Source organism: Callithrix jacchus, chromosome 7, assembly GCF_049354715.1.
Source record: "Callithrix jacchus isolate 240 chromosome 7, calJac240_pri, whole genome shotgun sequence".
In the NCBI taxonomy this organism is placed as follows: Eukaryota; Metazoa; Chordata; class Mammalia; order Primates; family Cebidae; genus Callithrix; species Callithrix jacchus.
In genome coordinates, this window is record NC_133508.1 from 122,875,514 (window position 1) to 123,452,229 (window position 576,716).

The 576,716-nt window shown below is 36.4% G+C and overlaps 2 protein-coding genes, 1 long non-coding RNA gene and 1 other non-coding gene across 13 annotated transcripts; 2 read left to right on the forward strand and 2 right to left on the reverse strand.

Moving 5' to 3' along the window:
• Positions 1 to 11,314: 11,314 nt before the first annotated feature.
• On the reverse strand, positions 11,315 to 70,857 carry ZNHIT6 (zinc finger HIT-type containing 6). Of its 3 annotated transcripts, none has more exons than XM_002751027.6 (10): positions 70,056 to 70,857; positions 68,909 to 68,974; positions 68,716 to 68,822; positions 68,545 to 68,630; positions 65,083 to 65,186; positions 42,095 to 42,163; positions 40,035 to 40,115; positions 38,568 to 38,645; positions 19,388 to 19,512; positions 11,315 to 15,642 (listed from the first exon to the last, which is right to left on the reverse strand). In XM_002751027.6, the coding sequence occupies exons 1-10, from the start codon at positions 70,697 to 70,699 to the stop codon at positions 15,602 to 15,604; spliced, it is 1,401 nt and encodes a 466-aa protein (XP_002751073.2). In that variant the 5' UTR covers positions 70,700 to 70,857; the 3' UTR covers positions 11,315 to 15,601. The 3 variants fall into 3 exon arrangements, 2 of the variants coding, with proteins under 2 accessions (XP_002751073.2, XP_008999864.2); XM_009001616.5 differs by having other exon boundaries at positions 11,315 to 16,827; XR_013520219.1 differs by having other exon boundaries at positions 15,383 to 15,642; positions 19,388 to 23,057.
• A 2,154-nt stretch (positions 70,858 to 73,011) lies between these two features.
• LOC128928208 (uncharacterized) lies at positions 73,012 to 75,688 on the forward strand. The gene is made up of 2 exons (XR_013520220.1): positions 73,012 to 73,106; positions 74,103 to 75,688. It is a non-coding gene; the product is annotated as an uncharacterized LOC128928208 (long non-coding RNA).
• A 9,472-nt stretch (positions 75,689 to 85,160) lies between these two features.
• Positions 85,161 to 472,789, reverse strand: COL24A1 (collagen type XXIV alpha 1 chain). 8 transcript variants are annotated; one of them, XM_035252039.3, is made up of 61 exons: positions 472,698 to 472,789; positions 472,149 to 472,279; positions 462,950 to 463,011; positions 449,175 to 450,544; positions 441,213 to 441,266; positions 438,525 to 438,578; positions 424,599 to 424,652; positions 421,556 to 421,609; positions 398,392 to 398,436; positions 394,556 to 394,609; positions 393,025 to 393,069; positions 385,652 to 385,705; positions 382,691 to 382,735; positions 369,867 to 369,920; positions 367,872 to 367,916; positions 353,355 to 353,408; positions 353,234 to 353,278; positions 352,932 to 352,985; positions 352,636 to 352,689; positions 347,850 to 347,903; positions 315,637 to 315,690; positions 298,534 to 298,587; positions 296,896 to 296,940; positions 285,358 to 285,411; positions 281,664 to 281,708; positions 250,718 to 250,771; positions 249,335 to 249,388; positions 247,835 to 247,888; positions 246,446 to 246,499; positions 236,608 to 236,661; positions 236,268 to 236,312; positions 236,103 to 236,147; positions 230,156 to 230,209; positions 215,109 to 215,162; positions 213,268 to 213,321; positions 212,646 to 212,699; positions 211,219 to 211,272; positions 210,955 to 211,062; positions 193,756 to 193,809; positions 191,754 to 191,861; positions 179,489 to 179,542; positions 179,217 to 179,270; positions 178,390 to 178,446; positions 175,763 to 175,816; positions 168,708 to 168,761; positions 168,559 to 168,612; positions 163,049 to 163,102; positions 161,806 to 161,913; positions 132,106 to 132,213; positions 130,098 to 130,205; positions 129,952 to 130,005; positions 129,327 to 129,389; positions 127,334 to 127,387; positions 121,232 to 121,267; positions 111,952 to 111,987; positions 111,822 to 111,848; positions 101,420 to 101,485; positions 100,638 to 100,806; positions 93,482 to 93,591; positions 90,769 to 90,984; positions 85,161 to 86,654 (listed from the first exon to the last, which is right to left on the reverse strand). In XM_035252039.3, the coding sequence occupies exons 2-61, from the start codon at positions 472,202 to 472,204 to the stop codon at positions 86,508 to 86,510; spliced, it is 5,142 nt and encodes a 1,713-aa protein (XP_035107930.3). In that variant the 5' UTR covers positions 472,205 to 472,279; positions 472,698 to 472,789; the 3' UTR covers positions 85,161 to 86,507. The 8 variants fall into 8 exon arrangements, with proteins under 8 accessions (XP_035107930.3, XP_078188480.1, XP_002751075.3 ...); XM_078332354.1 differs by lacking the exon at positions 472,698 to 472,789 and having other exon boundaries at positions 450,504 to 450,544; positions 472,149 to 472,560; XM_002751029.6 differs by lacking the exon at positions 472,698 to 472,789 and having other exon boundaries at positions 472,149 to 472,560.
• Positions 472,790 to 544,666: 71,877 nt separating this feature from the next.
• Positions 544,667 to 544,798, forward strand: LOC118143486 (small nucleolar RNA SNORA51). The gene has a single exon (XR_004727696.3). It is a non-coding gene; the product is annotated as a small nucleolar RNA SNORA51 (small nucleolar RNA).
• Positions 544,799 to 576,716: the final 31,918 nt, after the last annotated feature.

Here is a 576,716-nt window from a genome sequence, read left to right on the forward strand (position 1 = left end):
TACCAGAAGTGGTGTTGTCAGGACAAGGTCAGGACACTATATTTAAAAGTTGAATAATTTCCCAAATACCTCTTAATCTCTCCTTGATCCATATAAGCTCATTAATATATTCAGGCTACATCAATCTCTTGAGTACTAGGTTCCATAAGTTTATTGCTTTATTCATTTTCTACATTTTTATGTATCCTGAAGTTACTTTAGTTACATTTCTAGGGAAGTCCTCATGCTCTATCATTCTCAGATTTAATAAATTGGCTGATAGAAACAAGATCCCTCCCAAAATCTCAACAAACTGGAATGATGGAATGAAAAGGATTAAGAATAAAGAAGGAATTGTGAACTGAAGTTTAGTTATCAGCCAGTTAACTATGGAATGATGGTAAAAAACACCAAAAAAATGGATGCTGTCGCTCAATGGTCAACCATGGGATGTGGTGATCTCAGGCTACTTTAATGGAAACATAAGGTCTAGGACAAATGGTGGATAGCTCCAGCGCAATTCTACTTTACAAATATATTAAGTTCTATTCAAGATACAAAGCTTTAAATGGTACAAGGATATTTGAATATTAAATCAAAAGAGAATGATGAGGAAATGAAGTGATTAAAAACCACAGTTTAGGCTGAGTGTCCTCACATCTGTAATCCCAGAACTTTGGGAGGCCAAGGTGGGCAGATCATGAGGTCAGAAGTTAAGACCAGCCTGGCCACCACAGTGAAACCCCGTCTCTACTAAAAATTCAAAAATTAGCCAGGTGGTGTAGCTGTAGTCCCAGCTACTTGGAAGGCTGAGGCAGGAGAATTGCTTGAACACGGGAGGCAGAGGTTGCAGTGAGTTGAGCTTGCGCCACTGCACTCCAGCTTGGGTGACAGAGTGAAACACTATTTCAAAACAAAACAAAAAAACACACAAAAAAACCAAAAAAACTAATAACCTACAGTCCATGAAAATAGACTGTGTGTGTGCATGTGTGTGTGTTTCTGTAAGGAGAAGTCGGGTAGAGTAACTGTGTTGACACATTTGAAGGCAAGGAGTGGCTTCAGTGAGAAGAACTAGAACCAAATGAAAACAAATTTCAAGGAGCTCAGTAAAAGGGACACTTTTCTATCAGAACTGCCAAAATGGAATGTACTGCCTCAAATGGTAAGTTTCCCATCATTGTGGGTATTCAAGTAGAGGCTGGAAAACCACTTGAGAGATGCTTTGGAGAGAATTGTGACATTGAAGTGGCAGAAGGGTGGGGAGGTGACTTCATGATCTCTAGGGTTCCTTCCAGTTATAAGACTCCACATTTAATATCCTCACCCTTCATTCACCAACTGGGCAATCCCTTAAAAAGCCATTTATCTCTTTAAGCTTTAATATTCTTTTCAGTAAAAACATTACCTGTGACTTCACAGGTTTGATCCTTTCAATAAAAGTCAAAACCTGTAACTGTAACTTCACAGGTTTCATGTGAAATACTAGTTATATTCTTCTAGGATTCACTATAAGAATATTTATTAAAATTAAAAAATGCTCATGAAGCATCTAAAATCAATTGCCTATCCTCTGAGGCACACTGCAAGGCCCTAAACTAGTGGATCTTTATGGTTCTTTTGGTTCTAAGATTCTATAGATCCTGTGGTTCTGCAGATTTCAACTGTAGAGGATAGGACTTTGGAAAACATGAAAAGACCACTTAAAAGAGGTGCTCATTTGAATTTCCTCACATCATCTATATCACATGGGAAACTTGGTTGTTGGAAATGAGAGCACTCCAGAATGACTACAAAATGAGGCAAATGTTTTTACTAGGATCCATCTCTCAACTCTGCTTCTAAGTTGATTCTCAGGCTAGCTTTCCCTTTGGCACCAAAAATGATTACGGTCATTCTAAAGCTCACATCCCTCCACATAAGCCAGCCCAGTGAGGAAAAGAAGGCTGAGTTCCAGAGTTCCAGTATTTCTAGCAAAAATCTAAAAGCTCTCTTTGGTATGGATTTACATTTCTATCCCTGAATCCATTACTGTGACTAAGAAGATAGAATGGAGATGGGGGTATCAATCCAACCAAACAATATAGTTGAGAATGGGTGGAAATGGTTCTCAAAAGAAATTCTGAGTACTAGATAGAAGGAGCAGGCAATGCTGAACAGTCTAGCCTTTGGCTGCCTAACATCAATCTGTAACTTCCACACATACAACAATCACATTCCCTCCTCAAAGGGAAAAAATATAAAATCTCATCTGGTTACTGAAGCTAGATCCAAGCCCAATATTTCTGTGTCAATGTGTAAATAATGTCGATTCTTTGTGGTTCAGTGATATGTGGATAAATAATTTTAACCACACTCTATATATAATATGAGAGAGAAAACAGAATTGTAATAAAAATTCCTAATTGCAAAGGTAAGTATGTGAATGTGAAACATCCAGTGGCCATCAGTCCTTATATATATTACAGTCTTTGTGGACATAAATGGCCAAGTCTTGCTATTTTGCAGTGAAATGAAGAACTGAGGCTGTCTTGCTTTCACTCTCCAAGAGGACCTCCCTTGTTTACTATCATTTCTGTGTGAAAGCCTCTTCAGAGGGCTGCATGGCTTCAGCAGCCCACTGCTTGTTGGTGTAAATAGAGGTGTATGGATGATGGGGACTAGGTCTCTGAAGACTGATTTTAGGGGTTGGGCAATCAGAGTATTGTTTTCAGAGCTGGGGTTTCTCTGTGATAGAAATCCATCATGATTTTAGTTGGCTCCCATTGATATGTTTCTGGTTGTGATGGTTAATTTTATGTATCAACTTAACTAGGCCACAAGGTGCCCAAACATTTGGTCAAGCATTATTCTGGGGTTTCTCTGAGAGTACTTTTGGAAGAGATTAGTATTTAAATTGGAAGACAGTGAAGCAGATTGCCTTCCCTAACATAAGTGGGCCTCATTCACACAGTTCAAGATCTAAATAGAACAAAAATGCAGACTATCCCTCAAGTGAGAGGATTCTTCCTTCCTGATAGTCTGAACAAAAACATCAGCTCTTGAGGATCTTCAGCTTGCCAATAAACCCTCATCTTGGGATGTGGTAGCCTCCATAATTGTATGATCCAATTCCTTATAATCAATATCTTTCTCTCCATATATAAGCATCTTATTGGTTCTATTTCTCTGGAGAACTCCAACCAACACTCTGGTCAATTTGATGGGTTTTTAATAAAACTTAGAGATCTACTTGATTTAATTTTAAAATTATTATTTATAATACAGGTTTCGGATGGCTATAATTAATGGCTCCCTGTTGGCTTCTGTTTCAGAGCAATACAAAGCAAAAAGCTGGAGAGAGGAGGAACAGCTGCTTTCCCTTTGCTGGAAGGCTATACAGCAGCTGTATCTTTTCAAGGGGCATGGATGTCCCATTTGACAGGGTGGAGGGTATAACAAGAGGATTATAGAAGAGACCTGGATGAATCACACTTGTCCCAGGCCCCCGTCTTGCCTTACTGCACTTCTCCCTTCTCCCTCTTTTACTCAAATTAACTTTAGGAAGAAATACGGCTTTTCCATTTAGTCAAAGATTCAGATCACTGCTCTCAATCGACTTGCATTGTAGGTCACAGGTGGAAAGTGCTTCTTGTCACAAACTCGTTTCATTTCTTCTTGGTTTTAAAAGGCTTTGGTTTCAAAGTAAATCAGTCCCTTTCTTGCAAGATTTACAAAGGATTCAAACAGTAACAAATATGTTCCTACAGTTTGAATGTTTTGTCCAAGTCCCTTAGTGCTGCAGTCTAGGAGGCATATGGGTTGAAGGCACTAACATACATTAGAGAGCAGAATAACCAACCATTATACCACCACAAAGTAATAACTGCCAATGGCCAACTGTGGTAAAGACTATTACTTGTCCTACAATAACCATTTAATACTCCCCCTTAGAAAGAAGATCCACAATTTTTAGTTAGACACATTGCTATGTAGAATAGAGTTCCTTCCATTCCCTTGCAAGTAAGTATGCCATGTGGCCGAACGAGATGTAAACAGAAATGCTGTGTGCAACTTCCAGAAAGTGCTCTTAAAGGGACAGTTAAGATTATATTTCTCTTATAGACCAATTTAATTCTTACTCATGTTCTAGTCTAAGATACATAGGTTCTTCTTACTATCTTGATTCAGCCATTTCTATAATCCAGAGTCTGTCACTTGCGGCACTTTATTTCCTGGTCTCAAGGTCTGTTAGAGTTCCAAAAAAAAAAAAAAAAAACAAACAACAAAAAAAACCCAACTTACTCAAATTAAAAAAAAAAAATTATTAGTTAATGTAAGTGAATGCTCCATAGGGATAGATGGCTTGGCTTAATCTGAACCCAATCAGCTTCCTCTGAGTTGTCACCAGTCTTAGGCTGGCTCTCCTCACAGCAGTAAAAACAAGCTAACCCACTTTAAGCCTTACATCTTTATAGCAGAGGAGAGTCAATGCCTGTTCACTCTATTTTTGTGGTTCCCTCAGATTTCACTGGCTTAGGCCACCTGCAGTGTTGAACCAAACAGGTGGTCAGAAGAGTGGCATGCTCTGTCAGTTTAGCTGATGAAAACCCGTCCAGGAGCTAGGGTTGGGCTCAATCCCAGCCAAAGCAGATGGCTGAGAACAGCCTGGGGGAACTTAAGGTATTGTTACCAGAAGAAGCGGGATGCATGTTGGGTAGCCAACAACAGATTTTTACAATATACTTAAATGTAAGTTAGACTGTGTACCATCACTTGGATTAAGCTTTATAGATTCCTTACTATTTTCTGGAGAAATACTAAATTAAACTGTAAGAGATTACAGAATATTATAAAGTATTTTTGGATGAGCTAAGTTATAGGATTTTAAGTAAAGTACTTTTTGATGGGCTAAAGTAGCTAAGAATTAACTTGTCTTTCTTCACATTCCTAAGGAACATATATATCGGTTAGGGGAAAGGAGAATTTGACTGCTTAAAAAAGAAAACATCAAACCAGTCCTTACAAATGCTCTCCTTGCCACCTAGAAAAGTGAGAAAAGAACATCTGGATCCTTCTCTCCCTTTGGTCCACATGCAGGTCAGTCATAAACAGTAGCTTCCTTCTTACAGAGTCCATCATTTGAAAGACTGGCTGCTCACTCTCACTTGGCTTTCCTCATTATCTCAAGGTTTCCATTTCCAGTGCTTGGAAGTTTGTTTGTGAGGGTCCAAATGTGGCAGAAACAGTTTTCAGGCTTCAAAACTGCACTAGCTACAGAGGCCAATGATGTTGGCTGAATAACTGAGCAACCTTTCCAGGGAGAGATCTGAAGCAGAGAATTTGAAAAACACCTTCCAATCTGTCAGGAACATGGAAAAAGTTGCTGTCTCTTTTTTGTTGGCAAAAACCCTAAAAGCACAGCATCACACACAGCATTTGGTTAACCAACCACCAATACTTCAAAACACAGGGATTGGACTCTACTGTTTTTCTTTAGGAACACAGAACAGCACAGTCAAGGGTTGGACCACAGGGCTCTTGGAAAAATAGAAGTTATTGGGCTTTAGGGACTGTCTTTGCACCACAGATTCATACCATATGGACTTTAACTATAATCAACTGCTGAAGAAGCCCAAAGAAATCGTGATACCAAGAGGTGGTGTATGACAATCTCTTCTCAGAGTAAAAATAACCTAGAGTGCTTAGCAGAAACTGGGGACAAGTAAAATTTTCTGAAATAAAAAATGAAACCATTATTTGATAGTTATTGCCTGAGGGAGATAGGAAACTTCCTTTTTAAACAATCACATGACTCGGTTTACATCTCCTTTGTTGTATAGTTCAGAGCATGAACGCTTCCTTCTTTGCCATGAAATTAAGGCTCACATTTTTCAAGGCCTTTCATTTGTCTGCTTTGGTGTTTTCATGGATGTTCTCCAACCACTCCATTTCCATTTATGAGTGTATTCCCAAGATTTCCAACAGGTCTTATTTCCAATAAGAAATTGTACTTCTCCTGTGTTATCGTAATGCTCCCCCTCTGGACTCCCTAAATTTGTTCTGCCCAACAACTACAGTTGAATTCACCAGCATGCCAAACACATGTTCATACTGCAGCTCAATATAATGTCAACATGATAGTCATTAACAGTTGTCTTTGCATCCTTATATCCTTTCCACGTGGGCCCTGTTCACCAGGTAACACCAGATAGCCATGTTACCTGAAGTCTGCTGCAACAGCTTTGAGCAGTACTCTGTTCAGCAATACATAATTCACAATGGACAATGAAACAAACTTGATACTCATACCCTGGAACCCACTGAAAGAAACTCGTGGTAGCACTATCAGTTGGTTGCAAACTAACTGAAGTGATTGAAATTGTTATGCCCAAACCAGCCAAGTATGTAAAATGGATAAAAGACTCAAGACAGGAGCTAAACATGCTAGGACAAACAGCCTGCTGTCCAATGACTGAAGTGAAAACTTCAAAACAGAGCTTCACTAGTAGAGTTGATCAAGGAGAAGAATCAGTTAACTTGAAAACGGGTTATTAGAAATTATCCAGGCACAAAAGAAAAAAGAAAAAAAGCATAAAAAAGAGTGAAGAAAGGCTAAGGGATTTAATCGAACACCATCAAGCAAAACAATGTATGTATTATATAGGTTCGAGAAGAAGAAGAGAGAATGGAACAGAAAGTCTATTTAAAGAAATAATGGCTGAAAACTCCCCAAATCTGGGGAGAGAATTGCACTTCCAGATTCATGAATCTCCAAAGTTCCCAAATAGGTTGAACTTCAGAAGGTCTACTAAAGACAAATAATTGCCAAAAGTGAAAGGCAAAGCATTTTGAAACCTGCAGAGAAAAGTAACTCATCACATACAAGAGAGCCTTCATAAAACTACAAACAGATTTCTCAGCACAAAGTTGGGAGGTCAAGAGAGTGGGCCATATTCAAAATACTAAAAAACAACTGCCAGCAAAGAATACTTGGCAAAGCTGTACCTCAGAAATAAAGGAGAAAGATTTTTCCATACAAACAAAAGCTAAGGGAGTTGGTTAGCACTAGATCTGCCTTATAAGAAATGCCAAAGAAATTCTTCAAGCTGAAACAAGAGGACACTAACTAGCAATGTAAAAACATGAATCTATAAAACTCACCAGTAAAGGTAATCTACAGTCAAATTTAAAATTCTCTAATATTGGTGAATTTGATGTGATGTGTAAAAACTTTTATCTCAGTATAAAGTTAAAAGATAAACATACTAAACTAATTGTAACTACAATAATTTGTTAACAGATATATAACATTAAAAAAATGTAAATTGTAACATCGGTACCTAAAATGTGGAAGAGGGGGACAGAGAGTATAAGTACAGATTTTTTTGGTATGCAATTGATGTTATTATAGGCTTATAATAGTTTTTTACAACCATAAGATGTTTTATGTAAACTTACAGTAATCACAAAGAAAAAATCCCATAGAAGATACAAAAAAGATTAAGAGAAAGGAATCAAAGCATACCACCACAAAAGTCATCAAGTCACAAAGAAAGACAGCAAGAGAGAAAGAAATGAACAAAGAAATCACACAACAGTAAGAAAACAATTAAAATGGCAATATTAAGTCCTTACCTATCAATAATAATTTTAAACATACATAGGTTAAATTCTCCAATCAAAAGACAGAATGGCTGAACGGTTAAAAAAACAAGATCCAACTAAATGCTGCTTACAAGAGACTCACTTTAGCTTTTTTTTTTTGAGACGGAGTTTCGCTCTTGTTACCCAGGCTGGAGTGCAATGGCGCGATCTCGGCTCACCACAACCTCCGCCTCCTGGGTTCAGGCAATTCTCCTGCCTCAGCCTCCTGAGTAGCTGGGATTACAGGCACACACCACCATGCCCAGCTAATTTTTTGTTATTTTTAGTAGAGACGGGGTTTCACCATGTTGACCAGGATGGTTCTTGATATCTTGACCTCGTGATCCACCCGCCTCGGCCTCCCAAAGTGCTGGGATTACAGGCCTGAGCCATCGCACCCGGCCTCACTTTAGCTTTTAAGAAATATGAAGGCCAAATGTGAAGGGATGGAAAGACATTTATTGCAAATGGTAATCAAAGGGTATAGGGATGGTTATACTTGTATCAGACAAAATAGGCTTTAGCTCAAAAATTATCAAGAGACAATGAAGGTCATTAAAGTGATTAAAGGGCCAATTCAATAAGAAAATACAACAATTTTATTTATTTTTTGTATTTTTGAGACAGAGTCTTGCTCTATTGCCTAGGCTGGAGTGCATTGGTGTAATCTTGGCTCACTGCAACCTCTGCCTCCTGGGTTCAAGTGATTCTCATACCTCAGCCTCCTAAATAGCTGGGATTACAGGCATGTGCCACCACACTCAGTTAATTTTTGTATATTTGGTAGAGAAGGGGTTTCATCATGTTGGCCAGGCTGGTCTTGAACTCCTGACCTCAAGTAATCTGCCTGCCCCAGTCTCCCAAAGTGCTGAGTTTATAGAGCCACTGTGCCCAGTCAGAAAATATAACAATTCGAAATATCTGACATCAGAATACCTAAATATATAAAGCCAATATTAACAGAATGAAGAGAAATAAAGAGGAACAGAATAATAGGATACTTTAGCAGCTCACCCCCCTTAACAACAGAGAGATCATCCAGATAATCAATAAGAAAACAGCAGACTTGGACAACATTATAGACCAAGTGGACCTGTATAACAGATATAAAGAACATTCCATCTAATGGCAGCAAAATAAACATTCTTTTCAAGTGCATATGGAACATTCTGCAAAATAGATATGTTAGGCCACAAAACAAGTCTTAACAAATTAAAAAAGACTAAAATCATATTGAGTATCTTTTTCAACCATAATGATATAGAAGTAGAAATGAATAAAAGGAGGAAGGAAAATTCACAAGGATGTAAAAATCAAACAACACACTCCTTAGGCAAAGAACAGGTCAAAGAAAAGATCAAAAGAAAAATAAAAAAAACTTCAGCAAAACAAAAATGGAAACATTACATACCAAAATGTATAAGATGTGGTAAAATAAGTTCTAAGAAGAAAGTTTATAATGATAAATGCTTACATTAAAAAAAAGATGAGAACACGTCATGGCTAACAGAAAAAAAAAAAAAAACAAAACAACAAAAACAAAACAAAACAAAAAACACAAAACACCTCAAACAACCTAAGTTTAAATCTTGAGGAACTAGGAAAGAAAAATAAGCCCAAAATTAACAGATGGAAGGAAATAATAACGATTACAGCAGAAATAAATAAAATAACAAAAGAGAAAAAAAAGATTTTAAAATAAATGAAAACTGACAAACCTTTGTAAGACTAGCCAAGGGAAAAAAAGAACTCAAATAAATAAAATCATAAATGAAAGAGGAGAAATTACAACTAGTACCAAAGACGTACAAAGAATCATAAGAAAATACTATGAACAATTATGCATCAACAAATTACATCACTTAGAAGAAATGGACAAAATTCTAGAAACATATAACCTATCAAGGCTGAATCATGAAGAAATGGAAAATAGAAACAGACTAATGCAGGTAAGGAAACTGACCCAGTAATAAAAAAACATTCCAACAAAGAAAAGCCAAGGACCAGATGACTTCATTGAATTCTACCAAATAATTAAAGAAGAATTCATGCCAATTCTTCTCAAACTCATCCAAAAAATTGAAGACGAAATACTTCCAAACTTATTTTATGAGAAAAGTATTACCCTGATAGTAAAGCTAGATAAAAACACTGAAAGAAAAACTCAAAGGCCAATATCCCTGTTGAACCTAGATACAAAAATTCTCAACAAAATATTAGCAAACTGAATTTAACAGCATACTGAAAGGGTCATATACCATGACTAAATGCGACTTATCCCTGGGATACAAAGATGGTGCCACATGCAAATCAAGACATTAGACACGCCACATTAACAGAATGAAGGACAAAAATCATATGATCATCTCAATAGATACAGAAAAAGCACATGACAAAATTCAACACCCTTTTATGATAAAAAGCTCTCAACAAATTAGGTATGAAAGAAATGTATCTTAACATAATAAAGGCCACATGTGTCAAGGCTACAGATAACATCATACTTAACAGTGAAAAGCTGAAATCTTTTTTGCTAATATCAGAGACAAGACAACAAAGAATAGAACTCACCAGTTCTGTTCAACAAAGTACTGGAAATTCTAGCCAGAACAATTAGTCAAGAAAAATAAAATCAGTAAGGAAGAAGTAAAATAGTCTCTTTGCAGATGACATGATATAGAAAACCCCAAAGACTCCACCAAAAACTGTTAGAACTAATAAATTCAGTACAGTTGCAAGATACAAAATCAAAATACAAAAATCAGTTGGGTTTCTACAGGTTAACAATGAACTGTTTGAAAAAGAAAGAAATAATCCTACTTACAATAGCATCAAAAACAATAGAATACTTAGCAATAAATTTAACCAAGGAGGTGAAAAATCTGTTTACTGAAACCTACAAGCCATTGATGCAAGAAACTGAAGTACAAATAAATGGAAAGATGTACCATGTTCATGAATTGAAAGAATTTTGTTAAAATTTCCATACTACCCAAAGTAATCTACAGAGCTAATGTAATCCTAATAAAAACTCCAATGGCTTTTCCCCCACACAGAAATAGAAAGAAAAGACAATCTTAAAATTTGATGAAACGACCAAGGAGCTTGAGTGGCCAAAACAAAAAAACAAACTGAAGGCATCAAACCATCCAACCTCAAAATACATTACAAAGCTATAGTAATCAAAACAGCCCTGTACTCCATAAAAAGACACATAGACCAAAGGAACAGAATAGATCTCAGAAATAAACCCATGCAACTACCTTTGACAAAGCTACCAAGATGCAATGAGGAGAAGATACTGCAAGAAAAAATCAAAAGTGCTGGGAAAACTGTATACCCACATGCAGAATTAAATTGGTCCTTGACGTTTTATGTAACTGAAGTAGTTTGAAAAGGAGAGTGAGTGAGAGAGTGAGCAAGCTATAACACCAGGCTGGGACCAAGTCAGGGGTTACCAAATGTCAGGCTGAGCTTTGGTACTTTATTTGGCAAGAAAATAAAACTGAAAATAAAGTTATGTAGTAGCTCATCAAATGAAAAAGGATGCATTTAGTTCTAAAGTTCAAAATGAGTGCAGTACATCACACTCCAGTATGGAAAATGTTCATGTTATAGGTCATTTTAATGAACACATGCACACACACTTTAGTTTTCAAAGACAAAAGTTTAAAGAAAATACTTTTTAGTCAAGTACAGATCCCCAAAGTTTTATTTAAAGCAATTTTTTATTTAAATAGTCTTCATTTTTGAAACATTTTCCCCTAGTACTCTAATTTCAAAATCAGCATTTCTCAAATGCTGATGCCACTGGGAAAAATTTCCAAATTGGTAATGAAAACATATGCTATGTACATCTGCTCAAACCAAGAGCAACATGATGTCAAACAAAAATGGATGGCATTAAAACAAAAATCCAAAAACCCATAATGGCAACTCAAAAGCAGCGATGAGAACAAGCAGAAATTAAAATCTCTAGCTATAAACAATGAAGAGTTACAGATTAAATCTAAACTTTACTCTTTCTGTTAGTACAAATCAGAAATCTCTTGCTACTAATTTTCAAATAGGATGCAACGGAGGTGTTACTTTTGTATTCTCAGTAACTACCTTTCCTCACCTGCTCCCTACAGCTTTCTTCTAAAAATTTCCCAATCCCTTGGGCAAATTCCTCTCTTGATCAGCTCAGGAAATAAATGTGATCCAATCTGGGCAAAATCAAAGTACTTCTCCAAAATTTTACATAGCTTGCTATATAAAATCTTTGAACCTTGCTATGATAAGGTAAGCTTAAACTGTCAATTGTTGTTATCCACCATCTTCACCTCATTGCTCCTCATCCCTAACAGAATATCCCCAAGGGGATAATCTGCCTGGAAGAGAAAAACCAATCCATAAAAAAAGAAAATAATCAGAGCCAAGTGTGTAGAATGATAAGATGACTTCTTTTGACGACTTCCCTTCATGCTGACGCTATTTTGAGTTTCTGTCACTTGCAAATGAAGAATGATTGGTTACTCATCATCCTTCACTATATCTACCTGAAAATAAACAACACATTTTAATGCAATAGAATAAGGCTTAGTCCATTTCATGTTGTTATAACAGAATATCTAACACTGGGCAATTTATTTTTTAAAAGAGTTTTATTTGGCTCATGATTCTGTTGGCTGGAAGGTTCAAGATTGGGCAGCTGTTATCTGGCGAGGGCCTCATGTTGCTTCCACTCTTGGCACAAAGTGAAAGGGGAGTAGGCATATGCAAAGAGATCACATGGGAAGAGAGGAGGCAAAAATGAGAAAATCAAGGAAGCCAGACTCTTCAATAACCTGCTCTTGTGGGAACTAATCCATTCCCACGACAGCAAGAATGAGAACTCACTCACCCCAGTAGGAGGGCATTAGTTTACTCATGTGGGATCTATCTGCCCCCATGACCTAAACACCTTCCAATACTTCCCAACACTAGCACATGGGGAATCTAATTTCAACATGAGTTTTGGTAGGAACAAACTACATCCAAACTGTAACAGTGTATGATTAAATAAAAATAGACCAGCATCTTTATGTAAAATTTAGTAACATGAATTCAGGTATAACACAAAGTATATGTCAACCTAATTAAGCAGAAATGTATAAAGAAAACTGTTGGCATTATAGTTATGTGATTAACATTTTATTATATGTCATGAAACCTGAATCCCACTACTTGCTACATGAAAACAAACTGGCTCAATACAGTTTGAAATATTAAATATCTATTTTTAATAACTTTTCAATTTTTTTTTTTTTGAGACAGAGTCTCACTCTGTCACCCAGGCAGTGCCCAGGAGTGCAGTGGCATGATCTCAGCTAACTGCAACCTCTGCCACCTGGGTTCAAGTGATTCTCGTACCTCAGCTCCCTGAGTAGCTGAAATTACATGTGCCTGCCCCTACACCTGGCTAATTTTTGTATTTTTAGTAGAGACGGGGTTTTGCCATGTTGGCCAGGCTGGTCTCAAAAATTCCTCGACTTCCCAAAGTACTGGGATTACAGGCATGAGCCACTGTGCCTGGCTAATTCATATTTATAATAGGCACAGGTACAAGTGTTATTTACTATAATTTACTACTATTAATCCCATATGTATAATTAGCAATTATGAAAGGCCTATCTTTGAAATCATTGCTTAAAAAAATAAAACCAAGTGGAGCTTTTCTCCTTTTAAGATGTGATTTATGAACAAAATGCAGGATGCTGAACTTAACAAGGGTCAAGGGGTTTGTTTACTCATCAGAATTTGTCAATAATCTAACATGGAGAGGGCCTCCAAAAAGAAATTGGGTCTTAATGCTACAAACGTCTAGGGCTTTCAGTTTATTCCAATTCCATACCCTCCAAGCCATTGGTAATTCACTAAAACACATGTGTATTGTAAATCTTATGGCAATAAATATGCATATTAATCAAATAAGTTGAAAGTTAAATTTAGGGGAATTCTGAGTTATATTCTTTCCCAAGAAAGCCTATAATTGAAAATTCTAATAGAATTCTAGAAAATAAAGATGGCAAAGATGCATTAGATGATGTAAATTTCTTTTTTCCTCCTCAGCAGTGGAAAGTACAGGATATTTTGTTTTTTGTCTAGTTTTCAATTTAAATTCAGAAGGGACGGAACTCAATACTTTTCTTGGAAATGAGACTGCATCATAACAGATTTCACTGTCAGGAAATTCCTATCCACCCTGATATTCAGATCACACGTTCTTTTTGTACACTTTATCCCACTTTTCCTAATAACAATTCTATGACATGTTTCACTCAATTCATCTATTTCCTGCTGGTTTCAAGAAGGCACATTTCTCTTTAGATTATAAATGAATTCCTTGAAATCTCATTTAATTGTCTCTCCAGTAATATTGTGAAAAACATAATTCTACACAAATTCTTTATCATGTATTAGGGGAAGATTCCTGAAGTTGCTTTAGAGATTATATATATGTATATTTCTCAAATTTCAAGGCCTCACTTTCTATGAACTTTCTATGAATCACATTTCCACTACTACTTTTATACCAAGGGTCTTTCCGGCATTACTGTTTTTCGATTCTCTTCTCCAATTTCTACCCCAAGTTATACTTGTGTTCTACAAATTCTCATTTTCTCATTATCTTTTCATATTTCAAGGTCTCCTTAACTAACATCTCTGGTTTCTTTTCGGCAAAAAACTTATTCCAACTATAAACTAAAATGAATTTCATTAATGTCCAATTTTATCATTGCTTTTTAACCATTAAGTATACACATATAATACAGATGTAACAATCTTTTACTCTCTTATACTCTTATTGCAGTTTCATAGTGATATAAACTCCAATAAAATTAAGATTTTTCAGTATGTGAGATCAAACTGTATACAGAGCTGCCATAACGTATAAATTAAGCTGTGTATATACCTTAAAATGTACATATACATCCCAATAACATGTTGATTTCCTACTTTTTTAAAAGTTATTGCTAGACATATCAAAATACAGTATAAAACTGACCATCACACACCCTTCTGCAGTAATGATGAGAGTGGACTGGGAATGTGATGAAAGGCACAGAATTCGTAAGATTTGAATAAGTAGATGAATGGCTCAAACAATGTGGAGCCACTGATTTTCTGAAGTGAATATAAGAAACAGTAGTTGATAGTATTTATTCAGGCTTTTAGTCCAGACATTGTACTAGGAGTTTCTCAAGTAGAAAAGCTGTCTCACAAGGGTAAGTTACATATGAACTCTAAAGATAAGAAAGGGCAACTGATGGATGACTAGTTCTTCGCCTGTGGCTAGACAGTGCGTTGTACAGCCTTTCTGTTTAATGAGGTTCTACTAAAGAGAATGCCAACTCTGTGGTTGACACAGGTGATCCTTGGGTTTGGTCATACATCAAATTAACAAATAAAAAAGTTTTTAAGGCTAGGTGTAGTGGCTGATGCCTGTAATCTCAGTGCTTTGGAGGCTGAGGTGGGAGGATTGCTTGAGGCTAGGAATTTGAGACCAGCCTGGGCAACAGAGCCAAACCTGTCTCTACCAAAAACAAAAAATATTAGCCTGGTAGAAGCCTGTTGGGAGGATCATTTGAGCCCAGGAGTTTAAGGAAGCTATGCTCGTACCACTTGCACTCCATGACCCCATCTAAAAAAAAAAAAGAATGAAATAAAGAAAGAAAGAAAAAGGAAAAAAAACACCTTTCAGTTTATGGAATTAAGCATATTAAAAGCCAGGGCCTAGTAAGTACTACACTGATCAAGTGCAAAGGTGAGTTTTTAAAATGAGTAAAGGGGTCTTACATGTCAATTAATTCAAGAGGCTATAAAACACATTTTTAAAAAAAGTTTAGATTATTTTTCATACAAACAAAAAATTCCAATCACCCACTGACAATACCCCAATCATCCAACAGCTCATCAATGCAGAGTCTGCTGCAATTCTCTGTAAATTTTCATATTCTTCCAGAAAAAGCGCTCAATTTTCATTGCCAAGGTTCTTGGTAGATTCACTTTTCACTAGGAAAAAGTAAGTAAACATACAGTCAAGTGTTTATACTGTTTCTGTTTAGCTTGCTTTGTCTCTCTTCTCTCCCTCCCTCTGATGCACAGCAACAGCACTACTCACTGGGACACACAAACCACATTATGTCCCAGGCAGCTAGGATATACAATTCTGGCCACAATAAATAGAGAAATGATGTCTGAAAGTGGCAATTATATTTTGTGAGGTAACATCCTTCCTGACTCTGTGGAAGACTGGGGAATGGTCACTTCACAATGTGGTTATGATCCATATTCATGCCATTGAATAGATCACTATTATCCAGGCTGGCCATTTGTGGTTGGAATAAATTTTTCCATGACTTTTTTTTAAACTTAAATTGAAGGTCAGTATATGTTGAGTCAATGTGGAGTGACAGAAGACTAGCTAATCGCCATCTCCTTCCTTTCACAGGAAAGAAGACTCAGAGTAGAAATGGAGCTTCTTTGACACCCCTGTCTTGCTTAGAGCAAGCAAGACTGACTATGACTCACTAAACTGAGTTCCTGGAGGACAGAAACTAGACGTTTTCTTCTCTGTACTATCCTCACAATGTAGAGCATGTTTGCTGAATCAAGGTAAATGCAAGTCATTCTGCCTTTTAGTGTTTTTTCCCTAAATCTCCAAAATGGGAACCAGAGTAAGTGTTCTATTTCATTGTATTGTGATGTTAAAAGGAAATAATAGGTAGTAACTCCTTAAAAATTGTCATGGTAAAATATGTTATTTTGAGGCTTATGGCTGTTGTCTCCATTGAATAGATAAGAAAAATAAAGCTCAGAGAGGCAAAGTAAATGCTCAAGGGCCCACAGGTTATAAAAGCTGATGCTAGAAGCATACACCTGGAACTGTGCCTCATATTCCAAGTGACAAGTTCCCTGGGGTTTGCTGTTGTATCTAGACTTCAGACTGTACCAGCAACCACAATAGTGTTTACTGAGTACTTTTCATGAGTAAGGCGTTGAAATAAGTTTCATCCAAGATATCGTCCCAATCTTTGTGAAATTTTATTAACACTAGCGGTCCATCCAGTTCCTCCATGATATTGTAAGTTTTTTCCTCCTCTGGCTGTCTCTGTACTTCAGGCAAACTATTGTAGCATCTATTGCATAGTAAGTTTTACATGTGTCTTCCAGTGCCTAAAATCCTTCCCTCTCTCCCTACAAAAGGAAAAGAAAGAAAAGAGAGGTAAGGAATAATGAGGAAAGGTGAGTGAGGGAGAATGGATGAAAGATTTACTGGCCCAGTAAGAGACTGATATATGAGTAGCTGCTGTGTCAGGTATTGTCACTAATCAAGTAATCGATTTTGGGTTGAATTCCTTCTCTAAAGGCTGAGGCATTTTCTAATTTTGAGTTATATTAGAACATTGAAAAGTATATTTTGCTGACATTTATAAATTAATGGGAATTTGTAGCAGTATGGAGGGCACTTTCCCCTTTCTTTGCCTATTGAAGGTGCCCAGTTTTCTTCTTTAAATTAGGGATCCATTCTTTTTTCCTTAGATTGAAATGCAGCATGCTTTTATCAATCATTTAAATCTGCAAACTAACTTTGGCTAATAACAGCCTGTGAAGCAAGTTACACCATTCTGAGCACTTCCTACTGTATTGATGTAGGTAATCAGAACTCAGCATCTCCAATCTAGCGGACTATCTTAACTGCTCATCCTTTTCCAGTTAACCTTTTCCATTCCTAAAAAAGCAACAAACAAACAAAATTTTGGCTATTATTGATTAATATAGGCAGAGTTTAAAAAAATTATGGCAATCTACAATCAAAACAAATACTATAACAACCATCAGGTGTTGGAACTACTGAATCCCAGCCCAGAAACATATTTACCCCCAAATTAGGAAAGAGACAACTTGTACTATGAACTTAGGATCAAAATCCAACTTTTTCACCTCCAGAGAGAGAAGGAATTTCAAGACTCTCCAAAGAAAATGCCCTCTTCTTACATAATCCCCTTCCCTCATCAAGGGATCACCCTGCAGAATATCTGATGCTGTGAGAATGTATAAAGAAACAGACACCTTAAAGTACTTACAGAAAGAAATGCACATACAGGAAGACCTGGGCATTACTTTTAAGGTATGTGTACTTATGATGTGACAAAACTGGTATGGTTTTAAAATCCTGTCAGATCCTTTTGGTTTTTTGCTAACACAGTTCTAAATAATCCTCTGTACTAAAAGCATGAGTCATCTGTGTTCTGTAAATAAGTCAAACATCATATACCTACCAGAAAAATAGCAAATTTTATTCAATAAGGCTCCCAGTACACTAGTAGTCTTTTCTTATTGCTTCATTACAGAAAGCCTTCCTTAAATGTACATTCCTATACAAGGTGAAAGGAGAGCTGTGTGTACTGTTTATTTACACAGATGATGTTTGCCCTAGCTACTAACCTACATCACTAAACAATTTTTCCTGAAACCAACATTTGAGAGAGCACTGTGTGAATTTATTAAGAAAAAAGCAAAGTAATACAAAGCTTAAACAAAGTGAAACTGGCCATTTAAAACTAAAATTCCTAGTTTATTTTGAGAAAATTATATAGAATATTCTCAAATTGTGAAAAATATTAATGTCATGAATAAAATGTGATTTGGAGGTCTATAATTTACTATTAGAAACACCATGTTTGCCAACTAAAATCTACTTTCAAGTTGTAGCACTGGTAAAATTTGACCACTTTGAAAAACATTTTTTTCTATTAAGTTTTGCAAAGAAAAAACACTATGCGCAACAGATAAAAAATTACAACATAGATTACTGCATCTTATAGAGTAATGGTGGTATAACAATAAAACTTAAATCACACATTGCAAATACTACTTAAAGAATAGAGTTCAATTCAAGACAAAGATTCTATGTTCCTCTGAAGTTTGTTATAACAAAACTGGGCCTGTATCTATAATTCCTGTAGTTGAAAGTGCTATGTAATAGTTTTGGGTCAAGGTGAGTAATTTTCTTCACTTTTTAAAGACAGTCACTAAATTTTACTCATCCTCTAAAATCTTGAATTCAGAAATACAATTAGTTTACTTTAGTCAGAAGTTATAACTATAGTTAAGTAATTTTATGTATTAAACTTTTATGTACATTTTTTCCAGTTCTAGTACTTCCCTGTATCACAAAATCAGAGAAACAAAAGCAGAGAAAATAAAACCAGTGGGTTTAGAAAAGGAGATAAAGGGTAAAGGCAATGATAATAGCTTAGTCTAAATGCTGCCAAATTTTTAAATATAATGTTCCTTGCAATATTATCTCTTTCTATAAGGTAGAATACTAGCTTTTTTTTTAATCATTCAACATTTTTATTGTCAACTAAAAATATTTTGTAATCCCTCATTTTAGAAATGTCTAAAGTCTTAACTATGGAGTAAATGTATGTAATCATGGACAGTTACTTAAAGACTATTAGCTTAAAAAGAGACAAAAATACACAGAACTCCAGGCCAAAAAAATCCTTTCTTTGTCATTCAATTTGATTCATTCACTTAAAATTGGTCTTAAAAGATTATATGCTCGTAAAAACAGAAAAAGAGCAGCATCTCATTTATTTAGTTCTTCACATTAGCTGTAGCTATAGAGTAGATCCTGTAAGTGTGTAAATACAGTGGGAAAACATGTATAAAGAAATAAGAGTGGACCCATTTTGCTTTGGTTTCTCTATAGCTATTCTAAGCATTACAGGAACAAATTTACACTTACCTTGGTGAAGAACTTTCACGTCATTATTGGATCCTTTCAATACCACATGTAATGTTGGATACTCAATGATCACTTTGTTCCTCAAATTGTCTAGGAGACTTTTATAAGGATCTAGTTCATAATATCTTATTAATAAAAAACAAAAACAAAAAAATAGGAAATACTCAACATTCAAAATTACTAATAAATATATGAAAATTTTTTACATTAAAAATTTTTAAGAGGTGATGACAATTCAGTAGTTATTTTCTTATAGTATAATAACTTTAATACCTTCTAAGAAAGGCAGGTAAAAGCTATTATTATAGAGGTTCTAAAACTAAATTAAAAAAATCAAATATTCTGACATTAGGAAAGCTCTAGAACAAGCTACCAATTTCCATATCAAGTAAAAAATAAAGGCTTTTACATAATATTTATTGTTCTTATTCTTCTTGAATAAAAGGATGACTAGCTAAAACAATTCAAATTCCTCAAATATATTTATTTTGAGTCTTAAAGACAACCAATCATCTTATGATAATTTCCAGTAACATGGCAATAAAATAACTGATTATGAAATTGGCTTTTGTAAAAGTCAATTATTTTAACTAGTTTCCAGAAATTTATATTGCCATATAAAATTTAAGAAACATGGAGTTTATCATGACATAGCTGCTGAATGTGTCACAGGTAATTACCTGCTAATTCATTAAAGTATGAAATTCGCAAATCATTATTTAAAAAAAATAAGTTTGAGGTGATTGAATATGTATCTCCCGAACATTCATTCTTGCTTGCTTTCTGGGGTAGGAGTGAAAGGGGTAGAATTCTAGCTAGCTCACTAGCAGGTACATCCAAGAATACGTTGGCATGTTAATGTCATTTCATGCCAAAGAAGAAAAAGCTGAGAACATGTCCATCAGTGTAGTGAAGTTCTCTCCAGCATTTTTATTCATCTCTACCACTGACAGATGATATTCACATGTAAAATACATATCACATGAGATATACAGACTAATAGCTATAAGTCCATCCTTTTATCTCCTGCTCAAAAAAGGACACTGGAACACAACTGATCAAGAGTGAGGCTATCATTGGAATGCATTTAAATTTGCTGTAATTGTAAGCGTGAATTTTAACAAACTTTGGTATTTCTTAATTAGTAATAAATTATCTGCACCATCATAGCTGTCTAAGACATGCAGGATATTTATTAAGAAATCTGATGTAGGGATTTCTTCATGTTCTGATTTTGTCTCATGCAATTGTTTTCAAATCAGGAAAAACAAAGTGCTTAACAAAATGCAGAGCCAAGCTGAATAACATGAAAGAAGAACTGTAAAACCAAAACTTTACTTATGCTTCCCTGACCACATGTCCCAGCCTGGAATTATTCATTTTAGAATTGGAGAATATTCTTTATGTTGAAAAGAAACTTGAAATGCAAAATACTGTTTTTCTAAACCAGCCACCTTAGTGCCCACAGATCATAGAATTCATACATTCTTCTCCCTGTGTGTAATGTAATACAGATGTGCTTACAATACTTTAAAAGTGTTTCTAGCATTTAAAGATTAAATGCTTCACATCTTTTAAACATTATGTTTCTTTGAAATAAGCAGTATTTTTTTAAAAGTTAGTAGTAATTATATAAAAAAGAAAAATGAGATTGTATCAGATATCCAAGTATAGGATTTTAACTTACAAAGTAAAATATAAAATGGGGATAACTAAATTTTTCTTGGGAGGAAACAAGACCTGGGCTCTCAAACAGGAACTTTTCAAGTCACATTCTACAAACACTTGGAATAATTTATCTTCTGTGCATTTTAATTAAAGCATAAGGCTTCTATTCAAAGGCATTTTTCAAATAAGGGATTTTCTTTTACTTGTTTCAGTTTTTGGTAAATAATTTTCAGTGTACACTTATTGTTTTAGATGTCTTATTTCTTTTTGTAATATTAAATTTTAATTGGGTTTCTCTAGATTTCCAAATCTGAAACCAAGAAGCAACGAAAAGAGTTCTTCAAAAGCCACATGGGAATCAGAGCCTAAAATTACTGCTGATATAAAATATGTTCCTAGCAGAGGAATGTTCAGAGATGCATAAAAATTACTATGCAAAAAGTTATACATGCTTTGGATCCTAAAACTATAATGATTATACTTGTTTACTTAAAAAAACTTGGTTCCTGTTTTACATGCTAAGCAAGCACTGTGCAAAGCATGAAGGATACAAAGATTTATAAGAGACTCGTCAACTAATAAATTATTTTAAAAATATTTTATGCAATGAAAATCTGGTATGTTGTGCGATTTTGATTAGAATCAGTGGATTTTAGTGTTTAGCCTAAAATGTTGCAAACTTCTAGTCAGCAATATGCTATTGAGTGTCAGTAAGCTTCTGGGCCACAGCTTTCCAGCCTGTTAAATGAAGCAGTCAGATTTCACTAAATAATCTTTTAGCTGAAATTCTGAATTTCTTAAAATTTTCCACTACCAGTGGTTACTGTTAGTCTACCACTAATATTTATCAGTAAATTAAAAGTAATTTTTAAACTGTTTATAAAGAAAGCTTATCAGACACATATGGGGTTAACATTTTATGGACTTAGAATTTAGTCAAATGAAGCAATAACTTTTAGTGGTTGTTTGGGTTTGCAGTTTAACTCTGAGTTAAAGTCCTGGCTCCATTATTCAGTGGTCTGTGATCCTGGACAAGTTACTTAACTTATTTCATCCTCAGTTTCCATGCTTGAAAATGGGGATAATCATGGTATTGCTTCAGAGAGTTACTGTGAGGGCTAAATGATAAAACATAGAAACTGCTCACTCATTTATTTAAGCCCTAAGTACATGTGTTTTATATTTTTATTTACCAGAAATAAGAGCACTTTCCTATAGAAACTTTAGTTCAGGACAAAGTCACTGGATTTCATTAGCAGTGAACATATTGCCTTTATATGCATTTTGCATTTTAAATGCAGCCTTACAGCTTTCAGTATGACCTTTCAACTCATTATTTTATTGTCACATTTACTTCCAAGAAGATAAAAGTACTTTGAATGTTTCTGCTTCCATTATCTTGAGGCAAGTTTTAAGAGCCCAACTTTGCACTGCCTAAAACATTTAGGTATAGCTCCTTTGCAAGCCATTAAGCTACTGAATCCTAAGGGAGAGCTTTATCTTTTTGAAATTTTCACCAACTCTGGTATTTCCATTAGTATAATGGCTCTGCTACCATAAGACAAACTACTTAGGTTTGGTGGAATTAAGATACTAACATTTGTCTTTTCTCTTGCCCTCTGGGACCCTTCTTAGACATTTCCTCTTGTTATTTCACTTGCTCACCCTCACAGGATCACTGGCTGACCCTGCTCTGGGCAGCCTCATGGGGGTATTATGAGGGCAGAATGGCTCAGTGGGCTAAACAGGTGTTACAGTTACATTATATAAATAAAAGTTGTGATAACCAAGGGTGTGCTTTTAATCTTGACTGTCACTAACTTTCAAAGCAACTGGCCAAGTTCATGAACTTCTTTCTGTGTACTTTATTAGCAAATTAGTGTGCTTAAAAAAAAAAACTCCATAACTCAAAAAGACAAGTTTTTAAAGAAAGGAAGTCACAAACCCACTTTTCGTCCCATCTGATCACTGACATTTCATGGATCATCTCCCCTTCCATCTCCTAAAAAATACCAAAACTAAGTTTGAATTTCTCCAAATTTAATGATCTAGTAGCAGTCTCTAGGCCACAGTATTTTTCCACTAAAATAAGATCACTGAATTATGTGATCACCAACATCCCTTCAGCTCTACATTTCTACTATTTTTGATACTTATCTACTAAACGTAACACATTACCTATATTTTTGCGTAGTTTGTATTTATTTCTCAATCTAGGTTAGAAGTTCAACTAAATGATTCCAAGAAAGTTTTAGTTCTTTTATTTAAAATTTAAAAAGGTATTATTTAAAATTTCTCCAAATAATACTTCTGTGTAACAATTTTTGGAACTCATAATGTTCAAGTCACATAGAAAAAGATTTTGTCAAAGTTAATCTTTTTCTCACCCAATCTCTTAGTTTTCATATTTTAAAAATCACAGTAGTTAAATTAGTGCACCTTGTTTTGGAATTTTTTTATGTATCCATGTAAATGAGGGTGCTCCATGCTCATGGCTCATGTATAGTCCTCATTTACATGAAGCATAGATCATGAGTTGTGTAGTACATACATACACCTTAATTCAGAAAGTTCACCAGTTCAGAACTGCACTTGGTAAATTATCCTATTCTAACCACAATATTTAAACTATGAATGTGGTAAAATCAAATGGCCAACTATATATTTTAAAACCTGTTTTATAGAGGGGCTTACAAGGCTCTGACTTGTTCTAGATGTCATTTCTTTGAAATCTTTTCTGATTTTCACTGGTAAATTTATTACTTTCAAATCCACAAGGCTTGAGGAGTTCCAGTCTTATCACTGGTCCTCATGAGCTATGACTCCACAAGGAGACTTACTTTTTCTCACCAGTAGGATGGTAGGAAAGATACCTACTTATGGCCTTTTTAAGGACTATAATATAACAGGTCAAAATGTTTCCAAAGTGTAACTTGCTAAGCTAGCATCAGTAATAAGATTTTATACTCCAAAAGTAACTTGGCACCCCAGCAAGGAAATGACATACCTATTAGCAATTATATTTATGATTTATGACAGAGACAGAGACTAGTTAGTAGAAAAAGCATGAACTGAACTCTGTTAACAAACAGGCCGGAGTCCAAAGCCCAACCTTATAAACTGTACAAACTTAGTTTCTTTGGATAAGTCAATTTTTCAGAGCCTAAGACTCCTAATTAGATAAAGTAGAGAAGATGCAGTACATACTTTATTAGAATTAATGCATGTGAAAATGTTGTAAGCATTAGCCTGGCATTTCCTCAACTGATTCCTCAAATATTTACTTAGTGTCTACTATGCACAGATAGTCTGTTGGTAATGGAAGTTCATAGAAATAAACCTGACACTTTATGAGGGGAGGCAGACAAATAAACAACTATTGCATTTCACTGGCACAAAAAAACACTGGCTAGTAATGGTTTTTTCCTTTCTATATTTAGTACTCCCTTCAAGATCTCTTGGAAGGCAGGTCTGGTGGTAACAAACTCCCTCAACATTTGCCTACCTGAAAAGGATCTTAATACTCCTATGCTTAAGAAACTTAGTTTAGCTGGAAATGAAATTCTTGGTTGAAGATTTTTTTTCTTTTTCTTTTTCTTTTTTTGAGACAGAGTTTCGCTCTTGTTACCCAGGCTGGAGTGCAATGGCGCGATCAGGGCTCACCGCAACCTCTGCCTCCTGGGTTCAGGCAATTCTCCTGCCTCAGCCTTCTGAGTAGCTGGGATTATAGGCATGTGCCACCGTGCCCAGCTAATTTTTTGTATTTTTAGTAGAGACAGGGTTTCACCATGTTGACCAGGATGGTCTCGATCTCTTGACCTTGTGATCCACCTGCCTCGGCCTCCCAAAGTGCTGGGATTACAGGCTTGAGCCACCGTGCCCGGCCTGATTTTTTTTTCTTTAACAATGTTGAATATAGACCCCCAAACTCTCTGGCTTGTAAAGGGTTTCTGCTGAGAGGTCCGCTGTTAGCCTGATGGAGTTCCCTCTGCAGGTGACCTGCCCCTTCTCTCTAGCTGCCTTTCATTTAGGCCTTGGAAAATCTGATGATTATGTGTCTTAGGGATGACCTTGTGAAGAATATTTCAGGGGCTCTCTGTATTTCCTGAATTTGACTGTTGGCTTCTCTAGTAAGGATGGGGAAGTTTTAATAGATGATATCTTAACATATGCTTTCCAAGTTGTTTGCTTTCTCCCTATCCCTTTCAGCGATGCCAATGATACATAGATTTGGCTTCTTTACATAATCCCATATTTCTCAGAGGTTTTGTTGATTCCTTTTCATTCATTTTTATTTACTTCTTTCTGCTTTATTTCAGATAACTCGTCTTCAATTTCTGGGATTCTTTCCTCAGCTTGGTCTACTCTACTCTGTGAAATTCCTGAAGTGTATTTTTCAGCTCTTTCAGATCCGTTAGGTTCATTTTTATATTCGCTATTTTGTCTGTCAGCTCCTGTACTGTTTCATTGTGATTCTCAGTTTCCTTGGATTGGGGTTTGCCATTCTCCTAAATCCCGATGCATTATCCTTAGCAAACTAATGCAGGACAGAAAACCAAATGCCACATGTTCTCAATTCTAAGTGGGAGCTAAATGATGAGAACTCACAGACAAGAAGAACTAGGAAGTAGGTGAAGGTGGAGGGTGGAAGGAGGGAAAGGAGCAGAAAGAAGTACTGGGTACTTCGCTTAGTACCTGGGTGACTAAATCTGTACAACAAACCCTGTGACATGAGTTTACCTACATAACAAACCTGTACACATATCACTAAACCTAAAAGTTAAAAAAAACCCAAAAGCTAAGTAGATCCCCAGTAAATATACTCTCTTGTTCTTTTATTGTTTTGTTTTGTTTCTTTGGTTTTTTTTTTTTTTTTTTGAGACGGAGTCTTGCTCTGTCACCCACCCTGAAGTGCAGTGGTACAATCTCAGCTCACCACAACCTCCACCTCCCATGTTCAAGTGATTCTCCTGCCTCAGTCTCTCAAGTAGCTGGGTCTATAGGCATGCGCCACCACACCTGGCTAATGTTTGTATTTTTAGTAGAGACAGGTTTCACTATGTTGGCCAGGCTGGTCTTGAACTCCTGACTTCAGGTGATCTGCCTGCCTCGGCCTCCCAAGTTGTTCAGTACTGACTTCAAATATTCTTTGTTCTTGCAGGCTGCACAGGCCTGTCACTATCTAGGCACTTCAGTTCCTAACCCTAGCTACCCCTCTCCTTAATTGTTTTTTTGCCCAACTTTATTGAGGTATAATTAGGAATTATATATATTTAAATAATATATATTTAATAGGAATTATATATATTTAAAGTATACAATTTTATTTTTATTTTCTAGAGACAGGGTCTCCCTATGTTGCCCAGGCTGGTCTCAAACTCCTGGGCTCAAATGATCCTCCTACCTCAGCCTCCCAAAGGGTTGAGATTACAGGTGTGAGTGACTGCACTGGCCTCAACTTGATATTTTGATGTACTGTATACATTGTGAAATGGTATCATAATCAAGTTAATTAACATATCCATCACCTTATATAGTTAGCATTTTTTTCTTGTGATAAGAACACTTGAAATGTACCCTCTTAGCAAATTTCAAGTATACAATACAGTATTGTTAATTACTTGTTTCTTAAAATCCTTTCTCCTGCATTCACTTTTTTCCCCTCTAATTAATGTAGGGATTTTAAATCTTAATCTTTAGTCTCAATTTTGCTAACAAAACATACATTTCCTCTGAAGCTAAAAGTGAATGCAAGTGTCTCATCAGTACAGACGCTTAAATCTTTGATCTTTATTAGGATGTATTACCTTGAAAAATATGATTAGGTTCCTCACAGAAACTTTTGCTTAAAGGTTAAATAGTCCATGAATTAACTACATTATAGAAGGGTATTTAGAGTTGGCAGGAACTTACAAGCCAGTCTTTTTTGTCTTCCAGTTAAGTATACTGAAGCCCTGGTAAGTTAAGTATCTTACCCAGGGCCACTCAAGGAAATGTAGAGTTGGGACTGTAAAGCCAATTTTGTTATTTCTTTCACTCAACTGTTCGCTTGTTCATTCATTCCTCACGCAACAAATATTTACTGAGAGTCTATTATGTTCCAGACACTGTTCTTGGTACTGGGAATACAATATTGTACTATAAAGGTATTTACCAGAGGTGAAAGGACAAAGACTTTCTAAGAAGCACGTATATGTGATATGTGTAAGGTAGCAATAGGAAGGGAGAGCTAGGCCTACAGTACTGGGTAGAGAGTAGATATGTTTAAAGTAGCAAACAGAGAATGGATATAGGAATATACATAGAATTCACAGTTGTAGTATCTAAAATTTAAATTGGCCACAAAATATTCTATAACCAGGATGGGTAAATTTCTTAGATTAATATTAAGTTAAAATATCACTTGTTTTTAGAGAAAATTCACATTTTATATTTCATGTAATTCCCTTAACCAAGACTCAAAATAGTATATATTTGAAGTGAGATCATCACTATAGAAATTGTAGGCTTGCAATCTGCTAAGAATTTGACGATCTCATCACTTTGGATCGATCACTTCAAATATAGCCTCTCAAACTAAAGTTCTCAGGTTTAAAGCTACTGAGACCTCAATAGTTGAGTTTATATCTGTCCAGTAAACACTTACCCAACTGTACCAACTAGCTGAGCTTCAGCTTTCTTAGAGCTAAGTTTACAATTCTTATCATAAAATTACTTTACTAAGAATACCACATATGAAGCCCATTCCATCACTGGAAGAGTATAATCTTTGAGATGATAAAAAAGTTGAGTAAACCACTCTACATAGTCCCTTTTGGTGTGGACATTCTTCAGGTTGACTCTAACAATTTCTAATCCTTAAATGATGCTTCCTTTGTTCTATAATAGAATACAGAATTATTGTAATCCTTAAATAATGCTTCCTCTGTTCTTTGTTTTATCCTCCTTTTCCTTGTTTTAGAATCTATATCCAAAATGTGGTCAAAGGTTAATGCCATTCTGAACACATACTCCTCTTGACAATGATTACTTTGAAAAATAAACAACAATCCCAAAAAGGTATAACAAAGAACTGTGGTTGGGGTTCACATAATCTGAAAACATGCATTACGATTACGGTGCTGAAAGGCATGTACTGTATTACAAAGAACATACTGAGGCTCTGAGTGCAGGCAGACCTAGGTTTAGACCTAGGTTCCACCATTTAGTGGTTACACAGCTGTAGACAGGGCTATCCATTTAATTATAATATACTTATAATGTATAATATAATTACATTATGTATAAAGTGCTTACCAGAGTGCCTAAATAGTAGTAATGCACCCAATAAAAGGTTGTCATTCATACTTACTGTATTCTATAAAGATAACTCTTAGCCCCCAGATTTAACCTTGATTTTAAATCACTCTTGCTAGAAACAATTTTTGTGTGTGTTTGGGAAAACTTACTCAGGGTCTTTACAGTTTTTGCTTACACATAACCTAAAATAACTGTGAAAAACTGATACTTCTGTACATTTTAAAATTAACATCCTACAAATTTAAGTAGATGCAAAGAACATAATTTATGGTGCACTGAATACTGAGTTTCACTTGAACTTATATATATAAGCTCTTCTTTCTAAGTTAGAACTCCTACTTGTTCACTGACCTTGTTTTCCATTCCAATTCTCCTGTGATTCTCACGCCTCAGCCTTCCAAGTAGCTGGCATTACAGGTACACACTACCTGGCTAATTTTTGTATGTAGACAGACAGGGTTCTGCCATATTGGTCAAGCTGGTCTTGAACTCCTGGCCTCAAGTGATCTGCCAGCCTCAGTCACCTAAAGTGCTGGGATTACAGGTGTGAGCCACCACACATGGCCATTATTCATATATTTTTCTAAAATGGATGATATTGGTGTTAAATTAGCATAGTATTTACATCCTAGTGAATTTACTTAAGGGTGATCTGTTTCATTTTAAATCATCAGTATTCACAGTGCACCATAAATTATGCTCTTTGCATCTACTTAAACTTGTAGGATGTCCATATCCCAAGTAGTATGTTTATACTTGACCTTCTCTCCAATAAAAATGTGTATGTAAAATTTCATTACCTATGACCTTTATGTTTTAAATAATAAAATTTCTTCTGAACTGAATAATTTTAACTATTATTAACACCAAATTGATCAAAGTAACACAAATATATTATAAACAAAGGAAGTTTTTTTTTGGAAGAACTATCTCTTAACATGATGGATGAGCACTGATAATGGCATCTTCTATTAAAGGTATGGTTGTTTACCAATAATTCTTAGATTAAATGATTTCCCCCCATTTATCAACTTGGTATCCATGAACAGAATCAAATTTCAAAAGGAAAACAAGAGCAAATTTACATAATCCTATCTAGAGAGCAAGCTCCTATTCTTCACTAATTCTTCATCACAGGTATTTTCAGGGCATCTTAGGCAGAAATGGTTTCTGGCTATTTACATAAGAAAAGACATCTGCAAATAGTTAACGCTCTTCTTAGAAATTCTGGAATTCCTTCAGTGTTCTCCAGTATATATTTAATTCTGTACTATTCTCAAAATAATTTTTAAGTTCTTTTAATGGACATCTAATAAATTTCCTATTTAGAGTATCTTCAAAGTATATTTTTCAATTATTCACCGTAAGTCTAAAACAAAGTCATCTAGTTTTCCATTTCTAGTTCAATTAGGCAAAGTGCACAGACTAATATCTTTAAGGAGGCAAAAATGTGATTCCAAAAAAAAAAAAACAAGTCCATTCTACTATCAGTCGACATATTTCTTTATACAATTTCAACAACTCAACTGAACAAATATCTACCAAAAACTTACTGTATCAAACACGTTAGATACTGTATGGAAACCAAAAATGTCCTCAAAGAGTTTACCAGCCTGGCCAGTGTTTCTCAAAGTGTCATCCCAGGAATAACTTATATCAGGGTCACCCTTGGGAGGCAGAGATTATAAAAAATGCAGGTTTCTGGGTCCCATGTAAGATTTACTAAACCAGAACCCTAAGAGTGGTTTGGAAATAACATTTTCAACAACTGCCCTAGATGACTACGGTGGATACTGAAATCTGAGAATTACTGTTCTGAAAAGAAAAGAAATACAGATAACATGTTCCACTGGGGAGGGGTTTACAGAAAGGAAGAATAAGTGGCCGGTAATGAAAGGGGGTCTTTGCTTGCTAGTGAGTGGGTGGAAGCCAAAAGAGGCCTTGTTGGCCTCACCTGAGGCCTTTACACAGGTAAAATCAAGTTCTCAAAAAGGGGATAGGAAAAAGCATCTTACCTCTCCATATCACTGAAAATGATTTTAAAATATTTTACATTGAAGAGCCATAAAGATCCAAAGAAAGTAAAATAACCTTAATTTCAAAAATTTAAAAACATCCTCTCAAGCATGGAAATAAAATCATCCAAGAGAAATAGCTCATACTTTTGGTGGTTGCTTTTCAAACAAAAAGGATTCCAAAATTATTAACTAAAACCAGCACAGGAGGAAACGACTAACAGACTCTGTGCAAGTACAACAGGATAATATGCTCATGAATAGTAAAATTTTTTGTGATATCTATGAAATCAAAGTTTAGATAATACTTTAAACTGGGTTTGGGTTTAAATCTAAATTCTTGGCTTTATATGAAAAATTCTGGAAACATAATCGTTTGTCCTTCCATCAAGAAATGATTAAGTCTGGACTGTCTATGCAAAGAAGCCCATGCCCTCCACTGGGCACATTTTATGCCTTGTATTTTAAGTATCTATCTATTGCAGTATTTATCACATATCAGTCTTCCCACCTAGACTGTGAGCTCTTCAAGAGCTAGTCTTTTAGATGTCTATATATCCCTAGGGATTAGTACTGTGCTGGCACATGGAAGGGGCTCAATAAAAATTAACTGAATAAATGAGAAATACAGACTTGATTAATCTTTACTGATACTTTAGGTCAAGTTCAGGTATCAAAAAGCCTGACCTCTGTCTGAGCAGGTACTACAACTTTCTGAAGCAACTTTTAAATTATTCTGGGCCCTTGTTACAATCATCTCTCTTTGTCTCTCATTTCACATGTTCAAAACTGAAGCCCCTAACTGTTTACATGATATACAATCACAAATAACCAATAAAAAACCCTTTAGAGCAGGGATCGGCAAACTACAGCCAGGAGGCCAAATCCAGCCCACTATCTGTTTTTGTAAATAAAGTTTTACTGGACCATAGTCCATTCTAGTCATGTCCATTCAGTTACGTGGTCTATAGCTGCTTAATGTGCTACATGGTAGAATTGACTAATTGCGACTAAATGGCCCAGAAAGCCAGAAAATATTTAATATCTGGCTATTTGTAGGAAAGGCTGCCCAAGCCCTGCTTAAGGGTATTAACATGACATCAATACCTAGCATTCAGCAGGCATATATATTTTTAATGAATTTGCACATTACTTATTAAAAAATTAAGACCGAACATTTACTGTGGAAAAGTCGCTGACACAACTCTGTAGGAAATAAAAAGATGAAGATGCCTACAGCAACCACTGTCTTCAAAAGGGAGTTAATCATCATATGGTTTATTTATTGGGATAAAATAAGTCAAATTTATAGGAACCTATGAGAAATGCAAAACACTTTTAAGGTTCTAAAGATAAGGAAATCACATCCATTTTGGGGGAAGGAAATGAACTCTACTGTAGACACCTAAAAGGAATGGAGAAGAAAGGACAGATGGAAGACTCATTGTAGATGTCAATTATGCAAGGTAGAAGTCAAGAAGTATTGGAAGACGGTGGGCTACAAGGTCTTACACCTTGGCTTAATAGAACAACAGTGCCAGTAATAGAAAATGAGTATCATCATTTGTGACTGTTTACTAGATGCCAGGAACAGTCAGTCTGTTTAATTTGAAACACACACACCAGGAAGAAATATATGCGGTGTGATGAAATCTAGACATTTTGAGCTTAAGATTTAATGAGATGTATAAATGAAGATAGCTGGAAACCAAGATTTAGAGCTTGGGAGAAAGTTTAAAACTTTATCTAGATTTGAGGGTAATTTCTACAGAAATAAGTCAGTAATATCTTAAGTTCCTGAGATCTCATATTCTTCCAGTATCCAATTATGTCAAAATAAATATTAAGAAACATGACTGGTTATCTGCTCCCTTGTGTTTAGTGATGAGTGGCCTGTTGGGAATGTATAGCTAATATTACATGTAAAGTATATCCCAGAAATATAAGAAATTTTATGGCTGACACATGCCTGGAGTCTCAGCTACTCAGCAGGCTGAAGCAGGAAGATTCCTTGAGCTCAGGAGTTCAAGGCTGCCGTAAGGCTATGTTTGTGTGCTACTGCCCTCCCACTCCAACCTGGGCAACAGAGTAAGACCCTGTCTCTTAAAAAAAAAAAAAAATTTTTTTTAAGGAATTTGGTTAAAATAAGCTGTTGAATAAACAAAAAAAAAATTTAATATATGATACAGTTAACTATTACCAGACATGTGGAACCTAAACACCTCTTATGTTCATTGAATCATTTCAGCATGATATTGACCTGAATGTTCTAGCTGAAACTCAAAATACTTGAATAATACACAGGAGTGATTTTCTGGGTGTCAGGCACTGTGTTAAGTAGCTGACATGTATTAACTAAGATTAATCTTTATGACCATGCAATATCATTCCTGTTCTGATTTCCACTTTCAGATGGGAAAACAGGCCTAGTAACTTTCCAAGCTCTGCATCAAATTAAAAACACAATTGACTTTATAGCAAATCTCTGATGTACATTTCGCATAAAACCAAAATGCTTATTCTGGAAGTTTTCATGATTTAGGTTACGTTTAAGAAGCAGTGACAATAAACTTATCATTTATTATAATAAATGTCCTATTCGTAATGGTGAAACTTTTCTAAAATGTCTAGTCTAGAACCTCATGAAGTAAAGTAAGTTCTACTCCACAGATTATGTATTCTGGAAGGATAATATTACTATTTTTTACTAGCATACAATTTCACCCTGAAGATATCCTAATAATCTGTAGAGTAAGGTTATTCTTTTTGAAAGCGGTGTTCCCAAAAATGATGCCACCTTTACATGAAACTCAATGTCCTCTTAGCCTCTCCATATCTTTGTATACAGCAATCATGCTAGAAACCGTAGTCACCTTTGATTTCTATTTTTTGCTCCTTATTGCCAACTTGATCACCAAGTTTTACTGTTTTTTTTTTTTTTTTTTTTTTGCTAGATTTTTACACTTTTCTACTGCCAATGAGACAAGATCCAAATAGTGTAAATAGTGTTAGTATTGGGTCCTGAACTAACTCTTCAACCATATCTTTTTAAAAAAAGTTTTAAAAATACTGCTCTGCATACGTCTATATACTCCAGCCTCCTTAAATCACTTACTTGCCTTGTTTATGACATATCATGCCCTTATACTTCTTGAGGCACTCCCCTAACCATGGGCCATTCACCTTCAATGCAGATTAAACGTCACTTCCGCAACAAAGACTTGATGACACGAGGCTACCTGCTACCTTCCACATTGCTTTTAAGACTTAGATACAGGTTTCTTATGATATATACAGTGTGTCTGTTTTTTCTACTACAACAGAACTATATTTTATCCGTTCTTATATAAACCCCAATTGTATTTTATACGCCTAGAAGATTAAATGTATTTGTTTTTTAAAATAAATTTGGAAAGAATCATACTACAGCTGCTTAAATCACAAAAAAACCACCATGGTTTACAAGTATCAAAGTAGTAAATAAATGTAAAAAACAAAATATTTCTAAACATATTTCTGGTAAATAATTCCATAAAGTAAAAGTAAAATCTAGGCTTAAAGTTTAATAGATTTGGAAAACTGCTCTTAAATAGACAGAGTCAAAGTCGGGTGTTTCACACATTCTCTAGTCAGGAATAACTTAAGTGGGCAGTAATACAACAGTTGCCCTCTGATAGTGCCTGACATTTAGCAACGTAGGCTTTTCTAGTCCAAAACCACTCATTTACTTTCTGAGAATAGAAAGTTAGTAAGAAATAAATACTGCGGCAAAGGGCAAGAGTGGCTTTACTAACACAAGCGTCTTACATGAAAGATATTCTCCACAGGGGCAGGAACACTTTTTTTTACTGCCATAGCCTCAACGTCTAGAACAGTATCTGGATCTTAGGGTACTCACTGTTTGCTAAACAAATAAGTGAATTTATTTAAAAAGCTGGAATAGCTTTTCTAAGAGATAAATTCAGGCCTTATGTATTCTGAAAAGAAAACTCCCAAACAGATCAGAAGCAAATTCCTTAGATTAGACAAATTCTATGATCACAATTTAAAAATAAGCCATGTATGCCAAAGCTAAAACCTGGGAAAAATTTAATCTAGCTGAGCAGGTATATCTATGTCATGAGACAATTGCCAGCTATATACCTTCCAAGAATGGAAAATAAAACCAATGAAAACTGGCAACATCAAATATTTGCCAAAAAAGACTTTACTCTGAAGTCACAGTAATTCTGTAAAATGTAGAATCAAACAGCCACAAAGAAACGACATGTTTCTGTCTTCTAAGCAGTTTTCAGGAAATAATAAAATGGTTCTATTTAGAACACTTACCTTAAATTAGAGCTTAACATTTATAACCAATAATAATTTTCCTTAGGTGTTCTCTGAATGTATTTTCTTTTAATTATATAACTGTAATTAGGTATACAACCAAATGTAAATGCTCAGTCTATCCATGAGTATATTACACAGAGAACATTATGGTTTAAAAATCTGATAAAAAATAAATAAAAATCTATGCCTAAATATATCTCTATACTAGTTAGCTTCATTACTTATGATTACAAAATACTTATAAAATTGTGAGGTTCTTTAGAAATCAGCATAACTATGCTTTGAGGCTGACCTAATAATCAGAAACATGAAGATCTATCTTACACCAATTTAGGTACACCTTCAAGATGAAAACTACATCAACAGAAATTTCTGACATTATTATTGGTGTCAAATGATCCCATCGCTACTCAAGGTTAAACAGGATGGCAATTTTTAAACTGGACCTGGGACATAACCGTTTTCTCCTTCCTTTATATGATATATGATAGTATTTTCATCTATCACTCAGTTCAAGTCAACAGCAAAATAGGGGAATTTGGAAGATCAGCTTTCTCCACAGATAAAGTAGAATGAAAGTACTTTCATGGTCCTCAGACTGGCTCAGGTTTATCTTTTTTTCTTTTTTTTAAAGATGAGGTCCGGCCGGGCACGGTGGCTCATGCCTATAATCCCAGCACTTTGGAAGCCCGAGGTGGGTGGATCACAAGGTCAAGAGATCGAGATCATCCTGGTCAACATGGTGAAACCCTGTCTCTACTAAAAATACAAAAATTAGCTGGGCACGGTGGTGCATGCCTGTAGTCCCAGCTACTCCAGCTACTCGGAAGGCTGAGACAGAAGAATTGCCTGAACCCAGGAGGCGGAGGTTGTGGTGAGCTGAGATTGCACCATTGCACTCCAGCCTGAGTAACAAGAGTGAAACTATGTCTCAAAAAAAAAAAAGATGAGGTCCTCCCATGTTGCTCATGCTGGTCTCAAACTCCTGAGCTCAAGCAATCTGCCTGCCTCAGCCTCCCAAAGTGTTGGGATCACAAGCATGAGCCACGGGCACCTGGCCAGGCTGAGGTTTAATATCAAATCATTCTATTTTAGGTATTCCCTATATTCAACACCACTCACTTTTTACTTTATTAATCTATATACCCTCCACTATGGGGATTAAAAAAGTTCAGTTTTGTTTAGTAAAATCTTAAAGTCAATTCCATATAATTCACGTTTAAACAAAACAATTTACATTGTTCCCTTGGAATTTATCTCGAGTCAATCATTACATAATTCTTTCTTTTATTATGTTTCCTCTTCTAAATTCAGTTCCTCTCTTGCCATCTGTCATATTTTATCTAATTAGTTCATTTAAATGTTACTCATGTTTTAAGCCATGAGATCATGGCTTCAGTATCACAAGGCTGCTAAGAGAATGAATACCTCTGAGGGTCAATGTGTCCACTCACCTAAGCCAGTCAAACTTGACTGACAAAATATCCTCTTCTTCCAAAATTCAAGGAAATCAGAATTCTTTGTAATAAAAAGTAAATATGGAATACTAAGTATTTTAAAGTTTATAATATAGGACATGTTACTTGGGCCCAGAGAGCACTTATTTAACTTAGAAATGTGTACTGTAAGTCCATGAAGAGCCAAAGTAGATGGAAATCTCAGGTTGTCCTAGCAGACCAGGGTTTTGGGAACAGCAGTAGAAATGCCTGTAAGATGATACGTTCCAAAAGGGAGCAGGTGAGGAAACAGCTTTTATGCCATTGCACAGAAAGGAATCGGGATACCTAGAGACCACAACTCAGAAACTTGCAAGTCAAAACGTTAAGACTTATTTAAACATAGAGCCAAATGAAAATCTAAACAAAAAATATATCAAAGAAGTACGCTTAAATAAAATTCACATGACCTAGCTCTAGGCATTCAACTCCTCTGTGCTTCATTTTCCTTTAAGGTCCTTTACTCACTACTCTATTTTATAACTTTCCTTCTTTAGAATCCCAAAGAGGATCAAAGCTGTCAATAAGCAGTAATATTTTGAAAACAAACTTTTTCTTCTGAGCAGTAGACTTAAAATATTCAGTAAACCATGCCATGAACAGATGTGCTGTCATCAGGCTCTGTTGTTCCATTTGCAGAACACAGGCAGAATAGATTTAGCATAATTCTTTTGTTTTTTGAGATTGCGTCTCACTCTGTCACCCAGGCTGGAGCGCAGGGGTGTGTCTCGGCTCACTGCAACTTCTGCCTCCCAGGTTCAATTCGATTCTCCTGCTTCAGCCTCCCGAGTAGCTGGGACTATAGGCAAGCGCCACCATGCCCAGCTAATTTTTGTATTTTTAGTAGAGATAGAGTTTCATCATGTTGGTCAGGATGGTCTCAATCTCTTGACCTTGGACTCCGCCCACCTCAGCCTCCCAAACTGCTGGGATTACCGGCATGAGCCACCACAAAGGCCCAATTTAGCATAATTCTTAAGGGCCCTAGGATCTCTGTAATGGTAATGACCACTGGCTTCAACGTTAAGTCACCGCTGCATTAGCCCCTAACAAGAGAGTCAGTCCATCCCTTGAAGCTTTTATGCCAGGCAGTTACTTCTCCTTTCTAGCTGTAAGTCCTGCATGTCATCTACTTTCAATATAAGGCTGTTTGTCTATACTGAAAATCTATTTAGTGCAGCCACCATCAGTTATCTTAGCTAGATCTTCTGAATAACATTCTGTGGCTTCTACATCACCATTTGCTGCTTCACCTTGCACTTTTAGGTTATGGAGATGGCTTCTTTTCTTAAACCTAACGAATCAACCTCTGCTAGCTTCAAACTTTTCTGCAGCTCCCTCACCCGTCTCTGTCTTCATAGAATTGAGAGTTAGTACCTACCTCTGAGTTAGGCTTTGGCTTAAGGGAATGTTGGGGCTAGTTTAATCTTCTGTACAGACCACTAAAACTTGCTCCTTATCAGCAGTAAGACTGTTATACTTTTTTTTATTTTTTATTTTATTTTTTAATAATTCTTGTGTTCACTGGAGTAGCACTTTTAATTACCTTCAAGAATTTTTCTTTTGCAATCATGACTTGGCTAACTAGCAGGAGAGAAACAGGCTTTCAACATGTCTTCTTCACTAAGCTTAATCATTCTGGTTTTGATTTAAAGTGAGAGATGTGTGACTCTTCCTTTCACTTGAACACTCAGAGGCCACTGTGAGATTATTAATTGACCTAATTTCAATATTATTGTGTCTCAAGAAATAGCGAGGCCTGAGGAGAGTGAAAGAGATCGGTGAATGACTGGCTGCTGAACGGTCACAACACACACATTTATTTAGGCTGCCATCTTTTATGGGCACAGTTCATGGTGCACCAAAGCAATAACAGTAGTAACATTAAAGTGTTACTATTGTATCACAGGTCACCATAACGACATAATGCTAATGAAAAAGTTTGAACTACTCCAAGAATTACTGAACTGTGACACACAGACTAGAACTGAACACGTGCTGTTGGAAAAATAGTGCAGACAGACTTCCTTGATGCAGAGTTGCCATAAACCTCCAATTTGTAAAGAATGCAGCATCTATAAAGCTCAATAAAGTAAAACATAATAGAACAAATAAAAGAACGCTTGTATTCTAAAATATTCTAGTTCCCCTACATCAGTTGACAGAAAAGAAAATAAAATAGTCTAACCCGGGTGATTTTTCAACCAAATTTATCCTGTAAGTGTGATTATTTTGAATTCTGACTTGAAAGTTGAAAAGCACAAGTCTTGTTGATAGCTAGATGAGTTTAATAACTTGAGCTAATCAAGCTACTTAATTATATTACAGAACTAAAAAATATTTAAAGAAATGGGGAGGGGAGCAATTTACCTTACTAAATTTTGCTGCATATATTCGACCTTCATTAAAATTTGAACTCCAGTCTGAGAGCGAATGTAAACTTTCAACCTGAAATGAAAATATATTGAAGAAAAAGCTGATTTTTAATATATAAAGACAGTCTTATGGAGACTAAGCATTTGTGAGTACCTAATAATACTTAAAAGTTTATCCATTTAAGAACAGAAAAGCAGATAAAGATTTTTTCTAACCAGAAATCTGAAAAGAATTTTTTCCTCTGTTCAATTAAACATCTTAAATTTTAAAATACCTGTTTCAATAAATTAATCCGGCTATATAATTTTATAAAAAAGATATCCTATTCAGTGACACTCTGTCTTACTGCCAAGTATATGACTAATGATAACAACTAGGTTACTAGTTATAAGGAAAGAAACTCAACTATCACAGCTATTCTAAAGACTGCTTGATATGTGACAGGAATCTGGTTCAGTCTGGGCATGACCTTTTATCAAAAGCAAAATACTGAGATTTAATTAGAACTGGATTTTATATTTTAGAATCCACCCAGTCTAAATTTTAAATACCAGGTTATTCTGGACCCAAACCAAGCACTCGTTCATATCCCCAGCAAGTACCATCTGGTGAAAATAAAATCAACTGGGTTTCTGCCCAGGAGCACTAATAACTCACACTCTAATAATAATCTCCTTTTTTGAGCAGTGCCTACTATATGCTAGGTCCTGTATTTATAATTGTATACAGCTATTTCTTTTAAGCTTTGTAACAACCCTATCTAGGAAGTGTTAACATTCTTATTTCACTGATGAAAAAAATTAAGGCCTGGAAATTAAGTACCTTGCTCTTAATCACACAGCTAATAAGGGATAGAAACAGCTATTTTAACCCAGAGATCCATGACTGAATCATTCCACTATGTTATGTTATGTTAACCATTTTTGTCCATGCTGTATTTCTGGACAGGAGGCAGAGTGTACCTTACTTAGTTCCATGAAGACTTGGCTGAAACAGGATTTCCTGTCTTTAAAAGTTACTTGGAAACTTAATTTTCAGAGTTTTTTGTTCAACTTCAAAGGTTGTTTTAGTTTAAGGGTTAATAGTAAAGACTTTGACTCCAGACTGCCTGGGTATGAATCCTAGCTGTTTACTAACCATAGGACATTACTTAACCACTTTAAGGCTCAGTTTCCCCATCTGCAGAATGGGTATAATAATAATCTACTTTTCAGAGTTATTATGAGGATTATATGAATTAACATAATTGTTATTGTCTGCTTTGAAGAGTGTCTGGAACACAGTAAACAATGAGTGTCAGCTACTGTTGTTATTTATACTCACAGACCTTCAGTAAACACCAAAAAAATGGGATAGAAAGTAAACTGCACTATACATCACATTCTGACAGTCATGGATGACTCTAATAACTATTCAACATTTTTAATTATTTCAGAAACTTACAATATTCTTGAAGCATACCTTTGACGAATTACAGGATCAGACTTTTCAGGATCAATGTAAGGTTTTAGGATTTCATTAATAGTTTTATCTTCTGGTACTCTTTCCAACAAAGAAAAAAAACAACCTATATTATTATTTATAATTTTTTACTAAAGGTGTTATTTTTGAATTACTAAATGTGGCTTTTTTTGGTTTAAATAACTGAACAAAGACCTTTTATATTACTCTTGGCAAAATAAAATATCCTTTTAAGCAAAAATTACTTAGGAAAACACTCAAAAAGAGTTCTTGGACATACTTAACAAGGTCTTAAAAAACAACATTTTTAGAAGATCTGTATAAATCAATTATAAAAATAAGAAGACTCTTTTAACACACACCTGTATGCAAACATGAAAAGAAGAGGTCAGGATAAAATATATTTGAAATTAGCAGAAATAATAAATCTGAAAAAGGTTTCAGATTTCAGTGCATGTTCAAGTTTATCCACTCTAGTTTATAAGACCAGGTTAAAAAATTGATACTAATTTCCCTGGAAACAAAACATTTTAAGTTTTCCAACTTTCCTCAATATATGCACACTGTTTTAAACTTATATATATAAAGCTGTATAAATAAAATTAACACACGGTTTTAAACTTTCCTTAACCATTTATACATATTCATATATACTATTGGCTACATACCCCTATCTGTAAAATAAGCCCTCTCCCTGCATGCAACTTCAAATAACAAAGTTCTTCGCTAAAATCCCTGTGACAACTACAAAGAGCGGACGTTTACATATAATGCAGGAATATGCTAAATATACTACTTAAAGAGCAAGTTAAAAATTTTCCTAAAACAAGAAATGAAATTGTTCACAAACGTTAAAATGTTTTGTTTATTTTTTTGAGACAAAGTCTGGCTCTGTCGCCCAGGCTGGAGTGCAATGGCATGATACTGGCTCACTGCAATCTCTGCCTCTAGTATTTAAGCTATTCTCATGTCTCAGCCTCCCAGTAGCTGTGATTACAGAGGTATGCCATTTCACCCACCTAATTTTTGTATTTTTCGTAGAGATGGGTTTTCAGTATGTTAGCCAAGCTGGTCTTGAACCCCTGGCCAAAATTAATCCACCTGCCTCGACCTCCCAAAGTGCTGGGATAACAGGTGCGAGCTGTTAAAATGTATAAATGAAACTTGAAACATTTATAGGCTAGGTGTGGTGGCTCACATTTGTAATCCCAACATTTTGGGAGGCAGAGGTGGGAGGATTGCTTGAGCCCAGAAGTTTGAGACCAGCCTGGGCAACATAGTGAGACTTTTCCTCTACCAAAAATAAACAAGATTAGCTGGGTGTGATGTCCTGACCCTTTAGTCCCCTCCACTTGGAGGCTGAGGTAGGAGGATCACCTGAGGCCAGGAGGTTGAAGCTACAGTGATCGGAGATCTGCATCACTGCACTCCAGTGTGGGCAATAGAGCAAGATCCTGCCCCCACACCCCCTACCCCCACCCAAAAAAAAAAAGAAAAAGAAAAGAACAAGTCTGAATATGAAACAATAACACAAAAAACTTTATGCAAATTAATTCCAATAAGTACACATAAATATATCTAAAATAATCAATTTTCTCGGTGAAACATTATAATGTTAATTGTAGCAATCTTTGCATGGTAGAATTTAGGGTCATTTTTCATCTCCTTAACAACCACTCAGCTTAAGAAATAGGAAATTTTCAGTCCTCTAATTCTTGGATGCCTCTATTTAATACTTGCTACCCTGCTAAAGTAACTATCATGAGGGTTTCTATGTTAATAATTTCCCTTAGAGTTCTATCACCTTTGTAGGCATTCCTAAAAGTACACTATTTAGTTTTCTGGCTTTCTTCCCCTGTATTTACAAACAGAATCATGTTCTATACATCCTTCCTTAACTTACTTTTCTTACATTATTTCTGAGATTCATGCATGTTGATGTGCACAGCTGTAGTTCATTCATTTTTAGTGATGTTTACCATTTCATTGTATAAATATACCATAATTCAGTTATCCATTCTACTACTGACATTAACGTTATTGAAAGACAGCAGGGATACCTTTTTTCTATATACTCAGCTTGACTTTGAGGAAACTGGAGCTTCACATGCCAACAAAACTGTTGTTTTCTAAGAGAGAAAATAATCATGTTAGGATCAAGGTATATAATAAAAGTATGGATGCATATTGAACTTTCTGAATTTTTACTCGAAGATAATTCTAAAATTATTCTTAGAATTTAACATATATTTTCTATGAAGAGCTAATTTCTCTTGCAAATGTTATTAAGAAAAAAGAAAAAAGGGAAGCAGTTCTAAATTCCAAGGACTTCACATTTCTGAATTAGAAGGCAATTTCTCATAGTTCAGGGGCTTTTGAGAGCAGTGTGCTACTATTTGAAGTTTACAAATAAATTTCCTCATGACTAAATACAATGAGCTGATGTCTTTGCTTGACTAGTCTGGAAATTAGGTGAATGAAGTATTGTCTGGTTGAGTCCAGCTGGCTGCAGATACACTTCTGAGGCATGAGTACGTGCATTCAGTAGCAAAACAGTAGACAACAAGCTGGTTGCTAAGCAGAAGGCACTTTGAGCTACAGTCTTTATGCTTTCAGGTCTAAACTTTGGTCTGACACAGGATCAACAGCAATAATTCACTAAATGCCTGATTCTAGAAAAATGACTATAATGTATCTAAATTTAGAGACATTGACATGCTTCCTTTTTTTAAAAAAATCGAATGCTCAAAATATTGAATCCACTACAGAAATTTAAATGTCTTCACTACATGATGATTTTACACAATGTTTTCTTTACTTAGAAGAAATTTCTAACAATCCATTAGAGCAAGTTAATGACTACTGGCATCTCCTTAAAATCTATTTCATTGCAGTAGGACTCCAAAATCCAAAATAATTTTCTTTTCATACAATCTAGTAGAGTATCTTTCATCAAACACTTATATAATTTGGTAAAATTTTTGTCAGAAGGCAATGACCATAAACTCAAGTAAAATTCCTTCCATTAAAATAAGTTATCAGAGATCTGCATAAGTAGTTTTCTTCAATAACAAGACAGTTTTGGCACAAGCTAGAGAAAGACGGGCTTAATTATACGTATGTTGATAGTGCCACTTGTCATATAAAAACAATCATGTTAAGTTTACTATTTATTTTTATTGGGAACAAAGTTGAAAAGTACCCTTTCCTAATCTAAAGGCCAGATGTCTAAAATCTCAGAGGAAAAAACATGAAAAAATTTGAATGCAAATGCAACAGGTACTAGTTTTAAATAATAAATAATTCTTCCAAAACAAAACATCTTGCAATATTCCTTATTTGTGAAATAAGCATACCATAGCAGCATTATGAAGAGGATGAGAGACATTTTTAAAATAAGAAATAAACTGATTTTGTTAATCTTAATGCATAATATAGTTTCTTCCTAAATGTATGTTTTTCCACACTAACTTAGAGAAAAAAGGATCACCAACTTGCCATCTTATGGAACTGTAAAGCATACTCAACCACCCCAATTATTGCTCGAGAAACTTCAAAAAACCATTTGCCTTTTAACACTTAGTACACCCTGAATACGTTCAGAAAGTACTCAACATTCCAAACATAGAGAAAAAAGCCCTTGGAAATAATTTTATTTGCTGTAGTTAACTAGCTCTAGTTATAACAAAGTAATTCATTGCTATTTTATTATATATACATTGCTAAATTATTGATAAAAATGGCCTCAGCTCAAACATGAACAAATTTGAAAAGTACACTACTTTTAAAATGGGATGTTGCAATATTTCAAAAATACAGAAAAAGAGAATAATATAGAAAACATTCAATGCACCCATACTTGAATTTAACTCATTTACAAATTGCTGCATTTTTGAGATACTTTTATTTCTTCTAAGAAATAAAGGGCTATTGATAATGGTAGATGATTATACTGTATTTTAACCCAAGGTGAGCAAACAGAAGTTGAAGGGTGTCATATAAAGAACTGCTGAGGCTGGGCACGGTGGCTAAAGCTTGTAAATCCCAGCACTTTGGGAGGCCAAGATGGGTGCACCGTTTGAGCCCAGGAGTTTGAGATCAGCCTGGGCAACATGGTGACACCTCATCTCTACAAAAAATACAAAAATGAGCCAGGCATGGTGGCAAACACCTATAGTCCCAGCTACTCTGGAGGCTGAAGTGGGAGAATCCCCTGAGCCCAGGAGGTTAATGCTGCAGTGAACTGCATCTGTGTCACTACACTTCAGCCTGGATGACAGAATGATACTGTTTCAAAAAAGAAATTGCTGAAATGGGTGAGTTAATTTTCTCTCAAATGGTTTCCAATTCTTCAGTGTTGCCTGACGTGTTCCGACTCAAATAATTAAATGTTTCCCATTTTTCATAATTATGTATAAAAATATATGTCCCACTTAAAAAAATACACACAAACCAAAATCATAGCAATATTACTTGAATGATTTTCTAAAGCTAGATTCCAAGAAGTACTATCACTAAGACAGAGCAGGGTTTCTCAATCTCGGCAGTGCTGGTACTTTGGACTAGATAATTCTTTGCAATGGGGGACTCTGTCCTTTGCACTGCAGGATGTTTAGTAGCATCCTAGGACTCCACCCTCTAGATGCCACTAGGAACACCATGCACCCAGTTGTGGCAACCAAAATTGCAGATATCCTGTTGGAGGCAGAATCATCACTGTTTGAGAACCACAAGGATAAAGGTCTGATCATTTACAATTACTCCTAATGCATTAGGGCTATTGTTCCCTAAATTCAACAAAATGTCTTCAACTACAATAACATCACTATGTCCTTGGCATAGCAACATTCTCAAAAATGGCATTACTATACCTAGAACATTGTAGGTAACTTAGGGACTCCAAGATACCATGGTTAGAGTTGGGTGATAAGACTGGTGAAGTAACTGTAGCAACTATTAATCCTAATGTTCCCTTCTGGACAATCTGACAAAGCAAAAGAAACACTAACCTTTTATGAGTCCTATGAAACCCAAGCAATTGTTCATGCATAGTAAAGCTGTTTCCCTCTCCTCCCCCAAATATCAATATCAATACACACTGCATTCTCAATGACAGCAGCATTGCCCCTAAGAGGAAAAAAACTGGTTCTCTGAAGGACCATCAAAATCTTAGCTGTTAAAACATTTGCCGCCCTACAAAGGGCTATTGTATACAACAGATAAACAGTGTATCTATGGTATCAAATTATCATGGCAGAAAGCTCCTTGCAGGCAATTTAAAAAAGGTTGAAAAATACTTGGATGGAACTTGTATTAAATGAGAAAAACAAGTATATTATACTTATTTTCACTGAGTTAACACAGGAGATTTATTTCCAATGCTTGCTAACTAGAAACTGCTAAGACCAGTCTCTCTGCGGCCTGTTAAAAAAAAAAAGGATCATTCTCTTCCCACAGTTTCAAGAAAGTATGTGGATGAACACACACATTTAAGGAAAGAGGTGCTAGATCCATAATCTCAATTATACTTTTGACTTCATAACTTCAAATTGCAAATTTTCATATGGGGAATGCTACCATAATCCCAAGAAAAAAGATGCAAATCAAAAGTCATTAGTTCCTTTTAAATGACACTGCTCTAATGTTATAATAAGATGTTCAAATTCATTAATAACCAAAGAAATGAATATAGAAATAAAATATTTTTACCTATTAAGTTTGCAGAAATGTTTTTTAAATTAGAAATGCGAAGGAAGTGTGGTGAAATGGACACTTCACTGTTGGCTGGAATATAAACTGGTGCAAGCTTCTGGTTGGAATATAAACTGGTGTAAGCTTCTAGTTCAATTTCATAAAAGTTATAAAGTAAAATTTTGTAATTGAAAAATTGTATATTTTTGCCTCAATAGTTTTATTCCCAGAAATAATTTATCACAAGGATAATTGGTCAAGTAATTATATTAGAAAAAAAAATTAGAAACAACCTAAATCACATCATCAGAAAGTTGATTAAATAAATCACGGTAGATCTACATAATGAATTTTAAGTAGTGATAAAAGATGAGGCAGATGAGGCAGAACTTTATCTACTGACGTAGAAAAATGTACATGTTGAATTATGGCCTTTATATTTAAAGCACAGGTTTATACGTACACTGGCAAATATGAAGGCCATACTCCAAACTTTTAGCTATGATTATTTTTTGACATTATAAAAAGTCTTGACTTAATTTTTACCTACAAATACGTGTGTATTAAATAAATCTTCCACATAATGACTTGTGGGTTTTTTCCTTTTTTGAGACAGGGTCTCACTCTGTTGCCCAGGCTGGAGTGCAGTGGCAAGATAGGGCTCACTGAAACCCTGACTTGCTGGGCTCAAGTGATCCTCTTGCCTCAGGCCCCTAAGTAGCTACCATAGCTGGCTGTTATTTTTTAATTTTAGTAAAGACAATGTCTTGCTACGTTGCTCAGGGTGTTCTCCAACTCCTGAGCTCAAGTGATCCTCTTGTTTCGGCCTCCCAAAGGGCTGAGATTACAGGTGTGAGACTGGCTGATTTGTTACTTTTAAACTCAATAAAGCCAAAGATGCTTCCATGGGGCACATACAGGATGGTCACGATAGAAAGGATAGAAATAATTTTAACAATCATTCTTTTTAAACTTAAAAATATTTCACTATAAGAAGTATTCATTTAAGATTTCTCTTTTGCCCCCTTTAAGAAAAAAATATATTTATCTTTCTTATCTTAGAAACTAGTACCCAACCAGAATTAGGGTTACTTATCTAATCATTTTGATAGTCTCAAAGCTATCTTCCTATGAAATATGCCACAACTAAGAGTTGCAAATGGAGGTTAAACTCTAAGAATTAAGATTTCTAATACAAAGTTAAAAGAAGACTGAATATTTCTGTTCTTTTTTTTTAATTGCCAATTATCATCCCACTCCAACACTAATAAACCAACATACACCAAAAGAACACTAACGAGAGCTCACCAGACATTAAGGACAAAGAGAAACAAGGGGTTAAGTCCAACAAGGACTTCTTTCTAGGGCAATAAGTCAATCACCAACATTGGGCACTGCATTTTTCCTTCCATTTCATAATTTTCATATGAAAGCTTCCTGTTCTTTATTGACACTGTACATAGCAAGAAGGCTCAATATACTATAAGGTTGAGAGGCAGGATGGGGAGAGGTTAAGTGGACCTTGTGTTTGAATACCACTTTAATAATTTATTTCTTAACATGTTCTTCAGCAAGAGACAATCTCTCTGTACCTCAGGCTTCTCACAGTAAAACAGGGATAACAACGGTATTGCTATCACAATTAAATAAAGAAAGAATATATCAGGAGTTTAAAGACAGGGCATGGTGGTTCATGCCTGTAATCCCAGCACTTTGGGAGGTGGAGATAGGTGGATCACTTGAGGTCAGAAGTTTGAGACAAGCCTGGACAACATGGTGAAACCCCATCTAAAAAAAATGCCAGGAGTGGTGGTGCTCGCCTGTAGTCCTAGCTACTCAGGAGGCTGAGGCAGAAGACTCACTTGAACCCAGTAGGTGGAGGCTGTGGTGAATCAAGATCGTGCCACTGCACTCTAGCCTGGGTGAAAAGAGTGAGACTCTATGTCAAAAAAAAAAAAAAAAGAGTTTAGAACGCAGTACTCAAAAATGTTATTGTTATTTTCAAATACTGACAGTGTCTTTAAACAGAGTATTTTGCTGTGATTTCATAAGTAAACTCTATTCACATTAAACTTAGTGTTTAGTGGCCAGAGATGAAATTAGACACATTAATACCAGATTAGAAAGGGCCCTGAATGCTCTGTTAAGCAGTATGGATTCTATCTTGTAATTAATGCCCTAACAACAAAGGTTTTAAAGAAGAGTGAAATGAAGGGCTCACAGAGAGATTTATCATCCTGCTACTTAACTCTCCTAATAACTGTTTCCATAGTATATTCAGGATATCAGCTTTTTAGTCCTTGTTTACAGTTATTAAGAGGAGTATTTCCAAGTACTTTTTAGAATCACATTGATATATCATGTCAGTTCAAACATGCTTAAAATTTTTACTTCTGATTTTTAAACACAGGTGACTCCATGAGGTAACCTAAAGCTAGACATTCCACATGTCTGTTTTCAGAATACTGTAACACTAATTACATTAGAAATGTTTACAGGTTATAAAAACTACCAGTAAACTGTTTTACCAGAGAGCACTAGCAAGTAGCAATAGTAAATAACAATAGTTTATTTTTAAATGCTTTTTATGTCAGACATAGCTCTAAATATTTTTTATGTATGGACTCATTTAATTCGTATAATTCTATGAGGTAAACGTTATTATTTCATTTTACAGATGAAAACACTAAGGCAGAGAGAAAAAGTCACTCCTCCAAGGTCATCATTCAGCTAGAAAGTAGCAGAGCTGGCTGGGATTTGAGCCCAGGCAGTACTTCCTCTTAACTCTAGAGTCCACACTCTAATCTGCTATATTATTATGAGCTTTCTAGAATTGAAAGTTCAAAAATAATCATGTATTTTTCTGTACTGTTAATTCAAGTGTATCTCAGTTACTTTTTGTTTTAAATATTTGTCTCCATATTTTAAAATCATTTATGAGATATATAGTAGACATTTTGACTATCTGCTTAGCAATCATTCCCTACCTCTCACCACCATCCTTCATGATCTATAACCATACTTTAATGAATGGACTCTATATCTACCCTCTAGGGGTGTACCTTATAACTTAAGAAAAATCAATCTTTCCTGGACACAATGGCTCCAGATTGGGCAGATTACGTAGGCAGCCTAATCATAGTGAATTTCAGGTTTTCTGTTCAGTAATGTTGGGAGAGAAGCACTCTGTATGGATATCTACTATAACCCTAACTGTTACCAGCAACATCTTATGACTATGAGAATTACAGACACCATACAAGATACAATGAAAAGCATCAGAAAAAAAAAGGGTCCTTGATGATATAACCGAGTTGTTGTTTCTATTGAAGTCCATCTACCTCTGAACATTAGTTATGAGAGCCAAAGTGTCCTTTTAATATAGTTCAAATCTGTTTTAACTGGGCATTCTATTTCATGCAATATAAAGCATCCTAACTGATACAAGGGATTAAGTTTTCCTCTATGTTTCTCTTTCATTTATAAGCAATAGAAAAGGAAGAGACACTAAACCTGTCAACTCGTATGACATCTGGAAGCAGCAAATAACAGCTGATGAAATTTCAGCAAAAAATTTTGTTCTACTGTCAGCTATAAAATATCATTTTCAAGTTGAAACAAAATCTACCAAAACTTGAACTTTTCAAGAAAAATACAAAATCTATAAAGTATCTACATAATCCCTCATTCACAGGCATTTCATCTTTTAGAATGTATTCCAAGATGAAAATTTAAAGTCTCTCAAAAATAAATGGAATCATTCCTTATAAAAATAATCTATTTTATTAGGATTAGTACCATGATAAGTGTTTTTTTGGAAGCATGAATACAAAGGATCTGTTTAGTTACTTAGTATAGATTAAAATGACTATAATTTGGGAGAATGAAAACCATAATTTTATGTCTCACATCATTATGTAAATACTTTGGAAAGTAATAGTTATATATTTTTGCCTTTTTAAAAATTAGTACCACTACTTCATGAAAATAATAGGAAACAGGTTAACTATGTGGTATTGGCTTTAGTAGAAAATATGTTAAGAAAATGAATATAGCAGGTGAAGACTGAAATGAAATGAAAAAGAACCTTTTTACCTCCAATAATTGATGAATACTTGAGTACTTAAGCAGTTCTCAACTGAGAGTGGCTGGGAGTATGGGGACATTTGGAAATGGCTGGGCAGTTTTGGTTGCTGCAAGACAAGGGAGCATTTGAGGGATTTAGAAAGTAGGGGACCAGGAATAGAAAATTCCTATAATGTATGGGAAAGTCCCACACAACAAAAAAAACTGTCCCATTCAAAAATGCCAGTAGAGCCCCTACTAAGAAATGCTAGAAAGTAGAAAGAAGAGCAGATATATGCTTACCAAAAATGAATACCAGCACTAAATGCCAGCATCTGTTCCATATTAACTGTGGAGAAAACATGTACTATAGGAACCTAGGCAAAAGAGACAATACAGATGAGCTATCTTTCACAGATGGCTACAAAATATGAAAGAAAAAGACATTCTAGGATTTAGAATGGTGAACAGCTTGGGAACATTTAGTTGAATACACTAGGAAATCAGGTAGAGAGAGACTATATATAAAGATCCACTTTCAGATATGGATCACTCATACGAACAGGAAGATTTCCTGCTCAAAGTATGACTCTACCTAAACTCCCTGGCATGGCAGAATGCGCCTCTCTCCAGCCTCCTCTATCACTCACCAACCCCACCCTAGCTTTTAGGCACACCAAACTACTTACATTGTGCTAACTTTGCTACACTACACTTTTGCATCTGATATTCTCGCCACCAGAACCATCTTTCCCTCCATCTAGATAAAAACCTAGACATAAAAAAATATTCCTCATCCTTTAAAAACATGTTCAAATTCTATCTTCTCTAGGAAGTCTTTCCTGTTCCCTGCTCTTAGTGAGTAACACTTCTCTCCAAAGGCTAGGGCAGGGAGCCCTCCTCTGTGCTACCATACCCCATGAGTACTCCATCACAGCACTAACTATATACTATGTTTTAAGAGTTTGCAGTCTTGTCTCCCCACTGGCTAAATAATTTGAGAATAAGGTCAGTGACTTATTGGCACACAGATCAGTGTTTTTCAGGTAGAGATAAACATCAGAATCAACTGGAGCTTTTTAGAAGTAAAGATGTCCTTGGCCAGGGGTAGTGGCTCACACCTGTAATCCTAGCACTTTGGGAGGTCGAGGTGGGCAGATCACTTGAGGTCAGAAGTTCAAGAGCAGCCTGGACGACATGATGAAACCCTGTCTTTACTAAGAATACAAAAATTAGCCAAGTGTGGTGGGGCTTGCCTGTAATCTCAGCTACTCGGGAGGCTGAGGCAGAAGAACTGCTTGAACCCAGGAGGCAGAGGCTGCAGGGAGCTGAGATTGCGCCACTGCGCTCCAGCCTGGGCAACAGACTGAGACTCTGCCTCAGAAAACAAAAACAAAAAACAAAAAAAGAAGTAAAGATGTCCTAAGACTATAAATTAGGAAGTTCTGCTGATCAAGCCCAGGTATCTGCATTTCCGCATTTTGAAACTGCCTCACAGTTAATTTTGACATGCACTTCAAACTAAAAACCACTATATATAAAACTGGTACTATTACTGTCTCCATCTTACAGATAAGGTAATAGCCACAGGGAAATAAGTAACTTGCCAAGAAAACTTCCTTAAGTTAAGGAAGTTAATCTAAACAAAGATTACATTAAATTTTGTTATGTTTAATAAAAAATAAACATTCAAGAAACATTAACTATGCTATTACTCATTTAAACGGCAAATATAATGAAGATTTATTCTGTTTTGTTTAACGAGGAATACCTGAATTATATTTCTAACTACCTGAGAAGTAGCAACTTCAAATGAGTGGGTATAAGAAGGATTTAACCTCAGACTATAGAATGTGGTACAGACAGTATAAGACTAAAAAATAAGATGAGAAATGTCATCTATTGGCAATGCTCCCTAGGGCCAATTGAGATATCTCTGAGCTAATAACTCTTGTGGGCACAGAAGCTTAAAGGATTCTGAATACGTGATTATTACCATAAAAAAAAAGGTGTATCTAATAGCCAGGTTGGGTGCGCTGGTTCACAACTGTAATCCACTTTGGTGAGGCTGATGCAGGCCAATCACCTAAGGTCAGGAGTTAGGCAAGACTGGCCAATATGGTGAAACTCCACCTCTACTAAAAACACATAAATTTGCCAGGTGTGGCACACGCCTGTAAGTCTCAGCTGAGGCTGACGCATGAGAATTGTTTGAACCCTGGCGGTGGAGACTGCAGTGAGCTGAGATGGCGACACTCACTCCAGCCTGGGTGACAGAGTGAGAGAGACTCTATATCAAGGCCAGGCACAGTGGCTCATGCCTGTAATCTCGGCACTGTGGGAGGCCAAAACGGGTGGATTACCTGAGGTCAGGGTTTCCAGACCAGCCTGGCCAACATAGTGAAACCCTGTCTCTAGTAAAAATACAAAAATTCACAGTGGCTTGCCTGTAATCTCAGCTACTCAGGAGGCTAAGGCAGGAGAATCGCTTGAACCCAGGAGGCAGAGGGGGTTCCTCAACAGTCCAGAGTGAGGTAAGAATGAGGTAAGAATGTAGTATTCTGCATAGGATACTACAGCTGATAAATGCTACAGTCAAGGAAAGAGTAAGAAAGGGACATATTTTAGAGGCATATCACAAAGTATTGACTTGGTGACTGGGAAAAGGCTTCCTTAACTGAATCAGTTCAGGGACCTCAAGATGATCAAGTGTTTGGCTTTCCATTTCCATGAATGGCTGGCTAATTACTGCTGTGGAAAGTTACACCCTCTGGGATACTATGTCACAAGAACTCCCTTACCACTGTCTGCATGGCTGCAGTAAGTAAAGGCCCAACTGGGGAACCATTAGGATTATATTCTTTCACACTGTTTTTAAGTCCTTGCTGTTGTTCTGAAATTCTTCCATCAAACCATATCAAAGCTATTATGGCAGAGAAACCACAGAGCTAAACATTTCAATCAGTTGACAAGTCTGTACTGGGCACCTATTATATAATCCTCCAAAGCTCAGAGCAAAATCCACTTGTCTTCCCATGACCACAACTGCTAAACCCATCATTTCATTTTCCTTTACTCTTTTCTAAAGCCAATTTGCAGCAAAGTACAAACTGCTTATATTTATAGGATACCATGTTTAAAAAAAAAGTCCTGTGCTTTTAGAAGTACATTACCACAACTGTTTAAGAAAAACGTGCTATTGACATTTATAAAGGGGTAAATGGGTATATCGCTGCAATATAATTAGGATGATGTAATTTTATCCAAAGAACAAAAGTAATTTTTTGAATTCACAAAAGGCTTATTTCTGTTATTTCTTTACAAGAGGGACACCTAGTGGCTAGCTTCTGAAACAGAATTGAAGCTCTTAAATATTAATTCACACTGTTGTTAGCAATAGGCACACCTCTATTATCATCATACTAAAAGTATAAGACAGACACACATACACAGAGCTAAAGAACCCTAGGTCAAAAGGATGGATTGAAAAGTTAAGGACTTTTAGTTCTAATCTGTTAGTGGTAGTAGTAGAACTGGATTGCTTAGAACTAAGGACCAGTATCATTTGGAGACAAATGGGAGGATAAGAAGGTTAAAGACTGGATCCATATCTGAGGAAGGAATGGTTAGTCCACACAAAAGAGTCCAAGCCTAGAATGAAGCTAAAGATACTGGGGAGGGATTGATCCCTCAGTTTCAACTCATTTTTCTAACTGACACGTCCACGTACATTCCCTCTGCACTTGATCTCTGACCAAAAGAGCCAGAAAAATACGACAAGGGACTCAAACAACCAAATCAGACATGTTACCCAGGAACAACCAATACAGGTTTGATATCCCTGGCTTCCTATAACAAGACAATAAAACACCACTGAAAAACAGTGGCGGCAGCCATAGATAAAAAACATGTAATTTCCTATTATAGTGTCAGAATATTTTTTTTTCTTTTGAGATAGGGTCTTGCTCTGTCACCCAGGTTGAAGTGCAGTGGTGTGATATCGCTCACTGCAACCTCCAACTCCGGGGCTCAAGCTATCCTCCCACTTTACCCTCCTGAGAAGCTGGAACTACAGGCATACCCTACCATGCCCAGTTTATTTTTATATTTTTTGTAGAGATAGGGTTAGAATATGTTGCTCAGGCTGGCCTCAAACTCCTGGGCTCAAGTGATCTGCCTGTCTTGGCCTCCCAAAATACAGGGATTACACATATGAGCTACCACACCCGAACCAGAATATTTTTCAAAGATTAAATTTACAACCCAATATGTATAATAATCCTGCCTACATCTATCAATGCCTTAAAATTATTTCTAAAAATTCATTTATTTAAAGTCAACAATACATGCACATAGTCTAAAATTCAAAAAGGTACAAAAGGGTAAGAAAAAAGAAGGTACAAAAGGGTACATAATTATCATCCCTGTCCCCCTCCACCTAATTTCCTTCTTTGAAGGTAACTATAGTTACCAATTTACTATATAAGCACGTAAACGTATTCATGTGAATGTTATTTTTCATACAATGGTAGAATACAATGAACATGGTTCTATATCTGCCTTTATTCACTTAATATTTCCAGCAATCATTCAGTATTAGTACATTTAAATCTGCTGCATTCTTTTTCCATTGTAAAGGCATACTATAACTTATTTAAGCAGTCTACGATCCATGAACAGTTAGATGGGTACTACTCTTGGTATTACAATGCTGTACTGAATATCCTTGTACATACTTCATTTACCATATGTATGGGTATCTATCAGACAAATTCCTAAAAGTAGAACTGCTAGTTGAACAAATAGTGATTGTGCTTTCCAGATCCTTACCATTATACTGGGGCCAGTGATTCGATTTTTTATATTTTATTTTATTTTTGAGATAGGGTCTGGCTCTGTCACCCCGGCTGAAGTGCAATGGTGTGATACAGGCTCACTGCAGCTTCAACCTCCCAGGCTCAAGCAATCCTCCAACCTCAGCCTACCGAGTAGATGGGAGTATAGGTGTGCACAACCATGCCTAACTATTTTTTGTATTTTAGTAGAGACAAGGTTTCACCATGTTGGCCAGGCTGTTCTTGAACTCCTGACCTCAGATGATCTGCCCACCACAGCCTCCCAAAGTGCTGGGACTACAGGCCATGAGCCACCATGCCTGGCCCTAACACTTAAACAATTAGGGCAACATGGTAGAGGAGATAACTTGAAAACCCTCCCAACAGCACACATTAAGAAATCTTGGAGAGCCGGGCATAGTGGCTCACGCCTGTAATCCCAGCACTTTGGGAGGCTGAGGGGGGCGAATCACAAGGTCAGGAGATTGAAACCATCCTGGTCAACATGGTGAAACCTACTAAAAATACAAAAATTGGCTGGGCGTGGTGGCATGTGCCTGTAATCACAGCTATTCAGGAGGCTGAGGCAGGAGAATCACTTGAACCAGGGAGTTGGAGGTTGCAGTGAGCCAAAAATGCACCATTGCACTCCAGCCTGGATGAGAGAGAGAGAGACTCCATCTCAAAAAAAAAAAAAAAAAAAAAAAAAATCTTGGAGAAATGTAACAAATATAATGAGCGCATCAGCAAGTAAGAGAAATCTGAAGCTAAAAGCTATACTGAAAAGCTGAAACTCTACCTATTCTAGAGGCCTTTGATAATCTTGGTACCAGGAAGCTTTTGTTTCAATAGCCACTAAGTGACATTAGATACCGTCCTGAGCAACCTGGAGACCTCAAACTGTGAACACTGCATAAAAATAGGAAAAGGATGAACTAGAAAAATCCTGCCCTCTAGCAAAGAGAAATTAGGAAACTTGTTGATCTCAGCTTGGTGTTCTATGGAGAGAGAAGGCTTCAATTGATAACGCCTAACTATAGCTTCCTTAAATAAATTTTGGGTTAAAATTATTACTATTAGTATAATCTGAGAAACTTCAGGCTAAGAAATTAAAGAGGGTCCTGGACTGGTGCCAATGAATATGTGACATAAACACATGCATGCCATCTTCTATTTGAAGCTCAGATGAATAATAACATTAGGAAATGAATTCACAATAACATATTAGAAAAAAAAAAAAGAATACAAGATACCATAATCAAGAGTCAGCAGAAAGAGCAGACAGGAGTACCAGACTTACGCAACTTCAGATACTGGGATTATTTATACAGATAATAAATGCTTTAAATTACTCAAGGAAAAAAGGAAGCTTAACATGTGAGTGAGTAAGGAATATAATTCTATCTAAAACAAGGGAAAGATTTGGGAAAGAAACAACTTTCAGGGAAAAAAACTAAAAAACTATGCACAGGCTAAAACTATAATTAATAAAACAACTGAGTAGAGAAAGTGACTTGGACAATATAGCAGAATAAGTTACTCAGAACATAGCAAAGACAAAAAGATTAAGGTAACTGATTAGTTTTCCAGAATTGTCATATTTAGAGAGCACAACAAATCTCAAGGAATAAAAATAAAAAGAAATCACGCTGAGACACATCATAAAAACTGTAGAACTCCAAAGACAAAATAGAAGACTTTCAAAGCAATCAGAAGAGAAAAGAAGGAAGACTGTATAAAACAACAGTGTTGCCGCCTACAGTGGTGCATGCCTGCAGACCCAGCTACTCGGGAGGCTGAGGTGGGAGGATCGCTTGAGCCTAGGAGTTCTGGGCTGTAGTGGGCTATGCTGATCGGGTGTCCGCACTAAGTTCGGCATCAATATGGTGACATCCTGGGAGTGGGGGACCACCAGGTTGCCTAAGGAGGGGTGAAGTGGCCCAGGTTAAAACTCTTATGCTGATCAGTAGTGGGATTATGCCTGTGAATAGCCACTGGACTCCAGCTTGGAAACATAGTGAGACCCCATCTCTTAAAAAAAAAAAAAAAAAGAAAACAATAGTGTTCTTGAGAGTGGCAAAAGAAGTGAGAAGACGATGGACTATATAAATGAACTGAGTTCTAAAAAAAATGCCAACCTAAGATATTTTATATAAAGCCAAATTATCATTCCAAAGGGGCTGGGCATAGGGGCTCATGCCTGTAATCCCAGTACTGAGGGAGGCCACAGTAGGAGGACTGCTTAAGGCCAGGAGTTCAAGACTAGCCTGGGCAATATAGCAAGACCCTGACTCTATTTTTTAAAAAGTAAAAAACAGACAAACAAAAAACAAAAGAATGAACTGTCTGACTATATGAAATTTTAAAACAGGCAAAAGAAATGTTCAGGAGGAAGAAGGACAGGTTGTCTCTAAGGAAGAGAGGAACTTACAAGAAAAACCTTTCTGGGGTGATGGTAATGTCCTATTTATTCATAGTGACTGGATCACACAGGTGCATGTATTTGTCAAAACTCAGCAAATGTATATACTTAAGATTTGCGCATTTCATTGTGTGTAAATTTTACATCAAAAGAAACAAATGCAAACTATGGAACTCTAGTTAACAATACTTAAGTATTTTGGGCCAGTAGGGGGTTGAGTGCATTTAGTCTGAATTGTACCAAAAATAAAATGGGTTAATGTATGGATAAATATCTGATAAAGCAATTATTAGAAAATATTAACAACAGAATTTAGGTGATAGGTATATGAGCATTCACTACAAATTTTCAATTTTATTTTTCAAATTTTTCATAATAAAATTTTGGAAAAAACTTTAAAAAGGCAAAACTAATCTATAAAATTGAAAGTTAAAGGCCAGGTGCAGTGGCTCACGCCTGTAATCCCAGCACTTTGGGAGGCCGAGGCGGGCGGATCGCGAGATCAGGAGTTCTCGACCAGCCTGGCCAACACAGTGAAACCCTGTCTCTACCAAAAATGCAAAAATTAACTAGGTGTGTTGATGCATGCCTAAAATCCTAGCTTCTCAGGAGGCCGAGGCAGAACTGCTTGAACCCGGGAGGCGGAGGTTGCAGTGAGCTGAGACTGCACCACTTCCTGGACAACAGAGCGAGACTGTCTCAAAAAAAAAAATAAAAATAAAAAATTAAAGTTAGGGAAGATAGTAAACTTGGGAGGAGGAGGTGGTAGGTATTCCCATGGGGGACAGTAAAGACTTTTGGGGTGCTGGTAATGTTTTTAATCTTGGTATATTAATGATTTGGGTACTTTTTGGTATGTATTTTATTTCCATTAAAAAATGAAAACAAGACAGGCACAGTGGCACATGCCTGCAATCCCAGCACTTTGGGAGACTGAGGCGGGTGGATTGCCTGAGCTCAGGAGTTCAATTCCACCTTGGGCAACATGGTGAAACCTTGTCTCTACTAAAATACAAAACTATTAGCCAGGCGTGGTGGTGTGTAGTCCCAGCTACTTGGGAGACTGAGGCAGGAGAACTGCTTGAACCCGGGAGGTGGAGGTTGCAGTGAGCCGAGATCGTGCCACTGCACTCCAGCCTGACACCAGGCAACAGAGTGAGACTCTGTCTCAAAAAAACAAAACAAAACAAAACAAAAAAGTAACAAAATAAGATGAAATAAAGATATTTTAAGATAAAAACTGAAAAAGCATATTTTTATAAGACCTTCACTAAAGAAGTCTTAAAAAGGAGAACAAAATGATCCTAAAAAGCAGGTCCGAAAAAAATGTTTAAAAGGAACAAAAATACTGGTATATATGTAGGTAGATTACACTTTTGACGTTCATTTTACTGATGAGGAAAATGAACTAAAGATATAAAGCCACAAAACTAGTAAACATTCAGAGCTGGCATTTTAAGCCACCATATTTTGTTTGGCTTCAGAAAAAAACTAACACTTGATTAAAAGAAACAGAGATCAGGGCCAGGTGGGGTGGCTTACACCTGTAATCCCAGTACTTTGGGAGGCCGAGTCAGGCAGATCACAAAGTCAGAAGATTGAGACCATCCTGGCTAACACGGTGAAATCCTGTCTCTACTAAAAATACAAAAAGTTAGCCAGACGTGGTGGCACGTGCCTGTAGTCCCAGCTACTCAGGAGGCTGAGGCAGGAGAACTGCTTGAACCTGGGAGGCACAAGTTGTAGTGAGCTGAGATCGTGCCACTGCTCTCCAGTCTGGGTGACAGAGTGAGACTCCGTCTCAAAAAAAAAGAAACAGAGATCAGAGAGACATTTCTCCCATGGTTAAATACATGGAGACAACTGGGTAGAGTAATGTAATGCCCTAGAAGTAACATGTAATGCCCTTAAAGAAAGTTCAGCAAGATTCTAAGAGTTATTTCTTGAAACGTCCTTAATCAAGGTTAACAGCTTCAGTACAAACTCTACTACCAGAGGGGACAAAAAGCATGGTTCATCTATGAAATTTTTCCTATCTAACAGACACAAATTATATGCCAAATAGAACTCATATATTTAATCTGATTCCCAAATGGGTTCAGAGGCAAAGAATCATCAATTTATTACTTAAAAAAATTTTTTTTTAAGAGAAAGGGTCTCATTCTGTTGCCCAGGCTGGAGTGCAGTGGTGCAATCATGACATTCACCATCACACCTGGCTAATTTTAAAATTTTTTGTAGAGATGGCATCTCACTTTAGAACCATTAATTGAAAGTGAGCTTCCTATCTTTCAGACAATTGTTTTAAACTCCAATTCTTTTTTTTTTTTTCACTGAACGTGTCATGGATAGTATTACAAGACAGTACTTGTATGTCTAATTGTTCTGCTTAATGGCTGCATGGAATTCCACTGTATGAAGGTGCCACCATTTACTTAACTCAGTCCATACTGAAGGATATGTTAGGTTGGTGCCAGTTTTTACACTACTAAAAACAATACTGCAATACATACATGTGTACATATATCTCTAGTTTGTAGATCATCTACAAATATTTTTGTAGGCTAAATTCCTTGAGCACTTATTTGTAACATTTTAAGATGTAATAATTTTACGTAACAAAATAACATTCTGGGAAACATTACCAAATTGCCTTCTAAAATGACTGTACCAATTTAACTCTCAAGAACAATGGAACAGGAAAATGGCCTGGTTAACCCATACCTTCCTTACATTAGATATTATGAATATGTTTGCCAGCCAAATACTGTGCATGTATATGTATCTTTCTATGACCATCTATTTCTATCCTCTGCGCCCCCCCCCTCCTAATTAGTTGCTAGTCTTTTTTTCTTACTAATGCATAAGCCTTCTGTGACATATATGTTAAAGACTTTTTTGGTCCAGTCTTTTCACTTTATTATGGTCTTGTTTTGCCATGTAAATTTAGTTATTCTTTTCCTTTTGGCTTCTGGATGGGATGTTTCTTCTCTTCAAGATTATGAAAATATTCTAGTATTCTTATATCATTTTAAGATTCTGATCCACCTGAATATTATTTAGTAAAAGATTCAACATTTCCTCTCAAATGCAAGCTGTTCTAACTCTATTTATTAAATAAGTAATTATTTGTATTAATTTGAAATGATACCTTGATCATCTACCAGAGAACCAAATATATGGTTTATTTTCTATGATCTAGTAACAGATTTCTAGGCCAATACCATAAAACTACTATAACTTCATAAATTTTGATGAGTCCAGCCTCATAATTTTTCTTTTTTCAGATTTTTCCAGGTACCTCTGCCATGTTATTCTTCAAAATAAACTTCAGTTATTTATGAACTATCTTCTTAATAAATAACAAAGAAAATCTCATTGATATTCTGATTAGGATCGCATCAGACTTAAAAGATCACTTAATAAACAATATTGAGTTTTTAAAGAACACGGCACTTTTTCCCATTTATTCACATCTTTTAAGTCATTCAGGAGAATTTACATTTTCTTCATATAGATCTTTCATATTTCTTTCAACAGGTTTGATTAGCACTGGGTGAAAATGAACATAAAGTTATAGACCCTACAAAGAGTTGTGGTAAAGGAATTACCTCTGAAAAAGCCACTATTTTAAAGTAGTTTGGGATCTGCTCCAAAATAAGCAGAAGAGCCAACATTTCCTTATCAAGCTCCTCTATTTTTAACAGAGAATGTCAACCTTGCTTTGGATCAACTTACATAAGCCTCCCTGAACTTAACTTTATTGATTACAGCTACCTACTATGATACTCCTACAAATTCATTAGTCCTCTAAAATTCATTCCCATTGCATACATTTTTGACTTCACCTCACTTTGACTATTCAGTGAAAATTACAGTTCTTATTCTTAGAAAAATTCACACAATTTCACATGTAATTTGAAGAGACTCAGTCATACTGGTGAAAATGCCTGCCATAAAACGTGCTTGGATTAGAACGAACCTATTCCAGCCAGCTGCTACAATCACCTGCTGACAGTTCTACAGAGTAATTCAGGTACAGTGGCACATTCATCACACTTCATATGTTGGCTTTCAAATTTAAAACTTTTTTTAAAAAATAAATGTAGACTTTACAGAAAAGTTATGAAAACAGTACAAAAGTCTTTAATCAGATTCCTCAAAAGTTAAAACATTTAAATTGTAAACAACATGAACTTGAGATTTTGAATATATTGCAGCTCAGGTTGCTTAAACAAGCAATCAATTTAACACCTAGGGAGTATTAGTAATAGTCTTAGTACAAGACCAACTTCTCATATCAACAATTCCAAAATCTCCAAAACTGAAAGATTTTTAACTCCTTTAGCAGCAAAACCTGAGTCAGTCTACAGTCATTATTTACCCATTATAAGGTAAACATTTACAGGTTTCACTGCACAAATAGTACTGTCTGATTACACAGTGTTGTCCCAGACCTATGGGGGTGAATGGAATACACAGTAAATGTGGCATATTCCTAAGGATTTCAGTGAAGGGAATGTAAATCTTCAATGTCACTGTATATTATTTACTATGTGCCAAGTACTACTTTAGTTATTATTAATATTTAATTTAATCCTCTTAATAACTTGGTAAGTCAAATCTTGCCCTAGGTCACCTGATGTAAATCAAACAGTAGAGGCAACATGCAAATTTACATTTACCTGAGTCAAAGCTATAACCAACTTTTGAAAGTTAATAGAAAAAAAGTATTGAAAACAGTCTCTTAGAATACTGGGGACACGGGAGCTGAATAGAATTCTTTGAAAAAATTTAATTTCCTCTCTTCCCTCTTTCCAACAAGTACCATTGCAATCATCTAAAACCTTGCTCATTTTCATGTGCATAGCTGGTAAGACCTAAGTATCTCAAACAAGGTACCTCTAAATGTCTTTTTTTCATTTTTTTCCTCTTAAAGGTAAAATATAAGACACCAGAATCCTGATTCTATCTACATTATATTCATTATCTAGACCAAGAAAAGATTAGAACTATACATTCAATAAGTATGTCTTCTGTATTCATCTAAATCAGCGGTTCTCAAATGGCAGTGATTCTGCCTCCTGCAGTGGACATCTGGCAATGTCTTAACAAGAAATTAAAAATCCAAGAGCTCAACCGCTCTAATAAAACTGCCCACAAAAAAGTTTGATAATATTAAACTAAAGTTAAGGTATAACTAAAACAAGCACTCATACTTTTCTGATGAAAGTACAAAGTGGTAATGTCTTATGGAGACAAAGTGGAGGCCGGGCGCGGTGGCTCACGCCTGTAATCCCAGCACTTTGGGAGGCCGAGGCGGGTGGATCATGAGGTCAAGAGATCGAGACCATCCTGGTCAACATGGTGAAACCCCATCTCTACTAAAAATACAAAAAATTATCTGGGCATGGTGGCGCGTGCCTGTAATCCCAGCTACTCAGGAGGCTGAGCCAGGAGAATTGCCTGAACCCAGGAGGCGGAGGTTGCAGTGAGCCGAGATTGCGCCATTGCACTCCAGCCTGGGTAACAAGAGCAAAACTCTGTCTCAAAAAAAAAAAAGTTTCTCTCAAAAGTTTAAGTACATTGCACTCTTTAATCCAGTAATTATGCTTTCTAGGAATTGATCCTATGGAAAGTCAGGTAAACACACAAAACAATTTGTTCAAGGCTGTTTAGTACAGTGTTATTTATAATAATTAAAAACAGACATAAATTAAAATGTTCACGAATATGGGAATAATTAAATAAAATAGGATATAGTCAAAGGTGGAATATCATACTTAAAAAAATGAGGTGTAGATTTGCATTAGCAAGAAAAGAGGTTCACAATGTATTGTTATATGGAAAATCTAGCTGCAGGAAAAAATGATGTGTATTTCTCAATAAAAATTAATGTTTAACTTGGGCAGAGTCATGTTACTATGTAGTTTTATTTAAGTATTTTATCTTGTGTTTTACTTTTTTAGATGAATAAAAGAGAAAAAACATGATTAGAAGGAAACATTACAAACTTTTATTAGTGGTGACCTCTAGATAGTGGAATTACAGGTGGAATTCTTCCTTTAAACTGTTTAATGATACAGATGTATTATTTATGTAATAGCTACTATGAACTGATTCCTTCCCACATGCCAGTTACTGCCTACATGAATTAATACACTAACAGATCATAACTCTACAGGGTGGCTATCATGAGATCCATTTTGCAGATGGTGAAAGACTAAGAAATGGATTCTAAGCCTATTATTACATACTATGTTGCTAACCTCCTCCTGGGAAACACTAAAAATGTAAGAAAACCAATCCCAAATCTCTATAAATTTATGAGCAAAAGACTAATGCAAGAATAATCTGATTTGCCATTTCAGAGACCTGGGGAGTTTCAAAACAACCAAAAGTATACTAAACCTGGAAAATACACTGTGTAATATTCTTGGTAAAAACTTCCCACATACATTCATGTATCTAGAGACATAAAAATATTATACTCGAGGCCATCTGCTTTTCATTACTGAGAACTAATCTCTGACTACAATAATTCTGAATGGTTTCTTTCAAAAAACAGGAACACATTTTGTATTTCAGAAGGCACTAACAGTTACCATAAACTTCAAATTACGGCAATTTCTACATACGTCAATTTCAAAATGCACAAAGGAATTATCTCACATTTGATAAATGCAAGACAATACTTTTTTAAAGACAGGGTCTCATTCTGTCACCCAATTGGAGTGCAGTGGCATGGTATCGGCTCACTGCAACCTCTGCCTCCTGTGCTCAAGTGATCCTCCCACTTCAGCCTCCAGAGTAGATGGGACCACAAGTGGGTGCCACTGCACCTAGCTAATTTTTCTATTTTTAGTAAAGATGAGGTTTCACTATGTTGCCCAGGCTGGTCTCAAACTCCTGGCCTCAAGGGATCCATCTGCCTCAGCATTACTTTACTTTTGGAAGACAACCAGGAAGAATGAAAAACCATTTTTACAAATATTTATGTCTTATACACAATAAATGGACAATGTCATCTTCTAATTATGTTAACAGCAGAAAAAGTAGAAGTTTTACTAGAATAATGATAATTCTGATGGCTCTGTCTTTTCAATTTATGGGAGAGTAAAACTGGAAAGGCATCTTAGAGTTTACTTGGCCCAACTCCCCACATCATACAGCTGAGGCCCAGGGAAAGTAAGATGATTTGTTCAAGGCCCCACAGTTACTAAGAGGCTGAAAAAGGAGGAACTCCCTCAGGTTTTTAAAAATTCTAAATAAAAAATCTTGACTTCTGAAAGGTATTATCTAATAATTTAGTTGGCTACTTAAAGTACTTTGGGATCCTATTCTCCTCAGTATTTTTGGGGCCTTTTCAACTCAACATTTTTCAGACAGCAGCAAACTAATCTGTTACATTATCTATACTGAAAAGAGTTCAAAGTCCCCTTCTTCTCCATTGACAGCTTTTAAATGAAATCTTTAGAAACCCAATGCAGAAAAAATATAAAAGCAGAGCTGCCTTGATTAAAACATACAGGAGTCCTGCTTTTACTTGCTGTTTTGTCCTGGAAGCCCCTGAAATACTTTCTTGGCATCTTAGGTGTCAAAGAAACAGTTTATTTCTAATGTATGAGAGTGTTCTAGGGTGCTGCTACTCAAAATATGTTCCTCAAACAATCAGCATCACTGAGGAGTTTGTTAGAAATGCACAATATGAAACTTCAACTCAGGCCTACTGAAAAATCACAACGAGCATATTTAACAAGATGCCTAGGTGACTGATAGGCACATTAATGTTTGAGAAGTTTCTCAAATGATATGAAGAAACACACACACACAGACAAACACACACACACTCTGCAGACCCAAATTTTTATTAGAGTTACATGACACACAATTACTACAGCTATCTTGTCATGGACCAACAACAAACAGTTTACAGACTCACACTTGGGGTAGCAATGCTCTATAGCAACCAAACCTTAAACGGTGATCCTGATCAAATCACAACACCTGATATACTAAGAAGTTAGAAACTTACTTCTTATCAAAAAATGTTGAATTCTCCTTCCTCTTGGTGAATCCGTTGGGTAGAAGTTTTAAATTAATACCTTGCCTTCGGGCACGATTTTTCATAAAGTACATCTACCAACCAAAACCAAACAGACAAATTAACTTTTAAATGCTTCAAATTTAAAAAGTGAGTGAAACAATTGTTCAATAATAGTTTAGATTTACTGAAAACCTAAGTGTTACAACAGCTCTAAGAAGTAATCTCATGTAATCTTCACAATGATACTATCAGAATAGGTATTATCATCTCCATTTCAGCAATAAGAATTAGTGAGATACCAACATTATACAGCTATCCCAGAGAGAAAGAACCTGTATTCAACCCAGGTCTAATTCTAGAGCTTGTGTTTTTAACCATAAGTGCTATGAGTCAAAGAATAATTTAATGGAGATTAAAACAAACAAACAAACAAACAGGTCATTTGGCAATCATAGGGGCTACCTACACAATTCTTGATTGCTTTTACTGATGGTTTTACCAGTTAGTTGTATGTATCCCTGATTTTATTAGTAGACAATTCACTCAAGGGAAGAGCCATGGCACTGCCTAGTACCAGGCCTAGCTTAAAGTAGCCACTGTTGTGTGAAGCACAAAATGGGATATGAGAACATTCTTGCTTTGACATGTGTACTACATTGACCACGTGGGTTGATTAAAAGCTAAACTGGAGAATTCCAGAGTTACGAAGGAATTAATACCAGATTTTTTATTAAGTCAAGGAAAAAGATCACTCAAAGAAAAGGTAAAGTATAAATGCAAGTTTTCTGTTAAATGAATATGGATCTAGAATTTGCAATGTAAAATGGTAGAGTCAGAATCAAGTCATGAGCCAAGGGAAAGAATGGGTCAGCTATCACTGGCTAAGCAGGAAACTGTCTGAAGAAATTGCATGTAATTTTCTAACTTAGAGGACTTTGGTTTCAGTAATGGTATTGATTACTATAAATAATTATAATAGCAGTGATCAATCCTCCCAATATACCTTCAGGAAAAGGGTGAACCAGAAACTATCACTATTTTGAGAGCAAGCTAGGGAACTTGTATGGTTACACTGAAATAGAGGAAAAAAAAAAGTCCATTAGCAGCTATGGCTATGGGCCATCCTTTGCTTAGATTTGCAATTATTTTGCCTTGCAAACATCAATGAATAGCCAAACACTAGAGAAAAGGAAGTGGGAGGCCTTAATCAGATAACAAGTTTCAGTAAAAAACTAAAATAATTGAGAGAGTAGTATTGGTGCAGGATAGACCAGTAGGTCAATGGAATGGAAAAGACAAGCCCACAAAATAACCCAAGCATATAGGGATGCTGATATATAACAAAGGTGGTCCTACAGAGCAGTAGGGAAAGGATGAACTTTCCAATAAATGGTGCTGGGAAAAGTGGATCATCTATATGAAAAATTAAATGGGACCTTCTCTGTACATGATACCAAAAATCAATTCCAGTTAAAGACATAAGTATAAAATGCAATAGTATAAAGCTTTTAGGCAATAATTATGAGGGAATAACTTCCTAACTCTCATCAGAAATTAGAGAACTGCACATTGAAAACCATAATAAAATTACATAGCCAACAGATTGACAAAAATTTTTAAAGTCTTACCAAATTAAGTATTGGTGAGAATATGACAACAGGTACATTTATACACTACTGGTGAGAGTGTAAACTAGTATATCACTTTGGAAAATGTTTTGGTAACATCTAGGCAAACTGAAGATATGCATACCATAAAACAAAGCAATTCTATTCTCAGGTATAAACCCTAGAAAAACATCTTCACACACATAAAGATCAGGGAAGGGCATAAGAGGGTGGCATGGAACTTCTGGGAAGCCAGTAATGTTCTAATTCTAGACTTGGGTGGTAGTTACATGAATGTTCATTTTATAATTTTTCATTATACTGTGTATTTCCATTCTGTGACTTTCTAAAACAAATACATGCTGTATTTTACAATTAAAAAAAAGTTTTAAAGTAATTTATCTCTAAGTAGAATTTTAATTGTGCCTAATTAAGTTTGAGGAAAAATAAGAGTTGCTGTATAAATAATTTTCTTTCAGATACATGTAATATAATACCAATAAAAAATGCCAATACCAATAAAATAAGGTATTTAAAAGGTATTAAAATCCTGCAACTCCAATACTAAAATGAACACAATTGCAGGATATGATTTAATCATACCATGAACGAATTTTTGTAACGCCAGTTGCCAAACATTCCAAATATGTAAGCTGTACTTCTGCATAGTATTTAAGGAATGAAAAAGGCAATGCAAGAGTATGAAAATTAAGTGTATTAGAATAGCAAGTCTTAGCTTTTCCTTCAAAATCAGAATCTAATCCCCTCTCAATAATTCTAAGGGCATACCCAAGCCACTATTATCTCACAAGGATCACGCGAAGAGCTGCATAAATGGTCTCCCTGCTTCCAATCTTCCACTCTTGCCTCCCTAAAGTCCACAGAGCAGCAAGAGTGGTTTTTCAAAAGGCAAATTTTTGTCCAAAATCCTTCCATAGTTTCCATTTGCACTTAGAATTAGAAACCCTCACCAGTTTCTTTTTCTTCTTTCTTTTTCTTTTGAGACAGAGTTTCACTCTGCTGCCCAGGTCGGGGTGCAGTGGTGCAATCACAGCTCACTGCAGCCTTGACCTTCCTGGGCTCAGGTGATCCTCCTACCTCAGCTTCCCAAGTTGTTACAGGGGCACACCATCATGCCTGGCTAATTTTTGTATTTTTTTTATAGAGACGGGTTTTTCACCATATTCTCCAGGCTGGTCGTGAACTCCTGGGCTCAAGCAAGGCTCCGGCCTCAGCCTCCCAAAGCGTTTGCATTACAGGAATGAGTCTCTGCACCCAACTCCTCAACAGTTTCTCTAACTTCATGTTTAATACTCTCCTTCTCACTCACCATGCTTCAATCACCCTGCCCATCTTTTAATTCCTCAAACACAACATCCTTGTTTCTAACTCAGGTCTTTCCTTTTACTTTTGCCTCTAGTTGGAATAATCTTCCTCCAAATGTTCACATGACAGCCTCTTTCTCATCATTCAGATCACTGCTTACATATCATCTCTTAGAGAAGCTTCTCCTGACCGCTGTATTGAAAATGGTACCCTGACAATCTCTCCCCCACAAAGACCATTTTCATTCTGTCTTTCATCTCTTGAGCCTTCTTTATTTTCTGTATGAACTTAACTCTATCTGAAATTATATTTGTTCCTCTACTCATCTCCTCCATCTCCCACTAAATACAACTCCACGAGGGGAAGGACTTTGTTTTGGTCACAGTCACATCCTTACGTAATCAGAATAGCCCTACAAGATAGTAGTCACTTAATATATTTGGTAAGTTAAAAAAAAAAAAAGGAATCTAATTGATTGGAAGGACTTCTAACTGGAAGGAATTAAAAAAAGTCTTACATGTTTATTGCTTATTGGTCTTTTCAAAAAAGCATCTCTAGAAATATGGTCCGCTGTTCTTGCCACATCTTCCAAAAAACGATAATCTAAAAATTTCAAAACAGAAGAATAAATAAATGACATATACCAATGGCCAGGGAGCATCAATTTGCTATGCATAAAGTGGCTTACCACTTAGGAGATTCATTTCAGTAAACTGTTGTATTGAAATGTATGCAGTTTTATCTCGAACTCCATTACATGTCAGTTCTGTTTTGTGTTTCTTTACACAGGGCAAACTGAGGAGACAAAGGAGAAGCACTTTTATATTTTAGGGTAAGAAAGGTACACATACAGGTTAAAAGGTAGGAAGTTACATGTATACCTGCAGGAATACCGCATACAACGTGGACACCTGTACTTTGCTTCTTCTGTACCACACGTTTCACACCTACAAAAGCCCATGTGTAACATTAAATTATCAAATATTAATTCTACTTATTTATAAACTTAGAATGTCCCAATCAATTTATAAATGTAGTGACAACTCTGATAAAATATTTGACAGCTGTTGAACATCATTTGAAAACTCTCTGTGAAACCTTCCCCCCAAACAACTACACTTCCAATGTTGCTAGTGATATGTAATTCAAGAAAATGTAATAAAATCTTTAAAACCCATCTGGTTTTTGACTTCTTCTTTTACTATAATCATATAATGAGATTATTCACTGATACTTTAACTTGTGATTCCTGGAAATGTGGTAATGATTGTATGTGTGTGAATCCAGAAGACCAATCCGTGAGCTATGTTTAGATATTTTTAAAGCACACGCACCAGGAAAAGAATATAAGGACAAGTCGAATTTAGAGAGTAGCAGTAACATCTTTTTTCCTGAACTTCACACCTAATCTAGAATGTGCATCAAAATAATCTAAAAATCCCATGTAACCCATCACCTGTCCTCAACTGCTCTTCTAGGCTTTTGGGATACTGTCAACCAAACTACAGTTACTTCTATTTAGACCACTGAGCTCCAGACGTTAATATTCCCAAGAATCTGACCTCTCTTATTTCCTTTGTCACATGATCCACACACCAAGGAAATTAAATCAAAAGCAATAAATATTCACAACACCCATGCAGAGACTTGGTAACTGAGGTCAAGTGTATCTTTGTCATTGTTGGATATATTAGACTTTCTCATCTCTATTCTCTCTCAAAGGAACATGAGTAAAGAGCATATTAACTCAAGCCAGATCCAGTTCCAAAGAACGTTCACTTTCCTAACTTGACCATTACCCAATGGACACTACCAATTTCATATATTTTCACCGAATTTGTTGTGTTGTCATCTACAATACCCTCCACTTCCCAACCCACCCCCACGAACCCAGACTGACTCCATAAACCCAAACTTGTGCTTATTTTTCATTATTTCACCTTCTGCTGATAGGGTGGTTTTTCCTTTCACTCTAGACATGAGGACGCAACAGCTTTATATCCCCGAATGGAATTCCCCCGGCCCTACCTTGACATGGCCAGTTTCCGCTTGCAGCCCACCAGGTGATTTACTGGAGGCTCTTCTTTCACCTTTGTATCATCCACGGCTTCTTTCTTCTCTTCTTTTACACACTCTCCATCCATCATCTCCTCTTTTATGCACTGACCAACAAACTTCTCCTCCCGTTTTATCTGCAAGTTATCCTTCTCTTCCTTCACTTCTGGCCAGTCCATTACCTCTTCCTTCACCTTCTCTTCCTTTACCTCTGGGTCATCCACTTTCTCTTCTTTTATCACCAAACTACTATCCGTCTCCTGCTTCACCTCCAACACGCCTGCGTTCTCATCCCTCACCTCAGGCCTATCCTCCACCTCCTGTTTTACCCACTGGCCAGCTAACCTGCCTGCGGTATCTGGCCAGTCCATAATTTCCTCCTTCACTACCGTTAGGTCCATCGATATTTCCTCTGGCCTTTGCCCACTTCCTTCCTCTCCATCCCTTATCTTCTTCATCCCTGTCAGTCCTTTCCTCTCCTCTCCGCCGCCGGCCTCCTCCGCCCCTGCTAAGTCCCTGACTCCCTCCCTACCAGACTCTGGACTTAGCCGCACCCCCTCAGCTACACTTTGGAGGCCTCCCCCAGACTTCCCTTCGTTTTCAGCAGCAAACTCCATCAACTCACGATCCTTGGCCTCTGCTGCCACTCTGTCTTTCAGCGTGGCTGCTGCACACCAACAGGAGGAATTATCGGCCGGAATACCTACAGCGGCCCACGTGCGGGGACAAGCAGCCAAATACCCAGAATAGCCTGCTTGACGCGACAACTCGAATCGCCGTAAAGCAACGCTTTTGCGCCTCGCCACTTCACGACTTGTAGAGCTCTTTACGGCTCTGCGGCGGACCTGCCAGATTGATCGGGGGAACCTGAGTAAACTGCGTGACTTGCCCACTGGGATTCCCGCCTCCCGCCCAGGTTCCGCCCCACCCTTCCTCTAGGGAAACCTCCTGGGCCACACCCTAGGCCACCTGTCACGCCCTACTGGGTGTGAAGAGTAGAGGAGCCCAGCGGAGGGAGAGAAGTAAAACCCTTAGACTCTGGAAATGGGAAAACCCACTCTAATCTGTTAACGATTAAATCCAATCATCCAATCTTGAATGAAAGCGGAGGACACACCTGACGCTACGCCTTTCCAAGCTGTAGTTTCTTAAGGCTGTAAATTAAGGACCATGTTATTAATAATACAAATCTCCTAGTGTAATTGCGAAGATTATGAGATTATACGTGGGAATCAACTAGCAGCGACCTACACAAACTCCTCCTCCCCCTCCCTGCGTCCTCCTCCTCCTTCTTTTTGTTCAGGTCAGAGTGCAGTGGCACGATCTTGGCTCACTGCAACCTCTGCCTCCCAGGTTCAAGCGATTCTCCTGCCTCAGCCTCCCGAATAGCTGGGATGACAGGCATGTGCCACTGTGCCTGGTTAGCAACTTTCTTTCTTTTGAAAATTGTGTTGGTTATTCTTGCTTGTTTACATTTCTGTATAAATGTAGTGTCAGCTCGTAAATTTCTACAAAAGAACTTGTTGGGATTTTGATAGGGGTTGTGTGGAATATATAGATAAGTGTGGGGAGGATTGTCATCTTAACATTGTGTCTTATCCATGAAAATGAAATATTATCCATTTAGATTATCTTTAACTTCACTTAACAATGCTTTGTAGTTTTCAGTGTACAAGTTTTTTGTTTGTTTTTGAGACAGAGTCTTCTTCTGTCATACAGGCTGGAGTGCAATGGCCTGGTCTTGGCTCACTGCAAACTCTGCCTCCCAGAATCAAGGGATTCTCCTGCCTCTGCCTCCCGAGTAGCTGGGATTACAGGCGCCCACCGTCACACCCAACTAGTTTTTGTACTTTTAGTAGAGATGGGTTTTTACCATGTTGGCCAGGCTGGTCTTGAACTTCTGACCTGGTGATCCTCCCGTCTTGTCCTCCCAAAATGCTGGGATTACAGGTGTGAGCCACTGCACCTGGCCTTAGTGTACAAATTTTTACATATATTTTGCTAAATTCATTCCTAAACATTTTATTCTTGATGTGATTTAAAAAAAAAAATTGAGACATGGTCTCCCTCTGCCACCTAGGGTGGAGTGCCATGGCACAATCATGGCTCACTGCAACCTTGACCTTCTGGGTTCAAGCTATTCTCCCACCTCAACCTCCCCAGTAGCTGGTAACACAGGTGCATGCCACCATGCCTAGCTAAATATTTTTTGGTACTTTTTGTAGAGATGGGGTTTCACCATGTTACCCAGGGTGGTTTCAAACTCCGGGGCTCAAGGGATCCGCCCACCTCAGCTTCCCAAAGTGCTGGGATTACAGGCATTAGCCACAGCACCTGCCTTGATATGATTTTGAATGAAATTTTTAAATTTCGTTTTGGATTTTCCATTGCTAGGAGGCAAAAATACAATTTTTGTATTTTGATTTCATATCCTGCAACTTTAATAAACTCACATTTTATACTATATATAATTGGATTCAATTAACTTATATTTTGTTTTGGAGTTTTCATCTATGTCTATGAAGGATATTTATTTATCTGTAGTTCTTTTTTTGTGTAAAGTTGTGAGGTATTGTTATCAGAGTTTGCTGCAGATATTTTATGTTTCCCATCTTTTTTTTTTCTTTTGGATTCTCACTCCATCACCCAGGCTGGAGTGCAGTGGCACAATCTCGGCTCGCTGCAACCTCTGCCCCCCGGTTCAAGCCATTCTCCTGCTTCAGCTTCCTGAATAGCTGGGACTACAGGCACAGCACCATGCCTGGCTAATTTTTTGTACTTTTAGTAGAGACGGGGTTTCACTATGTTGGTCAGGCTGGTCTTGAACTCCAGTCCTTGTGGTCTGCCCACTTCAGCCTTCCAAAGTGCTAGGATTACAGGTGTGAGCCATCGTACCTGGCCTACATTTTTCATCTCTTTATTGTTTTCAGATAACTTTCTGGGAGAGTTCTCCAAGTAATTTTAATTTCTACCTTACTATTTTGGTATGTGATGGTATGCAATCTGTGAGTCAACCTATATCTAGTAAGTTCATTTTAGTTACTATGTTTTTCATAACCATTGTCTCTAGCTTATTATTGCTTCATATTTCTAATATCCCTCTTTATCTCTCTGGAGCTATTTCTTTAACTCATTTTATCTTATTTATTTTTTTGAGATGGAGGCTCACTGGTTGCCCAGGCTGGAGAGGAATGGTGTGATCTTGGCTCACTGCAACCTCTGCCTCCCAGGTTCAAGCAATTCTCCTGCCTCAGCCTCCCATAGCTGGGATTACAGGCACCTACCACCATGCCCAGCTAATTTTGTGTTTTTAGTAGAGACGGAGTTTCACCATGTTAGCCATGGTGGTCTCAAACTCCTGACCTCAGGTGATCCACCCGCCTTGACCTCCTAGCATGCTGGGATTACAGGCATGAGCTACCATTCCCGACCTTTAACTGATTTAAAATTCTTTAGGTTTTTGTCTGTCCCTCCAGTATAAATTATCCAGTTAAAACAAATTCTTTTAGAGTTATACTCCTCAGTTGTTATATTTTCTCTGGTGATGTCCTATTCCTTTGTGAGTATTAGCAAGCATAGTTGTAATTCATATTTTGAAGGGAGGATCAAAAGCATAGGAATTGGATTGTACCTCTTCTGGTCATTATTTTGAGTGGGATGCCCAGAAGAAAGGATATTTGGGACACCCCTCAAATAATTTCACATATTCCTTACCATACAGTATTGCTAAATAAAAAGTTCAATCTAGTACTTCCAGTTTTTGAAAAGATAGCAAACCAACAAAGCTATTGTCTCTTGGAGTCTCCAAATCCATTCCTGAAGATGTCACATATGTGAGAGGGGGGTGATAAATTATGATTCTAACTGGGAAACTCTGAAAACCCTTAGGAGGTGAAAGGGAGTTGGGTCCATTTTGGTGAGAAAGGAAAGCCTGAAAGGACAAAGAGGGACACTAATGGAGGTAGGGGGTGGAATGAAAGGATAGAATCTCTGATTGTTCCCTTTTCTACCCTATATTAGCTTAGGTGGATCATAGCCTACCTTGACTCCAGATGGTTATAAAAACACAAAGCCAGCCCAGCAAGTGTCCAAGGAGGCAGAAGAACATCAGGAAAGCTGGTAACTGTGCATTCAGGCTGGTTTAGAACAGGTCTCTTCTTCCCTCCACCCAAAGTCTGGATGATTACCACAGAAGACTGCAGCTCTTGGAAATGGGATGGCAATGTGGGATTACTGGAAGTTAACCTGAGAGGCGTATGCTTTTCATAGGAGGGCCAACTGGGGCTAGTAGAGCTCAGATTGTACCACAAGCAGCTTTCTACCATGAGGCTCATCCACTCTTCTGGGCTTCCCGTGACACTACTCAGATTTTTCCAGGATGCCTAAATGTTTTATTATATTCACAACTTTGAGGCAATGCAGAAACTGCAGATGCTTATCCACAGACTGTTGCATCAGCATCATCTGGTGATGCTGGTCTCTGGGTCTCTCCCTAGAGGTATTTAACAAAATGGAGAGAGTTGTTGGGAAATTTATATTTTTAACAAGTGTCTCTGGGTGCTACTTTTGATGTATAGCCAACTTAGGGAACCATTAGATGAAGGCATTAAAACAGCACTTTGCAATATGGTAGCCATTAGTCACAGTGACTACTGAGCACTTGAAATGTGGTTATCTAAATTGAGATATGCTGTAAATGTAAAATATACTCTGGATTTCAAAGGTTTAGTATATTTAAAAAAAGAATGTAAATGATCTCAATAACACTTTTATACTGATTACATGTTGAAGTGATATTATTTTGGATATATTATGTATATTATTAACATTAATTTCACTTGTTTCATTTCATTTGTTTTCTCATTTCCAACTATCAAACAAAAAACTTGCTAATATCTACTAAATTAAAGTTTTCTACAAAGTTGTTTTTTCATTGTATGAAGACTTGAAAGAAAACTACATAGTATTTTTTGGAATGTATTGAATTCTGTGGGAAACATCTGGGAACAAAAATTATTTTAACTATGATTGTTTTATATAGTGTCTTAGAATTTGTATTATTGGTTAAAGGAGAACCTCTTTTATACACTGAAAATGTTCAAGTGAAAAAATTAAATGTAATAGCAATAAAGTTTATATGAAGTTTTTATTTACTAGTAGTTGAGCAAGATCTTTATCCCTTCATGAAGAACGTCCTTTTCATGAAACTGGGTTTCAACTGTTTCCTTCAAGAACTTTATAAAAAGTTTGCCGTGCGCTGTGGCTCATGCCTGTAATCCCAGCGCTTTGGGGAGCAGAGGTGTGTGGATCACTTGAGTTCAGGAGTTCGAGAACAGCCTAGCCAATGTAGTGAAAACTACACCAAAAATACAAAAATTAGCTGGGTGTGGTGGTAAGCGTCTGTAATCCCAGCTACTCAAGAGGCTGAGGCAGGTGAATCACTTGAACCTGGGAGGCAGAGGTTGCAGTGAGCCGAGATCACACCACTGCTGGGTGCTAGAGCAAAAGAGTATCTCAAAAGAAAAAAAAGAAGTGAAAAGTTTTCTTGCAATTCAACTGTAAATTTGTTCTGAACTAGATACCTAATAAAATGCAACTCTTTTTAATGGATTGTTACTGAGGTTATTTTTGTACTCGTGTGCAGTTCTAAAACTCTACTGCTCAGCACGGCCAAGGTGATAGCTCAGATTCCCCATCAGTTACTCATCTCTAAAGAGGTATCATTTGTCTAACTTGGCTTTAAACAATGCCAGGACTCTGAATCCAAAGCACATAGATTGCACAACTGTGTACCCAGGCTGAGGCGACAACAACTGCATCATACCTATCATAGCCAATTAATATATAGGTAATGAAGAAAACGTTACACCTAACAGGACATACACTGAAAGCTTAGCTTACACTTATTTTTGAAACTATGAAACCTGCCAGTCTTGTGTGAGAGAGCCAAACTCTTACATTTTGGTCAGGACATGATCTCTGCCAAAGTGCGTCCTGCCAAACACCATGTTCCTACTGCTCAGGTTGTTTCTGGGCCACTAGAAGCAATCCTCCTCTTTATTACAAAATCATTAAACAAGCACGCAAAAAAAACCCCTTTTTCCTTCCCACGAAAAGAACTACATTTGTGTTTCATTCATGGTGAAAAATGGGAAGATCTAGGTTTTGCAAAGCCTGAAGCTCAGTTTATGCTCTTCTATATGAAAAAGAACTAAAAATTTTATTTTTCCAAACTTTACAAACATAGTGATGTTTCCTTCTCATAACTGAAAAATACATACATGTTTAAAAACTATAACCTCATGTTGTTGGATTCATAACATATGGATGTACTATATATGACAACAATTGCACAAGGATGAAGGGATTAAGCAGAAGCATACTATTCCAAGTGTACAAGGTTCAAGCATACTTTTTTTTTCCGAAGTAATTCAGTATGAGCTCTAAATAGATTGTACTAAATTAGAATTATTGTAATCCCTACATTGACCACTAAAAAATGGAATAAACAGCAGAAATTATTCTCCCATCTTATAGATAAGGAAATTTCTGCTTCTAGTTATGATGGAACTGCTCATACGAGACTAAACCTGCTGCTAAGAACAACTATAAAATCTGAATAAATATAAAAAATAAATATTTGACAGCATCAATGATCACCCAAAGCAACCAGGGCTAGAAGATTAGTAATGAAGAAGGAAGTACACTGAGGTAAACTGGACCTTCTCCAGCACTTTTCACTGGGAAAAATTGCTGGACAGAAAAACTGTATCAGAGAGTTTTTGGAAGTTTTCAAGACTGGTGAGGTGGGGAAGTGGAGAAAAGGTGAAAATGAAACTTGGAGTTCAGGGGTAACAAGGGATAACAAGGTCTTTGTAACCATTCAAGGCATTCAGGTGAGAGACCTGAAGGGCTACCCCATAAAACCAGAAATAGAGCAACTCTCTGAAGGCCTAAAGGCCAGTCTTGAACTATGTAAATCACTGATTGGATCCAACTGCCTGCCAAAAGTAAATTAAATCCTTTTGGGAAGGATTTATTGTCACTCAGAGCTTCTGCAATGTTTTTGTATATATAATATCTTACACTTAACAAAAAATTATTAAATATGTCAGAAGACAAAAATCAAGTGACTGGAAACTAAAAGGAAAAAATAGACAATATAAGTAGACCTTTAGGACATGCAGATGTTGGAATAATCAAATGTGGACCTTAAGTAAATTGTGAACATTGTGTTCAATAAATGATAAATAGGATGGAAGATTTCCATAAAAGGTGACATGAAAACATTAGAATTGAAAAATTACAATTTCTGGCTGGGTGCGGTGGCTCACATCTGTAATCCCAGCACTTTGGCAGGCTGAGGCAGGTAGATCACCTGAGGTCAGGAGTTCAAGACCAGTCTGGCCAACATGGAAAAGCCCATCTCTACTAAAAAATACAAAAATTAGTTGGGCGGGTGGCACATGCCTATAATCCCAGCTACTCAGGAGGCTGAGGTGGAGAATTACTTGAACTTGGGAAGCAGAGGTCAAAGTGAGCCAAGATTGTGCCACTGCACTCCAGCCTGGCTGACAGAGCCAGATTCTGTCTCAAAAAAAAAAAAAAAAAAGAAAAGGAAAAGAAATATTACCATTTCTAATATTAAGAACTCAAAGGTCTTTGTAAATTCTGGATATCAGCCCTTTGTCAGATGGGTAAACTGCCAAAAAAAAAAAAAAAAGAACTCAAAGGTGAGTTTAACAGCACATTAGATATAGCAAAAATAGGGTCAGTGAACTGAAAGTTAAGTCAGTAAAAATAAAAAAGATAAACTAAAGCATAAAGATGAAAAGTATACAGAGGGCATAAGAGATATATGTGACAAAGTAAATATATTTCAAATATGTGTGTGTAAAGTCCTAGAAGCAAAGAATAATTGAATCAATAGTAGTAATATTGGAAGAAACTCTCAGCGAAAATTGTCCAAAGTTTACATGAGAAGATCAAGTCACAGATTTAAAAAGCACTTTGAATCCCAAGTAAATAATTACACAGAAATCCACCCGAAGTATATCATAGTAAGATGCTTAAAAACCAAGGACAAAAAAAAAAAAAAAAAAAAAAAAAATCCTAAAAGCAAAGAAAAAGACACAATCTTTTCAAATAAAAACAATAAATAAATAAAACTGGCCAGGAGCAGTGGCTCATGCCTGTAATCCCAGCACTTTGCAAGGCTGAGATAGGTGGATCACTGAGGTCTAGAGTTCAAGACCAGTATGGCCAACATGGTAAAACCTGTCTCTACTAAAAATAAAAAAATTAGCCAGGCGTGGTGGTGGATGCCTATAATTCCAGCTACTTGGGAGGCTGAGGCGGGAGAATTGCTTGAATCCAGTAGGTAGAGGTTGCAGTGAGCTGAGATCATGTCATTGCACTCCAGTCTGGATGACAGAATGAGACTGTCTCAAAAATAAAAATAAAATAAATAAATAAAACTTTAAGCTGATATTTAAACAGAAACGATGGAAGCTAGAAGACAGTGGAATAACATCTTTAAAAGAAAATAAATGACAATCTGCAATTCTATACACAGTAAAAAATGTCCCATAGACAAGGGAAATAATTTTCAGACAAAAAAATGATCATTTTTTACCAGCAGATTTACATTAAAAGAAATACTTAAGGAGGTTCTCTACCAGAAGGCAAATTATCCCAGCTGAAAGCATGGTAATGAAGGAAAGAAAAGCATACATTTTTGAGTAAGTCCTCAAAAGCACAGGTAACAAAGCACAAGTACACAGATAGGATTACATCAAGCCTAAAAGCTTCCATTCAGTAAAGAAAACAATCAACAAAAAGTGAGGAGACAACTTACAGAATGAGAGAAAATATTTGAAAATTATCCATCCAAGAAGGGACTAATAACCAGATTATATAGGGGATTCAAACAACCCAATGGCAGATAATAATACAATTAAAAAATACACAGATGGGATTTCATCAAGCCTAAAGGTTTCTGTGCAGCAAAGGAAACAGTCAACAGAAAGTGAAGAGACAACCCACAGAATGAGAGAACATACTTGAAAATTATCCGACTAACAAGGGACTAATAACTATAATATTTAAGGCACTTGAACAACTCAATAGAAAAAACTCAATAATCCTATTAAAATTAAGCAAAATATATGAATAGATATTTCTCTAAAGATATAACAAAAGGCCTGGAAAGTCTTTACAAAGTAAAAAGAAGAAAAAAAAATAAAGATATACAAAAGGCCAACAGGCATATGAAAAAATTCCCAACATCATTAATAATCAGGGAAATGCATAACAAAACTGCAATGAGACATCATCTTATCCCATTAAGAACGGTTATAAAAAAGAAATAAATGTTCGCAAGGAGACAAAGAGAAAGGGGAATGCTCATACATTGTTGGTGGGAATGTAAAGTAGGATAGCCATTATGGAAAACAATATAGAAGTTCCTCAAATAACTAAAAATAGTAGTTTCTAACACAAAGGAAAAATAAATGTTTGAGGTGATATTCTTATTACCCTAATTTGATCATTACACACTGTAAACATGTATCAAAATATTATATGTATCCCCCAAATATTACATGTATCCCCAAAATATGTACAACTGTTACATATCAATAAAATATTTTTTAAAACAATGAAAAAGAAAAGCATAGAAAATGATAAATAGGCAGAAAAAAACTAAATGAACAATCAGTTTAAAATACATAGGGTTTTAAATACATGTATAATAAAAATACATGAGACTAATACCACAAAGTGTCAAGAAGAGATAAATGGAATTAAAGTGTGGTAATATTCTTGTATTGTCTGAAAAGTGAAAAAGTACTAACTTTTTTTTTTGAGACAGAGTCTCACTCTGTCACCTGGGCTGGAGTGCAGTGTCATAATCTCAGCTTGTATTGTCTGAAGAGTCTCACTCCATCACCTCGTCTAGAATGCAGTGGTACAATCTCGGCTCACTGCAACCTCCACCTCCTGAGGTGATATTCAAGCAATTCACCTGCCTCAGCTCCCAAGTAGCTGGGATTACAGGCATGTACCACTACACCTGGCTAATTTTTTTTTTTTTTTTTGTATTTTTAGTAGAGACAGGGTTTCACCACGTTGGCCAGGCTAGTTTTGAACTCCAAACCTCAAATGATCCACCTGCCTCAGCCTCCCAAAGTGCTGGGATTACAGGCATGAACCATCGCACCCAGCTGAAAAGTACTAATTTATATAGCTTCTACAAAGTCAAGGATATGAAGGTAGCCACTGTTGTCTCTAGGGTAGCCACTAAAAGAATAACAATAACGTATGCCTAGTAGCTAAGAGAGGAAACACAGAATAAAAATATTTTACCAATAAAAAGGAGAGCAAGAAAGGGGGAAAAAGGAAACAAATTAGAGATGAGATAAATACAAAATAATAGTTACAGGTTTAAATGCAAATGTAACAGTAATTACATTAAATGTAAACACAGCAAATACTCTAATTAAGTCTAAAGTTGCCAACGTGGATTAAAAATAAAGATACAACAACATGCTGCTTATAAGAAACAGAATAAAGAAAAGAATGCAGAAAGGTTAAAAATGAAAGGATGGACAAAGATGTGCCATGCAGAAACTAACCAAAAGAAAGCTGGCATAAATATACCAACAATAGAAAAAGTAGACATTAAGGGAATAAGCAGTCCTATAGATAAAAGGGATATTTCATAATGATAGAGTAATCATTCTAACAGGATGACATACCAGTGGTGGGCTAAAGTCAACTTGGATTAGCTTGTTAAACCCAATGTGTTATCTCTTCCTATCTCCATGTTCAGTAATATCAGATATGTAGCTTGAAATCAGCCATAGTACAAGTATTTACACCATGGAAATGGGCAAATACTAACAAATTAGGGATTGTCTCTTTCTTCCCTCTTAGTAAGCTGGGTGTTAAACATTGGCCAGAACACTACAGGATATATCAACTGTGAATTTGAATGCAACTAGTTACATGTATAAGGAAGAAAAATAAGAAACGAAAGGAGAAACAGGCAAACCCACAGTCACAGTTGGAGATTTTAATACACTTCTCTCATTTAATTGATAGGACAAGCAGACCAGAAAACTTGCCAATATAGACAAAAAAACCCCAAAACACACACAAAAAACTCTATATACCTACCTATCATCTCTCTCTATCTATTCCAATAAGATAATAATAGAGATTTAGTGATTTATCCAAGTAGTGCAAACCAGTAAGTGGGAGAGTTGAAACTTAATTCATGTTTTCTGCCTCTAAGTTGTTTTGCTATGGTTTCATATTACAGAAAACATCCATGATATTTAATTTGTAATAACCACTGTAATTTCTATATTAATACATTAAAATGGGGAGAAAAGCAAACCATCTTTCTTAATTATATATATCCTCCATTGCATTTCATTTTTAGAAAGTCTTCATATTTAATAATTTCTATAATATATAAAAATCTATATTTATAAAACAAATTATGGGGATAGCATGGCTTTAAAACAGATGAATAATTTTATTAAGGGGTTCAGCACAAACTTCTTTGGTAATAATGATCGTAGAACTATTAAATCTTTAACGATGATGATGATGACGGCAATAAATAGCAGCCACTAATGTTTATCGTGATTACTTTGTGACAGACACTGTTTTAAGCATTTCTCCATTTTTGAATCCACTCAACAACAAAATGAGATAAGTATTTGTATTATACTTATTTTACAGTGAAGAAACTGGGACAGTGAATCGACAATGATATACCCCAAATCACACAGTGAATCAATCCTCAGAGCACACTTAACTACTATACTGCCTATGATTACGTTGATTGAAATTTCCTTAAAATTTGATATTTCAGGAACACACTTAAAACATAAAGCAAGGCATTTCTTCCTCTACATGTTTCTTAAATGATGTCTAGAAAAATCATTTAAGTCCAAACTAAGTTATTATTTTTTTGGGAACAGGATGTATAGCATGTAGACTGAAACTAGATGATGGGATATGGTTTCTTTAATTTACACTCAAATTTTGTGTTCCTTTTAAAAAACATTTTTATCTTTTTCAAATGAAAAAACAGACATGTTTGCCAAAGCCCTATTTTAAAAAATTGCAGTCAAATATGTATAACATAAAATTGACTGTTTTAATTATTTTAAAGTGTATTATTCAGTAGAAGTAAGTACATTAACATTATTATGCAACCATCATCACTATCTATCTCCAAAATATTGTCATTCCAAACAGAAACTCTGTACTCATTAAAAAATGGATAGTTTGCCAGGCATGGTGGCTCATGTCTGTAATCCCAGTACTTTGGGAGGCCCAAGCGGATGGATCACTTGAGGTCAGGAGTTCAAGACCAGCCTGGCCAACATGGTGTAACCCCATCTCTACTAAAAATAAAAAAATTAGCCGGCATCACAGTGCACACCTGTAGTCCCAACTGAGGCAGAAGAATCGCTTGAACCCCGGAGGCAGAGGTTGCAGTGAGCTGGGATCTTGTCTGTCTGGGTGACAGAGCGAGACTCTGTCTCAAAAAAAAAAAAAAAAAAAAAAAAATAAGGGATAATTCCCACCTCATTCCCACCTCCTCTGGCCTCTGGTAACCTCTATTACACTTTCTGTTTGTATGAATTTGTCTATTCTTGGTACCTCATATAAGTGGAATCATACACTATTTGTCCTTTTGTGTCTGGTTTATTTCACTTAGCATAATAGTTTCAAGGTTCATCCATGTTGTAACATAAAACAGAATTTCATTCCTTTTGAAGGCTGAATAACATTCTATTGTGTATGTATATACCACATTTTGTTTACCTATTCATTTTTTATTAACATTTGGGTTGTTCATTGCTTTTGGCTATTGTAATAATGCTTCCCACAAACATTGATATACAAATATTTATTTGAATCCCTGCTTTCAATTCTTTTGGGTATATACCTAGTTGTAGGAGAAGTGCTGGATGATATGGTAATTCTACATTTAGCTTTATATGTATATAAACTATATATATACATACACATAGATATATACATATACATAAATACACACACACACCCCTTTTTAAAGTAACCACCAAACTATTTTGTGCAACGGTTGTACCATTTTACATTCTCACAAGTTATGCACAAGGCTTTCAATTTCCACATCTTTGAGAACACTTGTTATTTTCCTTTTAGTTTTAAAATAGCCATCCTAATGGGTGTCAAGTTCTGGGGTGTTTTCCAACACTAACAACCAATTCTCAGATTCTTCAGACACCAGTTTGGATGCCCAACAATTTAAGCCAATTCTGACACTGCCTGAAATTAGCATCAGGTTCCACAGATTAATGGGTTCAATCCCCACTTCAGATGCCAATTGCAAGTCCCAGGCCATCTGTAATTCTAACCAACCAACTTCAAATTGTAGGTTTCCATGATGTCCCTCCTCATGTTCAATAGTTTGCTAGAATGGCTTACAGAACTCAGGGAAACACTTTACTTATGTTTACTAGTTTATTTTAACTTAGGAACAGTGCACTGGAAGAGATGCACAGGGCAAAGTATGGGGAGTATAGAGCAGAGCTTCCTTTCCCTACTGGGCATATCACCTTCCCAGCAAGTTAATGAATTCACCAAACCGAAAGCTTTCTAAATATCACTGTTGAACAGTTTTTACAGCACTCCATCTCCAGGGCCTGCCCTCCCCTCTTCCCTGGGGTCGGTAGGTGGGACTGAAAGTCTCAACTCCCTCTAAGTACTTGGTCTTTCTGGGGACCAGCTCCATCGTGAGGCTCCTAAGGGGCCCCACTCTAAAAAACCTTATTAACATAAACTCAGGTGGGATTGAAAAGGGCTCATTGTAAATAAGAGAAGACACTAGTCTCACTTAGAAAATTCCAGGAGTCTCAGGACCCCTGTGCCAGGAAACAGATAAAGACCAACATATTTTTGCCTTATACCACAGAATTTGTACCTCCTGGTGGTTTGTTTTGATTTGCATTTCCCCAATGACTATTGATTTGGGGCATCTTCTGTTTTATTTCTTCTTCTTTTTTTTTTTTTTTGAGACAGTGTCTCACTCTGTCACCCAGGCTAGAATGCAGTGGCGTGATCATGGCTCATCACGATTTCAACTTCCTAGGCTCAAGTGATCCTCCTACCTCAGTTTCCTAAATAGTTAGGACTACACGTGTATGCTACCATACCTAGCTAATTTTTAGAAATTTTTTTTGTAGAGATCGTGTCTCGCTATGTTTCCCAGGTTGGTCTTGAACTCCTGGACTCAAGCAATCCTCCCACCTCAGCCTCCCAAAATGTTGGGATTACAGGCATGAACCACTGTGCACAACCAGCATCTTTTTATTCATTAGCCATTTCTATACCTTTGGAGAAATGTTTATTTAAGTCCTTTGCCCATTCTTTAAATTGGGCTGCTAGTTCTTCTGTTGTTGAGTCACCGGAGTTCTTTATATATTCTAGATATTAATCCCTTATCAGATATATGATTTGCAAATATTTTATCATATTCCTTGGGCTCCTTCATTTTCTTGATAGTGTTCTTTGATGCACAGATAATTTTTAATATTGAGAGAGGGCAATTTATCTGTTTTTTTCTCTTGCTATGTTTTGGTGTCATTCCAAGAAATTATTGCCAAATCCAATGTCATGAAGGATTTTCTCCTCTGTGTTCTTCTAAGAGTTTTATAGTTTTAGCTCTTTTGTTTAGATATTTGCTCCCATTTTGAATCACTTTTTGTATGTAATATAAGGTAAGGGTTCAATGTAATTCTTTGCATGTGGTTATCCAGTTTTCCCAGAACCATTTGTTGAAATAACTGTCCTTTCTCCATTGAATGGTATTGGCACTCTTGTTGAAAATCATTTGCTCGTATGTATGAAAGTTAATTTTTGTCATGGAAATAGGTCCTATAATCCTTTTGCAGGTATATAAAAGATATTTCTTAACAATATAAATATACATAGCATAGAAAGGCTATGCCAGAGGGGCTATCATGTATAGTAAAAGCATATTATAACAAAAGAGGAAAACAAACACCACTCAAAATGATTTAAAGCACATTTTTATTATAGATAGGTAAGTGTGGTTTGCTGTGGCTACAGATATATTTATAATGGATGAACAAGCTTTTCTAGATACCGAGAGGTATAATATTTTTCTTTCAATACTTTCAAAAAATATTATACAAGAGGTATAATATTTTTCTGATAACAAGGAAACATTGAACTGGCTGAGCCTATTTTAAATGGGAAAATACTTTTTTTTCCGGACGTTGCTTTAAAGACTGGTAAATTATTTTTTTTTAAGTACTAACACTAAATTTAAGTACAGTGAAAGAATCAATGAATACTGTAAAAACATGTAATTTCTAAAAAGCAGAAATATAAAGCTTTTATAATTTAAAACAGCAGCAATTTAAAAAAATTTGCTGAATTAAAACTTACAAAATATATATACACAAAGTATCATTCCAGATGATCATGAATTTTAAAAACAGTATGGCACAACCCCCAATCTCTACCCCAAACCCCAAACCTACTACTAAATGTAGCTGGCCTATAATAATTTTTACAACAATTTAAAAAATAAAACAAAAACAAAGAAATCTCCCAATTCTTTTGTGTATAAGCACAGGTTACAATGTGCTGGCTTTGATTCCATATACACAAAGAGAATTTTAAAATAAAACAAGGACTTCACATAAATAGTTTTACTTGTTATTAAGTGTGTGACCAAACAAATTAAAATAAGTACTAACAACCAAAATATATCTTGATGTAACCAGTACATATACTTTTAAAGAATGACAAAGATGAAAAAGGAAATAAAATAGTCTATGAAAGCCATAAGCACCTTGTTTTAGAAAGAGCACCAAGCAACACAAAGAGGCAACACGTAAGAGGTAGTGTATCACCGGCTAAGATGTATATGCCCATCGGGGACCTGAATACAGCTTAGTGTTTTGGAAAATAAGACATATTAGACTGTGGCTTGTAATTTTTAGACAGAAGCAGTGCACGTTTGGAAGCATTAGCCAGTATTGCTCCACAGTGCTCTGCATCTCCAGCTGTCTAATGGGTACTACGTGCTCAGTCAAAAATATTAAGATACCCTGAAGAATTCCATATTTAAAAATTTTTAGTTCTAGGGAATTCTCTAAGAAAGCTGAGATCAATATAATTTTTAAAAGAATTAAATACTTTATCAATCATAGTCCTTTAAAAATGCCTTTTCTCCTTCTTAGGAGGAAGTCTGTTCTTCCTGAGATTCTTTAAGATTTAGCCAATGCTTTATTACATGCATTTCATAATGACAGCATCTCTCTGTCTATATTTCTCTCTCTGCAGGAATTACCTGACAAACAGCATGAATTCAGAAGTAATTCAGAGACTTTACAGAAAGCATACAGAACTGCTTTCAATGTAATACTTTCGTTCAGTTTTGAGATGAGAAAGTTTTTGTATTTCAATCACTGGAAGTTGATTAGGTTCCTGGGTGTTAAAAAGAAATGTTGCCTTATGCCAGCTGCCATCTTGAATCTGCAAAATAAGAACAAAATGCTTTCATATGTATTTCGTTAGCAGTCACTTTCAGTAGACAATGCCCTTCATAGATAATGTGAACTTGTTTTAAGGATTAGAGATAATAAATAGAAAGTACCTAGAACAATGCTCAATAAATGGTAAAATTACTATTATTTAACTGAAAACCTGGGCTTATTCCTGTCTCTAGAATGGCATTGTGTGTTCTAATTTTTCACTTCCAGAGGCTAAGGCCAGGCATCTGCTTCAGTTGTCTGTGAATCATTGAACCAGATATGAATTAAAAGGCTGCAATATTCCTAGTATGAGTAATAACCATCTTTTCTGTCTTCCTTTGTTTGAGACTCATTCCTCAGGATGGATATTTTTCTTTAATAAAAGAGAACACCCTATGTGAACCTCTGTATTTTAGGTATAAAATAAACAGAATCGGTCAGAAATGGTTAAAATCATAATTATGTGCAATCATCTTTTAGGTTTCTTTTTCTCCCCCATTCTGTAGCTCTCTATTTATACAGTTTCCCTCTTCCTTCTCTTCCTTCCATGGCCTTCTGTTTCTCTTATTACTATATGCTCTTTTGTTTCTAATAAATTCTATGAAACAAAAATATATCATAAAATATCCTATCATTAAGATTAAACTAGACACAATAGAGAAACATAATTGATGAGTTTTGTGGAGCTGTTATTTAGGAGCCAATTCACTTATTCATAGAATTATCATGATATAAATCTTAAATTTTGAAGGAACTTCAGAGATTACTTAAGCTACAAATCTTATTTTAAAGCTAAGGCAATTGAAGCTCATTGAAAACAAGTTACTTGCCTAAAGTCATAAACTTGGTACGATAACAAGACCTAAAATTCTGTGTGAAAGGCACTGTTAGATTCATTCAAGTCTTTTAAGCAATATTTATTGAATACCAAGTATATTTAGCATAGCTGAATAAGACATAATCCTCAGTGTTCTTACACTACTTGTGAAATACAAAGATGACTAAATTAGTTCTGGTTTCTGAATTCTAGTGGCTTTTAAATCTAGTTGAAGAGAGTAAAAACAATTAACAACAACAAAAAGACCATCTATGGAAAGTACGATATAAAAAATGTAAATAGTGAGTACTAAATTCCTCATTTCTAACTAGAGTACTCAGGAAAAGCTTCATGAAAAAATTTGGAATATAGACGGGCTTTAAAGTACGCCTCAAATTTCCACTTGATTGTGAGGTATAGAAAGTCATTCCAGAGAAAATGAATGACATAAGCTAAACAGACACACATATATACACACACAACAACCGCCACCACAGAAAACTAAAAAACGAATATACACACACAGCAACACGCACAAAAAACTAAAAAACAAATGGGCAAGTAGAAATCGACTGTGAAAATTAGCTTAGCATGGTGTTTAAATTAACAGATTTGACATGCGACAGATTTTGATAGAAATCCTGGTACTGTCACTTTCCCTACATATACAATGGGAATAATACAAACCTACCTCCCAGCCTTGTGAGGGTTAAATAAAGTTTGCATCAAAAGTCACTAGCAGAACAGTGAGGCCTGGGGTTTGAAGTTTGGCATGCCTGGGATTGATTTCTTGTTCCTCCTCTAATTAGCTACATTACTTTAATTTTATTTAATTTTTAAATTTAACTTTTATTTAAAACAATTTAAAAACTAAATTTTTACTTTAATTACTCTAATTGGCTGCATTACTTTGCTCAAAATAACTTTAATCAAGTTCTCTGGGCTTTTACTTTCATACCTACAAAATAGGACCAATAATATATTCTTTACAAAGAATATGTTATTATAAAGAAAATAATTTATGTAATGCACATTCATTTAACATATAATAAAATTCCTAATAAATAGTAGTAGGCACTGTTGATATTGTTATCACTATTATTATTGTAACAGATGAGTTTGGCTATAGTTTACCACAGTCAGCCAGTGAAAGGCTGAGCTAGAAAGGCAGATTGGGGCCTGGTTATTGTGAGCACTGAATGGAGTTGATAAGTTTAAACTGTATCTCAGAAGTACTAGTGAGTCACTGAATGTTTCTGGGCCAGACAGTAAAAGTTAAATAAATGTGTTGATGATACTGATCTCTTCAAATATAGATAATAAGAGCTATATACTTCTATTTGCCTATGATTTTTCAAGCACTATTTTTCTGGAAATAAAATGTTATGAAAAAGTAGAGTACCTTGGAAATGTTAAGAGATACTAAATCATGGGCTCGACAGTACACAAGGACAGGAAATGAAGTTACTTAAAATAATGAACGATAGATACATAACATGGACAACTCCCTTCTTTAAAACAGTGGTCAGGAAACTCATATCTAAAAAGCCGGATAGTAAATATTTTAGATTTTGTGGGCCCTGCAGTCTCTGTCACATCTACTCAACTCTGCCACTGCAGTGTCATAACAGCCGCAGATAATAAGTAAATGAATTAAGGGTGGCCGTGTTCTAATAAAAATTTATTCACAAAAACAGGTGGAAGGCCAGGCTTGGTCTGTTGAACATAGTTTGTCAACACCTGCTCTAAGAAATAGTGTTTTAAAATTATAGATTTTTCATAATATCCACTATTTAATCATTATTATTATTTTTTGAGACAGAGGTTTGCTCTGTTGCCCAGACTGGCGTGCAGTGGCACAATCTCAGCTCACTGCAGCCTCTGCCTCCGGTTTCAAGCGATCCTTGTGCCTCAGCCTCCCAAGTAGCTGGGATTATAGGCGTGTGCTACCACGCCTGGCTAATTTTTGTATTTTTAGTAGAGACAGAGTTTCTCCATTTTGGCCAGGCTGGTCTCATACTTTTGGCCTCAAGTGAACCACCCACCCCAGCCTCCCTAAGTACTGGGATTAGAGGCATGCCCCACAGTGCCTGACCCATTATTTATTTGTTTATTTATTTATTTATTTTGAGACACAGTCATACTCTGTCACCCAGGCTGGAATGCAGTGGTGTGATCTTGGCTCACTAAAACCGCTGTCTCCTGGGTTCAAGCGATTCTCCTGCCTCAGTCTCCTAAGTAGTTGGGAGACTACTTAGGACTCTCCACCAACAAACCATGCCCAGCTAAATTTTGTATTTTTAGTAGAGATGGGGTTTCACCATGTTGGCCAGGCTGGTCTTGAATTCTTGACCTCAAGTGATCTGACTGCCTTGGCCTCCCAAAGTGCTGGGATTACAGGTATAAGCCATGATGCCTGGCTTCATTATTTAATTTTTTTTTTTTTGAGACAGAGTTTCACTCTTGTTACCCAGGCTGGAGTGCAATGGCGTGATCTTGGCTCACCGCAACCTCTGCCTCCTGGGTTCAGGCAATTCTCCTGCCTCAGCCTCCTGAGTACCTGGGATTACAGGCACGTGCCACCATGCCCAGCTAATTTTTTGTATTTTAGTAGAGACGGGGTTTCACCATGTTGACCAGGATGGTCTCAATCTCTTGACCTCGTGATCCACCCGCCTCGGCCTCCCAAAGTGCTGGGATTACAGGCTTGAGCCACCGTGCCCGGCCCATTACTTAATTTTAATGGAAAAAAACAGGCTACAGTTCAAATATTGACTGGTGGGGTGAGCCAATATGTAATTATACCCATATTTGGTAACAGGTATAGGGATTGACAGAATGAAATAAAACTTACCTGCCTCTATAACTTTCCTTTTATGCAATAATGAGATGTAGAGTTATAGCAGTGAAAACACATGAAAATATTTATCCAAATGCACTGACTATCATCTATCTATCTATCTATCTATCTATCTATCTATCTATCTATCTGCCATCTATCTGTCCATCCAACCATCCAGGTATAATTATTTCATATAGGGAATAAAAATTAAATTTACATATTAATACCTGTTTTGCATGTAAAAATCTAAGACCAATTGGTATTATGCAAGTTGAAAAGGTATGATATAAACAAATGATTGATTCTGAAAAATGCAGTTATAAGTCAGGCACATTAAAACTTACTACTTTTCTGTATCTGCAGTTTGTAATTAAAGACTTACTCTAATTATTCTAGTTTATGGTTTTATCAATTTTAAATTAGTTATATTCAACAATTCTAAAACCATTTCCTTACCTTGCAGTCATCTGAAAGCACTTTAGGTTCAAGTAGAGTGTTTACTTTAAAAATCTGGCCATTCCATCCCTTGAAACCAATAGGCAATCCTGGGCCACTTGTTTGTGTGCTTGTCCACCTCGGGGTGTTTAGACAGTGAATGGTGATAATATGTGTGGCTTCTGAACTCAGTAAATGAAGGAAGTTCATCTGGACTTTGCCAACTCCAAACTCCAACTAATACCATAGAAACAATATGAAGGTTATAACATGTGGCAATTGAGAAACCTAACAGTTCAGGAAAACTTGAGGACAGTCATTCAGAGGCAGCCTCAAGAAAGCTCCTTTCCTTGGAACTGAAGCGCCAGTCAATGGTGTGCTGGTAAATGTTTAACCACTGGCTCTTGGGGAAAAAATACCTGATTTATAGTATTTCCTGACTCCTATGGCAGAAGCACTCCCATCATGGCTGAATTCAGGCTACCAAGGTGATGTCACTGAACATGGCAATGGGAAGAAATGTAAATGGCTTTCCTGAGCCTGTATGAACTGGCTTCAGCATACCATCAGGCTACTATGTATATTAATAAAATAAAAATGATTTTCACATTACCTAAAATGTAGTAATAATTGCTTTTGGTTAAAGCTTTTATATCTCTTTTTATAAAAATCTGAAATTCACAGGAGGCTGGGGCAGGAGAATTGCCTGAACCCAGGAGGTGGAGGTTGCAGTGAGCCAAGATGGCGCCATTGCACTCCAGCCTGGGTAACAAGAGCAAAACTCCATCTCAAAAAAAAATTCTGAAATTCTGTCTCTGCCTTTGAGATTTTTTTGTGAGAGTTTCCAAAGATGAGTTACAAGTTGTAACAATAATTTGGTTGAGTAATTTTAACTTTCAGAACCTTAAAGGACAAGGACAGAATTCTATTCTTTGTGTTGCTAGCATGTAGTTTCAGTCACACAGTGAATCGTCAATAAAAATTTATTGAATGAACGAATGAATGCATAAACAAGTATTAACTAATACAATGAATATCAGACTTAAGAAGACTGACTTCAGGTTTCCTAGGCTTGATCAGGAAGGCAGATTTTTCTATAACTCTAGATATTACTATTCTTATTTTAGCATTATTCAAGGAGGAATATGGTCATAATGTAAGTAAACAGAAATGGTTCCCACTGAGGAATTTATACTAATTTCCGAGCATAAAGTTAGAAAAATATCAATTATGAGGTAATGTAGAAGAAAAAAATAACAACAAAAAGAAAAACAAAGAAAAAAATCAAAATGAGAGGAAAGGCAAAAGAAGGGCATACACATGGAAACATAATAAGGAACATTAGAATTTAATCCAATTCCTTCATTTTACAGATCAGAATCAGAAACTTGCAAAAATATTTAGGCTTTCTGAGCCTTAGTTTCCCTGTCAGTAAAGTGAGGTATAACATCAATCTGGCATGGTTGTTATGAGGATTAAAAATAACAAATGTAATTTACCTAGCATTGTGCCTGGCACAGAGCAGGCCCTCTGGCAGATCACAGTTTTATTCCCTAGGTTAATAGAGGAATAGAGAGTAGAACCCCAGTCCCTGATTCCAAGTCTACTGTTCACCCCAGCATTTCCCTTGTCTTCCTAGGGTTGAGTTTATGAATTGAATAAATGGGAGAAGTGATTCAGTCATGGAAAGAACTAGAGTGCCACTTTCCCACTCCTCCTATTTCCTTTGCATAGCTCACACAGCCCCATCTTCTTTCCTTCTATGATAATCCTGGGCCAACTTCCACTGGAATGAGGATGATGATAGGGATACTTTGGAAATAGACTATCATCCTGCTCTTTAGAGGTTCATGAATTCCCTAGGAATGGAAGAATCCTTCCCTCTTCTATTTCAGGGTAATAATGATGACTGTCTATTAAGAGAAATCGATGGAATGCCCGGGTTAATGAAGAGAGGTGTTTTAGGAGGAGAGGGAAGTTCAGTAATAAGCAGCTAAAGAGACTGAATTTTATCTGCTGTCTTTTTCTCACGAACAAAACACACAATAGGCACATGTATCAGTTCTTTGTCAATTAGAAATTCTTGATCATATATCAAGCTGGTTTAATCAGAAAATGAAAGAAACATAGTTTTGATTTCAATATATGTTACAGGTACAGCGAGGATTTAAGTTTTATAAGTACTTGTTATAACTCCCAGTGTTATAATGTATGTTAGTTTAACAAACTAACATGCATTCATTCTAAACATTTGGTTTATAGAATTATTCATGAAAGAAGTTTTTAGTAGTATTCTGTGGATGTTTAAGAAAGGTTATTGTGTGCCTAATAACCATAAATGGCAAAATTTGTAGCAAAATTTTTTAATGATGACAATATAATTTTCAGCAAAACTTCAGGAAATGGATTACTGGTTACAAACACTACAGCTGTTTAGGAAATTTCTAATATGTGTGTACGCATAAAAACATAGCATATGTTGCACAATTTTTAAAGGAATTACAAAAACATAATCAGTAGAGTAAGCCAAACTAAGCCAAATCATAAAAAGACACAGGGTATCAAGATTTACTGTGACTATTAAAAAAATAACACTTTATTGGTCATACATGATAGAGAATTAATCTTTGCTTTCATTCTTAAAATTCATAACTTAAAGTGATAGAATTTTAAAAATAATTTTCACTGATACTGTGCAACATAACAACATACATTCTAAAATTCAGTAACATACCTTTGTTACAGAAACAGGAGGTAAGCATGTCTGGCCACCAGCACTGAAATTGCAGAAAACTTCAATGGCATCTGAAGGACAGCCAAGATTTGGATCAATCCAGTATTTTCCTATTAATTTAGAGTGAAACATAAAGTTATTAAATGCCATACTCCTTATAATATTAATTTTGAGGGAGAATCTCACTCTGTCACCCAGGCTGGAGTGCAGTGGTATAATCTTGGATCACTGTAACCTCGGCCTCCAGGGTTAAAGTGATTCTCATACCTCAACCTCCCAAGTAGCTGGGATTATAGGCATCTGCCACCATGCCTGGCTAATTTTTGCATTTTTAATAGAGATGGGATTTCACCATGTTGGTCAGGCTGGCTTTGAACTCCTGACCTCAAGTGATCTGCCTGCCTTGACCTCCCAAAGTGCTAGTATTACAGGCATGCATCATTGCATCCAACCACATCCTTATAAATTATCATGATATTTCAAATACATATTATCACAGTATTACCTGTTAAAAACTTATAAGATTATAAATATTTTTACATTTAGTGAATAGATGCTGCAAGCATTATGTAAAATTGACAATAAAAACACTGTATTTTTCACATAACTATCAATTTAAGGGTATTTCATAATTTTAATCAAAATGATAGAATAGCTGAATTGATTGCTTCATTCTACAGATAAGAAGATGTGCTCAGCAACTAAAAGTGAATTGTTACATAGTTAATAGAAAAGTTGAAGTTAATGTAGTATATGTGTATATTTCTGTTATACATCATTACAGAGTTTAAAATGAACATTTTGTTTTAAAATGGAAACAACTTTGATCTCCTGAAGGAAAAATATATCTTTATGTATAATACTGATAAGTAAAACAAAAATAAGAAAACATTTTTGTTTTCAAAAGGAAAACATATAATTAAATATTTATCATTTTTGTACTCTTTCAGATTTTCCCACTCTATCATTCAGTGGGAAAAACTGAAGTCCCTATAGGTAATGGAAGTCTACCAGTCTTTGCTTCCACTGAGTGCCCAAGAGAATAAAACTGGGCCTAAACTCAGACAACAGAAAATACCCAGACTGAAAAGCAATGAGCTAGCATCTTAATTCCATACTAATAGACTGAGAATATTAAAATAGCATCTTATGCCAAATACAAATGACAAAAATTTTTGAATAAGGCAGCCCTGTTTTCCTGCATTAAAAAAGCAAGAAAATTCAACAGTTTTTGTCAAATGTCATTTTCTACAGTAGGTAGAAGTCCTTGTTAATTCTATTTTTACTCCATGGCAAAGATTCCTCTAGCTCATCCTGAGCTTCCTCTAACTTCCAAAACATCCTCAAATATTCTCCCCTTGAGTGTAAATAAGTTCAGCCATTGTGGAAGATAGAGTGGTGATTCCTCAAGGATCTAGAACTAGAAATTCCATTTGACCCAGCAATCCCATTACTGGGTATATACCCAAAGGATTATAAATCGTTCTATTATAAAGACACATGCACGCATATGTTTACTGCGGCACTGTTCACAACAGCAAAAACTTAGAACCAACCCAAATGCCCATCAATGATTGACCAGATAAAGAAAATGTGGCACATATATACCATGGAATACTATGCAGTCACAAAAAAGGATGAGTCTGTGTCCTTTGCAGGGACATAGATGAAGCTGGAAACCATCATTCTTAGCAAACTAACACAAGAACAGAAAACCAAACACCACATGTTCTCACTCACAAGTGGGAGTTCAACAATAAGAACACATGGACACAGGGAGAGGGACATCCATCACTGGGGCCTGTTGGGTGACAGGGGCCTAGGGGAGGAATAGCATTGGGAGAAATATCTAATGTAGATGACGGGGTGATGGATGTAGCAAACCACCATGGCATATGTATAACTATGTAACAAATCTGCACGTTCTGCACATGTACCCCAGAACTTAAAGTATGATAAAGAAATTCTCCCCTTAACTATTCTACTAATCCTTCAAAATTCTTACTTGCTGAATTCATAGCTCAAAAGGTAGAAATGGTCCTCAGTTGAGTGTTCAAACTTTAGTGTGCATCAACCATCACGAAAACACACACAGCTGGTACATACCCCTGAGAGTTGCTGATTTAGTAAGTCTGGGGTGGGGCTTAAGAATCTGCATTTCTAACAGTATCTAATTCTGGTCCAGGGATCACATCTGGAGAACCACTGATATATCGAAATATTAGAAGAAAGGGGTGAAGAAGGTCCACCATTCCTAGTCCTTTTTCTTCAGAATTTTGAATATTTCATAAAGTTTGTAGAAAATACAGCTGAATTTTTCATCAGAATCTTATTTGGGCTTCCAGTCTTACCTAATGGAGTAAACATATATCTTCTTTCACCTTCTCTTTTCTTCCAAGAGATACTATCCTACTACCACATGAGCTAATAATAAAAAAATTCTTTATGAAAAGTTTTCCATCAAGCAAATTGTTATTGTTATATCGGGTAAAATGCTTTGAATTCAGGTGTTGTGCTCTACAATGATGAACCGGAAGAGGCTCTGTAATTTCTTTCAAGGTATGCTGAGCTACAATTAAACTCCTATACCATAATATGTCTTTTGTGAGCCTAAATGTTCTGACTCAAAACTAGCTCTTCCCTGAGGACACTGCTTCTCTTGTAGCCTCTACAGGATTGTGCCTGAAGGTGGGAAGGCATCTTGCTTGCTCTTCGTTGCTACTTCCAGACCATTCTTTCCACTTTCTCCCTAAAAACACTCCATGTTGAAATTACTACAATCACACTACATCACTCATTATTCCCTCATGGTGTAATCATCTACGATTTTTCTTTGACAATTTTAGCTTACTATCACTTTCAGAAAATTTATTTATGACCTACTTCCTGGTGATTTTAAATCCACACAGACGATGCTTTCAATAGGTTGGCCTCTCAGTTCCTCGAATTGTATCCTCCCAACCCTCTTACTTTTCTACCAATGATCTTGTACCCTTCCCCTACCCTCATACCTTATTTTATCCATTAACTTCCAAGGCCATATCCTAGCTTTTGTTATTACCAACTGCATCTCCTCCATAATTTCATTTCTCTTCTTTTTCCAGTTCATTCCCTCTAGTGTCCTAACTCTGATAATTCTTCAGTTTCATCAGGACCTACTATCAATTTTTCATTGTCTCTCGTGATCATATGTTCACTTCCCTTCTTACCCAGCTTAAAAACCCACAGTTCCTTACTATAGTTATGTCCTTATAAACTTCCTTAACACCCTTGCCCTGCCTCATTTCATTCTACTTGTCTTATAAATCCTCAACCCTACATAAGTTTCTCCCTAACCCTGTGCCTATACCTGCACAGAAAAAAAGTGGTAGGAGAAAAACACAACTGTTGGGATGGGCTTCACATCAAATTCAAATGTGTCTCTAAGGCCTCTATCTATCACCAAGATAGTTAACTATCTTATACCTATTTCTTCATTCTTATCCTCAACTGACAACCTTCCAATTTCACTGAGACAACTGAAGGAATCTGAAGAAAACTTATAAAACTTATATAAGCTCCCACTATCCTATCTACTCACCTGTCTGTGTTTGTACACATATATTTTCCTCTCTCTCTCTCTTTTTAAATAGGAATTTCGCTCTTGATCTGTTGCCCAGGCTGGAGTACAGTGGCATGATCTCAGCTCATTGCAACCTCCGATCCCCACAGGCTCAGGAGATCCTCCCACCTTAACCTCCTGGGTAGCTGGGACCACAGGCACATTCCACCATGCCTGGAAATTTCTGTATGTAGAGATTGGGTTTCGTCATGTTGGCCTGGCTGGTCTCGAACTCTTGGCCTCAAGTGATCTATCCACCTCAGTCTCCCAAAGTGCTGGGATTACAGGCAGGAGCCACTACACCTGGCCTGTTTTCTCTCTTATTATAGTGAATAAACTACTTTCCTATAGAGACTTATCTTGTTCATTATACTTGTAGATTTAAATTCTACTTCTTTTGTCCTCTCTTTTGAGTCTGCTTTCATTGTCTGCTATTTCTATCAGTTCTCATTAATGGTGTTTTATCAACTTGTGTGTTTGGTTATTATCGATTGTGTGCTGGGCACTGCATTTTTGAAATTATTTGTGGAAATAATTTGAGTCCTAGAATAATGTTATCTTTTATAGAAGATTTTTGTTTGTTTCTGACAGGTATGTATGGGTGCCAACAGTTTGGAACCATTTTAGTACAAGTTCAAAGTTTGGGATTTTCTGAGCTATCCAGATGATGAGAAGCAAAGCTGCAGCCTGCATAAATGTTCATATTCTTCCAGTTTACTACTAGATACAGGGCTTTGAAAGCCTAAGTCCTCACCTTTTGTGGGCCACAGATTCTAACTTCTGACCCCTTCCTCCAGGAAGTCACCAAGCTTCTCAACATACTAAGGGCAAAAGTAGCTCCAAGTGTTGGGTTCACTTTCTGCTGTCTCCTTTAAAGTCTTAGATAGAAAGTTTATTGCTGTTCGTTATTTTATGCTTTTAACTTAAAGAATTAACTTAGCCAGGTAGTAGGAATTACCTGCTTTATTACTGGGAGTGAAAAGTTCCCAGCATTATCCTTTTCTCTTATAATCTGATTAAGTTTTAACTACTACCAGTCCTCTAAACTGCTCTTGATGAAGGTCCTCACTGATGCCTGCATTGCTAAATTCAGTAGTTTTTCTAAGTCTTTGCTTTACTTAACATTGACCTGGTTGATTCCTCCCTTCCTCCATTGGCAAATATTTTCTTTGCTTGATTTTCAGGACACCACATTTATCTAGTTTTCCTCTTATCTCAGTGATAGCTCTTCTTAGTTTTCTTTGCTAGTTTCCCCTTGCCTTCCTGATCTTTAAACATTAGAGAACCCTAGGATCCAGTGTTTAGACCTCACTGTTTCCTTTACTTACTATCTAGGTATTCTTAAGCAGTCTCAAGACATTAAATACCAATTAAATGTGAATGACTTCATAATTTTTACCCTTACCTAGGACCTTCCTCTAGACCTTTAACTTGCGTAGTCAACTACTTACTTGACATTCTTACTGGAATTTCTAAGAGACACCTCAAACTAAATATATCTAAAACTTAACTCCTATCTTTCCTTCAAAATTGCATCTCTTATTAACAACATCCCACCCTTCTACAGTAAAAACGAAACAAAACAAAAACCAAATCTTAAGAGTCATCCTTTACCATTCTATTTCTCTTAAAGCTCACATCCAATCCATCAACAAAAACTGCTGGCTCTGCCTTAACCCATTTATGTCTGAGGTTGCAATTCTTTTTTTGAATTTTTGCAATCAGACCTTGGTGATGACCTTAAGCAGTAGGATATAAATAACTCCCACATGCTTAGCATTCCAATAATGGAAATGAGGCATAAAGCATATTCAAGAATCTAACCATTTTTTACCACTTCCCCTGTAACCAACTCTGGTCCAGCCAACCATCATCTCTCGTGGATTATGTCAATATCCTTCTCATTGGTTTCCCTACCTCTACCCCTGTCTTTCACATTATATTTGCAACATATTAGCTAGAGTAATATTTTAAAAATCTGAGCCAAATTATGTCACTTCTTTGCTCAGCAATTTCTAGTGGTTTCCATCTTATTAAGAGTACAAGCTAGAGACTTCTGAGTAGTCTCTCAAGGGTTCTGTACAATCTAACTTTTTGATATCTTTCTAATTTAATTTCCTACCATTCTCCCCCATATGCACTCTCTTCCATTCATGCTGGCTTTTTTGCTAATTCTAAAACATGCTAGGTACACTCAAAGGCTCAGAGCTTTTGCATTTGTTCTTTGTGCCTGAAAAGCTCTTTATCTAGATTTCTTGTGGCTTGCTTTCTTACCTCCTTCTGATATCAGATTCTCATAGATGATATCATATTCTCATAGATGCCTTGTTTGATCATTCCATTTAAAAATTATATCTTGTGCTCTACTTCCTATCAAATCCCCCTTCCCTGCTGTTTTGTTTTTCCCTAAAGCACTTATCATATCCTAGTGATGAAAGTATTTGGGGGCATAAAGATCTTTTGAATATTGCATAATACACACCATTTAGTTATTTCTCTTATGAGGAAGGTAGACTTTGAATTAGATTTCATACAATTTTATATGTCTTACAATGTATTTATTATTTTCAATTCTATAGAGTTTCATTTTTATGCCCTCAAATGTGGGAAAGAATCAAGCTGAGAAGTATTATAGGCAGCTACAATTATAAGTATTATTTTAGTTTTTATATTAATCTAGGGCAGAAAAGATCTTTAGAAGTGTTTTATTAATATAAACAAAATGAATGTTTTCACTGAAGTTCTAGAATAGAAGCAGATGTTTTGGACATGTGCATGCATATGTATGTGTTTGTGTGTGAGAGTGCATGTATGTGAGACATATGTGTATGTCTAAACTACATTAAAATGACCACAGAATAACATAACATAGCTTTTTCAAATCAGCACTTTTCACATCAGCATTTTTCAGGTCATACATTTTTTTCAAACGTGTCATTGTGTTAAAACTAGAGTTTGTGGCCGACAGGGTTTCCCTTATTTAACTGATGACTTACTCTTCTTGATTTAAAACCTTTCCTTGATTGTTCTAATCGAAATTCATTTTTGCACCTCTGGCTAAAGAAATGGGCGCATCTGTGTAGAGATGAGAAACTTCCAAGAATGACAAACCACTCTCATCTTCATGGTCATCATTCTAGAATGGGACATTTAAATTACGTTTTGTATTTTTAAAAAGATACTTTTAGGGAGTAAGATGAAGGAGATTCTATAACACATTTATTTATGTTGCTAACTTTGGTAGTCCTGACTTACCAAGTTGTGATGGGTGCTATTGTCTGTTAATGCAAAGGTCCAAGCCTACGTATCTTAATTTTTAATATGAATATGCTGTATTCCAAATACAAAATGTAAGCAAAAGATATAGCTAGGGGTGGATGACATCGGAAGCATGTCTCCTTCTTGGAGTATTTTATTCTTGATGACATTAAAATGGCTTCTGCCAGGGTTTTATCAAACTAACTATGATTTATAATGAACACGTTAGAAATCTCAAACACACTGACTTGATGGAATGACATTTGACATCAGAGTTCGAGGTAACCAAGAACTTACCATCTGATACTTTTTGTTCACAGTTCAGTAAATCTTTGCAGATTCGTGCTGGGTTATCTCGTGTGCCAAGAGGATTCTTGATGCTGTGCAATAAATGGCTAAGGTAGTTCAGGGTTTTGAATATCTCTTCACTGTGGTCAATTAAAGTCACTTCAGTATTCTGGTAGCTCTGCCAAGTCATCATAAGAATACATAAGCAAAAAACTGCTAAGGACCAACATGAGCCAAGGAAGGAGAAAAATGTGTTTCCATTGTGTGCAGTAAGTTGGGATTAGAATGTAAAGAACAGTTTATATTGAAGCACAGACATATGTGTATGCTTTATTAACCTTAATCCCTTAAAAAGATTAAATTCACACTTGCAAGTTTAGTTTTACAGCTAACATAAGAATTGCCCTGCCTACTGCATTATGTTTTTTAAATTATACATTGAATAATTAGAGTTTAAATAAGATGAGTAGTGATAATACATGTATCGCATTTTAAGAAACATGTCTAACTTCATTTAACTACTTTCTTGGATAGTACCAAATTCCTTACAAATAAATCCTTTAACAATATTACATTTTTTATTTAAATGTTTTTTTAAAAAACTTCCTAGGCATATATTTTGTTTAATTATACTAAAATCACTTACTTTGTCCTTGAAAATTGTTTCACATTTTCAATCTGTTTTAAATATAATCTTTGAGATAATGTCCCATTTTGGCCTCCAAAAATTTTTTCTGTTTAATTGGTATATTGAGAGACAGTGCCAATATAAGTAAAACCAGATATATTACCTCCATCTGTATGGCAGCATTTGATTCAATCAAGGCTTGAATAGCAGCATTGAGATCCATTTGTTTCTGTGTAAAACAAAACCATTTGAGATTAGCAGTAAGATCAACACTGAGTGCTCTAAAGTAGAGGCCATAAATTCTGAAAGCACTGCTGTTAAAGTATTCCAGACTTATTATCTGAAGGGGGTCTGTAATTCTTACAATTAGACAGATTTTGCAAATATTGCCTGGCTATCTGGAAGGACAATATGTCGCCTTCGTCCAAATCTCAAAGGTCTCCTAATTAAAATAGGACCAGAGTTTAGAGTCCTGAAATGAAAAACTATTTGTTTCTGTTGCCTGAAAACACACACACAAAGTTCCTCAAATGGAAGAGAATAAAATATGATCCTCTCAGTTAATAAATTGTTAAGTGAAGAATAAATAACTGTAGTAATTTTTAACAGTTACATTCTTGGAAGGAATAGAATAAAATACTACTGTCCTGAGGTAGTCACCACATTAATTTAATCTGATACTTCTGCGGTTTTAAAAACAATTTCTGAAGTTGGAAAATGTACCATGAGTCCCAAAAGAAATAATACAGAATGAAACCAATCTTCTCTTGCATTTAATAAAATATATTTTTAGAAAAAGACTCAGCATAACCATTAGTAAAAGTCTTTTTTTTGGTAATTCTTTAAAAAAAATCTTAGAACAATGAATCATGAGTTGGGAGAAGGTTCTGGGAAATGGCATCTGTGTAAGTGAAACAAACAATTTAATTTATTTCAGAGTCATTATACTGTGAAGATATCTTTTTACTTGAAGACTTGTATAATGGAAACTATTTTCGACAGATCTCTCAGCTCATGGTTGGTAATTTGAAATATTATTTAAAATGATGGAATAATCAATAAAATGTACTCTCCCTTGCTTCAGCATGTGTTTTTCATATTCAAAAATAAATGATTCATTCTGTTTATCTATACTGCCAAACACTGTGATACATATTGAGGATGAAATGGTAAGCAAAAAAGAAACTTGCCTTTATGGAACTTAATTTCAGAGAGGAGATAGTCAATAATTAAATAATCTGAAAAATCATAATTTCCAATTGAGATACATGTTATGAAAGGAAAGTGGATGAAACTATGAAAGAAATTAATCAAATCTGGAAAGTGTAAGGGGTTGGAAGGAATAGGTCAGGGAAGGCTTTTACTACCTGAGGTAGTAAAATTTGAACTGATATCCAAAGAATAAATAAGAATTGTTAGAAAAAGGGGTAGGAGAGCTTTCCAGACAGAAGAAGCAACCTGGCCCAAAGGCCATGAGACAGAAGGAGCAAGACTATTCAAGTAGCATAGAGGGTAAACCTAAAACATTCTCTGCAGATTAAATAATTCTGACCATCTTGCTTGTGTGAATGAGCAGATTTTAGATATGGGTCACACAAAAATACTGGAACTAAATATGGGAAACTGAATTAAGTGCTAAACCATAGCTCATTTTTTGTTGTTCACTTGGTCCCCTGTTGGTGATTAAGGGTTTTAATTAGAAAACCTAGCATAGTGGTTCTCAAACTCTTCAGAATCAGAATCCTTTTGCACTTTTAAATACTATTAAAGGTCTTAAAATTTTTTGTTTTAGTGAATTATAACTTTTTTTTTGAGACGGAGTCTCACTCTGTCACCTAGGCTAGAGTTCAGTGAAATGATCTCGGCTCACTGCAACCTCTGCCTCTAGGGTTCAAGTGATTCTCTTGCCTCTCAGCCTCTCAAGTAGCTGGGATTACAGGCTTGTGCCACCACACCCAGAGAATTTTTGTGTTTTTGGTAGAGATGGAGTTTCACCATGTTGGCCAGGCTGGTCTTGCACTGCTGACCTCAGGTGATCTGCCCGCATTGGCCTCCCAAAGCGCTGGAATTACAGGTGTGAGCCACTGAACCTGGCCAACTTTTGATAATTACTATAGTAGAAACCAAAACAAATTTAAAAACTATTCATGTGTCAACTGCTTTAAAATACCAACAAACCCATTATATGTTAATATACATATTTTTATAAAAATTAACTATATATTCAAAACCAAAAAAATAATGAGAAGGGTCATTATTTTTCATACATTTCTATAATGTCTGGATTGATACATGATAGTTAAATTCTCTTATTTGTTTTTGTATTCAATTGGTTGTGAAGAAAATTCAGTCTCAAAGAGATACATAGTGGGAAAATAAAAGTATTTAAGTCGTCTTTTTCAAATAATTATGGGTTTTCTTCTTTCATATTATACCTTATACCAAAACTTGATAAGTGGTAGTTTCTTTTTCTATTGTACTTTAGATTCTGGGGTACATGTGCAGATCATGCAAGATTGTTGCATAGGTACATTCATGGCAAGGTGGTTTGCTGCCTCCATCCCCCATCACCTATACCGGACATTTCTAGTGTGTTTCTTAAAGGTTAGTTTCTATGTGAAAACTGAACCCATCTCAATGAACTTTTTCTACTTCTATGCTAAAATCTATTGGTCTATTTTATACTTTCATAGATCTTTTACCTATACATGATTTTATTAACATCACATATTGATCATTCTGAAAATACTATTTATGGAACTATGCAGGTCTTCCAAACACTGATACAGCTCCTTACTTAATGTCAAAAATTACATTTGTTAACATCATCAGGAAAACATAATGTTACCTATCAGGAAAACATAAGTACTGGGAATCTGTCAAATTCAGTGATAGATACATGTTTTCCCTAATTCTTATTTTTTGCTTGAAAGCTTGAAATTTATCATTGGCATCAAATTCTGTCAGTTGTTTTCCTTAAAATGATAGACTAACTTTATTCCTTCTCAAGAAAATATCTGTAAACTACTCATGTCTTAATAAAACTGGTAGTATGTCAATAAAAAATGGTATTCTATGATAAAACTGGCTAGTTGAGTTTCAACTCAAATAGCTGCACAGTGCTTTTGAAGCAACCACTGCAGTGTGCACTATATGTGCTTTATATGTTCTTCTATTTCATCACACAAAATATTAAAATGATGTTTAAAGAAGATAAAGAGATCTAGGAGACAGCAAAAGTGGTAGAATAATGAACTCTCAGAGTTCTCTTTGAGGCAAGTTCAAAAAATTAAATAAAACCATGTCTTTAGAACTAAAGGCCAGTATGAGAAAGATTTCTTACTAAATAGAGAATATAATAAAGGCACATAAATTATAGAAAAAAGAACCAAACAGAAATTCTGAAGTCAAAAAGTACAATAGCTGAAATAAAAATTTATTAGATAGGCTCTACAGATTTCCATAGGCAGAAGTAAGCACCAGTTAACTTGAAGACAAGTTTATTGAGATTAGCCTGTCTGAGGTGTGGAAAAAAATAATGAAGAAAAATAAACAGAGATTGAAGAGACCTGTAGGACACTGTAAAGCTTACCAACATATACATGAGGAGAGTCTCAGAAGGAGAGGAGAGAGAAAGGGGGACACAAATAATATGTAAAGAGATAATGGTTGAAAAAATCACAAATCTGATACATAAATATTAACCTACACATCCAAGAAGTTCCACAAATTTTCCCAGACACATCATAATCAAACTATCTAATGCTATAGAAAAAGAAAGAATTCTGAAAGCAGAAAGAGGAGACTCATTATGTCCAAGAGATCCTCAATCAAATTTACAGCTAACTTCCCACAAAAAACCATAAAGGTGAGGAGGCAGTACAATAACATATTCAGAGTGTCAAAAGAAAAGACTGTCAACCAAGAATTCTATTTCCAGTAAAACTCTCCTTTAAAAATGAAGGAAATCATAATATATTCCCAGTTAAATAAAAATGGAGGTAATTTATCACTAGCATACCTTTCCTAGAAAAACATCACAGGGAGTCATTCAGTACTAAAGTAAAGGATACTAGGCAGAAACTTGAATCCACCTGAAGAAATAAAGAGCAGTGATAAGAGATACAACATAGTAAATATAACAGATTGTAATGACCCCCAAGTAGCCAAAGTAATTTTGAAAAAAGAAGAATAAAGTCGGAGGCATCACGTTTCCTGATTTCAAAACCTACTACAAAGCTGCTGTAATCAAAACAGTTGGTACTGACATAAAGACAGACATAAAGACCAGGGAAATAGAATAGAGAGTCCAGAAATAAACCTTCTTATTTATAATCAAATTATTTTCAACAAGAGTGCCAAGACCATTCAATGAGGAAAGGATAGTCTTTTCAACAAATAGTGCTGGAAAAATGGAATATCTACATGCAATAGAATGAAGCTAGACCCTTAACTTACATCAAGTACAAAAAAAACTTACATCACAAATTATATCACGAACTCAAAATGAATCAAAGACTTAAACATAAGAGCTAAAACCATAAAATTATTAGAAGCAAATAGGAAAAGCTTGGTAACATTTGATTTTGTAATGATTTCTTGGAATGATATCAAGAGCAGAGTCAACAAGAGAAGAAAGTAGATAGACTATATCAAAATAAAAAAAAATCTTCTGTACATCAAAGGACACTATCAAGAGAGTGAAAAGGCAACTCAAGGGGTAGAAGAAAATAACTGCAAATTGTCTTTCTGTTAAAGGATTAATATCTAGAATATTTAAAGAGCTCCTACAATTTACTAACAACCAAAAAAAAAAAAAAAAAAAAAGCAAGCTAATTCAACAAATGGGCAAAGAACTTGAACAGACATTTCTCTAAAGAAGAGGCCAGGTGCAGTGGCCCACACCTGTAATCCCTAGCACTATCTGCCAAGACGGGCAGATAACTTGAGGTCGGGAGTTCGGACCAGCCTGGCCAACATGGTAACACTCCATCTCTAATAAAAATACAAAATGATCCAGGCATCATGGAGGGCACCTGAAATCCCAGCCACTCAGGAGGGTGAGGCAGGAGAATTGCTTGAACCTGGGAGGCAGAGGTTGCAGTGAGCCAAGATCATGCCACTGCACTCCAGCTTGGGCAACAGAGTGAGACTGTCTCAAAGAAAAAAAAAAGATATGCAAATAATAAATACATAAAAGATATTAAATCATTAGGAAAATGCATGTGAAAACCACAATGAGATACCACTTCACAACCATCAGGATAGCTGTTATTAAAAACAACAACAGAAAATAACAAGTGTTGGTGAGAACGTGGAGAAACTGGAACTTTTTGTGGTGATATAAAGTGTGCAGCAGCTATGGAAAACAGTAGGGCAGTTTCTCAGAAACTACACATGGAATTACTACATGATATAACAGTTTCATTTCTTGGTATATACCCAAATGAATTAATCAAAGTGAGGACCCCAACAGATATTTGTACACCAGTGTTTATAGCAGCATTATTCACAATAGACATAAGGTAGTAGCAACATAAGTGTTCATTAGGATAAACAAAATCTGGTATATATATTCAATGGACTATTACTCAGCTTTCAAAAAAAATGAAATTCTAATATATGCTTACAACATAGATGAACCCTGAAGATTTTACACTAACTGAAATAAGCCAGTCACAAAAAGACAAATATTGTATGACTTAACTTATATGAGGTACCTAGAGTAGTCAAATTCATAGAGACAGAAAGTAGAATGGTGGTTTCCGGGTTGGGGAAAGGGAGGAATTGGGAGTTATTACTTAATAGGTACAGAGTTTCAGTTTGGAAGACAAAAAAAGTTCTAGGCATGGATAGTAATGGTTGCACAACAATGTGAATGTACTTAATACCACTGAACTCTATACTTAAAAATAGTTAAAATGGTAAAATTTTGGTTATATATATCTTGCCACCATTAAAAATAACAAGGAAATCTGCTCATTATCTTTTAGATGAAACTTCTGGGAATCTGTCCCCTAGATATTCTACAAGATGATATGTATATGTTTACAATAGCAAAGACCTGGAATCAACCCAAATGCCCATTGATAATAGACTGGATTGGAAAAATGTGGCACATATACACCATGGAATATTATGCAGCAATCAGAAATGATGAGTTTGTGTCGTTTGTAGGGACATGGATGAATCTGGAGAACGTCATCCTCAGCAAACTGACACAAGAACAGAAAATGAAACACCGCATATTCTCACTCATAGGTGGGTGATGAAAAATGAGAACACATGGACACAGAAAGGGGAGTACTAAACACTGGGGTCTATTGGGGGGAAAAGGGGAGGGCCAGTGGGAGGGGGAGATGGGGAGGGATAGCCTGGGGAGAAATGCCAAATGTGGGTGAAGGGGAGAAGGAAAGAAAAGCACACTGCCATGTGTGTTCCTACGCAACTGTCTTGCATGCTCTGCTCATGTACCCCAAAACCTAAAATACAATAAAAAAAAAAAAAGGACATTTGTACTATGTGTACTAACAAAAAATTGAAAAAAAAGCTCCTCAGTAGAGGGCAAGATGAGTAAATCCCAGGATATTCTTAATTGACATCACTATGGTTTTCTGCGTGTGGCAGTAAAGAATACAATGACTATTAACAGATTAGTGGTGTAGAGTTTGATGCTTTAATCATGCTAAGTTACCAGTAATTTTAACCACCATCAGTACGAGCGACAATTCAATAAAAAAGGTATTTTTTTCCCAACAGGTATTAATAAGAAAATAAATTTCATAACACTTGGCCACTCACAAATTTTCTTGACAATATCCATATTCCTAGAATCCCCAAGGCATTCGCAAAGCCTAGCTCATGATTGGCACGTAGCAGTCATTCAATTTGTTGAATTTATTAAATTTTTACCCACAGGCAGACTTTAAGGAAGGCAGGCTCAGAGAAATTGTATTAAGAGGATTTGCCTGGGAAGTCATTCAGTCACATCTAAGTACCCACATCTAAGTATAAATCTCTCATTAGGTGCAGTGAGGGGATCAAAAAAATATATATAACTTCCTCCATGCACTCTAGTTAGAGAGAACATATTCTCACATGGAAATCACTCAATGTTTACAAAAACATGCACATAAAATAGAAAACAGAGAATAAAGATTGATTATATGTTGTGACTAGTGAGTGTGAAATAATGAGGAGAATTAGAAAGCAGGATGCATTACACATTGGGGGAATGTAATCTTCATAATTCTCTCCAAATCACTCGAATGAAAAGCAGATCTTGTCTAGGCAGCTCAGTATTTTGAGAAGTATTATTTTTCATATATATGAAGTTTCAAGATCACTGGATGGTGAAAATGCTGACCAAATAGAAACTCATTTCAGGTCATACCCCTCTTCATGATGGCAATTTTTGCTGATTCTATTCTAGGGAACCAGGACTATAATAGCAGCTGCCACTTCTTAATTCACCAATCCAGGTTCTGCAGTTGACACATTAATTGGAATAAATCAGTTGGGAATTCTTTCTCTTATTTATTTATTTATTTATTTATTTTTCCACCTGGCAACTTTCATTTAATCATTTAATGATTTTTAATGACTGTTATTTCCATTCTAGACACCAAACACAGACACACATAGACACCCTGTTCTTCCCTTTACTAATCATTTTTGGCTAACTTTGACATCATGTTGTACACTTCTGTGTTCATTTCTAAATCCCTTACTACATACACTGAGGTCTGGTCATTACCCTATCCTCGCATTCCAATTCACCATCACTATATATTCCTTTCCTTGAAACATTTCCTTTTAGCTATTCAACTCGAGGGATCTAAGGAAGTTACTTTAGTTTCACAGGTCTTTAGACAGGTGGTTGGACTATATTTGAAGTTTCCAAACTTATCTTGACCCACAGTAAGAAATACATTTTTATATCATGACAAGATTCACATAAACATACATATATTTAATTTTAAAATGTTCTGTAAAACCCTATTTATTCTCACTAATGATGATGTACTGATTTTTTTTTGATTTTTAGAATTGAGGTAAAATTTATATAACATAAATTCCATCATTTTAGTCATTTAAAAATATCCAATTCAGTTGTCTTTAGTAGATTCACAATGTTGTTCAACCATTACCATGATCAAATTTCAGAGCATTTTCATCACCCCAAAAAGAAACTTCATACCTATTAAGCAGTCTCTCCTCATATTTTTTCTATTTTATTTCATTTGCTCTCAAAATAATCCTGAATGAGACTCACTAAATTGGTCTTATGATCCACTGGCCAATGAACCGCAACTCGAAGTCTGAAATAACTGTGAAATAATTGCTGAGAGGACCTCTATGAATCTATCCCTTGATAGACACTGTTTCTCTCCAAGTGAAATCTTCCAGTTTAGAAGATTCCCACTGAAATTTCCTCACATGTCACTTTTTTTTTTTAACTCATGCAGGCATGTATTCAACACTTATTAAGAGCTTAAATGGAAGGGAAATTTAAAAAATAGTCTCTACCTTCAGAGGGTTCACAATGTAATAGAAAAGGCAAACAAGAAAGTAATGAGTATAAATGAAGAAGGGGAAGTGATCAGTTCTATCTTGCAGAGTGATGAGGGGATGGAATTAAGTTTCATGGAGGCTGACTTTAGAAAGAATGTGTAGGTGTCTTCTCATTGTCATTTAGACTTCTGCTCTAGAAATCTTCTTCTCAATGTTATTTTCCTACAATGGACTCTGCAAATTCTAGAAAGACAGCACTATATATAGAAATCTGTTTTCATATTGGCCAAGAAGGAATACAGAAATGAGGGAAAGAGAGAAAAGAAGAAACAAAGAAACTAACATTTACTGAGAAGTTATAATGTGTTCAACACATATATTTTCTTACTTAATCTTCCTGATTAATTTCTCAAAGTATATACATGTTTTCATCCACATTTTTCTCAGAGCAAAAACCTCTCATGTCTTACTCTATTTTGGCTGTGTAGGAACACATATATTTACCAAGTGAGACAGGAATATGTGTCCCAAAGTTTGGCACTTAACTGTGAACATTTTCACTATCGTTTCTTTAATTTGCCAATGATGTATGATCCTTTAGAACTTGAACTTGTTCTTTCTTGGGAAGGGAGCTATGATATATCAAAGTCATTATAATTTAGGAAGGCAATTATGAGGGTATTTGTAATCCATGCATTGTGAGGATCCAGATGGAAAGGAAGAATAGATAAGTGTAAAGTGATTTGAAGAAAGACACATTTTTTTTTTTTTGAGATGGAGTCTCGCTTTGCCAGGCTGGAGTGCGGTGGTGTGACCTTGGCTCATTGCAACCTCCACTTCCTGGGCTCAGGCGATTCTCCCGCCTCAGCCTCTGGAGTAGCTAAAATTACAGGCATGTGCCACCATGCCTGGGGTTTTGCTATGTTGGCCACGCTGGTCTCAAACTCCTGACCTCAGGTGATCTGCCCGCTTCAGCCTCCCAAAGTGCTGGATTACAGGTGCGAGCCACCATGCCCGACTGAAAGACATTCTTACTGATATTCTTTCAGGGAGAGGTTCCCTCCACATTAGTCAGATAGCCAGGAAGGGGAAGTGATTTTTTAAAATCACAAATAAATGGGTCTCCTGTTTTCAAGAACACGGTCTTCCTTGTGTCACTTTGCTTGGAAGTTATTCCTTGCTCCAATGAAAAGCTGAGGGAAATACAGAGTTCCTGATCTGCTGAGAGTAAACCACAGGAAATCACCACCTACAACTATCAGAGATCTAAATGACATCAGAGCAGCATGTGCAGTAAGTAGGCTTAAAAGGTGCATGATTGACCATTGCTTGAAATGGTGTAGCCAACAGTAGATCCACTTTAGGCAGAAAATGTGACCAAGGACCACTCTATTTGACCAGGAGGCTGAACGAGTGGGGTGTGGGTGAGGCTGCAGATGGAAAGAGACTTCTCATAGGGAGCAGGAAGACAAAAAGACTGCCTAATATGGGAGTGGATACAAAGCATAGGGAACTCAAGCTGAGAATATCAAAGGCATGAAAATAGCAGAAGCAACATAAACATCGCCTCAGAGACAAGGGGAGCAAGTTTTGGGTCATAGTAGTTAGGCAATAAACAAACATATGAGAAGTTTGATGGCTTCCAGAGTTACCAGCAACTGAGAAAAATTCAAGTAAATCAAAGAAGTGGGTAACTCTGGCTGGCAAAAAGAGAACATTTAAAAAAGGAGAATAAGAATGTAGAATTAAGAAGAAATGGAGATAGTTTTTCAAGTGCTTATTATGTATTATACAGTGTGCTGAGTGCTTTACTTCTTAATACTTGAAACCACCTAAGAAAGTAGGAGATACCATCTCCATTTTATAAATAAGAAGTCTGAGGCTTAGATTTCATGTTTATGTAGCTGGGCCAGGCCTATATCAAGTTAGCAAAAAAGAACAGAGGTATGCAAAAGGGACACCTTTTAATAGGGAGTTAATAGAAGAAGATTTAAAAAGTTAATATGACAGACTAAGATAAAACAACATAAAATCAAACCAAACAAACTTACTCTTGGGCCTGGTGCTCCAGGTGGGCCCTAGAACACAGCAAATTAAAAAATATACATATTTATTTAATAGCCATCTCAAGGTAACCATAAAAGCATCATGGTAAACAGACATAAATGAAAATAAACTCACTGGAGGCCCTGGTTGACCTCTCGGTCCTTGAGGGCCCTGTAGAAATGGAGACAAACACAAGATATATATATTATACTTTTGGTTGGGTATAAACAAGAGAACTAATATTCAACTCTGTCATGCCTTTCGTGTCAGGCAAGTCATACAAACTAAAATTGTTTTAGTATTCTAAAGTTATATGCTCCTGTACTTACCTATCATTCATATTCATAAACAAGCTGAATATTTATTTTCCTGTTTCATTGATATTATTAGAAACTTAATTTACTCATTTTAATAAGATATTATAAGTGTAACATTTTTAAATATTAGTATTATCTAAGGATGTTTTTCCTGTTATTTCTAACTACCACACACTTAATCATCAAATATAGAAACTTCAGTGCTCTTAGTTCAATTTCCTTCATCCACCTATAAACTGGTTGGTTACCAGCTCTTGTTGAGTTCACCTGAAAATCTCCAGAAAATATTACTTCTCCATTTTTACAGATAATTAATGAATGGATGAAACTAAAATTAATTAGTATTAATTTAGAAATTAGAAAAGTTAAAAGGTATATAGCTAAATGTCAAAAGTTATATTGACATTTTTCAAAATAAAGCAATTGTAATTACTGTAAAAAAATGCTCAAAGGCTCTGTATGTCTGTTCAAAAGTAACTTAGATGTTCAGCTAAACGTTAGGAGTGTATTGAGTCAAACTCCAATTATGGTTAAAAGACAGCAAAGCAACACTTATCTTCAGCTGAGTTTTGGATAATGTTGATACCATGCTTGACTTAGTATTAATTAAGTATCTTGCATTGCCAAAGCTGTTAATCCTAAATATATTGTGATAGCCAGAACAAACAATACATAGTAACTTAAAAAGAGTAGAGTACTCCAACACTATGCTTGTTAGGCATGTCTTAGTTTACCTGGCTTATGATTACAATTTTAAGGAGAGAATGTACAAAACGTGTACATAATTAAACAAATGAATGATGTTAAAATTAATATCAGTTAATTTTAATACTAGTTAATACTAGTTAAAATTAATACTAGTTAATGCTAGTTAATTTTAATATCATCCATTCATTTAATTATCAACTAATGCATGTACTTCAGATGCTGCATGACAGGTCACAGAAATGTCATGTTGGAGATAGGCTTTTAAATATACAGAAGTCAAAGTGAAATTGGTTATGTACACTTCTCCATTTTGAATTAATAATGTAAAAATAATAAACAGTTGTGATAGTCCGTTCCATTTAGCAAGCTTCTGACATTTGCAAAGTATCACTGATGGTTCAGTACAAAATATGTATCTTATTGTTGACTTCAAATAGGAATTCATCATAGAAAAATAAGAAACGATTTCTACTGTTGATTTTATAAAGTTCATTTCAGCCTGTTATCCAGAACAAGTCAGATCACCACAAATACGATCAAACAAAATATCTCAAACCCAGCAAGACAGGGCAGGGCAACCCCAATGTAACCACATAGGTTAGGGAAACTAGCCAAGTTAAAAAAAATATGATTCCAACAATATAACATTGTATTAATTCTTTTTTATTACTCTAGCTAATACACCATTAAGATGAAGTGATTCACTTTCTCTTTATTCCAGATAAAGCAGTTTATAGGCCATGAACGGTGGCTCATTCCTGTAATCCTAGCACTTTGGGAGGTCAAGGCTAGCGGATTGTCTGAACTCAGGAGTTTGAGACTGGCGTGGGCAACATGGTGAAACCCCCTCTCTACTAAAATACAAAAAAATTAACCGGGTGTGGTGGTGCATGCCTGTAGTATCAGCTACTGGGGAGGGTGAGGCACAAGAATTGCTTGAACCTGGGAGGCAGAGGTTGCAATGAACCGAGATCACATCACTACCCTCCAGCCTGGGTGACAGTGAGATTCTATCTCCAAAAAATAAAATTAAATAAATAAAGTAGTTTATAACAACACTATGATTGTCTATGTTAATTTTCTTTTTCTTTCTTTCTTTCTTTTTGAGACATAGTCTCGCTCTGTTTCCCAGGCTGGGGTGCAGTGGTGTGATCTCGCCTCACTGCAATCTTGGCCTCCCAGGCTTAAGCATTTCTGCTGCCTCAGCCTTCCAAGTAGCTGGGACTACAGGCACAAGCCATCATGTCCAGGTAATTTTTCTTTTTTTTTTGGTATTTTTAGTAGATACGGGGTTTCACCATGTTGGCCGGGATGGTCTCAAACTCCTGGCCTCAAGTGATCTACAAGCCTTGGCCTCCCAAAGTGCTTGGATTACAGGCATGAGCCACCGTGCCTGGCCGTCTATGTTAATTTTCTGAAGGGGAACCAGATTACTCTGAATTGTTATGGTGGTGATTTGATTACATTTAAAAAACTGCCTATGAAAATAGATTCTCTTTCCACTTTATCCCAGAATTTACATATGATCCTCCAAAAGTAACATATTTTATCAGTATACTTTAAAAACACATGTAGGTGTTTATCCTTAAACGAGTATGTTACAATATTTTCCTTTTTATAAATTCTTTTATTTCATTTCCTTAAGTCATTTCCTTTATGTAAATGCAATCTTAATTTAGCTTCATGGTCTTTATTTTAGGCTGGCTCAGTTGCACAGTTTCTCTTTTCTCATTTATCAACAGTTGTTTATAAGTGCTGCACATTTGGATCTCAGAGATCTAAACTGTAATATAATAGGTCTAGTGAAGATCATCTCCAAGGTTCACTTTTTCTTCCTGATGTGTGTGTTTTTTAAATTTTTAAACTTTCTTTAGAGAAGCTTCCATTAGAGGATGTTTAGCAGCATCCTTAGCTTCTACCCACTAGATGCCACTAACATCTCATTTTTTTCCTCCAGTTGTGACAACTGAAAATTTCTCCAGACATTGCCAAATGTCTCCTAGGGGGTTAGGGGGACAAATGGCTCCTGGTTGAGATTCATTGGTTTGAAAGGAAATTTTAGTGATATTAAATAAGATTAACTAGATCATAGATTAACTAGATAGTAATGTAATTAGAATGGAAGAAGTGAGCATCACAAGTCATAGGGCATGACTGTGAACAAGAACAGAAACTCTTCAAGCAGTCATGTGGGTGATAGCTGGGCTACTCTTGGTCTAGGTGGAGGATATATATATATATACACACCCACACCATATTTCTTACCAAGTTACTCCTAACCCTCATTTTCTGAGAGGCACTGTAATTTACAGAAAAATACAATCACATAGGAACTGGGAGACCTGGGCTCTGGTTTTGTCTTTATAACTTAGTTTGCTATGTGGTCTTAAGTGAACTGCTGCACATTTGGATCTCAGATATCTAAATTGTAATATAATAGGTCTAGTGAAGATAATCTCCAAGGTTCACTTTACAATTACGATTTTTCAGGTCTGTTATCAATTTGCTTCCTGGTGTGTGTGTGTGTGTGTGTTTTAATTTTTAAAGTTTCTTTAGAAATGGGAGTTTTGCTATGTTACCCAAGCTGGCTTTGAACTCCTGGGCTCAAGCAATTCTCCTGCCTTAGCCTCCCTGAGCAGCTGGGACCACAGGCATGTGCTAGATAGTAATGTAAGCTGGGACCCCATCTATCTCATGTTTTATATCTGAATAAAGAAGGTATACACATGCATACAGGTTGAAAATTTAAAATTTAAAGTCTGTGCAAATGTAATGGTAAGTGTTCTTGAATTTAAAAAGTTTGATAATTTTTCAATGAACGATTTATACTATCTATGAGTTTTAAAAAGAAATACATACATATACATGCTTTGAATGCTTACTGTGTTAATATTTAGGACCTATTTCCCATATCCTAGTTTTTCCTTCTAATGCAGAAAACATCCTCCTCATTTTCAAATTTGGAGGCAAATAAGACAAGTCTGCTAATCAAGAATTGTGAAGACACATCAACTCAGAGGTAATATTTGAGAAAATGTCAATAGGATTTTTCAATATTTTGTGATTTCATTAAATAATATACTATAAATATGAAGCAGCTAATCTAAAAATTCATGCTAAGATTTCTCTCTCTCTCTTTTTTTATTTCTATAGCTTTAAGTTAGATAATTCAAGTTGTGACATTTTGTCAAAATTATTTTCAGGCCGGGTACAGAGACTCATGCCCGGAATTCCAGGGCTTTCAGAGGTAGAGGCCAGAAGGATCGCTTGAGGCCAGGGTTTGAAGCCAGCCTGGGCAACACTGGGAGACACTGTCTCTACAAAAACAATAAAATAAGTAAGTAAATTAGCCAAGTGCAATGACATGCACCTGTAGTCCTAGTTATTTGAGAGGCTGAGGTGGGAGAATTGCTTGAGCCCAGAAGTTTGAGGCTGCAGTGAGCTATGGTTGCACCACTGCATGTCAGTTCGGGTGACAGAGCTAGATTCTATCACGAAAGAAAAAAAAGAGCATTTGCCAATATTTGACACTAGGATATTATTTCAGCTGTAAGTTAAAATTTTAATTAAGTTAAATTTTTACTAACCGTATCCCATTATTTCCAGCAGTCCTCTTTGCATTACTTACTCTAAAATTTACTCAATTGTACTTCAAATGTTTGAGGTCTCACAGAAAGAGGAAATTTTGTAAACTTTCAGGATTAATTTGCCAGTAACACAACAATTTTGAAGTAGAGGAAGAGTAGAGAATTGTACATGCTGTCTGCTAAGTTTCCTTAGGATGCCATAAAACTCTGGCTCTGTTTAGAAAATATATATGAATAGGGCTGGGTGCGGTGGCTCATGCCTATTATCCCAGCCCTTGGGGAGGCCAAGGTGGGTGGATCATCTGAAGCCAGGAGTTCAAGACCAGCCTGGGCAACATGGTGAAATGCCATTTCTACAAAAAATAGAAAAAAATTTAGCCAAGTGTAGTGCTGCATACCTGTAATCTCAGCTACTCAGGAGGGTGTGGCATGGGAATCACTTGAACCGGGAGGTAGAGGTTGCAGTGAGCCCAGATCATGCCACTGCACTCCAGCCTGGGCAACAGAATAAGCCTCAGTCTCAAAGGAAAAAAAATATATACATATATATATGAACCTAGGGACTCATTTTAAAAACAGCCCATAGGCTGGCAGACAGGGAGCAAGAAGTATAGAACAGAAAGAAAAAGAACTCTTTCATAAATGGAAATACAGAATCAGCTCTCTCAGTGGTGGAAGGGACCTACTTGGGATCAATACTAGAGTTTACAATGTTAAATTACAGAAGAAATGAAGCTTTCTAATCAAGAAACCCAAATTATAATAAAGGGGTTACTTTTCATGTGTTGTATAATGAGCTGCAAACTTCTTTGTATTTTTTTAAAGTCACTGAATCGTGCTTTGCTCATTTTTTGGTTATTTTTAGTTATAAAACTTGGTAAGGAGAGCACAGTTTAATAAATTTTCCTCCATGGAAAATTTTAAAATAAGATCGATAAACCAATTTGGTAGATTGTTGTGATTCTAATCTCTCTCTTTTTTTTTGAGGAGGAGTTTTGCTCCTGTTGCCCAGACTGGACTGCAATGGTGCAATCTTGGCTCACTGCAACCTTCACCTCCCGAGTTCGAGAGATTCTCCTGCCTCAGCCTCCCGAGTTAGCTGGGATTACAGGCATGCACTACCACACTCAGCTAATTTTGTATTTTTAGTAGAGACGAGGTTTCTCCATTTTGGTCAGGCTGGTCTCAAACTCCTGACCTCAGGTGATTTGCCCCCCTCAGCCTCCCAAAGTGCTGGGATTACAGGCATGAGGCACCGCACTGTGATTCTGATCTTTGTACCAAGACTTAAGTCTCTTATTTGTCTCAATATATTAGGTCTTAGCTAATAAAATCCATTCCAAAAATGCACCATTTACCAGTATTATCTGAGAATGACTCCCATGAGTGTATTACCTTCTGAAAGACAGTAACCACTTAGGAGTCTTTAGCCAGTCAATTATTTAAACTGTCTCTTTAAAGAAAACAAACTGGTAGAATGTACCCAAAAATTTCCAATGAGAGTGTAAGAAATGTTACTAAGCTTATCCATAAAACAAAGGAGAAAAGGTTTAACGGCACATTTTATAGATTATGATAATTGCAGAATGATCTCCAGGAATTAAAAGATTACCTTTATAAAGCTCCTTAAACTATAATGGAATCAAAGGAAAAGAGGTGATAAAGAAGATATTTCGTATCAGTTACTCAACAATATAACAAAATAAACTCATAATTCTAATGTGCCAGTTAATCCTTTTTTTTTTTTTTTTAAGCAGTAAATTTAGTTGCCTATGCAAAATGCCACTGTTCTTATTTCCCATCTCCTTGGGTACTGGAAATCTGCACCTCATTTATGAAGAGAATCGTGATAACCCACAGACCAAAAAATCTAATAAGCATGTTAATTCAGGAAAATGCTACTTTACCAGGCTAGAATTGGAAAGAGCTTTTCACTTTTTAATTTTAGGCCATACTATTCATTCATCAGCTATTACCTATTACATGGCAAGTTCTGTTCCGGACACTGATAACCAGTGTACCACACAAAGCTCCCTACTCTCATGAAGTTTACATTCCAGTGGAGGGGGCAGGAAACAATTCCAATGAGTGCTATTATGAAGAAAACAAACAAGGTGCTGTGAAAGACAATGACCAGAAATGATGAGACAGAATGGTCTGGGAAGATTTCTTTAAGACAATATTTGAGCAAAGACCTGAATATTCAGACAAAATTAGTAATTTGAAGAGTATGGGAAAGAATTTCCTGGGCAAAAGAAAGGCATATTCCTAAGAATAGAAAGGAGATTTGATAACAGTGCTCACTCTCTTGCCAAATGATCTTGTTGTCTAGTATTTCATTATTATATTAGACAGTTCATTATTACATTGCGCTGTAATTAGCCTCCATGTTTTATTAATTTTGTCACTAAGTATTTATTGTGTTAATTATGTAACAGGTGCTACAATAGGCTGGGGACTAGGTGGTAACAACGATGGTAGGTAGGTACTAGGTGGTATCAAATATATCTCATGCCCTTATGGAGCTCACTGTCTCTCAGGGAGCTGAGCATGAAAACCAAAAATATGATTCAATAAATAAACCATTTAAATTTTATCCTCTAGAGTTACTCATATTATATCTATCCTCTCTAAGATAACATTTCAAATATTTGAAGACAACTATCATGTCCCAACAACTAAATTTTATCTAATTCATTTAAATATTTATTAAATGCCAACTTTAAGAGAGGCACTGCTAGGTGTGAGGGACACGACATTAAAACAAACAAACAAAATCAACAGATTAAATGTCTGTGTCTTCAAGGCTACATTCTAGCAAGGGAAAATACAATAAACAAACAAACAAACAAAAAACAAATAAATATGTGCTGTGCCAGGTGGTAGAGACCCAGGTAGAAGGAATATAAGACGTCTCAGGAAGGTGGCATCACTGCTGTTCACACAGGCTAGTCAGGAATCTCTCTGATAAGAGGACGTTTAAGTTCAAAACTGAAGAATACGTGCCAGGCATCATACTAGGTCCTGAGTGCTAGGTATTATGTCCAGGGGTGGAAGTAGGGTAGGGTCAAAACATTAGCAAGTCTGTTCTGAGAAATAACCATTAAATCAAAATATCAAGGTCAGCAAGAGCTCTCTACCATATATAAAGCGTATGGAAGAGAAATAATAGGTTCAAAAGCCAGAAAGTGAGATGAGAGAAAAAAGAACAGGAGAAGGATTTAATCAGGCTATAGAATCTGGTAGATGCTAACCTACCCAGATATTTCAACTGGTCTTACCAGGACATGGGTTCCCCCAGATCCTTCCCCTTTTCTTAATGTGCTTTAATGTTGTCTATGTTTTCTCTGGGGATAGCATAACTGGTACTAGTACCTGCTTTATTCTGCATGCCATATTTCCATCACTACAACCTAAGATTGTAGTCCTAATCTACTGAATTTGTAATCCAACAGAGCCATTCAATTTTTTTCCATATGAAATCCTTGTGACATTGCCATAGGTACTTCAGGCTTCCTAATCCTGATGGAAATTTATGTCCTAGTCACAGTACTTGGGGAGGATACTGGGGAGGCATGCAGAGCCACACTGGTGTGGAACATGGGCTAATGCCAAGTCTCTGTGCTTTTCCTTTCCCCATTTCATGCTTCCTTGGAAATATAGCTTCACTGTGTGCATGTGTTCTTGCTTCCTGTTAACATTAAGTCTGCTGAAAAAAGGTGAGGATCATACTTCTACAAATTGCACACTTCGATTTAAATGTCCTTTTGGGATTCTTAGGCTATCTGAAATTGCATAATTTCTCTTTTTTAGCCAATTAATATAAGTGCAACTTACTTATTATGAGCCTCAAGCATACCCTATGATGAGAAGCAAAAATCTCAGCTGTCACTATGTAATCTCATTAACTTTTAATCAAGACCTTACTGCTATATTTACATTTATTCTTATGGGCCTTATGTACTTAGTTTCAATCTCCCTCATTTCATTCCATGTCTGTCCTCCATTTATGGTTGCTGCCTTAATAAGTTAAGCAAGGATCACATGCTAAATGAGTAGATTTTAGCTTCTCTTGCAACAAAAATGAAAATAATAGGTAGTCATGTGAGATGAATATGTTAATTTGCTTCAAAAATTATTTATAAGCAAATTACTTGCTTATAAGTAACCTTTTTACTATCTAAATATATCCTATAATATCATGTTAAATCTATACAACAAATAACTTATTAAAAAATAAGCTCAGCATGATCTCTGCTGGAGAAGTGGCACCTTTACAACATATCTTCTTCAGCTTGGAAGAACTGGCATCCTAGAAATGAGGGAAGTAGTGCCAGTATAAGCTATTTAGGTCACAAAAGTGCGGTGTACCTTTTGGCCATCCTCTCATCATTGTCTCTAACTGGCTGATATGCAACTAATGATTTGCCTCTGTGTTGCAGACCTCCTTGGTGCTGACTGGATATAGTGAGTATATACCCAAATTTACTTGGCAGTCCCTTTGTTCTGCCACTACTGAAGAAGACCCATACCCCATCTCTTGACTCCTGACAAGGCAAATAGTCCATTTCACACAGTGACCTGGGAAGAAGTGATTGGCAGGTTCTCAAACATGTTTACAGTTTATCAGATTTCACTGCAATCTACCAATAGGTTAATTCTACTTCCTGAAAACTGCAATTTTATTTTTATTCTACAAATATCAGATACATAATAATGAAAAACTCTAACGGGATCCTTGCTTTCATGGAGCTTATAGCCCAGTGTCAGGGTTACTATAATCACAAATTTAGTTACACTTACAGTTTCACCTCTAAAGCCCTTTTCACCTCTGGGTCCCTAAAAGAAAAAAAATAAAAGATGTTAGTTCAGTGTTATCGATAGTTATGTAACAAATGTAGCTGATGTCATGATATGTAGAAACATGACAACTTATGCTTTTGCTTTTTCTATCTAGTAAGACTTGTTTTGTTAATTTGTATAAGTTATAGTTTTCTTTTCCTAAATAAAGCAAAGGAAACAAAAGACCCTAAGTGATTCGTCATGTTTTCTTCTTTGCTGTTTCTAGTTCTAACCTTAAGGTGAGATAACTACTTATTCATTCAATTAAGTCAAAACAGCTTATCTGACAATCATATACGAAACAATTTAAAAAGGAAATTCCAAATTCAGGTTAAATTATTCTAATATTTGTTTTTCTCAACTCTTGAACACTGTTTCTGGGATGGTTACCCTTCTCTTTCTTGCAAATTTTGATAGTTCAAAATATTTGCTAATTTTCTTGGGGACTTCCTCTTAGATCCATGGATATTTAGAAGTCTGTGATTTAATTTTCAAGTGCTTGAAGATTTTCCTATTATCTTTCTGTTATTGACTTCTAGTTTAATTCCACTGGCAAGAGCATAATCCTTCTATGACCTCAGTTCATTTACGTTTAGTAATATTTGTTTTATGGCCCATAACATCTTCTATTTTGGTGAATGTTCCATATGCACTTGCAATGAATGTAGTTTGCTGTTGCTGGGTGAACCTATTGCTTTTAAAGCATGTTAATATTTTCCTGTTCATCCTTTTGAAAATTGTATATATATAATATATTAAAAATACATGCTATATTTATATAAATAAATATATATGATATATTTATATATAATATGTGATATATATATTTTAGCAAAAAAAGAGATAATACCATTCATCTTTTCTGTAACCTGAATTTATATATATAATATGAATTCTCTTCCGTGTCTATCCACCTTTTTTTAGATAATTAAAATACTTACCTAGTATTTAATAAACTGATATTTTAAATTTGCTATTCTTATTTTTTCTAATTGTTATCATTAGCAGTGTCATCAGAAATGCCCTTGCAGTCTAAAATTTTTGTTAAAGACTGTCCTCCAGAAAGTTAGTTTCAAATCATATACACACCTGCGAAAACGGAAGTGTATATTTCTTCTGATCTATGTCATGTTCTTTGTTAACTTGCAAGCTAGGAACACTATTTATTATTTATTCACTATTTATATTACTTATGTGTTTCTCATCTTGTCTCAATTCATTTTAAACTAGGATATTAACTTAAAAAAACGGATTTTTCTTTTTTTGAGATAGAGTCTTGCCCTATCTCCAGGCTGGAGTGCAGTGGCATGATCTCAGCTCACTGCAACCTCCGCCTCCTGGGTTCAATTGATTCTTCTGCCTCAGCCTTCCGAGTAGCTGGGACTACAGGTACACACTACCGCACCCAGATAAGTTTTATATTTTTAGTAGAGATGGGGTTTCACCATGTTGGCCAGGATAATCTCGATCTCCTGACCTCGTGATGCACCCGCCTCAGCCTCCCAAAGTCCTGGGATTACAGGTGTGAGCTGCACCCGCTCTCTGATTTTAAGATATCTACACAGTAAAAATACATATACACCCTTTTCCATTACTTACCCAGTATTAACAACCTGGTATGTATCTTTTCATATCTTTTTCTAATCAAATATTGACAAGTACATGTATATATTTATGAGGAACATTGCTCATGTCTTATAATATTGGGATAATATTATATACTCGTCTATGCATCTCACTTAACAATACATCATGAAATAACTGAGTTGGCCAAACTAGATATGATAAATTCTTTTAAATAATTGCATAACATTCCATGAAATGGCTAATGCATAGCTTACCTCATCATTCCTTTAGAGATGAGTATTCATGTAATTTCAAGTTTTTTCCCCAATAAAAGCAGTATTGTAAAAAAAAAAATCTTTGTGAAATTTCATTAGTGTATTGGGTGCTTTTATACTTATGGAATAAATTCCTCAAAATGGAACTGGTTAGAGGACATGCACCTATATTTAACAAATCTTTCCATAAAGGCTGTAATTTACATTTTTACCAGTGATCAGTGAGAGCACTTTTTCCCTATATTCCCTTCTGAGAAGTTAAATGTAATACCTTATTTTACTTTAATGTGCATTTCTCTGACTTAAAGTTAGGTGAGTGTCTTTTTATTATAAAACAATAGTTGAACTTTTGGATTTGTTCTTTTTTTCTCCACTGGCTACTTTTTTGATGGAATGTTTTTCATTTTTCTACTGAATTTTCCTTCTTTTTCAAACTATAAGAGTTCTTGGTATATATGTGTGTGTATGTCTGTCTAGACAGATAGATATACACATATCCCTATCTCTTTCTATCTGGATACGCACAAATATCCATATCAATAGATAGGTAGATAATATTTTTTCCCCCAGACTGGAGTGCAGTGGCACAATCATGGCTCCCTGTAGCCTCAGCTTTCTGGGATCAAGTGATCTTCCCACCTCAACCTCCCAAGTAGCTGGAACTACAGGCATCTGCCACTATGCCAGGCTCATTTTTAGTTTTTTAATAGAGATTGGATCTTATTATTTTGGTCCAAACTCCTGTGTTCAAGCAATCTTCCAGCTTCAGCCTCCCAAAGTACTGGTATTACAGGTGTGAACTACTGCGCCTAGCTGAGCCCATCCTCAAAATGGAACTGGTTAGAGGACATGCACCTATATTTAACAAATATTTCCATAAAGGCTGTAATTTACATTTTTACCAGTGATCAGTGAGAGCACTGTTTTCCCTATATTCCCTTCTGATAAGTTAAATGTAATATCTTATTTTACTTTAATGTGCATTTCTCTGACTTAAAGTTTGTATATTAACCTGTTATATATTGCATACTTTGTAAATATTTTTTCCCAATCGATATTACTTTTAAACTTTATTCATAGAATCTTTTTTCCATACAAAATTAAACAATTTTCAAGTATTCAAATATACTTTCAGTTCTTTTATAAGTCTCCCCAGTCCTTAAGCTATTCATTAGTTTTCTAGATTATTCTTCAAAAAAAATTTTTTTTTTGAGATCGAGTTTTGCTCTTGTTGCCCAGGCTGGAGTGCAATCCCGGCTCACTGCAACCTCTGCCTCCTAGGTTGAAGAGATTCTCCTGCTTCATTCAGCCTCCCAAATAGCTGGGATTACAGGCATGTGATACCATGCCCGGCTAATTTTGTATTTTTCATAGAGATGGGTTTTCACGATATTGGCCAGGCTGGTCTCAAATCCTGACCTCAGTTATCTGCCCACCTCGGCCTCCCAAAGTGCTGGGATTACAGGCCTGAGTCACCATGCATGGCCTCTTCTAAGATTTTTATTGTTTTACTTTTTACATTAAAGTCTTTAAAAGTTCATCTAGGATTAAAATAATTTTGGTAAAGCCGGGCCTGGTGGCTCACGCCTGTAATCCCAGCACTTTGGGAGGCCGAGGCGGGCAGATCACAAGGTCAAGAGATCGAGACCATCCTGGCCATGGTGAAACCACGTGTCTACTAAAAATGCAAAAAAAAAAAAAAAATTAGCCATGCGTGGTGGCACTCGCCTGTGGTCCAAACTACTTGGGAGGCAGAGGCGGAAGAATCGCTTGAACCCAGGCGGAGGTTGCAGTGAGCCGAGATTACACCACTGCACTCCAGCTTGGCAACAGAGTAAGACTGTCTCAAAAGAAAAAAAAAATAATAATACAATAAAACAAAATAATTTTGGTAAAATGGATTTCCAATTTTTTTCTTTTCTTTTTTGTTTTTAAAGAGATGGGGTCTCACTCTTTGCCCAGGCTGGAGTGCAATGGGTGCAATCAGCTCACCGTAGCCTGGAAAACTCCTGGGCTCAAGCAATCTTCCTGTCTCAGCCTCCCAAGAAGCTAGGCCTATAGGCACGTACCACCATGCACAGCTAATTTATTTTTAAATGATGGGGTCTCACTGTGTTGCCCAGGCTGACTTCCAATTTCTTATAGCAGTAGGATAGTCAAAGTAAATCCATCTCTCCTCCCTGTCACTGATGTAGGAGTGAGCATCTCGCTGAATGCTAGCCAATTAGATATGAAAAAAATGGAATAGAAGACTTCTGAAAAGTTCTTATTTTGGCCATGATAGGATTATATGTCACTTTTCTCCTCTGGATAATTATATCTGGATGTGGTTCTTGAGAAATTGTAGTCATCTTGCTACATGCCTAATTATGAAGCCAACATTCAAGATAGCAGGGTAGAGACCTAGAGATATAAGAGAGATATAAGAACCTTGTCTTGGATAAGATAATTGAGTCACCAAATTAGCCAAATCTGAAGCCCTTCGTATAATGTGATACAAATTTCCTTATTGCTAAATTAGTTGGGTTCAGGGTTCCTATTATTTGCAGCCCAATCTTCCTCAATGATATGTCATTTTGTTATAAGGAAATTCCTATATATTCTTGGATCTAATTCTGGGCTCTAGTCTGTTACACTAATCTGTTTATTTTTTTGTACTCTCCCCTTCCTGACTCAGTTCTATTTCTTTCCTCAACTCCAGTTATATGCGCCTACCTACACATTACACCATCTTCATTACACATATGGTCCCTAACTTCTGACTTTGTAGTATTGTTTTCTTATCAGAAAAGCAAACCCATCACCCCCTCACCAGTATTTTTCTCGCAATGTTTTCTCCAATCTTAAATGCTTATTCTTTCATAATGAACTTTTCTTCTTAGTATGGAAAACATTGAATATGGAAAAAATTGACATACATACTGAATATTATAAAGGTCTTTAAGAACTATTTATAAACAAAACACAGTAAGATATTTTAGTTGAGTCATTTTAAAATTACATTTTCCTTGATCAATTAATACATCTCATTTTTGACAGAGGAGAACTATTATTCTTTAATCAGAACAGTATGTGTCCCTTAGCTTGCTGAAAAACCACTCACTGAAATTTGAGAATTCTCCCACTTATAATCTTATACAGCTCTGAGTGGCAAATGTTGAAAGCCTAGAAAATACTGAATTATACATTTTACTTCTTTTGTTGAAATATCCAGTAACTTTGGTGGTTTTTTCTCTAAATTTATCAAAGAGAACAGTGGTACTAAACACTGGAAGCATTCTATTTTTATATTTTTAAATTCTCTGTGTCTATATATAAATTTCAAATAACTCAAAATATTAATTCCCTAGAGGAAATGAATCTTTCTTCTCTAAGTCTCAATTTGACCCCTTCTACTGTGCTCCTTGTTTATATTATTATCAGTATTGCAAAACTTTCCCAACGCCACTTTACCAATCATTGCCTCATTTCTCTGTTTTATTTCATAGCCAAATATCTTAAAGCACTGGCATACAGTATCTCAATTTCCTCTCCAGGCACAGCTTGAGTGGAGTGGAAAGAGCACTGCTCTTGAAGTACGAAACACCAACTATGTAATTCACCAGTTCTATCACCTTGAATGACTAGATGAACCTCCATAAACCGCATCTGTTTCTTCATCTGTTAAGTGAAAATAATAATATCTACTGTAAAAGTTTGTTGTAAGAATTTAAAGAATGTTACTATTAAATATTGTCTGCCACTCTCTTCATCACTGTAATCTGTACTCTATCTTCTACTACAACTTACTCTCTCAAAGATTGCTGTTGACTACTCCTTTCTTGAAACACCTGCTGTTCTCACGAATGATTTTATCCTTCCGGGTACTTGCAAAAACTCAAATCTTCACTATCTGCACATCTTTTGCTATCTATGTTCTCTCCTTCAAAAGACAAATTCATTTTTATTGCTCAGGTGTTCATCTCTATATTTATGATGCTCTCCCCTTCCTGACTCAGTTTATTTCTTTTCTCAACTCCAGTTATAAGTGCCTACCTACATATTTATACTGTCTTCATTACACATATGGCCCCTAACTTCTCAGGAATCATCTTCCAGAAGAAAATGTACATCTATTTTTGCCCTTTGCTTCTCAAATACCCAGGCTGATTCTTTATAGATTATTCTAGAAATAGGATTAAAGAAAAAAGAGTACAAAAGACCTGTATTATGATAAACTTACAATTCGACCTGTTGGGCCTATTATACCGTCTCTTCCAAGGGGACCAGTGTTTCCCTGTTGAGGTAAAAGATAAACAGTCTCACAGTTAGCATAATTTTTAAAAAAAATCCAGAGAATCTCTTGTGCAATGGTAAAAGAGCCATGTCTACATAGTTATCACCTTTAGTATAAAATCTTATGATGTTAGCATAAATTATAATCATGGTTAACAGTATGTGACACAATTCTGCATATGATTAAAGTTTCCTATCAGGAGAGTTACATCTATATAATTTCTAAAGAACTGATAAATCAGCATTATGATTTTTATGTGGTGATAACTTCAATGATGCATTATAAATATATGTCATTATATAACAAAACTACCTTCTATAAAAAAGAATAGAATGATGAACAAGTTTTTGAATAAATTTCTGTGCAGATGTTGAAGGAGCAGATGTTTGGATAACATGAAGCATAACATAAAGAAAACTTAGAGGAAGGAAGCAGAGGGCAGCATATGTGACCCACTAAACTTCAGTTCTTGACCTGTAAAATAGGAATAAGAACACCTACTTCATAGGGCCATTGTGAGAATTAAATATGAAAAGTGCTTTTAAAACTTTAGCTGTTATTTGATTATGAATAAGCTGGATCTCTGATCAATTCCTCCCAAAGTAGGAACAGAGTCTATAATTTCTCAATGAATACAAAAATGCCCATTTTAGTTTTTTCCCAGACTCCAGCTTCCTTGGTTCTTCAGAAACCATGAAAATAACTGATACATTTATAGCTGAAGAAATACCAAGAAAGGTCTTTAAACAAACAATTACCATGACAATACTCTTCTCTGCCTTATTTTTTTGAATTAGTATTCTGTTTTTTGAGATGGAGTCTTGCTGTCACCCAGGCTGCAGTACAGTGGATGGCTCACTGCATCCTCCACCTCCTGGTTCAAGCAATTCTCCTGCCTTAGTCTTCAGAGTAGCTGGGATTACAGGCCCATGTCACCACACCCAGCTGAATTTTTTGTACTTTCATTAGAGATGGGGTTTCACCATACTGATGAACTCAAACTCCTGACCTCAAGCAATTCACCTGCTTCAGCCTCCCAAAGTGCTGGGATTACAGGCACGAGCCACCGTGTCTGGCCCTCTTTGCATTATTTAAAACAATTTACTATAAGAGTTAGGCAAGAGGTGTAGGATTTTAAAAGTTTGACTTCCATTTAACAGTTAATTAAGATGTCTTTCTCCTACATCTGAACTGCTTCCCTTTGTCCTCTCTCTGTTCTTTCTACACTTGCCCTTGCAGCTTCTATTAGTCATAGAGATGCTACTACCACAGCCAAACCATTACCTGAAGTTTTTATTTTATTTTTTCAGTTTTATGGAACATCTCATCAATTAGAAAGTTTTGATTAATAAAAACTGAAAACGAAACAAAAAACCAAAAACAATAATCAGAAACCATTGTTGGCTTATTTGTCCCATTACAATTTGCAATTATAAGCACTCACTGCTAACTTTAGACCCGGCTTTTTGCAACTGTTTAAGCAGTTCCTCATCACTCTCTTCATATACCTGCCCCTGGGCTGGGAAAACACAGCTGTTGGGAAATATTTTCAGTCTGGTCTGAAGAGCTCTGGTCATACACAATCTTCCAGGTAGTGCATGGAGGTGGTCTCTGGTTGTATTAATGCTTATAACATGAAATTGCTGTATGTTTTTGTTCCTGGTGTGAGTTAATAAATACATTATCCTGTCTTCACAGAATTCTGATGATTCTTTTTTTTTAAAGTAAGACTGGGAATTATGGGTGGTCTATGAGGAATTCTGCTCAAACTATTATATGAACTGCAAAAGGTTGAACTCTGTATGTGCCTTATGAGTTTCTATCTCAAAAGTCATTTTATTAAGCTATTTATTTGAAGTACATTACATTTAGAGCTCTTAAGCCCTATAGTAAGCAAAGAACCACAATTTCTGGGTAGGCAGAATGACTTTACACTTACTATCTGTCCAATAGGACCTTTAGGACCTGATATTCCAACAATGCCAACATCCCCTTCAGGACCCTAGACATAAATAAAAAACAGATAAAAATTTGTAGCTCTGCACAAACATTTTACAAAATTATTTCATATCAATCTGTCAAGAATTGCCCTTTAAAAAATGGAATATAATACTGTCGTGCATGCCGAAGTATTCAGAAAGAAGTGTACTGAGGCCTACAACTTACTTGGAAATACACCAACAAAGGGAGAGAAGGATACATAGACGGATAAGCATGATAATGCCAGTAGAATAAAATGTAAATAATAAAATTTAGGTAATGGGTATAGGCATTTACTGCAAAACTTTCTCAAACTTGCTGTATGTTTGAAAATTTTAATAATAAACTGCTTGGGAAAAGGAATGAAAGAAAACAAAAGCATATCACATACTAAAATTTCTGGGAAGATGTATATAGTTAAATAATTTAAAAATCAGACATATTCAAATCTCAAATATATAAATACGTACCAGCTGAAATTCTACAGATTTTTTTAAAAGCTCAAGTTAGAGGCTATACCAATATTTCAACATCTCTTTTATTTCTAGATAGCTAGAAGACTAGAAGAAAATATGTCAACATACTTTAGGGCCTGGGAATCCCTGGAAACCTGTCAAACCTTGAACACCATATTCTCCCTGCAATGTGAATTGACATGATAATAATTATTGTACAATGGTATCCTGTTCTGTAGAGTAAGTGCTTGGTGAATTTCTGAGGTGGGACATACAGGCTGCCCTTTCAGGCCAGGCTCTCCACATGGTCCTTGATCACCTTGTGCTCCTCGGCGACCTCTTTTACCTTGAATTCCAGGTTGACCATGTAGCCCTTGTTCACCCTACGGGTAGAACAAAGAAAGGTGATCTTTACTTTAAAACATATAAACATATTGGCTTTTGAATGAAACATAAATATAGGCCCATCCTTAGGCACAATACTGGGCACTGGGAAAATCAAATTCTGCATGATCATTCTCTTCACCAATATTTTTCACATAAGTAATATTTAATTATAATGAACCAGAAGTGTAGCAGTGGGAAAAGGAAATTCCAGAGACTGTGGTGATGTGTGGAAAGAAGAGGAAAGGGGCAACCTGTAAAATTAGTAAGGCTTGAGAGAGGACAGCGAGGGTATGGTATGTGTGAGTGTGTCTATATGTGATGGAACTTGTATTTTATTTCTTATTGGAGATGTGGTCTTGCTCTGTTGCCCAGGCTGTAGTGCAATGGTGTGATCATGGCCTACTGTAGCCTTAAACTCCTAGGCTCAAGCAATCCTCCCAACTCAGTCTCTTGAGTAGCTGGGGCTATAGGCACACGTCACTGCATCTAGCTAATTTTTTATTTTTCTGTAGAGACAGGATATCACTATGTTGCCCAAGCTGTTATTGAACTACTAGCCTCAAGTAATCTTGCATTGGCCTCCCAAAGTGGTAGAATTTTAAGTGTGAGCCACTGTGCCTGGCCAGAACTTGTATTTTGAATTGATATAATTTTTCTGTGTTTTCCCTAACATCCAGAGATGATTCAGCTATCTAATACCAGAAAAAGAGTAGTCTCCTGATGTGTAAATCCTGGTTTTAGTCATAATTTATCTTTTTAATTCCATCAATAAAAAATTTCCATTATCTTTCTCCCTAGGTTCTTTTGATATGAACTGTCTTTATCCTCTGAAAGTTCACTTTAAGTATATACTCAATCACCATTATTATTGAATTTTTAAAAGTCAAATCTTTTTCCATTGATTTTTATTTTTGAAATGAGAGTTAAAATATCTTTCACACCATTTCTAAAAGTAAATTTAGAAATCAGGTGGATTTTAGAAATATGTCAATAAAAAATATGTTTGGTAGATTTGGCCAAAGATTCTTTAAGATTAACAAATTATCTCACTGTCTTGAGACAAAGCTATACAACTTTTGGACTTGACAAATATGGATCCTTCTTATTACAAATTCAAATCTAAAAGTAAGGCTCTTTATTTCTTTTCCTGGTTTGGGTTTTAGCACAAAAGGGTATTCATGACATAAACATTAACAGAAGACTAACATTGTAAACAGTAAGCAAGTAGATCATGATTTTCAGTTTACCCACATCAATCAGAAATCTGACAATTTTTTACAAGTGGAACTGTGAAAACCGGGTTAAGAAGCAATAATGGTAAGGGTGCCAATGTCTTATAAGCCTAAGACTTTTGGACTAATTTCTAAGTTGTCTGGGTCAATCCTGCATGAGATATTTCTAAGAGAGGTTTTGTTTGGAAAGTCTGCTGACGTGTGACAGACTCCACACAATAAATGCAATATAAGACTTAATTACTGTCACACTGACTCTAAGACAGTCTGCACAGTTATCAGATTTATTAATTGGTTGGTTAGGTTCAGAGTCAGAGGAATACGAAAAGTATTTGAGAAAGTATTTATCTGGAAGTAAATGAGATTTCTCTGTTTTGGAGGAGAAGACAGATGCCAAAAAGGCAAAAGAACCAAAAATGAGCATTTTTAAAAGCATCACTAGTCCTGGGTCAAAGAGTTGTTATTGCCAAATAACATGCACTGAGGCTATCTTGGGAGACAGATATGTCAAAGCCACATACTTTTTCGTTCTGTAATGTGCTTTTACTCTTAACCAAATTCTATTAAAAACTACTAATCTTACCATCCTGTGATCTGGCCAATGAACTCAGGGCCTGTAAGGATGGCCAATACTGCTCACCATCAGAACAAAATATTAAAGTACCTTTGGGCCTTGAACTCCTGGGCTTCCTGGCAAACCTGATGAACCCTTTACTCCTGGAGGACCTGGAGCTCCAGCAAGGCCTGTTCTTCCTGGGCTGCCTCTGATGCCCTAAATAACACAGATAAGAAATGAAAACTGGGAAAGTTTCTAAAATGTCAATTTAGAGGCTCAATAAAATGTAGCAAGAGAGTTGTGTCCTGAAAAGCTGCTGTTAGCATACTGCCCAGGAGTTATCCTGGGCTTCTTTCCCAAAAGATGCAATGCTTAAATATTATTTTAGGAACACCCACCACTCACTTGAAATTTCTATAGTTCATGCAACGATCTTGGTGGGCTTTTAAAATAAAAACACTGAAGCAATATAAAGTCCACCAGTACCTTCTTATTTATATAGCAAAGGTGCAAAGTGCATTTGTTGTATTCTAACTTTTGTATTACACTCTGGTATACATGATGACTCTAATAACTGATGAAAGTCTCCTTAAGAAGAAATTCTATTCCTCAACCATACATGATTCCAGAAAATTTGCTAAAAATGGTTTAACTGAAAATAAAGTTAAGCAAGCAAACAGTATATCCTTAAAACCAAATCCTAAATCAGGTTGGCAAACTATAGTTTGCAAACTAAATTGAGTCCATCACCTGTTTTTGTAGATCTCATGAACTAAGAATAGTTCTTACTAAATGTTGAAAAGAATAGCAATGTTTAAAGACTTGGAAAAATTCTATGAAATTAAAATTTCTGTATATGTGAAGTTTTACTGGACAGTCATATTCATTCATTTATATATTGTTTAGGGCTGTATTTGTACAACAATAGCAGAGTGGAGTAGTTATGACAGATATCTTTTTTCTTTTGATTTCGTTTTAAGTTCTGGGGTACATGTGCAGGATGTACAGGTTTGTTACATAGGTAAACATGTGCCAAGGTGATGTGCTGCAGCTATCAATCCATCATCTAGGCATTAAGCCCAGCGTGCACTAGCTATTTTTTCTAATGCTCTCCCTCCCCTGTGCTCTGACTCCACCAACAGGCCCTAGTGGTATTATTCCCCTTCCCGTGTCCATGTGTTCACATTGTTCTGCTCCCACTTATGAGACTGTGAGGTGTTTGATTTTCTGTTCCTGCATTAGTTTGCTGAGTATAATAGCTTCCAGCTCCATCCATGTCCCAGTAAAGAACATGATCTTGTTCCTTTTATAGATGCACAGTATTCCATGCTGTAAATGTACCACATTTTCTTTAACTGTCTATCATTGATGGGCATTTGGGTTAATTCCATGTCTCTGCTATTGTGAATAGTGCTGTAAGGTACATGCACATTCATATATCTTTATGAAAGAATGATTTATATTGCTTTGGGTATATATACACAGTAATGCGATTGCTGGGTAAAATGGTATTTCTGGTATCTCTGGACCTTGGTTTCTCAAGGTCTTCAAGGAATCACAACACTGTCTCTCACAATGGTTGAACTAATTTACATTCCCATCAACAGTGTAAAACTGTTCCTCTTTCTCCGAAGCCTCGAAAGTATCTGTTGTTTCTTGACTTTTTAATAATCGCCATTCTGACCAATGTGAGATGGTATGTCACTGTGGTTTTGATTTGCATTTCTCTAATAATCAGTGATGTTGAGCTTTTTGTTTCATATTTGTTGGCTGCATAAATGTCTTCTTTCGAAGTGTCTGTTCATATCCTTTGTTCATTTTTTAATGTTCTTTTTTCTTGTAAATTTGCTTAAGCTCCTTATAGATTCTGGATATTAGACATTTGTCATATGGATAGACTGCAAATTTTTCTCCCATTCTGTAGTTCGCCTGTTCACTCTGATGATGTTTCTTTTGCTGTGAAGAAGCTCTTTAATTAGATCCCATTTCTCAATTTTTGCTTCTGTTGCAATTGCTTTTGGTTTTCACCATGAAATCTTTGCCCGTGCCTATATCCTGAACAGTATTGCCTAGATTTTCTTCTAGGATTTTCACAGTTCTGGGCTTTACATTTAAGTCTTTTATATTTAAATCTTTAATTGATCATGAGTCAATCTTATATAAAAATATAAAGTCAATCTTATATAAAGATTGACTCATGATCAATTAAAGACTTAAATGTAAATGTTTAAGGAAGGGGACCAGTTTCAATTTTCTGCATATGGCTAGCCAGTTCTCCCAGCACCATTTATTAAATAGAGAATCCTTTTCACATTGCTTGTTTTTGTCAGGTGTGTGAACGATCAGATGGTTGTAGATGTATGGTCTTATTTCCGAGTTCTCTGTTCAGTACATTGGTCTATGTGTCTGTTTTTGTATCAATACCATGTTGCTTTGGTTACTGTAGCTTTGTAGTATAGTTTGAAGTTGGGCAGAATGATGCTTCCAGGTTTGTTCTTTTTGCTTAGGATTGTCTTGGCTATATGCCTCTTTTTTGGTTCCATATGAATTTTAAAATAGTTGTTTCTAATTCTGTGAAGAATGTCAGTGGTAGTTTTATGGGCATAGTTTTGAATCTATAAATTACTTTGGGCAGTATGTTTGTTTTCCCAATATTGTTTCTTCTTATCCATGAGCATGGAATGTTTTTCCATTTGTGTCCTCCCTGATTTCCTTGAGCAGTGTTTTTAGTTCTCCTTGAAGAGGTCCTTCATTTCCCTTGTTAGCTGTATTCCTAGGTATTTTAATCTCTTTGTAGCAATTGTGAATGGAAGTTCACTCATGATTTGGCTCTCTGCTTGTCTGCTATTTGTGTATGGGAATGCTTGAAGTTTCTGAACATTGGTTTTGTACCCTGAGACTCACTGGAGTTGCTTACCAGCTTAAGAAGCTTTTGACCTGAGATGATGGGGTTTTCTAGATATAGGATCATGTCATCTGCAAACAGAGACAATTTGACTTCCTCTCTTCCTATTTGAATACCCTTTCTCTTGTCTGATTACCCTAGCCAGAACTTCCAATACTATGTTGAATAAGAGTGATGAGAGAGAGTATCCTTGCCTTGTGCCGGTTTTCAAGGGGACTGTTCTCAGCTTTGCCCATTCAGTATGATATTGGCTGTGGGTTTGTCATAAAAGGCTTTTATTGTTTTGAGGTATGTCCTGTCAATATCTAGTTTATTGCGGGTTTTTAGCATGAAGGAATATTGAATTTTATTGAAGGCCTTTTCTGCATCTACTGAGATAATCATGTGGTTTTTGTCTTTAGTTCTGTTTATGTGATGATTTACATTTATTGATTTACATATGTTGAACGAGCCTTACATCTCAGGGGTGAAGCCAACTTGATCATGGTAGATAAACTTTTTGATGTACTGCTGGATTTAGTTAGCCAGTATTTTACTGGGGATTTTGCATCAATGTTCATCGGGAATAGTGGCCTTAAGTTTTCTTTTTTTGTTGTTATCTCTGCCAGGTTTTGGTATCAGGATGATGCCAGCCTCACAAAATGAGTTAGGGAGGAGTCCCTCCTTTTCAATTGTTCTAAATGGTTTCAGAAGAAATGGCACCAGCCCCTCTTTGTACCTCTGGTAGAATTCTGTGGTGAACCCATCTAGTTCTGGGCTTTTTTTTTTTTTGATTGGTAGGCTACTTATTACTGCCTCAATTTTAGAACTCATTATTAGTCTATTCAGGGATTCAACTTCTTACTGGTTCAGTCTCGGGAGGGTGCATGTATCAAGTAACATATCCATTTCTTCTTGACCATCTAGTTTATTTGCATAGAGGCGTTTATAGTATTCTCTGATGGTTGTTCGTGGTTTTGTGGGGTTAGTGGTGATATCCCCTTTATCATTTTTTATTGTGTCTATTTGATTCTTCTTTCTTTTCTTCTTTGTCTAGCTAGTGATCTATTTCATTAAATTTTTTTTTTTTAAAAAAACAGCTCCTGGATTGATTTTTTTGAAGCTTTTTTTGTGTCACAGTAGAGATCTTATGTGGCACTTTCATTGCTTTGCACTGTTGCTTGGTGTACTACAGATTGCAGGGATGCAGTTATGATATGATAGTATTTCAAGTGGAACATATATTGTATTAATGTGACACTTTATTTTACTTATTACAAGCACATGCTGTCATATCAAACAAGAAAAGAAAAGTGGACTTCAAATATTGTACTTTTAAGACACCAGGGAAGATGAATTACTTTGTTATCAAATTAGATGGCAAACCTGTATATTTACTCTGTAACAATATTATAGCTATGCTTAAAAATTATACAGTAAACATCAACATTGTCAGACTAGGCATACAATATAAGATTTCTACCTCACAGGAATGCAATAGTCAGAAAAATTAGAAAATGTAACATGGAGTATTTTATCACATCAGAATTTCTCCACAACAAAATGAAAATGAGGCTGCAACTGAAGTTGTTTCTGAGTGTTCACTTCATTTATTAGCCCAATAATGAAAATCCTTTACTGACAACTTAAATCATACAACAAAAATACATCTATTTAAGATTGTTAGCTTTTTGGTAAGAATAGCTGCTTGAAATGTCAAGGATACCGGTGCAGCATCAACAGTCAATGAAAAGACAAGGTTCTTTCTTATTTTCTTCTCTCCCTTGATCTCTCTTGATCAGTCAATAGAAATTAGCAATACTGCTCAGTCATTAATTCAAGGAGTCAATGCTGAGTATAGAGAGTGGAAGAATTGTATAGTCTATGGGGTGAGAATATTTTCAAAGAAGTTAAAAATACTAAATCAGTACAATCGGAAGTGAATTCTGCTAAGATGCAATAAAACTGACAACTATGTATTAAAAAAGAATTATTGGACAAATTTGCAAAGCTTATGGTGGGTAGATTTTCTGAACTCAAACAGTTTCAATAGCATATCTGAGATCTAGATGCAGTACATTTCCATATTTCAAAATCCATTTGACTGTGCACCTGAGGAGTTTCCACCTAACTTTCAATTGGAAATTATTAATCTACAATGTAATGACATGCTAAAAGGTAAAAAGGCAAGCTTTTTTTTATTTGAGATAGAGTTTCACTCTTGTTGCCCAGGCTGGAGTACAATGGCATGATCTCAGCTCACCGCAACCTCCACCTCCTGGCTTCAAGCAATTCTCCTCCCTCAAGCTCCCAAGTAGGTGGGATTATAGGCATGCACCACCACGCCTGGCTAATTTTGTATTTTTAGTGGAAACAGAGTTTCTCCATGTTGGTCAGGCTGGTCTCGAGCTCCTGACCTCAGGTGATCTGCCCAGGAAAGGCAAGCTCTAAAAACAAAACTCTGATGAATAGCATCCACCCCAATAAAATAAAACAGCTGAAACCCTAAAGAAACCCACAGAAAAAGCAGATTTTAACAAGCTACATGTTATCCTCTACAAAGCATGCCATTTTTCTCATTACTAGTCTTGCCTTACAAAATTTTTACTGAATTAGATTTTTGATTTCATGAATAAAAATTTTATGAAAATTTCTGTCTTCTTACATAAGTTCATAAGTAATACCTTTGATTTTTCTTCCTGCAAAGCCTAAAATTTATTCATATTTATATGAATATTTACAGAAATATTTATTCATATTTATGCAAAAAGTTTGCTGACTTCTCTTCTAGAAATGACTTATTTTCTGACTTGGTTTCTAGGATATTAAATTGGGTTATTAAATAGTTTCTCCATGTATTCAACTAATATTTATTGAATACAATCTATGTGTAAGGAAGATACCATGGGAATCCCTTTAAAAACATAGATATAAATAATCTATGGTTCTTGTTTTTAGGAAGCTTAGGATTAAATAAAAAACATGTGACCAGCTGTGGCGGCTCATCCCTGTAATTCCAACTCTTTGGTAAAGGTTAAGGTAGGAGGATTACTTGAGCCCAGGAGTTTGAAACCAGTCTGGGCAACACAGTGACATCCCATCTCTACAAACAAACAAAGAAACAAACAAACAAATAAATAAATAAATAACTAGGGCATGGTATTGTGAGCATCTGCCATGGGAATGGGAATCCCAGCTACTTGGGAAGCTGAGGTGAGAGAATCACCTGAGCCCAGGAGTTTGAAGATACAGTGAGCCATGATGGTTTCCACTGCACTACAGCCTGGGCAACAGAGTAAGACCCTGTCGTAAAATAAATAAATAAATAAATAAAATAAAAACAAAAAAGATGAAACGTGATGGAATGTACTATATAAATAATTATAACGACAGCAAAATTAAAAAAATTCTAGAGAAGAGAGATATAAAGTAAATATCTGAGTGGTTCTGAGGAGGGAAGTTACTTTTAGTGGTAATCAGAAAAGAAATTAGTGAGAAAAAACTGGATCATGATCACAATACAAAGATAATGCCCTTAAAATTATAAATGTGGTGGGAGAGATGTTTTGGCTGTAGACTAAAGTAATTTCTGTGGAAGTCCTGGTTAACAGAATGGGATTTAAAAAGTAAAGTCAATTTTGAATTTAGTACTAAAGCATTTTCCTTTTTTTTCAAATAACATTTTCTTCAAATTATGTCATCATATATTTTATTATTTCCTTCCTTATGGTAAAAAATAATTAGGTGTATTTTTAAAATTACCCTTTCTAAGTAGATTTTCTTAATGGTCACAACACTCACTAAAATAATATATTTTATATCTACTAGGTTCATGCCCTATGCTGGGTGCTTACAGGGAGGTACATATGGGATATAGGTTCTTGTTTCTCAGCTTGACCCTTAAGTCTTTTTTATATCAATGATCTCTCACCATTTATCTACATTAGTGGTGCTCAATATTTTGATGGGACCACCATTACAAGGGCAAAATCCTCATGGAAGAAGAAAGGGAGGAAGAGGGAGGAAGAGAAAGTGAAAGCGAAAAGGAGAAAAAGAAGAAAACAAAAAGAGAGAGAGAAAGAGAAGGGGAGGGAAGGCGGGGAGAGGGAGAGAGAAAGAGAAAGAGAGAGAGAGAGAGAGAGAGAGAGAGAGAGAGAGAGAGAGAGAGAGAGAGAGAGAGAGAGAGAGAGAGAGAGAGAGAGAGAGAGAGAGAGAGAGACCGAGAGCGAGAGTTACAGATCCATACTGTGAACTTAGGATTCAGGTGATGTGGTTCTTCCAAGTTGCTTGTGCCTCATCCTAACTGTATTAAATTATCCTGTTTCTTTCCCCTGACTTCTATGTGTTTTATGTTTGTTTTAATTTTGTCTATGAGCCTTTTTGTTCCATAACTATGGGATAGATTATCTGGTAGTGTACTTTCCACATGAATGATGAGAACCCTGGAGTCATGAGATGGTGCCATTTTAGAGTTCATCAATGCAAATGATTGTCATCTGAGGCTTTGGGATATAAATTTTCAAAAATGCTTAGAGAAGACACGGGTGTTATACGAATGACCAGGTTTCTAATGGGGATATAACTTTACAGGAAAGGTGAATTTTAAAAACAAAATTTGGATGAATAGCACCCTCCCCATTAAAAACAAAAATAATTGAAAGACCTAAAGAAAACTGAAGAGAGAGATTTTAAAAGGTCATATATGCAAGATGAAAGGAAGGGCATGTAAGCAAGGAAAAAATAAAGTAACAAAACAGTTGAAAAGTTAAACCAATTGAAAAGTTAAGTTACAGATGTAGATCACTGTAAGAATTTTTTTAACAGGCATTAGGTTGTCTTGCACGTTTGTAAGCCTCTTACCCCCAGATATGAGGTAACAGATATTGTAGGGAGATGTATCATTAGAACTGATTACCCTAGATGATTTTAAGATAACTCGAAATTTCATAATTCTGACATAGGACCACTCTGCCTAACTTATAATTCTAGGCAATTTCAAAGATCTTTATTTTCTAATTTAAAAAAGTATATTTTGGATGATACATAAAAATGGACATTCAGATACTACTGAACATACCTGAAGTCAAGAGTTATTTTCGACTTAGACTAATGAGCACAAAACTAGTCATTAGGGTTAATGGTATACTAGCAACTTCACTTTACTTGCAGTGCTATCGGATATTTAGCCCAGTAGAATGAATATATTCCAAGTCATTTACTATGCTTGTTGGTTTCTTAGAGAAAAATTTGAGGATGGCAGCAAAGTGTTCTGTCCAAAGTTCCAAACAATGTTTTACACAAGTAAAGAACAAACATTTTTTATTATGAACACACAGATGGCTGATTAATTCTGTTTGCAAGAGAAACAGATGCTAACCCTAGGCATTCTTTCCAGTGTCTTCTAAATGATTTGTCAAAACCATTCAGCAAATGGTAAATCATTCTGGGCAAATTTTAAAAAGTAAATAAAACTATAATTATTATTAACTTTGGTCAGAGATACCAAAAATTAATAAACAGCTTACATGTGTATTAAAAATTAATACAATTATAAGAGTACATGATGTCTCATGACCACAGACTTCCTTTATTCTCAGATAGGAGCCAGTCTCTCTACTGAAATAAGTTTTAAACCTAACAGGAAAGTGCTGTCAGTTTTGACAGGACTGAAACCCACGGCTTCCTAAGCATTTGGACTCTAAAGAAACAAGTACTTGGATCAGTAATGATAAAAACAACATCAACCACAACAACAAGAGTTGCTTTTCATTGAGTGCCTTCCATCTGTCAGAAATAAATAGCATTATGGTTTGTATTATTTTATTTGATCTGGTGTCAGTTAAGGAAAGAAAGCGTTGCTTTTCACTTTGACTTTCCTCTGGGGAAAGGAAGAAATTGTTTTAGTGTAAGTTTGCCTTCATTTTGAAACTGAATGGAAAGATCTGGGAAGGAAAATGGGGCTATATGCACACATTTAGAAGAAAGATACAGAGACAGATTTTGGAATGATGATGATTTATGTGTATAAAATAGTGAAACGCACCAAAGAAAGTGTCACCCTGTTATTCCCCCAGCTCCTTGGTTTAGCTGTCTTATTCTCATTAGGATTAAAACAAATATATTAAAAAATAAGCAACAACAAATAAAATTTGTTAAATCCAGGCAACAATAAAAATCCACATTTTAAAAATAACTAAAAATATTATCTTTAAAATTTGCTGAGTGACACTACAGATATTTTGAATATTAATTTTATTGATATTAAATTATTTAATTTTAATATTTAATATAAAATTTAAATATTTGATATTAATATTTAATTTTATTAATTCTCACAGTAGAATGATAAAATGAAACTGAACTTCATATTAATTGATATTTTTCTTTAAAGTACCACCTTAATTTTTTTTAAAAAAACTTTTTTTCTTTCTCTTCTGCCAGGTGCTTTATGTGTACACAGCATTACATTTATATGGTTATTAACTATGTGAGATGATAGTAAGAAAAATTAATTTAAAACAAATTTACTTTCTGTAGTACAAAAATAAGTATAGTATCCTGGATTATTAGGCAATGAAAGTTCTGTATATTTTTCTTAAGCCAGCAAACCCAGAAGCTATATAAGTAATATTTTACTTCCTTGACTCTGAACAACTCAAAACACTTCTGTTTAAGTAGGAATTTCTAATTTCATTTGGCTTGCTAAATATATCCCTCCTAGCAAAGGATTGGCTGTTTAAACATATGTGGGATAGTAATTATTAGGCAATTATATGCAAGGCTACATTTTACATAAATAATGTAGCATTCATAACATTTTCCTGCAGTGCCAATCATAAGTAATGTAGCCAATTGCTAGAAATAAGATTTATGAATGAGCTTTATACTAAAGTTAGGAGGTAATTTTAGTTTTGAATATCTAAACATATTAAAGCTTATGGAACTGAGAGCACAGTTGAGGCAGGTCTTAAGGTAGTGAAGACAGGTCTGTTTGACTCACATTTATGCCCAGAATATACAACCTCTTGCTCAACCTTAATGAATATAGGTATTTTGACATTGTTTTAGTTCACAGAAGTTATTTACAACTGATGGCTTATCAATTCTGAAAAATAGTGCAAATACCACGATGACATTTGACAAAATAAGGGTATTTTATGAAATTTCCTTTACCCAGGTTTCGGCATCCAATCACAGGACTAACAGGGACGGAAAGAAGACATTTCACCTATACTTTGATTCTTAGATATGCCTAGGTTCAGACCACTATAGAGAAATAAATGTCTATCCTTTCATTTCAAAAATAACAAATAATCTTCCCATACTATCTTATTTGATTCCCCCACAACCCTATGAACACACCAAACTTCATTAGGGCAGTTTTTGCCCATTATTCACTGCTATATTCCCTAATTACTGGCTCTTAGTTGGCACTAAACAAATATTTTTTGAATGAATGCATATCAGCTTAACCATTTATATTTATTATTGTGAAAAGATTGTACCCAATAAGTACATGTATAGTATACCATGCATTTGACATACCATATTTCATTTGATTCTTATAAAAACCATATGGATTAAGTATAATACTATTTTACTCATTTTATAAATGGTACTTAAGATGTTAAATAGCTATTACATCCAGATTTTAAAACCAGGTCTCCACGGTCCTAACAACTATGCAAAGAACATTCAATTCCCAAATAGTTATTGAACTTCTCCTATGGGCCTCACACTGTGCAAGGTGATTCTACAGGACTCTTGGGAGAGAAAGACAGGAAGACAACATCCATGCTCTGATGGAGGCAGTATATGGAGCATACAAAAGTTCAGAGCAAACAAGCTCAACTCTGAATACAAAAGGGCATGAAGGAGGTAATAGTTCAGTTAAGTCTTAAAAGATCACCATAAAGTTAGAGGGAAAGATGGAAGAGCTTTCTAAGCAGTGAGAATAAACTACATATACAAAGGCCAGAAAGTGAGGGAAATACTTAGATTTGAGGGCTATCTAAGTAAATAGGCATACTTGAAGAAGCATGGCTCTGAAACTAAGATGCCTGGTTTGAATTCTGATTGCATTACTTGTTGTGTATTAGACCCTGGGGAAGTTATTTAGTCTCTCTCATAAGCTGGATATAACAGCTATCTCTTCATGGAGGTTTTGTGAGGGTTAAATCACCTAATACACATCAGCACCTGTAATAGCACCTGGAACAGAGTAAGTGTCTAATAATTATTAGCCATGATTATGACTGAAATGCACAGCACACATCAGAAGCAAGGTAGAATATATGTCTGGAAATGTCAATAGAGGCTGGACCATGAAGCAACACCATTCCACAAAAAGTGTGAACCAGCTCATGCCTGTCATCCCAGCACTTTGGGAAGCTGAGGTGGGAGAATTGCTTGAGCTCAGGAGTTTAAGGATAGCCTAGGCAAGATGGTGAAACCTTATCTCTACAAAAATAAAAAAATAATAAATTAGTGAAGTGTGGTGGTGCATGCCAGCAGTCCCAGTTATTTGGGAGCCTGAGGGAAGAGGATCACTTGAGCCCAGGGGTTTGAGGCTGCAGTGAGCTAAGATAATACCACTGTGCTCTAGTCTGGGTGACAGAGAGATAACCTGCCTCTGTTAAAAAAAAAAAGGAGTATGAACTTTATCTTATTGGGAGTCATGGAAAATTCAACTAAGAGAGTTATATCCTTTAACAGATATTTCATTTTGTTGCCAATATGCTGCCAAATACACTGAGCTTTGTTGCTCTGGAAGAGTTCCTAATGAGTAGAAAATGAGCCAAAACAAGCAGCTGGTGGGTGACGGTGGTGGGGGGGAAGAAGTAGCAATCAGGATAAGCCATAACTGGATAATCAACCTATTAATAAGTCGATGACAGGATTTGCTAAATGTAGAAATGTAGATCTGGCCAATGAAGATATGTCTCTTTCTCTGAAACACTGTGAAGAAAAAAAATGTTTCTTCTTAGAAAGAAAAGTTTCTTTAGTGTGACTAGCCTATGAGAACATACAGCCCAGATGGGTGGCAGGGTGGCTCCTAATAGAAGCTTCGATGGTGGTCCTACTACAAAGGTGTTGATGAAGTGTGTTTTTCCTCTTTATACTGGACACAATCCACAAATGGAAAATTCAGGATTTTCAAAGTTCCTTTAGGACAAGAAACTCATTTTAGACAACACTTATGCTTGTGTTCACCTGGCATACTGCAAAGTCAAGATTGAAAGGCCTTGATTTGTCCAAAGTCAAGTCGTTAGTTTTATTTCTTTCCCTCTTTTCCAATGACTAGTTTTATTAGCTGCAGCAGTAAAAAAAAAAAAAAAAAAAAAAAAAAAAAAAAAAAGACTGGTAAGCATTCCTTTTGGTGACAAATGGATTTATGATCTTTGCAAGGAAAAGTTGTTTTGCTTTTTCCTAATGATTGAGGTTCTATGCTTGTACAGAAGTCCAACTCAATGAAAACAGCATGGTAGACTCATTTACTACAGGTGTGCTAAGTTGACTGGCCTCAAAACACTCATTTGTACAGAAGAAAATTCACACAGGCAACGGCGAGCCTCCCCAATACTGTCCTTCGGTTACAGTCACATGACCTTGAAAAAACATTGAAACTGCAGAGTGAATATGCCAAGAATTCTTTAATTCTTTGGCCACATCAAAAAAAGGAAAAAAGAAAGAACGAACATTGTTTAGGAAAATCAGGCAGTTGCATAATGCTAAAAATCCAAGAATAAATATTTTTCTCAGTGGAAAAACCCAGCAGTTTTTAAAGGTAAGCCAAGGAACACCATGGTGCTGTGATTAAAAAAAAAAAAAAGACAAATGGAAAGATGTCCTTATCCTCCATTGAAAATATTCCAAGGAACTTGCTAGTATTTACAAATGGCCTTATTTTCTCTTAAGTAGTTTTTCTATTACCACAGTAGGTTTGAGAAATATTTCTCTTAGAAATCACTTTCCTTAATTCCCAGTTAGCCATTGGTACCTTATTTCACTGAACAACAGAATGATTCTTTTTAAAGCATTATAATTCTAATTCCATATCAAAGATTCTACAGAGAACAGAGACATTTATAGATAATATTTCCATGTGTATAAATACCAACAGTATGTGCAAACCTTGAAGTTACAAAGAGATCCTCAGGAAACAATTATTTTAATTTTGATGGATACAAAACATTTCAACACTTATGACATCCTAATATCCTAAGTATGCATGTAAAATTTGCCTAACTTGTTCTGTGAAAATGCTGAAAAGTAGAAGATGATGACTTACCATCTGGTAGCTAATTGCTTACTAATGGCAATATTAGTTAGCATTCAACTTCATGACCCTAAGAGGTATATTGGAGCAGTATCTAACATAACTGTAATTCATTTGTTTCTTTCAAACTGCAATCAGCTTTCTGTACCAGTCATACATAAAGGGACAGAATCTGTTCTGTGGCTCAGAACTGTTTTTTTTTTTTTTTTTTTGAGACGGAGTTTCGCTCTTGTTACCCAGGCTGGAGTGCAATGGTGTGATCTTGGCTCACCGCAACCTCCGCCTCCTGGGTTCAGGCAATTCTCCTGCCTCAGCCTCCCGAGTAGCTGGGATTAGAGGCATGTGCCACCATGCCCAGCTAAGTTTTTGTATTTTTAGTAGAGACGGGGTTTCACCATGTTGACCAGGATGGTCTCGATCTCTCGACCTCGTGATCCACCCGTCTCGGCCTCCCAAAGTGCTGGGATTACAGGCTTGAGCCACTGCACCCGGCCTGTTTTTTTTTTTTTTTTTTTTTTTTTTTAATGGTTCCCAATTAGAGTAACTTAGGAAGTGGAGCTAGAATATGCAGGTTTTGTTGTCTAATTCATACTCAGATTTTCCCTTTTCTTGACTATGTTGTCGACTTCTCCATATCTGCTTGGTCTTTCTGATGAACATGTAAATGTGGTCAGGATTCTCTCATTCAAAAATAACTTTCTACTTTATTATCTGGTCATTGTCTTATTTTCTCCTGCAGAACCAAACTTCGCCATTAAGTGGCTTGAATGTCCTGATTTTCTCAGTGTTCACTCTTTCCTCAAGAACTCCAATCCTGTTTCTCCCACAACCTGACAAGATTCCTTGCTAAAGTTACTGATGACCTCCATTTACCAAAATACATGGTCATAATTTCATTTTATCAGATCTATGTACTAGGTAGAGTCTTTACTTGCAAATACCAGAAACTAATTCTGGATAACAATGGCAGAAAAGATATTCAAGACACATTCGGTAGCTCATATAGTCACATGTAAACCTGGAGAATCAGGTTTGGAAATGGGCAGAATTAAAGCGATGTCAGAAAGCCAGAATTTGGACACTACAGCATGTACTACATCTGCTGCTGGACATTGGACACTATTACTGATGCCACTGTCATCTGTGAAAACTGGGAGCTTCTGATGTTACTGCCGCTGCCACCAGAACAGACTCTCCACTGACCCTGCCTCTGTGTATCACTAACTCCCCATATGAAGGTGAATATAAGTAATTGTTCAGGCCTAGGTCAGAGCATACATCCTTGCTTCAAGTGACAAACCCCCACAAAAAACCCACAAAATTAATAATACAGGTGTCTAACACAGTTTCTCAAGGTTACAGATACGTTGATGACATTCTCCTTTTGAAATATGCTTTCTTAAACCTCCATGACATCACATTCATTTTTTCTTACCTATTATAATCATGCCTTTTAGTCTTTTCCCTCCTTTACCTGACTTTTATATGTTAGAGTTCCTCACAGCTTGGTTCTAGACCTCCTTCCCACTGTTTATTTAACAAAATTTCTGTTTGCTTTCTTTCATTTGTTCTCCAGATCCATTTACCACCCCTTCTCTATCTTGCAACTTGTCCTGGAAATCTGACTTTCAATGGACTGCATCACTGGGGTTCTCTTGCCCTCTGGCTTCCAGTTGGGGTTGGCCAATGCAATACACCACTAGGATATTGGAAAGGGAGAGGAGAGAAAAGGAATATATTTATTTCTCCCATTTCCTCCAGTCTTTGGCATTCTGGCAGTGGCTGAATTAATCTCAACTACAGCTCCTGTCAGATACCTCTTTTCCAACAGTTCCTGATCTCAACTTGATTCTAGTAACATCATTTCTTCCCTTTACCCTTTCAGGTGTAAGGACAGTAATGACTTCCTACTGTTGATAGTCTCTGGGTTCCCCTGCACCCTTTGTTGACTCTTTTCACCCTGTCCACATTTCTGTAGGTAGTTTCCTCAAAATTCCAGTTGAGTATCTGCTTCCTAACAGGACTCTGACTGAAACATTATGTATATGTTGATGGTTCTCAAATTCATATGTGACCTCCTTTCTAAGCTCCAGCTGAGAATACTTAATTGCTGACTTAATATCTCCACTTTAATGTCATAATCTTGCCCATAAAATTTAGGCCTCCTGGCTGAGGCAGGAGATTTGCTTGAATCCAGGAGGCGGAGGTTGCAGTGAGCCGCGATCGCACCACTGCACTCCAGCCTGGCGCCTGGCGAGACAGCGAGACTCTGTCTCAAAATAAACAAAAAATAAACTTAGGCCTCCTATATAGTATTTGCTTTTTCAGTGATGGGCAGGCATCACAAGGTATTAAGTTGGAAACCTGTGCAAGTTAGACATTTTTTTTTTTTTTTTTGAGACGGAGTTTCGCTCTTGTTACCCAGGCTGGAGTGCAATGGCGCGATCTCGGCTCACTGCAACCTCCGCCTCCCGGGTTCAGGCAATTCTCCTGCCTCAGCCTCCCGAGTAGCTGGGATTACAGGCATGCGCCACCATACCCAGCTAATTTTTTGTATTTTTAGTAGAGATGGGGTTTCACCATGTTGACCAGGATGGTCTCGATCTCTTGACCTCGTGATCCACCCGCCTGGGCCTCCCAAAGTGCTGGGATTACAGGCTTGAGCCACCGCACCCGGCCCAAGTTAGAAATTTTGAAGTCAACCTTGCTATCTCTCTTTCTCCCTCATGTCTCACAATCAAATGTCAAGTCCTATTAAAGCTACATCCTAAATACTACCTAAATCCATCCACTTCTTTCCATTTACACTTCATCAGTCTAGTTCAAACCTGTAGCCCGGAGTACTGCAATAAATAGTCTCATTAGTCTCCTGCATCTTGTCGTGTCCACTTCCAATCCATTTACTATATTGAAGCCAGAGGGAATCCATTACAAATATAAAATTAGATAATGTCTCTCCTGAGCTTAAACCTCAATGGAGTCTACTTTCTTTAGGTAATGCTCAATTACTTTAATATGTCCTTCAATAGCCTCCTATTGAATATGGTAATTGTATATTTCAACAGCACCAAACCATATTACTCTACATCTTGCTCACCAAACTTTAGCCATAGTGGTCCTTTTTGGATTTTTTTTTCTTTCTTTTTTTGCTAACCAGAATAACTAGTTTACCTTTTGTTGATTCTTTAAGCACATCGTTTTTCCTAGCTTCGTATATGCTGTTTTCTCTGCCTAAAATGTTTCTTTCCTGCTTTTCCACCTACAATTATTATTCCCAATTTACTAACTCCAGTTATCTTTCAGTGTCATCTCTCTCCTCCTCCCCACTTATATAACATATGAATATATATATATATATATATGTAGACAAGATATTTATCTCTATATATCCATTTCACTGGGTATAATTGACATGAAGTAAACTTCAAAGTATATAATTTGATAAACTGGCATAATAAATACACCTTTTAAACCATCACCACTATCAAGATAACATATTCACTACCCCTAGAAGTTTTTCCTATTCTTTTGTAAGCCCTCCTTTCCACACCTCCCACATGCACTCCTATCTCCTGAAAACCCCTGATTTGCTTTTTGCCACTACAGATTACTTTGAGATTTCTAGAACTTTATATAAGTGGAACCAAACAGCATGTATCCTTTTTTGTCTGTTTTTTCCCCCTACTCAGTATAATTACTCTGAGATTCATCCGTGTTGTGGTATGTATATCATTCTTTTTTACTAAGACTAACATTTTATTGTACACATGTATTAGAATTTATTTAGCCATTCACTTTTTGATGGATATTTGATTCATTTCCAGTTTTGGGCTATTACAAAGAAAGCTGCTATGGCCATTCATGTGCAAGTTTTTGTGTGACTATATGCTTTCATTTTTCTTGTCTGGGAATAGAATGGCTGGGTTATATGTTAGAAATATGTTTAACATTTTCAGATATTACCAATATATAAGATAATTGATATCTTAACAATATAGAGGCCAGGTGCAGTGGCTAATGCCTGCAATCCCAGCACCTTGAGAGGCCCAGGTGGGTGGATCATGAGGTCAGGAATTAGAGACCAGCCTGGCCAACATAGTGACCTGGTCTCTACTAAAAATTTTAGCTGGGTGTGGTGGCATGAACCTGTAATCCCAGCTACTTGGAGGCTGAGGCAGGAGAATCACTTGAACTCAGGTGGTGGAGGTTGTAGTGAGCTGAGATCCTGCCACTGCACTCCAGCCTGGGTGACAGAGCAAAACTCCATCTCAGAAAAAAAAAAAAAAAAGAAAAGAAAACAATAGAGTCTTATGACACAAGAAATAGTATATAAACCATTTATTTAGGACTTCTGTAATTTACCTCAGCAATGTTTTATAGTTTTTAGTATATAGGTTTGCAGTTTTTTTTTTTTTTTTGGTCAGAATTATCCCTAATATTTCACACTCTGACACTATGGTAAATAGCACTGCTTTAAAACTTTCAATTTCTGATTAATTGATAGTACATAGAAATACAATTAATTTTTGTATATTAAACTTCTATCTTGCAACTTCGCTAAACTCAGTTTTCTGTGGTTTGGATATTCTATGTAGGTAATCATGTTGTCTGCAAATAAATACAGTTTTACTTCTATTCCAAACTAGACATCTTTTATTTCTTATTATTACACTGGCTAGAACCTCACTGAATTGACTCAAATTTCCAGTATGATACTGAACATGTCATATAAACATGAGGAGGTAAATCTCATATTCAAGACATCAGAAGGTTTGCCTCACAAAGACCTATATTAAAATAATTTTTGGAGAAAGCATTGAAATAATAGAAACAAATTCAGGAGATTCTGCAAAGCATACTGAAAATGATGGTTATCAAATAGCTTTATTAAGTTTACCATTTAAAAAAGAGGCTAGAAATAACAGAAATAAAAAGAAAGTAAATGCATAAAGACTAAAAGTAAAAACTTGAGGCAAAATACAAAAATGATGAAGGAGAGCAGTGGTCTATAAAAACAAAGGGACATGAGGATACGTGAAAGTATTTGTTTTGTTAGAGAAAACATACAGATAGTGATATGTTAAACAAATAAATAGATTTAAATAAATACACATTTGATTATTACATTCAGCACAACTGCACAAAAGGAACAAAAGAAGTAATTTTTAAGCCAGTAGCAGAAATTTTAGTCATCCAAAGGAAATTAGGATATAAGAAGAAAAAAAGGACAGGACAGGTATATTAGTCTGTTTTCATGCTGCGGATAAAGACATACCCGAGACTAAACAATTTACAAAAGAAAGGTTTATTACAGTTCCACATGGCTAGGGAGGCATAAAGAGAGCTTGTGCAGGGTAACCCCCATTTTTAAAGCCATCAGATCTTGTGAGACCCATTCACTCTCATGGGGATAGCATAATTCACTCATCTCCTACTGGGTCCCTCCTGTAATACGTGGGAATTATGGGAGCTACAAGATGAGATTTGGGTGGGAATACAGAGACAAACCATATCAACAGGTCAAATGAGATACAGATTTCAGATAGCAAATATTCTTTTTTTTTTTTAAGGATCTTGTTTTGTTACCCAGCCTGGAGTGCAGTGGCATGATCATACTTCACTGTAGCACCTAACTCCTGGGCTCAAGCAATCCTCCTGCTTCAGTCTCTTGAGTAACTTCAGGCACTTGCTACAATGTGTTGTAGAGACAGGGTCCTGCTATATTACCCAGGTTGGTCTGGACTCCCGGCCTCAAGAGGTCTTCCTGCCTTGGTCTCCCAAAGAGCCAGGGATTACAGGTATGAGCCACTGCACATGGGTGGCAAATTAGATGCATTCCCTTTAACATCTGGAGCAGTAGAAGAATTTGCACGATTGCTGCTATCGTTTAATATAATATTCAAGGTTACTTGCAACTTATGTAGAAAGAAAAATAAATGAATCTAAGGAAAGAGATAAATCTGCCATTATTTGAAGATGATATTATCTACCTAAAAAGCCCAATAGAATCATAGCAGTAAATTTTTCAAAATAAAAAATTCAGCCATATTAGACTATAACTGATAGAAATCAGTAGTGCTTATTTAAATAAGTAATAACTACCTAGAAAATAGAATAAAAATAAGAATATACAAAGCCTTTATTGAGTAGCAGTACTGCCAATTTGTAAAGACAAACAACATGGAGTTTTAGACCGCCTTTATAGTTAGTGACTGTGGAAATTACTTAATCTCTCAGTGCCTCAATTTCTGCATCTATTAAATAAGGAGTAAAATTATGCCTACCTCATAGGGTTGTAACAATTAAACTTGTTAATACATTAAAACACTTATGTTACATGGCACATTCTAAGTATTGTATAAATTTTGCCATTACCATTATGAAGACATTCTGTTAGAAAATGATAGAAATAGATATTTCCTGCTTTTACATTAGATAACTAAAATTATAAGACACAAATTTTCTCCAAAGAAATCTATAAATTCAAGGCAAATCTAACAACAATTCCAGTTTTTGTTTTATTTTTAGAGAAACTCAACAAAGTGAATCTCAAATTACGTGGAATAAAAGTCTGTAACTAGCTAATCAACCTTAAGAAAAGAGGTTTAAATAAGGGGGACTTGCTTACTACATATAAGAACATACTACAGAACCATAGCAATAAGAATAGTGTGATGATACAAATAGAGCAGAGGTCAGCCAATGTTTTCTGTAAAAGGGCCAGACAGTAAATCTGTTAGATTTTGCAGGTCATATGGTCTCTGTGTGAACTATTCAATTCTGCTGTTGTAGTGGAAAAGTAGCCATATGTAAATAAATTACTGCGGCTGGGTTCCAATAAAATAATTTATAAATACAAAATTCAAATTTCATGCTTTTCACAAAACATTCTTCTTTTGATTTTTACTTTCTACCATTAAAAAAATGTAAAAACCATTTTTAGCTCATGGGCCATACAAAAAGAACAGGCTGATTTGTTCACCAAATGTGATTTGCTAATACTGGAATGGACTGCTGATATTGACTCATGCATAAATGAGAATTTTTAAAAAGGTTGGCTGGATTTTATCTGTTTGCCTTTTGAAATCCAACCTCTACCCTGCTCTATGACCCAGCAGGCTTCTTTACTCTAGCTCTTGGTCAGTGCCTTACCAAAGGGGTATGAACAGGAATAAAGTCTCCTGTAGTCACAAGGCAGTTATGACTGAGGACCTAACCCACTGTAAGGCTTGCAGAATTTGCATATTAATACATCTTCAACTAGCTAGATTCTACGCTAAGGTAGGAGCACTGGTAAAGAAAGAGTAGAACCCCAAGACAAGAAACGGGGACATTTGAACAGACATGGGCAAGACTAAGAACTCTGAACCTCTAATACCTCTCAATCTTCCTTGCTTGTGGAGGCAGCCCCCCTACTCAAGTGCCTGGGAACACCATTAATAGTCCAGTAGATTGGTAATTTGAAGCCTGGACTCAACTGTGGCCTATAGTCAATGAGGTTGAAATGCTACAACTTCCTTCATAACAGAAAGGGATTCAAAAGCTCAGGAGGATGAAAATGTGGAAATGATTCTTACTGAAATCTGATCAGCTACCCTCTAACCACAGCCCTGGAAGGGCTCAAAGAACATTCTTCACCACATAGTTAAGAAATATCATTTGAATTAGGTTTTCTGATATATATGGGAACACTGGAATCCCTGAGTGGTAGAATCCAGGTTACAGTGCTCCGCCATCAGAGAGAAGGTAGGAGCATTATCACAATAAGCTCTAAGGATGGACTGGAATGAGACTGTTTTGACCTGCACAGATCTGTGGAGATGGTTAATTGAACACAGGAGCCATAGGAATTGAATTTTTCATAGCGTACTAGAATATATTAACCTATAGGTGGGAAAATTGTAGGTCTTATAGATATAAATCTTACTTAAGCCCCTGTGCTTGGGATTCATGTCTTCTCACTCAGTTCTCAGTCTCAAGCCAGTTCCTAGATCAGAATCCCTTGATTGAGAAGAAGGTAGGTTCTCTTTGAGAAAAAACACTACAATGTGGTCAGAGGTGTATGTTATAACTCCTCCCCTAAGTATTCTTGAGAGAGACCTATGGTCATTTACTTGGTGACTGAACACTGGGAAAAGACAAATTCCAAGCCTTTCTAGAGCTGTTAAGATACTAGTTATAACCTGATGACAATCCCTGGAAATAAAAAAATATATCATTAGGGCACTCTGGTCAGAGTGGAAGCTTATGAGGGCCAAGTGATAAATGGAATTTTGATCCAATTCCTTTTCCAAGTGGGCCCAGTAAGGACTATAAGCTCAGCTTTTTTTCTCACCTCCAATCTTAGAGGATAGTGAAACTTCCTAACTTAGAAAGGCTACTATTTTGGTGAGATGGGAAGACACAAATGAATGTCCCTACAACTATCCCTTCCTGTCCCCTCCTGCCAATAATAAATCTAATGTAATAACACATCCTTGTGAAAAACTGTACCTTTTACTCCCATCCCTGTGGAAAATTGTACATATTATTGCTGTAAAGACCTGAAAGATACAGGGGTAGTAATTCCTACTACATTCCATATCCCTTTAACTCATGTGTTTGGCTATAGCAAACAACAGATAAACCTTGAAGAAACTGGTAGTGTATTACAAACTTAATGGGTTGGGAGATGATGCCAATTACAGCTGAAGGCTCTGATATGGCATCTTTACTAAACAATATAGCCACTGGCAAGAGCAGATGCTAACCGGGCAAAAATATTTCCTATCCGCATTCTTCTCAGTAAAGATAATCAGAAGCAGTTTTTTTGTCTGCATGCAGCAAGAAAAGCAGTATCCCTTCCCTGTCTTACCTTGTGCTATGCAACTCAATTTGCTTCTCTGTCACAAAACAGACTGAGCAGATATCTTTATAGTCTGGATGACTCACAAAATATCATTCAGGTCCATTAAACTGGACTTGGAGAGTAGAAAAGAACAAGCACTCTAAAGGTGTACCAGAGGATAGAATTTAAAAGTTCAGGGCCCTGATAAATGGGCCTAATGGGTTCTTCCTGCCTATTGCACAGACAAAAATAAATTCACTGAGATTGCAGCACTGTGGTAGAGTTTAATTGATGCAAGGCTCGCCCACAGGGGAGAACTGGAGTTATCATTCAAATCAGTCTCCCTGACGGCTGAAACATTAGGGTTTTAATGGACAATTTGGTGGCCAGGCAGCTAGGGAATTGGTGCTGCTGATGGGTTGGGGAAATCATAGGAGTGTGGAAAACTGTCCTTGTGTGCTGCATTTCCCTCTGGATGGGGCCACAGGATCAGCTGAGTCATGATTCACGAGTCTGGTGGAGTCAGTCAAAAAGATATCTCAGAAAAACCAATTTTAGGTTCTGCAATAGTGACATTATCTATAGAAGCAATTGGGGAAGTCACAAATCTTGTGACCTCTGGCCATATAACTCCTGAGCAGTTGGGATTAAAGAAACTATACCTATTTTGTAATCTCTGGCCATATGACTCCTGAGCAGCAAGGAATTATAGAAACTATACCTACATCTTAGTAGAGCTCAGGTCTCTCCAATAATCCTATTTTTGTGGCCTTTAGTTTTACAAAGGCAGTTTTCATTCCCTGAGCAAGGAAGGGGATACTTTTAAGGTGGGACTATCGTCATCCTTGCTTTCAAGTTAAACTATAAACTAAATTCTTCCCAAAGTTAGCTTGGCCTTGATCAAGGACAGCTTGGAGGTCAGAAGCAAGATCCTTCGACTGTCATCATTTTGAAAAGGTAGTTTCATAGGTGAAGCTCCAGGAATAATGATTTGGGGGCACATCAGGATACCTCCTCTAAAGTAGAGATAAATTGTTGTACTTTGTACTGACTGACCATCACAATAAAAGAGGTACAGTTCTGGTGAGCCTCTGTGACTTTGGAGTCAACTTATACCAGATTTGGGTGTTTTGCTCTAATCCATTTTCTGAGTAACCTGTAAGGATGCTGGTTTTTTAAAATTGTGGATATATATATATATAATCATCTAATATATAAATATATATGTTTATGTCTATTAAAGAAATACATATATATTAAAAATCATTTTAACCATTATTAGGTATGCATTTCAGTGGCACTAGTACATTTACATTGCTGTACAACTGTCACTACCATTTATCTACAGAACTTTTTATTTTCCTGAACTAAAACTCGTACTTATTAAATAATAACTCTCCATTACCCCTTCCACCAAACCCTGGCATCCCCATTCTACTTTCTGTCTCTCTGCATTTGATTATTCTAGGTGAGGTAGGAGGTCAGCAGGACTTGTTTTCCAAGCACTGGTTATGACCCTGGTGATCAAAACAGGATCTGGTTAAAATAGGGTACAGTAAAGAAACTGACCAAAACCAGCTTAAACCAAAATAGCAAAAAAGTGAACTCTAGTTGTCCGCAGTGCTCATTATACACTAATTATAACTTATTAGCATGCTAAAAGACACTCCTACCAGCACCATGATAGTTTAAAAATGCCATGTCAATACTTGGAAGTTATGTATTATGGTTTAAGAGTGGAGGGAAACCAATGCTTGGTTCTGGGAATGCCTCATCCCTTTTCTAGAAAACTCATGAATAACCTGCTCCTTATTTAGCATATAATTAGGGAATAGCTATAAAGCAAGCTAGCCAGCAATCTATGAGGAATACTCTGCTTATGGGGTAGCCCTGCTCTATCTATGGAACAGCTATTTTCTTATACTCACTCTGTGGCTCTGAGAAACTTGCTTTGTAATATAGTTTGGATATCTGTCCCTGCCCAAATCTCATGTTGAATCATAATCCTAATGCAGGAGGTGGGGCCTGGGGGGAGTTGTTTGGATCATGGGGTTGGATCCCTCATGGCTTGGTGCTGTCTTTATGATAGTGAATTCTCACAATATATGATTATTTAAAAATGCATGGCAACACCCCCTCCACTCTCACTCTTTCTCTCTCTCTCTTGCTTGTTCCTACATTCACCATGTGATGTGTCTGCCCCCCACCTCACCTTCTAGCCTCCCTAAAAGCTGAATAGATGCCAGCATCATGCTTCCTGTAAAGCTGGAAGAACTGTAAGCCAATTAAACCTCTGTTCTTTATAAATTACCCAGTCTCAGGTATTTCTTTACAGCAGTGCAAGAATGAACTAATACTCTTTGCCTTCACTTTACTCCAACAACTCCCTCCTGAATTATTTCTATATTCCTTGAAGACAAGAATCCTCCCTGACTAAGCCCCAGTTTTGGGGTTTGCCAGTATCATAGATTTCTCATATAAGTGAGATCACAATATTCATTCTTTGTGTCTGGTTTGTTTAATTTAGCATAATGTTCTTCAAGTCTCATCCACATTGTAGTGTGTCAGACTTCCATTCCTTTTTAAGGCTGAAAAATATTCCATTGCATATCACAATTTGTTTATTCATTCAATCATTGATAGACATTTGGGTGGTTTCTATAACTGGCTATTATGAATAATGCTGTTATGAACATTGGTGTAAAAATACTTTTAATGATGAATATGTTAATTTGATTCATTCTAGTAGCCTTTTTACTATCTATGTGTATCCTATAAATTCTTATTGCATATCTTCAATTTATGCAATAAAATTTATTTAAAAACATCTTTTACATCCCTGCTTTCAGTTCTTTTGCATATATACCCAGAAGTGGACTTGCTGGATCACATGGTAATACAATATTTAATTTTTGAGGAACTACCATATTGGTTTTTACAGTATTGTATCATTTTACATTCCTAGCAGTAATGTGACTGTGTTCTAATTTCTCTGATATCTTGCCAACACTTGTTATTTTCTGTTTTTGTTTGCTTGTTTTTGTCTTTAATAGCATCCTAACATGTGTGAAGTGATATCTCATTTTGGTTTTGATTTGTATTTCCCTAATGGTAGTGATGTTGTACATCTTTCCATGGGATTACTGATCATTTGTAAATCTTCTTTGGAGAAATGTCTATTCACATCTTTTGCCAGGTTGCTAGTTTTGAGTGGACCCTGAAGTAAGAAAAGTCTCTGTAGCAGATTCAGGATATAAGTTACAATGCTATTAATATTTGGACCTCTTAACTGAGCAACTCTAATTATATTAGAAGGCTCTGTAACTGGTAGAGATGCTATATGGGTCCTTTGATAATCTCCCATAAGAGAAACCCTGCTTGTATCTGTAAGATTTTGGAGATAGGCCATGCCCTCTCTGTCAAATGCAATTTACCATTTGGAATGCAGCTCTGAGCTTGCTCTGGTTGAAACTGAATGACTGAACCTGGAATGTGAAATGGCTATGTTCTGTTTTGCCCATTATGAACTGGGTGATAATCTAATCCACTGAACTGCAAAATTGAATGTATACCCCAGCATTCTACTCTTAAATAAAAATGGCATGTATTGAAACTAGGCCCTAGCAGGTCTAGAAAGCACAGACAAAATGTGTAATCAGGCAATTCAGATTTCCATGACACCTGTTCCCATGGCTTTGACATTGCTCCTTCAGCTTTTCTAGAGAATTCTCTTTATCAGTTAATGAAGGAGGAAAAAGCTCAGGCCTGATTTATGGATAGATCTGCATTGATTGTCAACATCGGCCAGAAGTGTATAGTTGCAGGCTGCATTAGAGCTTGAAAGATGTTAGTAAAGCGAACTCTTTCTAGTAAGTAGAACTTGAGGCAATATAGTTAGAAGGAGAGATGTCTAGAACTGTGGATCTATACTAATTCAGAGAGCAGTGGCTAAGAGGTTGGCCAGCTGGCCGGGCACTTGGAAATGATGGGTTTGAAAGACTAATGATAAGGAGGTCTGAGGAAGATAAATTTAGATGAACCTCTCAAAATGGAATCAATATGGAGATAATTATATTCCATGTAAATACTTAACAGAGAGCATCCTCCATAGAGTAGGCTCTCAATAATCAGGTAAACAAGATAGACCTTGAGTGGATATCAGTCAACATTTTCCCATAATAATCATGGGGTTTCTCAATGGGCTCACTGGCACAAATCCAACAATGTGGACTTTTCTTCACTAAGGTTGATCTGGCTACCACCCCTGGTGACTGCCAAACCTGCTAAAAGTAGAGGCCAACACTGAGCAATGCTCCCTAGGAGATTAGTTGGAGCTATAATAGCTGGAATTGTCCTCACAGGAGTAGACACATGGATTTGCTATTCTACCAAAAGTTCTTGTGTAGTTGATGCATAGCATGAATTATATATCAGTTAGAAGAGAGAGAGCTGATATACCTATAGCAATATAAATGTATCTTTAAATCCCAGTTGTAAGTGAAAAAAATAAGATGCAGAATGGCCTAATATCATTTCCATAATTAAAGATAGGCATAAATACCAGCAGTATATTTTTGGAAAAACACATAACAGATAAAAATATACATGAAAACATAAAATAGTGGGCTATCTTAGGGAGAGGGCAATGAGAGTGGGGATAAAAGGAAGTCAGCCTAAGAGTAGGTCCATGCAAAAACTGAAGGATGATAACATGCCATAAAATCATTAATATGATTATCCCAACAACTCTGTACCTAAGGTAAAACACAAAGATAGGGAGTAGAAAACTCTAAAAACAGAAGAAGCCAAAGTCAAAAGACTTTTATTGCCTTCTCTGGAATCCAGGACTCTGGCGGGTGATATAGGTCAAATTACTAGACAATCTCATTCAGGTCTTTGCATCTTGAAAAGTGGCATGAAGATGCATGACAGCTTAGAAATTATTCAGAGCACAGCAGCACTGGCACCGAGAGTCCAATGGTGTTGACTGGTGCCAATGTCATTGGTGGCATCCTAACTAGACTACTTCTTGCCTGGGGTGTTCTGTTGTGAGAAACCCTTAATTTCAGACTGTTTTCTGACCCTGGATTTCAAGCTTTTTAGCTGATTCTCTAAGCAACCCAATTTCTATCTTATAATTTGTTTTCTGCTTAGGTTAGCTAGAGTAGATTTTTGTGTAAACCAAACAGACTTGGCTGATATCCCAAAGTCCTAGCTGGGTTCTAGAACACTAATAGCCTCATCTGGCCTTAAGACCCCCACATTCTTGTGTATTCTAGATAGAGCCAGTGTTTTGATTTCAGGAATGAGCCTTTGCCTACATAGCAAACAAAACTAGTGTAACAGATTCTAGGAATAAGGTTTAGAGTGGCAGTGAATGAAATCAACATTTTATCTGTGTTAATTCAGTATTTTTTGTATTGGCTTTCTCTTAGCCATTGAATTACTGTCCTTTAAGTATTATTACCTCAATATTGAAGAAAAATGTAGAGTTGGTAGAAAACGTCTATTTTCTTGCTAGAAACAAACAACAGATAATCAGTGCCATACGACAATTTTCCTAGATAAAAATGGCATATATTGAGACTAGGCTACCTAGCAGGTCCAGAAAGCACAGACAAAATGTGTAAACAGGCCATTCAGGTTTCCATAATATCTGATCTCAAGAGAAAATGGTCTATAATTTTAAAATCCATATCAATGTTTTCATTCCATGAAATTTTCAGTCCTTCTTGAGGGATATCTAGGTATTACATATTGCTATAAAGAAGTTATTTGTCACAATGAACCATTAAATGACCTAAGTAAAAAGTAATTAATGACTTTGATGTGTCACTAATATTCTGATGAGTATCTCATAAATAGAACAGCTGAAATTTTTCTTAAACTCATATGTAGGATACTGGTTTCTATTATTCACATAGGGAATCAACATCTGGATTAGTAGTCTTTTAGCCTGAGAACAAATAACTTCCTGATCCTATTAATTAATAAGTTAATTACTAATAATGCATTATTAAATAAATTTATTTACTACTACTAGTACTTACAATTTGCTATTTAGCCTTATAAACTATTGGGTCCATCCACCCCACCACCATGATTATACTTGTGTATAGCAGCAACAAATATGACATATTTTCACACGTGGTTTTCCTTGTTTGAATTCTCAAAAATCTTCCTCAGAGCAATAGGAAAAGATTCACTATAACATTTCCCAGTAAAACTTAATCCACAAAAACATAGACTCTCAGACCAATTCAAAGTGTTTTACTGTTGTATTTTTAAAATTTCACAATCTCAATATAAAACTATCACATGGTGTGTCTGGAGATTAGCATGCCAAGATGGAAGCCCAGTGCATGAGCTCCCTTTAAGACTGGGATATCAAATGAATCTCTTTTAACCAGACTGATACTACTAGCAAAAGTCTATGCAATATTTATTTTAATTAAAAATTTAGCCTGGCTAAGTTTTCTAGGCCTTAACCTGATGCTGTGAGGCTCTGATATGTTTCTTCCACCAATAGAAACCATGTTAAGGCTTCTTAGCAGTAACCATATTTTCAGAGAATCTGACTATATGTTTATTAGTGAAATAATTATGTCATCATTTCATTTTTTTAAACAAATGAGATAACTCACTGCAGTGAAAAAGAATATTAGTTTGTACTTGAGTTTAGGTATAACACCATCCTAGATCTGAATAAACGATAGGATTGACTTATTACCTAAGAAAAGAACAACAAATCAATAGATAGTCATACCCAAATAGCAGAAATTTAAAAGGGTAAGTTTTACTATATTCTTAAAAGTATGTGTTTATTTCTAATGTTTAAAATAAAAGCAACCTGGAACAAAAAATGTCTTAATTAGGATGACATTAGGGAAGGAAAGAAGGAAAATAGCTAAGCAAAAACAAAAATATGATTTTTAAATTTCTGATCAAATAAATAAGATAGAAATCTGCATAAAAATAAGAGGGAATTTACATTATTACATTACTTTTTTTCCATAATAATCATGGTGGTTGCTCAATGGGCCCACTGGCACAAATCCAACAATGTGGACTTTTCTTCACCAAGGCTGATTTGGCTACCGCCCCTGGTGACTGCCAAATCTGCCAAAATTAGAGGCCAACACTGAGCTCCCAACACAGCAATACTCCTTAGGGGGACCAGTTAGAGCTAGCTGTGATTGTCCTCACAGGGATAGATGCATATTCTAGACATGGATTTGCTATTCTACCAAAAGTTCTTCTGGTAGTTGAAATATAGTTAATATATAGCATGAAGAACTACACATCAGTTAGAAGAGAAACAGCTGATGGACCTATTGCAATGAGTGAAGTAGATGAACATAGATAAAATATTCACACAATTCTTGTTAAATACTGAGGCTATAAAAGTAAAGGGTAAACGATTTTTCAAAGAACCTGCCTTGAGTTACTGTCCAGGCCTAAATGTTCCAAAGGTGGCTTAAAACATTTGATAAACTCAAAGTACAGCCAGGTGTGTAGTCCTTAAATTTTTGTTTCTTTTTAGTTCTTCTTTAACAGCTTTTATATTTTTACAATGACATGAAATATTAATACTATGAGTTAGTAGATATAAAATACTGAAGAGAATTTGTACCTATTGACATATCTGTACCTATTGACATTTCCTGGAAAACCTATATACAACTGCAAAATAACTATTAAAGAAACGAATTGATTAATCGGAGCCAATGCCAAAGCAAAAACAGCCAAAATATCTATGGTCAGCAAAGAGACACATACGTAAGAAATAATAAGCAAAGAGATGTCCATACTACTCACAGGAAGTCCCTGTTTTCCTGGTGACCCAACTTTTCCAGGGTTTCCTGAAATGCCATCTGCTCCATAGTATCCTTGCGTGCCTTTTGGTCCAGGTGGGCCTTGAAGTCCCTTGATAATTAAAAATTATTTGGATTGTAGATATGCTGAAAAGATGTTAAGATGACAAACACTTTTTTATTTATTGAGTTGGGGATGTTGACATTTTCATATTCTGTTTTAGGACAAATTTTCCTGTTTCCTGGATTCTTTAACAATTTACTATTTGAATTCAACAAATAACCTTAAAAGTTCCCCAAACAAAAATGCCAAGATAATTAGCAATTTACTGTGTAACTTTATGGGCTGTAGTGTAATTCTCTGCTATTTCTCATTGTGTCAACCAATACTTTATATAACTGGAGAAAAGATCAGCTATATGCACCTGTCAGCTTAGGATACAGACTATCATTTCCCATTTGCCAAACATAGTATTGTGTTATTTTCCCAATAAATAATTTATGGCTTTTTAGCTGCCACTTTGAATCAGATAATTATATGACTGAAGCAAGGTCTGAACATTTTGTTTCTACCCTTGGGCAACTGAATTTTATATGCAAGGATCTCTGATCTGAGTGTGCTTATAATTTACATTCATTCTCTCTTTTTTTTTTTTTTTCAAACCAATAGAGGTCACCCAAAGCAGTCATCTAACCCTCGTTTAGGAGAAATCAGAAGTCTTTGCTAGATAGCCAGTCTATATATATCCACCTGGCTAGAAGAGGAAACTGATAGCGAGGTAAAAATTGATCTTTGTCTTTGATGAAAAGATTAACATTTTTTAAAGCTTTTTATTTGACTGGAAAATGAGAAGCTGAGTCTTCTAATTAAAATCTAGCTCATGTCATTTTAATTATGCTTGAAGATCTCTGACCTTTGTCACCATTCATATTAGGATTCTAAGTTCCCTATTTTTCAGTGGTTCACTGTCAGAAGCATGAGTCCATAGGGAGGGCTTCTTAATAGGGAGGGCTTTAGGAAAATAGCATCCTCCAACTGCAGAGACTTATATTTAAACAGTAAGTTTGGTTTTAAGTTAATGGTCATATTTTGTTCCCTTCGTGTTCCAGCATGGGTTTAAATTTTTTTAAAAAGACAAACTGATTTATCCAACATGATGACATAATTGGCCCCAAACTCTTCTGCTTGCTAAAGTTGCCAGTTCCATTTAGAAAAGCAAGCAAGAAAAAAGAGTCCTGTTACTTACAGGAATCCCAGGTTTCCCAGAAGGACCAGAAGCTCCTTTTTTCCCCTTATGACCCTAAAAATGGAAAGGACAGATGTCAATGGACTATAATAAACTTACTTAAACTGAAGCCATAGAAAAGAACACTGAGACCTGGATGCTGCAGCAAGAACTAGCACAAACTAGTTATATATCATGGGGATTGCCATTTAATTTTCCTGGGAGCCAGTTTCTTCATCTGAAAATGAGAAACTTTGACAAGATCATCTAGGAATTTCCTTGCAGCTCTAAATTATATGATTTAAGAATTTAAATCGTACTTCTAAAAGGAACTGAATAGATTTAATAAATGTCCCTATTTCAGGGAGGGCCTTGATTTCCCTTTGAAAATGGCTACATACTTACTTAATTCAGTAAACATTTATTGAGTATCATGTATCAGGGACTCTGTTATGTGCTTGGAAGGCAAAGGCAAAGTTTCTCCTTGCAAGGCACTTATAGTGTGGTAAGAGGAACATGAACTGATAGCCTAAAATGTGCTTCTCTGGAAGAACAGAGAAGAGCATACTTGTGATTCAAGGAAAAGATATTTATTTCCCATGGAACTGTTTGTTTTTCCATGTGTGAGATGTTCTAAGTCATAATTGATTCAGCAGTAATGGGTCTGCCGGGATAGTTAGAAACTTGCTCTTGCAAATCATGCCATTGTTCTGATGATATTCTAAAAGTATTTAAAGAAGAAAATGTGGAAAAGAGTGATTTGGTTCACAAATAAGAAAAACAATCATATTGTCATTACCAGACATATTTCTCAGAAATCATCAGAAGTTCTCATAAACAGGATAATCCCACTATAATAGGATGTTGTTATTCAATTTTGAAGACAAATTGTGCTAAAGATTCAGTTTACAACAATAACAAAGAAACAACTTTAAGACATGTTATGTTTTTTGACAATGAGCTTAAACATTTTATGAAGAAATAGTATATGTTGTCACAGAGAAAAAGAGGATCTTCTCTAAGAGATAAAAATCCAACATTTTTAGGATTTGATAACAGAAAGATATAAAGATTGTGGGTTGTAATTCCAACTTTGAAAACTATTGTACTTGTCTTAGAAGTCACTAATGCAAAGTGTTTCTAAAGATGAGACTATCAGAAAGTGGGACAGTTGGTGACCTAGGTTTAAATAAAGTATACACATTTCTAGAGCATACAATCCCTATAAGTAAAATATGTCTTTCCTAACACAATAAAAAAGCAAAATAAATAAAGACTTCTTTAAATATTGGAAAAAAGTTGTAATTTCAGTCATCTTAAATAATACTTATTAAATAGCATATGAATCATGATAATATGCAATTATGTTAATCAGTGTGTGTATTTTTTCCTTTACAGTATTTCTTTTTATGCAAAGAGATATATCTGTTCTATACTTTTGATTTTCAAAATAGACTTTTCCTTGGCTTATGAATTTCAAAATAGTCTAACAAAACTCATAATGGAGGTAATAGTTTGAAAAAAATATATTTTCACTTTCAAAATCATGTTTTTTAAACACAAAAGCCTGACTCCTACATATTAAAAGCCTATCTTTAAGTTAAAAACCAAGGTTATAAAGGACTCAAATAATAAAATTTATGCTGTAAAGAATAGATTTAAAATAATAATGTAACAGTTTTTCTCACATAAGGGAATAAATATCCTCAAGTCAGAGAAAAAGAAAAGAAGAAGCAAAAGAGAAGCAAGACTGTTAGATAGTGATAGTGATCTCTGAAAAGAATCCTTTGCCCCTCATCCTGTCCTTGAGCCTTTCTTTCTCTCTCTCTTTTTTTTTTTTTTTTTTTTTTGAGACAGAGTCTTACTCTGACACCCAGGCTGGAGTGCAGCAGCATGATCTCGGCTCATGGCAACCTCCACCTCCCAGGTTCAAATGATTCTCCTTCCTCAGCTTTCCAAGTGGCTGGGATTACAGGCATGTGCCATCACACATGGCTAATTTTTGTATTTTTAGTAGAGACAGAATTTTGCCATGTTGGCCAGACTGGTCTCAAACTCCTGACCTCGGATGATCTGCCCACCTCGGCCTCTCAAAGTGCTGGAACTACAGGTGTGAGCCACCATGCCCTGCCTGCTCTTGAGTCTTTCTTAGGGTAAATAGAAACACTAGTGCTCTCAGATAAGTTTGGGGATCTGGGAGCAAAGGTGATGCCTAAGAATACTAAAATCCTCATTGAGAAGTCCACATAAAGTATACTGAGTGTCATAATTAGAGTAAAAATCTCTGCATGAGATGTCTAGAACAATGGGCTTAAGAATGCCTTTCTGAGTCCTCCAAGAAGCCTGTATGGTCTGGGGAGCAGAGAATGTTATTTATATGTAACCATGAACAGAAGAAGACGGCCCTTAGAAGCCTGAGGAAGTCTTGTACCTGAGATGAGAAAATAGCTGCACATGCCAGCATAGGTCGAATAACTTCTACCAGGAGGGCCAAGGTAGATGCCAACACGGTGTGATGATGGCAACTGTGGGCCAAAAGGGATGATGTGCATTTCAGGGGACACTAGTGTGAACAGATGATGACTGAAAACTGAACTTATTTTCCACCCACCTTCCCCTACTCTCTGTAACTCCAAATTTGAGAAGAGAGTGAATGGAGAAAACTCTAATCAAATGTAGGATATTTGAGTGAATGGAGTTAAAGGCAGTCAATGGATTAGATATACAGTACATATAAAATTGTGCTTTCTTTTTTGCCTGGGTAGCACTAAAAAATATGTATAGTGGCCCATTTGAAATCAGATACATTTTAAAAGGCTTCCATTCATTGAGACTATACTGGCTCACAGACTACTAGAGAAAGTAATCTAATTCTTTTGATAAGGGAAATATTTTTAATATGCAATGTCAATCCAAACCCTTGTTATTTTTTGTTTAAATGAGGCTGAAGGACAGTTATCTAGATACTTCACTAGTTCTAACACTCTTTGAGAAGGCACCTTTATAAAGCAAAAATAGATTTAGAAAGTTAAGCAAAAATGATTCTCTCTTTTTTAACCAAGAAATTTCAATTCATTGAAATCTGGAATTTTGTTTTGGGAGAAAAAAGTTTTGGCTTGAGTCTCGGTCTTTGAGAGTCATTATAGGACAGTTTGCTCACATTTGCATTAAAAATCTTTTTAAAAATATAGTGATTCTGCAATTGGTTTTGACTTGCTCTAATGTTTTCTTTACAGCTGCTCACAGTCTTATGTCCAATGAATGAACTGAATGGTTAAGTTAAATTAATCATATTTTACTTAATTTTTAAAAGATTACAAGTAATAGGTTTCTGCATAATAACAGGAGCTAGGAAATAAAGTTTCTAGTATTGCTTCCGTTGCTAAATGGTTCTGTGATTTTAGGTAACTCATAATCTCTCTGGGATTTAAATTTCTTCATCTGAAAATTGAGAGGGTTAACCAGGTGATTTTAAAGGGCCATTTCCAAATCTAAAAAATAAATTTAAAGCTTTGCAAAAACAAGATGACAGCAATTGGACAGGACCCATCTGGCCACTTAAGGTGTCCCTAGTGACTAATACACAGTCATCATTCTTGCAGCAATTAATACTTTTTTAAATTCTAAGAGGCTTTTTAATGTGTCCTTGGGTTGTATGCCAGTATTCCCCAAAGTAGGAAAGAACTAGCTCACCTGGATTATACAGAAATTAAACTATGGCTTCTTAGCATCTTTCAGCTCCAATATGCAGAGCTGACCATGTAGGCTAGAGAGGCAGTTGACTAGTAAGAGTATTTGATATTCATTAGCATAATTTTAAGACATGCTAATAAGCATCAGAAAATGTCTTATTCCTGAGATCTCTCAAGATGGAAAAAGAAAACCTGTAAATATGAAAATATTAATTGTAAAAAAGTAGACATTTTAGGATGAAATGCCGGATAGCACTTGCATTCTTAGGCACTTATTGCAAATATAAGGAGCATGACAACAGTAGCAGTGTTCCAGGTTTCCAATGTTTTCCATGACTTTTTCCAATTTGGATATTAAAAATTCTATGTGAATGAGTTAACTATCTTCTTTCTCTGCTTTTTTTCTTGTTTAGGATTATCTTTGATATTTTTATTTATTAATATTATTTATTAGAGAACCTAACAGAAAGTGACTGAATAGATGCCAAGGCTATTCAAAATGGGTTCTAGGTAAGTGAATGCTTATTTAACATAATTGATTCAGTCCCATTTTATTACTTACTTCCATAAGTGGAAAACACAAATATGGGTGAAGACTGCTTAACAAATCAGGAGAAACACAATCTCAAATTCGTCACTTTTTATCCATTCTCATCTAATTTATTATTAACTCTAGAGTGCATTTTCTTAAGAATTTAATTTGAAATCAATAGCATGTGAAGTCAGAATGCCTGAAAAATAGGGCAGCAATGAATTGAAGGTGCACATGACAAAGCCGCTTGCTATGTAAGATTGAGGAAATGTCTATCTGGCCACATGGAAAGAGAAGACTAAACTCAGTAAACCAACAGATTTTTAGTTTGCTTGATAGATACTTGATTTGCCTTATGAAGAAACATCTTTTAAACCAATTACGAGTCTGTGTCACATAGTTAAACAACTTTTTCCACTCTTATGACAATGATTCTTTACTTGGTTAAACTTTAGTCAGGCTTCTGAACCTACTAGGCCCTCCACATACTTCCTTGTAAAATCCAGTTTTAGCAACAAACTCTGCCAAGTCAGGTTAGCAAGAACCTTCACTCTTGATATCTGATCACTCTTGATATTTGATATCTAATTGGATTCCTCACCCTTTACCATCCCCCAGCTGATGTCTGATTATCCCGCAGTTGTTGTCTGATAAACTTGGCCTGTCTTCAGCAAAAATCTTGTTAGGTTGGTTTAACCAAAATTCCCCTTGCCCCCGGTGTTTCCTCTTAAGTAATTTTCCATTCACTCATACTCAATCTCTTCCTTTGTTATGAATTCCTACTTGCCCATGTTATATTTGGAGCTGCGTTCAATCTCTCTTCCCCACTGCAAAATCCCATTGCAGTGGGCACTATACCTATTGCAATGGTTGTAAATAAAGTCTTCCTTACCATGCTTTAACAATTATCATTTAATGATTTTTTTCTTTAATACTTTCTACAACAATCATATAGGTTTGACTGATATATTTCTTTACCTTATAATATTAGTTTTAAGGGTTGTTGGTATTTCTGTTTGAAACCTCAAGAACATATTATTAGTTTGAGACAACTTAGGCAATTTTCACAAAGCCAGAATAAGCTTCTGGTAAAGAAACATTTGGATAACAGTCAAAACAAAGGACTCAATCAATAATTTTGTATTAGCATAATTATTGAAAAACACCTTATTTAGAGACCTACAGTGATCCATATTCTACAGTGATAAATGATAATTTGAATTATAATAAACAGCAACTTCCTGTGCTCCTGCTTTCTAAAACTGCTAACTATAAATCTCAAATTGTCTTAAATAATTTAAACTTACTTCAGATCCTCTCTCTCCTTTTAGTCCTTGTTCACCCTGGTCACCTGGCTCGCCCTTTAGTAGAAACCAAAATAAAAATCACATATGAAGCAGAGACCAAATAAATTATATTAATGTTAATTTTTAGAAATAATGCTTTCAAAACATACTGGGGGTCCTTGTTGTCCAATGGCACCTCTTAGTCCTGGCACACCCACATGTCCCTAGAAATAGAAAAGATTACATTATTAGAGTAAGTAGAGACATGTGATTTAAGAGAATAGGATACTATTACTTAAAATGGTAGCAAAGTGTTGCAAAGTTCAATTTTAACATCATATATATTATGATTCTTCTTGGAAATAGAAAAGAACATAATAGCTGTTGGATATTATGGTGACCAAGAACAAGTTAGAGTTTTCTTTCTTTCTTCTTTTTTTTAAAAATGTGAATTAATGTAGCAGGTTGAATGGTAGCCTCCCAAATGTGTGTCTATGTCCTAATCCCCAGAACCTGTGAATGTGATCTTGTTTGGAGAAAGGGTCTTTGTAGATGTTGTTAAGTGAAGGATCTCAAGATAAGATTATCCTGGATTATTCATGTGGACCCTAAATCCATTAAAGAGCACACAGAGGTAGACTGACATGGACAGCAGAGGAGAAGGCCAGGTGAAGACAGAGGCAGAGATTGGAGAGATGCAGTCATAGGAATGTTGACAGCCATCAGAAACTGGAGGAGGCAGAGTGTGGCCCTAGAGCCTCTAGAGGGAGTGTGGCCCTGCTGATCCCTTGATTTTGGATTTCTGGTTTCTAGAACTGAGAACATTACATTTCTATTGTTGTAAGCCACCCATTTTGTGGTAATTTGTTGTAGCAGCCTCAGAAAACTAATAGAGTCAATAACCAAAGGAACAGAGTTTGAGAATACATTTCTTTTTCAACTTCTTCCTCCTCCGAAAGTGTACAATAGTCTTCATTTTACCTAGCTGAAACTAAGTTCACAGCTATTTGGACAGTAGATTTACTGCGCTGAAGACTGGGAGCAGTTACTTGACATAATACCAAGAAACACCACATGACTCTGACATTCGGCAATCTGTCATCACCTTAGTTCTCCTAAGATGGAATGCTGACCTACCACATTTCCCTTTTCAAGTGTGTAAATAGAAACTAGCAACAACCCAGAAGTGTGTTCAGATGAGAGTTATGCAGGAAGAATTCTGCGTGTAATCTTTTTTATCCCCTTTCCTGCTGTTCTACTCAGTCAGATTTCTTTCTTCCTGTTTCCTGTATATTACAGAAAGAATGCCTTAGGAAAGAGTTATAAGTCCCATCTCCTGGGCTAGAAGATGAGATTGCATACATGGGCTTACAATATTTATTCTTACAGAAAGGTCAATTGAAGTCTTCTGTTTGTATTCCGAGGCAAATGTTGATAGTTTAAGTTTCAACTTCCTGATAAAGGAAATGAAACCCGTTTAAGGAAGTGAACAGTGGCAGGCTGGGTGTGGTGGCTCATCCCTGTAATCCTAGCACTTTGGGATGCTGAGGCGGGCGGATCACAAGGTCAAAGATCAAGACCATGCTGCCAATATGGTGAAACTCCGTCTCTACTAAAAATATAAAAAATTAGCTGGGCATGGTGGCATGCACCTGTAGTTCTAGCTACTCAGGAGGCTGAGGCAGGAGAATCGCTTGAACCTGGGAGGTAGAGGTTGCAGTGAGCCCAGATCGCGTCACGGAATGTCAGCCTGGCAACAGAGGGAGACTCCCTCTCAAAAAAAAAAAAAAAAAAAAAGTGAACAGTGGCAAGAGAGACAGGCTAGTCTGGAAAGCTTCTATAAGCTTCTATATAGCACAAGGCCACACTAAAGGGAAAACCATGATCACACATGACCCTTAGCAAAACATGAGCAGAGCCAGCAATTAACAGAATCTGCTCAATCAAGAGAGAGTGTGGTACAAGTAAATATGACTACTTGAAGGTCAGTTATCAAACAGGATTCAGGAAAGCAGTGGCTGGTGAAAAGCTGGAGCTGAAGTGAGAGTGAGAATATGAGCAAACTACAAAACTCCGAACGATCATGCCAAATTATGGCTTTTCCACCATCCCTATAAGTAGTTTTGCAGAAATACTTTCAGAATGATCATAGAATAACCAACTGCCGCTCCTGGCTTTGTGAAGTATGAATGTAAATCTCACCAAGATAGACCTGCATTCTAAGGGTTTCATTACTATTACTTTGGTCCATTCTATCCCTCCAAAAATTGACTATGACCATTCTTCTGTAATGGTAAAAATTAAATATGCCATAGTAAATGTTATTACAAAATTATGCAGGTGAGGTTATGGAAAGTGATAAAATTTGTCAGATAATATTAGTGGTGGGATAAGTTGAATGGCCAAAGGAACTTACAGAAGATTTCAGAAGGGAAGTGATAAGGTCAATCTTGAAGAATGAGTTACTGAGGACATTCTGGCAGAGGGAATAGCATGGGAAATAAAGGGATGCATCTGACAGAACATGTTAGGTAGAAAATAGATCTGAGAGAACTATGACTGGGGACAGGGAGTCTAATTGGGAAGCTACTGAAATAATTCTGGCAAAAAATGATGAGAGCCTGAACTAAAGTAGGACAAAGTACCTAGATTCCAGAAACATTTGAGAGTCAAAAGAAGTTGCTGACTGAATGTGAGAGATGAGTAGGGATATGGGGAAGAAAAAGATTGTTAGAGATAGAGTTAGTGAGAGAAAGACAGACAGAGACAGAGAGAGGGAGAAAGAGGATTCATCTATTGGCCTGGACACCTGAATAACTGGATACTATTCACTGAAATAAGGACATAACAAGAGTAGGATCAGATCAGATTTGGAAAGGATGAGGTATTATGGTTTGGCATATACTGAGTTTGAGGTGCCTGTGATGATGTCCAATAGCTATTTAGATATGCATGTCAGATGCTAAGGAGTGAAGGCCTAGTTGGGATTTAGTTATTTCATTGTGTATAAAATTCTATGATCATTGCCAAACCCAAATAAAAAGAACTTTGAGCTACAATATAATTTATTCAAGGTTTTTCTAGGACTTCTCTCTTAAGTTTAGCTTGAGTTGATCTTGGATATTTATGTTTCCATTTATACCTTTAAATAAAATGTTTCCATTTATAGCTTTAAAAAGTGGCTGTTGCCAGGATAATACATTTATTCCCTCCATGTCCTCTGGCTCTCTTAAGCCTCAAATAAATTTATCTTGATCTATGTGATGTATAGTTTTAGTTTGTAGGATGACAGCTGTAATTGTTTTTCCTTTTATGAAATAACATGAAATAACTTCATAAATTTTAAAGCTAAAATTCACTATGTCTATTTTTATACTGATCAAATGTTCTTAATCTTTATTTTATATATATATATATATATATATATGAGATATCCATGGGGGCAGAGATTGTGTCTGGGATGTCCAGTGTAATCTTCATGGCCCCTAGCTCTTCTCCTGGCCCATGGCAGACACTCAAATATAAGCTTAATGACCAGAGACAAGTTTATAGAAAGATTATCATACATAACACAAAAAGTGTGTCACTACAAACAAGTATGCATTAATAATAATGAGCACAACTCTTGATTTTTGTCATTCTAAGTTTCTTCAAGGGGAAAAAGAACAAAGGTTAGTGAGAAGAATTTTAAAATGTCTAATAGTTCACAACCAAACAGAAGCAAAATATGCATTATTCATTCCATTTCTTTTCTCCTGCAGGATAATCATGAGTTCACCATGATTGTCAAGATGTTTGTGACTATAAACACATTTTTGTAAAAGCCAGGTGATTATTCAGTAATACAGGAGAATAAAATATTGATATATTTTATTAATATGGATGAACTTTTAATACATTATGTTAAGTGAAAGAAACCAGACACAAAAGGATATATGTTGTATGATTCTATTTATATGAAATATCCAGAATATGCAAATGCAGAGAAAAAAAGAAAAGTGCTTTCCAGAAACTGGGAGGAATAGGGAGTGATTGGTTAATGGGTAGGGGTGTTTGGAACTAGACAGTGGTGATGGTTGCACATGATGGGGTTCAAGACACACTACCAAAATATGACACCCTGGAATACTGAATATTTGAAGCTGCAAGAATCTGAGGAATGGTATGTGCAGAAAGGACTTTCTTACCTTCCCTCATGCAGATGATAAGACCCTCATGTGAGAGGTGCCCTCCCTATACCTGGAGGAAAGGAGCATCTTTATCTCCAAAAAGAAGGAACACAGAGAATAATTCGAAGGAAGACTCCTTGCTAAGTTTTCCCCAGTTTACTAAACTTAGCCCATACATTTGGCCTATTACATTCTTGTAAGACTTCTTCATCAAACCTAGCATAAAAACACTCAGGTTTAACTGTTTCTTTGGAGCTTTATTTCTTTATGAAGGCTCCCACATTACATAAAACTTATATAAAATAAATCTGTATGCTTTTCTCTTGTTAATCTGTCTTCTGTTATAGGGTCCTCAGTCAAGAATTCAGAAGAGTAGAAGACAAAGTTGTTTTTCCTCCCCTGTACATAACAATGTGAATGTACTAAATGCCACTGAATTGTAAAGTTTAAAATAGTTAAAATGGTAATTTTTACATTACATGTATTTATATCATAATAAAGAAGCTTGGTAATAATGCTAACCACCAGTTAAGAAGAGTGAAATCATAACATATTCAATATCCATAAAGAAAAGCAAACATTTAAAAATATCCTCTGAAGCTAACAAGATAACCTAATACTAAATAAAGCATGGTTCCTCTGTATAAATCAAATTTTGCTGGGAGAAAACCTGGCCTGGGAGAAAGGTGGATATTTCATGATTCTGAGGTATCTAAGCAATAAGGTAGCATGGTTGTCTGGCACAAGATGGCTAACTGTTTAGGATAGAAGCATCAATAAATAAAATGATTCCTAAAGCCTAAGCACTTAGGAAGAAATAAGACAGTAAGGAAGACATGGATTAAACGAGTTTATAAAACATCTACAGTCAAAAACTTAATCAGGGATATACAAGGAAGGAAAAGGAGAAGTAGATTAGACAGTGAGCCTAGGGAACAGTGAATGACTGATTGTTTAGAATAATGCTGGCAGGGTTTTCCTTCTGCTAGCCAGGTGAGGAAATTCTTGTCTCCTTTCAAGTGAATAGTTAACTGCTCATTTGCTGATAAATATACTGATTTAGCTACTGAATGTTCTGTAGCTGGCAGAGAGACCAGAAGGAGGTAATGCAAGAACCTGATTTGTCTGAGACTGTGTGAAAAAGCCATGCACAGAAAAAGCCGAAGAACTTTAAGAGGCTTCACAAATTAAGCAGTTGGGTTTGCATCTCAACTCAGAGAAAAGTAAATTTCAAGTAAATCCACTCAATTCCTTGGGTTAGGAAACACTTGTAGATACAAATGTTATGTAAATTGGAAACAGAACACATATAACCTACTAAAAATGTTTCTTTGAAAACAGAAAAATGATCATCACAATAATTTCACCAACATTTAGAAATACTCTCAATATCTGCTTCAAAGACAGTTTTCGGAAGTGAAAGTTAATTTTTCAGATTCCTCTGGCTTGAGAAAAATCAACTAATTAATGGTAGTTATCTATCTATCTATCTATCAATCATCATTTTGTCCATTTAGTTTGGCTAATATAAATCTGAATTTCAGACATGATCACAGAAATTTTACCTTGACAGAGAGATGTATCAGATCAATTAATTCATTAATTCATTACCAAAAGCTTATTATGTACAGGGCTCAGAACCAGACATTGTACAAGAAAGAAAGAAGACATATGCAAAGTGGAGAGCTAAGACAGTACACATTAAAAAAAAAAAAAAAACAATTAGCGGCCGGGCGCTGTGGCTCACGTCTGTAATCCCAGCACTTTGGGAGGCCGAGGTGGGCGGATCATGAGGTTAAGAGATCGAGACCAACCTGGCCAACATGGTGAAACCCCATCTCTACTTAAAAATACAAAACTTAGCTGGACCTGGTGGCATGTGCCTGTAGTCCCAGCTACTTGAGAGGCTGAGGCAGAAGAATTGCTTGAACGCAGGAGGCGGAGATTGCAGTGAGTCGAGACTGCGCCACTGCACTCCAGCCTGGCGACAGAACAAGACTCTGTCTCAAAAAAATAATAAATAAAATAAAACAACAACAAAAAAAATAAACAATTAGCAATAAAAAGAATAACAATATTTCTGTGGAATGATTTAAATAATAATATTATTAAAGGACTACAGGAGAGGGTAAGATTACTGTTAGTGGATCAGTGAAAAAGGGAATTTGAGTGAAATTCTGAAGGACAGATGGGATTTATGTAAGTAAAGATTACGTAATATTATAGGCAAGTAGAGAATGCTATGAGCAAAGGAATAAGACAGGAACTATAGGGAGAAAGGAGACAACCTCTAACTCTGTAAAGCAATTGACAGTGTAAATAGAAAGGGAAGAGATATAAGGCAGGGACATAGAACATTCTCAAAACAAATGTGACTCTAAAAAATAACACTGATTAAGTTCTACACAAAGTCTAATTTTAGTTGATTAAGTTAGTCATATAATATCCCTCTCAGGAATGGAAAAGGATAAGAATTGACTTAAGCCTTAAGTCAATTAAAAGGTCAATATAAAGGCTTAAGTCAATTCTTATCCTTTTCCATTCCTGAGAGGGATATTATATGACTAACTTGACACCTCTTTATTGAATTCCTACTATACACCAGGAACTTTGTGTTTTAGAAATTGGGGATATAATGATAAATATGAGAGACAAGATTTTATTTTCATGGATCCTACATTTTGGTGGAGGAAGACAAACAATAAAGAAACAAATATATTTAAAAAGTGACAAGAAAATATAGCACAAAATGTCATGAAGGAAATCGAGTATTATGGTCCAGACTGATTGCTCTAGATCTATTTTTAAATAGAGCAGTTAGAGAAGGTCTCTCAGGAGGTAACATTTCAGTTGAGATCTGAATGATGATAAAAAGCAGAAGTGGGAAAAGACAAAGATGATTCTAGGAAGGAAGAAGAGAAAATAGACATTTCATCTAGGATTAAAAAAAAAGACATTACTAATTATCTCAATAATGCTTAGTTTCACTTGAAATGGAATAGAAATACAGAGAACACTATTAAAATTTAGAAGCAAAGTGTATAACTTGAAATTACCTTATATCCCTCTGCTCCAGGCTCTCCTCTCTCTCCTTGTTCCCCGACTGGACCCTACAGAGACCACACACAAAACAATCACTTTTACAGATGGATCAAAGTATATGTGAATGCAGGTGATACAATTAGTGTGGTTTATTCTTTTGTCAAAAAATAAAACCAAATATATGATTTGTTTAGTTCCATTAAATAATTTCAAAATATTGAATTTCAATAATAAGAACAACATCAAAATACACTAACCACTGAATCATATAAAGAAATTTTATAATGATTCTACTATGAAAATTATTGAAAAATGTGGCCCAATTAAAAATATGAATATTTTCACCTAGTGTAGTGGCTCACACCTGCAGTCCCAGCACTTTGGGAGGCTGAGGCAGGAGGATCCCTTGAGCCCAGGAGTTTGAGACCAGCCTGGGCAATAAAGTGAGACCCTGTCTCTACAAATAATTTAAAAGTTAGCCAGACATGGTCGTACGTGACTATAGCCCCAGCTACCTGGGAGGCTGAAGCAGGGAATCACTTGAGGCCAGGAGGTCGAGGCTGCAGTGAGTCATGTTTCCACCACTGCTCTCTAGCCTGGGCAACAGAGTGAGACTCTGTCTCAAACAACAACAGCAACAACAAAATGTTTCAATGAGTACAGTATATTATAGATGATGCTAAAATAATTTTCATTTTTACTAAACGTTAAAATGATTGAACAAGACTTGAGTAGGACAGTTCAGTATGTAATTCCACTGATTACAGAAGATTATGTTTAAGTGATCTTTTAAAAGATATTTATATAGCAAATCCTACTTTTCTATTCTTCCTGAAAAAGTCTATTGCTGGCTGGGTGTGATAGCTCATGCCTGTAATTCCAGTACTTTGGGAGGCTGAGGTAGGAGGATTGCTTGAGCTCAAGGGTTTGAGACCAGCCTGGGCAACAGAGTAAGATCCTGACTCTAAAAAACTTGAAAAATAATAAATAAAAATTAGCTGCCCTGGTGGCATGAGCCTGCAGTCCTAGCTACCTAGGAGGTGAGAGGATCATTTAGTCCAGGTATTTGAGGCTGCAGTGAGCCATGACTGTACCAGTGCACTCCAGCCTGGGCAACAGAGTGAGAAACAGTCATAGAATAAAAGTCAATTTAATCTGTGAAAATTTTAATTCTCAAGACATAAATTAATCTAAAAAATTATACTTATTAATTTTAATCCTTAAGCCAGAAATTAACCTAATAAACTCAGACTTACTTTTCCTGAACATTTCTAATAGAAAATATTTAATATAATAAATCATCAAAGTATCTACTAGTAAATAAAATAGAAATATCAGTACCCACTAAGACCTTCCATCTGCACAAAAATTTAAATCAAAATTAATTGGCAAAACCTAGAATTTATTATAGATCATTAATTGACGAATTTTAACTTCCTCTTTTTCGGAGAAAGGTAAGAGACATACTGCCAATACCATAATCCCTGACTCTGCTTTAATTATTTAGAAGCTTTGCGGTTTAAGTTTCATGCCTGTCCCGTGTCTACTGGATAAAACTATTATTGTTATGCTAGACTGTTAATATATTTATTACATTTTAGCTGACATTCTTTGATCCTGACATACTTAAATCTGGGAAAAGCATCCACTACTACTCCTTTTCCCAAGTTTTTTCCATTTGCTTGAACATTTTTACATTATTTCCATATATTTCTCTTTCTTAGTGGTTTAGAGAGACTAGAATATTATTTGATAAAGAAGCTTACATATTCCTTTACATACCTATATGCCTATTTCCTTTATATGAGATGGCATGATTTAATTAGAAAATTTTAGACTCTTTCCTATTTTGAAAAAAAGGATAACTTTCAACCATCTCCAAAGAGCCAGATCAAAATATCAGGGGTGACTACATGTTTTGATCCTTGTGCCTTAGGATTCTTTTACTCTGTATAATACTATAAGAGAAATGGAAAACATAGCCAATTATATAATATTTATTTCTATGAACTAAGAATTTTCATTTAATCAATTTAATTTACATATGGTCTTTAGACATTGTTTTAGTCAAACATGAACACAGAGACAGTTATTCAGATAATCAAAGCTATAATAGCTACTTTTTAGAAACCATGGTTATAGTTGCCCTTAAGATTTGAATTATGAGACTATAGAGCAGTGATCTTTAAAGGTTATTGGTTCTAATAACTGGTTAGAGGAGTTTAGAAATCACTTGGCAACTGTGTGTAAACTGATATAAGAAGTATATAGATAAGATTTTTTAATATTTAGAAGTAAATCTGAATGTAATAATTAAAGGAATATGTATCCTAAAATGTCTGGAGTGTTTGTTTTCTGATAATCTTTGTAAAAGTTATCATGCCTTAAATGCAGAAAGTTAGATTTGGGAAGTCACTATATTAACCCTATATTATGCTGAGAATTTTGACCTTTAATATTTTTCATGTTAAAGACTTTCACATAATTTAGATTTTGTGACCATAAATATCACTCTCCTATCAAACCATGTTATAAAACTAACAAAAGAAAACTCCTTGAAAAGATGTAATTGGTTTTGTGAATCTATTATATAATTTTATTTTATCTTGAATAATCAGAATTATTTTAGAAAAAGACCTACTGGTTCACCTCGAGGTCCAGGTGGTCCTAGGACTGTGCTATCTTCTCCTGGGTAGCCCTAAAATGAAAATAATGATTTATAAACAAAAACTCAATAAGTAAAATAAGTTTCAATAATATACAACCTATTATTTTTTAATGTATTAGGAAATACAGTTTGATTTTATCTTAAGTGGAAAACTTTGATGTAAGAAACTAAGCATATGATATTTTATACAGAGTTGTAATTTGTACAGAGTTCTTCTTGGAAGTATCAATCTGCTTTAATTACATAAGAAGAAGCTCAGAAATTTTCTTAAAATGTCAGGTTTTCAATTATATTACAAATTAAAAGCACTGCTGTAGTTATTCCTAAATCATCAAAAAATTTTAATCTTTAATATAAATAAGCCAGATGTGGTAGTATACACCTGTGGTACTCAGGAGCCTGGGGTGGGAGGATTACTTGATCAGTCTGATTTCAGCCTGGGCAACAGTCAAGATTGCTTGATCCTGACTCTCCTGCCCCAAAACTCCTAATATAAATGTGCTATAATTAATTATTTAATCTAGAGCCTTATGATTTATATAAATAATTAATTAATTTTACTTTTACAAAGCTCTACAGATTGCAAAGTATTTTCACAATATTATTTCAGCTCAGTCTTGAAACAACCCATGGAAGATATTTTAATAATTTATTTAAATTTTAGCTCCTTCATATTTATTTTTTTCTTCCATAATTAGTAAAATTTTCAACATTAAAAGTGCTTCTTTTATTCCTTGAAAATTTCTCCATGCAGTCTTTCAGGAATAATTCATAAACTCAAAGCCAATATATATGCAAACCTTTTCTCCTTTAGGTCCTGGCAATCCAGAGAGTCCTGGTTGACCCTGATGGCCCTACAAAAGGACAAGTAGACATTTAAACATGCTCTACCTAGGTATTAGATATTATAGTAGTCTGAAATGAAAAATAGGATTCACTGTCTAGGAGGATGAGACCTAAATATGTTAGAAAGGTTTAACAGAAAGATTTCATGATAATTTGCATATTTGGGATATCATCTTTAATAAAAATGTTTTCATGCGAATATACTTTTTCAATTATAAATATTTACCCTGTAGCCTGGAATTCCTGGTTCTCCCTCAGGTCCCATCAATCCTAAATGTCCCTAAAAAACAAAGTAAATATTAGTGAGATAGAGAAAGCAGAGAATTGTTTAAATCATTAGACTGGTACTCCTATTTTTTAAATTGTTACTTTTAGATTTTTCATAGTTGAAATTTGTCTAGTTTGAAAAGGGAAAGCAAAAAATAACACGCAAACTTTTGTCTGTATTTTTTTTTTCTGAAAACAAAACGTTCTACAACAAATGTCGTTTTGGTTTACTTCTGATATAAACATCCTTAATTATATCTAAAAAAATACTTTCAGTTGTCAGAATCCTGCTGATCCTTGACAATATTATTGGAAGTGTGATTTACATCTGTCAAAGTTTGTGGTAGTTGTGGGTCACTGAATATTAGAGAGTGCAACCTGAGAGTTTTTGACATTGTCACTATGGGATCCAGAACTCCATACTCAATGTTAGTCTCAGATGCTTTGATGAATACGGTTCTAGTCATGGCCAAAGTTGTTAAAATAGAAATGGTTGACAACGTACATGTTATAGTTACACTATAAGTACTCTTATTATCAACGTTTTATAGATGATAAAAAAATGTAAGTCAAAGATTAATCAGCAAATGCCCTTAGCCTAATAAACAGATTGCTCAGACAACTGAAAAAAGTTAAAAAAAATGAAAAAATCCTATATTTCATATTATCAAAAACATTCCATATTGACTCTCCTATTTGAGTCTCAAAACAAATAGAAGATGAGAAAATTAAGGCACAGAATAGGTATGAGACTTGCCAAATATCACACTAGAACCAAGTCACTGGATTCTGCATATATAGTATTTCCCTTTTAATCATACGGTTTCACTATATTTGGTGATTTCTTTAAAGTCCTAGTTCTAAAAAGTTAACACTGCAACTATTAACCGTTGATCAGTAAATTAAGACTGATCTATGGTTAATAGTTGGTTTCATTGATCAGTAAATGAGTCTTAATTTTCATTGATCAGTAAATGAGTCTTAATTTACCGATCAATGGTTAATAGTTGATCAGTAAATTAAGAACAAGTTTCAGTCTAAAAAAGAAATTGCACAAAATTAATTTTAAAACATTAATAAGAATTCAGCCACTACCTAGGTGAATAATGTAGACTAGAATATAACTACTCAGTATTCATTAGCTCAAGATGGCTGAATGACATATGCTTGTTTCAATAGTCCCATCCAACTAAAAGAGAGAGAGAAAAAGAAAAGCTATTTGTTTGTAATAACAACACTGGATAATAAGTAAATGTCATTATTGGACCAAAATTTTGTAATCTGAGAAAGAAAACTAGGGCTGAAAATACGGAAAGAAAAAAATTGTTGCAGATATGCAAATAGTCTTAAGGAAATTTCAAATGCTGAAATCAAGACATGGAAGGGGCAGGATAGGTTCAGGTGACTAATTGGGGAAAAGAGTTAGGTATTCCTATTCTTCTATTTGTGCTGGATAACTGACGGCAGCATTTGCTTAGAGGATAAGTGAATGAGTGTAGAAACTGTTGCCCAAAAAGCAGGCAGTGCTAAAGGCTGTTGCTGACTCCAAGTGACTCTTGGAGCCAATATGACAAGAAATAAAATGTGCAATTCAAAAAAGAAAATATGAATCTTAATGTATCTAAGATATATATACAAAACATGTAACCTCCAAAAAATAAGTGAAAATAAAAGAAAATATGATGGGCAGACCTTAAAAACTGTTTTCAGAAATCAATGATTTAAATAGCAACAAAAAACAGTAAGAAAGCTATAAGGATTTAAGTAACTTAGCTAACTACTTTATTTAACGAAAATACTTAGAACTGTTTATTAGCCACCCCCCAAAAAGAAAGAAAGAAAAGAAGAGAAAAAAAAGAATACATAATCTTTTGACAAAACTTGAGTATAGTAGGCCTCAAATAAAATTTTAATAAGTTTCCTCAAGGCAGAAATCATATAGGCCACATCCTCTTGCTATAATGCAAAGTAATTAAAAATGAGCAATAAAAATTTAAAAATCTACTTAAAAAGAAAGATCCTTTAAGATACCTCTTCTTCAGGAGAAAATAAAATCTAAAATTGCAAGCTATTTATAATCAAATGATGGTAAAAACACAAACATAAAAATATGGAAATATCGCCAAAGTAGCACTCAAAAGAAAACAGGTAGCTTCTTAACACATTTATTAAATAAATGGGCCAGACATTTAATTCAAGAAAATATTAATATTAAAGCATAAATTAGTGAAACAGAAAACCATTAAAAAAATTTTGAGTGAAAAACAAAGTAGACATTTTGAATGGACTAATAAAATAGCAAAATACTTGGCAAATCTGATCATGGAAAAGAGTAGACACAATAAAACAACATTAGAAACAAGAACATAACCACAGAAAGAAATTTTAATTATAAGAAAATTATTTCAAATTTCACTTACTAAATATGAAAATATAGATAAAATAATTTTTTTAAAAAAATTCAAAATTCAAGAAGGTACAAAATTTGAAAAGAAAGTCAAAGATCTACTAAAATAATGCTAATAAAATAACATTAAGCTCAGATTGTTTTAATAGCAAGTTTTATAAAACCTTTGAAGAGAAGGAGGACTCAAGATGGTGCAGTGAGAACAACCCAGGATTGAAGCTCTCGGTGAATGCACGGAGAGGGTGAGTCAGGGCCGCATTTCCACACGGATCTTTGTTGCCCACAGAACGGGGAAATTCCCAAGTATAAAAGAGATGCAGGACGCCAGGCAGAGGTTTTGGCTGGTGCAGCCGGCTGGCGCTGTAGCTCAGTGGTGCTACACAGTGCTCTGAGCAAAGCGCACTGGTCAGGGTGCCCTGTTGAACTGGCAATCTGAGACTTGAGAGGGCTGAACTTGAGACTGAATGGGACTTGGACAGTGAGCCAGCCCAGGAGATTCCAGGAAAACAGCGTTTGGGGTAGTGCAGTGGGGCAAACAAAATGGAGATTCCAAATGCTCCCGATGGAGAGGTTCCCTTAGGGTACAGCTGAACCCAGTATGGTGCAGCTCCGTGGGGAAGGGGCGTCCGCCATTACCGAGGAAATCCGCCCCTACTGAGGTACTCGCCCATAGCTGACGCAGCCTGCCGTTGCCGACGCAACCTGCTACAACAGAGAGACTCCGCCACAGGGTGCAGCCTGTGGCAGCAGGGCGGAGACTGCAGCAGAAGGGCAGAGCCTGCAGCAACAGGGCGAACCTCACACCAGCAGGGCGGAGCCTCGGCAGGCAAATAGTGACTAGACTGCCTCCTAGCTGGGCAGGACAGCACAACGGACACTCACAAAGAAAGCCCCAACCCCCTCAAGACAGAGCATCTGAGAAAAAAGTTTTTTTTTTATGAGTTCTGTTGCAGCAGAATTAAACGTAGCAGCCTAACAGCCCTGAATGAACAACAGAGCTCACAGCTCAGCACTTCAGCTCCTATAAAGTACAGACTGTCTCCTCAAGCAGCTCCCTGACCCCTCTATATCCAGAAGACTGACATTTGGCAGGCATCATTCTGGGACAAAGATAGCAGAAGAAGAAACTGGTAGCATCCCTCACTGTTCCGCAGCTGCTATAGGTGCACTCCAGACAAGCAGGGCCTGGAGTGGACCTCAGCAGTCGTACAGTGGAGGGGCTAGACTGGTAGAAGGAAAACCAAGTAACAAAAATACTTCATCATCAACAATCTGGGCATCCACTCAGAGACCCAATCGAAAAGTCAGCAACTACACAGACGACAGGTGGATAAATCCACAAAGATGGGAAGAAACCAGAGCAAAAAGGAGGAAAACACTCGAAACCAGAACACCTCGCCTCCTACAAAGGAACAAAACTCCTCACCAGCAAGGGAACAAAGCTGGATGGGGAATGACTGTGACGAAATGACGGAATTAGACTTCAGAAGGTGGATTATGAGAAACTTTTGTGAGCTAAAAGAACATATTTTAAATCAATGCAAAGAAACTAAGAACCTTGAAGAAAGATTTGAGGAAATGATAACAAGAATGGATACCTTAGAGAGGAATGAATGAATTAAAGGAGCTGAAAAACACAATATGAGAATTTTGCAAAGCATGCACAAGTTTCAACAGCCGAATTGACCAAGCAGAAGAAAGAATATCAGAAGTAGAAGATCAACTCAATGAAATAAAACGAGAAACCAGGATCAAAGAAAAGAGTGCAAAAAGGAATGAACAAAGTCTCCAAGAAATGTGGGACTATGTGAAGAGACCTAACCTACGTTTGATAGGTGTACCAGAATGTGACGAAGAGAATGAATCCAAGCTGGAAAATACTCTTCAGGATATTATCCAGGAAAATATCCCCCACCTAGCAAGACAGGCCAACACTCAAATGCAGGAAATACAGAGAACACCACAAAGATATTCCACAAGAAGAGCAACTCCAAGGCACATAATCATCAGATTCAACAATATTGAAATAGAGGAGAAAATACTAAGGGCAGCCAGAGAAAAAGGTCAGGTCACCCACAAAGGGAAGCCCATCAGACTCACAATAGATCTCTCGGCAGAAACACTACAAGCCAGAAGAGAGGGGGGCCAATATTCAACATCCTTAAAAAAAGAACTTTCAACCCAGAATTTCATATCCAGCCAAACTGAGCTTCATAAGTGAAGGAAAAATAAAATCCTTTGCGAACAAGCAAGTACTCAGAGATTTTGTCACCACCAGACCTGCTTTACAAAAGCTCCTGAAAGAGGCCCTACACATAGAAAGGAACAACCAGTACCAGCCATTCCAAAATCACACTAAATGCTAAAGAGCATCAACATAATGAAGAATCTACAACAACTAACAGGCAAAACAACCAGCTAGAATCAAAATGGCAGGATCAAATTCACAAATAACAATATTAACCCTAAACGTAAATGGACTAAATGCACCAATCAAAAGACACAGACTGGCAAATTGGATAAAAATCCAAAACCCATCAGTGTGCTGTATCCAGGAAACCCATCTCACATGCAAGGATACACAAAGGCTCAAAATAAAGGGATGGAGGAAGATTTACCAAGCAAATGGAGAGCAAAAAAAAGCAGGAGTTACAATTCTTATCTCTGATAAAATAGACTTTAAAGCAACAAAGATCAAAAGAGACAAAGAGGCCATTACATAATGGTAAAAGGATCGATACAACAAGAAGAGCTAACGATCCTAAACATATATGGACCCAATACAGGAGCACCCAGATGCATGAGGCAAGTTCTTACAGACTTACAAAGAGACTTAGACTCCCACACAATAATAGTGGGAGACTTTAACACTCCACTGTCAATATTAGACAGATCAACCAGACAGAAGATCAACAAGGATATCCAGGGCTTGAACTCAGACCTGGAGCAAGCAAACCTGATAGACATTTAAAGAACTCTCCACCCCAAATCCACAGAATATACATTCTTCTCAGCACCACATCACACCTACTCTAAAATTGACCACATAATTGGAAGTAAAGCACTGCTCAACAAATGCAAAACAACTGAAATCATAACAAACAGCCTCTCAGACCATAGTGCAATCAAGTTAGAACTCAGAATTCAGAAACTAACTCAGAACCACACAGCTTCATGGAAACTGAACAACTGGCTCTTGAATGTTGACTGGATAAACAATGAAATGAAGGCAGAAATAAAGAAGTTCTTTGAAACCAATGAGAATAAAGACACAACATGCCAGAATCTCTGGGATACATTTAAAGCAGTCTCTAGAGGAAAATATATAGCAATAAGTGCCCATATGAGGAGAATGGAGAGATCCAAAATTGACACCCTATCGTCAAAATTGAAAGAGTAGAGGAGCAAGATCAAAAAAACTCAAAACCCAGCAGAAGACAAGAAATAACTAAGATCAGAGCTGAACTGAAGGAGATAGAGACACGAAAAATGCTTCAAAAAATCAATAAATCCAAGAGCTGGTTTTTTGAAAGGATCAACAAAATAGACCACTAGCCAGACTGATTAAAAAGAAAAGAGAGAACAACCAAATAGATGCAATAAAAAATGATAAAGGGGAAATCACCACAGATTCCACAGAAATTCAAACCATCATCAGAGAATATTACAAACAACTCTATGCACATAAACTAGTAAACCTAGAAGAAATGGATAAATTCCTGGACTCCTGTATCCTCCCAAGCCTAAACCAGGAGGAAGCTGAAACTATGAATAGACCAATAACAAGGTCAGAAGTCGAGGCAGCAATTAAGAACCTACCACACAAAAAAAGCCCAGGTCCAGATGGGTTCACAGCCGAATTCTACCAGACACACAAAGAGGAGCTGGTACCATTCCTTCTGAAACTATTCCAAATAATCCAAAAAGAAGGAATCCTTCCCAAATCATTTTATGAGACCAATATCATCCTGATACCAAAACCCGGCAGAGACCCAACAAGAAAAGAAAACTTCAGGCCAATATCCATGATGAACATAGATGCAAAAATCTTCAATAAAATATTGGCAAGCCGATTGCAACAGGACATCCAAAAACTTATCTATCATGATCAAGTAGGATTCATCCCGGGGATGCAAGGCTGGGTCAACATATGCAAGTCTATAAATGTAATTCACCACATAAACAGAACCAAAAACAAAAACCACATGATTATCTCAATTGACACAGAGAAGGCCTTTGACAAAATTCAACAGCCCTTTATGCTAAAAACCCTCAATAAACTCGGTATCGATGGAACGTATCTCAAAGTAATAAAAGCTATTTACGACAAACCAACAGCCAATATCATACTGAATGGGCAAAAACTGGGAGCATCCCCTTTGAAATCCGGCACTAGACAAGGATGCCCTCTTTCACCACTCCTATTCAATATAGTACTGGAAGTTCTAGCCAGAGCAATCAGGCAAGAAAAAGAAGAAAAGGGTATTCAAATAGGAAAGGTGGAAGCCAAATTGGCTGTATTTGCAGACGACATGATAGTATACCTAGAAGACCCCATTGCCTCAGCCCAAAAACTCCTGAAATTGATAAGCAACTTCAGCAAAGTCTTAGGATATAAAATCAATGTGCAAAAATCACAAGCATTCCTCTACACCAATAACAGACTTAAAGAAAGCCAAATCAAGAACGAACTGCCATTCACAATTGCTACAAAAAGAATAAAATACCTAGGAATACAACTCACAAGGAACGTAAGGGACCTTTTCAAGGAAAACTACAAACCACTGCTCAACGAAATCAGAGAGGACACAAACAGATGGAGAAACATTCCATGTTCATGGTTAGGAAGAATCAATATCGTGAAAATGGCTATACTGCCCGAAGTAATTTACAGAATCAATGCTATCCCCATCAAGCTACCATTGACTTTCTTCACAGAACTGGAAAAAACCACCATGAACTTCATATGGAACCAAAAGAGAGCCTGCATAGCCAAGTCAATTCTAAGCAAAAAGAACACAGCGGGGGGCATCACACTACCGGACTTCCAACTATACTACAAGGCTACAGTAATCAAAACAGCATGGTACTGATACCAAAACAGAAATATAGACCAATGGAACAAAACAGAGGCATCGGAAGCAACACAACATATGTACAACCATACATTCTTTGATAAACCTGACAAAAACAAGCAATGGGGAAAGAATTCCCTTGTTTAACAAATGGTGTTGGGAAAACTGGCTAGCCATGTGCAGAAAGCAGAAACTGGACCCCTTCCTGACACCTTACACTAAAATTAACTCCAGATGGATTAAAGACTTAAACATAAGACCTGGCACCATAAAAACCATAGAAGAAAATCTAGGCAAAACCATCCAGGACATAGGAGTAGGCAAGGACTTCATGAACAAAACACCCAAAGCATTGGCAACAAAAGCCAAAATAGACAAATGGGGCCTAATCAAACTCCACAGCTTCTGCACGGCAAAAGAAACAGTCACTAGAGTGGATCGGCAACCAACAGAATGGGAAAAAATTTTTGCAGTTTACCCATCTGACAAAGGGCTGATATCCAGAATTTACAAAGAACTCAAACAGATTTACAGGAAAAAAAAACAAACAAGCCCATTCAAAAGTGGGCAAAGGATATGAACAGACACTGTACGAAAGAAGACATATATGAGGCCAACAATCATAATGAAAAAATGCTCATCGTCACTGGTCATCAGAGAGATGGAAATCAAAACCACATTGAGATACCATCTCACGCCAGTTAGAATGGCGATCATTAAAAAATCTGGAGACAACAGATGCTGGAGAGGATGTGGAGAAAAAGGAACACTTTTACACTGTTGGTGGGAGTGTAAATTAGTTCAACCATTGTGGAAGACAGTGTGGTGATTCCTCAAGGCCTTAGATATAGAAATTCCATTTGACCCAGCAATCCCATTACTGGGTATATATCCAAAGGACTATAAATCGTTCTACTATAAGGACACATGCACATGAATGTTCATTGCAGCAATGTTTACAAAAGCAAAGACCTGGAATCAACCCAAATGCCCATTGATGATAGACGGGATTGGGAAAATGTGGCACATATACACCATGAAATATTATGCAGCAATCAGAAATGATGAGTTTGTGTTGTTTGTAGGGACATGGATGAATCGAGTACATAATTCTCAGCAAACTGACACAAGAACAGAAAATGAAATACCGCATATTCTCACTCATAGGCGGGTGATGAAAAATGAGAACACATGGACACAGGGAGGGGAGTACTAAACACTGGGGTCTATTGGGGGGAAAAGGGGAGGGCCAGAGGGAGGGGGAGGTGAGGAGGGATAGCCTGGGGAGAAATGCCAAATGTGGGTGAAGGGGAGAAAGGAAGCAAAACACACTGCCATGTGTGTACCTATGCAACTGTCTTGCATGTTCTGCACATGTACCCCAAAACCTAAAATGCAATAAAAAATTAAAAAAATAAATAAATAAAATAAAATAAAATAAAACCTTTGAAGGACAGAAAAATCTATATTCCATACTATTACTATTATTAATAGTACCATAGCATCACTATGAAAAATTTACCAACCCATTTTATATGACCTAACACTTATACCTAAATCCAATAAGGATAGTATACATTAAAAAAAGCCTATAGGTCTATTTTTCTTACAAATATAATTGCAAGCTTTTTAAGATAAGCTAAATGCAATATGCTAAAATAAAACTCTTAAATAAAATGTTAAAAAAAATTGAATCCATTTGCATTAAAAGAATAATGCAACTATGCCTAAGTAAAATTTATCCTAGAAACTCATTGTTAGTTCAACTTTTGGAAATCTACTAATGAATTGTCTTATATTTACAAACAAAGGAGATAAAGCATGAGATTATATCAACAAATGTAAAAGTATTTGATAAAATTCATCATCTACTCTTCATCAAAACTCTCATTTAAGAATGAAAAGAGGGCCAGGCATGGTGGCTCACACCTGTAATCCCATAACTTTGGGAGGCCAAGACGAGTAGATCACCTGAGATGGGGAGGTTGAGATTAGCCTGACCAACATGAGGAAATCCCGTCTCTAACAAAAATACAAAATTAGCCGGGTGTGGTGGCGCATCACAGCTATTCAGGCGGCTGAGGCGGGAGAATCACTTGAACCCGGTAGTGGGTGTCTCTGTGAGCCGAGATCGCAGGATTGCACTCCAGCCTGGGCAATAAGAGCAAAAACTCCGTGAAGAAAAAAAAAAAAAATTTTGTTTTATTTTTTCCTTTTTGAGACGGAGTTTCGCTCTTGTTACCCAGGCTGGAGTGCAATGGCGCGATCTCGGCTCACCACAACCTCCACCTCCTGGGTTCAGGCAATTCTCCTGCCTCAGCCTCCTGAGTAGCTGGGATTACAGGCACGCGCCACCATGCTCAGCTAATTTTTTGTATTTTTTGTAGAGACAGGGTTTCACCATGTTGACCAGGATGGTCTCAATCTCCTGACCTCATGATCCACCCGCCTCAGTCTCCCAAAGTGCTGGGATTACAGGCGTGAGCCACCACGCCCAGCGGGGGAAAAAAAATTTCTTTAAACAAATAAATGGTATGTCTAAAAAACAATTGTAAACAACACTTGACATTATAAGCATTAGAAGCATTTTCACTAAAGACGGGCCCACAAGACAAGGTTTTCCTCATCATGACTTCTATTCACTGCTATAGTAGAAGTTCTAATCAACGTAGTAATTCGGGCAAGCAAATAAGGGGAGGCAATACTATTTACTAAAGAATCAATGAGAATCACCTACATTCCTTAAAGAGGCTGTAAGATCAAAATGTAATAGTACCAGCAGCATCACTAAGTCAATGTAACAGAGAAAGGATTACATTAACACTGAAAATAAAACTCAAAAGCAAAGCAAAGCAAAACAAAACCAAAAACAAAACTTAAGAATAAAGCTAACAAGATAAAGAACAGAGATAAGGGAAATATTTTACTGAAGAGTATGTAAGCAGATATGAGTAAATAAAAAGACATGGTGTTTACAGAAAGATTCAGCATTGAAGAAAATTGAAAGTTCACATGAGAGGAAGTCATAGCAAGAATCAAACTTTTTGTAAAGTGAATTATGAGGTATTTTCCCTAATAGAAGGTATCACAATAGTATAGTAAGTAAAATAGTGTTGTATTGATCCAGAAATCAACTACCAGATTCAGAGAATAAAACAGAATAAAAACAGACCAATGAATATTTGAGAATTCAGTTTATGGTAATGATAGCATTTCAAAAAAGCAGAAAACAGACTGGCCACTCAATAAATGGAATTGGGACAACTGTCTATCAGTTTGGAAAAAATAAAATTAGTCTTCTACACCTCATATACCAAAAAAACAAAAACAAAAACAAAAAAGCCAAAAAATCCTCTATACATCTTTAAGACTTAAGAGTAAAAATAAAGTTATGAAAGTGTTAGAACAATATGGAAGAATATTCTTATATACTTTAGGTAGAGAAGGCATTTCTAATAGACTAAAACACAGAAACTATAAGGGAAAAGACTGATGAGTTTGATTATATAAAAATTAAAATGTTCTATACAGCAAAAGATATGCAAAATTAAAAGATAAATTACAGAAAGAAAAACATTTGTAATATATTTTGTAACATTTTTAAAAATTATATAAATATTTTAAGCATCTAAGGAGTGACTGCAAATCAATAAGAAAAAGGCAACAATTCAATGTGCAGTATATATGAATAGGCAACTTTCATTAGAAAAGAGTGCAACTGGGAAAGTGTAAATAGAAAGAAAAATAAGATACACATTCTCACTTATCAAATTGGTGAACATCAACAGAAGTAATATGAAATGTTTATGGTGGGAATGTAAATTTAGTGAAACCTCTTGGGAAGGTAGGTTGGGAACATATCAACCTACACACAGGTCAAAGACAGAGAAATACTAGTAATTTAAATAAAACAAAGTAAGAAAGGCCTAGATCACAGTAAGGAATGGAATACTGAAAATGGGCCTGAAGCAAACTTTCCTCAGACAACAAATAAATTATGCAATGATATCTAAGAAGCTTTATAGTGAAAAGCCTAGCACTTGCAACATTTAAGTGGAGACTACACTAAATGGAAATGCACAGGCATTTTGTAAAAAAGCTTATGAAACAGGAGACTCAGATAATCTTTTAAATATTTTGCATCTCTTTCATGCTGTGACTTTCTGAATAGGTCTAAATATATTCAAAATAGAATTTTGATAATATATGAGTTCAGAAGTATCATGCTATACTTGTTCCTAACATCATACAAAGTTCCTAAGATTAAAGATAGAATTAGATATTAGATTTATTACAATTGGTTAGAAAAATAATATCCAGATAAAGCAGGTTTGTTTCCAACCAGAGAAAGAAAATCCATTTCAAGTAAACCTAATTTTCAAAGCAATTAGTCAACCATGACAGCATAGTTTTATATAGACATTAAATCCCAATTTTAAGTGCTGGCCATATAAAATGTCCTACTTCAGTTAGGAGTTATAATCTTATTTTTTAAAACCTCATTTCATATTTTATTTCCATTTTCAGTTTTTTTTTCCCTCTCCTTGTCATGTCCAGAAACCACTAAGCCATTTAAGTACTGTGGAATGCTTACAATTCTTCACATCCCATGGAGGTAGATTATTTTCAATGGAACTATTGGCTTCTCTGTAAAGCTAATCAAGGGATGAAACTTTAAGGGCATGGATACATTTCTTTCCCATCCACAGTGACTCAGTTCTGGAGGCAAATCAAATACTGACCACAGCACCTCTTGTTCCTCTGGCACCCTTAGGACCACTTTTCCCAATTTTTCCAGGGAAACCTTTGCTTCCAACTTCTCCCATGGGTCCTACTTGTCCCTTATCACCCTGTGAATGACATTAGTAAGAGAGACAAGTAAGAAAAAAATGTTTATACTTATATTAATTAACTATATGATATTCCTGAACAGCTCCTGAGGAATATTTGGTTAATAATATTACAGACCACCACTAACAATAATAATAGACCATCACCACATAAGTTATTTTAAAAATAAAAGTAATTTTGGAAAAGGATTAAAAAAATAATTTTGACCAAACAGGCAGGGGGTATCTGGTGCTCATGTTGAGTTCCAAATAACCATTTTTTAAATTTTTGACTTTGCTATATATGTATGTAAGTATGCATGTATGTACTGTTACTATAAGAAAACATAAGCTCTTTGAAACATGTGTTTCTATAGAGGATTTCAATGCAATAGTCTGTTCAATACAAAAAGAGCTCCAGTGTACAGTTCTGTACATTTGGGATCATCACTCATTGGCTTGGAGTATGCCTTGAAAAATATGTAACATTTTTATATCATTTTACATCTTTCTGAAAACTAATTCTCTTCTGCTTTCTATGAGACAAACTGACTCACTTTATTGCCCAGGCTGGAGTGCAGTGGTGTGATCTTGGTTTACCACAACCTCTGCATCCCAGGTTCAAGAGATTCTCCTGCCTCAGCCTCCCAAGTAACTGGGATTACAGGAGCCCATCACCATGCCTGGCTAAGTTTTATATTTTTAGTTGAGACAGAGTTTCACCATGTTGGCCAGGCTGGTCTCGAACTCCTGACCTCAAGCAATCCACCCACTTCGGTCTCCCAAAGTGCTAGGATTACAGGCATGAGCCACTGCGCCCAGTCAACAAACTGACCCCTCTTGAGCACCAAAATATAGTGCCCTGAACAACGTTGCATTATTCTTCATTTTCTTAAGTGAGAACCAACCTATTCTATTATTGATAAACAAGAAGACACAAAGAAAAACTACTGTGTACACAGTTGGTCAGGAAATTTTGGGGATTCATAACAGTTAAAAGGATTTATTTTATTTTTCCAGGGGTGCAGATTGTTATTATATAAAGACTTGCGCTGTCCCACTACTAATGTTGATTTTAGACATAATACTATGTGGGATGAAAGAAACTTCAATATTGAAATTATTTTAAATGAATAAGAATGGCAACTAAATGTTACCTCATTCATTTCTCTTTATTATTTATTCCCCATCTACTGTCTAGAAATTCTGAAAAAGACTGACTAGGTATATGTTAGCAGAAATGCTGGAATTGAATTCTTAAAATCAAATTATGGTGTGATTTGAAGTCAATTATAATAAATAATTTTAAACTGTCACAGTCCAATGGGAAAACCATTCCTATGTTTCAACATTTGAATAGATTATTGATTCCATATTTATAGAAATATAAATTTTCATTATAATATACTAGAATTTTATAAATACAACTATATTTTAGTAAAATATAAAGTAAGCAAGTAAAAACATTCTTGTAGTTCTTAACACATGGAAAAAACAAAATCAACTTAGAAAAACATATTACCAACAAATAATTATAGTTACATTCTTTTCTCTCAAATACTTTACTAAAGTTGCTATTGAATAGCACAAGTGGTATAGTATTTTCCTTTTATCTTCCTTCTTGCCCATGGTCTACTAAAAGAATTTTTGGCACACAAGAGAAAGAAGAAAAAGCCAAGATTTTTTTTTTTTTTTTTACAAACTACAAAATGGAAAATATTCCTTCAAATAATCAAGATAATAAGTACTCCTAACTGAAATTAAATATTAATTTATATAAATGTATCTTTTAAAGCAACATTTATAATTCTTTAATACTTTACTATCTAGTACTAATAAAAACATTAGAACAGTCTGTGGAGTGCTAGGCACATCAGAAGAAAGAAAACCTTTATAAAAAGATGTAAAAAATTACCTTTTTCCCTGGACGACCTCTTTGCCCTGGAATCCCCACAATTCCTTCAGGCCCCTAAAATATTCAATATAAAAAAGGAAATAAATGGTTAAAGAAAAGATGAGATGAAGTATTTGAATACTTCTATCAGATAATCACCGGATTAGACAAGAAGTAAAAATGAGGGTTCCTTTTCACATTATTAGGTTTGTATAATCATTTAAAAAGAGGTCACAATGACTTAGAGGTACAGCTGTTATTAGGTATAAAGTTCACACACACAAGCTGGCCAAGACAGACAAAATTACACTGTTCATTATTCTAGGTGGAACATTACTTAGATTCAGTATACCCATTTTAATTAGAAAGAATGGAATTAAAGTTAACTCATGCCTTCTATGTCACAGGCTGTAAAAAAAATATTTATAGAAATAAAAAACATAAACCCAAATGCATCCATTTCAGCATTTCTATCAGCTACTGGGAGCTCGGCATCTTGTGGAAAGTACAGGACTGCTGCCTATCCGAGGAAGTCTCCACACACATACGAAAGAAGGTACAGAGTATAAAATACATCTAGTACATGGTCAAGGAAAATTTCAATATATCTAATATAGGGTCAAGGAAAATCTCAAAATCTTGCTGGAGTAGAAAGTTAAAGAGATATTCTTTGATCTGTGAAAAAAAGAAGGAAATATGGAAACAAAAAGGAGGTAGTCATATAAAACTTAAAAATAATATTTTCATTTCAGTTTGTCCTTTGTTTAGCTAAAAGTAGTTTAAAAGTTTTCAATATACACTTTTTCTTTCTTAGCAAAAAGTGGGGCACCATAAGAAGTTTCAGGTAAACAATGGTTAGGCTTAAGTGAGTTCCACATAAGCCGGGTTGCAAGTTCTAAAATGGTTATTAATCACAACATTCCCTGCATTTGCTGGAAATGAAAATGGAAATCTCAAATTTGTGTCCCAAAATCTTGGCAAGTTGCAAAAATGATGTAGACAAGAAATAACTTGTGGTTTACCACTGTGCTATGTAGGCTCTAGATAAATATTTGTTGAACGAATAAACAGATACCTAAGGAAATGACTCATACACTATGCTCCTGAGCAAATGTTCTTCTAGTCTCAGAAAACCACTGAATTTAGAGGCCAAAGCTGTTGTTCTCTATTGCTGTAGTTATAGCTGCATCCAGAGGTAGAAATGATAGTTGCACTAGTCTGAGGATTTCTTTGAAGTTAATGAGGACTTTCAAAAAGAGGCTGATTAAACTTCATAGAGATTAACACCTTTAATCTCTATGAAGTTTAAGGAGCTTTTAAAAGTCAGACTGCTCCCATTTCATATTCTGGCTCTGGCACCTAACAGCTATGTGGCCATAGGTAGATTATTTAATTGGTAAGGGCCTCAGATTCCTATTAAACAAAAGAGGTATAAGAAAACCTTTACAAAGACTAGAGTAAATATCTTAGTGCATGTAAAGTTTAGAAAGGAGTAATAAAGAGCTAAAAATGTTAGTTGTTATTAGCCTCTGCTGTTTACTAAAAGTGTATTACACAATATTTAAGTACATGTAAAGATGTTAAAAAGTACAATGAAAGCCCATTTACCTACCAACTACTTTAAGAAATAGAACCTATGTGTGTGTGTGTGTGTGTGTGTGTGTGTATGTATACATATAGATAATTGAAGCCCCACATTAAACATATACTTTTCCAAACCCATCACCCTTCTTCCCTACTTAGGTGCAACCATTATCTTGAATTTTATTGTTCTCACACATTTCTTAATTATTTTACTCCATTCGTATCCCCAAGCAATATGTAGTTATTTTGCATCTTTTAACATTTTTAAAAAGCAGTTTCATACTTTGTGTGTTCTCCTGAAACTTCTTTTTAACACATTTTGGTTTTGAAATTACTGTGTCTTTAATTCATTTGTTTTTTTTTAAACTGCTACAGTATTCCATGTTATTATCAAACCACAACTTATTTATGCATTTCTCCCATTGGTTAATGTTTTGGTGCCTTTCTTTTGCTATTACAGACAATGCTGGAATAAACACCCTGTACATGTCTCTACGTGCTCATGTCAAGAGTTTTTATAGAGTATGTACTAAAATTGAATTGCTGAGTTATAGGATATATGCACCTTCAAGCATATCAGATGTTTGTCAAATGGTTCTCCAAAGTGTTTCACCAATTTATATTCTCAATGGCAATGTTTAAGAGTTCCACTTACTCCTTATTTCCTATAATGCTTGATTGCATGAGACTTAAAATGGGTGCAGAATGATGTTATTTATCATTTCAATTTATATTATTGGTTATTACGGAAAAATGAATAGATACTCATAAAGTTATTAGACATGTATATCTACATGTGAATTTCTGGTTCCTATCTTGTGCCCATTATTCTACTGGGCTGTCCTTAATGAGTTATATGTATGCATTTTTATACATACTTGCATTTTGTTCATTCACTATATCACATATATCTTTTCCCAGCCTGTATCTTATTTTCTCACCTTGTTTATTATGACTTTGGACTAACACATTTGCAATTTTAATACAGTCAAAGTGTTTTTCTCTGTTTCTCTTTTAGTGTTTTGTCTTAAGAAATCTTTACTGCTTCCCCTTTCCTTGTAAGATCATAAAATATTATCTTAAATGGTCTCCTAAAAGTTTTAAGGTTTTGATTTTAACAGTTAAGGCTTTAATCAAATTGGAATTTAATTTTGTGGGGTATGTGTGTGCGTGCATGTGTGCATTTGTGTGAGGGAGAGTATTTTTTTTTCCATTTGGATAACCAGTTGTACCATTTATTAAATAGTTCATTTCCTTATAGATCTGCAGTGCATAATAAATTTATCAAAAATCAAGTTTCAAAATATATCTGATTCTACCTTATCTTCAATTTCCAGTGGTTTGTTTATTTGTGAATGAATATGTCACTAACTTAATTACTCCAGCTTCAATAATGAGTTATATCAGATAGGTCAAGTTCTTCCTCCCGCCTCCTCCACAAACCATCCAACCTCTGCACAACTTATTCTTTAAAATTGTCTTAATATTGGCCCTTTGATTTTTCACACAAATTTTAAAAACACTTTTTATCAATCAAGTTTTATTAATATCACATCAGGATTTTGACTGAAATTATATTAAATATATTGACTAATTTAGGGGAAGATTGATAATTTTATATTATTGAGTTTTCCTATCATGAATATAAGTTTTACAAATATTTTGTTTAGATGTATTGCTAGGTACTTAATTTTGTGGCTAATTGTGTTGGAAATTGCATTTTAAAATACCTAACTGCTTGTTGCTGGTGAAAAGAATGGAATCTATTTTTGTATGTTACTTTTATTTATTTTAGAAACAGTGTCTTGCTATGTTGCCCAGGCAGGACTTGAACTCCTAGGATCAAGCAATCCACTCACCTCAGTCTGGAGTTACTGGAAGTACAGGCACATGCCACAGAAACCAGAGTATTATTTTTTATTTTTTTCTGTCTAACTTTTATTTTAGGTTCAAGGGTTAAATGTGCAGGTTATGTGGGCAAATTATGTGTTATATGAACTTGGTGGACAGATAATTTTGTCACCTAGGTACGCAGCATAATACTGAATAGACAGTTTTTCAATCTTCACCTTCCTCCCACCCTTCGCTCTCAAGTAGGCCCTGATGTTTATTGTTCCCTCCTTTGTGTCCATGTGTACTCAAGGTTTAGCTCCAACTTATAAGTGAGAACATGTGGTATTTGGTTTTCTGTTCCTGCATTAATTTGCTTAGGATAATGGCCTCCAGCTGCAACCATGCTGCTGTTAAGGACATGATCTTGTTCTTTTTTATGGCTGCATAGGATTCCATGGTGTATACATACCACATATTCTTCATCCAGCCCACTGTTGATGGAGTTTTAGGTTGATCCCATGTCTTTGCTATTGTGAATGGTGCTGCAATGAACATAAATGTGCATGTGTCTTTATGGAAGGATGGGTTATATTCCTTTGGGTATATATCCAGTAATAGGATTGCTGGGTTGAAGGGTAGTTCTTTCTAAGTCCTTTGAGAAATCTCCAGACTATTTTCCACAGTGGCTGAGCTAATTCACATTCCCACAGGCAGTGTGTGTTTGCTTTTCTCTGCAACCTCACCAGTATCTGTTATTTTTTGGCTTTTTAATGATAGCCATTTTGACTGGTGTGAGGTGGTATGTCATTGTAGTTTTGATTTGCATTTCCCTAATGATTAGTGACACCGAGCATTTTTTCATATACTTGAGGGTCACATGTACGTCTTCTGTTGAGAAGTGTATGTTCAAGACCTTTACCCAATTTTAATGGAGTTGTTTTTTGCTTATTGATTTAAGGTCTTTATAGATTCTGGATATTAGATCTTTGTTGGGTGCATAATTTGCAAATATTTTCTCCTGTTCTTAGGTTGTCTGCTTACTCTTTTGATATTTTTTTTTGTGCTGTGCAGAAACTCTTTAGTTTAATTAGGTTTACTTGCCAATTTTTGTTTTTGAAGCAATAGCTTTTGGCGTCTTTGTCATGAAGTCTTTGCAAGGGCTGATGTCCAGAATAGTATTCTCTAGGTTCTCCTCTAAGGTTTTTATAGTTTTAGGTTTTACATTTAGGTATTTAATCCATCTTAAAATGATTTTTGTATATGGTGAACGGTATCTTCTGTAGCATACAGCTAGCCAGTTATCCTAACACAATCTACTGACAGGCTGAACTTTCCCCATTGCTTGTTATTATTGCCTTTGTCAAAGATCAGTTAGTTGGAGTTGTGTGGCTTTATTTCTGGGTTCTCTAACCTGTTTCATTTGTCTGTGTAACTGTTTTTTGTGTCAGTACAATGTTGTTTTAGTTACTGTAGCCTTGTAGTATAGTTTGAAGTCAGTTAATATGATGCCTCCAGCTTTTTCTTTTTGCTTAGGCCATTTGGACTCTTTCTTTGGCCATTTGGACTCTTTTTTGGTTCCATAAGAATTTTAGAATGGCTTTTGCTAGTTCTGTGAAAAACGTTCTTGGTAATTTGATAGAAATGGCATTAAGTCTTTAAATCGCTTTGGAAATTATGGCCATTTTAACAATATTGATTCTTCCTATCCATGAGCATAGAATGTTTTTACATTTGTTTGTACTGTCTCTGATTTCTTTCAGCAGTGTCTTCTACTTCTCATTGTAGAGATCTTTCCCCTCCCTGGTTAACTGTATTTCTAGGTTTTATGTTTATATATATGTATTTTTTTTTTTTTTGAGATGAACTCTGTCACCAGGCTAGAGTGCAGTGGCACAATCTCAGCTCATTGCAACCTATGTCTCCTGGGTTCAAGCAATTCTCTTGCCTCAGCTGAGTAGCTGAGACTACAGGCACATGCCACCACACCCAGCTAACTTTTGTATTTTTAGTAGAGACGGGGTTTCACCTACCATGTTGGCCAGGATTGTTTCACTCTCTTGACCACGCAATCTGTCCACCTTGGCCTCCCAAATATTCCTAGGTATTTTATTCTTTCTGTGGCTATTGTGAGTGGGATTAAATTCTTGATTTGTTTCTCAGCTGGGATGTTATTGGTGTATAGAAATGCTATTAATTTTTGTATATTGATTTTGTATTTTGAAATTTTGCTGAAGTTGTTTATCAGATCTAAGAGACTGTGAGCAGAGACTATGGGGTTTTCTAGGTATAGAATCATATAATCTGCAAAAAAAGTGTGATTTCCTCTTTTCCTATGTGGATGGCTTTTATTTCTTTCTCTTTTCTGATTGTTTTGACTGAGAGTTACAGTACTGTGTTGAATAGGAGTGGTAAGAGCTCCATTTCTCAAGGGGGATGCTTCCAGCTTTTGCCTGTTAGATAAAACGTTGGCTGTGGGTTTGTCATAGATGACTGTTATTATTTTAAGGTATGTACTTTCAAGGTCAAGTTTGTTGAGGGTTAACATGAAGGCATATTGAATTTTATCAAAAGCTTTTTCTGTACCTATTGAGATAATCATGTGTTTTTTGTTTTTAGTTCTATTTATGTGATGAATCACATTTATTGATTTGCATATGTTGAACCAACCTTACATCCCAGGAATAAAGCCTACTTGTTCGTAACAGATTCGCTTTTTGATGTGCTGCTAAATTGAGTTTGCTAGTATTTTGTTATAGATTTTTGCATCTATATTCAACAGGGATATTCGCCTGAAGTCTTTTTTTTTTTGTTGTGTAGCAGAATGATGCTGGCCTCATACAATGAGTTAGGGAGGAATCCCTCCGACTCAGTTTTTTGGAATGGTTTCAGTAGGACTTGTACCAGCTCTTCTTTACATCTCTGTTAGAATTCAGCTGTCAATCTGTCTGGTCCTGGACTTTTTCTGATTGGTAGGTTTTTATATTACTGATTCAATTTCAGAGTTCATTATTGGTCTGTTCAGGGTTTAAGTTTCTTTCTGGTTCAATCTTGGGAGGTTGTATATTTCCAGGAATTTATGAATTTCTTCTAGGTTTTCTAGTTTGTGTACAGAGAGGTGTTCATAATAATCTTTGAGGGTTTTTTTGTATTTCTGTGGCATTAATGATAACGTCCCCTTTGTCACGTCCAATCCTGTTTATTTGGAGGGAATGTCTCTCCTTTTTTCTTTATTATTCTAGCTCATGGTCTATAAATCTTATTTATTCTTTCAATAAGTGAAGTTTTGGTTTTGTTGATCTTTTGTATGTTTTATTCTCATCTCTATTTTGTTCAGTTCAGCTCTTATTTTGGTTATTTCAGCTTTGGGGTTGTTTTGCTCCTGTTTTTCTAGTTCTTCTAGGTGTGATGTTATGCTGTTAATTAGATATTTTTCTAACTTTTTAATGTAGGTATTTAGTTCTTTAAACTTTCCTCTTAACACTGCTTTAGCTGTGTCCCAGAGATTCTGGTATGTTGTATCATTGTTTTCATTAGTTTCAAATAATTCCTTGATTTCTGTCTTAATTTTATTGTTTACCCAAAAATCTTTCAGAAGCAGACTGATTCATTTACATTTAATGGTATGGTTTTGAGAGACCTGTATTCTAAGGATTCCTCAGTTATATCACCTATTCTCACTGTATCACTGACCCTCTGATTACTCTACCTAATGATAGCTCTTTGCATTTCTATTAGGTATCTGAAACTTCATGGTCCAAAACCAAAGTCTCAAAATCCCTCTTCCTAACTCTAAACTGCTTTCCTCCTACTCTTCCCCACCTTCACTGTAATGAGACAATAATTTGAAAAAGAGTAAAATGGTTTTCTTTCTTGCCTATTGGAATATGAGGACTTTGTCTATTCAGCCTCAGGTGTCTGTATGCCCAAAGGCTGAATGCCTTTAAAGACGATGTTCCTATTTTTCTTATTTCCAACTTTTCACATTTCACAAATTGAGTCTGGAACACCTAGAACACAAAGCTGTTCTTTGATAGAGAAGATACTTTCCACGTATTACTATAAAGCTTTTACTTGATGATAGAAGGATGAGGATATGACATAGGGAGAGTAAAGGGAAGCATAGAGGTTTTTGTTTGTTTGTTTTGGCTACAAGAGAATGTGGGAAGGCAAAGGAGGAGAGAGAGAGACATATTTTCCCTTTTTTGAGTTTTGTCAGAGAGAGATCTTTGTTCCCAACTACTTTTTGGAATTTGGAAAGGTATCTTATGTAGATATCACCTGGTGTGTAGCCCTATCACTGTGGTTACTCAACAAAGTCAAAATGAGGAAGACCATATGGTTAAATTTTCCTGAGCTACTCTTCAATTCCTATAGGATGTATATGGCAACTCAAAAATGGCTGGTGAATCTGTGGCAGGGATGGGGTAATCACTACTCTAGGAATATGCAGCTCTACAGTAAGGGCTGAGAAGCAGGTTTCCTTGACTAGTACTGAATAAAACTACAGCAGACCTCAGAGAGATCCATAGCAATTAGTGGGACCTGATGTGAGGCCAGTTCAGCAAGGGAACCCTCTTCTCCAAAAAAATAATAATAAAAAAAGAAAATTACTAGATGCAAACATCATCACCAGAAACCAGCACGGTAGGTATTGAGGGAAGATTACCATGTCCAATGAGCACAAACAACACCTGCACCAATATCCAGAGCATCCTCACACTTGCCATCAAAAGACACACAGACTCAATTGTTGGAAAGGAGTAAAAGAGAGAGGTCAAGGATTGATACGTTTGTGAGACTAAGCATCTTGATAGGCTGTGCACCTGAAGAAACAACCTTATATGATTAGAGTAAGTTTAAGCACTCAACTACATCAGATTTTAAATTTTCTTTTTGCCTGCTGCCATATCCCCTGCCCCCACTGCATTCCACTAATCAGTAAGTAGGAGCTTGTGAGGAAAACCAGATGAACCAGAAATAAAGCAGTTATATATTTGTACATCTCAAAGTGCAAATTGGTCGCTCTGTTACTCATTTAATGACATGATCATCCACTCAGTTGCCTAGGCTAAAATAGGGTTTATTATTTATTACTTTATCCCATCTTCTCAAAATCTAAACCAGGAGTAAATTTAGTCAGCTATGCCTCTAAAATATGTCTTGAATCTGATCATTATTCACTTATACTGTGTTTTCTCATATTCCAAGTCACCATCATTTTTCATCTAGACTACTGCCAAAGCTTTCTAAGTAATTTGGTCTACTTTTACCCCCCATAATCCTCTTCTTCACAACAGCCCTAATAATCACTAACCATTTTAATTGCACCCTTCTCCCTCTTCAAAACCTTCCAAATGACTGTCCATTGCAATGAGAATAATCACCAAACCTCTTATCATGGTCTATAATACCTTATGATCTGGCTCCTACATTTCTCTGGCATCATGTTTTCCAATTATTTACTATACTCCAGATATAGGGATTTTTTCCATTTTTTTTTTCTTTTCTCTTTTTAAAACTAGATCAAGACCCCTCTGTCTTAGGGCCTTTGCATTAGATATTCCCTCTACTTAGAAATCTCTTTTCCTGAGATAATCACATAGCTGGCTTTCTCCATGCTTAGGTGTCTGGCTCAATGCAGTGTCAGATAGTACTTCTATGACCACCCCAAGTAGGCAGCCCCTTTACCTAGTCACTCCACAACCCAACAACACATTTTTTATCTCTCTTTCTTTTTCTTCTCTCGTTTCTCTTCTTTCCCTTCCCCTTCCTTCCTTCCTTTTTTCTTTCTTTTTCTCTCTCCTTTCTCCTTTTTCTCTATTTCTCTCCCTTTCTTTCTCTTCTTTCCTTCCTTCCTATTTCTTTCCCTCCCTCCCTCACTCTTCCTCCATCCCTCCCTCTTCCTTACTTCCTTCTTTCCTTCCTTCCTTCTACCCATCCATCCATCCATCTTTCTCTGTGATCATGGCTTACTGCAGCCCTCACCTCCCAGTAGTCTCAAGCAGATCCTCCAACCCCAGCCTCTTAAATAGCAGGGACCACAGGTGTAAGCCACCATACCAGCAAAATTTAAAAAAATTTTTGTAGATATAAGGGTCTCTTTATGTTGCTCAGGCTGGTCTTGAACTCCAGGGCTCAAGTGATCCTCCTGTCTCAGCTTTCCAAAGTGCTGAACCACTGCACCCAATCTTTTATTTCCTTCACAGCACTTATCACTACCAAAATTATCATTCATGCTTACATTGTCTTCCCACATTGGAATATAAATTCTGATACATTTCATCATAACAGCATGAACCTTGTCTGTTTTGTTCACCCCTGTAACATTAACATCCATAACTGTGTTGGCTTAATAAACATTTAATGAATGAATAAATAAAGGACAGAATGTATGCCTAAAGAGGAAAATAATTAAACCCTAATTAGACAGTAAGTTAATCTATTAGGTATTCATTAGTAAGAAAATAACATTTTAAAGAACAGGCACTAAATATTGAAAGTAAAACCAAGGTTTGTGAGTAAAAGGTAAAGTATAGTGAGATTTTTCTAAATTTTTTTTAGCTTCTAGGGAACAATATATATGAATCTATTAGGAATTTTTGCACAGTAAATTTCTATACATATTTAAAGAACCCATTATGTGTGAGAAAAGCAGTTGCCTTATTCTATACTGTATTTTCTTGTTATAATCAGAAAGGTCTCCCCTGACTATTTGTCCACTATTTTTCTCTTCAAGGATATGTTGTTATTATAGCTTTAGGGGGGATGTAAATATTTAGAGCTAGTAGGTTGGTTTATTTTAGTGCTTTTCCTGAAATGCATAAGTAATATTTTTCTCCAAAATGTTGGCTTTTAAAAGTTAACATTGCCCACTGCAACCAATCTGTGTATCTAGAGGCTTGCAGGGCATATAGGAAAAATAGCAACTTTTTTTTTTTTTTGCAATGTAGGATTTATTCAATGATTATAGAAATAAGAACATTTTTTTTTTTTGGTATGTGTCTATAGTCCTAGCTACTTGGGAGGCTGAGGCAGAATTCCTTAAAAGTCTAGCCTGGGCAACCTAGCAAGAACTTGATCCCTTTAAAAAATGCTAATTTATACAATTTGTATATGTCATATATCTATGTCCTGTTGATTGTGAATAGTCAGCTTGCTGTTGCTTACTGATAAAATAGAGGAACCAGTTGGGATTCCCCATTATAGACTTTGTGAAAGTAGCTGTTTTGTCTCAGAAGTATCACATTATATCTGTTTTTTAAAATAGCTTTACTGAGGAATAATTTACACTTACATATATGACAGCCACATGATACATATATATTCATATATGATATCCATATATAATGTATATGAATTATGTGCCCATTTAATGTGCACAATTCAATGATTTTTAATATATTCACAGTCATGCAACTATCACCAAAATCAATTTTAGAACATTTTCATCACTCCCCCCAAAAATCTCATAATCATAAGAAGTCATTCCCCATTTCTTCCTAACCCCTCTAGCCCTAGGCAATCACTAATCCACTTTCTGTATGTATAGGTTTGCCCATTTAGGACATTTCATATAAAAGTACAATACGTGGTTTCTTGTGAATTGCTTTTTTCATTTAGCATAATGTTTTCAAGGTTTATCAACATTGTACTATGTATTTATACACCATTCCTTTTTATTGTCAAACAATATTTAACGTGTTATTAATTCATCAGGTGTTGCCCATTTGGGTTTCTACTTTTTAGCTATTATAAATCCTGTGCTATGAAAATTCATGTACAAGTTTTTGTTTGAATGCAACTCTCTTGGACATATACACCTAGAAATGGAACTGCTGGGTCATAAGGTAAGTCCATGTTTGACATTTTGTGGAAATGCCAAACTGGTTTACAAAGAATATCTTATCAGCAATGTATAAGGGTTCCAATTTCTCTATATCCTCATGAACACTAACTATCCTAGTAGGTACGCAGTGGTATCTCATTGCAGTTTTGATTTGCATTTTTCTGATATTTGCAATGACATTGAGCATCTTTTCATGTACTTATTAGCCATTTGTATATCTTCTTTGGAGAGATTTAAGTCTGTCCATTTTTCATTTATGCTAATTATCTTATTATCAGACTGTTAATATATTCTGGATACAAGTCCCTTATCATATATGATATTTTCAAGTATTTCTCCCATTATGTGAGTTGACCTTTCACTTTCTTGATTATGTCCCTTGAATAAAAAAATTTTAATTTTAATGAAGTTCAATTTATCTTAGAAGATGTATGCTTATGTTTTCTTCTAAGACTTTTACAGTTTTAGCTTTTACATTTAAGCCTATGACTCATTTTGAGTTCCTTTTTTTCGGTAGTATACGGAAGGGTTCAACTTTATTCTTTTGCATGTGGCTATCCAGTTGTTCCAGCACTATTTGGTGAAAAGACAATTCTTTCTCTCATTGAATTGTCTTGGCATATGATGTGATTTCCTAAATGAAATTTATTTTGTTCTTTTCCTGTAATTTGTTTTATTTCTTGAGATATTATAACACTAACCACATTTTGAATAAAACTCAAATTTCTTATCATGGCTTAAAAAGTTCTTCATGATCTACTCCCTGCCTATTTCTCCAAGCTCATCTCAAGCAACTTTTCACTATTTATTATGCTTCAGCTGTAATAACTTTCATTTAGTTTTCTAAAAATACTTAGCTCATTCTCGCCTCTCTATCTCAGCCCTTGTGCTTTATCTATCTTGAAGGATCCTCCCACAGTTCTTTGCATGATAGGCTCCTTTTTATTCTTTAGGTCTCAATGTAATTGTCCCCTATCCAGAGAAGACTTCTCTCACTACCCTAGCTGAAATATGTTCTCTAACTAGTTGGCTTTTCAACCCATAATAAGTTATTCTCTTTCATTACTATGTTTATTTCCATTATTGCATTATCACAATCTGCAATGATTTTTTTTTTTTTTTTTTGAGATAGAGTCTTGCTCTGTCACCAGGCACCAGGCTGGAGTGCAGTGGCACAATCTGGGCTCACTGCAACCTCCGCCCCTCGGGTTCAAGCAATTCTCCTGCCTCCCGAGTAGCTGGGACTACAGGCATGCGCCACCATGCCCAGCTAACTTTTGTATTTTAGTAGAGACATTGTTTCACCATGTTGGCCAGGATGGTCTCGATCTCTTGACCTTGTGATCCACCTGCCTAGGCCTCCCGAAGTACTAGGATTACAGGCATTGCAATGATCTTTTAATCCGTCAGTCTTCTTCATTAGATTATAACATCTGAGGATCAGGCAACTTGGTAGTCTTGTTCCTCACTCTATCCCCAATGTTAGGTAGAGTTCTTGGCTCATAGAAGATACTCAAAAATTTCATCAAATTCATGTATGAACAAAAATATTTTATAAAATCACAGTCCGTAAGGCTGAATAAAAATTTACAAAGTCTAAGATAATGCTTTTTAAAAAGCCATGGAATTTTTACTTCCAAAGAAAATCAATGTTAAAAAGACATACAAGGTTCTTTCCTGACTGATATAGGAATAGAAAAAACAGGGTCCTGCTAACTTAGCATCCCTCCTGACACAACCATCTCAGGAAGTTCTGCATAGCTCCAACCCCTTTATTTTGTATCATGTGTGAATGTATAAACCAAAGAACGACTCATTCAACAATGTACAGTGGATATCAGGGACACAGTGGTCAGTGCAGAGTTTGCTATTTGTGTTGCTTTATAATGTATGTTACAAAATGGTGTTAGGCTATTCAGAATAAACAAGCCTAACACCAGAGTCACAGAAACCATTCAGATGATAAAAATTTAGATAACCATTTACTCCATGATGTCACTTAATGCCATTAACTCAACTGATTGTTTCCAAGAAAACCATTAGAAATAAGAGACAGGTATATCTTACCATTCTTTTCTAACTATTGATATTCTTCTCATCTTATGACTTCACTTTTGAGATCTAATTAAAAAAACTTATTTGAGAAGGGCACTTTATTTCATTTTATCTTCTCTTAAGATAGTCACCTCTACCTATTATCACACCACCTTAAACAGACAGTAAAAACTACATTTCAATAAATCCAACCAAATTTTGTCCTAAACATATAAAACAGGACAATTTCATTTTAATACATCCAACTTAGGAGTTTATGGTCGCACATCTGTTCAGATCTTAGATAACACAGTGGTAGATTTTTTAGCATAGATAACAGACCATAAGTCAGGCAGATGTTTCTTTTCAGATGCTTCCCAATTCTTTTCTCACACAGAGTTATGTATTTAGGCAACTGAACATTTTAGCACAAGACTCAAGCATAAAATATACAATTTTTTTTCTGTTTAAAGAAATCTAACTCCTGGATTTGGAATTCATACTGATGCTTCCCTTGCTTTATTTTTCAATCCAGATCTCATTCCTCAATCTTCTAGGAGGTAAGATCTTTTCCTTTCTTGAAAAAAAAAAAAGGTTTTATTTCTTTTTCTTACTCTCTTTCTTGTTTGTTTTGTATGAATCCAAGGTAGCATCTTTGTGACACTGCCTAAGGAAGAATTTTTAAAGTGCAAAAATAAATCCAGCATCAGGCTGTCTGATTAAGCAATAGTTCCTTGGATCATAAAACTCTTGAAAAAATATGGCATGGTATTTTTATTGTGTTTATAAGCTGAAAACCATTTAAAATTCCAAGGAGAACAACAAAAAAGAATAAAAAACACACACATGTGGTGTTACTAAAAAGGCATGATTTTTCCTGGGAAACACTATGAAGCAGAAGAAACCTGTGTTTATCATTTTTCCATGCCTTGTTTTGATCCCCTTTATCATCACTGCTCTCACCAGCTGTCATACTGTATCATCCCTCTTTAGGATTCCTTGCTGTGTTAGCCTATGGTATATGTTTAGATCTTCCCTTTTCTTGGTTCTGTTTTTTTTCCCTTCCTATGAACTCTTAGGATTCTGCTAGGGAACTATGCCAGTTGATTTTTTAAAACACACATGCTAAAGTATGCATAACTGTTGATGGTTTTTTAACATAAAAACAAATTTGACAGGAGTTATCAGGAAGATAATCACACTTTCTTCACATTTGTTACTTGGCTTCTCTGTGGGTCCAGGCCTGATGATGCTAATGGAAGAAGGATGAGTCTTCTAACAAAGATGAAAATTATTAAGAACTCTAGAAAGGCAAAATATACGCCCAAAGCTGGTTACCACATGGGCAAGGGAGGCTTAGAGATACAAAGTCAGAAAATAAAGAAATTATAAAGAAATTTCTTTATTGCCTAGGTGTACTAGCTCACATCTATAATCCCAGCACTTTGGGATGCCAAAGCGGGGGGAATACTTATTTCAGGAGTTTGAGACCAGCCTGGACAATGTGGTGAAACCAGATCTCTACTAAAAATACAAAAATTAGGTGGGTATGGTGGTGGGTACCTGTACACCCAGCCACTTGGGAGGCTGACGTAAGAGAATCACTTGAACTCAGGAGGCAGAGGTTTGAAGTGAGCCAAGATCATGTCACTGCACTCCAGCCTAGGTGACAGAGTGAGACTCTGTGTAAAAAAAATTCTTTATTAATAATTTATTGATTTCTTTATATTTTAAAGCAGTGCCATCTGCTATAGTATCTTGTACAAATCTCTTAGCTTTTTCTAAGTTATTTTTCCCAGTTGTAAAATAGGGAATAATAATATCTATAGGCTCTTGGGAGGATTCTATGACAATATATAAGTGAAATTACATTGTTTAGTGTTTGGACTAATGATGTTTAAGATAATTTGGGGGCTGGGCATGGTAATCTCAGCACTTTGGACAAAGCAGGTGGTTCTCTTGAGGTCAGGAGTTTAAGACCAGCTTGGCCAACATGTAAAACCCCGTCTCTACTAAAAATATAAAAGTTAGCCAGGTGTGGTGGCATGCACCTGTAGTCCCAGCTACTTGGGAGGCTGAGGCAGGTGAATCACTTGAACCCAGAAGGCAGAGGTTGTAGTGAACTCAGATCACGCCATTGCACTCCAGCCTGGGCAACAGAGTGAGACTCCATCTCAAAAAAAAAAAAAAAGGAAGATAATTTTTGGGAGGATTTCTAAATATTTTGTATTTGCTGTAGTGGAACACCCACCACAGTTCTCCAGGACTGAGAGGGCAGGACAGAGAAGAAATGGGCACCCACTACAATAAAACTGAAGAGAAAAAAGATTCCATTTGCCAGTGCTCAAAAATGTCTGATATTCTGGTTTATATTCATTCTTCAAATGTTATTTTGCTATTATTTTGGGATAGATGTATTATAACATTAGTTTAATTGCTGCTAAAGAAATTAGAGTCATTGATAAATGTGAATGGTTAAGACAATTAGTTTGTATTTCATTTAGGATATTTGTTGTATTCTTTCAGATAGAGCTTTCCTCTAAGTCTTGCAAACCTAATTGAGCTCACTGGGGCAGGGCCCATTCAGTGATCTGCAGGTTAGAAAACCAGAGGAAAAGAGAAGGACAGAAAAAAAGCTGAAACATATAAACTCTGTAAACCACTACTTTGTCTTCCAGTCTACCCGCATGATCAGTTTACTCATAATTAGTTCCTCAGTCTTTACTGAGCCCCCATGTGGAAATACTGGTGCACAGAGTACTGTGGTTTATGGAAAGGAGTAAAGACAGAGCATCTGGTTTTGAAGAGCTCTGTTTCCTCTTGGAGAAAAGACCCATATGTTTAAATGTTGCAATCTTTAAAAGGCAGAATAGAACTGCCAGAGTCCAGAGGAAAAAGAAACCATTTTCTGGTAGCATCAAAAGGGAAGACTTTCAAGATAGAAGAATATCTCCAAAGTCATGAACATTTAGAGAAGTTAAAGACAATAACTTTGAGGCTTTGAGGAGCATCCATGTTTAAATATGGGACACAAGAAAAAGTGAACAGTCAGATGAAACAGCAGAATAACCAGAGAGGCTATATCTGGAAGAACACAACAAATATAAATTAAGCATTGAGGCAAAAAAGATGCTGTGTTCTCTCTCTCTGCCTGTCTCTCTCTATTTTGAGATGGAGTCTCACTCTGTCTCCCAGGCTAGAGTGCAGTGGCACGATCTTCGCTCACTGCAACCTCTGCCTTCCAGGTTCAAACAATTCTCCTGCCTCAGCCTCCCAAGTAGCTGGGATTACAGGTACGCACCATGGTGCCTGGCTAATTTTTGTATTTATAGTGAAGTGGGGGTTTCATCATTGTTGGCCAGGCTGGTCTCAAACTCCTCACCTCAGGTGATCTGCCCACCTTGGCTTCCCAAAGTGCTGAGATTACAGGCATGAGCCATCATGCTCAGCTGCAAATCTCATTATTTATTCACATCTTCCATTTGCCTTGAGGTAAGAGAATTTGTTCAATATGATGTTTAGAATTTCCCTTGAAGTAATACCAAAATTTAGGATCACATCTGATAGCTCATATTATGCTTGCAAAGAATTCTTTGATTCATCCCGGAGCTAGGATATTACTCTATGATAATAATGTCAGTTATATGAATATTTAATAAAACTAAGTTTGAGACAACATAAAAGATTGCTTTATAAGTACTTCGTGACTAAAGTCCTATGGCTTATGGAAAAATTATCTTTCCTCTTTGAATCTTAGGAGGGCTGATAATCAGTTCTTGACTTGTCCTCTCAAGCCACAGTTCCACATATACAATTACCCACTGGATATATAAGGAGGTCAGAGTGTGTGTAGGTGTGTGCCTGTGTACACATACAGGCAGCGAGTTCACCTAGTATTTGAAAGTGAACACAGCAGTACTTACCGGAAGGCCCATTTGGCCTGATCCACCCAAGGGCCCTATAATTCCTGGTAAGCCCATCTCTCCTTTTTCTCCATTCTCTCCAGGAATTCCCCTTCCTCCTGGAACTCCCTGTAATGCAATAAAAAATTTTTATAAAAGAATGTAGTGAAATAATTATGCTACACAATAAGCAGGTGTTTGTTTGGCACACAAAAATAATGCCTAATATTTTATAAGATTTTACCAAACATGTATTTTATATATAATGTTAAAAGTATAATTTACCTTTAACCCATCTTTTCCTTGGAGACCTTCTTCTCCAGGAGCTCCTGGCTCACCCTATTTTGTAGCAGAAACAGTATAATTAAATTTTTTTTGCTATATAATTTATCTTATTTTATTTTTAGCTTGTAGCATATATGGAAAATAGCAAATTTGTGTTCATTTATTTCTACTACTTTATTTCTAAAGAGAATTTGACAGTATAATGAGCGTGATTTAGCTTGCCTTGGATAGCTCTGAAGATGATTTCATGATTCAGTGTTGGAAATTCAAATATAAAATGATCCCAGAATATTAACAAATTTTAGATCATTAAAGGTGATATATATCCATTTGGTAGCTCTAGAATTTTATACAGCCAGACTTGTGTTTCTGAGTTAAAGAAATGTAAATACTGCATAAAGTTATAGTGCTTTGCTGTATTGAATTTACATAGGTTAATATAACTTGATTCAGTTATGACCACTCTACCAGATTTTTAGAGTTTCTATATTTTCTCCCTTTCAGTAGAGGGGTAAAGATTAATGCTCTGGTACATTAATTAGTTGTTTTTTAGATATGGAACTTGCAGAAATGTAGAGCCATTCTTTATGAAGCTTTTAAAGTAAGACTGGCTCTCTTGTTACTGAAATTATTTAAAAGTAATTTAATTAGTGCTTATTTATAGTCGCTCCATCTTTACTGTCACTGACATTTCTATTATCCTCACCTCCCAATCATCCCGTTCCACACACACACAAAAGAAAGTAAAAAGGAAAAAGCCAGATACAAAACCTATCTCCCTACTTTGCCTTTTAGTGAACAAATGTCTCTTAAAATTATCTTAGGAAAAAACTCCTTACCACAGCTCAAAATAAAGCCTGCCTATATTGGCATAACTTCCCAAAGCTATCTAATTGCAATAATTTACAATTATGTCTTTGTATCTTGTTAGCTTTGCATGATCATAAGGTTTTTCCCATTTTTTATTTTTCTTATTTTTTATTTAAAAAATTTTTTTCTCCACCTAACCAGTGTGCTAAAAGGTTTGGTTTTTTTTAGACCAAATTAAATCTATAAGTTAGATTTCGATCTTTTATCTGTCTTGTTAGGTCAGGAACTATCCTGACAGTTGATCACTGGTATTTATTAATTTCTTCTTAATGCTAACATTAGTGACAATCACTGTGACCCTGCATTTTTGGCAGGGGTTCTACAGACTATACCTAATTTTGAGAAAAGGAGACATGAGGTTAAGACTAAACGCTACCGAATTAGAATAGGGACAAGTTTTGGCATGCAGCATGTGAAATTATGAAATAAAACCAAACATTTTCTATAATGTATAAGAAAGGTTTATTCTGCTGTTTTTTAAAGTGCTTAGACTAATAAGTTTTGAGTCTCTGAAAGAAGCGAGTCAGTATATTAAAAAGGTTTCCAAAGGCACTCACCCGTAACCCTGGTTCCCCAGTTCCTCCAACACTGCCTGCAAGTCCAACCTCTCCCTGAATAAACAAAGGGAAAATTAAACTCTTTTCTACTAAGACTGCATGTCTAATTATGGAGGGCATGTCATAAGGCACGGGTCCCCAGTGCCTGAGCTGTAGAGGATACCTGTCCAAGGCCTGTTAAGAACTGTGCTACACAACAGGAGGTGAGCAGCTGGTGAGCCAGCACTACTGTCTGAGCTCTACCTCCTGTCAGATCAGTGGCAGCATTAGATTCTCATAGGATCACAAACCCTATTGTGAACTGTGCATTCGAGGGATCTGGGTTGCTCATTCCTTACAAGAATCTAATGCCTAATGATCCGAGGTGGGACAGTTTCATCCCCAAACAATCCCCTGCTCCACCACCATCAGTGGAAAAACTGTCTTCCAGAAAACTGGTCCCTGGTGCCAAATAGGTTGGGACTGCTGTCATAAGGAATAGGAGTTCCAAAACACTTCTTGTTTTTATCTGGGGGCTCCCACCTGCTTTCAAGTTGGCAAATGTAGGGGATTCAATGGTGGCAAATGTTGAAGATTCAATAGTGTAAGTTTAGAGACTTTCCTTTATTTTTTAGAAGGTTACCTTTGCACCTGGCTCGCCTTGCAGACCAGACTCTCCCTCAGTGCCTGGAGGTCCCTGCAAGAGAATAATTTGACACATTACAAAGGCAATAACAATCTCCTAAGAAGATGGTGGTAACACTGAACTCAAGGGGGAGCTATCTGTGTCCAAAAGGGCATAAATGCTGTCCCTTTATAAACTTCATAACATAAGAATAGATAGTTTCTGACACCCTTTAATAGTTCAAATGTCAAAACAGCTTCACTTAAGATTAAGAACTTTAAGACCTGTTTCTTCTAATCCTTTCTCTCATTCTTTAAACCTCATCCAAAGGGATTTGTTCTTCCTTTCCCTTTCTGTTGTGCCTTTAGGAATCTACTTCCCTAAAAACATTCATTTTTTTCTTATTGGTTTCATAAAAAATATGCAAATAAGAGATTAATTTTTTCCTATTATAAAAAACACACACACACACACTCACACACACACACTCACTCTCTCTCTCTCTCTCTCATACTGAGCTTCTTTCCCAGCCTTCTTTCATGGTGGGTTCGTTTTTGTTGGGAAGCTTTCAGTTTTCTTTACTTTGAGAACATATAACTTCTTGCAACCTCTGGCTATTTCCAGGCCTAAAGTTCCTACAATTGCTGATGTTACAACTATTTTTGTCCCCTAGAGATATTTACTTTATTTGTGAGTATGCTATGTGTGCCCCCTCTTCCCTTTGGGGAGAAGAGTTTTATTGGCAACATAGGTGAACAGGTCTGCAAAAATTAGATCATGCAACACCATTACTTATCATGTTAAGAAACTGGCACTTTATCCTAAAGGCCATGAGAGCTCTTGAAACATTTAAAGGAAATGAATGATATAATAAAGATAAACTGGCAGCAAGTCGATGATGGAATATTAGGAGTTGGAGGAGACATGGTATAAGAGTGTAGGAGCTAGTGTACTGGCAATAGGGATAAAAAGCAAAGGGTAGACTTAACAGAGAAGGGGCCAGGAGAGTCCCATTCAAAATAAAAAGATGGCTGATTAGAGAGATAGGAGAAGGAATCCAGGATGACTCTCAGTGTTGTGTTATTGGGTAAAAGGGATCTCTTTCATTGAGATATGAATAAAAAGAGGAAGAACAGTGGGAATGTAATGAATTTGGTTTAGATATTTTGAATTTTATATGTCTGTGGGATATCTAGCTTGATATTTAAAAAGATAACAGGAAATAAATAACTGAATCTGAGAAGAGAGGCATACAATGGAGCTAACAAGCTGAGAGCTATCAGAGTGATATTGGTGATTAAAGTCACTGTGATATAGGATCACTAAGCCAAGGAAGTAAAAGGGCAACTTCATGTTAAGACTAAGAAAGGCTAATGAGAAGGTGAAGAGGCAAATCAAGAGAGAGCAGTTTCACAGCAGCCAAGGGAGGAAATAATTTGTTTAATTTATTTAGTGATAAAGTTATAAACAATAGAAATAAAATGATTGGATATTTATAACAAATTTGGCTTATAATTCCAAAATATATCCTATATTGGGTAATGTCTCAGTATTCTTCTATACAAGGTATATAATATCATAGAATGAAAGGTTATCAAGTCAACTTTAAATCAGTGAAGGGAAAGCTCTATCTACTTTCTGTTCTGTCATTTCAATGATGTAATTATTAGAGAAGAACTTCATATGTATAAAATTAGACAGATAATAATCATCTCTGCTTTTAATGAAATTTTAGGCTTTTTCTGAATATGAAACAGTACTATAGAATTATTCTTCATAAGATATATCTAATTATTAATTTTATCTTAGAATCTTAAAAAATGTATAGTATTTATGAGGAAGAGTCACAAAAAATTTACCTCAATGCCCATTTCTCCAGGAGGTCCAACATCACCTTGCAGTCCTCGCAGTCCCTATATTAAAATAAAATTTAAGACATAAAAATAAAAATTTACTCTATGTCAGTAAATGTATGCAACTAGATATAAGTTTTATAACACAGATTTGCATAATACATGATTATATAAATACATAATATATTTATCAAGATATTACTTTACTCTGTATAAACAAAATTATATCTTTAGTTGATTCGTGTGTGTGTGTGTGTGTGTGTGTGTGTGTGTGTGTGTGTGTGTGTGTTTTGAGACGGAGTTTTGCTCTTGTTGCCCAGGCCAGAGCGCAGTGGCACAGTCTCTGCTCCTTGCAACCTTTGCCTCCTGAGTTCAAGCGATTCTCCTGCCTCAGCCTCCCAAATAGCTGGTATTACAGGCACCTGCCACCATGCCCAGCTAGTTTTCATATTTTCAGTAAAGACGAGGTTTCACTATGTTGGCCAGGCTGGTCATGAACTCCTGACCTCAGGTGATCCACCTGCCTCAACTTACCAAAGTGTTAGGATTACAGGCGTGAGTAATTGCACCTAGCCTCATGTGTGTTTTTTAAAATAAATTTACTAAGCTATTCTTGTATTAAAAAGAAAAGAGTGGTATTCATTCTTTTATTTTCTAATTTACTCATTCATTCAACATTTATTAAGCACTTTCTAAGTATCATACATTGTGCTAAGCATTTTGACAAGGTATCTTATTTAATTCATGTGATAGTTATTCATCTACTTAAAATTCTTAGCAAATATGTGACAAACAAAATTGCATCTTAAAGAAGTAAATGTGCGATTTTTTTACTGACTCTATAGTTTTACCCCTCAAGAAAGTCATATAGTTAAAATCATATAGCATGTAACCTTTTCATACTGACTTCTTTAACTTAGTAGTATGCATTTAAGGTTCTTTTATAAATTTTTGTGGTTTGATAGTTCATTTATTTTTTTATTGCTGAATAATATTCCACTGTATGGGTATACCACAGCTTGTTTATTCATTTATTCATTGGACACTGTTTTAGTTCACTCAGGATTCTATAACAAAATAGTATGAATTAATAGCTTATAAACAACAGACATTTATTTCCCACAGTTCTGGAGGCTAGAAAGTCCAAGATCAAGTTGCTGGAAAGTCCTGTGTCTGGTGAAGGTTCACTTTCTGCTTCACAGATGGCACCTTCTAGTTGTGTCCTCACTTGTTAGAAGGGGTGAGCTAGCTCTCTCATGCCTCTTTTATAAAGGCACTAATCCCAATCACGAGGGCACGGCATCCCAAAGATCCTGCCCTGTAATACTATTACCTTGGGGATTGGGATTTCAACATATGAATTTTGGGGAAACATGGTCCAATTATAGCAGACATACTGGTTCACATTGGTTGCTTCAAATTTTTTGCACCTAAAAATAAAGCTGCTATAAACATGCTTGTACAGGTTTTTGTGTGGACATACGTTTTCAACTCCTATGGGTAAACACCAAGGAGTGTGATCGCTATATGCCTAGCTTTGTAAAAAAACTTTGCAAAAAACTGCCATACTGTCTTCCAAAGTGGCTGTACCATTTTGCACTCCCACCAGCAATGAATGAGAGCTCCTGTTGCTCCACATCCTTGTCAACCTTTGGTATTATCAATGTTACAGGTGGACAGTGGTACGTCATCACTGTTTTAATTTGCAATTCACTAATGTCATATGATGTTGAGCATAGTTTTACATGGTTCTATCCTATTTCTGTACCTTATTGGTGTGGTGTCTGTTCACATCTTTTGTCAACATTTTAATTTTTTTTTAAGAAAACTGTTGACTTTTAAATGTTTTTTTCTATATTTTGGATACAAGTCTTTTATCAGATAGTCGCTTTACAAATATTTTCTCCCAGTCTGTGGACTATCTCTTCATTCTCTTAATGGCGTCTTTTCAATGCAGATTTTAAAAAAAATTAACGAAGTCCAACTTACCAACTTTTTGTTTCACAGGTTGTGCTTTTGGTGATGTAGCTAAATACTCATCATAAAAATTCATCAATAAACCTCAGGTCACATAGAGTTTCTTCTATGTTCATATTTTAGGAGCTTTATGGTTTTGTTTTTTACAATTAAGTCTAGGATTCATTTTGAGGGTGTGTGTGTATGTGTGTGTGTGTAAGGTGTAAGATCTACATCTAGATTCATTTTTGCATGTGGATATCTATTTGTTTCAGCATAATTTGTTGAAAAAACTATCAATTGTATTGCCTTTGTTCCTTTACCACAGATCACTTGACTTTATTTGTGACTATATATTGTGTATATTGTGTAGAACAAAGAGTGTATCTGTGTTCTATTTCTGGGCTCACCATTCTGTTCCAGTGATCTACAGTTAACACTTAAAACAACATGAGGGTTACAGTGCCAACCTCCTGCACAGTTAAAAATATGAATACAACTTTTGACTCCCCCAAAATGTAACCACTTATAGCCTACTGTCGACTGGATGTCTTACTAATAACATAAGCAGTTAACACATATTTTATATGTTATATATATTATATAGTATAGTCTTAAAATAAGTTTTAAAGTAAGTCAGAATAAAGAATACTATATTCTTTTTTTTTTTTTTTTTTTGAGACGGAGTTTCGTTCTTTTCACCCAGGCTGGAGTGCAATGGCGCAATCTCGGCTCACCGCAACCTCCTCCTCCTGGGTTCAGGCAATTCTCCTGCCTCAGCCTCCTGAGTAGCTGGGATTACAGGCACACACCACCATGCCCAACTAATTTTTTGTAGAATACTGTATTCTTAAATGGAAGTAGGGCATCATCAAGGTCTTCATCCTTATTGTCCCCATGCTGAGTAGGCTGAGGAGGAGGAAGACAAGGAGGGGTTTGTCTTGCTGTCTCAGGGGTAGTAGAGGTGAAAGAAAATCCACAATAAGAAAACCTTTGCAGTTCAAACCTGTGTTGTTTAAGGGTCAATTGTACTTGGCTATTCTTTTGCCAATATTATACTGTCTTGATTACTGCAGTTTTATAGTAAATCTTGAAGTCAGTGTCTGTTCTTCAACTTTGTTCTTTGATATAGTGTTGGCCATTCTGGGTCTTTTGCCTTTCCATATAAACTTTAGAATCTGTTAATTTATACAACATAACTTGCTTGGGTGTTGATGAGCATTTCCTTGAATTGATAGATCAATTGGTGAAGAACTAATATCCTAACAATGTTGATCTTCCTAGCCAGGAACATGAAATATCCTTCCATCTATACAGATCTTTAATTTCTTTGATCAAAGTTTTCCTCATACAGATCTTGTTTATATTTTGATAGACTTATACCTATTTCTTTCTTTCCTTTTTGGTGCTAATGTAAATGGGATTGTGTTTTTCATTTTAAATTCCAATTACCCATTGCTGATAATATAGAAAAGCAATTGACTTGTGTATATTAACTTATATCCTGTTATGCTAAAATCTCATTATAACTGCTTATTACTTCTGGGAGTTTAAAAAAATCAGTTCTTGAAGATTTTTTACACAGACAGCCATGCCATCTACAAAGAAAGATTTATTTCTTCTTTCCCAATTTGTACACTTTTTCTTTTCTTTTCTTATTGCACAAGCTAGGACTTCCAGTATAATGCTGTATAGGAGTTAAAATTGAAAAAAGGAGGAACGTGTTTTCCCTATTCCCTTGTTCTTAATGGAAAAGTATCTAGTTTTCTCATCAGTAAGTATAGTGTTGGCTATAATGTTTTTAGAAAAATGTGTTTTTCAAAAAAGCCCAGGAAGTTCCCCTTTATTCCAAGTTGAGAGTATTTATCATAAACGGGTTCTGGATTTTGTCAAATGATTTTTCTGCATCTTTTCATACCGTATTTTCTTATTTAGCCTATTGAGGTGATGGATTATGTTAACTGACCTTCTCATGTTAAACCAGCCTTGTATACCTGAAAAAAATTCCACTTGGTTATGATGCATAATTCCATTTATACATTGTTTGATTAAATTTGCTAATATTTTGTTGAGGATTTTACATCTATGTTCATGAATGGTATCAGTCTACAGTTTTCCTTCCTTGTGATATGTTTGCCCGTGTGACATGGTAAAAGCCCCATAAAACTGCATACGTCAACCATACCTCAGCTCTCTATTGAAACTGCTCTCTGTAACCCAAATGTGACAGGCAAGCAGTCTGAACCCATGCCATCTTAGCCCCTGTAACTGGTAATAAGTAATTAAGGTCTGTGATTTCCACCCTACCCAGACAATGTGTAAACAAATGCTAATCTTGACTTTTGTGAACCACTTAAGTAACAATCAGAATGTCAGAAAGTCCCCTGGCCCTTGAAAAGTCCGGAGCCCCTCACCCTCATCTTTGCCCAGGAATTCACTGGAATGTCAAGCCCCTCACCCTCATCTCTGCCCAGGAGGTAATTTACAGAATCCATTAGCCCTCAGAACGTCTGAAGCCCCTCACCCCGACCCCTGCCCCTCACCCTCACTCCCGAGGTGGTCTTCCAGGTATAAAAGGTCTTGACACCCTCCATTTGGGGCCATGGGTTGGAGAGACGTGAGTCCTCCATGGCTGCCGGCAATAAAGACCCTGTAATTTGGCATACTTTTGTCTTGGTGTTGACTTTCTATGCTCGGGCCAGTGCAACATTTTGGAGGTCCCACCGAGATGTATTTTCGCCCATCACCAGACAAAAGCCATCTCAGAGTCTCGCCCGGGTGGCTGCTCACACCTCAGGGACCTCTAGGAGAGGCGCCCCCTGAGATGTTCCGGGGCCCCAGAGTTCCAGCCTCGTGGAGGATGAGTGACTACCCGGCTGACACTCACCCGAAATTCCTCTGGGTCTTTGGAACCTCCGGAGGTAAGTCAGGTCTGGGGACCTGTCAATCAGGGGGGCCTGAGTCGGGGGATTGGACGCGGTCACTGCAACTCTGACCAGGCAAGCCTACCATGAGACATCACTGGAGGCTCAGCTTACCTCACTGGAGGCTCAGGTTACCTCATTAGAGGATCAGGTAATTTAGTTTTCAGTTGTTTTCCATAACCTCGGTGTGAGTGAGAGAGTGAATGTGTATATATGTAGTCCCACGGCTGGAAGGCTACAGAGCTTGTGTGGGCCTTCACCCATGGTTCCACGGGGATGTCATATGGCATAACGGTGATTCATCTCAGAACTGAAAATTCTGAGGTGACCAGGCCTGGGGTTTATACGGGTACACTTTAGCCAAGACACTCTGAAACATCCCTCTGGGGACATGGCCGGGCAGGTATCAGACTGGTCTCCCATCTGGGGGGCACCCATCCTTTGTCTGTCAATCCTATATGTGGTTCTGTCTTTATTGTAGATTCACCAGTTTTGGTAGACTCCTGTTGGCTGATAGTGGTTTAGACCTGTTACTCTTGAGTGGATAATATTCTCCATTGGCTAAGTGACCACTGACTTCAAGGAACTCATTGAGTTTACACCCCTGGAAATAATTCTGTTTGCTTTCCTTTTCTTCTTACTCTATCATTGAGGCCTCATTCTTCCTTTTTTTTTCATGTCTGAGGGAAAATTCTGCCCCCGACGACTTCGGTGTAGTTTTTTTTCTCTGTTTTAGGAAATCAAACTTTAAATAAGAAACTACCATCCCTCTTTGCCCATTTAGGGTAAAAAAGGAGTAATTGTCTTTTCTGTCAAAAGAAACAGAAACAGGGAGGGAAAGAGGAGAGAGGACAAGAAAGTTGGAGAGAAAAAGAAAGAGAGAGAGAGAGTAAGAAGAGAGAAAGTAAGACAGAAGAGAGAGAAAAGAGGACAAGAAAGTAAGAGAGGGAAAGAAGAGAGAGGAGACAGAAGAGAGAGAGAGGGAGAGTAGACAGAGAGGAGAGAGGAGACAGAAGAGAGAGAGAGAGGGAGAGTAGACAGAGAGGAGAGAGGAGACAGAAGAGAGAGAGAGGGAGAGTAGACAGAGAGGAGAGAGGAGACAGAAGAGAGAGAGAGAGGGAGAGTAGACAGAGAGGAGAGAGGAGACAGAGACAGGGAGAGTAGACAGAGAGGAGAGAGGAGACAGAGACAGGGAGAGTAGACAGAGAGGAGAGAGGAGACAGAGACAGGGAGAGTAGACAGAGAGGAGAGAGGAGACAGAGACAGGGAGAGAGAGAAGAGAGAAAAAAAAGTAGACAGGAGAGAGGAGAAAGACAGGAGAGAGGAGACAGAGACAAAGAAGAAAAAAAAAAGAGAGGGAGAAGAGAGAGAGAGATAGGGAGAGAGGAATTTAATGCTTTTTAAGGTCCCTGTGTCAAGGTGACCAAAAGCTGCAGGGGTGGGGAACTCGCAGCTGGCCCAGTGGCTGCGAGCTCAGTTTTTTCTTTCTCTGCACCTGGCTTTCAGGCAGGCCACATTGCCTCAGGGTGCAGTATTTGCATCCAAAATCTGGCTTTAAGAAAAGCTTTCTAACTCTTTGTAACGCAAGTGACTGTTAGTACAGTAGTTAAGGTATAGGGCTTGCAACTGCAAGGTTGTTGGTTCAAATCCTCACTGAAGCCAGTCTTAAATTAGTGAAATCTCTTGAGGGAAATTCAAAAACTGAAGGAAAAACCAAATGGGGTTGGCTAGCTCCCAGCCTTGTACCCCCCCCTTCAATGCATGACGGCCAACTTCAAGGTTGGGTTTTCAGGCCAATATGGGGTAAAATTAGCCCCTGGAGAACTCTGCTCTTTATCTAAACTAGAACTAGGACCTACAACTCAAAAAAAAAAAAAAAAACCACAACAAGCCCTTGGACAACCGACACCTCGATCTGGGGAACGGCACCGTCACCCACTCCTTCTTAGCCATTCCAGAGTGTCTGTACCCACTCCTAGGACAGGACTTCACAAACTTCAAGCAAATATTTCTTTCTGTGAGGGCCAGGCTTGCCTCTCAATTCCTCCTCCCTTGGCATCAGGGCCACCTCAGCAAATCCTCATCACCTGTTCTCTGTCAGACAAGTATCTCTTGCAGGAAACCTTATCCTTAGAGGCAGATCAACCACCAACATCAGACCTCCTCCACCAATTCCAAGAGAATGTACCTGGAGTGTGGGCTGAGACAAATTCCCCAGGCTTGGCAAGTTACCGTACCCCATTCGTGGTCCAGCTATTGGCAACGGCAACTCCAGTCCAGGTACAACGATATCTCATGAGCCAGGAAGCCAGATGGGGAATTGCTCCATATATAACCAGACTCCTAAAGCAAGGGATCCTTACCACCTGTAAGTCCCCCTGGAATACCCCATTGCTCCCTGGAGCACAAAACCAGGCACAAAAACATATTGGCCTGTATAGGACTTAAGGGAGATAAACAAACAAGTGGGAACTGTCCACCCTATGGTTCCAAATCCGTACACCCTCCTAAGTCTCTTGGGCACAGAACAGCGCCATTACACTGTCTTGGATCTCAAGGATGCAGTCTTTTGCATCCTACTGGCCCCTGTTAGCCAGCCCATATTTGCTTTTTGAATGGACTGACCCCGATACTGGGGTCTCAGGGCAACTCACTTGGACAAGACTGCCTCAGGGGTTTAAAAACTCTCCCACTCTGTTTGATGAGGCACTTAGCCAAGATCTTGCCACCTTCCAAGCTGAGTTCCCCGAGTGCACCCTACTCCAATACCTGGATGACTTACTCTTGACTACAAAAACCCAGGAGGCCTGTAAAGAGACCACCCAGTCATTATTGAAGACCCTACAGATTATGGATTACTGGGTCTCAGCTAAAAAGGCTGAACTCTGCCAACTGAAAGTTATTTACTTGAGCTATATCATAGAGAAGGGCAACTGGGCACTGGCACCTAGCCAAGTCCAAGCGGTGCTGCAAATACCCACCCCCACCACGAAACGCCAAGTTCGAGAATTCCTTGGGGCAGTAGGGTCCTGCAGGCTATGGATTTTGGGATTCGCCAAGATAGCCAAGCCCCTATATGCCTGCACCAGAGGAAATCAGCCCTTGACATGGACAGAGATAGAGCAACAGGCTTTTGACAAGCTCAAGACTGCCCTGACTACGGCCCCAGCCTTGGCCTTGCCAGACATCTCTAAACCCTTCTGGTTGTTTGTGCATGAAAAACAAGGAGTCGCTAAGGGGGTGCTCACCCAGACGTTGGGACCATGGTCCCAGCCAGTCACCTTCCTTTCAAAAAGACTTGATCCCCTAACCTCTGGGTGGCCAGCTTGTCTGAGGTCGGTGGCAGCTACAGCCCTGGTAGTCAAGGAGGTGGACAAACTAACCTTGGGGCAGGAGTTAAATTTAGTAACACTCCACGTGGTGGAGTCACTACTCCATGGAGCTCCTGGAAAATGGATGTTGAATGCCTGCATAGTTCAATATCAGGCTTTACTTTTGGACCAGCCCTACATAAAGTTTTTAAAGGCTACAGTTTTAAACCCCACCACGCTGATAGGGCAGCTGACCTACAAGCCAGACAGGCAGGCTTGGGACCAGTAAAACCTTTGACTCTTCTTATAACTCTTCCAGTCCCAACCCTGCTCCCTACCCCTACATACTCACCTGATGAAGAAAACTTTGCTGATATAAATGTAAATAAAGCCAAGGTGAATAGTCCTTTAATGTGATAGTTTGTTATCTGGATGGGGTTAGGCTGTGTTTACTGGTTGTTGTAGTTGTGGTGTCTGAGGCTAAAGTGTTCTGTAATGTCATTGTTTTTGACTCCCCTATTTTCTTTCTTTTTTTCCCCTGTTTTCTTTAACCTTTCTGGGGACTCTTTAAATGGCTTGGTAGCACAGTTCCTTTAGCTATAATCTGTTAGTGCAGAGGAGCCCCACTGATGTGATTGCAACTTATGAGTGAAGGAGGAGCATTCTACAGTTCTATGATTTGGTCTCAGTCTTCTAGTGAGTCTGAGTTAGTTATTTCCCTTCTCCCAGGTCAAAGGTCAGAGAGGACTGGAGTGGAATATTTCTCTTCCTTTAACTGAAGGCGAGTGGGAGGTGAAATTAGGTTTTCTTTTCCCAAAGGTCAGTTGGTCTTTGGTAAAATACCAGTTTTTTCTGTGATAAATAATTTCTCTGGAGGGCAAGCACTGTTAGGAGATCAGAGAATTCTATGTATGTTTCAAAATCATATTATCTCTCTCCCTCTGCTGGAAGCAGGAGGTATTTTTCTCTGTCTTTAAATTGAGAACTTGTTAGGGCTCCTGGAGGAAGTAAAACTCAGGAATATGTAGGGGCCTCCCAAAGACTGGGCCCTTTCTGAGTTTTTTTAAACACTCAAGCTGGTCTACACTGAGTCTCTAGCAACTTGCTAATTACAGTTTAAAGTGTCCCTACTGTCCAGATGTGGGCTATGTGTTCACCTGTCTCTCTCTCCATTTTGGGGGCAGTAGTTTGTCTTGTGACCTTAATTCTCTGATAGATTTAAGAAGAGTTGTTGATTTTCAGTGTGTTCATCTTTTTTCTTGTAGTGAGGATGGGAGTGATGACTTCCAAGTTCCACATATTTCAGACCAGAAAACATTTCATTTTATGATTTACTTATTTATTCTGTCACCCAGACTGGAGTGCAGTGGCACGATCTCTGCTTACTGCAACCTCCACCTCCCAGGTTCAAGTAATTCCCCTGTCTCAGCCTCTTGAATAGCTGGGATTACAGGCATGAGCCACTACACCAAGCTAATTTTTGTATTTCTTTTTTTAGTAGAGACTGGTTTCCCCACATTGGCCCGGCTGGTCTCAAATTTCTGACCTCATGTGTTCCACCAGTCATGGCCTCCCAAAGTGCTGGGTTTCCAGGTGTGAGCCACCAGACCCAGCCCAGAAAACACTTTACTGTTGTTAACCTAAACAACAAAGAGAAACAGGCTCTCTAAAAGAAATAAGGTAGTAATTTTTAAATAGAGCATTGCAATGGGATTATGCATGCCCTAGTAAGCTATGTACATATTCAGGGAGATGAAGCCAATGGTTTTTAAAGGAAAAATGAGAAGGATTATATAATTGTTTTGAAATGATTATCCTTGGATATAAATATGAAAAACAATAGTGACACCAGTCCAAGGCTGGACAGGCAGTTGCTGGGCAGATGTCTTTTCAGAAGTATTTTTTGTATATAGGTGTAAATGTCCTTTGTGCAAGGTTGTGGTTTTGTAATTTTTTGTGATAGTTTGTGTTATCAGGCATCTAAGAATGGGAATTCTCTCTTTATGGCCTTCAGCTCTATTTGTCAGGTTTTTCTTTTGTTCTCTTAACATCAGTGACTCCATTTTGATTCTGACAACTTTCACACTATGATTTTTCAGTCTTTTTCTGGGGGGAGACTGGATTCAGCTAAAAGCCAAATTGTGTTTCACACACAATAATTTTTCTTTGTTTTTTTTGAGATGGAGTCTTGCTCTGTCACCCAGGCTGGAGTGCAGTGGTCTTGGCTCACTGCAGCCTTTGCCTCCCAGGTTCAAGCAATTCTCCTGACTCAGTCTCTTGAGTAACTGGGACTACAGGTGTGCACCACCACACCTGGCTATTTTTTTTTTGGTATTTTTAGTAGAGGTGGGGTTTCACTATATTGGCTAGGCTGGTCTTGAACTCATGACTTCGAGTGATCTGTCTGCCTCGGCCTCCCAAAATGCTGGGATTACATGCATGAGCCACCATACCCAACCTCCATACAACGATTTTTTTTTTTAATATTATACTTTAAGTTCTGGGGTATATGTTCAGATTATACAGGATTGTTACATAAGTATACATATGCCATGGTGGTTTGCTACATCCATCCCCATATCACCTACATTAGGTATTTCTTCTGTTATCCCTCCCCAATCCCCCACCCCTTGATATCCCCCCACAAACCCCCCCACCCTCCAACAGGCCCCAGTGTGTGATATTCCCCTCCCCGTGTCCATGTGTTCTCATTATTCAACAACCACCTATGAGTGAGAACGTATGGTGTTTGGTTTTCTGTTCTGTGTCAAGTTTGCTGAGAATGATGGTTTCCAGCTTCATCCATATCCCTGCAAATGACATGAACTCATCCCTTTTTATGGCTGCATAGTATTTTATGGTGTATATTTGCCACATTTTCTTTATGCAGTCTATCATTAGTGGACATCTGGGTTGTTTACAAGTCTTTGCTATTGTAAATAGTGCTACACTGAACATAAGACATGTGTGCATGTGTCTTATAATAGAATGATTTATAATCCTTTGGATATATACCCAGTAGTGGGATTACTGGGTCAAATGGTATTTCTATTTCTAGATCCTTGAGGAATCACTACATGTGTCTTCCACAATGGTTGAACTAATTTACACTCCCACCAACAGTGTAATAGCATTCCTATTTCTCCACATCCTCTCCAGCATCTGTTGTCTCCAGATTTTTTAATGATTGTCATTCTAATCATGTGATCCACCAGCCTTTGTGTAAGATGGTATCTCAATGTGGTTTTTATTTGTATTACTCTAATGACCAGTGACAATGAGCATTTTTTCCTATGTTTGTTGGTTGCATAAATGTCTTCTTTTCAGAAGTGTCTGTTCATATCCTTTGCCCACTTTTTGATGGGGTTGTTTTTTTTTTCTTGTAAATCTGTTTTAGTTCTTTATAGATTCTGGGTATTAGCCCTTTGACTTCAAACTATACTATGAGGCTACAGTAATCAAAACAGCATGGTACTGGTACCAAAACAGAGATATAGACCAATGGAACAGAACAGAGGCCTGGGAATTAACGCCACACATCTACAACCATCTCATCTTTGAAAAACCAGACAAAAACAAGCAATAAGGAAAGGATTAATAAATGGTGTTGGGAAAACTGGCTAGCCATATGCAGAAAGCTGAAACTGGATTCTTCCTTACACCTTATACAAAAATTATTTCCAGATGGATTAAAGTTTTAAACATAAGACCTAACACCATAAAAACCCTAGAAGAAAACTAGGCAATACCATTCAAGACATAGGCATAGGTAAGAACTTCATGACTAAAACACTAAAAGCAATAGCAACGAAAACCAAAATAGATAAATGGGATCTAATTAAACTTAAGGACTTCATACAATGATTTTTAAAGAATCAAAAATGTTGTTAAATTTTAGATGACTTTTGGATTTTTCATTATATCTGTGATATATAGATTTCTTAATAATAACTAAGTTTTCCTTGATTGTAATCTTCCTTTTACTTCACTGAGGTGGGTAATTCTTTATATCTGTGATAAAATTTTACTTAATTTTTTGTTTAGATTTTTACAATTATGTGTCAGTGAAATTCATCTTCAGCTCTATTTTGGCTGCTCTCTTTGACTTTGTTATTGTCAAAATTCTACTGAGATGCTGATATAGGGTACTCTTATCTTTTGTCTCTGAGACTGTTGCCACTTTGTTTATCCTTAAAAGTTATCTAATGGGAAAGTGAGTGAAGTTTTATTATACACTTTTAGTTAACATGAGAATCCTATTAACTATTTTTTGAGGTAAGTGGAAATGACTTCTGGAATCTAAGAAATGGTAGCTAGAAAATAATATTTTTAAATTTACAGGGGATATAATAAAGCAAGCTTATGAAAAGTTAATTTTAGAGTATTGCACTCCCCTCATTGCTTCTTTAAAGGCAGTTTCCAATACTTAGAGATATTAACAATATTCAGTTCAGGAGATTTTTTTTCAAATTATTTTCTGAAATGGAAGAATAAATAAACAAAATAACAAAAGAAAGAAAGAATAAACAAATGCCACCATTCCCTTCTTACTGCGGGTGACTGGGTACAGTTGTGCAGGTTGTACATGACATAAACCAAGGGACATTATTTGTTACCAGGGTTGCATTGATTAGACATTTTCTTTTTGTACATGTGATTAAAATGTACATCTGGGGTCAGCAAACTTTTTTTCTTTCCCAAAGGGCCAGACAGCAAGTATTTTAGACGTGTGGATCACGCGGTCTCTGTCAAAACTTTTCAACTTTGCTGTTGTAGTATAAGGGAATGGTTATGGCTGTGCTTCAATAAAACTTGATTTACAGAAGCATAACCGACTGAAGACTGTAGTTTGCTTATCCTACCTTATGCCTACATACTTCTAAGGGGATATAATATTATCATGAAGATTTTAAGGCAGGTTATGGTTATGGCTGAAACTCCTATCTGATTTTCCTCTTATTCCCTCAGTTTCTTGTATAGTTTCATCCTTTTCTGCCAGCATTTTGTAAATGTTGTAGTTCTTCAAGCCTCACCCTTAGATCTTTTTATTTTTCTGTCTTCTATAATCTTCCTATAGGCAATAAATACAATGTTTTCTAACTTCAGTCATTCCTCTGCTCTGAATCCAACTGCCAACTTCATGTTCCTCAAAGATACTTCAAATTCAACATAGTTAAACTGATTTTATAATCTTCCATTCTCAAACCTACTTTTCTGTGTTTTTTTTTTCTGTTTCAGTGAATAGCATCATCAACTCTTCAATAAGCTGGAAATTTAAGAATTATACATCACATACAGAATCTTTATTTCCTATTGATTTCATATCCTTTTGAATCATTCTGTCCACTTCTTTTCTCTAATCATAAAAAAGGTACTGCTGTTTCTTATCTGGTTTATTGCAATAGCTAATCATTCTTGGCTCCTTCCATTTTGTGATTTGACTGATATTTATGAAATAGATATCAGATAATAAACTAAATAATCTGATCATAAAGCTAGCCCCAGCCTTTTAATAACATTCTTTGTTCTAAGGATAAAAATTAAAATTGTTGACAATAGCCCTCATAAAGCTGTGTGTGCTTTGTCACCTGCCTCCTTTCTATGAACATCCTGTACTTACATATATATATACACACACATATATATATATCAGACATTATACCAGGAAAGTGGATTATACATATATATATGTGTGTGTGTGTGCAATGTCTAATCAATGCAAACCTGGTAACAAATAATGATATATATATATATATCTCAGACATTATACAAGGAAACTGGATTACAAAGATATAAGAAATTGTCTCTGATTTCAAGCAAGTTATAGACTTTTTAGGGAATATACTTAAATAAATAATGCTAAAGAAAGTTGCATTATTTTAGGTCAGATAAATATCAGAATTGGAATGGCAGGTTAAGACATACATAATGGAGAGAAAACCAAGAAGGATTTAGCTTAAAAAAAATCAACAACATATCTAAGATTCTTTATTTGGAATGAACTGTATGTACTACCAAATCTTTACGAATTGTTTTGAGAGCTTATATCATAGGTAAAGTATAAAAATGAAGAAAAAGGTATCGTAAAAATAGCTCTTTAACTGTTAGAATTATCTATTTGCTACAAACTAAATGAATTATACAAAGGCCATCTGTAAACCTTTGTGTGAACTGATGATAAAATCAATGAAATGGTTTGAAAGACTATATTGTATTATATATCTTAGAAGCACATTATAGCACGTTACATCTAACACCATTAACCAGAAGAATGACTTCACTGGCAATAAAGAATAAATCGTAAGAAAGTAGGTGTGACAAGGTCTTTCCTTGTCACAACTTACCTTCCATGGAAACTCTATAATTGAATCATATTTATGAAACTGTTTCATAACAATTTCATAAGTTTATATATTGATGTAAGTTTTTGTAATGTTGATGTAACAGCATTTCTGTCATGTTTGCACATTTTGGCCCATCAGATGTAGAATTTGGCTTCTCTCTGTATGGTCTTCTAATTATAGAAATTGCCTCATAAATGTGATTGCGTGTGTGTGGCAATGTAATAATTATAAGAACAGCAAGCCATTCAGAAAGAGAATTTCTGAGATTCAATAAAACAGAATTTTCTTTGTTGAAAACAGAAATATGCTCAGATTTAACAGCTCCAGAAAAACAGTACCATATTTGACTATATGAAACCAGAAAGGCACAAAAAACTATTAATTTTCATTCTGTGTAATTAGTCTTTGATAAATGTTGCTTTCTAAAACATGCCAGTTACAGCACAACAGAGCGACAATATAAAGGTAAACGTACATTATGAGAAACGCACAATTAGGAAAGTATAAAGATAACTTACTGGTTCTCCTACAAGTCCTCTGTCACCTGTACTTCCAGGCAGTCCCTGTAAACCCTAGACAAATAAAGGCAAAACTTGTAGGAAATGTGGTGTGTGAAGATGTTTTAGTCAGTTTCGTTACCTTAGCTTTCCTTATGAATCCTTCCACCCAACTCTTCATTTTTGTTTTTTCTTTTTTGCTTTTGTGGCAAAATACACATAACATAAAACTTACTATTTTAACCACTTTTTAAATGTACAGTTATGTGGCATTAAGTACATTCACAATGTTGTACAACCATCACCAGAACTTTTTCATCTTCCCAAACTGAAACTTAGTACCAATTAAACATTAATTCCCCAGCACCCCTTTTTTCCTATTCCCTGGCAACTACCATTCTATTTTCTGTCTCTATGAATTCGATTACACTAAGTACCTCATATCAGTGAGATCATACAATATCTGCCTTTCTGTGACTGGCTTATTTCACTTAGCATAATGCCTTTAGGTTCATTCCTGTTGTCGCATGTGTCAAAACTTCCTGCTTTTTAAGGCTGAGTCCATTGTATGCATATCCCACATTTTGTTTATCTATTCACCTATCAAGGAATATAGATTACTTTTAACTTTTGGCTATTGTGAATAATGCAGCTATGAACATGGGTATGCGAGTATCTGTATGAGTCCCTTTTTCAATTATTTAGGTATTTACCTAGAAGTGGGACTGATAGATCACATGGTAAGTCTCTGTCCAACTTCTTGACAAACCACTAAACTGTTTTCCGTAGCAGCCCCCCTATTTTATATCTGTACCAGTAATGCACAATGGTTCTAATTCCTCCACATCCTTGGCCACAATATTTTCTTTCTTTTTTTTTTTTATAACAGCATTCTAATGTTTGTGAAACAGTATCCCATCATGGTTTGAGTTACATTTCCCTAATGACTAGTGATGTTGAACATCTTTTCATGTGCTTACTGGCCACTTGTGTATCTTCTTTAGAGAAATGTCTATTCAAGTTCTTTGCTCATTTTTCCATCAGGTTGTTTTCTCCAAAACTCTTGAGTTGTAGGAGTTCTTTATATCTACTTTTATTTTTATTTAATCCTCACTCCTATACTGTGACAAATAATTATCTAAAATTATTTTAAATCTGGACTTCTTTATAGTTTTAATGTTGATATAAAGTTTCTTTTTTCCAAAAATAATAATGTCCTTGTGATGTGTTAATAAGTATGACTTATACCCTTAAACCCTGGCAAGGCACAGGAGTCTTAAAACCTAGATAACCAGAAACGACCATGCTGAATCTGTAACTTCCTTTTTTCCCTGTCTTTACATTCTTTGTAGTACCATAAAGGAGAGTCTCAGATACGAAGCTGATAGAACACTAAACCAAATGCTGAGTGTTCTCCGGCTCAGGCAGATTTATTGAGCATTTACTGTGTGCGAGACACCGATGACTACTGACAATACATGACATGATGACCCATTTGTAAGTTGCATCTTCTACATTATTGGTCTTGGGAAAGTTGATAACTATACAGCTAATCACAATTACCATTTTATCTTAAAAACTAAAAGCTTCAAAAATATGACATTAAATTAGAAGATATTCAAAGTTGTTAGCAACACACTATTTTCTAAGTTATAATCATTAATACTATCTTCAGTTTCTCTGACTAGAGAAAGGGAAATATGTATAATTATGGACTCCCATCTGATTCAGGCCCTGTTTCAGCAAATGATATGCTGCATATTTACTCCAGACTCCTTAATTAAGACATAGGATCATTATAAGGAATCTCTCTGTGCCTAGTAGACCAACTGATATATACAGAAAACTTCAGAAGTTTAAATAATGGCTGCCCAATGTTCTTTGTAGTATGTTTACAAATAAAATAAAGTTTACCATGTACTTTTAATGCTATTGATAGTGTACAAAAGTCCTTTTGCAAAGCTACAAAATAATTTAAACAGAATCTATTTTTATTGGGGATAAAGAGGAAAAGCACAAGCTGGAATAAAATAAAAATTATCTTTAAGGCTTTTAGAACTCCCTACTCCATGACCTTAACTTAGTAATTATGATAATGAGGATAATAATGACTATTTTGGTTGTTATTTATTGAGAGCCTGTGCTAGGAACACAACAAATATCATTTGTTATACATTTATTATAACTATGAAAGATTTCCCATATCAAAGATAGGGAAAATGAAGTTCAGAGAAGTAATTTATACAAAGTCAGGACTGCTAGTAAGTGGCAAAACCAATATATGGCTTCCAATAGGATTGACTCCAATACTATATAATGAGACATTATATGCAAGGGTATAATGATATATTATATATATATTATTTATATATAAATATCATTTTATATATAAAATATCATACACACACACACACACACACACACACACACTGCGGACTGCTTATCAGAAATACTGGAGGCCAAAAGAAAATGGCAAGTTACCTTTATAGTGATGAATAAAAACAAAAAAAACCCCACAAGACTCTGTCAGCCTAGAATTCTATATCCAGTGAAACTATACTTCAAAAGTAAAGGAGAAATAAAGACATTTCATAAATGAAAACTAAGAGAAATATGTACTAGCAGACTTTACCACAATAAACATAAAGGATTTTCTATAGGTTGCAGGGAAGTGACACCATTTGGAAACACAAATCTTCAGAAAGGAATCAACAGCATCAGAAATGGCAAATATGTGGGTAAATGATAAATATTATTTCCCCATTAAACATCTCTAAAGTATGTATTTCATATATATTATGAAAATATTATATTTATATTAAAGCAAAAATTATAATTTTGCAATGTGTAGTTTAAAATATATGTAGATGCAATACACACAACAATTATCGTATAAAACGGTATTAGTAAATGGACCCATATTGTTGGCAAGTTTCTTAGACTTGTGTTAAGTATTTACATAAAATACTTATTCTGTGGCACTTCACAGAAAAAGTTTGCTGATCCTTGACTTAGAATAACAGTGGAAAATAATAATGAGAAGAAATACAGCTAACTAGCCAATAAACAGATTAAAATAGAATTATCCAAATTATTCAATGCCAACAGAAGACACTGAACAATAACAACAAAAAAGACACAAAGTAAAACAGATCATAAAAGAGAAGACCCAAATCTAACCATATCAATATTGAAGAAGACCCAAATCTAACCATCACATTGAAATTGAACAAATGCTCAAATTAAAAGGCAGAAATTGCCAGAATGAATAAAATGCAAGGTCCAACTATAAGACATTCACTTTAAATATCAAGACACGGATAGGTTGAAAGGAAATTAAGGAAAAAGATATGCCATGTAAGTAGCAAGCATAAGAAGGTTGGAGAAACTTTATATTAGTATTAATATTAGATATTTCACAACAAATAGTATTACTAGGAGTAAAAAGTATTACCAGAAGATAAACAGAGAAGAATATTTTTTAACAAAAAGAGGGTCAGTTGATCAGGAGGACATAATAATTATAAATGTGAATACACTTACAATAGAATTTAAAAATACATAAAGTAAAATTGGAAAGAATAAAAGGAAGAAATAGAGAAATACAAAAATTATAGTTGGAGAATTTTTACACCTCTATCTCATAAACTGATAAAATATCTAGATAAAAAACTGAGTAATGTATTAGTTATGTATGATAGCTTTTATATTATTTAGAGAACCTAAAATAGTGATCCAGGCCTTAGCACCTTCATAACACAATGGATTGTGGTCTTCCTTCCTGATTTTCTTTTGAGTCAGAGATATGTGAGGCAAGTACCATAGGGGAAACAGTGCTGGCCCGCAGATAAATACACTTTTACTAGTTATCTGGAGTACCAGAGCATTGTGTGTTGCCAGTTATCATTTAATTCCAGGCTTAAAATTATGATAATTTAGAGATGGAGGGGGTCATAGAACTCTTACCCCAACCATTTTTTAAAAAATTCATTTTACAAATAAAAAATATATATTTTTAGAGATGGGGGACTCTCACTACATTGCCCTGGCTGGCTTTGAACTCCTGGGCTCAAGAGAGCCTTCTGCCTCTACCTCCAAAAGTGCTGGGATTACAGGCATGAGCCACCATGCCCAGCCCTAACCAATTTCAACAAGGTTACACGGGTTTTAGGAGCATACATGAGACCAAAGGTCAATCTGACTTCAAATTTATCTTTCTATTATACAGCACTGTCTGGTGTTGATCGTACGTAAATGACTATAGTACATAGAAACACTAAGACTGTGCTGAAAGATCAAACAAATCTTTGGGGTCTGTTTGGCTTTTTTTCAATTGAGTGCTCCCAGCTTCCCCAAGATCTCAATTCAATGAAGGAGAAGGAAACAATGTAGGTATAGAGCTAAGTAAACCTCAATAAGTATTATAAACTCATATTTAATGTCCAACCATGTCATGCACTAAGGAAACTTAATTTTTCCAGTTTTCTATGAGACATGTTTGCCATAGGTTAAGGTTACAAAATGATTCTAGTATCTTTGATCTAGAAAATCAAACATGAAATATCACATTTATACAAGCATACTTTGATGGGATGAAAATGAAGGTAACTTCTAGGGAAGGTCAACAATGTGCAAAATGAATAAGTAATTTTATTTCTCTAGGCTTCATTTTTTTTTAATGAGAGGAATGAAATTGAACTCCAAACTTTGCACTCACTGCAATCTATCAGCACTGTATAAAGTATAGTAAAGTAGTCATAAACTATACAAACATTATTTACATTGATATAATAGAAACTCAGATGATGAATATTAAAACTCAAGTAAGGATAACGTTAATCAGTCATAGATATAGAACTAGATCAATCATAGATGTAGAACTAGACTATGTCTAGTTCCCAGACATAGTCATGTATTTTCTGTCTTAGGTCTCTGGTATTTTAGGTTGGACCACTACTGAATACAATGCTATTGTTGGACACTACAGGCAGGGGGCAGCGGATTTCAAAAAGGAACAAGCAAATGCAGTGACATTTACTACATAGACAATTATTAATACTATAGCAGCTAAAACATTTTCATCCTATCCTTTTCTGTCTCTTGAACTACAATCTGTTTATATTATCTATTTTTAAAACTTTATATTATACATATATGTGTATATAACAAATCAAAATGTCATCATTAAAAATCAAAATTCTGAATGAAAGTAAAAATACCCATATACTTAAGCTTAAAATGTGTCTATGTGTAAGTATGCATGTATGTGGAAATCTTTATTTAACATTTTTCCCTCTTACTTCATGATGATAACCACAGAACTTGGTGCCTCTCAGAGAAAAAATGTATACTCCTGGTAAGATTTTTAATGGTAGGAAAATAACTAGTGTTATAAAATATTAACAACTCTTAAGCAGTGCCATGGGAAGGTATGATGACACACACAGCTCTACACTCCAAAGGCCTAAAAAGAATTCAAGTTGAGTTAAAAGAAAAGTAGGCAGGAAGCCTGAAAAAAGTTACTTATTACGTTAGCTTTATTAATGCCTCATTATTTATATGTCATACCATTTTATTTTGAAATGGGTTGTACAGTAAAACTAATTTATCATAACTAAAGTAAAAGTAACAGTTATAACCACCAGTATGGATAGGTACAAAGCAGGCCCAGAATAGGTAAGCAACTTGCTCAAATAGAACAATGACCCAATGATTAAAGGAGAACAAGAACTTATATTCTTTTAGTCCAATACACTCAGTACTATATAACAGTTTATCAGGGAATAAAGCAGATAGAGGTAATCAGTTTACAACTTATAAATATACCAAAATATCACATTGTATACTACAAATATATATAATTTTTATTTGTCAAAAAATCATCCCCCAAACATTGTTTGAGCAACCCCTCTCCCCCAAAAATAGTAGATAAAAATTGTTCATAGCTTGATTTTTTTTTATTACTTACTGGTTTCCCTTGAACTCCTCTTTCTCCAGGGTTTCCAGTCTTACCCTACACAAGAAAAAAAATGCTTGAGTCAAGTAGTCCCCACCGAAAATATTAATCATCTTAAGAAAAACAAAAAAAAGACTTAAAATGTTCATCTTTAATGTGAAATGTCTGATTACTTACAGTAAGACCATGAGGCCCTCTTTTTCCTTGAACTCCTTTTTCACCCTAACAAAGTATTGAAGCCAGGTGAGTTAGTAAGAATGTGAATTATGATCTTACATATGCTCACATACAAAAAAGATGCATATACTAACATACAAAAAAGATAGTAGTGTATAGTTTAACACTGAAAAGAATACATCTCTCTGCGTGTACTAAAAACTTTATGTCTTTCATACTTAGGCAAAGAGAAAATTTACACCCATACTTTTATAAGGAAACATATCATTTTTTAGACCAGTAGGATATATGGGCTGAATAAAATTTAACTGCATATGAAATGAGAAAAATCAATGATTACCTTGGCACCCTGTATACCTTGCTCTCCTAAGAGACCATCTGGTCCTCTTGGTCCCTAGAGGTAAAAAAAAAAAAAAAATCCTGTTGTTAATTTGAAATGTTCTTTTTTTTTTTTTTTTACTGTTATGTGTCCTTACAGATGAAGACACTATGCCCTTCTTCAGTTGATAACTCCTTCTGCTTGTTTTTATGCCCTAACTACAGAAAATAATACAGCTGGGCATATGGCTCAATCTGTCTGCTTGGGAGATCAGCCCATGTTTTTAAGATTTAATGACAAAGAGTAAGTCAAATTAGCACAAAAATTGCTAACTCATAGTTGAGGTGGTTATAATATAGGTGTGTTATTTGGGTATTTTGTTCACTTTATAATTTACTCAGCAGCCAGCCAGAATTTATTCTTAACCAACTCTAACTTAAACATTCCTGAATTTGTTTTTCTAAACAGTCTCCTTAAGTTTAATATTTTTAAATGGTGCTCTTCTCTTCACATTATTAGAAAATGATACTAATGCAGGAACAGAAAACCAACACTGCATTTTCTCACTTATAAGTGGGAGCTGAATGTTGAGAACACATGGTGAGAACAACACACACTGGGCCTGTCAAGGGCCTGAGGAGAGGGAGAGCATCAAGAAGAATGGCTAATGGATCCTGGGCTTAATACCTAGGTGATGGGATGATCTGTGCAACAAACCATCATGTCACATGTCTACCCATGTAACAAACCTGCACATTCTGCACATGTGTCTCTTGAACTTAAAAATAAAAATTGAAGAAAAAGGAAGTTTAGCTGGAATGAAAAAATAGAAAAGAATGAAAGAAAATGAGTGTTGACTGCATTGTACCTGCTATGCAACTGCTTACCAGTAGTTACTGGGAGATGGCAGGGGCACAGAAAAGATACAGAAAAATACTACTGAAAATATTCGTGTAAATTTAAAACTTCTGAGTGTTCATTCAATAATTAGTTGCAAAATAGCCGTTGCAAAAGTCATTCTCTAATAAAATGGCAGAATAGTCTTCCGTTAAATTATAACTTTCTTTGGAAGGTCTTAAAGTCCTTTTAAAGGGACTTGATTCAATTCTACAGCTTCTAACTGAATACCTGTGGAAAAGGAATTATATTAAGTGTTATGGTGATTTTTAATTGAGAGAAATTTTCTCTATTATGATGCTTATAGAACAAAAAGGTAAAGTATGCTAATATACAAATGCCAATAATATATGTAGAAATAAGACATCCAAGGACCAAAACAAGAATTTGAAGAGGAAGACAACCTTCACATTTATAATGGGAATAAAGATATTTTTAGCAGCTAGGGTCAAGCTCTCATAGACTTATTCAAAACAGAAGAAACTCTACATTGAGTGATAGCATGAGAAAAAAAGAGGCATGAAAGAAGATACTCAGAATAAAAAAGTAGTTTGTTGGTTAGGCTATTGATTACATGTAGAGAAATATTAAGACGTAAGTGGAAAAAAAGACTGGGATTAATAAGGTAAAGGACTGAAGTTTACATTTAAGTCATGTGGCAGAAAACTGATGCTAAAGATTTCCATATGGAACAGTGATACAAATCTTGAGGGAAAACCTGCAGATTTGAAGGAGCCCTTTAGGTTTCAGCATCTTCTCTTGTATCCCATCTGAGATAAGCTCTGGTTTAGCTTTACATTATTAAAAGATATTTATTATAATAGAACTCTCTTCTTGGGAACTCTTAGGGTAACTGCATTCCTTGATCCTTGGGCACATTCATGATTTGGACAGAACACACACACTTCATGAGGATCTGTTAAAGCCATAGCTCCCGCCCTACAATTTCTAAGTCTATATTCAAGATACTCTATAATCTGTCCCTAATTTCCTTTCTGCTCTATTTTACAATAAAAGAGTGGAAAACTGGGCTACAATATTATTGTGTAAGACCTTGATGATGAAGTTGAGGGGCATGGACTTAATTTAACAGATCAGTAATTTTTTGTTTCTCTTTTTTGAAATGAAATCTCACTCTTGTCCCCCAGGCTGAAGTGCAATAGCGTGATCTCGGCTTACTGCAACTTTCACCTCTCAGATTCAAGCAATTCTCTTTCCTCATCCTCCCGAGTAGCTGGGATTATAGTTGCATGCCACCAGACCAGGCTAATTTTTGTATTTTTAGTAGAGAAGGGGTTTTGCCATGTTAGCAAGGCTGGTCTCAAACACCTGACCTCAGGTGATCTGCCTACCTTGGCCTCGCAAAGTTCTGGGATTACAGGCATGAGCCACTGCGCCTTGACCAATCAGCAATTTTAACATGTGTTATTCATTCAGCAGATGTATACTGAGTGCCTACTATAAGCCAGGCATTGTTTTAGGCCCAGAGGACATGGTAGGGAGAAAAGACAAATCCCCAAATTCATAAACCAGCAAATAAGTATGTAAAACTAAGTTATAAAATGAAAATATGTAGTTAAGTATAATGAAGAAAATAAAGGACTAGAAAGTATCCAAGGTGGGGAGGACTATTTTAGATAGGGTGGCCCAAAAAGTCTTTCTAAAGTGACATGTGTATAGACACCTAAAAGTCATAAGATTGTAAGCTAAGTAAATAGTTTGGGGAAGATCACTATAGCAGAAAAAAACAGCAAGAGCAAAGTTCTGATGAGGGGGCGTGCTTAGAAGTTCAATAACTGAGTAACTAAAACTGAAAAAAGAACAATGTTCAAAGGGTGATTCAAGTTTTTGTTTTCTGAGACAGTTTCGCTGTTGCTGCCCAGTCTGGAACACAATGGTGTGAACTCGGCTGACTGCAACCTCCAACTCCCAGGTTCAAGCAATTCTCCTGCCTCAGCCTCCGAAGTAACTGGGATTACAGGCGTGCGCCACCACGCCCAGCTAATTTTTGTATTTTTAGTACAGACGGTGTTTCACCATATTGGCCAGCCTGGTGTCAAACTCCTGACCTTGTGATTCGCTCACCTCAGCCTCCCAAAGTGCTGGGATTACAGGTGTGAGCCACAACACCTGGCCAGGATGATTCAAGTTTTAAGCATGAAGGTCCCTCAGGACTTTGCTCTAATAATCACCCTCAACCCTCACCTTGAAATTTCAGCAGTCTGTATTGATTCTTTTTCTCTAGCACCTTCAATGCCTAATTCTTCTCTTTTTGCTTCAAAATTTTTTTGAAGTAACAAAAGAAGAAGGCTGAAAGAGTGTAAAAAGGAATGAGTGGCCAACATTCTAAAATAGTATAAAAAACAAGTAAGGTCTAAATTGAAAATGTGTCCACTGGTAATTAATTGGGCCCTTAAAACTCCTTTACAACCTGGAATTTGTATGTCTTTCTTTGATATTTTATTGCTGAGTAACTGGTAGAAGATAACAGCATCAATAGAAAACAAATCAGAAATGTAGGTTTGTTTGGAGTGGAAAGGAAGGAGTGGTGGAAGATAAGGAGTTCGCAGAGATAGAAAAAATAATCCTAAAATTCACATGGAACACAAGAAAGAGCCCAAATAGCCAAAGTAATCTGAAGCAAAAAGAATAAAGATAGATGAACCATACTACCTGACTTTAAAGTATACTACTGGGCTGGGTGTGATGGATCATACCTGTAATGCTAACATTTTGGGAGGCCAAGGAGGGAGGATCACTTGAGCGCAGGAGTTCAAGATCAGCCTGGGTAAGATGGTAAGACCCTGTCTCTACAGAAAATTTAAAATATAGCTAGGCATGGTGGCACATGCCTGCAGAACCTGCTACTTGGGAGATTGAGGCAGTAGACTTCTGTGAGCTCAGGAATTTGAGGCAGCAATGAACTATAATTACATTACTGCACTCCAGCCTGGGTGACAGAATGAGACCCCATCTTTAAAAGATAAAATAAAATAAAATATACTACAAAACTATAGGTACCAAAACAGCATGGTACTAGCATAAAAACAGACACACAGACCAACAGAACAGAAAAGAGAGCCCAGAAATAAATCTACACTTTTATAGCAAGCTGATTTTTGACAAAGGTGCCAAGAACACACAATGGGAAAAGGGTGATCCCTTCAATATATACTGTTAGAAAAACTATATCCAGATGTAGAAGAATTAAATCCTTATCTCTCACCATATGTAAAAATCAACTCTAAATGGATCAGACTTAAATGTGAAAACTCAAAACTATAAAACATCTAGAAGAAAACATAGGGGGAAAGCTCTATGACATTGGTCTACGCAATGATTTTTGGATAAAACCTCAAAAGCACAGGAAACAAAACCGAAAATAGACAAATGGGACTATGGTAAACTGAAGAGCTTCCATACAGCATAAGAAACCATCAACAGTGTGAAGAGACAACCTGTTGAATGAGAGAACATATCTGCAAACTATTCATCTGACAAGGGACTAATATCCAGAATGCACAAGGAACTCAAACAACTTAGTAATTAAGAAATAATTCTATTAAAAATGGGCAAAGGTCATGAGCAGACATTTCTTAAGAGACAAACCAATGGCCAACAGACATATGAAAAAATGCTCAACATCACCAATTATCAGGAAAATGAAAATCAAAACCACAGTGAGATATCATCTCACCACTGTAAGAATGGCTATTACTAAAAAGACAAAAAACAACAGATGCTGGCCATGCTACAGAGCAAAGGGAACTCTTATATACTGTTGGGGAGAATGTGAATTAGTAAAGCCACTATCAAAAAAGGGTATGCAGATTTCTCATAAAACTAAAAATAAAGGCTGGGTATGGTGGCTCATCCCTGTAATCCCAGCACTTTGGAAGGCCAAGGCGGGTGGATCACCTGAGGTTAGGAGTTTGAGAACAGTCTGGCCAACATGGTGAAACCCCATCTCTACTAAAAATTAGCTAGGCGTGGTGGCTGATGCCTGTAATCCCAGCTACTCAGGAAGCTGAGACAGGAGAATTGCTTGAATCCAGGAGGAGCAGGTTGCGGTGAGCTGAGATCCTGCCACTGCATTCCAGCCTGGGTAGCAGGGTGAGACTCTGTCTCAAAAAAAAAAAAAAAAAAAAAATAGAACTACCATACAATTGAGCAGTCCCACTATTGGGTATTTATCCAAAGGAAAATAAATCAGATATCAAAGGGACATTTGCTAATTTGTAGGAACATGGATGGAACTGGAGGTCATTATCTTAAGTGAAATAACCCAGGCACAGAAAGACAGATACTTCATGTTCTCACTTGAAGGAGTGAAGGACATGCCATCCCAAAATATGTCATGAAAACACTGGAGAAATTGTTTCCAAAAGGGCGAGCTGATCTGTCTCTTCCTGCATGCAGCAAGCAATAAAAATTCCTCTGGGAGGGGTACCTTCTTCATACCAGTAAATAGCCCTTATCACTAGAGCCTTAGAATTGAAGTCTGCAATGGACCTGAATAAACATACTTAATAACTCTTACCTTCCACCTGTTTTACTCCCCCACACCCCACAATATATCTCCTAGTGATTTCCCTAGAAACTTTCACCATTCTAGCCAGATTTTCTTTGTCCTGTCATTTTTTCTCAAATTTATCACTCTTTGTCTAAGAAGTATAAAAGTATCTTCTTTTGGCCACTTCAGACTTCAGTCTCTTGTGAAGATTCCCATATACACACAAAACAAACATAATTTGTATACTTGTATCTTGTTAATCTGCCTGGTGTCAGTCTGGTTTCCAGATCCCGCCGAAGAGCCTTCTGAGGGCTAAAACGGTGGCTGGAGGTGATCTCTGGCTGCCCTACACCCTCATATATGGGAGTTAAAAAAGTTCATCTCATGGAAATAGAAAGTAGGACAATAGATACCAGAGGCTGGGAAGGGTGTACAGGTGGGAGAGGGAGATAAAGGAATGTTAGTGGGTATAAACATATAATGAAACAGAAATAAGTTCCTTTGTTCAGTAACAGAGTGGGGTGACTGTAGTTAGCAATAACTTATTGTATATTTCAAAATAACCGGAAGAGTGGACTTGAAATATTCCTAACATATAGAAATGATAAATGCTAAAGGTAACGAATAGAATACCCTAAATACCCTGACTTATTCACTATTCATTCTATGTATGTAACAATAATCACATTCACCCCATAAATATGTACAAATATGTATTGATAAAAATAAAAGAATCATAAAATAAAATAAATAATAAATCATGAATCATAAAATAAAGTTTCATGCTGATATTGATTATAGAAGTTATCCCATTGGTTAGTATATATGTCTGCTTTGACTTCTAAGAAAAAATAAGCTTTAGGACAGGCTATAAGAAAGTTAGGCAAATAGCATTATAATAGTCACCTAAATCTGACATAGTTACATTTTTAAATAACTGTTTAAAAATATCTCATGGATATTCTCTTGGAGTAACTATGCTGGCCAAAGGGAAAGTCTAATATTTACCCTCTTAGGAAAATTAAAGTTGGCTGTACTGAGCTGTATTAGTAAGTTCTCATAGCAGAAATAAAAATTTGATAGCTCAGCTACATAAACTAAGCATGTTTTATAAAATAAATTTTGTTTGAATTATAGGCAATAATGAAATTCACGAATGATCAATGTACAGAATCACTACTTCACATAAATGTTAACATTTAAAAAAGTATGATTAACTAAGACATTAACATAAACTGCACACTCCTTTGTTTAGGAAGACTTTTATGAGAACTCCAAGTCCATCTTTTTATAAGCCCTATAATTAATTTTGATAGGCGAGGCATCTATGAATGAAGAAAACAGCTCTTGTTCATAAACAAATGTCTGTGTAACTTGAACTCAGCATATTTATATTTTCTTCCAACCATTATGTGTCTTGGCTTGATCCCTTTATTAATTTCAAATCACTCCTGTACCTAACTTATTAGGCCTAGTAGTCTTTTCTGGCTCTTGATTTACACAGCTGAAACAAAATGTTCTATTAAACAAAAACTAACATTATCAGTGATTTGAAGGAAAAAAATCTTTTGATACTATTCTTGTTATAAACTATTTCAGGAGAAGGAACCACAGAGGAAGCTCTGCCTTATCATTTGGAGTGCTTCAGGTAGTGAATCTAGCTTTGAATCTAAATGCAAAACCTGAGGACTGCTTCTCCCCATGTGGTAAGCATTTCCTTGAAAGGGACAAATTTCTGAATTTCTATAGGCAGATCAATTTTATTTCCTCCATAAAAAACCTTAAAACATGATATATTTCTAATATAGTTATTTTAATCTTTCCCTCCCATTTAAATCATAAGCAGCATAGTCTGAATAAAAATACTAAGTTGTATGCCTCTATACTGCCTCTCTAGAGAAACAGTGTAAACTTAAAGGTGTCTCATGATCATTGCCAATTCATGGTCAGGAAAAGATGAGGTTAACTTTGCTTAATTAGCTTTGGAATATATTTCATTTTGTTTAATTATTCTTCAGCTAAACATGCAGGAAGAAGCAAAACTTAGAGCATGTAGGATAAATAATAATACTGTAAATTTTATGCCATGTTTCTCAACTAATAGTGTTTGACAAACTGCAAGGAATCAGTAAATGTTAGATAGCTGTATGGTGGATGGATGGGCAGGAGAGAAGCGGATAGAAGCAGACTCCTGGGAGCAGTCCTAGCACTCATGATCATCATATGGCCACACGTTAACAGCAGAAATCACAGACAGAACAGTAAGAGAGTATAATGAAAATTCTCTGTGTGGCCTCAGTGCAAATGTACTTATGGCAGAGCTTCCCTCCAACATACTGTGACACATATTCGCCACAAAGAGATTACAGGTGTGCTGAAAATAGTGCCCTCCTCAACCTCTGGGGTAGCAAGGAAAGGCCAGACACAGGAATCTGCAGCTAGGTACCCTTTTCATTTATCTTAGTAGGCTGGACCAATATTCTTATTTTTTTGGGAGTGAAAAACATTGGGAAGAATGGGTCTAGAGAATTGGGATTATAGCCCTAGTGGGGAATGGATTGAAGAGAGAAGAGAGTAAAAATAGGAATATATCAGTGGCTACCACAAGGGAACTTCCCAATACTATTTTCTTTCTCAAATATTCTGGCCTTCAATCCTTTTATGTATGCCCAATGTTCATTGTTTACATAAAATAGTCTTCCAGTAAAGAAAGCTTGTAAGAAGAAAAAAGTCCTAGTTCTATTTTTATTTTTATTTCTTTTTAAGACAGAGTCTCACTCTGTTGCCCAGGCTAGACTGCAGTGGCACAAAAGCCCTTATTTCTAAACAAAGCTTTCCTGTTTAAAAGTGACGAGGAGCCATTTGGGGATAGAATCAGTAAAATGTATTTGAAGTATGTTGGAAAAGTAGATCCTTGGGGATGTAGGAATTGATGACAAAGTGACAAATCAGGAAACAGTAATAGGATCATGGTGAACTTAGAAAACTGGAGAACAAACGAATTTTCCATATTACCTAATGAGACAGCAAAAAGGAGTTTAGGAAAAGACTGTGCTTAGATACACAGCTTCTGACTAAAGACCCAAATTACTTAATTAACAAAAGGGACAAGTAAGTATTTCTTCTTTTTTTCATCTGTCACAAATTGGTTGAGCTTTCCCACTATGACTAATACGAAGTTGAATAAACACATTTGACCTAACAAAATAGTGAATGCTGGCAGGATACTAATCACTAAATGGCAGTTTGAGTACAAATCATCTATCATTTTTTATTTTATTTTAAATCTCATTTGGGCTGATATATTATAGATGTGACCACAGACTATAAATCTGTAATCCAGGAAGCAAAATCGCTTTTCAAAAAAGAAACAATAATAAAGGCAAATCTGCTCTCTTTCTTCAAGTTTCACCAAAAACACAGGACATAACTTTAAAGTCCTTACTTCAAACTGGGAATTCATTAACACCCTTCTCCCATTTGCCAACAGGAAAACTGCAGTTTTTTTTTTTTTTTTAAAGCATTGTTAGGTAGAGGATGTTTTTAGAATTTCAAAATAGTTTCTTCATAAGTTCTAAAATTTAAATCAAGGTAAGGTCAAGGCATAACACAGAGTCCTCAAAGCCCACATATTCAAATTAACTTAAAAAATACTCCCTGATATTCCATGTGGTATTGAATAGCATGGGCTTTGGAGTCAGACACACTAAAGCTTGAATACTGGTTGTGTCATTTCTCTGTGTGTCTACAGAAGCCATATACTTAAACTTTGAGAGCCCTGGTTACACCAACTATAATATCAAAGATATAATATCTCTCCTTCTTGGGTGGTTTTGAGTATTGAGATAATATATGAAAAAGTGCTTGGCATGTGACAGACATGTAAAAAATGGTGGCTCTTATTTCTTTGAAAAGGATTTAACGTTTAAGATACAACTTAAAGAGATGAAGATATTATTTAATTCTGTATACATAATTATTAGACAATGATTATAACTCTGACTTACAATTAATAAGTTCTTATTCATCTTGTATATCTCTGTTCCATTTCTTACTGCTTTTATTTTGTCATGATGTTATTTTTCCTTGCTATGTAATTCTGTAGAGAAATAATTCATTTAAAGATCTTCACATTTACCACTCTCTCAAAGAATGGAATTGGAGGTTGGGAATAAGTATGAGTCAGTAATATATATAAAAAAGTTAAAATGGAAAAGTGTGATTTTATAACTATAAATGATTATGAGTCATGTTTCATTTAATGTAGGATTCAGCTAATATAATGAAAATATAAAATATAATGATATTCATAGAATGAAAATACAAACACCTGACAAGATCTAAGCAAAATTCTAGAAAGTATGATGCTATTTTTGTTTCACGTTTACCACTATTTATGAAGTAATTTGTGGGGGGGTGTTAATGTGTTTTTTTCCTTAGATTACTTACTCTTTGTCCTTTAGGACCTTGACTCCCAGGTGGTCCTCTTGCTCCCACATGACCCTACATATTGCAAGTTTAAAAATTAGTTGTAGAAGTCACAAGAATACTATTAAAACAATAGCCATAATCTTTCATATAACATACATCATTCTCCTAAAACATTCTTAAAATTGATCAGTCTTCCTTAAAAATATGCTTTAATCATACTGCCCTCTACCAATATTCTGCTTTTGAAATATTCTACTATTTGGGCAAATTTAATATCTGGGTGTTTACACCCTGATAAAAGAATGGAGAAGCTTTTAATATCCACTGACCAAGTTGTTTTCAGAAGGAACACATACGGTGTGATGGAGGAAGGAGATACCCATTCAGCTGTCAGACCGGTCTAATCTTCCTGGCCCATCAAAAAAGCAATAACGATCACAGTAATATTTCTTTAATATTATCCTAGACATTTATGATAATCCCATCACATAAAAATAGGTTTCTTTTGTTACCATAAAAAATGCTACAAAATGTTCCAAATTACTATGCTATAAAAATGCCTACAATGGAGATTAAGTTGCTTTATTATTAAGTCAAATATAATGAATTATTTTTATAGCTATAGTCTTTAAGGCTCAACTGGAAAAGAAAATTTATTTATCAATTAAGCTAAGGTACATAAAAATGAAGTAAACTCTAGGCTTTTAAATTATTACTTTTTAAAGGGATCAGTAACTCTTCTTTAGACTAGTTTTCCTAATTTTAAAACCCAACAACATATTTACAAATATACCAGAAAATTGGGCTTATTTTTAAAACAGAAGCTTCACAAATAATAAAAGTTTTAATAGATAAGAAAAGTTCTGTTCAGGGGATCTTAATGACTGATCTTTTTCATATTTTGAGTTCACAACAGCTGTCAGATTCTGATAAGCAAAATTAGGGGAAATATTTCATTATCTTTTTGCAAATAAATGGAATATTTTCAATACTCTAATTTTTGTCTAATAAATATATATTTTATGAATTTTATCTGGTTGTGTGATAATACTAAAAAATATCTAAGGAAAATATGTTGGAACTTAAACTTATGACTTCTTTATCCAATCGGTCGAACTTCTAATCTTACTAATCCTGTTCCCTTTTATGTGGTTATTCAAAAGAAACTTTAAAGCATTTTTTGTTCAGGTTGCAGAGCTGAAATTGGCTATATACCAAGTAGAGGCGAGGAAGTTCAAGATGTCATGCCATATTCAAGAGTGTTTTGTATAGTTGGGAAAGGAGCAGTCTCCACTAGTTTACAGATGACTTATTTTGCATAAAAACCAACAATACGACATGACAAGTGATGAGTTTAAATTAACATAAACATTCTAGAAGGAATCATAAAGTCTTTCCTGTACTTACAGGTAATCCCAATGGACCAATAGGTCCTGGAACCCCAGGAGGACCTGGATATCCCTATAATTTAAGTAAAATATAAAATACATAAAATATTCATTACTTTAAATTATTTTCATTGAGGACAAACCAGTAAATTATAAACAATATTAAAAAGGGATAATTTGACACAATGTTTCTTTTCTAACCAAGATATGAAAGGCTATGGGAAATGTTCTGCAGATAGACGATAGAGATAAAAAATATATATTTTTATATAGTTTTATTTACATAGAAACTATATATCCATTTAATAGAAGGTTTTTGCCTAGACAAGAAAATTGCTAGCCAAATCACATACTACAGCCTATTGATAAGGGAATATTCATTTCATTTTTCTGAAGATTAAGTTATCTTATTCATGGATACATGTTATGTTATATAGGTTATGAAACCATATCCTTTTCAGAGAGGTCTGGGAGCTTTCTAATGAAGGAATGTAAATGTGAACAAACACTGTAGCATTTCCAGCTTGAGAAGGATCACACACTTTATGGTACTAACACTGACTCAGAAAATGCCTTAGGAGGTCATGATTCTTGAAGTTAATTAGTCTTATAGGCATGCTAAATTTCCTAGCTGACAGCAATTGGAAATAGCTAAAAACAAAAACAAACCGAAACACCTTTTCTCATAATATAGAACTTAAAACTGAACAATAACTTAGTTAAAATCAATCTGTGGATAGTACTATGTGCTACCAGATCCATTGCATGATATTTTCTGCATGGAAGATCCTTTCATTGATAATAATCATTCACTCTAGTTCCTGCCATACCTAGAAACTATTTAGTAAGTTAAAAAGATGCAACCCAGATATAACATTTTTCAGCTATTTCCTATATTAAAAATATAAGAGAATAAGAATAATTCTGGATTCTGAGCTCTCATATGTCAAAAAACTACATCATGACCACAAATGAAGAATGGCAATGATGTTACGTGTCATATCAACTATAAGTTGTAGAAGAATAAGTAGAATTCTAATTGATAAAGGTGGAAGATTTATATAATCTGAAGAGAAACCAGAGTATGTAGAATTCTAATTGAATTTTCTTCTTCATTCATTTTAGCAAATTGTGGTGGTTAAATTCCTCTCCTAAAACTAGAATCATTTTACTCATAGAATTCTAATTGATAAAGGTGGAAGATTTATATAATCTGAAGAGAAACCAGAGTATGTAGAATTCCAATTGAATTTTCTTCTTCATTCATTTTAGCAAATTGTGGTGGTTAAATTCCTCTCCTAAAACTAGAATCATTTTACTAAGCCACCTCATTTACATGCTTTTTAGTACCTTAGTATCATGTAGCATTCTGGGAGATAACTCATTTTAAAATAAAATTCTATGGGAAATTTAGCATTTTTCACTCAGTTAAATTCCAGCCCAGGCAATTCCCTCTCTGGAATGCCTTACTTTTATTAAGTTCTTTGGACACATATTTTTCAAATCACTGAGCTCTTACCATAACACCCTTTTCTCCCTGGGGACCTAGTGGGCCTGGACTTCCACGTTCTCCCTTTTAAGAGAACAAAGAAAAAAAGGGTAACATAGAGGCATATTAATTAGTCATGACTGAGCTAAGCCTAGAACAGAAAACTGTCAGTCAGAATCATATCTTACATGCATACCTCATTCTTATTTTCAATAACTTTTAAATTTACAAATGTGGCACTTTTAAAATTGTTAGACTTTTAATAAAATAAAATAAAGATTTTTTCAGAAGAAAAATATTAAAGCCCATGTTAAAATGAAGAAAACAGAAATTGTGGATAAATAAGACTTAAAAGTAAGCACATGTCATATGTTAAAGTTTTGTAAGTAGAAATGCTTACTAAATGATGAGATACAAAATATGAGAATAGTAAAAGTATCAAAGCATTTTAAAATTTAACAAATCTGTATAACCATTAAAAATTTTTATTTTATAGTCTGCCTACCATAATTAAGTACCATAAGAAATAATTCTGGAAGATCATGATAAATCTGTCATAGCAGCTTAAAAAGACTAAACTGATTCACATTAAAATTTTCAAGAGTATCAAAATTTTAGAAGATTTAACTCAGCACAGAAATAACTGAGTGAAAACATTTATAAAGCTAAACGTTTTTAACTGCACTCATATTTTGTTACATTGTTAGTAAAAAATCAATAAGTATATACTAAGTATGTAGTACTTAAGTAATTAAGAATGTAGTACATGAAAGTTGGAAGAGATATTTGAAAAACTTAAATTCTACCCTCAGTAACTGCAGACATGATATTAACAGAGATAAAACAACCAGAGGGGAAGTAAATTTTAGACTATGTGATACTTATTCTAAGTCCAAAAGTGAAACAATTAGGAAGAATGAGAGGAGTCTGTGGACTTCATAGAGGAGATGGAAATTCAGCTGAGTCCAACAGTTTGATTTTGAAAAAACAGAGGGAAGAAGAGAGAGGATATTTTAGTCCAAGAAAATAGTAAGAATGGGAATAGGAGCAAACACAAGATGGGGAGAGAGAAAGGTAAATGGTAACTTATGCTTCTCTTTCAAAACTGCTTTCTCTCAAGCCTCTCATAGGAGGCTTGCTCTCATGAAGTTGATTTAGATATTTTCTACTTAGAAATCTAGATTGTTTCATCTTTTCTCTTCAGATCACATCTTTATAATCAAAAGGGTATTCTGCCCTTTAAAAATTAGGAACATACATGCTATTAGCTATATTTCAATATATTTAAGAGATTCAGTATAAGTAATGTGCTAAAGTTTAAGTGATTTCTAATGAACATAAAATATATGAAAGTCTGTCCTTTGAATTTAGCCTAGAATTCTTCCTATAAAACAAACAAACAAAAAAATTTACCTTTTCACCAATGCTTCCAGTCATCCCAACTTCTCCAGGTAAGCCAACAGGTCCCTATAAGAAACAAAACAAAGCAAAACAAAACAAAAACAGAAAACATACACATATTGCATTGCTATTGTAGTACCTGGTCTTAAGTCACCTGTATCACTATGTTTCCTTCTAACTTAGCCTAAATTTTATCTTGGAGTAAAATTCCTCCTTGTATAGCTATGCAGTCTATGACTTCATGTCAGAATTAGAATTTCAACATATGAATTTTCAGAGGATAAAAACATTCAGTTCATAATACCCCACCAGGTACAGATCCCAACTAGCTGAAGTGCTGCTGATGGCAAATGGAATAAAGAATGGGTAGTGAAGAAGGTAGTTTTAAATACCAGCTATGACCATGTGACCAGTTACAGAAATGACGACTATAACTGTCATGAGTATTTCCTCGTTATTTTGTCATGAATATGCGCGTGTGTGTGTACAGCAAATATCTTTGGTTCTTTTCTTCTCATTTCTTTTTGTTTGTTTGTTTGAGACAGTCTTACTCTGTCGTCCAGGCTAGAGTTCAGTGGCACGATCCTGGCTCATAGCAACCTCTGCCTCCTGGCTTCACTTGATTCTCCTGCCTCAGCCTCCCGAATGGCTGGGATTACAGGCGTGTGCCATCACGCCTACCTAATTTTTGTATTCTCAGTAGAGATGGGATTTCATCATTTTGGACAGGCTGATCTCAAACTCTTGACCTCAAGTGATCTGTTCACCTTGGCCTCCCAAAGTGTTGGGATTACAGGTATAAGCCACTGCTCCTGGCCTCTCATTTCTTTATCATATAACATAAGATGTATTGACCTTATAACATCATAATATTTAATTTACATCATAATATTTAAGTTACAAGATATAAAGGAGAAGAGTAAATATCACTCAAGGACTTTACATCCTCTTCTGGAAAAAGAGGTTAGTGAGGCCGGGCGCGGTGGCTCAAGCCTGTAATCCCAGCACTTTGGGAGGCCGAGGCGGGTGGATCACGAGGTTAAGAGATCAAAACCATCTTGGTCAACATCGTGAAACCCCGTCTCTACTAAAAATACAAAAAATTAGCTGGGCATGGTGGCGCATGCCTGTAATCCCAGCTACTTGGGAGGCTGAGGCAGGAGAATTGCCTGAACCCAGGAGACGGAGGTTGCAGTGAGCCGAGATCGCGCCATTGCACTCCAACCTGGGTAACAAGGGTGAAACTCCATCTCAAAAAAAAAAAAATAAATAAATAAATAAATAAATAAAAAAGAGGTTAGTGAGTTTTGGTTACATGCAGGATAATGATATGTTAGGCAAAATTATGGCCTTGTTAGTCTTTAATTGAAAGTTACGTGTGATTTAAAGAGATGCATTTGGGTGTCAACTTGACAATGGGGAGGTCTGTCATGGTTAATTTTATGTGTCAAGGTTACTGGGTCCCAGAGTGCTCAGATATTTGGTTAAATATTATTTCTGAGTGTGTGTTGTTTCTAGGGGAGATTAGCATTTAAATAGGTACACAGACTAAAGCAGATTGCTTTCCCCAATGTGGTGGGCACTGGTCAATCTGTTGAGGATGTGAATAAAACAAAAAGGAAAAGAAAAGAAAAGAAAAGAAAAGGAAATTTCCTCTCTGTCTGACTGCTTACAGTAGGACATCAGTTTTCTCCTGCCTTTGTTCGAGGACACCATTGGTCCCTAGTTCACAGGCCTTTGGACTTGAAACAGAATTTAAATAATCAGTGCTCCAAGTCTCGGGCTTGTGGACTCTGATAGAACTTACATTGTCAATTTTTCTGGTTCTCAGGCCTTTGAACTAGGGCTGGAACTATACTGGATTTCTAGGATCTCCTGTTTGTAGAAGGAAGATTGTGGGTTTTTTTTCTTTCAGCCTCCACAATCATGTGAGCTATTTCCTTATCTATCTATATCTATATCTTGTTGGTTCTGTTTCTCTGGAAAACCTTAATTAATATGGTCAACCAAATCTGAGCAGGAAAAATGAAATAGAGCTATCTGTTGTGAGAGAGTAAACAAAACAACAGAAATTGAACTCAGACTAGTCAATCTATGGGAAAAAAATCATTTTTATTTTTCCTTTTTTTTTTTTTTAGACAAAATCTTGCTTTGTTGCCCAGGCTGTAGGGCAGTGGCATGATCTTGGCTCACTGCAACTTCTGCCTCCTGGGTTCATGCAATTCTCCTGCCTCAGCCTCCTGAGGAGCTGGGACTACAGGCATTTGCCACCATGCCTGGCTAATCTTTTTGTTTTTAGCAGAGATGGGGTTTCACCATGTTGGCTAGGCTGGTTTCGAACTCCTGACTTCAAGTGATCCACACGCCTTGGCCTCCCAAAGTGAAAAATCCTTCTTCTAAGACATATGATCTAGGGGAATGAATGGAGTAGGCTCATTTAGCTTATCCCATGTGCACTAGAACAATCAATCTACAAATGTATTCTGCTTAGCCTATATATAGCATTTACTAAACTAAACTAGGCAAAAACATTTAAAAATGTGCATATTTCATATATAAATACATATAAAGATTTATAAAATTATTAGCTTCAAATGACCTAGCAAATGTAGACAAACATTCTCAAAAGCAAATACTGGACAGAACTAAGTAACTCTTGTACTGTTTATATCCAGATGCACTCTTTACTTTGCTACCCTATTGTCTCTTGTATATGGCCCATTATACTTATACTATCTGCCTGGTCTCAATAGGGCATCTGAGTTTTTTACTTCATGTAAGTATTATAAGGTGCAGTCAGTCAAAAGGGCAGAATTGGAAGATATAGGTTCTCACTAAAAAGTAATAGTTCACAGGCTTCCAGCCATGCCCATGGGATATCTTCAATAAAACATAGATTAAAAGTGGTTTCCTTACAGCCTAGGCAACACAGGGAGACATCTCTACAAATAATTTATTCATAATAATAATAAAATTAGCTGGGGGTGGTGACACGTTCCTCTAGTCCTAGCTACTCATGAAGCTGAGGGAGGAGGATTGCTTGGACTCAGGAGGTTGAGGCTGCAGTAAGCCTGGCAACAGAGCAAGACCCTGTCTCCAAACTACTTCAGTACCTTAAAAAGTCTAACCAAAAACATATGTCAAATCTGATAATACCACAGTGTTGGCTAGAATGTAGGGAAAGAATAATTCATACATACATAGCAGGAAATAGTTTAAATTGGTACGATCACTTTGGAGAACATATAGTAAATTTATTACATATAGTAAATTGAAGATGCACCTAATCTACAACTTAGCACTTCTAGTTGTTGACATGGAATTCTACTTTCGCATGTATGTACTAGGAGACATAGAGAAAGATGGTCACTGCTGTACTGTTTAAGTACAAAGGTAGAATCATTAGCATTATCAGCACGGACACAGATAAACTGAAATGTATTCATACAATAAAGAAAACTGTTGAATGACCAATACTGAGAAACAAATAAAAAAACCTCAAAAACCTCAACACCAGCTAAAATTAATAGACCAGATCTGTACATATCAACACGGATAAACATTTTAGGAATATAATGTTGAGTGAGAAAACAGCATAAATCCTTTTCAGAAGGATATCATTATGTGTTTGGTGTAAAATTTTAAAACACATACAATAATAATCTAATTTCTTAGTGACATAAGGCACATGGGAATTATATATACAACTTTAGGAGAAGGGCTGATGTCTGTGTATAGAGTGGTGGCTCATTTTTTTATTTTGACTTTCTCTGATAACTAGTGAGTCTGAACTTCTCTTCATATATGTGCTCACATTCTGGACTTTTTCTGTGTAATTCTTATCCATGTTCTTTGCTCAAGTTTTTCCATTAAGATTTCTTATATTTTCTTGGTGATTTTTAGGAATTCTTACATATTTAAAGTATAACCTTCTTATTGGTTTTATTTTACTAATTTATTTTTGAGTTGGAGTCTTGCTCTGTTGCCCAGAATGGAGTGCAATGATGTGAGCTCAGCTTACTGCAACCTTGACCTCCTAGGTTCAGCTTTATCTTCCTGTCTCAGCCTCCAGAGTGGCTGGGACTACAGGCATGTGCCACATGTCCAGCTAATTTTTTGGTAGTTTTTAGTAGAGACAACATGTCACCATGTTGGCCAAGCTGGCCTCAAACTCCTGACCTCAGGTAATCCACCTGTCTTGGCCTTCCAAAGTGCTGGGTTTACAAGTGTGAGCCACTGTGCCCAAACCTTATTGGTTTTAGATGTTCTGAATTCCTTCTTGTGACCAATCACCTGTAAGATTATTTTTGATACGCTTCATTTACAAGAAGTCCTTAATTTTTATGTAGCCTTATAATTTGTATTTTCTGGATCTTGTTTAAGAAGGCTTTACTTATTTCTATGTCATTAAATATAGGGCATTCTTTTCTATAGGTGTTAACTTTTCTATTTAAATTTTTAATTCATCTGAAGTCCAATTTTCACATGGTATAAGACAGGGATCTAGCTTTATTTTTTGCATACAGAGACCCAGTTTTCCAAATACAACATATTAAACAATATTTCTTACCCACCCATTGGTTTATGGTGCCATTCTTATACATGGCTTATTTCTAAGCTTTCTATTCTATTTTATTGATGATTTTTCTGTTTTTCTCCCTTTGCAAATTTCTCCACTCAATTTTTCTAATGTTTTTACAGCATGAAAATAAGCATGCTGACACAGATGGAATCTGAACATATAGGCTTTAAATCTATTTGCTCTTTACGTCTTTATTACTCTTTGAAACTGTCCACACACGGAAACAATAGGTGAATTAGACAAAGACATTTAAAGCTGAAGTCGGCCAAATTTCATTAAATCTAAGATATCATTGTAAGATATCCCAATTTTAATTTACCACTGATTGTGAGAAATATCTTAATTTTTAAATGTTAAAATGTGAAAAGAAAAAATGGTATGGTAGATTGTTTTACCATTTGAAACATTCACTGCTCCTTTCTGTTGACGGATTATACACCCCTATGCTACTGATATCAGACTTGGCCACATAATTTGAAGTGCCCCTCACCATGGGAGGAATATACCCCTACATCCTATTAATTCCATTCTTCTCTATGTAAATACAAATAAATAGAAAGTGAAAGTGGCATGTGGCACTTTTTTTTTTTTTTTAAGCTGGTTTCTTTTTTCCTTCTGCCATGAAACTAAACATGTCCCACACAGGCACTGCTCCTTAAGCCTGAGTCTCAGAATGCAGATGACATGTAACAGAGTCACAGCCAACCCTCAGTGTAGAGAGTGCAAGTAAGAAATAAACCTTTATTATTGTAAACCACTAATATATTGAGGCTGTTTCTTTCTGCAGTCTAATTTAGCCTAAACTGACTGATGCAATGTACCTTTTTAAACTGGTATGACATAGCAATTATTAGCAGGAGAAGCATGCGGTTTTCTTCACATTTACCCCAAGTGCTAACGACCCTAAGAGGCAGATGGAGCCACAAGAAAGAGGGAGCCTGGGCAAGCACGGTGCCTCATGCCTGTCTGTAATCCCAGAACTTTGGGAGGTCAAGGCACGAAGGCTGCTTGAAGCCAGGAGTTCAAGACCAGCCTGGGCAACAAAGTGAGACCCTCTCTTTACAAAAAAAGAAAAATAAAAAACTAGCTGGGTGTGGTGGCCTGTGTCTGTAGTCCCAGCTACTCAGAGGGCTGGGGCAGGAGGCTTAAGCCCAGGATTTGGAGGCGGCAGTGGAGTTATGATTGCATCACTGCACTCCAACCTGGGTGACACAGTGAGACTGTCTCTTAAAAAATAAAAACAACAACAAAAACCAAGAGAGAGCACCTGGTTTTCTTAACCATCTTGTAGGGGAGAGCTACTAAGGAACACCTTCACCACACAATTAGCATGGGCAAAAATAACTTTCCGTTGTGTCAAACCAACAAAAAATTTAGGTTTATTTGTTATGGCAGTTAGTGTTATCCTAAAAATAGAGTGAATTCACATATTCACATAAAATTGAAAAACTTTGAAATCAGCTCCATTGGTTGATTCAAAAGTTAATCTTACAGAAAATACACTGATCAATTTCCAGTTTAGTATACTTGCAAATCAATTTCTTCAATAAATGCAAAATGAGCTGAAGAAAATAAATTTAGCATATTTATTTGTTCATGTAACAGATCCTGTGCTAAGAGCTGGAGAGAATATAAAGATGAGTGAAATATACTAAGCAATTTAAAATCCAGTAAATTGGATTAAAGTAAATGGACATTTTCTATATAGGTTAATAGAAGAAAAAGTAAAATAATATCTAACAAAAAAGCAGAGGAGATTATAGCTGGTTGAAAACATAAGAAAGGACTTTATAGAGAAGGCAGTATCTCAGGTATGGTCATACACTGACATGATGAAAGTGTCTTCCAAGTAGGGGGCATGTTTCGATCCAAAGATGTAAAGTAGCAAATGATCAAACATTTGCAAATATAAAGTTAATCCAGATTGTCTGGGATACAGAATATGTGCAGGGGAATAGGCTGGGACAGATTTATTGGTTATATACTATTGAGGGCTTTGAATACCAAATGAGAAATTTGTGTTTGTGGTATTTGCAGAAGAATGTGTGTGTGTAGAAGAATCATTATTGGTTTTCAGTAAAGGAGGAATGTAATCATATCCTGAACTTGAATAGGTGGTAATTTAACATCACTGTGTTTAATGTGCAGAGATGGGAAAAAAATAGAAAATAGGCCAAACAGATATTATAATAATTACCATTATAATAATAGTCTGGATTAAAGGTAATGACTGGTATGAGGACAACAGTATCATCATTAAAAGAAACAGCCCATCCAAAATTGGGCAAAGAATATGAACAGACACTTTATGAAAGAAGACATATATGAGGCCAACAATCATATGAAAAAATGCTCATCGTCACTGGTCATCAGAGAGATGCAAATCAAAACCACATTGAGATACCACCTCACTCCAGTTAGAATGGCGATCATTAAAAAATCTGGAGACAATAGATGCTGGAGAGGATGTGGAGAAAAAGGAACACTTTTACACTGTTGGTGGGAGTATAAATTAGTTCAACCATTGTGGAAGACAGTGTGGCGATTCCTCAAGGCCTTAGAAATAGAAATTCCATTTGACCCAGCAATCCCATTACTGGGTATATATCCAAAAGACTATAAATCGTTCTACTATAAGGACACATGCACACGAATGTTCATTGCAGCACTGTTTACAATAGCAAAGACCTGGAATCAACCCAAATGCCCATTGATGATAGACTGGATTGGGAAAATGTGGCACATATACACCATGGAATATTATGCAGCAATCAGAAATGATGAGTTTGTGTCATTTGTAGGGACATGGATGAATCTGGAGAACATAATTCTCAGCAAACTGACACAAGAACAGAAAATGAAATACCGCATATTCTCACTCATAGGCGGGTGATGAAAAATGAGAACACATGGACACAGGGAGGGGAGTACTAAACACTGGGGTCTATTGGGGGGAAAAGGGGAGGGCCAGCGGGAGGGGGAGCTGGGAAGGGATAGCCTGGGGAGAAATGCCAAATGTGGGTGAAGGGGAGAAAGGAAGCAAAACACACTGCCATGTGTGTACCTATGCAACTGTCTTGCATGTTCTGCACATGTACCCCAAAACCTAAAATGCAATAAAAAATTTAAAAAATTAAAATAAATAAATAAATAAAAGAAACAGCAAGCTCAGGAGAAAAGCCACTGTTAGAGGAAAGGTGATGAAGTAAGCCAGCAGACAGTTGTCCTCTTAAGAGAGTCTATCTTGAAATATCTATCAAACTAGATTAACGCTGTCCTCTTAGAGAGTCTATCTGGAAATATTGACAGATATTAATAAATTACATTAAATTATATTAAAAACCTGCATTTTTGCTCTGTTGCACAGAATAAATTTTTTAAGCAAGCTATTATGATGGCCTAATTTATCATGATTGTTTGGGAACCAACATACTGAAACAGAGAGATGATAGTGGATTAATCTCCTCCCAAAGACTATTTCCTAGCCAGTTCTCTGCTTCTAGATAGCTTCCCTACACTGGGAAGGCTCTGAGCAGGGAAGGCATGTATTGTGCAAAGGTGTCATATAACCTTCTTTTCCTTCTTACCATATATGCAAGTGAGAATCAGAGCAAGATTCTATTTTCAAATGTAAAGTGGTCAAAGGCAAATTATGTGCATGTGGAAATGGTCATAATTTATTTATATTTACTACTATAGCTCCTTAAAATAGAGACCTGGATGACTTCTGGTTTTGTTCCTTTCTATATATTCTTCTTAATTTTATTTTTCTTAAGTAAGTTCTTTTTCAGTTGTGGTTTGGTATTTAGTCAGGTTTTGGTATCAGGATGATGTTGGTCTTATAAAATGAATTAGGGAGATTCCCTCTTTTCGTATTGTTTGGAATAGTTTCAGAAGGAATGGTACCAGCTCCTCTTTGTACATCTGGTAGAATTTGGCTGTGAACCTGTCTGGACCTGGACTGTTTTTGGTTGTTAGGCTATTAATTGCTGCCTCAACTTCAGACCTTGTTATTGGTCTATTCAGGGATTCAACTTCTTCCTGGTTTAGTCTTGGGAGGATATAAGTGTCCAGGAATTTATCTATTTCTTCTAGATTTACTGGTTTGTGTGCATAGAGCTGTTTGTAGTAATCTCTGATGGTAGTTTGTATTTCTGTGGAATCGGTGGTGATTTATCGTTTTTTATTGCATCCATTCGATTCTTCTCTCTTTTCTTTTTTTAGTCTGGCTAGTGGTCTGTTTGGCTGATCTTTTCAAAACACCAGTTCCTGATTTGATTGATTTGATATTTTATTAAGACTTTGACTCCTCCAAATAGTTTTCTTTAGTTCTTTATATGTATTTTTGAGTTATACACTTCTTCAGGAACACTCTAAATTAGTGTTGTTGGAATAACATACATTTTCCTACAGATGAAACACATAACATTTCATTAGTTATTGAGTATCTATCATGAATAAGATACTATAGTAGTCAATTTCAATATCACTAATAACTAAAATATGAAGTAGACAGCCAAAAACGCCAGAAGATAAACTACTATAGAATAGCAGATAAACCAGGAGGGAGCAATCTATGGCCCTGAGAACTGGCTGCCTGTTTTGTAAATAGTTTCACTGGAACACTGCCATGCCTATTTGTTTACTTATTATCTATGCTTATTTCCACATTACGCAGGCAGAACTGAGTAATTTCAATAGAGACCATATGGCCCGCAAACCCCAGGTCAATTCTGCTAGATATTTAAAGGAAACATAAAACAGTAATTGAGCCATAGTCAGAATTATCATCAATATATACCAAAAATTTACATTAAAAAAATTTCAAAACACTGATTCCATATCTCACACACAATAAGAAAAAAACACCAAGGTTTTAGTCAGAATATGCTGTTTCAAGAGCCAGACCACCATATAATAATTGAAAACATTTTTCTCTTGGCAAAATAGCACATTTTGCAAAATGATCTATAAAAACTTTAATACTCTCTCCTATTTTTTGAAGTAACTCTATCTTATTAACTAAAGACTGATTTAAATTAGAATATTTCCTGTTTGAAACTAAAATGTTTTCAAACATTTTTTATTTAAGTCCTTAGTCATCAGAAAAGTATATAGATCAAAAAGAGGAAAAGGCTAATAATAATAACATTAAAAAAAAGAAAAAAAAGAATAATAACATTTAGCGAGTTGGTTGGGAAAAACAAAACATAAAGTTGACTATACATAGGAACAAAGTGAACCGTCAGTAGGAGAATACTGTCTATTTTTTTCCATAGTGTTTCTTCAGATCTTTTCATTGGAGGGTAACTCTATCACTTGACAAGTATGAATGAATCCTTTCTGTTTATTTGTAAATACATCATTCTTTCCAAACAGCTAACCTCTAGATCACTTCACTCCCATTTTCAAATGAAATCTGTAAGCTAAGAATTTATTTATTTGACAGCATGACTTGCAGCAACTTACTTTAGCTCACTGTGCTTCATGCTGTGCCATTTAGGAAGTGACTTTAAGTGCACTGGTCTATATGCTCTGTAAAGCAGGGATGATGTCTTGTCTGATACTGTATTTCTGATGCCTACCATATTGCCTGGGATACAGAAGGTAATTAATATATGTTGAATGAATGAGTTTCCAACTTAGATAGAGCCGTAGTAGTGGAAACAGAGGTGAGCCACCCACGTTCCCTTTTAATGAAGTATCTTATTAATCCTGCAATCAGCTCCTTCAAGATTTAGGCCTTACCAGAGAGGCCTATATCCAAAGCCTGATTAGGGCAGGGGTATAAAAGTCTGGCCATTTGGGCCCAATGTCTGACTACTCTCCTTCTGGAGGATGGAAGAGAAGATTGAATAAAGGCCCAGGATTTAATAGAGTGATCAAATTCCAGAGAAGGTTCAACTCCTAACCAAGACAAGTCTGTTAGGCCAAAGTCAGGATCTTGTTGGAAAAATAAAATGAGACTCTGATACTTGTGAAAACAATATCTGGGCAGAGGTCCCTGAAGATTTTGAACTGCTAGTCTCTGAACTCTAACAGCTTACCAAAGTGGCCTACTTTTTATTATAATCTAGCATTCTCCCCTAAAATAACCTCTCCCCTGGAAGAAAATGTAACCCAATTAGAATTTGCAACACCTCCTCTTCTAGCCATTATGCTGTAACTATGATTAAATCACAGCATAACTCACTTGGGAACTTGCTGGACCTGATGTAGGCAGAAGAGACTATACACCAAGGGAATAAAAGATCTCGTCAGTATGTACTGGAAGGAGAAGAGGGCATATGTGTAGGATCTGATTGCACAGGTACTTGATCAAGAGAACCATAATATAACATAAGTAACATAAAATTAGATATGGAAAAGTTTATTGATTTGGGAGCACTTTCTACGATATAGGAATTAAGACTCTGACAAGGACCCCAGGAGACTGCACAAGCTCCTACAGTCGGTCCAAGCTGTGAGGCAAGCAGTCCTGTACTTTGGGCCACAAGACCTGGCAGACCCTATGGTATTACGGGCACCAATGGTGGAAACATAAATTATGCAAAGCCTATGGCAAGCCTTGATGGGAAGATCACCGTGCAGGCTCCTGAGATTTTGTATCAAGGCCATGCTACCTGCAGCAGAGATTTAAACACGTTTTGAAAAATAAATTCCAGTGTGCTGGTAGCCTTTGGTAGAGTCTGGGCTCCTAATCATGGGACACCAAATGACTAAACATCTGAATCTCCTATAAGCTGAGTTCCATCAGATTCATCAAGTCATAAGGCTAAGCAGTTCCAGTGCAATCTGGCATGGAATATGAGCAAGACGAAGGCACAAGCAGACTGCATAAACAACCAGTTCACATTCCCAGCCCCAGCCAGTACCTCTTCTTTAGCTAACACCTTAGCTCTCTGGGGAATCCCTTATGACCAGCTGTCATAGAAGGAGAAAGCCTAAACTTGGTTTATGGATGGTAGGCTTGGTACATAGGTGCAAACTGAAGATGGATGGCAGCTGCACTACAGCTTCACCCAGAAGTGCCTTAAAAGGCAGCAACAGGGAACATCTTCCTAATGGGCAAATCTCAGGTGGTGTACCAGATCATTCACTTTGTGAAAAAGAGAGGTTGCTTGAAGTTAGAATATGTACAGACTAATGGAAATTTGTGAGTGACCTGGCTGGTTGGTTAGGCACCTAAAAGGAAGAATATTTTAAGACTGGGGACAAGAATATGTGAGAAACAGGAATATGGGAGGGCATACTGGAGTGGGCACAAAGTGTGATCTTTGTACCACATGTCAAACATGAAAGAATATCTAGAAGTAGACATAATGACTCAGAAAGTTGACATCAGCAAGCCTTGATCATCAGGCAGCTCAGTGCTAGATGATGGGTATATGAATGGAATGGACATGGTAGAAGACATGAAAGGTATGACATCATAGGTTCCCATTTCACAAGGCTAATATAAATACTGCTTCCACTGAATATCTGAACTGCCAACAACAGAGAACAACATTAAGCCCACAATATGGTGCCATTCTTTGAGAAGCCCAACCAGCTAGTTGGAGACAACTTCATTCTGGAAAGGCCAAAGATTTATTGTAGCAGAAATGATACATGCTTTGAAAATGTGTTGCCTTTCCCACACTGAGCCCTCAGTTAGCACCAGTATTTAATGGCTTACAAAGTATCTAATTTATCATATGGTATCCCCAAAATACTATGTCAGAGCAGGGGACTCATTTTTATTTTTATTTTAGACAGAGTCTCGCTCTGTTGCACAGGCTGAGGTGCAGTGGTGTGATTTGGCTCACTGCAAATTCTATCCCCAAGGCTAAAGCAATTCTCCTGCCTCAGCCTCCTGAGTAGCTGGGATTACAGGCACCCGCGCCACCATACCTGACTGATTTTTTGTATTTTTAGTAGAGAAGAGGCTTCACCACGTTGGCCAGGCTGGTCTCAAACTCCTGACTTCAGGTGATCCGCCCTCCTTGGCCTCCCAAAGTGCTGGATTACAGGCGTGAGCCCCTGCACCCGGTTGTGGGGACTCATTATACAGCAAACATGGCATGGAAGTAGGCCTATGACCATGAGATCTCATTGTCATATTATATCACACCAAGAAATTTCCAACTTGAGAGAGCATTGGAATGGTGTGCTAAAGGTACAGGCTAAAACGCCAGCTAGGAGATGATGCTTTAAGAGGCTAAGGCACTATCCTGTAGAATGAAGTATATACATGGACTCAAAGACATTTATATGGTATTGGGTCTCCAACAGGAAATACTGATGGATCTGAAACCAAGATGTGGAAGCTGAATTAATTTCATTTACTATCACTCTCAATGTCCCAGTGCTTTCCACTTCCACAAAATGTGAGCTCTGCAAAACAGAGGCCCTCATCCTCAGAGAAGACACATTTTTACCAAGTGACACAGTGAGAGTCTCACTGAACTATAAGCTATGGCAGTCTCTTGAGCACTTCAATTCCCCTATGTCCATGTACCAGGAGGCAAAAATAAGTCACCCTCTTGGCACAGTTAATTCATTCCTGTTTCTCTCCCCATCAGAAGGGGGAGAAGATGAATATCACTGAAGTCTTAAAATCAGCTGCAGTGCTAGGGGCTGTAATTTGCACCACTAATTCCTCTTCTACATTTCCCTCAGGAAGAGAATCCACTAGTATCCTAGAAGAGCATCTCCCTAAAAAGATATGAAGTAGATCCAAGTAGCACAAGGGGTAGACTGTGGTGAACACCAAGATGTGCCACCAAGGTATTCCTTCAAGGAAGAACTTGTGTGGCCCAAGCTGTCAGCAGCTGCATAGGTTGCCTTAGCTCCAGAGAGCCTTCTTGACCAAAGGTACATACACCTTTCCCAGTGTGCACCTTATACAGTGATTGGTTGGAGTAGGCTACAAAAGACAGGTTATTTAAGCCTAGCCTGGGACTACTCAGATGGGTCATAAAGGATTCAGAGCTTCTTGTAGGGGTGGTTGAAACTTAGTAGGGACTGTGCCACACATTGAGTTCTTCCTCTACCCAATCCTTCTTCTTCCCCTACATCCTTTCCACAACTGTTGCTTCCTGGTAAATACCGTGTAATGAAATGCCATCTCAGCAGTTTGCTTCTAGAAAATCCAATGTGTGTTCACAGTTTTTCCCTAACTGTGGGCCTCAATCCATTGAGGGCCATGGGAATAATGAAAGGTGTCAGCAAGGTTATACACAGCCACTCAGAGTAGACTAGACACATACAACCATAACTGTTATAAATGGTCCTCATTGTTGAGAATATTGGAAACAACTAAGATAGAATCTCCTATTTATCAAAATCTGTGGCTCTGGGAAAAAACAGAACTTATACTTTTATTAAGTGTTCACTTATGCTTGATGGACACAACAACTATCAAACCTAGCAGTGTGGCTCCTAATGTACACCGTAGTTTCAATGTCTGAGTAAGAACTGTTCTATCCTTAGAAAACATAGAATGTTTGATCCTCCCTTCCTTTAAGGAAGAAAATTGTTCATTACATATATGTGGTTTCTGAGAATTGGCTCCCAGGTCCAAAGTGTTAAGAAAATAGCATTTGGTATGTATCCCAAATCCAACCTAATAGAGATACTCTGAGACAGTCTCTGGAGTGAAATACTCATCCCTCCTTTTCCTTCATACTAAGTAATAAATCCTTTCCTGATGATTGGCTGGAGAAAAAAACGTTTAGAGCTCACCAAAGACTGAAGACACTTTGGCAGCAAAAGTTATAGCTTATTATAATTTTTTTTTGTGGAATAGTTACCAAAAAATTTCTTTAGGTCTATTTCTATTTCATTATGTGCAGTTTGCTTATATAATGTACCTGGAGAATTTTACTATACCAGTATCTAGTGTCTAAGGAGTTCAAATAAACCAGATGAGGAAATGATGTAGTACAGAGATTATACTGAATCATATCTGTGACTGAACATAGGATATGTCTCTTAATTTCTTTTCTGCCATGAAGCAGTAGTATAAGTAAATAAAAATAATAACTACACGCCTGTGCTTACCTTACTGAGTTAGTCTTTGAACCTACGAGTGTGCCTAATTTGTCTTATTAAGGTTCCCAAAAGTTGAAGATAAACCACCTACAAACACTGGGGATGAATGGAAGAAAAGGCAATTTTTATATAAACCCTGCATTCATTAACACTTTACAAAAGTGCCATAAAATATATGGTCATTTATTTAGTCAAGAAACATATTGAGAGCATAATACATTCCAGGTATACTAAATAATATATAATGTTTTGTTTTATCAATTAAATTTAGAATATAAGACAAGCGTTTCATGATTTTGGAGGTTCCTGATTAGAACGATAGCCTATTCTGGAGTCACAGTTCCTCCACTTCAGACATTTGAATACATAAGGTTTTATAAAACTGAATGGTCTGCTTGGTATCCAAAGAGGGATTTCAGCTTCTAACATTTCCCTAACAACTATTTGACTCTTGGATCAAAAATGTAGTAATAAAATAAAAGTTCAGAACAAAGTTTTGCCCTAGGAAGGTCTGGCAATGATCAAGAGAATATGCCTGGAATGTCTCCTCAACAGATGCTTTTACTCTCACACTTACGGTAAACTCAAAAACAGAAAGGCAACTTATGCTGTACTCCCTGCACTCAATTTGTCTGGCAATGTTATTCACATAGCCTGCCCTTTTGAATGAGTCCCTTGGTAATAAATCTAAGGTGATAATGTGAATATCATCTACCCAACTTAGTCGAACTTAGGGTGTTACTAGTTTCAAAGAAAATCAACTTGGATGAGAAATATGAGGAATTCTCTTCCTATGACACTTGTATTGCAAAACATTTGAATTGCAAGCTCTTCCCAAGACTCTTATTGCAGGAGTGTTCAGAGAATATATGCTTATATGCATGACATTATTTTCACATGTATATTGTTAAGTTAGTTTTGTATTTCTTCCATGCAGACTTCATAAGTGTTGTGACTTCTGCGGATTATATCTAAAGACAAAGTCAGAATAAGAAAATCTACCATCTGATGCCTCTCCTCATTGTCAACATTCCCTTCCCCTCAAATCTCTCGAACTACAAATGAAGAAAATAACAGCCTGGTATGAAGGATAACTAGTCTAAAGACAAGAGTTCCGGCTTAGATCTTCAATTCTGAAGCAAGTCTTTGAACCAACTTGGGTTTCACTTTCCTAATTTGAAAAACAAAACGGATGGACTAGATAATTTTGTTCATACTTTTCAGCTCTGAAATTCTATAATTTTAATAATAAGAGAAATGAAAAGCATTCAGCTATTTAGAGGGTATTTAAAATCTTTTGAACAGGTAAGAATGAGACATGCATATTTTTTTAAAAATTGGAATTCTTTTATTATTTCATAGGGAAAAAGGTGTTTCCAGCATTCTGAATCTTCAGTATCACTTAGAAACTATTTCCTGACATATCTACAGGAAGCAGACTTTGTGACTGCTCAGAGCTTACTTTATTGTTTTCATCAATCCTAAAAACTTGTCTAATCTTCTAAACCTGTTTAATCTTCTAAACTCGTGTGGGCTCTTTGAATGTAGTAGCTGTGCTCCATTAATTGTGATGTTCATCTCAATGCTCATATCATTGTCTAGCACCGTACTGGACAAACAGTTATGAAAAAATAAAGATGGAAAACGGGAGATCATACAGGGAAAAAGGTGTTCTCAAGAAACGGCCTTCTTTCTTTAGGCAATAATAAATCCTTTTGAAATCCTCTGCCAGCTAGACTATGGTTTTTTGAAATACCATTTGATAGACACATATGACATTTTTAGAGCTCAAGTATAAGAAAGCATCATTAAGATATGCTCCAAAAAACCTAGAAAGCTTTTCTTAAAGGTGAAGACATCATTTTCAGAATGAAATGATGGCCACATTTCTCATTTTTTTCTTGCATTGTGATTTTCTCTTGTATTACTTATTCCTGTTGGTTTTCGATATCTACCTTATATGGTGTTGGCCTAATAACAAGGAGAGTTATTGGTTTTTCCTTGGCTTCATTCTATGCCTTCTAGTTTAGTACTATTGGTTATTAGGAGTTCTGAGATTTTGGCTTTGCTACATTGCAGAACACACCAGGTAAATTAGTAATCTCATTAGTTGGTACCACTGTCTCGACTGTCATAATCTGAAAGATCAAAATCATAAAAGATCAAAATTTCTAAAGTCTAAATTTCCAAAAATCATAATCCTCAAAGATTAAAATCCCTAATGTTGAAATCCTGAAAGCTGAAACCCAGAGAAGGGAAACCCAGTGTGGTTTCAGTTGTATGCAGGGTAATGCAATTAAATCCGGAGAAGGGATTAGTGTGTTTCAGTTGTATGCAGGATAATACAAGAGAAAATCACAATGCAATGTTAGTTACATCACATTAGGTGGAACTACTACCTTGTTACTGTCTTTATCTGGAAATTATATATGGTGTGAGGATTTGCCTACGGGTGCCAAATTGAGGAGGGGTAGACTTGACTTAATTTCAGGTGCCAATTTGACTGGACTAAGGAATACCTAGGAACCTGGTAAAGCATTATTTTGGGTATGTCTATGAGGGTGTTTCCAGAGGAGATTAGTATGTAACCCTGAGTGGACTACTAGGTGGGGAAGATCTGCCCTCAATGTTAGCAGGGACTTTCCAGTATCTCAGGGCCTGGAGAGAACCAATACAGAATTAAAATTGGTCACTCTCTGAGAGCTGAGACAGACTTTCCTTCTGCCGCCTTGGACACTAGAACTTTAGGTGTGCCAGCTTTTGGACTCCAGGACTTACACCATGCTCTGTGGCTTTCAGCTTGGAACTGAGTTACATCATTGGCTTCCACAGTCCTGAGGCCTTTGTATTTGGACTGAAGCAAGTTACTGGCATCCCAGGGTTTCCAGTCTGTAAATGGTCTATTGCGATACTTCTCAGCCACCATAATCATGTGGGCCAATTCTCTTAATAAATCCCCTTTCATATATCTACATGTAATGTTGTGATTCTGTCCCTCTGAAGAAACCTGGCTAACACAAATTTGCTATGGGGAATCTGAGTATCATTCCTTCATACTTTATTCCTTACAACACAATGAAAAAGATCTGTGAAATTGTTCCCTCACCAAAAAAGTATGATAAGTGTATGAGGCTACTTAATGGTGAAAAAGTTTAAAAGTTATTTACTATTGGTATTGTAAAAGCAGAAAACCACTTAATTGTAACAGTTGAGCAATAATGAGACTTTCAAATAGACAACATATGTTTATAAAATGTGTAGACAACAACCACTCTCTAACTACAAGTGCAGCAGGTGTTTCAAAGATTACAGAAGTGAAACGCAGGTTAGAAGTACAAATTCTCCTTCTAAATTGTGCAATCACGTGTGCTTCCACCCCTTCACACATAGCACCAATTTGCTATGTTATGTATTTCAGCTTCATCTCATTCCAAACTGGAAGTCTAAATTAGGAAAAGACTTTTAGAAAGTTCTAATTCACTTTACATTTTTGCGAATTTGACTGTATGAAAGTGCATTGTCACAATGTTGACAGTGTGTGTAGGCATTGTGTGTATATAAGTAAAAACGTTGAACTTTCCCAGTAAATGAAGAGCTGTCCTTTTTGTACATTTGCATTTGTGAAAGATAAAATTTCTCAAGATCTCAGCTCTTTGGGAAACTGCATATGTAGTGGTGACTCACTGCAGCTTTTGTATTGATCTTGTCAAAAGACTTAGGTTCTCTATTACAGTATTTCAGATGGCTGCAGTTATAAAGCTGGGTATAGACAATTACCAACCATAGGTGATATGAGTTTTTATACATTTCCCTTTTTGGCCTATTTATTTAAGAATATAGTTAATCTGCTTACTGTTATATCCATGCAACTGTCATTTGAATATTTGAGTGTTTATGCTTGCAAAAATATGTATGTTATCATTGCCTATTTTATTAAAGCGGCTTATGAAGTATTCTGTCATGTTTTTTATGTTTCTCAAATACAACTTCTTTTAACAATGTAAAGAAACATTTTTAAAATAATTTTTAAAATTATTCTTTCCAGAATTATATTTTTGGATTTGGTCTTTTGAGATTATAGCCCAAATCTCTCATTTGTACTTCACAGGTGGGACACTTCCTTTGTGTAGAGAAGAGATCCTTTTTTTTTTTTTTTTTTTTTTTTAAGATGGAGTCTTGCTTTGTCACTCAGGCTGGAGTGCAGTGGCATGATCTTGGTTCGCTGCAAACTCCACCTCCTGAATTCAAGCAGTTCTCCTGCCTCAGCAATTTTCCTGCCTCCGCCTCCCAAGTATCTGGGACTACAGGCATGTGCCACCATGCCTGGCTAATTTTTTGTATTTTTAGTAGAGATAGGATTTCACCGTGTTAGCCAGGATGGTCTCAAACTCCTGACCTTGTGATCTGCCTGTCTCGGCCTCCCAAAGTACTGGGATTGCAGGCATGAGGCACCCACCATGCCTGGCTGAGAAGAGATTCTTAAATATAATAATACATAAAAACATTGTACTGAAAGTCCTGAAGCTTAACGATGCCCTGACTGAAAAGCTGAAACAATTTTATTTAAAAATTTCTATGTTACTTCTTAAGTTAAACCTTGAGTGTGGTTTGTATGACCTTTCTCTTGTACTGGAGTCCTATAATAAATAGAGGAGAAAAAAAGCACACAATGCTCTCATCGTTGAGAACACTGATGACTAAGACCTTAAGACCATCAGCAACTGACTTGCTGCTAACTACTGCCACAGATACCGTATAGGTTGGTCTAATTATGGGGTGACCAGATACAAATACTAAGCTAGATCTTGGCGTGGGGAGAGTGGAGGATGGTTCTAATTTCAGGTGGTTCTGGATTTTTAAGAGTGAGATAAGTGGACCCACTTTCAGACTTCCTATAGGCAATTTGAGTGACTGTATCTTTCAGTCTTTGAAATGCTCTCAAGAGGAAGATTAATATAGTTCTTCAAGACTTACTTGGTTGGTGAATAACTGGTTACTTGGAAGATAAAAGACATTATTCCTCAAATAATGTCTCCTATGAACATTTCATCTGCACATCTGGGCAAAAAATGTTAAGAGAGCAGGCTTGAGTTTGCCATCTTTACAACGACCTGTTTACAAGATTGGCTCTTGGCTGGCATCTGGGGAATTTGGATTTGGAGACAGTACCCAGCATTTCCAAAATGGGCAAGAGTGGTTCATTGTGCCTCAACTGTTTGTGCAAATAATATGGTTTATGCTAAGCACTTGTTTATCTTCTGGGAGTTTGGAATTTAGCTACGTAATAGTCAGAGGGTAGTTATGTGATCAACCCCCAATAAAAATCACAGACACTGAGTCTGTAATGAGCCTTCCTGGTAGACAATATTTAAAATGTTACAACTCATTTTTGAGTCGAGGGTACTAAGTTCATATTGTCTGACTTTACCAGGAGGGGACTCTGGGACACTGCATGGGGTTTCCTCTGGATTTCATACCATGTGCCTTTTCCCTTTGCTGATGCTCTGTATCCTTTCACTGTAATGAATCTTAGTCATGGGTATGACTATATGCTGAGTCCTGTGAGTCCTACCAGTGAATCATTGAACCTGGGAGTGATTCGGGAACCCTCCAACACAGTGTCCTAAGGTAACTTCATGAGAAATTTGGGGAAAAGGAGAAATATAACTGCCTTGCTATCTTTCTCTTTATGCAGTAGCAGCAGTACAATAAATACAACCATTACCATTTAATAAGCACTTTCTATGTGGCAGCTTCATCCAAAGCAGTTCTTATTTTCTACCCCTGACAATGAACGTGGTTAAAAGGCATTTTACTCTAAGTTTTACAAGTGAGGAAGTGGAAATCCAGGATCAGAATTCAAATATATCTTACTTCAAAACCCATGCACTTTCTAAAATAACACATTCAGTCCTTCTCCTTCTTATGTAACCATTATTAAATAAAAAGCACCACACTTTTATATGGCAGTCTGTTTAATTTTCAATATTCAAACTGAAATAGAACTACCATTCTGTTGAAATTTTTAATTGTTCTGTGATATATATATATATATATATATATACACCAGCTAGTCAATATGGAAAATTAGTAACTATAAAAAGAAAGAAATCCAGTTAGTGTGTACTTCATGCTTTTCATACAGAACAAAAGAGACAATTCTGAGTTTCAAAACCTTAGGATTAGATTAGATGTTAAATGTAAAATAATTAGCACATGGCATGAACAACTGCTTAGTGTTAGTCCCAATTTCCTCATGGGTTACTGGGTTATAATCTTGGCAATTAAATCAGTGCTTTAACATCCTTGTTCATATCTCATATATACAATTTTAGATTAACCTACCAAAAACTAGATGAGCACACAGTAGTCTTGGCAAATACACATAGAACACTACTGTCCCTGATAGTCATCATATTGGCAAATATTTCGATCCAACACTTATTCACTAAATTTCTGCCATATGCCAGGAATGTGTTAATCGGGAAACAAATGTGAACCTACCTGTTTACAATCTAGTGTCCCCAGTCCAGTGGAAGAAATGGAGGTTAGTATAGGTGACATGAAGAAGGAAAATTGAAGCCAACCGAATTGCCTTATTCAGAACATGTGTATCCTCTCAGTTTCATCTGTGCTGCTCTAACTAGAAACTTAATGAAAATAAGTGACTACTGGACGTATTTTCATGTTGGACATCTCCTGTCAGTATAGCTATTGACACCAAAAGGAAAAAATGACTGATACTCTAACAATAAAGAACCTCTGATAATTCTGCTATGGGCAACAAAATATTTGCTTTAATAAGGTGACTTAAAAAAATCAGTGTAACTGGTTGAATTTGAAGTGGCATTTGTCACATTAAGAAGACATTACACTATATTGCTTCCTAAAATATAACATTCTAATTGAGACTAATAACTATTTGTAATTTTTTCTCATATTATTAAAAAGAGAATAATTTTAAGAATATTTCATTTCTATCAGCAGTACATGGAAATCCCCCAATCCCCTGACACTTCCTCCATCACAGTTTTATGGAACTTGGCAGTCATTCATGTATGCTATAAGAATTTATTTCATTATGTTTTTCCCTCAGATCACTGTGTTTCTTTGAAATTGGTATTTTTGAAAGTTTATTTATTTTTTCCCTGCCTCCATCACTTTCTGTACTGTTATCAATTACTCCATGAAGTCTCATGCATGCCTCCAGATAAAAATAATCAATTTATTCTTATTTTGTAAGTGATAAATCAAGTCTTAACTTTTTTTAAAAGAAGTCTCTTAACTATTTAAAACCACCATAAACTCTCATTATACTTATCCTCTTTAGTAACTAAATTATTTAGCATGAACTTTTTGGAAACTAAATAAACCATTCACTCTTACCCTGTTTCTTCTATTATAAATATTTACTTTTTGAGATTTGATGATCCTTAAGAAAAGCAATGTCACCATGTGTTTCTGTATACCAACACAATTTAGCAATACCAAGGAGTCAAAAAACTATATTTTTGAATGACTCCTGCCTAACACATTCCATGAGGCCAGCATCAGCCTGATACCAAAACCTGGCGGAGATACAACAAAAAAAATCTTCAAGCCAATATCCTTGATGAACATCGATGCAAAAATCCTCAGCAAAATACTGGCAAGCTGAATCTAGCAGCAAATCAAAGAGAGACATACGACATTAAAAAATACAAAGAATTGCTGATTACTTAATCTTTATGAGGTTTTCTGAAACTTTTGCTTAACATTCTTTCCTGATACACTTCTGACAATTTTTCATCTTTCAGTATCTGTGTTTCTATTTATATTATCATTAAATATTGGTATCTTTGATTATACTGTGAAAGCAATCTGGTCTTAGAGTCCTTACTCTTACCCACTCTGTTATATTATTCTAAGATATTTTGTATTAAAAATCATAGTTGGATATGATTTTCACTTAACAAATATTTATTGAACAACTGGGGCTAGACAGTATGAGGAATATAAAATAGGAAGGAAAACATGGATTCTTCCCTAAGACATTTATAATCAAAGAGTTTAGGGATCTAATTAGGGGTTTAGTTTATAATCTAGTACACAAGGAAGGAAGTGTTAAAAATTATAAAAGACTACATTTTATCAAATCTAACAAGAGGTAAGGTTTATTTTCAGCTCAGAGACTTAGGGAAAATACTCCACAGGTAGTGTTTGAGCTGGGCCTTTGAGGAATAGATAAAATTTGGATATATATACAGAGAAGGAAGTCAGGGGCATTTCAAAAGGGAACTGAAATAGAGTCGATCCAAATCATCAATCTTTGAACAAATGTTTATTGAATACATATTATTTGCCAGGCACTGTATATAAGATGTAGTCCTTGAATTTATGGAGCTTTTGCTTTATTTCCTAAATATCTTTCATAACTTTCCTCTTCATTGTTGTCCAAGTTGAAGCACTTTGCTGTCGTCTCTCTTTAATATTACTGCAGTAACTTTGTCACGGGTCTCGCTTTATCTCCAATTTATCTTTTATCTTGCAGCAGCAGGACATTTCTAACTGGCAAATATGACTGTTTCAAAATATTACCAGAAATTCAATTATCTCCATACTGCTATAGGATACAATGTTAACGACTGTGGATGGCATATATACAGGGTTCCTCATTATTTCATCATTGTCTACTCCTTGTTCAGACCCTTTCTTTTCTCCCTCCTCCCTTTTACTGCATGATCCAGTGGTATAAAACTAATTGTTATTCAGTATATATTGGTCCTCTCATGATTCTCAGCCTCTGTACATAGCCTGTTATCTAGCGTGCTGCCTAAGGCCTTCTTACATTTTTAGGAAAACTCCTCCACATTATTCGAGGTCCTGATCAAGAGCTGACTTTTTTTCAAAGCCTTCCCCTGATTATCCTACAAAAACTGCAGTGCTCTCTTATTATAGTCATAAAATATTGTATCATAATGGATTTTTACTTGTCTCCCAACCAACACATACAAAGCAAGAATTTTTTTTAACCATTTATCTGTAACACCTAACAGTATGTCTGACAACAACTGGTATCCAAAAAACATCTGTGGAATAGTGAGAGTGTCAAAGAGCCAGTGGATTAAAGTTGTAAAAAATGGATGCAAAACATTACATATATAGAAAAGTTAGTAACTCACTGAAAGTAAGTACAAAGAAAAAGAGGGAATACAAAAATATGCTGAGCTTTCATCACCTGGTAACTGGAGAATGTGTTATCAATTACAGAAAATACTAAGAGGAGGGGGTGGACTGAATTTTAGAAGAAAGGTGATGAGTACGGGTTTGAACCCAGTAGCATGAGGCATAAGTTTTAACTTTACTGAAAACTACAGATCAGGGAAAGCTTTTGGATTTACCTTCATCTGTTACTGATTTCATAAACAGAAGTTACCCTTCATGATTTAGTTTTCGCTGCACAAACCACGGTGCTTAAAGGACTTGAGTTCCAGAAAGGAAAAGACATATTCAAATACAAAAGGGCCAGAAGTGGTAATAGAACCATGTTTAAAATACAGAGGATTTTAAATAGTATGGAAGTGATACTACCATTGACTTGTGGAAAAAGGAGTATTTGTGAGCTCAAGAAGTTGGGTGGGACATTACAGTAGAAGCTAGGTGATCTGTGGCTCATTGTGCCTTGCCTCCCTCTAGCTATCATAAACTGCTTACAGTACAGTACTGCAAACACTCCAGGTCATTTCATGCCTCCATATTTTACTCTCATGCTGTTATTCCCATTGAAATGTCCTTCCTTATTCTGACTGCTTCACAAGAATCTATCACATTTTCAGACTAGATTAAGCACACTAATATCCTCTGAGCATATAGACAGTAGCAAATACGTTTTTAAAATTGCCTTTCTTTTCTTAATTTGTCAGTTCAACATACACTTAGTGTCAATGTACAACATATAAGGCAAGTAGTCACTGCTGTAGAAGAGCTTTCTGTATTGATAGTTCAAGTAAAAAAGTTACTGTGATTCAAACAATGCATGCTAAGAACCATAATAATGTAGATGAAAGTGCTGAAAAGCCTAAAGAAGGAAGAAATGGAATCGAACTGGGCATATTAGAAAGACTACATGGTTGAGCAGGTAATTTAAGATGGATCTTGAAAGTTGACGCTTGGTGGACAATGAGAGTGGGAAAGTGATGGTCTTTAGAGGTTACAGAAACAGCCTGAAACAAAAGCATCAATAAGGAAGTGACGCTTAATGAATATTGAGTGGCCAGATCATGAAAGTAAGTTGAAAACTGTAGGAATAACAACTGTAAAGACAGGTGAGAAATATATTGCGGGTTGTCTTAAAAGTCAGAGCAAAAAATTTTTACAATTTATATTCTTTTTTCCTTTTTTTGAGATAGAGTTTCACTCTTATTGCCCAGCTGGAGTGCAATGGCATGATCTCGGCTCACCACAACCTCTGCCTCCTGGGTTCAAGTGATTCTCCCGCTTCAGCCTCCTGAGTAGCTGGGATTACAGGCATGTACCACCATGCCCAGCTAATTTTGTATTTTTAGTAGAGACAGGCTTTCTTCATGTTGGTCAGGTTGGTCTTGAACTCCTGACCTCAGGTGATCCACTTGCCTCAGCCTCCCAAAGTGCTGGGATTACAGGCATGAGTTACCTGTTCCATCACAAATACATTACGTTATGTTTGCATACTTCTCAGAGGCAAATAACATTTGACAATATTTTAAAAAGTAAATTGCCAACTTGGCTTAGGATATCACAGAGCAGCAGGGTGCAGTGGCTCACACCTGTAATCCCAGCACTTTAGAAGGCCAAGTGGGCAGATCACAAGTTCAAGAGATCAAGGCCATCATGGCCAACAGGGTGAAACTCCATCTCTACTAAAAATACAAAAAATTAGTTGGGCATGGTGGCATGCACCCTTAGTCCCAGCCACTCGGGAGGCTGAGCCAGAATTGCTTGAACTCAGGTGGTAGAGATTGCAGTGAGCCAAGATCACGCCACTACACTCCAGCCTGGTGACAGAGAGTTACTTCATATCAAAAACAAAACAAAACAGAAACCAGAACAAGTTGTTGATTACCTGAGGCAGAAAAAAGAGACATGGAACTGGAGATAAAAATTTTGGATTTAATCCAGGTCTGCTACTTACTTGCTGTATGAATTTGGATATATTACATAACTTCAATACATTTCAATTTCCTCATTTACAGAATGCAATAAGAAGAGTTACTTTATAAGCGTTGTTTCAAGATTAAATGAGATTAACGGGCCTTCAATAAATATGTTTATTTCTTTTTATTTCCTCCATGGATTCCTCCTCTTTTTGCTTTTGAATGAATTGCTTATAACCCAGCTTGGAAACAGCTATGATTCTAAACGTTTTATAATTAATGAGAAGCAGAGTACCTGATTTTGAGGATTATCCATGGCCTTTCCTCCTTCCTCTCTGGTCATCAGTCATTTATTATACATTAGCACCCCAGAGTGGACGCAGAAAAACAGAAAGGACATAGATTTCTCATGAAATCTTACTAAATTGGAAATGATGAAATCATCGCACATATCTTTTCCCTTTGTTCACCAAAGTCTATAAGTAAAGGAATAATTGTGGTAAATCAAATCAGTTGGTTATATTTTAAGAGATGAAACAATGTGGCCAGACTACAGGACAATCTTCTATCTTCAAGTGTGCAGAAATATGGCAACTGAAAATGTAATCAAGGAAACTCTATGAAAAAATAAATCCACATTTTACATTTAAATATCAGACCAGAAAATGATCCTGGAAGTCCCTATTGAATATTTGCCAAACACATCGCCAGTTTCCCATTATTGGTAAAAGAGCTGATTGATTTATCATCAACAGTAAGGAAAACATAATAGAATTCATGAAGAGAGCTGTGATGTCACTGCCTCTAAAACACTTGACCCTAGTTCTGTTTGCTCCAACTTCAGAAAGATATAATGCAACTAGAAAAGGGCCAGAGAAACTTGGAACCAACCCAATGCCCATCAATGATAGACTGGATAAAATAAAAAGTGGCATGTATAGACCATGGAATACTATGCAGTCATACAAAAGAATGAGTTCATGTCCTTTGCAGGGACATGGATGAAGCTGGAAACCATCATTCTCAGAAAACTAACCAAGGAACAAAAAACCAAACACCTCATGTTCTCACTCATAAGTGGGAGTTGAACAATGAGAACACATTGACACAGGGAGGGGAACATCAGACACTGGGGCCTTTTGCGGGATGGAGAGGCAAAGGGAGGGAGAACATAGGACAAATACCTAACATATGCAGGACTTAAAACCAAGAAGATGGGTTGGTAGGTGCGGCAAACCAACATGGCACATGTATACCTATGCAACAAACCTGCATGCTCTGCACATGTATCCAGAACTTAAAGAATAAATAAATAAATATAGACAGACAGACAGACAAGGGCCAGAGAAAGGAAGGCAAATTGGCAGGTGAGGGGAAGACTAGAAGCATCCAAATTCTTAGAAAAAAGTCATGGATTCTTAGAATTGGGATTATTCTGAGACATTATATATACCATTTCCTTGTGCTTCCAGAATATTCCTGATAAATCCTAAATAGCTTACTTGTCAAAGGCCTATGGTACACTGGGGACTGACTAGTATCCTTCCCTGATTTGCAGCCTACCTCTAATCTGCTACCTCAAGTATTTCCCAAATATATGTACTTCTCTTTATCTCCACTCACTCATATAGACTACTGCAGTGGCATCCTCACTGGTCATCTTCTTCCACTTCTGCTCTTCACAGTCATGTTCTAACTTCCCAATCCATTGCAACAAGAGTGATCTTAAATCTCAGATTAAATCATAACATTGGCTTACTTAGCATACCTTCAGCGAATATTTACTGACCTTAGAATCAGGTGCAAAGTAATAAACATGGTCCTAAATGACTGACTAGTGGCTCCTTCAATAGTATCATCTCACATACCTTTTCCCTTTGTTCATCAAAGTCTTTCCACACCAATTTTATTTCAATTGATCAAAACAGCTACCATCAGACATAACAATAACTTCCACCACAACTGCTAACATTTATCAAGTTTTTGCCACATGACTGGCATTGTGGTAAATGCTTTATGTGCATTATCATGCTTAATCATCATAAAAAATCTATGAGATAGTTATTTTCATCCTTTTACTGCTGAAAAAAACCCAAATATTTAGAAACATTAAGTAATTTCTCCATAGCAAGGTAAGTGGCAAAGTTGGAAACTATACTATATTGCATATTCCAGGACAGTTTTTCCCCACCCCTTCCTGGGTTAACTCATATCATTCTTTACGATCACTACTCATATGTCATTTCCTCAAAACAGCCTTCTCTCACCAGCTGATCTAAATTTTGCACCCTTGTCATAGTCCCTTCTACTTTTCATTTATAGAATGATTCAGAGTTTATATATTTCTTTATGTGACTAATATCTGTCAAACCTCCAATAGACTGTAAGGTCCATGAAAGTAGGGACTATATGTTTAAAAATGTACCTGGTATAGTCAATAAATATCTGTCTAATAAATGATTGAAGACAGTCATCAAACCTTCCAATAATAAGGTGTTAAATCACTCTATAAAAGAGCCTATTTGAGTGCTATAAATTCTATTAAAATATTCTTGTCTATATTAAACCAAAAGCTGTTTTCTTATAATGTCTATCCACCGATCCCAATACTGGTCTCTTGGCCAATTGTGAAAAAGTACACTTTTTTCCCTTTATAGCTCTTCGAATACTTTCGGCCTAGACAGTTTAAGACAGAGAAGACTGGTAATTACGGTTGTATATTTCTAGATTTACTTCTAAACATCTGAATGCTAAAGTGTGGAAGATAAGAGGATATTCTTTGAAATCAGAGACTCATCTGGGGCACATTCATGGAAATTAATTCTTTGTATACAGTAAATAATTATAAGACGCAGACATGAAATATAGGTGGGACTGCTGTGCTTGACACATTGTATTACAAATTGAGTTCTAATTGGTATAAATCTAGAAACAAATAAACCTGGAGGAAGGCCAGTTAAAGGCAATTAATGGCTATATAAAAAGATTGAACAAAATAAAAATCAGCTACTACAATTACAAGATAAATGTCAGGAAGTACAACCATATCTTCTCATATCTCTCAAGAGTTTTCTTGGCAACAGAACTCTGCATTAGATGAACTATGTTTCTAAGATTTGGAAACTGGAAAGACAAAATGAAAGCTGGGAATTACTGAGAGCCAGAAATATTTTTTAGACATTTTATATATTTGAATCAACTCAATCTCATCAGTAATTTTTTAAAGAAGGCTTCATGTGCTATCCTTAACAAGAAAGAGAATCTCAAAGTTGGAAAGGTCTTTTTGTCTAATAACTTAGCAGATACTTAAAGACTCTCTACAACATTTACATGAAATAGCTATTGAACTAATATTAAATGATCCAAGCATGGCATAATGCAGAGATTTGGATTTTGAGTTTGGAGCTCTGTGTTTAAATCTCAGTTCAGTTACTTATTAGCTATGTAACTTTGACCTGGTTACTCAGCATGCTCCAGATTCCTAATTTTAAAAATTGAAATAACAAAATGTATCTTTTAAAGCTGTTTGACAATTAAATGAAATGCCATAATATGAAATGTCACTTAGCGTTATACCTAGCACATAGGAAATGTTCAATAAATACTTTCCTTCCACTGACAAAAATCTACTACCTGCCAAGACAGTCCATTTCGACTTTGGACAGCACTGGTAGTGAGTTCTTAATTGTGTGGAATTAGTCCAGAACTATTAAGTAAATAACACTTAAAAGTTTAATATGTAAGGTGTTAATTTTAAGAAAATGTTATTCATTAGCATTTTAACTTTGGATGCCAACTTTATATATATTTCTTAAGCAGTTTGTCACTCATAAATGAGTAATCTTAGAGAAATGTAAGTTACAGTCATATTTGACTAGAAGCCTTTAATAATCTAATTTAGATAAATACTTCCTTGAGACTTTCCCAGTGATTCAGGATTAAGTGAGTATGGCAATGATCTTTTAAGACTACACAAATACTCTTCCTATTTTTGTTAACAATTAATGACAAAAAATGAGTATCATAAGTATTACATTGTTTTATCACAAGACCAAGATTTATAATTCTTTAATTATTTAAGCCTATAAAACAATCATAGAGAAAAAAACTTTGTCATAAGAAATGATATTATTTATTTTGTGACAATTAATTTAGCACACTCTGTAGATAAATTCACTTTCCTGGTGTTAATTTAATTTTCCACTTTATATATGTTATGTAAGTGCTTTCATTAGAGAATATTTTGGCAGGTTTTCTTCATCGTAGAAGGTAAAATTACTTGCAACAAATCTGATTCAAATACAACATGAAGCTTTGTTCTTCCACAGTAATATTAATTTAACAACTCAATCTTTGGGGAACACAATTGTACTTTCCAGCTCAATATCTCTTAGTTTACCTCAACTTTTCAAACCTAAAGAAAAATTACCCTCAAGTTGTTATTTTATGATTTAATAAGCTTTTGAATAATGAAAAATGGCCAGGCAAGGTGGCTCATGACTGCAATCCCAGCACTTTGGGAAGCCGTCGCGGGTAGATCACTTGAGGTCAGGAGTTCAAGTCTCGATTGGCTGATATAATGAAATTCCATCTCTTAAAAATACAAAAATTAGCTGGGTGTGGTGTTGCACACCTGTAATCCCAGCTATTTTGAGAGGCTGAGGCAGGAGAATTGCTTAAACCTGGAAGGCAGAGGATGCAGTGAGGTGAGATCATGCCATTGCACTCCAGCCTGGGCGACACAGCAAGACTCCATCTCAAAAATAAATAATAAAATAAATAATGAAATGCCAGATATAGGTGACAGGTGGATGGAGGCAGCAAACCACATTGCCACATATGTACCTATGCAACAATCATGCATGATCTGCACATGTACCCCAGAACCTAAAGTACAATAAAATATATATAAAAGAAAAAGAAAAATGTTAAGGTCAAATTTACATTGAAGCTATCAGAATAAACTAAAATCCAAATACTAGAAACAATGTTTCTGAGGTCACAAATACAGTTTAGATTGAATGAAAATGTCATCAGTTGTGTTCCCCTCATTTCTCTTTTGTATAATAGGTTTCATTTGTCAGCAGAACCATCACAAGTAAGTTCCAATTTGTGGATAATAATTATTCTGATTCTGAGTAACATGATTACAGAGAACATAATCATGGCTAATATGACTCCTAAAAATGCTTACAGTTGATTTAAAAAAAAGAGCATAAAATAGGCTTACTGTTTCACCAATTTTTCCAATATTTCCTTGATCTCCTACTTCTCCCTGTCAAAAAAGAATACAAAGTTGCAAAAACATATTTCTCAAACTAGATTATTCATGACAGTTTCAATTATTTTTAATGTAATTATCTAGTCATAAGCTAGAAAAAGGCAAAAGAAATTTCAGTTATTTAAAACTTTGTTATAGTTTGGCACACGTTTACCTATATAACAAACCTACACATCCTGCACATGTACCCTAGAACTTGAAATAAACATTTTAAAAAACTCTGTTACAGTATTTCTATGAAATGTGGCCTACCCTTTAGTTTCATTTAAATAGTAATCTATCAGTCCATTCTCACACTGCCATAAGGAACTACCCAAGACTGGGTAATTCATGAAAAAAAGAGGTTTAATTAACTCACAGTTTCATGGCTTAACATGAAGCATGACTGCGAGGACTTCAGGAAACTTACAATCACAGTGGAAGATAAACAGGAAGCAAGCACAACTCTAAATGTTGGAACAGGAGAGAATGAGAGCAAAGGGGGAAGTGCTACACAAGTATAAGTCATCAGATCTCCTGACAACTCACCCTCTATCACAAGAATAGCAAAGTGGAAATCTGCCCCTATGAGCCAATCACTTCCCATTGGGCCCTTCTCCAATTTGATATGAGACTTGTGGAGGGACATAAATCTATACCATATCAAGTAATAATCTATTTTCTTAAAAAATATTCTCCTATTCATGACTTTTAATAGATTTTATAAATAAAATTTTTAAAAATAAAATATTTGAGGTATACTCTATAAAAGGCAGAGTGGTAGGCATTGTGAAAGATATGAAGAAGAATAAAATGAAAGCCTTTCCCACAGGGATGTTCTATTTGCTCAAATAGAAAAGAATACATGCCACAGGTTAGGTGCTAAAGGAGGTCTTAGGAGCAAATACCCTGTGAACTCAAGCAGCTAGAGCTGGCATCACTAGAGAAGTAATGCATGTTCATAAACTCTGAAACACAATTTTGCAGTCCATGAAGCTCGGAAAACTCAAAGTTTTTCACAATTCATTTGGTGGCAAACTTGACCTAAATTGGATTGATTTATCAGTAAAGCTTATTTTATTCTGAATGAGGCTATTTATAGTCTTGATTTATTCCAATTAATCTGAACATACATATGTTTCACTATAGAATTATTAACGTATCTAATTATGGTATGCTATCCCACACCCTTCTGGCAGTGGTAAATAAAATATATGCAACATATTACTTTTCAAAAATCCAAACATTAATGATTCTAAATAATGGATTATGAAGCTGTAAGTGGGGCCCTGAAAAATATGTGATACTTACACTGGTAATGAGAAAGGGCCATTCTTATCTCCTGGTGAGGAATGGCATTTGCAAGGGTATAGATTGATGAAAGGTAAAAGATTAAGTTCAAAGTACCAAACAGAGATGGACTCTAATAGCAATATACATTTTGTGCACAGAAACAGATTAAATACATTATGTCTAAACTAAATCTGTTACTGTCTAAATGTTAATAATTATATTCCAGTTAGATGTTAAGATACTGAACTATACTGTAGCCAGTGATGATGTGTGGCTATTGAATATGTGAATTAGGCTGGTCTGAATCTAAATGTGATATAAATATAAAAGATACATCATATTTCAAAGACTTTCTACAAAACAAGAATATAAAACATCTCAATAATTTCAATATTGATTACATGTTGAAAGGATATAATAGTTTGATATCTTGTGTTAAATAAAATATACTATTAAAATTAATTTTACTTGTTTCTTTTCACTGTTTAATGTGGCTCATATCTGTGGTTCATATTGTATTTCTATTGGATAGTGGTGATTTTAAGCACTGAAACCTAATATTCATCATGAGTGATAACTGAAATAAACTTTCAAAGTCTACACAAATTTTCTTTTCAGTTTCTGTATGTATTTAGATAAATAGTAAAGAATGAAGCATTGCAGTATGTTGTAATAACTAATTTTAACAGGCAGCTCATTAGACAGAAAGAATAATACATGAATTCTTAATTTTCTCGTATTTTTCCCTCCTTACCCCTAAATCGCCCTTCTTAAATTCCAAAAAAGATGAACCCTTTGTGCTATTTAGTTTTAAGGGAGGTTTGTGTTAACAGTCAAAAAGCAAAAGTTGTTTGCAGATTACTTCCATTCTTACTTTAGTTTTCAGAGTCTGAAGGTAAAAAGCTACTTGTCTGACAAATGAGAGGGAAGCTACTTCCCCAGGCCTAGGAAGAGAACACAGATCTAGGGTTCTTTGAAGAGTGTGACCCTTAACTAACTCCCCCAGGGAGTGTCAGGTCCCAGTTAACTGCTACAGGATGCACTGAAACACAAATTTCAATGACAGCTAGGGAGCAGGAACATTACAGAATTTTCTCCATTTACTAGGCAACACCTAAGCCACCTAGATTTTGGAGTGGTCTAGGGAAAGTATATAAGTAAGATTCCGTTTCTTGCCGGTTTTACTGGATGGTACCTCACAGTTGGATTTCCTAGCACTATTTGGCAATACAGTATAGGAGACTTGTTAATCCCTGTAAAGGAGAAGCGATTAAGCCTCTATTTATAAATACCACTCTCCTATTTTCTGAGGATTTTTGTACGTAACTTGAGGAAGAGTCAGTATACATATTCTGCCCCAGGATAATTTCAGCCTCATACACACTGACACATTAAAAAAATAGTTTTTTTTTTTTTAAAAAAAACTGTTGTGTAGCATTAAAAAAGAAGTGTTGTGTAGCTTTTCCTTAGATTCCAGCAACATAAAAATAATGAGTTTAATATAAACAATCTAGTTTTAGGAAACTCAGTAATAATGCTGTGACTATGTCAATTTATAGTTACATTTTAAACTTGCAAAACTTACCAATTCTTATAAGCCAGTTTTTTTCAGGCCTCAATTTTGTACAGAATAAACTACTGCATTACTTTATATTTGTTGGTGTTATAAAATACTTATCCAAGACCTTGGAATTAAACAATGAGTGAGGTATCTTTTTAATATCATAAAATAATTAAGGTGACCCAGTGATTATCTAGTGAATATACTCAGACTCACTGTTTACTAGTGATTAAAAGATCTAGACCTAGTAAAGGTATATTTACTTGTAGATTTCTACCCAGTAGAACTGATAACCCCAGAAGCTATGGTTTATTGCCCTGTATGTAACCCACAAAGCTTATCTAACATTTCTTTATTAAATCACATAGATATAGATATAGATACAGACATAATCACAGATACACAAATTAAGCACCCCAAATCTGAAGATCCAAAATCATAAATGCTCTAAAATCTGAAACTTTTTGAGTACCAGCATAACATTGAAAGGAAATGCTCACTGGAGCATTTTGAATTTCAGATTTTTGGATTTGGGATGCTCTACTGGTAAGCATGTATAATGCAAATTTTCAAAACTCCAAAAAAATCTGAAATCTGACACTTCTAGTCTCATGAATTTCAGATAGGGGATACTCAACCTGCATATAAATAGATACAAAGATACAGATTCTCAATTGCTTTTTGTAACAGTTTTAACATCTTACTGGTTCTTTTTAAGTTGATGCATTCATTTCATATTTGCATGTAAGTCATAACTTTATCTTTAAAAAAATTATATTTTAAAACTGATAATAAAGTCAGTTGCTTTACCTTTAAGCCTTCTGGTCCTGGTTCGCCTGCATACCCCTTTTGACCTAGTTTTCCCTACAAGAGAACAGAATAAAAGAAAAAAAGTTTATATGTTTAGTCACTCTCATTTTTGACAGTTTCCTAAGATACATGAAATTCAGTCTATTCCTAAAATATTAAACACTTTAAGATTATTTGATAAATGTATTTCAACATACTCTTTCTCCATTCATTCTACAAATAGCCAACTGTCTACTAAGGGCCATGAACAGGTCTACATGCTGAGGCAAGAGGACTGCACTGAGCATACCTACCCTCATAGAGCTTATGTTTTAGTGAGGATAACAACATCTTATAAAATAAGTAAAATATGCAATATGTCAGGCAATGGTAATATGAAAGGCAACAAATTAAGCAGGAAGGGATATATAAACTGTTGGAGTGTTATTGAAAGTGTTCATAAGAGTTCAGGAAAGAAGGCCTCACTGAAAAGTTGTTTGCAGATTACTGTGTTCTTACTTTAGTTTTCAGAGAGCCTGAAGGTAAGAAGTGACTTGTCTTTGATGACAATGAGAATAAGAGAGACACTAAGAGAGACACAGAGAGAGAGAGAGGAGCTATGTCCCCAGGCCTAGGGAGAGAACAGAGATCCTAGAGTTCTGTGAAGAGTGTGACCCATGACCCTTAACCTCACCTAGGGAGTGCCACTCCCTGGGGCAGTTGACACTTTGGTGGCATTTGAGTAAAAACCTAAAGAAAGGGATAAGTTGTATGGATATCTGAAGGAGAAGTATTCCAGGCAGAGAAAAAGGGCATGTGCACAGGCACTACAGCTGAAATTTGTGTAGTATGTTGGAGGAACCAGGAAAATCTGAAGAATTGAGAGAAGACCAGAAAAGTGATGACCTCAAAGAAGGAAATGGAGGTTGAGAAGTCAGGTCATGTAGGGCCTTGTAAGTTACAGTTAGGACTGTGGCTTTTATGTGAGTGAGACAGGAAGCCTTAGACAAGCTTTAAGGAGAAAACTGATAAGATCTAAATTTTAACAGGATCACTTTGATTCTAGGGTAGAAGTTCAAATTAGAGTCTAGTGCAATAATCCAAGTGAGAGATGATTGGGGTGTGGATCAGGGTGGTAGCAGAGTGGTAAGATTCCGGATATAATATGAAGGTAGAGCTTCCCTAGGAACTGCTGGTGGATCACATGTGAAACGTGGGAGAAAGAGAAGGGTCAAAAATGAATCTCAGGATTTTAACGTAAGAGTAACAGTCCAAATGAAATGAGGAAGACTGAAAACAGGGTTGGAGCATAAATAATAAGCTGAGTTTTGGACATTTTGGTTTGATACGCTTGTTAGACATCTAAGTGGAGAGATCTGTGGTAGTTATACAAGTCTAGAATCTAACAGGCAGAAAGATCTGATAGGGAGAAATAATACTGGTAATCATCAGCATTTTGAATGGTATTTAAAGCCCTAGGCTGGCTGGATAAGGTCTTTTAGCTAGTGAATATAGAGAGAAATGAAAAATCCACAAGCCAAGCTTTGGGGTACTCCAAAACTTAGAATTTGAAGAAAACAGAAAAATATGTAATTTGGTGCCAGAAAGTTAGGAGGAAAATCATGGAAGTAAAGAAATTGTTTCTAGGAGGAGAGAGAGATCTTGTCAAATTCTGAAGAATATAAGTACTGAGTAGTAAGAGGTCTTTGAGGATTGAGAAATGACAATTGGATTCAGCAATACAGAAACCACTGATCGTGTTTATCAGAGTATTTGTTTTGCAGTGGTGGGAACAAATGTGCTTTAAGCAGATGGAGGAGAAAAACTGAAAGAGCATGTATAGACAACATTTTGAGGAGTTTTACTGAAAAGGTAAAGATAAAAATAGGATAAAACCTGGAAGGGAAACTGAGACCACAAAAGTTTTTATTTTTAAGCTGGAAGAATAAGAGAAGCTTTATATGCTGATAGGAATGATTCCATATAGAGAAAAGAATTAAAATGTAGGAGAGACAGAGAGAAGTCCTGGACCAATGATCTTGGGTAGACAAGAGGACAGGCTATGTAGTAAACAAATGGAAGTTTCCCTCAGCTTCAAAAATGCCCTGTTCATCCACAACAACAGGAGAGAAAGCGGAGTATAGATAGAAGAAGGTGGATATATGCAATGGCAGAAAACTGTACGTTCTCTTCTGGTTACTTCAATTTTCTCAGGGAAGTAGGATGCAAGGCAAAGGCTAAGAATAAGGATGAGAGATAACTGAACAGAGTTTGAAGAAACAAAGTATAAAGTAATAATTTAGAAAAGCAAAAGAATAAATAGGTTTGAAGACAGAACTCAGAATGTAATAAAAGGAATAATATAATTTTTTAAGCAGGATGAGAAATTTGGGATCATAAAGGAGACAAGACAATGGAAAAGCAACAGAATCAATGCATTGACATTCCTATTGGGGCCAATAGTTTGGCTAACGAGAGAATGCATTAGAAAGAAAGATGGTGGTTGGAGAATGAGAAGTTTAAAACTGAAAATGAGAGGTTGCTATCACTGGTAATGACAAAGTAAAGGATATGACTACAGCAGTGAGTAGCTGAAAAGAACAGAGGAAAAGATCACGGGGGAGAGCAAGTCCACAGACGAGGTGGCAGGGGATGGTTTCGGGATGAAACTGGTCCACCTCAGAAGATCACCAGACATTAGATTCTCATAAAGATTGCACAACCTAGATCCCTTGCATGCACAGTTCACAATAGGGTTCAAGCTCCTATGAGAATCAAATGCTGCTGCTCATCTGACAGGAGGTTAAGCTCAGGCAGTTTGATGGTTAATACTGAGGTCAACTTGATTGGAATAAAGGATAAAAAGTATTGATCCTGGGTGTGTCTGTGAGGGTGCTGCCAAAAGAGATCAACATTTGAGTCAGTGGGTTTGGGGAGGCAGATCCATCCTTAATCTGGTGAGCACAATCTAGTTAGCCACCAGCAAATAAAAAGCGGGCAGCAATCTTTGAAAAGGAGAGATTTCCCTAGCCTCCCAACCTCCATCTTTCTCCCATGCTGTATGCTTCTTTGCCCTTGAACATAGGACTATAAGTTCTTTAGTTTTGGGGCTTGGACTGGCTCTCCTTGCTCCTTAGCTTGCAAACAGCCTATTGTGGAACCCTGTGATCATGTAAGTTAATACTTAATAAATGCCCCTTTATATATATATCCTATTAGTTCTGCCCCTCCAGAGAACCTTGACTAATACAGGTGGTAATGTTTGCTCCCCGTCCATGGCCTGGGGGTTAGGAACCCCTGCTATATTGGATTTTATTGCTGTTGTCAATTAAGAAATATTCTCATATTTTTTCTTCTTAATATAAAGTGAAACAGAACAACCTGCTGGCTCACATTCTGTTTTTACTACACATAAAAGCTATAGCCACTTACAATTGTATTTTGGACTTCTAGTAAAAACATTCTAATTTTTGCTTTTGCCTGCTTGAAATTATTGAATCATTTTCTACCAAGCAAAACACAAAGAACTGAAAACAATCCTATTACTGTTAAATATCAATTGTTCCCTAATTAATTTAGATATATAGAACAAGAAATATAGTTAAGAGCCCGAATTATTAGATATTTTTATTACACTTATAAAATCATTTCTTTTTTTATTTCCACTGGCTGGTAAGAGCCTTAGTGAGGCATTCCTTTTATCTTTAATAATAATTTTTCAAGCACTGTGTAGTATGTTAAGATAGAGTTTGAGACGACTCAAGATGGCGCTGTGAAAACAACCCAGGATTGAGGCTCTCACTGGATGCTCGCAGAAGGTGAGTCGGGGACACATTTCCAGACGGACCTTTGTTGCCCACAGAACGGGGAAATTCCCAGATATAAAACAAACGTGGGACGTCAGCCAGAGATCTTGACTGGTGTAGCCAGCAGCCGGTGCGGCTATGGCCCACGCCGGAGTGCAGAGGCACTCCACAGAGGTCCGCACAAAAGCACACTGTTCCGGGTGCCCTGTTGAACTGGCAACCTGAGACCTGAGAGGGCTGAACTTGAGACTGAACGGGACTTGAACAGTGAGCCAGCCCAGGACAAAGCGTTAGGGGTAGCGCAGTGCGACAAACAAAACGGGATTCCAAACGATCGCTGCTAGGAGGTTACCTTAAGGTGCAGCTCTGTGCGGGAGGGGCGTCTGCCATTACCGAGGCAATCAGCCCCTACTGAGGTACACGCCCATTGCTGACGCAGCCTGCCGTTGCCGAGGCAACCCGGTACAACAGAGAAACTCTGCCGCAGGGCGGAGCCCGCGGCTGCAGGGCGGAGACCGCAGAAACAGGGTGAACCTCACACCAGCAGGGCAGAGCCTCGGCAGGACAAGACTGCCTCCTAGCTGAGCAGGACAACCCGGCAGACACTCAAAAATAAAGCCCCAACCCCTTCAGAAAGAGCAGCTGAGAAGAAAAGGGCTTTTTTTTGAGTTCTATTGCAGCAGAATTAAACATAGCAGCCTATCAGCCCTGAATGAACAACAGAGCTCACAGCTCAGCACTTGAGCTCCTATAAAGTACAGACTGTCTCCTCAAGCAGCTCCCTGACCCCTCTGTATCCAAAAGACTGACATTTGGCAGGCATCATTCTGGGACAAAGATAGCAGAAAAAGAAACTGGTAGCATCCCTACTGTTCTGCAGCTGCTATAGGTGTACCCCAGACAAGCAGGGCCTGGAGTGGACCTCTGCAGTCGTACAGCAAAGGGGCTAGACTGGTAGAAGGAAAACCAAGTAACAGAAATACTTCATCATCAACAATCTGGGGGTCCACCCAGAGACCCAATCGAAAAGTCAGCAACTACACAGATGACAGGTGGATAAATACACAAAGATGGGAAGAAACCAGAGCAAAAAGGAGGAAAACACCCGAAACCAGAACACCTCGCCTCCTAGAAAGGAATAAAACTCCTCACCAGCAAGGGAACAAAGCTGGATGGAGAATGACTGTGATGAAATGACAGAATTAGACTTCAGAAGGTGGATAGTGAGAAACTTTTGTGAGCTAAAAGAACATGTTTCAAATCAATGCAAAGAAACTAAGAACCTTGAAAAAAGATTCGAGGAAATGATAACAAGAACGGATAACTTAGAGAGGAATATGAATGAATTAAAGGAGATGAAAAACACAATACGAGAACGTCGTGAAGCATGCACAAGTTTCAGTAGCCGAATTGACCAAGCAGAAGAAAGAATTTCAGAAGTCGAAGATCAATGCAATGAAATAAAACAAGAAACCAAGATCAGAGAAAAAAGCACAAAAAGGAATGAACAAAGTCTCCAAGAAATGTGGGACTATGTGAAGAGACCTAACCTATGTTTGATAGGTGTACAAGAATGTGACAAAGAGAATGAATCCAAGTTGGAAAATACTCTTCAGGACATTATCCAGGAAAATTTCCCCCACCTAGCAAGACAGGCCAACACTCAATTGCAGGAAATACAGAGAATACCACAAAGATATTCCACAAGAAGAGCAACCCCAAGGCACATAATCATCAGATTCAACAAGGTTGAAATAAAGGAGAAAATACAAAGGGCAGCCAGAGAGAAAGGTCGGGTCACCCACAAAGGGAAGCCCATCAGACTCACAGCAGATCTCTCAGCAGAAACTCTGCAAGCCAGAAGAGAGTGGGGGCCAATATTCAACATCCTTAAAGAAAAGAACTTTCAACCCAGAATTTCATATCCAGCCAAACTGAGCTTCAGAAGTGAAGGAAAAATAAAATCCTTTGCGAACAAGCAAGCACTCAGAGATTTTGTCACCACCAGGCCTGCTTTACAAGAGCTCCTGAAGGAGGCACTACACATAGAAAGGAACAACCAGTACCAGCCATTCCAAAATCACACTAATTGCTAAAGAGCATCAACATAACGAAGAATCTACAACAACTAACGGGCAAAACAGTCAGCTAGCATCAAAATGGCAGTATCAAATTCACACATAACAATATTAACCCTAAATGTAAATGGACTAAATGCACCAATCAAAAGACACAGACTGGCAAATTGGATAAAAATCCAAAACCCATTAGTGTGCTGTACCCAGGAAACCCATCTCACATGCAAGGATACACAAAGGCTCAAAATAAAGGGATGGAGGAAGATTTACCAAGCAAATGGAGAGCAAAATAAAGCAGGAGTTGCAATTCTCATCTCTGATAAAATAGACTTTAAAGCAACAAAGATCAAAAGAGCCAAAGAAGGCCATTACATAATGGTAAAAGGATAGATACAACAAGAAGAGCTAACGATCCTAAACATATATGGACCCAACACAGGAGCACCCAGATACATAAGGCAAGTTCTTAAAGACTTACAAAGAGACTTAGACTCCCACACAATAATAGTGGGAGACTTTAACACCCCACTGTCAATATTAGACAGATCAAACAGACAGAAAATCAACAAGGATATCCAGGGCTTGAACTCAGACCTGGTGCAAGCAAATCTGATAGACATCTACAGAACTCTCCACCCCAAATCCACAGAATATACATTCTTCTCAGCACCACATCACACCTACTCTAAAATTGACCACATAATTGGAAGTAAAGCACTGCCCAGCAAATGCAAAACAACTGAAATCATAACAAACAGCCTCTCAGACCATAGTGCAATCAAGTTAGAACTCAGAATTCAGAAACCAACCCAGAACCGCACAGCTTCATGGAAACTGAACAACTGGCTCTTGAATGTTGACTGGATAAACAACAAAATGAAGGCAGAAATAAAGAAGTTCTTCGAAACCAATGAGAATGAAGACACAACATGCCAGAATCTCTGGGACACATTTAAAGCAGTCTCTAGAGGAAAGTATATAGCAATAAGTGCCCATATGAGGAGAATGGAGAGATCCAAAATTGACACCCTATCGTCAAAATTGAAAGAGCTAGAGGAGCAAGATCAAAAAAACTCAAAACCCAGCAGAAGACAAGAAATTACTAAGATCAGAGCTGAACTGAAGGAGATTGAGACACGAAAAACCCTCCAAAAAATCAATAAATCCAAGAGCTGGTTTTTTGAAAAGATCTACAAAATAGAAAGACCACTAGCTAGATTGATTAAAAAGAAAAGAGAGAACAACCAAATAGATGCAATAAAAAATGATAAAGGGGAAATCACCACAGATTCCACAGAAATTCAAACCATCATCAGAGAATATTACAAACAACTCTATGCACATAAGCTAGCAAACCTGGAAGAAATGAATAAATTCCTGGACTCCTGTGTCCTCCCAACCCTAAACCAGGAGGAAGCTGAAACTATGAATAGACCAATAACAAGGGCAGAAGTCGAGGCAGCAATTAAGAGCCTACCACACAAAAAAAGCCCAGGTCCAGACGGGTTCACAGCCGAATTCTACCAGACACACAAAGAGGAGCTGATACCATTCCTTCTGAAACTATTCCAAATAATCCAAAAAGAAGGAATCCTTCCCAAATCATTCTATGAGACCAATATCATCCTGATACCAAAACCCGGCAGAGACCCAACAAGAAAAGAAAACTTCAGGCCAATATCCATGATGAACATAGATGCAAAAATCTTCAATAAAATATTGGCAAGCCGATTGCAACAGCAAATCAAGAAACTTATCCATCATGATCAAGTAGGATTCATCCCGGGGATGCAAGGCTGGTTCAACATACGCAAGTCTATCAACGTAATTCACCACATAAACAGAACCATAAACAAAAACCACATGATTATCTCAATTGATGCAGAGAAGGCATTTGACAAAATTCAACAGCCCTTTATGCCAAAAACCCTCAATAAACTCGGTATTGATGGAATGTATCTCAAAGTAATAAAAGCTATTTATGACAAACCAACAGCCAATATCATACTGAATGGGCAAAAACTGGAAGCATTCCCTTTGAAATCCGGCACTAGACAAGGATGCCCTCTTTCACCACTCCTATTCAATATAGTACTGGAAGTTCTAGCCATAGCAATCAGGCAAGAAAAAGAAATAAAGGGTATTCAAATAGGAAAGGTGGAAGCAAAATTGTCTCTATTTGCAGACGACATGATAGTATACCTAGAAGACCCCATCGCCTCAGCCCAAAAACTCCTGAAACTGATAAGCAACTTCAACAAAGTCTCAGGATATAAAATCAATGTGCAAAAATCACAAGCCTTCCTATACACCAATAACAGACTTAAAGAAAGCCAAATCAAGAACGAACTGCCATTCACAATTGCTACAAAAAGAATAAAATACCTTGGAATACAACTCACAAGGAATGTAAGGGACCTCTTCAAGGAAAACTACAAACCACTGCTCAACGAAGTCAGAGAGGACACAAACAGATGGAGAAACATTCCATGTTCATGGTTAGGAAGAATTAATATCATAAAAATGGCTATACTGCCCAAAGTAATTTACAGAATCAATGCTATACCCATCAAGCTACCATTGACTTTCTTCACAGAACTGGAGAAAACCACCACGAACTTCATATGGAACCAAAAGAGAGCCCGCATAGCCAAGTCAATTCTAAGCAAAAAGAACACAGCGGGGGGCATCACACTACCGGATTTCAAACTATACTACAAGGCTACAGTAATCAAAACAGCATGGTACTGGTACCAAAACAGAGATATAGACCAATGGAACAGAACAGAGGCAACAGAGACAACACAACATATCTACAACCACACAATCTTTGATAAACCTGTCAAAAACAAGCAATGGGGAAAGGATTCCCTGTTCAACAAATGGTGTTGGGAAAACTGGCTGGCCATGTGCAGAAAGCAGAAACTGGACCCCTTCCTGACACCTTACACTAAAATTAACTCCAGATGGATTAAAGACTTAAACATAAGACCTGGCACCATAAAAACCCTAGAAGGAAATCTAGGCAAAACGATCCAGGACATAGGAGTAGGCAAGGACTTCATGAACAAAACACCCAAAGCATTGGCAACAAAAGCCAAAATAGACAAATGGGACCTAATCAAACTCCACAGCTTCTGCATGGCAAAAGAAACAGTCAATAGAGTGAATCGGCAACTAACAGAATGGGAAAAAATTTTTGCAGTTTACCCATCTGACAAAGGGCTGATATTCAGAATTTACAAAGAACTCAAACAGATTTACAGGAAAAAAACAAACAAGCCCATTCAAAATTGGGCAAAGGATATGAACAGACACTTTACGAAAGAAGACATATATGAGGCCAACAATCATATGAAAAAATGCTCATTGTCACTGGTCATCAGAGAGATGCAAATCAAAACCACATTGAGATACCATCTCACGCCAGTTAGAATGGCGATCATTAAAAAATCTGGAGACAACAAATGCTGGAGAGGATGTGGAGAAAAAGGAACACTTTTACACTGTTGGTGGGAGTGTAAATTAGTTGAACCACTGTCAAAGACAGTGTGGCGATTCCTCAAGGCCTTAGAAATAGAAATTCCATTTGACCCAGCAATCCCATTACTGGGTATATATCCAAAAGACTATAAGTTGTTCTACTATAAGGACACATGTACACGAATGTTCATTGCAGCACTGTTTACAATAGCAAAGACTTGGAGTCAACCCAAAAGCCCATTGATGGTAGACTGGATTAGAAAAATGTGGCACATATACACCATGGAATATTATGCAGCAATCAGAAATGATGAGTTTGTGTCATTTGTAGGGACATGGATGGGAGAACATCATCCTCAGCAAACTGACACAAGAACAGAAAACGAAACACTGCATATTCTCACTCATAGGTGGGTGATGAAAAATGAGAATGCATGGACACAGAGAGAAGAGTACTAAACACTGGGGTCTATTGGGGGGAAATGGGGAGGGCCAGTGGGAGGTGGAGGTGGGGAGGGATAGCCTGGGGAGAAATGCCAAATGTGGGTGAAGGGGAGAAAGGAAGCAAAACACACTGCCATGTGTGTACCTATGCAACTGTCTTGCATGTTCTGCACATGTACCCCAAAACCTAAAATGCAATAAAAAATTAAAAAAAAAAGATAGAGTTATATATATTTATAGTATGAAAAGAATCCCACTAGAATCTGGTATCAGCACATTTTCAATCTCTTTTAAATCAAGCAATTCAGAGTATCAGTAACAGGGTCATAACTTCTTATCCTACTTAAATTCTATCATAGTGTATTGATTTTGAGTCTTATACTTGAGCATGTAATATTAAAACCTTGTGCCCCCACCCCAGCCAATGTCCCACTGCCTTATGGGACAGTCTCAATCAGCCCTTTCCCTCCCTGTAGGCAGGGCCTCCCCTGTCCTCATTTCTTTCCGGAGCTTTGATTTCCCATGACTGGTACTTGTCCCATCTTGGCTTCAAGAAGGGCATTCTCTGTCTGTACAATCTTCAATAAAGTGCATTGTTTTTCAGAAAAAATAAATAAATAAAAAAATAAAACCTTATTTTAAACCTAAAAATGGAAACAATATCTTGCAGAGTTGTTTTCAGGATTAAAGATGATTCATATATTTACAGCAATATTAGGCCCCCAAATGATATTCAATTAATAGCAAAAACAATAATGAACATTAAGACTGAGTAGACCAGAGGTGAATATAATTCTCCTGTTTTCCAAGGAGTAAATTTTAAATAAGATCAATTTTATTGGGCTCAAATAACAGTTTTTCTGTTATATAATTCTCCTCACAAAAAATAAAATCAAAACTCTTTTTTTCCAAGGGATAGTAGCAACATATGTGCTAGTAAGGTAAAGATGTGAAAGAAATAATTACAATCCTTTTCAATGTAAAAGCATTTTAAGAACCAGTACTTTCGCTGCATATGGTGGCTCATGCCTGTAATCCCAGCTACTTGGGAAGCTGAGGCAGGAGAATTACTTGAACCTGGGAGGCAGAGGTTGCAGTGAGATGAGATTGGTGCCACTACACTCCAGCCTGGATGACAGAGCAAGACTCTGTCTCACACAGAAAAGGACCAGTACTTTATGATGTTGTCAAGAAAAGAAATGAGACGTATTTCTTGTGAGTCTAATGCCTCTTAATTGTAACACATATACCTTAATTATTTCATGATAAGGTAAACTTTAGTCACGCATACCAAAAATGTTTAAATAATTCATTTCTAGAACTTGAAAACAAATAATTCATATATCACTCATGATACTATCTGATAAAAAATTGGCAGAAAATGCATCGTATTAGCCTTTCATACTTTTACTAAAGCATTTAGAAAACAGGAAATCTCAGAATATTACTAAAATGGCTAAAGTATTTACCTTCCTACTACATTTTGAGAAATTTATAAATAATTTGCACAAATTACTAAGTCCACAGACGACTGAAATAACAAATAATTATGTAGTAGCCATATCATCATTCAAAATATCTTTGAGACTTCCAGTCATTGGCCTATTTTATTTTGGGGATTTTATAACTACAGTTTGTTTTCATTTTTGTTCTTTACCATAATGTAAAATGTTATGATGTTAAAAACATTTATAGAACAGCTGTTTTCAAGAAAAACAATTGTGGAAAATTATTTATACGATACCTACTCTTGGCCCCAGTTCTCCAAAGGGTCCAACTGGTCCTTCTTCTCCCTTAAAAAAAAATCAGAACATATCATGGCCTAAAATGAGTATTAAAAATGTAAACTATTACTTTCCCTATTTATTCTAAAATGTGCAGCTTATTCTGAAATGTGATGAAAATAATGCTGCTATTTTCTTTTCTTTTTTTTGAGATGGAGTTTCGCTCTTGTTACCCAGGCTCGAGTGCAATGGCACGATCACGGCTCACCGCAACCTCCGCCTCCTGGGTTCAGGCAATTCTCCTGCTTCAGCCTCCTGAGTAGCTGGGATTACAGGCATGCGCCACCATGCCCAGCTAATTTTTTGTATTTTTAGTAGAGACGGGGTTTCACCATGTTGGCCAGGATGGTCTCGATCTCTTGACCTTATGATTCACCCGCCTCGGCCTCCGAAAGCGCTGGGATGAGAGACCTGAGCCACCGCGCCCGGCGCTGTTATTTTCTTGTACTTTGAACTCTATCACCCTGAACACTTTAGTTTTTTAGTTTTTTTTTTTGTGTGTGTGTGAACCAGGTGCATTCTTAGAAGGACAGAAAACTATAAGAGTGGATAGAGACTGACGATGAACATAGAAAAAATGTATTCGTAATTCTCTAAGAGAATAAAAAAGCAGTAAGTGTTTTTACTACATTTACAGACATATTTACTAAATATACTGATTTACCTTTAAAATAATAGTTTTTTTTCTGAACAGTACATACAGATCTCCCTAGAATTACATAGTATATACTATTTGTTTAGTAAATATTTTGCTCAATCCACAATTAAATTAAAATACAATTTATTTTATTTCTGAATTGAGCAAAAATATAAAGTAGTCACAAACAGTAAATATAAATTCTAGTACATATGAGTGAGATTCTGGGTTTTCTTTTTTCTGAACAATACATATAGATCTCCCTAGAATTACATAGTATATATTATTTGTTTGGTAAACATTTTGCTCAATTCACAATTAAAAAATGATTTATTTTAATTTATTTGTGAATTGAGCAAAAATATAAAGTAGTCACAAATAGTAAATATAAATTCTAGTACATATGAGTGAGATTCTGGGTTCAGATTCTTCAGACATTCCACTGGAGACCACTGACATAAATCATTCAATGAATTGAGAACACTGTAAAATGATTCTAAATTCTATTCCATAACTGGCAAAATTAAGTGTTAATTTGAAGGCTGGGTAAAGTGGCTCATGCCTGCGATCCCAGAACTCTGGGATGCTTAGATGGGAGGATTGCTTGAGGCCAGAATTTCAACCAGTGTCAAAAGACTGGGTCAAAAGACCATGTCTTTACAAAAAATATCAAAACAGGCAGGCACAGTGGTGTATCTATAGTCCCAGCTACTTGGGAGGCTGAGGTAGGAGGATTGCTGGAGCCCAGGAGGTTGAGGCTATAGTGAGCCAAGATTGCACCACTGCACTCTATCCTGGACAAGTGAGCGAGACTCTGTCTAAATAAATAAATAAATAAATAAAAGAAAAGCAAATGGTAACTGGAAATCTGATGGTGTTTAAGCAAAAACCAAAGTCCCACAATAAATAAAAAGGGAAAATTTGAACTAAAATCCTTGCTGACTGGATATTCACTTCTTCCATACCTGAGTTCCTTTGAGGCCAGGAGGTCCAGGAGCCCCTCTGTTTCCAAGGACTCCCTATAAAAGCAATATAAATGCACACAAGAGAAATTTCAGATCAACTGACATTTTGACCAATCAGCATTAATGTGGAGATGAACAATACTTTTGGAAACCATTCATTTCTCATTGAGAGGTTATCAAAATGGGTGGCAAGATAGACAAGCAGAAATCTCCAGGGCATCTAAAAACATAGGATAAACTTATTTTTAAATAGTAAGTTAATATTCAAATAATCTGCTCAGTCTTTTATTCTTCAACCTCCAGACACCTTTTCAGAAAAAGTAATTCTAAAATTAAAGCAACGGGTCCAATTGTTAAACTGATAATAGTACAATAAACATATAATAAAGTATTTACAAAGTCTGAAAACAGATGGAGAAAACAAATAGTGTTTTAATACCTATTAAGAGAACTGCAGAGTCTGGAACTCGTTATTTGTTAGTTGAAGAATGCATTAGTTCTTCATTACTCATTAGTTGAAGAATATTCCTTAACTTTTTCCCTTTTTGATACAAGATGACAAAAAGAGAAGGAAAATTTGCAGAAGAAAGTGAGTGTGAATTTGACTACGAATTTCAAGACTAAGAAAGTATTTTGTTAAGCAAAATACATGTAGTTAAAAATCAATTGCTCTCTGAATGAAAATGCTTTAACTATTTTTAAAAGTCCTAAATCAGAAAACACCACATGACATCTATTCAACATGGCAGCATTTTCTTCTTAAGTTCTGTTCTCCTAACTACGCAAGATGCTGACAAAGTTCCAACTCTCTTTTTAGAATCATAGTTTGAATGATTGCTTTTAGTTGTTTTATAACCACTAAGCAGTTTTATCTAATTTCTAACTGTAGTTACATAATTTTTAAATAACTATACCAAAGAGCAAATATACTCAGGTGACTTTGATCTTGTTTTGAAACGCAGCAGAGTGATAAACTACATGGGGATCTTTCCTTTGAAGAGGGAGACCCAGGCATCTCAGATCAACTTTCCTTTTCATTCCTAAGACTGTAAGCTGAAACCTTTTCATATGTAATTCCTGAGACTGTAAACCGAGACCCTTTTCATATGTTAAGTTATAAACCTAAGATTCTTCCATGTGTAACATCTAAAGTATAAGCCTATATAAAGGCAGAACCTTCCTTTGTTAGGGGAGCTCGGTTTTGGACAGATTACCACCCAAGACTCCCAGCCAAATAAACCCTCCTTCCTCCTGTATTCGGTGTCTGAGAGATCTGTTTCCTATGGCCGCTCCTGCTACACCTTTGTGTTACATTTCGCTCTATACTTTCTATACTTTAACACGATAAAAAAAATGAACAACTCTCAGTTTAAAAGTCTATAATATTACAGGCTTGTTATATAAACAACACCATTCAAGAGACTGTATTACTTTAAGCAATAACCTAACTTTTTAATGTAGCTTTCTGCATTAAAAGTAAGATATGGATTAGGTTACAGAAATGGACACATTGTGTCTTATGCCAGTCCAACATACATTAACTCTTTTTCAGGCAAAAGCACCCTCATTTTCCTTAAGGAAAAATTCTCTTTACCCTTAGTCCATGTTGTATGAGGGGACGTGACTCCACCTCTGACTGTAACTGTGAACATGTGACAGGCTCTAAGTCAGTCAAGATATTGTACACCTCCAGAAAAAATGACTGGTCCAGGAATGAGTAAGAGACTCAACTCAGCCTAACTGAAGCACATTTCGAACTTCAGGGGCACTGCTGGGAATAGCATTAAGAATGAGGTAAAACTGAAGAGTGAGAAACCATCCAGGCAACAGTCTAAGAATGAAATCAATAAATTAACAAGTAGAGAAAGTTGGGGGTGACTGGGCTCTTCTGACATTGTTTAAGGTCCTGAATTCAGTTGTAATTGAATCCCCTAACTTTTCACACATTTATTTAAGTCTATTTAAGCCGGGTTTTCACCACTTACAACTGAAATAATTCTGATTGATACAATGATTTCAAACTGCCTTCAATATCTGAAACTGCTCTTTTAGAATTCAAAGTGAAAGATTTTAAGTGTCTACACTGACTGGAGGTACAGAATTCAAATGTTGTGATATTTGAATTCTACTACCTGTCAGCTAGTGTTTAATCACTTAATTCATCTGTTTTTAATTTTTCATCTGACATTTTATTAATTTCTACTATGTATAAGGCTCAATTAACAGCACAATATTAAGCCCTAAATATGCAATTATAAGTAAGACAAGAGTCCTTGTTTCCAATGAATTCATAATTTATTATGGGAGATGATCCTTTAAAATAAAAATTATTACATTAAGAGTTATAATAGAAGTAGAGGTATATGCAAAGTATCAATAAGAATTTAGAAAAAGGAGCAAAATACTTTCTGGGAGGATTAGAATATTTTTAATATGTGAAAATAATTTTTTATTGATTGATAATAGGCTAATAAAGATTCATAGCTAAAAATAAGCATACAACAAAAAATCATAAACAACTCCTGGGGCTCAAAAGGGTCTAAGACCATACAATATTAACATTAGAGTGTGCATGTGAGAAACAGGCTCAGCTCCATATCCAGAGTATATCCCGCAGAGGGCTGATTGGTTAAAGAGAATGAGGTCCCCCTAACTCTCTCACTGAAGCTATTTACTCAGGGGAATGGAACCACTTATCCAGAACCAGAAATAATACTTTCAGTGAAACAGGCAAACCTAGGCTACATTTTCTCTCTTCTTTCAAAACCAGATTATAACCTTAAGGAAAAAATAAAAGCTGAGTTAAGAGAAAAAAAATCTAGTTATATGCCATTTACAAGAAACACACCTAAAACAAAATATGTAAGGCATTTACCAGCCCAAAAGAGGTGATATAATTACATTATTATTAGATCTAGTAAACTTTAAGGTAAACTACATTATTTAAGTGTGTAACTAAATAATGATTAAAGTCTATAGTCATCAAGAAGAGATAAAAACCATCAATTTTTATGCATCTAATAACATAAATTCCAAGTATACAAAGTGAAAATTGATGAATATGAAAATAGAGATGGGCAAATCCACTATTAGAAAGGGAAATTCTTAAGACATTTTTCTCCATAAATCAAGCAGATAAAGACCACAAGAACAGAGAAAACTTAAACACTAATATTAAAAAAACTTGGTCTAATGGTCATCTCTAGAATACTAAATCCCCAAATGGGAATTTACAGTTTCTGGGTGCACCTGGAGCATCTGTGCAAACCAACCACAAGAAAGGTCAGAAGTGTTTATCAGCAGTAGTATCAGTTAAAAAATTATGGTATAGCTATATAGTGGGTTATACTATACAATGTAAATTAAAAATGAACCTATAATTATATGTATCAACCTGGATTAAGATGAAAAGACAAAAATGAATGGAAGAAGAAAGTCACTAAATAATATGTATAGAATTCCATTTACATGAATTTCCAAAACATGCAAAACACCAGATATTATAGAAACATATATATAGATGATAAAAGCATGGCAAAAGCAAGAGAATGGTTACCTCTAAATACAGGGAGAAAGGAGGCAGACACAATTAGAGAGGGATACACAGGGGCTTCCAATGTTCTATTTAATATCCTTAATAGGATTTTTTTTATCATCACTGTTTAAGCTGTGCACGTTTCATATTTATCATATGTTAAACACAAATTTTAAAAAATTTAAAATGTGCAGAACTGGAAATTGAATGTGGATTTGAATTCTAGTTCTGCAGTTTACTAGAGATGTAAGCTATTTCTGAATCTACAGAATCACATTACCATCAGCATCATAAGTTTGCTGTAGGAATAAATAAAATGATACCTAGAATGCAACAGGGACTTAACAAATACCAGTTTCCTTTCTCCATTTATATATGACATTAATTAATAGACATTTCTCAAAGGGAGACATACAAACGACCAATAAATAAACGAAAAAATGTTAAACATCACTAGTCACCAGGGAAATGCAAATCAAAGCCAAAATGAGATATCATCTCATCCCGGTTAGAAAGATCATTATTAAAAAGACAGAAAATAACAAATGCTGGTGAGGATGCAGAGAAAGGGTGATGCTTGTATTTACTGGTGGGACTGTAAATCAATACAGCTAATATGAAAAAAGTATGGAGTTTCCTCAAAAAAGTAAAAATAGAACTACCATATAATTTAGCAATTCCACTGCTGTGTATATATCCAAAAGAAAAAAAATCCGTATATCAAAGAGATAATCTGCATTCTCATGTTTATTGAAGCACTACTCACAATAGCCAAGATACAGAATCAACCTAAGTATCCACCAGCAGATGACTGGGTAAAGAAAATGTTGTATATTATACACAATGTAATATTATTCCACCATAAAAAGGATGAAATTCTATATTTGCCATGACAGGGATAGAATGGGAAGATATTATATTAAGTGAAATAATCCAGATGCAGAAAGACAAATGTTGCATGTTCCAACTCATGTGGAAGCTAGAAAACAATCCATCTCATGGAAGTAGAGAATAAATTGAACGGTGGATAGCAGAGGTTGGGAATGGTAGTAGGGAAGGGGCTTCCACTTGGACAGAGAGAATGGTGTGTGGAGACTCACACAATGGACTTTTGCTCCAAGAACCACTACAGCAAAGTACCAGAAAAACGTAAGGATTTCATAGATCCTTTGGAAGAAATGGCATGCTGCTGCAAATTCTGTAAGACAGGCAAAAAACTGTCAGTTCCAAACTCTGAGTTCCCAAAGTGTGTATGGGGGAACACCTGCCTCCAGACACATATCTTTACTGGAGACCCTGAAAAGCCAGATAACAGGAGAAGGATTTAACCTTACCTAGAGCTAAAACTGATTTAGCATGAAATATAAAAGTAGAAGTAGTAGCAGGAAGAGTGTTGTAGGCACTGCCATTCTCCAGCTCAAGCCAAGGGAAGCCATCTCTGATTATATCTCACTAGGGCTCTCAGGGAAGGCAGCCAGCAGAATCTGGGAGGAGTCACAGGTTGAAAAAAGATTCCAACCGAACTTTGGAATAATTGTGACTGCACGCAAACTCTCTGGAGCAGAATCTGAGGGTGAACAGGAACTGCTGCAGAAAGGAGCGCAAGAGCCATGACCAAGAGTGTAGGAAGGCAGGCAGGGGCAAGGCCTGAAAGCCTTGCTTGCTTCCTCAGCAGGGAAGCTTACAGCCTGGGGCAAGGTCTGAATGCTGAGCACTGGGTACCAGGAGACAAACTCAGTGGTGTTAGTGGGACACATTGTCAGGAGCAAAACCAGCCTCCTCAACTGCATGGGAGCTGGGTAAAGCCTAACGCTACTGGCTCTCTCCTACTTCCCTGATGACAGAGGTTATTACGGAACAAAATACCCTATGGAACATAACCCCACTGCCCCAAGAACTACCCCCCTACAAAAGGTGGGGCAAGCCCTGCCCAAGGATAGTCTGAGCTCAGACCACCCTAACCTGCTCCCACCTGATGGTACTTCTCTACCCACCCTAGTAGCCAAACACAAAAGATATAAACTCTTGGGAGCTTTATGGCCTTGCCCATCACCTGAGAAATCCAAATACTTATTCTGGCCAACTTAGGGCAAGCTTATATCCCCCTTCTACTATCGCAGCTGATGGTCTCTTGAAAGCTCTACCTCCTGGCTGGAGGACAACCAACTCAGGATATTATGGCAACTCATGACAAGATAATCCTACTTCAAGGAAGAAGAAAACAACAGCTAATTTCATTGACTGCAACATTCTGGTTAACCAGAGGTCCTGAGTCTGTCCATTTGACAACTTCACTGCTAGCATAACCAGCATTTGCGAAAGCCAGCATGCTAAACATACCTACAAACAAGGACTCTCACGATCTACTTCACTCCCCTGCCACCTCCACCAGAGCAGGTGCTGGTATCAACAGCTGGGAGACCTGAAAATGGATCAAATCACAGGACACTTTGCAGATAATCTCCAGCACCAGGCTGAAGCCTGGTAACCCTGCTGGGTGGCCAAACACAGAAGAGCAATAACAAGTACTGCAGTCCAGCTCTCAGGAAGCCCCATTCCTAGAAGAAAGGGGAGAGCACCACATCAAGGGATCACCCTGTAGGATAAAATAATCTGAACAGCAGCCCTTGAGTTCCAGATCTTCCACTGAAACAGGCTATCCAAATGAGAAGGAACCAGGAAAGTCATTCTGGTAATATGACAAAACAAGGTTTGATTACACCTCTAAAGACCACATTAGCTCCCCAGCAATAGATCAAAACCAAGAAGAAATCTCTCAATTGCCAGATAAAGAATTCAGAAGGTTGATTATTAAGCTACTCAAAGGGATATCAGAGAATGGTGAAAATCAACTTAAAGAAATTAACAAAAAATAAAATGATATAGGCTATAGATGAAAAATTCTACAGAGAAATGGATATCATAAAAATACGTCACAACTTCTGGAAATGAAAGAGAAACTCAGAAATACAAAATGCACTGGAAAGTGTCAAGAGTAGACCAGGGCAGATAGAATAAAGAATTTCAGAACCCAAGGCTTCCTTCTAGTTAACTCAATCAGACAAAGACAAAGATAAAAGAATGGAACAACACAAAAGAACAAAGCCTTCACAAAATTTGGGATGATGTTAAATGGCCAAACCTAAGAATAACTGGTGTTCTGAAGGAAGAAGAGAAATCTGAAACTTCGGAAAACTTATTTGAGGGAATAATTGAGGAAAACCTTTCTGGTCTTGCTAGAGATATAGGTATTCAAATATAAGAAGATCAAAGAACACCTGGGAAATTCATCACAAAAAGATCATCACCTAGGCACATAATCATCAGGTTATCTAATCTCAAGATGAAGGAAAGAATCATAAGAGCTGTGAGGCAAAAGCATCAGGTAGCTAAAAACGAAAACATATCAGATTTACAGCAGATTTCTCAGCAGAAATCCTACAAGCCAGAAGGGATTGGGGTCCTATCTTTAGCCTCTGCAAACAAAATAATTACCAATCAAGAACTCTGTATCTAGCAAAATTAAGCTTCATAAATGAAGGAGAGATAAAGTAGTTTTCACACAAACATGTGAAGAGTACCAAGTCAGCACTAAAGAACTGCTAAAATGAGTTCTAAATCTTGAAACAAACCTTAAAATACACCAAAATAGAACCTCCTTAAAGCATAAATCTCAGAGGACCTATAAAAGACTAACACAATGAAAAAAAACCCTTGGGCCGGGTGCAGTGGCTCACGCCTGTAATCCCAGCACTTTGGGAGGCTGAGGCGGGTGGATCACGAGGTCAAGAGATCGAGACCATTCTGGTCAACATGGTGAAATCCCGTCTCTACTGAAAATACAAAAAATTAGCTGGGCACGGTGGCACGTGCCTGTAATCCCAGCTACTCAGGAGGCTGAGGCAGGAGAATTGCCTGAACCCAGGAGGCGGAGGTTGCGGTGAGCCGAGATCGTGTCATTGCACTCCAGCCTGGGTAACAAGAGCGAAACTCCGTCTTAAAAAAAAAAAAAAGAAAAAGAAAAAACCCACAAGGTATTCAGGCAACAGCTATCACAATGAATAAAATGGTACCTCACATCTCAATACTAACCTTGAATGTAAATAGCCTAAATGCTCCACTTACGAAAAACAAAATCTATCTACTAAATATCTGCTGTCTTCAAGAGACTTACCTAACACTTAAGGACTCAAATAAACTTAAGGTAAAGGGGTGGAAGAAGGTATTTCATGCAAATGGAAACCAAAAGTGAGCAGGAGTAGCTATTCTTACATCAGACAAAACAGTCTTTAAGTCAACAACAGTTAAAAAAAAATACAAAGAGGGACATTATATAATGATAAAAGGATAAGTCCAGCAGAGAAATTTTGCCATCCTAAATACATATGCATCTAACACTGCAGCTCCTAAAGTTATATAACAATTACTAGACCTAAGAAATGCGATAGATAGTGACCCAATAATAGTAGGGGATGTCAATACTCCACTGACAGCACTAGACAAGTCATCAAAACAAAAAGTCAACAAAGAAACAATGAACTTAATCTATACTCTAGAACAAATTAACTTAAAAGATGTTTACATTCTACAAACAACTGCAGAATATATATTCTTTATAGCAGCTATAGAACATTCTCCAAGATAGATCATACGAGAGGCCACAAAACAAGTCTCAATAAATTTAAGAAAAAAGAAATTATTTCAAGTACCCTCTCAGACCACAGTGGAATAAAATTGGAAATTACCTCCAAAAGGAACCCTCAAAACCATGTAAATACATGAAAATTGAATCATCTGCTCCTGAATGATCTCTGAGTCAACAATGAAACCAACATGGAAATTAAAAATTTATTTGAACCGAATGATAATAGGGACACAACCTATGAAAATCTCTGGGATACACCAAAAGCAATAGCAAGAGGAAAGCTCATAGCATTGCATACCTACATTGAAAAGTCTAAAAGAGCACAAATAGACAATTTAAGGTCATACCTCAAGGAAGTAGAGAAACAAGAACAAACCAAACCCAAACCCAGCAGAATAAAAGAAATAATAAATATCAGAGCAGAACTAAATTAAATCGGAGCAGAACTAAATTAAATCGAAACCAAAAAATAAAAAAGATAAACAAAAAGCCGGTTCTTTGAAAGATAAAATTGATAGGTGATTAGTGAGATTAACAAAAAAAAAGAAGAGAGAAGATTCAAATAAGGTCAATTAGAAATGAAATGGGAGATATTACAACTGATATCACAGAAATACAAAAGATCATTCAAGGCTACTGAGGGACTATGTTAACTTCTCTTCCCGGGTCCACAAGGGGCGTGGTTTCAAAGGCAAGAACTTTCCAGCACCATACTTTTATCCACCCCACTCCATCCAGGAGCCTAGAGTTCTTTGTCTAACTTTCCTGTGAAGGTAGATAGCCCAGGTAAGCTTCCTTTGTTTAAAAAGACCACCAAAAGCCTTGGACGGAGAGGCTCTATTACAAGCCAGGCAACCAATCCAGCATCAGAGTCAAAGGTCAGTCACTCCAGAGGAAGTTTGGAAAAGCCCCTCTCATTGGAAGAGAACTTGAATGGGGCCGGAGTAACTCCTGGGTTAAATTCCCCCCCTACTCCCTTACCTATAAGAATTTCTCTCTCTGGGATCCCCTCCCACAACAGTGTGGGAGCTCGAGCTCGAGCTCTCCCTATTTCTCTTTCTCTCTCTCTCTGCCTAATAAATTGATTTTCTGCAAAGCTCTTTGGGTCCGATATTTACTTGAATGAGCTCGCCATGCCATGAGGGCCCTCTCTCATTCTTGGGTGAGTGAGGCCCAAGGACCTGGGAAAACACATCCGATTGGGAAACAGTGAGCATCTTTAGGATCCCTGCAGCCCTGCTCCTGTCCCCTGGTTACACTACTGTGAATGCCTTTATGCACACAAACTAGAAAACCTAGAGGAGATGCATAAATTCCTGGAAATATACAACCCTCCTAGATTAAACCAGGAAGAAACAGAAACTCTGAACAGACCAATAACAAACAGAGAGATAGAAGTGGTAATTTAAAAACTGCAAGTAAAAAAAAAAAGGCCAGGACCAGCGAGATTCACAGACATTCAAAGAAGAATTGGTATCAATCCTATTGACAGTATTCCAAAAGACAGAGAAAGAGGGAATCCTCCCTAAATCATTCTATGAAGCCAGTATCATCTTAATACCAAAACCAGGAGAGGTCATAACAAAAAAGGAAAATTATAAGACAATATCCCTGAAGAACATAGATGCAAAAATCCTCAACAAAATACTAGCTAACCACATCTAACAGCTTATCAAAAAGATAATACACAATGATCAAGTCAGTTTCATACTGGGGATGCAGGGACAGTTTAACATATGCAAGACAATAAATGTGACACATCGCATAAACAGAATTAAAACAAAAATCATATGATCATTTCAATAGTTGCAAAAAAGCATTTGACAAAATTCAGCATCCTTTTATGATTAAAACCCTCAGCAAAATTGGCATAGAAGGAACATACCTCAAGATAATAAAATCTATGACAAACCCACAGCCAACATTATGTTGAAAGGGGTAAAGTGAAAAGCTTTCCCGGTGAGCACTGGAACAAGACAAGGATGCTGACTTTCAACACTGCTATTCAACATTGTACTGGAAGTCCTAGCCAGAGCAATCAGACAAGAGAAAGAAATAAAGGGCATCCAAATCAGTAAAGTGGAAGTCAAACCATTGCTGTTTGCTGATGATATGATTGTATGCCTATAAAATCCTAAAGACTCATCCAAAATACTTCTAGCTCTGATAATGAATTCAGCACAGTTTCAAGAGACAAAATCAACATAGACAAATCAGTAGCATTGCTGTACACCAATAACGACCAAGCTGAGAATCAAAATCAAGAACTCAACCCCTTTTACAATAGCTGCAAAATAAAAAAAAATACTTAGGGATATACCTAACCAAGAAGGTAAAAGATCTCTATGAAGAGAACCACAAAACACTGCTGAAAGAAATCATAGATGACATAAAAAAAATGGAAACATCCTATGCTCATAAATGGGCAGAATCAATACTGTGAAAATTACCACTGTCAAAAGCAATCTACAAATTTATGCAATTACCATCAAAATATCATTATCCTTCTTCATGTAAATAGAAAACACAATACTAAAATTCATATGGAACCAAAAAAGACCCTGCATAGCCAAAGCAAGACTAAGCAAAAAGAACAAATCTGGACCATCACATTACCTGACTTCAAACTATACTACAAGGCTATAGTTACCAAAACAACATGGTACTGGTATAAAAAAATAGGCATGTAGACCTATGGACCAGAAAAAAGAACCCAGAAATAAAGCCAAATATTTACATCCAACTGATCTTCAGCAAGGCAAACAAAAACATAAAGTGGGGAAAGAAAGGACATCCTATATAACAAATGATACTGGGATAACTGCAAGCCGCATGTGGAAGAATAAAGCTGGATCCTCATTTCTTACCTTACACAAAAAATCACCTCAATATGAATCAAACACGCAAATCTAAGATCTGAAACTATAATATTATAGAAGATAACACTGTGAAAAAATTTTTCTAGACGTTGGCTTAGGCAAGGAAGTCATGAACAAGAACCCGAAAGCAAATGCAACAAAAAGAAAAATAAAAAGATGAGACTTAATTAATCTAAAAAGCTTCTGCACAGCTAGAGACACAAACAACAGAGTGAAAAGTTCAACCTATGTAATGGGAAATAATATTTGTAAATCATGAATCTGAAATGGGGTTAATGTTCAAAATTTATAAAACACTCTTACAACTCAAATAGCAAAAACAAAATTACTGGGCTAAAAATTGGAGAAAAGACTTTGGTACATTCATCAAAACAACTGAAAACAGTATCTTACAGGAGTGCAAAAAGTCCTGCTTACATCAATATAAAAAGGCTAAAAACTGGATATTTATATCCTGTTGATATAAACTGGATATTTGTACTCTTGTGCTTTATTCACAATAGCCAAGAGGTGTCAACAACCCAAATGTTCACTGACAGATGAATAAGTGAAGAAAATGTGGTATATATAAACAATGGAATATTATTCAGCCAGAAAAAGAAGGAAATCCTGTCATACGTTACAAGATGGATGAATCTTGATGACATCATGTGAAATAAGTCAAATAACCAGTCACAAAAGAAAAACTGCATAATTCCACCTATATGCGGTATGTAAAGTAGCTAAACTCATAGAAGCAAAAAGTAGGATGCTAACTGCCAAGGGCTCTGGGGAGGAGAACAATGGGAAGCTGCTGTTCAATGAGTATAGAATTTCAGTCATGTGAAATGAAAAATTTCCACAGATCTGTTGTATAACAATGTGCATACATTTGAAGTTTTACAATAAACAAATGAGTAAAACAAATTTACTAAGAGGAAATATTTCATGTTATATGCTTGTTCTTATTTAAACTCTTTAATTTTTTCTTTAACATCTGTCATAATCTGCTTCCTACCCCCCTCTTTTTTTTTTAGTCAGGTGGGTTTACTTCTGCTTTCCATTCCAATGTTCATTTTATATCACTTGCACAGAATATCTCATCCCTTGGCTCTACTTGGCCAAATCCAACCAATCTGACTAAAATCCTATTTTCTCAGAAAAACGAGCATACAGATTATTCTCTCCTTTGAACTCCTTCCTACTCACTATATGTTGCCTGGTTATTGTGCTTTATACCTTTTCACTTATGGAGGGCTCATGTTTCCAGAGAATTACAAGTTTCTAATAAACAGAAGACCATGTTTTAATTTTGTTTTTGAGTCACTGCATAAACACAGTACCCTGCCCATTGTACAAACTCAATAAACATTTCCTAGCTGACTAAATGCTACCTGGAAAATAAAGGTCTTATATAAGAAATCTGTGTGTGCAATCTTGGTATATTATATAGAATATAAATCTTCAGGACTAGGTCAAAGTAATCTTAGTAAACTGTGTAGAGTCATACATCTTCCTCTTACCAAGTTAGCTTACCTCTATACAGATAAATACATGACATATGATATTAATTCAGTACAAAAACGATTTCCATATATTATGCAACATAATCCCACAAATAGTAAGCTTTCTCTAAAAACTTATCAGGTCTGCTATGAAAGATCCAATAACAGCCTCTTTTAGCGTCCCTAATTCTGTACCCAAAGTAAAAACAGAAACCTTTATAGCAACAAATAAATTATTCCTCTGTTTACTGGAGAATAGAGAATATTTATTTGCTACTCTTACCTTCTGCAGTAAGCAGCAAAGGATCTGGTTTTGCTAATGTTATGGGATTCTTGAAAGCAGATTCCCAAATTGTGTAGCTCTCAAAAAGGCTTACTGCTGTATGTTTTATATCTTAATACAAATATACATACACATACAACTCCATAATCAGTAGAACTATAATTAACACAGTTTCAAATCCTACTTCTAGGTTTTCAGTGAACTGGCAGAAAATGAACAGAAAATAAAAGCCTTCTTTATAGCTGTGCCAAATTGGTCTGGAGAGAACCCAACTTGTTTGCAAATAGGGTAACCATCTATTTCAAATACAGTGCACATGATTTTGTCGATGACCACATTGTATAGCCTCAACGTAGCTTTAGCAACTTTTATCATTCTCGTTTTCCAAACCAGGCATGTATATAAGAATAAAAGAAGTTTTAAGATGCTTGCTTCTGTGTTACAGTATACCCAGCTAAAGAAACACATCATGTTAACAGGGTATGTTTGGCTGCTTTTCCCCTCTGTTTCTAGAAAACCATTTCAAGAAAAATAAGAAGGATCAAGAAGAGAGACAAAAACAGATCCTTCTGAATCTGTAAAACAGAAAATTACATTATTTTCTTGTTCTTTTGATAAAATCATTCTTTTAAAATTCAGTGATGTGTATAACATCAATTAGTCTCACGTTGGTACTAACAACTCTCTGAACTCATGTTTACTGAATAAACTTAGATAATGGTTGAATTTCCAGTGCAATGTAGTAATTACTACCATTGGTGTTCATTAAAATGTCTAGCTTTCAAGTCTTTTGCCCCACTTTTGACATTCTAATTTCAAAACTAAAAGAAGTAGTGAGAAGAAAGTTCTAAAGATCACTGTCATAAAAGAAGACTAAATAGGTCAGGTGGCTTTCTTCAGTTCTCTGACACTTAAACTTCAAGAGAAACAAAATTTCCGAACTAAAGAGAATTTTGAAAGTTCTCTGGCTTTTCACCTAGTATGATATGCACACTTGAAAACACTAAGGTCTATTATTGGACCTATTTCCCAATTTCCCAGGAGAGAATCTATTGCTCAGATATCTAGGCTCTCAGAGCACTTCACCAACTCTTTTATATAGAACTTCTTATATTTTGTAATTATTATTATTTTATAATCTCTTTCACTAAATTGTAACCTCATCTGGGGGAGGAACAAGTTTAGAAATCTTTATAATCCCACATTTATTACTTGCCCTAACACAGAAGAAATTCAATAAAAGTTGAATAAATAAGTTATTGAATGAATGTATAAATAAATGCATTTATACATGTATAGTTCAAGTTCCTATGTGTGCACCAGGTGAAGGGCTAAAGTAGGCAGGAAAAATCCTCAACTCCATCCTCTACACTATTTGTCTCTCTCAACTTCCCTCATGCTTCTATTTCTGCTTTGCAATTTGGTTTACTATTAACTATTAATTATTTCTACCTCTAGATGTCAAACTGCTACCTCAAACTAAATGTAACCAGATCAAATTTCTTATTGTCTCCATCTTCCAAAACTGCTCCACTTCTGGAGTTGCCTATTTAAGTTCCATGACATCAGTAACCCAAGTCAAAGGCTGCTTTATCTTTGACTTCTCTTTATTCCATCCCTTCTGCTAATCAGTTACCAAGTTGTTTTGTTTCTACTTCCAAAACTAAAGTCATTCAACTGGTCATCCACTGAACCACTATTCATTGAGTTATTTATATGTGCTATCCATATTATTCTAGTTATTCTGATATATAAAAAATCAATCTTTTCTCTCAAAAAGGTTACAGTCTAATAGATAAGCACATCAGAATTTATAATACATAAAGATAAGTGCTTGATAGTTTTTTTTCAGGAATATAGAAAAATATTCCAATTAGATTTGAGGGGAACAGAAAAAGTTTCCTGGACAATATTATATGTGATGTGTAGGTATTAACTAGATGAAGAAGGGCACAAGAACATATATATCCAGACAAAAAGAATGGCATGTAAGAAGCTGTGAGATTTGATTAAGTACGGCATGGTTTGGCACTCTAAATAGTTTGGCTGAAGTGATACTTTTGGAAGAGTGATGGTGGATATGACTGTATAACTATAGAATTATAGAGGCAGAGTTTGGTCATAAAGAACGCTGTATAAAAAGTAAAGTATAAGCCTTAACATGGAAGCTGTGGAGGTCACTGAAGGATTTAAGCAAAAGAGTGACATGATGAGATCTCTACTTTAAAAGATCATTCCATCAGAAGCTTGAAGGCAGATAGGAAGAAATGCCAGATCGAAGGCAGGAAGAACAACTATTGGAGGATTATTACACTATCCTGGTGAAAAATAAAGGGGCCTATACTGCAAGATTGGCAAAGGGCAAAGGGTCAAATTCTATCAAAGGAGATATTGGAATAAAGGTGATAATTGATGGCATAAGGTCATTGAGGAGTCAGGAGAGGATTTGATGCAAAATACTGGTGGAAGTTGAAGAGGTGAGGGAATACTTTTATGGAGACAAAAAGAAAGGCGGAAAGATCCCTGCATATAGGTATAAGTTTGTAGGGTTGCCTGAATAAACTACAGGCTGCTGTTATATTTGAAATTCAGATTAACAACAAATAATTTCTAGTAAAAATATTTTCCAAATATCCTACCTCCATCTTTTCACTAGTTTCTTTTTCCTAAATGCCATACATCCCACTTGTCTGCTTCATAAATTCCTACTCATTCATGTCAGCTCAAGCACTACCTTCCCTACAAAACGTAATTTGACTTCCCTGACCCTGGTGTTCTCACAGTATTGCTTATTATATATTATTCATTGCAATTATTACCAAGGTTTTCTTGAATATCTTTCTCTAGATTTTTAAGTTTCTTGAAAGCAGGGATCAGGACTCTTTTCTTGAAAGTAGGAATCTTTGTATCCTTATATTCTAGCATGATGGCTGCCATGAGGGGCAGCCAATATCTGCTGAATGAATGTCCTGTTTCAAATATCCATATTATTTATTGCCTAGTCTCCCGTCTTCAGTTTCTCCCCTCTTTAAACCATCCTCTAAACTGACATAAGAGGTATCTTTTTAAAATGCAACCATCGAAGATACTTTACTGCTCAAATATCTGTGATCATTTCATAATGCCCATGGATAAAGCAGAAACTCTTCAGCATGGTACTGAATGCTCTATGTAATTTAATATTAAAGCTAAGGGTGTAGGAGCTCAGACTTTTAAATCATATGTGGGTAAGAATTCTGGCTATATAACTTAAAAGTTATGTGACTTTGAGTGAATAACTTAATCATCTGAAAACAGGAATAAATACTTCATAATGCTGGTTTGAAAATTAAATGAGATGACTACTAATGAGACAATGACTATAAAGCATTTATTAGAGTACTGCACTACTCAACATTAAAAAACTAACAAACATAGCTATTATCAAGATTCTTTCCAGCTTCATCTTCTATCATTTCATCTCTTTCTTCTCCCATTGATACCTCCATAGCAGTTGCATTTCATAACTTGCCAATTTTCCCAACTTCAGGCTATTTCATCCTTACATGTGAATTCATAAATGCTTTATTTGCTTACAATGCCCATTCCACATTGGCCTGAATGGCAAATCTTGGTATTTAAAGTTTTGCTAGGGATAGTTCCTAGTGTACATTCTAAACACAAAGTCTGTATATACACCATAGTGTTAAACAAAACCTGTGTGGGGAAAAGGCCAAGAATGTTGCTTTAAAATGGTTAGATTAAAAGCATTTCTAAAATAATAAATTAGTATGTGAGTCATCATGATGAGTTTCAAAAATGGTAATAAGCTAACAATTGTGGTTTCACTTGTAAGTTAAAAATGCTTAGGTTTCTTCAGGTATTTTGTGCTATATAGAGATTCACGGACACCATAGGCTTTCTTTTATTTTAATCAATGGATCTCTTATGTCCCTAAAGGGTTTTAGTGGTCAGGAAATTCTCATCCATTTACTTATTTTTCTGCCATTTATATGCTATGGCTTTTTAGAGTCCCCCACCCCACCATCTCTTCGAGAAAAATTCTTCTGAGCGATTTTACAAATATTGTCACCCTTAATTTCAGTTCATACCAAACTAGAAAAAACATTTTCAACTATCTGAAACTTTGAGTTTATTAAACGTACCTGAGAAAGCTTTATAATATCCAGAAATGCTCTGATGTTCCTGAAATATTTTTTCCCATTTATTGAGAATCAGAATCTCTAGATAACCATAATTATTTGGTCTCTCTCTCTTATTACTATCATTATTTTTACCTTTGGTCCTTCAGGGCCGTTTTGTCCAGGAATCCCAATATCTCCTGGAAAACCCTAGAGAATATAAAAATGTAGAGAGTTTATTGCATGGAAAATTACTTAAAATCTAATAGCATATAAAATTTCTTTTGTCATTCTTTCATACCCAGTTAAAGCAACTTATACTCCTCAAAAATTCAATATTAAAGATTAGTTAAGTTAGGCAGTTGTTCAACATTGGAATATAGAACTTAGAAACTATACTAAAATAGAATTTACTTCATCAGTTATTCACAAACAATCCTGAGGTCCTCTTGTTCAGTTTAAGAGAGTAGAAGTCTTAGTCCAAAATTATCCACAATGTGGAAATAATGGTAAAAGGCACATGACATGTCCTTTCAATATCATATAGTATAGGGCTACAAAAGATTAGGTGAATGTACTTCACTGGACTCACTATTTACTAACTACATGTTAACTTGTAGATTTTTGTTAGGCAGAGATGCAAACAACTTCTATTTGATTTAAAAAAAGCCCCCCAATCATGGCTTAATATATAGGATTAATCAGTTTTGTATGTAACCCAACTATCTTATTCTACAACCCCATATTTAATTGTCTATAAATACTGAAGGTCTCAAGGGCTCTATGAACCATTATCTCACAGATCTATCATTAATTAATAAATTGAATAAAATTTTTGACTCATGTTTACTTTAAATTTGCACGAGAATCACGATTTTACTTTTTTGGAGTCAAATACTTGGCTCAAGAAATAAAAAAATATATATAAATGTTTCACAGGGTTAAATAAAATCTGTGCTGGAAAAAGGCCTAGAATGTTGCTTTAAAAGTGTCAGATTAGAATTCTTGCTGAAATAATTAATTAGAGTGTGAGTCATCATATTACAGTTCAATAATTGTAATAAGTTAGTAATTGTGGTTTCATTTTATTGATTTTGTCATATCTTATTTTCCATTGATATGAGTGAAGGAAAAAAAGTAAAAGAAGTATAAGAATCAGCATCTTTAAATGTAAAGAAAACTGAAATTAAATCATGAACATCCACAAGAAAAGGTAGTTCAGTGAAGGGATAAGTTGTGATGGGAATAAAAAATATGAAGACGGAACAGCAAGGTTGTTTCTGGGATATTTATTCTGGAAAGAAAAACAAATAAGAAACTGATACCAACTTATCCAGTCTGGATTGGGACACGAATGACTTGACCCAGATTTAAAGCTTGGATTCTGTGAGGAAAAAATATAATTTGGGGACATTTCTGGCAAAAGAAAAAGCAGTGGAAACAGAAAGATGATCACAAGAACAGATTTCTGAATGCTCTGGAACAGTTTAATACAAACTTGTTGATTACTAATCAAAGGGAATCATGCTCACCTATGCTATTATTTGTATAAATGGCAATTTTAAAAAATCTAGATTCTTTTCCTGATAATTTCACACCCTTTCTCTAGAACACAACCTTTGTGAATATGTTTTGGAGGGGAGATTCTTGTGGACTTTAATCAAGACACTTCTAGTTTCTGCTATAACACTAGCTAGTTGTCCAAAAATGAACTTGTTACCCTCTTCATTATGTTCCTCCCTCATCCTGTGGTCACTATTTGAGTGAACATTGCTTTGAAATAACACACCAGTTTCCAAGCCAAAATCTGTATAACAGATTTTTCATATACTTCAAATACTTTCATATTTTTTATATATTCTGAGTACTTCTTTTTCCCTCACCACCACCACTACCTTCCAATCATTTGCTAAGCCCCATCCATTACATCTCCCAATTCGCTGTCAGTCTGAATCACTTTCCTAGAAACCTGCCTCCACAACCCTAGGGCAAGTCACTTTCTCTATTTTCCTATTACTTATTCATGTTCCTCCCCGCTGTAAAATTCATTTTCACTCTGTAGCCAGACTGATCATTCTATGCAATCTGAACATGCTTCTTTGTTACCAGCCTCAGAATAGAATTCACATTCTTGAATACAGTTAACTGGGTCTTGTGATTTGGTGGTCTCTATTTCTCTTCTTTACCCTCTTCCACCCAGCATTTCAGTCACTGAACAATTTTTTTTACTTTGATAATATACATTCTCTTTCAACTCTGAGCTTTTGCATATACTGTTTCTTCCACCCTAAATAATGTTCCCTTAAGTTTCTTCACCTAGAACACTTATGTTTTAAATAGAAGACTGAATAAGATTTTATTGGCAAACTTTTCTTTGACCTCCATACCTTGAATTAGGTTGCTTCCAAGAACTCTCACACCATCCTGGGGTCCTACAAAGTCCCTTAATGTACTGTTTTGGCTTGTTTTGTTTTCCTATTAGATTGTAAACTGTTCGGGTGTAGTTTTACACTATTCACTTCCATATTCTCAGCAACCAGTACAACACCTGATACACAGTAAGTGCCTAAAAAATGCTTGGTCGTTGTTGTTGTTGTTGTTGCTGCTGCTGCTGCTGCTGCTGTTGAATAACTGGTTGGTTTTTTCTTTTTTTTGAAAGAAAGTATATATTTCATGGCTAGTTTTAGCCCCTCAGTACTGGTTTTCAGCCAATTTACAGCACTGATTCATAGCATCTGCATGAATAAATTAAAAAGTCCTGTCTATCCTCCAGATAAGCCTGGAATACATTATCACAGTGGTCTCCAATCCTTCTGGCACCAGTTTCATGGAAGACAATTTTTCCATAAGATTGTGGGGGTGGTGGTAGTTTCGGGAAGAAACTGTTCTGCTTCAGATCATCAGGCAGAGACTCTTATAACATGCAACCTATATTCTTCACATAGGCAGTTCATAATAAAGTTCGTGGTCCTATGAGACTATAATGCTGCTGCTGATCTGACAGGAGGTGAAGCTCAGGCAGTAATGCTTGCTCACTGCCACTCACTTCCTGCTGTGCAGCACAGTTCCTAACAGGCCACAAACCAGTACAGGTCCACAGCCCAGGTGTTGAGAGACCCCACAGTATCATGCCAGAAAGCAAGAAAACTATCAAAGGTATCAAAACTAGAGTCATATTAAAAACACTTGGTAGGTGTGTGAAGACGATCCCCTGGGTCAGATATGGGTCAATATGACCTTCAGCAAGGATAAGAACTATGATGGATTGAAACACATCAAATGTTTAAATTCATAAGTTCATAATAATATAACAACAAAACCCATCCATGTTCAAAGGATGAAAGGAAGCTAACTCGTTATATTGAAACATGGTAAACAAAGGTGAAAAATCAAGCACTTATTCTGCCTTAGTGTACCACTAGTAACTAAACAATAGACGGGGGGATGTATTCTAGCCAATAAGTGAAAAAGAAATAAGAGGATTAAAAAAAATCTCCATTTTGCAATGCCACAAATAATCTAATTGATCTAGGTACTGAGAATCAACTATTATCAACATCACACACACAAAGAGAGATTACCAGACCTTATGTGCTTCCTGATAAAAGAACAGAATACCACTGACTGTCTTGCCAAAAACAAACCTGAATATGTTAGGGTCTCTTTATATGACTACCAATATACAGGAAACACACAGGACCAAGAAACAGGCAGAACTATACCATGAGACTATAATCAGCAAAATCCAGACTGTGGGAAACACTACAGAATGGCTGGGGAGCTTCAACAACTAAATTTTAAGGGGAAAAACGGAATAGAGAGAGAACCTGTGGAGTGAAAGACATAGCAAATAAAACAAATAAGCCTAAACTATAGTTTTAAAAGATGCACACTTGAGTGATAAACTATTTTTTAAAAAGGTGGAACTGTTTACTTTTGGGAGGAGAGCTGGGCTTATGGTTTCATGGGACACATAAGGGCTTCTGGTGGTAACTGTCAATTTTACTCTTGACCTGTGTGGTAGTTACAAGAGTCTGTCTTATAATGTTTGTGATACACATTTGTTTTATATGTATCTATGTTTTACTTTACAATAAAATGGTAAGACAAAAACTGCTGAGGTGATTTCTGGGTGAACATGTAATATTGAATTTATGTGTGAATCTCTGCTCCTTAAAACTTTATTAGAGTATCAATGGAGAAATATTAAAAAGACAAAGTGGTAAGGACAAGGATAATAGGAGAAAAAGACATCAGCACAGCTGATCTCATAGTATAGTCATTCAAACTGAATATTTTAAAATTAAAACTTTACTGAAAAGCTAACAAATATATCAGCACAAGTTATTAAAAGGAGGAAAAAGATTTCTATTTCCTTCTCACATAGAGCTTAGAACGCTGGTCAAAGAAACTTTTCATTAATTTAAAAGTTCATACCTGGGTTGCTACCAAATAGAGATCTTGCCTTTTAAATAATACATTTTAATATGTTAAAACCAGAGTTAACTGTATCAACTGAACTTTAATGATAACATCTATAAAGGAAATTTTTTTTAAAATACATGAATTTAGTGCTCAAAATGTACATCAAATGACATGGACATCTTTTCCAAGTAGCAACATGTCAGAAACCTTACAGACTGAAAGATAAAAAGTATATCATCAGACCCCATGCTTCTGATTTTTAAAAACTATACATAGCATGAAACTATACAGGAAGAAAAAAACAAAAATCTGACAAAGATGCTCTAATTCATTATAAATTTAAAATACTTCAGAAAACATGAACAAGTCCAAACATTTTCTCCCACCACGTGTTTTACTACCTAAGTCATCCCACCACAATTTAAAATATAATACCTCAGTGAAGGAAAAGGAACAGCAGCTTGGCTTCTGGTGCCTTCTTAATAGAACTAGTCTGACCACCAATTTTTACCAAGAAGCAGAAAAATGTAGTTTTAAAAATAATAAGTGAAAATATGTCTTCTATTTTCAGACCCTTCACATCTGTTTGCTGAACTGAGAAGAGTGACTCAGCATCCTCTCCAGTAAAAACAAAGTTTTATTATTCTATAATCACTAGAGGCTGGAGACTAACTCACATGCATTTTTTAAAGCAAAACCTGGGAACCGAAGCATTAGCAAATTCCATTAGTTTCCTGGGAAATCATAAAAGTAAAATATTGTCATTCTTATTGGGCAGTAGCCAGAAGCTTGCAAGCTACAGTATCCTAACAGAATAAATTATATTATGTGCTATATACATTGAACACTTCAGTAGTTTTCCAATAGAAGTGTTCAAGTCTCTGTTTTCTATTGAAATATGTAGTCCCTCAAGTTAAAAAATGGTAGATAAACAATCAACAAATAAATAAATCCAATGGACAAACTAATTACAATTACCTATAAAATGAACAACCTGGATGTGGCAACCTAGACGAATCTCAAATGTCTTACACTTACGTAGTCATTTTTGCTATTCATATATTTTCCCTTCTGTAATTCTATATGTTTGAGAAGACAAAAGCAGAGTAGATACTATATGAGTCAGTTTATATAAAGACTTTTAAAAATTCCAATTAATCTAGAGTGACAAAAAGCAGATCAGAAATGGCATGGGGCCAGGAGCAGTGGCTCACGTCTGTAATCCCAGCACTTTGGGAGGCTGAGGTGGGTGCATCACAAGGTCAAGAGATCGAGACCATCCTGGTCAACATGGTGAAACCCTGTCTCTACTAAAAATACAAAAAATTAGCTGGACATGGTGGCACATGCCTGTAATCCCAGCTACTTGGGAGGCTGAGACAGGAGAATCACTTGAACCCAGGAGGCGGAGGTTGCAGTGAGCCGAGAATACGCCATTGCATTCCAGCCTGGGCAAGAAGAGCAAAACTCCATCTTGGAAAAAAACAAGAAAAGAAATGGCATGGAAAGGGAGAAGACAAGAGGGACAAAAATAAGGTATTATATAAAAGGTGAATAAATTATTAGGTTTGACATATATATTTATTATCTTGATCTTAGTGATAGTTTCAGAGGTTGTACATATGTTAAAAATTATCAAACTGCAAAATTTAAATATAGGCAGCTTATTATATATCAATATATAATAAGTATTAGGTATTTTAGATAATCATATGCTTTGTGGTAGGCAACAATTTGCAAGAATTTAAAGATCTTTAGATAGAATATATAATTTGTTAGTTGAACTAGTATTCAGATAAAATCAGTGGTGCTCAGATTTTGGCTTGTTTTAGAGGTAACAGCATGTTAAATTACAAAAATAGCTTTAAAACAAATTACATATTTTGGAAAGTTGAAACTTTTCTGATATTTTGCAAGGTAGCTTTAAAATATCCTGTTGTTATAGATAAGAGTGACACTTAGACCATTTAACTCTCATGGAAAATTTCCAATTATTGATTTAATATCCATTGTGCTTTAAATATACAAGAACGTAGTATAGTTTGGCTTAAATATATTTTCTGAGTAGTTTATAAGTCTGAACAAAGCAGAGATGAATATAGCCCTTGGAAAAACAATCATTAAAAAGCTAAAAGGTAAATTAATAAAGGTAACATGTAAATTATGAATTCTTGAGGGCAAAGTTATACAAAGCCTCGTCTGGTGTTGTGTATATAATACATTCAATAAACATTTGATGGCTTGAATTGATGACCAAATTAAAAATGAATTCAATTTAATAATAACTTTTTCGATTAGGCAGTTTCAAAGTTATTAAAAAAAACTAGTTTAGCTTCTATAGACTGGACTGAAATTTTGCATACTCAAACAAGTAAGAATGCATCCAGAGGGAGAGAGGTTTGTAAGAGGATACTTTGGTCTAAGACAAGGATCCAGATTACAGTCACAAAATTTTGTTTTCTAACATTTATGGAAGCACATGTCATGTCAGTAAGTCCAGGTAGGAAAGTAATAATAAAAAATAAAAACATTAAAATAGGCTTTACTGAGTGAGAATAAACTATCCAAAAGTTAATGCCAAAAAAAATTCAAAAGGCAAAAGTAATAAATTCACTTTCCCAGTAAACTATAGAAACTAAGCGTTAGCACAGGGTGGCATGAAAACTACAAATGAAGAAACTATTCTGTCTGAGAAAATCACAAATAAAATACAGTTTCTGGAAAATGCAAAATAATCCATCTAGGTATCTGCCTCTCCTTCATTTTTTTTTTTTTTTTTGCTGTTTTAGATGTAAAAGCCATTGAAACCAGGTATTTTCCATCATGATACTGCTAAGAAATGTAGCTATTACTGCTATTCATATATTTTCCCTTCTGTAACTATATATATTTGAGCAGAAAATATGGCACAGCTGAATTCCATATGTACAGTATCCTGAAAACAGAGAAAATCCACAAAACTACAAAGACAATACAATTCCTTCTGACAAAACATACATTCTGTGTTCCAAATAAGACTTTGTTTAAATAGTATTTATAATATTTTATTTTAAGACATGGAGTCTTGCTCTGTCAATCAGACTGGAGTGCAGTGGCATGATCACAGGTGTGCACCACCACATTCAGCTAATTAAATTTTTTTTTTTGAGATGTGGTCTCATTTTGTTGCCCAGGCTGGTCTTGAACTCCTGGCCTCAAGTGATCCTCTTGCTTCAGACTTCCAAGTAGCTAGATTACAGACACAAGCCAGATATTCACAGTATTTTTGACATCACTTTTAAAGTAACCAACAAAGTCTACTGGAGAGTCTACTTTTAGTTCTCTAAAGTCTACATAAAACTATAGTTAAGTTATAATTCAAAAACGGACTGTTCTGGCCATTATTTGATATTTAGAATCGGATCATCTATAATGACAAAAGGCACATCCCCTCGTGGAAGCCTGAGGAGGGCAGGGGAAGGAGAGACAGAAAAGAAGGATTACAAATGTAAAAAAGGAAATTTGTGGGTTTGATGTGTGTGTTTACTATCGTGATTTTGTTAATTGATATGGTTTGGGGCTGTGTCCCTGCTCAAATCTTATGTCAAATATTAATCCCCAATGTTGGAGGTAGGGCCTGGTGGGAGGTAAATGAATCATGGGGGCAGATTTCACCCTCATCGCTGCTCTCATGATAGTGAATGCTTGCAAGATTTGGTTGTTTAAAAGTGTGTGGCACCTCTCCCTCTCTCTCTTCCTTCTGCTCTAGCCATGTAAAAGTGTCTTCTTTTCCTTCACCTCCCATCATCATTGTTAAGTTTCCTGGCAACTCCCCAGCCATATGCTTCCTGTACAGCCTGCAGAACTGTGAGCCAATTAAACCTCTTTTCTTTATAAATTACTGTCTCAGGTACATCGTTATAGCAGTGTGAGAAGGGACAAATACAGTGACAGTTTCACAATTTATACATATGTCAAAAGTTATCACATTTTACAACACGTAACTTTATTGTGTGTTAACTATACCTCTATAAGGCTGTAACAAAAAAGGTAATTGGTATTAGGTGTTTGAGATACTCCTTTTTGGTAGGCAACAGTTGGTAATAATTTGAAGATCTTTAGAGAGAAAACAGAAATTATTCATTGAACTTGTCCCAGATAAAAATTAGTGGAGCAATTAACTCCAGATGGATTAAAGACTTAAACATAAGACCTAACACCATAAAAACCCTAGAAGAAAACCTAGGCAAAACCATTCAGGACATAGGCATAGGCAAGGACTTCATGACCAAAACACCAAAAGCATTGGCAACAAAAGCCAAAATAGACAAATGGGACCTAATTAAACTACAGAGCTTCTGTACAGCAAAAGAAACAATCATTAGAGTGAACCAGCAACCAACAGAATGGGAAAAAATTTTTGCAATCTACCCATCTGACAAAGGCCTTACATCCAGAATCTAAAAAGAACTAAAACAGATTTACAGGAAAAAAACAAACTAACCCATTCAAAAGTGGGCAAAGGACATGAACAGACACTTTTCAAAAGAAGACATATATGAGGCTAACAAACATATGAAAAAATGCTCATCATCACTGGTCATTAGAGAAATGCAAATCAAAACCATATTGAGATACCATCTCATGCCAGTTAGAATGGTGATCATTAAAAAATTTGGAGACAACAGATGCTGGAGAGGATGTGGAGAAATAGGAACACTTTTACACTGTTGGTGGGAGTGTAAATTAGTTCAATCACTGTGGAAGACAGTGTGGCGATTCCTCAAGGACCTAGAAATAGAAATTCCATTGGACTCAGCAATCCCATTACTGGGTATATATCCAAAGGATTATAAATCATTGTTATAAAGATACATGCACACGTATGTTCACTGTGGCACTGTTTATAATGGCAAAGACCTGGAACCAACCCAAATGTCCACTGATGATAGACAAGGAAAATGTGGCACATATACACTATGGAATACTATGCAGCCATAAAAAATGATGAGTTTGTGTCCTTTGTAGGGACATGGATGAATCTGGAAATCACCATTCTCAGCAAACTGACACAAGAACAGAAAATCAAACACTGCATGTTCTCACTCATTGGCAAATGTTGAACAATGAGAACACACAGACACAGGGAGGGAAGCATCACAATCTGTGGTCTGTTGTGGGGGACTAGGGGAGGTACAGTGAGGGGTAGGGAGGTTGGGGAGGGATAACATGGGGAGAAATGCCAGATATATGTAACAGGGGGATGGAGGCACTAAACCACATTGTGATGTATGTACCTATTCAACAGTTCTGCATGATCTGCACATGTACCCCAGAATCTAAAATACAATAGAAAATATATTTAAAAAAATCAGTGGAGCTCAGATTTTGAATTATTTGAAGATAACAGCATAACCATTATTTAATGCATATTTTTGGCTAAGTATAATTTTAGGTACTTGATATCTATATTTCTGTCTCAGAATTCTTACAAATAAGTAAAAATATCAATTCACTTAGTCAACATATAGTTACTATGTATCAGGCACTGTTCTTGGCATTGATCATATACCAGAAAACAAAAAAAATACCTTGGCTTCACAGAGAGTATATTCTGGAGACTCTCTATCTCAAAGATTCTCTCCCTTTCTATGTGTGTATGTTTATGGCATCTAGTGGGAAGTTAGGTGATTTAAAAAGATTTATATTGTTATGACGAACTGGCATGTCTCAATTATCTACTTTTGTTCTAGATACACAGCTCTGGGTCTGGGCATGCTCTATATTGTTTTACATTCTCTCTTTCTTCAAATGAGATATCTTGTTTTCTTTCTAAAATATATATACCAGTTAGTTGAAATGTAGGCATATATTTAGGCCTCATTGAAAAGAATGCACCTTACCCTTAGAACTTGGCCTTAGAGATGTAAGCAATAATTGGCCAGTACACTGAGCTACCTCCCTTTGGAGAAAGAAGAGTGCATTCTCAGCTGTGTAGGTGCCTGCATCATGTTAAGCAAAGGTATGTTTAAAACTGTGTCAGTGACAAGAGGATATAAGTAGAAACTGGGCACTAAAGATATGAAACGTAGAGGACACTTCCTCAATCTGCTAAAAATCTCTTTGGGGAAACACCATTCCCCATTTCTCAGTACATGTACACTGGTCCCCACCCCAGTTTCCAGGGGTGGGAAAATGACTTAAATTTTACAAATTACAGTATTCCTATTCCATTGCTATTGTGATTGATTGAAAGATGATCATGTGGGCTGGGTGTGGTGGCTCATGCCGGTAATCCCAGCACTTTGGGAGGCCAAGGTGGGCAGATCACAAGGTCAGGAAATCAAGACCATCCTGGCCAACATGGTGAAACCCCGTCTCTTCTAAAAATACAAAATTAGCTGGGTGTGGTGGTGCATGCCTTTAGTCCCAGCTGCTCAGGAGGTTGAGGCAGGAGAATCACTTGGACCCAGGAGGTGGAGGTTTCAGTGAGCCAAGATAGCACCACCGCACTCCAGCCTGATGACAGAGTGAGACTCCGTTTCAAAAAAAAAAAAAGGAAAAGAAAAAGAAAAATGATCATGCGGTCAAAGCCTGATTGGCTGGAAATTTTTTGCTAGAGATATAAGGAAAAAAAGAGTGCTTTCCTTTTGCTTACATTGCTAACTCTGAGGGTCATAAAAACCTAGAGTTGCCAATGACCACTTTTTCTACAATGTGCTGCTGTGAATGTTGCCAACAGAGAAATGCCAGGATAAGATTTACAGAGTGTCTCGGTTATATTCATCAAGTTTCTGTACCTAGCCAAATCGCTAGTCACATACACTGCTGGACTTCCTGATTTTCTTAGCCAATTCTTATTTTTTTCTCTTAAAACTGTTCAAATTGAGTTTCTGTCACTTGCAATGGAAAGAGACCTGACTACAACATTGAACTATTCGTAGTTCTTTAAATACATCTAGCTTCTTCACGCATCTGTGCTTTTATAAATGCTGTTCTCTCTGGCTGGAACGCCCTTGTCCTCTGTTTCTACTTGATAAATAATCCCTTCTATTGCTTCAAGTCACTGTTCAAACACCCATGTACTCCATGTATTCCATGCCCCTGGTTCTTCCATCGTCGAAGTTGTTACCGACTCAAATGTAACACGATCTATGAAAACTTTCATGATTTACCTCAGCCGGAATCAGAGCTGGTTCTTTTATATCCATACAGAACTCTGTTAATATGGCTGATAGCACTATTGATACTATATTGCAATTAGGGCATATTTCTCTATTCCAATAAAATGTGAGCTCATGCAGAAGAAGAACATATCAGACTCATTTTTGTATCTCCAATATTTAACTTCACATGAGAGAGAATTCTTCATTGGTCCCTTGTATTTCCACATACTATGCAAATGAGAAATTGACTTTGCAGTATTCTAGTCAATCTTTTCAGAGATTTTTGTATTGCTTCCTGAAGCAAAGGGCCGGAAAGAATGCTTACTGTCCAAGATAATAGAGATAATATCTCTTGGAATACATTATCTTTTATGACTGCCCATTATAAAAGGTTTAGTCTCCTTAAACTTCAGATTCTTCTTATGTAATGCAACCTACTGAATTTTTGCTTTTTTTTTTTTTACAAGAGAAAAAAGTTGTTTGTTTTTTTTTTTTAAATTTATTTTACTTTAGGTACATACTATATCTGGCATTTCTCCCCATGTTATCCCTCCCCACCTCTCAGCAACCTACTGAATTTGCAAGTATCATCTAGCCCTCTTCTTGTCACCCTGTGGGAAGTGGGGCTCAGTGAATCAGTGCAAAAATGTTGATATTCTAGAAACTGCTTTTGCCAAGAATAAACTATCTTTGTCATTGTTCTAGGAGCTTGAGTCTTTTTCCAGAATCATTGAAACTGTCAGGCCAACTTGTTGGCTTGCAAATAGGATAAAATCTCAGATTCTGACAATTTTGGTGATGAGGACGGATACTGATGGAGACATAGCTTTCTGAAGGAGGAAGTATTAGGGCCTCACAAGATGATTCACAGGATTTGAGAGAAGGCTATGGGAAATGGCAATGAAATGGCAACCAAATCTATGGTCAACCAGGCAATAAGTGGTTCTCCACTTTATTGCCTGTTTAGAGGAGGAGACAGCTTCAGACCCAGTACAGGGAAATAAGTTAAAAGACAGTTGCCCGGCCTGGTGTGGTTGCTCACACATGTAATTCCAGCACTTTGGGAAGCTGATGTAGGTGGATCAATTGAGGTCAGGAGTTCAAGACCAGCTTGACCAACATGGTGAAACCCCTTCTCTACTAAATATATAAAAATTAGCCAGGTATGGTGCCACGCACCTACAGTCCCAGCTACTCAGGAGGCCGAGGCAGGAGAATTGCTTGAATCCAGGAGGTGGAGGTTTCAGTCAGCTGAGATGGTGCCACTGCACTCCAGACTGGATGACAGAGCAAGATTCCGTCTCAAAAACAAAAAACAGACAAACAAAAAAACACAGTTGCCCTAGTTGTTGCTCTTTTTTTTTTTTTTTTTTTTTTTTTTGAGTTGTAGTTTCGCTCATTACCCAGGCTGAAGTGCAATGGTGCGATCTCGGCTCACCGCAACCTCCGCCTCCTGGGCTCAGGCAATTCTCCTGCCTCAGCCTCCTGAGTAGCTGGGATTACAGGCACGCGCCACCATGCCCAGCTAATTTTTTGTATTTTTAGTAGAGACGGGGGTTTCACCATGTTGACCAGGATGGTCTTGATCTCTTGACCTCGTGATCCACCTGCCTCGGCCTCCCAAAGTGCTGGGATTACAGGCGTGAGCCATCCCACCCGGCCTGCTAACTCTCTTCTGAGCAGGAAAACTTCCTCATCAATCTGGTGAGCAGTTTCAGGTTTGCAACATTGTAACAACTAGTACTAAGATTCCAGCCCTGGCAGTGGCTCACACCTGTAGTCCTAGCACTTCACGGGGCTGAGGTGGGTGGAGAAGATAGACACCTTGACTAGACTGGGTAACACAGTGAAAACCTGTCCCTACAAAAATAAAAAATAAAAATCTTAGCTGGGTGTGGCAGTACATGCATGTGGTCCCAGCTACTTGAGAGACTGAGGTGGCAGGATTGCTTGAACCTGGAAAGCTGCACCTGCAAGTGGCCATGATCCCGCCACTGCACTCCAGCCTGGTCAACAGAACAAAACGCTGTCTCAAAAAAATAAAATAAGAAAGAGAAAAGAAAAGAAAAAAAAAAGATTCATCCTGGGTAGGCATAAGACTCTACCACCTTGTGGACAATAGTTACAGAGACTCCCATCTACAACGAGCATAAAGGATGAGAATTTGTGACTGCTATGGGAAAAAACCAGGCAAAGCAATAGAACTTTGGCTGGTTCACCTGGGAGATGAGAAGGGAGGTCTCGTATTTTTTCACAACACAGGAATTGCAACATTAGCCCAGATTACCAAACCACTGAATATGTTGCCTCTGACATAGCCTGAAATATAAGGTCTTAAACAATTGATGCCAACCTACTTTTACAACCTTATTTGTCACTCTGTGCCAACACACAAAAATACTGTATCAGCCAGCCAGTGTTACCCACTCCTGTAAATCCATCATGCATATAATCTAGATTTGTAGACTCTGCTTATGTGGTTCACTGTGCTTGGAATGCCCTCCACTTTTCCTGCAATTTATTAATAAACAATCCAATTCACGGCCCATCTTTTCTATGAACCCTTCTCTATTTCATTTTATGTTAATCTATGTCTATGAACATTGAACTATAACAACTCCTTAATTTTCACACAACTCCTTAATTTTCACCATTACCTAACAGTTCACATCTATATTTGTTCTTCCCAACTAAATTTTCCTAAATTATTGATCACATTTTATTTTTTAATATATCTTACAGTATATATTAAAATATATCTTACAATATATATATTACAGTATATGTCTAGGCACATATTTAATATATCTTTAATATCTTTAATGTGTCTATATCTTTAATATATCTTACAGTATATATCTAGGCACATATTTGCACACAATAGAAACTTAATAAATTTTTTTATTGACTGTCTTAATCACATGTACTCTTTCAACATGACTTAAGTAACAACTAAAAACATGAAATTTCTCATCCAAATCCAACTCATAAAAGTTATCAAAGAAGTAAATTGTTTAGGTGAAGGGAATCCATTACATTCTAATCAATTAATACAGCTGGCCACAGGCTAGCTTATTCTAGTTGAGTCCACTGAAGTACTAAAACTGGAGTTTAAAAGGAAGCTTTTACTGGATATAGCCAGCTTTTCAAAACTCACCTCAGTCTTTGACTCTAACGAACACCACCCTGATGGAAAGAGAGGGCTCATTGCTTGGTGACTTCTGGCAATGCTGTGATTAGTGGTCTTCTTTTGTTTTTGTTATAAACAACTGGCCCCATATACCAAGTACATTATCCAAAATTCAAATATTTGTCAATCTCTGTAGCCCAAGAGGCTTAACAGCTGAATCAACAAACATCTAACCATCCTGCTACCATATTAGAAGGTGCTCTGCTACCAGAACTGAGAGGATACAGGAGATTAGTGCTCAAAACTGATACTACTATGTTTAAAGAAATAGAAAAGATTCCTGTGGAGCATTTTCCATGTTTTTATTAAAAGGAGACAAAAACACAGTATGGAAAAAATAAATCTTATGTATTAAGGCAAATGATGTTTTATCTTGAAACACCTCTAATATTTACAATTCTGTGAAAAGCTAAATACACAGATCTTTTCATTTCATTGTTACAGCATATGTGTTATCACTGTTACATTGCCTAGAATAAGTAAAACATTAAGAAGAGAAGAAAAGCTTTGAAGTGGTTTGAAGTGACATTTGTTCAGCTGGTCTTTAATGATGAACAGTTCTCTTCTATGCCAATGGCAAATAGCATTTACAACGAAGACTTCAGAATTCTTTGTTTTCACCAACTCTTATCACATTTCTTGCTAGTGACTTCTAGTTAGGAAACTCAAGAGTTCCCAACTAGACTAAATTTTCCTGAATTCTCGATAACATTTTAATTTTTAATATATCTTACAGTGATTACTAGGCACATATTACTAAGTCACTAGCAAGAAATTGTGGCCAGTCCTGTCCTGCCTTTTTAGTTGAGTGGATGACCATTTGCATGGTATGATTAAGTGAGAGGTATGAAAATTTCTAGTCAGCCATAAGTTTTTCCCTGCTTACTAAATGACACCCTAAATTCTTTGATTAACAACATTTTGCAGTAGTTTCGGGTATCTGTTCAGTGCTGAAATGTAAATATCCTCTAAAGAAGAATACATTACAGTTTGCTCTTAATGGTTTACTGCTGGGGGGGAAATATATTTATCAGGTGTTTCCATAAAAACAAACTTTGATGGGAAGGGGAAATTATAGGGAAAAACAGAGCACACCGATTGTTTGAGATGAGAAAGAACACATGCCCAAGGGGAAAAATGTATATACATAAAGGGTAGACTATGAGCCTCAGAAAAAAAATTCTTTGACTATTTTACAGCTTTCTTTAAGGACTGCACTGATTCTAGACGTTCAAGGGATGATCTGATCTTTAATTCCCTGGGAAAAAGGCAGACAGAGACAGTAGAGGCTTTGATACGGTATGACAATTGAATACTGATTTCTTGACTCAAAGCTCCTGAAGTCAGAACCTAATCTAATTCACCACAGCACTTTTTTTCTTAGTGACTGGCATATATAATAGGTATCCCGAAAGATCTGTTGAAAATGAATAGTAAGAACTGGATTGTTTAAGAGGAGCATAAAAAGCAGAAATATTCCCATAGATGGATATTTGGGTGCTGATGATCAACCAATCAATCACTTACATCTCTATGAATATCAGTCACATTGTGTGTGCGGGGATATCAGAGATTAGTACCATCATTAAAAATTTAAAAGATGTAGGGGTGGTGGTCGCTATCACAGCATTGCTTAATTCACCAGGCAGGCCCCTGCAGAGACCAGATAGATTCTGAGAGTGACTGTACACTACCACAGCCCCAGTTACAGCTGCTTTGTCAGATGCAGTATCATTGCTAGAGAAGATTACTACATCTTCCCATAAATTGTATATAGTCACCAATTAAGCAAATGTATAGTTTTCCTTTAAAATTAAAAAAGATAATAAAACACTAGTTGCATTCATGTAGGATGGACAACAGGCACTAGTTTTCCTGTGTTTCCTGCCTCTGTCATAGGATACAGGTCTAGTCAGAAGAGATCTGGACCTTCAGTGAATGCCACAGAGCATCACCCCAAGTCACTATATACATGATGTCATGCTGGTTGAACAAGATGAGCAAGGGATGGGTAGCACAATAGAGAATTTGGCAAGACACAGGCACTTAAGGTGGTAGGATACACACCCTTCAAAGATTCATAAGCTGGCCAATTTTCTGAAGATTTAGAATCCCAGGGGTTAGGGATATACTTGAACAGACACACTAAGGCAAGAGCAAGTTGACAGTCTTACATACTCCACCGCAAAAAAGGAAAGGCAAGCCTTTTGGGGTCCAGGGAGCAAACCATTCTATACCTAGGGATACTCGAGCCCATCTATCAAGTGACAGTGAAAGCTGCTAGCTTTGAGAGGCACCCAGAATAAGAAAGGGCCACATCATAAGTCTAGGTTATGGTACAATCAGTCCTACCACTTGTACGTTTAATCCAGAAGACTCTCTAGTATTGGGGGTATTAGGGTGGGAAAGATGCAGTATGGAGCCTATGGCAGTCTGCAGTGAGAGAAACAAATGCTGCCTCTGGGATTCTGGGGTAAGTCCATGTCATCTGAAGCAGAAAAAATACACTTTTTGAGAAACAGTTTTTGGTGTTACTGTAACCTGATAAAGGAAGGACACTTGACCATGGGACATTAAGTAACCACACACTTAGAACTTGCCATTATGTCCTGGGTTCTGTCAGGCTGCCAAGACACAATTCAGATGGGCCCAAGCAGCAATCCATTACATGGGAGAAATGTCATATACAGGACTGAACCCAAGTGGGACCAGGGGGAACAAGTAAGCTGCATTAATAGGTAGCCCAAACCACAATGTCACCTTCACACTCACTGCAGTTCTGTTCTCCTGACTTACAACTAAAGGAATATGTATTAGGGTGAGAAAATAGTTCCCATGTGACTAGCTGAATGGGGAGAAAAAGCGTGAGCTTGGTTTATGGTTGAGTCAGCTTGGTAAGCAGTTCTAGTTGAAAATGGATAGCCACAGCATAAAAGGCACACTCGTAAGTACCCTGCAAAAAGTCATCCTAATGGGTAGATATGTGAGCAGTGTACCAGCTCATCATCTTTTGTGTGATAAGAGAAGTGACCTGAAGTGAGGATTCCTCGGCAGTAATCAATAGCATGGCTCTCTCATCAGGGGCCTGGGAGGAAAAGAAATAGAAGAGAGACAGAGAGCTGAGATAGAGTCACATAAATAGACATGTGGGATTAGGCAAAGAATGTGAAGAGTTCTATCTTACACACTAATGCCTACCAGGAAGCATATACCATGAAAGAGGTACTAACAAACCAAGCAGACAAAATGACTTGGCTAGTTGACATTAACCAGCCTTCATCTCTGGTCACTCGCACACTGACATGAGTGTCACATGAAGAGAGAAGACATGGTAGCAGAGACAGAAGTTATATATGAGCCTCACAGCATGTACCATCACTTACCAAGACTGCTCCAGCTTCTGCTGCCTCTGAAAGTCCTATTTGTCTGCAAAAAGACCAACAAGGTCTCCAATATGGCAACATTCCTTGAACAGGACAACCAGCTACTCGGTGGCAAATTTCTTACATTGGGCCCCTTCCAACCTAGAATTATCAGCAGTTCAACCTCACAGAGATGGATATTTATTTTGGGTAAGAGTTTGCCTTTCTTGTCTTTAAAGTTCTACTAGCACCACTATCTAGGAACTTACAGAATGCCTGATCCACAGGCATGAAACCTCACAGAACACAGCATCCAAAATGGAGACTGTCTTTACATTGAAGGAGGTGTCAGGAGTAGGCCTATGATATAATCCATTGGTTTTTGTTCTGCCCAATCTAGAGGCATCTAGCCTCAGGTAACATTGGAACAGCCTTCTAAAGTTATAAATGATGTGTCAGTTAAAAGAAAACAATATGAAAAAATGGTGTACCACCCTTTGGGACACAGTGGACTTATTAAATCACTGACCCGTATATGGAATTGTGTCCCAAACAGGATGAACACTTGAGTCTAAAGACAAAGGGGTGGAAGCAGATACGGTCCTATTTATCATCACTCCCAATGACAGTGTGTTCTGTGCTTCCTTCACCACACCCTGAACTCCACAGAGCTGATAATCTTGTTACCAAAAGCGGGATCTCTTTTGACAGGAGACACAATAAAGGTCTTACTATACTAAAAGTTATGGCTGCTATCAAAGCACTTTGGACTTTTTGTGACAAGATCTGAGCAAATAAAAAGAAAAGTCACCACACTGGCATGACTAATTGACCTTGATAAACAAAAGGAAGCAAGATTGCTTTTATACAATAAAGGCAGAACATAATACATGTAAAACTTAAGTGATACATTAGGCAAGTTGTTCTTGTACTCCTGTCAATCCTACATGCCATTCAGCAATGAAGGTTTACATAAGCTATCAAGATATGCTGAGGTAATAGCTAAAGGTGAGGGGTATGTAAAATAGATAGTGAAAGAGTGAGAAAAGTACCAGTCTTGGCTCCAAGAGCAACTGAATTGACAGAGGCCACAGTCTGTCCTATTAACACAGACAGATCATGTAAAATAAAAATAAGTGAAGATACAGCATATCTAAACAACATAACAATAAGGAAGGGCAAGTCACCACATACCAATCTTTACACCTGATAATAAGAATATACTGTCTTGTCAGAAAGACACTGAACATTCACAGAAAGTTACCACTCATTAGGTAAAAAAAAAAGATCAGTAAGTTCTATAAAATAATAATTAAAAAAACCAGTCTCTGATCACCATGCAATGAAACTAGAAATTATTAACAAAATCAAAACTAAAAAATTTCTCCCACTTGAAAATTTAAAAATTGCCTATTTAAATAATTCTTAGTTGAGAAGGGATATACAAAGTGAAATTACAAAATATCAAAAAGTGATTTTAATTAAACACACTACATATGGAAGTCTACTGAATATATTTAAAGTAGTGATCAGAGTAAAAATAACAGACCTTAATAATTTTATGAATAAAATAAAAGAATGAAAAGAAATTAGAAAATGAACAAATCAAGAATATCCTGTCTTACTACTCCTTGTTAACATTATACTGGAAGTCTTAGATAATGCAATATGATAAGAAAAGGAAATAAAACTACAGATCCAGAAGGAAAATATAAAGCTGTCTTTGTCACAGATGACATGATTAGCTATGTAGAAAATTAGGAAAAAAATGGATAAAACTTGCCTGGAATGAATATGCAATTATAGCAAGGTTGTAGGATACAAGGTTAATATACAAAAGTTAATTGGCTTCTTATATACCAACAATAAACAAGTGAAATTTGAAATTAAAAACATAACACAGAGCCAAAAAATGAAATACTTAAGTATGAACCTAAGAAAATAGGTACAAAATTTATATAAGGAAAACTATAAAATTTTGATGAAAGAAAATAAAAAAGAATTAAATAAATTCTTCCCAATGTTATCTATAGATTCAATGCAATACCAAACAAAATTCCATAAGTTATTTGTGGATACTGGCAAACTGATTCTAAACTTCATACAGAGAGGCAAAAGACCCAAAATAGCCAACTCAACTTGAAAGAGAAGAATAGAGTTGGAGGACTGACACTACTGGACCTCAAGACTTACTATAAAGCTACAATATTCAAGACAGTATGGTAATGAAGAAAGAACAGATAAGTAGATGAGCAGAACAGAATGGAGAACCCAGAAGTAGACCCACATAAATACAGTCAACTGATCTTTGACAAAGGAGAAAATATAGTCTTTTCAACAAATGATGCTGAAATAACTGGACATCTACATGTAAAAAAGAAATGAATTTAGACACAGACCTTATACCTGTCACAAAAATTAACTCAAAATAGATAATAGGTCTAATGTAAAATGCAATCCTATAAAATCCTAGATAATGTAGGAGAAAATCTGGATGATCCTGGGTATGACAATTATCTTTTAGATATAACACCAAAGGCACAATCCATACTGAACTTCATTAAAATTTAAAATTTCTGTCCTGCAAAAAACAATGTCAAGAGAATGAGAATACAACAATCACAGACTAGAAGAAAATATTTGCAAAAGGCACATCTGATAAAGAACTGTTACCCCAAATATACAAAGAACTCTTAAAACTCAGCAACAACAAAAAGTTAAAAAATAGACCAAAGACTGTAACAAGCACCTCACCAAGAAAGATAGACTATACAGATGTCAAATAAGCATATGAACAGATGTTCCACATTATGCGTTATTATGGATCTGCAAAATTAAAACAACAATGCGGGCTGGTTGCAGTGGCTCATGCCTTTAATCCTTGCACTTTGGGAGGGGAAGGTATGATGACTGCTTGAGCCCAGGAGTTTGAGATCAGCATGGGCAACATAGTGAGATCCTGTCTCAACAAATAATAATAATAATAATAATAATAATAATAATAATAATAGCTGGGTGCAGTGGTACATGGTTGTGGCCCCACCTACCCAGGTGGCTGAGGTGGGAGGAACACTTAGACTCTGGAGGTTGAGACTACAGTGAGCCAGGGTCACTCTGCTGAACTCCAGCCTGAGGAGCCAGGGTCACTCTGCTGAACTTCAGCCTGAGTGACATAGAGAAACTCTGTCTCAAAAAACAAACAAACCAACCAACCCACCATCACCACCAACAAAACCCAACGTGGTGCCACTGCACATTCACTAGAATGGCTAAAATCCAGAACACTGACACCAAATGCTGGTGGAGCAACAGGAACTATTTTTTTTTTTTTTTTTTTTTTTTTTTTTACCAGCACATGGGTTTGTAAAATGTTATCTTATTTCTCAGACTTGTTAAATGAAAAATGCTTCAACCCATATTTTGAATAAGAGTTTTGGAACTCTTATTCATTGCTGGTTGGAATGCAAAATGGCACAGCCACTTTGGAAGACAGGGAGTTTATTACAAAACTAAACATACTTTAACTGTGTGATCCAGCAGCCATGCTACTTAATTCTACCCAAAGAAGTTGAAAATTTATATCCACACAAAACTCTGCACATGACTATTTACAGCATCTTCATAACTGCTGGAATCTGGAAGTGACTAAGATGTCCTTTAGTAGGTGAATGGATAAACCGTGACATATCCAGACAATGGAATATTATTCAGTGCTAAAAAAAAATGAGCTATGAAGCCATGAAAAAACATGGAGGAATCTTAATTGCATTTTAATAAGTAAAAGAAGCGAATCTAAAAAAACTACATACTGTACAAATCCAACTACCTGATATACTGGAAAAGGCAAAATTATTAAGACAGTAAAAAGATCAGTGCCCATAGGTTGCTGGGGGCAGGTGAGAGGAGGGATGAATAGGCAAAGCACAAAGGATTTTTAGGGCAGTGAAAATACTCTGTATAATAATATAATGGTAGATCATTATACGTTTTTCCAAACCCATAGAAACTACAACATCAAGAGTGGACACTAACACTGATGTAAACTATGGACACTGGGTGATAGTTATGATGTGTCCATGTAGGTTCATCAATTGTAACAAATGTACCACTCTTGTAGAAGATAATGGGACCATCACAATCAAGTAAAATATATTTCAAGAATGTAAGTTGGGTCAATAAAAAAATCCACTAATATACCATATGCATAGATCCAAAAAGAAAAAATACATAATTATCTCCATACTGAGGAGGAAAAATGAAATTAAAAATAGAAAATTAATTTAAACTAGATAATAAGCTTGAAGACTAGGCCACAAAAATAATTATAAAGAACAGAGGAGCAAGTAAATCACCCCTCTCAGCTTAAAACTGCCTGCAGTTAGCTAAAGCAGACCCAGCATAGCCTCCTCCTTCTTAGATAAGGAACCCAAACATTTCTTTGTATCTGCAGCTCAAAAGCATATTTCTGTAAAAACCTGTTTTCTTCCCTAGCTGCAAGTCATGAGAGCAAAATAACCACATAGAGAGGGTATGTGTTCTCAAGGCTGTAAAACTTGTTATGAATCAATGACTAACTGTCTTTGTTTAAGTTTTTTTTTTTTTTTCCTGCCCCATATTCCCATGCCAAAAACAATATAAGCAAGGTATCTTCCTTTGTGCAGGGCTGGCAGCCATTACGGGCAGTAAGACCACTATCAGCCAATAAAGAAATTCTCTTGTGTCTCTTGATCTCTCTGTTCTTCTTGGCTTGAATTTCCCTAATGATACATGTTGGACATATAAAGCCTTTAACCAAGTATATATATATTTGACAAAATATTCATTCCTGATTTAAAACATTCAAGAAAATATAAATTACTGGATATTTCTTTTTTGTTCTTTCTTTTTTCCTTTCCCCTCCCTCCCTCCCTCCTTTCCTTCTCTCTCTCTCTCTCTCTCTCTCTCTCTCTCTCTCTCTCTCTCTCTCTCTCTCTCTCTCCTCTCTCTCCTCTCTCTCTCTCTCTCTCTCTCTCTCTCTCTCTCTCTCTCTCTCTCTCTCTCTCTCTCTCTCTCTCTCTCTCTCTGTTTCTTTCTTTCGACAGGATCTTGCTCTGTCGCCCAGGCTGGAGTGCAGTGGTGCAACCTCAGCTCACCAAAACCTCTGCCTCCTGGGCTCAAGTGTTCTTCCTACCTCAGCCTTCTGAGGAGCTGGAACTATAAGTCCACACCACCATGCCAGGCTAATTTTTCTAACTTTTTTGTAGAGGTGGTGTTTTTCCATGCTGCCCAGGCCAGTCTTGAATTCCTGGGCTCAAGCACTCCCCGGCCTATTTCTTTAATATAATAAAATATAAATATTTTAATCTTCATGCCAGCATTTACTTCATGAGGAATCACTATAATGTTTCCACTAACATCAGGAACAGAGCACAGATGCTCACTACTTCTTTGACATTGTACTAGAGGTATTACAGTGCAATTAGCCATGAGAATTAACTTCGAGGTTTAAAAAGTAGGAAAGAAGAACTAAAATAATCTCTATTTGAAAATTACATGATAGCATGTTGAGAAAACTCTGGAAGACCAATGGTAAACTGACTAAAAAAAGAAACCATTAAGGTAACAGGATATAAAATTAACATTGAAAAATCAAGTCGTCAGACACATAAACAAAATCTATTAGAGAATATAATGGCAGAGAAAACCCCATTTACGATAACAAAAAATATATATAAAATACTTAAGAACAAATTTAACAAAAGATGTGTAAAACCTAACCTAGGAAAAAATTTAAAACACTCCTGAAAAACACAAAAATATATCTGAACAAATGAAAGACAACCATTGAAAATGGCTGAATCTTGAAATACTGAGTTAACATCATAAAGATGTCAGTGTTTCCTTAATTTATGAGCGTTAAGTTGAAACCAATAAAAATACTAACAATATTTTTTAATGAAGCTAGATAGATTGATGTTAAGGTTTATATGGAAAAACAAGAATGCAAGCGTAGCCAAGAAAACACTGAAAAAGAAAAGCTCAGAGGACTTAGAACCTTTCCAGACATCTCAACACACCATAAAGCTTCTGTCATTAAAACAAGGTGGTACTTGTGCATGAGCAGACAACCATTCAGGTGGAATAGAAAATAGAGTACAGATATAGATACAAGAAGTGGAAATTTCATACAGTCATGTATCACTTAATGATGGGTATTTGTTCTGAGAAATATTTTGCCAGGTGGTTTTGTAATTGTGTGAACCTCATAGTCTATACTTCCACAAACCTAGATAATATAGTCTACTACACACCTAGGCTACATGGTATAGCCTACTGCTTCTAGGCTACAAACCTGTGTAGTATGTTACTGTACTGAATAGTGTAGGCAATTGTAACACATGGTATTTGTATGTCTAAATCTATATAAAGATCGAAATGGTACAGCAAAAATGTAAGACAGAAAATGGTATACCTGTATAGGGTATTTACCATGGATGGAGCCAGCAGAATTGGGTGATCTGGGTGAATCAGTTAAGTGAGTGGCGAGTGAATGGGAAGGCCCAGGGCGTTACTGTACACTTATCTGACTGGAAACACAGCAGTTTGTTTATAAGAGCATCACCACAAAACATGAGTAATGATGATACAAAGGTTTTATATGACATCACCAGGTGATAGAAATTTTTCAGTTCTGTTATAATCTTACAAGACTAGGGTTATATATTAGGCCCATCATTGACTGAAACAATGCATGCAGTGTGTCACTGTGTATGATATAGGTAGCATAGTTTAAAATAAACTATGGGTTGGGTGCGGTGGCTCAAGCCTGTAATCCCAGCACTTTGGGAGGCCAAGGCGGGTGGATCATGAGGACAAGAAATCGAGACCATCCTGGTCAACATGGTGAAACCCGTCTCTACTAAAAATACAAAAAATTAGCTGGGCATGGTGGCGCGTGCCTGTAATCCCAGCTACTCAGGAGGCTGAGGCAGGAGAATTGTCTGAACCCAGGAGGCGGAGGTTGCGGTGAGCTGAGATCGCGCCATTGCACTCCAGCCTGGGTAACAAGAGCAAAACTCTGACTCAAAAAATAAAAATAAATAAAATAAACTATGATACTGAAGCAAAGATAGATTGCTTAATGAATGATTCTGGGAAAACTAGCCATTTAGAAAAATGTGAAATGAAATACAGAAATCACAACATTCACACACACAAAAAAACTTTTAATGTATCAGAGATCTAAATATAAAAAAGGAAACTAGTCAATAATTAGAAGAAAACATAGGTGATTTCTTTAAAATCTTGATATAGGAAAATATTATTTGATGATGACTCAAAGTCCAAATTCCCTAAAAGATTGACAGATTTGGTTATGTAAAATTGTAAAGCTGTTTCATGTCAAAAAACACTACAAACAAAGTCAAAAGACTTGCCAGGCGTGGTGGCTCACACCTGTAATCCCAGCCCTTTGGGAAGCTGAGGCAGGTGGATCACCTGAGGTTGGGAGTTCGAGATCAGCCTGACCAACACGGAGAAACTCTGTCTCTACTAAAAATACAAAATTAGCCAGGCATGGTGGTACATGCCTGTAATCCCAGCTATGCAGGAGGCTGAGGGAGGAGAAACGCTTGAACCCGGGAGACGGAGGTTGTGGTGAGCTGAGATTGCACCATTGAATTCGGCCTAGGCAATAAGAGTGAAACACCATCTTGGGAAGAAAATACTTGCAATAGTTATCAAAGGTAAAAGGCTGATTTCCCTAACATGCAAATAATTCTTAAACATTTAGAGTAAAATGATCAAATGCCTAGTAGAAAAATGGGCAAAAAACACAGACATTTTGCACGAAAGATTATAAAACAGTCGTCAAACATAAAGAGATGTTCAGTCTCACTCAGGGTGAGAGAAGTGTGATCATCAGAGAAATGTTGATAGGAATGCAATTCTTTTGAAGAGGAATTTGGCAATATCTAACAATGTCTTCTTTTGACCTAGCAATCCAATTCTAGCAATTCACCATGAAGATGAACCTCCAACTGTACAGAAATACATAAGCACAAGTTTATTCATTGCAGCAGTGTTTGTAATTTCAAAATGCTAAAAATAAACTAAATTTCCATATGTAGGAGAATGACTGAATAAACTATGATATGCCCACACAATGAAGTACTATGTAGCTACAAAATTACATAAAGGAGAGCTCCATTAATTGATATTCTATGATTTCCAGAATATATTTTTAAGTAAAATAAATAGAGTACAAAAATATCTACAGTATGTAACCTTTTAGGTAATAAAAGGTGTAAGGAAATACACATATGTCTGTCCCTTAAACAAGCAAAACATACACATATACACAACACACCAGAAAGATTAACCAGAAACTATTGAGATTGGATAACTCGGGGGTAGGTGAGAACACTGAAAAATAATAAGAGGATGAGGAAAAGTAGGGAGGGTAGCACACTTATCTAACTTTGTCCTATATAGGTCTGCCTTGTAAAATGATTTCTCTAACTTTTCTAGAAGAAAATATACAGTTAAAATTATTGTTTAATATAAATACACTTTTAATATGGGTTTCCTTACATGGTTTTAAAGGAAGAAGTATGAATTATTTTCTACACCTTGTAGTTATCCATGAATAAACTCAGCTTTACCACCAATTACACTATTCCAAAGTGGTAACAGTCGCAGCTACTGAGGAAACCTTAGCCCCTGATTTTAGTCTTGTAGAATTTAACCTAATTACTCAGTGGAAATAATAATAATTAATAAATACAATTGCGAGATATTTTATGACTATGCAATGTTGTCAACATATTTAATCAGTTCACTGTGCTAACTTGGATTATTTTTTCTGTCTGTGAGACTATCTTCTAAATTACCTGCCCTTGTCCTACTCTTATCTCAGGGTCCTACATATACTCTGAGTTCTGTAAAACTTCTGTTTTTGAATCACATTCACCTTGTACTATAAAGGCAATCCAGCTCTCCTTCTCTCTCCAGCTCCTATGCAAATTAAATGTTAATGGAAAAAAATTCACAGCAAAGCGTATTAGTGTCTTTCTTTTACTACTTTGTTTTGAAAAAACATTCATAGAATGCTAGCTCTGTGTCATGCTATGCTGCAGTAAACGGTAGTAATAATTTTCCCAGGTTGCTAAAACAATCAGACAATAATTTCCATGCAGAGAACAAGAAGAATGTTGACTTCTTCTGTGATCTTGTACCTTACTGGTTTGAAACAGTTGCATTCTGTTAGATAAAGGTTCTGCTGCCATAAAGAACAGAAAAATAAGATGTGGTTCTGTGGTTCTTTATTATTTCTGTTAATAACCTATGGAGCAACCCCGGTGATTCTGATTCAGCATTTCTGGGATTGGCTCCAGGCATCTGTATTTTTTTTCAATAGAGATGAAGCCTCACTATGTTGCTCCAGGCTGGTCTTGAACCCCTGGGTTCAAACAATATTCTCACTGTAGCCTCCCAAAGTGCTGGGATTACAAGCATAAACCATCATGCCCAGCCTTAACAAAAAATTCTATAGGTGACAGTGATGCCCCATTAAGGTTGAAAAATCACTATTCTATAGCTGGCATGGTTTTCTTATAAAAAACTAAAATTAGTATTCATTCAAATAAGTTCTTTAATCTTACAACCCCAGTGTAAGATACCATCAAGGTGTGCCTTGATTAGTAAAATAATCTCCTTAAATCATCTCCCTACTTTCAGCATTGTTTCTCCCCACAGTCTTATGTTCACACAGCAGCCAGAGTAACCTTTGAGAAGCATAAATCAGATCAGATCCTGCCACTGCCCTATTTAAAGCTTCTCATGGCTTCCTGCTGCACTTAGAAACAAATCCAAACTTCTCACTCCCCTCTATGAGGCCATACATGATATACCCTGTCTACTTTTCCAACTTCCTTGAATACCACTTTCCTCTTCATTCATTCTGCTCACTCCAGTTACACTGGCGTTCTTTCTGATCTTGAACTGGCCAGGCTTTTCTGCCTTGGGTCTAGACAATTTGTCCCGCCTTCAATTATGGTGGTGGTGATGGTGGCAGCTAACACATATTGAATGTTTCCTATTAACTACATACTGAAGTGTTTTATACACATTAATTTGTGTAAGAAAATAACTATCAGGTTGGTACTATTGTTATTTCTGTTTTACAGATGAGGAAAGGCCCAGGGAGTTGAAGTAATTTGCTCAAGGTAAATCCTCAATTCTCATTCAGGAGATGTGAACCCCAAAATTCTGTAATTTTGAGATATTAACTTAAACCTTTTATCACCTAGTAACTAACAAAAGTTAGCATATTGGCCCCTAATAGAATTACTTTTACTGTATTATGCTTTCACATTATAACATCCATTTATATTGAAAAATGGAGATGACTTAATATAATGAATTGCTACCCCCCTTTTGAATAATTGATATGTTGTAATCCAAGAGAGAGAAGAATCATATCACTGATCATGTGTCATTGCCTTGGTCAGTAGGAAGTTTGTGTAAAAATCTGAAATCTTACAATAAAATGTACAGAGCTTTGTGGCTGTATTTCAGGCACAAGCCTCTTACATTTCAAACTAACCAAAAATTGGGCTGGGCATGTTGGCTCACACCTGTAATCCCAGCATTTTGGGAGGCCAAGGCGGGCGGATCACCTGATGTCAGAAGTTTGAGGCCAGCTTAGCCAACATGGCAAAATCCCATCTCTACTAAAAATACAAAAATTAATTGGGTGTGGTGGTGGGCACCTGTAATCCTAGCTACTTGGGAGGCTGAAGCAGGAGAATCACTTGAACCTGGGAGGCAGAGGTTGCAGTGAGTCGAGATGGCACCACTGCAGTCCATCATGGGTGACAGAGTGAGATTATGTCTTGAAAAGAGAAGGCTTACCCCAAAATTACCTTAACCAACAACTCAGAAATTGTTTTATTAGTCCACAGTCACTCTCTCACTTCCTTTTCACAACTCCTCTACCTCCTTTCTTTTGCACAGTACCCTTACTCTTGAGATTTAGTCTCAAGACTAAGAAAACAGACTATCCTATTTGATCTCTTTAAACTTCTTTCTCCTTTTTAAACAAATCTATACACTTATGCTGTTAAAAAAAACGACCTCATTTATTTTGTACCTTCCCTACTTTCAAGAGAAATGCATTTATATCTACATTTTTCTCTAAATGGTGTTTCAGGTGCAACACTCATGTTTTTATAGTGATTTGTTCTCATTAACTTCTAAATATATTCTAATTTCCATTGTGATGCTTCCTCTCCAGACCATAAGTTACTTAGGAATGTATTTTTTCAGTTACCAAAATTTATTTTACTGTATTTTTATTATCAACTTAAAACTTCACTGCACTGTAGACAAAGAATGTAGTCTTCTAGGGGGAGTTTCCAGGTGAAGGATTTTCAAACTTTGTTTTAATTCATCTATTATATTGCTTCATCTAATACCTCTATGCAGATGATTATACAAATATGTATCTTTAGTCTGCTTTTCTCAGCTTTAGGCCTACAGTTTTAAGATACTTATCATACTAATTTTCTATATCTCCTAAAGGCCTTTCAAACCTAAAAGATTCAAAGCCAAAACATTTCCTGCCACCCTGAATTTTTTCCTTCTCCTCCTCCTCTTCCTCTTTTATTTTCTATTTTTGGAATGATGATTCACATTCTACCCAACTTTTCAAGCAAGAAATGTTAAAACTGCCTTTTATTTCTCTCCTTCAAAATTGGAATGAGCTAAACTGAATGTTTTATGTGTGGTGAATTATATTTCCTAATTCTTTCTGTAAGCTTTCTTCTCTATTGTCACGGGACCTCATAATCAATTCCCCACTCTGCTGCACTATCCTTCTAAATAACCTTTAGTTCATACCCTTGGCACCCCTCCCCACCTCCTTTTCTTTTATCCTTCACCCTGCTGCCTTGCATAAAGCACAAGGCTGATAATTCCATTCTCTTGCTTAAATATCTTTGGTTAATGCATACTGGATAAAGTCTAAATTTAGCACAATGCATAAGACTCTTTTGAGAAAATTCATCCACTATGCAAGCTGAAACCTTTCAGGCTTGATTTACTGCTAAATATACTATTTAAAATTCTTGGACCTGCAAGTTTATTAAAAGCCTCATGTTGAGAAGGATTTGGATAAAAGTGTTGTCTTATATATAGTTGCTTATGTGTTATATTTTTATGGTCAAGAAAAAGTTATGCTCCTTGGATTAGGCCCCATTTCCCAAAAGAATCTAGCATCAGTTCTTGAGAGTACAGGTTACATTTTTAGTCCCATGAAACAAGTTAACACATGTGAAGAGGAAGAACGGGCACTGTGAAAAGACTGGGGCTCAGGACCTTATATTAGTGATGCTGAAATCAAAGGTAATAAGACAATGTCTTCAGTATTGATGGGTAGCACAAAATTTTAAAGGGAAGAGAGAAATGAAGAAGCATCTTTGGAAGACCAAGCAGTAAGTCAAAACATGGCTCATGCATCCTTTAACCAAGCTTTATGAGAAAGACGAAAAATGATGCAAAACCATACTGATAGCAAGGAGGCAACACGGCCCTTTCTAGGGTACGTACCATCAGAAACTGTAGTAATAATAGGGCAATTCAGTCATAATAATAACCTTTAAAGATAATAAAAATTAAAGTAGATTCTGTATCCTCAGTATGACAAGCCAGTAAATACTATTCATTCCAGGAAAGCTTTCATTAAAAATGATTAAAATAAAAATTCTAGGCTCATATGGAGAAGTTTATACTAATCTGAAGTTTTCATTACTCAGTTTCCTTCTTATCAGAATGCTGACTTTGATATACTACTGTATTTTACTTCCAGTTACCACTCTATTGATACAATTAGGTACAATGTAGTTTCGAAGGCTCTTCCTTTTTCTTTTTTTTTGAGACAGGGGTCTTGCTTTCTCACCCAGGCTGAAGTGCCGTGGTGCCACCCCAGTCTCAAGTGATCCTCCCACCTCAGCCTCCCGAGTAGCTGGGACTACAGGTGTGATCCACCATGCCTGGCTAATTAAAAAAAATTTTTTTGTAGCAACAGGGTCTTACTAAATTGCCAGGGCTGGTCTCGAACTCCCAGACTCAAGGCAATCCTCTCACGTCAGCCTCCCAAAGTGTTGGGATTGTACTATGCCCAGCCTGCTTTTTAGGTTTTTTTTTTTTTTTTTTTTTGCCAATCAGTTTGAGCTTATAAGGTTGCTCAGGTTAGCCTTGAACTGATGACCTCGCCTTCGCAAGTGCCATGACCTCCGGCGGGAGCCACTTTGGACCCCACTTTTTAGGTTTTTAAACTATCAATACCAAATGTGTTTTTAAATCATACAGTACTTAAGAATAGGCATTTTCTAAAGAAATCAGCCAACCCTGAAGGACAGCTGTGAAGTAAGAAGTAGATCTTATGGTTTACAAAGAGAGGGAGAAAGCATCAGTACCATAGTAGTCTTAGAAACTCTGCCTACTACTCTGACACAATGACATTATTGCTATAACTAATTTATTCTGATGCCAAATTTAATTTCTCTGCTTTCTGCTGAATCTATGACTCTGAATTAAACATGTATGTACACTGATATGTGTGTGCCTGTGTGTGTGTGCTTGTGGACACACACAGGTACATGCATAGCAATATAGGCATATATTTTTGAAACTAGAGTGAACTTTAAAAGTTTCATCTCCATGTAGTATATCGTTGACTCATAGTTCTTATAGTATGATTTTTAAAAATCCAAATGGTTCATCTCAGAAGCTTATGTTCTATGTAGACTTTTAGAAAAGAAAGCCACTCTATATCAACCATTAAAATTTTAGAGAATATACAAACACATTTGATATATGTACTATAGACTTAATTGTATTTATTTTAGAATACTATATGAGATTTAAGTGATATATGGAGATAATAATAATGGGAAATATTTTGCATTAATAACTCAGTGGAGTTTCTGTCCTGAAATTTGGTTGCAAGGCTCAAGTGCTTGTTATTAATAGCTATGCAGAACAAATAAATCAGCTGTGATCCCAATCAGTGTGAAAATATGGCTAATGCATTTTTCTGTTTCCTTAGGATCCCTGTTGCGTACCTCGTGACATAACAGAAAACATTTAGTCCAAACTATTTACACAGATATAAACTTTAAAGATGATCTTCCTTAATGTTTTACCAAACAAGTTAAAGTTCCATCATTTTGTTTCAAATTTATTATCTTTCCACCAATATTTTACCTCTGGTCCTGGAGGGCCAGATGGTCCTTGGAGTCCTGGGTCACCTGTTTGGCCCTAAAATGGGGGAGGAGGATCAAAGTACAAATATTAACTTAATAAACACAATTAAAAGAAGAAACAGGCATAGGTAAGTAAACAGCAGTCATCATATTATTACGTGAAACAAGGTTGTAATGATGTTTTAGAAACAATTTGTAACCATTATTACTGTAAAACTTTTAAAATAAGATGTTTCTTGGGTTTAACAAACATTCACTCTTAAGTGTTAGTAATATAAACATATTAATGAGCCAAGTGCTCAAATAAAAAAAAAATTTGTGTGTTTAATGTGTGTTTCACAGAGATAAGACAATAAAGCTGGACTCAACAAGATAGGGAATTCTAGATGAGAAACTGCTTTTATAAACAACTATAGTCCTAGGGCTGTCTCAGAAAATTCCTTTCCCTTTTGATACCGTATACTGTAAGTAGCCTGAATTAGTTATTAAGACTCACCTGGATTGAAATCCTTGCTGATTAATTTCTCTAAGCCTCAAGTTTTCTCATGAATAAAACAGAAATAATAACAAAAGTACCAACATTCTCAAAGTGGAGAGTTAAATTAGATAATCTATGTAAAGTGCTAAACACAGTGCCTAACATATGAAGTACTCATTAAATGTCAACCAGTTTTACAACCATTAATCCTTTTCTTCAAACCCTTGCTGCTTTCCTGGCTCATACATAGAATTCCTAGATTGTTTGCATCCTTTAATTAAAGTTTGGAGGATTCAGTTTCCACATCTCTGAAGTGAGTTTCTGACATTCATGATAAAGATGTGAAATCAGGGTTAAAGGAGAAAGTGACAGGAGAGAGAAGTAGGTATAAAGCCTGAAACTAGAGAAGGCTGGCCACGCTCTCAAGATGAACGCATGCGACAGTGAGGTCAGTTGTCTGATGATACCCATTCTCACAATAAAAACTATTGAATTCATTATTTCTGTCATATTAATTTTCTATGTGAACTTCAAATTTAATTTAAATAGGCCTCAGATCACCTAAACTTGCAAATTACAACATGGGATTGCCCATTTTCCAAAACTTAAAGCAGTTTCCCACACGCACTTTATCAATTCTCAGTGCTGAGGTACCTGGACATAAAACAGGACACAATACAACTACTGCAATCAAATCTAGAGAAAGGCAGCGAAATATTATTGAAAGGCTCATTTAAGTTTCCCTTTCCAAATAAACAAAAACAAAATCTGTGATCCGTCAGAATCAGTATACTGAAGTTCTTACAATGACAAGCATCTCTCTTTAAAAAGATAGAGATGGGGCGAGGGGCTCTCATTGGAGCCCTCTAGTGGCAAAATTTAACCACAAAGCGAAATTTCTAAGCAGTGAGGATAAAATACTTTAGGGCTTTGTTTTCAGAAAAGCTGATTGACAATCAGATATTTAAAAACAGAAATCATGTAATGATTTTATTTATTCTTCAGAATTATTCTTTGTTTTGTAAAACTTCAATTGCAAATTTCCTGTGAATGTCAATTATCCTTTATAAAAGCTGACATTTTAAGTAACTTTTAGATAACTGACTAATATTAAGTAAACTTCTACAAATGATAAAAGCCTCTAGCTAAAAAATGGATAGGACAAAACAATTGTGTTTGTTTTCTCTGGCTCAAGGAAAGAGTATTTACTAACAACCTCAGAATGGTAGTTTTCTCTATTTTTTTTTTTAAAGACTCGTAGAGCAAAAGCTTCCCTATTCCAGACTTGTAACAACTTTTCAAATCAGGATATTCCTTTTTATATCTTAAAAATATTATTTCATGTTACAACTTAGATCCACTTGGAAACAATATTAGTTAGTATCACCAAACTCTTAGGTAACAGAAAATCAAAAGTAGGATCTATTAAATAGGGAAGACATCCTTGTGATGTGGCATTCTTTCCATGACAGTAAACAAATATTTTAGATAGGTATTAACTTATATAATTGAGAGTTGAAGTTTGTTTTTTAATATAATAACTGATTCTGCACACGTAACTTTTCATCAAACAGATGTCTCCTTCCATAACAAGGAAAGGTTTCCTGGTCAAATATCTACAGTTTTTCTATTAATAACATATAGAGCCAGGTCCAGTGGCTCATGCCTCTAATCCCACACTCTGGAAGGCTGAGGTGAGAGGATAGATTGAGGCCAGGAGTTTGAGACTAGTCAGGGCTACAAAGCAAAACCCAGTTTCTAAAAAAAATGTTTTTTAAATTAGCTTGGCGTGGTGGTGGGCACCTGTAGTCCTTGCTACTTGAGAGGCTCAGGTGAAAGAACCATTTGAGCCCAAGAATTGGAGACTTCAGTGAGCTTTGATGGCACCATTACACTCTATCCTCAGCAACAGAGGGAGGCCCTATCTCTAAAAACATTTCTTTAATTAAACAAAGATTCAAACAAGTAATAAATACAACAAGAATTGTATTTATTGTTGTTGCAAGTGCATCTCACTAATTTTAATTCATAAATGCCTACCTTATCTTCAGCCCAAAGTAGTGTTCAAAAGTTTGATAAAACAAATAAAAAATAATTATCTCCCTACTTAAGTAATCCCTGCTGACATTAATTTTCTTTATTAGAATAGTACAGAAAGGTGTAAAATGAGCAAGTAAAAGCCTCACTCTATCTCTTGCTCCCTGTCCTAAAAGAACATAATTAGCATTTATTGTGACTTCTTTCAGGAAAAAAATATTAAGGGTGAAATAGGCTCTCTGCCTTTTCTTTAGCTTACACTAGAGGAATAATAATAGGTACTATTTCTAAAAGAGAAAAGCATCGTAATCACAGGACTATAAGAAAACTTAAACATGATATAGCCTAACTTTCACTTTAAACATGAGAACTGGTACTATAGTAGTTAAACGCGCAAGGTCATTGCTAGCAGGTTAAATGCCAGAGCTGGGCCCAGAAATCCAGGTCTTTGTCTCTCAAACCACTGATTTTTCTACTCCCATAAACATGTTATAAACATAAATTTAATCAAAGAGTAAGGAAAACTAAAATGGTTTGCGTTAAGTAAAATAATTGACTCTAGTTTTCTCAAAAACATTAGTTATAAAGCACGAAAGAAAACTTATATAATTTATTAGTTAATAGTGCCCTTAGAGTATGTATTGTATCATCTCATATTATTATCAAGGGCTAGAAAACTGTAACATTGTAAAAAATAAAGACTTAAAAAGTTAGGGTCTTATTTTGCCCATCACTGAAAATATCAGAATGTCTTTATATGGTTTAGAACCAACCTTGAAAAACAGAAGTTGTTTGTTAGCTTCATGACCTATTCTCCTGATCCAATTTATGCATTCTGGAGTTTCTAAGACTCAAAGGTACAAGTGAGGGTACATGGCTTACTAGTTAAGGCCTTATGGCAATACATCGAGGACACAAAAACTAGTATAAGCAAAGGTCACCACTAACATTTCATCCAATAGATGCCAAAAATTGTTCTTTGGGTTAAATAATTCCTAAAAGATGTATATAGAATGCTGTCACTGTTAGAAGTCACAAAGAACAGGGTAAAGTTCTATAATTTAATACTGCTTCCTGAGATTAAAAAAATTAACAATCCTGAGCTGGAAGGGTAGGGTCAGAGGGAACATAATAAACTGCTCAGGAAAACAACACTGTTATTTTTAAATGTATATTTTAAGGTGACATTAAAAAATTATAATCCTATATCTATTTTTTCTATGTATAATCATCTTTGCCTTTTTCATAGAGTTGAATCCTTTATTTTTTTTTTCTATCTATAATCTCCTTTACCTTCATGGGGTTGTAATCAATATTAAAATCCTAAAACCATCTTCAAATATTAAACCCTAAAACAGTATGGCACAGTAGCTAAAAGCATGGGCTCCGACATACCCGATTGCCTAGGTTTTTCTGAATGGTCACCTACTAAGTAGGTGGCCATCCAGGTGACCTTAGGCATTTTCTAACACCGTGTCTCAATTTTCTTAATATATAAAATAGGAATAATAATAGTACCAACTTCATAGGATAGTTGTGAGGATTAATTTAGATGCATAGTCCTTAGAATACTGCCTGGTATTGTGTAGATACTCAGTAAATGTTAGCAACAATACTTATGATTTTTAATATTCATATATATATTTAAAAGATACCTGATATTGCTGTTAACATAAAACTCAAAAAATTATAAATCTAAAATTAACAATTAAAGCTATTGAAATAAAATGATTTAAATAGGTTTAATTATTAAGTAATTTTAGATTTATAATTTTTTGAGTTTTATGTTAACAGCAATATAGGTATCTTTTTCTTTCATCTAATTGATGTCAAAGGGTTAGGGAAAAAAAAAAGCATTTAGAATATTTGGGCCCACAAGAGAGTGCAAACATGCTGCCTTTTCTTCACACTGCTTCCTCAAAAACACTGATCTCTCAAAAAGTTAAGTATTATTTAAGATGCTTTATATTTTCTGGATTAAAACCCTATTGTTTAATTTAAATATTGTCTATAATAGATTATTCAGCAGAATAATAAGACCAAGATCTTTAGAACTCCTAGAAACTTGGCTTTGGCCTGTTGTTGGGAGTAGAGGGAGGTACAAAAGTCTATGGAATATCAACTGAAAACCTGAGATTTTCTGTGTTCTAAAACTGAAGAGACAAATGCAAAGTCAGTAGGCTTATGCCCTACTTTGATCAACAGTGTCAAGACTCATGCCATGGCATGCACTCTGTCAATCACAAAGAACAGAGCAAAAGTTCAAACCTACTGAAGGTCCTGGCTTTCCTCTCATCCCTGGTGGTCCTGGCAACCCAACAGCACCCTAAAAGAAGAGAATAATAGAAGAGAAAGTTAGTATATCACAAAAGGCAGATACACCACTATTTACAAGCAGCCAAAAATATTCACGGAAGTGTGCTAAAACATTGAGAAAAAAGTTTCAAACAACTTAAAACCGTATTGATGCTATATTCTAACAAAATACATGGATAAAATAATGAGCACTTCTTTCTTTTGAATTTACACTTTTTCATATTTATATAAAATTAATGGTATAAACGATACCTTGTCTCCAGGATACCCTGGTTCTCCTAGCTCTCCTGCAGTGCCTTGTTCACCCTAGAAAGCACAATTTCATGCAAAGATACTTATGTACCACAAACATGGCAATATTGCAAGAAAGCAAATATTCATTATAGAACAATAATTTCTCTATTTTTCTTACTTCTGAGGAAAATTAATATAACTGATACCTCAAATTAGACCCCATCAATAAAAACATCATATTTCAAAAATTGTGTTGACTCAAAAGCAAAAGACAAATGTCATAAAAATTATTTTTATGATAATATTAATATTTAAATCACCTTATCACCTTTGATTCCAGGTAGTCCTTTATTCCCTGAAAGGCCCTACAAAAAAAGGTGACATTCTGTGATATCATAGAGCTATTGAAGGGAAATATCCATTAGACAAATAGAACCATACCACTGGGCCAGGAATTCCCGGAGATCCAACTGGTCCCACAGGGCCAACACTGCCCTGAAAAGGAGTAAGAAAGAAATGCATCATTAAGCATTCATTACGATTAGAAAGAAAATGTGGCAGAATTAATAAATTAATGAACCCAAACCAGTCCTCTCACTAAGCTCCTACACGTCCTGTGTTCTTCAACAACTTATTTTCCTCTCCACATTTATAAATCATACCAATCTTTCAAGCTTTAGTGAAGTCCATCATTTTTTCTGAAACTTTTTCATATTTGTCTAGTCCACAGATTCTTTCCTCCTTTCAGCTCCTATAATACTGTCCATGACATTCATCTTGCAATATTTCTCCAACTAGATGACATCTTTAAAAAGTATTTGAGTGCCATGCTCCCAGGAAGTAGTTAACAGATACTTCATTTGATTGCCTTCGAGTTTTAATTCACCCACTTATTCAGCAAATATTGATTGAGCAGTTACTATATGTCAGACATCCTGATTTGATTTTATGATTTCAAATCTGCAGAATGAGAAAATTTATCATAACTTCAGGGATAAACTCAGAGGCAAACAACAGGCTCTACTCTTCTCGGCTTATCTCGTTTATTTGTAATTTAATATTTACTAAGCACAATATGTACCAGACACTGTTGAGGAAAAAAGACATAATCTGTAACATCAAGGTAATCAACTGAATCTCTAATTCCTCAAAAACATTACCAATATTATCTCCTGCAAGCAAGAGACTTAGAAAACACGACTGCAATGTATCATCTTAGAAGATAAAGGGCAATAGCAACATAGGGCACGAAAGAAAAATTTGAAAAAAAAATGGCACTTCTTGGTGGTTTGGGATCAGTTATAATTTCTTTGTCATTGAGGTCTCATTTTCCTTCTTTCTCTCACTACCTTTCTTTGCCTGGCTTCCTTATCACTCTTTATACTGAAAATGTAAGTTAGTTCACACTTTTCTTTTTGGTTTCCAAATGTTAAGAAACTCCTAAGGTTGCATTTGTGAAATGCTAAAAATGATGCCCCTTGTAGTTAGAATTCTAATTTTTTAGGATAGCATCCTAGGCCCTCCCTATCAGGCTTCCATCAATCTTTCCAGTTTCCTTTCCTTCCATTGTCCTCATTTCCCTTCCCCTTTACTTCTCCCTCTCCCAGATCCTACATTCTGGTTGCAGTGGACTGTCTTCTATTTTCTGAACATGCTCTCCCTTATAAAATGCTCAGAACCTTTGATGAGACAGTTACCAGTTCTAGAATGCCCTTCTACTACACTACTTCGTACAAGGCACTGTACTTTTTTTTTCTTTCTTACTAGTCTGTGCATTTTGTGACAACAGAATCATGTTTCATTCTTTTTTTAATTTCTCAGACCCAACATAATTACTGGCACATAATAGTTAAGAAATAAAGTGTAGAATGAATACTGAAGGGATTAATTTGAAATGGCGATTTCTAGAGCTTGATATCCTAACATAACAGCATTTCTAATAGTCTACGTTTATATAATACAAATTTCAGAATGGAAAATATGACATCCTATGGATGAGTCTTAAAGTCTGTAAAATACAGCTAAGATAAATTATTTCCAACACGTTTAATTCTGAAACATATGGCACTGTTAGAGGCAAAGGGTAATACTTTCCAACTTAATAGATATGTAATATTAATACATCATGCTTGTAATTTCAAATTATGTCAATAGGAAAAGTTATGCTTATGATTACAGTAGCTCATTTGTTCCAGTTTCATAGCTTTAAACTTATGATAGGTTAGAAAAATACAAAAACATCTCTGGAAATTATGCAAAAAGTAACCCAAGTAACTATGGAAAGAAGTATCTTACAAACACACAGAAAATCTTTCTTTATGTCCTGTTGTTTTTTGTGATAGATAATATAATATTGTTAACTTTTTTCAGTAAGTATATTACTGGCATCTTCAGATGAATGTACTTTATATGTATAATATCTTATTTTTACTTTTCAGTGACTCAACAAGGAAAATCACATAATAGTAAGTATCGGCATATATAAAACTAAAGAACTATAAAGTAAAATTGCATACTACGGAATTGGAATTTCCAAGAAACAGCATGTCACATATTGAGTGGAAATCCTAGTTCTGAGAAACTATAGCTTTCTGGAAGCAATTCAGTTCTCAGTTCTCTAAAGGTAACATGAAAGTCCTTCAGCATTCCCTACCTACCAACTTGTCTTCCACAAGAACGTGGAACAGACAGAAGAAATACTTTCGTGCAAGGGAACTTTGTTGAGGGTGTTGGGATATAGCATCAGAGACAGAGGAGCCTCCCACACAGTTCCTCTGAGAACTTCTGAGTTAAAGTCAAAGAAATAGATCCAAAGAAAAGTTATTTTATTAAAAAGAGCAGTCGCTGGCCAATTAAGGGTTCATATGAGTATACTGTAGAAAGAACTGTGAGTTCAACCTGATACTTTTTACTCATACCCATCATACTTACACATGATATGCACTGTCACTAATCTAGGAGAGCATATGACAATGATGACCAACTGTATAAAAGGAAATAATGTAGATAAAGCAGTATCATCTCTTAGCAGAAACTATACCTGCTAGAAAGGAACAACCGAGAGATAAAGCAGAGGCTGCTGCTCTGGGGCAGACAAGCTGTTTATTATGAAATATAAAGATTCTTCATAATCCTTCCCAGTTACTTTCAAAACCTCAGTTCCTTCCATTCTGCTCCCAACCCCCTACTTCCTATGCTACAATCCCATTACTCCTCTTTCCATTCCAAAACATTCATTTTCCCCTTATCTTCTTTGTATTTGAACACAGCATTTTTTTCTCTCTAAAGAACCCTTTCCCCCCCAACCCCAATTTATATACAATCTTCAAGATAGAGCCCCAAAAAGATCTCCTTTGTGAAGCCTACTCTGACTTTCTAAGATAACACAAATTGTTCCTTTCTCAGTGGTTTTACATTTAGTCCATTATAGCAGTAATCGCAGTATATGACACTACTTATTTTTCCTTCTATGCCATTAAATTGTAATGTTGCCAAAAATAAGAATCTTAACTTATATTATTAGGCCTAGCCACTAGTTCAGCTATTTAGTAGGTCCTCACATTGTTTTATTTTTAAAAAGTAATGAATGTAAAATGGAAGTAACCATAACTGCTTTATCTACTTTACCACTCATTGAGGAGCACATAAGATACGTATGTGAAACTACTTTGAAAAGTAGAAGGGACCATCTATATCAATTTAGAACAGATGAAGATTACAAAGATGACTCTTAGTATCTAATATGGTTTGGCTGTGTCTCCACCCAAAATCTCATCTGAATTGTAGTCTCCATAATCCGCATGTGTCAAAGGCAGGACCAGGTGGACATAATCAGATCATGGGGGAGGATTCCTTCATGCTGTTCTCGTGATAGTGGGTGAGGCTCACAATATATGGTGGTTTTATAAGCTGCTGGCATTTCCTCAGCTTGCACTCACTCCGTCTTGCCACACTCTGAAGGAGGTGTCTTCCACCACGACTGTAAGTTTCCTGAGGTCTCCCCAGCAATGCACAACTGTGAGTCAATTAAACCTCTTTCCTTTATAAATTAACCAGTCTTGGGTATTTCCTCATAGTGGTATGAGAATGGACTAACAAAGTAAATTAGTGCTGCAGAGAATGGGTGCTGCTATAAAGATAACTGAAAATGTGGAAGCGGCTTTGAAACTGGATAACAGGCAGAGATTGGAAGAGTTTGGAGGGCTCATAAGAAGAAAGGAAGACATGCGAAAGTTTGGAACTTCCTAGAGACTATTGAATGGATTTGACTAAAATGCTGATAGTGATTTTGAAAATAAAGTCCAGGTTGAAGTGGTCTCAGAGCAAGATGAAAAACTTATCAGGGACTAGAATAAAGGTGACTCTTGCTCTGCTTTAGCTAAGAGAATGGCAGCATTTTGCCCCTGCCCTAGAGATCTGTGGAACTTTTAACTTGAGAGAGATAATTTAGGATATCTGGCAGAAGAAATTTCTAAGTAGGAAAGCATTCAAGATGTGACATGGATGCTCGTAAAAGCATTCAGTTTTATACATTCACAAAGAGATGGTTTCAAATTGAAACTTATGTTTAAAAGGGAAGCAAAGCATAAAAAAGGGTTGGAAATTTTGCAACCTGAGAATACAAAAGAAAAGAAAAACCAATTTTCTGAGGAGAAATTCAAGTCAGCTGTAGAAATTTGCATAAGTAATAAGCAGCTGAATATTAATCCCCAAGACAATGGGTGAAATGTTTCCAGGGAATGTCCGAGGTCTTCACAACAACCCCTCCCATCACAGGCCCAGAGGGCTGAGAGGAAAAATGGTTTTTGGGCTGGGCCCAGTGACTTGCTGCTTTGTGCAGTCACCAAACTTGGTGCCCTGTATCTCAGCTGTGGCTAAAAGGGGACAACACAGAGCTCAGGCTGGTGCTTCAGAGGGTGCAAGCCTCAAGCCTTGGCAACTTACACGTGGCGTTGAGCCTGCAGGTGCACAGAAGTCAATAATTGAGGTTTGAAAACTTCCGCCTAGATGTCACAGGATATATGGAAATGCCTGGATGTCTAGGAAGAAGTTTGCTGCAGGGGTGATACCCTAATGGAGGATCTCTGCTAGGACAGTGTAGAAGGGAAATGTGGAGTCAGCTTGCCCACACAGAGTCCCCACTGAGGCACTTTCTAGTGGAGCTGTGAGAAGAGGGCCATCATATTCCAGGCCCCAGAATGGTAGATCCACCAACAGCTTGTACTGATCACCTGGAAAAACCACAGGCACTCAATGCCAGCCTGTGAAGGCAACGGGGAGGGGGTCTGTACCCTTTAAAGCCACAGGGTGGTGCTGCTCAAAGCTGTGGGAACCCACCGCTTGCAACAGTGTGTCCTAGATGTGAGACATGGAGTCAAACTGAGATCATTTCTTTACATTTTAATGACTGCTCTACTGGATTTTGGACTTCGATGAGGCCTGTAGCCCCTTTGTTTAGGCCAATTTATCATATTTTTACCCAATGCCTTACCCCCATTATATCTAGGAAGTAATTAATTTGCTTTCAGTTATGATAAATAAGAAGCAAGCAGAAAAGTAGAGGTAGAGTGTTTCAGGTATATGAACATGTGCAAAGACCTTGTAGCGAAGATGCTGCATGCCATCTGAGAATAAACAGCTTTGCTATTATACAAATAGTATGTCATGAGCATGTGGATAAGAACCAAACCAGGCTAGACATCTTGGGCCATATTTAAAAATTTTGGTCTTAATCTAGAGAGTAATACAGAAGGTTTTTAGCTAATCAACTCCATGCTAACAGATTAAAAAAAACTGCATTAAGAGCACTTTTGGAATCTAACTTCTTTTGCCTACTTCCTTTCTCTACACATTGACTAATACTTACAGGTTTAACCCCATTCTAAGTTCTCAGAAGAAAACAAAAACAAAACAGTCAATAGTGTTCCATCATCACACAGTTTCTCAGAAAGACTAAAGAAATCTCATAAGGTCGGTAATATACATTTTAAGGTAGTCTAAGTTTTAAGGAAGTGGTACAGCCCAACAGAATTCTACAGTCTGGATTTAGATCACCTGGCTTCAAATCTGGGCTCAAACACTTAGATGCTAAGTAGTCACGGGCTGGTCTGAGAATGGAATGACTTAACAATTGTGGCTAGTCCATTGAAAATAGTAAATAAATGTGAGGCACCCTCAGCAATTTTATTATTGCTATTATTAAAATCTTACCACAATATTAGAGAAAAGTTTAAAGGTTTTGCACTCACTCAGGTTCTTTGACTCTAAATCCCATACTCATGTTATCCTAAGCTGGTGATTAAAGCTTATGCTGACTCAAATTTTACCACAGTTCCAATAACTGAGCACCTGACTTATTTATTTTTTATTTATTTGATTTTTTTAGAGAGATGGGGTCTTGTTTCATCACCAGGCTGGAGTGCAGGGGCATAATCATAGCTTACTGCTGCCTCTAACTCCTGGGCTCAAGGGATCCTCTTGCCTCAGCTTCCTAAGTAGCTGAGGCTACGGGTGTGCTCTACCTCACTCAGCTAATTAAAAAACATTTTTCAGCTTTACTTTTTAAAAACTTTTTTTTTTATTTAAGTAAGGAGAATTCTTTTCTATGGAAAGAGCTAGCAAAATCACATATTTGAAAGAAGAAACAATAGGTACTGAACCCGAGGGAAAGGGCCAGGGCAGAGTGTGCCAGCACCAGCTTGGAGAATCTACAGTTCCACTTCCTAATCAAGGTAAGTTTCCCAAATAATATATAAACAAGCTGCACATTATACCTTTAGCAATCACCTGCCCTTTCAAATATCTGGTCTACCTGAAAAGACAAAGAGGAAAGGCCAACACAAAAACAAAAGGAAACAACAACAAAACACAACCCTCTCCAGAACAAAAGAAAAAAAAAACCCCAAATCTTTTTTACTACACAGATATAAGGTCAAAAGCTTAGAGTAGTGTCCCCTTTAAGCCATGTGAGAAAAGCCTCCACAGAGAGCCTCAGCAAGAATTTCTACTCCGAGGATTTGTAATATGCTGAAGACATGGCCCTGGGGGTTCTGTTTCCATCTTGGAGGCCACCAACTGGGGTGGAGAATCAGTGAACAGCAGGTCTCATGCATCTGGAAGATCACCAGCCAAATGTGCACTGGTGGCCTGGTGGAGCATGGCTGGGTGACTGTCTGTCCTCAACACTGAACCACTCCTATCCCAGATGACCTACTTTTTAGGTCCATCTCATTTTTCACAAAAGAGCTGGAAGTCCACATTTCTCATTCATCACAGCACACACACACTAGTATCTTTGGTCATCAAAGAGCTTTTCCAACAGACCCTCAAACCCAGGCTTGCTCTGCAAGAAGTGAAAAAGGATAAAAGTAGATCTGAGGGGCAGTCTGCAGTCACTTGGCAGAAGGGAACCAAACGGCAGGGAGTGGGCTCCACCAGAGCTGCCATGCTACCACAATGGGCCAGGCTAATTTTCTTTTTTTTTTCTTTTTTCTTTTTTTTGTAGAGTTGAGATCGTATCATCTTTCTCAGGCTGGTCTCAAACTCCTAAGCTCAAGTAATACTCCTGCCTTGGCATCTTAAAATGCTTGGATTACAGGCATGAACCACCATGCCCAGCTGTGATTTCTTTCACCAGGCTGTCACCTTGTGCTTTGGGACAACTAAAGGTAAGGGAAAGAGGACTGAAAGAAAGGATATCAGTATACTGAACAGACATTTGCACTCCCAAGTTTATTGTGGCACTATTGACAATAACACAGAAGCAACCTAAATGTCCATCAACAGATGAATGAATAAAGGAAATGTGGTACATACACACCAGGGAATATTATTCAGCTATAAAAAAGAATGAGATTCTGTCATTTACAACAATATTGAATGGAACTGGAGGTCATTATGTTAAGTGAAATAAGCCAAGCACAGAAAGGTAACTAACACATGACCTCACTAATATGTGGGAGCTAAATATATGAGAAGAGTAGGGATAAGGAATATAAAAGGGATGGTTAATAGGTACAAGACTACAGTTAGAAAGAATAGGATCTAGTAATTCCATAGCACAACAGAGTGCCTATTTTTAACAATAGTTGATCAAAGATTTCAAAATAAAATAGTGAAATTAGAATGTTCCTAACACAAAGAAATCATTAGTGCTTAAGGTGATACAAACACCAATTATTCAAATTTGATCATTACACATTTTTGCTTGTAACAGTATATCACATGTACCTCATAAATACGTACAGCTATTATGTATTAAAAATAAAAATTTTTTTTAAAGTAAAGAAGTGGGTCTTCTGTGTCTTATGCTTTTGAGGAAACTTCGTCTTAAGTATCCTTTAGTGCACAGGTACAAATACATACATACGTATGGGTCTATAAAAATATATCTTTTTTCGAGAACAACCCAGGATTGGAGCCCGCGTTGAATCCGCAAACGGTGAGTCAGTGCTGCATTTCCAGACTGATCTTTGTTGCCCACAGAACGGGGAAACTCCCAAGTATAAAAAGACACGGGACGCCAGGCAGCCGGGGTGGCGGCGGCCGGCCCTACCCAGCAATCCCCACAGGGTGCGCTTGTCCGGGTGCCTTGTTGAACCGGCAGCCTGAGACTTGAGAGGGCTGGACTTGAGACTGAACGAGACTTGCACAGTAGCCCAGCCCAGGGGATTGCAGGGACAGATCGTTTGGGATACCCAGTGGGACGAACAAAACCGCGATTTCAAACTATCCCGGGCAGATGGTCCGAGACGCTCTGTGGGGGAGGGGCGTCCACCACTACGGAGGCAACCTGCCCCAACTGATATACACGCCCACTGCTGACGCAGCCAGCCGGTGCCAAGGCAACCCGCCCCAACTGAGATACACGCCCACTGCTGACGCAGCCAGCCGTTGCTGAGGCAACCCGTCCCTACTGAGATACACGCCCACTGCTGACGCAGCCTGCCGTTGCTGAGGCAACACGCTACAACGAAGAGACTCCGCCGCAGGGCGTGGCGGAGACCACAGCAGAGCTGGCAGGAACAGCGCGAATCACACAAAAGCAGGGCTGAGCCTCGGCAGCCAAACAGTGGCTAGTCTGCCTTCGAGCTGGGCAGGACACCTGATCGGACATCCAAAAATAAAGCCCAAACCCCTCAACACAGAGCATTTGAGAAAAAAAAAGGGTTGTTTAATGAGCTGTGTTGCAGCAGAATCAAACATAGCAGCCTAACAGCCCTGAATGAACAACAGAGTGCACAGCTCAGCAATTAAACCCCTATAAAATACAAACTGTCTCCTCAAGCAGCTCCCTGACCCCTCTATATCCAAAAGACTGTCATTAGGCAGACATCATCCTGGGACAAAGAGAGCAGAAAAAGAAACTGGTAGCATCCCTCACTGTGCCACGGCTACTAGAGGTGCACCCCAGACAAGCAGGGTCTGGAGCGGACCTTAACAGTCGTACAGCGAAGGGGCTAGACTGGTAGAAGGAAAACCAAGCAACAGAAATGCTTCATCATCAACATTCTGGGTGTCCACTCAGAGACCCAAACGAAAAGTCAGCAACTACGCAGACGACCAGAGGAAAAATCCACAAAGATGGGAAGAAACCAGCGCAAAAAGGAGGAAAACACCCGAAACCAGAACACATCGCCTCCTAGAAAGGACCAAAACTCCTCACCAGCAAGGGAACAAAGCTGGACGGAGAATGACTGTGATGAAATGACGGAATTAGACTTCAGAAGATGGATAATGAGAAACTTTTGTGAGCTAAAAGATCATGTATTAAATCAATGCAAAGAAACTAAGAACCTTGAAAAAAGATTTGAAAAAAGATTCGAGGAAATGATAACAAGAATGGATACCTTAGAGAGGAATATGAATGAATTAAAGGAGCTGAAAAACACAATACGAGAACTTCGCGAAGCAAACGCAAGTTTCAATAGCCGAATTGACCAAGCAGAAAAAAGAATATCTGAAGTCGAAGACCAACTCAATGAAATAAAACGAGAAACCAAGATCAGAGAAAAAAGCGCAAAAAGGAATGAACAAAGTCTCCAAGAAATGTGGGACTATGTGAAAAGACCTAACCTACGTTTGATAGGTGTACCAGAAGGGGACGAAGAGAATGAATCCCAGCTGGAAAATACTCTTCAGGACATCATCCAGGAAAATTTCCCCCACCTAGCAAGACAAGCCAACACTCAATTGCAGGAAATACAGAGAACACCACAAAGATATTCCACAAGAAGAGCAACCCCAAGGCACATAATCGTCAGATTCAACAGGGTTGAAATAAAGGAGAGAATACTAAGGGCAGCCAGAGAGAAAGGTCGGGTCACCCACAAAGGGAAGCCCATCAGACTCACAGCAGATCTCTCGGCAGAAACACTACAAGCCAGAAGAGAGTGGGGGCCAATATTCAACATTCTTAAAGAAAAGAACTTTCAACACAGAATTTCATATCCAGCCAAACTGAGCTTCAGAAGTGAAGGAAGAATAAAATCCTTTGCGAACAAGCAAGTACTCAGAGATTTTGTCACCACCAGGCCTGCTTTACAAGAGCTCCTAAAAGAGGCACTACACATAGAAAGGATCAATCAGTACCAGCCATTCCAAAATCACACTGAATGCTAAAGAGCTTCAACATAATGAAGAATCTACAACAACTAACAGGCAAAACAGCCACTTAGCATCAAAATGGCAGTATCAAATTCACACATAACAATATTAACCCTAAATGTAAATGGACTAAATGCACCAATCAAAAGACACAGACTGGCAAATTGGATAAAAATCCAAAACCCATCAGTGTGCTGTATCCAGGAAACCCATCTCACATGCAAGGATACACAAAGGCTCAAAATAAAGGGATGGAGGAAGATTTACCAAGCTAATGGAAAGCAAAAAAAGGCAGGAGTTGCAATTCTCATCTCTGATAAAATAGACTTTAAAACAACAAAGATCAAAAGAGACAAAGAAGGCCATTACATAATGGTAAAAGGATCGATACAACAAGAAGAGCTAACGATCCTAAACATATATGGACCCAACGCAGGAGCACCCAGATACATAAGGCAAGTTCTTAATGACTTACAGAAGGACTTAGACTCCCACACAATAATAGTGGGAGACTTTAACACTCCACTGTCAATACTAGACAGATAAACCAGACAGAAAATCAACAAGGATACCCAGGGCTTGAACTCAGACCTGGAGCAAGCAAACCTGGTGGACATTTACAGAACTCTCCACCCCAAATCCACAGAATACACATTCTTCTCAGCACCACATCACACCTACTCTAAAATTGACCACATAATTGGAAGTAAAGCACTGCTCAACAAATGCAAAACAACTGAAATCATAACAAACAGCCTCTCAGACCATAGTGCAATCAAGTTAGAACTCAGAATTCAGAAACCGACCCAGAACCGCACAGCTTCATGGAAACTGAACAACTGGCTCTTGAATGTTGACTGGGTAAACAACGAAATGAAGGCAGAAATAAAGAAGTTCTTCGAAACCAATGAGAACGAAGACACAATGTGCCAGAACCTCTGGGACACATTTAAAGCAGTCTCTAGAGGAAAGTATATAGCAATAAGTGCCCATATGAGGAGAATGGAGAGATCCAAAATTGACACCCTATCGTCAAAATTGAAAGAGCTAGAGGAGCAAGATCAAAAAAACTCAAAACCCAGCAGAAGACAAGAAATTACTAAGATCAGAGCTGAGCTGAAGGAGATTGAGACACGAAAAACCCTCCAAAAAATCAATAAATCCAAGAGCTGGTTTTTTGAAAAGATCAACAAAATAGACAGACCACTAGCCAGATTGATTAAAAAGAAAAGAGAGAACAACCAAATAGATGCAATAAAAAATGATAAAGGGGAAATCACCACAGATTCCACAGAAATTCAAACCATCATCAGAGAATATTACAAACAACTCTATGCACATAAACTAGTAAACCTGGAAGAAATGGATAAATTCCTGGTCTCCTGTGTCCTCCCAAGCCTAAACCAGGAGGAAGCTGAAACTATGAATAGACCAATAACAAGGTCTGAAGTTGAGGCAGCAATTAAGAGCCTACCTCACAAAAAAAGCCCAGGTCCAGACGGGTTCACAGCCAAATTCTACCAGACACACAAGGAGGAGCTGGTACCATTCCTTCTAAAACTATTTCAAACAATCCAAAAAGAGGGAATCCTTCCCAAATCATTTTATGAGACCAACATCATCCTGATACCAAAACCCGGCAGAGACCCAACGAGAAAAGAAAACTTCAGGCCAATATCCATGATGAACATAGATGCAAAAATCTTCAATAAAATATTGGCAAGCCGATTGCAACAGCAAATCAAAAAACTTATTCATCATGATCAAGTAGGATTCATCCCAGGGATGCAAGGCTGGTTCAACATACGCAAGTCTATCAACGTAATTCACCACATAAACAGAACCAAAAACAAAAACCACATGATTATCTCAATTGACGCAGAGAAGGCATTTGACAAAATTCAACAGCCCTTTATGCTAAAAACCCTCAATAAACTCGGTATCGATGGAACGTATCTCAAAGTAATAAAAGCTATTTATGACAAACCAACAGCCAATATCATACTGAATGGGCAAAAACTGGAAGCATTCCCTTCGAAATCTGGTACTAGACAAGGATGCCCTCTCTCACCACTCCTATTCAATACAGTACTGGAAGTTCTAGCCAGAGCAATCAGGCAAGAAAAAGAAATAAAGGGTATTCAAATAGGAAAGGTGGAAGCCAAATTGTCTCTATTTGCAGACGACATGATAGTATACCTAGAAGACCCCATTGCCTCAGCCCAAAAACTCCTGAAACTGATAAACAACTTCAGCAAAGTCTCAGGATATAAAATCAATGTGCAAAAATCACAAGCATTCGTCTACACCAATAACAGACTTAAAGAAAGCCAAATCAAGAGCGAACTGCCATTCGCAATTGCTACAAATAGAATAAAATACCTTGGAATACAACTCACAAGGAACGTAAGGGACCTCTTCAAGGAGAACTACAAACCACTGCTCAACGAAATCAGAGAGGACACAAACAGATGGAGAAACATTCCATGTTCATGGTTAGGAAGAATTAATATCGTGAAAATGGCTATACTGCCCAAAGTAATTTACAGAATCAACGCTATCCCCATCAAGCTACCATTGACTTTCTTCACAGAACTGGAAAAAACCACCATGAACTTCATATGGAACCAAAAGAGAGCCCGCATAGCCAAGTCAATTCTAAGCAAAAAGAACACAGCGGGGGGCATCACACTACCGGATTTCAAACTATACTACAAGGCTACAGTAATCAAAACAGCATGGTACTGGTACCAAAACAGAGATATAGACCAATGGAACAAAACAGAGGCACTGGAGGCAACACAACATACATACAACTATACAATCTTTGATAAACCTGACAAAAACAAGCAATGGGGCAAGGATTCCATGTTTAACAAATGGTGTTGGGAAAACTGGCTAGCCATGTGCAGAAAGCAGAAACTGGACCCCTTCCTGACACCTTACACTAAAATTAACTCCAGATGGATTAAAGACTTAAACATAAGACCTGGCACCATAAAAACCCTAGAAGGAAATCTAGGCAAAACTATCCAGGACATAGGAGTAGGCAAGGACTTCATGAACAAAACACCAAGAGCATTGGCAACAAAAGCCAAAATAGACAAATGGGACCTAATGAAACTCCACAGCTTCTGCACGGCAAAAGAAACAGTCACTAGAGTGGATCGGCAACCAACAGAATGGGAAAAAATTTTCGCAGTCTACCCATCTGACAAAGGGCTGATATCCAGAATTTACAAACAACTCAAGCAGATTTACAGGAAAAAAACAAACAAGCCCATTCAAATGTGGGCAAAGGATATGAACAGATACTTTACGAAAGAAGACATATATGAGGCCAACAATCATATGAAAAAATGCTCATCGTCACTGGTCATCAGAGAGATGCAAATCAAAACCACATTGAGATACCATCTCACGCCAGTTAGAATGGCGATCATTAAAAAATCTGGAGACAACAGATGCTGGAGAGGATGTGGAGAAAAAGGAACACTTTTACACTGTTGGTGGGAGTGTAAATTAGTTCAACCATTGTGGAAGACAGTGTGGCGATTCCTCAAGGCCTTAGAAATAGAAATTCCATTTGACCCAGCAATCCCATTACTGGGTATATATCCAAAAGACTATACATCGTTCTACTATAAGGACACATGTACACGAATGTTCATTGCAGCACTGTTTACAATAGCAAAGACCTGGAATCAACCCAAATGCCCATTGATAATAGACTGGATTGGAAAAATGTGGCACATATACACCATGGAATATTATGCAGCAATCAGAAATGATGAGTTTGTGTTGTTTGTAGGGACATGGATGAATCTGGAGAACATCATCCTCAGCAAACTGACACAAGAACAGAAAATGAAACACCGCATATTCTCACTCATAGGTGGGTGATGAAAAATGAGAACACATGGACACAGAAAGGGGAGTACTAAACACTGGGGTCTATTGGGGGGAAAAGGGGAGGGCCAGTGGGAGGGGGAGGTGAGGAGGGATAGCCTGGGGAGAAATGCCAAATGTGGGTGAAGGGGAGAAGAAAAGCAAAGCACACTGCCATGTGTGTACCTACGCAACTGTCTTGCATGCTCTGCTCATGTACCCCAAAACCTATAATCCAATAAAAAATTAAAAAAATATATATATATATCTTTTTTATCAAAATACAATTAATTTTTTGACTTATACTACTGGTCTAATTATCATATCTGGTTGAAAACACATTCAATCAAGGTTGATAACAATGACAGTAAAACTTCTCATTTTCCTAAGTTTTTAAAACACATCTAACACATATAAGTTGTACAATAAAATATTTTCTCAAGAATGATATTTAGTGATACTCACTCTAAGCCCAGGAAACCCCAGAGGACCAGTGCCACCTACAAGTCCCTATTGTAAAAGAAATGTGCAATACTTAGTAAATTTGATTCCCACCTACTAAGGGTATTTCTGAAGATAAAGACAAAACTTTCTAGCTAAGTATACATCAAAATGTACCTTCTACTATAGCTAACTTCTAAAACTCCCCTCATCTTATGCATCCTCTTGAGAAGCACAAACTTATGGTGGCAGTTTATGTCCTTCACAGGCACCCTTGGCTCCATGCTTTTGGAAGCCAGAACTACCACCTAGCTTAAGATTAGCGTTCTCTCTGCCCCGCTATGGATTTAACCAAGGAAGTAAATCCCATCAATAATCAGCATTGTTATACATAATTAGGCTCTCTATTCTATGAAAAGACAAGTGGTCAGCATGAAGGATTAGAAAAACATTTTCAGACAGTTTAAAACACTACTGACTCTTTTGTAGTACATTATTTAAATTCTCTAATCTTCATTTTTCTCATTAAAACTAATACCAATATTTGTTCTCATCATAAAAGTCACAATAAAAATTGTCATATGTAAAAGCACTATAAAAATGTTTGAAATTTTCAACACTGTTAAAGTATGTATATAAGTATCATATTTTAATGATCATTATTAATTTTTCCAGCTGATTTATGATTGGTCTTTTGAACTCATAGTCATTACACTTTACAGTCCTCAAGATAATTCCTAGTTCACTTTATGTCACTGTCACATTATTTACAAGGCACAAGGTACATGAATGGCCTTCTTTTTTGCATTTCAAATTCTGTTTCAAAACAAAGGCAGCAAATATGCTATAGAGAATTATAAACCAGTAAACTAAATATATCCAATTGACTCTTGCATTTTAAAGATTTTAAAAACTCAAAATGCTCCTGAAGAAGCATTATTATATTACGTTTTAAATTAAGAGCAGATTACAAAAAGAAAACTTTAAATATTCTAGGAGTCTTAAGAGACTTTATGAATATGTAACTGACAAAAAATTATGTAAAATGGCTTCACACTAGGTAAACAAGTACACAAATGGCATTAAAATAAATGACTAAATAATGTTTACTTTATTATGCTCAAAATGGGAAGCTTCTTAGAATCATGCAAGAAAAAATGGTAAACATTCCACTTAAAACATCATTCAAGTTTTTAAGAACTTATTTGAAAATTAGTTTTACGCTTATCTGCTATGCTTTATAACAAACAAAATCTTGGCTATATTCACTGAATTAGCTAATATAGTTTTAATTTGGAAAGAGAAGTAAAAAAAACTATTTTAAACTCTTTATGCTAGTGATTTACTTATGTGTAATTATTGGAACTCTTCCCAATTTAGGCTACAGAGATTTTATGCTTGGTTCTAATTCACCTTAAAATCTTATGAAAAGAACATGCAAATGTCATAGATTGGGGAACAGCTATTGGATGCTTTTTAAGGGCAAAAAATAAAGCTATTTCTACCTAGTGCCAAAAAATAACAATCCATCATCAATCTTTGATGATATAATTAAACAATGTTAGAATGATAACTCTTTCTCAATCTGAACATTGACAGGTGAATAATCCCAAAGTAGAAAAATTTTCTATAAAACACTAAGAAGTAAGGAGGATCAATGACAGATTTGAATCCAAAGAGCAATCATTGAGTATACAATTTTTATGTAAGGCTTGTTAATACTTTCATGTATAAGAGCCAGCATTGTGATCATATTTTTAAAAATATTTTTACTTAAGCAGTTACACCTAATATTGTCAAAATAATTAATTTTAATGATTGACTGTCATGATAAAATTTGAAATAATTTTGGCTTATTTCTCATGGTGAAAAATAACAAACGGGAATGTGCATAGTGGTGTGGAGGTTGTTATTCCAATAGTGTTTATTCACAAATACAATAATAAGGACTGTAAGTGCAGTGCCATGAAGTATGAATGATGTTAAGACAGCAAGGTTGGACCAACATAATGTACTCACAGGACTGCCATCAAGACCAGCAGGGCCTCTCTCTCCAAAGTCACCTGGAAAACCCTGTCACAGGGAAAGAGTAAGAATGCCAATATATATAAAGAAATCATTTTTGCTGTGTTCTCTAAGAAAGAATTTAGTACTTGAAAATATTTATTTCCTACTTCCTAACCTCTAATGCAACAAACATTCTTTCATATAACACAATTAATTGATTTTAAATACAATATTTCAAATAAAGTAAACACAGTCTTTCTATATTTTACAAAAATTATTTTATATGCCACATAACATATACAGAAAGCTAAATTGGAGAAGTCTGTTCATCATACATAAAGAATCACCAAATGAAAGGAAACATGATGATTTCTGGCTGACCAATCTTCAGTTACCTCTGCGATTACAAATTGTTCCTACACTCACCACGTAGAGAATAAACTAGCAAGTAGTGTTAGGCACTTACCATGTGCTAAAGGCTTTATACACATATATATGCACTTCGTTTAAACTTCATAACAGATCTATTCTGTTATGAAGAGTTAGTAAATACTAATATTCTCACATTGTCTTTGAGGAAGTATAGCACAGAGAGTGTAAGTCACTTGCTCAAGGTTAGACCACTGAAGATGGGTGGAACTGAGATGTGAATGAAGGCAGACTGATGCTAGAGTGCATGCGTTTTCTACCATGCTATACTGAATACTTTAAATCATCATTCCAAGACATACATGTAAAACAAAAAGTCCTTTAAGTGAAAATAAATACTACAAACTTAAAATGAGGTGAAAATTAAAAGCTTCCCAAATGCCTATTGAGAATTCTACATGGTAAAACTATGAAGGATGTTAAAATAACAAACCTTCTCATTATAAATTTTATTGTAAAATAACTCAGTGATCAGCCATTTTTACCTTGTATTACTACAATTCTTTAAAGATTCACCATTCCTCAACTTTAAAGCTCACTTAAGAGGCTATTTTATAAAAATGTTTATAAGACTTACTATTATAAACATTTTCATAATATTCATTTACAAAAATTCCTAGGAAAAACAAAAATAAAATTTTATCATTAAATTCTTAGCATCTATTTATCATTAAATTCTTATCATCTATTTAGTCAGTATTAAATATTATGTTTAATAGACTGCCAAGAAATTACTGGTTCCCAGAACAAATATGAGTAGTTTAAACTTAAAATATAGTTTAACAATGAAAAAAATATACGACGTTTCTAAAATATAGTTAACTCCTACTAGAAGCAAAGTTTCGCTTATTCTGTAATCAAAGGAAAACGTAAAAACCATCTGTGTAGTCAAACATATTGTAGCTATACTCCCTTTAACGTCAGCTGAAGTTCAAGCAAACGTTTTTACTTTCGTTGTCTTTGGAAGTCAAATTCTGTTGTCAACAAGCTTGGAAATCTGCAATACATTATCCTATTCAGTATGAGCTAACATGGATACTTGAAAGTATTTATGATGCACAGGTAATGGAAAAAATAGAGGACATATACTACAGTTAAGTCTGAAACATAAGAGATGATTGATTTTTTAAGGAGAGATCATAAGTAGGTTTTCTAGAAACCTCAGTGAAATAATAAAGTACAGGGGACACACTGCATGATTCCATTACTGTATAATGTCCAGAATAGGCAAATTCACAGGGATATAAAGTAGATTAGTAGTTGCCTGTGGCTGGTGATGTGGGAGAGGAATGGAAAGTAATTCCTAATGAGTACAGGATTTTTTTTGGCGGTGAGGAAGGTGTTGTAAAATCAGATACTGTGATGGCTGCACAATTGTGAATATACTAAAAACTGCCAAATAATGCATTTTAAAGGTAAATTTTATGGCATGTGAATTATATCTCAATAAAGTTGTTCTTAAAAAACAAGGAATCAGACTGACCAAGGAGCAGGACTGCTGAAAACATCTTTGGGAATTAGCTAAGGATTGCTTAAACAATGTGCTGTTCTCCCCAGTCATTCCAAGTCCCTTGCATCCAGTGGAAGAAACTCCTCCCTGGCTCACTTTCCCTCAAAATTAGTAATTTCTCCCCATTTAGGAAAGGAAAGATGGGAGAGAGAAGAAGGGAAAGAACTGTGATCAGTTCTTCACTCATGACAAAATAGGTACTTTCTATAACCAGCATAAAAACATTGAAATTAATTTCAACTTCTTAATCTTCTGGTAGTTCACAAACGTGTATTAGTTGTTCACCTTGACTTTACCTCTGAAATAATTTAGCTGAATGAGTAATATCTACTTTAAATTTTTAATGTATTTTTCATTATTATTATCATTGTAGAGATGGGGTCTCACTTTGTTGTCCAGGCTGTTCTCAAACTTCTAGCTTCAAGTGATCCTTCTGCCTCAGTCTCCCATAATGCTGGGATTACAGGCATAAGCCACTGTACCCAGCCCTTGTGTATTATTTCTCTTCTCACTTTATTACTCATTAAACATTTCATTTTAATTCTCTATTCTAGATAGAGATAATTTATTCTTTTAATTTTTCTTATATGGTGGTCATGTACCATCAATTTTTGAAATAATTTCTATAAAATCTAGATGCTTCTTGTTTTATGAAATGTTGCATATTTGGCTCTTTATTAGATACATAATTTTTTTTTTTTTTTTTAGACAGAGTTTCGCTGTTGTTACCCAGGCTGGAGTGCAATGGCGCAATCTTGGCTCACCCAACCTCCGCCTCCTGGATTCAGGTAATTCTCCTGCCTCAGCCTCCCGAGTAGTTGGGTAGATACATAATATTTTCTTTTAAAGAATATCATACAAATGTTTTATATTGTTGAATATTTCATTGCTTGTTTATTTATTCAGTTGGTTTTTAATGCTAATAGCTGCATTAATATTTTTTAAGACAGATGAGGTTCTATAAAATGAGCCTAAATGTTTGTAGCCACATAGCTTCATTGCCAAAAAATGGTCTTCAAGGGTGGTTGTGAAATATGGAACAGTAGTGACAAAATATACATTTTTCCCTTTAATCTTAGAATACAAAAGATGGGCTCTATAATTTCCTTCTCCAATTGAAAGAATGTTGAAGAATGAAATATTTTGTTATATTTGCCTGCTAGAAAATTATCATCATTAATTTAAATCAAATTGTGTTTTCCTAAAAATACTCTCACTTTACCAAATAACATAATGGCCATTTTCCAGGATTATCATGCAACAGAGATAGGAAAGCTCAAGAGCTTTTGCTTTTCTTGTTCAGTTTGCCAGTTTCATGAATGTGGCCTTCATCTTCTAATGAGTCACATTGTTGCTTCTGTGTTGTATGTAGTTCTCTTTTCCACATTTTGATTATTTTGATCAGTTAAAATATTTTATGTGATAAAGAGTATGATGTTTCAGGGATTTCAACTCATCTCTTCAAGTTGTGAATAATTTTATTGTTTATTTCCAATGATCAGTGTGGTGGACACTTCAAAGTTAATTTCCGGTGATTCCCATTTCCTGTTGTTCACACTTTTCTATGACATCCTCCTCCCTTTGAGTATAGCTGGCAGCTATGACTTGCTTCATCTAACAAACAATATATAGCAAAGGTTATGGGATATCACTGCCATGATTATGTTACACTGTATAAGAATGTCTTAGCAGCCTAGAGATAGAGACTTCTCTCATGAGTGTGATGAAGTAAGCAGCTGTGTTGGAAAAGTCCATGTGGCAAGAAACTGTGGGTGACCTCTATACACTGTGGACAGTCTACAGGACTTGAGGGTGGCCCACAGCCAAGAGCCGGCAAAAAGCCAGAGCCTTCCATTCTACAACCTTAAGGTAATGAATTCTTCCTACGACCTGAATGAGTCTGCAAATAAACTTTTCCCCAGTAAAGCTTCCAGATGATAACGCAGCCTGTCTGACACTTCAATTGTAAACTTAAGACCAGAGCAGAAGACTCAGTTAAGTAACACCTAGATTCCTGACCCAGGAAAACTGCAAGATAATAAAGGAATGTTGTTTTAAGCTGCCAAGTTTGTGGTGTTTGTTATGTATTAATAGAAACAGAAAACTAATTAAATTGGTAATTAAATCTTCTTTAGAGAATATAGAAAGTCTTATTTACAAATTTTACTGTAGGTAATGCTCAATATAAGTCTACTGTTGTTTCTAGTTTTTAAGAACTTAAGATCATCTCTGAAGATTTTCTACCATCTACTTTCTTTTGCAAATTATAGTAAATTAAAAATATTAAAATTTTTGTATTTTTTTAAAAAAATTTGACTTAGTCTTATTAAATATCTATATTTTAAACTTTATCATTCTAGCATTTCATGTCCATCTGTTGCCAGTATAAAAAAATCTTATCTTGCTTCATGAATTTTATGTCTATACCTATGTACAGACAAATTTAATAATAATTTGAACTGTTTAATAATGCAAAATGCTTGTCAGTCTCCAATGACATCTGTTGCAAATATCACACTAATTCTATTACCTCAGGAACAACAAATCATAACAGAAAGAAAAGATAATAAAAGCTTTGAATTAACAGCAAACAATATTTTTATTATACAAGATTCTATTGCATTCATGCTGAGAGAAAAATTGAGTAATTAATCTCTCTTTCCTCTTATTGAAATGCTTCTACTGCCTGCTCGAACTCTTACTACAATCTTAAGCAGTTTCTGTTGCCAGCATCAGCAATGGTACCACTTAGAAACCTTCATGGCGGCCAGGCGTGGTGGCTCAAGCCTGTAATCCCAGCACTTTGGGAGGCCGAGGCGGGTGGATCACGAGATCAGGAGATCAAGACCATCTTGGTCAACATGGTGAAACCATGTCTCTACTAAAAATACAAAAAATTAGCTGGGCATGGTGGCGCGTGCCTGTAATCCCAGCTACTCAGGAGGCTGAGGCAGGAGAATTGCCTGAACCCAGGAGGCGGAGGTTGCGGTGAGCTGAGATCGCGCCATTGCACTCCAGCCTGGGTAACAAGAGCGAAACTCCGTCTCAAAAAAAAAAAAAAAGAAAAGAAACCTTCATGGCATTCAGATATGAAGATACAGGCAAGAGATGTGGAGAGGAATTTCTCTGAGGCCTAAACATCATTAAACTGTGGTACCCAGCCTCAACGATGGACCTCAGTGATCCTTGATTCCTGGTATTCATGCTCTTATATACTCCAAACCCATCTTGAATTATGGTGGGCTTATGTGACCAAAAGAATATAGAAGTAACAATGTGTGATTTCTGCAGCAAGGTCATAAAGATACTACAGCTATCACCTTGCTCTCATGGACCACTCACTTTGGGGGAAGCCAAAGCTATGTTCTGAATACTCTCAAGCTTCACCGTGGAGAGATCTCCATGGCGATAAAGCAAGGCCTCCCACCAACAACTAGCACCAACTTGGCCAACAAGTGAACCTCCTTAAAAACAGATCCTCCAACCCGCAGTCAAGTCTTTAGGTGACAGTAGCCCTAACCAAAATCTTAAGTATAACCTCATGAATTAGAACCACCCAACTATGCCACTACCAAATTCCTGACCCACAGAAAGTATAAAAATAATATATATTTATTGTTGTTTTAAACCACCAACTTAATTTGTTTCAAGCAATAGATAGCTAATACATAGTAACAAGAGTAAATGTCTAGGATTACAGAGCATGCGATGCCAGTGCTAAGTGCTGCATCCTGAATGACAGAGGCACTCAAGTATTTTTAAAAAACTCAAGTATTTTAAACATATGATATGCAGGGCCCTCTAAACGCAGAGCCCAGAGCAAGTTTCTCTCTTGCCTGAGTCTAACAATGGTACTGTTATCAAACATGGTAGTTATTAAACACTAAGACCAAAAGAAGTTTATTAGACTTGATAGGCCTGAGTATGTGATACTAACATTTTAGATCACTAATAGATATTACATTTGGTAGTATATTTAAGTATGTTTAAAGAGTGGAGAACTTCTTGCTTAGTGTGTCCGGTAAAAGCATTATTTTCCCAGCTCCACAGGTAATCCCAGCACTTTGGGAGGCCGAGGCAGGTGGATCATGAGGTCAAGAGATCGAAACCATCCAGGTCAACATGGTGAAACCCCATCTCTACTAAAAATACAAAAAATTAGCTGGGCATGGTGGCATGTGCCTGTAATCCCAGCTACTCGGGAGGCTGAAGCAGAAGAATTGCCTGAACCCAGGAGGCGGAGGTTGCGGTGAGCCGAGATCACGCCATTGCACTCGAGCCTGGGTAACAAGAGCGACACTCTGTCTCAAAAAAAAAAAAAAAAGTATATAAAATAATTAGGAAAATAAGAGGACCAAGATAACCACAAAATGGTCACAATGACTACATTTACAGAATTTTTAAAAAACAAAATAAATGTAAAAATCCTTCTGGAGAACACATTTTGTTCTTTCTAGAGAAAGGTTTAGAAACAACATATTTAATCTCAAGTAGGCATGAATAAAAATTATCATAGAAGGTTATATACTAAGCAGGCATTAATAATAAGTATTCTGTGATGATCTACTCTCTGCACCCTTCTTTTCATCACAGTGAAGACAATTTGATCCATACTCAGGGTAAACCCTATCCTCATAATTGTGACTAATTCTAACCTTCAGTAGAAATGTGAGTAGGTCTGGCCCAATTCATGGAGAGTTGGCATCAAGGCAGGCTTAAAGCTAACCTGGGTCTCCGTTCCCAGATCCAAGTTCTGGCCTTGTTCTTAAAGACTGATTATCATGTTGTGCCCTTTTTCTTGTGTCCAGAAACAAGATGTGGTACATAACATCATGTTCTATCTCTCAATAATAAGGGTCCCACCTTATTCTTGTGATTTGCCCACATAGAATATAATCCCTGAACCCAACCTAGACCTAACTGCCATATATACACTCACAACAATTTTGATAACCTAGAAGGCTCTCTGAGTTGGCCTTTGTGTTATCCACCCTGAAGATAATTACCTACCTAAATTTCCACCCATTGGTGTCACATCTCTATAAAATCAATCATGTTCTGCCTGGACTTCCTCCAAATCATAAAATGCAGTTCATTGGGTGTCCCTTTTCTTAGTGCTATGCCAACCCTGTGGTGGGGTTAATTCAAAGTCCTGAAAACTTTCATACATCCTGTCATATTATAGTTAGCCAAATATAGTTACTACAGAATATGACCAGTAAAGCAGAATCCAGAAAATACATTTTTCCTGAAGGAGGCAGAATCACTTAAGAAATAACAATTTTTTCAAAATGTTCTAGCAAGAGTTGTACTTTATGATCAGACTAACTGCATTATTTTCCTAAAACAAAACAAAACAACAAAAAAGCACTGTCTCTAAATTCTCCACAAAATGCATGCATCTGAAATGCTACTATGCAATATGTATTTAAGACTGTCTTGGGCTAAAGATAAAAACTAATAACAGATGTCCAACACTAGAATTTTATATTCTGAAATTCTAACTCTAGATTTAGAAACCAAAATACAGTTTACATCAAATACACTCCACTAACGGAAAAACACACGAGAAAAGAGGAGCAGGCACTCCTGTCTATAGTTAGCAAAGTAAACATCTCTGAAGTCTGGGTGCCTTAAGGGTGTTATTTTGCCCACCATTCTAGGCTGTGATATTTTTATCTTCATAGGAATAAATCTAAGTACAGTTTTGCTTTTTGTCAAATTTTCATGTGATTTGATTATTTATAATCCACTTCTAAGGGTCTGAAAAATTCCTTGAAAAGCGTCAGTATTTTGAGGACAGTTTTTCAGGTGTTGTTGAAACTGTCATCTCCAACTTCATTTTACTTTTCAATCCTGGCAAGTCAGTTCTGGCATAAAATTTTTACGTCTGTGGAGCCATATAAATTTACATGGCTAACGTGGTGTAAGACAGAGACTACATCAAGCTGAGAGCTCTGTAAATGCTTTTTTAAAAAGGTACTATAAAAGTTCCCAATTGAGCACTACGAAATAAAGTTTGGAAATTTGCACTAAAAAGGAAGCTACTTGGAGTGAGGTATAAGAAATCTGAAATGAACAAATACATAAATCCTTTCTCCCTGTCTCCCCTTTGTTTTTTTAAACAGGACTCTTTTTTTTTTTCAAACAGTACACTGTTATGAATCAGTGTACAGGCTTTTAAAGAATCTGGCTCACATCAGATACGTTCCATGAAGATTCTCAGAAAAAGACAGTAAAGCAGGTAAAACAAAACAGGAGTGGTTTTATGATGTTTAAAGGCTCCTGACCAATAAAGATTGTCTGCTACCTTGTTTTTTCCTGAAATCTCTTGAGAATGAACTTGAGTTGAACTCAAATATCCACCAACAGAGAGCAAAAGGATGAATCAATAATAGCCTCTTGGGCTTCTCTATCTTCAAAGGTTAGTTTTATTGAAGGCAAAGAGAGCCCCAAGACATCTTCTAATATTAATTAAAAATAAGGGTTTTGATTCAGTTGTGACATGTCACGAGTGTGTACTCAAAAGCATAAGTACACAGATACATTGACTAATATTAACTGTGACTACAGGAGGCCTTTAAAAATAATTGTTGTGATTAGTAAGTACTTATGCTAAAATCCTGAAATCAAAAATGGCTTAAAATACAAGCAAGAAAAAAAATTTTCAAACATGAACAATATAAGACCAAGGAACAAGTGAATTTGTTAATACAACTATTTAAAAATAATCTTTGGTTCTAAAATATATCAAATTCCTAACAAAAACAGTTCTCCTACTTCAAACTAATGGTCCTGATTGAAAAAAGAAAGTGTGTTATAAATATCAAATCTATAAACACTGAATAAACATTTTATTTTGGGAAGAAAGAATTTTCTGGGAAATAAGATTTAAGTGGAAATAAATGTTAACACAAATGTTATATTTGAACATACAAATAATTACCTCTTAAATAACCAAAATGATATGCTATTCTAAAATCTGTCAATTTCAATTGCATTCATAAAATATTTATACTAAGAGAAGATAGCACTTATTTATAAGTCCATAATTTCATTAAAAGAAAAACACAGATACCACTAAGCTCATTCACAACCACTTAATTCCATGCTTTGTGTTTACTCAGGGAAATAAGTGATCATTTGACTAGCAGGATGAGCACATGGTTTATAGCAACAGCCTCCAAATGTAAAATTAGTAACATTACTAACTTATTAGACGATTTTAGACAAGGCTTTAACTCCATTTCTGTGACTATATGTATATATGATATGATTACTATTTTTGTAAACCATCATACAAAACATGAAGCTTTACTACACAGCTGAGAATCCAATTCAGTAGTCCAAAGAAACTTATCCTGATCAATGTGTAGAAAGACCTGAACTCACGAAAGACTTTGAAGTTTTTTGTGACTATTGCTTTCACTGTACTGACTGTCAGACTGTTTCATATAAAACATAAAGCAGAAGTGAAGTAAGTTTCTAATTTCTGGCCTTAAATTCAGAGACAAAAATCTAAGTGTAAAATGTCAATAAAGCTTTATAGATTTCTCTAAAAATAACTATTATTTTATAAATTATATGTTATAACTATTTAAAACAGAATCATATTCCATGCTCAAAAGACTGACTATATTGCTACACCTAAAATTTAAGGAAGCCAACTAATTTAAAACCCCAAAATCAATACATATCATGTACCTCATAATTATATACATCTCCTAGGTACCCACAAAAATTAAAAATAAAAAATTTAGAAAATATCACTTTAAATAATTAAACATAGATGATACTTGTGATAAAGTACATCTTCTAATACTACTCTACTAATGATACTAAATGAAATAATGTGGTATCTACACAGAAGTACTACAATGAAATATCATTCCAAACTTCTAAATACCTCTCAAACCAGCAGAAAATTAAAAGTCTTTGACTTATGCAAAGCCAAAAGTTTCTCAGATACTGGCATGTTCAGATTTCAGCATTTTTAGGTTTCTATCACATTCTTTCAAATGTATAGGTGTCGCCCATGTACTTCATACTAGCCTGGAATCTTTTAGTTCTGCCACTGTATTTCACAATAGTACATGTAATTTAATAAATGACCACAAGAACATGACCATATTCATATTCTACATACCTACTATTTTCTACATCTAAGTGAGTGAAAAGATTATCAAAAGATCTTTTCCTTTTACTGTTATTAAAACAGTAATAAATGGTCATGATTCTCATGGAATTTTAACCATCTAAATTGAAATACAAGAATCCTATGATGCATAATATCTTTTGAAGATGATTTTATTTATAATAAAGAGAAAGAATAAGGGGGGCATTTATAACATAGGATAATATATTCTGGGACAGTCTCTGGGGTTGGCCTTGCCATAAGTTGACATGTGGCTGTAACTGCATTTCACTCTAAGTATTCACATTTTCCTTATAAATACAGACAAATCATTTTGTGATAAAAGTGATAAAAAGTGCACATAGCATACATAATATATTACAGCACTAGAAAGACTTTTTATAATAAACATTAGTCAGAAAAAAATGATATGTGTTTTTCAAATGCAATTTTTCTAAAGATATAAATCTATTACAAATGTGTATATTTTAAAAGCAATAAGACTTTGCAAATTTTGTAATAAAAAAGAACAGTGCAATCAAACAAGGGCCCCATAATCATTTCATTCACTATCTTTCCACTGTTTTCTTAAGCTCCCTTTTAAAATTCAATTGAATCCAGTTGGATAATTTTCTAATTCCCTCTGGATTACAAAACCAGAAGCTGTCTATAAAGTTCTCTGGATAATTTTATAATTCATCATAGAGCAGGAAACTAGAAATTACCTACACGTTGCCAAAACCAAAATCAAGTTAATGTCTACATAGATCAGCAATATTAGCAAGTGAAATAATAGGTGGTTATCTAAGTGATAACAGGGCTTTGAGAAAATACGCAATTTGCCCATCAATGTCTAAAATGGTGACATTGCAGATTAGCTATTTGCCTTAAGACTCTATTTATTTATTTTTATTTTATTTTATTTATTTTTTTCAGACAGAGTCTTACTGTTTTGCCCAGGCTGGAGCACAGTGGTATGATCTCAGCCCACTGCAACCTCTGCCTCCTGAGTGCAAGTGATTCTCCTGCCTCAGTCTCCTGAGTAGCTGGGATTACAGGCACCCACCACAAGCCCAGCTAATTTTTGTATTTTTAGTAGTGATGGGGTTTCGCCATGTTGGCTAAGCTGGTTTTGAACTCCTGACCTCAAGTAATCCACCTGCCTTGGCCCCCCAAAGTGCTGGGATTACAAGCATGAGACACTGGCACCCAGCCTTCAAACTCTGTATACTTAAAATAATTACTAAAGGGTAAGGTAGCATTTTAAGCATTGGACGTAATTTATATATTATGGCAAATGATTTTCTTGTTTTTTTTTATTAATAGCATACATTGATAGCAGAAGGATAAAAATTTGAAGATACAGAATAAAGAAAATAAGACTAAAGAAAACAAACCACCTATTGCCAATCTTTAGAATTTTAGATTAGAAATTGGATACCTAATAAATAGAAAGGTATTTTCTGTTGGGGTATGTGTATGAGGGCTAAAACGTAATTTAAAAAAATTAACATACCAATGTATTCAAGTATAAGAGAGTATAGTTAAATTGAGATGGCATGCAAAATACTTATTACAGTGCTTGAGAACTTAAAAATGGTGATAATAGCAATGGTGATGGCAGTGTCTACTGTTATAATCATTGTAAGATTAGCTTTTAAATTGAATATAAATGCAGGGAACAAAACATCTGACTTATTTTGTATTTCTTGACAGTTTGGTAAGTTTATCTTAATACATTAAAATCTTTAAACTTTAAAGTAACTGCATCTTATTTTGGACAGATGTCATGAAAAAAGAAATCATACCTCTTCTAAGCAGTGTCAGTAGAAGACAGAGCAGAAATATCTAAGCAGTAAGGAAAAGGATTCTGGACTTAGATTCAGAGGAGCTGTGCTCAATTGCTGATTTTATCACTTTTAGCTAATTGATCTGAGCAAGTCTTTTAACATCTCTAAGCTTTATTTTCCTCACCTATATTATGGTGACATTAATACTTACTCTGTTTTACCTTCAAGGAATATTGCGAAGCTTTCAGGATAAAATGTTTCAAAATGATTTGAATATTCTGGTGAGAGCTGTGGTCCTTTAGCATTATCATTAAGATTTTATTCAGGTACACCAATTTTAGAAAAGCTGTTATGAAAATCTCACTTTTTATCTTCACAGACTATCCTAGTTTAACAAGGAGAACCTCAGGATGCTTCTCTGGACCACATTTTTCTCATTTGCTAACAAATAGGGTATTGGTTGATGTCAAAATTTCCTCCCATCTCTGAAATTATTATATTACCTAGTAAAACTAACTTTCCTTGATTTTTTTAACCTGCAAATATGAGAAGCTGTAGCAAACTAATCTCTGAATTAATAGCTGAAGCAGGCATTTTAAAAACCTCTAGAACTTGAGGGTGAGCCTCTACAACATCTGGTCATGTAGAATAGGTTGAATAGTACTACCATTCGTGTTTCAAGTTGTTCACATATTTTCTGTAACATTTCAGCTCCTTACCATAGAGATAAGAGTTCGCCCCACTGGTATAGTAAAAGGGTTAGAAGTGTTAAAAGTTGAGTTACTTTTTACTCTAAATTTTCCTTTATATTCTCAAGTATTATTTGACATACTATTCAAGGAGCAAAAATTAAAATGGAATGATAAACAACAATAACAAAAAGCAAAAAGCATTTCTGTATTTTAATAGGTAAGAACACATAACTAGGTTATGCTGCTTTAAAATGAACCTCAAAAAACACAAATTGAGATACCTGTCTCCCCTTAAAACCCTTCTTTCCACGGATCCCAGGAATGCCCTAGAATATAGAAAAGAAAAAGAAAATATTTGTTGAATGAATGAATTAGGCACTATAGATCTTTTTCCCCCAGTGTAAATTAATAAAGTATGCAAAGACAAAAACGAATTGTTCTATAAACTGATGTGATATTCATAAAAGTCTCAATACATTAATTTAACTGAGGCAGGCTCTTTCCTTCTTCAAAACAAAATTCTCCTTTTATTCAGGAATCCATCCCATCTGTACTTCCAAATGGGATCCTGATATTTCCCTGGACATAGTTATTTGTCCAGAGAAAGGCATATTACCAAAGTTGGCAAAAACAGATGTACATGAAGGTCTTATTTTTCAGATCTAAGGGACAATGCCCTCCTCTCTGTCTTCCTCTCTCTGTCTGGATTGCCACTGCACATTTAACCTGTGCACTAGCAATCTTGGGAAATGAGTCTTAGGTTAAAGATAACAGCACAAAAGGCAAAGCAGAGATGAATCTAGAGCCCACCTAACATAGGGATTTCTGGTCATGTAAGAAGCGGTAGGGCACAGTACTTAAGCATTCAGGCTTTGGAGCCAGACAACCTTTGTCAAATCCTGGTTCTGCTCTTACTACCTGTATAGTAATAGTCTAAGACAAGTTGCTTTCTCTGTATGTCCCTCATTTTCTTCATCTATGCTGAGAAGAATAACAATACCTATCATTCAATAAATTGTTTTATACATAAAGAAGTTAATTCGTGTGTGTGTGTAGATATATATATGCATACACATGTATATTTAAAAGTTTATTTAAAACTTCATGTATATACACCTATATAAAGAAGTCAATTCATGTACATAAACCATTTATTAAATGTTATATATACGTACATACATTTAAAACATTTAACGTACATATATATAAAACATTAAATAAATCATTTGCTATTGTCATCATCATCATTAAAAATATTCTTGTGTTTAAGCCAGTTTGAACTGTGGTTTTCTGTTATTTGCAGATTAAAGCATCTTACTTGATACAATCACTTTGAGACTTGTAGACTAAGAAGTCTATAACAACAATGTAGCTTGAGATTAATAGTACATACAGACAAGTTAGAAGACATCATTGGTTGAATCCATTAACTTTCAAGTCAATAGTGTTTAAAAAATACTCATGTAGCAGATCAACAAAAAAGAGTTCACAGGTGAGAAAGAGGACTCATTCATTAAGACTTTATGCATATTTACATAATACAACCAACCTTTTTTTTTAAAAAAAGAATAATTTCTAAATTTTCAGTAGCTTTCCTAAATCTCATTAAGAAGCCAAATAGTGCAGACAGAATTATATAAGCATTTTTCATGTATATACACATATATGTGTACATGTTTCATATGTATGTGTATACACACAATATGCATGTACATGTACAATATTGACTCCCTGACTTTTTCTTTCCATTTGTTTTCAGGAGTGCTTCGCATTATTGTGTCCTGTTTTCTTCTGCTTTTCTGTACTTAACTGCTTTATAACATAACACCCTTTTAGCTATATTATTCATAGTTTTAATAAGAATTTTGACATAGCCAAGTAATATTAGGACATGGTACCCATATGGGCCCAACATCAAGAATTAGTCTTGTATTCATATGTTGAGACACATCTTGATTTTTCATATAGACTGGTAAAAATTAGTGAGTGTGATTACAGCACTGTGCCTATTGATGGCCAGTGTCAATGCTGGGCTTAAGATCATTAAATCCAAGATGACAACATTCTACAAAGACATACAATTTTGGTTTATTAAATAATTTATGAGAAATAAGTTCATGTCAAAGGATCAGAAAAGGACTATATCATTAGCAGCACAGTAATTAACAATGTAAACTGGAATCATTGAGTTAAGAAGAGTAGATCCATTTTTTGCCTGGTCAATGAGATACATTACCTGTTAGTCTGCTGTAGTACATGAAGGTTAGGTGGCTCAGTTGTAGAATTATGCTGAAGATATTTTTTGCTATTGAACAAAATAACTTGCTATGTTCACCAGGGGAAAATCTTCACCTCATCTCACCAAAGATGGCTAGACATTTTGATTATCGTTGCAGCATATTTAAACTCTTTGATTATTTTTTGTCTGCAGGGGCATTCACAAGTAATTACAATAAAATATAGTTTAATTTGCTCACTAAAAACTATATATTTGAAAAATTTATTTAGCAAAGGATCTGGTTCACCTTCATTTGCAAAAATCACTTTCCAGAAATTAACATTTTGGCCTGAACTGCATTCTTATAATAGGGGCGAAGACTGAATTCTGAATATGATTCTCTAATTTCAAATTTTATGACAATATACTAACATTGTTCAGTTCTACTGTTTTCAATTAATACTGGCAATGTAAATTAAGATATCAAAGAGAAATCACTGCATATAGATTGCATATAGCACTGAAAACTAGATATGATGAAGCTGCAATGCCATAGCTCTCATAAATAACTTCATTAATGTTTTTAAGTATAACAAACCATTTGCAAAGGTTCCATATTTACTTATAAGTACTCATATTTATGAACATCTGTCTCATTCTTAAACAAAAATATTTTCTGAGGCTAAATTCTTTACTGTACATTGCTCTCAAAATCAAGACTTGTCAAGAATTTATACTCAAAGAATGAATTACAAAATAAAAATTTCATAATTAGATATTTTAAGATTTTAGCATGTCCTTTTAAAATTTGAATTTAAAATATATTTCTATCATGCTACTTTCTTTTAACAAAATTCAGTAAGATTCTCAAAAGTCAAATTACATTTCTGGTAGGTGATTTTTCTTAAACTTGGCTTGCCAACTCCAGCAAGATTACTTCCCTGACATCTGATTTTATGACCACTGTTGTACATTATCATAAGTATATCACTTTAGAAATACTATTTGGAGAGAATGGACTTACCCTTTCTCCTTCGGGTCCAAGTTGTCCTGCTTCTCCAGGAGAGCCAATAAAACCCTTAAAACAAGAAAATAATCTGTATATTATTTCATTTAAAATATTCTCCCCATAAGTGATTCTAAGTAGAAGTACTAAAAATTTTATTTGTAGTAGTATGAAATTATAACACAAGTGTGAATAACTTCTCCTCATCTAATTGCTTTTTCATCCAAAAGTTACAGATCAATCTTCCCATTAAAAAAATAATCAATGGCCGGGCGCGGTGGCTCACGCCTATATTCCCAGCACTTTGGGAGGCCGAGGCAGGTGGATCACGAGGTCAAGAGATCGAGACCATCCTGGTCAACAAGGTGAAACCCTGTCTCTACTAAAAATACAAAAATTAGCTAGGCATGGTGGTGCGTGCCTGTAGTCCCAGCTGCTCGGGAGGCTGAGGCAGGAGAATTGCTTGAACCCAGAAGGTGGAGGTTGTGGTGAGCTGAGATCGTGCCATTGCACTCCAGTCTGGGTAACAACAGTGAAACTCCATCTCAAAATAAATAAATAAACAAACAAACAAAATATAATTTAAGAAATGGTGACAAATAAAAATGAGCCCAAATAATTTCCTTCACTAAATTTTGTAGTGGGCAGAAAATATATGATTATAATTAGCTAAAATTTAAGACAGAATGGAGGTAACAAAAGAACGTAAGTACAGTGGAGGAAGAGATACATTTCAATGTGGCAGGAGGCAAAGGCAAGCAGAGATGACTTCAAAGGAGACTGTCACTTGAGATAGGTCTAGAGAGTAAGTAAAATCTCGATAAGCAGAAGCTTCAGAAAGAATGCTCCAAGAGCAATTAGGGTGAATAGAGACATAATAGGAAGTTTTTGTTAATGGCAACAATTGGGGAATATTTGTAAACAGTAATTGATCACATTGTATATATAACATGCTTTGTGTGTAAGATGGTTTTATAGGTAAAATGCTTTCTGTGTAAGACCCATCCTGCCTTAATAAAGATTCCAATCTGGTCTGAGAAACAAGCAATACATATATGCAAGGTACTTCATTCTAACATAATTTAGTTATATCTCACTGGGGAAAATAACCCATTTCATCAGTTTTACAGATAAAGTATATGGCAGTTTGGGGGCTAGATGAAAGAGAGCCTTAAATTTCAGTATAAAAATTTTAGACTTCATATATTAGGCAAATGGAAACTATTGATTTTAGGGAGTATGGTAGTGCACCGATGTTATGCTGCATTTCAAAAATATTAATCTGTTGGTAGGATACAGCATAAGGCCATGACAGGAAACACTGAATGTAGGCAAATCTGTTAGAAGGCTCTGTAAGTGGTCTGCATTTGAAGAATTATGGGATCCAGATCACTGGTTCAACAAACATTATTTTAGTAGCCATTTTGTGTCAGGCACTGGGTTTATACAGATGCATATGAAAATCAGTGCCCTCAAGAAGTACACAGTTTACTAGAAAAGAGTGTCATACAAATAAATAATTGTAATATCATATGATAGTTGTGACATGATTAAGTAATAGGTGATATGACAAATAGACAATGGGAAATTTGGAAGCAGAATGACCAAATTTGCCTAGAGAAAAGATTAATGGTGCTTTACTTTACTGAGGAGCAACATTTGAGCTAAGTCCTGAAGAAAAGAAAAGGCAAGGATAGCAATATGCGACCAGTCATCAATCAGAATGAAATGACAGAACATTTACAAAAAATTGCAAATAGTCTGTGTGATTGGTGGGCAAGAGATGACTTTGGAAAGGGTGGCAGGGGTCATATAATAAAGAGTCTTTTTTGCTATGACAGAAAATCTGCAATTTACACTGTGAGTCAAAAAAATTAGACATAGTTTTGATATAATCATATTTTCACTTAGATTACAGTGATTCAAACAGGTCTTTGTCTATAAGAATGAAGAGAAAGATACTTTAACGTTTACAGCTGGATTGATAGGCAAATGGTAACCACTGATAGAAATATGGAAAACAAACAGAAAAAGTTTGATATAAAGAGGATGAGTATTTTGAACTTGTGGTTATAATGAGGTATTCAAATGTAATTATCATGGCAAGGAGTTGGGAGATGTGGGGTTCATAGAAAAAGCTCTGAGAGAAAAAAGTCTGAAGGACAGATATGTTTGAAGTCTTAAAGATAGACTAAAGCTCTGAGGAGAAAATAATAGGAATGATCACGGATCAGACAGAGGGTGAAATAAGGGTGTGAGAGAAGAGCAGTTTTACGGATAGAGAGAAAAGCCAAAGTATAAAAGAATTTGAAGTAGAGATATGGGAGGTCATTTTTACTAAGTTCTAAAGAAAAGCTACTTATTTTGAAACACAGAATGGGTGATTTTTCAGAGTAAATACTTCCGTAATAATAAACACTGAAGAATTCAAGCATTACAAAAGTAAATGTCATTTGTATACCCATTCCAGCATTATTCACAAATATCAAAAGGTGGAAGCAACCCAAATGTTCATTAACAGATGAATGGATAAACTAAGTGTTGTATATATATAAAATGGAATTATATTTAGCCTTAAAAATGAAGGATTCTGACACATGCCACAACATGGATGAAGCTCAAAGACAATTATGCTAAGTGCAGTAAGCCAGTCATGAAAGCACAGAGAGTGTCTGATTCCACTTACATGATGTACTTAGAGTTGTCAAGTTCATTGAGACAGAAAGTAGAAGCGTGGTTGCCAGGGACTGGGAGTGGAGAATGGGGAGTTGTTTATTGGGTACAGAGTTTCAGTTTGGGAAGGTGAAAAAGTTTTCAAGATGGATGGTGGCAATGGTGGTACAACAATGTGGATGTGCTTAAGGCCACTAACTATATACTTCAAGAGGGTTTATACATGGAAAATTTTATGTTGTATATGTTTTATCTTTTTTTAAAAACAGGAAAGAGAAAAATGTATCAATAATCATATCTAAGTTGCCTGGAATAAAAACTTCTGGAAGCTTTTAGTTCCTCAGAGTTTAGTTAAGTATTGGCTTTTAAAAAGTTGCCACCATCCGTCTTGAAAACTTTTTTAGGCATTTTCCTTGTCAAAGATGCCTAAAATTGCCTTATATTCCACAGATGGTATGAACAAGCAGAAATTAAAAGAAAAGAGTGAGAGAGAATTTGTTCCCTCATATATAATTTTGATAAAGTGAAAAAACACCTATAATTTTCTCACTTGAAAGCCAAGCAGCTGGAGAACGGGAAATATTTCTTTTAAAGCGAAGCATACAAAAGTAAGCATTTAGGCTTATGATGACAAGCTATGTACATTTTGAGAATTATCGGTTGATGACTTCAAGTGTAAAGTCAGCTAACTTTTAATACATCCAACAGGAGTTTTTGTTATAAATAAAAAGAAAAGACATCCGAAACTGGTGTATACTTATCAGTAAACTAAATAATCAATTAATAACTCAAGAACTGAAGTTAGAACTCCAACATAGCCTGTACAGTGTAAAGGGAACATTTTAAAATTAGATATTTTAAATAGAATAATGTCTTAAGTAATTGCTTAGATGTATTATAGACGTTTCTTGATCATCATTACACTGATTCTAACAGAAATAAGATGTCAGCAGTACCCAACAAAGAAACCACACAGAGTTCAGGTCATTCTCAAAATACCACCATTAAACTAGAGTTTACTGTAATGAAACAAAAAAAACATTAAAAATAATAATACACTTTTGCTTTTTGGTTTGAAGATTGTAGATACAGTTAGAAGCAATTTTGTATCACCAACAGGAGCACTAGAGGGCCAGGAGAGGTTCCACACACTTTTACTTTTGGGGGCAGGTAGCACACAATTACATAGAGAAATGTCAAAGACGGGTTTAAAAATTATAATTTGTTTTAAATGTTTACATTTGCCAAGATATTTCTGCTAATATCAAACAATACCAAATAACTGCCAATGAAAAGCTAATTTATCATGATTCATGAAAATATTCATGTACAATGCATAACATTTAGTATTTATGAGTAACAGGACACAAATTAAGTGAAAAACATCTTATTCTGTAAGTGTGTTTCTATGATTTTCATATTTTTAACTAGATTTGAAGTTAATGTCAAAAATCTACATTTGATAAAGCTGCACCCTACAACCTCCAACAACTTTATTTTTGATAAAACTGACAAAAATAAATAATCAGGAAAGAATACCCAATTCAATAAATGGTACTGGGAAAACTGGCTAACCATATGCAGAAGAATGAAATTGGACCCCTACCTCTGATTGAGTTAATATATAAAAATTAACTCAAGATGGATTAAAGACTTAATATGTAAGACCTCAAACTACAAAAATCCTAGAAGAAAACCTAGGATATACCCTTATAGACATTGGCCTAGGGAAAGAATCTATGACTAAATCCTCAAAAGCAGCAAATGTAACAAAAACAAAATTTGGCAATTGTGACCTAATTAAACCAAAGATCTTCTGCAGAGCAAAAGAAACCATCAACAGAGTAAATAGACAACTTACAGAATAGGAGAAAATATCTTCAAACCATGCATCTGACAAAGGACTAATATCCAGAATCTATAAGGAACTCAAACAAATCAACAAGAAAAAAACAAATAACTTCATTAAAAAGTGAGCAAAGGACATGAACAGACACTTCTCAAAAGAAGATATACAAGTGGCCCACAAACATGAAAACATGTTCAACATAACTAATCGGAGAGATGCAAATCAAAACCACAAGGAGATACCATCTCACACCAGTCAGAATGACTGTTATTAAAAATTCAGAAAATAATGTATACTGATGAGGTTTCAGAAAAAAATGGAATGCTTATACACTGTTGGTGGTAATGCGAATTAGTCCAGTCCCTGTGGAAACAAGTTTGGAAATTTCTCAACTAAAAATAGAATAACTGTTTGACCCAGCAATCTCATTACTAAGCATATACCCAAAGAAAAATAAATTCTACCAAAAAGACATCTGCACTCATATGTTTATGGCAGTGCTGTTCAACCCAAGTGCCCATCAGTAGTGGACTCCATGAAGAAAATGTGTTAAATATAGATCATGAAATACTATAGTGCCATAAAAATGAACAAAACCATGTGCTTTGGAGCAACATTGATGCAGCTGGAGGCCATTATCCTAAGCAAATTAACACAAAAACAGAAAACAAAATACTGCATGTTCTCACTTATAAATGGGAGCTAAATGTTGGGTATACATGGACACAAAGATGGGAGCAACCAACACTGTAGATTCTGTAAGGAAGGAGGGCCAGAAGAAGGCAACAGTTGAAAACTACCTACTGGATACTACGTTCACTACTTTGGCAACAGAATCACTAGAAGCCCAAACCTCGAAATTACACAATATACCCATGTCACAAACCTGAACATACCCCTGAATCTAAAATCATTTTTTAATCTACATTTGAGAGCCTTTATGAATGTGAAACTCGACTTATTTCAATCATACTTCCAAGTGAGAAACCTAACTAAAGTGTGAAAACCTAACTGAAATCACAGCTTAAGAGGGTTACAGCCTAGACAACAATTTTCAATACAAACAGAAAAAAGAAAAAGCAAAAGGATTTATAATACAATGCGAAAATGCTAGACAAAAGAACATAATTATATGAATCACTGAAGCAAGATGACAAAATGCAATAAGAGTAATTTGAACAGTGCCAAATATATTTTTTGGAGTTATTGGTTCATGAACAGAAGAAACTCTCAAATTCAAATAACAATTATAGAATCCATACTAAATACATGCCATACACTATACACTATACCTTAAGAATGCTAATCTTGAATTTTTCACACTACCTGAAAAGTAAGTTTCATCATAACCATTTAATAAATAATGAGATAAGAAAAATAAAGCACAGAGAGACGGAAATAACATCAAAAGTCACAAAGCTAGTAAAAGAAGTATCAAGGAAACAAAAAAGCCTATGTAACTCCACAGCCTATGTTCTTGGCCACTAATCTCTTCTTGCTTCCCAAATCCAAGTCAACATGTGTTTTAAGTGCAATTTCTAATAAAAAATAAATGACATTTCCTCATTATAGGGTTACTTAATGCAAGAACAGAGACAGCATGAGCTAGGTCAGAGCTAAAGGTGAAAAGACATTGGTTTGCTAAATCAATTAAGTTCCTTAGCTTACTATTTCTCTCATCAGTAAAATGGGGATGATAGACCCATTCTCCTACATCACGGGGCTGATGGCAAAATAAAAGAATAAAATACCTATGAAAGTATTTGGAAATGTTTAATAATTTTTTGAAATGTAAGACATCATTATTGCACATATTGTTTAAATACCTTATGTTTTACTTCTTTTAAAAAGGCATTTTAGATAACATAAGGCACAAATATATACTCTGGAAAATATTTTGCTATTAAAAATAAAGAATTTTTAAAACATATTTTTAAAATTTTATACACTATATATATGATATGGTGTGAATGTTTTCCCCCTCCAAATCTCATGTTAAAATGTCATTTCTAATGTTGGAGGAAGTGACTGGATCGTGGGGGTGGATCCTTCATGGATGGTTTAGCATCATCCCTTAGTGATAAGTGAGTTCTCAACTCACGTGAGATCTGGTTGTTTGAAAGAGTCTGGGAACTTCTGTTTTTTTCTCACTTGCTCTCACTCTCGCCATGTGACATTGCCTGCTCCCCCTTCACCTTCTGCTTGACTATAAGTTTCCGGAGGCCCTCACAAGATGCAAATGCTGTAGCCATACCTGCATGGCCTGCAGAACTATGAGCCAACTAAACTTCTTTTCTTCATAAATTATCCAGCCTCAGGTATTTATAGTGATGCAAAAAGTGACCAATACAATGTAATATAGCTATTTTTATTTTGCTTCCTTATTGATTAAACATGGCTAACACTTCCTTTAATGATTTGGAAGTAAAATGGGATGTTCTGGATACGATAAGTTTATTTTCTTCTTTGCAGATATTTCTTTACTCTTGATAGTTTTTGTATAATAAAATCTCAGCCTTGAACTACTATGAATTTCTTTACCTCTTCATATTTTTTATATCATGACTTCCTTAGGTCTGTATCCATTCACATATAAATACTACTACAAATTTTTATAGAGCACATTCTAACATGTCAGACATTATGCTAAAGAAATAAATATCAAATAATGAAGCAAAATCTACCACAATGAAACTGCTTTCTGTCACCATAGAAGTGAAAGTAACTACTGTAGTAAGCAAGTGTATTCAGGCTAAATTTGCATTAAATTCAAAGCTACTAAGAGAGTGTAAAAATGATAAGCATTTTATATATTTCATTCTACTTTCAGGCAAGCATGCTTAATAAAATGATGGAAATACCTACTTACTCGTATGCCCTTAGGACCCGGATTACCTTCTGGTCCAGCTAAACCCTGGTGTAAACAAAAGACATTGTCATCATACTACAGTACTTTTTAAAGAGTTGTTAATAAATAGATTAATAAAAAGAGCATATAAAGAGGTACCATTTTCAAAACTATAGAATTCAGATTACGAATGTTAAGGAATTTTAGAATTTCTGAACCAAAAGAGGCATCGGAAATAATCTATACACAAAAATATTTCAGATATATAAATAAAGTACATTAACACATTGTCAGATTTAAAAATTTTTTTCATTACATCATTTCTCATTGGAAGACTATTTGTGTTGTTTTAAAACATTTCTAATTAACTTATTCTAAAAGACATTTCCATAAATTTTTTAAAAGATAAATATATTTTAAACTTTAGATCAATGTTAATATGTTTACATATTCATGTTTTATATTTTTCATATAACATATTATCATTTGATAGTAAGAGTCTAATATAGAATACTTTTTAAAGTATTTTTTTAAAGTATTTAAAAAAATATTTAAAAAAATATTTTTTAAAAGTATTTTTAAAGTATTTAAACCCAAGTGTTTTTAAAGTCCTAAAAAATTGAATTTTGTTAACATTATTTTTTTGCTTATTTACTTCCCTCATTAAGAATAATAAAGATAAAAATGTAACTTTATACATTTATTTATTTATTTGAGACAGAGTCTCACTCTGTTGCCAGGCTGGAGTGCAGTGGCACCATCTTAGTTCACTGCGACCTCTACCTCCTGGGTTCAAGTGATTCTCCTACCTCAGCCTCCCAAGTAGTTGCGACTACAGGCATGCGCCACCACGCCCAGCTAATTTTTGTAGTTTTAGTACAGATGAGGTTTCACCATGTTGGCCAGGAAGGTCTCAATCTCCTGCCTCAGCCTCCCAAAGTGCTGGGACTACAGGCATGAACTACCACACCTGGCCTAATTAATTAACTTTAGAAGTATTCAATTCATGAAAACTTGGGAAATATACCTTGTTCTATTATTAATCTACATGAAGTAGAGAAAGTTAGAAGTTATAAGGAAATACATATAAAATGATTAGAATGAATTTTTAAAATAGTATGCAAATTACTGAATTCAGTTCAGATAAAAGTGTTTGGTAGTGGTATACTGTTTCTCAAGTTTTTATAACTGTTATTTAAAAATGATGTTTGTTAAAGGCAGTCTTAACTCTTACAATTAGTTCATTTTGTTCAGTGACAGTATTGTAAAATCACAATCAGGACTGTTTCAAGAACTTACTAACACTTGGGCATTTTAATTTTGAAGGTTCCATTGTATATCACATCAAATATTTAAAAGTCCCATTCTGATTTTAAATAAAACTTTCTGCAGAAAAATTTTAATGGATTTCAACTTTGATTTTGAAATTATTTCTCTGAGTTATTCATTATTTAATAAAAACAACTATTTGAACATTAATTCTCAAAATCAGAAATATAATGTATTAAGAAATAGGAACATAAAGAGAGAAGTCTAAATATAGTTACTGCACCTGCCTGCCAGGGTAACCGGGTGAACCAATATTACCAGCCAATCCTGGAATTCCCTGAAACAGGAAATAAAATAAACAGTACAACAAAGCCAAAGGAGGCCCAAGGAAACATATTTGGTGTATTTATAGTACATAAGCTTGGAACAATTTTTCCCCATAAGAATACCGAGTCCTATAGATGGCTTATGTAACTTAAAGTACCTATATCAAAGGGACAAGAATTGCTTAATAGAAATAAGTAAAGCTATTAGATTAGGGTCCTAAATGATATATTATTGATCATTCATAATGACAATCTAGGAAGGAAAAATCCATAGCTAAAAGAGATATTTGTTCTAGAGGAAGAGCTGGTATATTTCTTAATTACCAGTAACTTTTTTTTTACCAGTAGATTGAACTTTTTCTTGTCTCAATCGCCCTGCAATACTCCTTAACTATCTGAGCATGAGCCCCAGAAGACTGAGGGGCAGTAAACCACAAAACCAACCTCTACTTCTTTCCTAAACTTAACCTTACAGTAAGTCTAATTACGTAAATGGATACTAAGTGGCAGATGCCTTTATCATGACATGGGTCTGATCTAATAAATTTGAATGGTGCTGTGGACTGAATGTTTGTGTGCCTCAAAATTCATGTTAAAATCCTAACCCTGCTGATAATGCCTAACAGTATTAGGAGGTGGCTCTTTGGAAGGTAATTAGGGTGGAGCCCTCATGAATGGGATAAATGACCCTTCCCTTGACCTAAAATTAACATTTACTGGGCACTCTTTATTTGCTAAGCACTTTATATCTGCTTTTCATCTATGAGATACTCTTTTCTTCATTCTACATTTAAAGAAACTAAGATACACAGAAGTTATGACAATGGACAACTGAAGGAGAATGTGAATAAACAGTACCCTTCTCAGGATTACAGAAGAAATTCTTGTCTACATGTAGAGAGACTATATGCTATGAATTTCAGAAGCCATTTTTATGTACTAAATATTCCCCAATCGATATCAGATATTATATACTTACTTAATATTTTATTCCTATAATATTTATTGAGCATTTATCATGTGCCAGGAACTATTTCAAGTATTTTTATATGTAGTATTCAATCTGTTCAAAAACTCTATAAGATAGATAGTATTATTCCTCTATAAAAGATGAGAAAAAATGAGACATAAGGTGTTTATGTCACCAATGGAAGGTTACTTAGCTAATAAGTAGGAAGTTAGGACTTAAATCCGGAAGTCTAATTCCAGAGAGCACCATTCAAAGGCCCGTTCCCCTACTGTGGGTTTGAAGTGCAAAAAACGTCCAATAGCACCCAAGGAAAGTCCTCTGATTAAAAGATTTGCTGTAGTATATTTACGATTGCCTTCCTTTATGCCCCATCCAATTCCAAAACACACAGGCCTACATTCTAGACATTTACAAAACCTTTATTAGGTATGCCAACAGAAAGGAGTAAAACTAATGTAAAAGGCTGTTTTTATTCTGTAGAGCACTATCTATCTGGCTAATGAAAACCACCACTCCCTTTCCATTTCTTTCCTAGTCAAATTAAATTAACTGACATCAGTAAAAAGCCAATCTGTTATAGAACATAAGTGAAATCCTATTTCAAATGAATTATCACAGCAGGTGTTAAAGCAACATGTAGAGATCTAGCTAATACATGTTAGCTGTGCAGAGAAAGGCACAAAAGAATTCCACTCAGTGTCTAAGTTTTGCTATACTAGAACACCAGTAAACAAAATAAACAAGTAAAACTTCAGTATAATCTTTATACGGCATAAACATATTCTGAGCCAACTGCACCCTAAAATCACTGAGACAACCACAAAAACTCAAAAGAAACTCAAAACAAACAGCATGACTTAAGTTACCCTGCACTTAAAGACAGCCTTTTTTTTTTTTTTAAGTTGGCTCACTCAAATCTGCAGATTGGATGGAGTAATAGAGATACAGCTATTTCAGCAGTCCCTTGAGAAATTAGGAACAGAAAATTAGAAAGCCTGCCCTAATCTCACTTAAAACACACGTTCTAAGTCAGTTTAGATTTCTTCAGAATCCCGGCACTGCTCCAGCACTGCTACTATGGTTTCTCTGTTTTTTCATTAGTAAAATAGAGTAACAGTACTCATTTTGTGGATAAAATAGAACAATGTGTAAGAATATATTTAAAAGTAGAAGTAACTATTATAACTCTTAGTATTGCTGGGCATCAAATCAATTAACATATGTAAAACTGAATAATTATACTACTAGGAGTTGTAGTTAATAGTCATATAGTTAGGCAAATAATAAGAGCTCTAAGTAAATGACAGTTCTTATTACTAGAGCTCACATAAATGTTATAATTGCCTTTCCAAATGTTTGCGGACAAATTTATAGATATTTACAAATTTTCAAGATATGAATGTCTTCCAGCAAGTCAGTTATGCCTTCTTAATCTCCATAGTATTTTCACAATTAAAATGCAAAATTATTTTAGTTGTTTCTCAAAGTTAACACAAAATTTGTCTCTTTTTTTCCCCAGAAACAAAAAGAACAGAAAGCAACTTTTAAAACTGGTTTTAGACTGTTCTAAAAAGTATATTACCCTCAGAGATAACATATACACCACCAGGACTAGTTTATGGAGCAGTTTTGTGAGTGAACTGGTCAGTAATGACACATGGCCAATTTTTCACTTGCGAAGTATCAGGTTTCCTCCATTGGAATCCATGTTTCTGCCAAAGCAGTATCCGACAAATTTTTTTCTCCCCAAGGACTAATCTCACTTAGCCTTCTCATCTTTTTCTTCCATAAATGCACAAATGCTTTTCAGTACATGTTTGATTTGCAGGAAACCAATATTACATGTGTTACAGATACATATATCACTTTGCTTGCCACGTCTAGTAATTAGTAATCTTGAAAAGTTGTGCTTCAGGGACTGACTAGTGTACTGTCTAACTTCACATGAATGAAAGGGAAAATTGACTTTGTTTCTTCATTTATAGCTTTCCCTCAGGTACCATCCATCACATTTCTTCCTGGATCTCCCTTTAGGGCTTCCTGAGTCTCTGTGCTGATTCTTTAATAATGGTATCCATCACCTTAATCTGTTTCTAATATCTTACCTTTTTCATTTTTATATTTATACTATATTTTCAATAAGTATAAGAGATATGTCAAACACTATAAGAGATATGGCATAATAATATATCATTTCTATGACATAATAATATATTATTTTCTGGTAAGAGAGAAGCAGTAACATGGTAAAAAGCTAAATAGTTCCAAATATATTTTGACTTTTTAAATATTGTGTATGTGTATTATGGACAATGATCCATGTACCATTCTAATTTAGACTGTTACTGAAATTTATTTGCATTTCAGAAAAAGGTCAGGGAAAAAACAGCTATGGATTAGGCATTAGTGAACTGGTAAGCTCCTGAAATTGTACCAAAAAAATCAAGTCTGTGTGTGTGTGTGTGTGTGTGTGTGTGCGTGCACACGCATTGACCTGTATATTTTCTGGGAAAGGATTCATAGTATGGATTCACAGTATTCATGAGATTCTCAAAGGGGTCTGTGAACTGCAGAAGTTTAAGAGCTAGTGGTCTAAAACATATGAGGCAAAAGTAAAAGGGAATTAACAGTGAAATATTATCCATTATCGTTTTTTAAATAAAAAGATCTACAGCTAATCAATTAAAAGGCTGTCCTGCACTAAACAGAGTACAAATCAATGAGAAGAAAAATTGAAAAAGTGGGGGAAAATAATCTCTCAATGGAGTTCTTTAACATATGCCTTTTTCACACATGATACAGTCTTATAAAGGAAGTACCTACTTGTTCACCTCGAAGTCCTGGGAGTCCAGGATGTCCTTTGAGACCCTGAAAAAGAATAAGTGAAAACATGCTATGAAAAATAAACTTATATACACCAAACAATAAAACATATGTTGTAAGCTGCTTTATATCCCAACTTTTGGTTTCCTCATCAATACAAATTTGTTTCTAATTTATTTCTTATTAAATCTAATCTTTTTTACTTAAGAATTTTCTATTAAATAACAAATTCTTATTAATAATTAATCTTGCATGTTATTTGAATGACTTGTTACTATCAACTAAAATGATAGCATAGTACTGAACAGAGACTGAAGCACAATATCTTTCATAAAAAGTTTGTACCTATCAATGGATATGTGGTCTGAAGCTTTTAAAAAGTTAGTTTTAGTTGAATAATGCAAAGACAAATTGGCCTCAGACATAATCTGTTTGTAATTATTGAAACACTGGATCATATCCAAGCAGTTCCTCTAACCCAAATCATTGTCATAATAACCCATGAATGAGGCTGCTCACAGGTTCATCAAAAGGGTTTCTATAAAGTTGTCTAGGGAATTATTAACAAAAAATATTTTCCAAATAATAAAGCAAAAGAAATTCTTAATTTCTAGCATTAATACCCAAAGCTATAAAATAAACAATATTATTCTTCCTCAAGAAAGATGTAGGAGCAAAATGAAGGACAGGAAGAATGAAATAAAGATTTTTGATAGTTTATTAAAGATTTGTATAGTTCTAAATAAAAATCAGTGATTTGATCTACTGTTTATCAAAGGATTTTGATACACATAAAAGAACAAAAGAAGTTCCTTTTTTCTTAAGGACTTAAAATATAACTCAAAAACCTGAAATAAATCATAGTTTACAAATATCAAAACTTGCAGTATATAATTAATATACTGCAAACTAAAGACAAATTGCCTCAGTTTCAGAATATAGCCTAAAGGAGTGAAAGAATTATTCAGTATTAATCACTGAGGGTTTATCAGAAGAGATGAGTATGGATTAATGGATTACAGATGGAAATGATGCTTTGGTTATAAAATGTCATTTAGAAGAGGTGTTTAGAAGAGGTCATTTAGAAAATAAAGGTATTTTCTTTATTGAAAAATAAAGAAATGCTTTCGACAGCTTTTGTGATGTTAAAACAATTTAACTTATGTTAATCTTAAAAACCGTTTTTACATTTTTAAAGAGAGATGATTAGCTTAATTACATAATATAATACATATTGTGCTCAGTTGTCCAAAGGTTTACACAAAATTCCACAATAAAAATACACACAAAGCTAAATTTTTTCACTTTTTACAACAGGAGATAAGAAACATCCTCAGCACTAAGATAGTGGTCGTGGCTCCCTGGGATGAGGCAGCAATTCTATGAGGTTGTGAGCTGGAAGGTTCCTGGAGGATAACAAATACAGAGCCAGGGTAGGAGGCTGGTAGGTTAGAGACTCTCTGCTATGAGCCTGTTTCCTTTTCCTTTTTTTTTTAAAAGTGTGTATTTTATTTATTTATTTATTTTAAATTCTGTGAACCTTCAATCTAACCACATGCTTGATTTTCTTTGGCCACCACCTGTTTTTCTGAGCAAAGTCAGTTTCCTTCCCAGCTTATAATGAAACAAAATTCAGTGGTGGCACAATTTCTTCTTTAGCTTATTTTCCACAAATCACTCCATAACAGTGCACTATGTGTATATATGTTAATCATGGTATCTTCTGTATGTATACTTCTCTCTAAAGGGATTCTTCTTCATTCAGAGGCTCTGATAAGGTGGCAGCACCAAGCAGTCATGATTTGTTTTTAATGAACTCACTCCTTCCCCATCTCAGCCCCAGGACTTGACACTTAATCTAAGGGAGGACCATATAGGCCAGTAGCCTATAAAAGGACTTGGAATAAAGGGTTTTATTTAAATAAAAACAAGCTGGGCCAGCAAATGATGTTCCTGTACTCAGGACACTGAGGTGGGAGGGTTGCTTGAGCCCGGTAGTTCAAGTCCAGTATTGGCAACATAGCAACCTCTTTGAAAGAAAAAAAAAAAGGACACCTGGGCCAATAAAAATCTCTTTTTTCAAAACATGAAGTTGATTAAAACAACCACAATAGAAAAATGCAAGTACTTAACAGTGAGGGTAGAAGGGAGCTGGAAAGATTCACATGAAAGTCTAAGAGGAAGAGCAGGGTTGCTGAGATGATACAAGAAAGCCAAAGTATACATAAAAATTAGAAGTAGAAATTATGTTAAGACAGTTTTCAGAGGACAAGATATCGCAAAAAAGCAAATGCAGAGAAAGTAGAAAAGTACAATAAAAGATTCACAAACTAATGCTGCTAAAATACAGCTGCTTTGAATCAGTGTGTACGTCAGACCAAGTCACGTATGGTGTCCCCAGTGCCTGGTACATCTAAAACAATACCTAGTTTTAGATTCCATGGGATCCCTGTTTCCTTATTGCTGCAGAGAGGATTGAAATAATTCACGCTGTTCCTTGAGTTATCCTAAGTTCCCTTTCTAGGCAATCCAGAGAGCCTAAGTAAAGCAATTTTTGTTTGTTTTACTGATAATAACAACAAACAGATCAAGCCATCTTGATCTTTTCTATATCCAGTTTTACCACAAACTAGCCATACTGTTAACCTCAATGTCTCAATTTATAAAATGATAGCATTCAATTAAATCATTGCTAATTATTATTATTATTATTATTTTGAGTCGGAGTTTTGCTCTTTTTGTCCAGGCTGGAGTGCATTGGTGTGATCTTGGCTCACTGCAACCTCCACCTCCCAGGTTCAAGCGATTCTCCTGCATCGGCCTCCCAAGAAGCTGGGATTACAGGCATGCGTCACCATGTTCCACTAATTTTTTGTATCTTTAGAGATGGGGTTTCACCACGTTGGTCAGCTGGTCTCAAACTCCAGACCTCAGGTGATCCACCTGCCTTGGCCTCCCAAAGTGCTTGTATTACAGGCGTGAGCCACTGTGTCCAGCCGCTATATTATTTTATTGCTTAAATTCTGTGAATACTGGAATCTATAAGAAAGTCACTACTTTTTTTAATGTAGTTGTCACTGAATAAAAAACAAAGCAGATATAAGAGTTACTTCAGAATGTCTGGGTACAGCAGCTCATGCCCGTAATCCCAACACTGTGGGAGGCTGAGGTGGGTAGATCACCTGAGGTCAGGAGATCAAGACCAGCCTGGCCAACATGGCAAAACTCTGTCTCGATAAAAATTACGAAAAATTTAGCAAGGTGTGGTGGTGGCATGTGCCTGTAAACTCAGCTACTTGGGAGACTGAGACAGGAGAATCACTTGCATCCAGGAGGTGGAGGTTGTGTCATTGGACTCCAGCCTGGGCAACACAGCAAGACTCCATCTCAGAAAAAAAAAAAAAAGAAAGAAAGAAAATAAAAAAAAGAGCTACTTTACTTCAGGCTTGGAGACACAGGAAGAATTCACATAAGGTCAATGTACATATCAGAGAAAACCCAGATTCAGGCCCCCATGGGGCACTTCCTTAATTGCTCTAAAACAAAGATGGGACTCTGGAGTTGAGAAAATGGAAGAGAGTGGGTTGGGGAGGAGGCTATTATGACAGTCTAGTCTATTATAAGTTAGCCTGGCTGGTAGAGTTAGAGATGATACATAAGTGCTTGAAAAAGCTTAAGCTTAATTTACGCTCTCTGTTTTACTCCCTGTGTTGTCCCCAGTGCCTGGGACATAGTTGTTGCTTAGCAACTACCTGGTGGAGAGACTTGGGTGAATGAATGAATAAATAAATGGAAAGACTTGGATGATTCTGAGGATAATTTGGGTAGAAAATAGATTCCGAGTATTTAATATGGTAACTGTATTATCTGAATGTTAAAATGAAATGTAATAAAGACTACCTTTTTGTTATTTAAAAATATATATTTGTAATATACTGAAGTTACCTCCACTATTATATAAAGACTTTCATTTATTCCCATATGCCTTATTTATTTTCTATGCAAACACTAGTATGTAAAGTTTTTAAAAGCAAAGGGGATAAAAATTCCTTCAAAAACTGCCCACATTCAAGCTTTGGCATAGCTCCAATCTAGGGATTTTATTTTTAAAAACGAGTTTATATTATAGTCTTTTGAAAATATTATTTGAGTCATTATTTGCTGTACTCATGGGAAGAATAACAAAAAAGTTTCCCTAACATATGATTTTTCTCTGATTAGTATTCTGAAAAAAACTGAATACATTCCTTAAGGCATGCCAATAGGAAAATTTACAAATTGTTGCAAAAAAGATTTAAAACACATGACAGTAAATTAAGACAGTAAATTACATGTCTTAATTTTTGTTGTAATATAAAATTGGTTTACCAAAGAAGGCAGAGCAAGATGGCAAAATAGAAGCCTATGCCATTCATCCCCATTGCTGGAACATCAAATTTTAACAACTATTTGCATACAGAAAACCACTGTCACAAGAAGCAAAAATCATGTGAGCAACAGCAATCACGGTACCTGGTTTTAATTTCATATGGTGGAAAGAGGCACTGAGGAGGACAAGAGATACAGTCTTGAATAGTGAATGTCACCCCCCACCCTGTCCCCTGCGGCAGCCCTGCAGTGTGGAGAGAGAATTGTGCACTTTAGGAAGGGAAAGCTCAGCGACTGGGAGACTTTACATTGAACTCAGTGCAGCCCTGTCACAGCAGGAGCATTTGGACCAGCCCTAGCTAGAAGGGAATCACACATCCTCAAGGTACTTGAGTTTCTTGGCAAGCCTTATCACCACAGGCTGAAGTACTTTGGGGTCCTAGGTAAACTTCAAAGGCTGTCTAGAACACAATGACTACAATTCCTAGGCAATTCCTAGTGCTAGGCTGGGCTTACAGTCAGTGAACTAGGGAGACAATAGCTGGCATAGCTAATGGAGTGTGTGCACCATATCTTCCCCAGCCCAGGCAGTGCAGCTCAGAACAAGGAAAGTGAGTAAGTCTTTCCTTCTGCATAGGAGAGAAGAGTGAAAAGTAAAGAGGGCTTTGTTTGGCATCTTGGATACCAGCTCAGCCACATTAGGATAGGGCACGAACCCCCATTTGAGGCCCTAGGTGCTGGATAACATTTCTAGATACACCCTGAGTCAAAAGGGAACCTGCTGCTTTGAAAGGAAGGATCCAGTATTGGCAGGATTCATCACCTGTTGACCAAAGAGCCCTTGGACGCTGAATGACCACCACTGATACCCAGTAAGTATGCTGTGGGCCTAGGGCTCTGAGACATGCTAACTTTCAGGGGTGGCCCAGTACATTCCCAGCTGGTGTGGCTACAGTGAAAGACTCCTTCTGTTTGAGAAAAGCAAAGGGGAAAAAAGGGGGATTTTGTCTTGCACCCTATGTACCAGCTTGGCCTCAGTAGGGTAGGGCATGTAGTAGGCTCCTGAGGTCCTTGAGTCTAGGCCTAGGATCTTAGACAGCATTTCGGGACCTAGTCTACTGCCCTGAAGTTCCAGGACTGGCAGCATTAAACACAAGCTGATAGAAGAGAGCCCTTGGCCTTAAAGTAAACATTGGTGAAAGCCTAGCAGAAACCCCCATAGACTGGTGGTGGTGGCCACAGGGAAGGGCTCATCTACCTGTGGAAATTACCAGAAAGAGCGGGAAGGACTCTATATTATAGTTTGAGTGCCAGTTTAGCCACAGTAGAATAGAACAGCAGGTGAGCTGCTAATATATTTGACTTCAATCCCTGGCTCCTGAGCAGCAACCTTAGTCACACCCTGGGCCTAGGGGAAACTTGTCAGTCTGAAGGGAAAGGCCTTGGGCAAGACCCAGTAGCTCAGGTCTGACCCAGCACAGTTCCAGTGGTGAAGGCCACAGGGGTGCCTGCATCACCACACCCCCAGTTCCAGGTAGCCCAGCAGAGAGACAGAGACTCCATTTTTTTTTTTTTTTGAAGAAATTAAGAGAAAATAACAAGAGTGTCTGCTGGGTAATCCAGAGAATTCTTTCAGATCTTATGTAAGACCACCAAGGCAGTACCTCTACAAAAACCACAGGGTTATTGGGTGTGGAGCCCAAGTCCCTTCAAATACTGGGAAAGCCTTCCCAAGAAGGACAGGCACAAACAAGCCCAGACTGTGAAGACTGCAATAAATACCTAACTCCTCAATGCCCAAACACCAATGAACATCTACAAGTAACACCACCACCGTGAAAACGTGATCTCACCAGATGAACTATATAAGGCACAGGGCCAATCCTGGAAAAACAGAGAAATATGACCTTTCAAACAGAGAATTCAAAATAGCTCTTTTGAGGAAACCCAAAGAAAATCAAGATAACACAAAAAAGGAATTCAGAATTCTGTCAGAAAAATGTAACAAAGAGATTGAAATAATTAAAAAGACTAAAGCAGAAATTGTAGAGCTGAAAAATACAACTGATACGCTGAAGAATGTATCAGAGTCCTTTTATAGCAGAACCGATTAAGCAGAAGAAAGAATTAGTGAGCTTGAAGACAAACTATTTGACAATACACAGTCAGAGGAGAGAAAAGAAAAAAAATAATAAAAAACAATGAAGCACACCTAAAAGATGGAAAACAGCCTCAAACGGGAAAAATCTAAGAGTTATTGGCCTTAAAGAGGAAGTAGAGAAAGAGATAGGGGTAGACGGTTTATCGAAACTCCTCAAACCTAGAGAAAGATATCAAGATTCAAGTACAAGAAGGTTATAGATCACCAAGCAGATTTAACCTAAAAAGACTACCTATTTAACCTAAAAAGACTGTATTTAATAATCAAACTCTCAAATGTCAAAGATTAAAAAAAGAAACAAATAATATACCATGGAGCTGCAATATATCTGGCAGTAGACTTCTCAGTGAAGCCATATGGGCCAGGAGAGAGTGGCACGACATATTTAAAGTGCTGAAAGAAAAATCTTTTACCCTCGAATAGTATATTCAGCAAAAATACTCTTGAAGCATGAAGGAGAAATAGACTTTCCTAGACAAATAAAAGCTACTGGATTCTATCAACACCAAACCTGTCCTACAAGAAATGTTAAAGGGAGTCATTCAATCAGAAAAAAAAATGTTACTGAGCAAGAAGAAGAAACCATCTGAAGGTATAAAACTCACTGGTAATAGTAAGCACATGGAAAAACATAGGCTAACATAACACTGTACTGGTGGTATGTGAATTTCTCTTAAGTGGAAAGACTAAATGATAAACCAATCAAAAATAATAACTATAACTTTTCAAGACATAGCATAAAAAGACAAGAAAAACAACAAAAAGTTTACAAACAGGGATGAAGTTAAGGCATAGAGTTTTTTAAAATCAGTTTTCCTTTTGCATGTTTATTGGTTTATGCAATCAGTGCTAAGTTGTCATCAGTTTAAATAATGGGATATAAGATAGTGTTTGCAAGCCTCATGGTAACCTCAAATCAAAAAAACATACAACAGATACATAACAAATAAAAACCAAGAAATCAACGTATACTGCTAGAGAAAAATCACCTTCACTAAATGGAAAACTGGAAGGGAGGAAAGAAAGAAGGAAGAGAAGACCACAAAACAACCAGAAAACAAATACGAAAATGGCAGGAATAGGTCTCTACTTCTCAGTAATAACATTGAATGTATGTGGATTCAAAAGACATAGAGCATCTTAATGAATTAAAAAACACGTCCCAATGATCTGTTGCCTACAAGAAATACACTTCACCTATATACACATAGACTGAGAATAAAGGGATAAAAAAAGATATTCCATGCAAATGGAAACCAAAAAGAGCAAGAATAGCTATACTTACATCAGACAAAATAGATTTCCAAACAAAAACTATAAGATGAGACAAAGAAAGTCATTATATTCTAATAAAGAAGTCAATTCAGCAAAAGGATACAATGATTGTAAATATATATGCACTAAAGCACCCAGATAAAAATATTAAACATCACTGGAGCTAAAAAGAGAGATAGATCCTAATACAACAATTGATGGAAACTTCAATACCTCCACTTTTAGCATTGGACAGACAGTCCTGACAATCAACAAAGAAACGTCAGAATTAATCTGCACTACAGAACAAATGTACCTAATAGACATCTGCAGAACATCTCACCCAATGGCTGCAGAATACATATTTTTCTGCTCAGCATATGGATCATTCTCAAGTAGAAGTCATATGTTAGGTCACATAATGAGTCTTAAAACATTCAAAGAAACTGAAATAATATTAACCATCTTCTCTGACCACAATGGAATAAAATAACAAAGGAATTTTGGAAACTATACAAACACATGAAAATTAAACAATATGCTCTTGAATTGACCAGTGGGTCACTGAAGAAATTAAGAAGGAAATTGGAAAATTTCTTCAAACCAATGATAATGAAAACACAACATATCAAAACCTATGGGATACAGTGAAAGCAGTACTAAGAGAAAAATTTATGGCTATAAGTGCCTACATCAAAAAAGAAGAAAAATTCAAATAAGTTACCTAATGATGGGTCTTAACAAACTAGGGAAGCAACATCAAACTGAACCCCAAATTAGTAAAAGAAAAGCAATAATAAAGATCAGACGGGACATAAATAAACTTGAAATTCATTTCAACACAATATAAAAGACCAGTGGAACAAAAACATAGTTTTCTGAAAAGAAAAACAAAATTGACAAACCTGACTATGAGTAACTATGTGTCAATAAATTGAAAAATCTAGAAAAAAATAAATTCCTAGACACATACAACCTACGAAGATTGAACCACAAACCAAGATTGAAAACCTAAACAGACCAACAACAAGTAATGAGATTGAAGCCTTAATAAAAAGTCTTCCAGAGAAGAAAAGCCCAGGACACCATGGCTTCACTGCTGAATGCTGCCAAACGTTTGAAGGAAAATTAATATCAATCCTACTCAAACTATTCCAAAAAATAGAGGATGAGGAAATACTTCCAAACTCATTCTACAAGGCCAGTATTACCAAGATACTGAAACAAGACAAAGACATATCAAAAAAAGAAAACTGCAGAGGACCTGGGCAAGATGGCCAAATAGGAAGAGTTCCAGTATGTGGCTCCCAGCGAGATCAACACAGAAGCCAGGTGATTTCTGAATTTCCAACTAAGGTACCTGGCTCATCTCACTGGGACTGGTTAGACAGTTGGTACAACCCACAGAGGGTGAGCAGAAGCAGGGTGGGGTGATGTCTCATCTAGGAAGCACAGAGATTTAGGGAACTCCCTCCACTAGCCAAGGGAAGCTGTGAGGGACTGCGCCTTATGGGATAGAGCTATCTGGCCCAGATACTATGCTTTTCCCCAGTCTTTGTAACCCACAGACCAGAAGATTCCCTGAGGTGCCTACACCACCAGGGCCCTGGGTTTCAAGCACAAAACTGGGTGGTGGTTTGGGCAGACACTGAGCTAGCTGCAAGAGGTTTTCTTTTTTTTTGTACCCCAGTAACACTTGGAATGCCAGTGAGACAGAACTGTTCACTGCCCTGGAAAAGGGGCTGAAGCTAGGGAGCCAAGTGGTCTAGCTCAGCAGATCCCACCCCCACCAAGCCCTGCAAACTATGATCCACTGGCTTCAAATTCTTGCTGCCAGCACAGCAGTGTGAAGTCAACCTGGAACACTGGAGCTTGGTGAGGGGAAGGGCGTCTGCCATTACTGAGGCCTGAGTAGGTGGTTTTCCCCTCACCATGTAAACAAAGCTGCTGGGAAGTTTGGACTGGGCAGAGCCCACTGCAGCTCAGCAAAGCTGCTGTAGCAAGATTGCCTCTCTAGATTCCTTCTCTCTGGGCTGGGCATCTCTAAAAGAAAGGCAGCAGCCCCAGTTACAGGCCTATAGATCAAACTCCCATCTCCCTGGCACAGAGCACCTGGGTAAAGGGATGGCTGTGGGCACAGCTTCTGTGGACTTAAATGTTCCTGCCTGCCAGCTCTGAAGAGAGCAGTGGATCTCCTAGCACAAAACTTGAGCTCTGCTAAGGGACAAACTGTCTCCTCAAGTAGGTCCCTTACCCCTGTGCCTTCTGACTGGGAGACACTTCTGGGAAGGGGTTGACAGACACCTCATACAGGAGATCTCTGGCTGGCATGTGGTGGGTGCCCCTCTGGGACAAAGCTTCCAGAGGAAGGAACAGGCAGCAATCTTTGCTGTTCTGCAGCCTCCACTGATACAGAGGATGATACCCAGGCAAACAGGGTCTGCAGTGGACCTCCAGCAAACTCCAGCAGACCTGCAGCAGAGGGGCCTGTTAAAAGGAAAATGACCAAACAGAAAAAAGCATCGGCTGGGTGCAGTGGCTCATGCCTGTAATCCCAGCACTTTGGGAGGCCAAGGCAGTCAAATCACAAGGTCAGGAGTTCAAGACCAGCCTGACCAACATGGTGAAACTCTGTCTCTACTAAAAATACAAAAGTTAGCTGGTCATTGTGGTGCACACCTATAATCCCAGCTACTCAGAAGGCTGAGGCAGGAGAATCATTTGAACCCTGGGGGCAGATGTTTCAGTGAGCCGAGATCATGCCACTGCACTCCAGCCTGGGTGACAGAGCAAGACTGAAAGAATGAATGAATAAAGAAAGAAAGAAAGAAAGAAAGAAAGAAAGAAAGAGCATCAACACCAACAAAAAGGATGTCCACACAAAAACCCCACCCAAAGGTTACCAACATCAAAGACCAAAGGTAGATGAATCCTCAAAGGTGGGGAAAACCAGCTCAGAAAGCTGAAAATTCTAGAAACCAGAATGCCTTTTCTCCTCCAAAGGATCAAAACTCCAAGCCAGCAAGGGAACAAAACTGGACAAACCATGAGTTTGACTAATTGACAGAAGTAGGCTTCAAAAGGTGGGTAATAACAAACTCCTCCACGCTAAAGGAACATGTTCTAACCCAATGCAAGGAAGATAAGAACCTTGATAAAAAGGTCAGAGGAACTGCTAACTAGAATAACCAGGTTAGAGAAGGAAATAAATGACCTGATGGAGCTGAAAAACATAGCACAAGAACTTCATGAAGCACACACAAGTATCAAGAGCCAAACTGATCAATTGGAGGAAGGGGTATCAGAGATTGAAGATCAACTTAATCAAATAAAGCTTGAAGATAAGGTTAGAGAAAAAGGAATGAAAAGGAACAAACAAAGCCTCCAAGAATATGGGACTATGTGAAAAGACCAAACCTATGTTTGATTGGTGTACCTGAAAGTGATGGGGAGAATGGAATCAAGTTGAAAAACACTCCTCAGGTTACTATCCAGGAAGACTTTCCCAATCTAGCAAGACAGGCTAAGAATGTTGGCCTCAACATTCAAATTCAAGATCAGAGAACACCACAAAGATACTCCTTGAGAAAAGCAACCCCAAGACACACAATCGTCAGATTCACCAGGGTTGAAATGAAGGAGAAAATGTTAAGGACAGCCAGAGAGGAAGGTCGGGTTACTCACAAAGGGAAGCCCATCAGAATAACAGTGGATCTCTCTGTAGAAACCCTACAAGCCACAAGACAGTGGGGCCAATATTCAACATTCTTAAAGAATTTTCAATCCAGAATTTCATATCCAGCCAAAGTAAGCTTCATAAGCAAAGGAGAAATAAAATACCTTATAGACAAGCAAATGCTGTGAGATTTTGTTACCACCATGCCTGCCTTACAAGAGCTCCTGGAAGAAACACTAAATGTGGAAAGGAAAAACCAGTACCAGCCACTGCAAAAACATACCAAATTGTAAAGACCATTGACACTAAGAAGAAACTGCATCAATTAATGGGCAAAATAACAAGCTAGCATCATAATGACAGGATCAAATTCACACATAACAATATTAACCTTAAATATAAATAATCTAATTTTATACATATTTTAATGGTAATAAATATGTTAACAAAAATTTTAGCCCTAAAAATATGTTATCAATAGGTGACCAGTCAGGACAAAAAAAAAAAAGATACAATTGAATCAAAATCAGAAATATTAGTGGTTACAAAAGAAACCAATTTCAAACTTCTCCCAGTAATAAAGATTTGAATATATAAATAAAATGTTTAATCATAAAAAAATAGTAGTATCATTTATACACAGATCCTCCTCACTTTGCACAGTAGCATAGGGCCATAAAATAAACACACAAGCTGAAGTTGTACAAGCAATCTTAATAACCAATGGGAAAATTTACAATTGTTCCATGACCTTTAAATATTTTTCTCAAAGTGTTGAAAACTCTCTTACTGTTGGTTATAGTTGCATGGGGAAATAAAAAATTCTAATATTAATTTAGTATAATTGGAAACATTAGGAATTAAAGCATTATTTATTTGAAAAAAATTATCAAAATTGTTTTGAAAGTGTTTGCCTTCTTGTTTTTGTCTAAATTACCATACTAAGCAAGCATATTTTCTATGCCTTGGCAAATTGTCATATTTGCTTTTAAGTTTGGACCAATTCCCAACATTTTATCCTTTGCACTTTCAATGTCATGAAATATTTCCAAGAGTTCCTCTAATGTGAAGTTTTTTTTGAAAGTGTCACTTTCTCTGAAACATCCTTGTCCTACTCATCACAACCACTTTACTCGTTTTTGTCTAAAAGTTCATCTGTAATAAATTTCCTTGGCTGCATATGTAGAGTCTTACATGTCAGCAGTGTCTCATGGTCAGCTATTTCTTTTAAAACTCATATGTTATCACTACTCCTTTACTTGCTGTTCTTTCATCTTTGTTGGTAATACTTCTTTTGATTATTCATCTCTGTAAAATATCACATGGGTTTATCACTGGAAAACAAGGAAGCAACACAACTTTACTCTCTGTGCATGATTAATAACAGATATGAAGTGAGCAATCACCAACAGACTGAATGAAATCACTTGACTGGTCATCGGTCATGATGCACTCTATTACTTACGAAGTATTTGTGGACTAAAGGGCAGTAGCAAAGTCTGTACTTCAGTTAGTCATACTTAATATACTGTGGTAAATGAAATATGAATTGTGTTATTCAGTAACTGATCCTATGTAATTAAATTGTGGTAACCAAAATATATGCATATTGGAACCACATAAAGTAAGGACTGCCTGCATATAAATATTGAGAATTACTCTCAATGCCCTTATAATTTCCATTTTTTTAATCCACTTTATATATCAATGGTTTGCTCCTTTTAATAGTTTTCTTTTCCCCCACTAAATGGGAAGAACTTACATTCATGGAGATTAAGACTTTCCAGCATGAGAAAGTATTCTACATGGCATAAGGCAGCTACTGTATAATCACCCCCACTGTCTATAACAAGCCTCCTTTCACAAACTTTTAGGTTTCAGAAAGGTAGAGGCCTATCTCTCTAGAACTCACAAAAATGCTAAAGAAATTCTGGAGCTTAAAGGATTTGCCTCTGGCATTCCCCTTCTTACAATCCTGCAGTAGCTCTTACAACACAATAGTGTACTCTACATGCTTTAATATGGCATATAAATCCCTTCATAATTTGGTCCTTCAATACTCCTCAAGCTTTAACTCTTGACACCTCCTTCCTCACACTTCACGATTCCTGGACAAAGAAGTGCTTCTTACCTCTCAGCCTCTGCTTATGCATCATCTATGTGTAGATAGCATACTTGCCCACTAGGTACAATATCATCAGGATGACTTCTGCTCATCCTCAAGAATAATCTTAGATGTCACCTCTTTCCCTGCTTCCTGTATCCATCCACCCCTCACTTCCAGGAAGTTTATGTGACCCTCTATCTAAGAAGATACTATGTATTATAATAATCCTTTCATATCTTCATAATCACACTTGCCATAACATATCTATATAATAAGTATAATATATATTTATATAACATATAAATATGATATAGTATGACATATAAATATGCTAACTTATCAATTTATATAAATATACTATAATTTTTATATATTGACATAATATAATTTTTATACATGTGTATAATATATAATTATAATTTATTATAACACTTTATTGATTAGTTTTGTACAGGTTACGTATCCCTAACCTGAAATGCTTGGGACCAGAAGCATTTTGGATTTTGAATTTTTTTGGATTTTGGAACATTTGCACTATATCACTTGAGCATCCCAACTCTGAAAATCTGAAATCTTAAATGCTCCAATAAGCATTTCCTTGAGCATCACGTGGATGCTCAAAATAATTTGGATTTTGCAGCACTTCAGATTTCAAATTTTTAGGTTTAAGATGCTCAGTCTGTATCTGTTTCCTTTTTAAGACAGTAAGCTACTTGAAGGGAGGAACTATACATCATTCACATAATACTGGTTTATGGACTAAATTGCAGGACAAAAAGATGTAACTAGAACAACTGCAGAATTTTAGGGTTAGTTACAGAATTTATCTGAGGAAGAAAACTGCTCTTCTGTTTAAGGCAACTTTCCTGGATCTTTTGCCTGTGTCTGGTCTCGGGAAGCTGAGGCAAATGTGAACTACCCATTGTGCATAATCATGTAAAAGGCATCATCACTGAGTGAGGAGCAACAGATTAACTATTTCTACTTAGCCAACCTGAAATAAAATGAGGGGTGGTTGCAGCCAGAGGACTTAGTGAAAATAAGACCACAGAGAGGAGGTGGTGCTCTGAGAAGCAGCTCAGATGAGGGGCACAGTCAATGGAATTTAAAAGCAGCAATGTTCATTCATTCACTCATAATATGTGCCTTTCATGTGCCAGACACTGAACTGCAAATACCACAGTGAATAAAATGCAGTCCTTACATTACTTTTAAGCAACTTATACCATATTTCCTAAATCCATGTATTTTCCTTTAGCCACTGTTACTGCATTATTGTCTGAAAGCCAACATTCAATTTTATTTCTCTGCAATGTAATAGCCTTATTCTACAGATTAGGTAATTACAACTCTCTAGTAAAGTTTGTCAAATATTAAAAGACTCATGCCAGCAACGCCTTGAGGAATACAACAAAGGCCCATAACCATGGTTTGACCAAAGTAACCAGAGAAAACTATAGCAAAGTTGAGGAATAGTGATAAAATAGGATGGTATATTTATCAAAACAGAATGACTAAGCAAGAATTTAGAACAAGATGAAAATCAACAACCACAATAACATAAGCACTTCTTGGGGTAAGGCCATAATTTCCTAATGTTCTAAGAATAAACATTTCTTTCTTTTTTTTTTTTTTGAGACGGAGTTTCGCTCTTGTTACCCAGGCTGGAGTGCAATGGCGCGATCTCAGCTCACCGCAACCTCCGCCTCCTGGGTTCAGGCAATTCTCCTGCCTCAGCCTCCTGAGTAGCTGGGATTACAGGCACGCGCCACCATGCCCAGCTAATTTTTTGTATTTTTAGTAGAGACGGGGTTTCACCATGTTGACCAGGATGGTCTCGATCTGTTGACCTCGTGATCCACCCGCCTTGGCCTCCCAAAGTGCTGGGATTACAGGCTTGAGCCACCACGCCCGACTAAGAATAAACATTTTAATTATCTTTTCAAAAACATTAAGTAAAAGAATAATCCCAGATAGGTGGCACTTGGGGACACTTAAGTTACAGGATGAATACAACACAAACTTCTCTATTCTGCCCACCTCCTCCCTCACTTAGAACATAGTTCCTTCAGGCATACAACAGACGCATGCCAATGTTAGTCTTAAACTCCTCACAATATTGACTTGCTAATCTCTTTTAAGTAGCACTTGGCTTTTTCTTTGGTCCCATCTATCTCTAGTCCCTCTCAACTCACTCTTATATAGAAAAACAGTATGATAGATAAATTCTCAAAATGATGCTAAATCACAGATAACAGCTTATTCTGAGGACACAGAAACATTTAAAAAGACTTCCTGAAACTGAAATACTATTAGGCAAACGAATTTGTCATTAATGTTGGAATTTCAATCATATGAGCCAGACTGAGGAAAATATCTTTTTGGACACAGGGAAGTTTGCAGAGTCCCCAAAACTACCCCACTTTGGCAACCAGTGGTTTGCCTGTTGGAGAGTTTAGTACTGTAGTACCTTGCTCTCAGCTTCCCCTACCATTAGTAAACGGCAGATTGCAGAGATGGGAACACTGGTGGCAGCACAACCCTCAAACAGCAGCATTGGTATTAGACTCAGTACTACACTTGAATTGGGGAAAAACTCAAAGTGAAACACAGCTCTACAGATTTTCGTAGGAATAATGAGCCAGTGAGGGATGATCTATAGAGCTGGCTACAGAAGAGCAGAATTCTTCATTTTCTTTCTTCAGGCGCTGATTTTTATGCCAACTTTTTTTTTTTTGTCATTGTGCTTATCTATATTCAGTATTGGTAGAGCTCTGTAGTACTAACCTTACTTTAAAAAGTTTATGAAGAGCTGTATACTTTCTGGGTGACTGATATGTCACAGTGCATTCCACTTGATGCTTTTGGTTCTTTATTTCTGTTCAACTTTATATGGATATTTACTGTGTACTTCCTATGCAATGGAAAGATTCCTTTAAAAAAATTGAAATAGTTCTCTCAACACAAAATAAAAATTCACGCTGATTTATAATTATCACTAAAGTGAGAGGATTTTTCAATATTCAGAAAAATACTGTCATATATTACTTATAAAAATCTGTTTTAAAATGTGGTGTATCATATTTCACAACTGCCCTGAGCTGTGTGCTAAGAGGTGCTCAACTTCTATATGGCTTATCTTCTTGAACCTAGAAAAACTGTTTCAATTGATTGGATTGCTAATGTTCCCATAGTTATAATTAGAAGGCTTCTCATTTTAACATAGCAACTGATCGGCTATATTAAAAAATTTGAAAATCCATCTTGATTCCAAACTCAGAATTAAGGACTCTTGTCTTCCATCCAACCAAGCATGCACTCTGGATCAAATGTATCTGTTTTTTGGCAAAAATTCAGACAGTAAGAAGTGAAAATATACTTCAGTTCCTAGGAAAATAAGAGTTACATGAAGTTGATTTAGTTAAGGCAATATAATCAATCTAGAGAAAACATATTGCTCGTTAAAAATGTTAATATTAGTTTCAAAAAATGGGAATGGATGCACAAAAGGGGAAAAACAAAGAAGCAAACCAAAAAATCTATTAAAGACTGAAGAGAATACTACTGCTAATTTGCTTGTGTTCTGTATCTCAATTTTACTTTTAGTTTTCAAGTCTTTTTTACATATTAATCTTCTATTTATTTACCTCAACAGTTTTTACGAGTTGTTAGTGTGTTTCACATAACTTTCTTGCACACATTTTAACTTTAAGGATTACCTGAGTTTGGCTTATATTAGAAAATTTTTAATATTTACAGATACTTCCAGAGAAAAAGAATAATGAAGTCATTGTTATCTATCATCCAAAACTATATTTGTTCCCTTGGCTTTCATGAAAAACAGTATTTTACTTCCTCTTGTAACATGCTAGAGGTAGTCAGATGTACTTAATAACAGTATCTAACAAATATTGACTTAACATGCTTCTGGCCAGAGTAACAGACCCATAGCCACAACCCCAGCCCCAAGTTGGCTGCCCTACCATTTATATGCACATTCCCCTGACCTGAGAAACAGCCTGGCAAGCCCACCCTTGACAATGCCTCACTATCACCACCAGAAACTCCCTTGGCTTAGGCTACTGAGACATGCATAAATTTACTTGCATGGATTACAAGTAATGAAACTACATGGAGGTGACATTACTGTGTCCATCCAGAACCAAAGCCAATATACCCCACCAAAACAACACCCTAAGACTCATTCAAATGAATAAGTCCTTCCCTAGAAAACCCACTACATAAAGTTAAAAGAGGTAATTTTTCTACCACATATGTAGAAACATTGTAGGGACACATCAAACATGAAAAAGCAAGGAAACATCACACCTCCAAAGGAACAGAGTAATTCTCCAGTAACAGCCATCAATCATAAAAAAAATACATGAAATACCAGAACAAAGAATTCAAAATAATAACTTTAAGGAAACTCAGTGAGATACAAGCGAACACAGACAATTCAACAAAATCAGGAAAACAATTCATGATTTGAATGAGAAATTCAACAGAGATAGATATCATAATAAAGACCAAACAGAAATGCCACAGCTAAAGAATTCAATGAATGAAATAAAAATATACAATCAAGAGCCTGAACAATTGATTAGACCAAGCAGAAAAAAGAATTTCTGAACTTAAAGATACATCATTTGAAATAATAGAGGCTGACCTAAACCAAACAAACAAAAAAGCAAGCCTACAGAATTTACGAGGCACTATTAAGTGAACAAATATTTGCATTATGGGTGTTAAATAATAAATTAACTAATAGAGAAGCAGTGTCCAAATTATTAAGAGCACAGTCATATGTGTCAAACAGGCTTGGATTTGAGTCTTGAATCTCCCAAATAATAGTTGCATGGCCTTGAAAGAGTGGTTTAACCCATATGCACCTCAATTAACTTATTTATGACATACCAAACAAGGAAATAAGAGAGAACACAAACAGATGGAAAAACATTCCATGATTATGGTTAGGAAGAACTGATATTGTGAAAATGACCATGCTGCACAAAGTAATTTATAGATTCAATGCTATCCCCATCAAGCCACCTACAACCCTCTTCACAGAACTGGAAAAAAACCACCTTAAACTTCATTTGGAACCACAAAAGAGCCTGCAGAGCCATAATAATTATAAGCAAAAAGAACAAAGCTGGAGGCATCACACTACCTGACTTCAAACTATACTACAAGGCTACAGTAATCAAAACAGCATGGTACTGGTACCAAAACAGAGATATAGGCCAATGGAACAGAACAGAGGCCTCAGAGGCAATACCACACAGCTACAACCATCTGATGTTTGACAAACCTGACAAAAACAAGCAATGGAGAAAGGATTCCCTGTTTAATAAATGGTGTTGGGAAAACTGGCTAGCCACATGCAGAAAGCAGAAACTGGACCCCTTCCTGACACCTTACACTAAAATTAACTCTAGATGGATTAAAGACTTAAACATAAGACCTAACACCATAAAAACCCTAGAAGAACATCTAGGCAAAACCATTCAGGACATAGGCACAGGCAAGTACTTCATGACCAAAACACCAGAAGCAATGGCAACAAAAGCCAAAATAGACAAATGGGATCTAATTAAACTCTGGAGCTTCTGTCCAGTAAAAGAAACAATCATTAGAGTGAACTGGGAACCAACAGAATGGGAAAAAATTTTTGCAATCTACCCATCTGACAAAGCACTAATATCCAGAATCTACAAAGAACTAAAACAGATTTACAAGAAAAAAAAAACAAAGAAACCCATCCAAAAGTGGGCAAAGGACATGAACAGACATTTTACAAAAGAAGACATATATGAAGCCAACAAACATGAAAAAATGCTCATCATCACTGGTCATTAGAGAAATGCAAATCAAAACCACATTGAGATACCATCTCACGCCAGTTAGGATGGTGATCATTAAAAAATTTGGAGACAACAGATACGGGAGAGGATGCAGAGAAATAGGAACACTTTTACACTGTTGGTGGGAGTGCAAATTAGTTCAATCATTGTGGAAGACAGTGTGGTGATTCCTCAAGGACCTAGACGTAGAAATTCCATTTGATCCAGCAATCCCATTACTGGGTATATACCCAAAGGATTATAAATCATTCTATTATAAAGACACATACACACATATGTTCATTGCGGCACTGTTTATAATAGCAAAGACCTGGAACCAACCCAAATGCCCATCGATGATAGTATGGACAAGGAAAATGTGGCACATATACACCATGGAATACTATGCAGCCATAAAAAACAATGAGTTTCGTGTCCTTTGTAGGGACATGGATGAACCTGGAAACCATCATTCTCAGCAAACTGACACAAGAACAGAAAATCAAACAACGCATGTTTTCACTCATAGGTGGATGTTGAACAATGAGAACACATGGACACAGGGAGGGGAGCATCACACACTTGGGTCTGTTATGAGGGATTAGGGGAGGGACAGCAGCGGGTAGGGAGGTTGGGGAGGGATAACATGGGGAGAAATGCCAGATATAGGTGATGCAGGGGATGGAGGCAGCAAACCATATTGCCATGTATATACCTATGCAACAATCCTGCATGTTTTGCACATGTACCCCAGAACCCAAAGTGTAATAAAATATGTTTTTTAAAAAAGACACACACACAAACAAAATAAAAAAATAAAATAGCTACTTTTAATGTTAGTAGTAATAGTTACAATAGTAATTCATAAAATAGTTTAACAGATAAAAATATATAATTACTTTGTATTAACCAAAACCTAAGTACCTTTTCATCTCTTATAATATGCACTGAACAGTTAAAAGCACAGTGATTTCAGGATCCTACTATCGCTTTCAAAGTGACCCTGAAGAATTATCTTAACCTCTCTGGGCTTATTGTGGTTTTCTCATTTAGAAAATAAATAACTTAAATCTTTGTATCAATCTTAAGAATTCATCCAGCACTTTGGAGGAGAACTGCAAGGATGAAGGAAAAGGAGGAGGCCCTAGGTTACAGCTAATTGGTGCCACTATTCTTGGGTCTCCTAGCATGGATCCTGTTTGCAGAAAGAAATTCGGTGAGTGCCTTAAATGGTCCAAAAATGAATAAAATTAGTTAAGTCAATAAAAAATGAATAGCTCACAATTTACCTGAACAGTCTACCTTATAATGAGTCTTGTCCTTTCCTCATTCATACAAACCATAGGAATAGTATATCAAGTTCATTTTTAATGTATTTCTATTGTATACTCATATTAAAGTAAGACATACCATATAGAGTATGATACAAACTTGTCCCCAGCCTGTTAGGTGGAGAATTAGTTTAGGTTTCAATTGAGCCATTATATCCTTTTCCTAGTTATACTTGTTTTTTGAAAATTTGTATACAGTTTCCATTAATAGAGACACTCTGAAAAGGGGGAAAATATTCCAAGAAATATTACAAAATAATCTCAAATGTTTCAAGACTACTCTGAACTACCGTCAAATCACAGTGAGCCAGGGATTCTTCCTTTATCAGAAAGTAAGTCACTTTCTAAATAGTTTCAACTAAACCTTGCCTAGAGAAGATCCTACAATAGCTCCTAATTGGTAATACATCAAGATCCCTGACTTCTATAGGGTCTATTTCTATCAATTAATAATAAAAGCCAAATTGAAAAATATTTAAAAATCATATAAGAGAAACAAGAAATCTGTAAAAGATATTCAATTCATGGCTATATGACTTTACTAGACAAAAGAATTCAAAATAATATTACATAGACCAAAAAGAATATATTCTTAATATTTTAAAATACTGATGGGCCATATAAAATGTACACAGGTCTCTGAAAGTTAGTAATTTTGCTTTAAGCAAGTACAACTTCAAAGTTAAAATGATAATCTGCTCTAATAGTTAAAATCAAAGTATTTTTTCTTTTGTCTATAAATGTTTATGCCCAGAGATTGCATGTTATATTTTCTTCTACACAAAAACTACTCAACATTTACTTAGTATATGCCTTTCTGGAGTGCTAATTTCATTAACCACAGACATCATTTAACTACAAAAAGTAATGATTAGTTTTTTCTTCTGTCCTGTACAGTGTCACTTCATAGGATGCAATAACTGTATATTTAATATCAACTAAAGTAATTGAGATCATATCCATATTATGAGGTCTTCTTTGTTTGATGGTTTATGTCAGTACAATCTCCTAAGAGATATGAGTAGTCAGATGTATACTCAGTAGCACTAAATAAACAATTCGTGACTGTATATCAAGATTAATTCTGTCAGAAATGATCACTCTGCAGTTTCATGTCTCCCTGGGGGCAAGCAACAATCTAAAGGGAGTTACCAGATTCTCACTAAGGTCTAGGATGAAGGCTAGTCTGAAGGACGTTAAAATAATGGTGTGGTCATTGAAGATAAAATACTCTCACAAGTACTTTTTCAGCATTTTACAATTCAGCCCTGTAACAGGGGTCAGGAAGGAAAGCAAAAGAGGTCAGGATTATTTCCAAAACGAGATAAATAGCTGATGGTTTACATTTATTAAGGGATGACTGTTTATGTGACCCTGTGTTGCAAGGCTTATCATATTCTATCTTCCTCCAAACTCCCTATGAAGTGGATAGTATTATCTTCACAATTTACAAATGAGATAACTGAAGCTTAAATTTAAGCAACCTGCCCACAGTTGATGGAACCTACAAAATGGCAAATGGGATTTGAACCAAGCAACCAGGGCCTGAATACCCCTTGCAACCTAAGTTTCCCAAGAGGAAAATAATATGAAACACTAAGACGACAACACAGCTCATTATTATATGTATTTAGATATCAACATCAAGTCAAATACTGTCCTAAAATATTCTGGTGCTCTTAACACCTTAGAAAGAAATTTTTTGTTTTCCTCATTCCCTGTGGAAAATCAGTAACTTAATGTTTGGGAAAAAACAAGCAGAACAGATGGAAAAGAATTTATACTTCTGTTAAGCCAGGAAACTACAAGATATATTTTATAAAATAATTATTGTGGCTGTGTCAGTACTCTTTTCTACTTCACAAAAAGCTAAGTCGTATGCACATGACTGCTGCTTTTTAACTAGCTATCCCCAATCCTGACTTCTGTCCTACCCTTCAAGCCTCACATCTGTCTGTACATCAAGATAGAGATTATTATTTACCAAAAAAATGAGAACCACTTAACAAATCCATATGTATTACCTATAAGCAAGTAAACCTCCCTTTAGGCATACAAAAGTTACAAAGTGACTTCAAGTTCTCAGAAGTAGGTCGTTTCCCTGATATAGTTTTAAAAAAGGAAAGCTTCAATATTCTATCAATGACTGACTTTTTCTCGCAAGTGAATTCTGGGCCCACCATTAATTGAAGGGCCTTCTTTTATTTTTCATAAGATTCTACGTTTTTTTGGCACCACTTTCCAGGATGATGATGGCATCCTAATTTTGCTGAGAAAAGGAATTTTAAAACATTAGATTTAGGCTCAACTTCAAAACGAGATCATAGCCGTTGAAGACCTCCAAGATCCATATATTATCCAATTATATTTCAGAACAAGCATCCCTGAAGAAGAAGACAAATAAGTAAAATTCCATCTTACCTTATCACCTTGCATACCCGGGGGGCCTATTAATCCAAAAAGGCCTTGATCACCCTATAATCAAAACACAGAAGTTTAATGTCATGAAAGAGAATTGAAAATTAGAGTTCTCTTGAAAATTAAAGCTCCCTTTAATCTTGGACATCAGCTCTTATTACAGTCATTTCCAATCTTCACAATCTTTAAGCCTGTTTCTGAGGCTTCACGCACTTTCTTACCTCTTCTAGGGCCTAATAACTGGACTGTATTTTCCCACCTCCATATCCTTGATCTTTTTTCTCGGATACTCTTTTTTTGTAAGAATGCTCTTGCTATCAAACTTCACCTCAGTCCAAGGTCTATTATGTCTTAAATTGAAAGGAGGGCTGGGCGTCGTGGCTCAGGCCTGTAATCCTAGCATTTTAGGAGGCCAAGACAGGTGGATTGCTTGAGGTCCAGAGTTTAAAATCAGCCTGGCCAACATGGTGAAACCCTGTCTCAACTAAAAATACAAAAAATTAACCGGGCATGGTGTCAGGCTCCTGCAATCCCAGCTACGTGGGAGGCTGAGGCAGGAGAATCGCTTGAACCCGGGAGGCGGAGGTTTCAGTGAGTCGAGATCATACCACTGTACTCCAGTCTGGGCAACAAGAGTGAAACTCTGTATCAAAAAAAGAAAGAAAGAAAGAAAGTAGTTTCCTTTAAAAGTCTGCAAGTGCTCTGTGAAGCAGCTGTTGAGGTGTCACCCCTACTCTATTTATGTGAGGACCTGCAGCCTGGTGGGAGGCCCAGAGAGAATCTCATGGGCTGTGGTGGGTCCAGCTAGGTTCACGTGACACACAGAGGGTACTTCCGCTTCCAGAGCTGAGCTGGTGCCTTCCATCTGGCGTGCCAGTTCCACAGAACGGAGTAACGAGCAAAAATTGATCGAGAAGTCCATCATGTGCTTGGCTCCAACAGGCTAGGCTTTATCGATTAGCACTGCCTTTTTAGAAGAGAAAACTGCGCCAGGAAAGAGGAAGGACTAGAGGCTGGTCCTCTTCCACTAGCTTTAGTCAGGAAGGAATCATTTAATTTCTCCTCAAATGCCTCCATCTGGAAAATGAGGATGATAATGATGATAGTGATGATGACGATGTCAATGTCATCTCACCTGTCTTATGGGAAAGCAAACATTTACACCATTTAAAACTATGCATGCTCTTTTTAAGCACCAAAAGGGCTTAGAAACTTGTGTATGGTCTATTACAGATGTTACTTCATCAGTGTTACATGGTGAAGTACTAAACCCTCCCTTTCTTTTTCTCTTTCACTATTAACCATATATTTACTGTTAAAAATGGCTAAATGGTTAAAATATAATTGTTTGCCAATCCCCCTCTAATTCCACCAAGTTAATGTTTGTATTTTATTTGTATTCATATTTATGTGTATAACCAGTTTCTGGTTTCCTCAGTATATTTGAATCCAATTTAATATAAGTACAATTTCTAAGAGACCATTTTTATACTTTACCATTTTAGGAATACCTCTATTAATTTTAAAAGTTGAATTTTACTAAAGCTCTATGGCAACATACTATTAAATTTTATATCTTAGTATGTTTCTCTTACAGTTTTAACCATAGTTAGTGTATAAAAAAAGTAAAAAGAAGACTGCCATGCTTCCAAGTCTGAATTCCCATATTGACTCACCCTATATTTTGCTCATAGAAGCCACAGGGAAAGAAAAAACCAAGCATTTTATATAAATATGAATGTTTAATCTAGGTGTTTTACTTAAAATAGTTACCAAAACTGAGTGGGCCTCTAATTTCTAAATTTTAAGTTAAGAAATCAAATGTATTATATTTAGATATTTTAAAATATGGCACTTGTGTTTCTCAAATTGCAGAATTTTGTCTTTGCAATAATTAAGACAGTAATGAAAATAGTGTTTATAGTAATAATCTTCCATTCCAAGTGATTTAGATTCAGTGAACTCAGTTCCACCACAATAATAAAATGACTACAATTTTAGATTTAAAAAATGTTCAGTATGTACTCCCAAAATATATATAACTACTGTATACCAGTAAAAAATTTAAAAACAAAATAAAATAATTTTTTGAGGATTTATTCTTTCATATAGAATCTGTAGAGTAATTGTATGATTTTCTTTAAAATTTACAACAGTTTCTGTAAGCCAATAAAAAGATCAGATTTCAAACTTTACGACAGTTTCTGTAAGCCAATAAGATCAGGTCAATTTCGGAATCACCAAAATCGTTCAGGGATTTTTAAAGTTTGTGAAAGTATACTACATAAACAAAAACATCCCATAATTACATTATATTTATAAAATACCTGTCTAAACAAAACTTCCCAGATGTCCTCCTAAGTCTCCATTTGTATTTATCCCCACTAGAAATCAGCATCCTTCTCCCAATAAAGCTTTTGTAGTTATCTTTGCTTTAAAACTGGTTTTTACTTAAATATGTACATGTTTGTATTGACAGCATTATGATGAAAAGAAAAGCATATTGGATGAGAAGTCAGAACATTTTAATACATCATTAACTCTGCCACTTACTGTCCATGTGATAAGTCAGTTAAAATCTATGAATTCTGTTTTCTCAATGGGAACACAAGATAATGACAACTGCTTCTCTCATAGAGAGTTACCATGGTACTTAAACATCATAAAGTATGTGAAACTATTCTAAAAAGATGTAAATTGGCATTAAAAGTTATATATTATTGTGTGCATATGTATTAATAGCAAAATCTTTGCAGGAAGGACTACATCCTGCTCTAATTTTTTACCCCGTCCACCTCCTCATTGGCAGATAGTCCAGTAGGGCAGGCCAAAGTAGACATTTACTAAAAGTTATGTTAAGATTTAAATCGGTGAACCTGATGATATAATTTACTTAATTCTTCAAATAGTTCTTCCTTCATTAAAATCCAATAATTAATTCTCTTATGGTTTTTTCTTCTGTCTGATATAGTAAAATCTATGTTTTAAAATGTTTAAAATTCTTGAAATATATTACCATAATTTCATTTCATGGTCAAATAATTACCTTTTCTCCAGGAATGGCTTGACCTGGGGAAAATCCTGGATCTCCTTTGGGACCCTAGATAAAATAGTTACAAAACAATTGGTGAAGCATAAGTTGCATATAATATGTCATATATCTTCAGGTATTTATTACCAGAAGTTATATATATATTATATGGTGTTAAATATAATAATTTTACATTGAGATAGGCACTGGTTAGTTTTTTAATGTATACTTTTCTTTATTTTTAAATGAGAATATTCCTAAAAATTCCCTAAACATAGTTGATTTTTTAATCTAATAAATATAAAGTTATATTACTACTGAAATATTTTTCTTGAAGGACCTAGGTAAAGATATATTATCTATTCCATTTTTGTGACATATTGAGTTATTTTTAGCATTGAGAGACTATTACTTTAGTAAAACTGCTTATAATACTCATTAAAATTCTAAGGTATCATTCCAAGTTTAAATATTTTCCAAAACATTACAATACACATGTATTACTGTTAGTGGGAGAGTAAATTAGTTCAACCATTGTGGAAGACAGTGTGGCGATTCCTAAAGGTTCTAGAAATAGAAATACCATTTGACCCAGCAATCCCATTACTGGGTATATATCCAAAGGCTTCTAAATCCTTGTATTATAAAGACATATGCACATGTATGTTTACTGTGGCACAGTTCACAATAGCAAAGACTTCAAACCAACCCAAATGCCCATCAATGATATACTGGATAAAGAAAATGTGGCACATATACATCATGCAATACTATGCAGCCATAAAAAGGATGAGCTCATGTCCTTTTCAGGGACATGGATAAAGCTGGAAACCATCATTCTCAGCAAATCAACACAAGAACAGAAAACCAAACACTATGTTCTCACTCTTCAGTGTGTGTTGAAAAATGAGAACACGTGGACACAGAGAGGGAAACATCACACACCAGGGCCTGTTGTGGGGTTGGGAGATAGAGGAGGGATAGCAGGGTATGGTGGCATAGGGAAGGGATAGCATTAGGAGAAATACCTAATGTAGATGATGGGGTGATGGAGGCAGCAAACCACCAAGGTACTTGTATACCTATGTAATAAACCTGCACATTCTGCACATGTACCCCAGAACTTAAAGTATAATAATAAAATATATATATTAGTTATAGGAAAAATATAATAAAAATTGACAGAGTGGGCAAAAGCAATCAATTGAGCAATAAAAATTAGATTTCAAAAGGGTCCTTTTTCTTATTCACATGTTTTGTAGATCTGGGCAACACATTTGACACATATATGTCAAATTTCTTCTTATTCTACACAAATATGATTGAGTTAATTGATCAATTCATGTTTTAGAATGGGAATTTCAAGTCAGTAAGGAGGAAATGCTCTTAACTTGGCTAATTGTGGGCTGATCCTAATATAAAATGCATGCAGCAAAAACTATTGAATAATGGGAACCTGACCTAAAATAACAAGGAAGTAGAGCATACTTTTCCGTATTGAAGAAGAAAACTCTAAAATTTCTTAATTTCTTCCTCATTGTGTATCAACTGTTAGACTCTTATCTCGCTTTTCTTCTTACTTAGTTTTTCAAATCCTTTGGAATTTTATACAATTCTTATAAATTCACTAATTAATCATAACTGACTCTGAACCTCAGTACTGACTCTACATGACTTTCATTAAAGGAAGTAAATATCCTTTTGACTATGAGTAAGAAGAAAAGGAAATTGCCTATTCTTCATCACTCTAAGTTCCAACTATCCCACTGATCTGCTAGAGTTTAAAATCATTTTTATCAGAGTTAAGTGTTTTAGACTGTTAGTGACTTTCCAGAGGGCCCTAAGTCTAGGGAGGGAAACTCCCCAAGGGATTAAGACCCATGAGCATGTTAAAATAGATTTATCTTCGAGTCCACTCAATATAATCAAAAGAGCCTTGGGATTTGGAGTGAAAACACCAAACAATTCATTTAATCTCTCAATCTGAGATTTCACCTCTGTAAAATCGGATTAATAATAATGAGCTTTAGGACCAAATTCTCTATGGATTATAAAGGTATTAGTAGTCAGTACTAAAAATAACAGGACTAAAAACAATTATTATTAAAATCACTCAAAGCAGAAATAGACCTTTTGCTAATGGTGTCAGAGGTCAGAGTAAGGTACTGCCAGATTGACTCTAAGTTGGGGAAGAAAATTAAAAGCAAGAGGAAAAGAAAGAAGGAACTAAGAACAGAGAAAGAGAGAAGGAAGAGAAAGAGAGAAGGAAGAGAAAGAAAGGAAAGGAGAGAAGAGCAGAGGATAGGAAAGGAAAGGAGAAGAAGAAAAGAAAGGAGTTTCCCCACAATGCTGGATATAGATTCCTCAGTCCTTGGCTGACACTAACATGTGCTTACATGAGGTAGATTCCAAAGAGCTCAGCAGAAGCAGGTGGAAGGCTAACATAATTGAACATAAATGTCAGTTTCTGGTCACCACAGGGGAAACAGTTTGGGGTTTTAGCCACATCCTTTTAGAAGAACATGGAAGGCACATGCTTTAGAAGTAAATATGAGATCCTTGGACTGAGACTCACACTAAGAGCAAAACAAACAAATCTGTCCTTTAAAAAGTTACCAAAACTATAAATTTAAGGTGACTTTTTTTTTGGTAAAAAGTTACCAAACCTGTAAATTTAAGGTGATGAACCAGTTATTTAACTACCTACAGAACAAAAATGAACAATCGTCAAAGGGTTTCAAATGTTGTAACAGAATCTAACATCCTTCAACATATCCACAATATCCAGCATATACAAAATCTTCTAGACATACAAAAATATAGGGGGGAAGGGGAAATCTGACCTGAGGTTAACACCACCATTAACCACCATAATCTAATTGACATTTATGTAACACCACACCAAATAAATGCAAAACACAATCTTTTGAAGTATATATAAAATGTTGACAAAAATAGGTCACATGTTGTGCCATAAAATGCCTTGATAAATTTTAAAAGATTGAATTCTACCATTGTGCTCTCTGATCAAAATGGAACTAAATTAGAAAAATAATAAAGAAAACAACATACTTCTAAATAACCAGGTCAAAAAAGAAATTATATATTTCTGAGTGATAATGAAAATGTAACATATCAAATTTTCTGAGATGCAGTTAAATGTTTTTTAAAAAAACTTTATAACTTTAAATGCTAATATTAGAATAGAAAAAAGGTTAATAATCAGTGGTTTAGCTTTCCACCTTAAGCTAGAAAATGAAGAGCAAATTACAGATAGAATAATCAGAAAGAAGAAAATAATAGAGTTGAAATTAATGAAACATAATGTGGTCCATAGAGAAAATTAACAAAGCCAAATGTTGAGTCTTTAAAAGGACTAATGAAAAGTTGTGATCTCCTACCAGCTGAAACCAAATAAAACATACAAAGAAAAACCTGAAAACAAGTTCTTCCTCATTACAGCAGACGAGAGCTCCCATAATACGAGCTGTTCAACTGCTCAAGCCTTAGAATTACCTTTGACTCTTCACTTTCATGCTATATGTAATCTATCAGCAAATCATATTGACTGTAATTCAAAATGTATCCTTATGTATCCCTTCCTTACAGAATTGAACTTCAGGATAACAAAATAGTTGATAAATGGAAGTTTCTTTTTAAAGAAAGAGCTACTAAATAAGGAATGCTAGAATTAAAAATCACTACTTTTGCATTCCTGATGAAAACACTGAAAAACAACAGTTCACTAAATCCAGAGGCCTTGATTCAATCTTTGAGGAAAAGCTGGATGAGGTTAAGTGTCAAGAATATGATCAGAGAGGTAATAGGAGCCAATTCTGTAAGGCCTCGTTGGTGAAGATTTTGGTTGAATTTTACTCTGATTGTGTTGAATATTCATTGACGAGTTCTAAGCAGGCAAACAGCATCACCCGGTTATACTGTAGGATAGTTCTAACTGTCATGTGGAGAGTAGTTTGGGGTCGGGGACAAGGGGAAACAGGGATACCAGTTGAGTCTGCTCTGCTGGGCTTCCCTAGTCCATGCCATTGGTAATGATGGCATGGGTAAAGGTGTTAGCAGCTGAGGTGGTGTGAAGTAGTCAAAACATTCCCCTACTGCCTCTGCCACAGAGGGGAGGGAGGTGGGGCTGGAAATTGGGTTATAAAAACTCTTGAACAAGATTTGAAGAGCTTCTGTTGGCAAACATATTGATTTCCTGGGAAGGTGGTATAGCAGGATAGAGCATAAAAGCTTTGCACTCCCCATCTTCAATTCTTTGCCTTATGGTCTCTTTTTCATTAGGCTGTCCCCAAGTTGTATCCTTTACAATAAACCGGTAAAAGTAAGTAAAGTGTTTTCCTGAGTTCTGTAAGCCATTCTAGTAATATTAAATCTGAGAGGATGGGTCATGGGAACCCCTGAGTTTATAGTTTGCCCAGCAGAAGTGTGCATGGTCTGGGCATCTCATTTTTGGTTGGCATCTGAAGTGTGGGAAGTCTTGTGAGACTCTGTCTTAAAAACTGTGGGGCTAATGCTAACTCTGGTAAGCTGTTGTCAGAACTAAACTGAATTGTTGGATATCTAACTGGTGTCAGAGGGTCTGAGGATCTTACAGATATAATTACCTAGCATCATCAAAAAATGTTCAGTAACTTTCCTGAAGTTGTTTATCTGCTGAAGGAGCTTTGGGTTCAAAACTATGGGGTTTTCTAGATACAGAATCATGTTGCCTGCAAACAAGGATAGTTTGACTTCCTCTCTTCCTATTTGGATGCCCTTTATTTCTCTCTCTTGCCTGATTGCTCTCGCCAGGACTTCCAATACTATGTTGAATAGAAGTGGTGAAAGAGGGCATCCTTGTCTTATGCTGCTTTTCAAGGGTAATGCTTCCAGCTTTGGCCCATTCAGTATAATGTTTGCTATGTATTTGTCATAGATGGCTCTTATTATTTTAAGTATGTTTCTTCAATGCCTAATTTGTTGAGAGTTTTTAACATGCAGGGCTGTTGAATTTTATCAAAAGACTTTTCTGTATCTATTGAAATAATCATGTGGTTTTTGTCTTTATTTTTGTTTATGTGATGAATCACATATTGATTTGCATATGTTAAAACAACCTTGCATTGCAGAGATAAAGCCTGCTTGATCATAGTGGATAAGCTTTCTGATGTGCTGCTGGATTCAGTTTGCCAGTATTTTCTTGAGAATTTTTGCATCAATGTTCATCAAGGATGTTGGCATACAATTTTCTTTTTTTGTTGTTGTATCTCTGTGAGGTTTTAGTATCAGGCTGGTGCTGGCTTCATATAATGAGTTAGAAAGGAATCCCTCCTCAATTTTTTGGAATAGTTTCAGTAGGAATGGTACCAGCCCTTCTTTGTACATCTGGTAGAATTTGACTGTGAATCTGCCTTGTCCTGGGCTTTTTTTTGGTTGGTAGGCAACTTATTACTGATTCAATTTTGGTGCTTATTTTTGGTCTGTTTGGGGATGAAATTTCTTCTGGGTTCATTTTTGGGAAGGTGTATATGTCCAGGAATTTACCCATTTCTTCTAAATTTTCTAGATTTTGTACAGAGAGGTGTTTATAATATTCCCTCATGGTTACTTGTATTTCTGTGGGGTCAGTGGTAATATCCCCTTGTTGTTTCTAATTGTGTTTATATGAATCTTTTTTCTAATAGTCTAGCAGTCTATTTTATTTTTTTCAAAAAAAACCAGCTCTAGGATTCAATGATCTTTTGAACAATTTTTGCATGTCTCAATCTCCTTCAGTTCAGCTCTTATTTTGGTTATTTCTTGTCTTCTGCTAACTTTAAGGTTAGTTTTCTCTTGTTTATCCAGTTCTTTTAGCTGTGATATCAGATTGTTAAATTAAGATGCTTCTTTTTGATATGGGTGTTTAATGCTATAAATTTCCTTTTAAGGCTGCCTTAACTGTGTCCTGGAGATTCTGATATTTGTATCTTTGTTCTCATTAGTTTCAAATAACTTCTTGACTTCTGCCTTAATTTCATCACTTACCCAGAAGTCATGCAGGAGCAGGTTATTTAATTTCAATATAATTGTATCGTTTTGAGCAATTTTCTTAGCCTTGGTTTCTAATTTTATTTTGCTATAGTACAAAAGAGTGGTTGGTATGTATTCAATTATTTTGCATTTGCTGAGGATTGTTTTATGTCTGATTGCGTGGTCAATGTTAGAGTATGTGCCATGTGGTGATGAGAAGAATGTATATTCTGTTGTTTTGGATGGTGAGCTCTGTAGATGTCTATCAGGTCCATTTGATCCAATGCTGAATTCAGGTCTTGAATATCTTTGTTAATTTTCTTCCTCAGTGATGTGTCTAATACTGTCAGTGGGGAGTTAAAGTATCCCACTATTATGGCATGGAATCTAAGTCTTTTTGAAGGTCTCTGAGAACTTGCTTTATGAATCTGTTTGCTTTTGCGTTAAATGCATATATATTTAGAATAGTTAGGTCTTGTTGAATTGAACCTTTTACCATTATATAATGCCCTTCTTTGTCTTTTTGATCTTTTCTGGCTTAAAGTCTGTTTTGTCCAAAATTAGAATTGCAACCCATGCTTTTTTATGTTTTCCATTTGCTTGGTAGATTTATCTCTATCCCTTTATTTTGAACCTATGGGTGTCATTACATGTGAGATGGATCTCTTAAAGACAGCATTCCATTGAGTCTTGGTTCTTTATCCAGCTTGCCACTCTATTCCTTTTCACTGAGGCATTTAGCCTGTTTGCATTCAAGATTAGTATTTTTATATGTGGGTTTGATCCTATGTTCATGATGTTAGCTGATTTTTATGCAGACTTATTTGTGTGGTTGTTTTAAAGTGTCACTGGTCTGTGTACATAAGCATGTTTTTGTAGTGGCTGGTAACAGTTCCTCCTTTCCATATTTAGTGCTTCCTTCAAGGGCTCTCATAAGGCAGGTCTGATGGTAAATAACTCCCTCAGCATTTGATTGTCTGAAAAGGATCTTATTTCTCCTTTGCTTACAAAGGTTAGTTTGGCTGGATATGAAATTCTTGGTTGGAATTACTTTTAAGAATGTTGAACATGGGCTCCCAGTCTCTTCTGGCATGTATGATTTCTGCTGAAAGGTATGCTGTTAGTCTGATAGGCTTCCCTTTCTGGGTGACCTGACCTTTCTCTCTAGCTGCCTTTAACATTTTTCCTTTCATTTCAACCTTGGCAAATCTGATGATTATATGTCTTGGGGATGATCTTCTTGTAAAGTATCTTACTGGGGTTCTCTGTATTTCCTAGATTTGAATGTTGGCCTCTCTAGCTAGGTTAGGGAAGTTTCTCATGTATGATATCCTGAAATATGTTTAAGGTGTTTGCATTCTTATCATCTCTTTCAGCAACACCAATGAGTCATTGATTTGTTCTCTTTACATAATGTCATATTTCTCAGAGCTTTGTTCATTCCTTTTCATTTTTTTTTCTCATTCTTGTCTGATTGTCTTACTTCAGAAAATCAGTCTTCAAGCTCTGAGATCTTTATTTGGCTTGGTCTGTTTTAACACTTGTGATTGCATTATGAAATTCTTATATATTTTTTCAGCTCTATCAGGTCAGTTGCATTCCTTTCTATACTGGCTATTTTTGTCTGTCAGCTCCTGTATCATTTCATTGTGATTCTTAGCTTCCTTGGGTTGGGTTTCAGCTTACTGCTGCATCTCAATAATCTTTGTTCCTAATTCATATTCTGAATTCTATTTCTGTCATTTCAGCCATCTCAGCCCAGTTCAGAAGCCTTGCTGCAGGGCTAGTGTAGTCATTTGGAGGAAAGAAAGTACGCTATCTTTTTTTAGTTGTCAGAGTTCTTGTACAGGTTCTTTCTCATCTTTGAAGGCTCATGTTCCTTCAGTCTTTGAAATTGCCGTCCTTTGAATGGTTTTTTTCTTTTATCCTATTTAATAAACTTGAGGGTTTTATCGTGGTATAAGGTTGGCTCAGTCAACTGGTCTCATTTCTGGAAGATTTTAAGGGGCCAAGGCTCAACTCACAACCCTGAAATATGTGCTTTAACTCTGAGTAACTGATATTGGGCCTTGATTTTGTTCTCTGGCTCCTCAAGGTTAGGAAGCCACTACACTGAGGGGAGCTGAGTTCCTGAACCTCTGGTCACAGCACTCCAATGGGTGGTGCCAGACAAAGTGCTTTATAGGGTGGTAACAGTGGGATCTGTCCTTGTTTGCACATGCCAGCAGCAGCAGCAGCAGCAGCACCACCACCGCCACCACCACCACCACCATGGCACGGTGCTGGCAGGTGCTGAAGAACCAGCTTTCATGCAGGCATTTACAGCAGTGGCAGAGGTAGCATGACTCAGGAAGGTGGGGGTTACCCAGGTGGTGGTGTTAGCACAGGGGTGAGGTACTGGCAGGTGCAGGATTGTGTGTGCCCTCTGTGCATGTTTATGCAGGTGAAGGTGGCTACTCAGGGTGGGAGAGGGTCCACTGTTCTTCATGCCTAGTTTCATTCCAGTGGCAGTGTTGGTACAGGGGTGAGGTGCTGGCAGGGGCAGGCCTGGAAGGCTCTGTGCCTACCAAGGGCCTGATTGCAATAGCGGTATGGCAGAAGGAGGGGAGGTGGAGTGCACACATGCCAGCATCAGTCGCAGGGCAGGGTGCACATGCATACCAGTAGAGCAGGGAAGGCAAGATCTGACTGCACACACATGCATTGGCAAAGCAATATGGGGAGTGGCCATGGGGCCTAGGGATGCTGCAATGGGAGCAGGAACAGGTTGGCTGTTGCATGTCCAGAGGGCCACTCTGCTGGTCAGGCACAGTCCAACAGTGCAGGAGTTATAATGCAGGCTCCCAGGGACCTGGCCTGATTGATCTGTTTGCAGTGCAGCATTGGGTGCCCTGGGAGAGGCCAGCAGATCAAGGAAATCTCAGATCAGACCAGGCCCATCTGAAAGGAAAGACCACCTTGCAGAGTTTACATATGGGCTAAAGTTCCCCTAGGGCTAAAGTCTCCTATGGGAGCAAGGAGAGCATAGGGGGATTGGCATCCCTGGCCATGCTCCACTACAGATGCTCCTGCACCAAACCCTCTGGGCTTCACACTGGCTGGAGTGCTGCCCTTACCACTCACCTAAGCGGTTCTCTCTGCCAATCAAGTGTCTGTGGTGGTTAAGGGGTCTCCTCCTGCCAGAATTCCAGAGGCCCATGGCAAAAGTGGGTTGCTCCTTGCCAGTTCAATTCACCTGTTTCCTGAGAGTCATTGGGGTTCATGAATGAGTCCTGATGTGAAGTAGCCCCATGCAGGGTTCTCAGGTTCCTCCCTCTTCAGTCCAGCTTCTGTGTCTTCCCTCTGTCCATTCCTGGTGCCCTTTCTCTACAGATCTGTTAAGAGTGTGCGAAATCCCAGTCTTCAGTGGCAGCTGTTCCACGTGGTTGTGTCTAGTTGGTCATCTTGCCCAGCTCCCATATCACTTTTTACATTTTCATAATGTTGGACTGACTATTTTTTTATGGCAACCTGACCCACCAAAAAATTCTTAGTGTGAGTAAGCATCTTTATTTACGATCTTTATTTGATTCACATTGAAGGAGAAATTATACTTCTAGTTAAGATAAATACATGATGGAGACATGGGAGAAGACAGTCATAACCAAGGAAAGAACGTAACATTAAGATACTACTCTTTGGTGTTGAATACTTAATATATATACTAATATATTAAATATTATTAATGAAACATTGTTACTATGGGTTAAGGCTAGATGTTTTCATTTAACTGGATTAAATTTGAAGAAGTATTGGTCCTGACTAAATTAACATAAGATGTGAATGTTTGTGGGAAGGTTTTAGGCTTCCTCTGTGAAGCATTTTTTGAAGAAGAACTGTCTTGACCACAGATTGCCTGGACTGGAATTGTAAGCACATGGTAGACTGAAGACATCGACTCTACGTGTATTCATTACTCATGTTCAAAGATCTAAAGCATAATTACACGTGTTTAATTAATAGCAATAAACATTTCCATCACCCTGCAAATAAACAGAAATATAGTTCATTTAATAGATAAATATAATAAACTATGGGCCCTGGTGGCATTTGATAAGAAGAAAAAGGCCATTCTCTCTGGAAAACAGGAAATGGAATTTACTTTTTTTTTTAAAGAATATTTCTACCATCAGTCTTCTGATTTCAGCTATGATCTCAATAGTCTTTCTCTATTTTAAATCATGCTGAAAAAAATTTCTGCATATCCACTAAATTTTTGTATGGCACTATATACTTCTATTATTTAACAATTTAACAAGACAGTCCTCATGGATTAGGAATCAGTTTCACTCCTCATAGAATTTTTATATTACTATCATTATCCACAGGATAACCTGGAACCTTGGAAGATAACTACTTTGTTACTATTATTAAATAAATGCATAATTTCTTTAAGTTAGGTAACCCTACCTCTGACCTTTCTTCTTAAGGTGTTTTATATATTAAATATAATATATTTATATGATATATATTTAATATATTTATATTTATATTTAATTATTTAATATAATTTTTTATATTATAAATTTTTATAATATAAATTATTTAATATAATTTATATTTATATTAATTATATATAAATTATATATAAATTATATATAAATATATATTAAATATATATATATTAAATATATATAATATATAATATTATAAATATAAATATATTATATTTAACATATAAAACACCTTAAGAAGAAAGAAAATATATATTTTTTCCTTACCTAGTGTAAGAAAAAGACTAAGACATTTCCAGTTTTGTCTCTGCCTCTACCACTTCCAGTGTTACCTTGGTTAAGTGCATACTTCTCTCAAGTGTTTTCTTCTGTGTAAACCAGAAGGTAACAAAGCCTGCTTTCATAGTACTTACGACTGGGATAAAACTAAATGAGATGTCATACATAAAATAAGTGGCAGATAGTAGATAAAAGAGGATTATAAAGTATAAAATTTGAATGTTCTATTAATCCTGATTACTCTAGAAATACATGTTAAGTACCGAAGAAATCAGTTTCACTAAATCAAACACTACAAGCTTTATATAATACATTTTTGACACAATGGTGATTTTTAAACACCTGCCACAAATCTCTACCTTCCACAGATATATGCAGTTAAATCATGGTCAATTTTGGCTAGTTTGGACAGTTATCAAATTCTTAAACCAAATATGAATTAAAGACATCATTCAGGTTTATACAATTAAATCCCCAATAGGCCTAATTTTTTGCAAAATAAATGGAGGTTTTTCAATCCTCCATATATGCATTCATAAAATATCTTATTGATGAATATAGTTATAGTCAAAATTAAATCCATCCTACTAAATGTAATATTAAAGAAGACTCTTGAGATTACATTTTCTTCTTTCCTAGATCATTTTGCCATAGACATATATTAATACCAAACAGTATTTTAAAACACTATTTTTAATATGTGTAAATTTTATTTTTGATACATATTTTCCAGTTACATGTGATGATTTGTTACATCCTTATAATCAAATCAGGGTAATTGGAATATCCATTACAATGTGTTCAATCTTAGAACAGGGGTAATTTTAGTTTGATACAAAGTACTTCATTTTCTCAAATATTTTCTTCTAAACATGCATACACATTTTAAGAAGTCAATGAAATAAAATGCTTTCCACCATCTCTAGCTTTATGTCTCCTCACCCATTTTCCATTTTTTTGTTTTTGTTTGTTTCTATTCTGAAACAGCAATAGTGCTTATTAAGAAAGGACTCTCTACATGGAGTAAACTGGTTCTTGCCACTGCAGATTGAGAGTTAAATTATGAGTGCCTAACTGTTTGCTACTGGCTGAAATATTAGATCGGTGCAAAAGTAATTGTGGTTCCTGCCTTTTTAATGGGGAAATACTGGAATTACCTTTGTACCAACCTATAAGAGGGATAATAATATAAGCCGGGTAGAAATTCCCCTTTCCTTTTTTTATTTCTCCCTGGGTCTTGTGGAGAGGAGGCAATTAGTAGAAATATATACCCAGTATACATTCAGCCCTGTGGAGAAATATAATCTGAGCCTTTATAGCTACTTTAACCTTATTAGACTAATTATAAAGTCCCCAAATAAAGCTCAAAGGGCCATGGAACCACAAACTGAAAAACGAATTTCTAATTTCCTTAGAAGCCATCTATCTTCTTCCCTATTACTTATCCAGACTTGATTTTAAAGAGTCTGTTTTTCCTCTCTGAGGCACTTTTATTGAACTCAAAACAATTGTCAACACAGGTGAGAAACTTTAGGAAATTTAGATTTGAATTATCCTTGCTATATGCTATTATTACTAATAATAATGATACTACTTATGACATGGTAGCACCATGTTAAGAGCTTTACTCACATTAATGTGTTTAGCCATCACTGTAGTGCTATGAGTAGGTACCATGGTTCTCCCCATTTTACAGAAAAGAAAAGAAGCTTAATGAGCCTTAGCAAGCAATTTTCTTTTAGTCATTCAAATTGAAAAAGCTGAGCCTTGAACCCACATCTGTCAGATTCCAAAACTTCTGTTCTTAACCAATCCATATGATTACATGTTTACTTCTGAATGTGATCTCTGATAAGCAGAGGGGTGAGACCCTAAAAGATTCATAAAGTTACTGGCAATCAAAATCCTAATACTTATCTAATCTGTTCCCCAAACTCTGTCATCACTCATATGCACACTTTTTTCTTTCCTCTCTTCCTAATGCAATAGACTTCAAAATTTATATGTTGAACCCTAATCCCCAATGTAATAATCGGAGGTGGAGCCCGTATGAATGGGATTAGTGCCCTGATAAAAGAGACCCCAGAGACATAGCTAGTTCCTTCCATTTTGTGATGACACATTGAGAAGTCTCTGCCTATGAACCAGAAAGCAGGCCCTCAGTAGATACCAAATCTTCTGGTGCTCTAACCTTGGACTTCCCAGGCTCCAGAATTGTGTGAACTGTGAGAAATGAATTTCTGCTGATTATAAACTACTCAGTTTATGGTATTTTGTTATAGCAGCCTGAACAAACTGAGAATATATATAACTAGGGAATGAAAATAATTTATTTTATATATTTTAAGGGAATGGAAATATTTTATTTTATATATATTTATTTAATATATATGATATATATAATGGGAATGAGAATATTTTAATTGGGGAGTATTAAATATATTTATATACTAAATATATTAAATTATTTATCTAGTATATATATTAAATATATTTATATATTTAATACATATATATAAAATGGGAATGCAGATACCATTAAATATTTTATATTTACATTGAGTGATATTTCCATGCGCATACATTCTCTCAAGCGAATCAACCTGTTTATCTGTATTCTTCTACACTTTTTTCTATGTTCTCACTACTATTTATCACACTATTATCTATCATATAACAATCATACAATTATGTACACTGTATATAGATTTCAGGTTCATTGTTTTCATAAACATTTGATCATTCTTTAAACACCTTGAGAAATTTTTCAGGTAAAAATAATTAGGGAAGTATGGAGCAGGTAAATAATATTTTATGTCCTTGGTGTTTATTTAAAAATTAAAATGGCCTTAATTTAAGGTAAATTACTCAAATCATAATCTTATATTTCAGAGGTTTTCATACATTGCCATCATATTTTTGACAGTAACGATTCTGGAATACTAAGCAGGCCTGTACCTGATTTTAACACTAAGAATACAAATCCAAGTATGGTGGGCTTTCAGACTAACTCAGCTCTTTGCTAGGCTAAGACAATCATGTTGAAGAATCATGCTCTGGAGATGACAGAGATCCTTGATGTACCAAGACTGGCCTTAAATGTTAGGGATCTTCTTTTAATGTCAGGAAAATAATGTGATACTCATTAGTAATCACTTACCTTTGGACCAGGTAATCCAGGTAACCCAGGATTTCCGTGTGGCCCTGGTATGCCCTGCAAGTAGTAAAAAGAAGTCATCATTCTTGGAACATATTGGAATGGAACAAAGTACAATTGCTTACTTCCCTCTCAACATGTGTTATCCCTCTCTGCACTTGAGTTTTTGATAATGTTATTAAGTATGCCTTAAAGATCTACTTCCGTTAGCTTGTCCCCTATACCTACCCAAATTATTCTTCAGATCTCAACTCACTTTTAAATCCTAGCCACAACAACATGAAGTAATATATCTCTAACTTATATAGAAATTTCTTCATATAAAACTCATTTACCAATGGACTGTATATTCCCCTGGGGCATTCCTTACACTGTTCTAATCTGTTACTTACATACTTTATTTCTATTTTAACTGCCTTATGGCATGCTCTACTTAGTCCCAGGATTATAAATTCTTTGAAAAGAGACTCTTAAAAATATTACTAGTGTAGTACTTAACACATTGACTAGCTACACTTGTTTAATATTTAGTAAATTTGATTTTGCATCACTGATAAATTATACAATCTTAATTCAAAAATTGATGCTATTTTCTGAGTACCTACTATGTGCTAGGAACTATGTTAATGCTTTGTGTTTCTCATTACTAATCCTTACAACAATCCTGCAAGGTTATTATTTTTACTCCCATTTAAAAATCAGGAAACATAAGCTCATACAACCAGTAAATAGTGGAACAGATCACTCTCTCCAGAAAGCTGTCCATGTGTCAAGGCTCCCTATACTTATTTCAGTTTTGTACCCTACTTCTGTGCTATTCAGCCATGCCTCCCTCTTAACCCATAACATAGTTAATAATTATTTGTCTCTTCAATTCTGAATTAATAGAGCAGAATGCTTCAGAAAGACAGAGGTGTCAGCAATGCAAATATTGAAAATACATCTAACGAGATGAAAACTAAAGAAAAATGATTAAATTTTGGCTGAGTGTGGTGGCTCAGACCTGTAATCCTACCATTTTGAGAGGCTGAGGTGGGAGCATCACTTGCACTGGGAGTTTGAGACCAGTCAGGGCAAAACAGCAAGACCTCATCACTACCAAAAATAAAAAAAAATTGCCAAACATAGTGGCCCACACCAGTAGTCCCAGCTACTCAGAAAGCTGAGGTGAGAAGATGCCCTGAGCCCTGGAGATCAAGCCTACAGTGAGCTGTAATATCTACCACAGCCCTCAAGCCTGGGTGACAGAGTAAAACTCTGTCTCAAAAAAAAAAAAAAAATAGATGTTCTGACACATATCATTGGTAGTCTTCCAAAAGTCCATTTTAACAAGCATTTGTGGGGATTAATGAATGAGTTGCTGATGTAAAAGTAAGGACGATGGATATACATTATTATTTCATACAGCTCAATAGTGCAAACAACAGTGAGCCAAAACAACAGCTTTAGGAAAAATTAATATCAATGAAAGTTTGGGATTTATGAAAAAGGGATAACTTGTTGGTTGTTGCCAAATAATATAAAATTTAGGGAGAGAAAAAATGTGAAGTTGCAAATTTTAAGTTAGATAAGATGAAATTAGGAACACAAGTAAAATAATTAGTCTTGAGGGAAAAAAAATCGCTCTTCCTTAAGGGAATGAGAATTAAACACATAAATGGAGGATAAAAAAGAAATTAGGGAAGGAAACTGCTGTATTATGATAATAGGTGGAGATTCTGAACCTGAAGTTCATGCTGTTGAGAGAACAACCTCAGCAGTGGAGAGGGAATAGAATGAGTACAAAGATGGGCCAGTTTCTCAGAAAAGTAGATCCAAATTCTCACAAAGTAGGAGGATGGGAATAGCGCATGGGCTAGAGGAGAATGAGCAAGGTTTAAAAGGGGCTATGGGAGAAATGTGATAGGTCATCAACTACAGAGAATTTTTTTTTTAAACACGAAACAGCTAGAGCCCAGTGAGAATTTATCTTAGGCCTTAAATGGACAAGTTTGATGAGACTACAGACAACTTAAAGTAATACTTTAGAGTAATTTTTCTTTATAATCTCTGTATGTTAAATAAAAATCAGAATAAAAACAAAGTGGATGATAAAAGGTATTTGCATTTGTTGCAGAATTCTTTTTCTAATTCATTGAACAAAGACTTTCTATAGTAAAAAAATCCACATTTTTTTAAGTTTGAAGGAAACTAATTCTAATATAGCAATAAATCTTTTGTTGGGCCTGTGCAACGTGAAAAACTACTGATCTTTAAGGCAGCTTTTTTCCTCAGGGCAGTTTTTTTCTAGTCAATAGCTGCAGTATTTTCCACTATGTAATCCAGGAATGTACTATTTTAAAGCAGCCCACTCCTCTTCATTTCCCTAAACAAATGAATCTCACCTTACACCATTGAGATCACTTTATAAGTAAGAATAATGTTATTAGTAGCATCAGAACAGCCACTAATTTACAAATTTGATTATCTTTGTTGGACATTTTCACAGAGAATGCTTTGGCTGTGTGTTTACATTCGAAATAAACTAGGCTGCATGTGTTCTTAAGCTTCTCTTGAATTGGCTAAGGTAGGGCTAAGTTTGAAGATCCAGGCAGGTTTCCAAAGGAAGTACATACTGTACAATACTAGAAAAAACATGTTAGAAAGTTACAAATTCTCACTGCCAGCAGGAAATGTAGCGCATCTACTTACCCGTGGACCTCTCTTCCCTGACGGACCTGGGATACCTGCTGGACCGGGTGGACCCTTGGAAAACAAATGCCAAGACATTAGGCGTGATAGTAGATGCATTTTTTTCTTACAAGTCTTAATAAGATTTCCACCCAAGATAACTCTTTTTCTGTCCCAGTTCCCAGCTGATGATGATTTTAAAGTAACACGAATCCCCTTACCCAAATCGGCAGGGGCGAGCTGAAACTCAAATGGCCTCTTTAATCTGGCCAGAAATGGTAGCAGGAAGTCTATGACTTATGGTTACAGCCACTGTATCTGGTTTTTAAAGGGACCACAACTAGTAGTTTTGTGGGTAATTTTTTACCTAAATTTACTTTTACTACGAAAGAAGGAAACCAATTTAGGGTTTGGAGACCAACAACTACAAGTTTTTTTTCAAACACCATTCAAAAGAAGACTTGCTTTGAAAAATGAAAGCACTGGTCATTTTACGTTCTTTGAAAAGAATTATACCGAGGATCTGTGTAATGTGTTAAACTGTTATAATGAGATCCTTCTTGTATATTCATTAATAAATCTAACTTATACCAATTGCAGCATGCCAGGAAGTCACTAATAGAGTTAAATATTTATAAAACAAAATATGAAAGCAAAAACTGATCAATTGTTAAATTGTTCTGAGTTATTTAAATGTTACTTTAAATATATCAAATAAGAGATAGGATACGACTTCTTTACTTCTGCATATAAAGTTTTATTTTGTCTTTTTTTACTTTAACAATCAACTGTGGAAGAATAAATGCTCATATGTGATACGGCTGAACACATATTCATTCATTCATTCATTCATCTGTTCATTAATTCAATTGTTACTGAGCACTCTGCTGATATGGCATTATTCTTGGTGTCTATAGAGCATACACATACTCCATTTAACAAATATTCATTCATTATTGCAGCAAAAATAGTACACGCTTTCAAATTAGACACACATCGGGGTTAAAATACTAGCCTCACCAATAACAAGTACTGTGACCTAGTGGGCTTTATTTTGCTTCATTATAAAATGTTTATATACTTATGCTGATTGCACAGAAAAAATAAAGAGGTGAATCCAGGTTAAATCATATGTACTTACCAACATGTCACAGTATTTTTTGTTTTTTATTTTATTTTTTTTTTTAGTGACAGTCTTGCTCTGTTTCTAGGCGCCAGGCTGGAATGCAGTGGCACGATCTGGGATCACTGCAACCTCCACCTCCTGGGTTCAAGCAATTCTCCTGTGTCAGCCTCCCAGGTAACTGGGACTACAGGTACATGGCACCACGCCCAGATAATTTTTGTGTTTTTTAGTAGAGATGAGGTTTCACCATGTTGGCCAGGATGGTCTCGATCTCTTGACCTCATGATCTGCCGGCCTTGGCCTCCCAAAGTGCTAGGATTATGCCTGTAATCCTAGCCACCATGCCTGGCCCATGTGACAGTTTTTAACCTACAATTTCATACGGTTTAATCTACAGCATGGCCAGGTACACCTAATATTTACATTGAGTTTCAAAGGAGGAGAGGGAAATGGATTGATGGGTAAGGATCATTCCAGTTCAAAAAGACGAGGGAAATGAGTAAATTTTGTTGAAAAATAACAGTTATTTTGCATATTTCTCATTTGACTTTTTTTTAATATTAACTACTCCTGGATACTTTCTCTTTTTATTACAGCTATTTGCAGTTTTCTGATATTTATTACGTATTTCAAATTGCCCATGTTTCTCCTTTAGTTGTATTTTTCTTCTCCTACCCCCTAACTTTATAAAACTTTCTCTGTATTTCCTAATATTGAGGGAGAAATGCTGTTTCTCTTTAGCCCCTAACTGAGGGCATTCTCCTTTCTGAGCAGCCATTCATTATCAGATCACTAACTTCCATCAAATATTGATTTTTACTCAATAAAAATTGAATAAAAGAAAAATTGACAAAATTGACATTTTGTCAAGAAACATTGACTTTCTTTTCAAGTTAATTCTGGCCCTGTTGCTATAATAAAAAAGTTAGCAGCTGATGATTTAAATTTAAATCCCCCAAAATTTAAAGGAGCAAGTAGGATAAATTGGAACTAAAATGAAAAAGTAAATGGAAAGTTTTCTTTAGAAATGTCTAGTTTGGTTTAGTGCCCTGTCTTACTACTTTGTGACAAAAGAAAACACTATTCCACTCACATTGAAAAGGCAGTTTGTTATGGCTTGAATGTTTGTGTCCCTCCAAAATTCATATGTTGAAATTCTAAACAAAGTGATGGTAGTAGGAGATGGAGACTTTGGCAGGTGATGGGTCAGGGATTAGTGTTCTATAAAAGAGGCTTAAGGGAGTTAGTTCATTTTCCTCTTCCACCATGTGAGAACACAGCACGAAGGTGCCATCTATGAACCAGAAATTAAGCCCAGGCCGACTACCAAATCTGCTGGCACCTTGATCTTGGACTTCCCAACTTCCAGAACTGTGAGATAAATTTCTATTGTGTATAAGCCTCCTAGTTTATGTAATTTTGTGACAGCAGCCTGAACTAAGATGCAATTAATATTAGATACTAGAGGGGAAATAACATATATTTTATGTCATGATTGAAATATTTGAGTTTTTAATAGGCACTAAATTAAAATCAGTTGTCATGTCTTCACAATTTTGTATTTTCTGAATCTTTGATGACAGATTAACAGGCATTTTCTAGATATCAGAGAAGAAACAATTTCTACAGCATGATATTTTTGAGGAGAAAAAAATTATTTTCTATAAATTAAGGTTAAGTACTAAAAAAGCCACTTTAACTTTCTATTTGTTATTAAGAGAAAGTACAATTCTATTTTAAAAGCAATGGCTTTGCAATTGTACAATGTAGATTCAAATCATGCCTCAATCATTTACTAACTGAATAACCTGGGATAAGTGAGTTACCCTTTCTAAGCTTTAGTTTCCTCATCTTTAAAATATTGATGATAGAAATTTATCTTTTAGAGTTATTGTAAGAATTAAAGCTATTGTATATAAAACACCTGTCACTGTGCCTGGCATATAGTAGCTAACCAGTAAACTGTTGTCTAATTAACTTTTTTAAGGTATGCATGAGGCACAGCAATCGCTGACTAAATGTTATATATTATTACTACTAGGGTAATATATAAATTAAAGTAAATCTATCTGATAGACCAATACTTCTAACAGATAATAAACCCTGGTCAGTTAATGTTGGAAGCCCTGCATCTAACATTCCTTTTTAAATTTATTCATTCACTCACTTAACAAGCATTATAAAGCATCACACCCCCCTGGAGTTTCCAGTCTAGATAAAAACACACACATTAAAAGATAAACACATAATTACAAATTTTACTTAGTGATATGGAGGAAAAGAATAGGCAATCAAGAAAGAGATTAACATAGTGGACCTAATATATATTGTGATGTCAGAGAAGGCTTTTCTGAAGAAGTATACAGTTAGACCTAAAAGATGAATAGAAGCCAGAAAAGAGAAGAAAATAAAATTTCAGAAGACAGGAATGAATGAATAAGGACATAAGTAAAACCAAACCAAACAAAGAAAAGACACAGTCTTTTTGAGGAATTAAAAGAAAACTAATAGAGCAAGGGGAAAAGTGGGGCAAGAGACAGTTGCAGAGGTAAGCAGGGGCCATATCACCTACTTCCCAGGTCACTATAAAGAGTTTCAGCTTAAGTGTTATAATCTTCTTCCATCGAAGGACTTAAGCTGATAAATAACGTTATCTGATTCATGTTTTTAAAAGATCTCTAGAGAATTTTGATAAATGATGTCAGAGTGAGAACATTTTCCAGACTACCCTCCCTCCCTCAAAACCAGCTGTAAACAACAAAAAGCACCAAAGGAAGAAAACTTCATCCCCAGTAAAACAAGGAAAGATCATAGCCACAAACCACGAAATATGAAGATTACCTGCCCAATACTGAGAACTTTGGAACAAAGGTGTTAAGAGATAACCAAAACCAAAAACCTCCTCAGACCTCAAATCTTGGACACATATTAGTCTTGGAAATCCATTTCAAGAATTTTTTTTATTACAACAATTAGGTTTAAGGGAATGGGGCAAGCCACAGGAAATATAATTCATGACCCTTCAAAAACCCAACCTCAAAGAGCCAAGAGTAGAAAATGTGGAGCTGAAGAAGAAGAGCATATCATTTTATGATCTACAACCAAACCCTTCTCTGGTGAGAAGGGACGAAATGCAAGAAAAGCACAAATCACTCTATCACTCCTCAGAGAGCCTGTGTTACAAAGGGCTTCACAACAAATTGTGCATGAACATGAGAGAACACATGCCTCTGGGTAGAAGACAAAACAATTATGGTAAGATGGTGTTCTAGGCAGCAATCTAAAGTTGACTCTGCAGCATTCCACCTTACTTCTCTATGCCTTTCCCGGTATCATTCTGAAACAAATAGCCCAGATAGAGTTACCTTTATTTTAAAAATGAATAACCAGAGAGCAATCAGTAGAGAATTTATAAATAGATATTGGGGGAAGGGAAAAGTAGGAGGACAGGAAAATAAATTTAAAGATGAAAATTATTTACCAGAAGAGGAATTACTCTATACAACAGAGAAAGAGTTAAGTTATATAGTTTATTATATATTCAAAGAATTTCGAGATGACATTAATCTACAAAAATAAAGCTCAAAGACGACCTTGGAAGATTTAAAAATATAAAAGAGCAAAAAGAAACTTTTTGATGAAAGTCATGTCAGAGCAATAAAAACTGATTAAATATAACTTAAAAATCAATGAAGGGATAGAAATATATAGAAGAAATCAGTTTACACAAAAGGAAATGGAAAACAGCAATCATAATGTCAGGGGTGTAGAGAAGATAATAAATACCATTCGTCGTCACAAATGACATTCAGCATATGCAAACTGGTATGTCTGAAGGATTCAGAAAAAGAGAACCAAGCAATATTTGATTATTATAAGTGGAGGTCTTTCTATAATAAAAAATAATCTTCAGATCAAAAGAGCACCCCCCAAAAACCTGATTCAGAACCTAACAGATTTAAAGAACTTCAAAGATAAAGAACTGCATGGGTATACAGGCAGGCAAAAATTGTCACCTAAAAGTAGGAAAAACCAGGCTGCCTTCAGGCTTTTCAGTCACATGTACTTCAAGAAGTAAAACAATCCCTACAAGTTCATTGTTTTATCAGCATTCAGTCACTCATTAGCTCTCTAAGATCTATACTGTGCTGAAGTTGGATTCTCAAAGTTCAACAATGACTTCCTCATCAAAATAGCCAACAGATTACCCCTTTTTCTCAGTTCTCATTCTCTTTGACTTCTCTGTCTCGTTTGGCCCTGCCGATCAATTCCTTCTCAAATCTCTCTTCTTTAGCCTTCTGATACTGCTTTTTTTAAAAAAATATATATTTTGATATCACTGTTCTTTTCTCCCACCTGACTTCTCATCACACTTCTACTTTTTCTTTCTATAACCAAAAAGTGAACGTTCCCGATTTGACTGGTGACCCTATGCCACATTCCTCTCTTTGAAAATCCTATCCAACTCTATAGTTTCAACTATAATCTTGATGGGAATACTCCCAAATCTATATCCCCAGCCTTGACATCTGTTCTTTGCTTCAGCTTCTCCAACTCTTCTAACAGCTTAGTTACCAACAGTTCTTTGTTTCATTTTTCTCTTCTAAAATTGACTTTCCCTCTTAATTATGGTTTCTAATAATGATATCACTATTCTCTCAATCTACAAGGTTAAAATTTGATAATCATCTTTTATTCTTTTCCTTTTTCCTTGGTCCCTAGGTCCCATTAATTTCCTAGTTCTACAAAATCTTCCTTCAGAGTCTCTTAAATCCTACTTTTCCTTTGCATATTCACTGCTGATAACCTAGGTAATGTTCTAGTCCTTTAACACCAAGATGGTAACAGAAACTTCCTATCCTGGGCACTGTTACCAGACCGACTTTCTGATTAATACCTCTGCTTAGAGACCTGCAAAATTTCCCTTTGAGAGCAAGATAAAGTTAGAATGATCTTTTGACAGTTAAGAGAGTCCACAAGCTGACACCATCAAGCTTGAATCTTTCTTTGTATGCTTTAGCAGAAGAAAAACTGGATTCAAATCCTGGCTCTATCATTTACCAACAACGTCATTGTGGGCAAGTATATTAACTCTTTTGGGCTTCAGTTTCTTCACCTAAAAAATGAGGATAATGCTACTAACTTGACAAAGTTCTTTTAAGATAATATACATAGAGACTGGTAGAGCATCTTCTATAAGGAACTCAATAAACAATAGCTATTATGCTGTTGTAAAAGACTCACCCAGTCCTCTCACCTATCAAAATCTTACTCATTCTTAGAGCTTAGGTCATAACTAACTGTGTCCACAAGAACTTATTCTGAATAGCTCAGCTTAAAGTGACCTTTCATAAAGACTCCATCAAAAAATACTATTTTTTTTTTACCTTTGAACATCTCTTGCCCATACACTTAATTCACATCCCTCTTCAGCATTTATCCTACTTTACCACAAGATATATTAAGTAGTTATAAATGTGCTTCCTTTATCCTCATTATGAAACATAAGCTCTTTCTGAGCAATGACTGGGTTATACATACTTTGTGTTCCTGCCTTGCATATAGCAGAGACTACGTAAGTATCTGCTGAATATTTCTGCTTCACCTGCCAATATTGAATGACTATATGACTATTTTTGAATTTATAGAAGAGATTATTGCTCATCTGATCAGACTGACTTTTTCTGAAAAAAGTAAATGGCTTCCATAACTATTTGTTTAATATGACATCCCTAGTGATTCCATTTTATGACCAATATGTTGATAATTGTCATAAAGAGCTTATTTCTCTATAATAGTATATTCTTCATATTTTATTTTTAAACTTCTAAATATTTACTCTAACAAGAGTGGCTCAATACCTATCAAATCACTTCTAGGAATAACCACAAAGAAAACACAAGCTAAGAAAGTAGTTTCACCCTCTCCCATTCTGTGATTTCTAGAGCTAAACCAAAAACTCAAATTTTTATTTTCGTTAAATAAGACATATTTTAGTCTACCTGCAATTTTGAAAAAAAAATCTCTAAAGCCATAAAGGTAAATTAAGGCATACAAATATGAAAGGTGAAAATAATATTTTCAACACTGTGATTTTAAATGCCTTTAAGTGGTTTTTAAATGATTTTAGAAATTTTCAAATGTTGATCTCTAACTCCCAGCTATATAACAAAAGAAATTCAGAGCTGAAAAATTCAGTCTATTTATCTCACAGTTTTGTTTATAAGATATTAAACAAGTGCCTCGGCTGTTTTATTTCCATTGAATTGATTGATAACTGTTGTTTTTATGTGTGTTAGGCAAGGGGAGCTTTAATTAACCCATAAATATAAATTGACCATATCACTAAAGACAGTCAGTGATTCACTACACAATAATCTCTATCTAAAGTAAGTTTTAAACTCTATTTTAATTCATTAGATGCTACTTTGCTATAAGAATATTTAGTGGTTGTATTTAATATATTTTTTCTTTAATCTACTATATCTTTTGTATACTTAACATGACTATGAATTCATCCTATGATTTTCAAAATACAAAGAATGATGACCTATATTTAGCCATTGAATTCCTGATTTAATTTCAAATGAACAAGAAAAATAGTTTGCCCACTACTTTACCAGAATTAAGTAACCTTTCGGCCTACCAATTGAAGAACAAAAGCACAGTATTTGAGCCAGGGTTACATTCTGGCAGATGTGTTACAGCAAGCATAAATTCATAAATTCTCTTACTGTGCCAGGACACATTTCTATGATGGATTTTATCTGTTATGTGTTGTTTGATCCAGAGAACTCTCTTTAATTTGTACTGTAAGTTAGCATATTAAGAGATATTAAATTAAAAAAAAAACTTACGGGAGGTCCAGTGTCTCCTTTTGGCCCTCTCAGATATTCCATTTCGAGCATTGTATTTAGATCCTCATAATAATAATAATCATAAAGCTCAGTTTCATAGCTATTTTCAATGGGATACGTAGCTTCAGGATAAAATTCACCTTCTTTCCTTTTATCAAGGTGATTATCCACAGATGGCTCATTTGTCTCTCTATACAAGGTTGTGTTTAAAATCTGTTGCATCTCTGTGAGTTCATTAGTGTGCAGATTTGCTGTGATAGCCTTCTTGAGATTAGTCATTGTATCCTGTTTTATTTGTGGAAGAATAGATGGCATCTTCTTAAACAGTGACAGACCAGTTACTCTATCATCATGTTGTGTGATATTGCCAGATACGTTTAGGAGATAATTAAATTTCTTCTTGGTATTCATTCTTGCCTCGCTGAGGCGATGAGGGGTCACTGACAGGTTTAAATTTGCCTGAGTATCCTCCTCAGTGATCATTTCTTTGGCCTGAATCCCAAGGTTTGTGAGATCCACAGCAGAGACATTTTCTGACTGAAGAGAAGATAACTGCGATCTTGATATCGGGTGTTCTTGACTCTTATACACTGTTTCAGAATCATTATTCATGATATTTGGAATGCTTTTGTCTTCAGTAAATGAATCCTCTGACAGTACTTTTTCAGCAAATTGTTTGGGCAGGGGAGAATGTTCTGGTATCTTAGTTGGTATGAGAGTTGTGCAAGGAAGGTTTGTTTCAGACTGGTGTTTGTCTGCTTGGCGACACTGCTGTTTCATATATCTGCAGTAGTCTGCAGATGCTTCTGCAGAAGGAATAATATCTAACTGACATACTATTCCTTCAAAATGGACAGAATTATTATTCATACTTCCTAAGGTAAATACACTATTAGAATCAAAGCTCTGAACTTCTGAAATAGTCTCTGTGCTAAAATATTTCTTTCCGCACTCAACAAACATTGAGACAGCTTGATTTCTAACAGTAACGGCAAATGAATGCCATTGCTCATCATGAACACTGTAGTTGAAAACTACAGGCTGCTTTCCTCCAATGTGTACTATTAATTTTTTAGGTAGTAATTGTACTCCTAGTTGCAGTCTATTTTTACTTCTAATGCTGAAGAGAAATGCATTGTTCACCCGATGTGACTGTAACCCAGTTAATATTGTAAACGGCTGCCCTAAGTGGACTGGTAAAATTTTCATGAGAGGAGACACGACATGAGCATCATTTTTTAAAATGACACCTAATTGTGTTAAACGAACCCCCTGAGGTAATGGTGTAGATGATGATGGTACAGCAGTCACTGATGATGAGTGTCTTACATCTTTGCCTCCAAGGCCTAGTTGATGAAGAATATCTATGCCTGTAAATTAAAAAGAGAGAGAAAGAATCTTACTTTTATGCATTCATGTGTTCATATAAATGTCTGAATATGAGAAAATCTTCCTTGTAGCAGCAGTAATTTCCAAAATAAGCATGTTCTATCAATTACTAATTATGGGTAATAAGAAATAGAAAGGCAGAGGGTAAGACATTATACTCAATAATTTGAATAAAGTACATGCACCTCCCCGTACACACATGCCAATCTCTAAACCCAAAACTTACTCATTATTAATTATTTTAGAGACAGGGTTTCCACCTGTTGCCCAGGCTGGAGTATAGCAGCATGATTATAGCTCACTGCAGCCTTGAACTCCGGGACTCGAGGGATCCTCCCACATCAGCCTCCTGAGAAGATGGCACACAAGGGCATGCCATCATACCTGGCTAATTTTTGTATTTAGTTCTGTTTCTTTTCTTCCTTGATAATTAAGGCATTTAAGCTATACATTTTCTGAGTGCTGCTGTAGCTGCCTCCCGTAGATTTTCATATGCAGTATTTTCATTTTTGTTGTTTTCTGAAAAGTATTTGTATTTGTATTTTCTCTGACCCAAATGGTTTTTAAAAGTTTTAAATTTTCAGTTAGAAGGGTCTTTCTGTTTTCTGATTTTGTTATTAAAATCTAAGTTACCAGTACTATGATCAGAGAACGGTGTCTAATCAGTACTTTGTTTTTTACAACTCAATTAGCTTTGTAAGTGGTCAATTTTCAATAACATTTCATAAGCTCTTGGAAAAGCGTTTCGAGGTACAAAATCTAATACTTACCAGTTAGTTGTACCTCATCGTTTATGCTACTTAAATCCTCTATATTCTTGCCTATTTTTATACATTTAATCTCCCATCAACTGAGAGGTGAAGTCTCTTACCAGAAGCGTATTTGGCCTTTTCTCTCTCGTGGTCTTTGGTTTATGAATATTGATGTCATGGTTTTCATGCATAGATAATCATACAGTTCACATATTTATTGAGTATTGCACCTTTCAGAATTACAAAAAGACCTTCGATGTCTAGTTGATTGCGTTTTCTTATCGGCGTTACCTTAACTGGTAGTAAGACTAAGCTCCCTCATCTGACTTGCTTTTTGTTTACATTTGTCTGATACACCTTGGCCTTTGTTTTTCTTTCCATATACTTCGCAACACTTCATTTTAGGTAAAGACAAAGGGGTTGTATTTGTTTTTTGATCCAATCTGAAATTTTTTTTCTTTGAATATATAAACTAAATCTATCTACATTTGCCAATATTCTGGTTTGTTTAACCTGTCATATTATTTTATGTTTTACCACTTTAATTTTTGAAGTCTTTCACTGTGTAATTTGTTTCATTTGCTTTGCTTTCTGTATGTCTTTTCAGATTTAGAAGGGTTTTGTATTTTTATTCTATGGGTTTCCTTTAAAATTTTACATGTATATAATGCCCCTAGTCCTTTCATTAGGCGTATATTCCTTTGAACAATGTTTTATTTTTTCTTCCATTTAGCCCTTTCCCATACCATCGAATATTAGTCAACAGCAATATCTTTCTTAGTGTTTACATTTTCATTATTAAATATCCTTATATTTCTTTCATTTATTTTACCAACTTTGCCTAATATTTAATTACCAGCTTCTTCAGATAAGGCAATCAGCAAAATTAATCTATTCTCCATCTTTTTCCTCTCTTCTCCTACTATTTTTTGGTAATTGTTCCATTCCTACATTGTTACTTTAATGGCATTTATGTTCTCTTCTCCCCACATTTTCTTTCGACAAATAGAGCCCGCCTTTTGTAGAAGCTTCCCAAGTCACTTCTCTTTGGCTGAAGTTTATCCTCTATTAGTTTCCTCAAGAAGGGTTTATGGGAACATTTCCTGAGTGCTGGACTTTTCAGAACTAATTGTTTGTAGCGCTGTAACTTAAACTTCATGGGATATAAAATTTTCATGATACTCTGTTTCCTTGAATATCTTGCAGCTGTAGCTCCGTGGTCCTCAAGCGCTCTCTCTAAATCAGAAGTGAGCTAATGTTTTTTTCTCCTTACAAGTGACTTCATATTTTTATGAACATTCTCCAAAGAGTTGTTCTTTATCTTTGAAATGCAGTCGTTTTATCAGAATATGGCTCCATATTGACCATTCTTGATAAATGTTTCCAGGTACATAGTATGTCCATTCATTGCACAGATTCAAATCTTTTTTAATTTACTTCAGCAAACTTTCAATGAATTGTATCTTTGAATATTGGTTCTATTTCATAGTTTTGGTTTTTTTCTTCAAAAATTCCTATGATAAGCATATTGAATTGTTGTCTTCTATATGTATCATTTCTCTGTAATTCTTTTCATGTTTTTTAAATTCATTTTTGTTAGTTTGATTTTGTTATTTCTCTTTACTATTTCCTACAAAATATAATCTCCCTATGTGCTCCTTCCAATTTCATCTTGATTTGTGAGGTAATTTTTCTGTGACGTCTTTTCTGACTTCTACAAGCTCACAATTCATATTCTTTTAACATCTCGCCTTCTTTTACTTTTCCCTGAGTTCTTTTATTTCTGCCTTAGTGTCTTTTTTATATAGATGATAAGGGGAACATATTTGGTCAGAATATTCTTCTGTTTAAGAGCAACATTTTTGTGTGTGTACATTCTCGTTTTCCTTACATGTTTCCTTATTGCATATTTCTACTTGTGCTGTGCCAACTTCTTTTACTCATTAATGCCTAGCCTAGCAATTTATAGAAAGATGCTGGTTCAAGAAGAGGATGGGCTGTGAATTCCAGGTCTCAAAACCCAAAGGCCCTGCTCTGGTATTACCAGTTTCATTTTAAACAGCTTCTAGCCCCGCCTTCTTCTCTGAACCAAATCTAGTCCAGGAGCACTTCTTTAGTCAGCTCTATGTATAACCTTTCATTCTCTTTCCTCCGTATCCACTCACATTGGTATATGCTTCAGAATGAATCCTTCATCTCAGTTAGATTTTTGCCTTTTCTGAGATCTGTCCCCATGGATCCATTTTAGCTATTATCTATGCTTCTCTATTATACTTGGCCCTTGGCAGTTTCTGCCTTCTCCAGACCTTACAGCACTTGTGTACAAGGGCTAAAGGTGTATTTTGGGGTGCACTTTTCACCTTCAGAAAGTCTAGTTTTGCTGGTGCTTTCTGAAGTCTCACTATTGACTTTATTCCATGTGGCACCTGCTTTTCTCAGCATATTTTGGGGGTTTGCAGATCATATTAGTCCCCTAGTTTTACTGAAAATGGTTTTCAAATTTGTTTATTATTTCATTCATTTTTTTTCTTTTGTATGACATCCAAGAGCAGAAGTGGGAAGATAATATCTCTTGGTTTCAAGTTTATGTTTAAAGTCTACACTCATTTCACAAATGAAAAATCTGAGGCACAGAGAGATTAAAATACTTGGTCAAGGTCATGCAGCTGATAAATGGTTGAGCTGCTTTTGAGCCAAATCAGCATGACTTCAAATTCTCTGACTGCACCATCACACAACCTCTCAGCCATTATATTCCCCACACCACTCCACATATCCCTTGGCAAATGTCACTAATTATTCATGGCAGAATCACTTTTGCCCTGCAGAAATCTCAGTGAGGAATACTGTCTAGATAGCCTGAAACTGGTACCTGAAGTGAAATCATCAAATTGTCATCCTAATTTTAAGCTTTCATACCTGAGTATGAATACACTTAGCAAATGTGTTTGAGCAAGATGTTAAGAGGAGAGACTAGAAAACATTTAAGGGTAGAGGCACATATGAGTTGAGTTGGGGAGAACTGTAGACAAAAAAAAAATAGAGGTAGGGGAGAGAAGAAGGCGGCTTTCACTCAGAGGTCGGACTCTTGAACATTTAATTTATATCTGGACCTGGGTATCACCAAATTACAATTTGGGGTTGAATTTAGATATTCCTCACCAGTGTTTACAACAGGAAATAACTAAGTCGCCTGAAGTAAATTGCTTGCTTCGTGAGTAGCCCTATATACAAAATTAATCCAGTTCATGCTACTTAGAAAATCAGTTACCATTTAAAGAATCTTGATGATTAACCCAGTACTGTATTAGGTGCTTTACATTTTTTAATAATAAGAATTACAGCAGCATTTATTAAATTTCCATGTACCAAGCATTATTCTAAGAACTTTAATGTTTTAAGTCACATAATTCTCACCATAGCTGTATGAAGTAGGCACTACTGTTATTACCATCTGACAGTTATGAAAAGTAAGCCACAGAAAAGTTAAATTATTTGCCCAAGGTCATCCAACTAGGAAGTACAGAAGCAGAATTTGCATGCAGGCAATCCTCTAAAGCTCATTTCTTAACATGGTGAGATTTAGGAAAGGTATGTGTTACCTAACAGCAGAACTGACTGTATCTCCTTCCTTTATTTGCTTCTTAAGTGTAAAATAAATGGTGATATCACCAAGACAACGCCTTGTTCTTTTTACTCTAAATACCAGGCCTAATGACTTCATCTAAACCATAGCTGCAACAACCACATATGCTGACTCACAAACCTCTCTTCTGGGTTTGCATATCCAATTGTCTGTTGAATTTATCCAATAGAAATTAGATGTTCCCAAAGCATTTCCACTTCAATGTATTTTCCCCAAACCTCATTTTTCTTACTTTAGTGCCTCTCTCAGTAAAAAGCCTCATAACCACACAAGCAGCCAGAATTATCTTTTCATAGTGTAAAGTAGATTATGCCTCTCTTCTAACCAAAATCCTCCAATGGCTTTCTGTCGTATAAGACACCTATGCCATTTATTCCTTCTTATCTCTCTGATCACATCTCCTATCATTTCATCTTACCTAACTTTGCTCCAGGCAAACTAGTATTTTTCTTAATCCTTAAACTCACTAAAGTAATTTTAAACTCATGGCATTTGTACTTACGGTTCTCTTCTCAGGATGCTCTAAACCCTTAGTTCATTCCTTGTATTGATTTTAATCTGTATCTTTAACTGTGAATATAACACTTCAGTGAATACTCTAACAAATCTCAGTAAGTTCAGTAAGCCCTTCTAGAATATTACCGAGGCTGAGAGTAGTCTTGGGGACCCCTTAACTTGAAGCTAGTGTCAGAAGTAAGGGTGGTCTTGGGGACAGCTCTCTTGGGGCAGTTCTTGCAATAATGAATGGGTCTCATGAGATCTGACAGTTCTATAAGGGAGAGTTTCCCTGCACAAGCTCTCTCTTTGCCTGCTGCCATCCATGTAAGATGTGACTTGCTCCTCCTGGCCTTCCACCATGATTGTGAGGCCTCCCCAGCCATGTGGAACCATAAGTTCATTAAACCTGTTTCCTTTAAATTGCCCAGTCTTGAGTATGTCTTTATCAGCAGCATGAAAACAGATTAATACATACCCCTTACTGATTTTTTTCTTCACTGATATATCTGTCCACTTCATAGCATTCTCCACGCTCTGTATTTACTCTTCCTTGAATTTGCCATAACAAAGCTTATCTGTTTTTTAATTTCATCCCTTCAAAGTCCTACTACGTATATGCCTTCATGCCAAACTTTTTTCATCTTAAAAGGATCAGTTCAAGTGTTACCTCCCCTTTAAGGCATCAGTGCAATTTTTGTTTGTTGTTGTTTTGTTAAACACTAATGAGAAATAGATCCTCTCTCAGTATGCTAATAAAATGAGTCTTCTAAGCTTACAAAGCTGACATTCTACGGGAACACAGACAGCCCAAACTTACTTGTCTTTCGTTTGAAACTTGTAGAGTAAGCAGTATTGATATTGCTATCACAAGTTGGAATAAAAGACAGAAGAGGGAGAAGGAGAAAGGGGGATGGAGAAGGAGGAGAGAGGGGAAATAGATGAAGAAAAAGGGAGGAAGAAAGGAGAAATTAAGTCTTAGTAGAGGATAAAACTATGTGTCATAACCAAGTCTTTGACACTAAACTCATTGGCTATATCAATTGACTCTGTTGGGGGGAATACAGTATATGCCTAAAGAAATAGACATGGGAGATCCAATGGTTATACTCATTTTACAACTACAGAGAACCAAAGAACCACTATATCTCAATATTCAATGAAATTCTATTAAAGATTGGAAGAACAAGAACAGCATTATTATGTTTACCCCTCAAAATGGAGAGATTTTTACATTTCTTAGTAATTGGTAGCTTAAAAGATTTAAAAGAAAGTTATAAATTTTTAGATCAAAAGAGTAATATATCACTTTATAAATTATAACAAATTATAGAATTAACTATTAACTATTAAATAACTAAATTAATATAACATAGCACTTAAATTTAATGAATTCTCCCTGTTTTAAATGTTCATATGTCTTGATCAGATAAGTCCCCAAAGCTATATTCTTTCCAGTTTGTAGGAAAGAACAAATATGATTGTTTAAAATAAAATCACCAAATCTGCAAATGAGAAAGATTATATAGACATCAACACACTTTTCTTTTTCTTCCCATTTTACCCAAACTGACTAAATGAACTAGATAATTGCCCAATATCCACTTTGTATTATTTTTTATAGTCTCAGCCACATCAATATCAGAATCAAGACTCAAATACAGCTTCCTAGCTGCAGTTCACTGAGTTAAGGAACTAAAGGAAATTGTTTAAAATAAACTGTTTTATTTTATTTTTCAATAGTATGAGGATATGGGAAAGAATAGGATCTGGAATATTCCTTCTTTCTACTCAAAGTTATTGTATCCGTATGTAACAGGAACTGTACTAAGCACTTTACATGTGTTATTTTATCCACACAACAACCTTCTGTAGTAAGTATTATTATTTTCTTTATGTTAGAGTTGTTAAAAATGAGGCTTAGAGTATTTAAGAATCTTGCTCAAGGTCAGTTAGCTAATAAATGGTGGAAGCTGGACTTAACTCCAGGCTGCTAGCTCTGGAACACCTGTGTTTAAATACCACTGTCACACTGGGTATGTTAAAGGTGGGAATCATTTCTTTAAAGAATTCTTAGTTTAAATAGTACAACTATCCTGTATAAAGAGATAAATGCAAGTTTATTTATAAAATGAAAAATGAAGCTCTAAGCTATGTATAAAAGTTTTGGCTTAGTGCCCATACAAGTGTTTGGCAGAAAGGACTTGAAGTTACTGCAGCTGCAATGAACTGCTTCTGTTAACAATAAACACATTTCAGATTAATTTCTACAGGAAATTTGTCGAGATGAGTGTTCTACACATAGATTTTTACACATGTGGTTTTCACTCCTAGAGATCATGAACCTGAGAAAGATGTGCATGTTAAGAATTAGTTACACATTATGCGTGGTGCAACTCATCATAGAGAAGTGTGGTAGCTATGCCAACATCTCACTGGCAGCCAGTCCACCAACATAGGAAAAGTAATAAGGAAAATACATATATCAGGTAAGAAAAGGTGTCTACATATGTCAAATCCTCAGAAAACTCAAGCTTACATAATTAATTTTTCTTGAGATAGAATCATTTATTCATTAGATTATATCTAAAACTTGGACATAAAAATATATACAATTTACATTAATTAAGTGTACTTAAAATGGTTTTCTTAGCTGTGTTAAAATATAAGGGAATTAAATGAAACCATGACAGATCACATAAATGCTTATTTCTTCTCATTCTTAAAATCTTACTAACACAGGAATAAGGAAATGTGGTTTAAAACTACATGGACAAAGTTAATGATTAGAAGAGACAACAGAGGACAAAAAAGATCAACAAATTTTTAGAAAATGAAAAGCACACGAAGAAATTACCAGAGCTGAAAAAACTGAACCTAAGGGCTTACAGAGGCAAATGCTAATAACAGGCAAGCTGATTCATATTGCAAAGTCCTGAAAAGACTCGAGAATTGAAGACACCAAATCAATGAATTCAGCATTGAGGCTTCAAATTGGGGGTTGAGGATATATGAGGGTGGAGGATTGAAAGTCTGTTCAAGAAGATTCCAGAATAAAGGAGACCAAAGGTTAATGACACAGAAGCACTGAGTCAATCATAGAGGAAAATGGAAAGGAAGCACCATATGGAGAAAGGATTCGGCTAAAACTGACATACAAAATTGTGAGACAAGCCTCCCTTCCACCAACCCAAGAACCTCTATATCACTTAACTGTAATAACAGTGGCAACCAGGATTATATTCTACATGTAGGACATTGGAGGATCCTTCTCTAGAGAAGTTCTGCAGCCTCAGACACGTGTAGCCTAACAAAATAGTGAGACAGGTCCCTACTTGGTCATCCTCTTTGTGAAACACCCCTGTTACTAGTCTACTCATGCAAAAAGCTGTCAGACATATTTTTAGTGTCTTGCTTTTTTTATTTTTGAAACAGAGTCTCACTCTGTCAGCCAGGCTGGAGTGCAGTGGTGCCATCTTTACTCACTGCAACCTCAGTCTACCTGGCTTAAGCAATTCTCCTACCTCAGTCTCTCAAGTAGCTGGGATTACAGGCATGTGCCACAACACCTGGCTTTTTTTTTTTTTTTTTTTTTGTATTTTTTAGTAGAGATGGGTTTCTCCATGTTGGCCAGACTGGTCTCAAACTCCTTACCTCCGTCCACCCTGGCCTCCCAAAGTGCTGGGATTATAGAAATGAGCCCCACACACAGTCAGTGTCTTACTTTTAGATGATAATAGAAATGTCACATACTTATAAAGAACCTCTCCAACATAAAAGACAGACCAGTACAAAAGTTTAGAACAAAGACAATGCAGAGAGCAGAAGAAAAGTTGAAAATAATCATCATTCTTATCCTTAGAGAGATAAGAGTAGACACTACATCAAAGAAACAAGAACAGGATGCTTCAAAAAAGAAGAAGGACCAGTCTCAGTGAAAAAGCACTTAAAAATATAAACACAACAGAAATAAAAAATTAAAATATTTGGAATAGTAAGTGATGAAAAATCTCATATAAGTAGTACATAAAACAAATATGGAAAATAGGATCTAAAAATAAGAAAATAAAGAGCTCAGTACTAAAGATTTGATATTTAAAAGTTATTGAAGAAAGAGAAAATAAATATATCAGGAAGAAAAAAAAACACAGGAAAATTCTGAGAAAATTAAGGATGCTTCCACACTGAAAAGGCCTAAGTGCCCAGCACAATGAATTGTAAAACACCTGTACCATGATAGATTCTTGTAACATTCCAAATCATTGAAGGTAAATAGATGATCTTAAAAGATTAAAAGGGAAATTAAAAGATCACATACAAAGGATCAATAATTAATACAGCAGATTTAACAAGTCTACAACCCAGATAAAGGCAAAAGTTAAAAACCTTTCAAATTCTGAGAGAAAAATATATACAGCTTAAAGTTTTATACTCACCTGAACTACCTGTAAGTGTAAGACTGATAATAAACACATTCTCAGAAACAGAATGTTCTAAAACATGCACCACCCAAGTGCATATTCTCAGGATGCAACTGGAGGATATGCTCCACCCAAATAAGGAAATAGCTATAAAAAATGAAACAAGAGTTCCAAGAAACTCCATCTAACACAGATATCAGCTCTAATGAAAGCTTAGAGAACTACTGGTCGATAGCAGAGCAGAATTTTAGCATGCAAAAGAAAATCGCCAAGAAAAGTCAAATTTCTAGAATTTTTGGTGTGTTTTGGGGGGAAACATATTTCAAATGAGATTTAGTGATAGTGAAACAGAACATAAAGCAAACAAAAAATGAGGCATTCTCATAATAGGTATAAGAAAAACATAAATGTACATGGCTCACTGATTTAAAAAATGCACATGGTCACAATAAGCTACACTGTGAATATTAATTTAACCAAAAATGTGATAAAACTACATTGAGAGAATAGAAGGAGGGAAGGAAGACACAGAGAAGAGTATAGAAATGTTAAATCCTCATCATTAATAGTAGGAAGTCAACATAATATTTAAACATATTATAGTATTTAATATAGATGTCAAAACCAAAAGCAGGTGCTATAAGAGTTTGGGCACAGGATATTAGGAGTGGGTAAGGGGAAAGGATACTGGTTTTTGATATATGTTTTCTTATACAAGTTGACATTTAAACTTTGTACAGTACTTGTAATTCTTTGACATACTTAAGTTCTGAAACATCTCAAAAGCACGTATTTATTCCTGAGAAGTCTAACTTAGGATAATATCTCATTCAAATAAACACATTCAGCAGTATTAATATAAATGATATCTGTGATCATTATAAAAACACAATTTTTCTCATAACGGTTTTCCAGTCTCTTGCTTTGATGTTATATATTGCATTATGCCAATTTAATAAGAAAAATTCTTTTAGCAAAAGTGTTTCTAAGTTTCTGATAATATACTATTTTCATTTCTTTTTTGTGCACAAAAATATCCAGTTTTCTAAAATCTGAGAGGTTTTCTAAAGGATTTTTCTTTTTGTTAAGAATCAGCAATAAAATTTTAGGTGTATAAGACTGAAAATTATGATGCTTGCCCTGAAATAAAAGAATATATTTTATATTCTGAAAATGAGATCTTAAAAGTGAGAGAAATATATGGTTTCTTTCATTCACTCCTTTGTTGGTTTTAGATTTTTTAAAATCTGTTCATCAATATTTGATTTTCCCTATGTCTTTCTTTGCGTGGGTTTCTAATATTTTGATAATAATGCATTTGGTGAATTATTAAACTCATAATGTCAGTGTCTGACATCTGTGAAGCTAGAGGATGTTTAAGGGAAAGAGTTTTGTCTTCAGAGATGGACAGACCTAGATTCAAGTCTAAGCTGTAGGTGAGACCCTTCTTTGAGCCTCAGTTTCTTAATCTATAATACCTACTCTGCAGGTTCATGATGATGATTAGAATAATATTTGTAAAGCACCAGCAAAGAACATGATACAAAACACATACTTAATTAGTAATTGTTATTCTTTTTCTCCTTATCTTCTCTGTGGCGCTAGGAGCCTCAATTTTAAGGGTTTTGTAGACTTTGCAAGTAAAATATGAGTTCAGATCTTGGTTCTTCCATTCATTAGGCTGTTACTTGGAGGTGGTTACCTATTCTCCTGAATCTTACTTTCAGCAATTCTATCACGGCCATAATTACAAAACTCTGCGATTAGGCAGCAGTGAAGAAAATGCATATTCTACTAGCACAGTGACTAGTAGTTCAGCGTAAGTTCTCAGAAACAGTAACAGTGATAATAACAATAAATTAAGAGAGAATTTTTCTCCTCTTTATGGCTACTTCAAGTGAAATGAAGTAACATAAATGTCTTGGTCAAGAATAGTTTGTCATGAAGTTATATGTGACATGTGGCTTAATTTAATCATTATCATTTCCCATAATAGAGATTTAGAAAACGTCTTTCAAGAAATACTTTAATTCATCTATGTGATATTTAAAAGAATATTTATCTGTATCTACTTGTCAATTTGGTCAATCAGAGTACCACTCTTCCTTTTTGCCCTCTTTCTACCTTGCACATATTTCATTCATAATTGGTTTACTTGTCTTTTTCTTACTGTTATTTGATCAATTGATCAAACTGACAAGGGGTTCATCAAACTGATCACTGAACTGAAAACTTGGTTCTGTCAGAACTAATGCTTTGGCAGCCCTGTGCAGAGGAGCACTTTGCTACCTTTAAGGTAGAGGAGAAAACAAAAACAAAAACAAAACATTGAGGGCTTGGTAATATTATCTGTAGGTCCAGCACAGTTCTAGGATTTTTCTCTTTGACTTTGGTATGTCTTTTACCTTTGACAAAGGCATTTTTTTCACTTTAATGCTAGAGACATTATCTTATTTACATTTTCAATCATTGGCAATAAGATATTACACAGGAAATAGAAAATACTTTAATTATGTTTAAATGAATGAATTGGGGTATACATAGACTCCTGAAACTCTATCATCACACTACCAGAGTAATTAGCTAGCAGGCACAAACAAAACAGGTTTAGGTTTATATTCTAAACCTCCCCATTTGAATTAAATAAAATCCTAAGCCCACTAGTATACAAATTCCATTGGGTTTCTTAATGATGCAAATATAGATGGAATGTTTATTATATGCTTTTGTTGTATCAAGAAGTGCAAAGGTAATTCAGTCAGTTTGCCACCCTCAAGAACTCCCACTTAAAATGAGGTCACAAGCAAAGCCTTTTTATGGTACAAAACTCTTTTATAGAGTTTGCTTAAAAATGTAAGCAATTTCACAGACAGAAGATATGAGTAATTTCTTAAAGGTCATATTTCCCCCCAAATTGATTTCTTTAACCTTATGTTCTCATAGTACTGGGTGAAATTTTTTTTATTGCTTAATGTTGAAATTAAGGTTATGATGAGTTAAAAGTTATGCACTTTTGCTGTCTGGAAGTAGAACTTCTAAGCAAGCAAATAAATTAAAAGGTAATTTTCTTACCTTGTTCTTGTGCATGAACAACACCAGCCACACATAGTACGATAAAATGAAGAAATGCTTTCCTAGGAAAAGAAAAAGGCATTTGGGAAAAACCAGACACTTACAATCATACAAAATCCAAAACAAAGTCTATGTAAGATTAATAATTGAACTATTGTTTTAAGTAGCATGATATTTTAATATTCAAAGTGGTTAAGAGCAAAGGCTCTGAAGTGAAGTTCTAGTTTTGCCACCTACTATGTGACTTGGACACACTTTTTAATCATTCTATGCCTTAGTTTCTTTATCTGTGAAACTCTCTCAAGATTTTCTGAAGATTAATGTAAAAAGTTCATGTAAAGCACAGAAAACAGTACCTGGCACATAGGAAACATTCAATAAATATGAACTAGCATAGGTGGTATTATCATCATATATTATGTTAAATTACCATATATGCAATTTCCTACAAAGTAATAGAAATCTCCACAAAATAATGTAAATTACAGTTCCTTAACTCTAGTGATTATAATAGAAAGTTATTTATTTGTTTAAATTAATGTTTATATGTAAAAGCCATTTGAATATCTTACTTAAATCACTGGTGCTAGGTTCATAATTCTTTGGCTTTTAAAATAGCAATGGTCTGCAGATGCCAACATTGAGCATTTGGATTGATAGTAGCTGTGAGCACAATACCCAATCACTACAACCTAAAGTGTTCATTTGTATTGATGAGCTATCTGAGCAAAAATGTTTTGTGACATTGTAAGTATAACCAAACTTTTAATAGATTTTGTTGAACATTCTTCATAATTGGCTGTATATACCTCCAAAATGAAAATTATAGAAATAATTTTGAAAAGAGATAAGCCCGCTGAAAATAATACTTTATTACCTAATTTTGCTAATATAGACCCTGATTCTGCTTTTTATTCTAACCCAGGGACTGTTGAAATGATATATTTACAAAATGCATTTCTGCAAAAAGTGATTATGGAGCTGCCTATAAACCATTAATTCCTTTTTATTAAATTCCTGATGTACTAGTAGTAATTGGTATATTTTCTATTTATTACTAATTAGATGTTTTTTACCTTTATCAAGTAGCATAAGGAGCGTCTTAATGTAAAATCTTTTTACAAAGTTTAAGCCAACAAATATAAAATTGGGCTAGTTATAATGGAACACAAATTTCATTTGTATTAAAATGGTATTTATCCTTTGTTAATAATTTTGAAAATGAGCATTCTATGGCTGTACTCAGTCCAGAGCGCAGCTCTTATGAAACAAGGTTTTAATAGAATACTTAACAACTGTCACTAACTCTACAAACAAATCAACTGAATCATTGCAGAAAGTTCAATTGATATGGATAAATAACTTAACCATATATTTTAATGAGGCACATAAAACATTCTTATTCATTTAGATGGATGGTTCCCAAATGTTAGACTCACCCGAGGAACTTATAAAAAAATGCGGATTCTGGGCCCCTCACACCAGGAATGGAGTTGGTAACATGTTTATTTCCATTTTTCTCCACTAAGGTCACTGGGGAAGTTTATGAGTTTGCTAAATTGCTAATTCAAATTATGATTCAAAAATTTGGGGTGGATGTCCAGGAGGCATACATTTTAACTGGGTGATTCTAATGCAGATTGTTATGTGTACCAAATTCAGAAAAAACTATTTAGAACATTCAGTGTGTTTATATTTACAATGTTGTTAAAATATGTCTAGATTTTACTTTGGCTTAAAATCACATGTATATAATTTTATAACATGACATGACCCTAAAATATTATTTGGCCCTTTTCAAATCCTTTCCTACTGAACTAAGTCAGTGGTTTTCAAACTTTAGTATGATCAGAATCACGTGAAGGACTTGTTAATAATCGCTGGGCCTCATCCCCAGAATCTCTGACTAGGTAGATCTGGGGCTTAAAAATATGCATTTGTAACACGTTCGTGGGTAATGCTGATGCTACAGATCTGGGACTACATTCTGAGGACCACTCTAAAATAAATGAGTCTCAAGAGATTATATAAAGTCCACCTGTTTGGGATCTTGTTAGTCCTTGGATGCACACTGGAATTACCTGGGAAGTGTTAAAAACTCCTACTAATTGGATCTTTCCCACCCTGCCCCACAGTGATTCTGACTTTAATGTGGCCATGGCAGAGACATTTTAAAACATTTTCCAGTGATTCTTATGTGTAAACAAGGTTGAAGACCATTGTGTAAGATTAAAATGATGCCTGCGCTCTCTAGGATGTATCCTAATGTGACTTAGAGTTTGACTAAGGAGGCTATTTACCTTTCAAATTTATATTTCAACATGTAACTGTCAGGATACATATCAGTGAGACTAGAAAACTGTTTACTTAGGATTACAGTCATTGAAGGATAGTGCATCTGAATTATGCTGTCTTAAGTAGAAAGTTCAATGTGAGTGAAAGCATGTCTCACCTGCCCAAGGTAATCAGCCTCACTCAGATGCATAGAAACAACCCAACAGGTACTTTTCTTTTAAAAATAACTAATGACAAATACAACAGCCAGCACTATTCATTTAGCAATTCAGCAAACTCATAAACTTCCCCAATGACCTCAGTGGAGAAAAATGGAAATAAACATGTTAACAAGTCCATTCCTGGTGTGAGGCAGGAAAACCTGAACACATCAAACATCATCCTTTAGACAGGTGATCCTAGGGGATTATGACAAATCAGTTGAGCCATACCTTACTTTAATGTACCTATGTATGAAAGCTGATGACTAATGGAGTGGTAGAGATCAATGACCGAAATAGATTCTCTTTCTCTTTGTCTAGTTGCAACCCAAACTAATAGCCAACTGAAAAAGAACAGGAAAAGTTTCTTACAAGGCATTCAAGGCCCCTATTATTCAGCTTCAATTTCCTTTTTTAGTAATATGGATCCCACTACCCCGGTATCTCCAAAGTTCCAGCCATACCAAGTTATTCTGCATTCCCTGGAAAGACCTGTACATGTCTGAAATGCCCTCCCAGTCTCCACCTGTCATTCTTAAGTATAAACAAAACCTAATTAAATCAATACTTGCTCCATGAAGTTGCCCATTATCTCTAAAGGGGGATGAATTTTCCCCCATCCCTGTACTTTTGATACATAAGTTGTGACTTTATTATACCTCTATAAGGCCTACCTTTTATGAAAGTAAATATCTGAGCAAGCGGCAGGTCTTCATCTTTATCTCTAGTATACCCATGTGTTACATGAAATTGGCAGTAAATACTTTTAAAAAGAAAATAATCAAAAGTACTATCTCCCAATGACTGAGGAATTCACTTTTTCCTTATGGACTTGATTCTTTTAACGGTTGGAAAAAGTAAAATAAAATACAGGCATTTTAAGTTAGATGGCCAAAGAGAGAGAAGGGAAATAGAATTTTTTAAAATCTGCTACAGTAGCATATATGGAAGCCTTCATCTTTTTTTCCTTAATTTTCATTTTAACTTTCTTGTCTCTGAAGTGGGCTCACAGAGAAAGGATCAAGTTTCATGGGTATAGTCAGTTTCATAAAGAACCAAACTCCATCATTGTATAAACTATTTAATGAATCTAAGATTCTTGGGAAATGTCTGTTGGACTAGGTTTGTTTGTTTCTTTGGATTTTCCTCCTTATGATATTACATATACTATATGTTTCCTAAACAAATAAAACTTATCAAGTTTCCAGATTAGCAGTAGATGGTAGAGTCCTCTAGGAAAGCAGCTGTTGTTTGTCCTCTTCTGGGTCTTAGCTGACTCATGTATTATGTGATGACCTAATACAAATTTGTGTTTTTGTGTTTTACATTCCAAATGTAAAATCCTGTAATTTGTATGTATGATGGGATCCCATTAGTATATTGGCATTAAAAGACAAAAAGCAAATTATAAAACTACTTAGCAAAATGTTTTATATATATATATATATATATGTATGTATGTATATATGTATATATAACATACATAAATGTTATAAACAAATATATATAACATTTTGCTAAGTAATTTGCAAATTTGTACACACACACACACACACAATATATATAAAGGGTTCTTTGTTTAACCACAAAACTATAAAGGTCTTCCTATAGTTTTGGTCGAATACTATTTAAGTAACCGAAAATAATCTGAGTTGTTAATTCACTAATTTATTTAGTTTACTCGCCAAAATAGTCTTGTTGGTATATTAAACATGAACATTTTTCAAATATCCAAAACATTTTTGTTTTCATTCACTGGTTTGTATATGCGGACCATGTGTCATTAATACGAAGTTATAGAAGTACATATACTCAGACATTTAACAAAATCAGGCCATGTCCAAAAGAAGTCAACAAGTAACAAACACTTAATAAAGGCTCAAAAAATATAACCCATGATATTGGTATCTAACAAAATAAGAAACACTCTGCATGAGTCTGGCTGCTAGTCACATTTTCAGTTTGACATCAGTCATAGTCCAAACATAACCAGACATGTGAGGGAAAGGCCTAAAGAGGATAAGGCAGAAAATAGATATCCAAAGACCATACTCGGGACACATAAATGAATAATATCCATCCCAGGCATTGTTCCTAGATGATTCTTAGAGCTATTCAACTTCCTCTTTATCCAAAGGATCCAAGTTACTTTAGGGGAATCTGAGAAATCTTTTTGTTTAGGGTACCCATGAGACTCTTAGGTATTATAACATATGTCTTCAGGCTACTGATGCTCATTCCTACATAGATTCCATTTACACTAGTAAGAAGGACTTGTGAAATCCTGTGAATAGGCAACATTTTTATGAGTTGGTGGCCTTCTTTTAAACCAATTGAAAATGGTGAACTAATCTGAAACACACACACACGATATACAACAATAATTTCAACAATCTCCACCACACTACATTTACATGCCAAAAACTTCTCTAAGTCATGACAGCTTTACAGATTTTGCTCTTTACAAGTGACTAAGATCCAGAAATAGTAAAATTTCTATTCTTTGTTCTCAAAATAACTGAAAAAAAGAATTTTCATCAAAGCAGTGTATATAAAGTTGGATGATTCAGAGAGCAAAGTAGTACTGTCACTAATTTACTTACAATGAATTTTTCAGACTAGTAATTCAACTTAGTTGGTACTTATACAACTAAACCAGTGTGAAGCATACTACAGGTCGAGCACCCCAATCTGAAAATCCAAAGTCCTAAATGCTCCAAAATCTGAAAATTTTGTGAGTGCCTAAATGATGCCATACTAGAATCATTTTACACCTGACCTTATGGGTCACAGTCAAAACTTCATTTCATGCACAAAATTACTAAAAATATTATATAAAATTAACTTCCATCTATGCATACAAGGTACATATGAAACATATGTCTTTTGACTTGGGTCCCATCCCTAAGATATCTCATTAATATATATGCAAATACTCTAAAATCTGAAAAAATTAAGAATTCAAAACAGTTCTGGTCTCAAGCATTTCAGATAAGCAGTGTTCAACCTGTAGAGCTTTTGGTAAAATTCCAAGCATTCAAGCAATACATGTAGTACAAGGGAGATAAATGCTTAAGAACTTCATATAATCGAAGTGTCTAGAGTCCAATTAGTAGGAGGGAAGAAAAATACATCTTAAACTAGTCTGGCCTAGTCATACCACACAGTATGTTAAACTATTGCCTAGCCTAGTAAAAGTTCCTGGCACATACTAGTGTTGATAGAGATTTTCAAATAAATTAATGAATCAGAGAATTTTCAGTCAATGAAACTATCAGGTGGTCTTGAGTTTCAACAAATACATACTTCTCTGGCATCTTCTACCTGTACATTGATCCCCAAATCAAGAAAAGTCAAGTATCCCCAACCTCTACTTGTTAAACATGGTTTAAAGGCCTTTCAGAATCTGTCTCTGTTCATCTCTCCAGCTCCAGTTCCAGTCACTTCTTCCCTAGAATGTGTACTCCAACCAACTTCAGTTCTTTCAGGCCCTCAAAAGTGCTGTCTCACTTCTGAGCCTTTTATTGTTCCTCTGTCTCGAAAATTTTATGGTCTTTTCACTAAGACCTCACTCTAGATTTCATTTCCTTTGGTTTCCTTTTCCTTCTAATATTAGCCTTGCCTACCCCACCCACCCACTCAAGACTGCTAGGTGCCCCTCATGTGTATACCCTCATCTCATTTTGTTATACTTGGTTGTTTCATCTACTATTTCCTCTGTTAGACTGGGCACATGGGGATGGTAGAAATTGTAGATCTGTTATACTCAATCATTGTATCCCTACTGCCTAGAACCACACGGGGCACATCGTTGGAGCTCAGTAAACCAGTGCTGAATAAATACATTAGTGAATGATGAATAAGCAAATGACAGAATAATGTTAGCTTTTTATGAGAACAGAAATAAAATTGTCTTTACTTCTCACTTAGAGTTACAAATTCTAAAATAAGTCATAGTTGCAAGGCATGTTGAGGAAATTAGCACAGCTATTCTAATTCCTGTAATAAAATTTACTTTTATTCTGAGGTTCACAAATTACTGAGCAGAATGTCTGAATGACACTCAAAATTACTTTCCATAAATTATATTTCCTCTCCCTGAGACATCAGTTTATTTTAAACATTTATTTGAACACAAAGATAACTAAGCAACTTTAAAAAATAGAATTTCATGCCATCTAGGAAACTGATCTTTATATTCAAAAAATCCTTTTTGGTTATGAAAGTCTTTCATTGTCACAATAGCCTGCCTGGGAGACCTTCTGATACTGTGTCAAATCAAGGTATCTAAAGCTGACTTTGGGATTTCGTTTCCTTTTATTAATTCTACAAATTCACATTAGGCAACCTATATAAAAGGTCCCATGAAAGAAAGTGTCTTTAAAGATCCAGTTTTAAACTGGAAATGTTTTGGGGTGACTAATCAGAATTGTGATTTTAAGAGGCGCTCCCTCTCTTACACAACATCACCACAAAAGGAAAATAAAACTCAGGGATTTCATCAGGGATTCTAAGTGGCCTGACATCATAATCAGCTGCTTCTTCCAAATACACCCCCCCACCCCTGCCCCCAGCCTCAACTCTGAGGGTTGGTGGCATTATTTTTCAAACTGAAAAATTTCAAATTGTTTATGAAAACTGGATTTTCTAGAATTTTCTCAGCCCAATCATTAACGATCTTTCCCAAGCTTGCATGTATGTGGTTGGAGCTGTGAGTTCTGTAATCTGATGTAATTATGAATTGCCCTTAATTCTCTGCAGCCCATCCCCAATGGCTCCTGTATTAGAAAGCATTGGATATTATGAGATAACCAAGGGCTGCAAGGCCTCTGCTGGTCATGGGAGACAAAGACCTTCATCCAGAACCTGCTGTTCATCCCCACGTCTCTGTACAAGGGTTTTCTTCCCATTCTCCATTGTATAATTTTTCTTCAGAAGTCCCTCCGGTGTAATTCATTCTATTTGGTTTCTCTGCCTCCCTCCCCCCAATCATCTGGACCCAATTTACAAACCCCAAACTGCCCAAGAATTTATGCAGGGCCTTTTCTGGGAGCATCTGGAAGGGAAGTGTAAACCAGACAAGACAGAGCCCAGGAGATCTGCTTTAACCCACAAGGTTGGTCACAACTACCAAGGGGAGTGTTAGTCACCAGCGTGGGCCTCGGGCTGTGGCAGAGGGAAAGCCCTTGGGGCAGAATGGCAGCACGCAGAAGCTGGCTGGGCAAGAGGTGGAGAGCCTCACTCCGCCTCTCCCAGAGTCTCCAGGGCAGCGGGGCTAGAGCCTCTCTGCATCCGCCCTGGTCAGCGGGAAGATCTGCCAGTTCCGCAGGGTCGGCTACAACCCCGGACTTGCTCTCCAGGCTGGCCCACACAGAGGGATGTTTACTGAGAAAGGTGGTGGCGGGAAACCTCCTGCCTGGGAACTCCCTGCGACCTGCCTAAGCCGCTCTGAGAAGACAACCCGCTGAGCTTGACCTCTACTAGCTCTTGGGACTCCCCAGCCTCCAGCACTGCGCGGGGCTGCAGAGGTTGAGAGGTTTCCTCCTCACTGTTGCATAGGGATGGGGGTGTGCGTGGAGGGGCATCTGGGCAGCTTGGAAGCCCAGCAGCGAGGTTTCCTGGGGTCAGAGGAGAGCACGCAGGCAAGCTCCAGCCAGGCTGGCTTGCACGCGGCTGGGAAGCACATGTTCACACAAACACGGCCACAAGGCTCCCTTTCTCTGCACCCCGCCTCCGCCTGCCCTCAGCTGACAAGGTCAGTTCTGCTCCTTGCCCTCTTCCCACCCACCCTCCTGAGGGGGGCAGCCTTTCTGCAGACTTCCACAGCCGTGTTCACCCTTCTTACCCAGGGCCAGAAGCAAACTTGTGTAACCCACTGACCTCTTCCAGGGGGACCAGGGCGTCTGGCCAAATCCGCGCCACCCCTGGTCCACGCCCTTTTCCCAGTAAAGACATGGGAGTAGGTATAGTACCCAAAGGGAAGGTGGGGTGCCTGTCAGGACCTGCCCTAAACCTCCCCAGGAGGGGCAGGTCCTCCCCCGTGTCCTCCTCCCCTCCCCAGTCCCCGCCTCGAGTGCCACTTCCCCAGTGACAGAGCAGTAATCTGGGCACAGTCTCGGCTTGGATGGGCAATATTGGTCTTTTAACAAGAGGGGATTAGTAAAGCAGCGCCCCGACGCCCCCCTTCCCCCAACAGGCGACCCTGCCTCATTCCTGTGTCCAGTGGTCCAGTCTGCGCACACCTACCCTGGGGGACCTCTAGCGTCACAGCAATCACATGCTGGACGCCCTGAGAAGCATCACCGGGAAGCAGGACTTCCCCGGGCCCTGCGGAAGGAGAACGGGAGGAGGGCGCGAGAGGGCAGCAGAAGCTGGAGCAGGGGAAGATCATCGGAGCCCAGCTCTGGAGCTTCGGGAGCCGAGGCCCTGGGCTTTGGGACTCGTGCCAGCGAGCTTGTCCTCTCGAGCCACAAGACAGCTTTAGCATGAACTGTCTGAGACCGGCTGGCTTGAGGCATCCTTTCAAATTCGGTATTTTACAAGTTGAAAAGATAAGGGGAAGATACCGCGGATACTTGCCCGCTCCTAACACCAAAAAGTGCCAAGGAGCCGGACCGCAGATCTCCATCAGGCTCAGTAGAACCAGGGGGTGGGGAGAGGGGTTGGTCTAACCCCTACCCTACCCAGGTGGGTGGGCTACTTACGTTTTTGCCGTGGGGGAGACTTTTCCACGCCTTGTCCTGTGGGCTCCTAAATGCATTTGTATGCATTTGTCCGTGCAGCAAAGCGCTAACGGAAAACAGAAGCCAACTCTGAACTGCTTAGGGGGCAGGTACTGTCCATGAAAAAGGGGGAAAAAATCACGTGAAAACCATGCTCCAAACCCGCAACAAGAAAAAAAGAGTGGGTTGAAGTCGGGGGAGGTAGGAAATAGCACCCGAAGGGGAGGACAGGCTTCCTCGCTCCCTGCCTGGCTCGCTAAGGAATGAGCCCAGGGTTGCGCTCCCCAGGGAGGGCTGGCGAGGAGGTAAACCTCACTGGGAGGCCACGGGGCGCCAGCTGCAGCGGGAGCCGGGCTGCGAGTGCAGCACTCGAGTTCACTTGCGGTTCAAAGGCGACTCTGTGACTCCAGTGGAGTCCTCTGCTTTGGGCCTGGGAGGAGAAAGGGGTGGGGGTAGGGAGGGAGATGAAGTGGGGGAGGAAGTCCTTGGAAACAGCCCGCGCCTGAACGTTTGTCAAACAAGCACACACACCCACTTCGGAAATCAAGTTGGTGCGAGGGTGCTGGTGGCAACTGCAGGCACTCAGCATGGACTGCCGCCGGCTGCTTTGCCTGGAAGAAGAGGAGCCTAGCAAATCCGGCGGTGTTAAATTTCATCGCTCACTGACTTGCAATGACATCACCAAACACAGCGCACACCTCCCCCTCTGCCCCGCAACCTTCCCGACCAAGCGACTGGCCCAGGCGCCCCCATTCGCCAGCCCTTCTGGGTCGGGCTGGGCCGGCCGCACCCCAGGCGCACTCCTGGCCGCCCGGGTACCACCCGGATGCTCTCCTTTACCACTTGTAGGCGGCTAGTATCCTTCCTTCCACACGGTGTTCATGTTCCATTCCCCATTGCAGCAGTCCCCAATCTGATGTTTTCCTCTTGTGTATCTCCTATCCCCAACTTTTTCTCTACCCTCTTCACTCACACCTTCTGAAACCCACACTTAGAGGAGGCCTTCATTTCCCTGTGACCTTCTTGCCTTCTTTGCAGTTAGGCCAGTGGCCTCAGTGGTATTATTAAATGACTTTAACTGTGTTCATTTCTACCTTTCCTCCCTTCACTCTTTGCTTTCAGTCTGTCCCCTTTACACCTTCGACTTAAATTTCTCCTGTAATTCACCTTTCAGCCTTTTCTTGCCTACAACTGTGTATTAATGGTTCACATCAACAGCACACCACACACACACACCACAATCTCTCTTACACTTTCACACACCCCACCACCTTACCAATTTGAATACCTTCTCCAATTTTTCTAACAAATTTCTTCTTTTGACACGTCTCTATGCCCTCACTGCGTTATACTAAGAAGTCCACCTTCTGATTTTTGCAAAAACAAAAAACCCCATAAAGCAGATTTTATCTTCCTTATTAATAAGACTGATTTTATCTTCCTTATTAATAAGACTGATTTTATCTTCCTTATTAATAAGACTGAAATCTTCAAGAGGCCAGAAGTCTATTATATTGTTCGTAGTTGTGTTCTTAGCACTTACCCGGCATGTCTGTTGAATGAATGCTGTATACCACTGAGTATCATTTCTTCAAATTTTTCTTATCCTGTGTGCCTTCCACAGCTAATGACCCCTCCACATGCTGAAAAGGATCCCACATTACACACATATTATAAAGGTTAAAGTGATTATATTGGCAAATGAAAACGATTGATGTGACTCTCAAGTTTGATAATTTCTTAAATGCAAGAATGTTCCCCACCCCTCAATTTTTTAACTTTTTACTTTGAAACAAATTTAGATTTATAGAAAAGTTACACAATAGTAGAGTTCCTATATACACTTCCCTTGGCTTCCCCTAATGTCAATAACTTACATAACCAAATTACAGTTATCAAAACTGGACAATTGGGCCGGGTGCAGTGGCTCATGCCTGTAACCCCAGCACAGCAGGCTGAGGCAGGCAGATTCCTTGAGGCCAGGGGTTCAAGACCAGCCTGGCCAACATGGTGAAAACCCGTCTCTACTAAAAATAAAAAATTAGCCGGGCTTGATGGTTCATGCCTGTGATCTACTCGGGGGAGTGAGGGGGGTGGGTGCTAAAGCAGGATAATCACTTGAACCTGGGAGGTAGATGTTGCAGTGAGCTAAGATCGTGATACTGCACTCCAGCCTGGGCAACAGAGTAAGACTCTGTCTCAAAAAACATTTAAAAAACCTTGATAATCGACACCAATATAATACTAGAAACCAATCTGTAAATCTTATTAAATACTGTCAGTTTTTCTATTAATGTCCCTTGTCTGGTCCAGAATTTTACTCAGGATCCTACACTGTGTCTAATTAACTACCACAGTGATTAACTGAATTGTTAGGTCTTAGCCTCCTCCCATCTGTGGCAGTCCTGTCTTCCTTTGTCTTTCACGACCTCAACACTTTGGAAGTGCACTAAGCAGTCATTTTGTGGCAGGTTCCTCATTCTGGATTTGTCTGATATGGTCTCACGATTGGGTGCAGGTTATGTATTTTGGTCATAAATAACACTGAAGTGATGATGTGCCCTTGTCACCTACTAGTGATGTTAACTTTGATCCCTTAGTTCAGGTGCTCACCTCACAGTACTTGCCACTGTAAAACCTTCCCCCAGTTTTTGTAACAAATAACCACTACTTTCTGAAATATTCCTAGAAATCCAAAACTGAAGGAAGGCAGACATTCTTAAATGGCCTTAAATTCTGGTTTTTCTGCTTTTTACTACTAGTCAGATAAAGAAGGACAGCTAATTTGGCTTGATGAAAAGAACAATAGATGAAAATTGGGCAGATCTTAAGTAACTCAATCTCTGCCTACATTTTTCCATCAGATACTTAAGGAATCAAGTCTTTTATTCAGTTTACAATATTGAGTCTGAAGAATAGAATGTTATATGAAATGAAGTTATTAAAGTGTATTTCAGGTTATTTGAGTATAAGAAGATGATAGTTGCTAGCGAGAGTTAGTAGAATGCTTATCGTGCAGAAGATGCCAAAGGTCACACGTAGCCTCAGACAGAGTGTATTTATTTGGGAAGAGGAGGCATTTGTCCAGTAAAAGATAAACAATGTAAGTTTTAACTGCTATGGACATTATAGGATGATGGAGATTAGCATAGATCAATTGGTCAAGACAGATTAAGCAGATACATGGGGAGTTAACTGGTCCATTAAAAGTAAAAAGGACTTACAAAGATAGATAGGAGAAAGGTAGTCTGATTGGAAGTGAAGAGTAGATGACTAATAGCAAATGGACCAAGAAGAGTATATCTACTTTACATTCAGAGAAAAGGAACAAATTCTTCAGTCTGAATTAGAGGTTTGTGCATTGGAAGAGAGGTTTGAAGGCAAACTATGAAAGTCCCTTAATGTCAGGATAAGGGTTAATTTATCATGTTAACTACTATGTGCCTAGAATAACGTGCCTAGAATTATTCTAGGCACTGGTTACAGCAGTGGACAAAATACATGAAAATCTTTCCCTTTTGGAGTTTAAATTCTACTGCTTAGGATTTACTCCTATAGGCAGTAGAAAATGATTAGACTTGCAAACTGATAAATGATTGACCCACACTCCTGTTTTAAGATGAGTCAGCCTCAGATGCCAGAATTGAAAGGAGGATAAGTTAGGTGTAGCTGTTAAGATACGTTAATATTTTGAACTATAGTAGGAATGGTAGACAAGCTAAATAAGAGAATCATTATTAAAATAAATCAGTATCTGATAATTGGTTAGGTTAGGAAGGGAGAAGGCATAGATGAAATTGAAGGCATAGCTGAAACTGAAAGCCTGAATGAAAAAGAAATTATGATATTGGCCAATGTCAAAGGGTAAGACAACTAATTCACATTGAGACATTATGTTTAAGACCATGGTAAGACATTCTTTTGGAATGATTCAATAGAGTAAAAGAGAGAGTTCAAAATGGTATTTGAAGTCTTGACAGTAGAGTCTATTTTTAAAGAAGAGACTATCAAAACAGAGAATGGAGAGTGAAGGATATAAACTTAGCCTCCAGAAAGTGAAAGGAAACAGTACAGAACCAAAGGAGATAGAACAAGAAGCATGTAACATTATTAAATAATAGTATAGGAGCTCAAAAAACAATCTAGCAAGTACTTCATAATGTTTCCTGTGCATCAGTATTTATTCTTTTTTTATTGCATTTTAGGTTTTGGGGTACATGTGCAGAACATGCAAGACAGTTGCATAGGTACACACATGGCAGTGTGTTTTGCTGCCTTCCTCCCCTTCACCCACATTTGGCATTTCTCCCCAGGCTATCCCTCCCCAGCTCCCCCCCATGCTGTCCCTTCCCTATTCCCCCCAATAGACCCCAGTGTTTAGTACTCCCTTCCCTGTGTCCATGTGTTCTCATTTTTCATCACCTGCCTATGAGTGAGAATATGCGGTATTTCATTTTCTGTTCTTGTGTCAGTTTACTGAGAATGATGTTCTCCAGATTCATCCATGTCCCTACAAATGACACGAACTCATCATTTTTGATTGCTGCATAATATTCCATGGTGTATATGTGCCACATTTTCCCAGTCCAGTCTATCATCGATGGGCATTTCGGTTGGTTTGTCTTTGCTATTGTAAACAGTGCTGCCATGAACATTCGTGTGCATGTGTCCTTATAGTAGAACGATTTATAGTCCTTTGGATATACACCAGTAATGGGATTGTGGGGTCAAATGGAATTTCTATTTCTAAGGCCTTGAGGAATTGCCACATTGTCTTCCACAATGGTTGAACTAATTTACACTCCCACCAACAGTGTAAAAGTGTTCCTATTTCTCCACATCCTCTCCAGCATCGGTTGTCTCCAGATTTTTTAATGATCGCCATTCTAACTAGCGTGAGATGGTATCTCAATGTGGTTTTGATTTGCATCTCTCTAATGACCAGTGATGATGAGCATTTTTTCATATGTTTGTTGGCCTCATGTATGTCTTCTTTCGTAAAGTGTCTGTTCATATCCTTTGCCCACTTTTGAATGGGCTTGTTTGTTTTTTTCATGTAAATCTGTTTGAGTTCTTTGTAAATTCTGGATTTCAGCCTTTGTCAGATGGGTAAACTGCAAAAATTTTTTCCCATTCTGTTGGTTGCTGATTCATTCTAGTGACTGTTTCTTTTGCCATGCAGAAGTTGTGGAGTTTGATTAGGTCCCATTTGTCTATTTTGGCTTTTGTTGCCAATGCTTTTGGTGTTTTGTTCATGAAGTCCTTGCCTACTCCTATGTCCTGAATGGTTTTGCCTAGATTTTCTTCTATAGTTTTTATGGTGCCAGGTCTTATGTTTAAGTCTTTAATCCATCTGGAGTTAATTTTAGTGTAAGGTGTCAGGAAGGGGTCCAGTTTCTGCTTCCTGTACTTGGCTAGCCAGTTTTCCCAACACCATTTATTAAACAGGGAATTCTTTCCCCATTGCTTGTTTTTGTCAGGTTTATCAAAGATTGTATGGTTGTAGATATGTTGTGTTGCCTCCGATGCCTCTGTTCTGTTCCATTGGTCTGTATCTCTGTTTTTGTACCAATACCATGCTATTTTGATTACTGTTGCCTTGTAGTATAGTTTGAAATCCGGTAGTGTGATGCCCCCCACTGTGTTCTTTTTGCTTAGGATTGACTTGGCTATGCGGGCTCTCTTTTGGTTCCATATGAAGTTCATGGTTCTGTGAAGAAAGTCAATAGTAGGTTGATGTGGATACCGTTGATTCTGTAAATTACTTTGGGCAGTATGGCCATTTTCACAATATTGATTCTTCCTAACCATGAACATGGAATGTTTCTCCATCTGTTTGTGTCCTCTCTGATTTCATTGAGCAGTGGTTTGTAGTTTTCCTTGAAGAGGTCCCTTACATTCCTTGTAAGTTGTATTCCTAGGTATTTTATTCTTTTTGTAGCAATTGTGAAAGGCAGTTCGTTCTTGATTTGACTCTCTTTAAGTCTGTTATTGGTATATAGGAATGCTTGTGATTTTTGCACGTTGATTTTATATCCTGAGACTTTGCTGAAGTTGCTTATCAGTTTCAGGAGTTTTTGGGCTGAGGCGATGGGGTCTTCTAGGTATACTATCATGTTGTCTGCAAATAGAGACAATTTGGCTTCCACCTTTCCTATTTGAATACCCTTTATTTCTTTTTCTTGCCTGATTGCTCTGGCTAGAACTTCCAGTACTATATTGAATAGGAGTGGTGAGAGAGGGCATCCTTGTCTAGTGCCGGATTTCAAAGGGAATGCTTCCAGTTTTTGCCCATTCAGTATGATATTGGCTGTTGTTTTGTCATAAATAGCTTTTATTACTTTGAGATATGTTCCATCGATACTGAGTTTATTGAGGGTTTTTAGCATAAAGGGCTGTTGAATTTTGTCAAATGCCTTCTCTGCGTCAATTGAGATAATCATGTGGTTTTTGTTTTTGGTTCTGTTTATGTGGTGAATTACATTGATAAACTTGCGTATGTTGAACCAGCCTTGCATCCCGGGATGAATCCTACTTGATCATGATGGATAAGTTTTTTGATTTGCTGTTGCAATCGGCTTGCCAGTATTTTATTGAAGATTTTTGCATCTATGTTCATCATGGATATTGGCCTGAAGTTTTCTTTTCTTGTTGGGTCTCTGCCGGGTTTTGGTAACAGGATGATGTTGGTCTCATAAAATGAATTGGGAAGGATTCCCTCTTTTTGGATTATTTGGAATAATTTCAGAAGGAATGGTACCAGTGCCTCTTTGTGTGTCTGGTAGAATTCTGCTGTGAACCCATCTGGACCTGGGCTTTTTTTGTTTGGTAGGCTCTTAATTGCTGCCTCAACTTCAGACCTTGTTATTGGTCTATTCATAGTTTTGGCTTCCGCCTGGTTTAGGCTTGGGAGGACACAGGTGTCTAGGAATTTATCCATTTCTTCCAGGTTTACTAGTTTATGTGCATAGAGTTGTTTGTAATATTCTCTGATGATGGTTTGAATTTCTGTGGAATCTGTGGTGATTTCCCCTTTATCGTTTTTTATTGCATCTATTTGGTTGTTCTCTCTTTTCCTTTTTATCAGTCTGGCTAGTGGTCTGTCTATTTTGTTGATCTTTTCAAAAAAAACAGCTCTTGGATTTATTGATTTTTTGAAGGATTTATTCTAAGTGCTTATTATATATAAACTTAGTTTATTCTTTAAATTTCTATTAATTAGATATTATTTATCTTCCTTATAAAGAGAAGGAAATAAAGGCAGAAAAAGGTTAAATAGCCTGAGATTACAAAACTGATCTTTTTCTTTTTTTTTTTTTTGAGATGGAGTCTTACTCTGACGCCCAGGCTAGAGTGCAGTGGCAGGATCTTGGCTCAATGCAACCTCTGCCTCCTGGGTTCAGGTGATTCTCCCACCACCTCAGCCTCCTGAGTAGCTGGGACTACAGGAATGCACCACCATGCCTGGCTATTTTTTTTTTGGTATTTTTTGGTAGAGATGAGGTTTCGCCCTGTTTGCCTGGCTGGTCTTGAACTCCTTGCCTCAAGTAATCCACCTGCCTCAGGCTCCCAAAGTGCTGAGATTAAAAGCAAATCATGAGCTACCACACTGGCCTGATCAATATTTAAAACAGTTCAAACTGGCTCTGGATTAAATCCATGCTCTCAATAATTTCTTTTTTCTTTTTCTTTCTTTCTCTCTCTCTCTCTTTCTCTTTCTCTCTCTCTCCCCCACTTTCTCCATTCCTCTTCTTGAAAGAAAAAAAATTTCAACACAACATTCTGCCATAGATTTTTATAATACAAACCCATCAGTTTTTCCCAACTTTCCTGCTTTTGGCTCTGAAAGTTCTATGTTCTGGGAAGCCCACTCAGTCCCAGGCAAACTAGAACCGTTGGTTATTTCATGACTTTGACCATTTTTAAACAGTTCAGATTTTATTCATTATTTTTATAGAACATCAAGATCTTTAACATGTGAAAAATTTTTTGTTTGCTTATTTTTGTTTTTGTTTTTGTTTTTTTTTTTTTTTTTTTTTTTGAGACGGAGTTTCGCTCTTGTTACCCAGGCTGGAGTGCAATGGCGCAATCTCGGCTCACCGCAACCTCCGCCCCCTGGGTTCAGGCAATTCTCCTGCCTCAGCCTCCTGAGTAGCTGGGATTACAGGCACGTGCCACCATGCCCAGCTAATTTTTTGTAATTTTTAGTAGACACGGGGTTTCACCATGTTGACCAGGATGGTCTCGATCTCTTGACCTCGTGATCCACCCGCCTCGGCCTCCCAAAGTGCTGGGATTACAGGCTTGAGCCACCGCGCCCGGCCTGCTTATTTGTTTTTGAGATGGAGTATTGCTCTGTCGCCTAGGCGGGAGTGCAGTGGTGGGATCTCGGCTCACTGAAACCTCTGCCTCTTGGGTTCAAGTGATTCTCCTGCCTCAGATTCTTGGGTAGCTAGGACTACAGGTGTGCGCCACCATGACTGGCTAATTTTTGTATTTTTACTAGAGATGGAGTTTGACCATATTGACCAGGCTAGTCTCGAACTCCTAACCTTGTGATCCACCAGCCTTGGCCTCCCAAAGTGTTGGGACTGCATGCATGAGCTACTGCATCCAGCTGTAGATTTCTTATGTCAGTAAGAAAAGTAATGAGTATAGATAGAAGTGTAGAACATGCAATTTACATAGGAAGAAATAAAATTAGCCCAAAACATATAAAAAATTTAATTCAGTTCAATAATACAGTTAATACAGTAAGCTCCCAGAGTGAACGACAAATATTTTTAAAAATTATAACATTCAGTGTTGGTGAGGGCAGAGTTAAGCAGGTACTCTTAGAGACAGCTAGACAGAAAGTTGCTAGTACTCAGTACGAGCCTTAAAATTTTCATATTTTTTAAATCTAGAAATGTATCTTTAAAAAGTACTAATCAGACTTGCCCATGAAAACATATGTATAAGGATGATAATTACAGTGTTACTGTATTTCTCGATAACCAAATCATAGTACATTCGCACAATACTATGCAACTATGAAAAAATAATGTTAGGGAGACTATTGCTTAACATGAAAAAGTTGTTAAAATATTTTAGGTGGAATGAACAAGATAAAAAAACTATATACAATATATATGAGTGTAATAGTATATATTGTGTATCCTAGAAAAAAGAGTAAAGGGAAATATGCCAAAATATTAATAGTAGCATAAAGAGAATTCCTGGGTGATAAAATTAGGGATGCTGATTTAAATTTTCTCCTTTATTCATTTATATTTTGCTATTTTTATTTTTTATGATAAGCATGTATTATTTACATAAATCAGAAAAGGACATAACAGTTTCAAGATTGAGGGAAATACATTGAGTTCCTGAGGAGTATATGGATGGTTTGGAATAACTAACATGGAAAAAATTCTAGGGAAGGAGTAAAAATACATCAGTAAATGAATTAAGATGTGTTCGTGTAGCTAGAGAAAGGCAGAACCATAAATTCAGCTTGACTCTAGAACAACCGAATAGGTAGATATGCAAACACTTGTATAGTCATTCCAGGTGGAAAACTCTACATTTTTAATGCCACATTGAAAGTTCATCTTCAAAAATCTCCCTATGATTGTTTCTCCATAACAAGCTAAAGCAAGCTGGAGCCCTCTACTGGAGTAGTCTTCCAGGAAGGGTAGAATTTATATTTGAAATTATAAAATAACTGGTTGATATGCCTCCATTCAGAGATAGAGTTTTTCATATTCAGTGCTCCCAAGACTAATTTTCTACTAACCAGAGACTAATTTTTACAATGTCATATAATATATGGGAAAGATTGTTCTTTTACTAATGAAAAGAATAGGGTGAATGGAATTGGACTGCAGAGAATTTTCAGTCAGCTGAGATAGTTACATACAACTGACAGATGTTTGCTTGAATATCTATGGAATCTCATTTAGAAGGTAACTGAAGAGAAGTAGGCTGAGATAAGAAAATAATGGGACAAAACCCAAGATTTTCAATTTCAAAGGTAGGTAAGAATAAAACATAGTCTTTTTCTTTAGAAAGTATTTCAATAGTAGTTTCCAGTTGGAATTGTTAAAGTTAAGGCCACATACCTTGCTTCTCTCATGTTTCATTATATCTTTGATTCTTTTATAATAATGTTTATTTTCCCCATTTGTGATTACCACTACACTTTCCCAAAGGTTTACTTCAAGTGTTTAGTACTTTTTCATATGAATACTAATAAAAATGCTACCAAATTTAATAGACAACGTAATTTATAGAAACTGGTGATAGAATAGCATCCTCTAAAGTCATTTGAGAACTAACTGTGGATAGTCATCTGCCTGTGATGACACATAAGAATGCTGAGTCAAACTCATGATTCTCTCTATCACCACCTTTAGCAAAAATTCCTCTCACCTTACTAAGTACATTAGAAAATTCAATCGGGGAAATTTATATTTTCTCTTTTCCAACAATTACAAAGTGAATACAGACCACACGATTTTTTTAAAAAGGAAAACAGACAAATGGTAAGAGTATTTTCTAAGGTGTAGAGGTGGAAGAAAGCTTTCCATATTTTGGAATAAGATTCTTGCAACAATAATGGCAATATTATGAAAAATCATAAAAGTATCAGTTTTTCCATGGAAGAAGAGGAAAAGTTAATTTGCACCAGGCCAGTCTCTGAAATTAACAGGGAGGCAATGAATGCCTGCAGATGCCGCCACATGATTTCAAGTCTTGTTATAAAATGAGAAAAGAGGTATCCATTTCTGCCAAAGTAAAATTGCTATATAGCCCATATCAAAATCCATTTAGTTTCTACAAGGAGATTTAAAAAATGTAAATATTTTAGCATATGCTAAGTTCAAACAATCATATTTAAAATTATGATGATGATGTCAAGATTGCTTGAACTCTAAACAGGGAGCTCTAAGGGACACATGCAATTGTTTTCAGGTAGTCTGACTGCTGAAGAGAATTTGAGAAACAAAGCGAAGCTGGAGTAGGGAGACAAGTTACTGATATTATCACACACTTCTGTGTCATGGGCACAGTTCTAGGTGGTTTACCTTAATTTACATAATCCTTTCAATTACCCAATGGGGAGACATTATTATATTCATTTTATAAGTAAGAAAACTGAGGCTTTAAGAGGTTAATTTACTTTGCCCAGGTCATACAGCAAGTAAAACTTAGATTTGGGGCCTTGGCTCAGATCCCTCATTTTCTGAAGTTCGGGCTCTTTGGAATCCAATGATTCCCAAATGTTAGTGTGAATATAAGTCACATGAGTTTCTTTTTTACAATTACAGATTCCTAGAGATTCTAATTAGGTTTGAGGTGAGTCTCAGGAATATGCATTGTTAACAACAATATTTGTTAAAATCATTACATGTAATCTTAATGCAGACAGACTAGTGATCTTATGTTAAGCCATTCCTGATTTAGTTACCAACACAATACTTACAGACTGCCTGTGAAACCTCTTAATGAGTAAATACTCTTGTTCCTGTGTACCTGGAAGAATAAGTGAATAAGTGGCTTAATTGAAATTTCATTTTTAAAATTTATTGAATGAGTGAATGAATGAATAACTAAATAAGGAGTTGCATGTCTAATATGCACCAGGCAATGTTCTAAGACCAGGAGTTACAAAGATATATGGTTTAATTATCACTCCTAAGAAGCTTGTAACCTGCAGGGACAGCATTTAATAAGAAAAACCAACTGGTATAGATGATAGAAAAAAAATAAGAATAACCAACATGGTGATATAGGGCAGTTGGGGCACAAAGGAATAGAACGCAATCCTATTGTGGGTGAGTGGGAAGATATAAAGCTCAGATTTTTACAAATAAGAAGGTATTTATTTGCTGAGTAGACAAGAAAAATCAAGCTAATCTGGGCAGAGGTGGCAGTATGGGCAACTGTATAAAGATATAAAAGGCCCTGGCACTCTTACTGGGAACCTACAGTTGTAAATGGCCACAACATAGCGATGAGGCTGGAAGGGTCATAGAGGACCTTTCAATAATATGGACTTAGCCTGATTTTCTTGCCCTATTAGACTAGAGCATCTTCAAGGAGGTTTTTTTTTGTTGTTTTTTTTTTTTTTGTTTTTTTTTTTTTGAGACACAGTCTTGCTCTGTTGCCCAGGCTGGAGTGGTATAATCCTCAAATTCCCCAGGTTCTGGTAGTCCTCCCACCTCAGCCTCTGGAGTAGCTGGTGCCTACATGCTGTCACACCTGCCTCATTTTTGTATTTTTTTGTAGAGACAGGATTTTACCGTGGTGCCCAGCTGCTGGTCTTGAACTTGGGCTTGATCTGCCCACCTTGGCCTCTCAAAGTGTTGGGATTACAGGCATGGGCCACAATGCTTAGACTAAGCATTCTTTTATGTTAGCACAAAATGGTAATGATGCCTTGCAAACTGATAAAACATTTGAGAGAAGCATGCTTAAATGTCACTCAGTTTAAAATATGGGTCCTGGAATTTAAGTTTTCTATGTTTAGAACATAAGGCATCTTAGAGGCACAGACTTTATTAAAGTAACAAGGGATGCTGCAATAACCAGGTCAGGGCCCATGCCAATAGCTGAAAGGACTCTTTAACTAGGAACTTTAAGAAAATGACAAAAAGAGTCGTGAAAAACGGCAATATTCATTTTGGGAAGAGAACTACCTACATTTCATCACATAGTTAACTCATACATGCTTATACACAACAGATTACAAACGACAAAATATCTCAATTCCTCCTCACAAGGGAAACTGATGAAACCTTTAGCTTGGTTGGTGGGAAATTTTTTTCAATTTCTGACTCTGTCTGGATGTCCTGTCTTTTATTACTCAAAGGTTGTTGATCCTCCTTGCTGTCACTGTTTTATCCCTAAATCTGGTTATGCTAGAATATTTCTGTTATGGGCCTTTATTCTGTCTCTTATAAATTCATTCAAATGCATGTCTAAAACAGTTGGCAGAATGATTTTCGTTTCTTGGTTTGCCTAGTCCTTGATTTCGTGAACTCCATCCACATAATATGTTCTTCTTCCATGTGGATCTCCAGGGTCTTCTTGCTGCTTTGGGTCCTGTGCTGCTAGAAAGGTGTTTGATTCCGAGTTTTTGTGGGAAGTGTGACATGTTGACTGGGACTACACAAGAAAAAGAGTATTTCCCTTAGATAGAAACAGACACTTTTGACATATTTGGCAGAGTATTAACCATGAACCATTCCAATCCTATCCATCACTTCCCTTTGAGCAGTATCTCAAGTTTATCCAGTTCAAGTTTTTTTTTTTTTTTTTTTAAGTTTTATTTTAGGTTCAGGGACACAGGTGGAGGTTTGTTATATAGGTAAATTGTGTCACAGGGGTTTGGCATTCAGATGATTTCATCACCCAAGTAGTAAGCATAGTACCGAATATGTAGTTTTTCCATCCTCTGCTTCCTCTCACCTTCTACCCTCAAGTAGGCCCGTGTCTGTTGTTCCTTTCTTTGTGCCCGGATGTCCTCAAGCTCCCACTTATAAGTGAGAACATATGGAATTTTGTTTTCTATTTCTACATTAGGATTTTCTTAGGATTATGGCCTCCAACTCCATCCATGTTGCTACAAAGGACATATCTCTTTTTTTATGGCATATATGTATCACATTTTCTTTATTGGGTCTTCCATTGATGGGCATTTAAGTTGATTCCATGACTTTGCTATTGTGAATAGTGATGCGATGAACAAACATGTGCATGTGTCTTTATGGTAGTAGAATTTATTAAATTCCTATGGGTATATACCCAATAATGGGATTGCTGGGTCAAATAGTACTTCTGCTTTAAATTCTTTAAGAAATCACACTGCTTTCCATAATGGCTGAATTAATTTTGTTCAGTCATTTCACACCTACTGTAGCCTAGCTTGCCTGTGCAAACAAAAGCTGGAATTTCCAGGAACTAAGATAAGCCTATTGTCTGTTAATTACTTACCTCTGTCATCCCAATTACCTGTTTCTTATTCTTCCTGTATGCTGTCTCACAAATCTAGCCATTTAGCCTAGATTCATACTGTTCATTTGTAAAGTGAACTAAATGGAAAAGAATAATGAATTTGAAGGCAACCAAACAAGATAAATTAGAAGGGAAACATGCATATAGCAGATTGTCCCACTAGCTACTCTGATATTTTATTTTGGTCTTCCCTTCAAACAAATGTGTATGTGTAAAGTTTAAGTTAAAAAAGATTAAAATATGGCCACAGGGATGTTTGTTACAATGGGCACTATGCCTATATAGTAAAGTGTTATGGAGGCACCATTCACACCACTGAACCTTCACAATCTGTCAGCATTACCATTTTAAAACCCCTTCTGAATGAATTCCAAATGCTACAATTCCAATTACCAGAGAGCCCATTAATTTTCAATTGTATATATAAAATTAGATTAAAACTGGTACTTTGTAATTTGCCTTTGAAACTTTGAGGATTTCTCCCCTGACTGCCTCTTCCCATTAAAAAATAATGGCTACAATGTGCTCCTAATACCAGATGTAGCAGCATGTTGGAGACAGGGAGAGACTGATTGGGGGACAACTTTCTACAGAGACATATTCTTTTCTAAACCTTTAGTGTATCTCCACCCAAATTCTTTGGGAATAATAGATATTTCAGGAGTGAAAGTAAAGTTTCTACCTAGATTTACTTCTCCTGACTCTCCTCTGGCGATTTCCCCCATTTTTCACAAGACAAAACTTTGTTCTAAAAGTTGCTGGAAAAAAGCTTAAGGTTGCATATTATAATTAGAATGCAATTTGTTCTAGATGTACACAAATAAAATAATTTTCAAGTAATAGTTTGTGGATATGCTAACAGCTAATTGAGGCACTTAGAATCATAGTAACACACTAAATGACATTTCCTAATTTTAAAGTTTCTTCAAGAAATGTATCATTGGAAGAGAGTTCATCATGTGTATGTAAAATTTAAAAACAATAATATAAGAAATATTACATTATTAGTAACTTTGAAAGCTCTATGTGCCCCCGACCCCAAATCCAAGCTTTTAACATTTGAAAAATTTATAACAAAGTTTGGGCCAAAACAATTTTGTTTTTCAGTATATGAATAAGTAATACTTAAAGATTCATGTAAAAAAAAGTATAGTAGGAGTTATATTTCTTTCCCCACTGAAAATAAATTCTCTGGGTTTTAGCTTAAAGACTTCTGCATTCATTTGGTCAATCTGTCCATGTCTCCTCCCAGGCTCATCTCCATCTTTGCTTGGGAAGAGCTCTCCCATTTCTGATCTCTCTGTGCCAGCCCAGTCTGTCTGCCACAGTTGTTTCCTGGCAGCAATGAAAGTAAGAAGAGCGTGTGATTAATAGTAGGGCTCAATATAACTACATTTACCGGGAACTACTGGCTTCCATCCAATAGAAAAAATGAATCCAAATGATTGTATTTGACCCTCTTGTGCTCTAAAATAAGATTTCCAACATAGGTACACTTTTATTTATTCAAAGATCTCAAAGGCTTCAGATTGGCAAGAATTCCAAGATGAAATTTTTTTCTTTTTTTTTGAGACGGAGTTTCACTCGTTTACCCAGGCTGGAGTGCAATGGCACCATCTCGGCTCACCGCAACCTCCGCCTCCTGGGTTCAGGCAATTCTCCTTCCTCAGCCTCCTGAGTAGCTGGGATTACAGGCACGCGCCACCATGCCCAGCTAATTTTTTGTATTTTTAGTAGAGACGGGGTTTCACCATGTTGACCAGGATGGTCTGGATCTCTTGACCTCGTGATCCACCCGCCTCGGCCTCTCAAAGTGCTGGGATTACAGGCTTGAGCCACCAATTTTTTTCTTTTTGAGATGGAGTTTTGCTCTTGTTGCCCAGGCTGGAGTGCAATGGCTCAATCTCAGCTCACTGCAACCTTTGCCTCCCAGGTTCAAGTGAGTCTCCTGCCTCAGCCTCCCAAGTAGCTGGGATTACAGGCATGTACCACCCTACCCGGCTAGTTTTGTATTTTTAGTAGAGACGGGGTTTCTCCATGTTGGTCAGGCTTGTCTCTTAACTCCCAACCTCAGGTGATCCACCTGCCTCAGCCTCCCAAAGTGCTGGGATTACAGGTGGGTGCTATAATCCAAGATGAAATTTCTTAAATTTGCCTTCTGAATTGTGCCTTGTAAAATTAATTTCTGTCATACAATTTTTAGTTTACCACATTTACTATAACACAGTATTTCTCCCATAGTTTTTCTAATCCAAATTGATGTTTACGCTAACTATGTGGACTTATTATGTAGAGATATTTCCCTTCCTCTTATTTAATCTAGTATTTGCACACAGATTATTAAATCAAGATTGTTTTCCTATGAACCTGGTGTGTGTATACACGCATGTGTGCACACACACGTTTACAGAAACAGACACATAATTCAAGAACAAACTTATTTCTCTTTCATCACTTGTCTTTATTTCAAGTCTGTCTATTCAGCTCCTATTTCTGCATTTTAATTTAGGAAGCATATTGACCAAAAGGCACTAGTTCGTTAACATACAAATTAATTCTCTCCTCAGAGGAAATTTCAGTCATGTTTAAAGGCTCTACAACACTTTTTTAAATTAATGGAATTAAACTGTCAATGGAATAATTTGTGTTAATATTTACCAAAATAAAAAGAAATGTGAGAACACCTTGATGATGAAAATGTTCTAAAACTAGGGAATTAGGATGGTAGTTGACCACCGTAATCACCAATCATTTTCTTCTCAGAGGATGTTTTGGTTTTTAAAAAGTTTCCCATTCTTACAACTACTATATCTGATAATGTAAAACACAATTATCTGTAGCTTAGGATCAGAAAAATATATTTTTGGAATTAATACTCAAAGAGAAAGTATTTAGAATTCTATTAGTGTCAGCCCCCACAGTATGGAGTATTTGGTTAACGAAATGCTAAATGTGGATGGAAAATATTTAGGAAATACAAGAAATGGAAAGAATTAGAGTATGCCTTCAAGAGTAACCAGACTGATTCTAGGAGAGATGGATGTTCTTCCTAAAAATCTTTGGTTTAGACTTTGGTTTGAATAAAATGCGAGAGAAACATCTCCAGACAACAGTAGCTAGGATGAGTTTTGTTCCCTGAGTAGCATTTTATAAAAGAACACACATGAAAGGATTTTAAAGCTCATATACCAGATTGCATACAGAATTATTTCCATTATATGAAAGTTAGGTAGCATTTGAATATCATGAATGAATATAAGCTTTGTGTGGATTGTTTCTTTTCAATGCAATGTGATATTAAGTACATTTATGAAAATAATGGGTGAAATTTTTAATATTATATAAATATTACCTTTGTTATATGATACTTCTGGAAGTCTACTAACTCCCTCCACTGATCTAAGATGTCAGTGAAATCATACAGGCTTTTTAGGAAATCCAAAGGAATGTATGATATCCCCCTTCCACTCTGGATGTGAGAATCAATGCTCTTTTCATGTGTCTACATTTCTACATGTAGATATACAGCAAAAAGAAGTCCGTGCACATTCATATGTGATATAGTAGAGTAGACCTTGCCAGTGTAAATCAAATCTTAACTTTGCAACTTAAAAGCTATGGGACCTTAGGTACATTATGTAATGTCTCTCAGCTTCAGTTTCCCTGTTTGCAAAACAAGGATAATATTACCATGTTCACAGGGGTGCTGTGAAGATTAAGTGAAATAATCTATGTAAGATGCCATACAGTCTCTGGCACACAGCACATGCTCAGTAAATGTTACTGTCTCCTAATAATGCTTTCAGATCTGCAGTATAGATAATTTTAAACCCAATTTTACAAATGAAGAAATAGACTTAAAGACAAAGTGATATAGTTGCAGAGCTAGTAAATAGCAGAATCACATTAGGAAGACAGACCTTTCTGATGATAATGATAATAATAACAACATTATTATCTTTACTATTACTAGGTAGTGAATTCATGCTGGTTGATTGATGTTTAACTCTAAAACAACGTCAGGTATCGTGGCAGAAATAGAAAAGTTGAATCCATTGAATCCAATTATTGTGACACAATAAAGAAATTATCACAAATCTTGTACATTAATAAACTCCTTTTCCCCCTTTCAAGTTTGCTTCTTACTTGCTACTCTTACGAAGCTTACATTGCAGGCAGAGAACAAACTATCCTCAGAGAGGGAAAAGGCTCTCTTCCCCAGTTGCATGCTCCAAACCCAGCACAACCAGAAACAGCCTGTTTTCACTTGGAAACAAAACTTAAAACAAATGCTGCAATTACTTAAGCTATCAGTTTAAACCAAGATCCATCTGCCTCCAAACCTCTCCAAATGGTAACAATTATTGGTTTAATGTTGCTGACTTGCCACTAATCAAGACCTGTATTTATATCCTTATAAATAAATGTGTATTCACATAGCTGGTTTACATGTGAAACAAACGTTTATATGAATCCTTAGAGTTTGTATTGGCGTTGGGCTCAGCTATTTCACCTGGTATTAGCAGGTAGGAGCTCCGTGTTGGGAGTCACTATTTCAGTAACACAAATCCTGCTTAATACTGGTCACTGAATCTAATGTGGTCAGAAGATGAAAATCCTTTTTCTTTTTATTAACTTCAATAACTTTGAAAACCTAGGAAATCTGTAACAATGTGGGTACAGGGTAGAATACATATTTTTTTTTTATAAATAAAGCTGTTGAGAGGTTAATTGAAACAACTGTTCACACACACATACACAAGCAGCTCTGAGCACAGGAAGCCATTGTGAGTTCACAAACAGCAAGCTCTGACAGACGAATTTCTTTTTTGGACAGGTGGGCAAAACTGGTGATCAAAGAAATGCATTTCAATACAGTGTATCTGGATCTTAGGCATTTGACTGGATTTTTATGATACTCTCACGGAGCAGAAATATGTTTTAGATAACATAAGCCAAAGAATATGCTGCATTATTATTAAAGGAATTTTAATTAATGAATAGATATGAACCTACATAAACATCTTTTAGCACTTGCAGAGTTCTAATGTTGATCCTTTCCAAACTGAAATTTTCAAGTCTTTAAATGAGGTCACTTGAGAATGCTCATCAAATTTGGAAATGATGTAATGTTGGGATTTGAATGGAGTGACCAACTCGTCCAAGTTTGTCTGATACTTTCCCAGTTTGGGCACTGAAAATCCTGAATCCTGGAAAACTCCTCGGTTCCAGGCAAACTGGGACGGTTGGGTACCCTAGATTTGAACAGCAACTGGAAGGAGGAGTAAAACATTGCTGGGCAGCACGGAGCGCCTAGTGTGTCTGAGAAACTACAATTGGTTCAGGTTCCTAGACCTCGTATTTGCAGACAAGAGCAGAGAGCCAAGAAACAGCTTTCATAGGATCTTTCTGTCTTTAACTGTGATAAAATATACATAACCTAAACTTGGACGTTTTAACAAGTTTTAAGTGTATAGTTCAGCTTTAAGTGCATTTACATCATTGTGCAGCCATCACCACCATCCAATCCTGAACTTCTTTCATCTTTCCAAACCAAAATTCTGTACCCATTAAACATTAACTCCCTGCAGTCCCTAGCAACCACCATTCCACTTCCATCTCTATGAACTTGCCTACTCTAGGTACCTCATAGAAGTTAAACAACACAGTATTTGTCCTTTTCTAACTGGCTATTTTCATTTAGCACCATGTCTTCAAGGTTCAACCATGCTGTAACACAGGTTAGCATTTCCTTCCTTTTTAAGGCTGAATAAGTGTATGTAGACACCACAACTTGTTTATTCATTCATTCCAAATTTCAGTTCATTCGTTCGTCAGTACACATTTGCATTGCTTCTGTTTTTTTGTTATTGTGTGAATAATGCTGCTATATCCACAGGTGTACCAATATCTCTTTGAGTCCTTATTTCCAATTCTTTTTATTTTTACTCTAATAAAGTCACACCTACTTTCAATTATTTTGGGTATACACCCAGAAGTAGACTTGGTGGATCATATGGTAATTCCATTTTGGAGGAACTACCACACTGTTTTCATAGTGGCTGCACCATTTTGTATTTCTACAAGCACAAAGTTTCCAGTTTTGCCATATTCTCACCACTTTTCTTTTTTTTGATAAGTAGCCATTCTAATGGGTGCAAAGTGCCTCACTGCAGTTTGATTAGGATATCCCTAATGATTAGTGATGTTAAGGCCCTTTTCTTTTTTCTTTTTTTTTTTTTTTTTGACAGAGTCACTCTGTCACCCAGGCTGGAGTGCAGTGGCATCATCTCCACTCACTGCAACCTCTATCTCCTAGGTTCAACTGATCTTCCTGCTTCAGCCTCCTGAGTAGCCTGGACTACAGGCATGCACCACCATGCCGGGTTAATTTTAGTAGAGATGGGGTTTTGCCATGTTGTCCAGCCTGGTCTCAAACTTCTGGCTTCATATGATCCACCCACCTTGACCTCCCAAAGTGCTGGGATACAGGCTTGAGCCACTGTGCACTGGGCCATTAAGCCTCTTTTCAAGTGTTTGTTAGCCATACATGTATATTCTTTGAAGAAATATCTAGTCAAATCTTTTCCCCATTTTAAAATTGTTTTTATTTCTGTTTTTTTAGTTATAGGAATTATTAGTTGAATTATTTATATATTATTGCCATCCAAATGTATGTGTGTAGGATATTAAATGCCATCAAATACATTAAGCTTATCCTTTCACAAGATGAAATTATTCAAGAATTTTGAGTAGATGATGGCCAGAGATTTAAATGTTAGGTGGTTCAATCTAGAGAAGTTAAAAAGACAGACTGAAGGAGGTGAGGCCAGAAACAGGGATGCAATTTAGAACTTCTTACAATTGTTAGTCAACAGACAACAAAGACCACTGGTAGTGGAGTTGGGCAGGAAGAAATACAGATGAGATTTTAACAGGGCACTAACAAAAGTGATGGATGACTGATGGCAAAAATCCAAGTAGACTTTCTAGTTTCTGACTTAGGACACTGAGTGGATGGTGGCATCATTCACTAAATTCAGAAGTCTAAGGAAAGGTAAAACCAACTTTGAATAAACTGAATATGAGGTACCTGTGAGGCAGACAGATAGATATGTTGCTGGTTGAATATATTGACTTGGAGCTCAGCATGAAAATTTGGGTTTGAGATACAGTTTTCACTGTGAGCATGAAGTATGAAATGTAGATTGTCCAGGGACAGTGCGTGAAATAAGAATACTGGTTTCCAGGCCAGGCATGGTGGCTCACTCCTGTAATTCTAGCACTTTGGGAGGCTGAGGTGGGCGGATCACAAGGTCAGCAGTTCAAGACCAGCCTGGCCAACATGGTGAAACCCTGTCTCTACTAAAATTACCAAAATTAGCCAGGCATGGTGGCAGGTGCTTATAGTCACAGTTACTCAAGAGGCTAGAGCAGTAGAATTGCTTGAACCTGGAAGGTGGAGGTTGCAGCGAGCCAAGATCATGCCATTGCACTCCAGCCTAGGCAACAAGAGTGAAACTCCATTAAAAAAAAAAAAAAAAAGAGTATTAGTTTCCTAGGAAAACCTAAATTAAATGAGCCTGGCAGAGAAAGAGAATCCCATAAGGAAGAGCAAGAAAGATTATCCACACTGGTAAAATGTGCAGCAATACAATTTCAGATCAAAATAAGAGCTTTGTAAAAATTAGAGTTGTCCAAAAATGGGGAAAAACCTTTTCACTGAGAGTCCCCAGCCCCTGGCTCTGTGGAAGCAGGACAACAACTGACTGACTATTTGCATATAACAGGAACAGGGGAGACCCATTCCCTGATAAGAATTTGGTTTCCATGCCAAGAGTGTACTTCTTAATGACTACAAAAACTGACTGTTTCATCAGAATATGTGAATTTACAAATCCTTGGGAGTTTTTCGCTTAATATTTGAGGTTTCCAAAACTGACTGAATTCATTAAGGAGAAATACATGAGCCTTTTTTAGTTTTCCGAGTCAAGGGCCAGGCATATCCCACTTAGAAATTGCTGCAAATATTTTGGGAGTCTAAGCCAAAATAATAACTGTGATTGTCTCATAAATAATGCTTGCTGAAAGACTTGAACTTAATGGCCAAAACATTTTGGTTCCTGTAGGATGAGTAAAAGAATTTGCCAGTACCTCGGCAGACAACTCCTCCTGTGACAAAGAAAGGCTCTGTTATAGTTCTAGTTACAGTTATTAAATAAGAATATGGGAACATAATGAATGAAAAAAACATGAATAAGAACATAAACCAGAATTACCTTTGTTCTGTCCCACATTACAGGGTTTACGAATCCCAGGAAAATGGAAAGAAAGAGTAAAATCTCTCCAAGGAGCTGCTTGATAAATCTTCCATCTTCTGGCTGGGAGGAGAGAGAAACCCTCACCATCGAGTCCTTTATTTGGTTCTCTAACTCATAATGAGGCCCACCTGCCTTAAAATGCTGACTGACAGGACAGCTGTATTCCCTCAGATAAGATCCGCTCCCAAGATCCACCAGATCTGGATGAAGTTCAGATCACCAGTTAATGTAATCCCATTGTGGTCTCCAAGGAATGGTAACTGGCTTTCCAAACAAATGTGAAGAGTCTGGGAATCATCTCTGTAGTCTACACTTAGACAAAACTCTTTTGGGATGAAAGCAATACATTCTTGTTGTCCCAAAGAAATATTCATATTTAATGTCCCCCAATTCCTGCAGGGGACGAGAAAGGGAGCTTCTATAAACTGTACCATTCTAATATCCTTTGTTTAGTGACAGTAGTGAATTGAATTCTGCCTTTATCATTTATTTAGCTGTATAATCTTGGATATCTTTGTGTCAGTTTCCCGATCTGTCAAATGGTGGTGTTGCAAGGATTTATAATACCTCAAGAGCTTAGAGCAACGTGTATACATAGTACTCAAGAGATGTATGTAAGATATTCAGGGTTTCTGTATCTATAGATTTAGAGAATTCCTCAAACCAATGATGTTATTTCCAAGCACCTCCAAATCTTCAGCAAGGACCCCTTTGTGTGGTCCTTAGAGCTCCAGGACGGAAGGTCTGGAGGCAGGAGAAAGCCAGTCGCTAAGAGCCGGTATCAACTAACTCATTAACTCATTTTAACTAAAGCAAGTACTTTCTATCTTAAGCTACCACCATCATCATCAAATCAGAGAATTATAGAACTGTAAGGGGTCTTTGATTACTGTCAAATCCAAGTCCTTTATTTTACATATAGATGAGGAAACTGAGACACAAATGCTAAGTCACTTGTTCAATTTTTCTGAACCTATTAGTTGTAGAGGACCAAAATTTACTCCTTCTGGTACAGTTCTCTCATTCATACTTTTTTCCAACAAATATTTCTTAGACTATGCTGTGCAAGACAATGAGAGTAAGAAAGTGAATAAAGTAGTCTCAGACTTCAAGAATCTTCTAGTCTAGAGGAGAATTCTACAAAATAAACTGACAGTTATAAAGTACAGTAAATATTAAATGATACAATGTTGGGTGAAAAGATGTCAGAGGGGCATGTTATACTTTATAATATTTTCTTATCACTGAAGAGGACCTACTATATGTCAACACTGTTCAAAGCTTTATGGATGTAAATGTGAAAAGGTAAAACCCCTGCCCTCCAAAGGCTGTAAAACTAATCAAAATACAGTACAAAGTATCACATCCACGTTATGAGTGTTGCAGACAGTTTAGTGCTAATGGAGTTTAGGAAATGGAGAGCTCGCTAAGGGATGGGGCAACTGGAGATCAAAATGGCACTGGACTTTGAAGGATACAGCTGTGGCAACAGGGCATTTTGTGCTCAGAATTTATTCCATGAAGATGAAATGTATTCTTCTTTATGTCACTTCTAAATCTGATTTAGATATGATGGCAGTTCTCACGAGAGTCTTTTTCAGCAATTGCAGAGAGAACTGAAATGTGATGGACCCAGAGCATCCATTCTTTGACCAAATATTTTCTCATTATGCTTCCTAGCTTATCCTCTCTCAACGATTCCTTTTATATTTATGTGTATTTTCAAGATTATTCACCTATTCTCCTCTAGACAGCAACCCTTTCTAGCTATTCCTCAACAAGTCCTTTGCCTAATCCAGCTTCTTAAAATATATTTCAGGATGGGTTTTATTTTTTATATTAAATTGACATTTTCTAAACATAACTCAACTTGTGACTTTTAAGTAAAAAGTTTTCAAACAACAAAATTGTCATAATATTTAAATGTTTTCCAGCCATATATGTGTGAATGTGTATACGTGAATTTTAAAATAAGCATTAAAGCCTACTAAGTGAATAATAAGAAAACAGATTAATATTAAATTAGACATTATCTAAACTTGGACAAACTGGTTTTTTTTTCCAAATTAAATATGAAATCATCAACCCAAAATGATTAGGAGGAAAATGATGTAATAAAATCAACTTTTAAATAGCTGTAACATGTTGCATCTCCTACGAATCTTCAAATGTTTTCTTAAGAATGGCCAAAACATTTGAAATGAAAGATAAAGTATCAAAACAACTTTTTGAAATCATATTTATAAAAATTTATAAATTCCCCATCAATCTCTACATTATTTAAGGGAAAAGTTACTTTCCCAGGAAAGAAACTTCATTTAAAAAAAGAAAACAAAACACTCGGTATTTCTCTTGCTAGGAAATAAGGCAGATGGTTCTAACACTCAGAATTTTACTCAGGAAAAATTAAGAAATACAGGAAAACTTTATTCTTTTGGTACTAACTGTCATTATAATTGCTATAATTTTTCTTTCTGATGAAAAAGGCTAGTACTGAAACACAAAATAAACAATCTGATAACCACCAGCAAATAGCGTATGAGATCAGTATGACATTTCTAGAAAGAGCCTGGACTGGGCTCCATATACATGGATTTACTGGTAGCCAAGGAAAAGAGAATAGATTTCATAGATACGTTTTTAAAATGTTTTACTTTAGCTGTACCATTTGATGATTTTGACAAATGTACATACCTGTGAAACCATCACTGTAAACAAGATATAGAACATTTCCATTACCTTAACGGTCTTCTCATCCCTCTTTGCTGTTAACTCCCAGCTCCCTTACACGCACACACACCCCATCCCTGACCCTGACAGATACTGATTTTATTTCTAGCACTATAGATTTGTGTTACTTCTTCTAGAATCTCATGTAAATTGACCCATACAATACTTCCTCTTATCTGGCTTGTTTTAGCCCAGATGTTTTTGAGACTCATCCACGTTGTTGTGCGCACTGGTTTTTCTTTTGCTGCAGGTATGTTCCACTGTGTAAATATACCATAATTAATTTATCCACTTAACTGTTGATGGACACTTTGGTTGTTTCCAGCTTGAGGTTATTATAAATAAAGCTGCTGTGGATAATCTATCACCTATTCTATTTATCTTTCTATTTGTTTTTCTTTTGTTCAAATGTTTCCAAATATTTTATTCCTCTCTTTCTCCTTTCCTGACTTCATTTGGGTTAATAAAATATGTTTTTATTATTGGACTATTTAGAGTCCAATAATTCACCACTTCACTCTTTATACCTGACATTCCTACTTCCCATGTGCTATTTTCACATCACAAGTGTAATAATCTTACAGAAAAGTATAGCTCCGCTCACCTACCCTCCTTTTGTTATTGCTGTATCTTTTACTTTCACATAGATACCAACCTCACTTTATATTATTTATCTTTTAATGATGACTTTTATACTTACCCATTCATTTCCCATTTCCATTGCTCTCCTTTCTTACTATAGACTGAGGTTGTATATGGTATTTTCATTTATTCTGAAGAATATTTTTTAGCATTTCTTATAGGAAAGGTCTTCACTATAAGAATTTTTGAAGGATATTTCAAAAATTCTTCAAAAACTGGATTGACAGTTTTTAAAATTTTGTTTCAGCATTTTAAAGATAGAATTCTATTGTCTTTTGCCCCTCATTGATTCTGATGAGAAGTTAGTCATTTTTTTTTTTGTATCATCATTGTCCTGTATTTAACGTACCTTTTTTTTCCCCCTCAACTTTTCAGATTTTCCCTTTGGTTTTCAATACTTAATTATTATGTACCTACATAAATTGTTTTCTTTATGTTAATACTGCCTAAATCTTGGATCTAAGTCAATGTAATCAAATTTAGGGAACTTTCAGTTAGTATATTCTCAAATAAGTTTTCTCTACTGTTTGGGACTCTACTACATATACCTTAGATAATTTCATATTATCCAAAAAGGCCCTGAGCCTCTTCATTTTTCTTCCATTCTTTTTTCTGTTTTTCACAGTGGAAAATATATCTTCAGTTTTTTTCTCCATTCTTCAGTTTGGAGAGTTTACCTTCAATTCTTTTTCTCTGTTCTTCAGATTGGAAGATGCTTGGATCCTTCTTCAAGATCGCAGACACTTTTTTCTGCTATCTACAGCTTGTTATTAAGCACATACAGTGACTTTTAAATTTTAATTGTAATTTTCCACTGTATTTTTTCCATTTGCTTTTTTAAAAAAATAGCTTTTAGTTTTTTACTGAGATAACTTTGCCTCTACTAAAAATACAAAACTCAGCCAGGCATGGTGGCGCGTGCCTGTAGTCCCAGCCACCTGGGAGGCTAGGGCACAAGGAATCACTTGAACCTGGGAGGCAGAGGTTGCAATGAGCCAAGCAAGATCTTGCTACTGCACTCCAGCCTGGGTGAAAGAGCAAGGCTCTGTCTGCCTCCCCTCCGACCCAAAAACAAAAGACTATTACTTTCCTCTACTTATATTTTCCTCTACTTATTTGAACACATTTTCCTTTATTTTAGCATATTTATAATGGCCGCTGTAAGCCTTTCTCTGCTAAAACTAACACGTGAGCACTCTTGGGGTTGGTTCATAGTAATCACCCTTTAGTTTTTTGACTATGGGATTTCTTTGCATATCTAGTAATTTTTGTTTATATACAAACTTTGTGGACAATTTATTGTGGAGATATTTGGTAGTTATCTTTTTTTGAAGAGTTGATTTTTGTTCTAGGAGTAGTTCAATTGCTGGTCCATCAACTTGAATTTAGGTGGGCTTAGTCTTATACTTTGATAGCATGGATCTGTGTTTGATAGCATGTCCAAAGTGTTTCCCAAGTCCCTATTATATGGCCATATTTATCTCTATACGGGAGCAGTTTGGAGGCTGAGGCTTCATCACAGTGGATCTTGAGTAGGTCTTATTCTGGAGGGTGGTCCTTGTTGAAAAGTAGAGCCTTATGACTAAGATGATAATGACATTAACTCATTCTCTCCATTCTGTTTGGGTGGGAACTCTAAAGTCCCCCAGCATGCTTGGATTCCAGCCTTGTGCTAGTGTCAAGAAATTGTCCCCAGACAAAGGGCAAGAATGAGCTTTCCTTCTCTCAGAGATTACAGTTTTATGCTGTCAATCGTCTAATGCTTAGAAATAGTCGCCTCATATATTTTATTCAGTTTTATAGTTGTCTGTGGCAGGACACTAGCCCTGTGCCAGTTAATCTAGTCTTAACCAGAAGCAGAAGTACCCCATGGGTATAAAATGACTTGGGTTTCTGGCTTGGATGACTAGGTGGTAATGGCTCTATTAACCACATACGAAATCTGGGATCAAGAACAAGTTTAAGAGGAACAATGATGAGTTAGTTTTTGTTCATGTTGCATTTAAGGTATGAGGGAGGCTGGTAGATATGACAGTTTTATTCATTTTTTAAAAATTATACTTAAAATTGATCACTATTTGTGCATGCACCATGTTATTCTACCTTTAAATATTCTCTTTAAATAGTAAAAAATACAAATATCATTGATTTTGACTTTCCTTGAGTTTTAATTAAAACCGGAGTTATAGTATAGAAAGTGTTTGCAAAGGCTGGGCACGGTGGCTAACACCTATAATCCCAGCACTTTGGGAGGCCAAGGGGGGTGGATCACGAGGTCAAGAGATCAAGACCATCCTGGTCAACATCGTGAAACCCCATCTCTACAAAAAATACAAAAAAGTTAGCTGGGCATGGTGACACACACCTGTAGTCCCAGCTACTCGGGAGGTTGAGGCAAGAGAATTGCTTGAACCTAGGAGGCAGAGGTTGTGGTGAGCCAAGATCGTGCCATTGTACTCCAGCATGGGTAACAAGAGCGAAACTCCGACTCAAAAAAAAAAAAAAGAAAGAAAGAAAGAAAATGTTTGCAAAAACCAAAAACTTAAGAATTTTTTTCTTTTTTTTTTTTTTGAGAAAGGAATGAGCATCTATTTAATCTTGCGGTGAAAACCATTTCTCTCCTTTTCTTCCACCTTCCATGACTATCACCTCTTGGCCACAGTAGACCACATATAACCTCTCTACCACACAGTGTTTACTCTGAAACCAGTCCTCCAATGAATCAGTCACAAATGTGAAACTAAGGTACCAAAAGAACTGGAAGAACATGAGCAATAGCAATGAATATATTTGGGTGTTCCTGTGAGCTAAGGAAAAACACTCCCATTGTACGACTCTGAGCCATTCCTGTTCTACTAAAAGTTTAAGTTTTCCACTTGTTAAGGGCAATTGGGGATTAGATTGTAAAACTCCTTTAGCAGTTCAGGAGTAGCCACTGGCAAATAAGATTTATACCATTCCTATTTCTGCATAACTCTAGAAGATGGCTTTTTGCTTGTATCCAGGTCATGGCATTCCTTGTTTGTAGTTAGCAACTAAGAGGAACCTTGAGCAAAAGGTCCAGAGTAATTTGTATCCTCAGGCTTCCCTTCTAAATCTGTTAAATGCTGGTCCTAGACAGAAGGAATATTTCCGTGCTGCCAGATTACAAGTTTCTCCTTCTCCCTTCTCCTCTTCACTCCCTTTTCCCACCTCTTTCCCCTACTCTGTGTCTGACTATGTCATGTTCTGCTCTTGATGCAACACAGATGCATATTAATTTAAATGAATCTTGATTGCATAAAGACAAACAGCAGAGGGCTATTGCATGCTTTGAGGATTAAAAAAGAAGGTAAAATAATTCATGATGTTTTAACATTCTTTAGCTACTTGGCAACCATTAAACAGTAGTCTGCTCTAAAGTCTGTATTTATTTATTTGTTTAAATATTTAAATTTCTGGTGCCTAACCCATGGAAAACGTCCTTGACAAATCTTTGCTATTGAATGAACATCAAGGAAATATACCTGATCCAATTACTTTGGCACAGGGAACACTAAAAAAAGGGAACATATTGGCACACTGCAGGGTAGGTTGGTTTCCTGCCTCAGTGAAATGAAATAGGAATTCTTTACCAAAGAAATAGATAATGAATCTTGGACATATCACTTACTACTCAGCTGCATGACAATGGACAACCTACTTAGCGTCTCTTGGTCTCAGTCTTCTGATCTGTAAAATGAGGGTAACATTGTACTCATTTCATAAAATTATTGTTCAGATTAAAGGATGAGCACTACATATATGCGGACACAGTAAGTTATACATAGTTATGTAATTTTTATTGTCACTATCAAATCATTTTAAGAGAACAAATTAATAAGAATAATGGCATTCATCAATACCAACCAGAAGCAGTAAATTCACGCACTTTGCTTATTAACCAAAAATCTGACTTAGACCAAATTTTTCTTCTAGAAAATAAATTAGTTCTTTTAAAAGCAAAGATTTTGAAAAACTTGTAAACCTATTCTCATGACTGAAGTAAAATTCAGATATATTTACTTGATAACTGTAGTTGATTGAATTGCATCCCCTGAAAAGTTATGTTGAAGTCCTGGCCCCTAGCACCTGTGAATGTGACCTTATTTGAAAATTGGGTCTTCGCAGATGTAATCAAGTTACGATGAAGTTATGTTAGATTAGGATGGACCCTAACTCAAATGACTAGTGTCTATGTGAGAAAGGAGAGATCCAGGCTCATAGATACAGAAAAACAGAGAAGAAGACCTTGTGAAATGGGGGCAGAGATTGGAATGACGCAGCTGCAAGCCAAGGAATGGCAAAGAACACTCACAACCCCCAGAAGCCAGGAGACGAAGAAGGATTCTTCTACAGAGAGCGTAGTCTCCAACACCTTGTTTTGGACATTAAGCTTCCAGAACTGCAAAAGAATAAATTTCTGTTGTTTTAAGCTGTGATATTTGTGGTGCTTTGTTTTGGCATTCCTAGGAAACTAATGTAATCACTTCAGAAGCCGGGAACAATTTTTTCTCCATTTTTAAGTTCATTGTGAAACAAAGGTTTAAAAATATTTTCAGTTGGATTTTGTTTAAAATATATGGTTTGTAGGCAGGAACTTGACACTTCATTTTCCTTTTAAACTTTTTTGGAGGGGAATGATATTTATAAACTACGGAAAGACAACTACGGAAAGAGGTGTTTTAAACATGGGGATATGTTTAATTAGTGTTAGTGATCTTGAAGGGGTGTGAGTTACATTCTAATACTGTGGAAGTCTTTATAATGTTTTCCAGGAGACCATGTTTTTGAACTCTATGTGCAGGAAACCATTACATGGGGGAAAATCACTCTGGGATGATTTTGGAGATGTTTTAGCTAAGATATATTTTGGAGTCAGCCAGTCATTAGTTTGAATCTTAGCTCCATTCCTTAATAATTGTTGATTTCTGATGCATCATTTAACCTCTCTGAACCTTAGCTGCTCCAGTTATAAAGAAAAGTATCTGATTTATCTAATTTGAAAAGGTTGTAAATTCAATGAGAAAAAATATTGGAAGCACCTGGAACAAATCAGACATACAATAAATGTTACCTTTCACTAGATCAGTGGTTCTTTAATATGAATCAGAATTACCTAGGGACTTGTTAAAACACAGAAGTGGGCCCCCCAGAGTTTCTGGTTCAGTAGGGCTGGGGTGGGACCCCCAAAATTTGCATTTCTAACAAATGCCCAGGTGTTGCTGATGATCCAGAAATATTTCCTGGAAAACCACTGCTCTGGACCAGGGTTTGGCTAAGGATAGCATGTGGGTCAAATTTGTCCCACTGCCTCTTTGTGTAAATAAAGTTTTATCGGAACACGGTTATGCTCATTGGTTCACATATTGTTTAAGACTGTTTTTGCACTGCAATAGCAGAATTGAGTGGCTGCGAAAGAGACTGTATGGCCCACAAAACCCAAAATATTTACTCTCTGGTTCTTTACGAAAACGTTAGCAGTCGGCTCTAGATTATCATACGGTATTCTTCCCAAAGAGTTTTGGGGGACTATGACAGAGAATCAGGTTTTTCAAGCTTTTTAATTAGTACATGAGATCATTAAACATATTCATTATGTGTTTATAATAGCAATACAGTCACTTACTCTAGTTTAAAATATTTTTGATCATAAGTATTGCTACCTCAAATGATTATCAAAAGCAAAGAGACAGAATCGCAGTTTTATGGTGGTGATTCATTAGAATTAATGACAAAACTAATAGGACCTTACCCAAATCTTGTCTTTTCCAGCAGTCCTTTGTGGAGTCTGAAAGGCTTTTCTGAAGTGGGAAGGAGATCAAAGGTTCTTTAAATCAGAAAATCCAGCGTATCATACTAAGGAATCTCTGTGGTCAAGCTTAAATTTCTACCCTGAGTTGTTTGTTCTGAGTCTGAGGCTCTCCAGAAAAGTCTTGGGAAATGATAGGTTCTTTGGGGGATCTGTCATAATGCTGTTTTGCTTGTGGAACTTTGCGTTCTAATAATGTTTGAACTTGAGGCACCAAGCACACAATGATGAAATACAGACGCTCCCTTGGTTGCATGAACACTGTCGGTCAGCTCCACGCTCTTTCCCATCTTATCCTGATTGCACTCTCTCATTCTACATTTTTATCAACACTCTTTTCTTTTACTTCTTAAAAGTGCAGTAGTCTTGGAGTCAGGCAGATCTAGATTCAAATTCCAATTTTCTTTTTTTCTCTTAGAAATTGTGGGACTGGGCCTCCATTTCCTCTTTTCTAAAATGGGCTAACAGAATAAAGTAGATACGGTGGACATCCTTGCAGAAATCCTGGTGCTTGTAAAGGCTGCATCAATGTTAGAGCTTTGTTTTCCACCCCCACCACACCCACCACTTTGTGCACTAGGTAATGAGACTAGTAATCTGTCTTTATTTAGTACTTTAAAAATGGTTAAAAATAATAAGAATCTGAGTCCTTTAAGCTGAATTGTAGCCCTCACTCAGTGAAAGAATCAAAAGCAGCTGGGAGCAGGCAAGGACTATTCTTCAAAAGGCAGTTCAGGGAGCTGGAGAGTGCCAGAGGAATCACGTAGGCCAGGATAAATTAATTGCTGCTGGGGAGCAGTTAATTGCTGTGGGAGAAGCCCTGTGGTGCTAATGAGGCAATTTACACTTGGGTTAAAAATAGTAACTAAATTCGAGTTGAAACAGATGGGATCAAAAGCAATGACAATCTGGAGTGCCTATAGGTAGATATAGGTGAACACTTGAGTATTTAAAGAAAGTAGAATTGCTGAATTAGTGAGGACACAATCAGATTAAAAGAAACACCATCTAAACATATTTGCATAGGTAAGAGATATATAGATAGTATTACAGTTTATTTTGATTAAACATGGGTGGATGGAGAGCTTATTCTGGTAATCTGTACATCTGTACAAGTATGTATCCATTCTAGAAGTCAGTCAAGCTATCTTACCAATGTTTCCCCAATGTTATATTTCCTGATGACAGCCTTGTTGTTGCTGGTGAAACTTCTATAGGCCTGTCCATCATTGCAACAGATCCAAAGTTGCAGAGCAAAACCATGAGTTGCACCTTTCCTTTCAATCCAATCCACACTCTGAATTTTAAACTTTGAAGGTAAACCTCTACAGTGCAACTCTTATTTCTCTCTACTTCTCAGCTCTCAACCAGATACAACTTTTTCCCATCCCCTAAGCATGGACCCTGTATTTCTGGACTCCCGTTTACAGAAATTGGCTTCATTTGTTTATCTCAAACACTGCAGCCCCCTTCTCCAACACACTTATAGAGCAGCAGAGGTCACCTTGAGTTTCAGTATCCCTGTTCATACTGTTAGATGATTGAGAGGTCCCGCCAAAGTGCTAAACTAGTACAAAGATGCTTTACATGACAATCTGATCTCAGCAACATCTCACTGGTGCGGGTTGGAAACTTCATTAACAAGATTGAAATGATGATTAAGCCATGAAGTAATCTATTTTTCTCCCAAACAGAAAAGCTTTACAATCTGAGAGCAGAAATACTTTGAATTCGATATTAATTTTATAGCAGATCTTTCTTGTGGTTTTATAAATAATGTCTTTCAAAGTTTCCTGCATCCTTCAAGTAAACAACCAGAACCTCTTAAAAGCATTGGAGAGCCGAATTAGGGATAAAAAGTTAAAATATGCTTTGTCTGCTAGAATGTGGTAGTTATAGAAATTCATCTGGTTTTAGAGTTTACGGTTCCACCCTAGCTCTAATTAATCAAGAATTTAAACTTCAGAAGGCAAGGAAAATTTGAGTAGTTTGATTTGAGTAAGGTTGGTCTGACCAAGATTTTTTTAAATCCAGTTATTCCTAATTTAGTCCAGAATCTTTCTTCCTTAAAAGGGTTTATGTTCAATTGTCCATAAGCAATAATCAACGGGGCTATAAGTAAGTTAACTTGTTTATTGTTTAGTTTTTGCAGAAACATTTATAAAACATGAACAGTGACAAGAACAGTCACTTCAGAATTTATCTAGCATTCCCAGGAATTGAACTATGACATCAGGGGACAACTCTTTTGGTATTGTGACACCACTGGATGAAAAAAGACAGCACTGGGGAAAAAAAGCCACCATAGAGAAAGGAAATTACATATCTCCAAGTAGAAATATTTAATAATAATGGAAAATAATTATTTAAAAAAGAAAAAAGGCACTGAAAAGCCACTGAACAGGACTAATGGAGAAGCACTTCTTCTACCACTGATGCCTTGCATGGCCATTAATTTGTAATAGTCATCTTTCAGTCTTTCACGATTAAAATTATGGATGTCTGATTTCTCAAAATAACCAGATCAGTGGCAGAGAACTTATCAAGAGGGTCAGACAATTACACAACGGTCTTAGGACAATGTGTAAAAACATCCTGATGATTACAATGATGTCTTTGTTTTATGCTAGAGCGTCTTAATTTTATTTGGCCTCCTTGATGCTGGCGTTGGAAATCACAAACAGCTGTTCTTCATCAGTGCTCATTCGGTGCATTCCACACAGTCCATCAGTTGTGAAGTGCAATCAATCAATCCCCCAATTTTTCAACAACCACAGGGACAGATAAGATATGCTTTCTTAAGACAAAACAGTTTCTGCTCTAGCTAGCTGTATTGTACACTAGCCATGTACCTTGTTCTTATTCATTAATATCGTGTTTACCATTGCCCTTAGCACCCATGACTAATAACAGCACGTGCCTAATTTCAGGCTGTGCCCTTGTCCTCATCTCAACTTTATTAGTTTGCCCAAGTCCTGTTTCTTGAGTGAGTGTCACAGATGGCATCTTTTATAATTAGCACGTTGGTCATGCAGATTTAGTACTGTTTGGTGGATGATAGCAAAGACTTTTTTGGCTAGTGGCTCATGTTCACTCCATTTTCTCCCATCCACTCTGGGACCCTCAAAATAAAAATATTTCTATTGTTGAATAAGCAGAAAAATATTTTTTTATTATGCATACATGTGAGTAGGTACCCTCAGGGGAAAAATTGACTATAGTAATCCATGATATCAATATTTTATTAAGACATTATAGGTAAAACATTGTGAGAAACTCTTGCTGGCTTTCTTAAAAAGACTATTAAGTTAATAATGTTTGTTTTAGGTAGTAAACATTTATCTAATAAGTATCTAATAAGTATTTATTTATCAAATCCTATTTAAATTGCAGTGAGTAAAATTCCCTTTACTAGAAGTTAAACTCAAGGGAAAAATAAACATTAATAAAATATTTTTTATATTAATTCTTCCAAATGATGATTAATTTGACATATGACTAATTTAATTCTGTAACAAAATTAATAAAATGCCAAAAAATTTACAGTCTATGAACTTGGCAATAGGGAGGGGGACAAAAAGGTGAGACTGAGAAAAATTAAAATAAATTAAGGTACTTGGGGAAACAACTAAGATGCAGTGATCTTCCAGTATTGAAGAAATTGCATGCAGGCTATCTGTAAAAATCAAGTTAAATGTGCCTTCTTGGGCCAGACTTGTAAGTGAAGAATGCTGACATTGCTACTGGAGAACTTAGCATGACTCAACTATGGTTAAGAACCCCTGTTTTGTGGGAGAATAATATCCATTAGCTATTATTAGTGATACTGTGGACATGACATCTGTCTTCCATCACTTAGTTACTATGAAAAATGAGACATTCTAAGCAATACATCTGTAATAATATAATGCGTGGTGTCTTCCTGAATCCACACACCTCAAGATTGACTTTCACCCTGTGTTGTTGGAGCAATGCTGTCTTTGATCAGGATAATCTGAGAAGTCATCCTTTGAATTTAAAACTCCCCTAATTGGGCTCTGATTTGAGCCCCTAAATAGCTCTATCTCCTAGTCAAGTTCATATGAGCTGTCTCCATTGGTACCTGTTCCTCAGAGAACATATTTCTATCTTGATGCCAGCACTTATCTGACCATGACTAAAAGAACTCTATTTCCTCACTGGAATCCCTATACTTAAATGAAAGGGATTTGTTGTTTTTGATCGCTCAGTCAAAAGATGATTTATTCGGTCCTCTGATTGTTAGCAAGTAAAGAAAGGCTAGTGAACTTAATTAAAATCTGAACTGGATGCAGCAAGCCAATTCAGAAATAGGTTTCTGCAATCAAAATTAACTGCAACATTGATTGGAATCGAGAAAAGGCATGGCAGTAAAGGTTAACATATCATGAAAAGAATAAGAGTCTAGAGGGAAAAGTATATCCCCTCATCTATTTTCCAAAGATGTCTTTCAAGGATCTTTTTAAACTAGGAATCAAGACTGTTTTCCTTCTTACAAAAGGCCTATATTCCTGATGGTAAGGGCACAGTAGATTTTACATTCTAGAAGTGTATATTGACAATGCCAAGCTTTGATATTGCATATGTAATGTGTATGCTAGGCAATTTGAAAGAGGACTTGGGATCTCAAGTGTTGCCAATGATAAGACTTTTGTTTTTCCTGAACTTCAGCATCAACTTCTGAAAACTAATTATTTTCTTACATCTACTGTCCTACTGCCTAGACTTCGTCAGATATTTGTCCCAACTGTTTGAATGAAAACTCTGACTTGGCTGGGTTTGGATCTTTCATTAATAATTTATTTTTGAGACTGAGACTGAGTCTCACTCTGTTGCCCAGGCTGGAGTGCAGTAGCATAATCTCAGCTCATTGCAACTTCCACCTCCCAAGTTCAATCAATTCTCCTGCCTCAGCCTCCCAAGTAGCTGGGATTACAGGTGCACGACACCATACCCAGCTAATTTTTGTATTTTTAGTAGAGATGGGGTTTCATCATTTTGACCAGGCTGGTCTCAAACTCCTGACCTCAGGTGATCTGTGTGCCTCAGCCTCCCAAACTGCTGGGATTACAGGCATGAGCCACCTGTGCCTGGCCCAGATCTTATCTTTCACCTCGACTCATCCGATGACACCCATCAAACCACAAGGACCTATTTACTTCTTCCTGGACTGAGTTCCCCTTCTATGATCCTGGCTACCTGGGCTCCCAGTCTGGGATTTTCTATTGCTGCCTGGCAATAGAAATTCATCACCATGAATTATGAAAATGTGCCAAGCACTGCAATTGCTAAGAATCCTGTTTCAGGACTGAGAGGGTCAGGCTGATTATCCTACTTAAGTGATAGCTGCCTTCATAACTTCTGTCTCTAAGAAAAAAAAATATATACCACCTTCTTGTCAGAGCTAATAAGTATCAGTGAAATAAAAAGTTTGGGCCACATAATTTCTAAAATATTTTTCCAATGTAAATGCTGGGTTTCACATTTGACAGATAAGAAAACTGAGGCTCAGAGACATTGCCTCTCCAGCAAAAAGAGAAAAAGTGAAGTTGCCTATTGCCAAAAGAGGAGGTACCCCAAGAGGTGTTCTGGTAAATGTTTAGCAATCAGATTTTAGTCCTGATTAGTAGCATTTCTGTGGTGTAATTCTGTGGTGTTAATTTCTATGTTGTAAATACTCCCAAAATAGCTGATTTCAAATTACCAGTGTAAGTCAACAAGCTGCAATGTTTCTTAAACCTTAACAGTCTCCTTTGGGAACTGGTATTAGTCATTTTATTTCCAACAGTCCCTGACATAGTTCTGATTTCACAGTGATAACGGAAGGACTACTTACTTGGTTCTATTACCCTGCATTCTCTAACCTTTATAGGTAAGGTCACTTAACCCTAACCTGTGGGCAGGGCAGCATTCCAGATTTGAAAACTAATCTTATCCCTAGACCTGGGGAGCATGAGGCCCCTAAGTTGGTGATTCACTGGTTCAGCACTGAGTTCCAGACTTCCTCACATCCCCAGTTCCCTGCCTTATTCTTTAGTTGTACTGTGAGAATATCCAGTCTCTTCAGTGACTGGCTTGCTGCCAAAGAACACTACTCACCTTTAAACGTGGGCTTTCATAGATGGTAGCTAAAATCCATCCCAAGACACATTTATGAGTTTATGTTACTCTACTTTAATATTTTATCCCGTTGTGCAGGTGAGAACTGAAACACTGTGAGAGGCAGCTGGAGCTGAATTGGGGAAAGCAGGGGTGAGGGTGGTTTGAGAAATACTCAAATGAATAAGCTTCCAGATTTCAACCCACTGAAAAACGTGTTATTTCTAAAGACATTGAGCTCCTTTATCTTCTTTCACTTCTGACTTATAAAAGACTAAAAATGCATGAAAGCCTTTGATGTTGAGTCAAAGAAATATCAGATAGAATTGTGGACCTCCCTCTTGAACAAAAGACATTCCACTATGATGTCATCAAAGATATGTTGAATTCAAAATGTAGCCTAGGAAACTCTTCATGAATAGCTGTGGTTTGGGTACAAGAATTTAAGAAAAATACTGACTCTGGCATAAAAATGAATGAATAGTCATACATCTGGGTCTATGACCACAGATCATAGTTCACTGAACAACTTAACAATTCTGAGAAAATCAGTCTAACAATAGAGAAATAAATAAATTATAATGCATCCAGTGAAAGAACTATTACATAAACCTTTATTATAATTATGAAGACCACACAGCACATTAAGAACATCTATGATTTGTTAGGTGAAAAGATATAAAATTGTGTATCACTATAACAAGATTTTTAAATGTGCATAGGAAAAAAGCTCTAGAAGAAGAAACTTCCAAATCATTATGTTAGGGTCAATGAAATTGTTATTATTTTCTTTTTTCCTTACTTTCCAAATTTTCTGCAATATGGTTACATTGTTTTTATACTAAGAGAATACCTAAGTTAAAAGCAAATAATAATGAGTTCACAAGCATCCTGGAACCCTAACCAGCACTCTGACTACTGTTTTGAGCACTGAGAAAGCCCCTGCCTAGAATGGGACCCTTGCTTCCCTTTTATAAGCTTTGTGGCAGCCCTTGTCACACCTCCGAGACCAGAAATACCACTTCAAATATAAAAACAAACAAACAAACTTGTGGCCAAGTTAGGACATTAGAGGTTAGTAGCTGTCCTGCCTGCTTTTTTCTCAATTCCCTAAGGAAGGGCCAGGCTCCCTTCCCGTTCATGCTCTTACTGCTCAGGAATACCTGACCTCAGGTGCCATCTGCCATTGACTATCCCTCCTATTTTACTATGGTCTCTGGATTCTTTATTCCAATGCTGACTTCCTTACATCTTCGACCTCTTCAGAACTTTGAGCCAAGAGGAGGACTTGGCCCTCCTGGCTTCCCTAAGTTGCTTCCAAACCACTGATCATCCCCACTCTAGTAAAAGTTTATCCCTTTTGAGGCTTATGTTGTCCCACAGTCCCATTTCTAGCCCTCCTTCGTAACATCATTTACTGTCTCCTGGAGATTTTCTTTCACTGAAGACTTTGGTACACAAATCACTATCTCCCTCTTCACCCTCACCAGTACAACCCAAACCTGGATCAATGCTCCATCTGCATTCTCTATCCATATGCCTGGATGGCTAAAAACTGATGAAAAAGCAAAGAGCTCTGCAAAATGGAGCTGCTGCAAATTCATGATCTCCTGGCTTAATTGCTTCCTCAATCCTATCCCATTAATCTTTACCGGAGATGGAAGGAAAGGTCTCTAGTAAACAAAGCAGCAAAATGTATGGAGTCTGTGCCAATATCAATTGTCTTTTAGCTCCAAATCAGCCTGCAATATATGCTCTGTGATAAAGCATTTCTCTATTGAAATGAGCATGATATTAAGCTTTCTCACTAGAGAACCCTGAAGGGATGTTGCAGGAAGAAGTGCTCTCCTGAGGCTTTGCCCTGTAGTTTAGTGGGTCAACAGTGTGGGCGTGGGAACATCTGGAGGTGCTTGCCTCAGCCATTAGCCCAGACGGCATTGTCTTTCAGGGGCTTTGCAGTCCCAGCATGGCCTAATGATCATATTCCTTCTGCCTTCTTCATACAGACACCCTGTGCTCCAGCCTCCTTCTGGCACTGGCTCTCTGGTTGTTTGCACTCACCCCAGTCCTCAGGTCCATCTCCCACAATTCTCTTGATGCTGTGCCCCTCTCAATCTCACTTTCCTTCCCATGTGAACACCAGGCCTCCAGCAGCACTAAGGTCCCACTCCTGCATTGCCAGGCACTGGCCACCAGCTATGACTCTCAGCCTTGCCTGCCCTCTAGCATATTCTTCCCTGCTAGTCCTGTGACTTCAGTCCTGACCAGCAAACCAGCAAACTTTCCCACCATCCGCTGAGTTCAACGACACATTCTACAATAAGAATTTAACCGCAGGCTTGGGAAGGGTGCCACCTTCCAAGTTTGTGCCTCTCTCTCTTTCTGCTCTGGGGTACCATATAGAGAGTATTCTTATATTCTATGGTTACTTTACTTTCATAGCTTAATTATTTTAATTATTTCTATTAAAATTCCCCTGTTTAAATTACGGTGCGGTTTCAATCTCCTGAAAACAGACTGCTAGAATCCAAGAACTAATCTCTTAATTTACAAAGTGAATGTTGGTCAATGGAAGATTTGCCTACAGTTATTGCTTCCCTTTCTTTTATTATTATTATTTTGTTTTTTGAGACAGAGTCTCACTCTGTTGCCCAGGCTGGAGTGCAGTGGCATGATCTCAGCTCACTGAAACCTCCACCACCTGGGTTCAAATGATTCTCCTGCCTCAGCCTCCTGAATAGCTGGGATTACAGGCACCTGCCACCGTGCCTGGCTAATTTTTGTATTTCTAGTAGACACAGGGTTTCAACATCTTGGCCAGGCTGGTCTTGAACTCTTGACCTTGTGATCCACCTGCCTTGGCCTCCCAAAGTGCTGGGATTACAGGCATGAGCCACTGAGCCAGGCCACTGCTTCTGTTTCTTTTCTTTTTTCTTTATTTTTTTGATTTTTATTTTTTCTTTTTTTTCCCTTTTTTTAATTGCATTTTAGGTTTTGGGGTACATGTGAAGAACATGCAAGATAGTTGCATAGGTACACACATGGCAGTCTGTTTTGTTGCCTTCCTCCCCTTCACCCACAATTGGCATTTCTCCCCAGGCTATCCCTCCCCAGCTCCCCCCCGCTGTCCTTCCCCTATTCCCCCCAATAGACCCCAGCATGTAGTACCCCCTTCCCTGTTTCCATGTGTTCTCATTTTTCCTCACCCGCCTATGAGTGAGAATATGTGGTATTTCATTTTCTGTTCTTGTGTCAGTTTGCTGAGAATGATGTTCTCCAGATTCATCCATGTCCCTACAAAGGACACAAACTCATCACTTTTGATTGCTGCATAATATTCCATGGTGTATATGTGCCACATTTTCCCAGTCCAGTCTATCATCGATGGGCATTTGGGTTGGTTCCAGGTCTTTGCTATTGTAAACAGTGCTGCAGTGAACATTCGTGTGCATGTGTCCTTATAGTAGAATGATTTATAGTCCTTTGGATATATACCCAGTAATGGGATTACTGGGTAAAAGGGAATTTCTATTTCTAAGGCCTTGAGGAATTGCCACATTGTCTTCCACAATGGTTGAACTAATTTACACTCCCACCAACAGTGTAGAAGTGTTCCTATTTCTCCACATCCTCTCCAGCATCTGTTATCTCCAGATTTTTTAACGATCGCATTTCTAATTGGCGGGAGATGGTATCTCAATGTGGTTTTGATTTGCATCTCTCTAATGACCAGTGATGATGAGCATTTTTTCATATGTTTGTTGGCCTCATTTTACGATAAACCAACAGCCAATATCATACTGAATGGGCAAAAACTGGAAGCATTCCCTTTGAAATCCAGCACTAGACAAGGATGCCCTCTCTCACCACTCCTATTCAATATAGTACTGGAAGTTCTAGCCAGAGCAATCAGGCAAGAAAAAGAAATAAAGGGTATTCAAATAGGAAAGGTGGAAGCCAAATTGTCTCTATTTGCAGATGACATGATAGTACACCTAAAAGACCCCATCGTCTCAGCCCAAAAACTCCTCAAACTGATAAGCAACTTCAGCAAAGTCTCAGGATATAAAATCAACGTGCAAAAATCACAAGCATTCCTATACACCAATAACAGACTTAAAGAGAGCCAAATCAAGGACAAACTGCCATTCACAATTGCTACAAAAAGAATAAAATACCTAGGAATACAACTTACAAGGAACATAAGGGACCTCCTCAAGGAAAACTACAAACCACTGCTCAATGAAATAAGAGAGGACACAAACAGATGGAGAAACATTCCATGTTCATGGTTAGGAAGAATCAATATCATGAAAATGGCTATACTGCCCAAAGTAATTTACAGAATCAACGCTATCCCCATCAAGCTACCATTGACTTTCTTCACAGAACTGGAAAAAACCACCGTGAACTTCATATGGAACCAAAAGAGAGCCCGCATAGCCAAGTCAATTCTAAGCAAAAAGAACACAGCAGGAGGCATCATACTACCGGACTTCAAACTATACTACAAGGCTACAGTAATCAAAACAGCATGGTACTGGTACCAAAACAGAGATATAGACCAATGGAACAGAACAGAGGCATCAGAGGCAACACAACATATCTACAACCATACAATCTTTGATAAACCTGACAAAAACAAGCAATGGGGAAAGGATTCCCTGTTTAATAAGTGGTGTGTTGGGAAAACTGGCTAGCCATGTGCAGAAAGCAGAAACTGGACCCCTTCCTGACACCTTACCCTAAAATTAACTCCAGATGGATTAAAGACTTAAACATAAGACCTGGCACCATAAAAACCCTAGAAGAAAATCTAGGCAAAACCATTCAGGACATAGGAGTAGGCAAGGACTTCATGACACCAAAAGCATTGGCAACAAAAGCCAAAATAGACAAATGGGACCTAATCAAACTCCACAGCTTCTGCATGGCAAAAGAAACAGTCACTAGAGTGAATCGGCAGCCAACAGAATGGGAAAAAATTTTTGCAGTTTACCCATCTGACAAAGGGCTGATATCCAGAATTTACAAAGAACTCAAACAGATTTACATGAAAAAAACAAACAAGCCCATTCAAAAATGGGCAAAGGATATGAACAGATGCTTCTGTTTCTTGATGTTCTATCCATTTTTTATCCTACTGCACTCCAGCTTCCACCCCCACCATTTTACTGGAAATGTTTGCTCCAAGATCACCAACAGCCTTGTTGCTAGTGGAAAACATTTTGTATCTCATCTTATTTGACTTATCTGCTCCATCTGACACTAATTAGTTGCCTTTATTTTGTGACACTACATTTGCTTAGTTTTCCTTCTACTTCTTTTACAATTCTTTTTCAGTCTCCTTCAAAGGCCTTTCTTCCCTTGGCCTGTTTCTTCTGGTGTGTTCCAGGATTCTGTCCTTGATCTTCTCACTTTATGTAATTCCTTAGGCGACTTCTTCCACTCCCATTGTTTTAACTCTCATTTACATAGGGACTCATCTCAGCTCTGTATGTTCGGAGCTCTATAGCTGAGATCTCTGTTTTTAGCCCTATCTTCCCTCTGTACATCTTCACCTGGATGAGTCACAGGCAACTCACACTCAATGTGTCCAAATGATGATTTTCTTTGCCAGATTTACTTTTCTCTTTCATTTTCTGCATCACTGAATGATACCACCAGTTTTTCCACCCAAGGCACACACCTGGGAGTTATCATATATTTTCTTTTCTTCTCCCACTTCCACATATATCAGTCACCAAGTCCTATTAATTTTCCTAAATTGTTCTTGAATCTCCATATCTTTCCATCCACATGGCTCATACATTAGTAAGGGGGTAAAATCTGAATGAATAAGTAGAAAACTCATTCAGAAATAAGGAACAACATAAGGGAGGGCATTCCAAATGGTGGCTGAAGTTCATACAAAGTCATGGAGGCATGAAACAGCATAATCTGAACCCATGTTGTGCTTCACAGTATGTGTCATGATGGTTTATGTGTCAGCCTGGCTAGGCTATAGTCCCAGTTATTTATTTATTTATTTATTTATTCTCAAGACCTCCCGAGGGTCATACTAGAGTTATATCATGCCAGAAAGCATAAAAGCATGGGGAGAGATCACTAGAGAAAATTGATCAGAAACAAATTCTTGGAAAAATGTAAAGTTTTCAAAAATTAGTAAAAACATAGTTTTTGAATATTTTATGTATTTGAACATTTTAAATATAAGGTAGATGATTTACAAATTTGTGCTCTCATCTTAAATATTTATATCCATTTAGTAGACACTAGATGTAATACTCCAATTAGTCATATTTATCATAATTTAGTGGTATATGTTCAAGTTTTAATCAATATAAAAATCCAGCTGCATGCAGTGGTTCAAGCCTGTAATACTAGCACTTTGTGTTTTTGTTTTTGTTTTTTTTGGAGAAAAAGAAAAAGAAAGAAAGAAAAAAGAGAGAAAGAAATTAAAAAAAAGAATGAAGGAGAGGAAGAAAGAGGAAGAGGAAGAGGGAGAGGGAGAGAGAATGGGAGTGTTGCTTTATTGCCCAGGCTAGAATGCAGTCTAAAAATGGATATTAAAAACCTCTTTTATGCCAATAATTGTGTTTAATAATGGAGACAGGAAAAAATGAGGGAAGAAAATAACAAACAAGTAGCCAACCAATATTTCATTTAAACCTGTGAGTAGGTGTGATGTGGTACTGATAAGAGTGTATATTTTGTGTATTTAAAGTGGAGAATTCTATAAATGTTTATTAAGTGTACTTGTTCCGGATCTGAGTTCAAGTCCTGGATATCCTTGTTAATTTTCTGTCTCGTTGATCTATCTAATATTGATGTTGAAGTCTTCCACTATTATTGTGTGGGAGTCTGTCTCTTTATAAGTCTTATGTATCTGGGTGTTCCTGTATTGGGTGCGTGTATATTTAGGATCATCAGCTCTTCTTGTATTAATCCTTTTACCATATATAATGACCTTCTTTGCCTCTTTTGATCTTTGTTGCTTTAAAATCTAGTTTATCAGAGGTGAGAATTGCAACTCCTGCTATTTATTTATTTGTTTATTTTTGCTCTCCATTTGGTTGGTAAATCTTTCTCCATCCCTTTGTTTTGAGTCTTTGTGTATCCTTCCATGTGAGATGGGTCTGGATGTGGCATACCAATAGGTTTTGGCTGTGTCTTTTTATTGGGGAATTCAGTTGGTTTAAATTTAGGATTACTGCCATTTGATGTTAGCTGGCTGTTTTGCCCATTAGTTGATGTAAATTCTTCAATATGTTGATGCTTTTTACTTTTTGGTATATTTTTGGAAAGGCTGATACTGGTTGTTCCTTTCTATGTGTAGTGCTTCTTTCAGAGGCTCTTGTAAAGCAGGCCTGGTGGTGATGAAATCCTGAGTACTTGCTTGTTCACAAAAGATTTTATATTTCCTTTGCTTGTGAAGCTTAGTTTTTGGCTGGATATGAAATTCTGGGTTGAAGGTTCTTTTCTTTAAGGATGTTGAATATTGGCCCCCTCTCTCTTCTGGCTTGTAGGGTTTCTGCTGAGAGATCTGTTGTGAGTCCCAGTTATTTAATCAAACATGAATCCAGGTACTACCGTGAAAGTAGTTTTTTAGAAGTGGTTATGTCTATTATCAGTTGACTTTAAGTAAATGAATCTATCCTCAATAATGTAAGTAACTCTCATCCAACAAATTGAAGGCCTTAATAACAAACACCGAGGTTTCTCGGAGAAAAAGAAATTTTGCCTGAAGACTAAATTAGCACCTGATAAGATTCCAAACTGCCTTAAAGTTTCAAACTTTCTTTACACACACACACACACACACAAACACGTATGCATCCACACATCCACACACTCCCATATACACACACATACACAGACACATGTGCACACACATATATGCACACACATACACGCACACACATACACATACGCACATGTACATACACACACACACACAGAGGAAACATAAGTTCCTCGGGAAGACTCTGATGTATACATCTGCAAAATTCCTGCACTTGGCCTCCTTGTCCAGAGATTCACTCATGGCTGGGTGGCTCCGTAGGTGGATCTAACTTAGAGTCTGATATTCTGCATTTAAATCCTTTTACCAGGCAGCTGTATCAAAAGATATGAAAACCAAATATCATGTTTCTTCATATTCCATGGATAGAATCATGGTATTTGTAGAAATAATTGTATTTTTTAATGGTTGGTATAGATCTTGTTGAAATGTTTGTTTACAAGAGAAGAGAAGACAAAAAAAATCAGTATGTCAGTCAATAAATTGGCCTGACAGCTTTAGCAAAGACTAGTAATTAATGTCTCCTTTGATTAGAAAAATAAACAATTAATGAGTTTGGCACATAAATGGAAGAAGTCAAGAACTAAATTCCACTTTTGACTACTGTCTCACCCTTTTTTTAAGAGAAAAGAAAAAAACAAAAACAAAGAGAAGCTGTGAGAACAAGGAGGCAGGGAGAAGTATCCATTTGCTGGCGCATTTCATTTAATTTCTGGTGTTGAGAACTAGCAGAAAAAAGAAGTCTCACCCAGGAGGTGTAGGTTGTGGTGAGCTGAGGTTGTGCCATTGCTCTCCAGCTGGGGCAACAAGTGCGAAACTCCATCTCAAAAAAGACAAATAAATAAAAATAGTCTTGTCAAGTTAGCGTGTGTAGCAGTTACAAAAGCCAATTCATACTGTCTGAGTATCTAATAATTTGAAGGAGGTTAAACACTTTTTTAAAATTGTACTTTAGGTTCTGAGGTACATGTGCAGATCATGCAGGATTGTTGCATAGGTACACAGGTGGCAACGTAGTTTCCTGCCTCCATCCCCCCTATCACCTACATCTGGCATTTCTCCCCATGTTATCCCTCCCTAACCCCCCCACCCCACGCTGTCCTTCCCTTGGCCCCCACCCAACAAACCTCAGTGTGTGATGCTCCCTTCCCTATGTCCATATGTTCTCACTGTTCAACACCTGCCTATCAGTGAGAACATGCGGTGTTTGATTTTCTGTTCTTGTGTCAGCTTGCTGAGAATGATGGTTTCCAGATTCACCCCTGTCCCTACAAAGGACGTGAACTAATAGTTTTTTATGGCTGCATAGTATTCCATGGTGTATATGTGCCACATTTTCCTTATCCTGTCTATTATAAAGACACAAGCACATGTATGTTCATAGCGGCACCGTTTACAATAGCGAAGACCTGGAACCAACCCAAATGCTCATCGATGATAGATTGGACAAGGTTAGACACTCTTGAATTAAATTTACCTTGAGAAATGTTCTTGATCAGTATTTTTGTAATACAAACAAGTTTTCCTAACTACCATGCTGAGATGTTACGTCATAGTTATACTAAAAGAGCATCCCCAAGCATGTGCTCCTTACTCAAGAACAATTCAGCAGAAACAGTGACCCCCAGAAATGATGCTGTGACTCATGCTAACCCCCACAGTTCCTGCATAGAACTAAGAGGATTCATTCCTTTGTTCATTAGTCAGGCAAATATTTTTAAGACATGGTTTTTTTCCCTCCCAACTTCAGGGAAGAGATGAAGAAAAAAAGCACCAGAATTCTTTTAAAGGATTTTTTTTTTTAGCAAAAACAAGTCAGTTTTGAATTAAACAACTGGACTGAAAATATTTAAGAATCTAATATCACATGGCAGACTTTTAGCTTCCTGACAGTTCCTGGCACTTATGTGCATTAACATAATTATGGAAGGCATTACCTGAAATATAATCCAATTATCAATTGAAATGCACTGGGGAATCACAGAGTGAGCTCAAGGAAAACCTTAATAATAGTATAACAATTGAGAACCGACCATTTGGGGTGGGATTTCAATGCATTAATAACTGCCTCAAAAGGGATCTTCCAAATTCATTTTTCCTGTTTGAAGTTTTCAGGTAAAATTTTATTTGACCTTTCTTTTAAAGATCAAAATTTGCTAAACAACCAAGTTTGTAGATCCCTTGCTGGTCATTATGACAAATTTTAGTGGTATATGATTCTAAGAGTCAGAAGCTACATAAAATTCAGAAACTTTTCTGGCTTCTATTGTGGAAATTTCCATTTCTGAGTTCCATCTTAACATTACCACCACCATACCACCATTTTAATGTTGTAAATATTCTGGAAAGGCACAAGTAGTTAGTGAAATAAGGTGTCAAGCACTTTCTTAGCACTCAAACATTTTGTTCAGTTGAAAGAACAAGAATTAGTGAAATTAGATGGTGAGGGGAATTCTAAAATGTTTTAGGTAGAGGCACTAGATCATTATTCTAACCTAAAATGCAGATACTATGAAGGCTACAGTGCTGTATACAAATAATAGGCTTATCCAAAGATTCTATTTATGGGATCTGATTCTACTCCAGACAAAGGCATACCTGCTTTCAACCTCAATTTGACATTTGTGGAAAGTAAATACTACTGTGAGAGATAAAACACACTAACTAAAAAAGATACAGATTTAGTTATACTGTAAATGTTACAAATACTATCATTTAATATGAACACAAATTAAGTCCCTAAGAGTAGAATCTGGCATACGATCTGCACTTGAATGTTTGCTAAAAATATTAATTAAGCAAGCACATAATTTTTTTATATATAATGAGAAAGTTTTAGGGATTCTTTCCTTATTTCGTAGTTGCTGGTCACATTTAGCACATGCAAAAGAAATGTTATTTCAGTTCAGTTCAAGTTGAAGTAACTATCCAGTATTGGATATCCAGCCATGCACTGGTTTTGCATTAGTTATGCATTAATAGGAGACTGTTTAGCAGTGGTGTCAATTCTGGACCCTCAAAGAATTTATATACTTTATCCATTGCTGAATCAAAAATGCTACAGATAGACTTGCAAAAGAGAAACCCTCCCTTTATTTTTATGACTCCCTCATCCCCAGAACGGGAGCTGCAGGGGCAGGATTTGCTTCTTGGTAGCAGCTGAACCCTTGCCAAGAGTTGGTCTCAGGAGTGGCTGCTGTAAGGACTAGTCATCACCACCATTTGGGAAGGGGTGGGAATGGTGGCTAAGCCCTCTCAGCTTGGCTGCATCCCAGGAGGAGGGAGGATACTGGAAGTGGAAGGAGTGTGATGGATGAGAATGAGGCAGACTGGCATGTAACTGTGGCTGTCAGCTCCCAAAGGCTGGGCTTTTCTCAAATGTCACCAAAGGAGCACTAAAGCAAAGTTTGTAAACAACCACAGAGATAATAAGAGGCTGGGGAACCAGACTCAGTCAAAAGGTTTAAGGAACCAGGATGATTTCTTCTAAAGAAGGAAAGGCTGAGCAATTTGTATTGGGGGATGCTTATGACTCAGTAGGAAGAAATAATTCTACAGTTTGCTGAGAACTTATGCAATGAGCCAGGCATTTTCGGATATTGATTACCATTGTATCTTAATAGTAACCCTATGAAGGATCATTTTATAAATGAGGAAACCGAGGCTCTCTCGAGTTCAACAAGTTACTCAAATCACACAGATAATATGGATGGAGCTGGAACTCTTTCAGGTCAGCCAGATCACTATGGTCCCTACATGGCAATGCCTGCTCCATGCAGTGTCCTACACACAGACAATTTGGCTACAATCCCAGAGTTGAGGATCTAGAAGGGTAGAAACATGGTCTGTATAAACTTCTCAAGCCTCTAGTTACCTTGTGTCTGCTAATGGCAACATGAATTTCAGCTTTCTTCATCCCACCCTGCTCAACAGATGCCACACTTGTTGCTAGCCAATAGGCCTCCACTCAAATCTCTGAATGACTCCAAGACATAATGGCAGTTTCTACACACACACACACACACACACACACACACACACACACCGCTCCCTCAATGCTTTTGAATTGAGGTCATTTATTTAACTGAAACAGCCAATGCTTTCCAGTAAACGAGTGTAGGAATCTGACTTGGCCAGTGTTTCCTGAAGAGTTAAACAGTGAAATAAAATAAATAAAATAAAAAGTCATTACTATAAAGATGCTTCTGGCAGAAACCAATAATGGTATTTCAGTAAGTCCTTCCCCCGGAACCACATCCTGGGGCCATGGGTGGCACCATTACAAAATAATGTTATTTTATGTTTGACATTCCTAAAACCAGAGAAAGGCAGAAAAGCACCTGGATCACCTGGTCCAGTTACTACATCACTTGAGGAATATGCCACCAGATAATCTTGGTTTAGACACAATCGGGATTAGCATCTGTTTCCTGACTACTCCAGGATTCTCCCATTAGGCTTCAACATAGTAATAGAGCTTCCTAGGTCCCAGAAAATGTTAAGAATCATTCCCATTTACTCTTACATATTGAATTTTTTCAGGCCAAGTACACAAACTCTAATCTCAGTCACCCAACCTTTCTACTTCATCTCCCAGCTCTGGTCCCATGTATACTATGCTCCAGCATCACCCTACTCCATGCTGTCTCCTGATTACCCCATGCATGCTTACAACTCTCAAATTTTGCTCATGTACTTCCCTGGATGTGGAATTTGCCTACTACCTAAACTGGTAAACTCTTATTTATCCTTCAAAGCGCAGCTCAAAATAGTCATTTCTGTGAAAACTTCCAAACTATGTGCTCAAAGACAGTAGATACCAGTAGTGTGGTATTCACCATGATGTATTGCATTTCCTACTTCCAAGGAAATACATATCTTTATTACATCATGGATGCAAGCACCTGTGCTACGTTCCCAGCTTTGTGCTCTCTTCCTGTCCCTGTTGTTTGACATCAGTGGCCCTTTTCCTTAGGAAGTACCTGTGGTTCTGGAGATGTAAGAGGGGTCAGGGGAAGCCTGGAGAGTGGAAAGCAGGAGGTTAATCTATTGGGATTTGCTTTGGATTTAAGACAAAGAAAAGTAATGGGGACCTTAGGTTTCTATGAAGATTATATTTCCCAGGTCACAGGACTTGGAAAAGAGGCAGGAGTTGAGTGCAGAAGCCCTTTCCAGAAATGGAAACATTTGTTTGAACTGCACTTGGAGTTCAACTGGAACTTGCATAAGAGCAAAAAGACTTCAAACCCCTGCCACATAGTCACACTTAATAAATATTTGCTCTGTTGGCTTAAACTGAAGAAAACTCTTTGACAATATACAAATTAATTCTTCATCCAGACATGGTGTTAAATATAGCTAGCTTATGCAATCCCCCAAAGTTCCTCTAACCCTGCCCTATTAGATTCTTGGGACTAAGTCCCTGAATGGTCCCTGTCATATTAGGGATTAGGCTACTACCAGCCATTACCACCGTGGCCCTGATTCATTTCTCCAACTGACTAGTTAGTTAGCCAGCATCTGGGGAATAATGAAAGTGAAATTCAGATGCTGAAGGAATATGTTTGAAAATGCCTGAAATGCTGTGAAGGCAGACACCATGGGAAAATGTGCTGAGAAAACTTAGTGAGAAAATTTTGCAATGTACACAGGTGTGAGGAAGACATTAAGAGTCTGGAGATGGTTAGGAAGAATGTGAGACAAGAAAAGAGGCAAGTGGGGAGAGCATCAGGATAAACAGCTAATGCATGCAGGCCTCGATACCTAGGGGATGGGTTGATAGGTGCAGCAAACCCCCATGGCACACATTTACCTGTGTAACAAACCTGCACATCCTGGAACTTAATAAAAAAATTTTTTTAAAGCTGACAATTGAGCAAACATGTATATTGACTTTGTTTGGCTTCTCAAGTTTTCTCTGGGTGCAGTCCTGCTCACCACAAGTCCATGCCCCTAAACTGTTGGTCACCAGCCAGAGAATGGGACACATGACTTATAAAAGCCTGAAGAAGCCCACTCTCATCTAAGAGTCCATTATGTTATCCTTCTGGAGGCTGAACAGGGATCACAGCACCATAGCAATTTAGAGCTGCCCAGGACCTGTTATCAGCTAGTCCAGTTCTTTTAGGGAAAAAAAAAATGCCAAATCTCAAAGAAAGTATGTACTCAAGGTCATACTTAGGCCCTAATTCTCACTATGGACTTTTTGTATACTGCACTCTTTCAACATTTTCACTAAAAACACTAAGAGATTGATATTTAAAATTATTTTTCTATAAATCATCATATTTTCAAGGATAATATTCATCCTCTCAACTCATAACCATTCCTTTATAGGTCATAATCACCCTTTTGCCCCCCCAAAACCACCTCATCCTGAAATGCCCTAAGGAAGGTATTTTACTGCTTGTATCTGTGAGGTTATAATGGGCTTGGGAATATGGTTTAGTGCAAAGGTCCCCAACCTTTTCAGTACCAGGAATTGGTCTCCTAGAACATAATTTTTCCACAGACCTGGGATGGGATGGTTCTCAGATGATTCAAGTACATCACATTTATTGTGCACTTTATGCCTATTATAATTACACTGTAAATTATAATAAAATAATTACACAGCTCATAATGTAGAATCAGTGGGAGCCCTGAGCTTGTTTTTCTGCAACTAGGCAGTTTCATCTGATGGTAATGGGAGACAGTGACAGATCATCAGGTATTAGATTCTAATAATGAGCATACAACCTAGAACCCTCACAGATACAGTTCAAAATAGGGTTCGCACTCCTTTGAGAATCTAATGCCAGGGAGCTCATGTGATAATACAAGTGATGCGGAGCAGCTATAAATACTGTCCATGTTGTCAGCAAAGCTTCCGGTCAACGGTAGGCTATTAGTAGTTACATTTTGAAGAAGTTGAGAGTTACAGACTTCTGACTGCCCAGAGGACCATCACTCCTCACCCCTGCATTGCTCAAGAGTCAACTGTACTCAGTCTCAGGTATTTTGTTATAGCAGCACAAATGAACTAAAAGAAGTTCTTTCTTTTCTGAGTACTTTTTACATAGAAGATTTCATTGAATACTTACAGTAGCTCATGTAAGGACTTAAGTACCATTATTCAATTTATAGCTGAGGAAGCTAATCAACAGAGCAGCTAGGTAATGCTTCCTGAGTCATGCAGCTAAAAGGTGTCACAGCCTGGCTTCATAGCCACACTCTTGAGTACTACGCAATATTGCCTCTTAAATAACACAGCACACAGCCTCTGCTCACTCTTTTTACCCCACTTTTTTTTTTTTTGGTCATTTTAGCTTGCAAATTAGGCTCTAACTATACATACATTCCCCAATGTCTATCCTGTTTCTCCTTGCTTTCACTCCATAAAATGCCCTTCTTCTGGCCTCTTCACCTACATAATTCCTATTTCTTTTTCAGGTCACAGCTCAGATAGTGTCTCCTCCTGGCAATGAATCTTCCTTACTATCACCCAACCCCAAAACAAAGCCCACAATGGCTCTATCTTTTATGCATGCCCATGGCCCCTGGGCTTACCCCTACTCACCCTTATCACTCTGTGTGAATTTGCCCTTTACTTATTTGTATGTTCCTGGGGACAGTGAGACGCCTGAATGCAAGACTTCCATCATGATGGGCTTGTGTTCCATGCACCCAGCATCGTGGCAGACACATAGGAAAGTAGACAGAGATGAAGCAGGAGACCTGGTACTTAAAGATGCTGTCCCTCCACACTCCACACTCCAAGAGATGATTTCTATTTTTCTAATAAAGATGAGTTCTCAAAGAATGTAAGTTGCTGAGTACAGGGACATTCTTCAATTTTATTCACTGATGTACCTCCCAAGAACCTAGAATTGTGCCTGGCACATGGATAGCATGCAATAATATTTGTTGAATGACAAAAAATAAAATTTATCTGTTTTTTAAATAATGTCATTAAGTTGGAAATGTTACATTGAAAAGCATGTTTATGTTACTGTTTCTCTAAAGCTTTCTAATACCCAGCCTCTTATTGGGTATACATTTAAATGTTAACTAGTTATTGACTATTTTTTTCTGTGGTTTACAAAGATGCATGTATGCTGATAGATTTTGCAAAATACATATTATTTTACATGTTTGAAGAATTTCCAAAAGGATATTGTTATTTATCATTTTTATTCAAAGTAATACACATCAGCAGGAAAAAGTATGACAATAAAAACCAGCTATAATCATCTTGCCCTGGTAATAATCACTTTTAATATTTGAATATCCTTCAAGTTCTCACATTATTTTTGTTTTATCTCCCAGTCTATAAAGAAACATGATATATGTGTAATATGTGTGGTATATATACCAAATATATATGTAGAGATTAAAAGAAAAAATATGTATGTGCACATATATGTATGATACACATATACTATATATGGTTTTATAAATGTTTTATATATACTGTTTTCTAATTTCCTTTATTTACTTAACAATTTATTATGAATGTATTTCTCTGCCAGTAAATATTTCTCCACATTGTCATTTAACTGAGTTTATAGATTTATCCTCTGTCAGACAGCAAACAGCTTGACATATCTGGTTCAGTGAATTATTCCATGTGAGATCTAGTATAGTAGCCATCAATAAATACCCATTTAATGGATGAGTATTGTGTTTAAGTTCCTAAATTCATCTTTGGTGATTTCTACTGGAAACATTTTATTTTAAGGTCTAATATCTCAGTGAAGCATCATTTACCTCAAAGTGGTGGACAGCAACCTGAACTACCTTGGCCATAGGAGGAGGAGAATGACAAGCAAAGAGGAGGCAGGAACCATTTCTGGACCTCATGACGTGCTGGAATCAGAAAGTGAAACTCTAGAAACTCCATTAGCATCCTATTCTTGCTGCTCTAAGTGCCCAGCTTTATTCTGAACTCTCACTGAGAAGAGTTCTCTGCTCTGTGAACAAGCAGAGCTATCACAGAAGAGAACTCTGGCCTCACACATTTTTGTTCAAGCAATGAACAGAGTATACCCAGCACCTTTAAGTCTCATCTCCATGCTCATAGAGAGAAGAGAGAATCTGATCTGTCCACTTGAGTCAGGGGTCCACATTGGGTTCAGTCTGCTTTTAGCAGGGAGACAGAATAAATAGGGACACCTCTTCTGGTGAAGAGAGAAAGGCAAGTGTCAGAGAAGGGGGATCATGAGCCAGTTTTTTTAGAGGTAATTCAATATGATTAACCCCAGGCATATGTCTTGGAGAGAAGTAGCAATGAATAGGAGTATAAATACTACTAGAATTGAGGCACACAACAATTTTTCCACGAGCATTTCCAGCAATTATTTCCACTAGCATTTCCAGCCTATCCTCTGCAGAACCGTGAAGCAAGTCATTGTCATCTGTGCTGTGCCAGTTCAGCTCTCCTTTACAATAAAGGCCTCAATCCCATGAATTATTCAGATTCAGAATTTCAGCTTCAGATGCCAGGGAGATGACTGGTGTCAGAGCTGGTGGTACAGCTACATTGTACCATAAAACCTACTCATATGTACCTCAAAAGATTAAACTGGGGGATAAAGTGTGGCATTTTTTCCTCTATTGTGACTCAAGGGACAATTTTTTTAATTTAATTTAATTTTTTTATTGCATTTTAGGTTTTGGGGTACATGTGCAGAACATGCAAGATAGTTGCATAGGTACATACATGGCAGTGTGTTTTGCTGCCTTCCTCCCCTTCACCCACATTTGGCATTTATTTTAATTTTTATTTCAATAGTGTATTTGGTTACATGGATAAATTATTTGGTGGTGACTTCTCCCTGCTGTGCAGACACCCAGACCCGTTCCCATCCCCTCGAAGCCTCTTTCAACGTTCATGAAAAAACGCTCCATTCCTTCAGCATACTGTTCACTTTCTGCAAATCTAATGAGCAAAGTCTTTACTCAGTTAGCAACTGTGGACTTATTTTTATATACTCTTCTCATTCCAGAGAGGATTAAGGGCAGCTTATGAGGTTACCTAAAATAAAGCAAGATAGCTTAAGTAAAAGTAGGAAAGAAAACAATGGAAGGAACATAAAATGACGCCAGGGATAAGGTTAATTTTAAACATGTTTCTTTCTACCCATGAGTTTTCTATGAATAGGTTATTCATTTGACTCACTGTTTTAGTAATAAGAACTAAAAAAAATGGAATTAGTTGCCTAATTCATAGTGTTTAGGTAAAAACTAACCAATTGCTTTAGAAATAATTCTTAGAATTAAGACTAAAATGGAATTCCTCTGATGTCCCTAATAAAGATGACATAATTTAAATCATCAAGATTCTTTTTAAAGACAAATTTATTCAGGACACAGTATAGCAGATAATATCACACCAAGAGCTAAGCAACGGGCCAGCCTCAAGGCATTTTCCTAGGGTGCTAGTTTATATAAAACATTAAAACATTGTCTTCGATGAATTAGAAAATCAGTACCAATTGACTCAGATTTTTATATGTGACTTCATACATATCTAGTAAAACAGAAACTGATCTTACCAAATGAGAGTCTGTTGAAGAAATTGTCCCCTTGGGGACTCAAGAGGGACAACAGGGAGGTGGGCATGGGATAAAGGACTACACCTTGGGACATTGTTCACTGCTCGGGTGATGGTGCACTAAAATCTCAGAAATCACCACCAAAGAACTTATCCACATACCCAAAAACCACCTGTACCCCAACACTATTAAAATAAAAATGGCAGTGAAAACAATTGTTCTCTTGGATCACTATAGAGGGAGAAAAATCCCACACCTTATCTCCTAGTTTAATCTCTTGAGGTATATATAAATAAGTTTCATGGTACAATATAGCTGTACTACCAGCTCTGAGACCAGCCATCTCCCAGGCATCTGAAGCTGAAATTCTGAATCTGAGGAACTCATAGAACTGAAGCATTTACTGTGAAATAGAGATTTATTTTATTCACATTTTACATAACTTTACATGCCTCCCAAGAAATTGTGTAGCTACAGCAATTGCATGTTATAAATTTCTTATTTAAAACATATAGTCAGTAGTGTTTTATTTCCATTATTGGAAACCATTTTTCACTATCACCACTAAATAATTAATGAAAAGTAGTTTTAACTCGTTTGTTTGTTTCTGTGACAGACTTTTGCTCTTGTTGCACAGGCCAGAATGCAGTGGCATGATCTCTGCTCACTGCAACCTCCACCTCCTGGATTTAAGTGATTTCGTCTGCCTCAGCTTCCTGAATGGCTGGGATTACAGGTGCCCATCACCACACCTGTCGAATTTTTGTATTTTTTTAGTAGAGACGGGGTTCTGCTATGTTGGCAAGGCTGGTCAAGAACTTCTGACCTCATGATGCACCTGACTCAGCCTCCCAAAGTGTTGGGATTTTGGCCAGATGTGAGCCACCACACCTGGCCAAAAAGTAGTTTAAACACATTAGTCCGATGGGTGCTTCATTATCACCTTATCTAGGGCTCTCACCTTTCTCAGTCCAGACCTGATTACACCAACTCGATTCAATAAAAGCAGCTCTACTGAAATATTGATGGTGACTGCATGTTGTTGCTTCTCTCAGAAGACTCTACATGAGCTGAAATGTGATTTGTGTGGTTAAATGCCCCTATGTCTATTTAGTTACTCATCATGAAATCCAGGTACAATGTAACTTGACTATGATCAAATATTACCAAGTGGGAACCTGTTATAGAAAATTATTAGCAGCTTGATTGGAGCCAAAACAGGAAGAGACAAAATAGATAAAAGAGCAGTGCAAACAGAGCCTAGAATGCTGTTTCTAGTTACTCTACATTTGGCTGTGTAGTTAGGGTCAGCATGTAATGCCTCAGTCTACTAGGAGAAATCAGTCGACCTCCATCAGCCCTTTATTCTTTACAGACTTCACAAATACCATGTAAGAAAGAGTGCTTATCATCTTGGAAGACATTCTGACTTCCTTGAAGCAAGACCAGATTGTTATGTTTCAAAATTCAAGGTGATACAATAAAAGTATGGTCCACAGAGAAACTAGAAGTTCAGAAATAAAGTTTCATGTTCTCGTTAATAACGTTCTGTTGTTATAAAAGTATTTCTGAAATAGAAGTAGTTTCCCAAAATTTTCAAGAAAATATAGGCCACTTGTTCCAGTTTGTACACAAAAGGTGTAAATAAATATGTATATATTTTAAAGTATCAGATCAAAATACCTGAAACTTCCTCTCTGGAAGAATTTGAGGGCTCCTAAAATCTTTTAAAAAGATTTTTTTCTCTGGAAAATTGCTACCTGCAATAACATGCACTATGTTTTCACGTACCAAATGCTGAGAAGAAAAACAAAAACATATGTGGCTGGGATTTCTTTTTTTAAGAAAAGAAAACCGTATTTAGGGTTTCCTGTCCAGATGCATCAGTGAAACACATCTTGCTTGTCTGCCTCTATCACATCCGGTCATGGTGCACAATTTTATGTCAACTGACAGATTCCTACCATGGGAGGAGGAAAGAAAATTGTGAAAGAAAATCCTGAATTGTGAGTTAATTTATACCACAAAATATATAAACTATAGGTTTAGGATGGTGACATTTTCCCCTATTTGAGTCTTGTAACTTAATTTAATTTAAAATCCATCACAGTTCTTGTTTGGATAACAGGAAGAAATAAATGTGGCACTTTGGGCCCAAACTTGAGTGCTATTTTTGTCCTCTGTCTCAGAGTCATTTAAGCAAATAAAAAAAGTCTGTTCTCTTTCCTTTCTAAATTGTCTGAATAGACTGGTAACCAAGACTGTCTCTACAGGGTGCTTAGTTTCTAGGCTATGAAAGTTAATGGTGGGAAATGACACAGGTCAATATTTTAATCCTGGGCTTTGCAGTCAAACAGATCTGAGTTGGCCTCTGCTTACTGCTATGTGACTTTGCACAAGATAGGGAATCTCACTAAATGTCAGATCTTCAACTATAAAATAGGTTGATAATAGTATTGATCTCTAAGGTGGTTATAAAAGTTACATGAGATAAAGCATATAAAATGTTTAAATGACACTAAGTATTCACTATATGTTAGTTTAAAAATAGGAAGCTACCAATAGAAGACTTTTGTGCCAGTAACAAAGGACTAGATAATTTGTACCAACACCCTAGTGAGACTAATAGGATAATTGGCCAAAGTATATTTTAAAAAGTTATTGAATACATCAGAAAGCTAATAATGTGGTGAAAAATTATAGGGGTACTACCTCGAAGAAGAAGCAACTCTTAGAGAGCTAAGACCTGCTTTGAGGGACTTTTTTCTCCTAGTCGTTTCTTCCAATACCAGAAGAAGTAGCTGACAAAATGAGTAAAACTCTTGTCAGCCTCATGGGGCCAGTGGGGACAAAAGCTGGAGTCCAAAGGTTTTCAAAGAGGGAGGTTTTGGATTAGAAACTAGGAGTAAGAGTCAACTTGAACTAGCCCTTGTAGTGATGAAAGCCCAGTTTCAAATTGGCTCAATTATGAGTCTGTATTAAGTGAACTGGCATTACTAAAGACTTGAGCTGCCTGCTACAAGGTACATACTCTTTGGGGAAGTAGAACATCACTTGGGGCTTCACATTATTTCTATAGTTTTTCATATATAGTGTATGGTGCTTAATCAAAAATAACTAGACCTTCTTCTCTCTTGGATAATTTAGTTCATAATCTATTACATGGGACCTAGCAAGGTAGATGCCTTTGAGGGTAGTAGGGCATTGGTAGAGACTGAACAGAATGAGGAGGGAATCTGTGAAGCGAGGGAGATGATGAAGATGATGGGAGATTGTTATGCAAAGAAAGAATTTATCTAATAAGCAAACATATTGAGACTATTAGGAGTCAGGTTTCTCATATCAGAGAAGAAAGCTACAAATATGGAAAGAAAAGTGGAATAAATCCTGTGGTCCTGGATTAGAATGCAGGGTTTCAGTAAGAACCTATGTTTTGCAGTGTATAGAGATTGATATAAACATAGATGTAAATTTGAGTAAACATACACATGCACAAACACACACACATATTCCCTAGCTCTATCCAATGGGAAGGCCTAAGAACAAAACACTCCTAAGAGTTTTGACACACCTAGCACACCTAGCACTCAGGTCTTGTTTTATAAATTCCATTCTCCACTAAAAGGTAGCAGAGATCCTTGGAAAAATGATTAATTCCATGTTTATTCAGAGAAAGTAGAAGCTGAGCCAGGAATATCCTGTTGGTCATAAGGTAAGGAAGTGCTCAAATGTTGATGGAACATGTTTAAATAAACAGAAAATGTATTAGTTTTCTATTTCTGTATAACAAATTACCACAAATTTATATGCTTAAAACAATTTGTGTTTATCATCTTTTTTTTTTTTTTGAGATGAAGTCTTGCTCTTTCACCAGGTTGGAATGCAGTGATGTGATGGCTCACCACAGCCTCCTCCTCCTGGGTTCAAGCAATTCTCCTGCCTCAGCCTCCTGAGTGGCTGGGATTACAGGTGCCCACCACCATACCTGGCTAATTTTTGTATCTTTAGTAAAGACAGGGCTTTGTGATCTTGGCCAGGATGGTCTTTATCTCTTGACCTTGTGATATGCCCGCCTCAGCCTCTCATAGTGCTGGGATTACAGGCGTGAGCCACCACATCCAGCCTATGTTTATTATCTTATGGTTTCTATGGTACACGAGACCAGGGATAACCAATCTAGGTCTTCTGTTTAGGGTCTTACAAGGCTGCAAACAAGGTTATCATCCAGCATATGTTCTTATCTGGAAGGATGACTGGGGAAAGAACCACTTCCGAGCTCCTACAGGATGCTGGAATAATTAATTTCATTGTAGCTGCTGAACTGAGGATTCAGTTTCTTGCTGGTGGCCACTTTTAATCCCTAGAGGCACCCATGGTTCCTTTCCATGAAGTGCATTTACTTCTTGGTAGCCTACTTCTTCAAGGCCAGGAGAAGCCCAAGAAGAGTCTGCTTGAAACCAGCATAAACTTGTCACCAGCACCTGACTGTGACAGTGCAAGAAAAAAAGTACAGTCCAATCTCACTCTTGACATTAAGACAAAAGCCCTAAACAAAGTACTGGCACCAGAATCCAATAGTCTGAAAAAGTCCAATACATTTGGACCAAATTAGATTTGTAGAACTGCAAGATTGATTTAACATTCAAAATCTATGCAATTTTCCACATTAATAGAACAAAAGGCAAAAAACTCATATGATTATCTTTAAATTTCATGTTTAAAATTTTGATAAAATTTAATATCCATTAATGATACTCTTAGAAGCTAGAAATAGAAACTTTCTTAATTTGATAAAAGGCTGTTTACCAATAAACTTATTGTAAACATTACAATTAATTGTGAAAGGTTGATGGTCTTTCCTCTAAGATTGAGAATTCGAATATACTCTCAACTACTGCTATTAAATATTATATATGAAATGTTATATAAATGAAACATTATAAATTTAGATATTCAGTATCAAACAAAAAGATTTTGAAATAATTCTATGTCTCCTCCAGTCATCTTTCTCCCTTCTTCAAAGTCAATTCATGGGATGCCACCAACATCCTTATGCTATAATGGTCCATGAAATTTTTAGAAATTTCATTTCCTCCCAGACCCGCTATTTCTGTTGTAATTAGTCAGATCTCCCAGGTGACATCAACGGTTCAGTTCAACAAGCATGTCTATTGACTATCTACTATATTCTAAGAACCTTGCTTCAGCCACTTTGAGAAGGGTTGTGTCCTATTCATCAGCACAGATATTAGACTTTCTTCCATAGGAATTTCCTGGTGACTACATTGCCAAAGCTTATTTTGGGATTTTTGCCTTACTTTATGGTGAACTCTAGAGTGACTGTTTTCACTTAAGAATTCAAGGGAATTGGAACAGTGTTGTATTCTATATGTATGCATTTTGTCTTTCATCTCTCACAAAGGGGTTGGAGGAATAGGGTCAATAGGAAACATGAGAAACAAAAGGGAAATAGCATGACTTTTGTACAGTTTATTCATAAAAGCGCAGTCGAAACCAAAATAATGAATGCATCAGGTTATACAAACAAGGCATCTGTCATTATACCATAGCATATGTATCATAAGGCATAAAGAAGCAGCTGCATAATTTAACGGGATTAGAGCTAATTGAACTGGATGCCTCCTCGCATAAATAAGCTCCTCATGTGGCATAAAAATACTTTTGGAAGTTTCTAGATGCTGTTAAGTAATGAATGTGAAAAGGAAACAGGCAAACATATGCTTGATTTCTTCAGGAAAATATCTCAGCATAATTAAAAGTATATAACTTTGCAAGCACTGAATAACATTTGCCAGTGACTAGACCATTTGTATAACTTGATATAGGCTACGAATTTCTATAAAAAGTTATAAAAAAGTTTGTTAATATCCATATAAAACAAGTACAAGTGGTCAGATTAAAGTTTTTGATGTAAAGCCACATGAGGCTAATGGTCCCCACCAACACACATTAAATAGTAAAATGCCGCCACAGACTGCTATAAGCCTGATGGCAGAAATGGCTTTTCCATTTCATTTCCTGATCTAACAATCCTGAGTTATATAACATGTTTCAAATGAATGAATTTACCTCCTTGATGAATTTCCCAGTCTTCTTCAGTTTTAAAAAGGAAATGGAAAAGACTGTGGTTCCCGCATTTAAAAAAAAGTGTGTATGTGTAAGCTTCTCACATGCCTCATCTTTATTCAATCCAAAATAAACTCTGATCCACTGATACTGTAGGTGGTTCCTTGGGGAAGGACTTCTAGACCAAACCAGAGCATAATTGCAGCATGTAAATGAATGCTCCTGGTCAGGCCCTTCCAAAACCATAGTATCCCCACCCCTTCTGCACAGTGCAGGCCAAATATCCCTATCTGAAATACAAAATTCTTCCAATTTGTTTGGATTTCTTAATTAGGAAAAACTATGCAAAATAACTTATCCAGACCCTTTTTGTAAGTAATCAGTAATTGCTTTATAAAAGCTTACAGCTTTTTCATATTTGAATTTTATAATCCAAAAATAATCTCAAAGAAATATTCATTTGGATTATTTTCCCATTTAGCTTGTCTCACTTTATCTTCCTTTAGCATATGTGCATGGGCTCATTAAGCTATCAATTTTATGGATGTCTATGAGTTATGTTAAATGTCAATTACCAGTATTGTTATTTTGAGTTCTGTATTTTACTCCCAGAAGACGTCCTGAGAGATCTTGAACTACACCAAGGTTAAACCCCTGAACTCTCTTTAAATTATAGTTGTCAGCTTCTTAACCTCTACCTCAGCATCCACATCTCTAAGAAGGTATCCATTTCTTTTGCAAGAAAATATCTAAGCATGTCATTGTGCTGAGACACCATGGCGGTGCCTTTAAAAGGAAATAAGCCTGATTGAGTAAAGCTATTGCTAATTTTTTTTCTTTCCTCATCTCCACCTTCCTCTTTTTTCCTGAATTCCTCAAAAGCAATACCATCTAGGAAAATTCCCTTTCAGTGAAAGAGCTCAGGACTTGACTTCTATTAGGTTGGTGCAAAAGTAATTTTGGTTTCTGCCATTAAAAGTAATGGCAAAGTAACTTTTAATGGCAAAGACCATAATTACATTTGCACCCACCTAACAGTTTTCTCAAGAAGGCTCAGGACATCCCAAACTAGCCAGAGTTGCTCAATATTTGATCTTGTTTGTTTTAGTATAATTACAATTATAATTATGATAGCAATAATTATAGCTAATATTTGTTTTGGGCAGTTACTATGTATGAAATACATACTAATATTATACCCATCTGACAGGTGAAGAAACGGAAGTTTAGTAAATCAACAACTTTTCCAAAGTGACTTCTTAACTACCAAGTTATATAATCTCACATTTTAATTTTTTTTTTTGCCTTGTTCTCACCTTGTTCTAAAATGAAGATTTGAGGTAGAAATGTTATTTTCAGTATATTAGCAGCAAGTTGATTAAATTTGTGTTTTCTCCTATCTATCATAAAGACATATGAAAATCTTACGAATGGTTTTAGATGACTACTATTAGATTATTGGGTCTGAGTAAATCATGGCAAGAAAAACAGGAGCAATTGTGAAGACCTCAGCTCTAGCTCCAGCTCTGTAACTGCTTTTCTTGTTGCCTGACCATGGCTGCCTGAGTCATGAGATCTCAGTCTCAGTTTTGTTATCAATAAAGTGGATAATAGCAGCTGTCCTGACCATATTACAGATTTTGGAAATTAGAGGAATATTATAGGAATATTTTATAAACTCTTAAGTGCAACCCAGTATCTATCAGAGGGAATGATTACATGCAGGATCCTAGATACTAGAAATTCCCAGGAGGTCTTGTTTCTCCTTTGAAAGGGTCACAGTTCATTGCAGAGGGCTGAACATGAGGCATATTGTAAGTTACATATGCTCAGGATTCAGTTTATCAAACAGTGTGGGCACAGCCTGGGGACTGGGATTTCCTGTGGTTGAGCTGGCATGTACTCAACCTGGAGATGGGGATGACGCCTTGTTCATCTTGGGCCCACAGAACCTGGCATGTTACATAGTAGTGCTTGGTTACATCAAACACACTAGAAAAATGAAATCTGATCATGGATCCAGAGGGGAAAATTTTACTTTCTTCCCAAACAAATGTGGAACCTGCTCATTCACTCTCATAGAAATGTTCAACTTGGTGGATTAGCAGAATTTTGAAGATTTGAGATTCAATTCCTGCCTTTCTCTCTAATTTGGCACAGCATCACGCCAGAACAAGTCTAATATTTTAGCCTAAGCAAATATCAAAAATAGAAAAAGCAACTGTGGCAACACAGTTCCTAATGAATGTAACAGCGAGGCCACAAAGGGAGCAGAGTAGCGTTAAGCTGTGGAAGAAAAAGAAAAAGTGATTGTGAGAAATCCTGGGAAACTGTCAAACCCACAGCTTCAATGAGGGCCAGAATTCTCCTTGGGAAAATAATGACAAGTGATGCCCAAGCTGTCTTTTTACAGCTTTCTATACAAAAGGCATTTATACCTCCTGAGCATATGGGCTGAAAACATAGTGTAGGCAGTGCAAGAGAAGGTAGGTTAGAAAGTTGTGGAAGGCCAACGTAGAGGCAGGGAGGCACGAGGGCTTCCTGGTATAGTTTAATATAGACTAATTCAGGGTGGGACTGGCTCAGTTCCCAAAAGAGTTTTTCTCCACTTGACAAAGGCAAATTGGGGTTTGAAAACTTCACCCAACTCCGTAAGTTCCCTTTAAATGGACAAGGACATGTTTCAGAAAAGGTGATCCTGGAACAATCCAGAACCAGATCAGCCTTTATCCTGCTCATGTTTCCCTTCCAGTGGAGCTTGGGTTATTAGTGGGGTGGGGTGAGGTAAAGGTAGGACAGGGAGGAGAGATAGAAAGACTGTCAACATCTTATAAAGCATTTATCACATGTTTGATATTTGGTTAAACTCTAGGAAATCCTACCCAGGATGGAGAGTTTAGCAGACTTGAAATGTCATGATACTCTCTGCCAAGTGCATGCTTCATGCTCAGCCTCTCTGAGAAACAGGAAAATTGAAACCGAAAGCAGAGAAACAGAGAAAATAAACACCGATTCTCTCCTTGGAACACAACAATTCTGCAGCATTTTAAGCCTAGTAATAGCTCTGTATCACATGCAACGTACATGCATACTACCTGTTTGAATGTGATCTATATTCATATTTAGAACTATCCCTAAGTTTAAAATTCTTTCAACAAATTCATTTAGTCAATGCGTAAATATCAGCAAGATGATGATTTATACTTTCTTATTCACCAAGGGCCTAAAACACTTTCTCTGACTTGTTCAATACAGAGTTGCCAGATAACTTCAATTTCCAAAAAAAAAAATCAATATTTGTGAAGTACAACAAAGCAAAGTGCAATAAAATGAAGTATGCCTGTAAGACAGTTTTCACTTCTAAAGCTGTCTTGGAACAGTTGACATAATTTGAGTGGACATATGCAAATTCAGCACTACTGTTATGTAAATATGTTCCCCTGGTGTTCCTAACAATTTCAGACACAGCTGGCCATTGCTCCTGAGGAAAATCCTGGTTAATAACAGTGCTATAAACTGGATGTTTGCTTCTCATCTCCTCAAACTTCAAACATTTACCAATGCTGAGGGAACTCTGAGCGTAGATGCTCTTTTGTAAGATCTTAGTGGTCTTTTTCTTCCAGACAGTCAGGGAAAAAAAAGTCTGGCAGTTTCTTTCTCACCCGTCTCTCCAATATCCTCAGAGCCAAGTCAACTGGCTGGTATGTGAAGTGTGAATGGCTTCTATCAAGGGGAGACATGACCTTGGCAAACAAATTGGAAAGGCAGATTAAAAACAAAAAGGCAGATACTTTCTGATTTCCACTGTTAGGCTAGCTCAGAAAATAGTAGAGTTACATCCTTCAGCTTGAGTTCTTGGAAGCAGTAGCAAACATTAAGCCCAAGTGAATGGTCAGTAACTCTCCATTAATATCAATAGAGGCTTTCTTTCAGTCAAAACTTTGCACTATCACCAGTGAATGGTATATAGCTGTTTTCCACCTGATTAAACAAAGGGAGATCAATTGTGAAAAAAAGAGAAGCAGAGAACCGGGCAGAGAGAATGAGGTATGTTTCATGTAGCTGTTCGTGTTCACTCCAGTAGAATATCATTAATAGAGAATGAGGGTCTGTCACTGAGGAAATAGTTTTCTTCTTCTTATCTCTAGTGTGGTTGATGTGATCACTCATTTAAGTGCTTTTACAAGTTGAACTGTGTTCCCCACAAGAAAGATATGTTGAAGTCTAACCCCTAATATCTCAGAATGTGGCCTTACTGGGAATATAGGGTCGTGGCAGATGTAATTAGTAAAGATGAGGTCATACTGGAGTAGAGTGTGTCCTTAGGCCAATGGGACTAGTCCTTCTAAGAAGACACACCCACAGGGAGAATGCCACGTGATAAAGGCAGAAATCTGAATTATGTGGCCACAAGCCAAGGAATGCAAAGGATGCCAGCAAACTACAAGAAGTTAGGAAGAGGCAAGGAGGGATTCCCCCCTGGGTTTCAGCACGGACCTGCCAACAACTTGATTTCGGAATCAGCCTCCAGAACTGTGAGACTTAACATTTCTGTTGTTTTAAACCACATGGTTTGTGGCACTTTGTTACAATAGCTCTAGAAAACTAATACAACTGTTTATAGGTTCAGAGGCAGTGCATTCAGCCCACCAGTATTGTGGTTTCTCGAAGCTGGAGGTCTCATTTTAAAGGCATATGCCCAATATGTATTGTAGCTATGATAGAAGCCCAGAAGCATCAGCTTCCTAATGAATAAGGGTTATACTGAGCTGGGCCATCCCTGGGATTCAGCTTCCCAGGTCCTCAGGAAAACACAGTTCCCCAGGAGTTAGCCCCACTATTATTTTTACCAAATCCCTACATATCACAGTTGCAATAATAAAACTATCTAGCATACCTACCAGATGTTTTTATTTCAGTTTATAATATTCCTAATTTTTGAGCTTTAAGTAACCAGTTCTACAGAAAGCTAGGCAGCCCCACCCTGGCTTCTTAGATTGTATTGCATGTATGTTTGTGATTGTATGAGACTTTACTAAAAATTTCAAGGAGGATGAATTTATACTATGAAATGTAAGTTATCTTAACAGGAATAGTAAGGACACCAAGACATTTCACTGGCCTTCCCTGTATTAGTCACTCTGAGGTACTGAGGCAACCTAGAAAACCCTCTATTTTCCAAGACCCAAAGAAGAGACACGTAAGGTATTTGGGGCCAATGCAGGCCTCAGATATGTGGAAAAAATATGCTATTCCTCTTTTTCTTAGGCCAATGTCAATTCAAGTTACAGGACCTTTATTAAGAGAGCATGATGTTGTCCTTGCTTTCCTTAATCTCCCTCTCTCTCTTTTTTTTTTTTTTTTTTTTTTGAGACAGAGTCTCGCTCTGTCACCAAGTCTGGAGTGCAGTGGTGCGATGTTGGCTCACTACAACCTCAGCACCCCACAACCTCCCTTCCCCGGGTTCACCCAATTCTCCTACCTCAGCCTCCACATTTGCTGGGATTACAGGTGTGCACCACCTTGCTTGGCTAAGTTTTGTATTTTTTAAGAAGAGACAGGATTTCACCCTGTTGGCCAGGCTGGTCTCAAATTCCTGACCTCAAATGATCCACCCACCTCAGCCTCCCAAAGTGTTGGGATTACAGCTGTGAGCGACTGCACCCGGTCTCCTTAATCTCTTTAAACTCTGAGATCCTGAAGCAAATTTTGTTTTGTTTTTACCATTTCATCTGGCTTTGATTTGAGTTCACACTTAGCAAATTCAAATGTTGGGGCAGCTGGTTCCTCTAATCTGCAGTGTTTCTAAGTCTAAAAGTGCCGACCATATTCTTTGGAGTTTTCTGACTCCTTAGCTAAAATCATTTTCTTGCAAGATCTCTCTGAAGTTGTTGATTCCAGGAGTGAAGTATTTAACACTGATCCACACATTTTGTGGCATCACCAAAAACCGTTCTTATACTCCATTGACCTCATTTTCCATTTAAAGTCAGTGCAATTAGATAAAAACCTTGAAGCTTAGACTCATATAGAGAGATGGGGCGTTAATTTGTTTTTAGTTTGGAAAGTTTCTTATTGTTAATAACAGGCCATACTCATCTTTCCATTTCTCTAAGCTGTCACTGCATTCTTTATGCTCCCCATTTGTCCTTAAAGTGGGATCTTTCTTTGTGATGGCTTTCATATTAATTTTTATACTGTAGATACATTTTTATATTCTATCTAATTCAACTGACTATATGCCAGATACTGTTCCAAACGATATAGATAAAGCAGTGAACAAGGCAGAGCTGTCCCTGGGGTTTGTAGGACATATAGGTCAAGGAAATTTGTTGCAAATCGTTAAATCTAAATGCAGTGATAAACCACTTGAAGCAGTTCTCAAACTTGGCAACACTTTAGGATCACTTGGGGAGGTTTTAAAAAATTTCAAGGTAAGGACTTCTGGTACCAGACATGATGGAATAACTTGAATTTGAGCATTCCTCTCACTGAAAATTACTTCAAAACCTAAATGAAGCACACAAAACAAGAGCCTGAAGCCATTGGAGAGTAACCAACTCTGACAGGACTTGAGGGACTATGATTCCTGAGATAAGTGAAACACAGCTTCATATTCACCCTGGCTGCTGCTTCTTTTGTTTCTTAAAAGGTAAAAATCCCAGGGAAGTAAGAATTGCAGGAAAGCAAACCAAAAAGTTTTGTGCAGTTTCCCCTCAAAGTACTGGATGATTGCTAAGCTGTGCATGTACAGGGAAAGGCTCCAAGAAACTCAGGGAAAAAAGCAGGAGATGAAGGGTAAATTGCTAAGCAGAGGCTTCAGCTGCCACATTGTGCTGCGGAGACAGACACTGGAATTTAATCCTCACTAAGATGCCGCCTAGGTGGGGAATCTCAGCATAAGATGGTTGACATAGGAGGATTGATATGCTTTAGATTTATGTTTTTAAAAGGTTGCTGGCTCTTGTAGAAAGAATAAATTGAAGAAGATAACGCAGAAGCAGTGAGACCAGGTAGGGTGATTTAGCAGTCTACCAGTGTGGTCTGGACAATAGATGATGGGGACTTGGTCGTAGTGGAGAATATATTGCAGGGCATATCTCATAGTGCAAAAATAAAATCTAAGGTAAGAAAATGCCAGACACTACAGGACTTGCTGATAGATCAGTGGAAAGTGGGGTTGAAAGAAGAAAGAAGATTTCTTATTTAACTAAGGGATTCTCATTAAGGAACAATTTTGTCTCCCAAGGGACACATGGCAAAATCCGGAGACTTGTTGGTAACCACCCTAAAATGCACTGGACATTTTAGCCAACAGAGAATTATGTGGTCCAGTGTGTCGATCGTGCTGTTGTTGTGAAATCCTGGCTTAACCTCTTAAAAAGGTATGACTGATCTCCACAACATAGTTCTTTTCCAGTGGATATCTGTGCTTTCAATTAAACTGTAAAATTCTAGGAAGTAGAGACTGTATCTTTCACTTTTTTATCTTCAACTGAAGGTGAAGATAAGAAAAAATTTTAAAAATTAATAGATTTTCATTTTAAATAAGTTTTAGATTTATAGAAAATTGAGTGGAAATACAGTTCCCATAAACTCCCTCTTCTCTCCCCATAGAGATTTTCCTATTATTAGTATCTTACATTAGTTATGCATTTATTACAATTGATGACTAGTATTAATACATTTTTGTTAACGAAAGTCTATAGTTCACTTACATTTGATATAAATAGTACCCACTGATAAAGAATTACTAATTTAATAATTCATCAAGGAACATGATGATAACAAGAGAGGAAGAAGGTAACTGCCAATGATTGTGCATCTATTGTGTTCGAAGCACTATGCAATCAATTCATGTGTAAATATATTTACATGTATATGTAATATTATTTTATATGGGACAATATCAATACCTGTGTGTTGGGTATTAAAATCTCAATATTAAAGATGAAACACATTAGGCTCAGAAATTTCAAGTTATTTGCACAAAGTCACAAAACTTTGTAAATGGAGAAGTTTAAATACAACGTCAGGGTCCACATTCACATAGTTACACTGAATACTCTTTCCTTTTCTTCTTACATGAAAAATGGTATGGCTTAGTTTTTCCTGTGTAAAATGCCTTCACCTGCTGCTGGTGCACAGTCCCAAGGAGTGAGCAGTCCCACAAGTCTTTTCCAGCCTTGCCTCTCAGCTCCACCATTGGAGGTCCATGTGGTTTCGGGTTGTGCCAAGTGGCTGCCCCACCCTTGATACTTTTAAGCCAGGCTAACACACCCACACAAACCCATAAAACCAAGCTGCAAATGTTAACAGATGTTCAAGCCTCTCAGCTCCTGCTCTCACCTCCTGTTTCATTCTCTCCTGACTGTGCTTGCCCTCACCATTCTAGCTCTGAACTCTTGGTGCTCTCTGTTCCTGCCCCACACCCCAGATTTGGACTCTACTGATACTTCCTTAGACTTTTTTCTCTGAGTTTCCCTGCGTTTTTCTTGGCTTAGTTCAAATCTTCCACCTTGAAATTTCTCATTGTCTCAAATGTGTTGGGGAAAGATACCTTTATTTCCTGAGTCCTAGATCAGGTCTGGGGTCACAACTCACGGTGAGATTTGAGTATCAAAATGTTATGTATGTTAAGGCTGGATGGGGTTGACTAATTGAATGAAATGTAGGAGGGGGCTGGAAGGCCTGTTCTAGACCAGAAGTAAGTAGTTCATTAACATTGTCTCTGCCCTCAGCCTTAGGAGTCTCAGGAGGATGAACTGTCATAAACAATATGCTGGAATTTAGAAACATCCCACACCAGAGCACTGGTGCTTGAACATATCACCTGGATAGTTCCATATTCCCACCTACCTCTTTCACTTCTTTGCTTACATATGCATTTGTTTTCTCCAAGTTGTAAATTCCTAGGGGACCAAGTATCGTTTTCATTTCTAACCATGATTTCTTTTCCTTAAAATTCTAAGATCTGTACAAATCTTTTGAATGTCTATAAAGCACACTGTTCTCTTCTGCTTCTTTTAAGTAATATAGAAAACCCAAATTTTTTGCCTCTCTGACAACATTTCACTGTAAGTGAATTCACCACCACTGTCAAAAGTGCTATTAAAGACATTACAGGAACTTGAGCATGGAGTCCCAGGGATGAATCTTGTTTGTCTTCCTTTTCCTAAGCTTTTTCCTTGTCCTTTTAGTAACATTCAAAGAAATGTAATTTGTCTAACAAAACATTTCTTCTTATTAATTATAGAAATTGCCTTCATGTCATCTCAACTGAGCAGCAGTGCTTTGAGTTTTCCTTTCTTCTCTCCCTCCTCTTCTGTCCCAACCCTATCCTTTGCTTAACTTTCCTTCCCTTTCCTTAGTGCTAACTGGTGTGTTCTTAAGGAGCAGGGGACTAGGTTTAGGGGAGTGGTGGGTAGAGAAATATAAAACTTCTGTGAGACCTCTCTTGTTGAATCTTAAGTTTCCATTTATTCTAGACATTTGATTCTTCTCACAAATCATTTTGTTCTATTTCTGGCAGCTGATATGCTTGGGGAAGAAAATGCATATTTAAGATCAATCAGCTGACTATTCCCTTTGCCTGAAATGCTGCTCCCTCCAGATAGCCATGTGGTGCACTTCCTCCAAATCATAGCTCAAACGTTACCTTCTCAGTGAAACCCTACCCTTATCATCCTATTCAATTCTGCAACCTATACATCCACTCTAATCTGCCTTACCTTTTCAACTTATTTTTTCATAGAACGTATCACCTTCTAACACAGTAATAACTTAATAATTTATTACATTCTGTTTATTTATTTATCTTTCCTTGTAGAATACATGCTCTATGAAGGAAAGTTTCTTTGCTTTGCTTAAACTTGTATCCCAAGTACTTATAGCAGTGCCTGGCACATAGTGGGCATTTAGTAAATATCAGTTGAATAAAATGATACTAAAGAAATAGAACATTACCATTCATTTGGATTCCTCTATATGTCTCTCTGTGATCATACTCCTACCTAACCTCCTTTTAAGTAAATACACTGGATATCTTGTCAATTATTTCTCTGCTTTTCTTTATAGTTGAACCAAACTTTATATATCCCTACAAAATATAAATTTAGTATATCTAGATTTTTAACTTTATATAAATTAAATAATGCATGTACATATCTTTATAAAACTTTCTTTTTCCCCCTCAACACTATAGCATTCATCCATATTGATGCATGTAGTTTTAATGCAGTAATTTTCACTGCTGGATGGGATTCCAGCATATAACTACACCATAACTCACATATCTCTGCCTTTTTTTTTTTTTTTGAGAGATGGAAGTTTCACTGTATTGCTCGTTAGAGTGCAGTGCTCGGCTACTTTTAAAAAACTTTGTTATAGATGTATATTTTTCTGTTTTCCCACTGCTATAAAGAAATATCTGAAGCCTCCTGATGCTTACCACAGGCTGTGTTCTTACACTGACTGTATAGAAAGAGGAGGTAGAGTAAACCTACTCCATATACACCTCAGTTCAGGCCCTCTGTCTGGTCTGTATTGTGAATAGGGGAACATAGAATTGAGAAAAAAGTTAAAAAAAAAAAGAAATATCCGAAACTGGGTAATTTATAAGAAAAGAGATTTAATAGGCTCACAGTTCTGCAGGCTGGACAGGAAGCATGGCTGAGGAGGCCTCAGAAAACTTTCAATCATGGCAGAAGGTGACGAAAAGCAGGTATGTCTTACGTGGCCAGAGGAGGAGAAAGAGAGCAAATGGGGAAGTGCTACATACTTTTAACCAACCAAATCTCACAAGCACGTACTACCATGAGAACAGCAAGGAGGGAATCCACTCCCATGATCCAGTCACTTCTCACCAGGCCCCTCCTCCAACATTAGGGATTATAATTCCACATGAGATTTGGGAAGTGACATAAATCCAAATCATATCTGTTGGGGCCTCACCATGTTACAAAGGCTGGTCTCAAACTCTTGGCCTCATGCAGTGCTCCTGCTTCAGCCTCCTGAGTAGCTGGGACTTCAGGTACATCCAACTCAATTCATCTTTCTTTTATAGCACACATGTATTTAGGTTCTTTTAGTTTTTGTTATAAGCTATACTGTCAGAAGCCTACTTATATACATCTTCTTCTACATATGTATAAGATTTTCTCCAGGATTTATACCTAGGGGTGGAATTTCTGGGTTGTTAAGATGTGCATATTCAACTTTATTGTGTGATGCCAAGTTGTTTTCCATAGAGTTATACAAATTTACATTTCTACTAGCAGTATAAAAGAGTGCTACAGCTCTATATCCTCACTAACACTTGGTTTTGTCAGACATCTTATAATAAAGATGTGAAGTGGTAACTCAATGTGGTTTTAATTTGTATTTCTCTACTCACCAAGAGCCTGAGAATCTTTTCATATGTTTACATGCTGTTTCTTATTTCTCTTCTGTGAAATGTGTGTTCGTTTTTTAAAAATTGGGTTGCTTTGCTTTTTCTTACTGAACAATAGGAGCTCCTTCTCAAAAACCATAGTTTTATCAAAGCATTAAATTTAGGACCAATTGCACTACATGACTTCATGGTCCCTGAGGACTTAACTGCCCTAAAACTTAACATAATCCTTAATGTAGAATGATGATCCTGACTTACCGAGAAAAATTTACATAATATAGAAAGTCCCTGACTTGTGGCAGTTCAACTAATAATATTTTAACTTTATCATGGTGACACAGTGATACATATTCAGTAAAAATGGTACTTGAATACTCATACAACCATTGTTTTTCACTATCAGTACAGTGTTCAACAAGTTACAATAGATATTCAACACTGTATTATGAAATAGGCTTTGAGTTAGATGATTTTGCCCAATGCAGGCTAATGAAAGTGTTCTGAGAATGCTTAAGGTCAGCTTGGCTAAGCTATAATATTTGGTAGGTTAAGTGTATTGAATGCATTTTTAACTTGAATGTTTTCAACTTACAATGAATTTGTTAGGATGCAACTTCATTTTCAGTTGAGGAGCATTTATAAAAATAAATATTCAGCAGAATCTGTTAAAAGTGTGGTCCTGGTTTAAGTTAGGCAAATAGATAATATATTTGAGAAAGATTTTAATTAAAAATCAGTAAAACAAAAATAAGGGAATGTGTATAAATTTCCCTGTGGAACTTATGATTTTCTTAAAACGTCTAATAAAAGAGGTTGCAATCTATAGAAAAATTGCTCTGATAAGCATAATTAGTAGAATATATGCTAGCTATACTAATTTTTAAGTTAGAAATACTTTTTTCTTTCACAGCTCTGAATAGAAATGATTAAAAACTAGCATTAATAAATGTTTTGTAAAGTAAATATCAACATTTTCCCAAGGGTTATTTTTAATGCATATTCCTGTCAAATTGCATTTACTACAATTGCAAATGCAAATCTAAGAATTCCTCAATTTTAGAGTGAATGGTGAATATTCATTGCTAATATATCAGCAATACATATTATATTATATATGCTAATATTATATATTAGCAATGTATTATAGTACCAAGAAACTGAGAAATAAATTTTATGACACTCTATTATTGGACATATTGTTCTCACCTGGGAAGCTTTAAGCTACTCATGAATATCTTCCATTTTATTTGGTTGAAAATGGATTTCCCAGTGGTATATCTATCTTAGAACACAGGATGGGTCTTATTCATCACATACCATAAATCATAAATCAGAAAAGCACCTATTTTATAACAGGATAAAGAAACTTATCCCAGAAAATTTGATGTCTCAACATTTGTTGAGAAGTGCCTATCCTATTCTCCTAATTCCAGCCATGTTATTCACATAAAAATGAGGTCTGGCAGTAAATATAATGACAAAGAAAACAATTTTGAAAGTGACTTTTCAATTTGTGACTTTTGAGAATGTTAGAATTATTACTTGAAGAAAATTATTTTAAGTAATTAATACTGTAAAGATGTATTTCCAGTTTGAAAGATTCCACCAAAAACCAGCATAAAATATGAAAATAGATTTGTATAAAAACATGTAACTGTGAATTTTCAAAACACTGAACACTTAAGTTTACAGATATTAAAACTAAACAAAAAACAGTTCACCTAGAAAGTACTGAAAATCAGAATAACATCTGACTTTTTAATAGCAACATTGGAAGCTGGAAGACAATGGGATAACGCTTTAAAATCTGTAGAGACAGAGATCCAAGATGGCTGAATAGGAACAGCTCAGGAGTACAGTTCCCAGTGAGAACAACACAGAGGGTGAGTGATTACCACATGTCCAAACAAGTTATTACTGCCCACAGACCAGGACATTCTCAGGCTGAAAAGTGCCACGAGTTTTCAGCACAGCTGTTTCAGCCAGTGCAGTGGGTCTCCACACAAAAACTCACACAAATCTGGATGGCCATTTCAACTGGCATCTGGAATGCCTGGGAGACAGAGATACCCATTCAACTGAAAAAAAGGAGGATGAAACAGGGAGCCAGGTGATCTGGCTCAGCAAGTCCCACCCCCACAAGGACCAATAATCTGAAATGCTTTGTATTTGGCATTTCACAGCAAGCACAGCTGGACCCAGAACGGTCCAGCTCTGTGGGGGTGGATCTGCCATCACTGAGGCAGTCCACCACTACAAAGGCAGTCTACCATTACCTAAGCAGTCTGCCATTACTGAGGCAGTCTGTCATTACAGAGGCAGTCCACCATTACTGAGGCAGATTGCCAATACCAAGGCAGTTCTAAGTATACCTCTGTAAACAAAACTGCAAGGAAGTTTACACAGCAGCTGGGCAGGACCATGGCAGCTCAGCAATGCCTCTGCTGGCAGACTGTGACTGGGCAGGGCATCTCTGAAGACTCCTTGCTGGGCAGGGCATCTCTGAAAAAAGGCAGCAGCATGTCAGGAACTTATAAATAAAGCCCCACCTTCCCAGGACAGAGCACCTGGGAAAAAGGCAGTTATGTGTGCCACTGCAGCAGACTTAAATGTACCTGCCCAGCAGCCCTGAATGGAACAATGGAGTTCACAGCTTAGCACTTGAGCTCCTATAAGGGACAGACTCTCACTTCAGGAAGCTCCCCAACTCCCCTATATCCAAAGAGACACCTCATAAAAGAGAGCTCAGGCTGACATCTGGTGGGTATAACAGAAGAAGAAATGGGCAGCAACAGTTACTCTTCTGCAGCTGCCACAGGTGATCCACAGGCAAGCAGGGTCTGGAGTGGATCTCTAGCAGTCCTATAGCAGAGGGGCCTGACTGTTAGAAGGAAAACTAAAAAACAGAAGGAAATAACTTCAATATCAACAAAAAGGAAGTCCACTCAGAGACTCCATCTGAAAGTCACCAACTACAAAGACCACAGATAGATAAATCTACAAAGATGAGAAGAAACCAGCACAAAAAGGATGAAAACACTTAAAATCAGAATGTGTCTCCTCCTCCAAGGGATCACAACTCATCGCCAGCAAAGGAACAAAGCCAGATGGAGAATAATTCTGATGAATTGACTGAAACAGGCTTCAGAAGGTAGGTAATAACAAACTTCTTTGAGCTAAAAGAGCATGTTCTAACCAAATGCAAAGAAACTAAGAACCTTGAAAAAAGGTTTGATGAAATGCTAATGAGAATAAACAGCATGGAGAAGAATATAAATGACTTGATGTACCTGAAAAACACAACACGAGAACTTCGGGAAGCATACACAAGTTTCAACAGCTGAATTGACCAAGCAGAAAAAAAGATATCAGAGATTGAAGATCAGCTCAATGAAATAAAACAAGAAGGCAAGTTAGAGAAAAAAGAGTGAAAAGAAATGAACAAAGCCTCCAAGAAATATGGGATTATGTGAAAAGAGTATTTTCCAGCCTGGATTCATTCTCTCCGTCACATACAGGTACACCTATCAAACGTAGATAGGTGTACCTGAATGTGACGGAGAGAATGAATCCAGGCTGGAAAACACTCTTAGGATATTATCCAGGAGAACTTCCCCAACCTAGCAAGGCAGTCCAATATACAAGTCCAGGAAATACAGAGAATACAACAAAGATATTCACCAAGAAGAGCAACCCCAAGGCACATAATCATCAGATTCGCCAGTGTTGAAATGAAGGAAAAAATGCTAAGGGCAGCCAGAGAGAAAGGTCAGGTTGCCCACAGAGGGAAGCCCATCAGACTCACAGAGGATGTCTCCGCAGAAGCCCTACCAGCCAGAAGAGAGTAGGGGCCAATATTCAACATCCTTAAAGAAAAGAACTTACAACCTAGAATTTCATATCCAACCAAAATAAGCTTCATAAATGAAGGAGAAATAAAATCCTTTACAAACAAGGAATTGCTGAGAGATTTCATCACCACCAGCCTTGCTTACAAGAGCTCCTGAAAGAAGCACTAAACATTGAAAGGAACAACCAGTACCAGCCACTGTAAAAATATAGCAAATGGTAAAGAGCATATAGACACAATGAAGAAACTGCATCGACTAACAGGCAAAACAACTAGCTAGCATCAAAATGGCAGGATAAAATTCACCCATAACAATATTAACCTTAAATGTAAATGGCCTAAATGCCTCAATCAAAAGAAACAGACTGGCAAATTGGATAAAAAGTAAAAACCCATTGGTGTGCTGTATCCAGGAAATTCATTTTATGTGCAAGGACACACATAGGCTCAAAATAAAGGGATGGAGGAAGATTTACCAAGCAAATGGAGAGCAAAAAAAAATAAAAAAGCAGGAGTTGCAATACTAGTATCTGATCAAATAGACTTTAAACCAACAAAGATCAAAAGAGACAAAGAAGGGCATTACAAAATAGTAAAAGGATCAATCCAACAAGAAGAGCTAATGATCCTAAATATGTATGCACCCAATACAGCAGCACCCAGATACATGAAGCAAGTTCTTAACAACCTAAAAAGAGACTTAGACTCACACGCAATAGTAGTGGGAAACTTTAACACTCCACTGTCAATACTAGACAGATCAATGAAACAGACAATTAACAAGGATATCCAGGACTTGAGCTCAGATCTGGACCAAGAAAACCTAATAGACATCTATAGAACTTTCCATTCTAAATCCAAAGAATATACATTCTTCTCAGTACCACATCACACCTACTCTAAAACTGACCACATCATTGGAAGTAAATCACTCCTCAGCAAATGCAAAAGAATGGAAATCATATCAAACAGTCTCTCAGACCACAGTGCAATCAAATTAGAACTCAGGATTAAGAAACTCACTCAGAACCAGACAACTTCATGGAAACTGAACAACTGGCTCTTGAATATCGACTGGATAAACAATGAAATGAAGGCAGAAATAAAGATTTCTTCAAAACCAACAAGAATGAGGACACAGTGTACCAGAATCTATGGGACACATTTAATGCAGTGTCTAGAGGAAAATTTATAGCAATAAATGCCCACATGAGAAGCAAGGAAATATCTAAAATTGACATCCTATCATTAAAATTGAAAGAGCTAGAGGAGAATGATCAAAGAAACTCAAAAGCTAGCAGAAGACAAAAAATAACTAAGTTCAGAGCAGAACTGAAGGAGATAGAGATGGAAAAAACCCTTCAAAAAATCAATAAATCCAGGAGCTGGATTTTTGAAAAGATCAACAAAATAGACCATTAGCCAGACTAGTAAAAAAGAAAAGAGAGAAGAATCAAATAGATGCAATAAAAAACAATAAAGGGGATATCACCACAGATTCCACAGAAATGCACACTACCATCAGAGATTACTACAAACAACTCTATGCACATAAACTGGTAAACCTGGAAGAAATGGATAAATTCCTGGACCCCTACACCCTCCCAAGCCTAAACCAGGAAGAAGTTGAAACCCTGAATAGACCAATAAGAAGGGCTGAAGTTGAGGCAGCAATTAATAGCCTACCAACCAAAAAACATTCAGGTCCAGATGGGTTCACAGCCAAATTTTACCAGACATACAAAGAAGAGCTGGTATGACTCCTTCTGAAACTATTACAAACAATATAAAAATCATATCATTTTATGAGACCAGTATTATCCTTATACCAAAATCTGGCAGAGACTCAACAAAAAACAAACACTTCAGACCAATATCCATGATAAACATTAATGCAAAAATCTTCAACAAAATACTGGAAACTGATTGCAACAGCACATCAAAAAGCTTATCCATCACAATCAAGTAGGCTTCATCCCAGGGATGCAAGGCTGGTTCAATATATGCAAGTCTATAAACATAATCCATCACACAAACAGAACCAAAGACAAAAACCACATGATTATCTCAATAGATGCAGAGAAGGCCTTTGACAAAACTCAACAGCCTTTATGCTAAAAACTCTCAAGAAACTAGGTATTGACAGAATGTATCTCAAAATAATAAAAGCTATTTATGACAAACCGACAGCCAATATGATACTGAATGGGCAAAAACTGGAAGCATTCCCTTTGAAAACTGGCACCAGATAAGGATGCCCTCTCTCACCACTCCTATTCAATATAGTATTGGAAGTTCTAGCCAGAGCAATCAGGCAAGAAAAAAAAAATAAAAGGGTATTCAATTAGGAAAGGAGGAAGTCGAATTGTTTCTATTTGTAAATGACATGATTGTATATTTAGAAGACCCCATCATCTCAGCCCAAAGTCTCCTGAGACTGATAAGCAAAGTGAGCAAAGTCTCAGGATACAAAATCAATGTGCAGAAATCACAAGCATTTCTTTACACCAATAACAGACTTAATGAGAACAAACTGCCAAATCAAGAACGAACTGCCATTCACAATTGTTACAAAGAGAATAAAATACCTAGGAATACAACTAACAAAGAATGTAAAAGACCTCTTCAAGGAGAACTACAAATCACTGCTCAAGGAAGTAAGAGGACACAAACAGATGGGAAAACATTCCATGCTCATCATTAGGAAGAATCAATATTGTGAAAATGGCCACACTGCCCATAGTAATTTATAGCTTCAATGCTATCCCCATCAAGCTACCTACAATCCTCTTCACAAAACTGGAAAAAACCACCTTAAACTTCACGGGAAACCAAAAGAGAGCCTGTATAGCCAAGACAATTCTAAGCAAAAAGAACAAAGCTGGAGGCATCATGCTATCTGACTTCAAACTATACTACAAGGCTACAGTAATCAGAACAGCGTGGTACTGGTACCAAAATGGAGATATAGACCAATAAAACAGAACAGAGGCCTCAGAGGCAATGCCACACAGCTACAACCAACTAATTTTTGACAAACCTGACAAAAACAAGCAATGGAAAAATAATTTCCTGTTTAATAAATGGTGTTAGGAAAACTGGCTAGCTATGTGCAGAAAGCAGAAACTGGACCCCTTCCTGACACCTTACACTAAGGTTAACTCCAGATGGATTAAAGATTTAAACATAAGACCTAACACCATAAAAACCCTAGAAGAAAACCTAGGCAAAACCATTCAGGACATAGGCATAGGCAAGGACTTCATGACTAAATCACCAAAAGCATTGGCAACAAAAGCCAAAATAGACAAATGGGATCTAATTAAACTCCAGAAAAGTACAGAAAAAGAAAAAATCATTAGAGCAAACCAGCAACCAATAGAATGGCGAAAAATTTTTGCAATTTACCCATCTGACAAAGGGCTAATACCCAGAATCTACAAAGAACTAAAACAAATTTTACAAGAAACAAACAAACAAACCCATTCAAAACTGGGTGAAGGACATGAACACTTTTCAAAAGAAGACATATATGAGGCCAAAAAAATATGAAAAAATGCTCATCATCACTGGTCATTAGAGAAATGCAAATCAAAACCACAATGAGACTATCTCATACCAGTTAGAATTGCAATCATTAAAAAATTTGGAGACAACAGATGCTGGAGAGGATGTGGAGAAATAGGAACACTTTTACACTGTTGCTGGGACTGCAAATTAGTTCAACCATTGTGGAAGACAGTGTGGCACTTCCTCAAGGACCTAGAGATAGGAATTCCATTACTGGGTATATATCCAAAGGATTATAAATCGTTCTACTATAAAGACACATGCACACCTATGTTCACTGAGGCACTGTTTACAATAGCACAGACCTGGAACCAACTCAAATGCCTATCGATGATAGACTGGACAAGGGAAATATGGCACATATACACTATGGAATACTATGCAGCCATAAAAAATGATGAGTTCATGTCCTCTGTAGGGACATAGATGAATTTGGAAACCATCATTCTCAGCAAACTGACACAAGAATAGAAAATCAAATACTGCATATTCTCACTCATAGGTGGGTGTTGAACAATGAGAACACATGGACACAGGGAGGGGAGCATCACACACTGGGGTCTGTTGTGGGGGAATAGGGGAGGAACAGCAGGTTGTAGGGAGGTTGAAGAGTGACAACATGGAGAGAAATGCCAGATATAGGTGATGGGGAGGATGGAGGCAGCAAATCACATTGCCATGTATGTACCTATGCAACAATCCTGGATGTTCTGCTCATGTACCCCAGAACCTAAAGTGCAATAAAATATACATTTTTTAAAAACTGTAGAAAAAATATTTCTTATCTTTAATTCTATACCACAGTACACTATCAATAAAATGTAAGTATAGAATAAAGACATTTTCAGATTTGAAAGACCTCAAAAACAAAAACCATTATCTTCTTTATAGAAAACACTCCTGGAGGATGTGCTTTTCCAAAATGAGAGAGTGAAATGAAGATGTAAATCAAGGAAAAAGAAGATTCATTACAGAGAGGAAGTGTATTCCAGGAAGATGGTGAAAAGAGGTAAGTTTCCATGAAATCAGTTACATGGTACAGCTACAGAGCAACTAGTCCAGTTTGGCATAAGAGAATGGAGAACTTCAAGTGCAATTTATTCTACAAACTGAGACATTACCAGATGTTTTTATGTGTAGCAAATGATATTTATACTTTTTGTAAAGACTCTGTTTGCCTGGGTATCACCAATGAAGGCTGCAGAAGAGCAAAGTTTGCTGCCTGTCTTCAAGGAGGCCAGCCAGAGATCTCCCATATGAGGTATCTATTGACCTCTGCTGAGAGATTTCTCCTGGTCAGGAGTCATGGGGGTCAGGAACCTACTTGAGGAGGCAGTCTGTCCCTTAGCAAAGCTCAAGCACTGTGCTGGAAGATCTGCTGTTTTCTTCAGAGCTGGCAGGCAAGAACATTTAAATCTGCTGAAGCTGCACCCACAGCTGCCCCTTCCCTCAAGGGCTCTGTCCCAGGGAGATAGGAGTTTGATCTATAAGCCCCTGACTGGGGCTGCTGCCTTTCCTTCAGAGATGCCCTGCCCAAAGAGGAGGAATCTAGAGAAGCAGTCTGTCTACTGTGGCTTTGCTGAGCTAAAGTGGGCTCCACTCAGTTTGAACATCCCAGAGTCTTTGTTTACACTGTGAGGAGGAAATCACCTACTCAAGCCTTGGTAATGGCAGACACCTCTCACCCCACCAGGCTCCAGCATCCCAGGTCAACTTCAGACTGCTGTGCTGGCAGTGAGAATTTCAAGCCAGTGGATCTTAGCTTGCTGCCCTGTGGGGGTGGGATCTGCTGAGCTAGACCACTTGGCTTCCTGGCTTCAGCCCCCTTTCCAGTGGAGTGAAGAGTTCCATCTTGCTAGTGTTCCAGGTGCCACTGGGGTCTGAAAAAAAAGCTCTTGCAGCTAGCTCAGCATCTGCCCAAATGACCACCCAGTTTTGTGCTTGACACCCAGGGTCATGGTGATTGTAGGCACTGGAGGGAATCTCTTGGTCTTCAGGTTGCAAAGACTGTGGGAAAGCATACATAGTATCTGGGTTGGAGTGCACCATTCCCCAAGGCACAGTCCCTCACAACTTCCCTTGGCTAGGGGAGGGAGTTCCTCTACCCCTTGCACTTCCCAGGTGAGGTGACACCCCACCCTGCTTCAGCTTACCCTCTATGGGCTGCACCCACTATCTAACCAGTCCCAATTAGATGAGCTGGGTATCTCAGTTGGAAATGCAGAAATCACCTATTTTCTGTATTGATCTTGCTGGGAGCTGCAGACCAGAGCTGTTCCTATTCAGCCATCTTGCCCAGGAATCCCCAGCACTGAACTCTTAATCTGCATGTTGGCACTTTCTGACTGGAAAATAAAACTCAGTGTTCCTAGTGTTTTTGTTCTGAAACAAATTCTGCTTAACATGAGATAGCGTGTAGGACCAGAGGGAAGTGATGGACAGGAATCCATTCTATGGGTGGATACTTCTGCCAGACAAGATTAGAAACTAAAGGAAGAAAATTAAACAACAAACAAGCAGGTTTTTGTTTCAAAAGAAGAGAAATAAATAGCATTCTAGTTTGTCATTTCAGTCCTTTCAGAGAACTGGAATTCACAATTTCAGCAACTTTCTACATGAATGCATTAAAAACACTACATTGATTTGTGCCATCAGCTCTGCTATTTAACTTGAGAACATGTCTTAAAAACTTACAAGGCAATCAGAACTCCAAAACTGTTCTATCTCTTTATAAAGTCCACGTAAAGTTTTCTCCCTCTAGTGACCCCAACCTTGTGTCAGGGCCTATTCAAGAAGGAAAAGCTGGAGTTCTTTTTGTTAAAAATGGTAAAGTCAGCATTCTCACATAGCAAGAAAGGAGTGGACCAGCTCCCTCCTTCCTCTTATTTGCACAGTTTATTCAACAACAACAAAAGAAAAACAAACCCACATTTTTTCCATATGTAACCTTAGATGTGACTATAGATTCCCAAACTGTTTACAACGAATGTGGAACAGTCTGAAAGCCCGTCCAAGTGTACATTGCCTGGATCATGTCAAGTCATATTGTTTCCCCCCATGGAGCAGAGGCTCTAACTTAGTCTGAAGTTTGGCTTGACAGGCAGAATGAACGTACAGCTCCAGCTGTGTCTGATAAGCAGATGACAAGATATTCACTTCATTTGAGTCCTGCACTAACTAGCAAAGTGTAGAAAATTAAAGGCCAATATGTAGAAAATGAACTGGGCCCTGTATCTGCAATCTTGATTTAGGCAACAAAGAAAAATATTTTTCACTCTTAGCAAATCTGTGACATAAACTTCGAATTCTTCTTGTTTACAGCTCATGATGAGTTATAAACATATTAAACAACAAAGTGTCTCAAAGTCCTTGAAGACTCCTTCTAGAAATTGGAAATCCTGATGGTTTTGTTTTGTTTTTGGCTTTAGAGTTACATACAGAATTAGTCAGAAGTGAGATTAATTTTCTGATAGTGAATTATTTACCAAATGTTACTATTTTTCACTAGGCTTTACATTCTGTAAAGCATTTTTGTATCCATTATACATTAGTCTATGTTCTCCAGAGAAACAGAAACAATAGGATATATATTTATATAGAAAAAGATTTATTAGTTGAAGCTTAGAAGTCTCAGCACTCACCACTTACAAGATAGAGGCCCAGGAAATCATGTGATATAATTTCAGTCTAAGCCTGAAGGCCAGAGGACTAAGAGGCTGATGCCCAAGGGCAGGAGAAGACCAATGTTCCAGCTCAAGCAGAAGGCAAAGTTGCCTTTCCTCTGCATTTCTGATCTGCCTGGGCGCTCAGTGGACTGGATGATGCCCAGTCACATTGGGAAGGGTGACATTCTTTATTCAGTCTACTGATTCAAATGTTATGCTCTTCTGGGAACATTCTAATGGACACACACAGAAATAATGTTTCACCAGCTATCTGGGCATCTCTTAGCCAAATCATGCTGACATGTAAAATTAACCATTACATTCTACTTCTTTTAATTTTTACAAACGTGCAAAATGTGTGACAGTACGACATAGGCAGGGGATTTGTTTGGACTCTGAGAATAAAACCAGCTGAGTAGAGCAACCTGAGGCAAGATACTTAACTTGGCCAAAGGACCAGTTTCCTCATGATAAAATGTGGATTAATAAAATTTGTCATATAAAATTGTTGTGAGGATTACATGGGATAATCTTGGTAAAACTATTTCATTAGTGTTAGATTATTATGTAAAGCTCTTAGCACCATGCTTGTCACACAGGACATGCTCACTATATGATAATTCTCACTATTTTTAGACTGAGTAGGATAGATTACTACATTTAAAGGGGTTAAATGATTGCTCAAAGCACATAATCAGTTATTCCACGCACAGGGTATTCAAACCTAGGCATTCTGCCTCGTATCCCTGTATACTTCATATATACACATGGAGCTTTGATCCATGCAAATGGTACTATACTAGATACAGAAAGGGATAAAAACACAGAAAAAAGTTAGAAACACAGTCCAGACTTCCTCTCTGAGGCAAAATGAAGTCACAGGAACCATATTTATTCTTCTGTCTGAAACTATCTAAAGATAAACAGAATGAATAAAACAATAGTTTGCGAGATACTAGATATCAGGCAACAAAGCACAGTGGTTTCTAAGAGATGAGAAGCAAACAAAGTGAGCCCTACAAGTACCCCAGCTTTCTACAAAAGAGTTTCTAGGGTATGGGGAAACATAAGAGGTACACAAAGAACATCTTGAGTTGAGGAGGTGCACCTATGGAGAGTAAGGCAGTGAGGGTTCATAGGAAACAGTACCAGAGAAGAGACAGCTGCTCAGAGGGAGAACTCTGCAGCTCCACGGAGGCTTCAGCTGAATACTGATCAGGGCATGGATGCAAGAAAACCAGAAATAGAAAGATATCAATGACCTCAGACTTTACCTATATAAACTAGAAAAAGAAGGGCGAATTAAACCAAAGATAAATAGAAAAGTAAAATTCATGTACAAATCAATAACATAGAAAACAGAAAATATAGAAAAAAATAAACTAAGCCAAACACTCAAATTTACAAACCTCTGGCTGTGTGTGGTGACTCACGCCTGTAATACCAGCATTTTGGGAGGCCGAGATGGGTGGCTCACTTGAGGTCAGGAGTTCCAGACTAGCCAGGCCAATGTGGCAAAACCCTATCTCCAACTAAAAATACAAAAATTAGCCCTGTTGAACCCAGGAGGTGGAGGTTGCAGTGAGCCAAGATCATGCCACTGCACTCCAGCCTGGGTGACAAAGTGAGACTGTTTTTCTCTGTCTCTTTGTCTCACTCTCTACTTCTAGCTAGACTGATCAAGAAGAGAGAAGACATAATAATATAAAAGAGTATAAAGGTAACATTACTACAGATTTTACAGCTGTTAAAAGTATAATGTGTGAATATTATGACTTTATGCCAATAAATATGCCAACATAGAGGAAATGAACAAATGTACTTAAAGACACAAACAACAAAGCTTACTCAAGAAGAAATAGGCAACCTGACCTGTACTTGTTAAGCAAATTGACTTGCTAGTTAAAAACCTTACCCTAAAAGAAACTCCAAGCCTTGATGGCTTCACTGGTGAATTCTACCAAATATATAAGGAAGAAATATTATCAACTCTGCACAAACCCTTCCAAAAAATTGAAAAGGAGAGAATACATGCCAACATGTGAGGTCAGCATTAATCTTACACAAAAATGAGAAAAAGACAAGAAAAGAAAACTACAAACCTATAGCTCTCATGAATAACAAAATATATTTAGCAAATTGAATCCAATAATATATAAAAAGAATAATACACAAGTTCCAGTAATACAAGGTTGACTTAACATTTAAAAGATAAATCAATGGGCTGGGCATGATGGCTCACACCTGCAATGCCAGCCCTTTGAGAATCTAAGGTGGGAGGATCTCTTGAGCCCAATAGTTTGAGACTAGCCTAGGCAACATAGTGATACCCCATCTTTAGAAAAAAAATTTAAAAATTAGCCAGGTATGGAGGCATGTACCTGTAGTCCTAGCTACTTGGGAGGCTGAAGCAGGAGGATCCCTTAAGTCCAGGAGTTCGAGGTTATAGTGAGTTAGGTCCAGCCACTGCACTCCAGCCTGGGCGACAGAGTGAGACCCTGTCTCAAAAACAAACACACAAAATCAATAAATTTAATTCACCATGTTAAACTAAAAAAGAAAAACTATATGATAATCTCAGTAGCTGGGGAAAAAATTTCATAAAATTCAACATTATTGTTCAAAACCCTCAGAGATCTAGAAATAGAACTCTTCAACAGGATAAAAGATATCTATAAAAATCAAAGCTTTCAGTAAAAATGTACTTAAACAGATAAAGGCAAAACTGGTTTGCTTAGGGAAAGCTCAGTCTCTCCTTCAAACCTTTCCTTCATGTAGAGACTAAGACACTGCCATTACACTTTCAGGCTCCAGGGACTATGACCTGAAAATCAAGGAGAGCGATGGTCACTTGACAATGGGGATATATTCTGAGAAATGCATTATTAGGTGATTTCTTCATTGTGTGAACACCATAAAGTGTACTTACCCAAACCTAGATGGTGTAGCCTATCATCCACCTAGGCTATATGGTATAGATATTGCCCTTAGGCTACAAACTTGTACAAGTATGTTACTGTACTAAATACTATAAGCAACTGTAACACAATGATATTTCTGTATCTAAATATATCTGAACACAGAAAAAGTACAGTAAAATTGTTGTATAAAAGATAAAAATGGCATACCTATATATGACACTTACAGGGCATGATTAGAGCTTGCAGGGCTGGAAAGTTGCTCTGGGTGATTCAGTGAGTGAGTGGTGAGTGAATGTGAAACCCTAGAATATTACTGTAAACTACCATCATTTTTATGTAAACATTATACATTTAGGCTACACTAAATTTTTTAAAATTTATTTCTTTAATAATAAATTAACCTTAGTTTAGTGTAACCTTTTTACTTTACAAACTTCCATTTTTTTAACCTTTTGACTCTTTTGTAATGACACTTAGTTTAAAACACAAACATATTGCATAGCTGTACAAAAATATTTTCTTTCTCTATACCTTTATTCTATAAATGTTTTTTAAATTTTTTTATTTTCACCCCATCATCTACAGGTTAGGTATTTTTCCTAATGCTGTCTCTCCCCTGTGCCCCCACCACCTGCCATCCCTCTCCTAGCCCCCAACCTCCCAACAGGCCCCAGTGTTCTCATTGTTCAACACCCCTGTGTTCTCATTGTTCAACATCCATTTATGAGTGAGAATATGCAGTATTTGGTTTTCTGTTCTTGTGTCAGTTTGCTGAGAATGAAGCAGCAAACCACCATGCACATGCATACCTATGTAACAAACCTGCACATTCTGCACATGTACCCCAGAACTTAAAGTATAATAATAAGAAAATATTTTTACTCATTAACTGTTTTTGTTAAAAACTAAGACACAAACACTCACACTAGCCTAAGTCTACACAGGGTCAGTATCATCAATATGTGTTCTACCTACACATCTTGTCCCAGTGGAAGGATTTCAGGGGCAATAACATGCATGGAGCTGTCATCTCCTATGATAACAATTCCTTCTTCTAGATACTTCCTGAAGGACCTTCTTAGGGCTGTTTTACCATTAACATTTTTTTTGTAGGAGTACATTCCAAAATAACAATAAAAATATAGGAAACATGTAAACTGATAACATATTTATTAACATTATCAAGTATTATGTACTGTTCATAATTGCATGTGCTAGACTTTTATACAACTGTTAGAGCACCAGGTTTGTTTACACCAGCGTCACCACAAACTAGTGAGTAATATGTTGGGCTGGAGCATTACAATGGCTAATGACACCACTAGACAATAGGAATTTTTTGGCTCGATTATAATCTTATGGGACTGCCAATGTATTTGCAATCCATCTTGTCCAAAATGTGGTTATGCAGTTCATGACTGTAATCACTGAGTTCTCACTACATGTGCCATTTGTGTCATGAACATGGCCAAAAATCAGCCTCTGAACAGTGGGGGCATATAACACTCTAGTTCAAGACTACAGTCTAGCTATGTGCCACACATATAGTATGTCTTCTACCAGTGTTGGCTGGATTACAATGAATAGCTATATAAAATATAAGGCCATAGAGAGATGACTCATGTGTCTCAAACTGAAAAACATTACTCTGCACCAGAGGTACATGAAACTATTAAATAACATGGCACAGCCTGAGTTTTAATTTGACTTGAAGACTGGGGCAAAAAGTTGTTTTGCTATAGAAGATAGGTAGCAAATTTACTTTCCTTTTTAAAAAAAAGTGAAACTTAAAAGAAAGTGAGACTTATGGCCAGTAGCCTCAAGCTCAGAGAACAGGAACTAATTTCCCTGTCATCAGAGGTTCCCAAATGCAGATGTTTTAGAAGCACTAAAGGAGTCATGTGTCTTTACCTTGCAGATGAGGAAGCTCAAGCTCAGACTGTATATAAGGTTTGTTTGAGATTAGGGCTATCCAGTAGATAGTGCTTCATGAAGTATCCTGGAACCCGCTCCTTCAGAAGTAGCTGGAAAAATTAGATTTAAGGAGTAAAAAATTAGATTTAAAAACTTTTCATATACCAGCTGATGAAATTGGGGGTAGAGAGACTAATGTAGCCACAGTTGATGTACTTATATTTCCAGATTAATTCATAGATTATGTATGCACATTTAAAAACCTGCAATCAAGTTCATACAAAATGAGTGCCAAATAAGCTTTAAATATATTGAACACAGCAGATAGACAGTGGAAAGAGAGAGCGCATTTCCAGCTAGGATGGAAACTTGGAGTGTGGTAGCTTCTCAATAAAAAGAAGAGAGACTGGAGATCGACTCAAGATGGCGCTGTGAGAACAACCCAGGATTGAAGCTCGCAGTCAATGCATGGAGGGGGTGAGTCAGGGCCGCATTTCCAGACGGATCTTTGTTGCCCACAGAACGGGGAAATTCCTAGGTATAGAGGAGACGTGGGATGCCAGGCAGAGGTTTTGGCTGGTGCAGCTGACGGCCGGTGCAGCAGCGGCCCATGCTGTGGCAGCACTACACAGTGCTCTGCACAAAGCACGCTCGTCCAGGTGCCCTGTTGGGCCGGCAACCTGAGACTTGGGAGGGCTGAACTTGAGACTGAACGGGACTTGGACAGTGAGCCAGCCCAGGAGATTCCAGGGTCACAGTGTTTGGGGTAGCGCAGTGGGACAAACAAAACGGCAATTCCAAACGCTCCCCATGGAGGGGTTCCCTGAGGCTGCAGCTCCGTGGGGGAGGGGCGTCCGCCATTACCGAGGCAAACCGCCCCTACTGAGGAACAGACCCATTGCTGACGCAGCCTGTCGTTGCCGAGGCAACCCGCTGCAACAGATAAACTCCGCCGCAGGGTGTAGCCTGTAGCAGCAGGGTGGAGACCGCAGCAGAAGGGCAGAGCCTGCAGCAACAGGGCGAAACTCACACCAGCAGGGCAGAGCCTTGGCAGGCAAATAGTGACTAGACTGCCTCCTAGCTGGGCAGGAGAGTGCGGCGGACACTAACAAGGAAAGCCCCAAGGCCCCCAGACAGAGCATCTGAGAAAAAAAGGGCTTTTTTATGAATTATGTTGCAGCAGAATTAAACATAGCAGCCTAACAGCCCTGAATGAACAACAGAGCTCACAGCTCAGCACTTGAGGTCCTATAAAGTACAGACTGTCTCCTCAAGCAGCTCCCTGACCCCTCTATATCCAAAAGACTGACATTTGGCAGGCATCATTCTGGGACAAAGATAGCAGAAAAAGAAACTGGTAGCATCCCTTACTGTTCCGCAGCTGCTATAGGTGCACCCCAGACAAGCAGGGCCTGGAGTGGACCTCAGCAGTCGTACAGTGAAGGGGCTAGATTGGTAGAAGAAAAACCAAGTAACAGAAATACTTCATCATCAACAATCGGGGTGTCCACTCAGAGACCCTATCAAAAAGTCAGCAACTACACAGACGACAGGTGGATAAATCCACAAAGATGGGAAGAAACCAGCGCAAAAAGGAGGAAAACACCTGAAACCAGAACACCTCGCCTCCTAGAAAGGACCAAAACTCCTCACCAGCAAGGGAACAAAGCTGGATGGAGAATGACTGTGACAAAATGACGGAATTAGACTTCAGAAGGTGGATAATGAGAAACTTTTGTGAGCTAAAAGAACATGTTTTAAATCAATGCAAAGAAACTAAGAACCTTGAAAAAAGATATGAAAATAGATTCGAGGAAATGATAACAAGAATGGATAACTTAGAGAGGAATATGAATGAATTAAAGGAGCTGAAAAACACAATACGAGAACTTCGCGAAGCATGCACAAGTTTCAATAGCCGAATTGACCAAGCAGAAGAAAGAATATCAGAAGTCGAAGATCAACTCAATGAAATAAAACGAGAAACCAAGATCAGAGAAAAAAGCACAAAAAGGAATGAACAAAGTCTCCAAGAAATGTGGGACTATGTGAAGAGAACTAACCTACGTTTGATAGGCGTACCAGAATGTGACGAAGAGAATGAATCCAAGCTGGAAAATACTCTTCAGGACATTATCCAGGAAAATTTCCCCCACCTAGCAAGACAGGCCAACACTCAATTGCAGGTATTACAGAGAATACCACAAAGATATTCCGCAAGAAGAGCAACCCCAAGGCACATAATCGTCAGATTCAACAAGGTTGAAATAGAGGAGAAAATACTAAGGGCAGCCAGAGAGAAAGGTCAGTTCACCCACGAAGGGAAGCCCATCAGACTCACAGCAGATCTCTCGGCAGAAACACTACAAGCCAGAAGAGAGTGAGGGCCAATATCCAACGTCCTTAAAGAAAAGAACTTTCAACCCAGAATTTCATATCCAGCCAAACTGAGCTTCATTAGTGAAGGAAAAATAAAATCCTTTGCAAACAAGCAAGTACTCAGAGATTTTGTCACCACCAGGCCTGCTTTACAAGAGCTCCTAAAAGAGGCACTACACATAGAAAGGAACAACCAGTACCAGCTATTCCAAAATCACACTAAATGCTAAAGAGCATCAACATAATGAAGAATCTACATCAACTAATGGGCAAAACAGCCAGCTAGCATCAAAATGGCAGTATCAAATTCACACATAACAATATTAACCCTAAATGTAAATGGACTAAATGCACCAATCAAAAGACACAGACTGGCAAATTGGATAAAAATCCAAAACCCATCAGTGTGCTGTATTCAGGAAACCCATCTCACATGGAAGGATACACAAAGGCTCAAAATAAAAGGATGGAGGAAGATTTACCAAGCAAATGGAGAGCCAAAAAAAAGCAGGAGTTGCAATTCTCATCTCTGATAAAATAGACTTTAAAGCAAAAAAGATCAAAAGAGACAAAAAAGGCCATTACATAATGGTAAAAGGATCGATAAAACAAGAAGAGCGAACGATCCTAAACATATATGGACCCAATACAGGAGCACCTGGATACATAAGGCAAGTTCTTAATGACTTACAAAGAGACTTAGACTCCCACACAATAATAGTGGGAGACTTTAACACTCCACTGTCAATATTAGACAGATCAACTAGACAGAAAATCAACAAGGATATCCAGGGCGTGAACTCAGACCTGGAGCAAGCAAACCTGATAGACATTTACAGAACTCTCCACCCCAAATCCACAGAATATACATTCTTCTCAGCACCACATCACACCTACTCGAAAATTGACCACATAATTGGAAGTAAAGCACTGCTCAGCAAATGCAAAACAACTGAAATCATAACAAACAGCCTCTCAGACCATAGTGCAATCAAGTTAGAACTCAGAATTCAGAAACCAACCCAGAACTGCACAGCTTCATGGAAACTGAACAACTGGCTTTTGAATGTTGACTAGATAAACAACGAAATGAAGGCAGAAATAAAGAAGTTCTTCGAAACCAATGAGAATGAAGACACAACATGCCAGAATCTCTGGGACACATTTAAAGCAGTCTCTAGAGAAAAGTATATAGCAATAATTGCCCATATGGGAAGAATGGAGAGATCCAAAATTGACACCCTATTGTCAAAATTGAAAGAGCTAGAGGAGCAAGATCAGAAAAACTCAAAACCCAGCAGAAGACAAGAAATAACTAAGATCAGAGCTGAACTGAAGGAGATTGAGACACGAAAAACCCTCCAAAAAATCAACAAATCCAAGAGCTGGTTTTTTGAAAAGATCAACAAAATAGACCACTAGCCAGACTGATTAAAAAGAAAAGAGAGAACAACCAAATAGATGCAATAAAAAATGATAAAGAGGAAATCACCACAGATTCCACAGAAATTCAAACCATCATCAGAGAATATTACAAACAACTCTATGCACATAAACTAGTAAACCTGGAAGAAATGGATAAATTCCTGGACTCCTGTGTCCTCCCAAGCCTAAACCAGGAGGAAGCTGAAACTATGAATAGACCAATATCAAGGTCAGAAGTCGAGGCAGCAATTAAGAGCCTACCACACAAAAAAAGCCCAGGTCCAGACAGGTTCACAGCCGAATTCTACCAGACACACAAAGAGGAGCTGGTACCATTCCTTCTGAAACTATTCCAAATAATACAAAAAGAAGGAATCCTTCCCAAATCATTTTATGAGACCAATATCATCCTGATACCAAAACCCGGCAGAGACCCAACAAGAAAAGACAACTTCAGGCCAATATCCATGATGAACATAGATGCAAAAATTTTCAATAAAATATTGGCAAGCCGATTGCAACAGCAAAACAAAAAACTTATCTATCATGATCAAGTAGGATTCATCCCGGGGATGCAAGGCTGGTTCAACCTACACAAGTCTATAAACGTAATTCACCACATAAACAGAACCAAAAACAAAAACCACATGATTATCTCAATTGATGCAGAGAAGGTATTTGACAAAATTCAACAGCCCTTTATGCTAAAAACCCTCAATAAACTTGGTATCAATGGAACGTATCTCAAAGTAATAAAAGCTATTTATGACAAACCAACAGCCAATATTATACTTAATGGGCAAAAACTGGAAGCATTCCCTTTGAAATCCGGCACTAGACAAGGATGCCCTCTCTCACCACTCCTATTCAATATAGTACTGGAAGTTCTAGCCAGAGCAATCAGGCAAGAAAAAGAAATAAAGGGTATTCAAATAGGAAAGGTGAAAGCCAAATTGTCTCTATTTGCAGACGACATGATAGTATACCTAGAAGACCCCATCGCCTAAGCCCAAAAACTCCTGAAACTGATAAGCAACTTCAGCAAAGTCTCAGGATATAAAATCAATGTGCAAAAATCACAAGCATTCCTATACACCAATAACAGACTTAAAGAAAGCCAAATCAAGAACGAACTGCCATTCACAATTGCTACAAAAAGAATAAAATACCTTGGAATACAACTCACAAGGAACGTAAGGGACCTCTTCAAGGAAAACTACAAACCACTGCTCAATGAAATCAGAGAGGACACAAACAGATGGAGAAACATTCCATGTTCATGGTTAGGAAGAATTAATATCGTAAAAATGGCTATACTGCCCAAAGTAATTTACAGAATCAATGCTATACCCATCAAGCTACCATTGACTTTCTTCACAGAACTGGAAAAATCCACCATGAACTTCATATGGAACCAAAAGAGAGCCCGCATAGCCAAGTCAATTCTAAGCAAAAAGAACACAGCGGGGGGCATCACACTACCGGATTTCAAACTATACTACAAGGCTACAGTAATCAAAACAGCATGGTACTGGTACCAAAACAGAGATATAGACCAATGGAACAGAACAGAGGCATCGGAGGCAACACAACATATCTACAACCATACAATCTTTGATAAACCTGTCAAAAACAAGCAATGGGGAAAGGATTCCCTGTTCAACAAATGGTGTTGGGAAAACTGGCTAGCCATGTGCAGAAAGCAGAAACTGGACCCCTTCCTGACACCTTACACTAAAATTAACTCCAGATGGATTAAAGACTTAAACATAAGACCTGGCACCATAAAAACCCTAGAGGAAAATCTAGGCAAAACCATCTAAGACATAGGAGTAGGCAAGGACTTCATGAACAAAACACCAAAAGCATTGGCAACAAAGGCCAAAATAGACAAATGGGACCTAATGAAACTCCACAGCTTCTGCACGGCAAAAGAAACAGTCACTAGAGTGAATCGGCAACCAACAGAATGGGAAAGAATTTTTGCAGTTTACCCATCTGACGAAGGGCTGATATCCAGAATTTACAAAGAACTCAAACAGATTTACAGGAAAAAAACAAACAAGCCCATTCAAAAGTGGGCAAAGGATATGAACAGACACTTTACCAAAGAAGACATATATGAGGCCAACAATCATATGAAAAAATGCTCATCGTCACTGGTCATCAGAGAGATGCAAATCAAAACCACATTGAGATACCATCTCGTGCTAGTTAGAATGGCGATCATTAAAAAATCTGGAGACAACAGATGCTGGAGAGGATGTGGAGAAATAGGAACACTTCTACAGTGTTGGTGGGAGTGTAAATTAGTTCAACCATTGTTGAAGACAGTGTGGCGATTCCTCAAGGCCTTAGAAATAGAAATTCCATTTGACCCAGCAATCCCATTACTGGGTATATATCCAAAGGACTATAAATCGTTCTACTATAAGGACACATGCACACGAATGTTCATTGCAGCACTGTTTACAATAGCAAAGACCTGGAATCAACCCAAATGCCCATCGATGATAGACTGGATTGGGAAAATGTGGCACATATACACTATGGAATATTATGCAGCAATTAGAAATGATGAGTTTGTGTCGTTTGTAGGAACATGGATGAATCTGGAGAACATCATTCTCAGCAAACTGACACAAGAACAGAAAATGAAACACCGCATATTCTCACTCATAGGCGGGTGATGAAAAATGAGAACACATGGACACAGGGAGGGGAGTACTAAACACTGGGGTCTACTGGGGGGAAAAGGGGAGGGCCAGTGGGAGGGGGAGGTGGGGAGGGATAGCCTGGGGAGAAATGCCAAATGTGGGAGAAGGGGAGAAAGGAAGCAAAACACACTGCCATGTGTGCACCTATGCAACTGTCTTGCATGCTCTGCTCATGTACCCCAAAACCTAAAATGCAATAAAAAATTTAAAAAAAAAAAAAGAAGAGAGACTTACATTTTCCTTAAAACATGCATAGTTGATTCTAAACACACCAAATCCCAAGAAGTACATATTTACTATTTACTTAAGCTGGAGAGATTTCATTCAGGTAGAATAGGTTTGTCATGCTGAGGACTATATTACATACTAGGTCCCTTTCAATTCTCAATGGTGTATAGTTTCATAGTGACATGAAACTATCCATCCCTCTGCTATGTGACAGAAATTTATAGTGCATTTGCCTAATGTTTCCCTTATGAGAATTCCTACTTGCTTAATTTCAAATGTGACTTTCAGTAAGTAGTTTAAAGAGATAAACTCTGAGAGGCAATATACCTCTCATATACCTGCAAGTGAATACAAACAACACAATGCACAATAGTTCACAGAGGAAGGAGTGGAGCAAGAGCTCCCGGGGCAAGCGTGACATAGCATCATTTGCAATACTGCCACAGGAGCACCAAGGAAAAGGCTTTTGGAATTCCCACACCAAGAAAGCTCTTAGATTATCTTCAGTGAAGAGAGCTGTTGGCCACACATAGCTGAGTCTCTTGCTACCATGAAAATAAATGCTTTGTTAATCCAGATTTATTTTTAAAGGGGCAAAAACACTTTCAATGAACAGTATTCCCCTGAGGGTTTCTACTGGGCATCTTGTTCAGTGTTCTGTCGGGCAGATGTTCACTTGGTTAGCACTCAAGAAAGAAGCAGATAGATTCATTAAGAGACAGGCAGAGACACAAATTCTTCTTCAGAAGATTCACTGCAAATTTTCTTAAGTGCTTGCCTTTTATGATAACTGTCATGGTCATTTCACTTCAGATTGCAGCCATGCCTCTTACATTTTGAAAGCTTCTGAGGGACTCACTTGCCAGGCTTCCACAAGGAAAGCAGTGGGCAGGGTAGGGTTGAAGAGCAGCAGGAGAGCAAGGCATTCTGGTGCCTGATGCTCTGTTACTATGCTATATTCCATTCTTCCTGGCATTACCCACTCTACTCATGAGTTGTCATTAATTCTTTCCAGCTTCCACCCCAAGCAAATCCTACCTCCCTGATTACATTTTGGAATTAGTCTGCTGGGCCAGCGCCTGGCTTGGTTTCACATGGGTAGCTACTGTTGAAACCTAATATTGCACAGTAGAAAGCTGGATGCTGAGTTGGCTTTCTCATCTGTGGCCTGATTAGGCAGAGTAAAAGACTACTACTACCTTTCAACTAAAAGCTTTTGGTTTCTGTTACAGCTTGAAGGGTTTCTCTTATTTATTCTTTAAGTCCAAAGGAAAAAAACAAGAACTGGAAAGCCCACTGACTTTTCCAAACATCTGGACATTTTCCCCACAGACTCGACAGACCTCTGCATTACTGATCCTTTAAACTCTCTCTGGATGTAGTCATATTTTGTGTGATCTTAGTACAGAGTCCATACTGTTTCATAGGCTGCTAGGAACACAGGAGTAACCATTGATGGTTATGGGATGGAATAGGGACACTTGAATCCAAATTACAACACAATGCACAAAATCTCAAGGAGGTCTACCAGTCTGATATTCCAGAATCCTCTGGGCAGGGTTGTGGTACAAAGCAGTACATCCAGGTAAAGCAAGAAGCTTAAGCCAATTCCTGGGGGATGAGTTTTAGAGAAGTAAGGCAGCCAAGACATGGAATACATATCAGAAAGCTGAGCAGAAACCCCAAAACGCGTGTACTATACAGGACCCCCAGCAGTCTCTTGGACTCACGCCATGCCGGTTCTAGAATACTTTTCCTAAGTTCAGAAGTTGCTCCTTGTAATCTGCTAGATGTGGTTTATAGCATGAAAATCTGTCACTATCATGGGATAGTACTGGGGCAGACAGGTGCTGATAGCTATTATTGCACTATCGGTAAAATTGTAAAATATATCAAGATAAACTTTTAAAAATCTTGAAGCCACAGAAAAAAGGAAATATTAGCCAGAGTAATCATAGTACATTCAACTGGCTTGACTACAATTGTTCAGTTTACAAGGAGCCATTTTTTCAGAGGGCAGTTTCCTTAGAAAAACATTGGCCAGTTGAAGGGCTTTCTGAAAAAAGAAAAAAAAAAAACTATATTCACAGCCTGCAGACATGTTATCACTCTTTTTCTCTTGCCATATTTCTCATACCAGTTTTCAAGTTATTATGCTTTAAAAAGATAGTTCCTTTCTGTCTTCTTCAACCTCAAGCAGCATTACTTAATGGAAATGGATTTCAACATAGCCTCACAACAACAGAAAACGATACTTTTAAAAGCATAGGTTTTTTTCTACAAGTTTGTGTACTAAGGGACAAAATGACTTTCATTTATTATTTTTCTGTTTTAAATGGATTATGAGGTGGCAAGAGAGCTGAAGATAAATGTTTTATTTTATGAATTATATATCATGTTTACCTTTGCTAGATTTTTTTTTTCACATGTTCTCTTACTAAGGAAGAGACTTCTCCAAAACAGAATTGTAAGAAGAGATACGTATGGGCTATTTATGGAAAAGAGATTTGGAGGGTGTTTTCTGAATAACTGGACTGAATGTAGACACTATATGACTGCGAAGCTTTGCACATGGCAGGAAGGCAATTTGGAGATTCAAGGGTTAAAAAAGCCCCTTAGAGAAGGCTTGAAGACACTTCTGTATCATCAAAGATCAACACTGTATTTCAGGATTTCCTTTGGTTAAATTTTGGTAATTATTTTTTAATTTTAAACATCTTCTGAATGAGTCAGAATTGCAGATTATAAAGGTAAAGATGAGACTTCTGGAATATTTTGTTGGTTTCTCAGGGATCTGAACAGAAATTCATGAAATAGAAACAGAAAACAACAGAGACAATCAATAAAACCAGAAATTGCTTCTTGGAAAAGATTAACAAACTTTACATATCATTAGCTGATTGACTAAGAAAAAAGAAGACAGAAATTAACAAAATCAAGGATGAAAAAAGGTGATTCATTACTGATCCTACAGAAATGAAAAGGAATGACTTCATGCTAACAAATTAGACAACTTATTTAATAAAGTAAACACATTCCTAGAAACTACAAAAATTATTTTTAAAATAGAAAATATTAATATATTGATAACAAGTAAATAAAATCAATTAGTAATTAAAAATCATCCCATAGAGAAAAGCCCTGGTCCCTTTATGACTTTAGTGGTGGATGCTATCAAGCAGTTTAAAAGGTAGAATACTAACCCTTTATAAACTCTAAGAAAGCAGAGACAAGAACATTTAATTCATTCTTTGAAACCAGTATTATTTTAACACCAAAGCCAGAAAAAGTCATTTCAATAAAACAACAGAAATTTCCACATAAATATAGATACAAAATGTATCAAAGTGAATCCAACAACATATAAAAAGGATTCTACACCGTGACCAAATGGGATTCATGTGGGAAATGCAAGGTTGATTTAACTTACAAAAATCAATTAATGTCGTGCACTATATTGATAGAATATAGAATAAAATCACATGATAATCTCAATAGATGCAGAAAACACTTTTGAAAAAATCCAACATCCTTTTATATTAAAACCCCACGAATTAAGACTATAAGAACATATCCTCAACTTGATAAAGAACATCTGAAAAATTCCATAGCTACGTGATTCTTAATGTCGAAAAACAGAATACTTTCTCCCTAAGATCGAAAACAAGGCAAATATGTCTTCTATCACCACTTCCACTCAATGTCATATTGTAGATTGTAGTGAGTGAAATAAGGGGAAAAATTAAGTATTCATATTGGAAAGGCAGAACTGTCATTATTTGCAGAAAGCATAATACTAGATGTAAAAAAATACCAAAGGAACCATTAAAAACCTATTAGAATTAACAAATTAGTTTGCAAGTTCACAGCATGTGAGATCAATATACAAAAATCAATTATTTTTCCATACTCGGAACAAATAATCTAAAAATAAAATTAAGAGAATAATTGCATTTAGAGTAGCACCAAAAAGATAAAATAGGACTAAATTTTCAAAAATTAATGTAAGACTTTTACACTTAAAACCACGAAATATTGCTGAGGGAAATTTTAAAAGATCTAAAAAAACAAAGAAACATCCCATGTTCATCTACTTAAAACTTTGTATTGTCAAGGTAACAATCCTCTCCAAATTGATCCATGCATTCAAAGTAATCCTTATTAAAATCCCATTTGGCATTTTAATAGAAATTCACTAGTTTATCTTAAAATTTATATAAAAATGTAAATAATCTACATTTATCAAAACAACTTTGCAAAAAAATGAACAAAGTTGGAGGACTTATGCTTCGTTATTATCTAATCTCAAAATTACTTTTAGTCTACAGCAATCAAGACAGTGTGGTATTTATGTAATTGGAGACTCCCTGAACACAATCAAGACTCTTGCAAAGATGATAGGCATATGAATCAATGGAATAGGATTGAAAGCCTAGAAATAAACACTTACACGTATGGTTATTTGATTTGGGGCAAAGGTACCATTATAATTCAATGAGGGAGAGGATAAACTTTTCAACAAATAAATGTAGGGATAATTGGATATCTACATGCAAAAATATGATCTTAGATTCTTACTTCAAACCAGACATATAAATTAACTCAAAATGGATCATAAAACTAAATTTAAGAGCTAGACCTATAAAACTGGAAGAAATAGGAGAACGTCTTTGTGACCTCGGGTGAGGCAAAGCGTTTTTAATTATGAAAGGAAAAAGCAAGCATGATTCATTAAATCCATTAAAAATTAATAAAATTAGACAAATTTAAAATTTCTATTTCAAAATTTAGAACTGTTTTCTTAATGGTGTCTTTTTAAGTGCAAAAGATCTGCTACAGACTGGGAGAAAATATTTGCAAATCACATCTCTGATAAAGAATGTGCATCTAGCATATATAAAAAATTCTTACAACTTGATAATACAAAGACAAACCCAATTAAAAAATGAGCAAGATATTTCACCAGGAAAGATATATAGACTACTAATAAGTACATGAAAAGATGCTCTACATCATGAGTCATTAGAGAAATGAAAATTGAAACCACAATGAGATATCACTACATATTCACTAGAATGACTATAATTACATAAACATGCAGACAAATACCAAGTGTTGATGAGGATGCAGAGAAACTGGAATGCTCATACATGGCTGGCAGAAATACTAAATGGAGCAGAAAATTGGAAAACAGTGGCAGTTTATTAAACTGTTAAATGTAAATATACCACACAATCCAGCAATTCCACTCCCAAGAAAGATAAATAAAAATGTATGTCTATGAATGTATGCATAAACATTATTAATCACAGTGAAAACTGGAAACAAGCCAAACATCCATCAACTGGTGAATAAATGTAAAAATGTGATATATCCATATAATAGAATTCTATTCAGCAATAAAAAGGAATAAGAAACTGATACATGCTATAAGGATAAATATAAAAAATATTATGTTAAGTGAAAGAATCCAGATGCAAATGATGACATATTGTATAATTGCATTTATGTAAAATATTCAGCATGGCAAATATAGAGAGACAAGAAGCAGATTAGTGGTTGCCTAGGCAGAGATCAGTTTCAAATAGACATGAGTATATTCTAAATCTAAATCTGGATCGCAGTGATGGTTGTATACCTCTATAAATTTACCCAAAAAATCATTGAATTATACATTTACAGTGGGCAAATTTGAGGGTATATAAATTTTATATCCCTAACATTATTTTTTTTAAATAGTAAAAGAAAAAGCATTTAATAGTTCTTAGCTATGACAAAGCTGAAATTTTCTGGACTTCTTCCAATTTATTGAGCACTAAATAAAGTGGCAGGTACTGCTTAGAGCTTTATGGAAATTGTTTTGATTTACTTATCACAATAACTCTCTGAGGTAGGAATTATTTTCCCATTTTACAGATGAAGGAACGGCCACAGAGAAAATTAAAATTTCAGGGTCACTCAGTAATCTGACAAGCAGGAATTTAAACCCCTATTTGGTGGCAAGATCCAGGCTCTAATTACTACACCTTAGCATCTTGTTTGTCAACTTCTAAGCAAATTAATTCTGACTTTGTTTCATATATGAAATAGACTAACTCCCCCCAATTCCTTCCTTTCAGATTTTCTGTGGGCATGTGAGTTTATTTTCCTCCTTCCTGCCTGGGTCATTTTCTTTTCCATCTATTTCTGCGCTTCAGTTTTGTAAAATCTTCAGCTGTGTTTCAGATGTGCTCTGATCTTCACTCGCATCAGGTAACTGCAGCAGGCTTGACATCTTGCATCAACAAAGCAGAAGACTCCAGGCTATGAGGGGAACTTCTTTCTTATTGTTTGGAAAAGCAAGTTTTCCATAGTTTAAATTTTATATTAACGATAGGCCTACTGAGTCCATTTAATATGGCAACTTTTGGATAAATGCAATTGATCATACAGTACCTATTACAGAAACTCATCGGTCTTTAAATGGGTTCACGTGGAACATAGTTTATTCCACAGGTTAACGTTCTAAATTAAATCCTTCTCTAAAGTCAAAACACTAAGAAGAACCAGACTTCATAAATGAATTATGAATTTTTTCATTAATAACAAAAACAGCTTAAAATTGAAAGGTCTACTGGGAGGGCTGAAATGTGGGAACAATTCATAATTGAGGGCCTAATGTTCCACTGAAAAAAAATCTCTTTGAGGTATCATCAGACAAACTTTAAAATTCTCCACCACTGGACATTTCCAAGTAAAGATGCCAGTTTGACCACACATTTTCAACATGTGTCTGGAGAATTTTATGTAGCTCCTTTTACAAACTTAAAGAGAAATATATTCTCTGTTACCAAAGAAAATTGGTCTTTTGGGAGGATTTAGAAATGGAAAAAATGTAGAAAATAATCCACAAATAAATACTGGGGCAGTCTCTATTTGTACCTATGCCTGCACTAGTTATAAGTTAGTCTGTTTTGAAGACTACACATACATGTTATGCATAAATACATTCTAGAAGAAAGGTAAGAAGAAAGAAATCATGACCAGAGGGTGATATAAGAAGAAATCTAGCCTTTTCAGTACTACAAATACTTTTCAAGTATTTGTTGTTAAATGTTATCTTCAGGTAAGACCACCATGTGGTGAACCAGGCCCCATAAAAGACAATATTGATGGCCACTTATTGGGACAATAAACCACAATGGTGTTGTAGCACAACTGTAACCAGAGATGTATATCTCTATTCAGATAGAGGAGGTGCTTCTTAATTTTTGCGTTAATTATTAGATTCCTTGGTTTCCATTCTGTTTTTACTTAAAACCCATTATAACCATCTTTTGAACATATTTGTCCAAGGGCTTAAATTAATTTCCCTCTTTCAAAGAACAGGGAATTCAAAAGGAACAATCTTAGCTGTTGTTGGAAAATGGAAGTGACCACTGGGACTGTGAACCAGAATTATAGGATCCATGACCCAGACCACAGGTTGGCAGTGACAAAGGACCTTCATCCTGGAGGCCCAGGCCCATGGTCCTAGCACCACTGCTTCTGGAGGATGGGCAAAAATTAGGCAGTGACCTGTTGGTCCTTCTGGCACCGTCCTAGGTAGATACTACTCTCAATGTTGTCTGGACCATCTGGAGCCAGAGGTGGTGGGCACAGACCACAGGGAAAGAATTGTTAGAGCCTGTATTGTGAGAAAATTCTCCCCTACTCTAGACTAGTGAAAGAGGAATGGAAGATGTGGGCTCCAGGACAGTTACGTTCTCTCTTGATCAGCACCCCAGAGTCTGAGTATCTAGAGGGGCTAGGCCTGGGTCTGTCTTAGTGTGAAAGCCTCAAGTAATACATCTCAGTGTGTTTTTCCCAGTGTGACCTGCAAAGTGGTTACAACAGTTAATATCCACATTTACAGATGATGCTTCTGAGACACAGAGAGGGCAAGGTGCCTGCCATGAGATGATGAAGCCAGGACAGAACCCTGTCTCCTGATCCCCACTCTAATGATCCCTATATTAAAAAACACTGACTCTCTGAAATCAGTATTGCAAGAGGTTCTTTCAAATGTCGTCATGGGAAGGAGACAGGACTCTAGTTAAGACAACAAGAAGAATCCTGTTGTAGCAGCAGCATATAAAACCCAACTCTGTACAGATGGTTTTAGCATTTCCCCTCGTATTCTTCCCCTGTTCTTTTTCTTGGTTGGTATCCCACTGTGTGTGTCCTTGGAGACCAAGGTAGAACTGCCAATTGCCACTCTGGCTGAGGGGCTCTGTGGTTTCCATGCAGAGGTAGGGGTTATAATTCCACGTTTGAAATTTGGTTTGGATTGAATTTTGGGCCACAGTTCTTATATCCAAAAAGAAAAAAAATATATTCTTTGCAAAGATAATTTTTTAAAGTTTTCAAGTTTCAAGTAGAAGGAGGGAAAAAGTCACAAATC

Bases quoted from the DNA above. Each gene is read 5' to 3' on its own strand.
- ZNHIT6 (XM_002751027.6), bottom strand. From the start codon at position 70,699: ATGGAGTTTGCTGCTGAAAACGAAGGGAAGTCTGGGGGAGGCCTCCAA. The intron at 65,187-68,544 runs GTAAGACTTTTT...TTTGGTTGGTAG, and splicing joins GACCAATAAGCAATAAACAT to ATGTACTTTATGAAAAATCG. The intron at 15,643-19,387 runs GTAAGTGTAAAT...ACTTTTTCCTAG, and splicing joins CGTGAAAGTTCTTCACCAAG to TGAAAAGTGAATCTACCAAG.
- COL24A1 (XM_035252039.3), bottom strand. From the start codon at position 472,204: ATGCATTTAGGAGCCCACAGGACAAGGCGTGGAAAAGTCTCCCCCACG. The intron at 393,070-394,555 runs GTGCAGTAACTA...TGTTTACACCAG, and splicing joins CCGGTTACCCTGGCAGGCAG to GGTTTAGCTGGACCAGAAGG. The intron at 352,986-353,233 runs GTGATTTAAATA...TGTGCTTTCTAG, and splicing joins CTGGAATCAAAGGTGATAAG to GGTGAACAAGGCACTGCAGG.